Here is a 513,355-nt window from a genome sequence, read left to right as displayed (position 1 = left end):
GCGGACTTGGACATGATGTTTCTTCAATGAAATTCGATCGACGGTTGAAATTATATTAAGGGATTGGATCCAGTTTCTTTGATTTTGAAAACACACCATAAGACGTAGCTTTGTGTGTTTAGAGCTCCAAACCATCTGCCCATAAGTAATCATTTATTGCTATAACTGGCACTTAAAGCTGTAAAATTGCTGTAAAAATAGCAGTTCTACAATTCCTAGGAAGATTTCTTCTTCCTCACTCTTATCTGGCAGATCTTTTGGTAAACACAATCAACACCTATATTGCATGTCTCTCTTGAATTCTCATAATTGGTTAACATTGAACTCTTCCATCTCTATTGTATAATATGTTCACAATTTGGGTGTGATATTAAATTATTTTTCCCATAATTTTTTCTTCACATATTTTTTCAGTCTCAGTTGTCTTAAGACAACTGAGACTGAGACCTTTATTAACTCAAGCAGATACTAATCTCCTTCACACCTTTCACAGTTCAAGATCACTGTCATGCTCTTTGAATGTGCAGCAGAAAGGAGGTTAACTCAATCTGATCTCCAGCACTATATCTGGCTTAAAATCTTTGCATTGGTTGTCAGGAGGGGTAGAACAACTACTGGTACTTCGTTACCAGAGTCAAATACCACAAAATATTAACATATCACGTATTTGATAATATCTAATGCTCTGTTTGTGTACAGTGTCGTAACAATTTGATGTGTGTGCACTGTATTTTAAACCTGCTTGGGATTTTGAAAGAAACTATTAATCAGTTTTCTGAAATGTCATTTATACGTAATGGATTGCAACCGCAACTGGACGCTTCACAATTACTTTCTATTTTGATTTAAACAGCCAAATACAATTTTAATATTATTACTAGTATATAGTGTAAAAGACTCGCCCCCACTCGGGTTCGTTGCCCCTTTAAAAGCACACCCAGGACACAGAAATTGAGGTTTTAAGGAGCACTTGCACTATTTTTTTTTTTTTAATAATAACAAAAACACAAATAAACAAAACAAACACCTAGCTCTTTTTTTGAGCACTTAACTAAACACAACCCAGGAACCTAAAGTAAAAACAGGTAAGCTGTTTACCTGTTGCCAAACAAAACAAAACAAACACAATGTTACACAGCACACTCCACAAAGGGTTTCACGCTACCTTTTCTCTTTGTACGCCTGCACATACTCAGAAGCGGACTCTTCACACAGCAGCCCCAAACAGCCTGGCTGCTTTTCTTAAATACCCTGCACCTGGCTCTAATTTACAATGCTAGCCAGGTGCAGGGGATCATTACTAATTAAACAATTGATCAAACTAAGGCTGTTCCCCTCTGGGAGATGTAGTCCCATTCCCCCAGAACTACACTATATCACAATAGTTTAAACAAACAAAAACATGACTATGGTGCTGCTGCTGCTGCTTTGAAATTGAACAGTGCAATTAGTTGACTACCACTTTTTATTTAGTACTACCTCTAGATGACTGTTGTTTTTGCTCTTAACCTCTGGTTTTGGGCCTGTTGTTCAATTCCAATTCCAATTCCTTTTTATAATCAATTCCCAAATCCAATTGCAATTAGCAGTATTCTCTTAAAATGAGCTTCTCACAGTGGCAACAAATTACTTAAATTATGATCACTGTTAGTCAATTAAATTGCCTTTAAATGAAAGCAGTTAAACCATTATTATGTCCCTAAAATATAAATTCCAATTCCAGTTTCTTCAAAGGAATTTAATTGGAATTGGACTTGAAAAACAGGTATTGACCCCAACCCTGCTTGGACTTTTATACCTCCCTGACCTGCTCATATTCTGCATGAAGGCAACTGGAGCCAGGGCTGGAGTTAGCTGTACCCCACAGTATCAGTGTCAGATTCAGTGTTGAAACTGCTCTTGTGAACTGAATGCAGACTTGGGTTACACAGCCCAGTACTTAATCATCACTCATGGTGGGAGTGAGCAAAAGAAATCTACAGTTCATGGTAAATAAGTGAAATACTCCCTAACTTGGCACATTCTTCTTAGGGGAGAAATGAAACAATCAGCGGTGTAAGAAACAAAGGAATTTGGTAATTTAAGAAAATGTGACCGTTTTTTTTTTAAAAAAAGGCAATGTGTTGTTGTAATTTCTGGAAACAGAAAAGAACATTTTGTAATGCTCTTTGTTCTGACACAATCTCTGGTCTTCTTTAAGCTTGGCTGACAGCAACAGATAACTCCATGAAGCACTATTTGTTAATCTTTCTCTGTTGAAGACAGCAGGAGCAGTGTGTACTGTTAGAAAAAACTGCTAACAATTGGAGTTTCTTGTTAAGGTGGAATAGGTTTTAAAAGCTTTTTCTTACCCTTGAAAAATCCTTTATTGCTTTGCTGTTTTTTTTTTTCTTTTGGTAATTTAAGTCCATTTATCCTGCCACAAAATACAAGGAAGTACTCTCCCCAGTCACATCCTGTGTCACAGGTAAAGAACCCCCCTGACCCTGTGTGCAGCATGTTCACCTGGGAAACTAAAGCAAAAAAAAAAAAAAAAATTGAAAACACTTAAAAAACAATCCTTTAGAAATCTATACATATTGTGACAGCCACTCACCTGGTTGATCACGAGCGTTCGTTATGTTGAAAATTTTCTCCTGGTCAGTATGGATATTTATGACACAAAACCAAGTTTATGTATTTGGAAACAGAGCAGTGCCTGAACTTTTATTTGAGAATATAGGTATTACTGTTTATTTCTTCAATGCTAATAATACTTCTCACACACAAAACAAAACAACACCAATCTCCATTCGGAGACCTCTCTAGCCACAACCACCATAAGCCTCCCCCAGATTGACCCCGAACAAAGGAAACAATTTTCTTTTATTGTCAACCAGCACAGAAACTTACAAAACTAACACCTCTTAAACACCTGCAGCTGTGCTGGTTCACATTTCAATTAAACCCCTAGCGCTCCTGGCCCTTGTTGTTTCTTTGGTGGCTGCCATTTTTGTAGGCCCTATTAACTACAACTCCCGCATTGTCTCTTGGGAGATGCAGTCTTTACCTGCTCAATCCGGCACTTTCCAGTGCCCCGGTCGTGTATACCGTAATATGCTAGGACCCACATATTTGTCATTCGTGACCAGCCCACATCTATGGTCACAACAGTTATACAAAAAAAATTAAAAATCACATGGTAAAACTGTTGACCATAGAGTTACATTTTGCTGGTTGTCCATTGTAGATTTCTATAGAATAATACAGACATTGTATATATTACTATAGACTAATAAATAGTAATTTCCTTTAGATTTCTGTGGAATAATACAGTTTTTTTAATATACATTTCCATAGTTTCCTTCAAAATCTATATCCAAAATCTTTTGAAACATTTGTGGGTAAATGGCCAAAATCCTATTTTGCTGTAATTTAGTTTTTTCTATAATTGATTAAGAAAGTTTTCCTAAAGCTTTGTGTGTTTTTGTGGTGTGTTCCTCTTATTTCTCTTTATTTATTTTTAAATAAGCCAAGACTATTCAGAATATAAAAAAAACAGAATATTAGACCTGCAGGCCTGTCAACTCTCCCTTATTTGCCGGTGTTGTGAAATATCCTGCAATTTCCTGGAACTTGTGCATCCCCCACCTTTTGTGTCTCTTTGGAATGCCTCCTTGCATTCTTTCAGTTCACGTGCAACAAAAATTAGATTTTAAAAACCCGAATTTTCTACATACAAGCTGGGTCTGTGGAAAAGGCGGGACAGGCAGAGCTTGGAACTCTTGTTCACAGCACTGTTGTCTGAGCCTCAAATTCACCACCGTCAGGCTTTAATGAAGTCTAAAAACTGGCTTTTCTAGGATACATTGCTTTTTCCACATATATAATATCAATCAATCAATCTTTATTTTATATAACGCCTTTCATAGTGGACCACCATCACAAAGCATTTTACAAGATACAGTAAAAAAAAAGCACAATACATTAAATACAGTGAAAAATAATGCATAATACATTAAATACAAGGCTAGGGTGTAAAAAGAAATCTAAAACGTGGATGCGAGAGAAAAAAAGGTAGCAATGACAACACAGCAAATAACAGAGCTTAAGAGCATGGAAAGAAGAAGAGAGCAAGTGGGTCTTGAGAGCAACGGTGGGAGCATCACACACCAAAGCTGGGAGAGAGTTCCAGAGAGTCGGAGCCATGAAGCTAAACGAGCGTCTCCAAGTGTGGTGCACTTTTGCTTGGCGATAACAAGCAGGCCAGAATCGGAGGACCTCAGATTGTGGGCAGGGATATAGCGGGTCAGCAAGTTGAGGAGGTACTCAGGACCTGTGTGATGAAGGGCATTGTAGGTGAGCAGGAGAGTTTTGAAAGTACTTTACAGGTAGCCAGTGCAGCTGGGTAAGACAGGGGGTGATGTGTTCACGTTTTTTTACATCTGGTAAGGATCCTGGCAGCGACATTCTGAACTAGCTGCAATCGTTTAAGGCACGTGCTGGGAAACCCCAGAGAATGCAGTAGTTGAGTCGAGAGGAAACAAATGCATGACAGAGTATCTCCGCATCCGGGAGGGAAAGGTAGGGACGGAATTTGGAGATGTTTCAAAGATGGTAGAAGGAAGATTTGACCACAGAGGACAGGTGGGCATCAAAGGAGAGGTTGCTGTCAAGATGTACACCAAGGCTTCGTACAGTGGGGGAAGGCAGCAGCAGACAGTTTCTGAGGTTCAGGGCAGCTATATTGACATTTTTAAGTTGAGTTTTAGATCCTACTAGAAGGAGTTCAAAAGAAGAAAATTGGCAGACATTCAGGCCTCAATGTCTTGAATGCAAGCTGAGAGTCGGACCATGGCAGAGGGGCTACCAGGGTCGAGTTGTAAGTAGAACTGGGTGTCATCAGCAGAGGAATGAAACGTGAGGCTGTGTTGATGGATGAGGTGACACAAGGGAAGCAAAGAGACCCAAGAACAGACCCTTGAGGGACACCACAAGTGACAGGGTTTGTGGCACCACTGTACCCAGCATAGAAAACCTTTAATTTCTGCAAAAGTCATGCAGGCCTACGTTCTTCTTGTATTAGTTACTGCAATCCCCGTATGCGCTTAACAGGGTTTAGGACCCAGGGGAGCCCTGAGGCAGGCATGCATTCAGTGCACGAGAAAAGCTTATAGGTGGAGTTTCCATGCATGTATTTTTTCTTTTTAGGTCGAGACATTAGCATTTGTTCGAGAAAAATGTCTTGTGTAAAATGCTTTTTTGAGTTTCAGTTAGCTCAGTTTATTTTACTCGAGTATACCGGGCTTTTCACCCGATGTCATGCAAATGAATGGGAAAGGTGGGGATTGATATGTAAATTAGCTATGTGTAAAATAGTCGTGCTGTTTTTAAGACTACTAGTGACATTTTGTGAAAATGTGGTTTCCAGGCGCATAGAACTGGTACACGAGTGAATCTAAGCTGCTGTAATAAAGCAACATACCTTGTGCCTGGTTGGTTAATAATGTGTTTTACTGCTCTTGCCCAAATTGTTTTTCAAATGTCATTAGTGGGGTGTCATGTCATTAGTAGTGAATACTGTTTCAGCTAATTTATCTTATGACTCGTTAATTTAAAATGAACTCTGAGGTATAAAATGAAACTGACTAACACAGGTATTGCAGATCACTATGGCTGAAAACCGGCGGAGACGTTGGATTCTAAATCTCTGTGCCACACATCTTCCACGTATGCTTCCAAGGCTGTCTGATTGGGAACAGTGGATGTTTTGCCTTTGTTTCGGGAGCTTGAACCTCCAAACATACTCTACCAGCAAATCTTTATGCTTTGTTATTTAATGCCAATGGCTAGCGAAAGGACGGTTTGGACATCTTGCTGATGGGAAGAGGTTGTGCTGCTTCACTCTTTCTGCAGTGGATAGAGACCTTTCGCATCACCAGGGCAACATTCAGCATTATAGTGGAACTGGTAAAGGACGATATGCAACCAAAAAGGAATTACGTACGGCCTCCTGTGCCAGTGGATTACTCTGTATAGGCTGGCATCCTCAACTGAGTACAGGGTTAGGGTTACTTAGCTGAGTACAGGGTAGTTGGCAATGATTTTGGAGTGCATAAAACCATAATACAGTTCATCTCTGTATTTACAAGTTTGTCAGCTCCCTTGTTCAGAGGAACTGCAACACGTACATAGCTATGCCAGATGTAACTGAAGCAAAAAGCATTGCTCTGCGGGTCCGTCCTGCTTCTCCCGAATGCACCTCCTTGCTCGTTCCAGTTGGTAGGACTGTTTCATTTTTTAAAATGTGTCCCTAGCTTGTGCGACTGTGCGCTCTATTCATCTTTCTGAGAGGGCATCAACCACTTGTTGGTACACATGCTTGTTATGCTGTTTCGGGTGATCGAACTGGCTCAACACATCCAAGTCACTAACTATATACTTATTAATGCCCGGGTTTCCTCCTCGCTCCAGCGATTTTGAGTAGAGGGTGTCTTTGGACATAGCTGGGATCAAAAGATAGTTGTCGATGCCCTCTCAGAATTGACCAAATAAAATTGCAAATGAACGTATTGATTGTGTTTTATTTATTTGCATCATTAATATTTAACACAGCATTAAATCCAACACAACTTAAAAGAAAAGAGAGAATCTCTGCCAGCATGAGCCTCCTCAGATCGCTGCTGTCCAATTGAAACTGGCGGCTGAGATACTTTAACCTTTACAGTTACCAAGTCACTTACAATAAGCGGAATTTGGCTTGTTTTTTGAGAGTCACGGGTTGTAATTTGCGTAAACACCCATACTTTAACATGGGTTGCGCTTGTTTTGGGCTTGTTGTGAAAGGCAGTGCCGCTTTTTTTTCTTGTGAGACTGTAACCTTCCCGTTCTGTCTAACAGGCAGCCACTTATTCCTGAACACCTGATTTTGTTGTTGACAAGAGCTTGTGCAGGATACAGCAGGCAGTGGCAATTTTGGGAACAAATTAATGCACTTCAGTCCATTTCATCAGTATCCGCCACCTCGCTTTGAAGTGCCCACTAATTGTATTTTGCTTTATTACAGCAGCTTAGATTCACTCGTGTACCAGTTCTCTGCGCATGGAAACCACATTTTCACAAAAAATCACTAGTAATCTAAAAAAACAGCACAAGAACTTTACGCATAGCTAATTTACATATCAACCCCCACCTTTCCCATTTATTTGCATGACAACGGGTGAAAATCCTGGTTTACTCGAGTAAAATAAACGGAAACCCAAAAAAGCATTTTACACTAGACATTTTTCTTGTGTAAATGTCTCGAGTTAAAAAAAAAAAATTGCAGGGAAACCCCCATGAATGAGATTTACCCTATCCCTCTCTTTGGCCGTTTTCTTCAGCCACAAACCTGATTTACACGCTTAATTCTTCCAAACGTGCACGCACATCGCCATTTCACGTGTAAATTGCCCCACATGGAAACCCCATGTATGGCTTTGCCTCCCAAAAAAAAGCACATTTCAAGCTTCTTGTAAAATAACATATTCTCACATAACACAAAGCAACATTGAAAAAAGTCATACTTTTTGTAAACTTTGCAGGACAGATTTTAACAGTGGGACATGAGAGCAAGAATGATGTTTGTGGTAAGCACGAGAGATCACAAAAACACCAAAAAGCCAGTGACGCTCAGAAAACAAGTGCTTCAATTAATAACACCTTTACATGGTGTGACTAGTTCAACAAATCTGTAGTAGATATGTTCCCAGACACACAAATTACATTCTTGTATTCTTCAGAAAAGTCTAAAAGTAACAGTAATAGTGAAAGAGCGTTTCTATTACATATTCAGCAGCAGCATTGCGTTAGAAATCTAGATTAATTCATCACATGTTTATAAACAGCAATAGTGTGTTAATTTAAAATAGAAGATACAGTAGTTGACAATGAAATGTTACTGACAGTGGTATTATTAATCCGCCACATATGTGCAGTGTAATGAATGACATTGCAATACCACGTTGTTGTGTATTTTTTTTTTAATTTCTTTTTTTATGAAGCTTTTTTTTCTTCTTCTTGTAGGAGTATAGCTTGTCCTTTGATGACGAGGTCAATGTGCAATACCAAACCTTTAGATTTGTTGTGTGATGAAAGTAACAACGCCAACTGTGTATGCTTTGCTGTCCTGCAAAATCAACTACAGTGGACCTGTTTACACAGTATTTGCTGCTGCCAAATCAGCCGCCTACAACTACAGTACAATAAGAACAGCAGGGGCCAAGAGAATTGGCTTGTGAAGCATGTCATGTTTTTTTTTGTTTGATAATGTTTCCTATTTAAAGCAATTAGAAGGAGCACTGTATCACAGTGGAATAGTTGTGTGCTTTTGTCTTATGTAGGTATTCACTTCAATTCAGGACACTAGATTTCAGTTTACAAAAGCTCAATGTTGACAGGTATGGACCTGTTGAATATTACACTTGTAAATCAAGTGTAATATTTGGGCTGAGCCTAAAAATAATTGGCCATTCCAAATTGGGAGAAAATAATAAAAAATAATTGGCAATGACTAAATAAAAATAAAAAGAAACATCATAAACATGTAAGGAAATGGTTCAAAGAAAACAAACAAACAAAATATTTGAAGCTACAGCACTTACAATACTTCAAGTATCCCTCTAAGTGTTCTGTAGAGGCCTGGCTCACCCTGAATCACTTCACTTATGTAATCTGAATTCAATGAACCAACGAGCCATTCTGACTTCCTGTACAACACTCTACATTGTTGTAAACACTGCAATAAATCCAAACCTTTAGACAGCAGTGAAGAAAGCACTTCCTTTCCTAAATGATGGTGAAGTGAGCGAGCATTTGAAATGTATTTAAAAATAAATTGAGAGGATTAAGTCATAACCACAGCTTTAAAATCTATTTTATTATGTTAATGGTATTACTGAAGTATTTGCACCAGAAATATCATCCCTGGCCCTCCTCATTTCATTGCGCTGAAGATCTCTTTGCTTGTTTAACTTTAATTCAAGATGTATGCTACAGGTGTACAGTTTAAAATGAAACTTCTTGGTACCTAACCCCTTCCTGTTCTGTAAGTCATATGGTCTGATTTTGCAGATCTAAAACGTTTTGTTGTCGGTTTGCTTGTTTTAAATAGTAGCTAAGTACATTTTTTTTAATACAATGCCTTAGATTAACCACAAATTCTTGGTACCTAATTCTGGTATGTATAAGTGCACACAGGAACTAATGAGGAAACCAGTATACAAATTAGTGCCCAATCATTTTAAACTAGTCTTCAGGACTGCAACCCACCTACAGAACAAACCCAACATGACATGATTAGCAAGTGACCTCCGTCTTGAAGATTGGCTCTTTTCAACCAGAGAACGTAAGAAGCTGATACTGCTACTGAATCCTGGAGGAGAGTTCAGCCTGACTGATCTTCACAGGGCCCTGTCTGGCACAACCACTAGAGGTTGCTGTGGCACAGTGAGACGTACCAACACTCCCAGCACTCCAGGCGGTAGTACCTTAACTAGGTGAGCCCCTAGGGATCCCAACACAAACAAATTGTTAATAAATGGTATAGATAAAGTTAACCCAATACACCACTTCAAACTAGCACAGAGGTAGGGCATACATGGAAGCTGAGTAAAAGTAACAGAAGGTAGGACACACTTTGTTACACAGAGGGCTGATAAGCACGAATTGTGGACAACCTTACCCGAGTTAACAGTAGATAGTCCAAGATTAGTGCTAATGAAGGTCTGTGAAACCAGCCGAGAGAGTTATAAATATATGGAATAGCGTACTAGGTGAAGTATCTAAATCTTGTTTTTCTGTGCAGAAATGATTACATATTATAGAAAGAGAAAAAAGCAAAAAGAAGTGGTAAAAAACATTTCATGTGGATGGATTACATTACCATAACAAATAGCTTCACAAATCAAAATGGAATCTGTGCTGCTAGATAACAGAACATTCCATTGTGAAATCAGTGTTCCGCTTGCCACTTGGCTGACACAAAGGAAAGTGTCTTACATCCTGTCAAGCATTTCTGCTCCAGCCAAGAACCCTGTTTCTCACTCTCTTAGATCTGCAGTGACAGGCCAATTACACTCTGACCTGACGTACTGTAGTACAGCGAACTAAAGGGACTAAAGAGGTTTACTGCCAAACAGTTTGTGTTGTTATATAAGTGAAAAAAGGCATGCACATATTTCAGCAGGTGCAGTGCAATTAAAAAGAAGACAGACTGACCTTGAGCAATTAAACTGAATAAGATTAATGGTAGGGAAACTTTTTTCACATTATTTAACAAGTGGAATCGCTCTGCCATTCACTATCATTGAGATTCCAAAACCTGTTCTCTTGTGATAAGTTTGGATAAACAAATGCCATAAAGTCTACTGACATCACTGAAAAAGAATCTTGTAGCCGAGCTCAATGACTGATTTGGTTGAATTCAAACACCATTCAACTGACACGTAGTGATTCCCCAGGATACTAAAATCCTCTTTTTTTTTTAAATGTCACAAGAAGGTTTCTGTATGAGCAAAACCCACGAGATCCTTCAATGCCGTTATCACAGCTTCTATCACTAACACACCCAGGCATATCATATCATTACTCCAATCCAGTTTCCTAATGTTTCCGTCATGAAAAGCTCCTTCCTTTCTGTTTTTCTATAGTAATGGCTGGCAGGGCAACGTGACTTCTACTGAGGGGATTTTCTGGTCATTTTATTAGAAATCACAGCTCTCTTGAGAATTACCTCATTTTAATGTGGAAATAATTGAATAATGAAACCTGACTTTTCCTGCAGACTGTTTTAGTTTTGTTTTCCTTTACCTGGTATGCTTAAGCATTAAGTAGAATTACAATTTCTTAGTTTTAACCATTTTCTTAACTTGTTTATGATATTTGCAATAATTCTCAGTGCTTATTGCAATTAGTGGCAATTAGTTCAGGAACTATTCCAATTCTAGTTCCTCACCTGCTATAGATATGCATAATGGAGGCTTGTGCATTGTTAGCAATACAAAAGGAAACTTGCAAAGTGATAAATCACTAGATGGTACTGTCTCCTCTATAGACACTTTGGCTGATCTACAGTATGCTGTACCGATTTTATGCCAGGGATCTAAAGCTAAAGAACAGTCCCTGAACTCGGGTGAAAGAAACTCACCACAGACTTATCACAAGACAGTGAGCGGGAGGTGTTCTTTGCATTGTCAGTTCTTAAAAGTGCTTAATTTTCTTTTTGGCTTCAAATTCCATTTCAATGTTTAATTAGACCTTTACTGCAACGGAATCATGTTTCCCTATAATTGTATCTAACCAGCAATTTGGACATTCAATATAGTCAACCCCCACCCCCTTTTTTAAATCCAAATTTATCATTACAAACACAGATATAAAAAGTGGAACTTGAAATATACCACTACTGCAGATTCTGCTTTGATTACAGTAGTGTTCAGTAGTAAAGCTAGTAGTCTATTGTAAGTTTATAAGTGTTCAGTGGCTACCTCTAATCATGTTGTGCAAAGAATCAAAAAAGAATACACTTGTATTAATAAAGACCAGTCTACCAGTCTAACAATTTCCTTATTTATAATTTGACCCCCTGTATTAAAATTAAAAAAATTAAGTCGTTACGCTAATAAGAGGAAAGAATGTTTCACTACAGTACATTTTAAAAGTTATGTAAGTAATAACTTCAACCTTTTTTTTTAAAATATAAATGGCAATCAAATTTTTTTTTGTAAATAAGGATAATTTATTTTGTGTTTACTTTCTGACATTGAAAGCTCATCAGCTGTCGGACTGATTGTAGTGTTTTCAGACACAATTCGATTTCGTACATGGCAGTGAAGCACGACTTTGCCAACACAAGTGCATTTATTTCTGTCTCCCAACCTCTTAAAATGCTTTGGTCTTTACAACATGACATTCCCCTTCCCTGCAATCAATGGGGTAATTATGCTATTCAAAACTAAGATACGCTACCAGGTTTGATGTCTGGCCAAATTATTATGATTTTTTTAATAAACTGCATCAAAAGCTGTACAGTAAATGTAATCTTTATTTTACTTTATTAGAAGTGACTGTAGTAGATAATGTAAAAGGAAGGGGTTATGCTGTAGCTAATGAAATCATAAATCTTACCAGTAGCTGTTGTGAACTTCCAGCAGCTATTTAGATCACATAACAGTATGTGCATAAATACTGTACATTCTGTATTATATGTTTACCATATTAGGTAAAGTTCTCAGTTTGCTTACCTTACCTTCAGACTGTTTCACTTGGTAGGTCATTTCGCCTCAGCGGTTTCTTTGGGGGTCAACGCATATTACTCATTTCAAAGCATGTCATTCAATAGGGGAAGCAGATGGTTGGTTAATGACAGGAAAGAATAGGGGTGGAGACAGTTTCAATCTCCAGGTGAAATGTTCCAGGAAGGTGAAGACTGCAATGAACGTAAGGTGTGCAAAGGGTTCAGCAGAATATGATTTTTAAAATGTTTGCTCTAACATTTGCTTCTTTCAAAACTGCACCACGACCTATGAACTTAAGTAAACAACAGGTGAGAAATGACATCTTAGCTGTAACTAATTTAAAAGCACAGCAAAGTGGTGTTCAGCAAAGTGAAAGCAGGGCAAATCAGAGCCAAGCAAACGTTTCAAGTTACGGTGCAAATTTACTAAGGTAAACTTTTATATGAGTAAATATTTTGTTACGTTAAGTTATACTGGTAACCACTTCCTCTGGAAATATGGCCTGGTCTTTAGAACTGAAATCTCTAAAAAAAAAAAACAACCCCAGGTACAACCCCAAACAAGTCTTATAGAGTAGGTTTAAATCACAACTCCAGGTCAGAAGTTCAAATCTTTAATACTGTAAAATCTTGTAGTGTGTGTCAGCATCTGCCTTTGTACAAGGGGACATGTAAAACTGTGCATTATTTTATTTATTTATTTTTATTTAGCAGACGCCTTTATCCAAGGGGACTTACAGAGACCAGGGTGTGTAAACTATGCATCAGCTGTAGTGTCACTTACAACTACGCCTCACCTGAAAGACGGAGCACAAGCAGGTTAAGTGACTTGCTCAGAGTCACACAATGAGTCAGTGGCTGAGGTGGGATTTGAACTGGGGACCTCCTGGTTAGAAGCCCTTTTCTTTAACCACTGGACCACACAGCCTCCTGTGTGTGGTTAAATATTGAACAAATAAACACTATTATAATACCCACAAAATAATTTTTAAAAAAAAAGTATAATTCATCTAGAAATATCAGTAATTGGTGCAATCTGGGACATGCAAGCACTGAATTATTTCTCAGCTCTGACTTGTCCATTGTGACTCAAACAAGGATTTTCATCTTTTATATTATAATGATCTTGTGGAGCGGATTGATTTCTGGTTTACATGACATTTTGGGTAATCATACATTTTCCGTTTTGAGTCATTTCAGGTCATCAAAAGGGCGGTGATCTCTCTTAATCTGCTCCAGTTGAAGCAGGCAGAGGTCAAGAAGACTAAAAATGATTATTCCCTCTAAAAAAGTTTGCAAAATCTGTTCGGGGAAAAGGAAAGATTTTGGAGTCAAAGGAACAAGGAAGTCATCGAGATGAGGAGCGAGAGGAGGGGTGTTGAGCACAGCACTACACCTGCAAGACTGCATCGTTTATTAAACTCTGTTGTATTAAATACTGTACAAGAGCCTAGCAATAGCGAGTACTAGTGTTGGGGTAACAGCCTAATACTGTTTTATTTTGTATTGGTTCATTCATTTTATACATTATTTCTACTTATGGTTGGTTATTTTCTCTCCATGCCTGTTTGGCACAGATTGTTTCAGTGTAGTGTAGAATCGGGGATGTCGTTTGCAGAATGTCTAGACTTTCTCATTTGTTTATCTCAAGATTAAGGGGCTCCCGAGTGGCGCATCCAGTACAGGATGTGCCCTATAGCCTGGTTCGAGCCTGTAAGTCGCTGGTTTCAGTCCAGATTATTCCTTTGTCGACTGAGGATGGGATCTCCCAGGGGGCAGCGCACAATTGGCCAAGCGCCGCCTGGGGGGAGGGAGGTCTAGGTCGGCCAGGGTGTCCTCGGCTCACTGCGCACCAGTGGTCTGGCCGGGTGCCTGCGGGCTTGCCTTTAAGCTGCCTAGGGCTATGTTGTCCTCCAACGCTGTAGCACTGGGTGGCTGCATGGTGAGTCTGCAGTGTGTAAAAAAGTGGCCGACTAACGGCACACGCTTCGGGGGACAGCGTGTGTTTGTCTTCGCCCCTCCCAAGTCAGCGCAGGGGTGGTAGCGGTGAGCTGAGCCTAAAAATAATTGGACACTACTAAATTAAAATAAAAAAAGATTATAAGATTGATTCTAAAGATTCCCATAGTGAAAGCATAAGTAAGCATTGTAAAGCCCACCTTGGTGTATTAAAAAAAAAGAAAAACATGACAAACCACGGCAAATGCATAGTATAAACAGGGGTAAAGCATGGGAAAAAGCAAAATTACCATACAAATTTACCCAGGTATTTCATAAGGGAAGTTATAATTACGTCAGTACACTTTACTGTTAAACAAACAGAAACCAGGAAAGTTTGCTGCACAAAAACAGAGCTGTGTTCAGCTTTTGCTGCGACAAATGCAGGTGACTACAGTTCCCTTTCAATTCGAAGATGACCACAAATGAACATTATGTATGGGATATGCCTGCCCTTACTAATTGACCCCAACCCACTTATTGCAATATTCAGAGTTTTAACTGTAAATAGAGCCCTGCAGAAAACTCAATCTAATTCCATAGTTTTTTGCGGCCATGTTGGCAAGGCGTCTGATCCTTTTTGAAATGGAAACAAGCTGCCCCGCCCGCTCACACACAGTGGATCAGGGAAGTTATGCAATAAAATTACATTTAGGGGCTCCAAAGACAAATTTCATACGGTGTGGTTGCCCTTCATGAGGTATTCTGAGAACTTGAACACTCAAGCTTGGGCACCATTAGGTCACCATTTCCCCCTTTTTTTATTTATTGTTATTTATTTTTTTATTTTTTTATTTTTATTTTTTCTATTTCTATATATATTTTTCCTTCTTTTCTATCTATTTATTTACTTATGTATATATTTATTTTTTGTCATGTATTACTGTATCACTTCCTCTTTTTGATTTATTTAATGTAATATATTTCATGTAATCATGTAATATTATATTACCTTTGTCCATTGTCCTGCCAACTAAAAAGTTTATAGGCCCACTGATGTTTTATGAGTAACTCTAAGCTGGTTGAACATGTTGTAGTTCCTCCACTTGTATAGCAGCGATCAGATCATGTGCCCTACAGCAAAAGAACCAGGATGCAGCAGTTCATCTGTCATGTTGTATTCGAAATATGTCCTGAATTGATAAGTGAAAACTATAATTATCAATACAAACAATGGGAGCATTAGGTAACATGCCTTTATGCTAGCTGTCTAAGTTGCTGGTGGCTGTGTGATGATGCAGTCTTGATTTTGTTGGTATGGTCAGGGATGTAGGGTACAGTCACTGTCTATTCATATCTGAGCACTGTTGTTTATTAACCCTATTTTTCAGAATATAACACACTGTGTACCCCGTGCAGTGTGTGCATGACTAACCAGTTTCATTTATTATTATTTATTTCTCAGCAGACACCCTTATCCAGGGCAACTTACAAGTGTTACAAGATATCACATTATTTTTACATACAATTACCCATTTATACATTTGGGTTTTTACTGGAGCAATCTAGGTAAAGTACCTTGCTCAAGGGTACAGCAGCAGTGTCCCCCACCTGGGATTGAACCCATGACCCTCCAGTCAAGAGTCCAGAGCCCTAACCACTGCTCCACTCTGCTGCCCATGTATAACACACCCCCCTTTTAAAACGTGCTCCTTTCGTAAAGCACGCTCCTCTGGTATGTTAAAATAATATAATAACACTTAGTAGTATCACATTTATTGTTATTATTTAAATTTAGAGTGCTCAATTATTTTACCCCCAATTTTCTCCTGAACTAAAAATGTTTTTTTTTTTCTTTTTTCACACAACTCAGGGAACTGAAGGAACTGAAAGCTCTTCTTAAAGTTGTGTAAGATTGCATGCTATATTTAGAAAACTACAGTACTATGTCATTTGTTTTCTAAATACCATCAGCATTACGTTATATTTATAATGTTAAGCAAAAATGTACCAAGTATGTAATCTGCTTAACAACCATGAACCTCTTTAGAAATGAGCGTGCAGTGCTTCATCGATGATATGTGCAGTACTGTACAGAATACACTCAACAGGACAGCATAGACCCCGATCAAACATAGGCTACCGACACCACTTTGATGCTGGGCCAAACTGATTAGCAAATAGCAAATACATCTCAACAGTTCCTTCAAAATGCCGCTTATCTATTCTTTGAAGCAATCTTATTTACATTATCTAGACCCATTTTAACAGAACACGACAGCCCCTAGCCATCAGCCCCTTGTCCTACTTACCAGAGATGGCTCCTGTACTGCTTATCTAATACATGTTTGGGCTACCATAGCATGTACTGTGTAGTCTAATAAATTTATATTAGAAGGCTACATCCACCCTAGTGCTAATCAAGGCTTTAAAGCATTTCTTACCTTCCATAAGCAACATTATCACTTACCTTGTGTTCATGTTGGTGTGTCTATTGATTTCTCAAATGAAATGCACTTAATGTGCTGCTGTAATCCAATGGTCTAGCTGCAATCAGACCACGTGACCTACAGCACAGCATGGCTTGACTTCACCACTCACCTGTTTCACTATCGGAACTGTCTCTGTGTTTGCACCTTTTAACACTTGAATCACGCACTGTCTTTGTGTTTGTGTTTAGTGTGGGTGTCGGAACAGGACTTTGGGGTTGCGGGTCAAACCCGTAGGATTACAATTAGAAGTGATACACGCCGCTGTATCACTTCCAGCACTATTATTATTTACAGGTTTTGCCTTGAGGCTCTGGACATTTATTAATTTAAATAAACACCCTTGCACCTGTACCAACGTCTGTCTGTGTGATTATTCTGCACTGCACTCACCTGCACGTCATTACCACTTTGCCACACGTGGTCGTCAGAAGTAGGAGATGGACTACGCAACACTGTCGGCGCTGCTGGAGCAGCTGGACAGCAGACGGGAGGGGGAGGAAAGACGGAGAGAGGAGAGGTACACCGCGCTGATCGAGAGGGTCGGGCTGGCAATACCTCCCACAGCATCAGCGGAACGCGGCTTCATAGCGCCCAAAGCCAGGACGCATAAAATGACGGCGGATGATGATCCAGAAGCATACCTGGTGGCATTTGAGCGGCTGGCTACCACCGCGTCATGGCCCCGACAGTTCTGGGCAAGCCAGCTGGGACCCTGCCTGATTGGGGAAGCGCAGGCATGGGGGATGATGACGCCGCTCAATATGACCTGGTAAAGCTGGCTATTCTCCGCCGTCTGAATATTACGGAGGAAACGCACCGAGTGAGGTTCAGGGAGTACAGGAGGTCCCCGAACGTACGCCCCAGGGTGGTCGCGCAGAAGCTCTGTGACCACATGATACACTGGCTCACCCCGGCGCTAAAAACAACTGCCCAGATGGGGGAGGCCATCGTTATTGAGCAGTTTTGTCATGTGGTCGGCGCCGAGACCCAAGGATGGATACGGCGCCACAACCCCGACACCCTGGAACAGGCAGTCAAGCTCGCTGAGGACTTCGAGGACTCCCTGGTATCCGCCCAGACCGGGCTACTCACCCCGCTACCTCAACGGAGCAGCCGAGCCCCACCTCCTCTCTCTGCTCCATCAGCCCCACCACCAGGACCGGGTCAACGACCTCCGAGAGCACCAACCCCAATGGGCGACCTTGCCTCCTCTTCATGGAGACCAAGGTTGGCCCCCAGCTGGGGTAGAGGTGCTGCCCCTGCCCCGTTGCCATACCAGCAGCGGGACAGACCATTTAATACTGTGCCTTCCTTTCCCCCTACCTGTTTTAGGTGCCGCCAGCCGGGACATCAGGCTAGGTCATGCCCATCTGCGATGGAGTGTGACGTGGCCGTCTGTAATCTGGCATCTGAAGCGGGTAAGCGAGGGAAAAATGGTCGGGAGGGGCCTTGTATTGTTAAGGTGATTTTTGGAAATGTGAAGACCCATGCATTAGTGGACACAGGGTGTGGTCAGACCTTAATTAGAGCATCTCTCTTGGGCGGTATGGTGTGGCAGCCACAAGGTCAGGTGGCGATCTCCTGTATCCATGGAGACACGGCAACATACCCCACAGTAAAAGCATATTTATCGGTCGGTCCGATGAAACGTTCCCTGGTAGTTGGGGTAGCGGAAAGGTTACCACATCCCGTTATTCTGGGTCGGGACTGGCCCAACTATAAAGATTTATTGAAATAAAGGGCAGTCCCGGCCATACACGCAAATGTGGCAGAAAAAGTAGAAGGGGAAATGATTGGTAATGTTTTTCCCTTTCAAGCGGAAATGTTCTCTTCCCTGTTCCGGCCGAAAAAAACAAACAAAGAGAGAAGGCTGCGGAAATGGGAGGGAGCGTTAATGAGACAAGGCTGGGGGCTGGTGGGAGCCTGTTATAACGGTGAAAAACGTCAGTCGAAGGGGGTCGGAACGCAGTGTGACCGAGAGGGCGAGGTTACTGGGCCATCCAGGGCAGATGTTACTCCCGCCCCGCTCAATATACCGGACATGTGGCACTCGAATGTGAACCTAGTGTGGGAGCAGAACAATGACCCATCACTGGTGCACATTCGGGGACAGGTCCGGTCCATTGAAGGTAAGGATGTTGAAGGTGCTGGGGCACTAGTATTTCCACACTTCATTATCAAGGGGCAATTACTATATAGGGTAAACCTGGCCGCGGGCACAGGACATCCTGTAACACAATGATTGGTTCCCCCGTCTTGTCGACTGGAGGTCATGAGGCTGGCGCATGATATCCCTTTTGCGGGGCACCTCGAAGTTGACAAGACAAGGGAACGGATATTGGCTCGATTCTTTTGGCCAGGTCTTTATAAGGAAGTGTCGAAATATGTAGCCACATGCCCAGACTGCCAGAGAGTAGCGCCGGGTCGAGTGCGCCCCGCCCCTTTGGTCCCACTTCCGATTATTTCCACCCCCTTTGAACGCATCGCAGTGGACATAGTCGGCCCTTTGCTACCTTCTGACTCCGGGTATACGCATATCTTAGTGGTGGTAGATTACGCAACGCGATACCCAGAGGCAGTTCCATTGAGGTCCACTAGTGCTGCTGCGATAGCCAAAGAACTAGTGCAGATTATGGCAAGAGTAGGGATCCCCAACGAGATATTGACTGATCATGGAACTAATTTCTTGTCAAATACGCTACAGCAGGTATATAAATTACTAAAAATACGTCCCATCAGAACGTCGGTTTATCATCCACAGACGGACGGTTTGGTGGAACGTTTTAATCAGACTCTAAAGGCGATGCTGAGGCGATTTGTGAATCAAGAGCAAAAACATTGGGCATCGCTTCTCCCCTACCTCCTTTTTGCAGTGAGAGAGGTGCCGCAGAGTTCGACAGGGTTTTCCCTTCGAGCTCTTGTACGGCCGACAGCCTCGCGGCATTCTCGATCTGTTGAGAGAGGGGTGGGAGGAGCACAAAGGCTCGTCCAAAAATGTAGTGCAGCATGTGCTCCTACTGAGAGATCGCCTAGATTTGGTCGGTCGTTTGGCCCAAGACAATCTCAGATCGGCTCAGCATCGACAACAGCAGCATTACAATCAAAATGCATTAATCCGAACTTTTCGACCTGGAGACAAGGTAATGCTGCTACTTCCCTCATCGGAATCCAAACTATGTGCTAAATGACAAGGGCCATATGAGGTGATTCGGGCTATAGGAAAGGTGAATTACGAAATTAAACAGCCCGATCGCCGTAACAAAAAAGAAATTTATCACATAAATTTATTAAAGCCCTGGCAGGCAAGAGAGGTGTTATTCATAGCCCCAGGCAATATAGAGGATGATTTAGGGCCCGAGCTAGAACCCTCTAGCACAAAGAACATTTCGATGGGGGAACAGTTACTTCCTGATCAGCAACGTGAACTACGTAGGTTAATTGAGGAATTTAGCGATGTTTTTTCTAACACGCCCGGTAGAACTAACCTCGCTGAATATGACATTATCTCTCCCCCAGGTGTCACAGTGCGAGAGAGACCTTACTGGATCCCGGAAAGTCGACGGAGTGGCGTTCGCAAAGAGGTATGGGACATGCTCGAACTTGGGGCGATTGAGCCTTCCAGGAGCGAGTGGTGCAGTCCAATTGTGATAGTGGCCAAAAAGGACGGCACCAACCGCTTCTGTGTTGATTTCCGCAAGGTAAATGCTATTGCCAAGTTTGATGCGTATCCCATGCCTCGGGTCGACGAACTCCTAGATAGACTGGGGACGGCGAGGTTCATCTCCACTCTGGATCTGACGAAGGGATATTGGCAGATCCCGTTAACTCGTAGTTCTAGAGAGAAAACCGCATTTTCAACACCAGAGGGGCTGTTTCATTTTACAACCATGCCGTTTGGGTTACAATATGCGGGTTACAATATGCGGCAGCGTATATTGATGATGTGGTCATTTACAGCTCCACCTGGCGAGAGCATTTGGCTAGGATCACAGCCATCCTTCAGTCTCTAAGGGCAGCCCGGCTGACAGCTAACTTGCGAAAATGTGCGTTTGCCAAAAGAGAAACACAATATTTGGGATTTGTAATGGGGAATGGCAGGGTGAAACCCGTTGTCTCCAAGGTCCAGGCCTTGGTAGACGCGGCAATCCCAAAAACCAAGGCTCAAGTGCGGTCGCTACTGGGGTTAGCCGGTTATTACCGCCGCTTTATCCCCGGGTATGCCACAGTGGTTAATCCCTTAGTTGACCTCACCAAAAAGAGCGCACCAAATTCAATTAAATGGTCAGAAGAATGTCAGGGAGCGTTTAATACTGTTAAGCAGAGACTTTGCCAGGCCCCTGCTCTCATCACGCCAGACTTCACTAAGAGATTCATCCTCCACACCGATGCTTCGGATGTCGGTTTGGGTGCAGTCCTGTCTCAAATGGTAGGCGGAGTAGAACACCCTGTTCTGTACATAAGTAAAAAAATGCTCCCTCAGGAGCGCAACTACTCTTTAGTCGAAAAAGAGTGTTTGGCCATTAAATGGGCTACTCACTCTTTAAGATACTACCTGCTGGGACACTCATTTGATCTTGTCACTGACCACGCCCCACTCAAGTGGTTAAGCACAATGAAGGACAGAAATGCCCGGATAACTCGGTGGTATCTGGCATTGCAGCCCTTCATGTACCATATGGTACACCGTGCAGGGAAAGACCACCAAAATGCGGATTATTTTTCCCGGGAGGGGGGAGTAATGGGAAAGGTAGGTTTAGCCGAGTGTTCCTTCGGCTCCACTCTGAGCGGTGGGATATGTGACAGAGATCGAATGAGTCTTAGTGTTAGATCTCCCTCTCGACCTGTGAGAGCACGGTATACGAGCACGGTATACGAGTACCCTTAATGAAATGGCACGACAATTTATTCCGTAGGGTAGATGGAAGTCGGTCAGTTCGGAAGGGGGCGGAGCTATGGCACCCGAGCTCAGTGACCCAGACGGTAAGCGCCGTGGCATCCGAGGACTGGAGGAGCGGATGCGCTCGTTAACCTCGGGGTCATGGGCGAGGGTATAAATAGGAGGCATGGCTTGAGTGATCTGTTCCTTTGCATATGGTTAAATTATATGACCAAGAAGGAGCCCGTTTGTGAAATTGACCGTGAGTGTTTCGTGTCTGTGTCCTAACACTGTGTGTCTTGTGTGTTGTTGTCTCACTAAAGATTACTGAGCACGATCCGGAGCTGCAGCCGCAGGCCAGCGAAAACCCGGACTTCACCACTCACCTGTTTCACTATCGGAACTGTCTCTGTGTTTGCACCTTTTAACACTTGAATCACGCACTGTCTTTGTGTTTGTGTTTAGTGTGGGTGTCGGAACGGGACTTTGGAGTTGCGGGTCAAACCCGTAGGATTACAATTAGAAGTGATACACGCCGTTGTATCACTTCCAGCACTATTATTATTTACAGGTTTTGCCTTGAGGCTCTGGACATTTATTAATTTAAATAAACACCCTTGCACCTGTACCAACGTCTGTCTGTGTGATTATTCTGCACTGCACTCACCTGCACGTCATTACCACTTTGCCACAGTGTCACTATCTTGTTTTAAGAGCGTTGTCTCCCATAGTTTTTGTGGCCTCCGACACAGTAAGTTACATTGCTCCAGAAGAAAGTTGCAAAGAAAACCAAAAAAAACAAACAATAAACAGTGCAATTTTTTGTATGCTGAAAATGTAGTTTCCATTTCCCATGTTACCATAAGGAAGAGTTTGCATTACTGTCCGTCTAACGAGATCGCACTCTTAATAGACTTGCTGTAATGGATTCCAACAGGCACGTGACTTAAAGGAATTGGGATACCTTTTGATAAAAAGAATGAAATTGCAAAACAATGGCTGGACCAATTATAATGGTTTTAGGAAACTGTGGAAATCATTATGGGAAAGAAGCCATTAAAAAAAGCCCAGAGACAATTCTTTCCTGTTCAGTAGCTGGCGCCCACATTATATTGGTTAAGCAGCTTGCAGGTGGAGTGGCCACATGACTGATGCACTAGATAACTGGTTATATTAATCTCTAAATCTGCTTTTACCTGCTTTCAACTTATCCGAAGTGCTGGGACTGAACAGCCATTCAATTTAAATGATGTGACAATGTAACCTTTCAACTCTGTTAGCCCCAATCACTATATATATATATATATATATAAATATATATATATATATATATATATATATATATATATATATATATATATATATATATATATATATATATGTAGAGTAGGTGAGGCTGGCAGAGTTGAAAGGTTACAGAGTCACATAACAAGTAACTCTTAATATTTTAGCAACAGAACTCAGAACTACTGTGAATGATTGCAAACACCATAAAATATCAAGGGGAGTGTAACAAAGTAACTGCACTGACATTTAAACAGCAAGGGGAGTGTAACAAAGTAACTGTGCTGACATTTAGACAGCAAGGGGAGTGTAACAAAGTAACTGTGCTGACATTTAAACAGTAAGAAGAGTTTAACAAAGTAACTGTGCTGACATTTAGACAGCAAGGGGAGTGTAACAAAGTAACTGTGCTGACATTTAAACAGTAAGAAGAGTTTAACAAAGTAACTGTGCTGACATTTAGACAGCAAGGGGAGTGTAACAAAGTAACTGTGCTGACATTTAAACAGTAAGAAGAGTTTAACAAAGTAACTGTGCTGACATTTAGACACCAAGGGGAGTGTAACAAAGTAACTGTGCTGACATTTAAACAGTAAGAAGAGTTTAACAAAGTAATGACTTGCTCTCTAAGACAAGGTAATATAATGACTGCAGTAGTTAATTCAGGCGTCACAGCAAATGTGTTTCGATAATAATGTCTGCATATGAACAGTGCAACCTGACCAGAAAAATGCATCTTTGGTGCCTGTAACAGGGCGAGCAGCCCTGTACATTGTTTATTTATTTTTAGATCGGGGTCTCCCCCTCCGCCCCTGTGCAGTGTGTTTTTCTTTTGTATTTAGTTTTATTGTATTATATTTATGACGGCGTAGCGCCGTGTTTTGTTTATTTTTTAAAACGTGTCCTGGCAGAGGCGAGATCAGTGCTCGTCCTCTGCCAGGAGTAATTAATTAAAACTCGTGCAGAAGGTGGCCATCTCCCGAATGAATTAAGTGGTTTAATTTGTTGCTAATCGGGAGATGGTCACCTGTTATAAAAAGCCTGCAGCTCTTTAGATCGGGGTGGGTGTTTTGTGTGGGTGTTTGGAGTAGAGAGACGGAGAGCGAGAGGATTAAAACGAAACTAACAGTAAACAGGAACAGTGACGGCGATCTGCCCAGCCTGACCTGTGTTTTTGTGTTAGTGATTTGTTTTTGTTTAACCTTTTATTTTGCTCTGTGAGCGAGTGTTTTCTGTTTGAATATTTTATTTATTTTTTTGGATTCATTAAATAAAACGGCGCCCGCGCCACTGCACAATACCTTTTTGTTTTGGTTGTCCCTTCTTCTGCCGTGACGTCAGACCAGTCGGCCGTTCCTGTCACACGTGGTGTCCTGCGTGGGATTGCAGCGCCTCCAGGACGCAGGCAGAAGAGGGTACTGCAGGTTTTTTCGTTTTTTTTCGTTTTTGTGTGTGGAGAAAAGGAGAGTGAAGAGGAGGATGGGAGGAAGGAAGATGGGAGGAAGAAGGAGGATGAGGGGACAGCAGCCGCTGCAGCAGCAACAGCCGCAGCAAGTCTGCCTTACCTGCCTGTTGGGGGAGGAGTGGTGTTTTAACTGTGGGGAGCCATGGCACATTTCCCCTGGCACCTTCCCCATATGGCAGGAGGAGGGGACACAGACAGAGGTGAGGAGGAGGAGGCAGAGAGGAAAAGTGGAACGAGGGGAAGAGGAGTGGTGCACCAACTGCATGAGATACGGGCATGAGGAGCACCACTGCCTGGAGGTCTTCAAAGACACGGACCTGGAGTGGGAGGAACCTGAACGTCCTGCGCCTAAAAGGGAGGAGCCCGAACGTCCTGCGCCTAAAAGGGAGGAGCCCGAACGTCCTGCGCCTAAAAGGGAGGAGTCGGTGCGTCCACGACCCAAGAGGGGGGAGTCGGTGCGTCCACGACCCAAGAGGGGGGAGTCGGTGCGTCCACGTCCCGAGAGGGGGGAGTCGGTGCGTCCACGGCCCAAGAAGGGGAAGGCCGAAGGTCCACAGCCCAGGTACCTGCCAGCAGAGGGGGAATACCTGCTGGTGCCGCCTCCATCTCCATGGGAGGACTGTGAGTCGCTCCCACCGCCGCCAGCAGAGGGAGCATACCTGCTGGTGCCATCTCCACCGCCCTGGGAGGACTGTGAGTCGCTCCCACCTCCGCCAGCAGAGGGAGAATACCTGCTGGTGCTACCTCCGTCTCCGTGGGAGGACTGTGAGCCGCTCCCACCTCCGCCAGCAGAGGGAGCATTCCTGCTCGTTCCACCTCCACCGCCCTGGGAGGACTGTGAGTCGCTCCCACCTCCGCCAGCAGAGGGAGAATACCTGCTGGTGCTACCTCCGTCTCCGTGGGAGGACTGTGAGCCGCTCCCACCTCCACCAGCAGAGGGAGCATACCTGCTGGTTCCACCTCCACCGCCGTGGGAGGACTGTGAGTCGCTCCCACCTCCGCCAGCAGAGGGAGCATACCTGCTGGTTCCACCTCCACCGCCGTGGGAGAATGACGTGTCGCTCCCACCACCAGCAGAGGGAGAATACCTGCTGGTGCCACCTCCGTCTCCGTGGGAGGACGACATGTTGCTCCCACCACCACCACCAGCAGAGGGAGCATGCCTGCTGGTTCGGCTTCCACCACAACCAGCAGAGGGAACATGCCTGCTGGTTTCCCTGTTGCAGCCAGAAGGGGAGGAGCCGCCTTCGCTGCCAGAAGGGGAGGAGCCGCCTTCGCTGCCAGAAGGGGAGGAGCCGCCTTCGCTGCCAGAAGGGGAGGAAGCCCTGCCGCCTTCGCAGCCTGAAGGGGAGGAAGCCCTGCCGCCTTCGCAGCCTGAAGGGGAGGAAGCCCTGCCGCCTTCGCAGCCTGAAGGGGAGGAAGCCCTGCCGCCTTCGCAGCCTGAAGGGGAGGAAGCCCTGCCGCCTTCGCAGCCTGACGGGGAGGAAGCCCTGCCGCCTGAAGGGGAGGAAGCCCTGCCGCCTTCGCAGCCTGAAGGGGAGGAAGCCCTGCCGCCTGAAGGGGAGGAAGCCCTGCCGCCTTGGCCGCCTGAAGGGGAGGAGCCCCTACCACCTCGGCCAGAAGGGGAGAAGCCCCTGCCGCCCTGGCCGCCAGAAGGGGAGGAGCCCCTGCCGCCCTGGCCGCCAGAAGGGGAGAAGCCCCTGCCGCCTTGGCCGCCAGAAGAGGAGGAGCCCCTGCCGCCTTTACTGTCAAGAGGAGAGGAGCAGGAGCTACCTCTACCTCCACCACCACCACCACCATTGGGAGAAGTGGAGCTCCTGCTGCCGCCTTCATGGCCAGGGGCTCCCCTCCCGCCGTCAGCATCGCCTTGGGTCGCCTGTGTCTCCCTTGCGTCTCCTAGGGTTGCTGCCGGTCCTGCGTTGCCTCCCGAGGGTCCGCTGCCGTCGCCTCCCGAGGGTCCGCTGCCGTCGCCTCCCGAGGGTCCGCTGCCGCTGCCGTCGCCTCCCGAGGGTCCGCTGCCGCTGCCGTCGCCTCCCGAGGGTCCGCTGCCGTCGCCTCCCGAGGGTCCGCTGCCGCTGCCGTCGCCTCCCGAGGGTCCGCTGCCGCTGCCGTCGCCTCCCGAGGGTCCGCTGCCGCTGCCGTCGCCTCCCGAGGGTCCGCTGCCGTCGCCTGGGGTCGCCAGGGATCCTGCTTCACCTGGGGTCCCTACACTGTGGTCGGAGCCCCATGGAGGGGAGCTGCCGGCCATCAAGAAAGGGGGGGAGGTCAGGAGACCAGCTCCCCCAGCCGCACTTTCGCGGCCAGAGGTCATGTGGTCGGAGCCCCACGGAGGGGAGCTGCCGGCCATCAAGAAAGGGGGGGAGGTCAGGAGACCAGCTCCCCCAGCCGCACTTTCGCGGCAGGAGTTTGGGTGGTCAGAGCCCCACGGAGGGGAACTGCTGGCCATGAAGAGGAGGGGGAAGGTCAGGAGACCAGCTCCCCCAGCCGCAATTTCGCGGCAGGACAGAGTGTGGAGGGAGCCCCAGAAGAGGGAGCTGCCGGCCACAAAGAATTGGGGGGTGCTGGAGATTCCACCATGGCCACCCCCCAGAAGCAACTTGCTTCCCCCTCTCCGAGGACATTGAGACTGAGGGGGGAGGTGGCCGTTGGGGCCATGTGTGCTTCGCACAAGGAGGGGGATATGTAACAGGGCGAGCAGCCCTGTACATTGTTTATTTATTTTTAGATCGGGGTCTCCCCCTCCGCCCCTGTGCAGTGTGTTTTTCTTTTGTATTTAGTTTTATTGTATTATATTTATGACGGCGTAGCGCCGTGTTTTGTTTATTTTTTAAAACGTGTCCTGGCAGAGGCGAGATCAGTGCTCGTCCTCTGCCAGGAGTAATTAATTAAAACTCGTGCAGAAGGTGGCCATCTCCCGAATGAATTAAGTGGTTTAATTTGTTGCTAATCGGGAGATGGTCACCTGTTATAAAAAGCCTGCAGCTCTTTAGATCGGGGTGGGTGTTTTGTGTGGGTGTTTGGAGTAGAGAGACGGAGAGCGAGAGGATTAAAACGAAACTAACAGTAAACAGGAACAGTGACGGCGATCTGCCCAGCCTGACCTGTGTTTTTGTGTTAGTGATTTGTTTTTGTTTAACCTTTTATTTTGCTCTGTGAGCGAGTGTTTTCTGTTTGAATATTTTATTTATTTTTTTGGATTCATTAAATAAAACGGCGCCCGCGCCACTGCACAATACCTTTTTGTTGTTGTGGTCCCTTCTTCTGCCGTGACGTCAGACCAGTCAGCCATTCCTGCCACAGTGCCACTTTGTAGACATCTTCAAATGCTGGTTCTCCCCTGTGTTCAAATTATTGCCTAGCCAGGTTTCAAGTACAATGCTACAGCTTTAGACAAGCATCAACAGATGATGTTATATTAAAAGGCAATAAGACAGACAAGAATTCATGCCGTATAATAAATTATTCATCAGGAGCATTGAATTTTGCTGGGAAGCACTGGGAAATTCCATCAGTGTTCTTAACACAATATAGGGCTAGCAACTGAGGATTACACCCCAGTCTGAAGGTTCAGAGAACAAACACTGCCTGGTGTGCCACCTCAATATCTGGGTCGGCTATATATTAAAACCTATCTGTAGAAACATTCCGTTTTTGCCTAAATGTGCATTGTGTCCAATACATAAAGTTTATGTGTGACTAAACTACTACACATTGGTACTGGGGTGTCAACACATTGTAATATGCGTCCCAGTGCAGTTACGGTTACTCTTATCGAAGCAATGCATTTGAGGTAAGGGATATTTATATATAAATATGAGGCACTTAACATGGCAAGATAATTCTCCAGACTGATATTCTTGCCAGTGTAGCTTTGAAGAAAATTGTGTTCAAACCAGAGGGGGGTGTAAGATTAAACAAACTAGAAACTAGAAGTAATACTCAGAACTTGAAGAGGTTTTTCCCACTTGGCAGCCAACCAGTCTGCTTGAAGATAGCTGATTGAAAGATAATTCTTTAGTGCAAATTGCTATTGTTGGCTAAGAAAGCAATAACACAAATTAGGATGTCAAGACAATTCTTAAAGTATGCTCTGAAATGCATTATTGTGCTTATATAATTGCATCTGCCCTGTTAGCTAATCAATAGAAAAAATGATTAATTTTGCGTAGTATAAATATTCGTTTATTGAAGTTTCATGTTAATAAACAGTCAATCAATGTGCAAAAGGAAATTATAAACCATACAGAGCATCTCAGCCAAGGTAGATGCCTTCTAAAAAACGTGACAACTGTCAATTCACAATTACAGATATCAGTATGAGGAAAAGCTTAATGACCATGATGTATGTGCAGTATGTACAGAATAGGGTAGAATAAGAAATTGAAAAAAACGACCTGGATGTCATTAGGTAAACAACTATGGTGTTAGTATCATGGTAAAGTAAATTTAAATGGCTGTTTTACAGTATGTGGAATAACTTGTAATTAGTAAGTGTGACACAGACGGACGGACGTACAGACCGTGTGACACCTCCATATATGCCCACAATCTGATACTCCCAATAATTTATGCTAAATTATGTTAATACTAAGTTTCATCACAATGGCATAAGCAATTCTTCAGATATATGTGTGTAAGTGTGACTGTGACATATGCATAACTACGTGTGATCGTCTCCACTATATCCACATCACTGGCGAGTTCCCATTCTGCAGGGGATAATAATAGTATGATTATCATGGAATGGAAAGTAAAAATGTTCTTATTACCACTACGGGGCCCCGGGGGCTCTATTACCACTACTGGACCCCGGGGGCTCTATTACCAGTCAGCTACTTGCAGTTGTTTAAAATGTATTTTGTTTAACACTGAAGCAACTGACCGTATTCGGGATTCAATATTCTGACTGCAGGGATTGTGGTTAATACATTTTAAAAAACACATTAAGCACTTACAACCCTATATAATATAAGTTTTAGGTCAGAATAAAAAAACATAAATAAAAAACACAGCAAACAAAGACAAGCACTTAAAAACAATATATTTTTCAATTTAAGAACACGATTAAAAATTTGAAGTGCTCATAAGCTTTACACGGACCCGATCGTTAAGAGAATTATCATTTGCAACTTCTTCATTTTTCAATTATCACATGATAGGAGTGTATGCCTTCAGTGTCAATTGTCACGTGATAGGGATGTAATGCCTAGCAGCGTCAAGGAATATCCCCTAGAAAGGGTCCTGAGGGCATCAGATGATTCTAGGGCATTTGCCATTTACTCCCACCTTTCACTTCCAGAACTCGGCAACTCTACGAAATCAACCCACCCTGACACAAACCCAACCCAACACTAACCTTAAGCAGCCCCTGCCCTAAAACCTAACCTAAAACCCAGTAACTAACCCTAAACCTAACCATTAAGAATGATCTGATGCCCTCAGGACACTAGGGGATATTCCTGTGTGCCGCTAAATGCCTACAGTGATGACGTATTTTAAATCTGGGTGCGCAAGGCCTCCCACAGAGATGGTCCTCTCTGCGGAGACGCTGCCACAAAGCACGCCTCCTGCCTGCAGTTATACACTCTTGCGGGCGGCGGGCGGCGCTCGGCCAATTGTGCGCCGCCTCCTGGGAACCCCCATCCACGGTCGGCAGTGGAATAGCCTGACACTAAGCGGCAACCTCCAGGCTATAGGGCGCATCCCGCACTCCACGCGGAGCGCCTTTACCAGATGCGCCAGTCGGGGGCCCAGACAGCATTTTTTTTGTTGTTCTGAAATAATATACTTTTTATGGTTTACACATCCACTGTTTGTTTATTATTATTATTAATAATAATAATAATAATAATAATAATAATAATAATAATAATAATAATAATAATAATGGACAATTGTCAACTTCCTCATGCAATCGATGAGTTTGAAGTTAAAGGATAGACCAAATCATTCTTGTTTCAAATCATTCTCATTGCTAGTAAAGAAAATCAGAGAAAAAAAAATAGCTAATTTTATCCCTTATGTTTATGCTGTAATGTATACAAGCTGCATCTCCCTGTTGCAAGTCAGTTTGGATAAAACAGTAGATTAGATAGACTTTGAACGACAGCTGACAGCAGATGATTGGTTGGCAGGTGCATCCAAATCCAGTTCTAGCAAAATATGAACAAGGGTGCCATACAGTAGAAATGTTGCCATCAGAGAACCAGATTGTGCACATTATTGTTTTAAAAGGAAAACCGAAATGTTAAGAAAAACTATTTTAAATGTATACTTTTACATGCTACTGGAGTTCTGTAAAATGTTATTTAAAAAAATATATATATCGTACCAAAACAAAACAAATTTAAACTGGATTGCATGCGTAATACATTTAGCCTGGTGAATTCCATAACATTACCATTTCGTGGACGCCAGGGGGAGAGTAGTGCTCAGTTAAGTAACTTTAGGGGAATTCATACTTACAGTAGCTAAGGTTTACTGTACTGGGGGAGTATGGTTTTTTTTTTACTGGGAATTTTTGTTCTTCCCGAGACTCAGTATAAATAACGTTCAATTTCAGTTGCACAGACACACTGAACCAGAACAAATCACAGGAGAAAACTCGGAGCAGAAAAAAAATCAGTTATTCAATATATACCTACAATATCAATCCACTTGATCATTTATAATATTAAGACACACTACTCCTGAACAATGGGATTCAATTCACAATTCATCGGGGTCTTGCTGTTCCTCTTTTTAAATAGAGGTAAGTTTAAAATTGTATATCAGCAATATATGATACTGCATGACCGACCATGAATAGTCAGACACATTCAATTGCAATGTGTTTTATCATATGTGGTTAATAAAATTATTTTAAAAACAAATTTTAAAAAACACACATGTCGTCATAACTATGTTGCTAGCTTCTAATTCTGTTAATTTATAGTTCATACTTTAACTTAAATTCCAATGGATTAGCAGTTGTTTTTGGTATTCTACTCGAATTCATTAAGAATCTGTGCCATTTTTTTAAAGGTATCTTAAAAAAATCTATTACAAAAAACCCCCCTGCAAAACACAACATATCAAATGTCAGTCCATATCAAATGTCAATAATGTTTTTTTGTTTGTTTGTTTGTTTGTTTGTTTTTTTAACAGTACTTTCATTTAAAGCTGAAATTGAGCCACCTCAACGTAGGATTACTGTAGAGAATGGAAGCGACCTGGTTCTTATATGCCGTGCCAAAGACTGTCTTTCCCCGACATTCAGCTGGATAGCGGTGGAAGATAAACCGATGTACATGAAAGTCGAGAACGACGTTTTAGAGTCGCGTGCTGTCCTCACACCTGTGAGCAGAGACAACGATAACACTTACATCTGTAAGGTGTCGTGTGGATCACAGAGAGCACAGAAGTCTATTGAAATAAAAGTGTACTGTAAGTAAGCTATTTTGAAGCTATTTTGTATTAACAGACTGCATGATTCAATGATGAAAACTTTCCTTAAATTATACATCGCATGTCTGGGTTTATACCTTGGTTCGGACTATACTTTCTAGTAGTCTCATGTAAAAAAGAAAATAAACAAAATCTGCCACGCCATAAATCAGTGGTTCCCACAGAAACTATGCGGGAGTTAGGGTACTTTTTAAACGTATAGCGCTGTGGTGCGCTAAACGTGTTTCACCTGGGCTAGGATACAGTAGCATTAATAACCAACTGTGCTGCCTTCAACCCGCAGCTTTCCCCAGCGACCCTGTCATTTCCCATGCCCCCCTTCAGGAAGGGAAAGAAGTCGCTCTCACCTGCAAAGTCCCCGATGTGTATCCTCAGGAGTACCTGGTGATTCAGTGGCTGGACGGGGAACGTGTTCTCAAAGAATCAGACAACCAGGAAAGCAGCTCTTTATCTTTAACTTACAAGTTTGTACCCAAAATTGAAGAAACTGGGAAAAAACTAACCTGCAAAGCCATAATCACAATGGAAGGGATACCAGAAGCCCAGAAAACCAAAACTACCACTACAACGTTTGATGTACACTGTGAGTAGCAACATATTACATATTTCAGTGATTATAATGGCATTTTATTTTCTATTTCCCAGCTTCAAAGTGGCATAGCATTATAGCCCAACAAAACAATTTGGCGCATGTGTAATTGTCTGATATGCTGTATTTGGAGTTAGGAATCATACATTATAATATAATGGGAGTCAGTGTAAAGTTAACAGCATGATAACAGTACCGACTTGTGTTTAGGAATCATTTTAAAAGCTGTATGTTCATTTTCATTACAGACGCCCCACAGAAGCCTTTAGTTTCTGGGAGCTCAAGCAGCACTGTAAGGGAAGGCGAGGAGATGAGCCTAACCTGTTCTGCTCAGAGCAATCCTCCTGCAGAGCTGGTGTGGAAGAAGCTGCTTCCTCAAGGTCAATCTCAAGTGGTAGCTGAGGGTGGGACGCTGTTCATTGGGAAGGCTCAGCCTTTTGACTCTGGAGAGTATCAATGTGAAGCCCTCAATGCTTTAGGGAGCAGCTCGACAAACATAGAAATCACGGTTCAAGGTACACTACTTGGTTGGAGAGTTTTGCTCTTTCCCTTACTTTCTCGAGACTTTCACCCAAACACAAGTCTGAAGGAAAATTTCAGTGTCTAATAAACATATTTAGAGGAGAAAAAGAAAACCTGTTCATTTCACAGTGCTAGTACCTAAGAACTAAGTTATGCAATTCAAGATCTCCTGGGACCCCTAAAGTTCTTTATTTCGTAGTTTGTAACATTAAAGGGCATTTTCAAAAAAACAAATAGTTAATTAAAGAATCAGTTCTGTGAAAAGTAATTTTCTGAAACTGAGAAAAACACATTAAGTTTGGCAGGCTGTAATTATTGTGTTGTTAATTCATTTTTCATCGGAGAACAGCTATTAGGAAGCTTTACATGATTTACATTGCCTATTACATTTAAGTGTATCATTCAAGTTGCTGTATTAAATCACTCCTTTGTACCGTATGAAGGTTAAATGAACTGTCTCATTTTTTGCAGTTGCACCCAAGAATACCTCCATTTCCGTGTACCCGGCTGAAGCACTGAAAGAAGGAGGCAGCATGACTGTTTCTTGTGCCTCCCACAGTAACCCAGCAGCGACCATCACTCTGCGCAAGAAGAGCCCCACTGGAGACAGAGAGCTGGAGTCCAGCAATGGCTCATTGACAATTAATGAAGCTCAGCTGGATGACTCGGGGCTGTATGAATGTGAAGCCACCAATGAGGTCGGCAGTGAGAAAGCTACTGTCAACATTTCCGTTGAAGGTTAGTGTCACACATAGTAAATATAATGTTTTAAGACTGCCTTGGACATTAATAGTTTGAGGTTTATAAGATTTATCATCTTCAAAACAAACTCCTACCTACTGAAAAGGGGAATTTATGTTCGGTTCATGGCCTTACCCCTGGCAGGGGTGGTTTCCTGGTTCAGTTTTGAAGCCTGTATTTTGTCAGTAAAAGTAAATGGTCTGTCCAGGAGCTTAATATTCATTTAAAAATCCATGCTTTTCTTCAGCTAATACAGTGGCTTTTACCAAGCTTGATACTTAACAAAGAAGGTCGAATTTTGAACCAATGCACATTTTCAGATATGACTAGAAAATAGATAAAGAAAAGGGGAATTCACATCTGAAATGTACAGTACTTTACGGGGGAGTGAACTTTATTCTCAAAGAAATTCCACCCTCGAGCCTCTATAAAAGTGTGGGTTATGTCTGTTAAACAAACAAACGAGATACACAGCACAGGTGCACAGGCAGAGTATAAGGCTTAGAAATGGCATTCAGGAGATTATTTAAAGCAATCTTGCTGCTGGTGTTTTTAACAGGAGGTAAGGGTTAGAGTTGTATTTGTAACTTGAAATTCTTATTATTCTTATTATAACATTCTGGAAGACTATGTTGTAGATTATAATACATGCTTTGAGGTTTAAACTAGTGTCATTTACTATGGAATGTACCATACAAAACAGAACTATGGAAAACAGTGCAGTACAGGTAGAAGCTTAGAAAAACTATTGTTTAGCTAATAGTTGTTGTATATAAATATAGATAAATAATATACAGTCCAACTGTAATGTCAAATAGACTTAAGTCAAGTAGCTGACCAAGTGCATTCAAATTCCATTGTTTTACCTTATATGTTTTGATTGGGCAATTTAAAGATATGGATATAAAATAAGCTACCTTACTTCGCTGTTAATTTCAATAATCTTTTATTTTTCTCCCCAAAGCAATTCCATTTGAAGTAGAAATGGATCCTCCTCAACGCGAGCTAACTGTAGAGTCAGGGAGTGACCTGGTTTTGACCTGCAGAGTTGCAGACTGCCCTTCCCCACAGTTCACCTGGAAACACCCGACAGACCGTCCTCAGTACGACAAGACTGATACCGAGGGCAATGAGTCCCGCATCTCCCTCTCTTCAGTGGGAACAAACCAGGAAAACATCTACAGATGTCAGGTCAAGTGTGGGTCTGTGATAAAGGAGAGCTCTACGCAAATAAAAGTGTACTGTAAGTAACACACAATATTCAGTCATGTATGATTGATTTAGAAATGCAATTGTCCAGTTCAGTCATTAAGTTTGATAGCGGTTAAATGGGATCTTATAACAAAGGTGCCTAAAAGTCAAAAAGTACTGCTTGAGTCCTCACTAGTAGTAGTAACACAAACATCTCACCGTTAGCTTAGCTTAGTGTTTTGAGTGTTTTTTCACATTATATTAGGTAAAGTGTACTTTGAAAAATAAAAAGAAGTGCAGTAGTAGCATTAATAACCGACTGTGCTGTCTTCAACCCGCAGCTTTCCCCAGTGATCCTGTCATTGAATCCCATGCCCCCCTTCAGGAAGGGAAAGAAGCCGCTCTCACCTGCAAAGTCGCGGGTGTGTATCCTCCAGAATACCTGGAGATTCAGTGGCTGGACGGGGAACGTGTTCTCAAGAGAGATGAAGGAATCTACATCAAAAACAACGATGTGAGCAATTTAACTTCGACTTACACCTTTGTACCGAAAATGGAGGACAGTGGAAAAGAAGTAACCTGCAAAGCCATTTTCAAAATGGAAGGAATCCCAGACCAGAAGAAAAGCAAAGCTTCTGCTGTATCACTTAATATACACGGTAAGTTACTGTGGATTACATATAGTCATGATAGTATACATGGGGCATTTTAGAACAATAGAACATGTCTCCCTATAGGGAAATGATCATCGTAATAATAATAAGTTACCTTATGTACAGTATGCCGAGATTTCATTTTTTTCTGCAATAAGTCCAAGACCATTGTGACCAATGTTGCCAAATGTTGTATGAAGTCTAAATGAACTGTCTCATTTCTTGCAGTTTCACCCAAGAATACCTCCATTTCCGTGTACCCGGCTGAAGCACTGAAAGAAGGAGACAGCATGACTGTTTCTTGTGCCTCCCACAGTAACCCAGCAGCGACCATCACTCTGCGCAAGAAGAGCCCCACTGGAGACAGAGAGCTGGAGTCCAGCAATGGCTCATTGACAATTAATGAAGCTCAGCTGGGCGACTCAGGGCTGTATGAATGTGAAGCCACCAACGAGTTCGGCAGTGAAAAAGCAAGCGTTGAGATTTCCGTTAAAGGTTAGTTTCCTCAAAACCCCTTTTCTATTATATAAAGGAATGGTATATTTTAAAAAGTTCTGCTATGTACAGCACTGAAATATCACATTTCTTTCACTTCCTCTTTTAGTTGAGTAGTGGGACGGTGAAGTCACAAGTTCTTACTTTCCTCACCACTGCCACTGCAATGCAATGGAACTCATTTAAAGATATATTTTTATAGAAGAGAAACACCTGTTATTTTTACAATACCAACTTCTCATTTTGTATCATTAAGGTGGAATTTTCTCTTTCAAATTTGAGTTCATTTAAGACTGCAGGAAGTCTGCGAAACTGTGACCCTGATTGTCTAAATAGCAAACTGGTTCCAAATTGAGAGAGACAAGGAGAAGTCTTAATGGCAAGCTGGTCTCTCCAGCAAGCAGCAAAAGAGATAACATGTACAGTGTAGGGACTTCATGATTCAGTGTTTTGTGTATTCTGATTTATCATTGTTCTTTACAGTTCCCCCGAGGAATACAACAGTGTTGGTCTATCCATCTACAGAGGTGTTAGAAGGACAAAATATCACCATTTCATGTAAAACCGTCAGCTACCCTGCCCCGACGATCGTCTTGAAGAAAATCGGCAATGGAACGACTTTCTGCTCAGACAACGGCACCTTTGAGCTTTATTACTTGACCACGAAAGACACCGGCCTTTACGAGCTCAACGTGACCAACGACGTGGGCCACGAGGTTGAAGTCATCGAGATCCACGTTGGTAAGACACTTCATGCACTACTTTGATGGTCTGATTTTGATTACATTTACATTTTGTCACTAGTATTAAACACATGTTTTTTTGTTTCCAGGAAAAAGACTTGAGGGGAAGAAGCCTCCTCCTTACCTGGCTATTTTAATCCCTATTATAGGAGCCTCAGCCGCTGCGTTAGCTGCAGCTTCAGCTCTCTTTGTTATACGCCTCTTACGTCAAGCACAGAGTCGAGGATCCTACGCATTAACACAATTGAATCCAGCTGCTGTCTAGAGACCACATGATTCTGAGCTATGGGGAGATGAAAATGAACCACCAGGGCATCTTATAACTTGAAGGAGCTGCATCCAGCAAGATGAGGTTCTTGAATGACTCAATTGCTGGTGATGAACCTTGTTTCTTGAGACCAAGTTTTGGACAATGGGGGAACTTGAGAGACTTTAACAAACAAGAACAAGGCAGGCCATGTCAAAGGCTTTGTGAACTATTCTTACTGTATTTATATAGTTCTGTGTTCGATTTCAAGAGTCTCAATATGAAAGCTTTTTATCTATCAGTGTATAGTAAGCTGCATACTGTCTGGGTTAGCGTTGGAGGATAGATGGCAAATATTGTAGTCAGTTATTCACAAGCAACAACAGAGTTTGACTTTAAGTATGGGACTGTTCATTTTGAATTGCAGCCCTATTTCTACTGTTTTGGCATATTTTATATGCATTAGAATACATGGAGTGGTGTGTTTAGGGAAAGATCTCTAAATATACACCCTAAAATGTGCAAATGTGGTCTCTCTTTGAATCATATTTTTATTATATTTTGTGATGTTGTATTATAATCTCATTTCAGTACTGAAGACTGAGAAACTTCTCATGCATGATTTTACTATGTTAAAAACTACTGAACGCACAGATAAATTAACAAGGAGAAACTCTCATATGGTACCAGCATTTAGATTTATTCTTTTAGAAAACTAATGTCTAAATTCTATTTTAACTAGATTACAAAACAGTTTATCCTGTTTTTAAGAAAACATTAAACAAAGGTTTAGTCTGTAGTTGTATAAAGTGATATAATCTGCTGGACAGACTTAATTAGTAATGTAAAACATGAAGGAACTAGGAAAAGTAAAAAGTGTTGCATGATTTTTTTCTTTTTATTAATAATGTTGATATTATTTTCATTGTATTAAATGCTGCAGAGAATCTGTATTGTTTGCACCTTGTAATATTTTGAAATACCGGTTTTGTGAAGTAACTAAATATGAAGCTATTTTTTTGTTTTTTAATAAATATTTATTTTGAACGGACTTCAACTGGCATGTAAACTATATTTAGAAACTTGGAAATGTGGTTAAAAACCAGAGGACTTTGCAACCGCTACAGTACGGGGAACGTTTCTTTCATTGAAACTTTAGGGGAAGTCCCTTTTGACATATCAAGGCTTTTTTTTTTTTCAGATGCATTACATATGCTTTCATTTTGTTTTTAAGTCACTTAATGAAAAGAAAAACCACAACCTAATTGTTTATAAAATACCTTACATGATATATCTGATTAATTTCTAGTTCTGTAATTTTGAAAAGAAAAACGACTAATTTGAAAATCAAACACGGAGCAAGGCACAGGACTGGTACAATCACAACACAGTATAGTAAAGGGGAAGCGTCTTTGTGATAAAGTAACATAAACAGTGACTAAAGGTGGGAAATTCAGGGAGATTTCTCTAGCAGGTTTCGCATGATGTGTATAGAAAATACCCCAAACCATGCCGAGTTTCTTGCTCTATACACACTAGACCTATATAATACATGATTATCACGTTTTTAAAAAAACAAGGTTCAATCACGTTGTTTAAATGCGTGTTGGTTGTGCATTATATTAGTCCTTAATCAGGTTGAAAAAGCTTTTTACAACCAAAATCTTACTTTAACATCTCTTTTGTCCTACCTTCTTCTTAATATGGTGATTTTTGTTCTGACAATGAAACTATTTTACACCTTTATACAATAGAGTCTATGAAGCAGTATTCAGTATATTCTACAGTTGCCTTACAGGAAAAAGATGTATTTTTTTTTTTGCCAGTTCCAGAATGGAACCTACATATTACACTATGTAACACAATTTTTGTTCCTGGGTAGTAAGTGTTATTTCCTAATTGCTTATGCCTCAGAAGTATAGAAAATGGCTATTATTCCCCACAAACTTTGCTTTTGTGACCATGAGTGATATTTTGAAATGTACCTATTTCCAATGAGAAAACGGGAGAATTTGTATCTTTTCGTTCACATAAAGTCAGAAAAAAACAACATATGAATCCAAATTAACATGTATTTATACTAAAGTAATACAAAAATGACTACAAAAGATTTAGAAGTGAGTAGTTTTTCGAGATTTACGATTATACTGTAAATCACTTTCACGAATCAGCCCCCAAATGTCGTCTCCCATCATGTTCTTGCAAATTAGGTGAACTTTCCTTTGATTGAAATACATTTAACCAGATTACTCATCTAAAACAGACCACTAATAAAAAAATGGCAGTAGTACTGTACTAATAATACAGACAGTAAACGTGTTTAATAGCAAATTAACAATAGATCTAGCAGGACCGATGACACTGATATGTTAATAAATGCTAAAGTAGCCTGCAGTATTGGAACTCCTTTAAAAAACAAACAAAAAACAAACAGGTACTAGTGGATGATCTTATATTTCAGCAGCTGTTATTAAGACAAGGCATGGCAAGATAAGATTTTACTGTGTAAGAGTCATTGGTGAATGATCATATGCATTACAAGGAAGATAGTATTCTAATTAAAAACATATTATACATTTATAAAACATACAGTTTTAATGGTGATCGATTTTTTTTCTTTTATTTTTGGATATATAATTTTGTTAATATGCTTACTTTCTTTAAATTGTCATGGACATATCTTTAACCCTCAGATTTCTGACTTGAAGTCAGAAATAAAGCCTTTTTTGTTACATACAATAAGTATCTTTTAGTACTGTAAATCCATAGGTAATATATATATATATATATATATATATATATATATATATATATATATATACATACATTTTTTATAACAATTGATATTGTTGGCAGATATGCTGCAGCTTCAGACCCCTGACACATGGACAGTGATTATATAGAACGCTCATGAATATGGCCAATACAAATATATATTTCACATACTCAGAGCTGTCAAAGTGCCTGCTTTCTATTAAAAGGCTGGATACAGCAGATAACCCCAGTACCCTTTTGACTTGTTCTTGCAGGATTCAGTTTAAGCAAATTCTAACACACAGCTCTGCAGTACAATAGGTGTTTTTTTCCATGACCAAGGCCTGTCCAAGATTTTCACATTAGGAATAAAAATAAAACGGAATAAGATACAAGGCTGCCAGTCTGACAATAAGCCACAGATGCTTTCTGGGGGCTTGGTGGCGGAGATTTGCTGGGCTGGTCTTTGTCCGCTCTCGAGTTTATGGGTGTAATATGACGCCAATTGGCTTGTGGGATCGGAGGACGGCCACTGAGGCTGGGGTCCTTGAGCTGTCTGGGGCATAGCCGCGGTGACGGAGAAAAATAATAATAATAATTAGGCATTCCAAATTGGGAGAAAATCGGGGGTAAAAAAATAAAATAAAATTGGTGTTTCTAAATTTAAAAATAAATAAATAAATAACTCTTTTGCTCTCCTAATTCATGCAACAGCTACAATACTTCATGAATGATCATGAAGTGTCCTCTATACATCAATTCAGCAATGGTAGCACAAAAGGGCCACTTCAATGAGCTATTTGTAGAATATTGCTACAGTATAGTAGTGATCTATCTATCACAGCACCAATATACCTAGTCACAGCTTAGGAGTTAATGCATGTCACTATAATTCATTGTGAATGAGTTTAGGAAGAATGTAAAGTTCATGGAGACAAATATACTGCAGCTTGTGACCTCTGACACAAGGGGAAGAAAAACTGTACAGTACGCTGCCAATTATTATTTTTTTATTTTTGTTAAAAATATAAGTGTCTGCTTTCTTTGAGGAGGCTGAGGAGACCACAGTTAACCTTTTGACTTGTTCTTACACAACTTATTGGAACATGGCCTATGTATAGTACTGCAATACAATGGGCTGACCATGTTTTTTTTTACATAGTGGCATACATTTGATTAAGATATAACATGCTGTTAGAAACAGACACTGGATGTGGCACAAATCCAGCTGGAGAGCATTGTAAATCTTTGTATGTGGTCCTTATTGTTCTGCAACTTCCCATTAGATATGCTTTGGAACTACTATACAATTCAATGCAGTGGTTTTATATTAAAGGCTGGTTCACACTGGGCAAATGATTACCACAGTCGCTACTAACAGTACTTAGGTGGTAATTCACATCTTGTGACGTAGCTTTAGACTGGAGTGCTCGAGATAAACCATCCAATTGCAATGGTCTTTATAATCTGCCCTTCCCATGTCACAAAGCCAAGGATAGCCACATACTTGCTCAATTAAAATTTCATTGAACATTGGTTGCAGCATCGTTGCTGCATCTTTACAATTATAAATAAACATTCTTTTAACTTTAACTGTGCTTTGAAAAATGAGAATCTCTTTAACAGTTGAAATATTACACTTAATTTAATCAATAATTCTGAGCTTTAATATAGGAGGCTGTGTGGTCCAGTGGTTAAAGAAAAGGGCTTGTAACCAGGAGGTCCCCGGTTCAAATCCCACCTGCGCCACTGACTCATTGTGTGACCCTGAGCAAATCACTTAATCTCCTTGTGCTCTGTCTTTCGGGTGAGATGTAGTTGTAAGTGACTGCAGCTGATACATAGTTCACAACCCTAGTTTCTGTAAGTTGCCTTGGATAAAGGCGTATGCTAAATAAACAAATAATAATAATTTAATAAGTCCATGACTTCCTTTAAATAGTCCTTAAAGTTTGTGAACAGGACCCATGATATGCACACAGTTTTTACTCCAAACTTACACTGCCCCCTTTTTTCTGACAAAATTTTTTAAATTTTTTTAAATGTTACTATATTAGTAGTGAGGAACATGAACATTTTGATAAATAAAATAAAAGTTTGCAGTTTTAAAAAAACCCTTTAAACTATTTAGATGGTCAATCTTCGTATTCTTGAATATTTGTAAAGATTCTTTCATAAACAATAAAAATGAGCTTTTGAAAAACAGTCCATAACAAAACAGCCCTCAGAACCTTTCCTAAAGCCATAGCAAAGAGTTCATCTGCAGGTCTGCTTTCTGACAGAGAGGCTGGTCTGTGGATGAATGTGGTAAACAGAGACCGCTAAATATGACTTTCTACAGACAAGATGGGACATGCTCTTAGATGAAGTTGTTTGTTTTACTATGTAACCTTAAAGCCCATTCTTGGCTTCGAGCACCCCCCCACCCCCAATCCCAGTTCAATTAAAATACAGTTTTGTCTTTATTATTATTATTATTATTATTTATTTCTTAGCAGATGCCCTTATCCAGGGCGACTTACAATCGTAAGCAAATACATTTCAAGTGTTACCGTACAAGTAATACAATAAGAGCAAGATAAACACAATGACTTTGGTTCAAGCAAGTACAAGTGTGACAAAATACAATTCAATACTACAGCAGATAACAGTGACAGTGATAGTTACATCAAGATATGATTAACTACAAAATACTACAGATTAAACACTTGGCAGATTACAGTACTCTGAAGTACAGGATTAAATGCAGTAAAATAGGGGGCAGATAAGAGCAAATAAAGCGCAATTAAGGCAGGGTGATAGTGTCCCAGGGGAAAAACAGAGGAGTTCTACAGGTGCTGTCTGAAGAGGTGAGTCTTAAGGAGGCGCCGGAATGTGGTCAGGGACTGGGCGGTCCTGACATCTGTAGGTAGGTCATTCCACCACTGCGGAGCGAGGGTGGAGAAGGAGCGGACTCTGGAGGCAGGGGAACATAGAGGAGGTAGAGCCAGTCTTCTAGTGCAGGCGGAGCGGAGAGGTCGAGTGGGGGTGTAGGGAGAGATGAGGGTCTGGAGGTAGCTGGGTGCAGTCTGGACAAGGCATCTGTAGGCTAGTACAAGAGTCTTGAACTGGATGCGATCGGTGATCGGTAGCCAGTGGAGTGAGCGGAGTAGTGGAGTTGCGTGGGAGAAGCGAGGCAGAGAGAACACCAGGCGGGCAGCGGAGTTCTGGATGAGCTGGAGCGGATGGGTGGCGGACGCAGGGAGGCCAGCCAGGAGGGAGTTGCAGTAGTCTAGGCGGGAGAGTACCTAGGCCTGGACCAGGAGCTTGGTGGCGTAGTTGGTGAGGAAGGGTCGGATTCTTCGGATGTTGCTCAGGAAGAATCGGCAAGTGCGTGCCAGAGTGGAGATGTGCTGGGAATAAGAGAGGCAGGGGTCCAGGGTGACTCCGAGGTTCTTAGCGGAGGAAGAGGGAGAGAGTGTGGTAGATTCCAGAGGAACAGAGATAGAGAGATCAGAGGAGGGGGAGGAGGAGGGAAAGAAAAGGAGGTCAGATTTAGAGAGGTTGAGTTTGAGGTGATGCGAGTGCATCCAGGAGGAAATAGCAGACAGACAGGTAGAGATACGGGAGGAGATGGTGGAGTCAGAGGTGGGGAAGGAGAGGAAAATCTGAGCATCATCAGCATAGAAATGGTATGAGAAACCATAGGATGCGATGAGGGGGCCCAGGGAGCGGGTGTAGAGAAAGAACAGGAGAGGACCCAAGACTGACCCTTGGGGGATTCCAGTTAAGAGAGGGTGAGGTGTGGAGGTTGCTCCACGCCAGGTTACCTGGTAAGTGCGGTTGGAGAAGTAGGAGGAGAACCAGGCCAGAGCAGTGCCAGAGATCCCCAGGTCAGCAAGAGATGATAGTAGAACAGAGTGATCAACAGTGTCAAAGGCAGCAGAGAGGTCGAGGAGAATTAGGACAGAGGAGAGAGAGGCAGCTTGGGCACACTTAAGTGAGTTGGTGACAGACAGGAGGGCGGTTTCAGTGGAGTGAGCAGAGCGGAAGCCAGATTGGAGAGGGTCGAGCAGAGAGTGGTTGGACAGGAAAGCAGAGAGCTGGCGGTGTACAGTCCGCTCGAGGGTTTTGGAGAGGAAGGGTAGGAGGGAGACAGGACGGTAGCTCTGGAGGGAGGTGGGGTCGAGGGTAGGTTTTTTGAGGAGGGGAGTGATAGAGGCTTTTTTGAAGGCAGATGGAAAGAGACCAGAAAGTAGAGAGGTGTTGAGAAGGGAGGAGATGAAGGGAAGTAAAGCAGGAGCAGCAGCTTGAAAGAGGTGAGTGGGGAGGGGGTCCAGGGCACACGTGGTGGGTTTGTGACCCTGGAGCAGGGAGGACAGGTCAGAGTCTGAGAGGGGCAAGAAGGTGGAGAAGGAGGGTGAGTTAGTAGGGGATGCAGTGGGTGTAGGGGTTGGAGCAGGAGGAGGTGCGGGGGAGGGAGAGGTGTTAAAGAGTTTGCGGATATCTGAGATTTTAGAATAGAAGAAGGAGGCAAAGTCATCAGGGGAGATAGAGGAGGGAGGAAGAGGGGGGGAGGGTTTAGGAGGGAGGAGAAGGTAGAGAATAGTTTACGTGGGTTGTTAGTGGAGGCTTGGATTACAGATTGGAAATAAGTACATTTAGCAGAGGAGAGAGTAGAGGAGAAGGAGGGAGAGGAGAGTTCGGTAAAGGTCTAGGGCAGCAGGGAGTTTGGTTCTCTTCCATTTCTTTTCAGCAGATCGCAGTGTGATTCTTGCTGAGCGGAGCGCAGAGGAGAGCCAGGGATGGGGAGGGGAGGGGCAAGGAGGTTGGGAGGTGAGGGGACAGAGGGAGTCGAGGGAGGAGGTGAGGGAGGAGAAGAGGGTGGAGGTAGCAGAGTCTACGGAGAGTTGTGAAAAGGAGTCGATAGGAGGGAGGTGAGAGAGAGCAGTGGAGGCAAGGGGGAGAGAGATCGGAGGTTACGGTGAGAGGTGACAGTGGGGGTAAGAGGAGCAGGGAGAGGGGAAGAGACAGAGAAAAAGAGATGAAATAGTGATCAGAGAGGTCCAGGGGGGTGACAGAGAGGGTGGAAGGGCAGCAGGCCCTGGAGAAGGTGAGGTCCAGTTGACGGCCAGCTTTGTGGGTAGGAGGGGATGGAGAGAGACAGAAGTCGAAGGAGTGAAGGAGAAGGAGAGTGGCTGGGGTTGGAGAGATGGATGTTGAAGTCACCTAACTGGACAGTTGGGGTAGACAGAGAAGGGAGGGAGGAGAGTAGATAGTCGAGTTCATCCAGAAAGTGAGTGAGAGGCCCAGGGGGGCGGTACAGTACAATGAGCAGGAGTCGACAGGGAGAGGTTAGTTGGACTGCATGAAATTCAAAGGTATTAACAGAGAGTGAGGAGAGATCAGAGGGGACAGAAAAGAGTAAGGAGGGAGAGAGGAGAAGACCAGTCCTACCTCCCCGTCCAGTGAGACGCGGGGTATGGGACAGGACGTAGAGAGAGGACAGGGCAGCAGGAGTTACAGTGTTATCAGGGGACAGCCAGGTTTCAGTGAGAGGAAGGAGGCAAAGGCAGAGATGAAATCAGCTTTGTTAGCAGAAGAGTGACAGTTCCAGAGTGCACCAGAGAGTGTGCGGGAGGGGGGGAAAGGCAGAGGGATGAGGTTAGAGGGGTTGGAGGAGTAGCAGCAGGTTGGAGAGAGGGCAGAGGACGAGGATGAGAGGACAGAACAGGGATGTGAGAGACAGTCATAGCAGGACAGGCAAGACAAAAGGCACAGTAGGAGCAGTGGGGTGGAGGGTACAGACCTGACTAGTAGATGGCTTCGTCCAGAGCGCTGTTAGGTTTGGATCTATTCGAACAGCGTCTCGGCGCAGGCCTCCCCTTGCTGGACTCCCACAGCTAGACTCCTGGCTCTTTTGTTGAGGCTCTTCGGTTTGCTGGCGCTTCTTGCTGGCGCCGAAATAGGCTGCTTGATTAATGTTACAGCTGCGTGGCAAAAGAACCAACTAAACTATCTTGCCTCAGACGCTGGTTACCTGTAGACTCCCACAGCTAGACTCCCGGCTCTTTTGTTGAGGCTCTTCGGTTTGCTGGCGCCGAAATAGGCTGCTTGATTAATGTTACAGCTGCGTGGCAAAAGAACCAACTAAACTGTGTGGAAACCAATCAAATAGCAAATCAACTTCTAATCAATTTAACCACTCACCTGGTACTAATCACACACTAACTCAGCTAATTCAAACACCACCTTACAATGTTACCAAATGTAGTTTTCCATTCCATGGAGATTTCCATTTGCATCAGTACATCCCCAATTCCTCCCCAACAACGTCTACTTGTCAAAATGAAGTGTCAGACATGCCAGAGAGAGAAAACAAAATGTCCTGAAAAGTGCAGCACAGTGCAATGAGTAGCATCACAACACAACAAATGTTTGTTTATGTTTTGAAGCAGACTTAGACACTGACAGACTCTTTTAAATAGCCTATAGCGCAGAGATGGGCAATTCCAGTCCAGAAGGGCCGGTGTCCCTCCTGGCTTTTGCTCCAACTGTGCTCTAAATTACTTAATTAGACCAATAATTGGTAAGAATTGGTCCAATTAAGAATTTAGGGCAAAGTTGGAACAAAAGCCAGGAGGGACACTGGCCCTCCAAGGCCGGAATTACCCACCCCTGCTATAGCAGAAGCAGAAGTGCCCAGAAACACTTTATCCTGCTGCTTGAAGTAAAGTGGCTCCTCAAAATCCAAGCAAGCTGCCACTACACATGCAGAGGTGTACTTTTAAATCCACTTCGTTCATATGAAGTTACTCTGGCTGGCTAGCTGTGAATTTGTTTTCATAGACATAGACTAATGACATAAATCTACAATGTGTGAATGTTTTCTTGTTTAAAGTGATTGAAGCTAACAGAATAATTAAACAAATCTTACCTGTTTACACATCCATTGGGTACATAGGTCTCAAATGGTACACCAATCTGTTACACTTTAATTTATTTAAGTGTTTCTTTTAAAACTAATAATTTGTTACAATGAAGATAAATCCTGCTCTCTGATTGGCTGACAGGGTATATGTAAATGGCAGTCATGTATAGCAAATTGACCAGACATCTGGAACTACTTAACAAGGTCCTGTTTTGAAGTTAGTGCAAAGGCAAATGTACATTTTCTGAGTGGAAAAGTTGTAAAAGTTTACCACAGTAAATCTGAATTGTAATTTTGAATGCTCCCTATGGTTATACTATGCATACACCACAATTTACCATATGTTGTAATATGCTTTACTATACCTCTCTGGGCTTTACAATGCTTACCTATGCACTATGCTTTGTTACACTTTGCTATGATTTTACTATGGTAAACTCTTATAAGGGTATATTGTTTGATTTTGTATTGAAATTGCTGTTGCCTTTGCACAAATAAGGCCCAGGCTGCAGTTCCACTTTACAAAATTGCTCATGTTTCAGAACTAGACAACAAGTGTTACCGCTAGTTTCACACACCCTGATTAGTTCTAATCATGGAGTACCTCACCTAAGTTAACATTGAGTAGTCCAAGATTAGTGCTACTCGGTGTCTGTGAAACCAGCTTTTAATCTTAATTCAAGGGCTTCGACAGGTTGTTTGTTCAGATTCTAAATCATTAACATTTAGAAAGGTTTTTATGTTTAACAAAACAGCATTGTGCTTTCCGATAGGAAACACACCCCTAATAAAATAGTGGGAAAATCACAGCAAAGTGGCAAAGCACAAACAAGTATTATAACACTATGTAACACAATTTTTGTTCCTGGGTAGTAAGTGTTATTTCCTAATTGCTTATGCCTCAAAAGTATAGAAAATGGCTATTATTCCCCACAAACTTTGCTTTTGTGACCAGGACAGTGATATTTTGAAATTTACCTATTTCCAATGAGAAAACGGGCGAATTTGTGTCTTTTCGTTCACATAGTCAGAAAAAAACAACATATGAATCCAAATTAACATGTATTTATACTAAAGTAATACAAAAATGACTACAAAAGATTTAGAAGTGAGTAGTTTTTCGAGATTTACGATTATACTGTAAAACACTTTCACGAATCACCCCCCAAATGTAGTCTCCCATCATGTTCTCGTTATACTGTCCTTGGTAGCGGCGTTCAAAGTCCAGAATATCCTGGTGAAAGCGCTCGCCTTGCTCCTCCGAGTACGCTCACATGTTCTCCTTGAATTTATCAGGATGAGCATCAAGGATATGGACTTTGAGGGACATCCTACAGCCCATTGTGCCGTAGTTCTTCACCAGAGTCTCAACCAGCTCCACATAGTTTTTGGCCTTGTGATTGCCCAGGAAGCCCCGAACCACTGCGACAAAGCTGTTCCAAGCCGCTTTCTCCTTACTAGTGAGCTTCTTGGGGAATTCATTGCACTCCAGGATCTTCTTTATGTGTGGTCCGACGAAGACACCGGCTTTGACCTTTGCCTCAGACAGCTTAGGGAAGAAGTCTTGAAGGTACTTGAAGGCTGCTGACTCCTTATCTAGAGCTCTGACAGATTGTTTCATAAGTCCCAATTTGATGTGCAGTGGTGGCATCAGCACCTTCTGGGGGTCCACCAGTGGCTCCCACTTGACGTTGTTCCTCCCCACAGAGAACTCGGTCCGCTGTGGCCAGTCCCGCCTGCGGTAGTGCGCCTTGGTGTCCCTGCTGTCCCAAAGGCAAAGATAGCAGGGAAAATTGGTAAAACCGCCTTGGAGACCCATCAGGAATGCCACCATTTTGAAGTCTCCTATGACCTCTCAGCCGTATTCATCATACTTCAAGGCGTCCAGCAAGGTCTTGATGCTGTTGTAATCCTCTTTGAGGTGCACCGAGTGAGCCAGGGGAAGAGACGGGTACTTGTTACCATTATGGAGCAGCACGGCTTTGAGGCTCCTGGATGAGCTGTCAATGAAGAGGCGCCACTCATTCTGGTTACAGGCGATTCCGATTGCCTCGAACAGACTGGTCACATTGTGGCAGAAGCAGAGCCCATCTTGACTGGTGAAGAAGCTGGAAAAAGGCTGGTGACGCTTCCTCTGATCTGCGACTTGCACACTTTCATCCAACAAGTTCCACTGCTTGAGCCTAGACGTCAAAAGCTTGGCATTGGACTTGGTGAGACCAAGATCTCTAATCAAGTCGTTGAGGTCTTTTTGGTTGGGGTAGTATGGGTTTCTCTCCTCAGCTCCACCTCTGAAATTGTCATCTGGATCTACAATGTCTTCCTCGCTCTCTGACTTGCTGCTCTCTTCTAAAGACGGCTGCTCTCTCTCCGGAGGAGTGGGTACGGGGAACTCATGGCAGTGTGGCACCGGGGAGATGGATGAAGGAAGGTCCGGATACGTGATAGCAGGTGCATTCTTGCCAGTCCGACGTTTGGAAGGGTCCACCATGCAGAAGTAGCAGTTGCTTGAGTGGTCGGTGGGTTCCCGCCAAATTCTTGGGATAGCGAACTTCATTGCTCTCTTTTCCCCTCTGTACCATCCTACAAAAATACATTTATTTCACCCATGACTAATGTGTAAGAGATTCTCGCAACATTTTTCATATAGGATATATTTTTTCAATAACATTGAAAATTGTAAAACATTTTAAAATTAAAAACTTTTACAATTTTAAAAAATTTAACAAATTTTATAACATAAAATTCCGAGCAACAATTTTCCATCTTACCTTCCAGTTTTTTTGCAGTGCTCGCAGGTGAAATGAGGTACCCAGGGTTTGTCTTGATCCCCGACAGGCATGCCGAAATATGCCTTGTAGGCCTCACACATCTTAGCAGATGCTTCCACGGAGTACTTTTTCGCTCTTGATAAATTGGCCGCAGACATAGCAAAATGCGTCTGCCGGATGCTTGCAGCCTCTTGATGCCATCTCAGAAAAATGCAGATGTGTATCCACCTAGGCAGCTGGAACTAAACTGAACTGGTGGGCTTAAGGCCCCTGTATTTATACTACTATTTATATTACTGGAAAGTTCTAGAAAGTTCTAGAAGTTACTCCAAGTTTACTCAGCACTGAATCTATCTGGAACATTCTGGAAAATAGGTAAATTTCAAAATATCACTGTCCTGGTGTGACAGAAATACAATGAGTTCTGGTGATAAATCTTCCTCCCGACCTGTGAGGGCGCTAAAGAACGGGAGGAGAAGTATCTGGAAGGGCTGGCCTGACAGTTCGTTTCCGGGACCGGAAAGTGGGTCAGCCTGGAAGGAAGCGAGACTCTGTTGTAAGACCGTATTGATCTGACAGGTAAACAAGGGGCAGCTGCAAGTAATAAGGCAGCTGCAACCGTTTACCTAGATATCATGCGGGATTACATATAGGGGCCAGGGTAACGCTGTTCTTTTCCTTCGTTTGGGTTAAGCCAAGGACCGAGAAGGACGTAATCACTGTATTACTCTGCAAAGAGTTGTGTGTGTGTGGGTTTGTGTTTGTTCGTCTCTGTAAACTAACTGTCTGTGTCTTTTGAAATCACTAGACAGCTAAACGCACATCCGGAGCTGTCGCCTTGGGCCAGCACAAGCCGGATCACCACTTCACGAACTGTCACGGAATAAAGTATATTCACGCACCACCATCACGACTGCACGCACCCGAGACGGGTGACCGTGTTTTTGTTTCCTTTATCAGGACTGCAACCTGTGTTCTTCAGCCCCGAGCTTTACACATCGTTGTGTATTGCCGGGGCTTATTATTTGTGGTCACTAGACCAGGACGGAAAATAAAAGCTTGTTTTCTGGATTACAGTTGTCTGCCCGTCATTCCTGCACCGCATCACTGCTACACCTGTTCCCCCTACCACCCACTTTGCCACACGTGGTGTCAGAAACGGGATCATGGATCGCAACGCGCTGGCGGAGCTGCTGCAGGCACTGGAGAGCAGACGGGACGCAGAGGAGAGAAGGAGGGAGGAGCGCTATACAGCGCTCATTGAACGGGTAGGACTGGCCGTGGCTGCAGTAGCGACCCCGACGACAACACCGTTGATGTCGCCCCCAAAGGCACGGGCGATGAAGATGTCGGCGGAGGATGACCCGGAGGCGTACTTGGTGGCATTCGAGCGGCTGGCTACCGCGGCGGCTTGGCCGCGGGAGTTCTGGGCCAGCCAGCTGGGACCCTGCCTGATTGGGGAGGCTCAGGCAGCTTACCAGGCTATGAGCGACCAGCACGCCACCGAGTATGACCTAGTCAAGCAGGCTATCCTCCGCCGGCTCAACATTACTACCGAGACCCACCGGGCGCGGTTTCGGGAGTACCGGAGAGCCCCGGAGACACGCCCCAGGGTGGTTGCGGAGAGGTTGTGCGACCACATGGTGCATTGGCTGACCCCCGGGAAGAAGACCGCCCAGCAGATGGGGGAAGCCATTGTGGTAGAACAGTTCTGCCATGTGGTCTGCGCCGAAACCCAGGCGTGGATACGGCGCCACAACCCCGACACCCTGGAGGAGGCGGTCAAATTGGCCGAAGATTTTGAGGACTCCCTGACCTCTGCCCGGATTGGGATCCTGTCCGCCCCTGCCCTTCGAAGCAGCCGCGCTCTCTCTCCCTCTCCTCCAACATCATCACCACCACCCCCCTCGTTCCAGGGACCCAGACCTCCCAGAGCACCGACCCCATTGGGCCCCCTTGCCTCCCCCCCATGGAGACCAAGGTTGGCCCCCAGCTGGGGTAGAGGTACTGCCCCTGCCCCGTTGCCATACCAGCAGCGGGACAGATTTCTAACCCATGCCCCCTCTGTCCCTCCTATCTGTTTTAGGTGCCACCAGCCGGGACATCTGGCCAGGTCATGCCCCGCTGCCATGGAGTGTGACGTGGCCGCGTGCAATTGGGCACCTGAGACTGGTAAGCGTGGGGAAAATGGTCGGGAGGGGCCTTGTCTGATTAATTTGGTGTTAGGGAATGTGAAAACCCACGCGTTAGTGGACACAGGGTGTGAGCAAACCTTGATTAGGACAGCTCTCCTGGGCGGTGTGTCGTGGCGGCCATGAGGTCAGGTGGCCATCTCCTGTATCCATGGAGACACGGCGGCATACCCCACATTAAAAGTATATTTATCGGTAGGACCGATAAAACGTCACCTTGTAGTCGGGGTGGCGGAAAGGTTGCCACACCCAGTTATTCTGGGCCGAGACTGGCCAAAATTCAAAGAAAAAAATGGCAGTCTCAGCCACACACGTAAACGTGGCAGAAAAAAAAAGGAACGGATTGGTGATGTGTTTCCTTTTCACACTGAAATGTTTTCCCCTCTTTTCCGTCCTAGAAAAACGAATAAGGAGAGACGGACCGCAAAATGTGAGGGAGCGTTGTTGAGACAAGGCTGGGGTCTGGTGGGAGAGTGCTGCAATGGTAACAAACGCCAGCCGAAGGGAGTGAGAACGCAGTGTGACCGAGAGAGCGAGGTTACTGGACCGACTAGAGCAGATGTTATTCCAGCCCCTCTCAATGTACCGGACCCGTGGTACTCAAGCGCGGACCTAGTGTGGGGCCAACAAAACGACCCGTCACTGGTGCACGCTTGGGGACAGGTCCGGTCCATTGAAGGTAAGGATGTTGACGGCGCTGGGGTGCTAGTATATCCACATTTCAGTATCAAGGGGCAATTACTGTATAGGGTAAACCTAGCCGCGGGCACAGGACAGCCTGTAACACAATTATTGGTTCCCCCGTCTTGTCGGCTGGAGGTCATGAGGCTGGCGCATGATATCCCTTTTGCGGGACAGCTCGGAGCCGAGAAGACGAGGGAGCGGATATTGGCTCGATTCTATTGGGTAGGTCTTCATACTGATGTGTCGAAATATGTAGCCACATGCCCAGACTGCCAGCGAGTAGCGCCGGGTCGAGTGCGCCCCGCCCCTTTGGTCCCACTGCCGATTATTTCCACTCCTTTCGAGCGCATTGCAATGGACATAGTCGGCCCTTTGCTACCTTCTGACTCCGGGTATATGCACATTTTAGTAGTGGTGGATTATGCAACGCGATACCCGGAGGCAGTTCCATTGAGGTCCACTAGTGCCGCTGCAATAGCCACCGAGTTAGCACAGATTATGGCCAGAGTAGGGATCCCCAAGGAGATTTTGACCGATCACGGAACTAATTTTTTGTCCAATATGTTACAGCAGGTGTACAAAATATTAAAAATACGTCCCATCAGGACGTCCGTTTATCATCCACAATCGGACGGTCTGGTGGAACGTTTTAATCAGACCTTAAAGTCGATGCTGAGGCGATTTGTAACACAAGAGCAGAAACATTGGGCATCACTTCTCCCCTACCTCCTTTTTGCAGTGAGAGAAGTGCCGCAGAGTTCAACGGGGTTCTACCCCTTTGAGCTCCTGTACGGCCGGCAGCCTCGCGGCATTCTCGACCTGCTGAGAAAGGGGTGGGAGGAGCACAAAGGCTCGTCTAAAAATGTAGTGAAGTATGTGCTCCTACTCAGAGATCGCCTGGATTTGGTCGGTCGTTTGGCCCAAGACAACCTCAGATCGGCTCAGCACCGACAAGAGCAGCATTATAACAAAAATGCACGGATTCGAACCTTTCGACCAGGGGACAAGGTAATGCTGCTACTTCCCTCATCAGAGTCAAAACTGTGTGCTAAATGGCAGGGGCCGTATGAGGTGATTCGGGCTATAGGGAAAGTAAATTATGAAATTAGACAGCCCGATCGCCGGAATGAAAGTGAAATTTACCACATTAATTTGTTGAAGCCCTGGCAGGCAAGAGAGGTCTTATTTATAGCCCCAGGCAATATGGAGGATGATTTAGGTCCCTGTCCAGAGACCCCGAGCACAAGAGTGATTTCAATGGGGGAACAATTAGTTCCGGATCAGCAAAGAGAGCTGCGTAAGCTTATTGAGGAGTTCAGCGATGTTTTTTCTGATGTGCCCGGCAGGACGAACTTAGTTGAATATGACATTATCTCTCCTCCAGGTGTCACAGTGCGAGAGAGACCGTACCGGATCCCGGAAAGTCGACGAAGTGGCGTTCGCAAAGAGGTACGGGATATGCTCGAGCTTGGAGTGATTGAACCTTCCAGGAGCGAGTGGTGCAGTCCTATTGTAATAGTGGCTAAGAAGGACGGCACCAACCGCTTCTGCGTAGATTTCAGAAAGGTGAATGCTATTGCCAAGTTCGATGCGTATCCCATGCCTCGGGTCGACGAACTTTTAGACAGACTGGGAAAAGCGAGGTTTATTTCCACTCTGGACCTGACGAAGGGATACTGGCAAATCCCTCTAACCCGCAGCTCCAGAGAGAAAACCGCATTTTCAACACCAGAAGGGCTGTTCCACTTTAAAACCATGCCATTTGGGCTACATGGTGCGCCCGCTGCCTTTCAGAGACTGATGGACCAGGTTTTACGCCCACATCATGAATATGCAGCAGCGTATATTGATGACGTGGTGATTTACAGCTCCACCTGGCGAGAGCATTTGGCTAGGGTTGCAGCCGTTCTTCAGTCTCTAAGGGCAGCCCGGCTGACAGCTAACTTGAGGAAATGTGCGTTTGCCAAGACAGAGACTCAATATTTGGGATTTTTAATGGGAAATGGAAGGGTGAGACCTGTGGTCACCAAAATCCAGGCTTTGGTTGATGCAGCGATCCCCAAAACCAAGACTCAGGTGAGGTCACTACTGGGCTTAGCCGGTTATTACCGCCGCTTCATCCAGTACGCCACAGTGGTTAACCCGTTAGTCGACCTCACCAAAAAGAGTGCGCCAAATTTAATTAAATGGTCAGCTGAGTGTCAGGGGGCGTTTGATACGATTAAGCGTAAACTTTGACAGGCCCCCACTCTTATTACCCCAGATTTCACCAAGAGATTCATCCTCCACACCGACGCCTCGGATGTAGGGTTGGGTGCAGTCTTGTCCCAAAAAGTAGCTGGAGTAGAACACCCGATATTGTACCTGAGCAAAAAAATGTTACCTCGGGAGCGTAACTACTCCGTAGTCGAAAAAGAGTGTTTGGCCATTAAATGGGCTACTCACTCTTTACGATACTACCTGCTGGGACACTCATTTGATCTGGTCACAGACCACGCCCCACTCAAGTGGTTAAGCACAATGAAGGACAGCAATGCCCGGATAACTCGGTGGTATCTGGCATTGCAGCCCTTCATGTACCATATGGTACACCGTGCGGGGAAAGACCACCAAAATGCGGATTATTTTTCCCGGGAGGGGGGAGCAATGGGAAAGGTAGATTTAGCCGAGTGTTCCTTCGGCTCCACTCTGAGCGGTGGGATATGTGACAGAAATACAATGAGTTCTGGTGATAAATCTTCCTCCCGACCTGTGAGGGCGCTAAAGAACGGGAGGAGAAGTATCTGGAAGGGCTGGCCTGACAGTTCGTTTCCGGGACCGGAAAGTGGGTCAGCCTGGAAGGAAGCGAGACTCTGTTGTAAGACCGTATTGATCTGACAGGTAAACAAGGGGCAGCTGCAAGTAATAAGGCAGCTGCAACCGTTTACCTAGATATCATGCGGGATTACATATAGGGGCCAGGGTAACGCTGTTCTTTTCCTTCGTTTGGGTTAAGCCAAGGACCGAGAAGGACGTAATCACTGTATTACTCTGCAAAGAGTTGTGTGTGTGTGGGTTTGTGTTTGTTCGTCTCTGTAAACTAACTGTCTGTGTCTTTTGAAATCACTAGACAGCTAAACGCACATCCGGAGCTGTCGCCTTGGGCCAGCACAAGCCGGATCACCACTTCACGAACTGTCACGGAATAAAGTATATTCACGCACCACCATCACGACTGCACGCACCCGAGACGGGTGACCGTGTTTTTGTTTCCTTTATCAGGACTGCAACCTGTGTTCTTCAGCCCCGAGCTTTACACATCGTTGTGTATTGCCGGGGCTTATTATTTGTGGTCACTAGACCAGGACGGAAAATAAAAGCTTGTTTTCTGGATTACAGTTGTCTGCCCGTCATTCCTGCACCGCATCACTGCTACACCTGTTCCCCCTACCACCCACCTTGCCACACCTGGTTACAAAAGCAAAGTTTGTGGGAATAATAGCCATTTTCTATACTTTTGAGGCATAAGCAATTAGGAAATAACACTTACTACCCAGGAACCAAAAAAAAAATAAATAAATTGTTACACGGTGTAATTAATGGTAAAATTCAATGGCAAACTGCAAATGTGCAACTTTATTGCAGGAGCTGGAGGTCCTACAAAGTATATGGATTGATGATTAGTTGAAAATCTTTGAAGACAGTGGCTTGACGTAAATCTGCTGACAGAGGCTGAAATCCGTGCTGGCTGGTAACAGGGTCTGAAAACTCAAATGTCAGTGTGAACCCCACCACTGCTGCTGTAACCTCTAACAAACAAAAAGCAGATGGTTTTCAAATCCTCCCCTGATTAAACCCAGGACAGACTCCTGCAGTGCCAGTCAGTTACTTCAGATTTAAAGCAGCCAAGTGTCAAATACAGTACTGGCAGAGTTGTGTGTCTGATTGGGGTAAAGTGGGCTACTGAGGGGGTGGCATTGCCATTAACCCCAGATTTGCCTCAGCAACTGTACGTCAAGCGAGCTTCATACCCAATGGTCTTTACCCATAACTATTCTCATATATGATTCCTGAAACTATAAGACTACAAGGACCAGAATCCAAGACATGTGGTGGGGATCATGATGCAAAGCAGTGTGTGATGCAATTAGTCGGTATCCAATAAGGTATTATAAAGAGAACTGAGCGTAGAAGCTTCAAAAAAGCGACACAAATCAATTACAAAGTGACAGACAATATATAAAACCTGCACCAATTTACATACGTGCCAAATTATAATAATAAAACATGTAAGTACGTGTCTGTGTGTTTCACAAAAATGTGTTTTTGTAATGATTAATTGCTCCCAAGACCAGTATCATAATGAATCTTGTACCAGCCTTGGCAATTACCATTGCAGGAACACATCTTTGTCGGTAAAACAGATTTCCCAGCAGTCATTCTGCATTGGTTGTAAATGAATAGTTGTATTCCCTATTTTCCAAGAGCAGATAGTTATCTAATCAGGGAAAACAATATATTAGTAAGCAGGTTGTCTGATTGGGGTAAAGTGGGCTACAAATGTTTCTTTGTGGAGTGAAGTGTAATTTCTGACACTCATGCTGCTAAATATGTTCTTTGTTACTGCACTAGTGAGTCCTGCCAATTAAAACAGTTACAAATAATCCCATTCTTCCTGAATTTAGTGGGTAAGCTTCCTGAAACAGCTGTCTGGGTTTTTTGTAAATAGTCTGTTACAGGATGCAGCTGTTTCATTATAATGTTTTTAATTTTTTTTTTTTTTTTTTTACAGTTTTTAATTAAATGATTAATGGTGTTGTGAAGTGAAGTGAAACAAATTTGATTTCCAAGCGGCCATTCTTTGAAATGTCATTGTAATCACACCAGTTCCACTGAAACTTACAGATGACATTTGGCAGACACCAAAGAACAAAAGCCTTGACTGGTACGTGTGTCTCTTTAACATGTGTCCAAAAAAGTCTGACCTTATTTAACTTCCAAATTAAAGAGGTTAGTCAACAGTGTTCTTTAAGATCTTACAAGTGTATGATGTCCCGAGAATAAAAAAAGCAATGTGTGAAGTCATTTGCATATAGTGGACTTAATGATTGGAAAGGTCTACTAGAAAGTATAAAAATTAACTAAATGAGTTTACTGTAATGTTCTAAAGTCAATCCCTTGTTGTCTAAATTAATCTATGCACTACAAACCTTGCCTGGGGTTTGATAAACCAGTCAGGCGCACCGTAACAGGACAGTACTTATTTGTTCCAATTCCCAACTCACAGTTGGTCACCAGCTCTCCAGCAGTTTTGTTTAGAGTTTTATAACTTGTCAATAGTAAGATGTACCTGAATAATTTTCATGCTATCATTTTCTTTCTAAAAACAAATTTATTTGGGGTTTGCCCAGCTTTGATACAGCCATTCAAAGTGTTTCTTACATCCCTTGGAGTCCCCAGTGGCTCTCCTTCAAATCAGGAGGTAAATCAGCTGGGGAGTGTTCACACAATCAAGCTGCAGTGACCCCTACTGGTCAGGGCCGCCGAGAGCCGTCATGGGCCCTGGGGAAGGATTGGTATGTTTTTAGCATAAACTACATTTTAATGGTGTTGCTATACACTATTTGATTTATCCTGTGTCAAAAATAAACCACTCATCTCTGCTCTTAACTAATAGCCTGTATTTGGTAAATATATTTGTATTTTAAGCAATATAACCGATCATTCTCTAATTGTGTTTACCACCAGCTGAAGAAAGTACTTTATTTATTTTACACGATACAATTTTTCTAACAGACTGCTGCACCACGTTGTTTTGAGCAAATTATAGATCTTAATAAAAGAATAATTCATACTGTTGTATATATTGTGCAACTTTAGGGTTCTTTTAAAGTTTTTAAAAGTCTCAAACAAATACATAAAATTGCTATGCCTTTTTTTCAGCTTTTTGCGAAAGTTCAAATCATTCTGTGAAAAGAAGTGTTTGACAGCCCCTGGATACACAATCATTACACAACAGAAGCACATCGGCTCGGTGTGCAGTACTGGATTTTTTCTTTTTAATGTGGTGGTGGGAACGCAAATGGTCTTGTGCAGGGCTAGTTGTTTTAAAACATTTTATATATATATTAAAAAAAAAAAAAAACTTCCCCTTAAATCAGGGCCCCCCTTCGAGGCGTTAGGCCCTGGGGAAATTTCCCCGTCCTCCCTGCCCTCTCGGTGGGCCTGCCTCTGGTGTTTGAGTTTGCTGTGATGTATATATATATATTGTTTATCTTGTTTGCTATTAGCAGTTAGTTGATTTGACAAGTTGTGGTTCATTGTGGTTCTTTTACCCATTGCACAGAACATTATTAAGTTTACTTAATTAGTCTATTCTGTTGGTATGGTTCTAAGATCGCTAATTGCACTGTTTTAATTAGTTGCTGTTCCTGGTGTCTTTGTGACATGACTTCACACACTCTCCTCCTTTATACTAAAAAATATATCAGTAACTACCGGACCCCTCTGTTAAACAAAGGTGGTGGCAGTGGCACGCTGTCGTATAATTAATCGAGTTGCCGTGAACAAGAAGATTCATTACAGTAAAAAAACACTGGTACTAGATTGAAAAACAAGGGGAGGGGTTGGGGGAGGGTAAGGTTATCAGAGAAATAAAGTAGAATTAAATGTATTTTTTTGTTGGTATAGAGAGATATCTAGCTTTGTCCCTTGTTGTATTACTTGTGTGAAGCCCTGAGATTAGGATATGCTGTTTCAAATTCTGATAGTGCTGGATAACATGTAACAAAACAGTCCACAATCCATTGCAATCAGGAAATCAGGAAAACGTACTGTAGCAATAATCAACACTGCTCTGGCACAAAGCACCACCGTGCTCTGGAAATTCCTAACGTTAAGCCTAGGAAAACAGTGGCTATTAGGACTGGAAACTCCTGGAATTCAGCATTGTCTTCATAGAAGAGGGGAACTTCCCTTTTATTTGCTTAAAGTTTTTTAATGAGATTTTTTGGTTTTGTTTTTATGGTAGACAAAAGGAAATAGCCAGTCGTAATCAGATCACGCGGATCTAAACTCAGGAAAAACCCAGGCAAGGTCGAAACAGAGTCACAAAATATTTATGAAAACTAAAGCTAGTGGACAAAGTTTGATGTGAATTATATTTTCTGTGTGTGTGACCATTTGATGACTATTTCACATGGCAGCCATGAAATGCTGTAACCCAGCTTATCAATAAAAAAAAGCCATGTGAAAAAATACTGCAGTTATATACAGTAGTATTTCCTCTATTGTCCATAATTTCAAAACGCTCAATCACAGTTATAAGGTAAAACTATAAAGTATTCACCATTTGTCTAAAGTTTCTCCTTATGTTTCCCATATTGTACTTTATCAAACTGTAAAGTGCTTAGGGACTGTACTGTAATACATTATTTTCTAATAAGAATTACTGAATTCTTATTGGAAAATTTTATGTAAAATTGTTTTTTTCAAAACATTTTAAAAAATGTGACTAGAGGTAGGTTTTTTAGAGCATTTTACAGTACAAGGTAATCCATCTAGATTGGATCAACCACTTATTTTTAGGGGTAATACTAATGGCATTGATGGGTGGTGGATTCAATCAAGGGTGACGCCATGGTGCTGTAAAATGCTCTGTAATCCAGCTGTGGTTTATCAGGGTATAGGCTGAAAAAATGAGCCTCTAAAACAGCTTTCTTTCTGACAAAGTAGGGCATACAATGGAAGAGTATTATTAGTTGCCAAGTAACCATAGTAACACAGCACAGAGACATTCCACATTACAGACATTCCACCTGTTCAGGTTTGCTTCCTCAAATCTAAAATATGCTACAAGTGCAGAAACAGAAATAAAATAAGATTAATAACACATGTTATGTTATTTCTATAACCTCGATCAAATGGTGTAATGGTGCAAAAGCCTAAAAGGTCAAATGTGTTTTTAAAAAGTCTGTTCTGTGTCCTTCAGAACACCAATTGAACGACTACAAATGGACACATTTTAAAATAATACAATTAATTTCTTTTGGTTTTACTACTATTGAAAACTTGCACTATCTTTACAAATTGAAGCACCATTCTGTGTTATTTGTGAAACATTGATGGTGTATACACTCCTTTCAAATAATGCAGTAATAAAGTTAATAAAAAAACACTTAAGGAGATACATTATTATTTTGTATTTTTATTATTACAGAAAAACTCAACTTTACAGAACATAAAAAGCAAAAAGAAAACGAACACCTGGTAAACATTTTTGTGACCAACAGAATTCCAGGTTTGTCAGATCTGTTGATATGCACAGACTGACTGAAACAGGGAGATGCAGCTTTTATATAAAGTCAGGCAATACATTTTTATATCAGATTATTGTCATATGAGCCACACCCCCTTTATTCAAAAGAGTGCACAACATACATGAATCTCCCTACCTCTCCAGATCTCAGGATTTAATAATTCCCAAACATTTTAACAACAGTAACCCATGTCTTGAAGTATCCCTCAAGACTAAAAAAACACTGTATTAAAAAAAACAAACAGCGTGTGACCTTATTAGGCCTTTTATATGCTTTGTTAATACAGTACATTTTAAGTTTACTTTAATTTCCCACACTCCCTATTTCCTTTAAGATACCACACAGTATTCAATAAGAATCTATCTGAAATTTCCAGGCTTACACCTCATTGTCTAAGAAACCATTCTGTTTTATTTATTTATATTATAGAGTCACATTACAGTCAGTTAGTGTAATTTATATTGCATCAAAAACATTACAATTGTTAAATAATCAGTTGACCCTTTGTTAATTAGGTCAGATAACAGGGGACTGGCTAAGGCCTTTTCCTTTTTGGAGGTCCTCAGATATTTTACAATTGTCCCTGGGAAATGAACTGGTCTGTCTTTCAGGGCTGACTTGAGACTGCTCACAGGCGAACTCAGTTAACGGGATACTTCATATCATCAGCTTTTGCCCTAATATTTAGGGTTAATTACGTGTGTTCTGGATGGATCACAACTGTTGATTCTGTATATATAATTATTTTCCATTATTACTACATATTACTGTTACTAATTATTACTAAGAAAATGATTGTGGAGGGGCTGGGGAATCAGTTTTGCAATATCCCAGAGGCAGTTTTTGCTGCAATAGTTAGTAAGCATGACAAATAATATATAGGATATAAGCTACTATAGACAATCATACAGAACACATACTAATGGGATCTTAAATGAGAAAAGAAAGACTTGGTTTTGGATGAAAAATATATTTTAGCAAACAGAAAAAAAAAACCCTTTGGAATTCACTTAGATTTAAACATAGTTTGTTCATAAACTCGAGGTAACAGATATGGAAATCACTTATAACATCTCCTGAAAAAACAACAGCAACAAAAAAAACACACAGATAAAAGGTACACAATTAGAATATCCCAAATAATGTAGGCATTAATGGTTTTGGATCAAATATAATTGGTGAGATTGTAATCTATGCATCATGAAAAGCAAATGCAACTGTAGAAGTTTTAAAATTATAAAAACAGAAGACAAAAATGTAGCTGTATGTACAAGTATTTAATTTACTTGAATCCAAGTAGTTTTCTCCTAGTTTTACACTATTAAAATAGATTCATTCCATGTTGCTTCAAACTAGGGCCCATGCCTTTTTTATTACCAAAACTTTTTATTGCATCAGAGTGACACCTAGTGGTGAAGCTATGTATTATCCAAATCAGTAGCAGTGTACTGCATTTCAATATTTTAATTGTTATATTACAGCCTTTTCTCCTTTGAGGGCAAGAACCTGCAATATTTTCTGATAACAAATATACAATGTTCACAGTTTGCTACCAACATAATTTACAAAGAGCACAGCGCAGTCCAATATATTTCTTTATTATATTTGTTATAATCCCCTACCATGAAATGCAGGAATACCCATTGTGGCAGAAATGCTTATCCTGACAGCATGGTAACCACCTAACGTTCTTGCAACAAGTTAACCACTTTGGTTCCCCTTGTCAGGTACATTTAGTAGGGTTACAGTACTAGGTTATGAAATTCCCAGATGCAGTAAGCCATAATTAATGATGAAGTGGAATGAAACAGCATTTTGTAAAGACTGTTTTGTTTGTTGTTGTCCAAATTAACATTTTCCTGTTTTTCTTACATTCCTTTCATTAGGCTTTTTATCTACAGTATGCCTTCCAAATGGAAAAAAGATAAGTAAGCACACTTATTGCATTTTCACTCCACTTTTTTAATACACTTCAATACACAGGCACATTAACTACTGTAGCCATACTCTACTTTAACACGTTTGATCCATTACTTAATAAATGTAAATACAACAATTATATGTTAGGAAAAATAACTTTGTTAAATACATGTTGCTAATGTACAGTATGGAGTTCCATCTTAATCACAGAATTGTGTACTTAGCGCAGGTAGTAAATATTAGCATATGGTAGCTACATGTAGTTAATATACCTATATTTTAAATTGTATGCAACTTTTTAAACCCAAGTAATTATTCAACTATTATATTTTTCATAATTAAAGCCAATGTTATTTATTCATTTATTATAGAATACTAGAAAAAGAAAAAAATCTCACTAACCTTCACAAAAGCAAATTGCAATATGTTTGTGAGCAATATCCCTATGGAATTCTGGGTTATACTGAGGTATACAGAAACAAGGCAGAATTCCATTGGGAGACTTGAAGCAAGGGGCTAAGAAGCACCTCACAAAAAGTAAGCTTCCACAATCTAGGGCTGCACCTGCGTTTGGTAGTGTGAATGAATACAAACCACAGAACCCTCCTGGGTTAGTTCTTATTCATGTGGTTTGCATAGCTTGGTAATCCAAACTGAGAGATCATGATATTGGAGTATTGCAAGGGAATGCTGCTGTATATATCAGCCAGCTTGTTGATGCAATGTGACAGAAATACAATGATTCCTGGTTGTAAATCTCCCTCCCGACCTGTGAGGGCGCTAAGCAGCGAGAACTGAGTTCCCTGGACGGGCTGGCCAGACAGTTCTTTCCCAGGGTTCAAGGGAAGTCGGACAGCTAGGAAGAGGGCAAGACTCAGTTGCAATAACGCATTGACCCGGAAGGGAAACAACATGGCAGCCGCAGATTGGAGAGGCGGTTGCACTCGTTTACCAAGGGGTCATGTGTGACAGCATAAAAGGGGACAGAGAAACGCAATCTGTTCCTTCACATTGGTTTATATTGGAGAGAACCAAGAAGGACTGTGAAAATGTAAAAAGGAATTGTTTTGTGAGTGTTGTGTTTTGTTTGTTTGTAATTGTCTTGTCTTGCACATTACCAGACCGCTAACACAGTTCCGGAGCTGTAGCCAAGAGCCAGCACTAAGCCGGAACAGCACTTCACCAATTGTCACTAAATAAACTGTATCACCCACCACAAGCACTCCACCAATTGTCACTAAATAAACTGTATTACCCACCAAACCGTGTATGTATTATTGTGGGTCAGATATCGTCTCCTACAAGCAGGAGAAGTTGAAGAACTGATAGATAGTTTCACTGCCACTTTTTCGTGCGCATTAGACTCAGCAGCACCATTTAAAAAACAGAAAATGGCTCCTAAAAGATTTCCCCCCCTGATTTAATGAGACAACTCATTAAATTCGCATTTGACACCATTGACCACTCTATTATAATTGATCGCCTCAAAAATCGAGTGGGATTGTCAGGGAATGTCCTGTCTTGGTTTCGTTCCTATTTGTCAAATAGATTTCAGTTTGTCAAAATTGAGGAAGACACCTCCGTTATATCCGCAGTTACTTGGGGTGTTCTGGAAGGTTCTTGGTCCTATTCTTTTCTCAGTATATATGTTGCCCTTGGGGGATATTGCTCGAAGTTATAAGGTACACTTCCATTGCTACCCCGATGACACTCAGCTATATTTATCACTTAAACCGGGAGGCAACTTAGCTGTAGGTGCACTGACTAGTTGTCTGGTCGACATCAAAAAAAAAGTTGATGCTAAATTCTGCTAAAACTGAGACGATGCTTTTGGGACTTAAATTGTACACGCTTTCATTTTTTTCAAATACAATGTCAGTTGCAAATTACGGTTACAAAAAAACAAAACAGCTTACAACTCTGAAAAAAAACACGATTTAACACGAGAGCAAATTATTATTATTATTATTTATTTCTTAGCAGACGCCCTTATCCAGGGCGACTTACAATCGTAAGCAAATACATTTCAAGTGTTACAGTACAAGTAATAATACAATAAGAGCAAGATAAATAAGAGCAAAATAATAAGAGCAAAATAAATAACATGACTATGGTTCAGCAAGTACAAATTATGCAACGTGGAATCATTATGAAACGTTATCTCTGATTACTGTTTTATGGGTATCGGGTCATTCAAAGTCAGCTTCAAGGATATTTTCGAAATCAAAAAGTGTTTCATAATATAAGTCGTTCTACTTTCTATCGGTGTGAGTAGGAATGGGAAAAATCAAGGACCACAATAACAAAAGCGGAAACGATCTCAAAACATTCCACTATTATGACAGATTAGATGCAATTTTAGGACACCGTCCAATATCACAAGACAGTCTGCAATTAATTTTTTGGAAAAGTATCCAGTGCCGTGTTTGGTGATAATAATGTTACAATCAATAACGACGATACGGTAGTCTGGTTACCGGGTTAGTATCTGGCCGCCTCTCGCGATAACATGAGTGAGACTTGTCCAGCTCAACTCGAGAAACCCAGGAAACCCTGGAAACGCTGTTTTTATTTTAGCCAACTCGCATTGTGCCTCAACTCAGGTTTGGAAAATGCAGGCTAACCCGGGAGCACTTCAGTGCAGTCGAGTTGGCTTGACTATGGAAACGATGTATTAAGAGTGCTTATGTGGAAAGATACGTAAAAAAAAATAAAAAATACGTATATTATACGACCGTTTGGTTGTAATAGAGCCCTCGACTTCATCACCCGGACAGCATTCTTCCACCTCCGCAATATCTCTAGGCTCTGACCCTCACTTTCACACTCCAGCACCGAAACCCTCATCCATGCCTTCGTCACTACCCGACTTTGCTACTGCAACACTCTCCTCACTGGTATCCCCACCAAACTCACCAACAGACTCCAACTGCTGTCAGAATCCTCACCCACACTAGATCAACTGAACACATCATGCCAATCCTCATCAATCTACATTGGCTCCCTGTGCAATACCGTATTGACTTTAAGACACTCCTCCTCACCTACCTCTATGACCTTCTCCCAGTCTATGCCCCCTCCCGCTCCCTCTGCTCCTTCTCTGCTGGTCTCCTTGTCACCCCCTCATTCCGCCTCTCCACCATAGGTGCCCGGGCCTTTAGCTGCTCGGCACCCAGTCTCTGGAATGCACTCCCCCCACACATACGACATGCAGACACAGTCATCTCACCTCCTGAAAACACACCTCTTCCAGGAAGCCTATGACCTTTAGTCTATGGTCTATGTTTGACTCTGTCCTACCCCCCCCTTCTGTGCCTTCCCAGTATCCCTATGTGCCCCCCCCCCCCAACCTAAACCCTTACTCTAAACCCCTACCCAACCCCTCCCTGCTCTTTTTATCTGTCCTGTTTTGTCTGGTCCTTTTGATTTTAGATTTTTAGATTTTAAATTGCTCTGTTGATTGATGCACTTGACTTTATGACTTATTGCACTTGATTTTATGTAGGCCTACTTTAATGTAAGATGTCCTTGAGTGTCCTGAAAGGCGCCTGTCAAATAAAATGTATTATTATTATTATTATTATTATTATTATTATTATTATTATTATTATTATTACCCAAACGGTCGTATAATGCCTGGTAATGCCCTCTGTGTCGACTCAGCTCTTACTGCTTATATATATATATATATATATATATATATATATATATATATATACATATAGTATTAAAAAACTGAAATTTGAAGCTAATTACTCTTTAGACTTTGTGACTCATGTGATGTGCTCATGTGATGTCACTAAGCCTCTGCTCCTTGCTGTGATGGGAATTTATAACAATAGAATTCTGGTGGTTGATTCTCCTTCTTGTTCAACCAGTTTAACTACAAGAAAACAGCTGATGTGTTCTTTGTGTTTCCAAGGGAACCTATTTTGATGTTCTAAAGCTAATAAAAAATAAAACCAGTAGGCTACATGTATACCAGCACAGGAAGAAGTCAATCTGCAGAATTGTTTTTCTTAATGTAAAAGAAAAGAAAAACAATTCTCTTCAGAACAAGAAAAAGGGAGTGGGCTGGGGAGTAATAAATGTTGCCAGAGAATAACATATAAATAATACGGATTAAGACTTATGGTCTAACTCTGTTTGACTTTAATGGTAATAAGAGGAAAGAAATAAGCCTTGGTTATCAAACAGTCCACTACACTCCCCTTGCTGAGCTACAAAACTGGATGTAAGCATGATTCTCGGCTTGCAGTTTTTTTTTTCCTCCTGTCATCTTAAAAAAGTCAATAAACACCCCCCTGTGGATTATAGCTCTAGGCCTGTGAAGGTAAACAAGGTTAGGGGTCCTTTATAGATTTTTGGGCTACCATTCCCATTGCCATGCTGTTTGGCTATTGCACTAACTTCAGGATTGCAGTCACAGTAGGTTCTACCGGTTTTCAACTTGTTAAAGATGACTCATGCCTCAAAGAAACCACTAATTGTGTGCTCCAATTCCCAAGCAGCTCACAGCAGTTGCTGGCATTTGTGAAAAAACAGGTGCCATTCACAAATGAGTCAGCCACTGCCAAGTATGGGTGTTTATGCCCTTTGCCATAGGCTATGTAAAGCATGCTCCAGTTCTCCTGTTAGATTTACAGCCATTATCATACTCTGGTCGACAGTATTGATTTATTGTATTCACAATGCTTTAACTCACAAGTCTTTTAAAGGGTCTTTTTTCATTTAAATGGTCTCTTTTGTTGGTTTAAATAAGGTTTTCATTGATGAAACTTTTTTTTCTTGTTAAAGTTATGGAGAGTTTCAACTCTTTCAACAATGCAGACCACAGATCTAGAACAGATAACACCCAACAAAACAAACCTGTAAACAAGTCTTGTGGATGTGCCATAAAGTATTCATTGTAGTGTTTTAGTATAACCCTTAGAAAAGTTTATCAAGGTATTTTTGCACTATATTTGTGGAGTTTTACTATGCTTTTCCCACAGTTATACAATGCATTTACTATAGTTTACCCTGGATTGCCATGTTTATTACTATTCTTGACCATGTCGCTATTCTTTACCATGCTTTCTATGCTTTGTTACAGCTTGTTATGCATTTACTACGTAAACATTTATAAGGGAAGACTCTCAAAGTAGTAACTTTTTTTTTTTTTGCCATCTATCGACATTTTCTTTACCTCAAACAATTCTAAAATGGCAAATTTTAAAACACCGAACAGTATGCTTCCATATGTTGTATGGTTGTAGTATCACCCATATGTGTAACATAAAAATACTTTTTTAAACCCTTTTAGTGTATGGTAAAGCCCACTGCACACAGACAGACTGATCACATCTGGACGAAACTGCGTCTGAAAAAGATTCTTCATGTTCAATCTTCAAATCTGAAGACATTCTGACTGAAATCTGCATAATCTTGGTTTTAAGGGCACGCACACTGATACGATTCATCCAAACTCTGTACGGTCAGTTGAGATGAGATGAGTCGGGACGGTTTGAGTCGGGCTGTGTGCGGCGGGATTAACATGCTTCATTAGTCTGGGTGACATTTCGATCGTCTACTCTACAGCATACGATCAGTTAATCAGATAAAGGGAAATCAATACATATTTTTCTTAAAAAAAGACTCCCCTGGTGGCCGGAAGTGTAACTGTTCTTAGCCGCAACAGAAGTCACTTTGGGATCTAAAATCTGTGTGGTTTAAATTGATAGAGATTAGTACATTGGAGTGATAAAATGCTACCTTTATCAATTAAAGATGACGAATACAAGCCAGCCAAATTCAATCTGCTTTTCAAGATGTCGGGATGGTTCAGGTAAACGATCATGTTTTTAATATGTTGCTTTAGTATGGCGAGATCTTTTAACCCAGCGCTTTGTGGTAGAGTTATCCGGGTTTTGGAACATCTTCCTGTGGCAGCAGTGGCGTAGACTACGAGGCCCAAAACTAAGACTCGGTAAATGAAAACCGGTGTCAAAATTTGATTTCTAGAAATGTATACACTTGCGTGCAGTGCAGAACGCAATGTTCTGACGAGGTGCTGTCGCTTTATGAAACTATGTCAGTATTTACGTTAAATTAATGGATTTGTTTAAGAAAAATTGTAAACTTTTACCTACAAGTTGGTATGAGAAAAATACCTTTTTGTTTGTTTAAAATAAATAGTATATGTCATAGCTGAGAATATGTTTAATTGTCATTTAGTGTTACCTGGTAACTCATTGTGAGTCGCATGCCGTTGGTCATAATTTCATACATACATTATTACATTATTTTTTAAACGTCAGTTTTTGTTTTTCCCTTTCAGTTGTGTCTTTAATTATAGTTTATTACGTGTCAAAACTATACAGTTTTGGAAGATTCTTAACGGCGTATAGACTGGTTATTATTTGCTTTCATGCTTGCTTATGCTGTACTTGTGGTTGTAGATCAATGTATCTTGCTGTTTTTATATTTCAGATCAATTCTTTCTGATAAGACGTCCAGGAACTTATTCTTTTTTCTGTGTTTGAATCTGTCGTTTGCATTTGTGGAATTACTGTACGGAATATGGAGTAACAGGTAAGGAAACTAAGCAATCTTCACCTCATCCATACACAATACAGACGCACGACAGGAAATGCCACGTAGATTTTAACGGAGCTGAACTCATTCATGAACGCAACACACTGTGCGGGTACTATCGCTGGTTTGAGGAATAACACCTGACATACGCTGTATGTTATCTCTTAGTAAGTCAACGTAAACAAAGGAAGAATGTACATATACTTGTATTGTCTGCAATTCTTTGCGATGCATACATATAAGCATTTAGCTGTCAATATCCACTTACTGTATGAAGTGCCTGTCCTATATACTGTTGTTTCGCGTGGCAATAAGCGAGACTGCATATTTTATCTATGTTCCTTATTCAGAACAATCCTTGCAAGAAAGGACACAGTAACTTTTTAATGCCGCACTTTGTGGTTATTGTCAGTACTGTAGGAACACTTTGCAAGGCTGCAGTGACCCATGAAACTTGACATGTGGGATCAAATATTCTAGCACCTCTGCTGTCTGATCTGGCTACTGTTAGGGCTAAATTGATGAAAAGCAATTACATTGCAGGTCGTACATACACCTTGTCATGACTTTTTATTTATAGAATTAGGTAATTTTATTTAGAAAAAGTAGGTAACCTGCACTTAAACAATATTTGCATGTAAAAATGCAAGCATATAGACAAATAGAGGGATGAATCATGTTTCCTTAATGATTTGTGTCAAAAATGACCTTTCCAAGTTTTCATGGATAAATGCATTTTTTTTAACATATATTTAAAAATGTAAGTGTGAAATATGGCTGTACTGTATGCACCTGTGTACTTGTATGGTGCTGAGATATGCATCCCCAGTCTGGGATAATAAATATACAACAGTAGTTGAGGTCTTGAAACTCACACTAGTTCTATACCGGATCCTGGGTTTCAGAACCTCCCTTGTTAGTTATATTTAGGGCTTCTGTTTTTTGGTTTTTATTAATTGTATTTTTCGGTGCTTATTTTTAAAGCTATTTTTGAGTTTTATGTAAATCTTTTTTTTCAGGGCTTTTGTTTTTGATATACTGTATGAAATTAGTGTTTTCGGTTACTTTCCAAAATGCTTGAGCGTTTTTTTTTTTCTGTCATTATTATTATTATTATTATTATTATTATTATTATTATTTATTTCTTAGCAGACGCCCTTATCCAGGGCGACTTACAATTGCAAGCAAATACAAATACATTCAAGTGTTACAATATAAGTCATACAATAAGAACAAGAAATACAATAATTCTCAAGTGTGACAAATCACAATTCAATAATACAGCAGATAATAGTGAAAGTTACATCAGGATATGATTAAATAGTGATAGTTACATCAGGATATGATTAAGTACAAAATACTACAGATTAAACACTTGGCAGATTACAATATTCTGAGGTACAGGATTAAATGCAGTAAAATAGGGGGCAGATAAGAGCAAAATAAAGCATATTTAAATGAAGGGTGATAGTGTCCCAGGATACAACAGAGGAGTTCTACAGGTGCTGTTTGAAGAGGTGAGTCTTAAGGAGGCGCCGGAATGTGGTCAGGGACTGGGCAGTCCTGACATCTGTAGGAAGGTCGTTCCACCACTGCGGAGCAAGGGTGGAGGAGGAGCGGGCTCGGGAGACAGGGGAGCGTAGCGGAGGTAGAGCCAGTCTTCTAGTGCAGGCGGAGCGGAGAGGTCGAGTGGGGGTGTAGGGAGAGATGAGGGTCTGGAGGTAGCTGGGTGCAGTCTGATCAAGGCATCTGTAGGCTAGTACAAGAGTCTTGAACTGGATGCGAGCGGTGATCGGGAGCCAGTGGAGCGAGCGGAGTAGTGGAGTAGCGTGGGCGAAGCGAGGTAGAGAGAACACCAGGCGAGCAGCAGAGTTCTGGATGAGCTGGAGCGGACGGGTGGCGGACGCAGGGAGGCCAGCCAGGAGGGAGTTGCAGTAGTCTAGGCGGGAGAGTACCAGGGCCTGGACCAGGAGCTGGGTAGCATAGTTGGTGAGGAAGGGTCGGATTCTTCGGATGTTGCTCAGGAAGAATCTGCAAGTGCGTGCCAGAGTGGAGATGTGCTGGGAATAAGAGAGGCAGGGGTCCAGGGTGACTCCAAGGTTCTTAGCAGAGGAAGAGGGAGAGAGTGTGGTAGATTCCAGAGGAACAGAGATAGAGAGATCAGAGGAGGGGGAGGAGGAGGGAAAGAAAAGGAGGTCAGATTTAGAGAGGTTGAGTTTGAGGTGATGCGAGTGCATCCAGGAGGAAATAGCAGACAGACAGGTAGAGATACGGGAGGAGATGGTGGAGTCAGGTGGGGAAGGAGAGGAAAATCTGAGCATCATCAGCATAGAAATGGTATGAGAAACCATAGGATGCGATGAGGGGGCCCAGGGAGCGGGTGTAGAGAGAGAACAGGAGAGGACCCAAGACTGACCCTTGGGGGACTCCAGTTAAGAGAGGGTGAGGTGTGGAGGTTGCTCCACGCCAGGTTACCTGGTAAGTGCGGTTGGAGAGGTAGGAGGAGAACCAGGCCAGAGCAGTGCCAGAGATCCCCAGGTCAGCAAGAGATGATAGTAGAATAGAGTGATCAACAGTGTCAAAGGCAGCAGAGAGGTCGAGGAGAATTAGGACAGAGGAGAGAGAGGCAGCTCGGGCACACTTAAGTGAGTTGGTGACAGACAGAAGGGCGGTTTCAGTGGAGTGAGCAGAGCGGAAGCCAGATTGGAGAGGGTCAAGCAGAGAGTGGTTGGACAGGAATGCAGAGAGCTGGCGGTGTACAGTCCGCTCGAGGGTTTTGGAGAGGAAGGGTAGGAGGGAGACAGGACGGTAGCTCTGGAGGGAGGTGGGGTCGAGGGTAGGTTTTTTGAAGAGGGGAGTGATAGAGGCTTTTTTGAAGGCAGAGGGGAAGATGCCAGAAAGTAGAGAGGTGTTGAGGAGGGAGGAGATGAAGGGGAGTAGAGCAGGAGCAGCAGCTTGAAAGAGGTGAGTGGGGAGGGGGTCCAAGGCACACGTGGTGGGTTTGTGACCCTGGAGCAGGGAGGAGAGGTCAGAGTCTGAGAGGGGCAAGAAGGTGGAGAGGGAGGGCGAGTTAGTAGGGGATGTAGTGGGTGTAGGGGTTGGAGCAGGAGGGGGTGCGGGGGAGGGAGAGGTGTTAAAGAGTTTGCGGATATCTGAGATTTTAGAAGAGAAGAAGGAGGCAAAGTCGTCAGGGGAGATAGAGGAGGGAGGAGGAGGGGGGGAGGGTTTAGGAGGGAGGAGAAGGTAGAGAATAGTTTACGTGGGTTGTTAGTGGAGGCTTGGATTACAGATTGGAAATAAGCACATTTAGCAGAGGAGAGAGTAGAGGAGAAGGAGGAGAGAAGAGTGCGGTAAAGGTCTAGGGCAGCAGGGAGTTTGGTTCTCTTCCATTTCTTTTCAGCAGATCGCAGTGTGATTCTTGCCGAGCGGAGCACAGAGGAGAGCCAGGGATGGGGAGGGGAGGGGCGAGCAGGTCGGGAGGTGAGGGGACAGAGGGAGTCGAGGGAGGAGGTGAGTGAGGAGAAGAGGGTGGAGGTAGCAGAGTCTACGGAGAGTTGTGAAAAGGAGTCGATAGGAGGGAGGTGAGAGAGAGCAGTGGAGGCAAGGACAGAGGGGGAGAGAGAGCGGAGGTTACGGCGAGAGGTGACAGTGGGGGTAGGAGGAGCAGGAGCTGTCAAAATATGTATAGTAACTTGACAGTACTTGCACACTTAAGTTGTTCCTTCTTTCCCTTGCTGTCTTCCACAATGAAATCCCTATGGTCACGGGCACATTCTTCTGGGGTTTTTGTATGTAGGCATTGTTTTACATTTCGCCACAATTCTGTTTTAAATCCTCTGTATCTTAATTGTGTAATACACAGTTTTAAATCCTGCTAACAAGCCTCCATTCCTGATTGTAATCTCGTTTTAAATCTTTTAAATTAGTCTCCAATAGAAATGCAGGAATTTGTTGTCACTCAGTAGTTGGGGCGGGTTTAAAGTATTCAGAATGAATCAATGATAGTTACAAGTCAGGAAGGAGGGACATTGCCCAGCAGCACTGTGAAATGTATTTATCATTGTTTTTGTAGTAGGTTTTATTTTTTAATGGGAAAAGGTTAAAGTCAACGTGAATTGATTAGCCATTTCCACAGTTTTTCCGGTGTTTATTGGCTATCCACCAATTTAATTTTTTGTATCATGGGTGTTTTATTGGTTAAAACTGAAAGTCAGAAGCCTTAGTTATATTATTGAAATGATCAGGTGCCAGAGTTTTAAAGATCGGGCCCCTGGTAAATCAGCACTGAACTGATAACACTTATCACAACCTGAATAAATTAACGCATGAGTCTGTAATTTTACTAATACTGTAGTTGTTAGCTATATGGGAAGAACAGTTTATTTAACTCCTGGCTTCTGATCATTTAAATCGGAGCTGACCAGCCTTTTTGGCTGAACGAGCTGAATCGATGACCAGAGAGATCTTAAAAAGCCTTAAGAAGCAAAGGGACACAAAATGTTTAACTGTACTACACGCTGCTTCAGTGTTTTTGGGCGCACTAAACAACTTACATGCTTAAACACTTGCACATTTATTTTTGACTGGCTTCTACCAAAAGCTACTGAATATTTGCAGCCTTCCCCTCTAAATCAAGAGCCATATTGTGGAGGTCAATGAACCATGTACAGCTCAAGAGCCATGCGTTGGACAGCCCTGATTTTATTTAATATAAATAACTACTTAAAGCTAGTTCTGAAACCCACAACTGAGTGCAGGGCAGACTTGGGGTCATTTACAACTGTAATTGTTGTATTTTAATTTTCAAATTGTAAATGAAAAATTAAATTTCAGGAAATGTTCTAAAAATGGATATTTGATGAAACTAGGTCTGACTCTACGAGTCTTTACAGTACCACACACTTTTTCTGGGAACTGCAATGAATTTAAACAAACATTGCTCTAGGGATGGACTGTAATTCAATTTTCATTTATCAATTATCTGCTAAAATGTTTTTTTTAGGATGTGTCTTTTTATATCCATGCTGCCACATCTCCCTCTGCTGTGTATCTTTTGAACTGAAATCTATCGAGAGCATTAGAGCCATATATATCATAGCTAGTCAGGAAAGATGTGCAGACCCTGCTTATTGTGGATACAATTACACCCCCTTTACTGTGTTGGCTACGTTTGATTCTAGATTTTTAATATGCTCGGCTAATATCAAGCAATTTGTAAGTTTGTCCATTGTTAGTTTTGTGAGTGATTGGTTTCTTAATTGGCAGTCCTATACGCTGAGCTGTTTTCAATACACATGGCACCTACACCCAACCTGTGGTCCATGACCAGTCAAACATAATATCTCTGCGTCTTCCACACTCCCAAACCATTAATCTACTACCCAATACACAATGCAGCAAAGCAACAAACAAAATCTGTGCCAGCAACATCCAGCTTGTTAATAAGCCATCAGTGTGGAAGTAGGCTTATACTTGCATATTTTTTCATTGCTGATATGTATATAAACACATGCTGCCATTTGCAATTACAATGACATTTTGCACAATTTTTTTTAAAAATGTAGCCTATTTCAATGTGTACATTTAAGCAGATTACTTTTCTTTTAATAATAGTATGTGTTTTTTTACTTTTCCAGTTTAGGCCTTATATCGGATTCCTTTCATATGTTCTTTGACTGTACGGCCCTCTTGGCTGGATTAGCAGCTTCAGTAATTTCAAGGTGGAGGTCGAATGATGCTTTCTCATATGGGTAAGGAATTGGTTAAGCTCTATGGTAATGTGATGGACAGTGTTTCGGGAAAAGGTGCACATTCTGCCCGTTGGATTTCTGTAACGCTTACCCTGTAATGTGTAAATTACTTCAGTAGTGGATAATTTATAAATAATGATAAAGGCAAGCTGCAAAAAACTGTGGCTTTCTGTGTGAAGGAATCTCCCTGCATTGCATCAACCTCCTGTCTGTTATCCCATGATTACCACTAAAAAACAAGTGGTTGTTGCAATTCAAGGGTATTCCCTGGCGCAGTAAAATGCTTAAAAAAACCCTGCCTGGAATAAGTTGATAAAATCAGACCCTAAGAATAGTGTTTTGATTTAATCTTTTGAAGTTATGGATGATCAAACATGAAAATAAAGATCTGCTGGCAACACGTAATGCATTGCATATGAAAAGTACGACTTTTGAGACTGGATTCCAAACAGAGAGTGGCCAAGTGTTGTATAATCTGTTGTACTGGCACATCAATGGGCATTACAGAGTTATATCTTATATTTCAACATACAGTAGAACCCCAGAGTTACAAACACCAAACTTACAAACTGACCGGTCTATCGAACCCCCACTTTCAACCAGAAGTATGCAATCACGCAATCATGCGTGCAATGCAACCAGATAGGCGTACTGGTGGAGAAGGAAAAATTACTGTACCAACAAATGTATTCAGAAAGGTGAGGCAGATTTCAAAGCAAGTATGGACAGTTTTACTGGCAACATTTTAGTTTTAAACAAAGCACAGTTTTTTTTTCAAGCCATGTTTAAATCTGTGTTTTTGCTACAGTTACAATTTCAATGCTAACTTCAATTTAGCCTTTTTCCATTTATAGTACTGTTTTAAAGACTTTAGAACCATAGTAATGAGTGTTGCATTACTGTGCTGTATCCTTGTATTATTCTTCAGATTGAGGGTGTCGAGGCATTTCAGGCATTTCAGACTTACAAACAACCTCCATTCCCAAGGGGTTCGTTACACTGAGGCTGTGCTGCACTTAAATTTAGATTTTGTAAAGTTTTCAAAGTTGTAGTTCTAGTGCTCTCAACAGAATTCACCCAGTACAGTAAATGTGTCAGTTGAAAGGTGGTATATTCAGTACCCTCTCGTTATTTGTCTTGCAGGTATGTGCGAGCGGAGGTCTTGGCTGGCTTTGTAAACGGCCTCTTCTTAATCTTCACAGCCTTTTTCATCTTCTCAGAAGGAGTGGAGGTATGCTGTGTCTAAAGCCAATGCAATGCACCAACCAATTTGGGCAAGGCTCTGAAACGAATAAATAGATGTATGAGTTTTTTGCTGATTGCAGATATTTGTGAGTATACAGCTAAGCTGTATAAGTCTAACAGGGAGTGTACCCTTAGCTAGATAAGCATATTGTTCACCATCTAGCCAAGTGTACTGTGTGCACACCCATATGACAAGTTTCATACTGTAGATCCACTGGGTTGTGGTTTGTTTGAGGTGTCTAAAGGTGCTTTCACACAGAGGAGTTATGACGGTTCAGAACCGCCACTGAAGCGGCTTATAGGTCTGTGTGAATTGCCTGTACTGCCACAGAACCGTCATATTTTATGCCGTCTCTGAACCACCTCGCGAGACGGCACTGAACCGTCATAACTGCCTGTGTGAGGCTATACCACCACTGAAGCGCTATAGTGGGTGTGGATTGAAAGTCAACATGTATACCAGACCTGTTGGGTATTTTTATCGTCGGTGTTATATGCTTTCATTTTTTTCAAATACAATGGCTGGTCACGAACGAGGTAGTAATTGGAGACCAGAAGAAGTTAAGGAATTGTTAACATTATAATTGTAGGAGTGACAACTACTAAACAGATGCGGCACTTGTGAGGGCACAGACCCTGAGCAGATCCAGTTAATGTGATCAGGGGGCAAGCACAAAGCGAGCAACAGACACAACGGGCTGTTAAAAAAGAAAAAAAATAATAATAAATAAATAAATAAATTATATATATATATATATATATATATATATATATATATATATATAAAACAACGCGTCTGCAATTTATTGTAGCTGTTGACAGTATATGCAATAGGTAGAACTTTTTCTTTTGATGGTTAAGCCTATAACTTAATACACTGCACTTGGTATCACATGGCTGAATGAAAATATTAATAATGCGTCACTTCAATTTTCCACATATATATATATTATTAATAGAGAGGACAAAGCGAGCACAGAGAAGTTTACAGTACACTAACAGTTCTCCAGCACCATTCATTAAAAGATAATAAAAATATCTATATCTATATATATATATATATATATAGTTTTTTTTTTATTTTTTTTTTTAAGTAGCTTACCCACGATATTCTGCTTATTTGTTTGTTTTGTTTCCGTTGCTGTGAAAACAATCTGTTGACTGAAAGTGGTATGAATGTTGTAAATGCCCCAGTGATCTTTATTCTGCCATGTTCCACAATTATTTTCAATTTTACACAAATAGAATTTGAATTTTGGCAGGAAGCATGTCATGTTGACAGTCACGTTTCTCAAATGAATGGAATGCAAGCCCCTTTTATACTGTACCTGCCCAACGATGACATTTGAACTATGGTGCTGATATCTGTATTTCCAAAAACTGCAACTGTGATAGAGTACTGATGGTTTCTACAATGACTACATTTACAACGGCTTTTGGCACCTTGAATGAAATGTTCTTTTTCTAGATTTGTGATGTCATCATACCATCATTGCACTATACTTTTCTACATTTTGGAAATGCATGTTCCAACCATGGACTGCCTGTGTGGGGCAGGCCAGCCACTTTGATATGATTAACATCGTTTCATGGGTCAAAAAGTGTCAAATTCATGGGACAAGTTTAAGCATCGTCGTCTTACTGAGACAGAGTTACACTTTTTTTATCTTCTGTAATCCCCTGCAAGTCTCGTGTTAAATGCTTATTGCACCATTTCAGAACAAATAATGCAAGAGCCAATGAAACTTGGTATTTAAAGAAAGCCAACCAGGCACAGGGCACTGAGCTACACCAGTGCTTCCCTTCAATTGTTAGTACATTGTTAGTAATTTCACAACAGATTTCTCTGAATAATCTCAAAACAGCTTAATTTGTTTATACTGTACATTTTTTAGACATATACATTATAAATGTAATATACAAGTTGTTATACATACCTCCAGATTGTTGCTGATGTATCACTGAAATCTCAGCAACGAGCACAGCTCTCTGTTTAGGTCAATCAGTAAACCCTTAGCTTACAGTCCTTAAGATCATAGCATCGCATACCTCCTTTCTTATAATAATTATAGTAGTTGCAGCCTTTCTTTGAAAATTCATTGATTTGTAGTTAAGAATCATACATCTTGTTTTAAGTTGATATCAACAGTGTAGCGATTCTGATGGTTGCAAATACAAATAATACATACATACATATAATTTTTTAAAATTCTATTTTAATATTGTAAAGATGAACATAACCTATTTCAGCATCTTTTAAAATCCTTGCTGCAATTGCAAATTCAGCCAGCAGGTGTCGCTGTCTGCCAAGCCAATAAATAAATAAATAATCCCACTACAAAAGAATGGGTAAACCAAGGCTTATGAAAGGAAAAATCTAGAAATACTGACTGGTAACAACCTTCTTAAATAAGTTAAAAGTATAGATTTCTTAAATGCTGTTCACTTGAAACTGCAGTTACAACAATGTAATGCAATCGTTTGTGATGCTGGAACTCTCATATTTTTCAGCGAGCATTGGAACCTCCAAATGTCCATCATGAAAGGCTACTGCCTGTATCTATTGCTGGGTTAATTGTGAACCTGATCGGAATATTCGTATTTCAACATGGAGGGCACGGGCATTCTCATGGAGATGAAGGTAAGAAATTCATTAAGGATAAAAATATGCCACAGTGTTTCAGGGGGCATGTGTTTTCTACCAAAACAAAAATGGGTGATTGCAATTGGTCAGAAAACAATTAAGACCATGAAAACAAATGAAGTTTCTGATTTGTAGTAAGGGTTTATAGGTTCTTCACTAGGTACCATGAAATCTTCAATCTTCATTTGTATGGCTACCGTTTAAACTACTTTGATAATTTAAGATGATGCTGACGGCTCCAGTTATATATTTCAGTTATGCACAATACTGACTGAGAGAATGGGAGGGATTACTGTCTGGCATGCCTCCAGTTCCAAACATTCTTAATAAAATTTTTTTTTAAAAGCGTACTTAGTACAGAATGTTAATGCAGTTTTTAACCTTTCTTTCTGATTTGTAGGTCATGGTCACAGTCATTCTTTGTTCAACGGAGGGGTAAACCATGGGCAAAGTCATGGAGGACATGGCCACGGGCACGAGTCAAAGCATGGACACAGCCATGACCACGGTCATGACCATGGGCATGACCACGGACATGGCCATGGGCATGGCCATTCGCATGAGGACAATCACTGCCATGGTAAGACTGTGAGTCATAGGATCTGTAGTGCCCGTTTTAGAGATTGGGGGTAGTGCTTTTTGTCATTGTTCTGTTAGTATCAGATCTACTGCACAAACCGAACAGGGATGATTTGATCAGACTTGACTGTCTGTCTGGTAGGGATGGGGTAAAATGTCAAAGTGTGTTTTTTATTATCCCTTATCTGGGAATGCATATTCCTGTTCACAGGGTTGCAGTGAAAGCACCTGCACAAACTACAAAACAAAGAGTTTTATATATAACTTGTTGTGATGATTCTTTTGCACAGGTTATCAGAATCTAGGTGATACACATCACACCTACATTTTTCCTAGTTAATCTCTGGAGCTCTGTGTCTGTTGTATGCCTGTGTTTGTACTTTTTCACAAAAAAGTTAGTCTTTTTTTTTTAATCTTTATCCAGATCTGTGATTTAGCGATGATACATTTAATCAATGAAATATTTTCAGACTGTACTGTGTAATATTGTAATATTAATACCTGTTTTATGCGTGATAGTTAAGTGAATCCATAATTGTGTTGATTAAACATTTTACCTTTTATAAAATTACCTCTCTCTCTCTCTCTCTCTCTCTCTCTCTCTCTCTTTTAAAACAGGTGACCCCTGCAATCCACCAGAAAAAGGCCCCAACAAACAGATCTTACAAGGTATGTTACCCAGCATCTCCTCTCTCTATTGCCACCACTTGATACAGGAGTTTCCACTGCCTGCTGTGCCTGGAATGAAGGCTGTGCGTTAAATGCGTAAATTGGCGTCAAAGCTTTCTGCAGCCTCCGGTGAAATTCTTATATAAAGTGCATAACCCTTAAAATTAACAATTCATTTGTCAGTGCTTCTCAGAAAGCTTGAGTGCTGGAAACATTGATTTTCTCCATTGGTAACAGCTTATAGCCATGAAAACGGGCTGCAAGCAAAAATATTTTGTTAATGGTATACCAAATTTCAATTAGCTGTAACATTCACCCCATGCAAACAAAGGTGTATTAGGATGGCTCATTATTGCACAAGTGAAACTGTCCCTAGTGATTTAGTGTAAAGAAGCAGCTTCAACCACTTATGTCAGCTTAAAATATGTAAACAGGGCTGAAGACACCAGCAGAAACGTTTCTTATGTTTTACCTGAGAATTTTTGAAGTTTTGGGTGATCTGATTACACCGTGTAACAAATTATTATTTTTTTTTTTGGTTCCTGGGTAGTAAGTGTTATTTCCTAATTGCTTATGCCTCAAAAGTATAGAAAATGGCTATTATTCCCCACAAACTTTGCTTTTGTGACCAGGACAGTGATATTTTGAAATTTACCTATTTTCCAGAACATTCCAGATAGATTCAGTGCTGAGTAAACTTGGAGTAACTTCTAGAACTTTCTAGAACTTTCCAGTAATATAAATAGTAGTATAAATACAGGGGCCTTAAGTCCACCAGTTCAGTTTAGTTCCAGCTGCCTAAGTGGATACATATCTGCATTTTTCTGAGATGGCATCAAGGTCATAATGGTGGCATTCCTGATGGGTCTCCAAGGCGGTTTTACCAAGTTTCCCTGCTATCTTTGCCTTTGGGACAGCAGGGACACCGAGGCGCAATTCCACAGGCGGGACTGGCCACAGCGGACCGAGTTCTCTGTGGGGAGGAACAACATCAAGTGGGAGCCACTGGTGGACCCCTGGAAGGTGCTGATGCCACCACTGCACATCAAATTGGGCCTTATGAAACAATTTGTCAGAGCTCTAGATAAGGAGTCGGCAGCCTTCAAGTACCTTCAAGACTTCTTCCCTAAGCTGTCTGAGGCAAAGGTCAAAGCCGGTGTCTTCGTCGGACCACACATAAAGAAGATCCTGGAGTGCAATGAATTCCCCAAGAAGCTCACTAGTAAGGAGAAAGCGGCTTGGAACAGCTTTGTCGCAGTGGTTTGGGGCTTCCTGGGCAATAACAAGGCCGAAAACTAGGTGGAGCTGGTTGAGACTCTAGTGAAGAACTACGGCACAATGGGCTGTAGGATGTCCCTCAAAGTCCATATCCTTGATGCTCATCTTGATAAATTCAAGGAGAACATGGGAGCATACTCGGAGGAGCAAGGCGAGCGCTTCCACCAGGATATACTGGACTTTGAACGCCGCTACCAAGGACAGTATAACGAGAACATGATGGAAGACTACATTTGGGGGCTGATTCGTGAAAGTGATTTACAGTATAATCGTAAATCTCGAAAAACTACTAACTTCTAAATCTTTTGTAGTCATTTTTGTATTACTTTAGTATAAATACATGTTAATTTTGATTCATATGTTGTTTTTTTCTTACTTAATGTGAACGAAAAGACACAAATTCGCCCATTTTCTCATTGGAAATAGGTAAATTTCAAAATATCACTGTCCTGGTCACAAAAGCAAAGTTTGTGGGGAATAATAGCCATTTTCTATACTTTTGAGGCATAAGCAATTAGGAAATAACACTTAACTACCCAGGAACAAAAATTGTATTACATAGTGGTATTAATACTATTGATGGTTCTAAAACTGAGAAGTAATAGAGTAAACACTGTGATTCCTTCTTTTTGCTGGGGGTGTCTGTTGCTCTTAAAGATAAAAGGTCAGTTTAACTCTAATTTATATTTACTGCCCGGGAGTGTGTGGAAAATGTTCTCGAGTGCACAAAAGCAACTGAGAACGTAAATTGTCCAGACATTGCTCTTCCAGGCAGCCATGAGTACCATGCAAATCTAACATTATTTTGACAGCTACTGTATATTTTCCTGTTGTTCCTACAGTATTTCCAGCAGAGTGCACTGTTGATACTGGTTTTAATCTATAGTTTCTTATTGGTCCTTTGCCTGCCTACTTTGTTGTAAGTGCCTTTCATTTTTATCTGATTCGTAGATATAATAATGAGAAATGTTGTTTTATTTTTTGGGGGGGTTTTCAGCTAAATGGTTAAAGCTTAGCTGCTCACTAATGCTTTAAACAGTACAATGATTTGCATGTTTTTTCCCCCAACTAGTGAGTGTTTGTTCACGAGAGGCAATGGTATTGAATAGCTAAGGAATGTGGATTACCCTTCATCCCAGTGAAGACCTGGCTCTTTAGGCTGCTGGAGTTGAGGCACCCTGAAGGGGAATCTGGGTTTATCAGCTTTGGGGATTGGGGGGCATTGGAGCCTGCCTATTCACAATACTACACAAGGAGATTTATTCAAACATCCGATTGAACGTACTTGTGCTCTTTAGCTAAAGAGGCCCCTTAGCAGTAATGGTTATGGAATAGAAAGTCTATGTTATGTAATCTCCTTTTCTTTTTTTTGCTTGTGAAATGTTAATGAAAGACAGTCATGCAGGCTGTAGCAAAGTATAGTATGGATGGGACTATTTTGGCTTTCTCACAAAGCTCAGTCAATGCATATCGGTATCTCTGACCTGAATAACACCTGCCATTTAGTCCTAGCGCTGAGAGTTGTGGATGTGATAGTTTTGAGATGTGGACTATGCAGTTACCCAGTGAAACACATTTCACTTCTGAGGTCTGATTTATAGTCTCTGGAGGTTAAAAGCTAGTGCATCAATCCACTTCAGCCGGTATTCTTGTTAATTACATTTTCCCATTTTAAACACAAAAATGGGTTTAAATCAGTAACGTCTGCAGCAATGGAAGGAATTTAAAGTTCCCAAGCTTCTGTGACACAGTATTTTATGATTGTCTAAGATCAATTGGTGATTGTTAAATAGCACAGTATTTACATCCACTGCTGTTTTAGATCTCCTTCAAATAGTCCCCTGTTGGGTTTACCCCTCCCCCCATTGCATACCCCATGTACTGCAACTGGCACCTTCACAATTGAAGGAAGATTTGTAACCTTTACTTTTTTTCTTCCCTTTGTGTTTTTAGGAATCTTCTTGCACATTGTAGCAGACACCCTTGGAAGTGTTGGAGTAATCATATCTGCTTTGCTGATGCAGAATTACGATCTCATGATAGCAGACCCAATCTGCTCCATGATAATCTCCTTACTTATAGGAGTAAGGTAAGTACGGTGTTATTGTATTTATATATACTGTACGTACTCTACCTGCCAAACTTTGCTTTCCAGATTATTATTAAAATACAGTTAAGCACATTGTATAAGTTTATCTATTCCATGCATTTTACAGAAACAACAAATACATGCATTAAATGGTTATATGTGTTTGATGCAGTACCAACAAGTTTCATAGCAGTCTTTGTTCCTTTATATTAAACTTTTTAGATTGAAACTCGCAACCCAGTTGGCTAATGCCTTTCAGTTTCAGCGGAGGTACAAAAAAGGAACTTGCTAATAGTTTAAAATCGGTATTCATCCAATGATGAATGATGTAGTATGGCATCAGTCTTGGGGTTTGAACCATAACGTTCATAAAGCACTATTTGTAGCATCCAGTTACTCATTTTAATTAGCCTGCTGGTTGTTTCAAGTCCAAGCTGCTGCTGCTGCTTCTTTGATGCAAACATGCAAGTGAGTGATTTCAATCTAGTTTCCTTCTGTTTGCATTCTAGCTGTTTGTTTTGTTTATTTATGTCATGCAGTCCCATCCTTTGCTGTGGGGTACCATGTTATCCATATCATGGCCTTGATAGCTGTTTTCTTTTATGAATATAGGCTGAAATACTATTTTAGTCCTTTTTTTTTTTTTTTTTTTTACTTTCATTTAAGATGTATTTAATGTGTTAAAATATGTTGTAATAAAACTGGAGAGGAAAATTATAGGATATTAAACTGGGTGGGGTATAGATTTCCTTCAAACTTGTTGTTCCCACTAAAGCAGTTTTGGAAAGTGCTTGCTTTGAGGCAGAACTTGTAAACATTTCTTCTTGTGTGCAACAGCAATACCACGTTTGTACATTTTTTTTCAAGAACATCATGCTTTGGAGGCTTGGTGGTACAGTGGTTAAAGAAAAGAGCTTGATACCAGGAGGTCCCTGGTTCTAATCCCTGCTCAGCCACTGATTATAACCCCCTGTTTCAAACTGATGCTCCAGCGGCGTGCCAGACTGAATTGAAATTAAGTACGTGTTAGAGCCATACTTCATTATATTCCAGCGAACTGAAGCACGCCGCACTTATTCCAAAGCAATCTCCCACAATGCATCTTGGTAAGTAATGACAAAACCAGGAAGTGACTGAGTGTGAATGTATGTGTTTGTTATCAATATTGTGCAATTGTACCAATGAAAACATGTACCCACTCGATCACATAGCATTCCGTGTTCTAGCTAGCTAGTCAGATATGGATTCAAGTGATACCAGGCGGTGAATCATTATTTGGAAGATTCTTCAAAAGAGAAAGAAAAGAAGAAAGATGGTGGCTATTCTCAACATGATGGTGCCTACATGAAATTTCTTAATGAAATCCTTAATTACAAGTGTGAGACTCAGAACAGGTTGCTCCTCTGTGGGCGCTGCCATGATCGATTCTGGTGGTAGCAGGTGATCAGTGTAGCATTGTGGGACACCAATCGAGAATGTTTACTTACATTGTAAAACCCATTGGAAAATAACTACATAGACCTAACTAATGAGTGATCAACACACTGGGGATTGCCTTCTAGGTCATTCACCTTTTCAAAATGTGACAATCACTCATTATACATATGGTTTAATGGGGTATGAGGGTGTTTTTTTTTTTTTTTATTATTATTATTAATTTCTTAGCAGACGCCCTTATCCAGGGCGACTTACAATTGTTACAAGAGTTTTGATTTAAAAGTAATAGCACCTAAATACAATAACACTAATTGTACAATACAATACAATAATTGTCTTCAATTATATTGTTGCATAAGACCAAAAGTTAAAAGGTAGCGCTAAATGTAGCCGTTAACTTTAATGTGCTGTTTGTTGCCGGTCTGAAATGGACTGCTGATGATCAAATATTCCTTTACCCTTAGACGTCTGTGTAAAGGGACCGCTCTGTCTGACAATAAGGAGCCATTACAAGCTCTTTGTGGGTTGTACTTTTGGACCACCAACAGCAACTGATTATTCACATGGAAGTGCTCATCCTGGATGGAAACACTGTAGAATAGGCAGACAGGGCTTTAAAGAATTGATGCTAGAGCCTGAAATTACCTCGGGAGAGTCTAGTAGCTGCAATGCATTTGCCTTTACTGAGAGAAGGATTTTATCAGTGCTGCATGCAGAATTTTTGCAATGACATGGATAACATTATTCAGTCTTCAAAGTTGGTGGGTGTTTGCCCATAAGAAAGAAATTCTTTCATACTTAAACTTTTTGTGTCCCAGTCTCCTTTCACAAAATAGTCAGTTGGAAATATGGGTTACAGGAAACGCCTACCCACTGGCTATTATAGATCTATGAGCATCGTTATTTGTGAGCAGACATTATAATAAACAGTTTTAGTGTCTCACCCTTCTTGTTTATTCATTGAGATAGATAATTGAATAACTGTTCGTGAAAGGTAACGTGAGCCAAACAGAATGATTCAACAGTGCCTGCTATTTTATCAATCGGAACAAAACTTTGAACCTTGAAAGCTGATGCTGGTGTTGCATAGTAGTAATATTATGTTGACAGGGGTGTGTGTCTCAGCCCATTTCATAATTTAATGAATTATCTTACAGAAGGGCTTTGGTTTCCTGTATGCCTTCACTGTCTGTTAGACTGCAGACTGTGGTTAATGGTATCAGTCGTGACAGTTAGGGTGGAGTCCTGTGGTATACCTGACATTAGCACACATACCCTTCATTCAGCTTGATTGCCTTGGACATCAAACACTGGGTTTCATTATTGAGCTGCCCAGATTTAGTGTATAATACTTTTAAGATATCAATGCAAAGTACTCTGAAGGAAGACTGACCTATTTTGAAAATCAAGTCCAAGAGCCATCATTAACTGCAGATTGATTCGTCAGATGGTCTCTTGTATTTGCTGCTGCTCTCAAAAGCTCAGATTTACGGTGAAGTGTGAAAATAAAGAACTGGCATCCTAATTACAAGCCACAACGGTGCAGGTGCTGAGATGCCTTGACATGCCTGCAAGACTTGTGGGTTGTTCAAGAATTACGGCTCACCCTGTATATTGCCATTTTAATAAGAAATGAATCAGTCATATGAGGGACAGCTTATTTACATAAAGTGTATATTAAGCAGGTTATTTACATTGTAAAACCCATCGGAAAATAACTACATAGACCTAACTAATGAGTGATCAACACACTGGGGATTGCCTTCTACGTCATTCACCTTTTCAAAATGTGACAATCACTCATTATACATATGGTTTAATGGGGTATAAGGGTGTTTTGATTTAAAAGTAATAGCACCTAAATACAATAACACAGTGCATATACATATGTTGGTATTTTTCTTAACTTAAGGCAGTTTGTTAGTTGTCTTCAATTATATTGTTGCATAAGATCAAAAGTTAAAAGGTAGCGCTAAATGTAGCCGTTAACTTTAATGTGCTGTTTGTTGCCGGTCTGAAATGGACTGCTAGTGATCAAATGTTCCTTTACCCTTAGACGTCTGTGTAAAGGGACCGCTCTGTCTGACAATAAGGAGCCATTACAAGCTCTTTGTGGGTTGTACTTTTGGACCACCAACAGCAACTGATTATTCACATGGAAGTGCTCATCCTGGATGGAAACACTGTAGAATAGGCAGACAGGGCTTTAAAGAATTGATGCTAGAGCCTGAAATTACCTCGGGAGAGTCTAGTAGCTGCAATGCATTTGCCATTACTGAGAGAAGGATTTTATCAGTGCTGCATGCAGAATTTTTGCAATGACATGGATAACATTATTCAGTCTTCAAAGTTGGTGGGTGTTTGCCCATAAGAAAGATATTCTTTCATACTTAAACTTTTTGTGTCCCAGTCTCCTTTCACAAAATAGTCAGTTGGAAATATGGGTTACAGGAAACGCCTACCCACTGGCTATTATAGATCTATGAGCATCGTTATTTGTGAGCAGACATTATAATAAACAGTTTTAGTGTTTCACCCTTCTTGTTTATTCATTGAGATAGATCATTGAATAACTGTTCGTAAAAGGTAACGTGAGCCAAACAGAATGATTCAACAGTGCCTGCTATTTTATCAATCGGAACAAAACTTTGAACCTTGAAAGCTGATGCTGGTGTTGCATAGTAGTAATATTATGTTGACAGGGGTGTGTGTCTCAGCCCATTTCATAATTTAATGAATTATCTTACCGAAGGGCTTTGGTTTCCTGTATGCCTTCACTGTCTGTTAGACTGCAGACTGTGGTTAATGGTCGTGACAGTTAGGGTGGAGTCCTGTGGTATACCTGACATTAACACACATACCCTTCATTCAGCTTGATTGCCTTGGACATCAAACACTGGGTTTCATTATTGAGCTGCCCAGATTTAGTGTATAATACTTTTAAGATATCAATGCAAAGCACTCTGAAGGAAGACTGACCTATTTTGAAAATCAAGTCCAAGAGCCATCATTAACTGCAGATTGATTTGTCAGATGGTCTCTTATATTTGCTGCTGCTCTCAAAAGCTCAGATTTACGGTGAAGTGTGAAAATAAAGAATTATCTTAATTACAAGCCACAACGGTGCAGGTGCTGAGATGCCTTGACATGCCTGCAAGACTTGTGGGTTGTTCAAGAATTACGGCTCACCCTGTATATTGCCATTTTAATAAGAAATGAATCAGTCATATGAGGGACAGCTTATTTACATAAAGTGTATATTAAGCAGGTTTTTATGCCTCTCGTGAAGCAGGCAGTGTAGCAATGAAGACAAATTTGAGGCATTGTCGAATTCTGTTTAATTATTAAAGGTAGGATCATTTTTTCTCCCTGCAATTATTGTTTTTTTTCTTTTAGCAAGAAAAAAACATTCAAAGGAAATACTGCTTTCATTGCTGCAAGGTGTTACTTCTGAGAAGCAAATAAGTGTTTGCTCCTAGAGTCTCGCTTGTGGTTTATTTGTTGACAACGCCCAAAGAGTCTAAGAGATACATTTCCATGCCCCTCTGATAAGTTTGGTTCGTGGTTTGCTGGGTTTAATATTGTATTTCTTCTACTTGTATTTCTCAGTGCGTATTACTGGTATGCTAGTGCCACACAAGCATATGTGGTGTGCTTAAAGCCATGTCATATATTATTATTATTATTATTTATTTCTTAGCAGACGCCCTTGTCCAGGGCAACTTACAGTCGTAAACAAAAATACATTTCAAGAATCACAATACAAGTAATAATACAATTAAGAGCAAGATAAATACAATGACTTTGGTTCTAGCAAGTACAAGTATGACAAAATATGATTCAATAACGGAGCAGATAAGTGTCAGTGATAGTTACATCATGATTTAATTAAATACAAAATACTACAGATTAAATAACACTTGACAGATTACAGTACTCTAAAGTACAAGATAAAATGCAGTAAAATAGGGGGCAGATAAGAGCAAGTAAAGCGCATTTAAGGAAGAGTGTCCATAGGGAAAAAAGAGTAGTTCTACAGGTGCTGTCTGAAGAGGTGAGTCTTGAGGAGATGCTGGAAGGTGGTCAGGGACTGGGCAGTCCTGACATCTGTAGGAAGGTCATTCCACCACTGCGGGGCGATGGTGGAGAAGGAGCGGGGCTCTGGAGGCAGGGGAGCGTAGAGGAGGTAGAGAAGTCGAGTGGGGGTGTAGAGAGAGATGAGGGTCTGGAGGTAAACTTTGTGTTTTAGGTGAGGGTGAAAAGGGTTAGTCGAATGTTCTTCAGCTCTTAGTTTGCGAGCTCACATTTGCCTATTAAATAAGAAAAATAAAAACACACACCTAAAATTGCTGCAACAAAGGGACTTCCTTGATTTAAAATATGGGGGGGGGGGGGTGATATGATGGATGAAGGCTGAATCTTGAGACGTGTATTTTCAGTTGTGGTGAAACTTCATCGGGTTGTACTTTAGCACATGCTTTTGGGCTCACAATCTGGCTGTACATGGGATGAGGGGATGACTGTCACAGACATGCTTTTCTCATAAGAGAACTACTTTGTAAAGCCAACAGAATGTGTTTTCGAGTGTTTTCGGGTGAAACTAAAATGGCAAGTTCCCCAAAGGTATGTTTTGGTTCTGTTTTATCAGCAAGTGTAACTTGGGTGTGTTTAACACCTTAAGATGAAGTGCTAACCACTTGCAGCAAAACAAATTCTCGCACACCTGAGAAGTGTCGGTGGCTTTTCCACAGTCTGATACTACAGTGCCCTAATCTTCACCCCTGACACTCTTTTCAGTAAGTAAGCCAGGGCAGTTTGCTGTCACCACCACAGATGGGGAAGACTATGTAGACCAGACCTAGACACCATTGTTCAACACACTCAGAAAAGTATATTAGATGCTGTGAACTATTCAATTTACTGCTTCTATTCGCGATGTAGACCACATATGTGCAGTACCATACTAGGTTTAAGAAAGTTCTTATTTTTCATTCTTTAGTTTTAGGTACTTGTTATTTCACTTACTAGGTAGTTTCACCTCACCATATATATTTGGGGTCAAAAGCATGTAACTCGCTGCAAAGCATCTCGTCATTAGGGAAAGCAGCTTGTTGGTTAATGAAAAGACTGTGGCTCTATGGGAGCAATTTAAAAGCTCCCTGTAATAGTGCATTTGGAAGCAGTATTCCAGGTGTCGTCTGTAAAAATCAGACCCAATTACTTTTCTCCATTGAGGAAAAAGATCCGACAGCAGATGTCAGAGGCGCAGTGGTTCTGACCCTGGGTCTCAACCAAGGATTGCTTCCACAAGCCCCATCTCCCGGACAAGGCTGGATTGTAAATGAGAATGCAGGCTCATGGATTACTCTGTACTAGTCTCTTTGATCAATGAATGACTTCGGACAGGGTCAGAGAGAAGCCCTGCAATAAGTTTCTAAGGTTCGAAAACTGAATGACAAACTGGCTGTTTTTTCAAAATACTGCAATCTTATCTTTGAACAGTGTTTTAATCAAAGATATATCAATATGCACACATTATACAAAATCATCAATAGAATTACCTTCCTTCCAGCAATGCTGACCAAAATACATTTTAAATGCATATGTGAAGCTCTTAATTTGTGTAGCATAAAGTATCTTGACTGTATAATGGGAACAGCAACTGACTGGAAGGGAGAACGGTTAATACCTTTTAATAAGTTGTTTAAGTGTCTGTGACAGAGACAGAATGATTCTTGGTGATAAATCTCCCTCCCGACCTGTGAGGGCACTGTGTAAAGGGAACAGAGTACCCTGGACTGGATGGCCAGACAATTCATTCCCAGGGTTGGGTGGAAGTTGGCCATCTAAAAAGGGGGCGGAGCTACGGTACACCAAAGCATCGACCCAGAAGGCAAGCGATGTGGCAGCCGCGGATTGGAGGATTGTTAACCAAGGGGGCGTGGTTGACAGTACAAAAAGGGGACGTAGTGAGGTGATCTGTTCCTTTGTTATGGTTACGGACAAACCGGAAAGGAGGGTGATAATATCGTGAGTGTTTGTTTGTTTTGTTGTTGCTAATACTGTGCTTGATTTGTGATTATTAGACGGCTAAACATGATCCAGGAGCTGTCGCTTAAGGCCTGCACAAACCTGGACAACAATGCATCATTGTTCACGTATTAAATTGTATTTCACCACTTGCACTGAAACCACTCACTCGGGACATGCGATCGTGTGTGTATTTGTGTGTGTAAATTGACTGTGCTATTACTTGGGACTGCAACCCGTTATTTAGAACAGTGTAGTACACATTGCTGTGTATTGCCTGGGACTATTTCGTTGCAGTTTGGATTATCGTTGTCTATCTTTCATTGATCACCGCATCACTCCTGCACCTGCACACTGCAACCCACTTTGCCACAGTGTCCTTAAAAAATAACCCGATGTCTATTGCTTCATTTTAGTTGTTGTCCAGTCATCTAAAGATAATGCAATTTGATATTTACATGTTAAAAGACACCCAGAAATGATACTTGCAGATTAATACATTTGGCATCATTTGGTATACAAAAATGCTTCTGTGTTTATTGCCAAGTAGTAGATAAATGTTTTGGCAAAAAGGAAACATACGTCCTAGATTAATATTGTAAGACATAATCATGTTAGTCTTGTTTTCATTGGTTCCCTTTCAAGTAGGGAATATTAACGATTATAAAATGGGTGTTTCCCTTTGACACCCGAACCTGAAACTTTATACTAAAGACTCGTCAGAGCAATGTGCCGCAGCTGCTGCTCCGCCCCCGAGGGCATGAAGGAGCTGCGCACACTGACAACGATGCCATTTTCCTTTTCAGCTGAGCCTGAATACTCGAGAGAGCGTTGATATTAAATTATCACCTTATTATAATATATATTAATATTGTGTTTCTCTCTCTCTTTCTTTTTCTTACAGAGTAAGTATTGAAACAAAACCAAGCAGCTACTGTAGGCGTACCTACTTTAGCAGCTTGATTCTGTATTAGTGTAGCTATCAGCACACTTTTGCAAAGGCTTGTTTTACAAGCAGGCTGCTTCCAGTCTTGTGTCTGTACTGACTGGAAGGTTAGCCAGTGGTTGTTTTAAAGGTGGGCATCCCTGTTAATACACCACTAACGGTAACTGCGACACTGTCGCTCCCGCTCCCGGTACCAATATCTGGACCGAGGTTACCGTTCAATGACGTGTGTCGGCACCGAGTGTACTGGGTCGGTACCGAGTTGCACTGACACGGTCTACTGTATGTACTGACACCGTCTACTCTGATACTCTATGTTGTGCGCACTGACACTATACTGTGTGTACTGACACTGTATTGCGCACTGACACTAGTCTAAGTACATTGACACTATCTACTCTGTGCACGGATAGTCTCCATATTATGCACAGACACTAATTTTTGTGTGCGCTGATACTGTATGCTGTGCGCACTGACACTGTCACTACCTATTGCGCACTGACGCCGTCTGCTGTGTACAATAACACTGTGTACTGTATGTACTGACACTATATACTGTGTGCACTGACACTGTCCGTTTGTCTACACTGACACTGTCTGTTGTGTGCACTGATACTGCCTACTGTGTGTACTGGCATTGTCTACTGTGTGCACTACTGTTTGTACTGACACTGCTTACTGTTACTACTGTGTGCACTACTACATAGTGCAGAGTCTTTTCTGCCATGCCTGGGTTTCATGCATATGTTTCTTGCAAGGCCCAAGTTGCCTCCAGAGGACGGACATGTTAAGTGCATTGTCTCAGGAGGCTCTGATTGATTGCACTTCGTATGACTTTTGTGCCCCCTTCACTAAGTGTACGCTGGACTGTCAGCTGGCACGTCATTCTAGGGAATGCTCCCTCACGGCTGCTCAGCGCTCAGCATCGCCACGCTCAGTTAGTGAGACTGGACCCTCCTCCCATGGCTTTGTGTCAAGGGAGGGTAGGCGTCACAGTTGAAAGAGTCCAGTCAAAGCCATGCTCCTTGCCTTCTTCCTCATCTTCCTCCCCCAGTTCTCCCCCGCCGCCTTCCCCTCCAAAACGGAGGAAGAAGAAAGCTCGTCATTCACGTTTGGCAGATAGGGAGCAAATAGATGAGATCTGGGAGACCCTGTCGCACCAGCATGTTGTTATTACTAAACTGCTGCAAGAGCGCTCAGCAGCACCGGTACCACCTGTCTCTTCCCCACTCGTACCACCTGCCTCTGTGCAGGCAAGGGCATGTGATCTAGGGGAGGTTCATGAACAGGATATAGCGTTCCCATCTGATGATGCAGGTTGTAACAGCTGATACAGCGGGCTACTGCAGTTTTGCAGTCTACAGCACAGTGGCACCCTAAGCCCCAGTTTCACCAGAAAGCGGCGCGGCAAGTGGCTTCCAATTCTCATGGACCCACCCGGAAACAGCCTGCACCCGCTTTTCACAGAGGCAGGAGTACTTTCAATCGCCCTGTGCCTAGGCAACAGACGCAGGTTGCACCTCAGGCGAAGCAGCACCACAGAACCCTGGGTGCTCACTACTGTTCAAACTGATTTCTCGCACCAGTTCCAACGGGGCATGATAGTAACAATCATCACGGACCCACAAGCCGCCGCTCAGGTGGCTCAGGACGTAGCAGCTCTGCTGCGAAAGCGGGCCATTTGCATAGTAGACCAAAAAGGGATGGTGGCCTCAGACCAGTCCTCGATCGGAGATGGTGCAAGATGCTGACTTCGCAACGGCTGTTGCAGCCCATCAGGCCAAGCGATTGGTTCACCATGGTGGACCTAAGGGATGCCTATTTTCACATCCCCATAAAACCAGTGTACAGGCAGTAGCTGTTAACCTTTCAGGGAACAATATAACAGTTCTGTGTTCTGCCATTTGGCCTCTTTCTAGCTCCATGCTTACTTGCAAAGTACTAGCCCTGTTGAGACTCAGAGGCATCAGGGTCCTCAACTACCAGGACTAATGGCTCATTCGCGCATGTCCAGCACAGGCACACAAACACAAACACACAGAGCTCGTTACCAACCACTTACATCGGTTGGTGAAGGTGAATTATGCAAAGAGCCAACTAGTGCCCACCCAGATAGTGGACTCAGTGCTCATGTTTGCTACCCTGTCAGACACCACAGTGGAGAGAATAACCGCCTGCCTAAAGTTGTTTCAGCTTGGCAAGGCACTGCCAGTATTGGCTTTTCACAGGCTTACGGGCCTGATGGCAGAAGCATCCAACACCCTTCCACTGGGTCTTCCACATATGCGCCCCAAGTAGGCTTCGCTCAACCACACGGCCTGTCGGCCCGTGTTGAATCACAACCTCCTGTTGACAGCGTCTCGACACTGTCTACAGGCACTCTTGGTGGAGACAGCCAGCCCATCTACGCCTAGTCGTGGCACTGGGCAACTTCACCAGGAGGGAGGTCGTCACCACAGACAAGTCCAACTTGAGTTGGGGTGGCGTTTGAAATGGTCGAGCAGTGTAAGGGGTGTGGCAGTCCCCAAGGAAGGGTCGCCACATAAATGTTTTAGAACTGCAGGCAGTGTACCTGTCCTTGCAGAACTTTTTGGAGCAGGTTTGGGGGAGACACGTGAGCGTTCTTATGGACAACGTGTCTGTGGTGTCCTACATCAACTTCCAGGGTGGTTTGCGGTCACCCAGTCTCCACCGGGTGGCCCACAAGCTTCTGCTGTGGGCAGAACAGAACCTCCTCTCACTCCGGGCAGTTCATCTGCCTGGGATGATCAATTGCGCTGTGGAGCGCCCCTCGAGGGAGGTTCCCAGCGGTGCAGAATGCAGACCATCCCGATGTCGTGAGCCTCATTTGGGAGAGATTCAGGAGAGCAGAGGTAGACCTATTTGCCTCTCAGGAGTCTGAACACTGTCCCATGTTGTTCTTCATAAAAGCAGACGGGGGACCTCTAGGAGTAGATGCACTGGCACACCTGTGGCCAGCACATCTACTCTATGCATTTCCACCGCTCGCGCTGCTCCTGCTGTGTCTGGAGAAAGTCAGACAGGACTGGGCCAGGGTGCTCCTAATAGCCCCATACTGACCCAGGGGAATTTGATTCTCTTCCCTGATGCAGCTCCTGAAAGGCCAGCTGTGGGTACTGCTGATGAGCCACGACCTGCTCAGTCAGGTGCAGGGCACTTTGTGGCACCCCAACCCATCATCTACGGCTCTGGGTTTGGCCCCTGAGCGGCTGCATTTGAGCCATCTGGGGTTATCGAACAGGGTGATTGATACCCTACAAAATGCAAGGGCAGCCTCTATGTGTTCCCAATATGGGTATAAGTGGGGCGTATTCCAGGCATGGTGCTTGTCTCGTGGTTTCGAACCCATGACATGCTCCATGGCAGTTATACTGCAATTTTTACAGGACCTACCTTGAAGGTCTGTTTGGCAGCCATCTCAGTGTGCCATGTAACAATAGATTCACTCTCCCCAGGAGCTAATTTTCTGGCGGGGCAATTTTCAAAAGGCACCCAGCAGCTTAGGCCACCAGTGAAGGATGCAGTTCCTTGTTAGAGGTTGAATGTAGTGCTTAATGTGCTGATGAAACCTCCATTTAAGCCCCTGCAATCAGCTGAGCTAAAATTTTTGTCTTTAAGGCGGCTTTCTTACTTGCAATCACCTCCGCTAAGCGGGTGAGTGAAATGCAAGCATTCCTTCTATCAAAGGCCTGTCTAATCTTTTCAGAGGCCAGAATGAAGGTTATCCTTCGTACTAACCCTGCTTTTTTTGCCGAAGACCATCTCTTTTCATGTTAACCAGTCGGTGGAATTGGAGGCTTTCCATCCCACTCCTTTCCAATCTGACAGGGAGCGCCAGCTCCATACGCTTTGACCAGTGTGGGCATTAGCATATTATGTTGATAGGACTAAAAGCTGGAGGCGGTCAGAACAATTCTTTGTCTGTTACGGTGCTAATTCCCAAGGATAGGCTCTGACTAAGCAGCATCTGTCTAAATGGTTGGCAGGCACAGTTAAGACTGCTTATGAACTGGCCAATATACCTCCGCCAGAGAAGCTCATTGGCCATTCCACCAGGGGTTAGGCTACTTCATGGGCTTTGTTCCAGGGTGCATCTGTCCAGGACATACGCAATGCAGCAGTGTGGGCTTACCCCCCATACTTTTACTAGGTTTTACTGGGTATACTCACCCATTTTGTAATGGTTAATATTCCCTACTTGAAAGGGAGCGTTAGGTTATTATCATAACCCTGGTTCTCTGAAATAGGAATATTAACCATTAACTTCGGGGTCCTGGTGTTCATGGTCACAGTTCTTAAAGGAAAATGACATCGTTTTCAGTGCGCGCAGCTCCTTTAGGCTCTCGGGGGTGGAGCAGCAGCTGTGTCACACTGTTCTGACAAGAGTCTTTGGTGTAAAGTTTCAGGTTTGGTGTCTTAAAGGGAAACGCCCATTTTGTAATGGTTAATATTCCTATTTGAGGGAACCAGGGTTATGATAATAACCTAACGGTTTCCTGCAAGTTAGTGATCCCCATCTTCTGTTAGTTCAACTGGAATGTGCATTACAAAGAACTTCTAGTGTTATTTGAATTTTACTGCAACAACGAAGCAAAGCTTCCTAATGGAAAATTACAATAATAATAGCAATAATAATTATAGACCTTGACCTATACTGACATTGATGGATGCACACCTGTCTTTTGCATTTGTCTTTTTTTTTGGGGGGGTGGGGTGGGTATTACCAGACTGGTCACATTTCTAGCTGTATTTGTGGAGCAACTGTGGTACTCTTGGGAGTGATTATAATGCATTTACCCCTGGGTATTGTACCTCAGTTTTAAATAAACATTTCTTCTTTTTAATCACATTGTCATTATCTAAATTTGCAAGTCTGCTTATACACTGTGAATAATGATTCCTTCTTGCATGGTTTGATCACCACCACCCAAAACCTGAGCCACAGATGTGTCTTTTCTCTGTGCACTATGTATGTGGGTCTCTATTTACATTTATATTGTTTTGCCATTTTAATCTATATCTCAAATCGGTACATCTGTGTGTGGTTAGAGGTGCCTATGTGGGTTCACTATATGTACACCAACATTTAGACCAAACTCAAAGGCTAACGCTAGCAGCGAACATTGTGTGAGATGTAACAAAAAACATCAGCGCTGTTTTAAAAGAAATCAAAAGCTAACCATGCTTCATAAAAGCACTTGTATTATATCCCTGCAAGCTTTGTCTGATTTACAGTTTTTAGTGCACCAACACACAAGCTGAAACTGAATGTTGAAATTCAACATCTAAACAAAAGCAGCAAGCTACTGGAAATTTTTTGTCCTTTGCATGGCCCCTGTTGCTATGCCAACACTATTTCAGTCCATTCGTGTTTTTTTATTTTATTTCTTGTGCCGTTAGAGATCGGCTTTACAACAGTACCTGAGAATACCCGGAGCGTCTTTTAAATCACAAATGAATGTTACCCCCCCCCCCCCCCCCCCCCGCCCCCCCCGCTCTGCCTAGGGTTCCTTTTGAAAGGGATGACTGCCCTCAATTGCCGAGTACTCCAAATTAATTTGTGAAGAGTAAACCAGAGCCTTTTGTTGGGAAATGGAACAGTTTTTGAATAATAGCTCTGGGTTTATTGTGTGTAAGCCAGCAAGCCCTTTCGACACCAGTGCCTGGTTAAGATCGCAAGCTTCAGGCAATATTCTGTGTTGTTCAGCAATGTGTAACAAGTCCTTTTCAGACTCTCTACCTATCGTACTGTTTTCATGCATTTCCTTGATACTGAAATGCAGCAGTCCTGTTATGTTCTTACAGTACAGGAAATGCTTGTTAATCTGAACCTTGGAACTCAGAACTGATTTAAAACCAGTTAAGATATCATATCTACACACAGCAAACAGTTAACATCATTTTCTCTAATTCCAGCTTTATGGCTGTTTATTCAAAGTGCCTGTATTGCTTAGGTTTTACTGTTTTTTTTTTATTTTTTTTTTTTTTTTTATTTTGATGGCTTCTGGTTTCATCTTCCTCCTGCCTTATCCTCCTTTTGGTTTTGACTTGATCTTGTGTGTTACAGTGACTTCCTTCACTAGAAGGCGGCATCACTATGTGGTATGTAAGGTTTGTAGGCACATTTACATGTCAGTGACTTACTAAAGTGTTGATCAGTGGTTTCTGAGGTCCCATAGCAGGAACCTTGCACATGTTTTGTACGCAGATCTTGAAGATGTAGTTTCAAAGCGGCTGAAGTGCTAGGTTATGTGTGACATGGTATACCTGTGAAAAGCCGGAGAAGCAATTCACAGGTTTTAAATGTACTCTATATACTAATATATCACAGGCAACATGAAAAAAGAATAACTGTTACTTTAAGGAACAAGCCCACTGACAACCAACCAGATACACCTTGTGAAAATCTTAGTCAAGAATGCATGTTCAGACTTTTTTTGTTCCTGTACTGATTCAATATAAAACGTAAAAGTATACTGTACAGTGACATGCATTGACAGTGTTACAGCAGACAGACAGTGCCACCTATATCATGTAAAAACAAGAAACATAACGTTGTTACATCTCTCAGTAATTAATTTCAACCATGAGGAGACAGTTTAGAGCAGATTGCAGCTGCTGACATACAGATGGCAAAAGGTGTAGTAAATGAAACCCCTTTAGGCAACTTAACAGCTGGATGTTCCACTAATAATAATGATACTGGGCATTTTGCCTTTTGGAGATGTTGGTCTGTTTTGATTTGCAGTGAAAGTCTTCCTTCCTACTGCATGCGAGTTGTGCCAGAGAGAGAGAGCTAGGCTGACAAGGAGCATGTGTAATACAGTACATCCACCTGGAAAAGTTTAATATACAATGTGGAATCGGTCTGCAAGGCAGCTGCACAAAACAACACCTTGAACAGCATTAATGTTAGAGGAAGTGTTGAAACAAGCGAATGATGTCAAACACTTTCAATGCTCTTCATTCACTTTCCTGTTTTGAATCTTCACGATCAGCGATAAATTTGAAATACCAAGAAACAGATGAAAGGAGTGCTTTCCTTTTGTTTTTACAAACAGCCAAAAAAAAAAAACAGCTTTAGGTAGATGCTTGTTGCTTTTTTACGCAATCTTTGCACTCACATTTGACTAGCAAATATGTTTTTAAGTATTAGATTCAATATTTAACACAAGTGAAGTGCACTTATAAGGGTCATTTTTCAAGATAAAAGTAATAAGCTTCTTTTATAAAATACCTTCTGAAGACTTAATGTATGCCTTCTTGTTACTCATACAATGTTTCTTTTATTGTACTATACTGTGTGTAAGTTGTGTGTTGTTCACTACATATGAACTCCCTTTATTAACTACTTGTTTTTAGAAAGGATTCTATATGCTGTGTCCGTCTGTCCCTCCATCACACTATACTGGGTGAACACATTAGCTGCATTGCTTTTGCACCAGTCTTCACTAAACTTATTATACACCCCTAGCCTCTTGTATAAGTTTCAGATACGGTATTATGAGGACCCTCTGTATGTACCTGCACTTGAGAGCATCAATTAAACAGTCAGTGTTAAATTGCCCTTATTCCCAACTTTGAGCCTCATGTCTCACATGCATATTGAGAGGAACTGCAATTCCTCACGCTAAGTTACAGCGAAGCGCGAGAACTGCCAGAGACTCTGTACAGCACGGATAGTTTACATGTTTTCAGGGTGTTGTCGCAGGAAAAGTTAATCAGCCAAAAGCACCATTCAACATTAAATTTGAAGTTCCCAAAAAAAAGTAATTACCTGTCATGCAGTAAGAGAAATAAGTCACCAAAGGAAGGTTAAAATGTCCCTCTCCTTCGTCTTTTTCTCTTTTGAAAGATTTTTGCAGACCCCAGGCACATTTATCCACGCATATGTATATTACAGGACATCCATGGTTTTTTTGTCAACATGGAAATATACTGGGGAACGCACTTATTTTGACGTCTGTATCATTTATATTAAATGATTTATTGATATTTTAAAATGAACTAGTCGCACGCATCGCAGGCAAAAAAACCAAAAAAATAATTTGAAGACCCCAGGCACTTTAATCCATGCATATGTATATTACAGGACATCCGATTTTTTAATGACGATTAACTTGTTTTGTCAAATATACTAGGGAATGCACTTATTGTGACATCTACATCATTTATATTAAATTATTTATTTCTATTTTAAAATGGAACATTTGCCTGCAAAAAAATCTTTCTTTACATAAATATATAAAAGGTCTGGTATACGTGGGATTTGAACCTACAACCTTCAGTTTGCAAGTGTGTTGTGTTATATTTTTGAGATTTTTCGAGCTATCATTCATCTCATCATCCTCATTCTGAGATTTTAATCTTGAGCTCTGAAAATGTTTGGTTTCCTGTGAGTGTAACGCTCATTGTGGTCCCTAGTGGCACAAGGAAGTATAGTTTCCTCTCGCTATACTGGTTGATGAGAGGGTCTCCTGTCTGTGCTGAGCCTGCTGCAAATTGTCATGTGCCCATTTTCCCACAGACTCAAGACAGAGGTTCAGGGGAGACATGTGCTTGTCCGGATGGACAACACTAGTGTGGTGGCATACATAAACCACCAGGACGGCCTCAGATCCCCCAGTCTCCACCAGGTTGCCCGCAGGCTGTTGCTTTGGGCGCACCATTGCCTCCTGTCACTGCGGTAGTACATCTTCCCGGGGTGATGAATTGGGCAGCAGACCTCCTTTCAAGGACAGTCCCCAGTGCCTCGGAATGGAGGCTTCACCCAGAAGTGGTGAGCCTCATTTGGCAACGGTTCGGGAGAGCACAGGTGGACCTGTTTGCCTCCCAAGAATGGACTCATTGTCCTCTCTGGTTCTCAATAACAGGAGCAGGGGACCCACTGGCAATGTCAGCGACATTTGCGATACAGGGGTGTGGGCTACTCCCCACACTTTTATGCGGCTCTATCGACTGAATGTCGTAGAATCACAAAACCCTGGGTTTGGAACAAGAGTGTTAAAGGCGGCCTTGAGCTCGACCCTTGCAGCATAAAATTGGAGGCGAGTTCCCCCTCAATGTGTTTCGCCTTGTTACTTGTACTGGGTTCCTCATGGTAATGCGCAAGGTGGCCTTTGCTGTGCTTTGTAGCTTCTTTGTAGCTTTCAATTGTCTGCAAATTCCTTGTGACCACCTTGGTATGTCTACCCATGAGGTAATGGTTACATTTTGTACTTGAAAGGGAATGTTAGGTTATTATCATAACCCTGGTTCCCTGAAATAGAAATGTAACCATTAACCTTCAAGGTCGCTGTGTCTTATTGCAACAGTCTTGAGGGAAAAATGATGACGTTTTGAGTGTCAGTCTCTTTTACGCCCTCAGAGGTGGGGCGCGACTCTGTTACTGGCAGTACGTGCAGCTTTGGAATATCTGTTCAGGTAATGGTTACATTTCTGTTTCAGGGAACCAGGGTTATGATAATAACCTAACGTTTTCAGTTTATTTTGTTTTGTTTGATAAACGGCTTAGCCTTTCCAACCGCAGTCAGGGAAGACTGTGTTTAGTTAGTACTCCGAGTGGAGTTAGGTTTTTCTTTTGATACCCGTTGGGGCGTTGTTTGTTTTTGGTTTTTGTACTGTAAATAATAAAGCACACAGTTTGTTTTGGAAGATCAACTTTGGCCTCCAAGCACTTTATTTGCATTTCTGTACAACAAATAGACACTGTGTTACTATACATATATACACAGATGCACAAAAGAAACGCAACACAACTGGATTTAATCAAATATTTTAAACAAATATATCAAATAAAATCACAGATGTTGTGAACAAAAATACAGATCAAATAATCATGATAAGTTTTCAGTATAAAATGTGACACACTACAAAGTTAGTATCGGGTATGATCTCCCTGAGCATTAACACAATCCTGGCAGCGCTGACGCATAGACCTGATCAGCATGTGGATAGACTGCTGTGGGATGTTCTGCCGCAATTCCTGTGCAGCTGCAGCCAGCTGGCAAAGGTTGGCTGGTCGCGGTTGCCCCACCAGTTGGCTTGAACAACGCAACAGTCAGCATAACTGTCCTGGGTCGGTGTGGTGACCCTCTGCCTTCCAGGACGTGGCCTGTCCCTCACAGAGCCGGTTTCCTTGTTTCTCTGGACTAGTCTGCTGATTTGAGATGTTCTGCTCAACATTCTCCAGGCAACTTCTTTCACAGACAGGCCGCCTTCAATCATGCCGATAGCAACTAGGCGATCTTCATTACTCAAACAGGGCATGGTCGTATATTTCACTGTTCTTGCGTTAATTAAATCTATTATACAGCTTAATTCTTAATCAACTCATTTTGGTAACTTTAACTCAACTCAAATAACAAACACTGAACACCTGACATTTTTATAAAATCACATAACTTGAGCTCAGTATTTTGTTATCCCAAGGAACAATACTACTCAAACAATCAACAAACCTATCTGTTCACTATTTAAAATGCAAACAATGTTATGTATGTGCCCAATGAGCTATTGATGTAAAAAAAAACCAAAAAAAACAAGAAGACTGTTGCGTTTTTATTGTGCATCAGTATAGGTGTATATATGTATGTGTGTGTCTGTATATATAGGTTGAACAATTTTGCTATTCCTGTAATGTGTGTGTTATAAAGTAAAGAAAGAAACAAAAACACATTGGAATTGTGAAAAAACGCCAAGTTATCAAAAGTGCCCAGCAATTTAAAGTAGAGATATCAAAAACACAAGCCAAGTTTGAAGAAACAATTGGGGCAACCTTGGCCAGCACAAAGCAAATAGGCACAACTGTCAAATTGGTGGGGGCCAAGGTTGCCCCAATTGTTTCTACTAACTTAGCTTGTGTTTTTCGGGCACGATAAACGTGGCTCAAAAGGCGTGAAAAACACAAGCCAAGTTAGTAGAAACAATTGGGGCAACCTTGGCCCCCATCGTTTTTTGTGCCGGGCAAGGTTGCCCCAATGGTTTCTTGCAACTTGGCTTGTGTTTTTGATATCTTTACTTTAAATGGGTGGGCACTTTTGATGGCGTTTTTTCACATTCCCAGTGTGTTTTTGTTTCAGATTATATTACTCGCACATGCTTGTTTTCAGTTGTGTTTGAATGCTTTTGTGAAAAGTCTACGCATTAGTTTTGCTTCTTGCTTTTGAATAATAGTGTTCACACTAGTTGTTGGTGATTTTTACCTGTCTGGAGTTTGATTAGGAAATTGGTTGCTGATTGCAAAGCTCTGAGTAGAGTGATTTATTATCCCATCGGAAGATACCAGCTGAGCTTGGAATCTTAAAACTCACAGTTAGTTTCACAGACCCTGATTAGACAACCTAATCTTAGGACAGGTAGTCCAAGGTCAGTGCTTGCTGAGGTCTGTGAAACCAGCAGGAAAAAGGTTCATAATGTAAGGGGTTTGCAGTTGCATAGCAAATGTAGCACAATGTTAGCCAGGCCAAGAGCTACTGGTTCTTTTTCTGTGTAGTTTATAGTTATCAATTTAGAAGGCGTTGTGTCTTCAATATCAGCAACTGCAACCGATTGCACTTGTTTCTTTTTTTGCAGTTTGTTGTTTTAGGATTGATCAGGTAAAGGTTGTTTTTACCCCAAGCTGAAAGATTTACCCTTGAGTCGTCGCAGGAAAGCTTTGATAGGCTTGAAACAAAATATTTAATTATAGAATGAGGAAGTATGCATGTGTGGCATGAAAATCTGGCCTCACAAGATAATGCACGAGTTTTTTGTTTTTGTTGTGTATGGTTTTTTGTTTTTTAAAAATATATATAGTCAAGAGGTACTGTATGTTTGGGTTTAAGTATTGCCCAACACTATGTAATACTGGGACACTCAAAAACATGTTGCATATGCCTTTTTTTTTTTTTTTGGAACAATAGAATACATTTTTAGCAATCCTCCTACTTTTTTAACAAAAAAAAAAATCTGTAATTCCTAATCGGCACCTGCAATAAGATGTAACCTTTCAGTCGGGATTAAGACAATGTTGAGAGGTTTTGGAGATATAAAGATTTAACCCTTTTGGCAATTGACAAAAGTCTCCCAATAATGAGAGTTCTTGTCCTGCCTTTCTACTGATACAACAATCTACACAAAAAAAATAAATAAATGGTGACATGAGGTCCTGTTTTGATCTTGTGATATGTTGAATATGGAGACGGGTTTAAAATGGAGCCGGTTATAGTCAAGTGCGGTCTAGGAGGTTTTTCCAGCAAAAAGTTCCAGATAAATACTGTATTTGGATGAAACCTGGGGATATCTACGGAACACGCTCTTCGATAAAACTCAGAACATCTGGATGAAGGCACCAGCCAAAACGTTTCTCAACTTGATTTAATTAAATTAATACCCCGCTGGGATTTGTTACAGCTGGATTTTTTTTTTTTGAGAACTTTACACCACTATTTAATCAACCTGGATTGAATCAACCACGTATTTTTATAGGTAATTCCAGGATAAACCACGGTGCTGTAAAATGGACCAAAGAAATTCAGATGGTTTAGCCCAGTGGTGTGTAGGTTAATCAAATCAGTCCCTTAGTTTCTTTGTAAGTTTTACTTTATAATAATAATATGATTTGAGTGTTATGGGTAAAATGGCCGACTCCAAACAACAGTGACCTGAGAGAAGCACTACTGTGGAAGTGGCTCAGCAGTCTCAATGGAGTCTCAATGATGCTGCCTGCTGGCTCTGTCCAATTGGTGACTTTGCTCCCTGTTGACCTTTTTTTCCAGGCAGCCTGTTAGGGATTCAAACTCGCACCACAATGCACAGCCATCTGCTTAAAAGCTGTTGTTCAGCTGGCTTCACCTAAACAAATAATTCACAAAGACTGTTTACTGTAAAAGTAGTTTTAAAAAAGTGCTTTTTCTAAGGAAAAAAAATATATATTCTGGTTATGCAAGAAAGCTTTTCCTGCTCCATCCCGTACACACCCATGAAAGTAGGTTATGGGTCTGTATCCTGCTTAAATGACTAAGCTCTTTTTAGATGTGCAGAATTCAGTGTCAGCAGTCGTCTAGACTTGCAAAACAGTCTCAGGCACAGCTGAGATCTTGAACTTTCTCCAACAATCCTAAAACAATACAGATTGTAGATTATGTTAGTTGATTAAAAAATTGTATATTTTTGGTTCATCACTAACTAGTAGTAGCTGATAGAGGAAGCAAGATTTTCGTTATAGAGTGAGCTAGCATTATTAGATAACACTTTCTGTATCTTACCATCTTGTTTCCCTCACTGCACTTTCTCAAATACTCTGAACCATAGAAAAGAATAATTTTGCAGCAAAATTTCAATGCAGGGTTTGATGGTTTAAACCAGGAAAAAACATGAGCCGGAATCTCTCTAGGGTACAAATTGTGTTACTCCTATTAAAAGCCTGCTGTTGACCCTTGACCCTCAGATTTCATTGATGTGGTGCCACTTTGGTCCCAGAAGACTTTGGAGACTTCTTTTTAGACAGATTAGCTAGCTTTAGTGTGAGTCAGCTATTCCTGAACACTTGAAAAGTCTTTCTTAGACATCCAGCATCATTCATACATACAAATCTACAGTAATGAAGGCACATTAGATTTAAAATATATATTTCCGATTATTTCATACGTTAAAAAATAATAAAAAATAGAGTATCAGACTGCAGTGTTCCTGAGCATTGAATACACACGGTTCAAAAGGACAAACAGCAGAAGTCTGTCCATATTGGCTTGATATGGGGATCATGCCAATAGCGAACCTCTAATGGTTTCCACGTGTGTGTGCTCTAGTGGCCGGTTGGTGGGTTTGGATGAAGACAGAGGACATCATTAGAGTCTTGAAAACAGCATTGCTTGCTTTTTAAAATCATTTCATTATGAGAAGGGGTTGTGTTATGGCAGTGCTTCTTCTGAGTTCACCCAAAAAGTATGCGATAGGCCTCATGAGAGCACTTGCAATTTTGAACTCCAAAGTGACTTTAGCAGCTGTAATTCATTAGAACCCCCTCCCTTGTGTTTAATAGTTTGGTGAGTTTTTTGAGAACCTTTACATGCAATGCAAGCATTATTGAATATTGGTTTAGCTGGGTGCCTGTTCACAGTAGATCATTATTCTTTGTGTTTCAAGTTGTGAACAGTCCCAACTGCAAATTATAGACTGGAACAGGTAAATATTTTTGTGAAACTTAAATCTATAAACTTTATATTTATGTGAAAACATGTAAAACTTTTATTGGATCTTTTGTTACTTGTTTCAAATAGCCCCCGTCCCCCCCCATGAAGATTGTGTTGGTGTCTTGCTTCCCTTTCTCATAATACAATACAAATAAAAGGGACACTTGGTGAGCACTCTTCATGCAAGGCATCACAAAGTACACTACAGAAAGACTGTACTCAGGAGCTCCTATCACACATTAAGAGTGTTTTTAAGAATTGTCTGAAGTGCCCGTTGCACTTGGAATGGGCAAATATAGTGCAGTTCAGCAGGGTTCACAGTCCTCCTGACTTTTTCTGTAATGTTGGTTCTTTTTCTTGCAGTGTTGTTCCGCTGCTCAGAGAATCTATTGGAATACTAATGCAGAGAACCCCTCCTTCACTGGACCACGTCCTCCCAGAGTGTTACCAGCGGGTAAGTAGCAAGAGTACATTTGTTTAGTTTTTTTTACTTTTAAGATTTGTCATCAAAACAAAAGGGTATATGATATTGCAAGTCTTTATCAATGTACTTAAGTCACCTGGGTCGTCTTGGTATAGTTTTGTAACAGTTCAGTCATATTCAGATAACTGTACCTTGCAAATATTTTGTAGAAACACAAATGTCTTTATTTTCCATTGTCACCAGCAAGAGCAGCCGGAGTCTGTGCCAGAATTGGTTTTAACAGATGTTTTGCATGTTTGTGTTTTTAGGTCCAGCAGCTCCAAGGAGTTTACAATCTGCAGGAGCCACACTTCTGGACCCTTTGTACCGACGTTGACGTTGGAACTCTGAAGCTGCTGGTAGCCCCCAATGCGGATTCCCGGTGGATTTTAAGCCAGACACACAATATTTTCACTCAGGTAGGGCGCTGAACTAGTGCAGAACACAAACTGTTTGGGCAGTGGGTGCTTTTGAGTGCGAATTATCTATGGCCCAATTCAATAATACAAAATAAAATTGCCTTGCAATGTACTACTGTATACAACATACATTTTTATTTATTTATTTATTTATTTATTTATTGCATTTATATAGCGCTTTTTATACAAGTGTCGAAAAGCACTGTATAGTACATAACAGAAAAAAGAACAAACCACAATACATTTTTATAGCATGTCACACATACAGCTGCCACAATCAGACCATTTAAATAACAGTATAAACAATAATAATACAAAAGCAGAATTTTAAAGTTACATTAAAACCAACAAAGATAAGAAAGCCATTTTATAAAAGTGCGTTTTTAGTCTTGACATTAAAGGCTAACATATAAATAAGTTGTGTGCGTTTTGACAGTAGTTGAAAGCTTTGACGAAATAGAAATGAATCGCTAGACCGGAGGGAAACGGTTTGTATGTTGAATCCATTAGTGTTTTTCGTCAGAAAGAGAAATTGAAAAGGAAAAGGTGTGGATGGAGGACCACCAGATCAAGACCCTGTCATGGCCAGCCCAATCTCCAGACCTGAACCCCATTGAAAACCTCTGGAATGTGATCAAGAGGAAGATGGATGGTCACAAGCCATCAAACAAAGCCGAGCTGCTTGAATTTTTGCGCCAGGAGTGGCATAAAGTCACCCAACATCAATGTGAAAGACTGGTGGAGAGCATGCCAAGACGCATGAAAGCTGTGCTTGAAAATCAGGGTTATTCCACCAAATATTGATTTCTGAACTCTTTCTAAGTTAAAACATTAGTATTGTGTTGTTTAAAAATGAATATGAACTTATTTTCTTTGCATTATTCGAGGTCTGACAACACTGCATCTTTTTTGTTATTTTGACCAGTTGTCATTTTCTGCAAATAAATGCTCTAAATGACAATATTTTTATTTGGAATTTGGGAGAAATGTTGTCAGTAGTTTTATAGAATAAAACAAAAATGTTCATTTTACCCAAACACATATCTATAAATAGTAAAACCAGAGAAACTGATAATTTTGCAGTGGTCTCTTAATTTTTTCCAGAGCTGTATATAAATAATTCCATCTCAGGGTTTCTGTGACAGTTTATAAACTACTCGATCTAACAGTCCTGTAGTTTATGACATCACATAAGCCCTAGATGGAATTATTTTTCTGGAATTATTGTAATGGCGGTGTAGGTTACCAGCAGCATCAACCGTGTTTGTGTCTGTGCATAAGAGAAGACTACATACTCGATTCAGACGGTAACTTTTCCAAGCAACGTAATAGTGAGTGTCGGCCGTCTGCAAGGAAGAACGTGGGAAGAAACAAAGGGATTACTGAGTAGGTTCAGCACAAGCACAGTTTTAAAAAGTAACTTGGGCATCAGGGATGGCGTGGTTTTAAAAACCAGAGGCTGTCTTGTTTTAAGTTCAGTACAACGAGTAGTCTGTAATTTTGACCTGGTTTGCAACAAGGACAGTGCACTGTGTAATCTGTTCACCAGAGCACATGGTTGTGAAGAAGCTTGCAGCATTGAAACTGGATTAGTGCAATTCTGAGTTATCAACTGTGTTTTGATTTGAAGAAAACAGAGTGACACCAAAGTTTAATTGAAGTCTTATTTTTATTTTGTGGTTGTCCAAAACCAAACGTGGTGTTTTTCAGCTGGCCATATTGTTTTGTTCTTTGAACGGACACATTGAGATTACTTCAGCTGCATTGCCTCGGAATTTACCTGAAGGGGGCACCCTTAACTACCTGTGGATCCTGGAAAGAAAGAAAGAGAAATTAGTGTGCAACCGTCGCCAGGAAAACTACAACCACTAAGACTAGGAAAGAGACACTTACCTGGGGGCCCCAAGCTCACAAAATATATATATACATATATATATATATATATATATATATATATATATATATATATATATACAGTACTGTGCAAAAGTTTTAGGCAGGTGTGAAAAAATGCTGTAAAGTAAGAATGCTTTCAAAAATAGACATGTTAATAGATTATATTTATCAATTAACTAAATGCAAAGTGAGTGAACAGAAGAAAAATCTAAATCAAATCCATATTTGGTGTGACCACCCTTTGCCTTCAAAACAGCATCAATACCTGGATCTTTCTCGGGTAATGATAAAAAAAACAACACATTTTATATATTATATTATGTATTATAAATGTTTTAAGTGCATGGTATATATTTAAATACAGTACTATATAGTACACATACATTAGTCCCTTCAGATCTGTAGACTTGTGTAACCTTTTTCAGTACTGGAAACATTGAAATAATAATTAATAATAATAATAATAATAATAATAATAATAATAATAATAAACATTTCCATTTAAATACATTTATTAATGTTAAATGCGCTTCATGCTTCGGGAGTCTTTGCGACATATATTGGCCATATTCCGTTGTTGTTGTTGTTGTTGTTGTTGTTAACATGGCTGTTATGTTCAGTTTTAAAACGAATGCAGTAGCAGAGCACCGCTATTACATTATGGACTGTCGCAATAGCTACCGTAAATTGAGCCAGCTGGGTTTTGATGGCCGTTGTAAAAGACACATGTGCGTCTGTTTGGTTGTAACAGTAAAGTGCTGTTCCTGATCACTAAATTCTGTCTTGTGAATACATAGCATACCAAGCAAAGCATTGGGTGGAATTTCTTTACCAAGCAGGAGAAAACGGAATTTGCAAACTCTGCCAAGGAAATATTTCATTCAAAGGAGGAAGTACACTTACTTAATGTGCTACACATTATTTTATTGTATTTATTTTCTTATGTGTTTTTAAATAAAGGCTACTTATTTGATATTTTTGGTAAGAAACTATATATGTGCAATAACTGTAGATAAAGCATTCTGTATTGGAAGCCACACGGTTTTTATTAATGGATCACAGAGTTATCACTGACATAAACCAACAGGATGTTGTTTTCATTCTGATTTAGTTCCTGAGAAGAATAGTCGCTGCAGTTATTATTATTGAGGTGTACTTGCTGCTCGCTGTGTGTTATTGTTATTCTGTAAAACATTGATATCATGTCAGTTAAGAAAAGGCTTAATGCAAAAGCTTGTTTTAACATTAGGCCACGTTACATGAGACATCTGTTTCTCGTGAAATAATCACACATGTAAACGGCCGATTGTCTTCATCACACCGGCCAGAGACCCGCGCTTACAACTGTATTGTCATATTTTTTACCTAATCTTTAAATTCTCAAATTGAATAAATCGATACCCGGGTAGTAAAAAGAGACCTTGGTAGCGTCGGGTAATTTAAAACCCGATGGGTACCCGGGTTTTCGGGTACCCGGGCCGACCTTGATATATACTGTTTTGAAGGGTTGATACGGTTTATTAGATTAGCTGTTATAAATGTGTGTTCCTTTTATACCAGACATAGAAAATGGTTCCCCAAAGATAATTTCTAATGTCATACTTGTGCAACTCAAAAATACAGCTAATAATAAAGTTGTTATCATTATGTATGACTTAATTCATTCTTTCTTTTTCTTTACAGGCAGGAGTTAGGCAACTTTATGTACAGATTGATGTTGCAGCTATGTAGTGGCCCTTACACTGGACTCCTTGGACCAAAGCCTTCCTGGTACTGTAGGGATCAACAACATCTGTCCGTCTGGCATTAAACACCTCCGTCAAGAAAGAGGGACCAAGCTGAACATTGATATGCTCTCGACCCCTCGGAAGTTCTTTCTTTTGAAGAAACTTGCAATTGAAACAATATGTAGAACACAATTATGTTCGACTTCTTTTTTTTTTGGTCTTTTTACCTACACCCATAGAATAGTCTCAATTGTGATTTATTTTGATCTGGATACTTTTTTTTTTTAAACAACACCTCAATAGCTGATATCCTGATATGTAATTCAAATGTTTGTAATCTGTCGTTTGCACTTTACAAACTTTATTTGCCAAACCATATTGGGTTTCCAAAGTGCCTTTTGACCACTATGATTATGGACAATCTGGGCATGGGCATTAAGACCTGTTTTAATCTGAACTCTTGGGTGAGATTTAGCTAACAAGTGGGGGGTTTGAAAATCTATTCTCATCCATTTGATACTAAGTGAAGTAGCTTCTCCTCTCTCTCTCTCTCTCTCTCTCTCTCTCTCTCATTACATAGTTCAAATCTACAGTGGGGTTACGACAAAACATTTATTCACTGCAACGGTTCTTAACATGGCTACAGCTACTTGAGATTTCATGAGAATTCCACTTTGCCATTTTTAAACACAAACATCCCTGTGGGCAGTGCACACTTGCTTAGTTGAGTTTTATTGCACATCTGTGTCGTTCCATTAAAGGGATAAATGTAAGAACAGATGTGCAGCAACAGAAAATCACAGTTTGATCATTTTATTTTCCTGATGTATGTTGATGCAACAAACTTGGGTGTACAGATGACCAGCTCTCTTTTTGCAATAAAAAAAGATTATCAAACACTGGTGATTTGGTTTTCAAGTGTTTCTCCCCCCCCCCCCCAAAAGGTACACAATCTACACAGGCTACACTTGGAAGCAAAAGCTTTAAAAGTCTGTGTTCCCCATACATTAAATCTGCAGTAGCAATTACAAATACAATTACTTTTACTATTCAAAAGCATAAAATCTTAATATAGAAATAAAACAGCGTTTCAAAACTTATAAAGCTTATTTATGATGCAGGGTATTATTAATACTCTTTTCACTGTACATCATTAGAAATACTTTAGTTGAGGGATCTGTTGTAAGTGGTTAAACACACTGCCTTGCAACTTTATAAAGAATATACTTAATATCATGTTGGCTCCTGTTTGTCCTGATCACAGCCCTGACATGACTTGACGTGGCGTAGTCTCTCCAAGGTACTGGAAGGTGCTTTTGAGGGATGTTAATCCATTCTGTCATTAATATTTCACACAATTGGTGCAGAGATGTAGGCAGAGGATTGTGATAATGCATGTGCCAAGTTCATCCCAAATATGCTCAATTTGACTGAGATCTGGGGATTGAGAAGATGCTTGAAGTCCCTGTCATGCTCCTCAAACTATTTGTGCAAGATTATGGCAGGGTGGATGGGTGAGTTATCGTTATAAACATAGCCATCGCCATCAGGGTACAAGTGCACAATTGCTGGGTGGACTTGATCTTCAACAAAGTAGCCCTAAACTAAAGTGTTACCCAGTAATTTAAGAACATCTTATTGCAGTGCGGGTTTGTGTGTAGTGATATACAAGTTTGGGAGATGGAACCAGGTAAACCCCTGTTATGGAGGGCATCTATTTGTTAGACCTGTCTTGTTGATTGAACTCTGAGACAGGCAAGGATTTAATTTACAGCTGCAACCTCCCGAGTTTTACAAATGTATGTACCAAAGGAGATTTGTTTTATGTTGTGTTTTATCTCCTAATTGTTGAGCAGGACATTGATCACTCACGAGTCACACGTGGATTCTTCATTATTCTTTAACTGGTAAACTATAATTAGCTTTCTTTTTCCAATGTATTGGTGTGTATTTGGTAGCAATTTCTCTTAAACTGGTTGCAATCATGTTCATGATCATCAACAAAAATAATGTTACATTTTATTTGCAATAAACAGCCACTCCTATATAACTTTTTTGACGGTTGCTTGTCAATACTTTTCGTAGCATGTGCCAAATGCCTTTTCCCTAAATAACTATTTGCTACAGTAGCAATCTGTGATCCTGGTATTAATTAGGGAAATATGTTACAACTTAAAAACATCTTTTTGCTCAATGTTTCAATGTCTAGCTGACATTGTTGGGATCACTTTGATTTATTAGCTTTTGGTGATGTCGGCACTTGTAATAGATTGATATTGAATAATGGTAGTGTTTAAAAATGCTACCAAGTAAATACACTTGTATAATCTTGAATGGAAGCTCATGTGCCTATATTTGAGGGAGAGCTTAAGCACACATATGATTATGTGCAGGATAGTTTAAACCAAAAAAAATTGCATAAGAATTCCACTATGCCCTTATTTGTGAATAAAAATAAGAAAGAAATCTTGGGAATGTCACAATCCATTTTCTACATACTGCGTACCTTATCAAGAGACCTGCTTATCCTAATGTAGTGATGCTTGTGAAGGACATTTTTAGCAAAGGTTACTGATATTAAAACATGAGGGTTAATAGAGGGGGCCTGTTTGTCATACAGATGAACTGTCTGTATGTAACACTTAACAAGAGAACCACTAATCTGATTTTGTTGAAACTTGCCAAGGACCTTCTTAGCACAAGTTTGGGTGGTATTTGGAGGCTGTCTGTCTGTCTGTCCCAGTCTATATCGCTGTATGTCCCTGACATGCTTATAATAAAAATATTGTTTTTCATCCTTTTATTGAAACTTTCAACATTACAGCTGTGAACTGTTTAGTGTCAGCAGGCCTCCTTCAAGCTTGGTTGTTAAAAGGTAATGTGAAATGTAGCAGGTAAGGGGGAAATGCTTATGGTTTTTCCCAACTGCAGAATAAGTACATGTGAATAGGGTTCTTGGTAAGTTGTTGAATAACTGAAGAACCCATTGGCATTCAATACTATTAACTTAGTGTATTTAGAATCTAGTCTTTAATATGTTCTTTAGCATTGTGAGATGTGATGAATATTAAAAGATGACATTGTTTAATGATGGTACTCATATTAAAAAAAATTGATGCAAAGTAAATTACCTTCAAATGAGCAAAATTGGGCTCGAGACACATGAGAGAAATATAAATGAGCAAAATGAAAGTAAATTTCTGCAAATATACCCCATGATAGTTTCATTAAAGGTGAAACAACTTCCTTTAGATGAATCTTCATTTTTACTGCAGCTGAGACAATTATATAACATAGTTGAACTGCATTAGGTTGGACCAAAATCTCTGAAATAAAGTAAACCTTGTGACACACAAAGTTTAAAAGAGAGAAACATTCTTCTGTACTGAACAATTTATTAGATAGTGGTTAACAAAACACAGATGCAGTCTCTTGGTATAAAGACCTACTATCTATCTATTTGTTATATTTGAATATCCTAGAAAAAGTAACTGTATTTATGGAACTTGTATGTATTTTTAGTCTGTGTGAAATAGTTTTCACCTCAGGCTGGGATTCTATCTCTTCACTTTGACCTTGGTATGACAGGTTTGGGAAGCTTTGTACTGAAGTTTACTAAAAAAAACATGCTTAAATTCATTCCACATGACAGTAAATCAAACAGCAGGAAAGTACATCATAAAATGTAATATAAAATGTCTCCACTAAATAAAGTAAAACCTATTTTGTGTGGGGCAAAAAAAAAGGTAACCATATCGTTTTCAAGAAAAAATAATGTAACTCTTAATACAAACCAGATGTTGGAGTCTTGACTTCATTGGCCTTTCTCACTCTTCCCTGTACAAGAATACAGAAACTCTGCTTTTGAAAAATTCCCTAAAGTTGTCAAAACTTTATTCTAAAACTCTGGAGATTCAGCATAGGATATCTAACCACAATTTTAATCATTACATTTTCATAGTAAAAACCCCAACTGTACAGGGGTTCCTACCCTACAATTATAACATTATAAATGTTTTACTTCAAGTTAAGAATTAAAATAATTACTTTTAGAAGGGACACATTTGTTGTAACTAAAATGTAAGTGTTTGATAGTAGTTTGAAATAAGTAATCCATTTACTTAGTGATTTTAGTCATTCGGGATTTAAGCAATTTGGAGTTGATTGTTAATTTATTTACTCACTTGATATCATTAATAACAAGAATGAATACATTTGGTGCATTCCTAGTGATTTCATATAATTATTACTATTGAACATAAAAAAGTGTTTCATTTTAGAACGGTGCTGTGCGTCCGATGCACAGCAGGATATCTATATACAAGATGTGCTGGGATTCTTACAAATCTTTAATGGTAACTGGTGGGTTTCTCATGTGTGATTTATTACAATTATTTGATGTTGTAGAATACAGTTGTGTACCATGTATGAAGTGTTCAGTCTTTATCATCTGGAAACCAATATCTCAAATAAGGTATTAGCAGATGAATTAGTGGCAATGGCACGGGTGAGATTCTTACCTTTAGTACTACATTGCTGAAAAAAGCCCTGGTGAGGAACTAACTGGAAACACCTTTTGATGGTCTTTAGTAGAGTACATATTGCTGTTATCCTTGCTGAGCTCAAACTTTTTAACATTCAAATGTATTAAGTATGATGACCAGGATTTGACCCAAAGCTCCTCCCCCCATACATGCCTGAAATGTAAATGGGAATTTTTTATTTTTATTTTCAGTCATTTCAAAACTGCCCCCAACCACCATTAGCAACATAGGAGTTAATAAGGAAGTCATAACAAACCCAGTATGAATATTGGTTTCATTTTCTATGAAAATAGTGCTGTACATTCCAAGTGTTTGTATTGGAACCAGCATATCAGACACAAACTGTTTTGTACTTTTTGCATTTTTATACAGAGAAAGGGGCAAAAGGGGTAAATTCACCAGGAAATACCAACAAGAAATAATATTCCCTGGGAGTGAGAGAAGATAAACAATCCATTATCTATTTTAGTTTGTCATCATTGTCCAGTAACTTTCAAAGCAAAATGACACTTTAGTAAAGGAAGTGGGGAGAGGCCATTTCCTGACACAGGCCATTAACCAGTGAAGAGTTCCTGCACATTCCTGCACTCACTGTGAGAAAATACAATCATCTGTTCTGTTCTCTTGTGCTCCTCTCCACCATCAGGAGAGACCTGCCAGTGACACAATCCATCGACCAGCTTAGAAAACACTCCAGCTTGCTTCTTAACTGAAAGTAAAAAATTCAATAAAGGTATTACTGCAAATCTCAAGAGCCCACTTGACATCACAGCTCCCCTCCGCTAGTATCACAAGTAAACATCTCCCCGCAGATTTGAGATAGACCAGCACTTTCCTAAAAAAAAAATGCGTGGGCTTAGCTTTGCTGATATGCACAGGGTTGTTCAACATTTCAGGTATCTAACACATTTACAAATGGGTGCAGGGAAGCTCATATTCAGAAAACTGAATTATTATGAATAATTGATGGGCTTATGGAACATATTACAGAAGGTAATTGACATGGAAAGTAATCATTTATTGATAGGTGCCCATAATTATTGACACCATAAATATTTCTAGACTTTATGCAATCCACTATTAGAATTGATGACTGGCCTATAGTCTCAATATACACATCCCTGCATGCAATCAAGCAAACCACAAACATGACAATGCACAGAGGTTTTGTATTTTGAGCATTTTATGTCCATTTTTGGTTACACCCTCTTCCTATTTCCCCTTTTCTTTTTTGCACCATTTGATCCCAGTTCAAAGCACAACATATTCTTAGTTGGAACTGGGGTTAACGTGTAGCACATCTGGTAAATACTGGGGTAGTTCAGGTTATCTGGCAAGTAATGATGGTCTTTCCTTATCGGCAGCTCCCTCTTCCCATGGAGGTCCAGTGGGGTTAGTTCACAGTTTTGCCCCACCCATGGAAGTCATTTTGCAACCCTTCTTCCTTTCGCTGCTGATCATGTTGCTGGGCTCTCCCTTCGTTATCAGTACCTGGTCTGTGGTGCATTGTGAACTCAGTCAGTGTAGCCAAACTCCACTTTACAAACTGAGGTTTTTCTGATGATTGTACTTAATGACAATACATGAAACATTATACAAATTAAGGATGTGCAAATAATAATGCCGTGAATAAAATTTACCTTACAATAGTGTGCAAATGTATTAGAACACCTCAAGATGTGTCATTTATATCCTTTATATACCTACCTGCATGAAAACCTCTGGGTGCCTATTAAAGTCATCAATGAAATTAGATGTTCACAAATTTGGCTATTTTGACACATTTCCAAGATTTTCAGTAACAGTGGTATGATTTCATATGCACAACAAATCAAAACAACAGAAGCAATGTGGTGTTCTAATACATGTGCACACTACTGTATCTTTCTATGGTGTTTGCAATAATTCTGAGTGGTTCTTCTAGCAATTACTCAAATACAAATCTTTTCAGCAGTGTGTGTTGAGGAGCTCCTCTTCAGTTCTAATTACCTGCCACAGATATTTGTAACATAGGCTAGATCACCCAAAGTGTCTGTACAGAAGCAGCGCCATCTAGTGATCTGCAGCTTGGGATCAAGTTTCCTTTTGTCTTGCAGGCAATGCACTTCTGTGCACTCGAGGTTCTGTCGCTTACTAATGTAAAAACACTTTGGCCTGCATTACAGATGTCAATGGCAGGCTCTATAGGGTTATGGGCTGGTATTTTATCTTTAATATCACCTGATTCCTTGGCGAAAGCTGAAATCCTACAATGGCACTGTGAGCGATACAGAAACAATGCAAATGAAACCATATTGAAAGGTGACTAGCCTGTATATTAGCCATAGAAAATAAATGTTTTATTTTTCACACACCCATTTACATCCATCCATACATGTATAGGTCACTTTAGGATGTAAAAGTTGAGCTGTCTGTCATTTTCAGATTCTCAAAACTTGCTTCGCTGACAGCAAACAGTTTCAGCATGTCGATCTCCAGAGGGTGCAGGTGCCCGGAGATGATCATTGAGTGTAGGGGGCCCCCCAGCTCCGCCGATGCCATCTCTTTCAGGGGGCCAGCCAAGATCTTCTGGTCCTCTGCACCAACTCTGGATAGTCCCACGCATATTGTGTCTTCAGAGAGCGCTGCAAGACAGAGAGCAAGAGAGAATGACAGACCGAGGTGAAGTTGGCAGGTCTGTTGCTTTTCAGTTGTTTCATTGATTATGATCATTTCAGCAAGGCATTCCTCAAAGGGATCTGCCTGATACGATGAAATCAATCATTCCAATGTGTTCTTTGGTTTTGTTTGTTTGCTGTTTTCAGTAATGCAACGAAGCCAGTAACTACAGTATGGAGGAAATGTTTTAAAGATTTAAATCCTAGCTTTTTGTGGTCCTCTACCACAGGATAATGACCGCTCTGCTCAGAGCCTGAAAAATGTTACAATCAGCTTGGAATTGGTGGGTTTTCATAAGTGTAAGAGTGAAGTCTGTGACTATAAGCATTTTCCCTCCTAGTATAATGAATTATTGTATATCAAGTGTGCTGTATCAATAAGTACATGTTGAGATAAAAGGTAATAATACCAAACCGTTCTGTGTGTCTCCGAAGGGTTTACTTTACTTAAGACTTTTTAGCACTATAAAAACTTGTTCCCCAGTTATTGCAAATGCTGAGTATGTGTCCAGCTACATTCCCTAAGTGATCTGTGATAAATAACTAAATAAAAAAAGATAACGTCAGAATACACATATACATGTGACTAATAGTTAACAAAAAGGAATGTGATAACCCAATGTGCAAAGTTGTAGGTTCATAATATATAAAGCAATGAACCCATATAACATAATGAGGCACTTTGAATCATGATTCTAAAGCTGTGAAATGGATTGTAATATACACAAGTCAGAAGGCAGCTGTGCATTTAACATTGTGACTAAGTGATGTTCATGTATGTTTAGAAAAGCCAGTAATGGATTTCCCATGTTTTATTTAAGCTATGGCTGGCTGAGGAAGCAGATCATACTTCTGCAATAAAACAGTCGGCTTTGATGTGGTTATTTAAATACTGTTAGCAAAACAGAAAAAACAGGCTCAATTTCATACAGAAGCTCTGTCCAACTCGATCCTGCCAAAGGGCGATCAGATGGGAATCTTTATTAGGGATTACTGTCTGGAATACATCAATATGGCCTGCCCCTTTTTTTCTATTCTTCCTAAACTAATAAACCTGCTGGACCTCACAACTGCAGTCAAGGTGAATTACAACAATGACTAACACTTGCAACACACTGGTAAAGCCCTCACTTGGCTAAAGAACAGAGATGATAATTTTCCTCAATAAAAAAAATCCACAATAAAGATAACCAAGCAATTATATTTAAATACCAATTAGCACAGGCTGACTAGAACCTGGTTTATGAACTTATATACAGGAAGCTGTTGTAAATGTAGAGTTAATTTGCTGGTGCTGATAATGGTATTGATTATGTTAAAGCTTTAGCTTTTTGTGTTCTGTATTATATAAAAGCTGCAAGTCTGTTTCAGTCACAAGACTGTAAAGACTTCACAATGAGAAACAATCTCAAATGTGAGAACTATACTGTCTAGAACAGAAAAACCCTGCCATACTGTACTGTAACAACAAACAGCACTAGTACAGTGAGTACTAATTATTGTATAATAAATCGCACCATATCTGAAAGTTGATCAGTTTACAGCCAAATTCAACCAGAAACATCTATAGGTTGCAATTTCTAAGATATTCATTCAAAATCTACTGTTCACAGTGGCATTTTCAGATTCAAATGTAGACAGTCCCCTACTTCTATTTGTTTTTACAAATCTCTCTGGTGTTTTCACAGCTCAGAGCCAAGACAGTGACCTCACAGTGCAGGATGTCATGTGATGCAGTGGTTTTCAAACAGAGGGGGTATGGGAAGGTTATAGGGGGTATGAAAGATAGAAACTGAGAACACATAGGGTGTTTTTGATCAACAGCCATATTCCTAACTCAATGGGTATTGTTAGAGGTGGATTTTATACTTTTTTGGCATTTTGACATTTTTTAAGATGTAATAACACTCTAGGAAAGTTGGTAGCATGGACCATAAAGAAATAAATAAATAAATATACAGTATACATAATGTCAGCCACTACTATAAAGACGCTCAATGGAGGAGTATGTAGTAATACAAAAATAAACCTCTCTGACAAACGATTGTCAAAGAATTCAAACTGTTATTTTAGTATTAGTGCAAAGATAAAATAACATATTGCGTCTGTATCATGAAAAACCAGAACACCAGTATCCACTGGTACTGTACGCAAAATCTAGCGGTTTCTGAGATGTTTCACAAGAACTGTTCCAAATCTCTGCCTTAGGGGTGTCTACACCCTGCACTCCAGCAGTCACCCCCATTAAAGGAGTTTCCAGTCCCAGGACTGTGATTGTTCAGGGTCATGGGTAATCTTCACTGGGAAAGGCCCCTTGATGGAGGAGGAAGGAATTTGATATTCAGAAATGGCCTTTTTAATCCAGCCCTCGGTAGGCACTGGTATTCAGCAGCTGCTCCAGCACCTTGCCCCTGTTCTCAAGCAGTAACCCGCTGCATTAAAGTGTTTGTAGCTCACAAAATCATTTCAGAAATCTTACCTCCACTCACTATATAGGTCTCACTATTGAGATAAATGCATGCTAGAGCAAAAAAATGGTATCTGGGTCTATATTAGGATAAAGACAGCTGTTTGCAGGTCTAACTTGCCTTGCGCTTCCTTGGTCATTTCACCTAGACAGTGAAATTGCCCCCCACTCCTTTCAGTCATTAACCTGCCAACTTCTTCCCCCTATTGACTGATATGCTTTGACCCTGAAGACTCCTGAAAGTAAGGCATGCAAACGGAGTGCTTTCCTAGTATGGTACCAGATATGTTTTTAAAAAGGTAAATACATAACATGTGCTTCTTTCAAAACTCTATAATATTTGCTACCACTGTTATGGCCTAGATTACTGTTTCTCAAAATTTTTTCTAGTTTTGCTCCTCTTTGATATCATTAATAAAGCACACTGTTGTATTCTTCTGAAAGTGTTTTAATACAATGCCTAAAAGCTGCTGTGTTGCTCTGTAGTCACTGGCCTATATGTTCCCCTGTGGGCAAATCGCAGTCCAATTGCCCCTCCATAGTAAATGTATTGCATGGGCCAGTTTCTCCCAAACCCCTGAACCTTTTCCCCGCCCCCCAGTTTGCGAGCCCCTGGCCTGGGTGTTTTGGGGACTGCACTCACCCAGCTTCTCGCTCTGCCCCCTCCTGTTCTGGATGATCTCCAGCAGCTGCTCCGATGCCTGGTTCACGCTCATGTACCTGGGAGGCTCATAAATCTTCCGGCCCCTGGAACACAGCAGCCACAACTCAAGGTTTGTACAGGACTAGCACATAAAGCAGCAATTTATGACATGGCTTGCTGCGTTTGTGTGTTTTTATGTTAAACAAGGAAGACAATTTATTACTTTCCTGAATGAAATGCATGTACAGCCATCTCAGTTTTATGAAAGGATCCAGTGACTACTGAAACTGTGTCACTGGTACAGTGACTATAGCTAACAAAGTAATACCATGAATCTTACCTGTCATGCAGTTTATATAACTCTCAAATGTGCAGTTCTGAAAGAAACACATGTTCCAGCAAACATGTTTGTCAGGATTTCTGGTACTACATGAGGTTACAGAAATTTCTGTTTGCAAGCCTTGTTTTAAGCTAGCACTTGTTTCGTAATTTCACTTGCAGAGTGATTATAGTCCCCAGCCAATAAACGCTTTCTTTCCTTTCATGAACCATTCAGCTGCTTCCCCTATTGACTGACATGCTTTACAGACTGTAAGGGGCTTGTACCCTAAAGACACTGCTGGTGTGAATGGACCTAGAATGTGAAACAGTAAGAGACTAAGTCAAGGCCACTGAGAACTTTATTGAACTTTTATTTTTAAACTGTAAATGGCTTTCTAGTATTGCCCAAAAGTACTGCAGAGTTTTGATGTGTTGATGCATCTCCTGAGGACTGTTCAAACATAATAACTGCACAGATGGGAATGACAGTGTTCACAGTACCCCTTTATAAGAAAACACAGTAAAATGCACCATGAACAGGGGTAAGTGAACCCAAAATAACTAGTAGTCTCCCTTGTCCCATTAGGGTAAACAATTACATATTTTATCAGTTAAAACCGGAAACCCTAAACTTCATTGTGATTGTTGTATCCACATGCCCTGGATCATTAATCAACTGGCCAAATGCACCTCCTGCCCCTTGTCTTCTTAATGTAAATAGAAGTCCCTCACAACCATGTTAGTCTTCTTTGATTCAACAACAGCAGGGATTGAGAGGGTTTTAAATTACACAGAAGCAATATGACACAGCAACACACAGTAGTCATGTTTAAAAAATAAACAGCGGTTGTTTGCTAAAGCTTGAAGTTAGGCCTCAAAATCAATAAGACGGCCCACAAAGCTACGAGGAAACCTTTCGTGCTTCAGATTTGAAATGCAAACCTCTGGATAACTAACTACACGTGGATATGAACTACACACACAATGTTTTTGCATGTAGGTTCATCTTTTTTAACTGTATACCGAAGCAGTCTCATCCCAAAAACATTCATTCTAACTAAAACCATAAGCAGACTTTTATTAAAATGCTATTTCCCTACCCATATACCAATAAAGCAAACCTACATAAACCGTACATGAAAAACAGACCATGATTAAATTGTTGGCAATGCCTAATTTTTTTGAGCAATTAACCTTTGAATGTAAACATCCTACATTATAATTTCTGTGTGTGTGTTAAAACCTACAATCATAAAACCTATATATATATAACTTCCCATGTCATAAACCCTAGTGTATCTTGAGTAGTCACAGGGTAAGTTATCAAGCTACAAAACTAATGGTATAAGTTTGTGTTTTTATGATAAATCTTTCCTTAGCAGATATCCCGAGGACTTTAGTGCAGACTAGGTTTCCTGGATTAGATCCAATCTCGATAATGATAACAGACTAGTAGTCCAAACTAAACAAACCTTAATTGCATCTTTGAATGCGTCTTAATGGGCCCAGTCCATATTCATATGTGTCTGCACTGAGCTTTAAATAGTTTTACTTCCCGGGTCACTTCAGTACATCACTGAACATAAATCAGAAATAGAAGTCTGTGTAAAACATGGACTTACTTTATTAAATTTTCTACAGACTGCTCCTTGACTTTGATATCTGTAAATGAGAAAAAAAAACAACAACATTGTAGCTCACGTTTAACCCTTTGACTCCCAGGCTCTGCTGAACTGACTCCGAAGTGACATGACTTTCCGCTCCCTCGTAACTGGATGGCAATTAAGAAATCTGATAGGCAGAGTTTCATTGTATAGTATATAAAACACATCACTGGGCCGTAAGGTTAAAAGACCTAGGAAAGCAGCTAACCACATGGTTGGGTCAATTATTCCAACAATTTAATACAAGAGCTAGGATTCTTGGTACATCTTTGCATATTAAACGGCCAAGCCAGCAATTGTTTCCTGCCTTCAGATTACAGGGTAAGGGTTAGACTGCAGCTATAAATGTACGTTTAATACATGACATGTGCTAGCAGTCGTTTAGTGATTAAACTGTCATTTAAAATTTCAATAAAAAAGTCGACTTAATTTAGCATCTATAGTCATCTTTCTATTAGGTTTTATTAATTTTTTACAATGCTTACAATATTTGATTACACAGGTTGCAGCAAGATACTATACATGATTAAACTTTATGAAACAAAATTGAAAAGCAGCTACAAGATCCTCATAAAACAGGACATTTCCATTTAACATTTAGTAAAATACTCTGTTTACCACTGATATATGTTTAAACCTTTACAGCCTTAGATAAGAAGCAATAATAACTCTACACGCATTGCAGAGATGCCCAGTTCACATACTACCAGATTACACATGACATATGTTCTCCTGTCTTAACATTGCCTTTGTAAAAACATAGCAAAGTGTAATAAAGCAAAGTGAAAGCATGGTAAAGCACAGTTAAGCATCATAAAGAATATTAATACACATGGCAAACCAGGTTATACAGTACTATTGTAAATGCAGAGTATAACATGGGAAAACTGCAATAATACTGTGCAAAAATACCAAAGTAAACTTTAGAAGGGTGAATTCACAGGATGTAAAGATGTGCATGCTTTGGGAATTAAGTGATTAATGCAGAATATGGACAACCCCTATTAGTTGTTAAAGTTCACTGTCCTCTTTTACAAAAACTCACAAAGATGCTATTTTGGCATAAGGTCCTGAAAAAATGTATGTATTTATTTATTTATTTAACTACAAGGATGCATTCAGATGAGTAACTGAAATGTACTAATAACAGGAAAGTACAGCCTGTACGTTTTTTGTGGTAGAAGCCAAAGTAATATTACTTCACATAGATACTGGGGTTAAAGATATAGATGATTCACAGATGGCACATACTGATTTGTTACGTTTAGTCCTACGCTGTTTTAGCCGGTCAGCTTTGTGTTCTAGTGTAAACAGAACGGGATGTTCCTTCGCGCACGCTGTTAATTATTCTTTATTAAAACACGGTGCTAAAAGCTTGAACACGATATACTTTAATCTCTTCAGAAAATGATTTCTGAGAGGCAGTGATATAAGGCAAAGAGGTGGGAGAGGGATCTCAAAACTGAAATTTAAACAATTCAATTCTGGTAGAGCCAGAAAGACAAATCTTGACCCATATCTGTGAACAGGGCTCCTGTGCTGTCTCGACACATTACATGCAGTAATCATAACAATGGGAACTAGAGTTTATTTGGATCAGGACCAATACCTGCTTCAAAGCAATGTCTGGGGTGTTTAAACCCTGTCGTGTTTTGTTTTTTATTAAATTTTTAGAAGTTTTAAAAGAGTTTGCGTAAACTCTATGGAGAAGTTACCCTGCCATAACTTTGAAAAAAACATATATGCATTATAAAATAGATACATAGATAGGAAACTTAACATGGTACAACTTTGCACATAGTAACAAGAGGATATTGAAATCCATCAGTAAAATATTCAGTTCATGCATAAATGTAGAGGACATGATGTAAATTAATTTTAATGTTATCAGCCGGATCCCTGATAAATGCGCACCATAGTAATAGCATAGCAAAGTGTAATAAAGCATATTAATAAACATGGCAAACCAAGGAAACTCTGGTAAATACATAGTACAACCATGGGAAAACTGCAAAAATAACATGCAAAAATACCATGGTAAACGTTTATAAGGGATATTATACGCAGGGTTCGATTTTAATGACCTAAACCGTGGTAGGTCTGAAAACCGCACTCTTTAATTCTGTATTCATTTGACTGATCCACTTACAAACACATAATAAAAATACAGTAAAATTATGTACACAAAAAACTTCTTAAAAATACTAGGACGTCAGTATTAAGATCTGCCGATGTTTAGATCATTAAAATGAACACCTGGTTATGATATTTACTCTTAAAATGAATATTATGTAAAACATTGGTGTCATGTTGTAAGCCTTAATATGTAAAAAAATAAATAAATAAAAAAAAACAACACTAAGAGGAAGTCCTGATGAAACGTCACAGAACATCTACAGAGCTGAAGAAATGTATTACCATTTGGAATGGTTCTTGGCTCGTGTGTCTCAGCTTTAACTACTAGGCCACAATGTTTCCGGTTTACTATGCCATTGTGTGCTTCAGCCCTTTAATATTAATACTCTGTCTTCAGGTTGCTTAGCAACCAGTGGTGCTCAATGAACATTTATTATAAAAGAATTTGTATCCAACACAGCGGTCTTTCCTGATATAATCGGCAGCTCGCTGAAGATCCATTATCAATCATGCAGAAAATCCTGCTGACTATGATATTAATGCTATTATCAACTGAACATGCAGGGTTGTTTTTGTAGTGGATCATATTTGGCTGTTTCGTATTTATCCTTTAATTTCAAGATTTTAAAATAGTAATGCTAGGACTACTCAACTGCCTAAGAGAATCTGTGAGGCTTTTGAAAAATACTTTGACGACCCATCTCTAAATTGGTGTTTAGCGATAGTGACATACTGTAGATGTGTTTTTTTTTTTTTTTTTTATGAGAGAATCTTTTTTTTAACTCAATTGCCAACAACTTACCAAGCAAGCAAAGAGTATGCATTCCGTTGAGTCGGTTCCTTTTGATTTTGTCATAAAAGCTTTCTGGTTTCCAAGTGTCTGTCCAGAACACTACAGACACGGTCTCTCCGAAATTGTACAGCTAAAATGAGAACACAATAATTAGCAGGACAAAAATATACATGAGTTTCTGCAATGATGACTGTCACGACTTGTGTTAATGTGATGCATGCCTTGTCCATTATCATTTCAGAGACACGTTTGTGAGGTAAAAACGAAGAACAAATAGCCTACCCTTTCATTCTGCACGGGCAGTAAATGTGCTGCATTTTTGGTCCCTCAACGTGATATTTAGTGATCGTTTGGACTTGTCGCTTTTTTCAGAGGGTTACTGAACATACTGTGCAACTTCATTATTTTGGGCACTTTAGAAATTGCAGTTTGTTCTGTTGTACGAGAAAAGCAAAGCAGGTTCACGTACCCTGAATTATGAATATTATTCTGGGTAAAACAAGATATACTTAAAAAAGTGTATAAGCTTGGTGTTGAGTGATATCTGGTTATTATTTTGAAATCAATTGTCAAGCCGATTATCGTTTCATGCAGTTCTAGTTCTCTACCCTGAGACCCTTTCACTGAGTTCAGTACGGTCTGGATTGAATTAACACACTACAATGTGATTACTGAATCAAAATAAAGATTGGGCTGTTCACTGCAGAAGCTCTTCCAAAAGCTTTTCCTATATTAAAAAAAGTTCACTGATTACTGTCGGCTTACCGCACAAAATCACTGCTTATTTAGGTAAAGTGGAAAATCCATCTGATTTACATATAAATAAAAAATATAATCGGGAAAACATTTTTTCTAAAGTGTGGGTTCTAGATCCTTCAGTAAAGATTTTCATACTTTCCATACCAATTTATTTTCATGGTTTCAATGAAACAGGATCCCATATGTATTTAAGTGAAACCATGTGTCATTCTTCATCTCATCAACAAAAATGCAGTCTAAGGCCAATAAAAAAATAAATTGGCACTTTTACAACAAAATGAAGTAATGCCAGACAACCTCTGGAGAGGGAAATCAAGGATCATATTGCGATACTGTACTGGCTGGTGAGTGTGGCAACATCAGAGTTTAAAAACCACTTTCCTAATCTACACTTTCTACAGCAACTTTCTCAGAACTGATATAGCAATCAGCTGTACTTTTGACCAGGGGCCTCAACAGTTCATGAAAATCATTTTTCGGTAACGATGACTGCCAAGACAATTACCATATCGAACGATCGTATTCTAGGACTTATCATGTCACTTTGCAGGAAAATATATTGAAATTACAATAAGAACCAAATTATTATTTAAAGGCAGCTACTGCCTGCACTATACTGATGAAGACACTAGTCAAAATGTTTGTCTATCTGACTTTGGTTTAGGCTGAAAAACCACAGACTTTTAGTGTATTTTACATCACTGAAGAATAACCCTGGATTACATCAACCACCTATCTGTGGTTATCCTAGGATTAAAAATAAGCAGTTGATGCAATCCTAGAGGATTCGCTATCACCAGTGCTGTAATTCTCAAACACTATTCACCTGTAATTTATCTTGACATGGAGTGGCAAAGTTAACTTTGTCAACTCCTTTTGGATTTTAAAGACTTCAATTAAGTCCCCCCCTTTGTACTTTGTTCCAGTATTTAAACTCATCAGTTTCTGCCTGATTATGTTGAAAATGTCTTTTTTGAAAGGTAATTGTTTCAGTTATGCTGTGTATGGGTGATCACTATCTTGGGCATTGCTACTGACCTCTGGCTATCCATGCTGTACACACAACCGTGTCTCCATACAGTACCTGCAATCCACAGCACCCAACGGCGTTCATTATGGAGGCATTGTGGATGACCCTGTATGAAATCCCAGCTTTCACAGCCCGCAGGACCAAGTCACTGTGAGTGGTTGCACTATGGGGGCAGAAATAATAATATTGAGGGTTTATGTGCTCACTATCCCTGTGACCCTGCAGTGATACCACAGCAAGGCCCCTCTGGTATACATCAGTAACTGGATTGGAAACTTGTAGCTACTGGCTTCTAAACTGGTTTTAGTTCAACCCTTATAAAATCACTTACAAGGGCAAAAACTGAACTAGTAAGTGGAGTTCACCAATAACTAAAATAACTGTTGGTACAACAAATATGTTTACAGTGGAATTTGAAATACACTATATAGAAGGCTGTGTGGTCCAGTGGTTAAAGAAAAGGGCTTGTAACCAGGAGGTCCCCAGTTCAAATCCCACCTCTGTCACTGACTCATTGTGTGACCCTGAGCAAGTCACTTAACCTCCTTGTGCTCTGTCTTTCGGGTGAGACGTTGTAAGTGACTCTGCAGCTGGTGCATAGTTCACACACCCTAGTCTCTGTAAGTCGCCTTGGATAAAGGCGTCTGCTAAATAAATAAATAATAATAATACTAGAAGGCATGGTATTGATTACAATAGTGTTAATGGTGATTGCTTTTAAAGCACAGTCCAATAATTAATATATCCAGCTTTATGATGCTGATTTATATGTGAGAATAATTCAATACAAACAGCAACTTACTTGTATGGAAATGTTCTAATCTTATGCTTTTGGTTGCCAAAGTGATATTATCAGGCTCTTATTCCCATTGACTCCTATTTTATTCTTGCTGTGACATTTCAATGTGGTGATAATAAGCAAAGGGGGGCTTTAACAGGTGATATTATGTACTGTCAATTATTTAACCTTTTAATGGGATTTTTAAAAGCAACCTTTGCATTAATGGAAAGAAAGGATACCGTATATGAAATGCAAATACTATATACTGGCACAGAGGAGGAATGGACAAATCTATGTTCCTGGTAATATCACATGTGGTTCATGTTTCATCAACCACAAATGAAGCAGCTCCCCAAAATGTACTCCATTACATTTAGAAAAAAATATAGGTCTTCAATATGTCCCCAGATTGTGCCCTGGTTAGACAGGGTTCGAATTGTCAGCCATAGATGAACGTGCTACTGTAGAGAACCCCATGAAATATTTATTTTAATACAGTATCTGAGCTGGAATGGATTTTTTGCCCTACGTATGCAATATACTTAGTTTTAGAAATGATGCATATCGCTATTTAAATTATAGTGTTTAATAAAACTCATGTTTAGGTCAACCAATGCCTGATTCCAAATAACTCCTCATGGTTAACTTTATTAAATCTAGTTTCCAAACGCAGTATCAGTAATGGAAAACAAATGAAATGCGAGCCATCCATCTGGGTTTGGAGGTTTGGACCGAAAAGAGCTGAACCAACCTTTCTGATTCAATTCAGTATAAATTAGGCACCATGTCATTATGGGATTCTTAGAAACACTGTCTCAGTGCTGGATAGGTATGGGCAAGGTTTTGAAAATGTTTAGAGAGTATTTTACAGTCATGTTATTGTATATGTTGGTTTTGATCATGATTGCGACCAGTTTATGAAGGATGACAATTTAAAGCGAACAGGTCTTGTTACAGCTTATGTGATTTTTTTTTTTTTCAACACGATGTCTATAATTTCTCTCCTGTTTTTTCAATGTCTTTAAGTTTTTATTATTTTTAATGTAATTTCTTAATTGTGTAATATTCTATTGTATGTGTTTGTTTGTTTTTTGCTTAAATAACTTTAGACCATTTACTGAAAATACATTTTCTTACCTGGTAGCAATAGAAATAATATAATTGGTCTTTTACTGAAAAACTTTTGGATATCTGCCTATGTTTTATACTTCAGTTTGGAATAGGCAGATATATCTCACAGACACTGATGCTTGCTGGTACCTAATCACGTCAGGTGTTAAAGGTCATGTGACCGACAGCAAAAGTACCAGGATGCAGTTTCTCTATAGTGTTGCATCTGAAACATTTAAATATCATAAAAAAACCCAAAGATTCAAAAGGATTCTCAGCACAATAAAGCTAATAAGGGTTAGCACTCCTTCAGGTACTATAGGTGTTGTTTTCCTTTGTGTGACACTTAAAACAAATATTTAAAGTTATTTAAAGACTGGAGTAAACTCTTTGACAATATGCCCCAAGCTGTCCACTGCCATCCTTACCCAAACGGGTCACCAACCACCAGAAAGGCCACATCAGCAACGTCAGCATCTTTCAAAATCTCATCGGCTTCTTGTTCCACCATTTCCCGATCAGCCAAAATCAGCTCCCTGCCATAGAATTCCTCCTGGGATTTTCAAACAGAAACAAAATGTATTGCTTTAGTCAAAAACAAGCTGGAAAAATGACTTATTTTAATGACAAATAAATAAATAATTGGTACTGTGTGAGACTCATTGCCTCATTTAATGCAGTGGACCACAATTTAGAATGTCTATGACCGTTACTGATACAGTGCTTACTCTCCAAATTGCAGTATGTATTTGGTTCACAGTTAGACCATGTTGACAATAAACTGTACATATACTATACTTCAAGTGTAAGGACTATTTGACCTGCAGAAAAGGTACCAGGATGGAGTAGTTTGTCTATTACACTATAGTTAAAATACCTGCATATCCAGTAATAACCATAATAAAGCATAATAAATATATAAAGAGGTGAGAAAATGAGTATAAATCCACACTGCTAAGTTTTACACTTTGGAGTAAAGAACTATTTAACCACAGATTACGGTTTGATATGCATTGAGGTTTTTTAATGTAAGGAAGGCAGTATTAATATTGTAAAATATACATGGGGTTATAGAAAATGTAAACACCTGCCATAACAATATCAACATGGTGCACTGGGTCACAGAACCACAGTAGGCAGCCAAGAAACACGTTGAAACTGACTTGCAACGAGGGGATGCATCTCATTTGCATTTCAGATTAAAGCCAACTTGTGCAAGAGTGTACTACATATGATATGTATTTCAACTGTTTTGTCAAACACAAACATTTCTTGAGATCAGTACGATACAATTACTTAACTACCGGTATATGAGTTGACACTATTTTTACTAGATATGAAAAAGAGTTCGTACAGCTTTAACAACTTGAGCAGAGAAAGACCTGAACATTTCTGACTGCAGTATCGCGTTTTGGTAGTATTTCAAGTCTTGAAACCAATCCTAAATTTGAAAAAAATAAAAACAAATAGCATGTCAACATACCAGTGCTTCCTTCCCCACAGTCAGAATGGATGTGTATGCTTCTAAATAAACTCGGGTGCACTTTTTAATAATTTCCATTCCTTTTACTGTAATGTCTTTGACATCGCCTAATCCCAGCCCAATTAAATAGAGCATTGTGAAACGATTGGGTAGATATTGGCCTGGAACATAAAACTGTACTAGTATAAACTAGAATACACCGTAACACTGTACTGTCTTCCGGCAGCACAGCAACTAACTACACTGCCACGCTGACTGTCTGACAGAGTCTGATCTGCATATACTGTTCGCTTGATTTCTCAAATAAATCCAGTTTTTTTTTTTTTTTTTTTTTGTAACACCACAGCAGAGAACGCGCGAGACTCTGCCTCTGGTAATCGACTCAATGTAATAATCACGACAACTATATGTTTTTCATACAATGAGAAAACGTTACAGAACAACACTGTCTCAACATGCCGCAAAATACCATGCTGTTTTTATTAGCCTGAACCACGACTGCCGTAATAAACTGCTTTTTACGACAGTTAACGGCATTTCAAGAAATCACGTTCTGTGTAACTAAAGCGGTAGTGTACATTTTGGGTTTGAATTTACTGTGAAAAAAGTTTAATAACAATGTCTGCAAAAGCCGGAGCTAAACTTATGTGCCCGACTGTTCCTCTCTCCAATGGCCGTCACATTCCTATTTTAGGGTTAGGTAAGTACAACTTGTTTTTTAAGTAGGAACAGGGCATTGTGTTATTTTGGGATATTCGTTATTTATTTCCTAGCCGACACCCTTATCCAGGGCGACTTACAATTGTTAAAAGATATCACATTATTTTTTATATACAAACAATTACCCATTTATACAGTTGGGTTTATACTGGAGCAATCTAGGTAAAGTACCTTGCTCAAGGGTACAGTAGCAGTGTCCCCCACCAGGGATTGAACCCACGACCCTCCGGTCAAGAGTCTAGAGCCCTAACCACTAATCCACACTTCAATTGCAATATTTAGGAATATTGGGTCGTTGGGTCTAAAGAATGGAATACACTTTTTCCCCCCCCTCTAGCCCCAACGATTACCCACCCCCAGTACCATACTTGTGTGGTACTGATACCTTCTTGAAGTGACTGTTGGCGAGAATCAATCCTTCACGTTGAAGAACCAGTTTAAGTTTTATAATTTTTTGTTTTATTGTACATCTTTAAAAATAGAAACAATATTAACAGTTCAACGTGAAAAAATGCATTCACAGTTCCAAATGTACAATTATGTAACAGGGTTGGACAAATAATTAGAAACACCTGGGTTTATATAACACATTTTTGTGTAAATGGCCCTACATTTTACAGTAGGTCATGTATCCTGATACAAAGAATGTATACCCTGGTGCATTTAGTAATGTTTAAAAAGCTACATCATCTTGTTTCAGTTTCAGTCATGATGGGTAAGAGAACTGCTCTACAGTACAAGGCTTGGTTAAAGTGCTGATAGTAGGTGCTCAGTTGTCAATTGCATATATTACTAATTATTCATAAGATGATGCATTTATGTACCTGAGTGTTTAAAATTAAACACTAGTTACAACTTTTGCCTGTTATTAGGTGGGCATGTTTTTATCTTTTGGAAAGTGAATGAGACACAAGTGAAAAAGCACAAACATCAACTGGTTAATTAGCTGACAAACTGGGATGAAGGTGCTTGCAAATAATTAACTAGCAGCTGTTTCTGCTGTGGTGTTTTCAGAGCTCCAGCTGGCTTGAGCAGGGAATACAGTATAAGGGTCAATCTCCACTCTAGGGATACAAAACAGCTAGGTTTATGTCCAAAATAACTGACAAACATATGTAGAAAACAGCAGTTAATCAACAACCCAATAAAAGGAAAGTTTTTAAAAGAAATACATACTCTGAAGATCTAAAAAGAAAATCTGAATTCTTTCATTTGTCAGCATTCCTTCAACAGGAGTGATGGGTGGGCGGCACCACAAAGTTCAAATGTGACAAAAGGAAAACACCCTATTTCACAATTTTAAAATACTATACTATAAATAATTTTTTAAAATCTGTTTGTCGTAACTCTGAACCACTCTTAAAAGTAAGTAAAATTACAGACATGGTCCTAATTTGATATTTAAACAATGGCACTGTTTATTGAATATAGACCTATTATCTGTTAACATTTTTACATTACTAACAATACAGTATTTAACTGTGCTTCACAAAAGTGTAAACAAAAAATAAAAGCATTTAAAACAACCCTATTTTGAATATGAGTAAAGGCAAATTATTATTATTATTTTTCTGAGAGGAATAAAAAAGCAAAAAAAAAAACAGGAAAGAACAGTTATTTTTTTCTTTCTGCTTATAGTTTGGGGTCGTTAATATTTTTTGCCTTTAAGCACATGTTTTTAGCTCAATGGAAAACAGGACAGTGCACGGAATAGGATTGGAATTAATTTAAAAACCTTACCCAATTAGCAATGGAACATATTGTTGCTGGTAGGGTTGTAATGATTCTATACATGATGTATCGCATCGTAATAGAAGTGTGCATTGTTTGTATCATGGTACATTACCTACTGAAAGAACTATTTAAATTAGATGTATCTAATTTAAATTAGATTAATAGTTAATACTATCTCCCAATTAAATCTTGTTACTTTTAACAAAATAGTTTGTCATATTATTTATATTATTACCCATAATAAAAACTATAGTAGTGTAACCATAGTGTGTTGTTATAGCCTTTGCATTTGAACACTATTGTACATTTCAAATAACATAAGTAACATTCCTTTTTTGTTTTTGGCCACTGAATGGAATGCAGGATTACAGTGAGAAGCGCAATGGCTGCCATTAGGATATGCGGGTTCAGTCATTTTTGTTGAGTAATGCAACGTTTGGTTTTGAAAGGGCTTCTTTATGTTCTGGGATTTCAGTGCTGGTTAACCAGCAGTCTTTATGTCTTGGCTCCAGCTTGCCTTGATTTAGGGTCCTCTAGGACTGTGGAACACTGCAATGCTGATGTATGGATTGGGGAACGAAAGACATTGTAATCTACTGTGCTGTGGTCTCAAAAATAGAAGGTGACCATTCCCTTGATCTTAATGTTCCCATTGCCAAAATACTTTAAGGACCGCTGTTCTGAAGGCATACAGTATGGGCTAGAGCCTTTTTATATGACTTGTTTTACAGTGTGTCAATGATTGAATCGAAATACAAATAAACAAAAGCAACATGTCACATTTCAGTTTCACATAACGTGCAGAATATAAAATACTAGGCCATTCCACCACTCTTTTGTATTACAGTTTGTCATACTGTATGTGACAAATGCAAGTTTAAGTGAAGGTAACGAACAAGTTTACAAATAAAAACTGCATTTTGGTTCACAAGATTGGAGTGATTTGTTAGGTAGAAAATGTTACAGCCTATATACAGGCCTAAGTTATAATACATTTTATTATATTTTTATAAAGAGATTTGCCAACTACTTAAACTGCAGGACACCACGCTCATGTTGAACTGTATATTAAGAGTTGATTTCTTGGTGTTTGTTTAGTCCATTCTTGCATAATATAAAGCATTCGTTTAACAGACCTTGTTGATTATCGTATTTGTTGTTATTTCCCAAAGCTAGTGTGTACTTCAGAGTCATAAGCTTCCACTCTTTCAACCACATCACTCTCTGAACTAAAATCTATCAAATATATTGCAATACACTACAATACCCATTACTCAGTTTTATGTTTTCAACCAGAGTTAGATATTGTCAAGCAAACACTTTTGGCGTCATTGTGTTATATATTAAAGAGTAGATTTTTCAAATTACTTTTTTCTTAGTTTTTGTTTTACTGTTCTTTTACATTTTTATGATGTTTGCAATGATTGTGTGGTTCCTTTTGTAATTACTTAAATGCTGTTTTTTTCTTTCTTTTTAACTCTGTTAAGGTGCTTTAACCTGAGTTCAAGAAGCTGCTGTTCAGTTCCAGTTGCCTGCCATAGATGTATGTAATGTAGACTAGACCAGCCACAGTGTCTTTATCTCAGTAAGCACCAGCACAATGTAATGCACAGCAGTGTACTGCCAGCAAAAAGAATGAAACTTGATCCAAAAGCTCTTGTTTCTAGAAATAAACAACTGAAAAGACAATCCTGAACTCAGATAGCAGCATCTGAACAGAGACTTAAAAAAAAAACAGTATGGGAAACTGCTGTAAGAACCACTCAGTCAGGATGGTTGCAAACATCATAAAGTAAAAAAAGAAAATACACCTAAATATAGCTTAAGTTCAAGTTCTAGACTTGTACGGTATATCAAGTGCTTCTGTGACAGCCTTGTGTTGGCAACATTCAGTAACAATACCCCATAGATAAAAACCAAGATTACATTTATTTTCATGTGTATGATTCAGGAATTATTACAGTGTAACCGTTTGTGATCTAGGATTGAACGTCATAGTCTGGTTTTCAAGTGCTTGGTTTTAATGATGTGTAAACTGTCTGCTGCTGTTGATCCTGAGCCAGGGTGCTCTTGTAAATATTGTCTTTGGCCATGGTTGTAGTTTGAATTAATAAAAATCATTTATCGTCAGAGCTAGGGGTAGGCAACGACATGAAAATTGTATATTGATATCGTGCATGTATTTCGATATTGATACCGATAATATTGAAGTCTTCCAAAACACAGAAAACTATAATAACACAATTGCAATATGAAACATACATATAGACGTTAACAGATATTTACATAAGAAAACCAACATCTTACTTTAACTTAGTGTCTTACTATCCATAGAGAAAAACAAGGTCTTGTTATATTGTTTTACTATCCATGCAATCGTCAGCTACCTCCAAACCGAAATATGTATTTACTGTCCTTCACTGCGCAGACTAGCCAATCCGGAAGTAAACTAAATGTTGCATTATTTTGAGATGTGTTTTGATTGTTTTAAAAGTACATCTCATTTATAATACCAAAAGTTCACATTTTAAAGACACATACTAATAGTGTAAGTAATCACATGGACAAAATGCAATGAACCATTGACGCATGCGCATATCATTATGTTAGTTTCTCTTCAGTTTGTTTTTTGGTGTGTATCCCTTTAAAAAAGAGATCCTGTTTCTTAATTAGTTGATGCGCGCACTTTTTGAAAACAGGATATAGTTTCCGGTAAGGGATTGGCCGGTGAGAGGAAATGGATGAAGAAACGGGAGTAGAGCATACGAGAAAGGGTACACAGGTTGTGGATTTGTTGTTTTTCTTCATTTATAGCTCTTGAATGTTTGAAATACATTTGTTAATCGGGTTCTTAGAAAAAGAAAAACGCCAATCAATGGAATAAAACGGTTAAATAATACTTTATATGTGCTGTTTGCCTACGAGACTGACAATGATTGGTATGTATAGGGCTTGTTGTATCTTAATATAAAATAAACTTGATTATACTGCGTTTGTATTTTTTGCAGTATTAGCAATAAAAAGTATGTCTCGGTGAGTGTACGTGAATCTTTTTTAATCCCTCGATATCGCGATATGGAAATTATTATCGATATCATATCAAAATATTGATATTGGTGCCCACCCCTAAGCAGAACCTTTTGGCACAGAAGATTTATTAAGTCTTATTAAGCGATTTTCTGATTGATTGTTTAAAGCTCCTCAGGACATGTGTCAGACCGTAGTGAGAAATGAAGCTTTAATCCAAAACTTCAGACACTAGTGACTTCATCAGTGGGACAAATGGTTTTATTAACAGGAAAGGAGGACTTATTGTGACCAGTGAATCAGCGCTTATGAGTTAAAAACTTACGATAGCTGTTAGGCCTAGCTTTATTAAACTGCTGATGTGTTTTCAAAGACGGGATCCTTTTTTGCTACTGCCATTACAGTTATAGGGAAAAAATGAATATGTTTCCAAGATTCTCAATACTTAGTGTTGAATGTTTCTTTTTTAAACTCAATTATGTGTCATTTTCATTCAGTGGAGGCTTGTGGTTGAGCTGAGGTTTAAAATGTCTTTATGGTGTTGGGTTTATCATAGAATATACCGATGGACTCCCAGTAGAAGCAACTGAGGTAGTCAGTTCCACAGCTGAATAATACAAAAAAAAAAAAAAAAACTACTACAGTATGTGCTGCCAAGATAAGCCACTGCTGTATTTTGTACAGCACTGGGGAATCGCACTGGATTGCAACTACCTGTCTGTGGTTATTTGCGGGATATCCCCTAATAAGTGGTTTATTGAGTCCAGGTGGATTGCCCAATAGTGTAAAATGTACCTTATCTAGGGGTGTATAGGTGGATCAAATGGAGTGTTGTAAGTTACAATCAAAAACTTTTACTGAAATCAAATAAAATGCTACCTGGCCCATCTAATTAAATGTGGATGTGGAAGTCACACAACATTAGAATCACGAGAAAAAACAGACAACATTGTTCACCCCTGGAGAGCAGTGCTGGAATCCTGCCCTATTCACGCATGTATTGATTGTGTTCCCGGCTTAGTCCTTGGATACTGTTGTCCACTGAAGGAATGCTCCACAACAGACATTCTGAAAAGAGACCCTGAAATGAGTATGTATGTTTGGGCAGAATGTGGCCCGCTAACCCCTTGTGGAAGAAGGTTCTGACAGGTCGTGGTTGAGACACATTGTACAGCTAGTGTGGGAAAGTAAAGTCCATCTTTCTCACAGAGCTGCTGTGACAGATCTGGGTGTCATCTCCTTTCTGAAGTATCGGAAGTCAGTGTGTGTGTGTGTGACCCGCCAGTTCCGATCTTCCCTGTTTCATCAGACCTGGTGGGGTTCCTCACTTATCTTGGAAAGTTATCATTATTGTCCGTTTGATTATGACCAATTGTGATGCTGCTCGAGTCTCTCTGTATACAGTACAGGCGAACAGGAAGGAACCCCTGTCAGCAAGTATTCATGCAAGTATTAACAATAGGTGTTAATTTCCATTTATTACAATTTAAAGATTAAACATGATTAAACCGGTTGTCCTCATCTAGACCTGCTGGTTTTACCTGAGTATAGGGGTCATGTCCCCTGAAAAGCCACAAAATAAGTTTCAGTTTATGAAAACATGTTCTGTATACTGCATGGTACCAACATTGATTTTAATTAATGTAAAAAAAAAACAACAAACAGTACAATGCATAAGGGAAAATTCTGGTGCTTTGGACCTGGTCTGGACTACCCCCTGATCATATGACCCATTTGCACTGTTGAAACTGTAAAGCGTACACACATATTGAGGGGTACCAGTAGTCTTGCAGGATTGTCAGGTGTACTAGTATTTTGAAATGTTTCTTACTAATGGAACCCATTTACAGTGAAACTTTTCAAGTTTTTATTGATACAGTCAAACATGCAGGTAGGCTTCTAATATCACTTTGGTAATTGTAACACTTTACCTAATGTCACTCACACTTATCAGTCTTACAACTGATTTCCAATGTCACTTCAAATAAAAGCATCACATAAAAAATGTTCCAACAAATAAAGCATTCACAATACTATGATGTGTATGTTTACAGCTTTTGATGTATAACATTATTACACTGTGTTGCACAATACATGTACAGTATAATAGACTGCATATTGATTTACACCAATGCAATACCTAGCACTATTTATTTACTCCTGATAAAGTCAACTCTGCTTATTGTCACCCGTTTTGCTCAATGTTTTTGCAGTGACCAGAATGACATTGTAGGTAATCCCACAGCAGCAGAAGGAAGTTGTACATGACCACCTTCACGCTCATATATAAATAGTACACTGCACCTTTAATTCCATCCTGTACAATCAGGGTCTGTTTGCAGCAAAGCATTCTGGAGTGAGTGTAGAAATGCTGATACCTTTTCAGACCCTTTTTACCTCTTAAGATAAAACAGTGCCAGAACTCGTGAAAAAAGCAAAGATTTTAGCACATTAGTGGGCAGCTTTTTTTGAATGTGCAGGGAGCTGTCACTCCCTGTGCTTTTTTACAATACTCCATTTTGCAGTAAAAAGAAGAGTTTTAGTGGGACGAAATAGCTAAAGAACTTGGAGCCAGGCCGACAGCAAAAGTCTTTTGTGATGGCAGCATTCTCTTCACTGACTCTTTCAAAGCGCTCCACCGCATGGTTGAGGTTGCCCTGCGCTATTGTCTGCTGGCGTTGTGGGGGGTAGGAGGCACAATGAAATGAACAATTACTGAGAGATAATAAATCACCACTTCCCACCTCAAAGTACCACTTGCACATATTTGTATCTTTGAGTAGTCCTGGAAAAATATGTTATTGGGATTTGTATTTAGTAGTGACCTACAACCTAAAAAATGAAACTAAAAAACTAAAAACACTTGCTTTTAAGCCGTTCTGAAAATACTTAAATACCAATCAAGTGCCAAGTTTAAATATGCACACTCTTATTTTTAAACATTACCAAACATTTAGCCATTCACTAATCCATTGCTGAACTCAGCAGTTTTGCTTTATTGTTACTTGAGCAGTTTATTTTGGTATATTTTAGAAGACAGCAAACAGCTCAAACTGCAAATGTATTATTTTATCTTAAGGGACACTCTATATATGCCGTATTGACTTTTTATTAATCACAAAAAATAAAGATTGCATTCCTGAACTTCTATTAAACAATGTGTCCCTACAGTAGGTAGGTAATGAATCTTTGTGAATTTGGTATAGTCAACAGTACCTAACTGCAAACTGTAGTGTTTAGTTTACAGCAGTTAGTACCAGTGTTTGTGTTAATGGGCCCCATTTACAAAATCTTAAGGAATGTTTATCAGATAAATCAGATAAATGAATTGTGCAGTTCATGAAACTTTTTTCAGGTGTTGAGGAGAGGGTTTATTAGTTTGTCTTACCTTGAGAACATTTATAAACACGCTGCAAAAAACAACCTTAAAGTTTGTAAACAGGGTCCATAGTGTTGAAATGGGCCCCCCTTGTTTTGCAGAGCTGCTATTGTAATAATAGCAGTAAAATAAATTCAATAATTTTCCTATCCAGTGCACTTTGTCATATTACCTACCACATATAGTACTGTACACAGGTTTTTAGTCTTATTTTTATTTTAAGATCTACATTAAAACATGTCAGCTTTTTTTTTTTTTTATCACAGACCAATTGATGAATCGTATGGAAAATGTGATGGTTAGTTCCCAAGTCAGATCCTTACTGCTGGGAGCCTCACTTTGGATACCAGTGATATACAATTCTTTCAACAATTTCAACTTGGGGTGTAGGGTTTGGGGGGCCCGGTGGGTAAAATCCAAACTTCTTTCCACTGGTTATTCTTTGCACACCACAATCGGCTAAGACCTAGTCACAAGACATTATCCAAAAGAAAGAGAATGGGTTCAGTGATCCCTGGAAATTGGATTTGATATATGTCAGGATATCTGCCTTTTCACGGCTGGAAGTTTCAATAAAGGAAAGCTGCAGTCTTTTAGCAAGTGGTTTCTAGGGAAACTTCTTCCAGAGCAGCATCTGAAAACAATTTGGTTGTTAATGAGAAATGTTTCACACAATGGTGGGAAAATGTGCACTAGAAAGAAAGGCTTCGTGATTTGGCTGCTTGTTCACCAGGCAGTTTGAATGTGTGTGTGTTGTGTATTCTGCAAAGCTTCTGGTGAATTTTTACCCTCCTGTGTGTGTATCTGTCCCAGTGCAGGGCATACAGGTGTTAAGAAATCCCAGATTGGCTGTGGATCCTTAAGAAGTGCTGCATTAACCTTTGTGCACCCGTGGAAGGAAAACTGTCTGGGATTGGTCTGCCTCCCCGCTCCACAGCGACCCCTACTGGTCGGGAGCCAGATAAGGATACCTGTTGATCTTTAGCACTGTGTGGCTTGCAGTGGTGCGACACCATTTAAACTAGAGAAACAATTTGTGTAAGATACAAGATTGGACCGTAATATTAAACTTGGTAATGGGGACACTGCAACTTTAACACAGTTACTGTAAATACGAAGAATTCCCAGAATGTGCAATTCATTGATTATGTAACCTAACTCTTTGATCTTCTACATAAATGGGATAACCAATGGGACATTTCCAGTCAGCCGCTACAATGATCATTGAACGCAATGAAATTCAGTTTAACCACTCATCAGACAGCTTAGACGGACTTTGCTTATTCTTTCAAGCTGCTGAGAGAGAAATTGCCTGAGAAAAGCAGTTTGATTTAATGAATTAGATCACATTGGTTAATTCTATTTGACTTTTTCAAATCTGTTTTCAATTATTTTTAAATCTTATACTTGAAAACTATGCAATAGCAGTATATTCAACAATTTGTTAATTGAATCCAAATGAATAGTGCTTCCAGTTGTCTTCAGTTAATTGTAGGGTATAAGCTTTATGTTTTCTTCAAGTTTTCCCTATAGCTAAAAAGTAGATTGATCCATGGTCATGAAAGTAGTGTTTTTTTTTAAAACTAATAAATTTTCTCTAAAACACATAAAAAGATGAACTGCAAACTTGGATTAATTATTAAAAATTAGCTTTTAAAACCTGTCCTTAAAATATTTATAAAACAGTCCTTAAAGTTTTGTGAATTGTGTTTGATTTTTTTTTTTTTATTTCTCCAACCAGAATACACAAAATGTCAATGCAGTAACAATAGCTGAATTTACATTTTAATTACACTTGAGTGCTGTTGGTTGTTACACAGTTCTCCTCTCAATGTCTCAAACCATGCAAATAAAGTTGTTTACCAAAGCTTGGACAGAGGCCCATCTTGAACGTCCTTAATGACTGCAAGTTGTCTTGTATCTGTTGACATACAAGCCGTTTGGCTCAGTCTTATTTACAGCAAAAAATATTTGCAATAAAAGAACCCGGCATTGTAACCATGACCTGACTTTCAACCGTCTGTTTTAATTTACTATCTCCACTTCCCTTGAGTGGTTTTAAGCCACAGTAACGCTGTGCTTTACAGAGATGAACTCATAATAAGCGACTGTCTCCAGTACTGTGTGTGCATTGCTCTCTTCCATTACCTGCATTTATCATTGAGGATCTTCAAACACACTGTAACATCTGGGATCAGCTCAGGCTTTTTCTTCCAGGGGTCCTGGAATGAAGATTTGGTTCTCATCCAAAGTATGGAGTCCTTCATGATACTCTGGCATTGGGGATACAGTGGATGTCCATTATGTAACACAAGGTGGCAATAGTTAAGTGCTACATTTTTGTGGTCTAGTCAAACCTAGGGGACTGGTGGAAAGGGAAGCAATGTACTGTAGCCTAATTCTGCCAGTTTGTGAGGTCAATTGGTGAGAGCTGTGTGGCCTAGACAGAAGAAATTACAATGATTGATTAATGAACTACAGATAAAAAATACTGTATGTCAGAACCAAAGGTATCATTTTGTTTCATGACTTTTACATGTTGATGAAAACTAGCTCCAGGAGAAGAAAGGACACCAAATTATCACAAAGTTGATTTTATTATCAAACTTTTTTTTTTAATTATTATTATTATTTACAAATTGGTTTATGTACAGTAGGACTCTTTCTTTGTGTAACAAAACACACATAACTGTAATACAGCAGTATAAGATATGTAAACATGATCTGTTGCATTTGGAGCAGGATAATTCAGTTAATTCTACTATATATTATTATGATTAAAGGCATGTTAATAAATTGTATGCATTCAAATTGTCCCATTAATAATGAGCAGGAAACTGGGCTTTGTATCTGCCTGTGCATCTCTCAGGGCATGAAATTAATCTTATCCTGCAGTAGAAGGAATTTTCTCCCATGGCTGCATTCACATAGATAATTCCTCCATTTCTGGCAGCTACTGTAAGCCAGACTACTTTGGGAATAGAACAAAATTTACATATCTAGGTATTTAAACTGTATCGGAGACCCGCCTTACAATTTAATACTCTCTCAAGACATTTTAAGGGATCTGATTAGGGAAGTACAGTAACTGATACAGCAGTGCTTTTCAGAATAGTTTAGGCTGACGGGCACACAGCCCCACCACTAGTAGATGGTGGGTTTCTGTTTTTGTTCTCATGTGTGGAATCATCTGTGTTTGAACTGGTAAATGGAAGCAGGAATCTTAGGTTAGTTTAGTTTTGTTTATTCACTTTGCTCCTATAGGGCCAGCTTCACTAAATAGCTTTTTCTGTTTTGATGGGTTTTCATTTTTAATTGGTGTTACTTCTATACCCTGTAAGTCTGTATTGTACCGTATATAACAGAATAATGTGCAGTCTTGAAAAGCTTGTGTTTTGAAGATCTCAGTCCAGTAAATGGTATTCACATCAAAATTATTTCTTCCCTTTCATCTGTGAACCAATATGGCTAACGCAACACTCGAAGGTCGACTGGGTAGTATGAATGACCTGGGGTAGTTACAGAACTTCCTCCCATTACCGGCTTGCATCTCCAAAATATTAAGATTTGTGATTCTCAACTCCACAAATGAGAAATCTCTGAAAAATGAAATACATTCCTACAAAATAGGAATAATAATAATATTTCTGAAGCTGGACCCTAAACAATAACCTTTGGGACCAGAGTTCAGTTCACTAACCTCAAGACTATGAGGTCTGGCTTCCCAAAGTATGAGGGACAGCATGAAGGATAGAGGGGGTGTTAAGAGACTACCTAAGAGCCTTTCTCTGGCTGCTGGCATTTACTCTTAACACAACAGCGATAACAATCTTTATAAAGTTAAAGTAGTCTACCGCCTACATTTTCTGAGTTGCCTCCTTCGCTAGATGTTACAACAGATCCTGTTTTAAAACAACTGCAAACTCGAAAACACAACAGTATCCTACTGAAATACATTACCTGCAGACCAGCATGGAGGAGAGGGCTTCTCAGGTGTCTTTCAAAATGAAGATGGTAATGAGAGTGGCAGTGTGTACATTATGGAACTCGGATGCTTCCCTTTGAATAAACTTTGTTTAGGTTGTACAGTAAACCTGTAAACAATCACTCATTGATATGGCAGTTTTCTATTAAGGTGATTAAAGAAAAATAATATCTCAAGTAATGTTCCACGTTTGGCAGATTGCGCTTGAGGGCTGTCCATGAGTAAAACTGCATACCACTGTGACATGTGTCTTTGTCCTGAGTATTCATAGTAAAATTCATTAGACATGCAAAACCACAGTGTTTAAGTCCAAGCCTGCTGAATGAACCCCTTTTGTCCTGTAATTGGACATGTCTATGTAACCACAGATGGAAAAAATAGTCAAGGGCCTTGTTTTGTTTGGTGCCTTTGAGTGCTCATTAGATTTTAAAAGCTCATTCTGGTGTTAGGCCTATATAACGCATTCCGTGAAGAAACCTGATTGGGAATGACTAGTTTGCTTCAGGTATTTCACAAACATAAATGCTTATATTTCTGGTTTGTGTGTTACTGGTACTGGGGCAGTAGTTCTGTTTATAGGAAGTTATGAGATGACCATTGGTGGTGCTCAAATAATTAGAAGAATTAGAAAAATAAATATACAGCAGGAGGAAACACAAACAGACTGCAGCCATCTGAAACAGACAAGTAGAACATGTTACAGTAGTTGAGTTCATAAACAAGAAATTATAAAAAAAAACAAATCAAATAACAGAACTTTTTTTGTTGTTGTCTACAAATCCTTCATCACTAAAACCTTTTAATATGCGTCAGTGTAATATATTTTAATAAATAGGAAACACTACATATTTTGTTTAAGTATGGCACAGTTGGAATGTTTGTATACATCTTTGGTTCTGGGAGAGAATCCATCACAGGGCTAATGCTATGTTTCCATTAGCCACTGGCTAAGTCTTTTGAGCTTCATTAATTTAGCCAGATCTGTGTCTGGTTTCAGATTTGGTTGATGAGGTTGACTTTTCGATGTATTAGTTTTAATGTTGCAGATCATGGGAACTTGTCACATCACTCAAGCTCTGGGTGTCTGTTTAGTGGACTGATCCAGAGTCATTCCTGCTGAAGTGCAATAAGTTCTGGGGAGGTGTTTCCTCTGTTAGTGGTGTCTGATATATAAAACCACATGTGATGAAGAAAAGACTTCCAACGTAGGTGTGAGCTGTGAATTCCCATTTTTTATGACAAAAGTGGGGATGATAATATCATTTGAAAGCGTGTTTCAAGGACTTTCCACCAAAATACAATTCATTGACATAAGCCATTGCCGCAAGGAGTCGAGCAGCCCATCTTGTTTAACTTGAGCTGGAATCATCCCACAATCACAACTGGCAATGCAATGGAAAGTAACAGCCCCCTTTACATTGTTTGTTGGAGGATGTTGAAGGGCAGGCTTTCTTCCAGGTTTTCTTACTTGCATTTACTGCAGTAAAGTACTTTGCTGTTGTTATTGTAGAAGCAGGCTTAATTCAAAATGATAAAAATGTGTATTCTGTTGTATACTCTTTCAGGTGTCTTTTCATTTTACCTCAGTAGCTTCTTTGGTGACAAAGCATGTGACTGGCTGCAGTATTCAGAATTGCATCTCATGCTTTGTGTGCAATCTCCTGGTTGATTCATGTGTGGCAAAGCATGGGATAGCCGCTCACATAGGCTCACATGTGAGCTTCCTCACAAGGCTTTGCCAATGTGCCTCAGTAATCCTGACCTGAGCAACCACCCTGGTGATTCAGTCCTGGGCCTGTCATTGCTGTTGTGCCAAACTGAGTGCTGTTTGTTTTGTACTGTGGATTACACTGCGGTCCACTGAGGGCTAAACTTTTTCATCTGCCCCATAAAACCAGTTGATAAAACTTCATCTCACTCAAAACTGGGGCTGACGACCATCGGTGCCATTTCTGGTCTACTGTCCAACCAAAAAGTCAATGACTGTCAGTGATGTCACGTTTTTGTATAATTAATGCTTGTAAATTAATTCCCCTATTTTTCTGATCATACAATTAATTCACAATTATTTGTTCTGCAGTCATGGGTTTAAAACCTGCCTCCAGCATTTTTTGCATTGGACACACATTATCTAACTCCCTCCATTACAGCAACAGGGTCTAAAATTTGTCCCAGTACTGACCTCGTAAAATGGAACAGTCTGTTACTGATGAAAATAAACAGGAACAATTTCAAATCAATATCAAGTTTATCCCAGTGGCAGGTGAAACAAGGCTTTCAGTCAAGACCACCAAACTCATGTCACATGTGACCATGTAAGCAGAGTGAGAACCCAAGCCTTCAGTGGTGAAGGGTGAGTGTGTTAGCCACCCACTGTACTACCCAGTCATCCGAACCCTTGGCTGTTGTTATTCATGCATAATTACTGCACCAAAACAATCTTGTGAAGAAGCACAAGGTCCCCAGCATCAAGGCAATGTGATTGCCCTGTGTACTGGACAAGGCACAGTCTGAACTCATTAAGACTCCATGCTGTTTGGAGCAGGGGACTGTGAAGTACTGTACCAGACTCCCTCGCCCCTAATTGCTCAATTATCTGCAGATTTGTTTTCCTTAATGAGGCTTGGATCAACTGAACAAGGGTCTCACAAACGAGACAAGACTCTGTAGGGCAGTACGAAAGCTAGTTCTGCCCCTCATTATTATTATTATTATTATTATCCCAAGGCAACTTACAAGTGTTACAGGACTGTACAGGGTTACAATACAAGATTCATATTTAAATACATTATATTTTACAGTAAGTGCAACTAATAATGTTAATATACAATATGAAATGAATTCCTCATTTTAACTAAGAACTTAGCCAATTCGTTATTTTATTACCACTAGCTCCCCTTGCCTTCTATTGAAGGTTGATTCTTTGCTTATATTTTATAAATCAATTTGCAATATGCAGATATCATAAAGACCCCACTATAGATTAAAAGTTATTGTTGTGTTGTAGTTAATTCACTGCAATGTCTTAATCTGATGCAGATGGAAATCACCAGGACTGAATTCTGAATACCAGTGGCAGGTAGAAATATGACAGTAGCCTTTTGGTTAAAGTTTAACTGAAAAAACTAAATATTCTCTGCGGGGTAAAAGCTGGGCCATCATAATGTTCATAATGTTCATGCCTAAAAACCATATTCATGTTTCTGGTCTGTTTCCTTTCTTTCAGGGACATCCCACTTTGGTGGCTATTCCCACAGTGCTGTTGTGTACGCTCTGAGGGAGTGTGGCATTCGTCACATCGACACGGCCAAACGATATGGATGCGAGTCCCAACTGCAGGAGGCCATCCGGGACAGTGGAGTGGCACGGGAGGAACTCTGGATCACCACCAAGCTCTGGCCAGACGAATACGGCTACCAGACCACCAAACAGGCTTGCCTGGAATCCTGCAGAAGACTCGGGGTGCAAAACCTGGGTATGAGTGGCTCTACTGAATTGAATGCTATCCCCATTTCCGAATCATTTTGAGAGGCAAAATGAAGAATAAATGAGTCCTGAAAGCTTTGTGAATAGGGCCCATTCAAGTGCTGGCCCCTTTAGCCATAAATAAAGCCCAGTGTTTTTTGGCAAATATAAAATAAAAACAGTGATTAAAACTAAATATAGGAAATCAGTACAATATTGTACAATCATTTGTCATTGTCACCTCCAGCCCCGCCCTTACAGTAAGTAGTCAAGGAAGTTAACATTTTTGAAACTTTGGGCCTTATTCATAAAACTTTAAGGAATGTTTTAATTGTATTATATCAAGTTTGTAGTTCTTGAAACCTTTTTCAACTGTTTGAGAGGGTGTGGAAGGGTAGCCAATGTTCAAGACAAGAATAGCGGACTTAGGATATGTAGTTAATACTAATCAAAGGTACTGCTCCCTGAAGCTGGGTTTGGGCTTTGCAATGTTCACTCAAGTAACTACAATGATGAGCAGGACTGAGAGCACAGGCTCCTACTCCCCTTGAGGCCTATGCTGAACTGGCGAGGAAGCTTGTCTTGTATACAGACGGCCAGGTTAAATTGGGATTCGGTTCACCAGTTCACCCGGACCACATTCCACACATGTTTTTTATTCCCCTCCGATTAGGTCAGGCCTCCCATTCAAACAAATGTTTGGTTGACCTGCCCAATTGGTGAGGAAGTACAGCAATTTACATTGCAGGGACGGTTGTTTTAACCCCTGCCAAAACCATGCACAACATAGAAAAGTGTACAGGTGCAGAGGATTAATTAGCTTGTTCTACTTTTCAAAGCACTAAAAGAAAATGTTTATAGAAACAGTCATTAAAAATAATTCCTTATACACTTCTGTGAATAGGACCCATTGCTGTAAATCTACTGGTTCATCAGTGCAATAACAAGGACAATGTCAGGGAGAGTTATTTAGTTTGCAATTTTTTTCTGAAACTATTTGTGAAATGGAAATAATATACAACTTTTATAAAACCAAAAAAAATATTAAAAATGAAGAAAGGACATATGCAAACCAGTAGCCCTGTGTTCTGTTATAGCCCTTTCCTTAAGCATTACAGCATAATCTTGCATCCTGTAGGTGTAGGAAATGAAACAGCACCTCATTGCTCAGTAATTTCCTGGACTGTTCCTTAAAGAAAGACTCTTCCCATTGAAGATGAAGTGCCCCCTGAGCTTTTAAAAAATATTTTTTACACATTTAAAGAAGTCTGTTTCCTTATAAACCCATGTTGAAAATAACATCAGCTCTGTGTGTTTCCTGTAAAATGTTATCAGTATAACTGACAGGGAGTGTAAAATGTAATTTCTAACCCTAACCCAGTCTAGGAGCATTTCTTGGAGGAATGCAGATCTCATTGGAAAACAGAAGCCCCATGATTAAAGTTATCATAGGAAATGTAAATAAACTGGACTTCGAAGGTCAGCTTTCTGATACAGTAGCGTAGAAGAATGTAGTAAACTATGCAAGATTGTAATATTACCAACTCTCAACAAACAATGTACAATTGAACTTGATTGTGGGACACAAAATCAAATACTGTTTACATTGTATGTATTTCTATTTACTGTAGTAAAGAAAACTGCTCAAGCTGAATTGTAATAGTAACTACTGCAATTAACGACCATTGGAGTGCTGTACCTTAAATGTAAAAAGCATATTAAAAATGTTTAGCCTCATCCAGACAGAGTGAACAAAATATATTTACCAAAAAACAACACTTTTAAAAATAATATTTACCTTCCTTCAGATTTTTCAACTTTTAGGTTTGACCTTTTTGACCAGTTCAGCACCTTCTCATGCTTTCCCACTGACACTTTGTCTATAAGAGAAATATTTCTAACGAACCCAGTAAAGGGACTTTTACTTCTTACAATGGAGTATAAAAATCAACGAACTACTGTAAATGATTTTTACCAGATAAAGTATAAGGCCCAATTTATAAACCTTCACACAACTAGAATTTAATTATTTTAGGCATGATTGTAAACATATGGAATAAAATCCAAATGCCTTTTTTATTTAGAGTGATATTTAATTAATATAATCAAGCTTTACAAAACATATTATTCATCCATTAGCTCAGAACCGAAGCTGTTTATAACATCGCTCAAAACCTGGCTTATTAAAACATTGCCATACTGATTGTGGAGTTAACTACTTAATACCTACGAAGAATTTGTAAAAAAAAAAAAAAAATGCAAGATGCAAGTGCAGTACACTGTGCAGCTGAATCTAGTGACCAGATATCAAAGGTTAGGAAGTGATGTAAGCCAAAAGCAAACATTGGGAAGCTGGCATTTGTAAATTGGGTCTGTTGCAGCTGTAAAAACAAGAAGAACTCGGCTTATAAACTGTTGAAAAGGGCAGGCTTTTTTCAGCCACACCGTGTGCCATGTTGGTCACAGCATACCTACGTGTACGTTTCCGCCTTTTATGAAGGCCAGTTTCAGCTGGAAAGCAAACAGCATTGTTCTCACACGGGCACGAGATAGGGGCTGACAAAAAGCCAACATATTTTTCTGGCATGTGATTGTTGTGAGATAAGGACCTGGTGAAAAAATAAAATGAGGCACAATGAAGACCAGAATAAAAAAATAAATCCCATTATTAACCACACGTCAGTCAACCCCCTTGTTGCATAAACATCTCTTCTTTTTGTGGCATAAATCAGAGAGCTAAAGGCCAGACTGACAGGAAAATAAGACCGGCTGCTTGGAACAGATACACCATCTACACTACTCCTGTTTTGACATAGCTGGCTGGGACAGCTTGTTTGTTTACAAACAGCCCTTTTTTGGTATTACATTGCAGTTCATAAGGCTTTGTCTGGAAACTACAGTTTAACTGTAGGATCATTATAATCACCTGGCAAGAGGATAACAAAATGTACTAACATGAGGAGGCCACCCAGCCCATAAGTGCTCGCCTGGTTCCTAGTAACTGATTGATGTCAAAACTGCAAGTCGGGTCTTAAAGGACCCCAGTGATTGAGCATTAACAACATGAAATGATAACCTGTTTAATACCTTCGGTCCTAAATCTATCACCACTTAATTTTAAACTGTGTCCTCTGGTCCTGATTTCTGTGCTATCCTTAGTATTGGCTAGAGTTAACTTTAAGATCTTAAAGACTTCAGACAAGCCCCTCCCCCCCCCCCCCCCGCCCCCCTTAATTATTCTTTGCTCCAGGGGCAAATCACAATTTGGATACTTATTGATACCGTGACTGCGTATTATTATTTTAAATTACTTCCCAACTGTGAGAAAAGAAAGTAAAATACATCTGTACAGTGCTGATACAGTGGTTTACAACTCTTTACTGAACATTTTAATAGAAGCAGCATCACAAATAAGCCCTCTGAGCCTGGCTTTATAACTGTTGTCTTTGGCTCAGTCTAGCTGGAAGGAATTCCAACAAGTTTTCCACTGAAAGGAACTGTCTACTTTGAGTGTCGTTCAAAATAAACAGTTTAAAAATTGCACTCATTTGCTAATGAACAGGCCCTTAGGCTAATCTGTCGACCCTCTATCCTGAATACGTAGAGGGAATGGGTATTAATTATTACAGACCTTTGAGCTTTCATTCACCAATCAGCAAGCTCTCATGAGCAGCCACTAGACTACAGAGCTGTCAGATAGATTGTCTTGCTTTGAAAGAGATTTAACATTGAAAAGTTAAATTTAAATCTGTATAAAAAAAAAAATAGCACAAAAAAAGGCCTAGTTTCTAAACACAGTAAAAGTAGGGCATTGCCTTGGTAGTTGACTATGTTGCTTTAAGTGATACACTCTTAGGAAAATCAATTGGATTAGAAGGCAATTTGTTCACACTTTTTTCCCTCATTGTCTCTAATGGATGTAGATCATAAGCTCCAGGTATATCGTTGCTACAGTAATTGTGTTTGACATTAAGCCAGATAGTGTGAGCACAGATTGATACTGGAGAAGAAAATTTAATTAACTTTTTCCTATTCTTTTTTTTATATCAATTTAGAATCTTCAATTATTTTACCCCCAATTTTCTCCCAATTTGGAATGCCCAATTATTATTATTATTATTATTATTATTATTATTATTATTATTATTATTATTATTATTATTATTATTATTATTTCTCCTTCACTGCGGCGATTCTCCACACAGCTCAGGGACCCGAGGCTCAGTGGGCATCCATCCGATCCCACAGGCCAGTCGGCATCTTTTTACACCCAGGAACTCGAGAGCGGATGTCCGCATGCTACTGGTCTCTGGAGGACAAAGACCAGCCCAGTAAATCTCCGTCCCCAAGCTCACTTGGCATCTGGCCTGTAGGGGTCACCACAGAGCGGTGAAGAGAAACAGGCTCTTCACTTTTTCCTATTCTTAATAATCTTATAGTAAAAGCATAAGATAATACGTTCTAATTATATATGAAGTAAGTAAGTTGTTATTGATTTGCAGTCATAATGTTGACTTTATTTTTTCCAGAGGAAATATCTATACATTACCAAGAGGAAAGGCCCTGTATTTTTCTTCAGATTGTAACCATAACAATATTCAAGAATCTTGCCCTGAAGTTCACATTTGCGAGTAAAAAGATGGCTCAGGCAACATATTGTTTGGACACACTACCCTTGGCGAGGGATCAGTGAACTCGAAAAGTGATGTCAAGACTTTGGTGGTGTCTAGCTCTTGTTGTTTTTCTCTTTGTTATTTTTCTCCTTGCAAGAAAAATGGGGACTGTCCTCCAACACAAACAGAGCACTGCTTTATATGGAATGGTAGAAACCCCAGTGGTAACATTAGATGACACTATAAATCAATCCACATACAAGTGACAAATGTGAAGATTACTTAGCAACCAGTGGACAGTTCCACATGAACAGTTTATAGAGACAACATTTGAAATTTAGACAAGTCTGTTTTCCTGCCAAAGCCAATACAGGCATTACCGTAATTGATGTATTTTGACATATTCTTAATAGGGTGATTTTCTTCAAAATGGCAAAACATTTTTTGAAGAATAAGTCAAGATATAAATATTTACTGGCACATTTATGAATTTGGGAAAAATCTGATGCATGAATTACTGATTTAATCAGGCATCAATTATTAAGTTCACAGTATAGCACTTCACAGTATTGTACTGTACAGGGCAGAAACAAATCAGAAGTCTGCAAGGGGTTTACATTTTCATGATCATCCCTCAGACAATACAACCTGGAAATCTGCAGAGAGGAATAGTGATAGTTAAAAAAAAAAAAACTATCCACTTCTTCAAAACATTGACATTGCTCACAGTTCTTGTGAGCTGCAGCCATTGCATTCCCATACCATACATATATAAAATATCACTGCCACGCTGTCGAACAAAATGTTCCAACAAAGTTTCCAGTTCTGTTCAAAACAAGATGTTTACAATAGGAGTTATGACAGAGCAGCACTGCGATTGTTTTACAGCAAGCAGAAGTTTCAGTTCCATGAAAACAAAGGTGGGGTCTTGGCCAGCCCAATTTACAGCAGGATAACGTAGAGGCGCTTTTTATTGGTACCCAGCCAGAGAAAACCACTCAAGCTCCTGTTTTTAGTGGGCAAGCACTTAAAGAGCACAAAAGGCTCTGCTTCCATTTCACAATTAGATTGTAGTGCTATGCCAGTCTTTCAGCTGTGGATTCCATTAGTTTAAATGAGTTCTGACCAATACATTATAATCCAATTCTTACTTATTTTACTGACACAGTTCCTGGTCCTCCTTTCATTGTGCTATATGCTATAAATAAGTAGCTGCATCCCAGTACCTTTGCTGTGGGTCAGTTAGTCTGAGTGTAGCTAGACCATTAGAGCAAGTGAACAACAAAACATGAAGTAATTAGGTACCAGGAAGCACCTTTTTATTTGTATACTAGACTTTGACATATCTGCATCTTCCTATTTGAGGTTTGAAATCCTGTCTTAATGGACACATCGGTTGCACAGGCACTATCATGCACCTTGTTAAGCGACTTTGTTCTTAAAACATTAGAATAGATCAAACTGTGTTTGTAAAGTGCTTTTTTTCTGTCTTTTTTAGATTTGTACCTGATGCACTGGCCTGATTGTAGGTCTCCTGAAAAATCGAATCGGGAAATGCGAGCTGAAACATGGAGAGCTTTGGAGGAACTTTACGATGAAGGTACAGAATCATTTACAGACTTCTCACACGCAAACAGCCACATCATGACAAGTCTTTTAATACTAAAGAGCAGACATGTAACTACTTTAAACTGATTCTGTCAACATACGTCTCTTCAGGATATTCTTTGAACACAATTCAACAGGCCAATTTAATATTGGCAATCATACTTTGTATCAGTGAACTAATGTTAAACATGTATATTGGGAAATTGTTTTAAAAAGTAGTGCGATATTAGTAGATAGTATTACAAAACCCACGTGTTTTCTAATTAGCATGAGAGCCCGATTTTATGGTTTAAAAATGAGCTTGAACGTGATTCCAGATTCTTACTCTGACTCCATTCTGTTCAAGTGGAACCAAAACTAAAACATTTTCCAGTTGTATTTTTTGTGGTGGTTCGCAGCAACAATCGTTTTTTAACCTGATGTAAGGGAACCAAATGTTTTGCAGTTTTTTACAATCACTACAGCTCTGACATCATGTCTCCTAATCAAATAGATACAGACTTTAACACTGAAGCCATTGACCAGTGATTCATGTGATCCGGTTGACTCATCATCCTGGAGCGCTTTGAGATCCTGTATGGATGAAAGGTGCAGGAGGAAGTTCCATTCCAATAGTCCGAGTCATGCTGTGAGTGATTTGTGTGTGTGTGTGTGAGTGAGTATTTGTGATTCGATAGTAGAACTCACTGAATTGAGGTATGAAAACTCCAGTGCTTAGTTAATAGTAAAGTTGGAACGTGGGGTACATATGCAGTTCCTGAAAACACCATTAATCTAATTTTGTTAAGAAATCTTTCAAATGCTGCATTGTATTGACATTTGCAGTCCTTTATGTATGTTAGTAAATCATTCCTCTAGCTTCAAGATTTGTGTGTCGTCGATTTAGACTACATCTTAAGCATTCTTCCTTTCCAATACCTGACAATGTGTGTCTGTTTGTTAATTCTAATTATACAAGGGCTGTGCTTTCAGTCTCCATTAGGAAAGCCTGTACAGACACAGCAAACCACAGAAACAGACACTGCCATTAAAACTATTGTACAGAAAACAACAATAAACTACAAAACTAACACAGCTGCATCTGTTTTGACAATGTAAGCAACACACATTTAATGGGACATGACAAACTAACACAAATGGTAAATGAATAAAAGCTCAACGCCAAACAAAAAAATAATAATTTTCAACAATACATAAAAAAATTAATTTTCCTCTCAAAAGCCACAAACTTGAATGACAACATGTTGTTACAAAGAAGAGAGAACGTTCTGCATTCAGATTCACTTCAGCTTGGATTACAAATAAAAAGCTTCTTGAAGTTTGGGAATGTTTTTGTTTGGTCAGCTCCTGTAAGAACTCCTTTGTAGAATCAGAATGTATAGGTTTGCGTGCAAAGCGTAACACGTTTTTATATGATGACAAATCCTAGTCAATTGCCCTCTTGACACAAAGTGAAATTTTGGGTAAAGAGTTTCCTTGGGTTGCAGTTTGAACATCAAGCATGTGAACAGAGCTATTGGTCATTTCTAGGTTTTTATTTCATTCAGCAATTTTAAGTCCACAGTCTATATTTGAATGAGTTCCAAACACCATTGCATACTTGGTACTGAAGTTGAAATTCCTTGCATGACCACTTATTTGGGTCTATCATCAAACCGTTTTATGCCATTCTGAGATTTTGGGTCATTCGGATCTATGTCATGAACAGTTGCCACCTTTAAATTCCCCCTGGGGTTGATTATTTGACATTACAACATACAAAATAAAAAAACACACAGTTTGAGAAGCTTCTAAGTAGGTCAAATCCAGTACCAGCAGTGAAGTTATCACATTACCTTGAGATAAAACCAAGGTCCAAAACCCTTTTTAAATGGGTCAAATCTGCTGTCACAAAACACATTGAGTTCTTATTGAATTGCCCAACTATAGCTATTTTTGTCTTTCATAACTGTTATCTTTTAAAAAGTGCAGTTTATGAATTAGTCACAGTTACTTGTGGAGCTTGGGTGGAGCTGCCTGGCCTGTATACCACTCACTCCTCAACATACAGCAGCTTTATTACACCAACCCGTTTGAAACGCAGACGGTTTCTTTGGTTAATGTGGTTTTGAACACCGCCCTCTTAAAGATCAGAAATTGTTTACAGGTAACTTTCTTCAGCAAGCCTTACGAATTGCTGCAGATTTATCTTGCAGATGTACAGTATCTGTGTGAGCATGCAACATAGATTTAGTTGTGCTTTTGATTTAACTGATATGTTTGTTCATATGACAAAACCACAGTGTTGTAAGACTGCAATGGATTTGGTTTGCAGTGGCCTTTACAGTGGGGGAAATGTTTCTTGTTTTCAAAACATTTGCCATAAGAACCATATCACATAGAATACTTAAACAGCATGCATATTATTGAAGAAATACACATTATAAGTCAGCTCCCCTCAGTTCACCACTTCAGGTAAACCGAAGAACCTCAAATACTACTTTTATACAGAACTTCAGCCTCCCTGTCCTCTTCATTAAATTCCTCTTCGGATTCTTTACCCTGGTTCTGGTCCCCTTCCTTATCACTTTCAGCTTACTCCACCTCCTCCTCCTCCTCCTCCTTCTCCTCCTCCTCCTCACTGTCTTAAGTTCCACTTTCTGGATAATACTTTCTGCTTGGCTGAAGTCCAGGTTGCGTGTCTATTACAAACAGTCCATCCTCTTGAGCTGAATGGTTTTCAGAAGACCTGGATATGGATGGCCCTGGTTCTCCGTCTTATATGCAGATCACATTACTATCATCCATTCCTGTAACCAGGGAGCTGAAACAAAAAGTGGTGGGGCTCAAGGTTGCCCCAGTTGTTTAACTTGGCTTGTGTTTTTGATGCAAGTTCGATTTTTTACAATGCCTGAAAAACACATTCCAAGTTAGTAGAAACAATTGGGGCAAACTTGGCTCCCACCGCTTTTACAGTTGTGCCTATTTACTTGGTGCTGGCCAAGGTTGCCCCAATTGTTTCTTGTAACTTAGCTTATGTTTTTGATACAAGTTAAACGAAACAATTGTGGCAACCTTGGCCCCCATCGGTTTTACAGTTGTGGCTATTTGCTTTGTGCTGGGCAAGGTTGCCCCAATGGTTTCTTCTTTTTGATATCTCCACTTTAAATGGCTGGGCACTTTTGATAACTTGGCGTTTTTTCACATTTCCAGTGTTTTTGTTTCAAATATCACTTCTTTTTTCACTTAATGGATAATAACACACACAAATTACGGGAATAGCAAAATTGTTCAACCTGTATTGAGGCTATGTGTTGCCGTTTAGATAGGGTAAATGTAAATAGTAGTCTAGTCTGTTGAAAGGGTTAAGATGTGAATCTGTGTAACATAGCGGTTATGTAGTTGGAGTGAAGGTGTGATTAGTCAGGGTTCAAGTCCTGCCTTTATATATACGTTAAAGTTATGTGTGCAAGAGTATGTATGTTCAATGAAAGTGTCATTCATATCAACTAAATTAAATATATAAATATTTTTTTAAGTTTGCAATATAAACCCTGTGTGGGAATTGAACCCAAGACATGCTTCCAATGCAGCTTGCAATGCAGATGCCCTAGCTTTCACACCACAGTTAACCCTTCCATTTGACAACATTTACAGGTAGTATAGCAGTAAGGTTACAGTTTTTAACAAGTAACGAGACAAGATTTTGTAAATGATTATGTATTATCCCGATTGTATTGGAAGCTTTCATCTGATTTTGCAAACTATCATAATAAGCTTGATCCGGTCATTTAGTCTATTGTAACGTTTTCATGTTTAAGAAGTAGTACTCGGAGAGACAGTGTTGAATTTTCAAAATGTTTGTTTTATTTGAAACTACAGAGAATTCCTGTCAGGGGCAGGAGTTCACGGCACCAAAATAATAATGAGCTGTCCTGCTCATCAACCAGTCAAATCCATGCTCTGCAACCCCCGAAAACAGCAACACACATTCTCACCACTCATTCACTCACTCCGCCTTCCCATGCTAAGTAACGGCATGACCCGGTCCCCTTACAATACATGTAACATAAAAAACAGACGAGACAAACTGAACAGACAACAAGTCCTGCAACAAAGCAATTGTCCGGGTCGTTACAATATATTTTGTAATTTGAAAGTAAAATATATGAAAGCATGATGACCTTTATATACAAAAATCTTCACTAATATATAATTGAACAAGAACTGTTGAGTATTTATTTTCGTTTCATACAGTATTAAATGGCATTGATTATATCTGATAGTGAAAAATAAAGACGTATCAATATAGATAAAGAAATAAAGAAATGTCTATGTATTGATTTATGTATTCATTTATTTCAATATTTATTAATGTATTTATTAATTTATGTTTTACTTTACCAAATATATAGGCTATCCTTCGGCATAGCTAATTCTCAGAAATTAACATTCCTTTTTGTCCAGTGAGGACCACAAATAGCGTTACTCTCATCAACCAGTATTGAGAGGAAACCGTACTTCCTTGTGCCAATAGGGACCACAATGAGCGTTACACTGACAGGTAAAACAATGGTTTTAAACAATGAGCAGCTATTGACCCGGAGTGTATCTGTCTCCTTCCACTGCAGCTGTTTTGTCTTTCTTTTATTGAAGTCTCAATAGCAAGCAATGTAAACATTTAGCAGATTCATCCAGCTGAGCTAAGTTTGTGTGTGCGCAAGGTGGACTTCAACTTTCAAAAAGCTTTTTTTATCCATCTACCTTTTACTTTTAAAACCCCCGAAATCATAAAATTCTGTGGTAAAAGTAGTCAAGTAAACACATTTTTTCAGCTACTGCATTTGTTAGTGTTTCTACGAAAGATGCATTTAATTAATGTGAATGTTGATACCTGGTCTTCAAAGCCTGGTTATTAGATTTTTTGTTTTGCATAAAATATTTAGGTAAAGAGGATAGACATCCTTGTATTTTTGTGATGGTGATGTCCTGTAAAATACAATAAAAGGACTGCCGGTAGTAGGTCATTTTTGATTTTTGTTTTATCAGCTAACAATAATCACTGTTATGTCTTGTTCCAACTCTGAATTTCTTATCCCTGTAGTAGCATGTTTTCACTCGCACATTCTTTTTTCCTTTTTTTGCTGACTGGCATAACATTGTTCTCTCCCAAAATGAAAGCGATAATGAATTAATCTGCCCTTCAAGTCAAATAGTCAATTAGAACAAAAAAAAATATTCAACACCCCCTAGAATCTCACGTTGCTGTGAAAGCCTGCCACGACACAAATATTGATGATAATTTACCAGTACAAAATGAAAAATGTTAAATTGTGATAATATCTTCACAAGACTAACTAGTAGTTTAATATTGAGCACTTATCAAAGTCATGGAATGGCCCATCATTTTTGTATCAGTGTAATGATGTTCAGTGAAGGAGATGCATCTCTTCCACTTCTAAGGCCTTCAACTGTACATTTCAACTGCAACTCACCTCCAACCTGCATTGAGCCTGTACAGTATTTTGTAACAATAATGAACCTGGCTTACCAGGTAAAGGTGTGACTGCATGATGTGCAGGGTAAGTCATACAGTCAGGAGAGTGCAGGTTTGCGTCCTGGCCGTGTGAATTTCTCAGCTGAGGATCCCACAGAGAGTGTTGCATTATTTCTGAATACATGCCTGACTTCACACAGATGGTGGTGATGAAATAAAATCTCAAGGAGTAGGTCATGTTGTACAGTATAGCAAGACCGCAACAGATAAAAAAAGAAAGCTGAACCTCGCAGTTAATCAAAATTGCCTGGTCAATTCAGATAATAAGATAATAACTACTGAGTGTCTAATTAACCTTTGTTTTTTTTTTTATAAAGGCACAGATATTTACCAAGTAAAATGACCGAGTTTTGCAGTTACAATAACTGGTATAATGTTATTTAATATCATATTTTTCCTTGTCACATATAGCGCTTTCAGCATGCTATTTACACAAGAGACACACACACAAGGGGGTGAGAAAGGCATTGCCATAGATTGCAGTGTTTGATTGCATGGAGAAGGCTATGGGTGCTTATTGCCCAGACTAGGTATCAGGGCTTTTGAAGGATGATTGATTTCTATTTTACCTTTTTGAAAAATGGAATATTAATTTATTTGCGAATTCAACACTACAGATTGAAATATGTCCTATATGTTTTATAGGATCTCATTTTGGCATACATCTGGCATTCATTTAAATGTGCAATGGTTCTTACATGGTCTTGTTCAGTGATGATTACAATTGATAGCGTTGTCTAGAATCGTGATCTCATCTCAAAAATGAAATGGGAAGCAATCTTGAAACTATTCACTAAATCGTTTCTCTTTTTATATCTCGTCTGTCATTTTTAAAAGAAAATCCAGGCAAAAAAAATGACTAACAAACTGAAAACAGAACAGCTATAAACAGAATCTTTCGGGAAATACTGGTCATAAATATTTTAAATGAAATCACAGCTCAGAACTGACTTCTGACACTTGTGGTATTTCCTGGGGGTGAAGCTTTTTTAAGTTGGAAAGTTGGAAAAATGCTGTAGGTGAAACAATGCCCTTATAAATGTTTACCATAGTAAACGCATAGAAAAGTGTAATAAAGCACAGTGTAAGCATGGTAAAGAAAAGATTAGCAAGGTATGGTAAAGCATATTAATAAACCAGGGTAAACTGTGGTAAATGCATAGTATAACCTTGGGTAAACCTGCAAAAAGGACACGATTGATTTAAAACTATGAGAAACTAAGTCATGTAGACAAACGCTTCTACCAACAAAAGTTTGTAGAGGCAGCTGTCAGTCCGACCATACTTACAGGTTGTATTTTAAGAGTAACTTGGTACATGCCTGAAAATTCACTGTTGTCTTAACTCACTACGTAATGACTTTTTAAAATTCAGAAGTGAATTTAAACAACAAGAATACATTATCTACAGTAAGCGCTTGTTCATACCCATGTCATGTTGCTGTTTTAAATGTGTATGTGAATACAGTAGATGCAGATTTTCTTATTTTGCCATTTTAGTGACTTACTATTTTTTAACTGAGGAAGTAAAATTAGGGAGAATTAATATTTTATGCTGTGTAAATAACTCAAAATGGTTGAATCTATGCTGAAATGCTGTAATCCACAGTTCTTGTGCCTTGTGTCGTTCATCTTTTAGTTGTTTATCTCGTACTTCACCACATCTTTGCACATGGAGAAATGCACTTTCTTTTGAAGGTTAATTGAAGTTTAAACCCTTGTAACCTTTTGAGTAATGGCTGTTATTGTTATTGAGTTAAAGAAAAAAAAAACTAAACATTTCCTCGCCTCTAATTAGCACAACAACTTTCTCATAATTTTACTTCGTATTGTTTAGTTTACCAGGCCTTGTTTTCACTTTTACTCGGGAATCCAATTTATCATGCCAGAACACTAAACACTCCCTGTGCAACAGATATCAGAACCCTGCCTGAGCCACACACTAGAACTGTGACTGTGAGGTAGGGCCCTATTACAAGCTGCACAGGAAGTGAATTTACTATGTGGGGGTATGAGGCAAACTGAATATGAAGTATTAAAAGCAGATGTAAATTATGGTTGTGTATGTATGTACTCTGTTAACTATGTGTACATGATCAAGGCTTTTATTTGTTGTCTTGTTAACTGCAGTAATATTGTCGAATGAAAACTACAGTACAGGTACCACATTTACTAAGCCAGTTAATCGGCCAGCAGAATGCTTCGTAATCCTAAATGATGTCATCTGCATGTAACAAAAGTAATTATAGATTCATTAGTAAAATGTTTTGATATGTAATTTCCTGAAATCTGGATGTTTTCTTCACATTTTGTATTCCCTAAAATGTCCAGTGCCACTATGTAACTAAATAGCCAGTCAGAACATCCTGTTCCAGGCAAAGCATTGTTACGTTTTCCTGTCATAAGCAATGTCATAGTTTGTAGAAAAACGTGGGCTGAGTAACTGGGATTAAAGGGTTCTCAAGAAATTGCAAAGTGAGTTTACGTTTGCATCCTTCCCTTGTTGCAGAAAGATTATGGGGTCTTTTTTAATGACATAAACCCCATTAATCCTTCTGTTTTTCCCCCTGCAGAGTGGTTTAATGACCACCTTTAACATCACGAAGCACAGTACAAATACAGTTGAAAGCGGTCTGCTAAATATCAGGTTTTTAAATTTTAGAGTGCTGTTATAAGATCTCCTGCAGTTTAGATCATTAAATTAGACGCCTCTGTTGGGAATAGCCAAGATAGGAATGGGTGATCTGAAACAATAGACTGGATCTAAAACAATAGACTAGTGTCTCCATCATATCAGTTTTGAATATCATAGCCTCTGATTTTATCTTTAAAATATATAAAAGAGAAATCAGTTCCACTGCTTTGTGGACTATGATGTGCAGGAAGATTCCTTCCCTTAATGAACTGGTGATATCTGCTTCTGTTCCAGCTAATCTGGCATCACAAAACCATCAAGTTGTAGCTGACATTGAAATGTTTTAATATGGTCGTTCTTGATTGTGTGTTTATGTTTAATCTTGGACGGTTGTCCTTTTGGCCATGTCTTCCTTTTAATCTCAGCTGAACATCGTGATTAAATAAAGGTTAATAAAAAAAATTCCATCTCGCAGACTTTAATCATGCACGGAAGGTACCACTTGGGGGGAGGTCAGAGAGCAGTTTAGACCCAGCCAATCATTTAACTTGTTACTGAAGCTGGATTCGGCTGGTACATTTACTCCACCTAGCACTCCATTGTGTTCTATTTATTCCACAAAAATGTATTAACTAGCTTAGTAACTGTTTAAAACCATTTTATTTTTATTATTTTTTACAACGCTTCTAAGAATAGCTTTTATTACAACTCCCTCTTGTTATTTCAATTGTCCCACAGATTCCTTACTTTGATAGCCTCTCCTGTAGTGAACTGTCATTGCATGAGTAGGAACAAAGTGTCCTTGCATGGTATTGCTCACTCCCAAGTAATTTGTTCCAGCATTGCATGGACTTGGCAAACCCTTTGTTTCCTCCTCTTAAGGCTGACGCAGTCCTGAATATTATTTGGCAATACCACAGTAACTTTTCCCAGAATTCAGAGACTGCTAGCCACTTGGGACCCCCACCCCCCCAATCCCGATTGTTTTTGCATTCCAAAAGCGTTTCCTAATACAGCCTCTGTTTTTAGATAACGCTGTATGACCCCTGTATTGTACAGCACAGCTCAGATGTCGTTGTCTTTGACCAGTTTTAATCATCTTTTAAAAGCCTTGTCTGTCGGACATCCTTTTTTTATAACATTTTCTCTATCTTGTTTGTCACCTGTTCTTGTGATAGGAGTCTGCAGGGCCATCGGAGTGAGCAACTTCCTCATCCCTCATCTGGAGCAGCTCAAGGAAGACTGCAATGTTGTACCGCATGTCAATCAGGTGGGCGTGCGGCTGCAGTCGTTTGTTTTTAAATGCGTGTGTGTTTTCCTCAAGCGCTATCTGTCAACAAAACCTCTGACCATGTAACTATTCTATACACAGCAATTGGGAGAACCAACATACAGTACTCCCTCATTATTCTGAGATTCACAAATTCACAAGTTACAATCGTGTCCAATTAAACTTCCAACCAGGCCATACAGTACGAAGTCAATGAATTCAATTAATTTAATCTGGGATGGAAGGCACTCCAGGACCGTGATCAAAACAATATTAAATAAGGACTGAAAGCTGTAATATACTGCACTGAAATAATGGCTGTGGTTATTTTTCTTTATCAGTTCTGTGCCACTTAGCAGAGTTGGTTGTCATTACAATTCTGTTGCCAGTGGCACCCATCTCCCTGAACACAATCTTTGGAAATGAATGTGTTCATGACCACTGTAAATCCTCAAGTAAGATATACAAACCCCTATCCTCACTCCCAGCATGGCCAGCCTGCTCTAGTTTCGACTTCCAATGAAACCTCAGGAAGGTCCACCATTGCAATCCAATTGGTCCTAGGAGTTACATGATTGTGGGATTGTGCCATGAAGTGAACAACCTGGAAATGAGGAGAGCTGAACAGTTCCTCATACAAGCTGCTTGTAGTTCAAGGATAAAGCACTTCCTAATTAAGGAGCATTCATTTAAATATCAAATTCAGGTTTGTTCATAAAGTGTGGCTGATTTTCGTTTTTTATTGTATATTATTATCATTATTATTAAAAATGCATATTATAACCCTGCAAAATCCAAAGTATTAAATAACACTAACACTATAATAAAAAAGACATCCCTTCAATTATATCAGAAGCCATAAAAACCCATATTAATAGCCATTTTATGAGAATCGTAATACTATTAATATTTTTGTTAGAAGGAATATGTAGTCTGAAAAAAATTGATTTGGTTGTTTTAGATTTTTCTAAATTGATGTTTTAGCATAAAGTCATGTAATAAACAGTAAATTAAATGGGTAAATAGCTCTCATTAGTATAATGACATTATTAATAAGTCTCTTATTGTTTTCCATACTTTTTATTTTTACTATGACTCAGGTGTTACTTCCTGTGTTACAGGTAATAGCACCCTGCAGTACCCTACCCCACATTGTTTCCTATGTGCAGCATACAATGTGAATTTAAAGTGTGGCACTAGGGCTCGATAAAACCTAAATAAAGGTTGAAAAACAAAGACTTGGAGAATGCTGTCATTCCAGGTTATTGGTTATTGCTCCTTCAATGCAGTTTACCTCTATAAGCAGTGATACTCCTTTCACTGAAGCTTAGGCCTCGTGCTGTTCTGAGAAAATTAAGCCCCCTGGGGGCATTTTCCTTAGCAACCAGCCAGGTGTAATACTCCCAACTCAATTTGTGGTTTGTAACATCCACTTAAAAAAAGGTAGGCTTTACATTTGAGCCATTAATATCCATTTGCTGGGTGAGGTAGACCTTAGTGATTACTTACCAGGGTGGTCGATCTTTTCTTAACAGTGCTCATTAATCTTTAACGACAGTATCTGAGAGAGGGGCGCTCAACCCCTTCAGATAAGACTTCCTCTGAGCAAGAGCAGTAAGGTAGCTTAACACCTCACGCTTCTATGATCTCGTTCAAAAATGCAGGCTCTACAGCTTTTAGTTTGTCTTTTTCCAAAACCACAAAGCTACAGACTTAGGAGGTCATTTATAAGACCCTTGAGGAAAATGTGGTTTGTACAATTTAAACAAAGTCATGATACATAAATACATAATCGAAAATGGAAAAGTAAAGGGATAATTTTATTTTCATTATTTTCTGAAATTCCTTTATAGCTCTGTGGTTTTTGCCAAACCATCTATTAGCTTCAGCTCAGGAGCCAGTTAAAGCTTGTATGTTTCCATCTGCTCTTTAAAACCAAGCTGAATAACGTGGTCTCATCCTGGAGTGTGTGGCTAAAAGCAGGCTGCCTCTGTTTCCATCATCAGGGTGTAATTTTATCTGCTACCAGATGTTTAATAATAATTGACTGACAATTATTGTTATTTTTTAAATAATACCTTTATTTAAATCCTTTTTTTAATAACGTTTAACAACATGTTTCCTACACAGAATAAATGCTGTTAAGACAGATGGAGAATATGTTCTCAGCTGTTTTTTAGTATGTGCGTAATTACATTCTGGGTTTTATTTACAGTTACTTACTCCAACTAAAACATATTACAAACTGCAACATACACATTTAACAGTGACACATAATCCTGAAAGTAAGCATACTTCCAACCCTCTGTCATGCAAGCTGTCAAGCTTATATTGTAAGCCAAGAGCAGGGTTAAACCACTACTATGATTCCAGAAAATCATGGATGCAATAGAAAACAAACGGAACCAAACTCCTAATGCTTTCAATTCGGCCCCAGTTACAGATGGCTATAGTATCAGCATAGGAGTGTTATGGTATTGGTATTTGAATGTCTAGCATTGGTGATCAGTGTTGCTAGAAGGCTGCTTTGCCAGATAAGTCTTTGCTTAAACAAGCTGCTTATCTGATAACGTAAGTTATAGTGCCATACCGCAGATACCAAATAGAAGGCTATTCCAGTTCCAGTTTGATAACAAGTGAACTACAGGGTAACACGAATAGAATGGCAGCGCAGTAGATTAATGGGACTTGTCAGTTCCTGCTTTCTCAGATTTGGGTGTCCAGCAATCCCTGCAAAATGGCTGAAAAAGGAACTGAGGGGAAAATATTCCTCACTAATGCTTTTAGCTAAGCGCTTTCCTGTATGTCCTCTGCAATGAGAACAAAGTGTAGCGTCCGGCTGATTCAGAGACGTTAACTCTTTGTAGTTTTTTCCTAAATGCCCCATTTTCTTTTATGCCAGTTTTAGCAAACTGAAAATGAAGCAGCAGTGTTTTCATGTTTTATAAAGTGCTTTTTATAATGAAAGTCATCATGTTTTACTACAAAACGGTATACTACCTCTAAATTAAACAAAAACTTTTATTAGAAAAAACTACTAATAAAGGATAAGTCTAACAAGAAAATATACAAACTGAGACAGATTCTCAGTATCTTTGGAAGTGCATTGCAGCGTTTGGATGCAAATGAACTCACTATACCTGGTCCAGTTTGTTAGTAAAAGTTACCCTATATGCTTTGTTTCTTATTAGTTGTGTCATATCTTTCCTATAAAAAAAAAAATTGGAAAATGAATTCTGTAATGTAAGAAACAACCCTGGTGCTCAGCTAAGAGTGGGGAATTGGAACAAATATTTACTGTCCTCTTACAGGGAGCCTGCAGGTATATAAATCCCCAGGTTTACAGCTAATAGATAATTTAGGAGTGTAGACAATAAACCAACATTAAGGGCTGTATTCTGATCACAGCGCAAATGTGAGTGCAAGCGTGAACAGCGTTTTCCCCCGATTCTGTGGCGCATAAATGGAGCGAAGACGTAAAAAAACCCCACTGTGCTGAAATGGTATTCAAGACATATCTTGCGCCGTTATAGAGCACCTGCCCCATCGCCACAGGTCGGCATAAATTTCGGGGGTGTGGTTCATTAACATTCGCCGAAGCGATTCTGATGACAGCGCAATGGGGTCCCAAATAGACAATGGAGCACTGCGTTAAGATCCGCTGAAACCAGGTTTATTTATTGGCGCAATCAGGAACTTTAACAATTGAGCACACTATAAAAAGCAAAGTAGCCCTAAGTAGCAACTGTGTGCGTTTAGACTGACACAGAAATCAAAGAAGAAAAAAAAGAAAAGTTAAAAAAAAAATAAAATAAAAATAAAGTTAGACAAATACCATTAAAAAATACTCCAAAGCTGTTAACTTTCTTGTTTTACTGTTCATTTTGATTTAGGTTGCTAAATTAATTGGACCAATTAAACTTCTAATAAGTACTTCATTGGTCTAATTAAGTAATTTAGGGTACAGTTGGAACACAAACCAGGAGGGACAGCGGCCCTCCAGGACCAGGGTTGGACACCCCTGCATTAAATGAAAGACTGCTAAACAGAACGTAAAACAAATAACAGCTTTCAGAAAACAAACTTGAAAGTCAGCACAGACAAAAAATATTCCTGTCGTTGAATCCAAGTTAAATCAGTACTACAGGTACGATCCAGAACAGCCACCTCGCTTCAAACAACCTGCTGCTTACTTTTCAAATGCGGTTAGAATTTTAGACCCAAATAGCATGTTTTTTTTTCTTTTGACTTGGTACCAATAAAATAAATTCCTGGTATTCATCATATAGTGCTCTGAAATATTATCTACTTAGGTTTATTTTATGTTTAAACAGGTCAACGAAATGTCCACAAAATCTTAATTTTATTCCATTACCTACCTGGGAAAAATATGTAAATTATCTGTGATTTAAGTTGACCCCTAATAATCATGGATGACATGCTTGCTATTACTATAATTTCATCCATTGAGAGGAAGGGTATATCAGGTATGTAATATTATTTTCATTAATACATTACAAAAGAAACAACGTAGTTCGGCTAAATTGGTTTGGAAACAAAAAGTGTGGTACATAAAGAAAATATTTTATGAATTTTAGTACTGCGTGTGGACCTAGTCAGCACAGACAAGGACAGGCCATTGGGGGAAGAGAATACATAAACCACATATTATGACACAAAACCAAAAATAAAAAAAGTGGGAAACACACATAAAGCAATAATGTAGGGCACAGCTAATAGCCAGTACCAGAAGCAGTGGGCGAGTGAATGTTAACAGATATGAATATAGAACTCTCCTGTGTGGTGGTTTAAGTATTCTCTCGGCGAGTGACCTACCACTTGCTGTTCTGACTTGCCCTGGTTGTTCTTGCTCTGTGCTACTGCCACTCAACATGATCGCCACTTCTGCATTCCAAATTGGAGCCTAACGGTGACACAATCGCAGTCTGTCTCTTAAAGGGATTGTTGCCTGGCCCCGATTGGATAGCACATTCCCCAAACAACTCAGCATTGATTGGCTGGGCGCTGTCACTGCGCCACTAAACGCGCTTTTGCTGGATTTTTAATTTCATCAGAATCACCCTTTCGGAGAAGTCACTCCCTGCTGGGCAGACGCGATTGACTTTAACCACTGCGTTTGCGATTGCACTCATTTTATCAGAATAGGCCTAAGTGTCCTGAATCAGTACAACCAGCTGAAAACCAGCATAAACCAGAAAACAGTTTTTCATGGGAATGTTAAGCTAAATGAGATGAGTCTGAAATTGTGGTCTACGTTTTCCACGACACCCCTCTCTTTTTTTTTATTCCTATCTGAAAATGCCATTTTTCAAAGTGTGGCCCAATATCTAAAAAAGCATGAGTTTACAAAATCCACTTCAGTCATATATATATATATATATTTTAATGTAATGAATGTGAACGCTATGGGTATGAGAAATTACTGTGTCAACTGGCAAGACTTTTAAGTACAGCATAAATAGGAATCTTAACTTGGTACAATTCTACACATAGTGATCTAGAAATATGTAGAAGTTATATAAAGTTGGAAGGTACATTGGACAGAAATTCAAACACAGTTTGAAATCATTAACATTGCTGAGAGTCTGTTGTTTATGTCTACTGCTCTCCTCCCACTGTGTGATTGAGAGAGCCCGGTCTGTGCAGCACATTAATATTGTCCATTACCTTCAATACGCTTCAGTGCTCCTTTTTGCACAAACAGCTTCTCCAGCTTTCCCCTTCCTGCACCCCACAGGCTCACGGCTTCTCCACGCTCACTGTGCTCCCCACAGCCTTGCAGAGATGCTCAGAGATCTTTACAGGGGTTCAGAAGTCGTGAACTTTAGTCCTTCTGTGGCTGCGGCAAGCACTTCTTTGCATGCAAATGAAAATCTCTAGAGATCATTGATCACAGTAATAATATTTTTGAAGATCCAATTCCATTTGAAACACATCTGATTTATTAGGTTTACACTAAGTGTGGACTAACTGTACTGATGTTTTGCTGTTGAATAATGGTTTTAGCCTTTAAAGTACACACAAAGAGGTTTGAACAAATATTTAATTAAAAGCTTACACATGTTAAAGATTCCAGAGAAGCTTCTAAAAAAATAATAATAATAAATGACTGCAGTTAAAGGCATTCTATTACACTAGTTGACTGATTAAAGGTTTTCAGTCATTTTGTGACATGACTGTTTAACTAGGAGGCTGTTTGGTCAAGTGGTTAAAGAAAAGGGCTTGTAACCAGGAGGTCCCCAGTTCAAAACTTTCAAAACAGTTTAGCACCAATTTTCAAAATGATTCCTGTCAAGGATGCTGGGTTCAGTATTAAAGGTTTCAGTGGTCATCTTACACATATGAATATCAGGGCAGAAAGGCGTGAGGCTGATTAAAATGTTGACATGTGTAAACCCACACTCACAAGCAGCACTGCCTAATGGCAGTGTCAGAGACAACAACAATAGTTTCTGAATGTTTAAGTAGGAGTCTGGATTGCTAGTTATTACAATGTTTAACAAATCATCATCCATTCTCCTATATATTTCAATAGCCTGCCACCAAATTCCAGCCCTGGGGATTCAAAAGTGAATCAGGCGTTTCACAAAATGCAAAATGCCTGATTTCACAATATATATATATATATATATATATATATATATATATATATACTGATGTGCAAAAGTCTTAGACGTTGCATTTTTCTACTCTAATTATGAGCATCAACAATTTACTCAAAGCCTCCACTAGTGTTTTCTACAATTATAACAACCTTGACTTGCATAAAGAAGGAAAAACATTTAGTGAAATAGATCCCATCACTCGTTTTGTAAGGTGTAGTATCCGCAGCATAATCAACAAGTACAGAGAAACATCATCAGTAATTGGCAAACCCAGGACTGGAAGACCCAAAAAGCTGTCTGACAAGGATGAGCAATACTTGAAGATAATATCCTTAAGGAATAGAAAAAAGACAAGCGTTGAATTGACAACAGAACTGGCAGAAGGCACACTCTTGAAATCAGGACTTTGATGTATTGCAGTAAGAAAGGGGAACAAGACTAAAAGGCTAAAATATGCACAGGAATTGGACTATGGAACAATGGTCAAAGGTGCTTTGGACTGTTGATGGATGGACAACAACACCTGTGCTTTCTCCGAGTTCTGTTGTCACTGCAAGGCTTTAGGATATTATCTTCAAGTATTGCTCATCCTTGTTAGACAGCTTTTTGGGTCTTCTAGTCCTGGGTTTGTCAATTACAGATGATGTTTCTCTGTACTTGTTGATTATGCTTCAGATATCACATGTTGAAAATCGAGTGATGCGAGCTACTTCAATGTTTTTCTTTCTTTATGCAGGTCAAGGTTGTTATAATAGTAGAAAACACTAGTGGAGGCTTTGAGTAAATTGTTGATGCTTATAATGCATCAGAGTAGAAAAGAGTAGAAAATGCAACATGTCTAAGACTTTTGCACAGCAGTGTGTATATATGTATAAAATAAAACATTGTGGTGTTTTCCCTGACCATTGATAGATGCTGTGTTCCAGTGTGAAACCATTTACCAATCGTCAGAGGAGGGCTTTTGAGAAACAGCAAAGATCTTGATTTAAAATAAGCCTGCCACGATACAAAGTGCCAGGGCCAATGAAAAATCGGATTGCTTTTGACAGAAAAGAAGCGTCTTGTTATTTGAAACAGTCCACACTACAAACTACACAGGCAACACGATTCCTTTTCTTGCAGAAATGAATGAATAAATATGTTCACATATGCATTTACCATTTAGGGTCTTCTGTACAGATTTCAAAAGCTCATCTGTTCCTGGAAGTTATATTCTTGTGCCATCAGTAACTTTTGCATATCTTTTTAAAGTTAATGGCAGTACTTATACAGTCTTGATGATGTTTGTTCTGCACGTTTTTTTTAGTTTTGTTGCATTTCAGAGTTCTCCTTTATTTATTTATCTTTCCCCAAAAATAATCTGGCAGTGGCAGCAATTTGAATATCTTAAATTAAAGCAAGGAGACAGGGGTTCTGTAATGATATTGGCATTATATTGCATCAACAATAAAATGGTAAAAAAATAAGGGGGTGGAGTCGACTATGTTTTAGATATCTGTTTTGCAAAGCGTTGAGTTTATTTGAGTTTGTCATCAGGTCAAGGGTCTTGAAAAACTCGAGCCATTTCCCTTTCCGTATTTCCTTTACTGCATCCAGTGCAAATTTTCCACAACTATTTTGTTGTAAACGATTTAGTAAACTAATAACAAACAATTGACTCACTGATTCCTTAAATCAGTAACCTGCATCTGAGTTGAGTTGCTTAGATTTGTTTATAGTTTTAGTAGATGTTTTTGGTTTTTTTCACAATAAAATGGTGGAGCTTGATATTCTGTCTCAATGCTTTGCGTGGGCCCCAGAAAGTCCTCTCTCACAAGAGGGTCCCACACTGCCAGGACTGTAGCTTGTTGCTGGCAGCAGGAAACTGCCAGTAAAGGTCAGAGGAATCTGACTAACCTCCTTTGTGTTTCGTTTTGGCAGCAATGTCAAAAGATATTGTTCAGCTTTTCTTCATCAGAATGGTCATTTTCTCTTTATAACCTTGAAATGTGCCTTTAACTAGCCACAGCACCACTGTGTTACAGCAGTGGGACCCAACATTTTGGGTGTGTTTTTTTTTCCCCACACATTAGCTAAAAAGCAAAAAGGGATGGAAGCGCTACTCTGCAGATTTATATTAGGTTTGTAAAGGATCATTGAAGATAAATATACTGTTATACAGTGCCGTGAAAAAGTTTCTGCCACCTGTCTGATTTTCTGCATTTTTGCATATTTTTGACACTGAATGTTATCCGATCTTCAACCATAACCTAATATTAGATAAAAGGGACCCTGAGTGAACAAATAGCACAAAAATTTGATACATATTTCATTTATTTATTAAAGAAAGTTATGCAACACCTAATGCCCCCGTGTGAAAAAGTAATCGCCCCCTTAGTCTCAATAACTGGTTATGCCACCTTTAGCAGCAATAACTGCAACCAAACGCTTCCTGTAGTTATTGATTAGTCACTCACAGCGCCGTGGAGGAATTTTGGCCCACTCCTCCATGCAGAACTGCTTCAACTCAGTGACATTTGTGGGTTTTCGAGCATGAACTGCTCGTTTCAGGTCCTGCCACAACATCTCAATGGAGTTTAGGTCTGGACTTTGACTAGGCCATTCCAAAACTTTAAATTTCTTGTTCTTCAACCATTCTGATGTAGACTTGCTTGTGTGTTTCGGATCATTGTCTTGCTGCATGACCCAGCTGCGCTTCAGCTTCAGCTCACGGACAGATGGCCTGACATTCTTCTGTAGAATTCTCTGATACAGAGCAGAATTCATGGTTCCTTCAATGATGGCAAGGCGCCAGGTCCTGATGCAGCAAAGCATCCCCAAACCATGACACTACCACCACCATGCTTGACCGTTGGTATGAGGTTCTTACTGTGGAATGCAGTGTTTGGTTTTCGCCAGACACAATGGGCCCATGTCGGCCAAAAAGTTCCACTTTTGACTCATCTGTCCATAGAACATTGTTCCAGAACTCTTGAGGATCATCCAGGTGCTTTTTGGCAAACTTGAGTGAGCAATGGTTTCCACCTTGCTACTCTGCCATGAATCCCATTTTTGCCCAGTGTCTTTCTGATGGTGGAGTCATGAACACTGACCTTAGCCGAGGCGAGAGAGGCCTGCAGATCCCTGGGTGTTCTTCTAAGGTTCTTTTTGACTTCCTGGACGATTTTTCGCTTTGCTCTTGGAGAGATTTTGGCAGGACGGCCACTCCTGGGAAGATTCACTACTGTCCCATACTTTCTCCATTTGGACAATATGGCTCTGACTGTGGTTTGGTGGAGCCCCAGAGCCTTAGAAATGGCTTTGTAACCCTTTCCAGATTGATAGGCATCAACAATTTTTTTCCGGAGGTCTTCAGAAATTTATTTTTTTCGTGGCATGATGTGCCTCTACAACCTGTGTGCTGACAACTTCACTCTGATGGTAAGGGCCAAAGTTAGTCAGATTTATATTGGGCAGGGCTGGCCCAAATCAGGCCTGGTTGTTAACCAAAGTACTCAAACAGCTGCCCCTAATTATACCTTTAATTGGGTTGAGTTAACTAGGGGGGGCAATAACTTTTTCACACCTGAAGATTGCATGTTTGATTACCTTGCACACCAAACAAATGAAAGAAGCACCAAACTTTGGTGTCATTTTTTCTCTCAGACTCCCTCTATATACTACTACAACCCACACAAAATCTGACCAAATACAATGTGAAAAATGTGCAAAAATGCAGAAAATCAGACGGGGCAAATACTTTTTCACGGCACTGTATATGTGCCTGGTTTTGACTTGAGTGCAGTTTCACAGCTTTTTTCTATAGATACTGGTATTATACAAACAACTTAGTTGCTTGTAAGAATAGTCAAATTATTGTATCAAGGGTTTTAACACAATACAAATTATGGAGACAAACTTTAAAATATGATCCTCTGTACACAGTCTTCACTCTCCTGCACTTAGCTGTCTGTTTGATCTGCTCATTCCCCCTGTGGGATAACCCCCAGCTGAACTTTATTAGAGCATTTTACTGCACTGGGCGATCACCCTTGATTGCGTTAGCAACATATGTGTGGTTACCCCAGGATCACCCATCAGGTTGATTCCCTAGTAATGTAAAGTGCTGTTAAAAAACTATTTCACATAACAATGTTACTTCTAAATTTTCTGATTTATGTTCTTGATCTATTTTGTTTGCATGGGGAAACTAATCTTGTTCCTTAGAAAGTCAACAGGTTGATGCAGCAACCCACCTTGCATTACTTTTTAACAGTAGTTTTATATACAGTAATTAATCCATATGGTTTTTCTTCATCCCTTTCCCCCATGTTTGAATAAATAATTAGAAAAGATAACTGGCATATCTTTGCAGTTACTTCATCATGAAAAAAAATATCTGAAGTAGAACGGCTGCATTCAAAGTGGCTGTAAGTTCTTGCAAACAAAACGCTATAAAATAGAAGTTATAGGATTTTAAAAAAAACTTGTTCTGGGGTCTGGTATGAATTAAAGAGAAAAGGAAAATGACAACACCATTTACGTTTTGTAGAGTTATTGTGTGGCTTTATTTCTCTTGGGATGGGTAGTGCTCTTCAAAGTGACTTTTCTTGACTCATCAATTAAATGGCGTCTACCCTAACAACAGAATAGTGATATTTGGGGGCACAATGAAATGACGAAGGACTAGAATGCACTGTAAATGCAGATGTAACTAGAATGAGTTAGAATGTTTCAGGGCATGTGTAAAAGCATGTTTAGAAAATGTTTGTGAGCGAGCGAGAATTGACACCTAATGTGAAACGCCCTGCTAGGAATCCAGAAAAGTCAGAGGTTACAGTCTGCTTCTTGAACCCATTTCCTGTGGCAGCGTAACGTTTTAATCACAGTAGTTTGGGGTCACTGCAAGTCTTCGTCATGCCTTCACACGCCAGCCCATTGTTTCTAGCCACTGTTGCTTGGATATACATCATGCTCTAGAGATGTGAAACAGGATAAAGCTTGTCATTGCTGAAAAAAGAAAGTCATTTCCCAGATTCTTTGGGACAAGGCAATACATTAAAAAAATCTGGTCATTTTTTTAACGTAGCATTGTATCTAAGGAAAGCCATTTTACACATATAGAAGAAAAACAAATGTCGGCCATATAATATAGTTGTGTAATTGTTTAAAATAAACAATAGAAAGTCACTTGACTGTATGTGGATGCAGGGTAACCTAAAGGAGGAAATAAAAAGGGCCTGTTTAGAGATGGTGTAAAACGATTGCACAGGACACTACACATGCACTTAGTATTCTGCGTATTGGAGTATGCCACACATGAGGTTGTGTAATATGTGCTCCACAGATTGTGTTTACATGATTTTGAAAATGCTTTTCCTCAGGAATTCTCATTTTACATGCAACTTGGGCAGCATGCTGAATACTGACACAATTAGAGCAATCTGGCATGAAGAAATGAAGTCCAGTGTGCATGTGCCTTTTCAGAGAATTCCACCAGTGTGCTACATCCTGCAAAGGGAATTTTAGTATTACACATACTGCTGGCATACATTATCAACAAATGCATATTTGGAATAATCACTACTTTTTTGTAAGTATGTGATTAGTTTATCATAAGATACTATATAGTTACTGATTGCTGGGTTAATGTTCTGCAACTAAACCTTTTTTGCTTATCATAAAAGTAATTTGGGACCTTTATCATGTGTTAGCTGAAGACTAAAACGGAAAGCTAAACATAACTCAGAGATGAGTTAAGAATGCACATAGACCATTTTCCAGTTCTTTGCTCTAGTTCAGGAGTTCTCAAACTGGGGATTGTAAACCACATCACAAGCAGACTGACTAGTTTTTTTTTAATACCTGCTCTGCAATTGTAGTACATATTTTGAAGAGAGTTTTGTTATGAACGTCTATCTATTTTAAAACAATACATTATTCTTAATATTAATCTACATATAGATATAGCTCTATAATATTTTAATCGGGATCGCTGTAGTTCCAATTCATTTCATAGGGGTCCCAGTTTGAAAAAAGACCACTGCGACAGTTCAAACCAAACATTTTCCAGAGATTCAATTAAAGCCAAAACAGTTTTCCTAGCTTTTGGGAAAACAAACTTAGAATAAATGGAAAAACATTGATTTAACCTTTCATGTTCTGCTACCTCCGGGCAGAAACAGTTAACAGATTGAGTAAAAATGGTGGTCTAACAAAGTTCCCATTATAGAAGCACCCTTTTCAGGGCTTAACATATTCTTTCTGTATCTAGGTGACCAGCTAGAAGCCAGACTTTGATTAACCACAGTGGTGGATGTTCCTTTCAGTCCCATAGAGAAAAGGAATCCAAATTTCCTACGGAGAACCGGTCGACTTGGTTTTGCTTAACAATGTTTTTTCAAAAATTATGGAATCGAAATGACCTTCAAAGAGTTAAACCCCATTATGAGATCTTTGTTCATTTATGAAAATCAAATCCCTGTTTGAATCTCGTGTTTTGGGTCTGTCATGATAAGCCTCCAAAACCTTTTAACATGAGTCATATTGTCACAAAGTACCTTTGTACTGGGCTTATACGTCATGCTAAAGCTAAACCAAAGCGTATGCTAATCCTGAGCACAGTAGGATTTGGTTAACAACAAAGGGTTAGATATGACATAGTTCACAAAGCTTTAACCTGTGAGCTGTTTAAGAAAAGGCTGTTTTCAATAATAAAATAAAGTTTGATTTTCATGAAACTGCTGTAGACTATTGTGAAATAAACCAGCAACTCTTTATTAATACAAAATGTTTTTTCATAAAAAAATTAAAAGAAAAAAAAAAAAAACTATTGTAAAAAGTCAAGGTTACAAAACCCACAAGTATGAATTGGCTGGTCAATTCAACACACCACTTGAAGCTACACACAGAACCTCTGGCTTCTGTAAACACATTTGAAGATCCAATGCTCCAATGAATTTTACTAGTTAAACACAGCTGACCTGACCATTTTTGTTTTCTTTTCCAATTATTCCTCATGTTAAAGCTGCAGACCAGACCTGTCCAGCATTTTTGTCTGAAAGAGCCATATTGATGACCAGAGAGATCTTAAAAAGCCTTAAGAAACAAAGGGACACAAAATGTTTAACTGTTTTTGGGCGCACTAAACAAGTTACCTGCTTAAACACTTGCACAGCATCTATTTTTGACTGGCTTCTACCAAAAGCTACTGAATATTTCCAGCCTTCCCCTCTAAATCAAGAGCCATATTGTGGAGCTCAAGAGCCATGCATTGGAGCCATGGTGCAGACCTTGTATTCATGCAATACACATGTATTAAAACATTGCTTATTTGATGGGTCATGAGTCATTTGACTTTCTGCTGTACTTCTTTATAAATAACTCTATGTTCCTTTTGGTTTTGAAGCTGACTTTAAGTATAACTTGATAAGTTTGTTACTTTCCATCATTATAATAATAATAATAATAATAATAATAATAATAATAATAATAATAATAATAATAATGAGCCATATCTGACAAGACCTGATGTATTGTACAGCGACATGAAATGTCGCTTTTTAAATTGTCAGAATGGAATTCAATGTGCTGTTTTACTCAAAGCCATTTTCAATTCAAACGTGTATTTTTTAAAATTTTTTAACAGGATTGAAATATAAAAGTAAGACTTTAAACCTTTTAGTTCCGGCATATGCTGTCGAAAATCTCTGTCCCAGTCTGAGGTAGTGTATAAATACTGTAACTGTAAAAAAAAAAAAAAAAATGGTCCTGTTCTCGTGTATACTTGGTAAGAGTTTATTTTTCAGTTTGACAAAAATAATTCAGAACTGAAAGGGTTAAAAAGGGCTTTTGGAAAAGGCTGATTGTATTTGTATTTTAATTGAAATGACTTATGGATTTATCAGTGTTAATTAAAAAAAAAAAAAAAAAAAAATGTTATTTTCCCCACAGTAAACATCTGGTGTAATATGTATACATAACTGGGTATGGTTTTATGATTTTTATGACTTGCAGTACGTGACCAAGCTCAGGTAAAAAGCATGTAAGTAACCCGTGTCAGCCTTTATGTAAGCCTTGTATTGAACTGAAACTAATCTACTGTAGTATTATTTACAAAAACATTATCTAACAAAAGAAAAGCCATGGATTTGATTCATATTTTACCTTGCTGAATCAGGCCAAATTGTGGTTAAACTGAACTGTAAAAAACAGTGAACTTCTCTCTAGAAAGCTGTAAGTCAAGTCAGGAGAAGACATTCCTGTGTAAAGGCAATTCACATGTTGGTATACCTAGTGTGGAAACACCCAGGCATACATATGTGAAACAGTTTACTGGGTGATATTGTAACAGTTTAGACACTGGGGTCATTCAAGAAACAACAATACTGTCCTCTGGGATTATAGAGTTCTGCCCAGGGACCAACCTCAGGGCCTTGTTCTTGTTCACAATGTTTGGTTGGTTTTTATGATCTAGACACACTGTCTCCTCCACATCGACGGAAATACAGCTGTGTTTTTTTTATTTATTTATTTATTTTTTTAGTAGTCACCAATTGATTTTACATCGTTTTTCTCCCAATTTGAAATATCCAATTGTATTTTATGCTCCGCTCACCGCTACCACCCCTGCGCTGACTCGGGAGCGGCGAAGATGAACACACGCTGTCCTCCGAAACATGTGTAGTCAGCGAACACTTCTTTTCACTCTGCAGGCCCACCATGCAGGCAACCCAGAGCTACAGGGTCGGAGGACAACGCAGCTCTGGGCAGCTTACAGGAAAGCCCGCAGGCGCCCGGCCAGTCTACAGGGGTCGCTGGTGTGCGGCGAGCCGAGGACACCGTGGCTGACCTAAGACCTCCCCCCCCGGGCGGTGCTCGGACAATTCTGCGCAGTGGGCAGTGGAATAGCCTGGACTCAAACCGGCGACCTCCAGGCTATAGGGCGCATCCTGCACTCCACGCGGAGCGCCTTTACCGGATGCGCCACTCAGGAGCCACCCATACATCTGCATTTTGAAATGTGAGGACATGTGAGAGTGTAAGATGGTGAAGATAGGATATAGTGAACTGCTCTGTCACCCTCTAAGAGAAAGGGTGGTCCCTCCAGTCCAGGGCAGGCTTGATCATGACTCAATACATGCCAATGGGATTCTATAGCACCAACTATTATAATTGTTAGTTATAATTGCTTGTACATTTTTACAGTTTCTTGTGTTTCACCAAAAATTATTAAATAACTGTTCCATGTATTGCTTTAATTAAACCCGTTCCTTTGTTTATTACTTTATGGTTTGCAATGGCACTCTTTTAAAGAAAACAAAGAGCAAGAACAAAAAAAAAAGAAAGGCTTTTGTTTTTCACCAGAGATTGGGGAATTCTTCTTTTCAAAAGGCAGTATTTCCGTAAACTTTTCTAAATGACTGTGTGGAACATGTTTGAAACAATTAGGGGTTCCTTTAACAATGGTGTTAATCCTTTGAAAAGGGCCTCTCTTGTCTTTTGATTGAGGATTATTGGGACGTTTGACTAACAAGGAACAGGTAAAGTCAATGATTGGTGTCCCAGCTAACATTACTGTAGTGTTGAACCTTCACTATTGCTGTTGTTTTGATTAAAGTCCCGTTCTATATTCCCTGCCTAGGTTGAGTATCACCCTTTCTACAGGCCACAGGAGCTGGTGGATTACTGCAAGGCTGAAGGGATCGTGTTTGAGGGCTACTGCCCCCTGGCTAAGGGGGAGAGTCTCACTCACCCTACCATAATCGAGCTCGCAAAGAAGTACAACAGGACCCCGTCCCAGATCTGCATCCGCTGGAGCGTACAGGCAAGACGATTTCAATAGGGTCTCCGGTCTGACGGAGACTATATACCATCTACAGTATCCTAATATAGCATTTCTTACCTTTTTAATATTCCATTCTGGGTGCTCTTCATGATTTTTGAAGGTTGTTTCTGCTTTCATTGATTGTCATGGTTACTATGCTTTCTATTAATATTCCAGCTAAAATGATTGTTATAGGAGTATATTTGTGTGGCCCTGTGCACTGAAACCTACATGTGGAGCACTGAAGGGGGAGTGAATGGACCAGAACCATGTTTTGAAGAGGTTTTGGTTGCTTTTACATGCAGATATCGTACAGTCCACCAAGTTAAGCCAGTTGCAAGTAATTAAACCGCTCCGCTTAGGAATTCTAAAAAAATAATAATAAATACAGCAGGTCAGATATTTAACTCAAGAGCAAGTTCGAAAGACTTCACCCGTAGTGGTTTCCAGGGTACACAAAGACCAAGGGCAGTATGAAGTTACATTCGAAGAATTCTCAAAGTCCACACGCAACGGAAGGCCAACACTGACAAATTGAGTTTAAAATCGGGCTCCACTGCTAGAAAGCACTATTCGTTTAGCAAGAGACAAATCAAAACTGTAGGCAATAAGCAGTTTAACATATTTACTGGTTTCTGTTGCACAAGTATTGTAATGTTCTTTTTTCATTCTTTTTTGTGTGTTTTAAGAATGGAGTCGTTACAATCCCCAAGTCAACCAAAGAAGAAAGGATATTAGAAAACTGTCAAGTAAGTGATTTTCTTTAAAAACAAACAAATTGGCATTGATTGTTAGGACTAATTTGACATCTCCAGCTATCCATGTGGGAGTGATTAAATATAGGAAGGTTACATTACCACGGAAGTATGAATGGAGCATGTGGAGGAGTTTAGCTGGTAACTAGATCCATGCAGATCATCTGAAGTCATTAAACCCAGCTCAGGCTTTCTGTGGTAATTAATTATCTTCTGTTTTGGGGGGGTGCTGTTCAGTGACTAGAATTCTGAGTAATCGCTATATCTGCCAATGAACTAGCACTCTAGTATAGCTCAATTTAAAATGCTGGACATTATCGGTGTTACACTGGCGTTCACATGTGGTACTATTATAAACAGCTTTCTCTATAGTTCCATACACAATTACAGTACCGCTCTCCCAGACTGACACTTAATGTTCTTTATTAATAGTTGGTAATATGCCCTTCTTCATAGAAAACAACAGTAGGGTGCTTGTCTAGTGGTCCGTTCTATAGCAGCAGTTTGGCTGGGCATAGCATTCAGTGGGTCAGCTTGTCCTTCTCTTGAGTTAGCCAAGTCTCAGCTCAGTCATGTCTTTCATAACCCAGAGAATAATTGTTAAAGCCTGCCAAGTTTCAAGTGCAATGTTTCAGAAACAGTAGACAAACATTAAAAATATTTTCAAGGTTAAATGAAGGCCCATGGACACATTTTAATGTGCACTGGTATATCGGGCTATTACCTTTGTTTTATCAATTGAAAAGACTCTATTGCACCTATTTGAGATGTGATGCAATGTGAAATACTGTGTACAAGGGCTGGACAAGATATTAGAAACACCTGCCATACCTCTACCAGTAGGGTGTAGCCACCATGAGCAGCTATAACAAAACTCATTTAAATTGTACTGTAAGAAAATGGGGCCATTCCTCAATGATTTCCACTTCCATATCAAAATTAAAGATGGAGATCTGCAGGGAAGTTGCAGGTGTTCTACAATAAAGAATTCATTTCAGGTGCTTCTCTTATTTTCTGTAACATGTGAAAGATGCTGCAATATTAACAAATGCTTTGTAGTTACTTGTTTTTCTTTTTATGCTCTGTATCAGTGGTCCAGACTCCTGAATACTCCAAATTGTTATTGTGAATAGAAAAAAACTGCAGATCTAAAACGAATAAGGAACAGTGTGTCTTCTTACGTGCACCTAAATAAAGTGTCTGGTTTTTCCTTTCTGAATGACACATTGGAGTCAAGAGCTTTGACATTCCACTGTTTTTCTGTTATTACATTTCTAAATATGTTTCTAAACACCACCTCATAGGTGCTGGGTTTCTCCCTTGCAGAAGATGATGTTGCTATTTTAAACAGAATGCATGATGGGAGACATGTGTCCTGGGACCCTACACATATTTTATGATGTACGTTGACATATTTATTTTTACTGTTTACAGCTGAATCCTTTGTAATTTTAACAGTGAAAAAAGCCACTGGTGATTTCAAATCATCTTCCTTTTATGTGATTGTATTCTATATGTGATTTCATTATGAGACAGATTTAATTATTTCAACTATTCTGAGAATAGATTGTATATACTCAAGCCCAAATGTTAGTGGTCACTATTTAAATTCAGAAAAGATTAATCACCAAATTATTTTACTGTGATTCATGGTTCATGACACATAATAGTAAAATTGCTAGTGCATTAAAGGATGACCAGTCGTTAAAATAAATTAAAACCTCATCCTGCTATCCATTAAAGTCATAAGTTTATTCATTTTGTAATGGCATGTGTGTCATTCAAATGCATCAATAACAGTTCAGCAGTGTTGTGGGAAGCTCCTGTTGAGATGTTGATGGTTTGTTGAAGAATGCACCAACACATTGATGAGTTCTTCACGCATTCCTGTTGAAGGGTTTCTGATAGATCGTGCTCATCTTATAGCAGCCAAACTGCCATAGTGGTATGTGCAGCCAAACCATTACACATGGTCCTCTAAAATGTTCATGTTCTGTAGGTGAGTGATCTTATATAGGGGTAGCATCAAAGGATGGACTATTTGAGGAGCAGACAGACATAACCTTAGGTTTGTCATCTCACTGAAATACCTGGAGAGAGTTCATTACATAGACCACCCAATTTAAGAACCATCCACTTATAAACCTCTCATCATGAGCTGTGCAAAAAGACATCTTGGATGCAAACACAGTAATTACAACTACACAGGTGCCATTGTGAGGGATCTCTGGAAAGGTACTTCAGCATCCTTAACACAGCTTTTGGAGAGAGATCTACACCACACATCAGTCAGATATCGCTGTTCTATTGCTTTCCCCAGTCTATTGTGATAATCCACAAAAACCTGACAGTAAACAAAACTGACCTGAGACACCGCTTCAAATGTTCGCTGTCAATGTCTAGAAGATGCCCAACATTTTTTTATTGCGTATGTATTTAAGAACACGGAATACATTTTATCCAGCAACAATTTAAAACGATATAACAGCAGTATCATAAATATGTAATGACATGTATACAGTAATGTGGTATATTAAATACGTAAGACCAGATCCATAAAAGTTAACATTGTTTTTAGCAATGTTCTGTGCTTTTTGCAATATGAAATTAGTAGCCATATGAAGGTGATTAATACTCATAATACTCATTGAATAAAACAAATGGGGTTTAAAACTTCTCTGTGGATTTGTAGTTGAATAATCTGATTATTGGGGTCAATAGAACTGTTATCAAGACATTTACTGGCAAATTTGATATTGTTAGCTGTTAATGCTTATAATTAGTAACAAAAAACAAAAGCACAAATGGTGCATTTGAACTGCCGCAAAGATCTTGAAACATCTGACCTAAAATCCCTCCTTATCGGCTACTCGCATTCATACGTTTTCCTCAACACTTTTGCTCCACAAAGACCTTGAATAATTTGCTGAGTGCTTGTCTGAAGTCAGTAGTAGGTTCTGAGATGTGCTGTAGTGTTTTTGACATCTGTCCTGGCAAGTGAATAGATATATTGATTTGTTTTCCAGTATTGTAGACCAATGTGTTGAGATGGATGATGAGAGGGACCAATTAGCAACGAGATCTGAGATATTTACTTTGAATAGAGAGTCTGCTAATAAAACAGGAACAGCAGGCTTGTAAACCTGTGGCGGATAAATGAGGCGCTGCCATAACCATAATCTAGTATAGCTGTGACAGCACCACCATACATTCTTATTCCAGCTTCGAATGGCTTCAAAGTTGTGTAGACTCAATTTATTAAATATAACTAATTCATGATGATTGAATAAATGTTCAGACATTTAGCATGACTGTTATTAAACATGATAAAGTATGTAGATGATAAATAAGTAGTAAAAGAAAAAAATACAAGTAGATTTTCCTCTATAATAGACAGCAGCTTTTCAACACAATGTTGAACCGTTTATAACCTGCTTTAAACCACAGATATGTATTAGTGTTTTTAACTGTAATGCTACATTCCTAATAATTGCTATTTTTAACTGTATTTAATAAACCGCAGGGAAATAATGTTTTTCAGCATGACATGTTTGGTTATGAATGACATCTTTGTGCAATTTAAAAAAAAATATATATATATATATATATGCTCGTACTTCAGCCACAGACCTGGCCAACTGGACTGTACTGTTAAAAAAAAATATTCAAATACACCATTTATAGAACGAATGGGCAACCACAATATATTTTCAGTTTCAGCTGACCCACAAATGCATGCGCTGTCTCCTATAGTGACACTGTATTTGTAATCAGGATGTGAAGGCCCTTAGTTTGTTCAAGCCTTGAGGAATTCCTGTGTCTGAAACAGATTGTGATTTTTATTGTATTTTGACTTCCGAGAGTCGCTTCCCAACTCAGACTGAATCTGTGAGAAGTTAGCCTCCAGCAATAATCAGAGCAGCTCTGGTGTTGGTTTGGTAGTGAAATACATGTACTGTGTTGTTGTGACATGATTAGTAGGAGGTTATATATATATATATATATATATATATATATATATATATATATATATATATACACATACATACATACATACATACATAGCCTATAGAAAGTCTACACCCCCTTGAACTTTTTTCACATTTTGTTGTGTCAGTGCCTCAGAGTTTCATGCATTTAAATTAGGATTTTTTCCACTTATCTATACACCATACTCCACACTGTTAAGGGGAAAAAAGTTTTTATTGAGAAAAAGATTATATATTAAAAATACAAAACTGAAAGATCATAATTGGATAAGTCTCCAGCCCCTGAGTTAATACTTGGTGGAAGCACCTTTGGCAGCAATAACAGCTGTGAGTCTATTGGGATAGGTTTCTACCAACTTTGCACACCTAGAATTGGCAATACTTGACCATTCTTCTTTACAAAACTGTTCAAGCTCTGTCAAGTTCCTTGGGGAGCATTGATGGACAGCAATCTTCAAGTAATGCCACAAATTTTTGATTGGATTTAGGTCGGGGCTCTGACTGGGCCACTCAAGGACATTTACCTTTTTGTTCCTTAGCCACTCCAGTGTAGATTTGGCTCCAGTGTGCTTTGGGTCATTGTCATACGGAAAGGTGAACTTCCACCCCAGTTTCAGCTTTCTTGCAGAGGGCAGCAGGTTTTCCTCAAGGACTTCTTTGTACTTTGCGCCATTCATTTTCGTTTCTATCCTGACAAGTGCCCCAGCCCCTGCTGATGAGAAACATCCCCATAACATGATGCTGCCACCACCATGCTTCACAGTAGGGATGGTGTTCTTTGGGTGATGCGCTGTCTTGGGTTTGTGCCAAACATAACGCTTTGAATTTAGGCCAAAAAGTTCCATTTTAGTTTCGTCAGACCACAAAACTTTTTGCCACATGGCTACAGGATCTCCTGAGTGTTTTTTTGCATACTTCAAACGGGATTCAAGGTGGTCTTTCTTGAGTAAAATACAGGCCAGATTTGTGGAGTGCTTGGTATATTGTTGTCACATGCACACTTTGACCAGTCTTGCCATAAAGGTCTGTAGCTCTTGTAAAGTTGCCATTGGCCTCTTGGTAGCCTCTCTGATCAATCTCCTTTTTGCTCGATCATCCAGTTTGGAGGGTCAGACTGATCTAGGCGGGGTCTTGGTGGTGCCATACACCTTCCACTCCATCGTCTTGACCGTGCTCCAAGGGATATTCAAGGCCTTTGATATTTTTTATACCCATCCCCTGATCTGTGCCTTTCAACAACTTTGTCCCGGAGTTCTTTTGAAAGCTTCTTGATGCTCATGGTTGAGTCTTCGCTTTGAAATGCACTACCCAGCAGAGGAAACCTACAGGAACTGCTGAATTTATCCTGAAACCATGTGAATCACTACAATTTAACTTGGTGTGTGATTTTGAAGGCGATTGGTTACTCCTGAGCTAATTTAGGATTGCTATTACAAGGGGGGTGGACACTTATCCAACCAAGCTATTTCAGTTTTTATTTTTAATTAATTTTCTACAAATTTCTAGAATATTTTTTTTCAATTGGAAGTTGTAGGGTAGGATGTGTAAATCAATAAAAAAAACTATTTTAATGCATTTTAATTCCAGGCTATAAGGCAACAAAAGGTGAAAATTTTGAAAGGGGGTGTAGACTTTAAAAGACCTCCTCAAGATTCTTCCACAAAAGCCTGTCTGCTATGTCCCTAATTGACGTTCATCCAGCGTGTTTCCTTATTTCATCTTGCCATCTTCCTGGAGGTCTTCTTCTTGGTCGCTTTATATCTCTTTGGATCCAGTCTGGTATCTCCTTGGTCCAGCGATGGTCTTTTCTTCTTGCTACATGTCCAGCCCACTGCCATTTCATTTCTTCCTTTTCCTGTCTCTTCTTGTTATTCCCAGCATGCGTCTTTCCATACTCCGTTGAGTCGTTTGTGATTTTTGAGTCATTTTTGCATTGACGGTCCAGGTCTCGCATCCGTAATTTAGCACTGGCAGCACGCATTGGTCAAAGACTTTAATCTTGAGGCATAAGGTAGTTTCCCTTTCAGAACCATGCTTAATCTTTCAAAGGTACTCCAGCCCATTTTTGCTCTTCTGTTGATTTCGCACATTTGGTTCTCCATTGCTGAAACTAACTGTATACGTAGTTATTGACTTCTTCAAGCTTGATCCCATTGACTTCAATTGCTTGTGGAGTGGTATATTTATTGAACATGACTTGAGTCTTCTTCAGGTTCATTTTCAAACCCGCTTTGATGCTAGCCTTGTGTAATTCTTGTATTCTTGTTTGTAATTCTTCTGGGCACGTTGTAAATATGAGGATGTCATCAGCAAATCGTAGGTGATTCAAGTAGGCTCCATTGATCTTCCTTATTTTCCCAAACCAGTGTTTTGAAAATGTTTTCTAGGGTGGCCGTGAAAAGCTTTGGGGAAATTGTATCTCCTTGACAAAGTCCTTTTTTTAATCCTGATTCTGTCGCTGTTTTTATGGAGTCTTACTGTGAATGTTGCATTCTTGTATATGGTGCTGATCAAGTCTCTTTACATTTTCTCAATTCCTTGTTTTTTCAGAGAGCTTAATACAGATCATGTGTAAACATAGTCAAAGGCTTTTTCATAGTCGATGAATCCCAAGCAAAGTGGTAGTTCATATTCATTGCTGGTTTGAATCACTTGCCGTACGACTTGAAGATGATCCATTGTGCTAAATCCATTCCTGAATCCTGCTTGCTCATTTGATTGTGCCGAGTCAAATTTATCTTGATGTCTGTTGGTGAGTATCTTGGTAAAAATGTTGTAGGTTATAGGAAGTAAACTAATAGGTCTGTAGTTCTTGAGGTCTTCTTTGTCTCCTTTCTTATGTAAAAGTATCACAGATGCGTTGTTCCAGTCGTTTGGCACTTTCTTTTGCTTAATACAATCTGTAAAAATATATCACAGTATTTTTGTCAGTTCTTCACCTCCTTTTTTTTAATTTAGTAGTCGGCAATTGATTTTACCCCTGACTCGGGAGCGGCAAAGATGAACACACGCTGTCCTCTGAAGCGTGTGCTGTCAGCCAACTGCTTTTTTTTCACTCTGCAGGCCTGCCATGCAGCCAACCCAGAGCTACGGCGTTGGAGGACAACGCAGCTCTGGGTAGCTTACAGGCAAGCCCGCAGGCGCCCGGCCAGTCTACATGGGTCGTTGGTGCGTGGTGAGCCAAGGACACCCTGGCTGGGCACCTAAGCCCTCCCCCTCGGGCGGGTCTCGGCCAATTGTGCGCCACCCCCTGGGAGCTCCCGTCCAGAGTCGGCAGTGGAATAGCCTGGATTCGAACCGGCAACCTCCGGGCTATAGGGCGCCTTTACCGGATGCGCCACTCAGGAGCCCCCATTCACCTCCTTCTTTCACGATGTCAATCGTTATGCTGTCTTCTCCGGGTGCCTTTCCTGTCTTCATATGTTTGATAGCATGTTTCACATCTTCCAGAACTTGTTCCTCGGGTTTCATTTTTTCTGCCTCGTTTTGTCATCTGCTACATTGCTCTTTTCATCTTGATATAATTTTCTATAAAAATCAATTTGCGCTTCTTGATGACAGTCCCGTCCTCTTTTTTGATTGCTAAAATCTTTTTTTTCCTAACGATCAGTCTTTATTTTGTTTTCTTCATACTTCGGTTGTTTTCAATAGTTTTCTCTACCAACCTACAGTTGAACGACTGTGTATCTTTCTTACTGTCTTGCAGAGCTCAATGTATTCAATCTTTGACTTCAGAGCTGCTGTTTGTTTCATTTCCCTTCTTTTCTTCATGAGGTCTTTTGTCTCCTGAGTGATATTCTGGTCGCATTTTATACTCTGTGTTCCAGCGATGTTTTTTGCTGTTTCTGCAATTACTTGCGTCACTTCCTCATAGATTTTGTTTACCTCGATTGCTTCATCTTTTTGCAGATCTTGAAGAGCACTGAATCTATTCTTCAGTTCCAGTTGAAACACCAGGCTTTTCTTCTGAAGCATTTCTACATTGATTGTGTTGGATTTCGTCATCACGAGATTCACTCTGTCCAGTGCTGTGTTTAGGTGTATTTTGCATCTTACAAGTCTGTGGTCACTCCCTGTGTTAAAATTGTTTAGTACTGAGACATCTTGTATGGTGTGCTTCTTGTTGGTGAGTATGTAGTCAATTTCATTCTTCATTCTGTTGGGTCCTCTCCATGTCCATTTCCTGATGGGTTTCTTCTGGAACAAGGTGTTCATGATGAATAAGTTCTTGTTCTCTGCAAATTTGACTAGTCTGTCGCCCGCTCGTTCCTGACGCCATGTCCAAATTTGTCGCCCGAATTCTCGTCCTCCTGCTGGGCTCCTATTTTGGCGTTGAAGTCACCAATGATGAACTTATAATGGCTCTTCCCATTTTCATGTAGTTCTTGTACTTCAAAAAAAATATTCAACTTCTTCATCCGAATAGCTTGTTGTTGGTGCATATACTTGGATGACCTGAAGTTCATACTTCCTTGAAACTTTCACCATCAGTCTTGCTGACCTCTCTGACAAGTTGTCAATCTCTACTATGTTATTCTTGATTCTCTTGTGCACAATGAATCCAACGCCTCCTGTTCATCCATCTATAGTGCCTCGTCCATCTGTAGTGCCCCTTCCACTTTAATTGAGTATGTTACTCAAGCTTTCACAGCATGGTTGAACCTGCCAGAGTCAGGGGACCCCGCTGTACATCGTCTTGAGAACCCGTTGTCACCCTCCTGCCACTTTGAGGCAGTGGAAGTTGGACTTTAGGAGATTATATATATATATATAAAATGCCCAGTTATTTCACATGAATTTAGCCACATATTTCTGACTGAAAAACAAATTATGCTAATGTTTTTAACTGGCGACTAACAAGGACAGGTAGGACCAACTAAACTCAGGTTCTGAGTTGTTTCTTAATGTTATTTCTTTACTTTTTGAATTGGAAGTAGGCTAGAATAGCGTTGCATTGGTGCAAAAACTTAGGGAAGGATTTTTCAAAAGTTTGTAAATGATAACTAGTGTTAATCAACAAATCATTATGTAGCATTGATTTTGGCATTTTTAAGAGGCCGTTATGCTTATATCATTATTAAATAATCATGATTTCTGAAATAATGTCAATATCTTAACGAGCAGTGCTTCTTGCAACTGTTTCTTTTGTTTGCGTGGGAATTTAAAAGCAAATCTGTGTTGTCATAATTTATCAGGAGTTAATTTGCACTTGGAAGAAGAGGGTTTTAATTAATGAAAGGCTATAACTCACCTTGAAACAGAAATGTAACAGACCTAGATAGTTCAATATTTGTAGTTATGAAGATATTTTAGACTTTTATATACTTGTGGTTATGAATGAGATTTGATCACTTGTTTTAACAATTTGTAACCTTAAGCCCGTAACACACTGCCCGATGACATCGCAGGAAGGGATGCATGGATGCATAAAGTACAGTGGCAATGGGGCGAATCAATAGGCGAAAAGATAAGACTATGGCAGTAATAAATATCTACAATTTTGGCTAAAACTTAATGCGACGTGATCGTGAAAACCACATATGACTGGAGACATGCATGTATTCTGTCTATATACACATACACACACACATATACATACATATATACCTACATGCATACACACACGGTATTCCATTGGTTTGTATATAATGTCTGTGCCAATATTTTTTTAAAAACCTGGCAGCCCCACATTGTACTTTTTAACTGTTAGACAAAATATTTACAGAATACTTTAAACTGCTGCTATAATCATGATGCGTTGTTTATTAATAGCATTATCATTAAATTATACCAAATCACGATTTATATTTACAGTGAAGGTAACCTATACTGTGTCGCCCAGATGCTTATAAAGTCAGCAAAAACATGTTTTCCCTTCATTGTGAATAAAAAATAATAAACAAATCATGCAGCATGGTCCTTATAGCAGTTATTAAGTATTCTGTAAACATTTCGTCTAATAGTTATAAAGTGCAATATGGGGCTTTTTTCAAAAGATATCGCTACGGACATGAATGGAATACCTAATGTGATTAAGGTCATTGACATGGATTTTGCTTAACTTATTTCTAATATTGTCAGACTGCCCTCACACTGTGTGTATAATGTACACTCTCACCTTCACACGTCTGCACACACATATTATAACATCTTCTTATAATACAGTAAGTGTTCGGTGGCTACTTCTGTTCATGTTGAGTTTATTTATCGCGGAGGCGAGAAAACAGTACCAGAGAGAATGCACGATTAGAGGAATTCACCGAACAACTAACTATAAACAAATTGTGTATTGGGTTGGGGAGTCTATTGTAATTTTAATAAATGTATAATGAAGTGTTACAACATGGTATACATGTATAATAACTAACAACTACAAACAGAAATGACACGTATTTATTTATTTATAGCCTACAATCGTACAAACTAAAATACATACAAAAGTAGATATCGACATAAGAAAATAAATTCCAACCACTATAGCTAGATGGCTGACCCCCCCCCCCCCCCCCCCCCCCCCGAGCCCGCCGTCTGATTTTTACCCACATGCCAGATAATCATGCACAATTTTAAATGAAGTTTACAAATGATACACAAAATAGATATTTTTATTTGTTATTTCATTTCCATTTGTCTGCTGCTGGTGAGAAAGCCATCTCGCTGTACGCTAGTAGTTTATAACAGCAAATTACGCTTCCATTCATTTTTCTTGATCTCGTTAACATGCATTTTAATTAACGAGTTCCCCTTATTTAGTCATTGAGACAGGAAGTGATTTATGTGACCTGCGACAATTAAGCTTTTTAACAAGAAATGCGTTCATTAACTACCTCATCGACTCAATTTCAAAGCATTAACGGATTGATTTAATTAACACATTTAGTTTGAAAATCACTTGCTACTAAAGCTCTTGTTACTATACCACGAGTTCGATACAATAACACTGATCCTGCCCTTATTATCTTGACGACCCTTTCATGACAACTGACTGCCTGCATTGTTTTCAGTCTTTCCTCTGTTTTAACTGTTATGTTAATCCTTTCAACGCGTTCTTTTCTTGTAATCAATTTTCACAGGAACACCTTACATATTTCATGTTTCTAAGGTTTCCCATGGTTGTCCTGTCACATCTGTTTCCACCAGTGCTTAGTTTGTAAATCGGGAGGTCCTGGAACACATAGTGAGCGCGAGAGGGGGGGTGTTCCGGGGGGGTCTGAGGTACCGGAACGCATGAGAAAAAAGTGACAAACACAATGTAACTATAACCTGTGTTAAGGTGTCATCTTTAGCCTTGGCTACAATGCTTGCTGCCGCTAAATTGGCCTTGGTTCAGGCATGTTCAAAAACCTTTTTTTCTGAGGGCTCTTTGTTTATTTTTTTTACGTCGGAGGCAGAGGACGTTACTGTACATTCCACCCACTCTTTTGCTAGTTTCATCCCTCCCTATGATTAATACTTCTAAGTCATCTTGAGTAAAGTCAGCCAAATTACTAAATAATAATAATAATAATAATAATAATAATAATAATAATAATAATAATTGAGATATACACCTAATTTCCAAAATAAATAAACACAAACATCTACTGGTATTGTAACGTTATTGTACCAAAGGCTTAATTATATAATTTGTGATTACATATTTGACCTTGAGGAATGAATGTATTTTATACATGACGATTTACAACTACGGTTAAATATTTTATAATTTAATAATGACGGCGATTCACCTTAGTCCACAAGGTGACACGTAGTATCAGCTACGATACAACAACCTTTTAGGAGGATATTGCACATTCTAATGGATGACGTTCTTAAACGTCTATTATAATTTTACACGCATATTAAATATACATTTTCTAAATGTTATTTTACTGTGTTAAACACTAAAAAAATACTAAATATATACACGTTTAAACTTTGTTTATATAACATGTACATGTTGCGGTTATGGGTGTGCTTCAACGTGTGATTGATCACATGACTAATCCCAACGGTTTACTGGATAGAAGAGGAATTGGGCAAACAGCGTTTTGCTATGTGCTGAATAAATACCACGGATTAGTTCCACAAATACCACTCGTTCGAGCCTCTCTTTTTTGTTGTTGTAAAAAACAATGGGTGACTCCAAATGTATAGAAAAAAAAACACACATAAGAAATGCAACTGACTATTTTTTTTAAAGATTAAATTAAATTAAATTAAATTAGATTGATACTGATGGCTAAACAATGCTAATGGTTCAAACTGTTATGTCATCTCCAGTATTCTAAATATATATTATTATTTTTTTGTTAAACTATATTTAATTTAATGTTTATGAACCAAGTCAACCAAATATAGATTCTCCCTAGCTTTTGTGATGTGCAGTTCGTGAACGACTTGTTCTTTCCGGTTCAAATAAACCTACGTAAACAATCTTAATGCGGTCTACATTGATTAGTTTTGTGTCATTGAATCAGTGAATCAAATGAACGAAATGAATCGATTCACCAAACTGAACTGAATCAAATTAATCGAGACACTAAAAATAATCGAACTGCACATCACTAGTCCTCCCCGACCCCGTCCACCTCTCCCGCCGAGTCTGACTCACTAGTGGCCTGCTAGCTAGTGGAGGACGTGCCGGTGGTGATGCTGAACTGGCGGGATTAGCAGCGCAGACAACGCTGCTCGCTAAGGCATCGCCATCAGGAGCAGTTTCCCCCTCATTTTTGATTTGGCTTTCCTTTCCCCTCGACACGTTTCAAATTCAGTTGCGACGACTAGCCTCGGCTACGTGACGTGATTACGTAGGGACCTCTCGCTAGCTGACCATCACTGTTTCAAGATCAGTTACTTACCTCGCCGGCCCGCCCCATAACCTCTATGTACAAATAAGAGAGCAGGTCTGAAATCGGTGTGGCAGGATAGCGCTTTTACTGGGGGACGGGAGAAATAACCAGGAGGCAGAAGCAACTTTAACTCTAATCGCTTTTATTAGAATGTTTACAGTGCAAACAGTGGAAAAAATAATAAATCATGCAGCGAGAGGTACCGGATCCGGGCAAATTAGGTGCCGGAACAAAAAAAGTAAAATCTGAGAGGTGCCGGATCCTGTTCCGGCAAGATCCGGCTCAAATTAAGCACTGGTTTCCACTAGAACTGCGTCCATTGCAATCCAGGCTATCTTGGAATATGAACTTGCTTTTCAAAACATCTTCATAAAACAAGTTTGCAACTTGATTTGGCAATGGCCTTTCATTGCTGTTCTCAAAATAATGACATATACAGTAGTACCCATTTCTCTCAGGAAGCCAGCATCTTGCATTACTGGGTTCCCGTCTACTAATTATTTAGGATGTAGTAACTTTGTAGAAGTACTGCAAAATACCCTGTATCCACGTGCGACCTGAACGATTTATGAGCTTTTGATAAGTGAAACCCAAAGGCATTAACGCTTAAATTTTAGCAAACAGTAATAAGCAATGGAAAACAATGTACATTATAATTAGGGCTTCTGATTTTTGGTTTTAACCAATAAAACCCAATAAAACACCCCTGGTACAAAATAAATTAAATTGGTGGATAGCCAACAAACACCGGAAAACACAGTAAAAACTGTGGAAATGGTTAATCTATTCACGTTGACTTTACCCTTTTCACATTTAAAAAAATAAAACCTACTACCAAAATAATAATAAACACATTTCCAAGTGCTGCTGGGCAATGTCCCGCCTTCCTGACTTGTATCTATCATTGATTAGTTCTGAATACTTTAAACCCGCCCCAACTAGTGAGTGACAGCACATTCCTACATTTCTATTGGAGACTCCGCTTGCGAGATTTAAAACAAGATTACAATCAGGATGGGGGCTTGTTTGCAGGATTTAAAGCTGTATTACAGTTAAGACAAGGAGGATTTAAAACAGAATTGTGGCAAAATGTACAAAAAGGCCTACACACAAAAACTCCAGAAAAATGTGCCCATGTCCATAGGGATTTCATTGTGGAAGACAGCAGAGGAAAGAAGGTACAACTTAAGTGTGCAAGTACTGTTGAGTTACTATACATATTTTGACATGCACAAAAAAAAACGCTCAAGCATTTTGGAAAGTAACCGAAAACACTAATTTCATACAGTATATCAAAAACGAAAGCCCCCCAAAAAAACGATTTACATGACACTCAAAAATAGCTAAAAATAAGCACAGAAAAATACAATTAATAAAACCCGAAAAACAGATGCCCTAATTATACTGTACACATGTTTGCAATTTTTTTTTTTAACTTGTAACTTTTATGATTACTTAATTCAAACCAAACATATTTTTAACTACAGTGTAAAACAATACAGCCAATACTGGTATTATAGGCAGTTCTAGGTCTATGCAGCTTTTTCGGGTATAACACTGGTTATGCATGGATTGATTGTAGCAACACCTTAGCTAAAGTGCAGGAAATGATTCGCTACCAGGAAGCAGCAGCAACTTTCTATTGCATTGTCTTTCAATGTTAGCAAATCCAAATGGTTGGATAAAATGCAATCAAACAACCAAATATCAAATATCAAAGTAGCATCATAGTAAAGTCAAATCTGGTATGAAAACATTTACAGTAGAAACTGATTTGACAAATCACAGTTACCTAAATGCTTGAAATAAAACCGCATTATGTAGGCTATTGTTCTTTCATCTGCTGGCACACGCAATTGGTCAGTCAAAGTTCAGTGTGGTGAATTTAGAAGGGGGAAATCAACCTATTAAGCCTTTGTAGCTAGTTTCAGTGAGCCTTAGAAATCAATTGGCAGTATATTTTGCATTGAGGCTATTTGGAGAAGGCATGCCCCTGTTTCCTGTAAGTCATACTGAAACAACCCACTCAAAAGGTATTGTTTTGCTATTAAAAAGGGTTTTCAAAGTGCGAGTTTGTGAAGGGGTAGTAGTACTTCTAATTTAGCAGAAAATAGAAACCTATGCTTCATTTTAGCTATTTATTACTAAAAACCGAGAACAAAAATAATAGACATGTTTCGACTCACAAAAAGCACTGAGGACGGCTTTTTGTGAGTCGAAACATGTCTGATATTTTTGTTCTCGGTTTTTAACTAATAAATATGAATTAACTAGAACAACGGAACGTTGTATTTCTTTGTGTACTTAGTTTATATGAAATCACTTTCTGTTCTACAGCTCAGATCCACTCCAATGGTCTAAATGCAATCAAACGCACAGGGATGGATTAGGTACCAGAAATAAATCTTTAAACGCTCTAGAGATTTTAGATACACCTTTTTTTGGCTGTTTTGCTGATACAGTGGTGTGTTTTAGGGGTGTCCACCTATGGAAATAAGTTGGCATTATAAAGCAGTGCTGTATTTTTTAGCTCTCTATTTCAGTCATTTTTAGTAGTTAGTAAGCATGGCAAATAATAAAACAACAATAGAAAATGATATAGAGCACACATGGGATAGGATAAGAAACAGTTTAGAAATTAAATATTATTCGTTCTGTTTGATATTTTATTTTAAAACACTGAAACTCAAAATCAATTATTGTAAGGTGACATTGGTTTTATGTTGGGAAATATTTTTAAGAAAAATAAAAAACTGAAATATCTTGCTTGCATAAGTATTCAACCCCTGTGCTGTGGAATCTCCCAGTTTACACCGATTAAAGAAATTGCCCTAACAAGGACACAATTACCTTACCACTGGCCTCCACCTGTGAACCATTAAAGTTGCTGTCACATTTTCTGGATAAAAACCCCACTGTTGAAGGGATCATTGGTCAGGCTGTGAATCTGAAGGAAAATGAAGACCAAAGAGCATTCTACAGAAGTTAGAGATAAAGTAATACAAATGCATAGATTAGGGAAAGGGTACAAAATAATATCCAAGTGTTTGGAAATCCCAGTGAGCACAGTTGGATCAATAATCAGGAAGTGGAAGCTGCATCACACCACCCAGACACTGCCAAGAAAAGGCCGTCCCTCAAAACGCAGCGCTCAAACAAGAAGGAGACTTGTGAGAGAAGCCACAGAGAGGCCAACAATCACTTTGAAGGAGCTACAGAGTTCAGTGGCTGGGAGTGGAGTAATGGTGCACCAGTCAACCATATCAAGAGCTCTGCATAACACTGGCCTGTATGGGAGGGTGGCAAGAAAGAAGCCGTTACTCAAAAAGTACCATCTGAAAGCACGTCTGGAGTTTGCCAGAAAGCATGAGAGTGACCCAGCTGCGATGTAGGAAAAGGTTTTGTGGTCAGATGAGACCAAGATAGAGCTTTTTGGCCAAAACTCAAAGCACTATGTGTGGCGCAAACCTAACACTGCCCATGCCTCAAGACAAACCATCCTTACAGTGAAGTATGATGGTGGCAGCATCATGCTGTGGGGATGCTTCTCATCAGCAGGGACTGGGCGTCTTGTTAAAATTGAAGGAAGAATGGATGGAGCTAAATACAGGGAAATACTGCAAGAGAACCTGCTTCAGTCCAATAAAAAACTGAAGCTTGGGAGGAAATTCACCTTTCAGCAGGACAATGATCCCAAGCACAAGGCCAAAGCAACATTGGAGTGGCTCAAGAACAAAAAGGTGAATGTCCTACAGTGGCCCAGTCAAAGTCCTGATCTCAATCCCATTGAGAATCTGTGGCACTATTTGAAAATTGTGGTCCACAAGCGTCGTCCAACCATCCTGAACAACCTGGAGCAAATCTGCCAAGAAGAATGGGCCAAAATCACTCAGACACTGTGTGCAAAGCTGGTACATACTTACCCCAAAAGACTTAAAGCTGTTATTGCAGCGAAAGGTGGCTCTACCAAATATTAAAGTTCTGGGGGTTGAATACTAATGCAAGCAAGTTATTTCAATTTTTTATTTTTCCAACATAAAACCAATGTCACCTTACAATTGAGTTTCAGTGTTTTAAAATAAAATATAAAACAGAACGAAATTTCAATGTACCATTTGTAATTCAGTAATATGAGAGAATTGGTCAGGGGTCTGAATACTTTTGCAAGGCACTGTATATATATGTGTATATATATATAATCTCTTACAGTTACTAAGATAACACGTATATTCGGTTTTTCATTCCTACCATAGCATCCTGTTTTAGCTTCATCTTTCAGGTGCTCATTAACTGTAAACTGGGTGTGTCAGTTTCTGAGCAGCAAATATGAATTGCATTTTGCAGCAATAATCAAGAAAATAAAAAAAAACAGTTTAGCATAATCTGGATTAAAGTCTTTCATAAATGGTTTACTTTTTTAAAAACAGACTTTTTTTTATCAATCCCGGAGGAATTGGTATGTCGCCTCACCACTGCAACCACTTACAAATTAGGGACACTGAAGATCAATGGGCCTCTGGTGTCAGGTCCTTTTCCCCCCACCAAACCTAAACAACTGATATTACCAAGCTACTGTACCCTGGAATTAACATCACAGACTGTTGCGATTCCTAGTCCACCGGTAGATGCCTTCTAAGATCAGAATCTTGAAAACTCTCTTTGTAACAAAAAAAAAGATTATGCTGTACAAAAAATATACATGTTAATAATAGCAGCAATACCCTGAGTCAGGAATATCGACTTTGTTTCTTAAGCAGTGAGCAACGATGGACCTTTCCAGTAGTTTCTAAAGGGGTAACAGTTTCTGTAACTGGAAACACCTGGAAATTTGTACTAAAAACCTTCCACTGTCTTCTCAGTTCCCCAAGCTTGGGAAATGCCCCCACCGCCACCACCCTAAGAGCATTGTGCCATCCCTGGGAGCAGCAGGGAGGAGGGGGCTGGGAGTGAATTCATAACAATAAATGAAGACAGCTTAGTCTCACCGAACAAAAAGTGGAAGGGTGGAGACTCGGGGTTCACACACAGTCCAGCCGCTCTGTTTCCTGTCTACCTTTTGGGAAACCAGTCGTTGTGTTTCTTTTTGTTTCTTTTTGCATAAACTGTCATTAAAAATAGTTTTTGAGCCACAGTGTGGTTGAGGATTGGCAGACGGATCCTTTTGCTGAGTAGCTGAGTGAACATCTGTACACATTGCAGAACCACGTTAATAAATATATAGTAAAACCTTGCTTTAAAGCCACCTTCAGTAAAAAGCATCTCATAATTAATGCCAGTCCCGTTTTAATAAACTAAACTAATTACTTTAAAATAATCCAAATCCTATGGTATAAATTTGTTACAAGAAATTCAAAATATTAAGGCCACTCCTCCTCTTAAGGCCACATTGTGTTGGTACTGGAGTGCCTTAGTAGTGAGGTTTCAATGTAGTTTGTTGGTCAGTTAAATAGAGAGCCACTGCTTCATAACATAGAATATAGTAGGAATATATTGCAGTTGAGTGCCCACGTGTTGTTTAGTGTGTAGCATTCACTGAAAGATCAAGGTTTGGCTGGTCATACACATTGAACTAGCCTCCAACTCTCCTTCAGGGGGTATATTGAATTGTGGAAATACCCTGAAGATCGTAAACCCACTATGTCAAGGACCTCTTTCCCTGTGTTTTATATTGTTCTTGGTGAATAAAGGGGGCAATGAATCACCTCTGGGGGGGGAAACGCCAGTAGGTAATTAGATCTGCTGCTGTTTAGTTGAAAATGACCCCAGACTGGATTGAGGCTGTGTAGGTAGGCCGGTGCTGTACCTGCTATGTAGATCAATAGAAGAATCTTCCATTAACTGCATCGTTCGCAATCACTACATCTCTGAGCCTATTGTGTTCTCTAAGAAAAACAAAACTGATGCAAAATAACTGTATTTTTGGTCTGAACATTTAAAAAAAAAAAAAAAAAAAAAAACATCTTAAGGAAACCGTTATTGATGAGTAAAACCCAGCAAAGTTTCACTCTCACATTCCCGCCCCATTAGATCTTTAATGAACACTGAAAGAAATCATGTTGAGTCATAGAAATTCACCAAAATACGATAGTGTGAGAGAAATTCATTCCAAAGAATGCATCAGTACAATAATAAACCGTTACTCTTTTAGAAACTCTGAACAATGGGGCTTCCTTTTCTGATTACCAGCTGGGCTATTTGCATAACAGCTTCAGCCTGTCAGAAGCAGCCTTTGAATTCAGGGTTTATTCAATCTTGTCATTGTGTTTATTGCCAGCAGCATTGAAAGTCAGTTTGAGGAACTGGGTCAGAGTGATAACTGTCAGTTGAATGCAGTAGACATGGATTCCCTTCCCAAATGAACTTCAATGGCAATCCAATAGATCGGTACTAAGGGACATCTCTATGAGCAAAGAGGCTGAATGATACCACCAGTGGTAACGTTGTTTCATTTTGACATGCCAGTGGTATCAATACACAGTACTACTGTATGTTCTCTCATAGGGATGTGCCAATACTCGTATTTTCTGAGTAATTACCTTTAAGTCAGCTTTTGTCAATAGGTATTAAATAAATCCAAACATACCTATTCATTAATATGTTGATTTCAAAACCACAAAAAATCCACACAATTGCAGTCCAATGGTTCACTGCAGAGATAACATCTTGCCCAGGATTACATTCCCACGGTTCACTGCAGAGATAACACCTTGACCAGGATTGCAGTCCCATGGTTCACTGTAGAGATAACACCTTGACCAGGATTGCAGTCCCACGGTTCACTGCACAGATAACACCTTGCCCAGGATTGCAGTCCCATGGTTCACTGTAGAGATAACACCTTGACCAGGATTGCAGTCCCACAGTTCACTGCAGAGATAACACCTTGACCAGGATTGCAGTCCCACAGTTCACTGCAGAGATAACACCTTGACCAGGATTGCAGTCCCACGGTTCACTGTAGAGATGACACCTTGCCCAGGATTGCAGTCCCATGGTTCACTGCAGAGATAACACCTTGACCAGGATTGCAGTCCCACGGTTCACTGTAGAGATAACACCTTGCCCAGGATTGCAGTCCCATGGTTCACTGCAGAGATAACACTCTGCCCAGGATTACAGTCCCACAGTTCACTGCAGAGATAACACCTTGCCCAGGATTGCAGTCCCATGGTTCACTGTAGAGATAACACCTTGCCCAGGATTGCAGTCCCATGGTTCACTGTAGAGATAACACCTTGCCCAGGATTGCAGTCCCACGGTTCACTGCACAGATAACACCTTGCCCAGGATTGCAGTCCCATGGTAGACTGTAGAGATAACACCTTGCCCAGGATTACAGTCCCACAGTTTACTACAGAGCTGACGCATTTCTAAAGAAAGTGAAATAAAAATAATTTCATATCAAAAGGATAAACGAAAGATAAAACAAATAATCGCTTATAAAATATGAATGAGTTTTAGCTAGTTTGATCACGACACATTCTGTATTAAATAACACTGTCAGATTGTTATTGATACTCAATAAGTGTGTAATTAATACGCAATAACGTCACATTTCTTAAAGGTAATTACTCAGAAAATACTAGTGTGTTATGTACCAGTAATATTGGTTCCATATCCAATGTGTTGTTATTCCTGGTAATGATGTGGTCTCCTAAGGGTTTGGTCATAAAACAGAGATGATAGAGTGTAACATTTTTGAATGTAGCTTTTATATTACTGTGCCGGCAATCTAGGTAGCCCGTATTACAGTTACTCAGACACATATTACTTTTATATTTCCTCTGACCGACTATGAGTTGAGTGAAGCTTTTGAATATAAATGCAATATGGCATTATACACCTTCAGCACATTCTGATATGTAGAGATGTCATTCTGGGATTTGCCTGTATTCATTTTAGGAAATTACAGCCAGGAATTTGAATTACCCTAATTTCCCATGACCCCAAAATTTTAAGGCTCCAAATGGTATTTCGTGCAAATATTTGGCTGTGTGAACTAATGTAGATTAAGGAAATGGTACAGATGTGTTCTGTAACTGAATTAAATTTAAGGTACAGGAGCGGGTAATTCCCCCAGTAACAACAACCAACATATGTAGTTTCTGTGTTACTCATACTATGAAGAGCCGATTACAAACATAGAAACAGTGTATAAAGAAACCACAGGTCTACCAAACACAACATTTTGTGTTGCTGTTTATTTTCTGAACTCAGTGATCAGTGGACGCATAGTATTTTCATTATGTGCATTCATTTGCAGTTTTTTGAGTAACTGCTCAGGACACAGTTTTATTTTCTGCTTCAACAGCAGTATTCCAGATCATGTCAGCTGGCATCATGGGCACAGCACTCTGGTCTCTGGGGAACAATTTTGCCCAGAGACACAGCTTTGAGGACCATGGCTATATGATATATTGAAGACGTTGTTAAAGGCTTCGAGGCGAAACGTTTGTGAAAGAATATTACTATTTTTTTTGGTATTACTACATAGGGATTGTATTCACAATGTTGTATTTTTTAACAGGATATTGATTTGTTAGTTTGTAAAGTCGATGTGATAAAGTATCAACCTTTTTATTTCAAATCATATTTACCTTTCTTGCACTAAATCTCAAAACAAAGCAAATTACCCATTTTGCTCTGGAAATAAACACACTTTCAGCTTTATATACTGAAAAATTTAATCTTTTTATTTATTTATTTTTTGCCAGGTTTTTGGGTTCTCTCTTCTGAAGGAGGATATGGATTTAATGAACAAGGTCAATGTAAACAGAAAGCTGATTCATTTAATGGAATTCAACTCGAGGATATCAACATTAGCGGCATCACTCAGAACTGCTGAGTCAAATGAAGACTTGCTGTAATGAAACACAGAATGCCTTAAGAAATTGTTCATTTTGAAAGTCAGGTATATCTGCGCAACAGCAAAAACAAAAATCTGAAAATATTTCCAGTCTCAGATTTGCATTTTACAATTTTGCACACGTCAGCTTTTTTTCACTGTTGAATGATGAGGTTGTAAATGAATGATTGGATGGGCATATTTCACCCATTGCCCTTGGGTTTCCTAAACTATGAATGCACACACTAGACCTTGCAATAGTCAGACAGGGGCTGTCCTAAGGGTGCGCTCAGCTGGTGTTCAGGAAAACGCTTCTGTATCTTTTGTTACTGATTTTATGCATGACGGAGAAACATATATCCCCTATATATCTGTTTTACTGAAAGCAAGCCGTTTCGAATCCTATTGCCCAGGTTTTGCAAGCAAGAAAACTCATTTTCATGGAACAAAGAGGAAATAATGTCTACAAATCAGTTTGAAATCAGTAACGCATTTTGTAACCCAGGTGATAACCACCAGTCATTAGGCACGGTTTTCCACAGAGGGAAAATTGCATTGGAGTGGGCAATTTGCCCCCAGTGCAAAAAATATTATTATTGTTATAAATATTACTAAGTAATTTTGTGTTATTTTGATTAGCCATACCCTAACCTTAATCTAATAATCTTTGACAGTTAATACTGGTGAAAACAAGAAATGTATTTAGAGAAAAATAAAGCTTTTATTTCATGTTTGCAAAAATTCCTCCAAGGTAAAGCTGTTTAAAATAACATCCCTAACAGATGACTTCAACAACTACCAAATACTAGACCCAGGTTAGGGACATGTCTTTTTATTGAGTTGGTCAGGTGAAATAGTATTCAGGGTAAACTGCATATTGTATGACACTGATGTGGTGTTTGTTTAGGGCAGGGTCAGTACTTTGAGTAATATGTTGTAATGTCTGTGTTGCCATGTTGGTAACCAAGTCTTATGGCATGTCAGCTTTCCATTTCAGATACCATATAGCCTGCTGTATACTTTACAGGTCCTCAAGCATTATCCTAATAGAGGACAGGAATGGACTAGTGAAACTGGCATATAGCAACCAAACAGAGACTTGTTAAATATTTTGTATGATTCTGCTGCCAAATGTACTGCTTAGGTGCTGCATTCTGCTCTTAGAACCCTAGGGAAGCAACACAACTGAACACTCAGGCAGAATTGACAGAACTGAAGGTAGAGAATACACACTAAAATACTTCAGAACTGAAGGTAGAGAACATACACTAAAATACTTCAGAACTGAAGGTAGAGAACACACACTTACATACTTCAGAACTGAAGGTACAGTAAACACACTAACATACTTTCTCAAGTATGAGTTTTTCTCAATGTCTGAAACATGTCATTGAATTTTATAATTGTCTTTTAGTATTACTACATATACCACCGTTGCATGTTTTATGTGTATAATTGTAAATGAAACACAGTTTTGTAATATTGTGCCTTGGACATCACTGGTGGTAAATGCTAATATGAATAGAGTCATTAAAATAAAAGATGGAACTACTACAAGCCAAATGTCTGGTCGTTTAATAATACTGTACTCACAATGGGGACTGATTCTCTGATTTAACTAAAACTTAACTTCCATACAGTATTCACATTGTGTGCACTTTTTACATTTTTTACTGAATATATTTGCTAATTTAGTTTTTATGGCGCCCATTTCTTGATTAGTATTATATATGTCAATGGCCTGAAGAACTGCTCTGTAATCTCTTGTAACCTCAGTGTGACCACGTTCCCACTACAACTAAGATCCTAGTACCACACAAACTGCACAGAACATAGTCAGTAAAAAAAAAAACAGGTCAAATGCCAGGAAGGGTCCACTTGAACCGAGCCTGGCATCTTTTTGTACTTTAATGTCTAACTTCCATTTTCCTTAATAGCTGCTCTTTGGTTCTAGTTGGCTGCCACATGTAATATGCATGAGATCAGCCAAACTGGCTTTGTGTATGAGATTTGCCTCTATATAGAAATACTCATTGAGTTATTAAAAATGAACCACATTGAATGCTTGCAAATATACAGAGTTAAGTGGACAGTAAGGGATTACAACATTTCATTTTTAGTAACCCCTCCGTGTCGTGTAGAAATGCTTATTGTCATAGCCCCATTGGTTTGATTATAATAACCAATATATGAAAAGAAAATTGCCCAATTCATTTAGTACAAAGCAGAGAAAATTAAACGAGGGCTTTGCTCAGGATCGAATGCAGCTGATTAATGGCAGGCAGTGTAATTACATGTCATTCCATTTCCAATCTTGAATAACCTGCTTACTAACTATCGAGAAAATATCGGTTCCGAAAAGACCCCTCAAGGGTGATTGTGTGGGGAAGTATATCAGTGTTGCACAGGCAGGAGACAGTATTAAACAGGTAAGAAATTAAGTATTAGGACTGTGTATGAGATATATAGTATCCCTTTAAGAATGACACAAATTAGTTATATTCTAGTGTAACAGGAGGCATAACTAACAATCTAATTAGACTAGCAAATTGGATAATAACTGATTTTAACGGATTGCTACTGAACTCAGATTAATCACTTTATTTCCTTTATTATTTTCTATATTTTTATTGAATGATGCACTTTGATTTTTTTGTATTGATCCTTTTGTAATGGATTTCAGTGGAGACTGGATTATAAGTGGTTTATATGCAAACATGTATTGTTTTTTTGGTTTTTTTTTTAATTAACTTATTTCCCGGGAAACAGAGTGGGATTTTAGTTTTGGGATTTTAACTTTTTTTTTTTTTACTGCTGATCACCCATACGAGAGAGAGAGAGAGAGAGAGAGAGAGAGAGAGAGAGAGAGAGAGAGAGAGAGAGAGAGAGAGAGAGAGAGAGAGAGAGAGAGAGAGAGAGGAGAGAGAGAGAGGAGAGAGAGAGAGGAGAGAAGAGAGAGAGAGAGAGAGAGAGAGAGAGAGAGAGAGAGACGAGAGAGAGGAGAGAGGAGAGAGAGAGAGCTTGCTGATTGTGGGATAAACGAGAAAAACGAGGCTGATACAGTAGGTACAAGTGCCATCAAAATGCCATTGATTCACTAAGGTTAAAGAATAAGATGATTAGATGCTACCAAATGAAACAATGATAATGTTTGTGGGCAACATGTTTTTTTGTTTTTTTTAATCTATAATACACAACCTTTTTACTAGAACACAACAAACATGTTTTTATTTTTTGCAAATAAACACCCAATTAATAATATAAAATGGTTAAATATTTTAATAATACAGGAATATTATGAGCATTCTGCCGGGTAATTTACATTGTGATGTTGTATACAGTAGCACATAATTACGTTATTGAGTGATTTAGCACTGATTCTTCAAGCTAAACTATACAAATCAGAGGGCATTAATTTGAAATATATATATATTAAAAAAAATTAACATGTTCTTATGTGATTACTGCGTTAACGTTGTTAATAAAAAAAAAAAAAGATAGCCACACTAACGATATTTTCGTTTTTATAAATAATGGCCATTTTTAAAAACAAATAATAATAATAATAATTGCGGACAATCAACCATTGAAACCGCAAGCTGAAAAAAAAAAAAAATAAGAAAGGGGCTGAAAAATGACGGGGGGGCGGGTCACAATAGAGAGAGTCTAGAATGTAATAAACTAGCTGGAAGTGCCCCATGCACAACTTCTACACAGCCCGGAGCATGTAGGTTCGTGCGCGCTACCAGCTGGCAGCTACACCAAATTCTTACAAAATAACATCTCAACGAATATACCAGCAAGGTAAGGAAAGCCTTAAACATAGTATTTAACTGCAAAAAGGGTGTATTAAGTAGAAAAAACAACCAAGCAAACTTATTTTTAAAATATGAAATTAAAAATGAGTACATTTGGAAAAGCAAAAACGTTTTTTTTTTTTTTTTTGTTTAAATGCATAGTCCTTTAAACGTGCAATATATGTTTGCTTTGGGTTGTCTACGCCTTTTCAATTTGTTTCCAAAAAACACATTGACAAGTGAATTCCAAACAACTGTCTTGAGCTGGTAATGATTAAATCTCATAAGTGTTAAGATTCCAGTAACTACATAGAAAAAGAACATGCTATGCTAATTGTCAAACATAACTGTTACAATATTTGCATGCAACCAGACAGTTTGTGCTCCTTACAGTTTGTGGGATTTTACATATTGTACAAAATGATGTGTGTGCAGCGTGTTATTCAACTTCTGGTGAGCCTCGTCAATATAAGGATATGAATGAGTACAAATAAATAACGCATTACTTTCTGCATTTATCATTTTAAATTATCATGATATTGTAAAAAGTTGCTCTTCTGTTACTATTAAAGTTGTTCTGTGAGTTTAGAACTTACTGGCAGACCTCTTACGCAAACGAGGTCCATTACACTTAATTTTTTTCCGAGTTGCAAACTTTAAGTTTGCTATTTTTATATCAGTTCCACTGTATAAAAACAAATCTTCAAAAAAAAAAAAAAAAACTTTTAGAATAAAATAAACCATATGCTACAAACGTTAAAAATAAATTCTAACAAATTATGTAACTATTGCACAATCGTTTTTGTTAATTAAGACATCCTATATCAAACTTCATTATTTCCTCCTAATTGTGCAACATGATGTGATTTAAATTTGCATTGAAAAACACCCTGCTATATACTTCAGTAAATGTATGTAACACAACAAAGCATAGTTTGTCTTCCTGTGTGCACACGACAGCACACACCTTTTGTAACTGTGGTAGTCCAATTTTTTTCTTGTGATTAAATACTGAATACTAAATTGTTTAAACTGTGTGTTTTTCTTTTTTTTTAATACATTGAACTTGACAAAAGAGTTCAAAGCCAGCGAGAGGATTTGTATTGAATTTTGAGACTTTCCTGTAATAACCATTATGTTTGCTTTATTGCAGGGTTTACATGATGCGGTTTATTTCAATTCGGCACACATTCTTTTATGAAAAAGAGTCTATGCTGAGTTGAGGACACCGCGCATAACGTATTAGAGAGTTGGAAATTGGAACGGCTGAATCGTCGTTGCGGCAAAGGCACGGCTTTGGTGCCCTCTTGTGGAATGAAAATCTGAATATTTCTGAATCAGAGCAATGGAAAGGACCACTGCACCCCACGTCGAAAGCATGGTTACCGACTATTTCAATCCGGAGATAATTGCAATACACTACAATTTCACGGGGAAATATAGACTGACTGAATATACGGGACTAAAGGCCGACTTAGTGGTCTTTATCGCCATTTGCTGCTTCATAATTTTGGAAAACATAATGGTGCTGCTTACCATATGGAGAACAAAAAAGTTCCACAAGCCCATGTACTATTTTATTGGAAACCTGGCCCTCTCAGACTTACTTGCAGGATCGGTTTACATTTGCAACATTTTGTTGTCAGGGCCTAACACTTTCAAGCTCACTCCATTTCAGTGGTTTATGAGGGAAGGGAGCATGTTTGTGGCATTGGGCGCTTCTGTGTTCAGCTTGCTGGCCATTGCCATCGAAAGGCACCTCACAATGCTCAAAATGAAAGTGCACAACGGGGGCAACACCTGTCGTGTGTTCGTTTACATCAGCACCTGCTGGTTCCTTTCGGCCATTTTAGGAGGTCTTCCGATAATGGGCTGGAACTGTATCCACAGTCTTGAGACCTGTTCCACTGTCCTCCCGCTCTACAACAAGGCCTACCTCTTGTTTTGCACCACGGTGTTTAGCGTGATACTAATGGCCATTGTCATTCTGTACGCCAGGATCTACTCCCTGGTGAGGACTCGGAGTCGCAAGCTGGTGTTCAGAAAACACTCCTCCAGTAGGAGCAGCAAGAGCTCGGAGAAGTCTTTGGCTTTACTGAAGACGGTCATAATTGTCCTGAGCTGCTTCATAGCTTGTTGGGCACCCCTGTTTATACTCCTTCTGCTGGATGTTGCATGTAAGGTCAAGACCTGCTTTATTCTGTACAAGGCTGAATGGTTTCTGGCCCTGGCTGTACTCAACTCTGCCATGAACCCTCTAATCTACACCCTGACCAGCAACGAGATGCGCAGAGCCTTCCTGAAAATGCTGCTCTGTAGTGTCTGCACTGAAAAAGGCCCCGGGGCGAAATTCAAACGCCCCGTTATTGGGGCACTAGAGTTCAGCAGAAGCAAGTCGGACAACTCGTCGCATCCAAACAAGGAGGAAGGGGACAACCCTGAAACGATGTTATCGTCAGGGAACCTAACGTCATCTTCATAGGAAAGCAAGGAGGGAAACTTACTTTTTACTTATCCCTAACGCTAGTGAATGTATGCTTTTGGGACGACTTCTCCCTGTAGAAAGCATTAACCTGCGGTATCTCTGATGAAGACGCAGGCGACGTGGGGTCAGTCAGACTTGGACAGGGAAATCGTGACTCGTATAAACTCAAATTACAGTACAGTAGTCAACCAATACTTGAACTTGGGGGGATGGACTAAGATGTTTCTGGATTTCCTGTCTGGATGAAAGCTTCCCACAAGATCCGAGTGGCATGCACTTAATATCAGTATTATCTAGGCCTATAAGTAGGACACATTGAGTTAAACTTATTAACTTATATTGTACAAGTGTAAAGGGGGGGGGGGGGGGGCACTTAGTTTGTCCTCAACATGCTTAAGGGTTTTTATGCTCTTAAACACAACAAAATGAAGTCAAGGGCATGTGGTTTTATATAACTTGTATATACTGTAGTTAAGTATAGGCCTACAATCCACCATATCTTTATGAATGTATGTGTTTCACAGATTCAGTGACATTACCTTTCCCCTTCTAATTAGTTAAGTGTATTGTTAGAGATTAACCCTGGTCACACACAATGCATTACTCTATGACAACATCTGTACTAGAAGAAAGACTGATTCATAATATATGTTCCTTATTCAGCTGTGTGTCTACTCTAAGTAGGCATCTTTATTTCAGTTCCTGTATATAAAATGTCAGCACAGACATGTAAAATGTAACTTGCCAAACTGTAGTAGATGTAGTTTGCCTTTTATTTGCACATGTTACTGTTTCTTTTCTAGTGAGTAAATAAAATTGTAAAACTTTAAAAACAAAAATAAACTTTGTTTTATTCACCTATCAGAACATTACTGATCAATTTGCAACTACGCATTTACATAATATTTTGTATCAAAGACCTTCACTATTTATTAATAGATTCAAATAATGTGTCAGACCATCTTGCACAGATATCTGCAGGAGTGCAAACCAGGTTGTAAAATATATATTATTATTTGCACTAGCAATATTACCACCGGTCCTTCTTTTGTTAAATATCTTTTGGTTCTTGTATTTTAAACTTTGATTTGAAATATGCTGGTATTTCAATGACAGCTTTATACTGTATATGCTACTGCTTCCTGCTACCAAATAACTTTCTGTGCAGTAGCTAAGTGTCATGCCAGTGGTCTAGCTGGAATCAGGCCATGTGACCTAGAGCACGGGAACTGAGGTACCAGGAAGTTATTATTATTTATTTCTTAGCAGACGCCCTTATCCAGGGCGACTTACAATTGTTACAAGATATCACATTATTTTTACATACAATTAACCATTTATACAGTTGGGTTTTTACTGGAGCAATCTAGGTAAAGTACCTTGCTCAAGGATACAGCAGCAGTGTTCCCCACCTTGGATTGAACCCACAACCCTCCAATCAAGAGTCCAGAGCCCTCACCACTACGCCACACTGCTGCCCAAATACAAAAAAGAAAAAGAAAAAGAGGTACCAGTGATAATGCTGCTAGCCCTAATAAAAGGTTAGATGAAACTTTGGTTAGCACTTTATTAGTGATTATATCCCATAACTTCATCAGGTAGGTGCACCCTCAAAAGAGTAATAGATGTATATATAATCCTTATCCTTTGCCAGTCAAGGACCATTTTGTATCGATTCTTACAGTTGTATTGTGACATGCACACCTGTCAAGGCTACTGTCAAACCTCAAAATGGCTTTCCATTTCTACTTGCCATAGCATTTCCACAAACTGATGTGAAGAACTTGAGTTTGCTTGAGAGATTATCGCTAGAAACGGCTGAGATCTCGCAAATTCATTAATGACACCTGTGATAGTATAGGTTAGTCTGAGCACATGTCACTCCACACAGCAAAACATTCAGACAAAGACTACCTTTCACTCTTAGTAAAATGGTTTGGCTTTGTTGGCACATATTTGGACCATCAAAAGTCATTTGGATTTAAAGGTCATTTTTGAAAAAAAGACCCCCATCTTGCTTCACCAATTTTTTTTTAGGAAACATCCTACAGTCTTAAAGATATTCCGACCCTTATGGTTAACCTAGTGTAGTGCCAGATATAATGTTTTAAAATATAAATGCATGATTACTATGACATGCGTTTCTTTCAAAGCTGCACAAATGATGCAACCTATATAATGAATGGACATGCAGAACAGGCAAGATTTACAGAATTATTGAGTGCAATCACTTTAAGAAGGTTGGTATCTCCTATAAGTGAAAATGGAAGTTCTATACGGTTCCTTGTAAAATATCATTAAAATATTGAAAACGTTCACCTGCAAGGTCAACAAGGCCTTGTAATAATTCCTGACCAAGTATCATTAGGGGACACTGTTAGTTCTTTAGCACCATCTAGTGGTTGCGTTGCATACATGCCTTGGTGATTTCCTTGTGGGTTTACTAGAGAGGTGAATGATTCAAGTACCTGACTGTCACGTGTATGTTATAACATGGAATTGTAATTCTAGATTATGTATGGTCAGAAGCATTGGATAATTATAATAAATGTGCTCTGTGCTTGTGCCAGCAATCAGGGTCTAGACTTCCTAGCCTGGCCTAGTTTAACAACATGCACAGAAACATAAGCTATAAAACATGCAGACCATTATAGGAATTATATTTGAGTGTAAAATTGAACAGAATTGTGATCTTAAAAATATCCAGATGATCACTTCTTAATTAAATTACCTATCTGAAGAGTCACAGATACAGACTCAACAGCAGGTAACTCACACGCCAGGTGCAATAAAAACAAAATACTTGATTTGTTGCAGAATTTAATTTTCCAGTTCACCTCAATTTGCCAGGTCATTAGTTTAAACTGATCAATTTACACCAGGGCCAACTGTTCAATGACACAGGGACTAGTAAGGATTTGCTATAGTAGGACATTTTTATCTATTACTTTTTAATATTTTTTTCCAGAGGAAAATCTGTTTGTTTTTATAGTATATGATAAATTCATAATTGATTATCCCAGAATAGCCCCGCTGTCTAATATGAGGTACTGACCTGCCTCCTCTATCTACTGTATGATAATGAATGGCATCTATGTAAGCAATACATAGTGCTTTATAATGATGACAGTGCCAACTGTTGTCATTTAATGGTATCTTACTGCCACCTACTGGATTATTCTGTCATTGCCACCTCACTTGTTCTGACTCACACCTATGTGGCTGCTGGCTGCTTTCCTTGCTCTCATTGCGTGGCCAATCAGTTAATTCTCTGTCCAAGTGGGGCACCGCCACTATATAAAGACTTTAATCGACACCAGGTCACAATCCATCACAAGACTCATTCAAAAACATGTCATAAAACCATGTCTGTTCTGCCCATATAATTTGAAGTCTGATTTCAAGAACATTGTGTTACATGCAGTTGTACCTGTAATTTAGATACGTGAAAACTGAATAAACTACCTTTTTCTGTAACACTGGAAAAAGCAAATAAAGACCAATTACCAAGTCAATTATTTCACCACAAGTCCATCAAATGCTCATCTATAACCCATGAATGTTTGTTTCAGAACTTTGCAAGAATCCATTTTTAAAGATGGTAGCAAAAAAGAAATAAGAGGTCAACAGTACCTCTGTAGCCCCGTGACAAACCACGTGCATATAAAGATTGTACACATGTTATTGTTTTAGTTTTACGTATTTAATTATTTATAAACATTTTATGGTTTCTCTTGGTTTAAACTATTATTGTACAATGTAACCCAAAACAACATAGATGTGTGTTGTTCATGTTTGTATATTTATTAAACTGTGAAGGAGACAGATTGCCAAGTCAATTATTTTACCACAAGTCCTTCAAATCCTCATCTATAACCCCACCAAAGGTTTGTTAACTCGTGTCCCACAAGGGGTTTCAGCCCTTCAAAGATGGGGCCATTTTCGATATTTTCATCCTGAAGTCTTTTTGTGGGGTCATTAAATCAGACAGTAAAGTAGGTAGACAGTAGCAGAGCTGCATACAGAAAGTCAGTTAAATTATGAGCACACCTAAGCAATTTGAAAGTGATATCTCTTCTACTTTAGAAGGAACATGCACGTAAGATCACTCAGGAATTGTTCAATTTTAAGGCCTTCAGCAACACAGAAATACTAAAGCGGTGGTACTGAATTCTACAGAAGACCTACCTGGCTATCTGTACAGAAGCATTCATAGGGATACTGACATTCCAAATATCATTTTTAGCTCCTCAGAATCACTCCAAAATGAGACACATTTCAATGTGACCACCACCCCCTAAAAGGGGGTGTATCTCAGCAAATTTTCATCATTGAGCTTAAATATTTGGCCTGGCTTCATACCTGAACTGTATCTTCCACTACACAAAATACAAGCAAAATCAAAACCTTGAGCTCTGGTTGAGTTGACACGGAATGACCCATTTGCCTTTGCACTTGATTCAAAACAGGATCCTATATATTGAATCTGCATCAAGAGTTAAAGCCAGTACACACTGTATTACTTCATCACAGTAGGGATGTACTGTATACATCTGATTACCTAATGAATGACAAGCTTCAACTATATTTTCATATGTTTTACTGTGCTCGTGCACCTATGTGATGTTTCTAACACTTCCGAGTGATACCACTGTAGTTTCAATTACTCAGATACTGTGCTTAATTTCATTTTGATATGCTTTGTGTTCTGGTATTTGACCTGGATTCAGGAGCACCTCTTCCTCTCCAGTTTCCACATTGTCTTTCACTAGACATGTGTAATGCAGGGTAGATCAGCAAAGTGTCTGTATAGTTTTACGAGCCAGCGCCATCTAGTGAGCAGGTATTGTGTACCGTAATATCAAAGGAAACTTGATTCACTGGATGGCACGGGCTCTTAACCCTAAACTGACACTGCTGATCTAGACTGTTACATGTGTCTGTAGTAAAAGATATAGAGACTTGTATATTCTCATATTGCTAGACATTATGATCTAGCAACTACCGGTACTTCTCCAGGATGACAGTTTGTAGTTTCTTCTTAAGCAACAGCACCCTCTATAGATTATATATAAGATTATGAAAGGCGTGTTTACGTTTACCTCCCAGTTTCAATTATCATAAGTTAGCATTCTACAAACAAACACAAAAACTCAAGTCAACGTTATTCTGTAGATGCTTTAAGACACTTAATTCCTGATTATGATGCGTTTGAGTCGATGCAATAGACTGTGCTTGTAGATTTTCCTGACTCCAATTCAGTTTGCAAACACCCTGAGTCAAGTTCCCCTTATCAACATTTACCAAGGGGAAATTAAACATATTGTTTTTACAAACTCATTCACCCCCACCCCCTAGTTTGTTAAAAAGATACTGCTATATTGAAGAACACAAAAACCATTCATTTTGAATATGTTTTACAATGCACTACTCTGAGCTTTAATTCATTGGGTATGTAAAGATTATTATTTTATTTATTTTTTTGTCTGTTTTGATGAATTCTAAAGTTTGATATTAAAATACCAGTTCTAGACTGAATAAAGGTATATTATAGCTTTTTTCAATTAAATGTTTCTCAAAAAAAAACGGAATTACTTTACTTTAAAAAAATATGAACAAAACTGAAATGTTCAGCATTTTGAACCCATTTATTTAAACATGTTGAGCTTGTACTAGAAAATGAACGTGTAGCCAGACCTGTGAATGGAGCCCAACGTGTTCTGAATTGAAACATGTAGTGAAACATGCAATACACAACCCATGTCTCCCAGCTGCACCTAAACTGCAACAAAAATGCCCTGAAGCAAACAACGACTCACAGTGACACAGCACATATCAGACACAGGATAAAAAAAAACAATACCTGTCCTAGTGAGAGAAAAATGATTTGCAAAAAGGTTTTAGAAACCCCAGCCCCATGGCTCATAAAGATCTGAACCCCAAGTGTTAAACACGATGTATTTTCCACTTTCCTCTTATAAAGTTGAAAATTGCTCATTCATTTGAGATATATATATATATATATATATATATATATATATATATATATATATATATATATATATATATATATATATATAGTAGCGATCTTGGTTCCCGCAGGCAGGTGCATCACACAGGCGAGGCAAGCCAGAGACAGGCGGAGGGCGGGCGCGAACCCGGGACCTCTCGCACTAAACCATAGCGCCGATACCGCTGTACAAAAAAAAGCCGGCTCCTTTACGTCACCTACCTATATATATATAAAAATTGTGATTATGGGATCATTTTTGACCTCACTAAATTTAATACGTCTCGTTTATTATTTCAGCACAATGTAAATCGGGTCATTGACACCTGTGCTGGTATTTGAATTGCCGACTCCTAAAACCATATATTTACCATACTCTACCATACTTATGTGTGATTTACCATGCCTGTCAGTATCAGTACGCATACCGAGTGACAATGTTAGACAAACTTTGGGAGCCTCCGATCATACTCCGGTCCCGGGTTCGCGCCCGCCCTCCGCCTGTGTGTGCATTGCCTCGCCCTGTGTGATGCGCCTGCCTGCGTTAACAGAGATCGCTAAAATATTTTTTTTTAATGTCAACTTTAGAAAGTGCACTGTCATTTCTGAAAAAGTGCACAGTAATATTTGAACTGTAGATAGAAAAAACGACTAATTCCTGACTTACTATATCACAGTACTGGGATAAAGACTGGGATAAAGAAATATGTAACCGTTAAAGTCTAGTGTTAAAAAAAAAAAAATAGCGCCTACGTAGGACTTTATATCTCCTAAGTAGGATTTTCTGACTCTTAAGTAAGTGTACAGCAGGACTCTCTACCTTCATCATGGTGATCTGATTCAAGCATTCAAAATTCTAAGAGGTATTGACAATGTTGACCCAGGGGACTTTTTTGACCTGAAAAAAGAAACAAGGACCAGGGGTCACAAATGAAGATTAGATAAAGGGGCATTCAGAACAGAAAATAGGAGGCACTTTTTTACACAGAGAATTGTGAGGGTCTGGAACCAACTCCCCAATAATGTTGTTGAAGCTGACACCCTGGGATCCTTCAATAAGCTGCTTGATGAGATACTGAGATCAATAAGCTACTAACAACCAAAGTAGCAAAATGGGCGAATGGCCTCCTCTCGTTTGTAAACTTTCTTATGTTCTTATGTTCTTATAGAAAAAGCATTTACACATCCATAAATAGGTTAGTGAACAAAAACAACAGCCAAACGTAAACGAGATTAATTAGGCTAAAAATACACAGTGTTGCTATGCGGTTTCCTATAAACCATCTCCAAACAAAACTTTAAAAAAAATATACAAAAAAATACAAAACAAATGGTAAATGTAGAGTAACCTGCAACTGATGGCTTATTTCTTAACGCTTTCTTTCTGTTTCCAACGCGGATGCTGCATTTGCTGCCAATGCCATTACTCTGGTAGCCTACTTGTAATATTTATTTATTTATTTATTTAGCGAGGTGGTTAATTGATCAGGGCGGTTATGTGACGGTCGGATATGCGATGTTGCACTGTACATGTTTTTTTTTTTTTTTTTTTTTTTTTATTGGTAGTGCTGTGCACCTGCTATCTGATTTATAATATTTAATTATAAATGCCACACAAATAAATACAAGACAGTGTGTATGCATTGTTTTCCAAGAAGGAGAAATAAATTGTTATATATATATATATATATATATATATATATATATATATATATATATTATGGTGTTTGCCATTTTTATGTAAATCCACCTTCACCTGGCTCTGGGCTTGTCTGGGGAAAAAACGAAATCCTAAATTCAGCGACAGGACAGCCTTCCTCATTCCGTTGTCACGTAAACGAGAAAATAGCCACGTGGGGTGATTGCAAACACATTCAAACAGAAAGAAGAATTTGAAACGGAAATTAAAATGACACGGGGTACTTAATTTTTAATTTTATGCTAAAATAAATCCTTTACGGTCCCCAAAATTTGTTTCAGCTGCATGGAGCAAAAAGCTTGTTTTTGGTTTGGTAACTTTGGTTGCTTTTTACCAAAAATTGTGCGAATAACAATTTGTGGTAAAAAAAAACCAAAAAAAAAAAACCCTGAGAAGTGAGTTTTGCATTGTCACTATTTGCATTGTCACTATCGTGATCCATTCCACATAGATTCCATGCCATATTTTCTGCGAATCATTTTTGTGGGCGTGTTGTGCTGACCGAGGAATACTCCTTGTATAAACTCGCTTGACGGAGTTTGCTTACAGTCAAAACTGAAACAGCGTACTGTGTAAGTTAGATATAGTACTGGTAAACGTTAGACTGCTTATTAATCGAGACACATGGAAAAACAAAACTCATCTGCCATACTGCTCCTTAAGCAGGCCACAACGCTTAACATCCATACCGGGAACCTGGTCAACTGGAGCCGCCTGAAGAAAAAATGCCCTTCTTCGACCAGCGAGGAGGTAAAATTACCGGCAATACAATGCTCAGAGAAGACACGGCAGGTGTTGTAAGCGGAAGACAGATCGGGGATGGCGAGGGGCCTTTGGTAGTGATTACATATGTGATCCATTATTGAAAATATTTGATCTTGAAGTTTATTTAATCATTTACAAAGTCAGGGTGGTAACCGCGACGAAGCAGGCACGTGGCGATTACGGTTGCAGCCCCCTTACGGTTTACATGTTTCTTTTATATTTAAATATTTAAAGCCGGCTGTCACATTGCACCCCAATGTTGTAAATAGTAGGTTTATTGGTGTTTTTTGTAAATGTTTTATCAGTACACAAACTCACCAAAATGTATACAAAGGAAAAGGGAAAATGTAATCGGTTTATGTCAGTTCTGCATTCATTATTCCAATAGGGTTCAGGGAGAATGCTAACCGGTAGCCTAACGCGTGTCTGCTTGTTGCTGCGACAAAGTTTTTTCCTTGTTAGTTGTACAATAGTGATTAATGATGTGTAAGAAAAAAAAGCTGCCCATACCATAGTTATTTTAATTTGACTAACATTGGCACATGTGGCTTCATTGGACAGCTCTCTCAAAACTACAGCTTTTAAATAGAGATGTTCTGTCATAAATAACTGAAGCCATCAGCGCTGATCGTGTCATGTTGTCAAAGCCTTGCATTTATAGCTTTATGTTTTTTCAGGTTTTTAATCAGTCTTGGTTTTAAAAAATGCGATAAAAGTACATACTGTGCACTGATGGCGTAATGGTTTATGCACAAATAAATCAATGATGGTTCAGGGTTTCTGCAGCATGTATAGTAAAAGCAATGACAAGTCCGTCAGATTTGCATGGTAAAGCTTGGGCAAACAAGGTAGAAATGACCACGTACACTTACCATGGAAACAATAAAGGGTATTTATTAACTTTGTCATTGTCAGAATTTCTGTTTCAGCTGTAGCAGGTAGTATAACTCTACGTTTCTTTCTTTCAGCTACAGGGCTGCATTGGACAAACCCTGAGTGAATGGTGTACTAAGATTGCCCCTACCCTGGAAAAGGTGAGTTTATATTATTATTGTTATTATTTATTTCTTAGCAGACGCCCTTATCCAGGGCGACTTACAATCGCAAGCAAATACAAATACATTCAAGTGTTACAATACAAGTCATACAATAAGAACAAGAAATACAATAATTCTCAAGTGTGACAAACCACAATTCAATAATACAGCAGATAATAGTGAAAGTTACATCAGGATATGATTAAATAGTGATAGTTACATCAGGATATGATTAAGTACAAAATACTACAGATTAAACACTTGGCAGATTACAATATTCTGAGGTACAGGATTAAATGCAGTAAAATAGGGGGCAGATAAGAGCAAAATAAAGCATATTTAAATGAAGGGTGATAGTATCCCAGGATACAACAGAGGAGTTCTACAGGTGCTGTTTGAAGAGGTGAGTCTTAAGGAGGCGCCGGAATGTGGTCAGGGACTGGGCAGTCCTGACATCTGTAGGAAGGTCGTTCCACCACTGCGGAGCAAGGGTGGAGAAGGAGCGGGCTCGGGAGGCAGGGGAGCGTAGCGGAGGTAGAACCAGTCTTCTAGTGCAGGCGGAGCGGAGAGGTCGAGTGGGGGTGTAGGGAGAGATGAGGGTCTGGAGGTAGCTGGGTGCAGTCTGATCAAGGCATCTGTAGGCTAGTACAAGAGTCTTGAACTGGATGCGAGCGGTGATCGGGAGCCAGTGGAGCGAGCGGAGTAGTGGAGTAGCGTGGGCGAAGCGAGGTAGAGAGAACACCAGGCGAGCAGCAGAGTTCTGGATATTCTGGATTGCAGCAACATGACCTGACTTCATGGTGGACAATGTTGCATTTCTGATCTGTTTAATATGAAAATCATATTTTTTCTCCACAGGATAAATTGTGTTCTGCTTATTAGTAATTATTTTGTAAGGTGGTTAAGAGATAAAAATCTATAAACGGGAAAGAAAACAAATCGGCATTCTAATCATTTGTAAAATAGGGTAATAATACCTTTCTAAAAATGTATTACCATTTCTTTAAATGCACAAGTGACCCCATTGTCATCACAAGCTAGTTTGGTAAAGCTATTAAATACAGAGCAGCCACAATGCACAGCTGGAGGCATGAAAAATGTGGCATCTCCAAACAATTACATGTATTACACTTTTAAGATCTGCAAAGTGGTTCACCATGTTTGAGCAGGTTTTGAAAGGGAATCATGTGATGCAATAGCTGCTTAAAATATTATTTTCTTATATAAGCAGGGTACAAGGCATTGCTGTAAATAAAAAAAACTCTTCCTATATATATTTATAGAAGAGAAGCTTGTGATTTAATTATTGTTTAGTTAGTCCAATAAACGTTATCACATCTCCTTCTCTTTATCTTCCTATATATATGTATTTCTGAGGATTGGTTCATTGCATAACTAGGGTGAAAATGTCAATGGCGTTGCCAGACTGTGTTTTCACAGTGTGTTTTGATACCGCAGCCACTGTCCCATTTCCTGATTTTGCTTGGCTCAGCTAATTGTTTTTGCTAGCCTCATTGAAAGTGTAGGGGACTTAGAAACACAAAATGAATGCTCATTAGAGCGCCTAGATGGAGTCCCTACAGTAAAATGAAGGCTCCAGTTTCAAATAAAGACTTTGCAATAAACCGATATCAACTGACAAAAGTAGAAAATACTTTTTTTAATTTTTTTTTTCTTTCTTGTTTAAACTGCACATTTCAGGCCTATATAGTGAATGGTTTCACAGACTTTGAAGAAACAGTTTCGGCAATGGGTCAAAACACCATTGGGATTTTCATATACAGACGTGCTCAAATTTGTTGGTACCCTTACAGCTCATTGAAATAATGCTTCATTCCTCCTGAAAAGTGATGAAATTAAAAGCTATTTTATCATGTATACTTGCATGCCTTTGGTATGTCATAGAATAAAGCAAAGAAGCTGTGAAAAGAGATGAATTATTGCTTATTCTACAAAGATATTCTAAAATGGCCTGGACACATTTGTTGGTACCCCTTAGAAAACATAATAAATAATTGGATTATAGTGATATTTCAAACTAATTAGTTTCTTTAATTAGTATCACACATGTCTCCAATCTTGTAATCAGTCATTCAGCCTATTTTAAATGGAGAAAAGTAGTCACTGTGCTGTTTGGTATCATTGTGTGCACCACACTGAACATGGACCAAAGAAAGCAAAGGAGAGAGTTGTCTGAGGAGATCAGAAAGAAAATAATAGACAAGCATGGTAAAGGTAAAGGCTACAAGACCATCTCCAAGCAGCTTGATGTTCCTGTGACAACAGTTGCAAATATTATTAAGAAGTTTAAGGTCCATGGAACTGTAGCCAACCTCCCTGGGCGCGGCCGCAAGAGGAAAATCGACCCCAGATTCAACAGAAGGATAGTGCAAATGGTAGAAAAAGAACCAAGGATAACTGCCAAAGAGATACAAGCTGAACTCCAAGGTGAAGGTACGTCAGTTTCTGATCGCACCATCCGTCACTTTTTGAGCGAAAGTGGGCTCCATGGAAGAAGACCCAGGAATTTGCTAAAATGCATATTGACAAGCCACAATCCTTCTGGGAGAATGTCCTTTGTTCAGATGAGTCAAAACTGGAGCTTTTTGGCAAGTCACATCAGCTCTATGTTCACAGACAAAAAAATGAAGCTTTCAAAGAAAAGAACACCATACCTACAGTGAAACAGTGAGGAGGCTCGGTTATGTTTTTTGGCTGCTTTGCTACGCCTGGAACAGGGTGCCTTGAATCTGTGCAGGGCACAATGAAATCTCAAGACTATCAAGGCATTCTGGAGCGAAACGTACTGCCCAGTGTCAGAAAGCTCTGTCTCAGTCGCAGGTCATGGGTCCTCCAACAGGATAATGACCCAAAACACACAGCTAAGAGCACCCAAGAATGGATAAGAACAAAACACTGGACTATTCTGAAGTGGCCTTCTATGAGTCCTGATCTGAATCCTATCGAACATCTATGGAGAGAGCTGAAACTTGCAGTCTGGAGAAGGCACCCATCAAACCTGAAACAGCTGGAGCAGTTTGCTCAGGAAGAGTGGGCCAAACTACCTGTTAACAGGTGCAGAAGTCTCATTGAGAGCTACAGAAAACGTTTGATTGCAGTGATTGCCTCTAAAGGTTGTGCAACAAAATATTAGGTTAGCGGTCCCATCATTTTTGTCCATGCCATTTTCATTTGTTTTATTATTTACAATATTATGTTGAATAAAAAATCAAAAGCAAAGTCTGATTTCTATTAAATATGGAATAAACAATGGTGGATGCCAATTAATTTTGTCAGTTTCAAGTTATTTCAGAGAGAATTGTGCATTCTTCGTTTTTTGTGGAGGGGTACCAACAAATTTGAGCACGTCTGTATGTTGTATGAGGGAAGCATGACAAATCATGTATTTTTTCCCAGCACTTTTCACAATCCAGCTCGGTGCTTGTGTGTCAGCTGTACTGTAGGGGTTGGGGATGATGTCAATGATTTTTGCTGAATCATCCTACCTTCATGTTATTGATGTCTGGCATGACTTGCAATCTGTGTATCTCTTAAGTAATGAGCACTACTATAAAGGTGGTTAATGTTTGGCCTGTGGAAATATAAACACTATAAACTTACTGAATCCTTGTTCTAGGGATGGAAAGCCGGGTTCTAGCTACCAAAATAATGCTGTAAACCTTACCCGTGGTGCACTTTCATTCTCTAATTAGCTCTCCGATGTGCAGTTGTAAAAGGGACACACAGTATAGTGTATTGTCATCTGGTACACTCGGATAAAAAAAGTTCTCAGCAGTGTCTTTGGTGTCAAAGCATTTTACTGGCTGTAAAGCAGGTCAGTCAATTGGGGAAACAGCTAGTTTATAACAGTGACACTAAATAAGGTGTTTAAGAAGAGGGGGGAGTTTTACTCCCTAGGTTAAATTAACATACTATTTTTTTGTTGGCTACAACCACTTTCAAGTATGTTTATTCTATGGCGTGGTGCCACCTGTCTGCTTTAGGAGGCTCCAAGCACACTGGAATGCACAGTAACCCAGGCAACAGAGGCCATCACTCCGGAGGAAAGGGAAGAATTGAAAGTTTCTGGTAAATATGGAATAGTTCTTCTGTTTCCTTTTTACTTAATTATTTTTATATTTTGTATTTAGTTCTTACTGTTTTTATTATATAATAATGGCATAGATGTATATTGTATAATTTTTACTGACGTGCTACTGATGTAGTATTCAAATCAGAATCACCCTTTTCACATTGGTGTAACAAATAATAATAATTGTAAAATATACATTCTGTGAAAAATGTATAATAAAATGTTGCTTTGGTTTTTAAACTTAAAAAAAAAAAAAAAAAAAAAAAAAAAAATTAAGCATTGCTTTTATTGCAAATTGGTTTCAGGCTAGAACACCTGTTTTGAGTTTAAAAAGGCTTCCAAAGCACCATTTTGTCATACGTTTTTCACATAATGGATATTTTACAATTATTATATATATATAATATGTATATATATATATATATATATATATTTTTATTTTTATTTATGTTTTACAGTGAAGTTGTTTCTCAGTGGATCGGACCCCTCGTCCATCAGAACTGCAGTAGATCTGGGTAAGTTTAAATGAGCAACACTACTGCTATTGTGATATTCTGCCTTTTTTTTTTTTTTAGCAGTATTCATGTTTTGTGAGGACTAAACAGAGTATGATTGCGCTCTCTGTCTGTACTATGAGGTAGCTCATCTTTAACATGGGATGGAGATACACCAGTAGATATAGACATGCAGTCTTTAATCCAGGATTGACTGTATTTGACCTCTTCCTTCCAGCTTGTTCAACACTCGGACTGTCTCAGCTGGACTCTGTGATGATCGCGCCCCCTCCTCTACCAGAGGGAGTCAGCCTGACCCTGGAACACCTGCAGCCTCATTGGGAGGAGCTGGAGAACCTACTTCAGAGCCACAAGATAGCAGCCATCGGCACTTCTGATTTAGACAAGCCGCTACTGGAGCAGCTGTACAAGTGGGCACAGGTAAAGAATCACACTACCTAACAACCAAAGATAGACCTCTTTTTAAAAAATACATACATTAAGGGTGACCACAAGTCCTGCTAATGCAGTTGTCAGTGGAAAGTTTTGGCTAGGGATTACACAGGGAGCATCAAGTTGGCTGTGGCAATCCCACTGATTAGGGAAGAAAAGTCTGTTGGGACTTATGGCAAAATGGCTGATTGTGTACAGGTGCAGGAGTGATGCAGTGCGCAATGAACAAACAGAGAATTGTAATCCAGTTGGAAACGGGTTTTTATTAATGATAATCCTGGTCTGGTGACCAAACAGTAACTCCAGGCAATACACAACAATGTGTAATGCACTGGAAATAAATCAACGGGTTGCAGTCCCAAATAATAAACACACGTATCTTTCCCACAATGTACAAAACACGGTCACCAGTCCTGGGTGCGTGCTGTAGTGCTCGTGGTGGGTGATACAAGTTTATTCGTGACAAAAGTGAAGTGCTGTTCTGGGTTTTGTGCTGGCCCTTGGCGACAGCTCCAGAACGTGATAGCCGTCTAATAATTACAAACAAACAATTATAGACAAACAAAAACAAAACACTCACAGTACTTTTCTCACTGGGTCTCTCACAGGGCCTTACAGTTTAAAAATTCAAATCAAACGAAGGAACAGATTGCAATTCTTCGCCCCCTGTTATGCCGTCACACATGACCCCCTGGTAAACGAGTGCAACCGCCTCTCCAATCTGCGGCTGCCACGTCGTTTCCCTTCCGGGTCAATGCGTTCTTGCAACGGAGTATCGCCTTCATCCAGACTGGCCGACTTCCTGACCCTGGGAAAGGAAAACTGTCAGACCAGCCCGTTCAAAGAATTCTGTGCTCGCTGCTTAGCGCCCTCACAGGTCGGGAGGGAGATTTACAACCAAAAATCATTGTATTTCTGTCACATATCCCACCATCAGAGTGGAACCGAAGGAACACTCAGCTGAACCTATCTTTCCTATTACTCCCCCCCTCCCGAGAAAAAGAATCCTCATTTTGATGGTTTTTCCCCACATGGTGTACCATGTGGTACATGAAGGGTTGCAATGCCAGATACCACCGGGTTATCCGGGCATTGCTATCCTTCATTGTGCTTAACCACTTGATATCGTAAAGAGTGAGTAGCCCATTTAATTGGCCAAATACTCCTTTTAGACTACGGAGTAGTTGTGCTCCCGAGGTAGCATCTTTTTACTGAGATACAGTATTGGGTGTTCTACTCCGTCTACCTTTTGGGACAAAACAGCACCCAAACCCACGTCCGATGCATCGGTGTGGAGGATGAATCTCTTGGTGAAATCAGGTGTGATAAGGGTGGTGGCCTGGCAAAGTTTACGCTTAATAGTATCAAACGCCCCCTGACACTCAGCTGACCATTTAATTGAATTTGGAGCACTCTTTTTGGTGAGGTCGACTAAAGGGTTAACCACTGTGGCATACTCGGGGATAAAGCGGCGGTAATAACCGGCTAATCCCAGTAGTGACCTCACCTGAGTCTTGGTTTTGGGGATCGCCGTGTCGACCAAAACCTGGATTTTGGTGACCACGGGTGTCACCCTTCCAATTCCCATTAAAAATCCCAAATATTGTGTCTTTGTCTTGGCAAATGCACATTTTCTCAAGTTAGCTGTTAGCCGGGCTACCCTTAGAGACTGAAGGACGGCTGTAACCCTAACCAAATGCTCTCGCCAGGTGGAGCTGTAAATAACCACATCATCAATATACGCTGCTGCATATTCATGATGTGGGCATAAAACCTGGTCCATCAGTCTCTGAAAGGCAGCAGGCGCACCAAGTAGCCCAAGCAGCATGTTTTTAAAATGAAACAGCCCTTCTGGTGTTGAAAACGTGGTTTTCTCTCTAGAACTGCGGGTTAAGGGGATCTGCCAGTATCCCTTTGTCAGGTCCAGGGTCGAGATAAACTTCGCCTTTCCCAGTCTATCTAGAAGTTTGGCGACCTGAGGCATAGGGTACGCATCGAACTTGGCAATAGCGTTTACCTTCCTGAAGTCCACACAGAAGCGATTGGTGCCGTCTTTCTTGGCCACTATGACAACTGGACTGCACCACTCTCTCCTGGAAGGCTCAATCAACCCAAGTTCGAGCATGTCCCATACCTCTTTGCGAACGTCACTCTGTCGAGTTTCCGGGATCTGGTAAGGTCTCTCTCATACTGTGACACCTGAGCGAGAGACAATGTCATATTCAACCAAGTTAGTCCTGCCGGGCACGTCGGAAAAAACATTGCTGAACTCCTCAATAAGCTTATGCAGCTCCCTACTCTTTCAATGAGTGTAGTGTAGGGCTCCTCCCTCCTTCTCTCCTCAGCGTCCCGTCTGCTATCCAGGACTGTTTTTCCTCGCCACGCTACAGCGGACCCTAGTGGCCAGGCAGCTGATGAGCTCCAAGTGGACGACTGTAGTGCTGGATTTTGTCCCCCAGAGGCTGGTTACTCACTGACATCAGCTGTAGAGCTCCTTGCTTGGCTGTGTGATAACCATTGTATTATGCCTATATTTAATGTATTTGCATTTTTTTTTCAATGTTGTATTTAATGTACTATGCCCAGTATTTCACTGTATTTAATGTATTATGCATTGTTCCTCACTATCTTGTAAAGCGCTTTGTGATGGTATTCCACTATGAAAGGTGCTATATAAAATAAATATTGATTAATTGATTGACTTTCAGTTCTCCTGAGCTGTTCTGGGGATTGCAGCAGTAAGGGAATACAATAGGACATTATAAATTGGGGAGAAAAACGGGTTAAATAATTGGGCACACTAAATTGTTTATTGTACTAACTACCGCCTGTGCTCATGGGTCTGTTATAGCCAGTTGCAAAACTCATTAAGTATTGCATTGAAGCATACTGATTTACTAAGCTTTTTCTACAAGACCAAATTTGCACCTCAAATAAATACCCTGGTGTTTATTATATTTCATAGTTTTTTGTGCATTCTACTTTAAGAAACTATACCTTGTTGACCCGTTTCTAAAAGGTAGTCGTTATATCTGTTTCCATTTTTAATGAATTGCCTCATCTGTGGTTTGTTGTGCGCAGGTAAAGCCCAGCAGTAACCAGGTGAATCTGGCTTCCTGCTGTGTGATGCCACCAGACCTCACTGCCTTTGCCAAGGAGTATGATATACAGTTGCTGACCCACAATGACTCCAAAGGTGAGTCACTGGCCACATGTTATTCCCTAATAAAGATTTATTATGGTAAAAGCATAGTTAAGGGTGATAGAGAGCTAAGGTAAATGTGTAGCACAACCAATGGAAAAGCATAGTAAAACTGCTAAACTACTGTGCAGATGTTTTATAAACTTAATTATTAAGGACACACAGCATTTGCCGCTGCTTTTTGTCCATTAATCAATAGAGATGAAAACACCATGCATTATGCTGTAGAAATAGTCCGGTTAGGCAAAATAACTGCTAGTATTTCCACCCCGTGCAATTTTCCTATGCATTTCTGTGCTTTGGATGCAGAATAAATTGTTGGGCACCACATTTTTGCTAAATATTCTATAACATTGTTTTGCCTAACCAGTTTCACAGCCATGTGTAGCTGTGCCTGCAGTATAATGCTTGGTTGATCAGAAACAACACTAAACAGCTGGCGTCTTTTAGATAATGATAAAGTACTTCTGGAGTATTATCATTTGGATCTGAGTTCTAGAGTGAAGGAGTTAAGGTTGATTACTGTATAGCCTAACAGGGTAAGCTATAGCTGCATATCTTGGTATTGTCCCTAAAATAAACAGTTGATGCAATCCAGGGGGACTCCCTGGTACTGTACAGTGCTCTGAAAAATCTAGCTATTGCATATCTAGGTTGTGCAAATCAATCCAAAGTGGAGATAAGGAACGAGGGGATGAAGAGGTAGTCTAATCAGCAGAACATAGTGCTTCAAACAACCCAGAGAGATAGACAGAAGCCTGACTGTGAGGAGTTTAAGGGCTATTCATTAAATTATCGTATTTATTATTATTTATTTATTTATTTATTTCTTAGCAGGCACCCTTATCCAGGCCGACTTACAGTCGTAAACAAAAATACATTTCTCGTAAGCCATAGTCAGCTGTTTATATATTTGTTCACCATGTTTTGTTCTTGTAGTACTTTTATACAGGTTACAAGCAAAATAATATATTTGTATTGTATATAGTATTTTAGATAGCTGTATCAATATAAAAATTTGTAATTGTTCATTTGTAATTGTTCAATTGTTCATTTGTAATTTATTGGCCAAAAAAAAAAAAATATTATACTAGAACATTACAGCACACTATGCTAAAACTTTATATCTCGTAATCTGTTTACAATAATACTTTTTTTTTGTTTCTTTTGCCTTTAGATCTCCTCACTGAGACGAGCTTCCAGGAGTCTGTCAGCGAGGGTGTTAAGGATGCCGTGGTAGCGGATTGGTCACTGGAGTGGGTTCTTCGCTACTCTATCATTGTCAAAAGCCGAGGCATTATCAAATCCAAGGGCTATCTTGTTCAAGCTAAAAGAATTGGCTCTTAATGTAGTGTATATGGCGACAGTAGCAATGCAGCTGAATAAAGTGACTCAAGCGCACTTTTTTACAAAAGATCTTGTGCATGAAACTAAGTTGCATAGAAAGGCGCGTGCAAAGCGGTATCCCCTTTTCACACAGATTACCATCGCTGGTTAGGAAACTTGTACTGTTAATGGCTGACTGAAGCAGACCTTGCCTAGTAGTTTTCAGTCTAACACGGTCTTTCTAGTTAGACCGGGTAGTTAAATACTGGGGGTAGTTATATACTGCTTTTAAGCACTGGACAAAATGGGGACCCAGAGTTTGCACTTGCACTGTTGGAAAGGAGGTGAACACCAGCATTGCTGAAAGACATTTTATTTTCTGAATGCAACAGCAGATAGTTTTAACATTGACGCAGGAAATGAAAGAACATTTGTGAAATCCATTGTCTTCTCTCGGATCATGTAAATGTGGTTAAAATAAACACTGTGCAACTGATTTGAATGTAGGAAGCACTGCAGCATTAAGACAATATGGTAAAACAAAACACGGGTGAGTGAGTTTTAACCAGAATATATATAGCATTAGATCATCCTCTACCAGTAAAAATGACTGCAGAATGTATCTTGTCTGGTTGGCTGTAGATATTGGCAAGTACCAGCAGGAAAAGGGGATACTGACTATTGCATTCAAGTGTTTTTTTTTTTTTTTATGTATATAAAGAAGATAAAATGCCTTTTTATTTATTCCTGACAGTTTCAAGCCACTGGGGACAAGATCGTGTTTACAGAAGTAATGTTTTGAATATGTTTCTAGCACTATGCTGAATTCCTACATACATATTGTTTGGACTAATATAATAAACATGCTTTATTGTACTGTAATAAAAACAGATGTATAACATAATTCATTCATGACACACTGTAACTAAAGATGGTCCAGTTTTCTTGATTGCAAATGATTGCAAACATCAGAACAGGGACAGTATAATAAACATGAAATGAATTTTGAAGCTACATACAGTACTCCCCTTTTTCTGTAGAGTTTTCTGTTTTGAGTTATTTTTTCATTTCTCTGTTGTAAACTATTTGTGGTTAAAATAATTTGAGCTATGTGTTGCTTAATACTTTCAGTAAACTACGCCTGATTGCCCTGCTGAAGTTTGCCTCTTGACCCTGTGTTACTGATGGATGATTTACAGTTTAAAAACAAAATGTACGGGGTTACCTGTAGATTTTTAAACAGAAATGTGGTTAGTTTGGGAGAAAATACATAGGATACGTACTGTACAGCAAAAACATTAACTATTCTCCAGGGGTACATCTGAAGGCAATCTTTAGTATACGAATGCAACATCTCCGAGAGAACTTTGAACAAGTGGACTGTGGTTTTTACACTCTAGTAGCTATTCCAATGACACTTTGCATACTTCTAATGATATTTTTATTTATAGCAAAGTTCTCTATTAAATTGTATTTAATAGTGACCAGCAAAGTGATGAAGAATAAGTTAAATACTTTCTGCAGCAATTTACAGAATGTGCTTAGGTTTATGTTTGTTTCCTGTTCAGTTGTGACAATCTGAATAAATGTATTGTTTTTATTTCAGTATGTTAAGGTCCCATTATTCACATCAGTTGTGTAACTGACAGAACAGTGAAAAACGTTGCATATTTATTTTACCCCAATGTAAAATAAACAATGTAACAAACAAGCTTGATTTTATCTTGATTGTTACATGTTAAGTTGTAATACTAGGCTCTAAATAAATAAATACATTGTTTTTTATTTTTACACAAATGATATATAATATCCCTTATAAAAGTTTACCACAGTATTTTTGAAGTTTTCTCATGGTTATACTGTGCATTTACCCTGGTTTGCCATGTTTTCAATATGTTTTTGCTATGCTTTTACTGGGGTAAATCTTTGTAAGGGATACACTGATAAGTTACTGATAAATAGATACAGATGTTGGAAGGGGGAAGTGCTTGTCAGCATTGTTATTGGGGTGCAGTCCTGCTGAAAATTCCAGTAAATGCTCACAAGATGTTACCCACTTCAGAAATGTATGTAAGTTTACAACAAGTATTATGTTAGGCTAGTAAGACAACAAACAGTTGTCTGTTGAACTTTACAGTTTTATGCATTTAATAGGTTTATGAAATCATTATCAAATCAAATTTTATTTATAAAGTGTCTTTCATGGCAAGCCATCCCAAGGTGCTTTAACAAGAAAAAGGACATTCAGAAGTACATGTAGTACAATATAAACAATAAAAACACCAAAAGAAAACAAGATTTTGAAATTAAAGCAAATAAAAGCAACAGATGAGGAACTCAAACCGAATAAATAAGAATAAAACGATATAAAAAATAAATATTATAAAGATATAAAAGCCCTATTATAAAAGTATGTTTTAAATTTATTTTTTAAAAATTGCCAATGTAGGTGCGTCTGACTGTCCATGGTAGAGCGTTCCAGAGTTCAGGTGCCCTATGACTGAATGCTCTACCACATGTCCTTTGCTTTAAAATCCTTTGGACAGATAGCAGCCCTGCATCTTGGGATCGGAGTGGCCGGAGTCATAAGATCCTTCAAATAGGCCCTGAGCCAAACCGTTTAGGGCTTTATAGGTGATACCTTAAAGTCAATCCTGGACAGCACCGGGAGCCAGTGGAGGGCAGCTAACACCAGTGGTACTGGAACAATTTTTAAAGTGGGGGTGCTGAAAGCCATTGAACAAAACTGTAACACCTGTATATGATGGAAGCCATGCAAAGCCGGGGGAGCTTCCGCATCCCTCGTTCCAGCGCCCTTGGCTAAAACTGGGGTAATGTGCTCACTTTTTTTGTTTTGGTTAGCACCCTGGCTGCAGCATTTTTGTACAAGCTGCAATCGTGACAGAACACAGTTTAGAATTCCAGAGAATAGGGCATTGCAGCAATCCATTTGTAATATACATTGTAGTTACATGATATATTCAAACAGCTGTTATAATAATGAAAGCAATTTGAGCTTTTAACGCTCTTGCTGATTTCGATAATCTACTTGCTAGTAAAATATTAATAACAAAGAAAAAGAAATACAAGTAAATAATGTCACATTTGATTGATTTAAAAGTGTTGCCCTATTTTTCTTCCTGCAACACTCACGCCTGTCGGACGTAGTATCTGTTGATTAGTAGAGTCTGCTTTTCCCACAAGCGGAAGTTAGAGGTAAGTTAGCAACATGGTGGTTACCAGGAGGGGAACATGCGTAGAGTCGCCTGTCGGGACTAAAGTGTCCGAAACGCCGATTAAGACGGTAAGGTTTACTTTGTATTGTCTTTCTTATAGAATGCGGTTTTCAACTAATGTTTTATTTACAATACAAGTGCGGTATTTTTATTTTTTGTACAAGGCACATGTGTATCGCACGCTGCTGCTATGTGTGTGTGTGTATTGTTGATTGTGCTGTCTCTCTCCTTTTCATAATAAAACAGTCAAGTCTCATGAGAACTGTTTGCTACCCTTGAAGTTCGAGAGGCTGACCAATTTTGTTTTAGAGTTTAAAAACACCTAAAAGTTGGCATGATAATATTTGGATAACACAAGGCCATACGCGAGACGACGAGACCAATTGCATCAATCTCCGCAATATTCTGCTCTGGTCGTGTCAAGAGAGCTGCAAACAACATTTTAAATTTTTACAGGCAATGGCCTCTTAATCGACAGCTGCACCTGCACTAATCTGAGCGTTAAAATGGAAGTATCGTCACACTCTCGTGCTGTTAATAACATAACTACAGAAGAGTCAGGTTCGGGTTCTGTTAATGTCTCTGGCGTTGGTGGTTTGGCTTTTTTGTTGTAGAAAAACTCCAAAAGTAGCTGTCTTTTTGCCATTTTAACAGGGCTACATCAAATTCACTCCGTTTTTAGCACATCTTTTCGCTGACTGAAAAAGTCTCACACGAGAACAAATATAACAGTGGATGCTCTTAGACACTCTTTGGTTGTTATTAAGGTTTGAAATAAACTGCACACTTACATATTGTCTACCCACTTACGAAAAACATACACATATATATTTTTATTTTTAAATAATAAACTCTGGCAGCCATAGGCGCAGATCCCAGAGGGGACGAGGGGGTCAAGACCCCCCCCCCCCTTTTTACGACACCTTAACAATATGTTTAAACGGTTTTATGATTCAGAATGGTTAACTTGTTTTGTTGGGAATGGAACGCACCAGATTCTCCACCCCTCCTTATTTTACACAATGAACTAGTCCCAGCCTGTGAACCTGACACACCTCATTGCTTGCACACGTGTCATTGATGAAGTTGATGCTTACAATAATGTTTTTGATTTTAGAAATGTTAATTAGATTTTGTTTTAGGAAGCTACCTGCAAAAACAAACAAGCATAAAAAGAGTGTAACAACTAGATGGTAGCAGTGAAAAACTGACAAGTTAGTGAAGTAGGTTTTTTTTTTTTTATTATTGTTTTTAAATGTAAAAAATAAGGGCTAATCTTACACACAAATGATTTTGGGAAACTTAATGCAGCTTTTGTTATTTACCGAAAACACCTTGACGTGAATATATTTAATTTAGGGGACGGGTGAAAAAACGCAATGAAAACAAAATTGAGATAGAAAAATGTTTTGATGAAATGTAGCTTATCGTTTTGTGACGGTAATCGCTGAGACGAGTGTAATTTCAACCCGATACACAACTTGTTTCCAACTTGTATTATCTAGCTAGCTACAACATGACACCTATGCATAGATAGTGGTGATACACTGTTTAATAAATAACTGTATAAAGCAGGAGACAGAGTAGATGTATTTATTTTAATACAGGGTCAGCTACATCGACTACTTAGAAACCTGCTGCTGCAGATGAAGAATTTGGTAGCAAAGGGAATTTAAGCATCGTTTTGCTTCAAAATCCAAAACAGCCTGCGCCATTTACAAGTATTATACCGATCTTTAGCAATAAAACCGTGTTTTCAAGCCGACCAGTTTCACACGTTATCCCTGGTTACACTGCGAGGACTCAATTAAGGGAGTACTGTACTGTGCTTTTTTCTGTGCAAAGGCATGATAAATGAAACTAATATATATAGTTGTCGGTTAGGCAACAAACAAGTGGTGGGGTGGTGAAAGGGGCGGAATTACAGGGGTTAACATTAGGTACAGTAAGAACATTTCTTATCGCTACCGTTTCCATATTCGCCATCTGTGTTTATAAGAATTTGTCGTGACGTCAAGCCTTATTTTCCTAAATTGCCATACGTTTCATGCATTGACGTTTTATTTTCGAAAAATAAAGAATCTTTTTTCTGGTTGTTCATTTTTATTAACTAACATTTTGTGTTCAAGGCAAACGGTTTTATTTAATCTCACAAATCCTGACTAATTTAATTACCTTTTGACTGGCGCAGGACTGCCGATGGTAGCTGCTAGCTTGTTATCTTCAGACGGTTCAAATTAGAGCGACCAAAACAAATAGCTAATTTTTGAATTTTTTCCTTCCCCCTACCGGTGTCAGGCCATATTTCTCGTCTGTCTCACTCAGTGTTATGTCACGTTGCGTGTTCGTTTGGACTGTAAAGTGTAAAAGCTGTGTGCATTGTCCAATCAGAAGAGTTCAAAGTTCGAACCGCTCACGAATGACAGTAAATATCCCAATCACAAACAGAAATTTGAAACGCATGGCTAAGCCACTGCCTGGCAGAAATCTGGGGGGGGGGCATGTGACCAGGCGTGTGCCCCCTACGCGTCGCCACTGGGTCGTGTTCTTATAGCGGATATGCACAGTTCTGCACAGATGTGCATTCTTCGAGGGCTGCTGCGTGAAGTCACTAAGCTCCAATTGCTGAAATCTGTGCAGATCTTGCACAGTCCAGCGCAGCTCTGAAAAGTTGCTGCGGGAGGCTGGCTGCAGCACAAAGGAATATCCACTAAATAGTGTCCTGAGGGCATCAGATGATTCGTAATGGTTAGGTATTGGGTAGGGTTATGTTTTAGGGCTGGGGTTGCTTAAGGTTAGGGTTGGGTTAGGGTCAGGGTGGCTTGATTTTGTAGAGTTGCCGAGCTCTGAAAATGAAAGGTGGGAAAGCTTGGCAAATGCCCTAGAATCATCTGATGCCCTCAGAGCAGGGGTCAGCAATTAAATTTCATGATGGGCTAAATGACGTGCGGGGAGCACCCCCCCCCCCCCCCCCCTGCAAAAATGAACTCTACCAATGTGTTGCTGTATGGCGCATGGCAGTCTATGCCGCATAGAGAACATCACATACTGAACAATTTCAATGTATTTCGACCTGTCGTTCATGTCCTAGTTCAGGGCGCAAGGCACATTTTAATAACCTACAGTGCCAAGAAAAAGTTTGTGAACCCCTTAGGATTTTCAGATATTTCAAATCTAAAATGTTATTAAATCTTAATCGAAGTCCTAATAATAGATAAGGATAACGTGATTAAACAAATGACACAAAAACGTGATACATAAAATGTTGAAAAAAGTATCCACAAATGATTCAACATTCAATATCCATGTGTGAAAAAGTATGTGAACCTTTAGATTCAGTAACTGGTGGCACCCCCTTGAGCAGCAATGACTTCAACTAAGCGTTTCCTGTAACTGTTGGTCAGTCTCTCACATTGGTTTTGAGAAATTTTGGCCCATTCCTCCTTACAGAACTGCTTTAACTCTGTGACATTTGAGGGCTTTCTTGCATGGACAGCTCGCTTTAGGTCCTGCCACAACATAATTGATGGGGTTTAGGTCCGGACTTTGACTAGGCCATTCTAAAATGCAAAATTTCTTCTTCTGCAGCCATTCTTTTGTAGATCTGCTTGTATGTTTAGGATCATTGTCTTGCTGCATGACCAACTTTCGGTTCAGCTTCAGCTCACGGACCAATGGCCTGACATTCTCCTCTAGAATCTTCTGATACAATGCAGAATTCATGGTTGTGTCAATGATGGCAAGCCGTCCAGGTCCTGAGGCAGCAAAGCAGCCCCAAACCATCACACTCCCCCCACCATGCTTGACGGTTGGGATGAGGTTCTTCTGTTCAAATGCAGTGTTTGGCTCAGCAAAATAAAATTACGTATTTTTCAAGAATGCAGTTTTAGAAATGTATTTCTACAGAGCTTAAACTTAGAACACGGTTTAAAGTAATAAAGGGAAATACTTACTTGTTTACCATGCTGACATTAATTATTCCTTATAAAACTTAAGGCAAAAGAAAAAGAAGAAAAAAACCTGGTCTGCGATAGTTGCAGTTGTGTTAACAACCAGTTGGATTTGAGTGGGGGTTTGTTTACACTGCAACCTAACTCGCTTTCAATTTCTTATTCTTACTGTGATTGGCTACAAAGACAACACGACTAACCAGTGATTGGCTAATGCTTTGTTGGGTGGGTTTTTATTGTGCACAGATTTCATAATAACTGCAATATTACTTGTGTAATAAAATAAAAAAGGACTCATTAATATCGAGTCCGAGTCACGAAAAATTATTCGAGTCCTACAAGTCTGACACATACACATAAGAATTAGTTTAAAAATGCTGTTGTGAAAAAATGTGTGGTCCATGGAAAAAATCCTAACACCAAGGTGGTCCATGGAAAAAATCCTAACACCAAGGTGGTCCATACCTTGAAAAAGGTTGGGAACTACTGCTTTTAAAGAGATGGACACTTGCATACACAATATTGAAATATTAAATGATAGTAACAGAAGGCTCTGTACAAAAAAGTAATCCAAATGTTAATGGCTCTAACATAACCATTCAGAACTCTTTTGGGAGGTGGGATGGTAATCAAAACACAACTTCTTTTTAAAATATAACTTTTTTTTCTTTTTATTTTAACCAGGCTGCCTCCAGAAGTAATACTCCAGCTAGGCAAAGAGCAACCAGTAGCAGACAGACCAAAGGAGAGGTATTGTCAGAAGCCATCAGTGAGTCTGAGCATGAGGGAGCAGAAGAAAGGGACTCCCAATCCTCTGTCTCCTCAGAGGTGCAGAGCTCTGCTGTCAAAATGATGACCAGAAGCAGACAGGCCAGAAGTGCATCTCAGCCGGAGTCGATGAATGATGCTGATGTTTCTGAGGTTGAGTCGTGCTGCTCCACAGTACTGGCAGTGCAGTCGCTTCATGATCAACAATTAACACGCAGTCGTAGAAGTAGTGCCCCCTCCCATAAGAAAGTAGTGGGCAAGTTGCAAGGTGAGGAAGCCGACATCTCTGAAGCAGAGTCATGTTCCTCTTCTGTTTCTGCAGTCCAAGCCACTGATAACCGAAGAGCAACCAGGAGTTTGAGGAGCAGAGCAGTGTTAAAAACAAAGCCTGGCGCCAAGTCTCAGAGCGAGGATACTGAGTTTTCGGAAGCAGAATCCTGCTCCACAGTTACTTCAGATGTCCAGTCCTCACAAAACCAAAGAACAACCAGAAGCAGAAGCAGCGAAGACCTATCTCTAAATGCTGAAAAGTCCCAAAATGAGGACACTGAAGTTTCTGAGGCAGAGTCTTGGTGCTCTGGTCTTGAAGCAACTGTTGTACGCCGAACAACAAGGAGTAGGCAAGCGAAAGGCCAGCCTGCCTCAGAGTCCCTCCAGAAAGGAGTAACAGAGGTTGAGAAATGCTCCCCGCCGTCACCTTCGAAAGACCCTGAAGTTGCGGTTTGCAGAGAACAGTCCACCAGTAGTCCAAAGTCAACAAGACGTACAAGCAGGAGGAATATATCCCAGTCGCAGCAAGAGGAAGTTATATCGTGGTCCGAATCGGAATCTGTTTCTAGTGTTGCTGGCAGCCCAACAAAAGGGAACCGCAGGGTAGAATCCAGGTCGGAAGTGGTATCCGAAACTCCAAGCAGCAGTCGCACAGGATCACGGTGCAATCGCCAGGTTGTGTCGCAGCCGGAAACTATTGTAGAGGCTCCGAGTGACGATGAAGAAATGGAGCTGGTGCTTCCTGCTGCTGCTTCTCCCAGGAAAGAAGAAACAAAACCCAGCGAAGAACATGAAGAGGACATCCAAAAAACTGCTGATTCAGAAGGTCCTGGTCTTCACAACTCCAAAACGGTCAGCAAAAACGAGGAGCAGATTATTTCTGAACCTGAAACCACAGCATCTCATGGGAAAGTAGAGGACAATGATCAGACAATGGTGATTGAACTAGATTGTGAGAGCATAAATATTGAAGTGGCGGATGGCAAGAGCAAGCAGGGCAAAGAGAGTGTTTCAGGGTACAAGGATGCTGACCCTGACCGTGAAGATGAGAACCAGAATCAACAGTGTAGAAATCTGCTGAGCTTGGAAACAATCAAAGCTTCACCTAAACAACCCAAAGTCATTAGTTTGCTGCTCATCAGTGATGAGGGCAGTGATTGTTCAGACAGTGAGGAGGAGATGGATGCTAGTGATGTGAACAGCATCCAAGATAGAGAACCAGGGCCATCCAAACCCAGGCCTTCTGAAAACCTTTCAGCTCAAGAGAACGGGCTGTTTGTAATAGACACACAACCTGGATTTGAGCCAAGCAGAAAGTATTATCTAGAAAGTGGAACGAAAGACAGTGAGGAGGAGGAAGCTGAAAGTGATAAGGAAGGGGACCAGGGTAAAGAATCAGAAGAGGAATTTATTGATGAAGAGGAAGACGACGACGAGGAGGCTGAAGTTCTGTATAAAAGACGAAAACCAGCGTTGTAAGTATTGCAGGTTTTGGTTTGAAGTAAAAAATGTCTTGTGGTCCAATACAAATTCTTTAAAAACAAGAAATACGTTTAGTTTCCCTAATGTAAGTGTGTGTTTTTCGGTCTATTTAAATTTAAACTTTTTGTAGGTTAATATTTATTCTGATACTGTTACATTTCTTAAAAGGGTATAGAAAAGTACATTCTAATAGAAATTGGTGAGATATCTGTCTCAAGTATTTCACTGCAGTCTTTAAGAATAACTAAGAACACCTGTTCCTCTCCTATTCTAAGTGCTGAACTTATTCCATATATCTTTATTGATCCGATATAATTGTATTCATTTACCAAAAAAGTCCATAAACTGTGTGTAGAATCCTTGAACACATTGATGTAGTGCAGTTTTTCATTTCCATATGATGCATCTAGGTTGTGGTGGTGTACATTTTCATTTTTCAGGTGGAGAATGTATGTTTCGAACATTTTTTTTCTGCCTTGCAGGATGGAGTTTTCTAGCAGCATAGACCCTGGTTTAAATCTCAAAGGAATTGGGGGACTGTACATCAGCTTTGATGCAAAGAAGCAGAAAAGTGCCCCAAGTGCTCTTAAAAAGCTGAAGGAACAAAATAATAAAGATGTGGTACGGTATTCCATCAAGCCCCTAGTAAAGCAATATTTGTTTATTAGCCAAGTTGTCTTCACCAAGTCAGATTTTAAATGGTGTTAAATACAATATAGCATTAACATTTTCAAACCCAAGAAACTGCTTTGCATGCATTTGTACTCATTTGAACATCTAGAAGCCATACGATTACATTGATATTTGAATATTACATTGATGTTTCTATTGGGTGCTTTAGTAATGTGAAGCCAGGTAACACTCCCTGTTTGAGCATCTGTATTTAATCAAAGAACAAACATAATGGAATATGTGTAATTGGTGTATTGTTTAATGTTTGGTTAAAAACTTGTGGTATTTAATGAACCCTCCTGGGATATTAGAAAGTGTACTAATCCCGCTGTTTTATTGCTAGCTGTTGGAGAAAAGTGTGATAACTCCAGATTTTGAGAAGAAGGAATCAGTCCCACCTTACAAGGAGTCTCTCCAGCAGCTCAGAAAGAAGCGCAGAGTAAGTGAAGTTAGCTTAATTTCTCCAACGGTGAAAATGTAGAAGAAACAAAATTTAAATGAACCCAAATCAATGTTAAACGATTCTAATAGAAACCATTTTGTTTTCACAAGATGAGGAACATATGCAACTTGTCTGCATTTTGTGGTGCTTAAGTCTGTACTAGGCAATTGAAAAAAAGTAACCACACTTTGGTGGTTTATTGCAGCAGTGTGGAGTAGTGGTTAGGGCTCTGGACTCTTGACCGGAGGGTCGTGGGTTCAATCCCCGTGGAGGACACTGCTGCTGTACCCTTGAGCAAGGTACTTTATCCAGATTGCTCCAGTATAAATGTGTAATTGTATGTAAAAATAATGTGTAAAAAATAATGTAGTTGAATGTAAAAAATAATTTGATATCTTGTAACAATTGTAAGTCGCCCTGGATAAGGGCGTCTGCTAAGAAATAAATAATAATAATAATAATAATAATAATAATAATTGTACTGCCCTACCCATTATTTTCATCCCTACCCATATATTGTTCCACAAAGAAATGATCTGTACAGTTTCTCACAGTACATTTCTAAATACATAACCAGGGATGGCAATGTGACGCCTATTACATAAGTTTGATCCAGTCCAGGTTTTACAATGAGTTCAATTGGACACACCTGAGCTTGTGGCTAATCAAGCTTGTATCAAAACCTGGAAAGGGTGAAACTGCTATGCAATAGGAGCCTTATTTCCATCCCTGATAACCTCAAACAGAAAACTTTGATCTTCATTGCAGAAAACTGCTTCACTCATACTTTGTTGCTCAGAAAAAATATAATTAAATTAATCTATTTATTTTTTTGGCCCAGGAATTAACAAGTGCCTAACACATGTGTAACTTTTTGTATCCTTACTATTTTTTGTATACTTTTAGGAAGAACGTGCCAAGACAACCGGTGATGGCTGGTATAACATGAAGGCTCCTGAAATGACAACTGAATTGAAAAATGATCTGAAAGCCCTGAAGATGAGGTCAGCAATGGATCCAAAGCGTTTTTACAAGAAGAACGACAGAGAAGGCTTTCCTAAGTATTTACAGGTATGTGTGTCACAGGAAAATTCAAAATTCTGTCTTTCATTAAGCAGTGAAACTCAAACTTGGGGTCGTGCACCCAAAATGTTCTCGACAAAAATGTCCTGTACAAAGATATAAACTGTAATGAAATTACTTTCTGCAGCAGTAAAGGTTAATATGAAACTACTAGCAGTACAGTACATGTTCTCTGCACTTTACTATTTTTATAACATTAAGCTTTAGTGTTAATGTTTTTCAAGGTGTGCTATAGTGGTCCTGTGTTTGGGGCCTTCAGTTTAGTTTACTGTTAAACGTTTAAATTCAACTCCGATATCAGCTACTAGATTAATGTATAATTTAGATATATTTTCAACAAATTACATTTTTGTTTCTAAATAGGCCTGTTCTAATGAGGTACATATTAGCATTGGGAAGTGAACAATTTAAAAACTACAGAAAAAAAAAACCATTGATTGAAAGGCTAAACTATAGCATTGGATAAACATTAACTGTTGGTCGAGTTTCAGTGTATTCAGATTTGTTCATGTTCCATCTCTGAAGCATGTGTGTATTTTGAACTTTTTTTCTGCCCCGACTGTTCTCAAGCGCTAGAAAGATAAATAGGATTTATTTGTTATGTGCTTAAGACTGCAATTTAGGGCTGTCAGCAAATGCTCTTAATGTTATCTTCTTAGTAATGCCACAATGTAATGTTAAGTTGAAGCAGTAAAGCTTTACTGGATGCTTGCTGTGTCATTTCCGCTTAGAGGAGGTGTGTACAAGCTCAGGTGTAACTAGTTAAGGTAGCTGTAAAGCTGGCATTACTGTTTTGCAATGGGAGTCTTTTCCATGTGTACGGATGTAAACTGGTCAGACCCACCTTTAATTCTGTGGAGGCCTGGCAGAGTTTTGCAAAGTGTTCATTCTTTTTTCAGGTTGGTACTGTTGTGGACAGTCCCGTCGATTTCTATCATGCCCGGATTCCCAAGAAACAGAGGAAGAGGACAATAGTGGAGGAACTGATGGCTGATAGTGACTTCAGAAGGTGTGTATTACCTCTGCATTGCACAGTCACATTGCAGGCATGATTCTACCAAAGTGCATTGATCCCTGTGAAAGATCAGTGTTCAGTTTACAATCATAGTGTAGTAAATTGGTTTTCTGCAACCCTGACTCCAAAAGAATGGGCGGCTCAAAAGTGACTTGATTAGTTTGCAGATATGTAAAGTGATGATACATTGCAGGTAGCATCAGACCATGAAGGAAAGGATATGGTTGGCACTGTGCGTCATAAAGTAGATAGCATTATTTGCATAGTAAATATAATATCTGGTGGCTCATTAACTCGGTCAAAAACATGTCTTTAGTCACAGTAACAGTATTTGTTTGTAGATTTCAGAATATGTTCTTATGCTGTTATCAATGTTTATTTACTTTTTAGTTACAACAAGAAGAAATACAAGCAGATCATGACAGAAAAGGCAGCCCTGGCAGCTGGCAAGAAGAATCGCAAGAAGAATAAATTCAGCAAGAAGAAATAACCAGGCTTGGACTTTTGTGACTCGGCCCCCATGTTGTCTTTCCCTGCAATACAATTACAAAGCAATGAGGATGTAATTTAAATTCACATGAGAAATTGCTTAATCAATTCTCATTTTATTACGTGAAGTATCTGTAAAGGGGATTACAGAGGTAATGTGTGTAACAAGAAGAAGAAAAAAAAGAGAAAACATTGAGATTAAAACAACAACCAAATTCAGCACACGTTCAAAGGCCTGTTTTGCGCGTTCACCCTATGAGGTGCCCAATCTGACAGCAAGGAGTGGTTTTCTGACAAGTGTGTCTGGGACTACTGTAGGTACCTCCAAAGAGCTTACATGCCTAAACATTAGGGCTGTCACTGCTACATAGCTTATTTTTTCTAAACGTATTACTTCTATAAGATGATTCCATCATTGTGCAACGGGGGATTTCATTCTTTCCAGCAACACAGTTATTTTCTTTGCCACTATGCTTGCTGAAAATATTAACAATGAATGATGTATTCCTGTTAAAAAGAGAAGGTAATCGCCCCCAACTCTTACTGGTGTTGCATAGCAAATCCTATAAAAAATGTTAGACTGGATTTTTGAGTCAGGGCTCCCATCTCGTCCATAAAGAGCCTAGCGATACATTTGGCAGGCAAAGGAAATTACTTAAATATATCAATACACGCCCCCCCCCCCCTCCCCCCCCCTCTCTCCATATATCAGACACCTGTTAATGTTTACAAGGAGTATCTGTTTTTTTAAATAAATGTATTAAGCTATTTAAGGACAGTGGACTACACTTTCAAATAGGTAGTGTTTGTTATATCCTGTACCATTATAAAGTCCCACGCAGTACATAAAGAATACCTTTTTAAAATGTCTGTTGTATTTAAAATGTAAACCACATATATGTTTCAATAACTAAATATACATCAGCATAAAATATAGTATTTAAAACGATCAGAAACAGTAAGTATTAAACTAACGGCAATTGAAAAAATGAAGCCTTTCGGACACAGTTATCTTTTTGTGTATAATCATAAACTGGATATGCATGCTGCAAGTTTTAATCCTAATGGTATTTGTGTTCTTTAGGATAACATCATTTGAGCCTTGGAAGTACACTGAGTACGGTACACTTACAGACATCCTCAGATCGTTTCTCTTTCACACTGGATGTGTACTGACTGAGTACACTAACATCTTGTCAAATGTGCCGAGAACATTTCCCTTTCACACTACACATCTTCAATAGTAGAAAATCACAAGAAACACAAGAAAATCACATGATCTTGAAGTGAAGGCTGGGAAGTTCTACAGCCATGGAGAAAGATATGAAGAAAGTCCTGTTTTTGTGTGCTGCAATACCGCTGTGTTTTGTAATAAACATACATAAACACAGGCAAAGGTGACAGCATGTGAAGAAATGCTTAATATTTCTACAGTTGCAGAACAGGCAACAGAATGCTTTTCAACTACAATTACAATGATGGTACTAATACTATTGTATTGGTCCTCAGATTCTTCCGGTTTTCGTTCCAACTGATTTGTTAGTTACCCAATTGAATATTTATCTGCACTGTCACCACCTGTTTAAGAGCTGAAAACAAAAAGCTCAAACTAAAGTCAATTATTAGTTTAATTAAGTAATTAAGAGCTCAATTGGAACAAAAACCAGAAAACAGGGTAACAACCAGGACTGGAAACCTATAGCAGACCACTTTGAAGCAAGAGCCAAGATTGGTTTGCAATATATATTTTTTAAATTTATTTATTTTTTTAGTAAGGTGATTGATGTTACACCAGTTTGGTTGACACTTTAGTACACTTGACGTTCGCAAGTGAACAGAGTATGTTTTTTTTTTTCACACTGCAGCAAAAATAAGCCAACCGTACCCAGTACGGATGCAGCCCTACATGTGGCGGTTGTAGTACTGTATGCGTTGAGTGGGATGGCTTTGTCCACAATTAAGGAATGTGACTTAAGTAACTTTTCTGCTTACTTATTATTATTATTATTATTGCATAAACACAAAAGTATAACAAGAATATACACCATTAATTATTTTATAACATCTCTAGAATACCAGTTTTTTTTTTGTTTTTTTTTTTGCTTTCACATTTTTAATGGTGCTGATATAATCTTCCATCTCTATTTTAAACAGATTAAAATGTGCTTTATGGCCTGATCATTTCACTTTATGAATATGATACCTCAAAAATATTAATAAAATATCAATTACATATATACCACATTTGGTTCCAAATTTTTTAAATTTTTAAATAAAATAATACATCGTCACCACCAAACTACAGTTTCACACTTTTCTGCTTGCTGCACGTTTGAGTGATGTGGACTGGGATAAGTTAGCCAGCCTGCAAGTGACATTGGAGCAAGGCTTTTTATCGGTTTAATAGAAATGGAAAAAGATAAGATGTTTAACTTGCGAATCTGTGAAATCCAGCAACCAAACGAAAAAGGTTTATTCTGTAAAGTGTATGTTTGGCTTGGATATTTCCCGTCGGAAAGTATTTTTACTTGAACTTGAATAAATCCGAGCCTAACTTACCCACACCGACGGTGTTCAGGGCATAGTGAAACGTGTTTAGATGACGTTAAATATACAGACGTGCTCAAATTTGTTGGTACCCTTACAGCTCATTGAAATAATGCTTCATTCCTCCTGAAAGTGATGAAATTAAAAGCTATTTTATCATGTATACTTGCATGCCTTTGGTATGTCATAGAATAAAGCAAAGAAGCTGTGAAAAGAGATGAATTACTGCTTATTCTACAAAGATATTCTAAAATGGCCTGGACACATTTGTTGGTACCCCTTAGAAAAGATAATAAATAATTGGATTATAGTGATATTTCAAACTAATTAGTTTCTTTAATTAGTATCACACATGTCTCCAATCTTGTAATCAGTCATTCAGCCTATTTAAATGGAGAAAAGTAGTCACTGTGCTGTTTAGTATCATTGTGTGCACCACACTGAACATGGACCAGAGAAAATAAAGGCGAGAGTTGTCTGAGGAGATCAGAAAGAAAATAATAGACAAGCATGGTAAAGGTAAAGGCTACAAGACCACCTCCAAGCAGCTTGATGTTCCTGTGACAACAGTTGCAAATATTATTAAGAAGTTTAAGGTCCATGGAACTGTAGCCAACCTCCCTGGGCGCGGCTGCAAGAGGAAAATCGACCCCAGATTGAACAGAAGGATAGTGCGAATGGTAGAAAAAGAACCAAGGATAACTGCCAAAGAGATACAAGCTGAACTCCAAGGTGAAGGTACGTCAGTTTCTGATCGCACCATCCGTCGCTTTTTGAGCGAAAATGGGCTCCATGGAAGAAGACCCAGGAGGACTCCACTTTTGAAAGAAAAACATAAAAAAGCCAGACTGGAATTTGCTAAAATGCATATTGACAAGCCACAATCCTTCTGGGAGAATGTCCTTTGGACAGATGAGTCAAAACTGGAGCTTTTTGGCAAGTCACATCAGCTCTGTTCACAGACGAAAAAATGAAGCTTTCAAAGAAAAGAACACCATACCTACAGTGAAACATGGAGGAGGCTTGGTTATGTTTTGGGGCTGCTTTGGTGCGCCTGGCACAGGGTGCCTTGAATCTGTGCAGGGCACAATGAAATCTCAAGACTATCAAGGCATTCTGGAGCGAAACGTACTGCCCAGTGTCAGAAAGCTCTGTCTCAGTCGCAGGTCATGGGTCCTCCAACAGGATAATGACCCAAAACACACAGCTAAAAGCACCCAAGAATGGATAAGAACAAAACATTGGACTATTCTGAAGTGGCCTTCTATGAGTCCTGATCTGAATCCTATCGAACATCTATGGAAAGAGCTGAAACTTGCAGTCTGGAGAAGGCACCCATCAAACCTGAGACAGCTGGAGCAGTTTGCTCAGGAAGAGTGGGCCAAACTACCTGTTAACAGGTGCAGAAGTCTCATTGAGAGCTACAGAAAACGTTTGATTGCAGCGATTGCCTCTAAAGGTTGTGCAACAAAATATTAGGTTAGCGGTCCCATCATTTTTGTCCATGCCATTTTCATTTGTTTTATTATTTACAATATTATGTTGAATAAAAAATCAAAAGCAAAGTCTGATTTCTATTAAATATGGAATAAACAATGGTGGATGCCAATTACTTTTGTCAGTTTCAAGTTATATCAGAGAAAATTGTGCATTCTTCGTTTTTTGTGCAGGGGTACCAACAAATTTGAGCACGTCTGTATAAACAAAAAGGGTCAATAGTTTATTTTTTATTTTGTTTACAATTAAACGTCTTTCGGATAATTACTTTGATGCCGTTTGTTTTAAATTTGAATTTAGTGTCACAATTTTCCCGCAATAAAATGGCGACTGGCTCGATTGCTGGATGTCTTTTTTTTGTTTAAATGTTATTCTTTTTCGCTTTCATTTTGATATAACGCTGGGCATCAGAGTAAAACATACATAGTACTGTAGTCGGTTTCAGTAACTACTGAAGGCAACTGTTTATAAGTTTAATTAATATCTTGACGTGGTTCAGGTGATCTGTTCAGTTTTGTCTATCGTTTTAGTATGGTTACGATTAGAATGACATGGTTAAATAACATAAAAACTAGATTATTAAAATCAAAAATTCGACTCCACCGGGACTCGAAACTGCAACCTTTGAATAACTTAAAATCTCTAGAAGTCCAATGCGCTATCCATTGTGCCCCGGAGTAACCTGTTGAAAGCTGATAGGAATAGGTATTAAAACTGTACTGTAGTTATTAATTGTTATGAATCCTATTTACGGATTCTGATAAGTAAAATAATGTAATGCAATACCAACATGAAAATAATACAATTATTCAATAACCAGAATAATGTAATCAATCTGTAACTGTAATAATACAACCTATAGCTAACAAAATTGTGATAAAATATCAAATACAGCACAACATAGTCAGTAATACAAGTTGTCACAAGGTGGTGCTACAGTATAACATAAGAATGCCCATCAGTCTAATTCAGGGGTTCCCAAACTTTACCCAAGGCCCACCTGTTTAGCTGCAGTAACAGTGATGCCCACTATTAGTACTCCTTGGGAAAATGTCAAATTAAAAACATTTTATATGTTTAAACCTGTAACATTATAAATAAACCTAATAAACTGGTTTTTTTATTCATGTGAATAAATATGGTGAAAGATGGAAATCACATAGAATATGCACAGAGTGAAAATACATTTTGAAGCACTTTAATTTTAGTAAATAAAATAAATTGCAAAAACTAAACCGATGTTTTTTTTTTTTTATCAAACCTTTAAATTGGGTACCTTTGTATAATTGAACGTTTTAGAAATGCAGTTATTTTTCTTGGTCATCAAACAAGAAAGAAGTGCATGTCTCTTATTATTCCGATTCATAAACACCTGAACAGGAATCACTTTGAGTAAAACCAGTACAACGAGCACAAAAACATAACTCTTAAATCCTAATTTCTGAACACTGTAACTAAACCGTCCAGCCGTTACCCCTCACACTGAACTGTCATGCACAAAAAAGACGAATGCGCAAAATACAGAAGGAAACGAGAGCCTTGCAGGTTACTTTTTTCGCCACTACTCTGCAACCAAATACAACTTGCAAAATCATATTGAGTTGGCTTGCAACACTCGAAACACCAAAAGAAAACGCATGAAAATATCTGCAGCGAAATTTGAATCAGTTAAAAAACGTTTTTATTATTATTTTCCAACAAAACATTCTAGCGTTATTTTAAGAAGTCTGTGAACGAACCATGCACAAAAAAGAATGCGCACAATACAGAAGGAAACGAGAGCCAAACATTTTAATAAGTCAGTTACCGGTATGTAACAAGATTTATGAGTTTGATTAATAACTTGATTTAGTTAATATTGAAACATGTATCAAAGTACTCAATATTTTAAATGTTAATAGCTAATTAGTCACAAAAACGTATTCATCATAGGCATCAACTGAATTTTTTAATTAATGTTATCAAGTACAAATGTTAGTATGAAAATGTTTCTACAAAAGAAAAACCCCATTCCAGCACCTCAAAGCTGAGCCCACGGTACCAATGAATTCATACTCCTGTCTGTAGTTGCCTTTGTTGTTCTTTATACTTTGCAAAACTTATTCTTTGGTAGCAGATTGCATAAGTATTCACCCCCTTTGCTATGACACACCTAAATAAGCTCTGGTGCAACCAATTGTCTTTAGAAGTCACATAATTAGTTGAATGGAGTCCACCTGTGTGCAATTAAGGTGTTTCACATGATTTCAGGTTAAATACACATGTCTCTGGGAGGTCCCACAGTTGGTTAGTACATTTCATAACAAAAACTACATCAAAAAGACAAAGGAACATTCAAAGCAAATCCGGAATAAGGTTCTTCAAAAGCACCAATCGGGTAGGATATAAGAACATTTCCAAGGCATTGAATATCCCCTGGAGCACAGTAAAGTTCATTATTAAGAAATGGAGAAAATATGGCACAACTGTGAATCTGTCTAGAATAGGCCGTCTTCAAAAACTGAGTATCCGGACGAGAAGGGCACTAGTCAGGAAGGTCACCAAGAGGCCTATGGCAACTCTAAAGGAGTTACAGTCTTCCACGGCTGAGCTGGGAGACGCTGTGCATACGTCAACAATAGCCCAGGTGCTTCACAAAACTGGCCTTTATTGGAGAGTGGCAAAAAGAAAGCCATTGTTGAAAAAAACTCACATCAAATCTCAGCTAGAGTTTGCTAGAAGGCATGTGGGAAACTGAGACCAAGTGGAAGAAGATTCTATGGTCTGATGAGACCAAAATAGAGTTTTTTGGCCTAACACCGCACATCATCCTGAGAACACCATCCCTACCATGAAGCATGGTGGTGGCAGTATCATGCTATGGGGATGCTTCTCTGCATCAGGGCCTGGAAAGCTTGTGAAGATTGAGGGCAAAATGGATGCAGCAAAGTACAGAGAAATCCTAGAGGAAAACCTGCTGAAGTCTTCAAGAGACCTGGGACTTGGGAGAAGATTCATCTTCCAGCAGGACAATGACCCCAAACATACAGCCAAATCCACTCTGGAGTGGCTTAAAAACAAAAAGGTCAATGTCCTGGAGTGGCCCAGTCAAAGCCCGGACCTCAATCCAATTGAGAATATGTGGAAAGAGTTGAAAATTGCTGTTCACCAAAGGTCCCCATCCAACTTGATGGAGCTTGAGCAATTTTACAAAGAAGAATGGCCAAAAATTACAATGTCCAGATGTGCAAAGCTGGTAGAGACTTATCCAAATAGACTCATGGCTGTAATTGCTGCCAAAGGTGCCTCTGCCAAATATTGACTCAAGGGGGTGAATACTTATGCAGTCAATTATTTTCTGTTTTGTATTTGTAATTAATTTAGAACAATTTGTAGATTTTATTTTTCACTTTGACATTATGGACTTTTTTTGTGTTGATCAATGGCAAAAACTCCTAATTAAGTCCATTTTGATTCCATGTTGTAACACAATAAAATGTGGAAAAGTCCAAGGGGGGTGAATACTTTTGAGAGCCACTGTAGCTGTGATGGAGTGACGAGCTGAGTCCGGACAGTGTTTGTAGCAGTGGAAAGTATGCAGGATGTTTCCCCTGACTTGTTAGTGAGTGTGTTAGTAGTGAGTGCTCCATTAATTGACCCTGTGCAGATAGGTCCAGCCCTATTCTTTAGGAAGGCTTTCAGTAGAAACACATTTAGAATAATTACAAGAATGCAGCCACTGCAGTCTCGGAGGTGCTGCAGGGTGTTCTGTTTTTAATCCCTGTAATGAAGATACAGGGCTATCTGCAGGGCATGCATCGATTTTACTCTGATTAAATGCAGACCAAAGCGGCTTTAATTTCAACCACAGAATCCTGTTCTTTTAGTATAATAAAAAGCATAATGAGTACTGTAATAGTAAAAGCAAAACAAATAAAAATACACTTTTTTATTATTATTATTTTTTTTAGGTAAAAGTGAGGTCAAAATCAAAACAGACCATTCACATTGTTTCTTATTGCAGTTACTATTCAGCTCTACCAGTTGCCTGCAATAGACATCTGTAATGTAGGCTAGATCAGCATGTAAGCACCAGCACCATCTAGTGCACAGCAGTGTATTGCCAGCAAATCATATGGTAAAATTCCTTTTGCTTTGCCGAAATCGGTAGCTGGTTCTGGCTGGCAGAGCAGCACCGGCGCTCAAGCGAAAGCATCCTAATACTGTATTTGAGTAATTGCACCAAGCACCACTCTGATGCTAACAAACATGAAATTTCAAGTGACTTACTCCATAAACAAAAAAAAAATCTGCCAAATGTTACACCCAGCCCCTGTCTTCCCCTGAATCAATCATCTATTCCAAGTTTACTTTCCCAGTCAGGGTTAAGTACACAAAGTTCCCATACTGAAGTGTTACTTTACCTTCGTTCCTATTCTCTTTTCACAGCTTGAACCACAAAACCAAAACCGGAACCAATTTATCATCAGGACAAAAGAGGAGAAAAAGCAGAGTGTGATAATTCAGTAGTAACAATGACTGAGGCACATTGTAAGGGGATGCAGTTTCCCCCTACTGTAAAGCATGGGCTGATATAACAAAGGCTCTGTTAATGAGATTCCTCCCTGGAGTATGGCAGAGCTTATCAGGACTAATATTAGGGCTCCTATTCTTCACAGCGTGAATAAAAGCAGGAGCTCTTTGATGTAGAAGCTTGTCTTTCTGTCTGATTGGGTAATTGAAAGGTACTGTGCTAGGTGCCACATACTGCACACTGGCTTTCTATAGAAATGTCAGAAGAGAAAGTGAGCTGTGTTTTCAAAGGTTTCATTGAAGTTGCACACTGAGTCAATCGTCCGTGCTCACAGCTTTATAGAAGGGATACTGGCTTTACAGAAAAATAGAAACATGAGCAATGCAGGGTATGTATTCCCAAAGCGCAGGGAACAGAGCAGCTTCATGGGCATATAACACCGTGTAACAAATTTTTTTTTTTTTTTGGTTCCTGGGTAGTAAGTGTTATTTCCTAATTGCTTATGCCTCAAAAGTATAGAAAATGGCTATTATTCCCCACAAACTTTGCTTTTGTGACCAGGACAGTGATATTTTGAAATTTACCTATTTTCCAGAAAATTCCAGATAGATTCAGTGCTGAGTAAACTTGGAGTAACTTCTAGAACTTTCTAGAACTTTCCAGTAATATAAATAGTAGTATAAATACAGGGGCTTTAAGCCCACCAGTTCAGTTTAGTTCCAGCTGCCTAAGTGGATACATATCTGCATTTTTCTGAGATGGCATCAAGGTCATAGGAGACTTCAAAATGGTGGCATTCCTGATGGGTCTCCAAGGCGGTTTTACCAAGTTTCCCTGCTATCTTTGCCTTTGGGACAGCAGGGACACCAAGGCGCACTACCACAGGCGGGACTGGCCACAGCGGACCGAGTTCTCTGTGGGGAGGAACAACGTCAAGTGGGAGCCACTGGTGGACCCCCGGAAGGTGCTGATGCCACCACTGCACATCAAATTGGGCCTTATGAAACAATTTGTCAGAGCTCTAGATAAGGAGTCGGCAGCCTTCAAGTACCTTCAAGACTTCTTCCCTAAGCTGTCTGAGGCAAAGGTCAAAGCCGGTGTCTTCGTCGGACCACAGATAAAGAAGATCCTGGAGTGCAATGAATTCCTCAAGAAGCTCACTAGTAAGGAGAAAGCGGCTTGGAACAGCTTTGTCGCAGTGGTTCGGGGCTTCCTGGGCAATCACAAGGCCGAAAACTATGTGGAGCTGGTTGAGACTCTGGTGAAGAACTACGGCACAATGGGCTGTAGGATGTCCCTCAGTCCATATCCTTGATGCTGATCTTGATAAATTCAAGGAGAACATGGGAGCGTACTCGGAGGAGCAAGGCGAGCGCTTCCACCAGGATATACTGGACTTTGAACGCCGCTACCAAGGACAGTATAACGAGAACATGATGGCAGACTACATTTGGTGGCTGATTCATGAAAGTGATTTACAGTATAATCGTAAATCTCGAAAAACTACTCACTTCTAAATCTTTTGTACTCATTTTTGTATTACTTTAGTATAAATACATGTTAATTTGGATTCATATGTTGTTTTTTTCTGACTTTATGTGAACGAAAAGACACAAATTTGCCCATTTTCTCATTGGAAATAGGTAAATTTCAAAATATCACTGTCCTGGTCACAAAAGCAAAGTTTGTGGGGAATAATAGCCATTTTCTATACTTTTGAGGCATAAGCAATTAGGAAATAACACTTACTACCCAGGAACAAAAATTGTGTTACATAGTGTAATCATTTGTTTCCACCTCAATGAGTATGTATGATGCTGGCGCTTACTAATATAAAAACACTTGATCTGGCCTATTTTACATATGTCTGACAGGTAACTGGAACTGAAGAGAGTGCCTGAACCCATTACAAACACAGACTGATCTGGAATTTAAAAACAATTGTAATATTTGTGCAATTCCAATGAGAACCACTCAAAATGATTTCCAGCATCATAAAAAGGTAAGGGGATCGTTTGAAGCAAAAATACAAAAACGGGTTTTATAAACTGCTGGCTTCAAATAGGCCTTTCTTGTCTGATTCACTCAGACATTCTCAAAATACAGTATGTGTGTCAGGTGTCAGTGTTGCTTTGTTACAGGTAATAGTACCCCAGATTGCTTCACATGTGCAGCAAGGAACGTAAGTGTCAGTCTCAGGTGGGATCCTATTACCTGTCACAGAGGAACTAAACTTTTAGTATTGTGGCAGGATACAGGTGTCACCTGAATCAATGTGAAAAGAAAGACCAGCACAAAGGTTCCTGTGATAAAGTTATAATTATGAAAAAAGAAATCTTCTAAAGCCTTTGTTTTGTTTGACTGTGGGGAGGCCCCCTGTACAATAATTGGTTCATCACAAACCAGACTGGTACTGAGGAGATGTGATTGACATCAGATGATAGGCCTCAAGACCTCAGCTTTGGTTGGCACACAGAAGCTGAGTGAAGCATAGACCACACTGGATTAGTTCCAAACAAGTATGTCAGTGCATTATTAAAGTAAAAAGTAAAGTTTTGTATGTCAGGCTAATTTTGTTTAGAAGTAGATTAAAAATACATTTTCACAAAAAAAACTGTTTGTCGTCATTGTGTCTTATTACTCAAATTATATATATGAACTTCTTGGTGTGTGTGTGTGTATATATATATATATATATATATATATATATATATATATATATATTAATTGAACTTCTTGGTATTTTCTGTGTTAAGGTTCTTTTTATCTGACTTCAAGAGTTGCTTTTCTGTTCTAATTGCTTGCTATAAACACATGCAACCCAGGCTAGATCAGTCAAAGTGTGGGTTACAGTTACACTGTGCTTATGTCCCAAGTAAAACAAAACAAACAAACAAAGCAACTGGGTGAAAATTACAAAAGCAAATGACAATGAAAGGGGTGCTTGTGATAAAAACATAGCACAGTGTTACAGAATATCAAGCTGTGCTTAATGACTATAAATAAACTATATAATGCAGGATTTAAAAGATTGAGTAGCACTACTTAAAAATGTCTTGAGTAATTATCTTTACATTTTCAAAACGTCATAACTGATTGAGTATATGTAGTATGTTTCAAAATTTCCAAAAGTGTAAATCTGCTTAGGTTTTGTATTGCAACCTAAATGTGATCTCAGTTCTAGGTTAACTCAACATTAGTTAACAAGCTTTGGAAATAAACCCCTAAGTATAGTGAACTAAACCAGATTTGTAATGTCAACAGTTGTCAGCATTAGTTCCATGAGTGCTTTTCAAGAAGCAAATTAACTTTTGTCGCAATAACAGTTCCTCCCTTATTCAGCCAGTCAGCCTCTAGATGTGACCTTTATATGACATGAATTTATCATCATCATAATTGATTATGTTTCACATCATTGTTCCAATTGCATTCATCGTGTGCTCAGTTTCCAGTCTGCCAGGGCTTCACCTTTCAAAGCTGTGCAAAGCTGCAGGCAGGTGAGCTTGGGTGATAAATGATATCTGCAAAGGGGCTTGCCTTTATATGCCACAGATGGCACATGAATGAAAAGGCACCAGAGCTTGCAAAGATATTGAACACATTAGCACAGTAATCACAATTCCTTCCTCACTTGATAGAGTTGCTGATGTAAATAGTGCCACTATTTAAATAAAGATGCAAAAACCACACCGGTAATAAACATTTATTTAAAGAGTAAGTGGCTTTCACTGTTCCCCCACCCTTTTCTTCTAATGAAAATAAAAGACTTTAGCCTTTTAAAAGCTCTTTGTTTTAATCTCTGTTTAAAATGCACTGAAAGCCGTATGCTATGAATGTAGCGATACACTGAAGGACACAATATGATATCTACAGTATCACGATATGCATCACAATACATGTTCTGGTCTTGATGGGATACTTGTATGATGCATACGATCAAATGATCATTTAATGATTGGATATTTTCTCAAAAGACAAAAATGAAATGGGATGAGAAGAGTATATATTCAACCCAACTATAAAACACAATCTTCATTCAAGAACAATTTGGTGAACTACAATAAGCTCTGCTGTGCTTTTGTCTTGGATCACGATACAAATGGGATATTTAATGGAATGAGCGATGCAATGGATGTTTGATTTCTTGGTTCCATAATTTAAATAAAATGATAAATGCTCACATATAGTGACAATTAAATACTGTTTTAGTTTATTTTCCTGATACATTAAAAAAAAAAGCTAAGTCTGTGTTAAGATGCTTTTACCTGAGCTCAGGAGATGCTCTTCAGTTCTTGTTGCCTGTTACATATTTTAGGCTAGATCAGCCAAACTGTCTTTTTGGAAATGAAAGCCAGAGTCATATATTGATCTGCATTTTTTTTTTTAAATCAAGTTTTTCTGTGAACTAAATGATGCTGGCACTTGCTAATATGAAGACACAGCTGATCTAGCCTGGTTAGAAAACTGGAGAGCAGTTAAACTTAAACGGGAACCATAACACTTAAAAATTAAAATAAACCACAGCAAATATTGTTGGGTTTCCAGTATGTGATACAGAAGGTCAACAACATGTCAGCACAGGACCTTGTTTCAGTGCAGCAGTCAGGCTTAAGTCCTGTGCAGTCAAACGCTGTTGCCTCTGTTAGCCTGTAGCACACACTTGATGCTCCAGTACATGAATTAACAGGATAAAGAGACTAATCGTTTTTCCACTTTGCTTTGTTGGGATTATACTGATTTCATTGCTAGGTGGCGAGTGGAAGCTCCTGGTTATTAGAAACTCACACTACTTTCAGGACGACTCTCATTAAGTAGGCCTATAATATTTTAATGATCGAGAGCCAGCACTGTAAAACCGAACGATTAAGCCCCACCTACTCTATCAGTGTTGATAGGACCCGTTGTCACATGATTTAATGAAATGAGAAAGTCCATTTAGTCACAGTTCTTAGGGTTCTCCAGACAAGCTCAAAACAGTTCAAAGCCAGGTAAAGGCAGATATAAACAAAAAGATAATAACTCAAAATTGGAGCAAAAATATATCCAGAACCACTCATAATAACTGCCAACCCCTACACATGCAGATGAGACTTATTGATGCTTATCAAATGGCTCAATTTCCTAGCACGTGGTATTATAATATCCCTAAACAAGGTGAGTTCAGAAACTCAGGACTAGTAGGAGTCTCTAACACTAGTTATTGCCTTTCAGCTTAGCATTATACTAGCTGCACAGAGGCTAAGCAAACACAACTACGACTAACAACTCTATGAAATAGAGATACAATATTCTGTAGGTTTCTGATTCTTCTTAACAACTTCAAAGTAAAGCCTAATTCCTCAACCCTAAAAACCTGGAATCAGCTGCATAAACAGGTTGCTGCATGTTTTGGGGGAGTGGCTGTGTTTGTGGTATTTTCTACCAATATCTGTGTTTATGCAAATGGCAATTAGCATTTTTGTATTGTTGTTGCACGGTACTGCCAAGCCACACAGCTCAAACAACACTGCACATTAGTGGTTTTGTTTTTGACTAGAGGGATCAGAGAACACTGAAACACATTAGATTTCAACATAAGTGATTAAATATTACCTACAGGATATGCTTCTCAAAGATAGTTTGAAAACATGTGGAAGCTTTGGAGGTTATTTTCATTGTACCAGAGTCCATCAACACTTATTGCTATTATCATTAATCAGCCAGGGTAGCTTCATGTGTCATTTAGAATGTACCGTGCTCAGTGGCGTAGCCAGGATTTTCTTTTGGGGGTGGATGGGGATTTTTTGATTTTTTGGTTAATAACACTGACGTAGGAAGGATTTCATACCGGGGGGCGAGCAGTGGTGCTGGTGGCAAATCGCCTGGATTTCGTTTCTCGATTTTTGCACATGGCTGATATTTTCTTATTGTCCCACGTAGTTGAATAATTCATTTTGTGGGGGGTGGGGGTGGGGGGGTCAAATCCCTAAAACCACCCTCCAGCTACGCCACTGACTGTGCAGGTCCACAGAGGAGAAGTAACACACCTTTTTGGTGATGGGTTTAGGATAAGCTGAACATGCATATATAATAAACTAGTCTTTCCAGGTAAGATTTAGAAACAGAAGTAAATCAAGTTTCAGGACTTACCTGTAAGAGGAACTTTCTTTACCTCAGTCTCCAAGTCTCACGGTTTCTGAAACTGACAACACACATTGTCATAAACTTGCTACAGATTTCTATATTCTGAATACTATATGTTATCACTGCACGGTGTGCTTTCTAGATTATATTAACAAGTTGATGTTTTGGGTTTCTAAAATGCTTTAACTAAGATGTTAATAGAACAACGTAAAAGTGCCATTTTTACCAAGGCACAGCTGGAACGCCAAAGTTGCGTGGCAGGCAAATGGTTAACTATTGATAACGTATGATACATTGACACCCATTCTCCCTTATGCCCCAAATCCTAATGCACAGGAGAACATATTTCTCAATAATTCTGAATTTGTAAAAGTAAACCATCTGTGGCACAAAAACTCACCAGATTATCTCGAACAAAGGGATTTGTTTCTCATCACCACCCAGCTTGGTAAACAGTCATGCCTCCCTGGCACCAAAGAAAACGTAAACACTGGAAGTCCTTAGTTTATGGGAATGGAAAAACTATACAGCTTTATGTTTTACAGATTAAGAGTCAAGAAAATATAGGAACCTGAACTGTTTTAACTAAACACAGAAACCACTTTAGTATTCTGTAACAAACAGTGTTTTATAAGGATTTTCTCAAAGCCTTTTTTTCTCATAATATTAAAACCAAACAATACAAATTAGGATGACTTACAATCCCCTAAATGAAATGCTTCTGGAAACTAAATTCTGCAGTTCCATAAATCTTACTTGCCGCAGGTCTCACATGAGCAGTTTTGAAAGAAGCACATATTATAGCAAACATGTTTAATTTAAAATGATCTGGTACCATGCTAGGTTCAAGAAAGTTCTGTTTGCATGACTTTTCTGCCAGACAGAATTGGCAAACTAATGCCAACTTTGCACAGAGGAAAATGGCAGAAAGTACATGAAAGTAAAGCATGCAAACTGAAAGCTTGACAGGTAAGATGTATGACATTTTGTCATCAGCTTTTATTTTTCTATTTTGCAGTCTCTCTCTCTCTCTCTCTCTCTCTCTCTCTCTCTCTCTCTCTCTCTCTCTCTCTCTCTCTCTCTCCCCCCCCTCTCCAGTTGTAGTCAAAAGTTTGCATACTCCAATAGAAATGTATAATTTCTAGAAATTCCTCAAAAACAATTAATTATAGGAAAAATCTTTTGTAGCAAAAGTTTTGCTTTTGTGGATGAGGAAAAAAAGTTACAAGAAATCAATGTCTATAAGTATTTATTTCAGCAATTTGTAAAACTCTAATTCAATGCTAATTCAAAAGTATTCATACCCTGACAAAAAAAGTGAAATTAATAGCTAGTTGAGGCACCTTTAGCAATAACCTCTTTTAAACAATTAGGATATTTGTCAATAAGCTTTTGGCATGATTCTTTAGTGATTATTAGATAATTCAGAGGACTTCCATTGTGCACAACCTTCTTCAACACATACCAAAGATTCTCAATCGAATTTAGATCGGGACTTTGACTAGGCCATTGCAGAACCTTGATTTTATTCTTCTTTAACCATTCCGAAGTAGATTTTGATGTGCTGGAACGTCCAGTTGCACTTTAAACCAATTTTTGTAGTGGAGGGTTTCAGATGATTGGCCAATATCTTTTGGTATGCTATGGAATCCATTTTACCATGTATTGGAACTAAATTTCCCATGCCATTAGAGGAAAAAGCCCCATAGAAGGATATTACCACCTCCATGCTTGACAGTAGGTATGGTGTTCTTTTCTTTGTACGCCTCACCAAACTTTCTCCAAATGTAACGACTATCAGCGTGACCAAATAGCTTGATTTTTGTTTCATTGCTCCACAAAACCTTTGACCAGAACTCATAGCCATCATTCAAATGTCGTTTTGCAAACTTTAAGCGATTGTCCTTGTGACGTTTTCCTAAGTGTGGCTTTTTCCTTGGCTTGCGACCTCGACCTATGGTTGAAATGGAAATCCCAGTCCTACTTACTGAATATCTTTGGCAGTCAATCTTGGATTGTTATTAACCTTCCTCACAATTCTTTTATCTGTTCTTGGTGAAAGAACCTTCTTTCTTCCAGACAGGGAGCGTTGTGACAGTATCATGAGTCTTGTACTTCTTGATAATAGAAATAATAGTTGAAATTGGGATACTCAGATGCTTGGAAATCTTCTTGTATCCTTCTCCAGCTTTATGACAATAAATAATTTCCTGCCTAAGGTCTTCAGATAGCTCTTTACTTTTTCCCATATTGACTTATTGGTAATGACAGCAATTATCCTATGCCTAACCCTTTTATACTCTCTAAGAACGCCCACCTACAAGCCAGCATTTTCTAGACTTTTCTAAAATTAGGTTCTGCATTATCATATTGAAATTTCTAGCACCTTGTAGACAAAACTATCATAGCATTAAAGGGTATGAATACTTTTGAATTTGCATTTTGGGGGTTTTGCAAAAAAAATTGCTGAAATAAATAATTGTAGACTTCTATTTCTTGTAACTTTTGCTACAAAAAAGATAATTTGTTTTTCATATATTTTCTCATACCTTATTAATGATATGCAATCAACCTACTCATTCATTATTTTGAGATATAGCCATGTAGCTGACCATTAAACATTGTTGGAGAGATATTTCTTTTAATTGATGTTAATGCCATTCCCAGCTAACATTAAAATGTGTGACTAGCTGTTATCAGCAGACCAGTGAAAGCACATGCAGACAAGGTGCCAATTGAAGAGCACAAGACTGGGAATTAAGCTGGTAATTGGAAGGGCAGAATGAATGAGACAGGTGTGTGATGTGAAAGAGTTTCCCTGGAGTGCTGAGTGTGTGGAGCAGTAGACTCATCAGGTAGTTTGATTTGTTTGTCATGTAAAGCTGTTTAAACACATATATTGTTCTACTATATAGTGGTTATCTACTGTTTGGTTAAAAAGCCTGTGATTAAAATGTTCTGCCAGGTAATAAAGCAAAAACTAAGCAACTTAAATGAACTCCAATGGCTAAAGGTGTAATAACAGTTGAGGGCCTGGTAAACATCTGTGCTAAAAGTGTTACTGTGGACCTGTGGAAGTTTAAAGGAGATTTCAAAATATTATTTTATATATGTAAAAAGGTCTTGACACACAAGCGTGTGTGTAAATATAATCTTGTATGTGTTGTAAAAGATTGTATTCCTTTGTTTTATATTTTTTTAATTTTGCTTCATTCATTTACATTACCATTTGCTCCTGCAGGAGCAGGAGGTAGAGAGAGAGCTTTAACAATGGAGGATGTGTGCCTACAGCTAAAATGACCTTACGTAAAGTAAACCAACAATGTCTGGTTTCAGAGTGTACAGAATGCTAAATAGTAAACATGACCTGGACATTTTAGTGTGGAATTGAGCATTATTGAGGGACACTGCAGTTTAAACTTTATTTAAAACCCTTTTCAAGCCGGCTTTGCTTATGCTGCAGCGATTTGTAAAACATTTCAAACGTTAAACCACCACACAACGACGTACAGTTTTCAGTCTCTGCTTCAGAAGTGCTCCTGGCTGAAAGGCTGTGTGTTTTCTGGACAGGGTTGAAGTGTACTGGCTCACAGGGTTGTGAGAGGAGGCTCTCATGACGTGTGCCAGCAGTGCCATTGCCACTCACCTTTCTTCAGCTCCAAACGGAAAGATGTATTCCTATCTGTATTTTGAAGTTTTTGCCAAAGCAGGAAATATTTTAAAAAATAATTGTGTATAATATAGGATGGGCTGGCTGGTCAGGTCATTGAAGAGCATTTAGAACAATACCCCTGAAGGAAGCACTGTGCTCAAGTTTATAATTATTGGTGATGCTTTTTTTATTTTCACCTTGGAAAACAATACTTATTATTATTATTATTATTATTATTATTATTATTATTATTATTATTATTATTATTATTACTATTTATTTCTTAGCAGACGCCCTTATCCAGGGCGACTTACAATCGTAAGCAAATACATTTCAAGTGTTACAAGTAATACAATAAGAGCAAGAAATACAATAACTTTTGTTCAAGCAAAGTAAAAGTGTGACAAACCACAATTCAATAATACAGCAGATAATGGTGATAGTTACATCAGGATAGGATTAAATAGTGATAGTTACATCAGGATATGATTAAATACAAAGTACTACAGGTTAAACACTTGGCAGATTACAGTATTCTGGAGTACAGGATTAAATGCAGTAAAATAGGGGGCAGATAAGAGCAAAATAAAGCACATTTACATGAAGGGTGATAGTGTCCCAAGATACAAACAGAGGAGTTCTACAGGTGCTGTTTGAAGAGGTGAGTCTTAAGGAGGCGCTGGAATGTGGTCAGGGACTGGGCAGTCCTGACATCTGTAGGAAGGTCATTCCACCACTGCGGAGCAAGGGTGGAGAAGGAGCGGGCTCTGGAGGCAGGGGAGCGTAGCGGAGGTAGAGCTAGTCTTCTAGTGCAGGCGGAGCGGAGAGGTCGAGTGGGGGTGTAGGGAGAGATGAGGGTCTGGAGGTAGCTGGGTGCAGTCTGGTCAAGGCATCTGTAGGCTAGTACAAGAGTCTTGAACTGGATGCGAGCGGTGATCGGGAGCCAGTGGAGCGAGCGGAGTAGTGGAGTAGCGTGGGCGAAGCGAGGCAGAGAGAACACCAGGCGGGCAGCAGAGTTCTGGATGAGCTGGAGCGGACGGGTGGCGGACGCAGGGAGGCCAGCCAGGAGGGAGTTGCAGTAGTCTAGGCGGGAGAGTACCAGGGCCTGGACCAGGAGCTGGGTAGCATAGTTGGTGAGGAAGGGTCGGATTCTTCGGATGTTGCTCAGGAAGAATCGGCAAGTGCGTGCCAGAGTGGAGATGTGCTGGGAATAAGAGAGGCAGGGGTCCAGGGTGACTCCAAGGTTCTTAGCTGAGGAAGAGGGAGAGAGTGTGGTAGATTCCAGAGGAACAGATAGAGAGATCAGAGGAGGGGGAGGAGGAGGGAAAGAAAAGGGGGTCAGATTTAGAGAGATTGAGTTTGAGGTGATGCGAGTGCATCCAGGAGGAAATAGCAGACAGACAGGTAGAGATACGGGAGGAGATGGTGGAGTCAGAGGTGGGGAAGGAGAGGAAAATCTGAGCATCATCAGCATAGAAATGGTATGAGAAACCATAGGATGCGATGAGGGGGCCCAGGGAGCGGGTGTAGAGAGAGAACAGGAGAGGACCCAAGACTGACCCTTGGGGGACTCCAGTTAAGAGAGGGTGAGGTGTGGAGGTTGCTCCACGCCAGGTTACCTGGTAAGTGCAAAAGGACTTAACCGGCTGAGTCCTTTGGTATGACTTTTATGTACTTTTGTTTCAAGAGTACTAATGTGGTATTAAAGAGTCAAATACAGGTAGTGGACAAAAAAATGGAAACACCTGGGTAAATGAGGGACACCAAGTATATTGAAAGCAAGGGCTTCCACACAGGTGTGGCTCATGCGTTAATTAAGCAAATAACATCCCAGCATGCTTAGGGTCATGTATAAAAATGCTGGACAGGCCTGGTTGCCTATTATTATGGCTAGCATGGCTGCAAGAGGAGAGCTCAGTGACTTTGAAAGAGGGGTGATTGTTGGGGCGCGTTTGGCAGGAGCTTCAGTGACCAAGACAGCTCAACTTGCTGATGTTTCATGAGCAACGGTGTCTAAGGTGATGTTGGCATGGACCGCTGAGGGAAAGACATCATCAGCAAAGGGCAACAGTGGGCGGAAGCGCATACTCCAGGATCGTGATATCCGTGCATTAATTCGAAGTGCAAGGCAAAACAGACGAGCAACTGCAGATCAAATGACTGCAAATTTCAACCTGGGGCGCGAGCAGCACAGTTTCATCAAAAACGGTCCGCCGATAGTGGGATACCATAGTGGCCCATGTCCTATTAAGTGACTTTACATTGGTGTTTCCATTTTTTTGTCCACTACCTGTAAATCACCTGCAACTGTACAAGTCAACTAACATTTATACCAAGCAGTAGCACCTGGATGTCCAGTTACTGTACAGTTGATCTTTCTGAGCAGATCTTATTGACAGTTTGTTTGCTTTCACCGAGGGTTGTTTTAGTCACAGGGGCATGCATTTCCTTTCCCTTTGAATGTTGCCACATCTGTAGGACAAACTGGTATAATCCTGCTAATATACAGTAACAGGAGGTTATGAACAACATTTTCAATCTCAATGATGGGTTAGGAAACAGAAATAACAAATATAAGATCAGTGTTTGTATAATAAATACAGAATACCTCATTTTAGAAACACTTTTACAAAAAAACAAAATATTATTATTATTATTATTATTATTATTATTATTATTATTATTATTATTATTATTATTATTATTAAACACTGGGGTAAATTAAATTGATCATAAAGTTGGCGGATCTCATTACTGACGTCAGTCAAATGATTAAAACAGGACCCCACCTTTCCATCATACTCAGAGACAGAAAACCACAAAATGACAGTACGTCTTTAACAGTTATCCAAGCCATGCTGTGTGTATATGTGGGTGCAAGAGCCTGTCACCCACTCCTAATAACAGAAATGTATTAAACACAATGATTTCATTCTTTATGTGGTTTACAGCACAACAAGCCACTGAGTGTTGGATTTCAGAAGGCTATTGTGTTGTTTAAGTCGCTGCTTAGTACTGTAGATTTGTATGGGCAAGTTTTCTGCATGATACTTTATTTTATCCATTTAAACATTTCTTAAATAACTTGAGTTAAAGTACTGTGAGTATGGACCAATGTTGCTAGGGCTATCGCAGGGATGGAAATAAGACTCCCATTGCACAGCAGTTTGATCTATTCCTGGTTTTACTATGAGTTTACTGTGAGACTCACTAGCTAATCAAGCATGTATTAAAAGCTGGAAAAACAAATGATCATGTGATATATTTATATAATGAAAAAATAAGCCACAAACCAGAAAGTTGACAGAGAAGAATGTTGGTCTATGGTAACTGGAGAACAGGGTTTGAACCTCAGTTTCTAACTCTATATATTGTGTTTCCCGCAGTACCTTACACGACCATGACCTTGTAAAATAAAGATGCTTTACAATGTGTATTCTTCCAATCAGCCTGTAATTGCATTTGTTTCTAGTTGTAAAATGCTCTGTATGTTATATGAGCCGGGGTGATTTCCTGGCTCCACTGTGGTTTGTTTCAATGAAAGTAATCCCCAAATGTTTTATTAATCATGGGAAATAGTTTGTCTTGCATTTACTAAAAACAAAAAGGCTGCCCTAGAGTTCACCTCTGTCTGTTTGCATATAACAATGCAGATGTTCTTGGTTATTCTTGGCACTTTTCCCTGGGAAGTTCCTTAGCACACTTGGTTTTACACTCCATGGAGTTAAGGTCAGAAGGTGCTGTGGTAAAATTTAGTTCAGAAACTATTTTAGTTTGAGATTGTCATTGTTTTCTGCTCAGGTTGCAGTCACATTACAGACGCATTACAAACCTGTGTGATTATATACTGATGCACAATGAAAACGCAACACTCAGGTCTAATGGATTTAATCAAACATTTTAAACCTAGCTATCAAACAAAATCACAGAAAATGTGAACAAAAACACAAGTTTTCAGTATGAAACGTGACACACTGTCAAAATGAAAACATTACAAAGTTAGTATCGGGTATGACCTCCCTGAGCATTAACACAATCCTGGCAGCGTTGACGCATAGACCTGATCAGCCTCTGGATAGACTGCTGTGGGATGTTCCGCCACTCTTCCTGTGCAGCTACAGACAGCTGGCGAAGGTTGGCTGGTAGCGATTGTCTCCTGTGGGTGGCACTGGCTATTTGGTCCCACAGATATTCTATTGGACTCAGGTCAGGAGAAAAAGCTGGCCACGGCAAGAATCTCAACATTGTTTTCATTCAGTCATGCAATTGTAATCCTAGCACTGTGTGGTCTTGCATTGTCCTGTCCTGCTGGAAAATCCACACTTCCGGATTGGCTTGCCTCAAGGACCGTCAATGTATCGCTGAGCAGTAAGGTTGCCCTCAATCTGCACCAAAGACGTTCTTGTGTTAAAGAAGATGCCTCCCCACATCATCACACTTCCACTGCCCCTCCGGTTGGCTTGAACAACGCAACAGTCAGCATAACGCTCACCACAACGTGGTGGGCCAGTGTGGTGACCCTCTGCCTTCCAGAACGTGGCCTGTCCATCACAGAGATGGTTTCCTGGGTTCTCTGCACTAGTCTGCTGATTGTTGAAGCAGACCATCTCATTCTCTGGACAACTTCTCTCACAGACAGGCCGTCTTCAATCATGCCGATAGCAACCAGGCAATCTTCATTACTCAAGCGGGGCATGGTCGTATCTTTCGCTGTTCTTGCGTTAATTAAAATCGTGTCTTTTCAAATGGCTAGTTATACAGATTCTTAATCGACTCATTTTGGCAATTTTAACTCAACTCAAATAACAAACACTGAGCACCTGTCATTTTTATGAAATCACATGACTTGAGCTCAGTATTTTGTTATCCCAATGGACAATCCCATACGGAAATTAAATATATATTTTAATATATGGAATTATATATTTTTAAACCTGAAATGTATTTATAATATATTTTCTTAATGACATGTTGCGTAAATATATTTATGATATACTATAAATGTATTTTGTAAATCAACATATTCACATTTATACATTTTATTTTTCTAAATTATATTCAAAATACATTGTAAAATATATTGTAAATAAATATATTCACATTAATATATTTAAAAGTGTATGCAGTGTTTTCAAACAATATATTTATATATTGCATATAATGGGAGACTGCGACGGTCAGGCAGCACTAAATTTAAAACAACAAGGCTTCATAAGTTTATCCATGTACAGCAGATAAAAACACAGACACTGTGATTTTAATTCGGTAAATAAGTTTATTCTTGACGGAACAAATATGGTCGTTAATCAATCTTTCTGCAGATACCGAAGTGTTACAGATACCTCATAAAAAATAACTGGCTAAGTCTAGTATTTAGAAGGAAAAAGAGAGAGGTCAATAACAATCAAGGACACAATAGGCTGTTCATATTTTAAGTCACCTTATATTTAAACTGTATGCCCACCAATATGAAAAAAAGAATGAAATTGTAAAAATGTATTTCCAGTTTATTAGTGGATTTTTCTTTTTTTTACTTTCATAGCTCTATTTTCAGCAACAATTCCATAGCTATTAATGAATTTTTAATTGGAAGCAGCAGTTTTTTGTAACGTCTCATAGTTTCAGAAGAACAATGTTAGTAGGTCTACAGAAAAGCAGTCCAAACACCTGTTGTAATGCAAACAGCCTTTTAGCATATGTTGAAAGCTTTTCATTTTTGTACTTGAGTGTTTTATATACACTGAATTTTTACAAAATGTTTATATATTCCGTTATGTTTAAAGATAGTAGTTATTTTTAAGTGAAATTGCGGAATTCCATTCCTTATTTATTTGTTTCATTTCTGTTTGGTGAAACACATGCAAAATACGATGTGTGTCCAGGCACTTTACATTATGTAATATATTGTGAATACATTATATAATACATGTTTAGTAAATATATTGAATAATACATTTCTAAAAATACATGGACAATATATTTTATATATTGTTACCGGAAATTATATTTTAAATATATGTAAAATATGTTTAAGCAAATACATTGTAAATATATTTTCCATATGATGAAAATGGGCCAATTTTGTAATATGTTAAATATATTTTATATAACGTTACATACATAATACATATATTTTTACATATATTTTATCATTCCCAAAGACTATGAGTTTTATATGAATAATATGTTTACAAAAATATATTTTATATATTGTAACACAGCAGGGAGGGGGTTAAAGCCTCCATGAGTGGAAAACATGTGTGGAATGCACATTTGTTTAGTTTAATTGTTTTGGTTTATTGTTTCATTGATTTGTTAATTGTTTTATTATTAATTATCCCCTGCACCTGGTAGCTATTGTTAAATTAAAACCAGGTGCAGGGTATTTAAGAGAGGCAGCTAGTCTGCTCAAGGCTGCTGAGGAGAAGGAGGCAGAAAGGTGTGCTCTGCTTCCTGGCAGTCATGAGCGAAAAAGTAAGTGCTGTATAAAACCAGTGTGTTTTGTAAGGACGGGGAAACAGCGTAGCTGTCCCGTGTTAGCCAGGGTGTTCCTGTGTGTTAGTTAGTGCTCGTACAGAGCTAGGTGTTTATTTTGTGTGTTTTGTTTGATTTTTGTGTTGATTAAAAATAGCGCACCAGCGCTTAAAATCCATTTCTGTGTGCCGGGTCTATTTTTAAAGGGGCAACGAACCCAAGCGAGGGTGAACGTTTTACATTTGGTGTCAAAGTGTGGGCGCCCCTACGACCCAGAAAGATGGATTTATGGTACCTGATCGAGCAGATTAATAGAAATGCCGCTGCTCAGAAGGAGCAGCTGGAGAGATGGGAGAGAGAGATGGGGTTGGCACCGCAGAAGAGACAGGAGCGGGAGCCAACCGAATTGGAGCGGTTACTCCTGGAATGGGAGCAGGCTAGCGTAGCTCCGCAGTCTCCAGAGCCCAGAGGGGAGGAGCCGCCGCTTCCAGAGCCCAGAGGGGAGGAGCCGCCGCTTCCAGAGCCCAGAGGGGAGGAGCCGCCGCTTCCAGAGCCCAGAGGGGAGGAGCCGCCGCTTCCAGAGCCCAGAGGGGAGGAGCCGCCGCTTCCAGAGCCCAGAGGGGAGGAGCCGCCGCTTCCAGAGCCCAGAGGGGAGGAGCCGCCGCTTCCAGAGCCCAGAGGGGAGGAGCCGCCGCTTTCAGAGCCCAGAGGGGAGGAGCCACTGTTGCCAGAGTCACCGGTGGAAGTCAAGGGGGAGGATGTGCCGCCTCCCCTGCAAGCCAGTCCGGCGTTGCCGAGGGAGGTCCCTTGTCCCGGCAGCGTGGACACCAGGCCGGAATGCCCAGACCTCCTTCCGCTTGACCTGGCTCCCAGGTCGCAGTACAGCCAGGCACAGTCGCCTGCCTGGTCCCTTGCTTCACTCCCCCTGGAATCCCAGACGTCGCTGCGCAGGATGAAGACGTCACTGCGCAAAAGGCAGACGTCGCTGGCGCTCCCCCTGCTGATTGCTTCATTCCGCCTACCTACTGCTCCGCTCCCCCTGAGATTCAAGACGTCGCTGCGCCGGTCCACAGCCACGCGCCTCTGCCTGCCAGTCCTGGCTCCCGGTCACCGGCCTGCGCTGTGGTCGCCCTGGACAAGCCGTCTGGGTCCCTCCTCGTCGGTCCTAGGTCCATCCCTGGAAACGCCGGAGGGACCAACCCACCCTCAAGCCCGCCCGTGGAAGAGGGCGACAATTGACATTGCTGGACTTGAGGGTGGGTGGTCTTTTAAGGGTGGAGGGAGGTGGCCGTCGAGTGGCCGGTGTCTTGAAAAGACAAGGGGGGGGGAAGTGTAACACAGCAGGGAGGGGGTTAAAGCCTCCATGAGTGGAAAACATGTGTGGAATGCACATTTGTTTAGTTTAATTGTTTTGGTTTATTGTTTCATTGATTTGTTAATTGTTTTATTATTAATTATCCCCTGCACCTGGTAGCTATTGTTAAATTAAAACCAGGTGCAGGGTATTTAAGAGAGGCAGCTAGTCTGCTCAAGGCTGCTGAGGAGAAGGAGGCAGAAAGGTGTGCTCTGCTTCCTGGCAGTCATGAGCTAAAAAGTAAGTGCTGTATAAAACCAGTGTGTTTTGTAAGGACGGGGAAACAGCGTAGCTGTCCCGTGTTAGCCAGGGTGTTCCTGTGTGTTAGTTAGTGCTCGTACAGAGCTAGGTGTTTATTTTGTGTGTTTTGTTTGATTTTTGTGTTGATTAAAAATAGCGCACCAGCGCTTAAAATCCATTTCTGTGTGCCGGGTCTATTTTTAAAGGGGCAACGAACCCGAGCGAGGGTGAACGTTTTACAATATATATATATATATATATATTTTTAGTATGGGATACTACTCAATCAAGAAACCTGTCTGCTCACTATTTAAAATGTAAATAACATTATGTGCCCAATGAGCTATTGATATAAAACTTAAGACTGTTGGTTGTGTCTTTTTGTGCATCAGTATATATTTGTGGGGTTTGTTTGTAATTATTTAGGTTACCCATTGGAGAATGCATTCTGATCTAAGTAGTACTCGACCCATTCAAACTCTGTTACAGATTTCCATGAGGTATTTTGTTATACTGCAAACATTTACATTAAGAGAATTGATATTTTTAACATTGGATTATAAAGTTGCTGGCTTTTTAAAATGTTTGTTTAATAAAATGAAATTAATTTTGGACTCCTCAGTAGTGTGGACCATTAAGAAAAATCACAAAGTGTCCGACCAAGTTTTGGCTCTACAGTCCTGAACCATAAGGAAATAAGGTTTGTTTGACCATTCCTGCCTGGTTGGCGTGAATCGACAGAGACAATTGCTTATATTATGGACATTACCTTATATTGGTCAGCACCTCTGTGTAAACTGAAGCACTGAAGCATATATATATATATATATATATATATATATATATATATATATATATATGGATGAAGGCTATATTTGCAACCTGAAAAATGGCATAATACCGCAGTAGTGATGTCAAAATGGCCTATTTGTCTAGAAGATTATACTTTTTTTCTCCCCAATTTGAAATGCCCAATTATTTGGATTTCCACCTGGCCCACCACTCCCACCCCTGCGCTGACTCAAGAGAGACGAAGACTGACACATGCGTCCTCCAAAAAGTGTGCCGTCAGCCGTCCACTTTTTTCACACTGGAGGCCCGCCATGCAGCCACCTCAGAGCTACAGTTTTGGAGGACCACGCAGCTCTGGGCAGCTTACAGACAGACCTGCAGGCGCCCAGCCAGTCCACAAGGGTCGCTGGTGCGCTGTGAGTTGAGGACACCCTGGCCTACCTAAGGCTGACCTAAGCCCTCCCCCACCTGGGCGGTGCTCAGCCAATTGTGCGCCGCCACCTGGGAGCTCCTGTCCATGGTCGGCAGTGGAATAGCCTGAACTTGAACCAGCGACATCCAGGCTATATGGCACATCCTGTACTCCACGCAGTGTGCCTTTACCGGATGCGCCACTCGGGAGCCCCATAAGGAGGCTGTGTGGTCCAGTGGTTAAAGAAAAGGGCTTATAACCAGGAGGTCCCCGGTTCAAATCCCACCTCAGCCACTGACTCATTGTGTGACCCTGAGCAAGTCACTTAACCTCCTTGTGCTCCGTCTTTTGGGTGAGACGTAATTGTAAGTGACTCTGCAGCTGATGCATAGTTCACACACCCTAGTCTCTGTAAGTCGCCTTGGATAAAGGCGTCTGCTAAATAAACAAATAATAATAATAATAATAAGATTATACTTATCCTTTGAACCATATTTGACACCTGTGCACCCCGAGACCACTTTCAAACAAAATGTCTTGTTTTCAATCTCTCGACAACACCCACAATTCGTGGTTTTAGGCACTTTTAACAAATCTGTCTCTGTGAAGATTTAAATCATCCTCCACCAACGGGAGCACCAAACAAGCAAACGATACAAATAATCTTCGACTCTAACAGCAACTAAGAAAAAAAATATAAAAATAAAATAATAATAAAAAAAATAAAACATACCCCATTGAAACACCTTTTCCTTAAAAATATGTTATTTTTTTGCAGTTCATTATCTACCCAGTTTTAATTCATGTTCCTGAATTATCCAAAATATAATTTAAGATTCTTTAATATTGACTTAATTTACATTATTATTATGTAGTTGCAATTTGAACCTTAACGTCCGTTTATTGTCTTTTTTATTACAGATACTAATATCCATGTATTATAAAAAATAATAGATGGACTTCAGTGAGTTACAGGAAAATAATTCCATCTCGGGTTTCTGTGACAGTTTATAAACTACTCGACCTTCGGTCTCGTAATTTATGACGTCACAGAAACCCTAGATGGAATTATTTTCCTGTAACTCACTGAAGCCCATCTATTATATATATATATATATATATATATATATATATATATATATATATATATATAATTATATGCAAACCACAAGCAATAGTACATTAAACATTGCCTAGTTTAGAAATTGATGGGAACTAGGAGATGCTTTTGGTTTGAACTATTCTTTATTTACTGTTTTTAAATTTTTAATTGTCCCCAGCTGCCTCTAGGGGGGCAAAGAGTAACTAAAACCAAAGCAGTGGCCTCAGTCTATAATTACCTCCCCTTGGATTATGTTAAAAATGGTATCTAGTTAGCCCTACTTGTCTTGTTTAACTATTATTTTGTAATCTAGCCCTTTGCTGAAGATATCACACCTAAGACTGAACCCTTTTTATTTAAACCTGGGTTTTGTTCATGTAAAATGTTTGTCAGGTTTCTCATTAGTAAGCCCATTTGTCACCTTTTGAAAACCAGACCCCTAATTAGGGGAACATGTTGCTGTCCAGGTGCCATGCCATCTGATAAACCTCATGTGTATTGAGGAATGCATTCAAACGATGGTTGATCAATCTCTGCCTTGCAAGGGATGACAGCTGGAGACATTCTAGAAGAGATGGACAGATAGATCCTTATTATTGTCTTGGGTGATTTACAAGAGGCATCCTACCTTTTAACAGCTATTCCCAGTTGATACAAGGTGCATATCGTCTAGAGTTATCTTGCAGATAAGTAGCTAAACAGTAGGGATAACCCTGAAGGTTCTTGAGTCAAGGAATCAAATCCCCTCCGAGCTGTAAACCATCATCAGTTTAAAAAAGGTTGTATCAAATACTTGCAACAATAGCTTCAACAGTTTTTCTCCTTGCAGTGCACATACAGTTTTTATACCTTTCCAGATGCGTTCACAGTAGAGCTCAAAACAGACCTAAACCGTTGCAAAGCCAGCTCTGGAGCAGGCCACTTTTGTGACGGCTGGACCTTGGCCGGCTGCTTTTACACTACAGAAAACAAAGCAATCCTAAGAGTTAAGCTGACTCAATGGGGTATTCTTGTACGGAAAGCTTATGACTCTCATAACTTGTGAACACCTGCTTGGTTTGATTTGAAAATGGTGGGGAAATTAAACCTGCACAAAAAAGCGTCTGCTAAATGACTAAATAACAATTGCAGATTGTTATAACAAACCTTGTACTGTATTAAAACATTAAAGTACCATTAAATTATTATTCGCCTTCAGCATTGCAGTGCTATGTGTGTTTCTTCCGGTTCTGACGTCATCACTCAGGCCAGCTTGCCACACTTGGAAAAAGTTTAAACAGACAAAAACACTTTGTAAAAGAACAGTGCGTTGGCCAAAACAGACACTAACCAACAGGGACGAACACTAAACAAACAAGTACCATGCTGGTCCTCCAGCACGATGTAGCAATTGATTATTTATTTTTAAATTTACTTTACTCTCCTCACTCTCTACCGTTCTTTCGCCCTGAACACACAACCCCGAGTGAATAACATGTGCACCTATATATACTGTTGTGCCGGGATTCAATTACTAATTAATTATTCACTTGAATCCCAGCACGTTAACTAATTTGTGCAAATCCCTGTGCTCACATACTATTACACACTTTTATCTGCACGTGAAGTGATTGTGCAATCCCTGTGCCCAAATACAACTATATATTTTAAATCACTCGTGTTACACAGACCCATTCATATCCCGTGCACCAATACCTATACACCAACATTAACACACCACATGCAACATAACACATAACACACACATGGGCTGGGCACACTGCCACAAGCATATATTGTATTAATAAAATTTACTAAACAAATTCAGTGTTCAGTGTTTTAAGGAATGAATCATAAGGGCCTGTTCACATAGCACTTATTTTTTCAGTGCATCTGTAAACATTCTCCAAGGTTATTGAAACAAAGTAAAACTCCCAACCATTTATTTTAGAAATAGACGGTGAACATTTTTTAAATACCAACCCTGGTTTAAAACTTAAATAAAGTTGAATGAAAAGGCTGCGTCATGTCATCATCCAAGGCTTCCCTTATGTAAGACTTTTACTTTTACAGTATAGGGTGTAATTTACATTCTTCTGAGATAAAACAGCAATAATTGACCTTGAAGGCAGTCTTGTAAGGTGGGGTGAGCTGTAGTTTGGTGTCAAAGATAAATTTGCTAGCCTTCAATTTAAATGTACTACTGTACTGCCTGTTTCATTCCTAGGCTCCAGCTGCAGTAGGCTGTGCTGTATGACTGGAATGTGTCGTAGTACCAGGGAGCAACTTGCAGCATTCTTTTGGAACAGAACAAGCTGTTGTGTGTGTGTGTGTCTCTCAGTGTGAGTGTGTGTGTGAGAGTGTGTCTGTTGTATAGTGTGTGGAGGAAGCAGGCACACTGCAGTGCCTCATCAGCTGCTGTGAGACAGGCAGTGCTTTTCCTCACTCTGATTGGTGATGAGTTTGTCTCAAGGTGTGTCTTCTGCTTAACTAGGGCCCATCTCCACTGCTGCTGCAGTTCTTTCAAGACTCCCCCTGTCAGTCAGGGCTGAAAATAAGGGCACAAGACCTTATGTTTTAAACTGGAGGAATTACCTGGTGTACTACTTATGAACTGGTACTTCTATTTATTTTGTGATTTTCGTGGGCTTGGCATATTGCAGGAAAGAAGAGTCAAAACTTAATAGGACACACTTTTTTGACACCGGTAAGTTTGCATGGTTTATCATTTTGTATCAGTGTTAGTGTTTAACTCTTTCAGAGCTAAGTATTCTGAAAGATAACCCTAAGATAACTCATCCACTGGTGTCAGTCAGTGTCTTCATATAGGTTAGTGTTGGATTCTGTTTAATTTCCTAAAGTTAATTAAACACGTTTAAATGCTTCAACTTGAACATGTTTAGAATGCTGGTAACCACTCGGTTAACACATATTACAACACCTCCAACTTATACTGCGTATACTGTCTTAATAATGTTATACTATATATGGAATTATTAAAATTGTGATTGATAGTGATAGTGGTTTCTAGTGTTGAAAAAGCAGAACTTTTTGGATGGGCTGGACCTTAGAATGTGGTTTAGTAAAATTATACTGCACACTATCAATGCATAATATAATAACACATATATATATATTTTTTTTTTAAACTTGTGTTTATTAAATTTTAGCTTTTAAACAACTCAAACAGAACGATATATATATATATATATATATATATATATATATATATATATATATATATATACACACACACACACATACATAACATTAACATTGAGATACATAAGGTTATAAATGATAGTACTTAAATATCAGAATAGCAATACTGTAATAATAGTCAAAGTGAAAAATAAAATAGTAAAATTATACATATAAAAAAAGAAAAAAAATGTATATATATATATATACATATATACACATACATACACATATACACACGTACATATACACATATATATACACATGAATACATACACACATACATACCCACACACACAAACATATAACCCTCCCAAAAGAACAAAAAAAAAAAAATGGGTTACAAGGAAAATAAAACTTCTTATATAGTGACTCATGCATTATTCAGACTGTTCAGACCGTTTAGACCGAAGGGCAATCCAAAGTACCCTACTTAGTATACTTTCTTTTCCAAATCAACTGTTATGTGTGATCATACAGGCCCTACTGTCATGACATTAGCAGGCTTCTAGTTAGTACACAAGGAATGCAATACATGAATAATATAACACACAGACATCAGGATCTCTATAAATAGCTAGTAATATGTGTCTTTACTCACTCAAAGGATCAGCATAATTTCTGCAACTCAAAAATTGTATAAAAGGTTCACACAGTAGTGCCAAGTGCTAGTTTACTGCAAGGCACTACTATATATTTCAATACTGAGAGAGAACTCCATAGAACAGAACTCAACTAGGGGAGTAGCAGCAGAATCTAAATATTCACTTTCTAACAGTTACAACAACATTGCTTTTCAACCATTGATTTAAACCAATGATTACATGCATCATTTTCAAGATGCTACTTATTAAAAGCACTGAAATGTAGGTACAGAGGAGATAAGCTGGTCAAAAGGGTTTCTTTGTAGTTCTACCTAACCTGCAATCCTATGGCTTCTGCTATTGGTTGTATATAATCATAAAACCCCATGTGTAAATATGAACTTTAATTATGACGTCGGAGAATATCCTTCCCCTTCACTATGCTAATGCAGAGTGCTCACCTTTCTAGAGTGCTTGCGATGCAGTGTAGCATTATATACTATATGAAAACTGAAACTGATTTATTTTATAGCTCTAATGATACAAGTGCTTCTATGCTATATACTTTAGTTCTTCCTTTTTGTGATTTATTTATCACATCAGATATTATCATTATTATAAGATCAATCTTATTTTACTCAATCATGTCTGTTCAATAGCAAGGGATTCAATTTCATTATTATTATTATTAATTGTATTATAGTGCTATTTTGTTATTTCAGTAACCCATAATTCACCAGTTTGTTGAATTAATTGTTAGGCTGCACTGACAGTACACATACTTATGATATACTGTGAAAGGTCCCTTTATTAATTTACTGTCCAAAGTATGAGTAAGTCAAACAGTGAATAATAATAATAATAATAATAATAATAATAATAATAATAATAATAATAATAATAATAATGTAACATGCAGGATGACCCACAGAAGCAACAGCTGTTCAAACCTGACACAGTTAATAGGATAATAGATGGGATGGAGTCCATAATTACAGAAAGATAAAAAGCGTGGGGTTTCAGGAAAGTCGTAAAACTTACAAGCGAAGGTCCCGTTGAGGTTTATAGTCATCTCAAACCCAATACTTTTTTTTATTAGTCTACTAAAAATGGACGACATAAGCCCTGTTATTATCTGTAATAAATGCTGCTTTTAAAAGATGGAAAGGAGAAATGGTTATTGTACCGTGTTCAAAATCCTGACAGATAAGATGAAGTAGCAAGTGCTCCCACGCCACTACCACCCTGATACACACACATACTTTCTTTGCTGGAGTGAGTGATTCTCATTTCACTGAGAACTCCACTTAACACTTGCTGTGCCAACCTGCTTTACTGAAACGGCGTGACATGTGGGAGACAAAGAGGGAAGCTCTATAGTGTTGTACTCTCTGTATGTTGTCTTAAACAACAAAACTGAACAAAAACAGTTTAAATCAACACTGCACTGAAAAACACACTGATTCGACTAGTAGTAAAAATGATAAATATTACACTGCACTGAAATAGACAAAGTGGAAAACGGATTTGAAAATGGAAAATATACTGTAGTCTTATATATAATATTAGGTGGTTAGGTTCTCAAAGGTATTTACTCCAAATCGTCATCCTTATAAAAGTTTACCATGGTATTTTTGCAGTTTTAGCATGCTTTTCTCATAGTTATACTATGCATTTACTATAATTTACCTAGGTTTGCCATGTTTATTAATATGCTTTACCATACCTCACTATTCTTTACAATGATTACCCGTGCTTTACTATGTTTTTATTATGTTTTATTACACTTTGCTATGCTTTTATCATGGGAAACTTTTATAAGGGCATTGATACAAAATGCACCCAATAGTTTCCAAACCAGAAATAAACAACTCAGACATTTAGTTTAGTAGCTTGTGAGTAGTCTAAAGTGGTTCATTATTCATTTCAGATTTATAAATGGTGTTTTTTCCTTTCAGACAAAAATATTAACTAATAATTTGAAGTAAATAGCTTTGAGAATCAGAATCAGTCCCACTGTGTCAAGAGGCCTTTTTGATTTCTGATTTTACACATTTACCGATGCATCAAGTTTGATCCAGAAAACTTTTAAAAATAATGCCATGCCTAGGAAGAGAACAAAGGGAATGTGAGGGTATGTGTGGTGTAACTGTGTGGTATTCTGTGGGATTTGTTTATGAGGAACATGATAATCATTTTTTATGGCAAGAGATAGGTGCTCTGACTGGAATGACGCTGAGTCATAGGATATACACGTCAGAAGAATGTAACACTTCTAATAATATTTAAGATTACATACATTCCTGTAATACATGATTTTTAACGCTGTTCACTGTGTAAATGTACTTGCAACATCTTGTCAAGAATCAATGCGATCATTTAAGCAAATGGAAAAGAACAACTTGGCAATGGCATATCAGTTATCTTAACTTTCTTTTTGTTTAGATTCACTGTGTATATCATTTTCTGTTTCAGCCATCACATTAAGAAGTTCATTCCTGTAGCTTCAGTATTGCTATCAGAATCATAAAACAACCTGTACATCTGGTACACCACAGTGTAACTGTTAAACTGTCCCCTTGCAACTCTTAGAAGTGCGTGCCATGCCCTGAAGCAAGGTACCAGAATCTAGCCAAATTGGCAACAGTTGTTTAATACTGTTGGCTTTCTCAAGTTCAGTCTCAATATTTCGCTAAAGTTTCAGTGAAGTACATTTACATTGATGCACATTTATGTCATTTAAGTGCACTGTATGATATTTCTTGACAACAGCTCATTAAAACTTGTTTGTGATGTCATATCATGGATACTGTCTCCATGTATAGTTCTAACATGCAATGATGTCACACTAACATGGTACTGATGTCTATTCTACTGACTACCAGAGCTACTGAAGGCTATGCCACTTGTCCAGTTTTGATAATGCTTTGAGAATAGTTCATTGTGCCCTACTTTCACTGATGCCTGTCATTTAAATACTTGGAAGGGGTTATGTTTGTCATTTCCTGGTCTGATTTTTGCTGAAAATGTAAGGTATCCATGATGACCTAAGAATGTGGGAATTCAAAACATGACTGTCCTCAAAATATGATAAACATGAAGCCTGGTCATGCCAACCTTGCTATGGCTGTGGCACAAAAAGGTTCCTCACTATCTTAAAATATGCCAACTATCATGACCCAGCTTGTCTCTGCAGACTGTTTCCTGGCTATCTCTCCCTCTCTGTGCCATGGAAATGAGTATCAGTAAAGTTTTGGGTTTTGAAGGACATGCTTACAAAGATAGCCTTGTAGAGTGGAAATACTATATATAACCTGCCAAATAAGATGGAGCAATTTAAAAAAGAAATCTTATCTAACCGGATTCTTACCACCTAAATGGTAGTTTTAAAATTAGATTAAATCAGCCATACTTATTTCGAAGCAAGTGTAAAGGCAGAGGTAAATATTCTGGAAGAAATAAATAAAATATTATCACAATTGTAATGTCAAGCAAAAACTACAGTACACAGAGCTTTAAATTAACTGATTCAACCAGCAGATAATATTTTTTTGCTAGTATTATACCATCTTTGTCCTTTGCCCAATTTGCTTGTGCCTTTTTCTTTACATTTGCACTTGTTTTGAAATTTGAATCACACTGGAGTATGTGGCAACCTCCCTGTGAAGTAGGAGTGTTTTTATATGCCATCCTGTATGACTCAATCCAGGAGAAATAGCCCCATCAATTCTGTGGGAGACACTGCTTGAGATGGACTGTTTGATTTGTACAGAGAACCAAATTCCAGAAATGTTGCGAATCTGTTAAAAGCCAAGAGTCAAATACCAGCAGGAATTTGTGAACGCATCAGAGCCGATTACAGTTTCACAAGCAGGTAAGCGTGGATGATTCAGAATGGCATTATGAAGTATACACACCTCTACCCCAGACAAACTCTGTTACAATCCTGTCAGGTAGGAATAACTAAAATGGTAAACTAAATTACTAGATAAATACTATGGATTTTGGCAGTTGTTGTTTATGCATTTTGTCACTATAGTTTTTCATAACTTATAAAACACTTATAAAACAAGTGAAGTTAAGCAGACACTGATATAGGCTGATACACGGCCTACATGACTTTGTTTTTTATAAGTTTTAGCTTGCAGTACTTCTATTAGCAAGTTAATTAGGTCGGTCATTGGGTTGGCCTCCATTTTCGATTCCTAGGGTCAGTATTTGGCATCACTATACTAACAAAACCCTGGCCATCAGATTTCCAATACTTCAGAATTACAGAAGTGAAGTAAGAATTGTTAAAACTGGTATCTGAGACTTGGCAAGGAGTTGATAAGGAACAAGGAGATTCCAGAACAATGAGTTTCCCTCATTTTGCTTGCGAGTGAATTTGGCACACAATGCAAGACAGTCCAAAAATACAATTTGTTTAACAAATAAAACCAGATCTGTGATTGATTCCACTGTGACTCAGGGCTCTTTTACTTTTTAAATAATTGGCATCAGAAGATGTCTCGACTGGCAGACATTGCGGTGACATCACTGCGGGCTGAGTGTAAATTTCAATAAGAATAGAGGAGCCCTTTGTTGTAGTACTGGATGCTGAAACATGTTTGCCTTCTATTTGATTGTTAATTTAGATAAATCCCTGGCTGTTTAGGTTTTCATGTGCTTGGTGCTTGTTTTTTGTGCAGATGATGATGTTTCTTAAACTTTGTGTTAAGGATTTGTTACAGTTTCATTCTGGAGAGTATTCAATCGTTTGAGTTTTGATAAGTCACGATGGTAACCCATCCCTTTGATGGCACAGTTGTATTCTCAGCCTACTACCGTTATCATATTTCATTTCCTAAAGACCAATTTGTATTAAAGACAGACACTGAGGAAAACATTTGTCAAACAATTTAAGATGTTCCTTTTTGTTTTACTACATATTCTGCCATTGAGTTTTATACTTGGAATACAAAGGTAGGTCAAATGTGTTTGTTCTACTCTTTGTATTATTAGTATTTCAGATTTCCATTAACATGTGTCTATAGAGTTGTGGCAAAGTGGTGAGTGAATACAGGTGCATGCAGTGCAGAGTGGATACAAAACAAAAATGATTTCCAGGTGCAAGGGTGTTTATAGATTTAATTAACAATGTCCAGAGCCTTATGGCAAACACTTGTATTATTATTATTTATTTTCTCAGCAGACGCCCTTATTCAGGGCGACTTACAATTGTTACAAGATATCACATTATTTTTACATACAGTTACATTATTTTTACATACAGTTACCCATTTATACAGTTGGGTTTTTACTGGAGCAATCTAGGTAAAGTACCTAGCTCAAGGGTACAGCAGCAGTGTCCCCCACCTGGGATTGAAGCCACAATCCTCTGGTCAAGAGTCCAGAGCCCTAAGCACTACTCCACACTGCTGCCCATAATAATGTAAATAATAATGATGGAGTGATACAGCGGCGTGCAACACTCAGTATTTGTAATCCCCGGGTTACACCAACACGAAACACAAAAACACAAACACAGATACAGTGAGTGATATTAGTGCTTGTGGTGCAAATACAGTTCTCCATGAACAAAGGAAAGTGCTGGTGTCCAGGTTTGATGCTGGCTGAATAGTGACAGCTCCGGATAGTGTTTAGTAGTCTAAAATAACAAACAGACAGTTACAACAGACACTAACACAGACAAGACAAAACTCACGGTTTGTCAGCACAATACACACAGGCTCCTTGTAGGTTGTATCTAACCATTTACCAAGGAACAGATCACTTGCACTACGACCCCTATTTATACCCTCACTCATGATCCCTAGGTTAATGAGCGCATCCGCTCCTCCAATCCTCAGATGCCACGCTGTTTCCCATCCGAGTCATTGAGTTTGGATACCGTAGCTCTGCCCCCTTCCTAAATGACCGACTTCCACCAACCCTAAGGAATGAATTGTCATGCCATTTAGTTAAGGGTACTCTGTTCCTTTTATACAGTGCCCTCACAGGTCGGGAGGGAGAACTAACACCAATAATCATTCGATCTATGTCACAAGAGTAATCATCAGGTCAGAAACAACAAATAAATGGTTTATCGTATGAGGCAGCATAGCCCCCTGCCTTACAGCCAACTTTGGTACAGTTCGTAAACAAATTTAGGGAAAACTGTAAAGCGTATTGCTGACATCTAGCAAGAGCTGAGGGAACTGCATTCAACTTCCTCATTTACAACCGGTATCGGTTCTGCACCATGGAGTTCATTGATACACCAAAAGGTTATATATGCTTCAGAAATTCAAAAGCAGGTGCACGCATTCATACAAACAGACTCAATCCATTCTTAATATAAGCTGCCACTGTTTGTAAAATGTTACCGTTGTAGTGTTGTTTTGCGGTGCGTGTTAAAATGTGGTTTGCTGTGTACTGCGCTTGCCCGGGCAATTATTTTAGGTCAGAAAACAAGGAAATGCCCATCTGAACGGGATACGAGTTTGGCCCTTAAGGTTCTTTTTTTAATTTTTTTTTTTTTTTCACAATTCAGCAAATGTATGTGACTTTAACTGATGAGCAACACATTGGGTTATCTAAAATTGTCACTATTCACTAAACTTTAAAAGGGTTTTGAAAAATGTGAACAGCAAAACCCTGATAATAAACCGCAGTGACCAGCTTAACGAATGGCAGCCATTGCCATAACTAAAACAGTGTTTAAAGCAAAATAAAGTAAACCTGTAATCTGTTTGTTGGTGTTTCTAGAATTGTGTTTCTGAATGTTAATGTGGTTAGGAAGGTTACGTTATTAGGGGAACTCGTTGGCCCTACTGATATAAATCAATATATATATATATATATATATATATATATATATATATATATATATATATATATATATATATATATATATATATTACCTGGCTCTTTTATTGGGACCTGTCTGCCCGATTTAGAGATGCAAATTCCATTGGTCATGTCATGTGACATGTTGTAATGAATTGGCAGGCCTTTAAATGGAAATCCATTACAATGTGATTCCTACAGCACCCCTCAAATAGTGGGAGCAGCACAATAGCAAACTATCAAAAATGGGGAAAGGTAAAGATGCAATAGCAATCATGGGGGCAGTGCCACAGTGGCAAAGACAGTCAAGGTGCTGTAGGCTGCTCCAAGACATCTATCATCAGTGTATCAGCAAAGGCAAAACGACAGGAAAGTGATCACCAACAGAGACAGCTGTGGCTGCAAACAGATTTACTGTACATCATCAGTATCCTCTGCCTAATTCCGCCAATTGTGTGAAATATTAATGATGGAATACATTAACATCTCTCGAGACACCATCTAGCAAAACGCGCCCTAAACTAATATTAGGTACAGCTACAGTGGCCCGGGTGTGTAAATATGACAACATTCCCCTTGCTGCTTTACCACCAAAGCACTGAAACCTTACACCGCTCTTTTTCTAAGAACAGGCACATTTTTGTGTGGCAAAGGGGCAGTGCTGCAGGTATCTGATCACAGGATGGAGGCAGACGGTATTACTCAAATAATACCTCAGTGCCACCTGTAAAAAAAATGAAAGCTGCACCTGCCAGCCCTGGTCTGCGCTATCAAGACTATCTCTCCATGTCTTTTGTAGGTACTTTGATGTTGAGTGGAGTGATTTTGTTGTGACCCGAAATGAGTGCCTCAAGTTACAAGTATATTGTGTGTGTGATGAGGGCCGGATGTGAGCGTTGCATGATTGACTGAATTAATAATCACTTATTTGGTTTATGATTTTATTTTTTTAATTTCAGTTTCTCACTATGTGGTATGTTAAATTCAATTTGGAAATAGTTAATTGTAAAAAGGAGGGAAAATATTCTGTTTTCAGGTATCCTGAATATGACTATGAATATGACATAGAAGTTATTTACTGGCTATTAGTTGGCCACTGAAAGACTTGCAAGTCATTAATTCTCAGTACAGGATTATAAATCATATCTTTTGGTATTTTTTCGAAAGAAATACATTTTTTTTCTTTTATAATTTTAAACAGAATCAACACTGTAATCTTCTGCAAGTCTTTAAATCTCATCAGCTCCATCACACTTACATATGACTTCAAAATATTATCCTGTATGTACTAAGATTTGGATATTCTCACTAACATTTTATTAGTTTTTTTTTCTATCCTGTTATCTTTTTATGAAGTCTGGCATCATTCTTCTAATGTAAATTTAAACACACAGTAAAGAATAGGAATAGGCAAGTCCATGACTTCTCTCTGCCCCTAACACTGTGCTGCATGCATCTGTGGACACACATCTGCATACCCACTAGTATTGTCTCTTTTACATGGTTATCTTTGCTAGTGTCTCTATCAGTACTGCACATATGCACCTCAATAGAAGAACACATTTAGAAAAAAAATCAAAATAAAGTTGAACATAAAAGGAATGTACTCAAGTCCTAACATGTTCCAACCTCCCCTCTCCCCGCACACCCTAATGTGAGACAGTGATGCAATTAAAAGTTGATTAACATATCATTATCTTGTACTTTGACTTGTTTACCCAGTTTTGGCCACCAAGCCAATGATGTGCATTTACTGCTTTAAGAGGATAGCATTTTTTTTCTCTCTTTTAAAACCATCTTATCTGTAACAAGTAAAATAAAACACAAGTAAATGTAACTGGATACATTAAGTGTTTTTTTTTAACATGTATAGGCTTTAAAATTATTACCATATATCATATTGCAATATCTAGCTAATGTAATCCTGATGTAACTGCCATCTGAAGAAATAAATTGGGATCACTTGAAGTGATCCATATAGGCTCATCCGTGAATTAAATATTATTATAATCAGGATACATGTCCTGCATTGACCTTATTAATTAAATCTGGTTCTTCAGATGTGCAATTGGGTCATTTGTTTGTACTGAACTCTGAGAGTGGTTGGATACCTTTTGTGTACCTAGTTGATTAAGCAATATCTTCAACAAACATTTGAGGTAATTACCCAAGAGAACCTTCTCAGGGAGATAAGGCCTACATTCTCCCAGAAGCACTGCTCGTTGTAATTTTCCCTTTCTTATAAAAGTTAATGGGCCCTTTTCACAAAGCTACTCTTCAGTCTAAAGATTGTTTTTATTAAAAAAATAAAGTTTGAAATTCCTGAAATTGTTCTACACTCTTACTGACAAAGTCAGTTACTATCAGGATAATAATGAACAGGTGGTTGATGCAATTCAGTGGGATTCTCTAGTGCTGTAAAATGCTCTATTACAATCTGCGTGTTCTTATACCAGTGGTTGTGTGTTTTATATACAGCAGGTTGGTCAAATCGAACCCCTTACTTTTCTATAGGTTTCGTAGATAATTTATAAAGAAGTTTGCTTTTAGAAATAGTCCACACTTTTCCATACAGGGATGAGGGAAAACCTATGCAATGCCCTTGTTAAGATGTTTCACAATAATCCAAGGAGAAATCCATTGCACATGCAGTATGGAGATGAATGATGTGTATTTCTATAGTGTTCCCAAACATGTTCAGAGCGATCACAGCAGACTGCCTAACCTGTATGTGCTCTTAATACCATTGACCTACCCAAGGAGACTGCTTAATGTATCGGCTCTTAATACAATTCCCCCTGCAGATGTGAATCAGCCACAAGTGGGACTATTGAGCTGAGACTTAATGAATTCAGTCCATCTTGTTAGTTAGCAAGGTAAGTGCCAAGAGGCTGCTGGTATTTCTATACTGTAAGAGATGTCCTTCAGCATGCTTAGTTGAGGCATATGGAATATGGCATAAATAGGAGTATTTATTTTTTGTACAATAGCTAGAAGGGTTTTTTTTTTATTAATGAATGTCCAAATTATAAGAACCGTACTAATTTGGATGTCGTCAGATCTCAGAAGCTAAGCAGAGATGGGACTGTTCAGTGCATGAAAGTTTGCAAAAGCTCAGCTAATAACTGACTGATTATCAGCTGTTGAAAAAGTTATCGTGAATGAATGGTAATCACATGCAGATGGCGCATTAATTAGGTGTTGTGCATAGGGAAATAGTAAAGCGTGGTATTTGCATAATGTTAACCTGGGAAACTACACAAGTACATTTACCTTGATGTAAACCATGGTGTTTTGCCTAAAATGTCAAAATAAACATGATCACTTTCCATTCCATGTGGAGATAGGACATCCTTGCAGAAATGGTTCTAGTCCTGCCCCCCTCCCAACTACAGTAATTGTTTAAAGGGTTTGTTTGGTGTTGGGTTTATAGGGTCCAAAGATCCACCACAGTAAAATATTGAACCCCATTATAAAATTGCCCCCCCACCCCTTCCCCACAAAAAATATGAAACATTTGTAAATTATGCTTATCCAGTATATAACTTGTGTAAATGTCCTTAATAACACAATTAAAATATTTATTTTGACATCTATATTAATAGTATTAATGAAGTATTTACAGATTACTCCAAAACATAAAAATACTCAAGCAAAGGCAAAACCTAGAAGAAAATCAGTGAAGCAGACAAACATTTATTTAAATTACAACTTGTGGGGTAGTGGCGCCAACAAAATCCAAAACATTATCATCAATAAGTGCTGCTGCAGTTGAGCAACAAAAAAAAGGTGAAATGGTCCAGGGGCAGCATTAAAAGGGCCAATATAACTATAATTACCAGGTCAAAATACTGTCTGTCAGCATAGATCTAGAATAGATTATATTAAATGTTGTAGCTAATAACGATAATCTCTGCAGGACAAATGACTGTCAAATGTATTATTTCTTTTTTCAGCTCCTGTTTTACATTATGTAACTCACGCTTAAAAAGCTGTCAAAGCATACATATGCTTCATCACCTACTGTAATTTGGTGCACTGAATTTCTGCTCCTCTGAACGGCTAGAATTCCAGCAATGCAGCTAAAGGTGTCTGTTGTCAGAGACGGCGTGCTAGCCATCATGGCTAATTGAGGACTGCTAAATCAGCATGCTCTTGGTGTATAATTAGAGAGGATTTGAAGGTAGTCTGCTTCAACGCTGCAAGCCAAAAACGTTTCAAAGTGCTTTGATTGTTAGTGTGCATTCTTTCAGCACTGTTTCCTAGGAACTTACACTGAGGAAAAATAAACATTTTTATGATCACTGTAATTTTAGTTTTAATAGGGAGTCTGTGATACTATTGAACTTTTTTTTGCTGTGCCAAAAAAAAAAGTTATTCAAATCTTTAAATTTTGGTAGTTATACAGTTACAAATAATTGTATGACAAATAGGTAGTGCTGTTTCAAAGAGTCCATATCTATACTTTTTTTATACTAAACAGTGCTACAGCCTTTATGTTTTGCAATGCTGAAGTCTGTCGTCATTGGTTCATTGATACAATAAATAGAAAAAGTCTTTAGAAGATAGTTTAGAAATGTGTGGCAGCCCTTAAAGCCTTTAATAATTAAATGAATAGGTGCAGTTTAAGATAAAAGAGCAATTCCTTTTCAGATTCACAAGCGTGTTCAACAAGATTACACTTCCTGATAGCTTGTAACGTATAAGAGGGTTATGAAGTGAAATCAATTCCCCTATCCTCAGCAAGAATTGTGCTCTTTTCATTTGTTGTCTTGTTCAGTGTCTTAATTTCATATATTTTCTTATACATTTCCAGCACTACAAAGTCTCCGTATTGGTGATCCGCACATACAGTTCACTACAGTGTGCCTTTCAGAGGAAATGCAGTATTTAGGGCAGTAGTGTGGAGTAGTGGTTAGGGTTCTGGACTCTTGATCGTGGGTTCGATCCCAGGAGGGGGACACTGCTGCTGTACCCTTGAGCAAGGTACTTTACCTAGATTGCTCCAGTAAAAACTCAACTGTATAAATGGGTAATTGTATGTAAAAATAACGTGATATCTTGTAACAATTGTAAGTCGTCCTGGATAAGGGTGTCGGCTAAGAAATAAAATAATAATAATAATAATTTAACATGCCAGCATTCCCCTGCCCCACAGTTTCAGTGAAGCAGGATGGCGTGTGGCCAATTGGGTTCTAACTATAGAGGAGATTAAATAAAGAAGAAGATAGACCTTGTAACTTCAGAGACCTTCAGTGTAGAACATGGTTCAGAGAATAAAAGTTTAGCTGTACAACACAGTGGTACAAGCTGTGTAAGTGTTTTAGCCAGTGGTATCACCTGTGACCTGTGGTATGTCACTCTGGTCCTGGAGTAACCGTCCTTATTAACAGGTAGTATAATTCAATTATTTAGTGCTTAAGGTCTGTTCAGTGGTTATTTGGTTGTAACAAAGTGAAAATGTATTGGAAGTCTGAAAGACCCATCTTGTGTGGCACGTAGACTGTAGAAGATCTAATGACAAGAGCTCAGTCAGGTAAACAAACAGAGGAAAAGCCCATATAGAGCCATGGGGAAGAGGTGTGAACTGCAAAGCCTTTCAGAATGGGATTTGTGTTGCATTGACATGCATGGCTAGGAGGAATGAATTTCACACCATTCCCTCACTCAGGCATTGCGTGATTACAATACTCCAGGAACACTTTTACGCACTGTAAATGCAGCTGGTCTGTTCAGATCAGATTCCTCTTGTTTTACAACTGTATTGCTACCACTTTACTTTACTACCAGTAAAGCATGACGTGTATTGCCCAGCGCTGGTGTCAGTTTTATGGGGTTTTGTTTTACGTCACATTTGGGCTTATGGGCCGTAGATTGCTAGGTGCAGTTTGACAGATGTTTGCATTAGCTCCACGAGGGACCAAGGGAAAACAATGACACCCGCACACTCTCTGAGCTTCAGGCTCGCAGCAACTCTCTGGTACGTTTTGAAGCAAGTGCAAAAGGAATTGAGTTTTCAGTCATTTAAATTTATCAAGTTTATGTGAATGATTTAAAAACAGCGTTGTTCAATGGATCAGTCTCATTAAGCTCCACCATTTGGCTTAGGGTGGACAGTCTTTTTGGTAGAAGTCTGAATGGAAAAAACAATTGATGTGTATAGAAACATATACTGGAGCAGCATGTAGTCTGGTAATACAGCCTTTTTCACGTGTGTTTTCTTTTTTTGCCACACAGCTCAGATCATTAAAGACACTTTAAATCTCTTTTTATAGTCATTGTAATGATACAGATTTTTCAAATACAGGACAACAGCAACATAACTAAACTGTTGCTCTGGGTACACTCGTCCACTTCTGTAGGTCACTGCAGCTAAATCAGTGAAATCAATATTTTAATCTATAGCTTGGAAATATCTGCATGTGCCAAATTAAGGTTTTAAAAACAAAATATCTTCCATGCAAGAAAGGGGGGGACAGGGACAGTGATTCATCTTGCTAATAAGAGGAAAGACATTTAATTTTAAGCTTGGTTAGCATCCCTTTGAGAATGCTTCATTGGTATGTGCAAGGGAGCTGGAACCGGCATTGTTCGACTTGCTTGGTCTTGAAGCTTTGGAACTGTGTGAATGAATTGGTTAAAAGCCTTAGTTTTGATGAATGGGAATGGGATTGCCAAATTGGAAAAAAGTCACAATTCTTCAGTTTGATGCATCCAATGATTCTGTTCCCCACGAAACTCTAGCTTTAACTTCAACCCATAACGCTTTTTGTCTTTGCTCTCCATCCAGCATCGTCAGTAAACTTGCTTTTGGCGACTTAAAAATGAATTTCAGCTTTGGAATAATGAGTGTGAGTTGTTTGTAGTGTGACAGCTTGATGATTTGTGTATCCCAGTGGGGTGTTTACAAGACATATCCAAGCTGTAAATTACATGTTAGCATGACTGGAACATGTTTATACATCACACACTGCAATTACAGTCTGGCTCGGTACAGGAGCTGACTGCAGCTCAATAAACCTGAAGGAACCTTCCTGTCTGACTCAGGGGGGGCGGCAGGGGGCGCATCGCTAACCAGGCGTTCTCGCTCTCTTTTTGAGGTTTGAAGATGTGAGGTTCCATACACTGATTGTAGGCAAACAAATCTTACCTGTTGTGTATGTTTAGAAGTGCTTGGTGGCTACCGCTAATCAAGTTGAGAGTGTAAGTCTTGCACACACTTTGCTGTGTCAGGCCCGCAAGGGAAGTGAGCCGTACAAAGAGTGCAAGAGAAAGTACACTTTGAACTTGATTAGAGGTAGCCACCAAAAATGTATAAACATATTATAAATCATTAAATTTAATAAAAAAGACACAAACCTGATATTAATGCACTTAATCTGTTTCTATAGAGCATGTTGTGGTTTAAAGGTTTAGAATGCTTTTTTCCTTGACATTCTAGTTCTACACACACAGCGAAATGTGGTTGTTGCTAATACCGTAGGTTCCCATGGGAACATGACTTAAAATGCATTTTATAGCTTTGTAGTTTAGAGTAAACATGTATTTTTATTTTGACATCTGGTAGTACACTAGGTTAAAGAAAGTTTCCATGACTTACAATTAGGAAGTTTGACACTGTTTCACTTCCTTGGTCATTTCACCTCTGCAGTGTCTTCTGGGTGATCAATAGGGGAAGCAGATGGTTAGTTAAAAATGACAGGAAAGAAGGCATTTTCACTTTCCAAACAGGCAACTGGATTTGTCAAAGAAAACAGAAGATACCTATGTTTATTATTATTATTATTATTATTATTATTATTTATTTCTTAGCAGACGCCCTTATCCAGGGCGACTTACAATCGTAAGCAAATACATTTCAAGTGTTACAATACAAGTAATACAATAAGAGCAAGAATACAATAACTTTTGTTCAAGCAAGTTACAAGTGTGACAAACCACAATTCAATAATACAGCAGATAATAGTGATAGTTACATCAGGATATGATTAAATAGTGATAGTTACATCAGGATGTGATTAAATACAAAGTACTACCGGTTAAACACTTGGCAGATTACAGTATTCTGAAGTACAGGATTAAATGCAGTAAAATAGGGGGCAGATAAGAGCAAAATAAAGCACATTTACATGAAGGGTGATAGTGTCCCAGGATACAAACAGAGGAGTTCTACAGGTGCTCTTTGGCAAAGCTTTGCCTTAACTTCCAACCAATTCCGTGGATGCAGAATGTGTAGTTTCAAACTGAAGAATTGTGACTTTTTTCCAATTTGGCAATCCCATTCCCATTCATCAAAACTAAGGCTTTTAACCAATTCATTCACACAGTTCCAAAGCTTCAAGACCAAGCAAGTTGAACAATGCCAGTTCCAGCTCCCTTGCACATACCAATGAAGCATTCTCAAAGGGATGCTAACCAAAGCTTAACCTATTTGCTCGGTTACATGGCAAGCCATGGAGACCGTATCGTACGGGATTTTACAGAACAGGGAAGCTAGGAGAGATAACAAATTTCAGCAACTTGGAACTGAGTTGGCAATTTTAAAACAGCTGGAAGCACCTTAGAAAATGTCAATAAAATACATTATTTGAGAATGACATACTCAGAGCCATTAGAAGCATCATAAAAAATAAGAGGCAGGAAAATAAAACTGCAAACTGAAGTCATATCCTAATGAGACATTTGTTATGAGTGACCCCGCACTCTACAAGAGAGTTTCTTAACTCTTTAGCACACACAGTTTTGAACTTGTAACCTTGTCTCTGCTCATCAGAATCCATGCCAAAAGTGGAACTTCACACAGCACTGCTACACTTGCATGAGCTCTCTTATCACTAAAACCTTGTCAGCCTTTTCATGACAAGTGCGTCCTTGGCTGTTGACAATTAAAAAGGTCAGTCTTCAGCAAACAGTGGTCTCTGCAAGACATACTGGGGAACAAAAGTCACAGTGAGGGACATCTGCAATTGCTTGCTGCAGGAGCTGATTAAACATTTACAGCTAATAAAATGCAGCGTTTCAGTTAAGTGCCTAAATAACTCGGCTTTAATACTTTTGCGAGGCACAGTTCATACAGGCACTTATAAAATTTCCACTCGACCATTCACTGCTTTAGATTTTACTGCTGACCAATAATAAAACACCTTGAACCCTTTTTTATTGTTTATCTGACATAAAAAGATAAGGTTGGGATTGCTGATGGCGGATTTTAAGCAGAACACACAGTGTTCCCTGTTAAAGCATTGGGAGGTTTAACTTTTTAATCAGCTTTTCAGTAGCATTTTCTCTGCTCGCCTTAGGGTTGTTTAGTTGAACTTTTCGTTGACTTAGTTTCTCCATCCAACAGATATCTAAGGTGTGAAGGAGACTGTTGGTACGGAAGGATCCACCATGAAACATATGGCCATTTCAAAATGGTTAACTCAGTTGGGTCTCCTGGAGTACTGCAAGCTGTTTGATGAGGAGTATGATGGAGTGGAGGTAAGACTTCCACACACTGTGTAGATTAGCAAAGCTTATCAAAAACTCAGATTGTCTGGTAATACTTATGTGAATGTTATGGTCCTTGACATTGACATTTCCATGGTATGGTAACTAGTGTTCATTGCTAGTACATTAGAAAAACGGTCCAGTGGTAGAGCTGCATGAATAGATTATTAAGACTGTTGATTTAATCTAGTGACATCAAAGATGTGGCCTGTGAGACCAGAGAGTTGTGTCAGCGAAGACATCTGACATAATCTGGAATACTTATCGGTGTCCTGGTAGGGGAACTGAAGCCATTTCAACCTACTACTCTGAGCTCTCATCCTCTGCTTTTGTGCCATTTGAAACATTTGCATTGTAATGTCCTTTAGCGTTGCACAAACCAATTATTCAGATTGAGCTCTCCACAGAAGTCAGGTGCTGACAGTCAGGTGAGGGTCATTGGTGTTGATTGGGCTAATTTATCATTTCAAGTGAAACAAGAAACAGCTGCTAGGACTTGTGATGATTGCTGCTTTTCTTAGACCTGCAGAACAGCACATAAAATCCAAGCAGCTGTTTCTTCAGTTGTCTCCCTTGGAATGGTTAATTAGCCCAGTCAACAGCAATGATCCTCACCTGTGGAGAGCGTGATCTTAACAACAGAGTAAGTGGTCTGTGCAGCTGCAATGTCCTTTTATTTCCCATTTTGGAATAAGTAGTTAGTAGTGCTCTACTTTTTCAGCAGGGTATTAAAAAAAAGTACAATTCCTTAAGTACTAATGAAGTATTAAATAGCACTGTGTTTGATAACCATCTGAAAAAAGAGCCACGTCTAAATGATCACCAAATTATCTGTTAAGGGACCGAAAATGCATCATAAATGTGACAAACATTTATTCCCGTTGAAATATTTAGGACAATATTATATATACAATCATGATAAAGATATTTTATTGTATAGTAATACTAAATGAATCTGAGAAATGCAATGGTATTTTAAACCTTACTATTTCAAAGGTAAAACTATAAGAAATAAAGTCAAGTAGTCAAATGTTTCGGACCCTGCCTTACACTAGCTGGAAGGCTTGTCTACTTGACTTCGTTTCTTGCAGTTTTATCTGATTGAGTGTGTTGAAGTTATGGATGATTTACCTAAAGCTTTGCTATTTGAGAATGAGCTTGGCTTTGTAATATCTCGCTGTGACAGCCAATTACCGATATTGCTGTCAGTATAAACAGAGGGATCTGCACTCTGAGCACTTGTGTTTTTGTTCCTGCATTCCTTAACAACACTTTGTATGCAGAGCGGCTTCATAATTAATGGCTGGGCTGAATTCGATTTGTGTTCCAGCACGTTAATGAGTCCAGGCACTATAAATAATTTAGTAATGAAAAAACAAAATCCATTTGCTTTGTTGTTGAGACGCTTTATGGATTTACATCACTCCCTGGTAATGGTTTTCTGTTTAATCAATGGTTAATTTAACAGTTTATAGTATGAGAGCTTATCTGAGAGTCCCTTGAAAGTTATATGAACTGTACACTGTATAAAGTACATTGTGTATTTAAAGCTATAGTGTATTTAAATTAGAAGTGTCTTGATTAGGGCTGCTATGTGAACAGTATTACAGTAATTCAATGGATTTTACAAACATCAGTAGAGACTGAACTATATGCTGGAACAGGTTTTTTGTCTAGTCAGAATTGTCAATGTGTCATTTGAATGTGGAAATTGGAACACAAGCAAAGGAATAAGATGTAGAACAGGAATGAACTAATCACAGGTGGAGCCAACACCCACCCCGAACACACAAGAATTCTCACAAACCACATTATACCAAAAGAAGACATTGAGAATGCCTTCTCGCCAAAACAAGTATTTTACTGTTTTCTGTTTAGTATTTCTATACGGTATATCTTTCAATGTTCTATAGTTCTGGGCGTCTCTTCACCGAGCCCTTACAGATGGCCTGTTTATAGACCTTATATGTGGGTCCTGTTTGACGTAAGCACAAAGGCAATAGCAATGGTAAAAATAGCAATTTCTCGAGCTAGAAACAGCTTTGTTACAGCAGAAAGCTGTTAATTATTCTGATTCGTTTCCAGCATGTTTCATACCATTAAAATGACTGCTGCCGTGGGTCCCTGAGTGGCTCACCTGGTAGAAGTGTAGCCGCGTGGTGAGCCACACAGCACAGGTCCACATCCTGGCTGTGCGAAGTAGGCCGGTCTTCACTGGCGACTGAAGGGAGCATCGCATTAGCTCAGGTGCTCCCATGGATTAGGGAGGTAAAACCGGCAGGGGCTGTTTCTCCTCATTGCTCTACAGCGAACCCTGCTGGCCAGGCGCCCAGTGAGCTCAGAGCAGACACCTGAAGGGCTGGCCTTTGTCTTCCAGAGGTCGGTAGCTCACTGACATCGGCTCTCGAGTTCCTGGGTGAAAAAAGGAAGCTGGCTTGGTTGTGGCATTGGAGATGCTCACTGAACTTTCAGGTCTCCTGAGCTATGTGGGGAATTGCTGCGGTGAGAGGAAAAGCGATTGGGTATTCCTAATTGGGAGAAAAGCAGGGGGACAATTACAATTGGACATACTAAATAAAAAAAAGAGCTGCTGCTGCAATATAGGACCCAGTGCAATAAAATGAATGTTTAATTTGGATTTTATGGGCCTCTTTATTATATTATGTGTAAACTATTAACTTTACAGCGGTTATGATAACATAGATGCTATGCTGAAAACATGTATTGTATACCCTTCTAGTCGCAACCTGCTGCTGCCTTAATGTATTTTTATTATTGCAACAATTTTAGTTTCTCTTATCGACTGTTTAGTGGATATATGTTTATGTATTACATTTTTTGCAACATTTTTGGGTAGCCATATATCATTAATATTCAATTAATATATAACTGACATAAATTTAAAAAAAATGCTTTCATGTTGCCATATATTTCTGATATATTGCTGCAACTAATTCTTTTTTGTATAGATGTGGTCCATACACACTGTCGTTTTACTAAAACACTCCCTCACTCTAATGGTAAACATAACTTTAACACAAACTGTAAACCTTTCACTGCAGCTAATGCTCTGTGATTTATAATGCTGGAAATACCGACAGCGTGGAGAGCCTGAAGATACTGGATCTTGATTAAAAAAAATTTGAATGACTTAACTTTGTTTAACTGTGTTTAAATTCTTGATGCACAGATAACACATGGGGACACATTTAGGAAGGGTGTACTCCACTACAAGCTTTGCACCAGTTTCTTTGTAAAGGTACATTTACACAACTGGCAATAGTGAAGGTGTATGTACAGTAGGAGCTCCTTAACAGCTCCATAATTTAATTTAAGAAAATAGTATATCTCTGCACTGCAGAAAAAGCTTTGCTCATGGTTACTAGCGTATAAAGCACAATAGGACTGTGGTGTTTTCCCTGTAAAAACTGTTACAGCAAAAACTAATGCTAACAACCTACTTTATGAAACTGAAAGCGAAACTCCCCAAAAATGATTTTTCAGATCCTTATTGATGTTCATTAACAACAATTTTATATATACAAACAATCCAATCAGAAGTTTAGAAAGTGCAACTTACCCTTATCTAAAGCACCTAAATCGAACAGATTTCTAAGTATTTTTACAATGTATGTGTGTCCTATCTATCTGTCTATCTAGCTACATGTGTGTGTGTGTGTGTGTGGTATATGTACATATTCTTAATATTTTTTTCTTGTGTTAAAGATTTAGACATTGTATTTAAACTGTACACATACCATAAATAATAGAAAATAACTTTCATATTTACAGTATCAGATTAATGAACACTCTCCATTCCATATGTGTTGGTAACAGCATCCACTTAACTACATTCTACCATGAAGTTTTATAATTATGGATGGAACGTTAAACATTAAATGCTTTAATTCATGCCCAAAGGCTAGCTGTAGGCCCCAGTGGTATTTCTGTTGTCAGCTTTGCCTTGTGATTCATCATGCTTTTCTTGCAGGCAGAGGAGCAGCATGTAGCCTGTAGTCAAACACTCTTGTCAGCACAGGATCTGCTACTCTGAGCGTCTTGTTTAGCTGGTTGCTGCCAGATTACCTCGAACAAACCTTGAGGTGATGGCATCTGCGTTCTCTATACTTTTTAGTATTCAGGGATGCAGAAGTGACCACGGGGATTAGTTGCAACACACTGTAATTCAAAGTTTACTGCTCATGTGTTGATGTGGTGAGATTGCGGATCTCAGGAGCAGTAGGAAAATTACCTTTCCGTGCACAGCTGTGAGTTGTGAAATGGCGCTTCTGTTTTCATCACCCAGGTGATTGTATCACCCAGGGGCTGTCCTTTTGCAGGTACCTACTCCTGTTAAATCATTAACTTATTTTCAATATAAATCTGAAACTATGAGACGTTACAAAAAACTGCTGCTTCCAATTAAAAATTCATTAATAGCTATGGAATTGTTGCTGAAAATAGAGCTATGAAAGTAAAAAAAAGAAAAATCCACAAATAAACTGGAAATACATTTTTACAATTTCATTCTTTTTTTCATATTGGTGAGCATACAGTTTAAATATAAGGTGACTTAAAATATGAACAGCCTATTCTGTCCTTGATTGTTATTGACCTCTCTTTTTTTTTTCTTCTAAATACTAGACTTAGCCCAGTTATTTTTTATGAGGTATCTGTAACACTTCAGTATCTGCAGAAAGATTGATTAACGACCATATTTGTTCCGTCAAGAATAAACTTATTTACCGAATTAAAATCAGTGTCTGTTTTTTTATCTGCTGTACATGGATAAACTTATGAAGCCTTGTTGTTTTAAATTTAGTGCTGCCTGACCGTCGCAGTCTCCCATTATATGCAATATATAAATATATTGTTTGAAAACACTGCATACACTTTTAAATATATTAATGTGAATATATTTATTTACAACATATTTTACAATGTATTTTGAATATAATTTAGAAAAATAAAATGTATAAATGTGAATATGTTGATTTACAAAATACATTTATAGTATATTATAAATATATTTAAGCAACATGTCATGTTTAAGAAAATATATTATAAATACATTTCAGGTTTAAAAATATATAATTCCATATATTAAAAATATATTTATTTTCCGTATGGGTGAACATTCAGTACCTTCATTATTTCTAGAATAACTTTTTCAATTGACATTTATTCAGTAAGATATGTTATCTAATCACATCAACTCCATATTATGGCTCGCCTCTCCTTTTAGGTAGCCTTAGCTGGCATTAACCTTAAGTAATACTTGGGTGAAGTTTGCGTTGTGTAGTTAGCATCCTCTTAGGTAAAAGCAGTAAGGGCTTCTTAAAGCAACAAGACTAAGTTCCTCCTGGTTCTGGCAGATTGAAGACCATGGTACAAGAACATGATACTAATACTAAACTAAACAGCTTGGCAGCCATTTTGAAGATATGGTGCAACATCCAAATGCTTTACAGCTGTTTTTGAAGACAAATTGTGATTGCAACTCATATAATATATGTATGATTTTTCCTGCACAAAGCCTTTTGTTTTGATTGGCTAGCCTGTATCAACGTTCACATTTCCTTTGAAATTAAGGTTTAGGCTTATCCTGCTATGTTTAGTTCCTCAATAAATTACCTCAATCAAGAAAACCTTTGGTCAGGAGACCAAAGTGTCTCTGATTTTGTAGAGTAATCTAATTACTTAGATTACGTATATCTGTATTGTTAAGGAAGGGGAAATTACTTACATTACGCTTCTCTGTTGAACCGAATACCTATCTGTCTCTTGTTCAAGTCGTTAAAGTTTTCACAGAATTTCATTGCTGTATTATCTAGGTTGTACAAGTGCATATTAATAAAGCTAACCCTTTTCCTCTACTCCAGTTATCCCTCAGTTCCGAATGGCTGCCTAACTGATAAAAGCTTTGCTCGTCAGACTTACTGGCCTCCATGTTTTTAAATTGCTTCTTTCTCTTGGCTCTTACCCACCCCACTTAAATCGGTGGTGTCCGTGCCCCCCATGCCCCCCATGCCCCCCCCCCCCCCCATCGGCAGTGCAATAAATTACGAATAAATTGGGAATGCTGAAACAGTATTTAAACTTAAGCAAGTCCTTGCCTATTACCGAAGTCATTGTATTTTATCTTGCTCTTAATTGTATTAATAATTGTACTGTGATTCTTGAAATGTATTTTTGTTTACAACTGTAAGTCGACCTCGATAAGGGCGTCTGCTAAGAAATAAATAATAATCATGCACCTAATAACCTTGTGGTTTTATTTTCCATTGTGATTCCTCAGTTACAGCTATGCACTATTCTTAGTGACATAGTCATCAAACCCATGCATCAGTGAAATAACTAAAATACCAAAATGGCATAAATAGTGAATTGCAGCATTTTCATTAAGTCACTCTAGTTGTTTGAAATATTTTGTACAGGAGTTGGACAGATAATTTTAAAACAACTCCTGCAATATGCAGCACATACGTCTATGCAAATGGTATCCCTGAGATTAGCCTATTCTGTAAAATATACATTTGCAGCTCATGAAGTCTGTTTCAGTGACATGGTGCTCAGTTGGCTGTTGTTGCCATATCCAGGATCCAGGACAGATTATTGATGGTGTGGGAGGTTTTTCTTTTTGTCTAGCCTCTAAATAGGGGGATTCAGGGTAAATTTCAGAGACATAAGGTTCATTTTGGCATAAGAACCGATTTTCCTACAATGCATTATGTGAGACAGCTGCATGAACAACACTGTGTCAAATGAAGCCTTACACATTGTCATGTTGTGGTGGTTCATTCATCCAAGCTGTAGCATTTAATGCAAGCATATCGGCTTTTTCAGGGTCCTATCCTTCTTTGTCTGTCACACTCAACATGATGAACACAATAACTGCCTTGATATTGCACCAATCTGCACCCAACTTTCATCGCACACTCCTGTCCTCTCATAGACGTTTTGCATTGCATTTGGTCAAAATCCGATAAACCCCATTACCATTTTGACTTCACCCATGTGGAAACACCCCTCTGCCCTCTATAAACCAGTAAACCAAGCAGAGATGCTTCAGAATTGGAAAGCCTGATGTTTAATGGTCCTGGTAGGCAGTGGCCAAAGTTCATAGGTCTTATTTTGCTCTTCAATAGTAACTGTTTGCTTTGCACAAGTACTGCGATTAACGTAAATGAATCCCAGGTTTACCACAAACCACAGCAGTGCTGAGTCACTGCCTGTACCTAGGCATGGGGGGTAAAACAGAGTACAGATGATAAGAGCATTTCAGCAGATAAGCTGTGGCCTGGAACACATAATAAATTGTACCAATGTGTCTAAACATGTTGCCATGGATTGATGTTCCACTTTAATAAGCAACAGCTGGGCATGAGCAGTCAAAACTCTGCCACAGGACAAAACTGAAAGGCTACGAGAGCCCCAGTCACAAAGCTTCAAGTCAGGAGTTATTTAAAGACTGTTTTTAATGGTCTATTTAAATGCATTTTAAAGATAACTTGGCATTCATTAAACATTTCTGCATCTCTTCTAGATCCAGCAACAGTCTAGAACAGATTCATGAATATCAAACTGTATTTAATCGCATTGTCTTTAAACATAAAAGTCTTAAAATAACTCCTGGATTTTGTGACTCAGGCCCATTGTTCAGTATATAGGCGGTTGCAACAGAGCATTGAAAGTAGTGGAAGTACTGTAAGTGTAAAAAAAAACGCATCACCATTCAGACTGTGCCTTGGAAATTACTTTCACAACCAAAACTAACTTCATAGACATCAGGCAGCAATTACCTGTAGTTATAACTGATAGTGATAATATTTAATTTATTAAACATCCTTGGGTCTCATTTTGATGCAAATATAGTGAAAGCACCCATATGTACGTACATATGCCTAACTTACATTTTAGTTTATGGATCCCTTATAAAATGTATAAACATGTAATTAATTATGCAATTATAGATTATGATTAGAAATAATATCCCTGAATTGAAATATTTGTTTTGCAATAACATATTTGGAGAACCTCTTAGTGATGTTTGGTGTAGACATAGTTGCGGTTCTTCTTAAAAACAACAACGGTTCATGTTACACAACTAGAAGAAAACCACAAAGGATTTTTATTAAAGTTTCCTACCTTAAATTGGTTCTTGTTGGTTATTATTTTTTATTTTATTGTTTTTCTTTCTTTTTTCAAATGTTGCACAGAAGCCAAAAGCCTCAAAAACCACTAGGTAAGCATGACCGAACCAACAATGAAATTCAGGCTTTCTGTGTCTGAATACAAGCATTGTATTCACACACTGTTCTTTCCAATATTAAAGCAATCATTTATTTTGTCTACCTCTCATGGCGGTCCCTGGTTTGACAGATCTTGATGTTAGGAAACTGATGACATTGCTGGTGAGTGTTATCACAATCCTAGGTACATTTTTCAAGTGTTTAGAATGTCATGATGGTTTCCCATTGCAGACAACTGTTTGAAAGGAGAAGCATGCCTTGAGAACTGTTTTTAGATTATTCTTTCAAAATATCCCAGATTTCTTCCTGCTTGGTCTGGTTTGTCGGTTTAATAGTTTAGTTTAAACGTTAAGTGTTAAATAGTTTTACTTCACCATCTTGCTTCGATGTACTAGAAACATACAGCCGATCTGATTAGAATCAGTCGGTTCAATGGGACGTTATCAAGCAAAATCATCCCATAGCATCCCATACTAGCCTCCTAACCCCTAAATCTACCATCTACCCCTAAACCTAATGTCTACCACTAACGTAATCTCTACCCCTAAACCTAGCTGTTACTATTATTTCAACACCGCTTCTTTAGCACCCTCTAGCCGCTACTACATCCGACGTCCATGAAAGTGCTTGATCCGGACCTACTCTACCTGTTGGGAGGCTAGTAGGTACCTACTGGCCCATTCCTATGGGGTGATTTTCCTTGATAACGTCCATTGAAGCGAGTCAGATCGGGTGAAATATAATAGCTGCCCAAATATACTGAGAGACAAACTAATGGAGACACTAGCCAAAATGTTGTCTGCTTGATCTTAGTTTCTTAAGTAATGTTTATCATTTGTACAGCCTTGGATACAAAAGCACCTGCCAACCAAGCACCTACCATAAGCTCCCTGTCAAAGTGGCCATGGTAACTGATTGGCAGCAGATGAAGTTTTTTTTTTTTGTATTTCATAATCAGACGAATCAACGTGTTACACACAATAATGAAACAAACATTGTTTTACAACTTATTATTACTGTACATTTTTTGAGAAGAATTAAAATAATTCTATGAACTGAGTGCTATTAGAACCACCACCTACACAACAAAACATCACAGACAGCCCCTCTGCCAGAGCAGAGCCATGCCAGGGCTAAATGCCTACCTTTCATACTCCATTGCCAAAACACAGGATAACAAAGGGAAGAATGTCTGGTGATCGGAAAGATTTCTCCTGTGATGCCGACACAGTCGGTGCGATTTGTTTATCCTGCGATCTTTGAAGGTTTTGGCCTACTTAATGAGACTTCACAGACAAAATAGGCTGAACTTTTAATAGAAATCTTTCAGACCCGCACAGAGAGAACCATCAATGTGGCCTGTCTCTGGTCTTTATTATTGTAATCCTGTACTCCAGTACTATTTGGGAGAAACACATGTGCCACTAGTTAGCCATTTTGCGAATAATTGTAAGCTCTTCAGAATTTAAAAGCATAATTTTATTAGAGCATAAAAGCTGTTAACATAAGCATGTATGACAGTGTTTTGACTTGCTTGGTTTTGACTCAAGGCCTTGCCTTTCGGGCACCTGGTTCTGTCTAGAAATGTAGATTCACATCTTACAGACGGCACTGAGAGATAGGCAGGGAGGCAATTCGACTGCCATCCCCACCGGCAAAGCTGAAAATGAGGTTGATGTTGGGGAGGATGAGGTAGGCATGGCACAGACTGGTGGGTTATACTTATAGGTATCCGTATTCACGTTTTTTGTAATTGCGCTTATTTGAAATCATTTTCATCTATTTATTGTACTTACTAGGTGCTCTTACTGGACTTTACTCATATAAGCCAATGTTTTTATTGTAAGTCAACTGCTCTTAGTCAAACTCGCTGTTACATGTAATTATTTACTGTATTCTTTATTTTGCTCTTATTTGAATTTGATCTTATTTTCTACTGATTTTACTGTACTTATCTATAATGTGATATTCTCTTATGTGATATTTTGTAATGTGATACTTTGTACTGTGATATTTTGTAACAATTGTAAGTTGCCCTGCATAAGGGTGTTTGTTAATAAATAAATAAATAATAATAATAATAGTTGACATTTACGTGGCTTGAATACTGCCTCTGAATGCAGGTTGACTTGAATGTGGTAGTTACATCCTTAGTCCAATGTCTTCTTGATTTTTTTTGTATTGCTTTCTTTTTTTGCAGATGTTTTATAAAGCTTTACGTTCATTTGAAGCGGTAATATCCCCTCATTTCCCCTTTCCATTCCAGTGCTGTGGGTCTGGTTTGTGAGCAGTTGAAATAAAGGCTGTGTCTGTTCCTCCCCAGGATCTGCTCCACTTGACAGAGGCTGATTTAAAGCAGATGGGCATCCACAACCATACGCACCGGGCGCACATGACCTCCAGCATCCTGGTGCTTCGAGAGAGAGAGAGGAGGAGAGGTAACCACTGACTGCTCACAAACTGCAGGCACACCCGACATCAGCAACCATCTAACAATTATAGAGCGCCACGAACAGGGGTCTCCAGAAGTACTGACACACCCTGTGGCTTCAGATTGTCAATCCCTTCATTTAGCTGTCTGAATTGACTGTTAGGAGTAAATTTCATATTTAAAGAGCATGCTGCTTTAAAATCATTTGCTTTTCATTTTGTTATTTTTCCTGTCCATTTACATGTTTATGATGTTTACAGCTATTCTGTGGGGTTATTATTGCAGTTCTTAAAATACTGTGTTTTTTGTTTATTTTTCAATAAGTAACCAGGACTAATTAAGAAGAAGTTATCTATAATAATGTAACAACTGTTAATAATGATTAGGTTAGGACTGAGGCTTGGATTGGTGTAATAACATTTAAAATACAGAATTATTTGATGGAATCTTAAAGCACTGATAATTGCTGGTACTTGTTGCTCTGTTAATAATGATCTTTTTGGTATCGTAAGGAGAAGTGACCACATCAGCCCATGCTAGCTGTAGCATTTTCATGCTTTATCTAATGATCTGACAGACAGCTCCAGTGTTTGTACAGCAGGGACTAATGGCTGTTGTTCTTGTCTCCAGCCCCTCTACATGTTGTTTATGCTTCGGGTCCTGCTTTTAACAATGTGCCCTGTCAAAGAGAAGGGCAGTGTTAATCAGTCAAAAGGGAAAAGAGCCAGTGTTTATAACAAGTATGTCTAGTCTCTGGCATTGTCCAAATCCACCCTCTTCACTTTAATTCAGGAATCAGTGCCTTAAAACAGACGCGCAGTTTGGCCAGAACTCTGCTGTTCTTTGTGACCACAGTTGTTTTAGGGATATTTTGTGAGGCACCAACAAGAAAAATGGTTTGTTGAAGTGTTTGTTTATTAGACTTAGCTTTTTTAGTTGTATGCAGGCCTGCAACAAAATGCCCTCCTTGCCTCTGCAGATTATATAAATTAATTAGGGTTCCTCTTATTGTATAAGAGCTGTCATATCATGTGGTTTGGAGCAGAGGATTTATTGTGTGGTTTGGAGCAGAGGATAGCAAGGCTGAAGAACAATTTAACATATTAATAATTATAAATCACAAAATCAAATATTGTAGCACTAAAGAACTACAATGAAAGTTTTTTGACCAACGATCAGTTGATTTCTTATAGATCTGTATAATGTTGTATTTAGGACAGTATGTAGGATTTTGTAGACTGGCATTTAATTTGTTGCACATGGAAGTTCAACATAGACAGTGATTTCTTAATTTATTTAGGAAAACAACCATCTAAACAGCAGGGTTTGTTAATCCTCGGGGGGGGGGGGGGGGTTCTAATATATATTTTACAATGGACTTTCCAATGGCTCGGTCTCTGAAATAGGACTTTTTGGTCCCTTTTCAGGCAGTTCATGAGTTTGAAAAAAATATGAAATCTTTAGTTGAAGGTACAGACACACAAAAAAAATGATATATATATAAATATGCCATGCCCATGATGATGAAGTAGAAGACAGAGAACGTTGCCAGGTACAGTTAATAAGCACTTTATTACTCAGAATAACACGGTCCCTGTTTGGGCCAAGACCACGCCACAAAAACAATAAAAAGAAAACAACTCCTTCCTTATTCACTGACTCCCCGTTTTCACTTTCTCAAGCTCTCGCTCTCTCTCAGGCTCTCATTCTATGTCACTCTCGGTCTCTCACAGGCCCACTCTCACTCACTGTTTCTCACTGCAGATTTCAGATGGCTCAGTTCAATCATCCACTCAGCACTCGAACCTTTAACTCTCTCCACTCTCTCCTGTGCAGGTGGTATTTGTACCCCCCCCCCGCTCCTGCCCACTCCACCCGGACTGACCAACCGGATCCATCCCTCGCTCCTCAACCCATTCTAGGTGGCGTGGTGGCACTCTTACAATACATGGAACACATACACAGGACAATACAGACGAGACAAACAAACGGGGCAACATACAAGTCCAACAGACACAGAATGGTGCCTGGGTCGATAAAATATATATATATATATATATATATATATATATATATATATATATATATATATATATATATATATATATATATATTTGCTACTATTTACTACTCAGCCTTCTAGTGAACTAAACCTATTCTCAATCTAAATTGAACATGCTTCCTTCCCTATTGTTAGTTTCTGCAGGGCAAACCAGTGTGCCCCAATAACACAGTGGGGGTGTGCACTAAACACATTTGAGTAACAGGGGATTATACCTCAGAAGTTGCAACAGCAGCCTCAATTAGCTTTGGGGCAAAGTTACACTGATTTCATGTGATTAGGATTTGAAAGAAAATGAAATGCCCTTAGGAATTAGAAACCATCCTCTATTGTTTACTAGAGATGAGAATCACCAGGACCACTGGAAGTCACCTTCTGATACTACTTAGTTACTTAAGTGACCATCTGAAAAAATATGTAGGCTAATGCGCTGACCTTTGACCTCCGGGATCAAACCAGGCACAGGTTAAATTAATTTGGTGGGCTTGATTTGACCCTCTTGACAGTAGTCCATATCACAAAACAACTATATAAATATAGGGCAGCTGGCTCTTTGAGCTAAATATATATATATATATATATATATATATATATATATATATATATATATATATAATTGTTTTGTGATGTGAACTACTGCAACAGTTTGAGAAGCCCTCTGGGGTCCAATCAGCACAGTCCTTTGCCCCGAAACGTCCTGAAAATAAAATATTTTTTAATCTTTTAAACCTTTTGTGTACATTTTTTAAACCTTTTCTTTCATATGATTATGTATATATATATATATATATATATATATATATATATATATATATATATATATATATATATATATATACAATTTTATATCTATTATTTTATATCCATTTTCTCCACAATTTAAATGTCCAGTTCCTTTCCCTTACCACAGCAACTTCTCACAACAGCTCAGGAGCACTGACTGTCAGTGGGTGTCCTCCGATCCCACTGGAAGACCGATCCTCTTTAGACCCTGGAACTTGTCACAGTATGCTGTTGAGCTTCCGTTCCCTGGAGCACAGAGGCATGTATTAGCTCAAGATCACTACGCGCCTGGCCAGTAGCTCCCCACACAATATGAGCTGTACAGTAATACCAGTAACCATTGGAGAAACACATTTTCAGGGTAAAAGGAATATCTTTTGCAAATAAATATTTCAGGGCCAGGTATTAAGCATGGGGCCAGAGTAGTGTACAATTTAAAACATTATAAAAATGTGCTTCCTTTGCACAGAAATCCACATAAACAATGTTGTGTTTATAGACTTTCGGGATATAATTTACACATAATACATCCAATAGATGGTACAAAAGACGTGGTGATGTCAGGCCAGAAGCAGGAAGGAAAACAAAGGCAAGTACTGCAGGGCAAAAGACACGGCGTGCGCCATTCATTTAAATAACAAAAATAAATAAAAGGTTTTTAACAAAAAAACACAAATAAATATTCAAACAAAAACAAATCATGAACACAAAACAAATAAGTATTCCAGGTCAGGCTGGGTAAATCGCCTTCATTGTTCCTAGATTTCATTTAGTTTCATTTTGTTTCGTTTCTTTTCGATTCTGTCGTCTCCTCCGCTCTCGTTCCTCCTCTTGAACACCCACCCGAGCAGGGAGAACTGCAGGCTTTTATACAGGTGACCATCTCCTGATTAGCAATAATTAAACAATTAAGTAACTTGGGAGATGGTCACGTTCTGCACAAGGTTTTTTATTGCGGATGGGGCTTCCCATCCACGCTGTAAAACAATATACAAAATAATAAATTGCACAGGGGCGGAGGGGTACCCCGTTTTAAACATAAACAATATATTTATGGCAGTGCTTTGCCCTGCCCCCTTTTCATGTGCAGGGCTTCTCGTCCTGTCACAGCATGGTTACAACAAACATGCTGCACTAGAGCACAGACTGCAGTACACACTTGAGTTTTGCAAGTATGGTCTATTCTGGACACGTTGTGCCCTCAAACACTTTATCCTTATATCCCTCAATGTCCTGTGTGAAATAGCTGCATTTTATACCTTCTTAGTTTTCTTAACAGTGGTGGTTGGACACAAAGCAAACCCCATTTCTTGGAATAAGAAGAAGATAAGTACAAACACTGGGGAGTGTGAATGAGCGGGTGAAAGGTGCTAATGTGTGAACACCACCCCATACAAACCAGGGAAGAAGTGTAAACATGGTACAGTACATAGGTGTGAAGGACACGTCAATGTATCTACAACAGTACACAAACACAGGCATCAGCAGGAAAGGAGTGGATATATAAATATATGACAAAGCATGGATTGCACATGATGTGGGCTCTATACTGATATACATTTATATTTTAATGTAGTTGCTTTTTGTAATAGCAGTAGGGTATTCAAGATATGTTCCATCCAAAAATACCTATGGAAAATATTATACTTAAATGATATATCAAATATACTATATATAGATAGATAGATATGGACTTTATTTTATAATCAGTACTTAAATACACATTCCCTTGTATTAGTTTTGAAGGTGAAAACACATGCACTTTAGATGCTGTTTTCTGTAGTACACAATGGGCTCTAGATTACATTTTTACACAGTGGCAGTATTTTGAAATGCCTGCTGTTTAGATTAAGCAAACAAATATAAGATGGAAAAACAACACCACTTAAGTGTGAAATTGCATCCTCTTTGAGTCACCAAGATTGAGCTGAAATAAAATTCCTCAAAAATCCAAACGGCTACAGCTGAAAGCACAATTTACTCAGCAGGGTCTGACTCATATTTAGTTAATTAATGTATTTATTTATTTTAAGTAAGTTGTCATTTCCTTTATTGTACAAGTGCTTTTATCTGTGTTTTTACAGCGGTGGTGTTGTTACGTGTGTGTAATCTGCAGATATTGAAATCGGTCCAGTTAGTTATAAAACAGTATAGCTAAACCATTACTTATGCCGCAGTATTTGGACAGAGTAACCTTACAGAAATATACTGAAGGATTACTGCAATATAAGCTAGAGTTGAATGCAGTACTACTGTATCATATGCATGAGTATGACTGCCCTATTTGTACTAGTGCTGTTCGTAAATGAGTACATCAACATATATTTAAAACCATATATAAAAATATATATTGAACATCTATTTCCATTCAGCAATTTTAAAATCCCTATTGCCCCAAAAGCATTCAACAAACGTGCAGTGTTGGTGTAAGGATAAAACATGTTTCTTGTTTCATGGTAAACTGTTGCAGAGTGCTCTATTTAAATATAAAGCCTTGTATCATTTTTGTTTTAAATGTCTAAACCTCAAGTTTACATTCCACTTTACATTACTGAATTCTGCCTGGTTCGTGTTTTTGTTCCCCAGTCTAAATTTATGTTCATATGTTTGCTGGGTCATTCCACTTGCTATGTTATTTATAGCACACAGCACACAACAGTATCAAGGCTTGGTACCAGATGTGGAGAAAAGCTGAGTCTAAACGTAAATTAACATCTGGTTAGTTTCCAGTTGGTGGCTGATTTGTTACCTTGTCCTGCTGGGTTTATTCTTGACTACAGATGCTAGTGGGGCCAAGGTAGTGGGTTTCCATTAAGCAGCAACATTGTTTCATGGTGTTCACAGTGAAGGTGTGGTTCATTTCATAAATGTTTCTGTCACCAAACGAAAAAACAAATAGTGCAAAATGTAGAAATGCTAAAAGAAACTTCAATGAAATTCAGTAACATACATTTAAACTGAAAGTGTTTTTCGATGTCTTCCTTGTTTTTGTTTTAAATTTCATGTGCCAGTGGTCCCTGGGTTTTTTTCTTGCTCTTTGAGTCCTTGAGAATCTGTATTCATTGCAGGTAGAATAGAAAGTGGTGCGTGGGAGCTATTGTAGGTATTGGTTGCTTCTTATATTGAGTGGCTCTTGTGATGCCGTAGATATTTTATCCACCACTATTTAACATTTAAATCTTGCTAAATTTAGAAATACTTCAAAGAAACATAATAAATTCATAAAGACATTGGAAAAAAAATGTATACCTATGAAAATAAACTTAATACATCACTAAAGACGTTGAAAAATACAGTCAAAAGAAATGTCAATTTAAGTTTCTTTTAGTATTTTTAAATCCAACATTTTGTGAATGATAGGCTATTATATTTGTCATTGTATGAAAGTTAATGAATGTAACTTTTGATGTAAGAAAAGCTGGTTAATATATATGTAACATCAGTATACATTCCAGCATATGCACTATATAGACCTATTACACCTATTTGCTGTACTGTACTGTATGATGCATATGTGTCTGAGCTGCCCATGTGCTACAACTAATCTAATTTTAGAGACTTCTCTGACCTTTGCTGAGTTTCCCTTGGTGGTGTTCACAGTAATGTGATCGTGCGGGGGACTGAGTCAATCATTCAAGTGCATGTTGATGATGGTATTCCTGTGACTTGGAAAACTGTTGGTTACCATAGTAAGATAATATCACTGTGTTTACAGCTGTAGGTGAGGCCGAATGTAGCGGACACACTTGCGCTTAATACTCAAAGAACCAGGAATTTATGGAATAAATTGTCTGTCACAGTAGCTTGTTGACAAACCTTTTGCTTAAAACACCCCCGACCATAACAAGTTACTATTTTAAATATACAGTAGGAACCCCCTCCCTAAGTGCAATTAAAAACGAATGCTGGTCCTCAAGAAAGTGCTAACCAAGGTTTTCAAATCCATTTACTTTACTTTATCTCTTGTTACTCTAGTGACATTTCCCTGACCCCCCCCCCCCCCCCCCCCCCGGTTTTGGTCCACTGCATGTATTTTAATCTTCGACATGGAATAAGCAGATATTTCGAAGATGACACTGATGATGATAGTTGCTGCTGCTTCCTGGTACCTAATCACTTCATGCGTTGTCCTGTGTATAGGTTAACAAGGTAAAAGCATATTAAAGTGTGATAAAGTGTAATGTTTCTGTGAAAGTATCTTCTCACACAATGAAAAAAAAAAAAATAATCGCATCACGTCAGGTGTGTGGCAGCTTTAAGTTCTACTAAAACTGCATTGTATCTGCAGTGGAGCGCAGGAGAGGGAAATATGCATTGTCTAACCTGAGTGACCCTAAAGTGTAATTTCAACGTTTCATTAATCCATTAATAAACAGGAGGTAGGTCTGTTGATTTTCAGTCTAAACCTGACTGAGCCTCAGTACTGATTAAGTAAGACTATAGTAGTCTAATGTTTTTGGATTGAGATACCTAATGTGGCAGGATTTAAATCTGAACTAATCCTGAATGGGGGGGGTGGGGGGGGGGTGGGGGGGGGGGGGCAATCCAAACTGTATTGCTTGAGCTATAAACATGAAAAGGGATAGTTATCTTCAAAAACTACTTTGATTCAATGAACTGTCAAAGCTATTAATCAGGCTTGGTTTTCAATGGAATTCAAATCCACAGGCCTACTTCACTTTCAGACTGCTAATACAATGAAGCTGTAATTCCCCTGAAGACATGCAGGTAATTGAAATAGGCAAGTCAATGTATTTGCTTTAAAACCATAAAACTGCTGAAGCAGGTTCCCACTTGAAATTAAATGATTGAATTTAAACCGCAAAACAAACAAAAAAAGAAATTGTTTCCTGTGTGCGTGTCCCTCGTTCATGCCCTGGTTCATGCCCAGCCTCCACCCTGTTACATATAACACTACAGAAATCAGAGAACAAAAACAATATTCTATTGACATCATTAAACACTTATTTTATAGGGTTCAGATGGAATACATATTTATCTGAATAAAATAACATCACAAATACTGTACATGTAACTTTCATATCAATAATTATTTTTATAAACCGGGATGCAAAACCACTTGAAATATACATCAGATTTTTCTATGAATCCTTTTATCCGTCGCAAGCTTCCTAAAGAATAAGTAGCGGGGTTACACTAAAGTCTGTTTCAAAGCTCTTTTCAAAATGTCCGCTCTAGTGCACTCATAGTGTAAGGATATATTGCCCACATTGTCAGACAGGTAACACAGCAATAACGATCCATGATGTGGTACGGAACAGAAAAGCCAGAGCACTTGTTGTTATTTTTTTTGTAATTGCACTTCCTGTATTGGTTTAGAGGACAGATCGTAAACCCCAGTGCCCTAGAGCAGCCATTTTGAAAAGAGCTTTGAAACAATCTTTAAAGTTATAAGTGTCAAAAGTTGTCAGGATGTTAACAATGAAAAGACAAATTACAGGTATGTTATTTAAACAGCTGTAGCAATACGTGGGAACCCTGCTACTGACTCTTTAAATAAGTAGTGTGATAATGTAGCTTTGGGTTCAGAAAGCGTATTAGATTTAGATTACAGATCCCAGTCCATCGATGCTGGACCGGTTCCTAGCAGAGGACTGATCTCAAGAGGAGCCGGACCAGCATTGACGACCCAAATGGCTTCCTCTCGTTCATCAACTTTCTTATGTTATATGTTTTTATGGCTGAGACCTGAAATCTAAATTGAACCAACGTTTGAAATAAAATGAGAAATGTTCTGGTCAGGTCCCTGCTTGACTTTCTGCTGCACTTTTGACTCATCGCAGCAGGCTGGCTGCCCCATTAATCTGCAGGTGCCGGCCTGGAGCCGTTCTGATAAGATTCAATGTGTGGGTCAGCCTGTTTAATAACAAGAAGGGTTGAAGTGATGATAAGAGTTGGGTCATTCACAGTTACTTCATGTGCAAAAGTTTGGGAGGATGAGTAACGTGATATTGTAACTGAGATTCAATAATTCTAGCACTTGTAGATCAGCAGTTATTTTTGTGCCTTAGAGAAAACATTGGTCACCATGGTAAGAAAATACCATGGCCTTGTTTATTGTTTTTACCCCAATTGCCAATTTTCCATTAATTGCTAACGATTACCAATAATTGAATTATGTTGTGTTTTCCTACAGTATAGGAGAAGTTTAACTATTTTGGATACACTTCAAAAGCACATTAACTACATGTCATTTACCACTTTACACACAATTCAGTCATTATTAGGATGGAACTCCAAACATTAGCAGCAATGTGTTTACAAAGTTTTTTTTTGCTGATCATACCATTTTGTTGTTAGTAAATAACAGTATATATATATATTTTTTAAATACAGTCTAGTTACAATGCAGTTAATGCATTTTAAAGTGTAGCCATGATTTCTAAAAATGTCCAGTTTTATCAGTACCCAGCACTAAAAGTAGGACATTTGAAGACACATGTATGATATAATGTATGAATATACATCTCGCTATCAAAACATTGCTTAGGAAACTTCTTCTCAGAACTAACGTTTTCTAATGTAACTTTATATTATTATTATGTTAAGTAACAGTTAATAAAAATAATGTGTGGCCAATAAAACTGCTTACAACACAAGTGAGAACCCATAGAAGGTTGGTTTGAGGACTAGTTCTGTAGCATTACTGGTGTTTTTCCAACCTCAAAATAGTACAAGCTGCACCTGGAGTTTCTTTTGATAAATAGTGGCAAATGTGTTTAGTGTTGAGGCAATAGCCCAATGTTATAGCTGAGGACACAAAGTTCACTACTTTGACTATCGTTGTCTTTTATTTTTTACTGCATGAAACACCTGTGTTGAAACAGGTTGTCACCAAGCTCACTCCTAGCCGATCAGTAAGAAGATATACAGTCATATTTAAATTGATGTTGCTATTAAAAGTAGACAAGTTTCTATGATAAGCCTTTATCTTTTTTTGCCTCTATCAGAAGGAAGTTTCTTTTCCCTTTTAGTGTTAACCGGACCCTACAAAGCTTTCACCCTATGTTGCATACTCCAAAAAATGATAAATAATAATAAAGGTTTTGATTAATTACATCTAGTCTGATGTTCATGGACCTTTTCAAGGCTATTGTTAAAGATCAGTGGTCTAGAAAGGCTTCATTTATATCAAAGTATATTTAATTAAATCTTTGTGAACAGAGCCCACTTCTACTACAAAGTCATCAGCAAAATAAGCCAGTTTGTTAATTGTTAACTAAAAGACTTGAAAGCATTATAAAAACATATATTTAAACATGTTGAAAAGCTCTAAATGGTTACTAAGTTTTATAAATACTGTACATCTTATGACTGAATCCTTCAAAGTTTAATTAATTAAAAAAAAAAAAAAAACTATACCTGCATCTAATCATTCCATTAGGGTAAGAGTTCCCACGTCTAATTTACCCTCATGTACAGTACTGGTATATAACAATATGGGTGATTTGTTGTTAAAATTCCATTTGTGGATTAACCAGGATATACCACAGCCTTCATATCGGGTGGGGGTTGTGAGGGTCTGACTGGGTAGTCCACAGTCAGAGAGTGGGTGGGGCTGGCAAGTAGTAAATCATCACTGGGGAGCTGTATGGCTCAGCAGACGTGTGTGTGGTGTGGGTAAGAGCACTGAGAAGCAGGGCACAGGGCAGTGCGGTACACTATTAGAGTGCTGGTACTCAAGACTGTAGCACACTACAGAGGAGTTGGAGCTGGTACTCAGGATTACTGGATCGCACGAACCAGGGAACAGAGTTAAAAGTTCAGGAGTTTGACAGTTATCCTTGCAAAGCATGTTTTGGTTTTGGGACACATTATTTTAAAGGAACAAAAGCCTTTGCTCATTTCAAAAGAGTTCAACTGAGATATATAGGTAAGCCTGCAATGTGTTCTATCGCTGTAGTGCTTTGTTGTGAATTGTTTCATGTATTGTGAGGTGTGGAAGAAGTTTGGTACTGGTAGTTGTTTGAAGCAGTGAGAGAAAGAATCGATTTGAAAAGTTAATTGGTTCAGTTAAGGTTTGTCTTATAATTATAGGGATTCCAAATTGTAGATCAAATTTAGATACAAGAGGAGGGATTTGTGTAGACCATTGTACTGTAAATATGTATTTTTGTATTTGAAATATGTATGAACGTATGTGTATGCCACAGCAGTTATGTGCGCAGTGGCAGTCTGGCTCTGGAATGTGTACATATGTGTTAAGAGAGTTAATTAATTTAAAACTCTTACTCAAATAATTTTATTGCAGAATTGTAATGTTGAAATGCATATATTACATTATATGTAGATTATCATATGAGATTTAACAAACTATGGGATTAATGCTCTGAATTCATTTTCTATTTTAAAAGCCTTAGTCTGTGTGTGTGTCTCTCAGTGTGTGTGTCTCAGTGTGTGTGCGTCTCTCAGTGTGTGTGCGTCTCTCAGTGTGTGTGTGTCTCTGTGTGTGTGTGTGTGTGTGTGTGTGTGTGTGTGTGTGTGTGTGTGTGTGTGAATGTGTGTCCGGGGGGGAATATGACAAAGTTTGACTGATTTCTTCTGCATCACTGTGGGCTCCAGAGTTTTTCAAAAAGTTTCACCCCTCTGATTAACACGTCAAGCAGCACTTAGACCCCTCGGAAAGTGGCTGAAAGGAGCACTGCTGGAAGCAAAACAGTTTGTGGAGGCAAAACATCATTCCCCAGGCTTAACAAAGAAAAGACCCCAAAATGAGGGCTGTCATGTGACAGTTGGGATCTTTGTCCTGTTCTGTGGTGGTGTGTGGTGAATGAAAGGCTGCCTGTGCTGGCTGTCTCAGTGTGTGGGACCAACACAATCACATTTGGCTCGCTGGTTTAAGCTGCCTCACTTTTCCTTCCTCTTCAAATTTTTTGCTGGTTTATCTGTGGATTTCTTCCCGTTACGTTTCCTGTTAACAACTGCAATTAGGGCCAACCCTGTTCGAGTTAATTAAATTGAGACCTTTCAAGTATCAGTTTAATAGTTTAAGCATGAGTTGAACCACTCAGGATATTCCACCCAACTGCACATCACGTCTTCTGTTGCAAATTATAAGCAGGCCCCCAAGAAAGCAGGGAAATAACTATGTGCAGGTTTGCAACCTTTGATCTGTTTAAAATGAGTTTTTTGCAGTGTCTAGTGTTACGGTTTCTGTCATTTTAACCCATCATCATTTAAATGCTAGTTTTTCTATTGACTAATCGGTTTGCTCAGAAGGGATATTCACGCCACAGAATGCCTTTGCATTCAGGCACAAACAAAGCTGTGCAGACAGATGCTCTCTAGAGCTAAGAGCTTAAGAATGTGCGACATGGATTTTGCATGCACAATGCATCTGCACCTCTGCAAATGATCTCATTAGTTACAATAGTAGGACGTTTTTTCTGATAATCCTGTGATGTTTCTCCCTTTGTCTGGGAGGAAAGTGCAAGTGCACGTTAATCAAATGGAATTGTATTATTCAAGATTCCCATGGATGTTCGTGGGGGTGGGGGGTGGAGTCCTGGGTTATCACAATTTCTGTGTTTCAAATGAGAAGGTTTTGTACTTTTAATGTCACTCGGCATTTGGTCATTTGTGATTTAAAAATTGCGAGCAGTAGACAGCATAAATCTTTGTGTTTTTCAAGGTATAGGATAAATGCATTCTTCCCCACACTGCCTTTGCCATCTTATCTGCACTGCTGAAGGCACTTGCTGAAACGTTTGGCTGCTTCACTTCACATCCATTGACCGTTTTGAAGTTATGGATTAACAACTCTTCTTTGGATCAGAATTTAGCCCACCTCCCTGTAGTTCAAAACAAAGGCTCCATGTGGTTACAGGTGGCTTCCTGTTCAAACGCAGACCTTAAACTGTTCACTATAGCATCTATGACAGTACCTCTAAGGTAGCATATGAAAGGTGTTGATTCCAATGGGTTTTATGTAAAGCTGACAATAAGAAGTCAGAAATAATTGTATTATTTTATAAAATAAATGTAAATTATTAACAGAGATATAGTGACCTTATGCACTGTATGGATCTACAATTTACTATCAACATGCCCCAACTCCAGTTTTATTTATTTTTTTAATTTAATTACTGTTAAACAACAGTAGGTAACACTGAAGTAATTTTTCAACTATATCAGCTATGCCAAACATTTACAGCAGTAAACAACACTTTCAATATAAATCTCATCTTACATTTTACATGAATCCCAGCATTTAAGTCTTTAGGGCTGTTGTTTATAATAGCCAGGACTGTGCTGCATGGTCCTCTGGAAAGGATGTCACTAAGCCATGTAAGTGCATCTGGCATTAGCAGTCGATTGGAGTGACCAGTGAAGCAGCACAGATTGTCTCAGTCTAAGGCTGGAGGAGCTGTTTTGATTAACCAGAACAATACAGGATTAACCCCTTCTGTTCCACCAAGCCAGTCCTGGTGGCAGTTAAATAGCTACAGTTTGTGTGGGGACTTTCAACCATTATGCCAAGCATAGTAGCAACAAGGATAGGACTGAACATAAAATGGAGCTTAATTATACTGGACATTTCGGCTTGAAATATATACAGTAGTCAGTGGTGGCTTGTTGAGTGGATTTAGATTTAGACACAAAGAGGTCAAGTGATTCCTACCCAGCAGAACCTGCTGTCTCCTAGTTGTATCCTTGAACCACTAGCACACATGGCATGTAAATGACCCTAGTGATAATTTTGTTGTTATAGCTGTAACTCCCAGCACCTGTTTGATTCTTTATTATAGAGGCTACTCTGCTCTCCAGTGACACCTGCTGGGTTAGATGGGTAAAAGCAGGTGCAGACCACCCCCAAAGCCATTACTCAATTTTTTGTGTTCCACACAAAATCTAATAATCTGCCCACTGCTGTGCTTGAAATATCACGATGGAGAGCATATGAAAAACTGTGAGCACCTTTTGCATACAGTACACTTTGATCATATAACAATACCATTGCTGACCACTCTTTAGAAGTGTAAACGGCTCCACAAATCCACTTTCACAGAGGTTTGGCAGTGTTTTAGATTTAGTTATAAAGATAGTGTATCAAATACAATACCTACAGCTAACTAACACCTGCCCTGACATTTAACATTCTGTCTACCAGGCTGTGTGAGGTGCAGCAGGGGGTGTATAATTGGACAGTACTGAAGAGTATGCGGTTCCTATTTTATGAGCACAGGTGGTTAGCCCACCAGGGTCACCCAGATTCCTGTCTGCTTGTACAAGTTCATACCATGGTGTTAGTTTTGAAGAGGGCAGTCCCCTGTGCTGCAGTACCTGACTTGGTTTGTAATTTACTGCACTGCTCGCTTGACCTTCACATTTAAAATGGCTGTGAGGCACATTGTAAATCTTGCTTTGGAGAGCCGCGGTGTCTTCTTCTTCAGTGATGATGTTATCTAACCTGAATTCAGAGGAACCACTGCTGACTGGTTGCTTTGTAATTATGAAATGTTTGCACTGCAATGCAGTCATAATTTAAAATACTGAAATAACAGGAATTTACACTTACACTGTTGGTACTTTATTTAATACTTTAATACTAGATATACAGTTGTAGTCAAAAGTTTACATACCCCAATGGAAATGTATAATTTCTAGACATTTCTCAAACAAAGAATTTTAGGAAACATTTTTTGTAGCAAAACTTTTGCTTTTGTGGATGAAGAAAAACTTACAAGAAATAGATGTTTACAATTATTTATTTCAGCAATTTTTTTTGCAAAACTCCAAAAATGTTAATTCAAAAGTCATCATACCCTTTGATGCTATGTCTATGAGGTGCTAGAAATTTCAATATGATAATGCAGAACCTAATTCTAGAAAAGTCTAGAAAATGCTGGATTGTAGGTGAACATTCTTAGATAGTTTAAAAGGGTTAGGCATAGGATGATTGATGTCATTACCAATAAGTCATTATGGGAAAAAATAAAGAGCTATCTGAAGACCTTAGGCAGAAAAGTATTTATTGTCATAAAGCTGGAGAAGGATACAAGAAGATTTCCAAGCATTTGAGTATCCCAATTTCAACTATAATTTTTATTATCAAGAAGTACAAGACTCATGATACTGTCACAACGCTCCCTGTCTGGATGAAAGAAGACTCTTTCACCAAGATGAGATAGAAGAATTGTAAGGAAGGTTAATAACAATCCGAGATTGACTTCCAAAGATATTCAAAGTGAATTGGCTGCAAGTGGGACTGGGGATTCCATTTCCACCATAGGTCGAGTATTGCATGGTGAAGGTCTCAATGGTCGCAGGCCAAGGAAAAAGCCACTCTTAGGAAAACGTCACAAGGACAATCACTTAAAGTTTGAAAAACGGCATTTGAATGATGGATATGAGTTCTGGTCAAAGGTTTTGTGGAGTAATGAAACAAAAATCGAGCTATTTGGTCACGCTGATAGTCGTTACATTTGGAGAAATTCTGGTGAGGCGTACAAAGAAAAGAACACCATACCTACTGTCAAGCATGGAGGTGGTAATATCCTTCTATGGGGCTGTTTTTCCTCTAATGGCACAGTTTAGTTCCAATACATGGTAAAATGGATTCCATAGCCAATCATCTGAAACCCTCCTCTACACAACTTGGTTTAAAACGCAAATGGACATTCCAACACAACAACAATCCAAAGCACACATCAAAATCTACTTCAGAATGGTTAAAGAAGAATAAAATCAAGGTTCTGGAATGGCCTAGTCAAAGTTCCAATCGAAATCCGATTGAGAATCTTTGGTATGAGTTGAAGAAGGCTGTGCACAAGAGAAGTCCTCAGAATTTGAATGAACTGGAACAATTTTGCGTTGAAGAATGGTCAAAAATCACTAAAGAATCATGCCAAAAGCTCATTGAAAAATATCCTAATAGTTTAAAAGAGGTTATTATTGCTAAAGGTGCCTCAACTAGCTATTAATTTCATTTTCCTTGTCAGGGTATGAAAACTTTTGAATTAGCATTTTTGGAGTTTTGCAAAAAAAAATGCTTAAATAAATAATTGTAAACATCTTTTTCTTGTAACATTTTTTCCTCATCCACAAAAGCAAAGCGTTTGCTATGAAAGATTTTTCCTATAATTTGTTTGAGAAATTTCTCGAAATTATACATTTCCACTATGTAAACTTTTGACTACAACTGTGCAGTATATGAATCTCTTTTCCTGTCTAGAGTCCTGCTGTTTGTTCACATTTACAATACTTGTATCCTTTTTTTTACCCCATCAGTTTTAGTGGAAATGTTTCAGGAGTGATAATTAGTGACCAGTTGGGTTTGTTAATACTGGCTGGCTCACACACTAGTAATACCTGCGCTCTGCTATTTTCTTCCAGATCTGAAGATGATGGCTGAAGGGAAGTTCGCCAGCCTCCCCAGGAGCATACACAGGAGCCGACAGTGCTCGCTGGCTTCTTCCATGGACCTCCTGAGCAGCAGAGCCGACACGACAGAGCCACGTGCCAATGCCTACCAGGGGCTTTCCATCCACGGCACCCTTCCCAGGAAGAAGAAGGGCACAGCCCCTGTCCGGTCCTGTGACATGTACAGCCACATGGGCACGCTGCCGCACTCCAGGGCTAGGCCTCCGAAGTCCCTGCTGCTTCATGACGTGATTCACGAGCACCCATTCGGAGACGTGAGGATGTGTTTCAGGTAACTATTATTCACACTATAGGGAGGTGAGAATAGTAAAGCTAGAACCAGGGTATTCGGTCACACACATCTGGTAACACCACATTAGGTTAGTCACATAAACAGGAAACGTACATTAACTTTGTGTTCATAATTTCACTTTTTTTAGTATAGGAATCTAAGAGGAAATCAGGTTCCTCTTTTCACCTATTCTGTTTTTAACACCAGGATAAACATGTTTCAGAGGATAAACATAAAACGTGTTTCAAACTTTTAATGTACAAAAACACAATCTAGGTCCTCACACACAAAAAAGCTGCTGTGTATAATTTGTGATTGAAAATCCCAACTTCCTTTCAAATTATAATAGCAACTCATTCACCAGTCAGCTACGTTTGTTCAGAAACCTATGGCTTCAGAACTATTCAACCAAAATATGAAACACCTTTTTTCAGTTCACAATTTAATGTCTGTCTGCCAAAATTCTCTCTTCATAAACGGCAAGTCAAAGTCACTTCTCTACAGTTGTAGTACAGCTCAGAAATGCAGCCTCCTCTGTCTGTCTGCATTTCCCTTCTGAAGCTTGTTTCATTGTGACTCAACCCCAGGCACGCAAGCCGGTCACCAGATACGATCAGTTTGGACAAGTTAGTACTGGCCTCTCATTGCAGTTGGCTTGATTTTTATCCTTCACATTTGGTCAAGTTCCCTGCAGCCTGCAGATGATATCAGAGTAATCCTGGAACAGAACTGCGATGATTTCAATAGCAGTTCCCCTCTCCTCTGGAATGGTACATGTTTCATAGCAATGGCTTACTGGCTTGAAGACAGTTTGTCTCAATGACACGTTGTATTCAGGTATTCGCTTGGAATTTGAATTAGATGTTGCCCCCCAGCACTATTCCTCTGGGTTAAATCCTTACCCTGCTCTGATTGTACTCGCTTGGTCATGTTGTGTAAACTTTACATTTTTGTGAGACAGTTAGGGTCTTCAGTAGCTGGATGGCCCATTTTAAACATGTTGGTTCTCCTAATAAACTGAGAAAGAAACAATAAATATTATAAATGGCCTGAAAATCTAAATGTTATTGGTCCTTCTATTTATAAACCCACCCTGTGGATACTAAACTGTAGACAGTGTTCTGTATCCTAACAGAGTTGCAACATATTGCTAATCGTATAAAAACAAATCTTGAACTATGTTTAGTGTTGGCAAAACCTGAGTTGCCATAACAACGCAATGCAACTCTGTGTGACATGAGATTATACTGTGGTTTCCAGACTAGCAGGGGTTTTTATCAATCACTTTGTGCTTGACGCTGAAGAGGACAGTCAGCTACGCTTTTCAAACACGCACAGAGCTCAGAATATGATGAACAGACGAGAAAATGGAGCAATCCCGAGATACAAGAACAGGACAGCTGGGTTTTATTCTGAGGCCTACAGGTGTCCATCTGAGGGCTATAGCAGCCAAAGGCAAGCTTCATCTACACCAGCCTTGAAACAGAGGTAACTATAGTGAATTTGAAACCGAAGTAACTAGAGAAACTGAGATGCCAGTGGTGTCTCCAAATGCATCTTTTAGACATGCTCTTCACTTGCAGTTTATTATCCACCTTTATGTCTGTGGATATGTTTAGTCACAGAATGTTCTGGGTGATGGACGCAGTTGTGGTCAGTTATACAGCTAGACAGCTTCCTCTTGGTTTAATCAATGCTGCCACTTCATTATTTTAGCTAGACTGCAAGCATATTCTTTTTATATCTTGCCCACTGGTTTGATACATGGGGGGCCCCGCAATTCACTAATTGTTGGTTTCGCCTACAAAAGTTAGATGCATACAAAACAATTTATTCTATCAAAACAGATCACATTCTCCAAGCAACTCGTAGCTCAAGCTTTGGGAATAATGTGTCTTCCATTTTAGACCAGGGGAGTTTTACAGTAAAATATGTTAATTAATTTGTTCTGAATAGTTAATACCTGGATAAATAAAGGAATTCAAATTAACAGATGTAGATTTTTTACAGTGGCAGGATTTATCTTGCAGTATTATCACACATCACTTGGCAGTAAACTTGGCAGGGCATGCAGGTCATTGGATGAGCATGTAAAGGAACTTCTTTGAAGAATCTCTCAAGGGTGTTCTGTAAAGCCTGTAGTCCAATTGATTTGGCTTACATTATGTGGTCCTATTGGGATGCAAGTTCAAGGAATACATTTTCTTTTATGTTTCAGACACTTGGCTCTTCACAAATCTGCACTCAATTAAAAAGCTGTTTCTGGTTGAACTTGTAACAGGAATGTAATGGGGAGTAGGAATGGGCTATCCAAACTTGACCTTCAGTTAGTCTTCTCAACGCTGGGTCAAGAGAGTGGTGATGTATTTTTTTGCTGAAAAAGATTAATAGGAACATGTTTTTTTGTGATATGTATTAATAGGCGATATTGGCAATGCTGTGTGTTAATTAAAAATCTCATTAGAATTATAGTGGCACCATAACAGTAGTACAGTTGTTGTGCATACTCAATTATTTTGATCTGATCAGTTTTGTTGTGATAAAACTTTAAGAAACTAAAGAAACTTATTTTAAAAGCATTTACTCCAGTCTTTATTTACCTCTTAATTTTGGAAAGGAAATTCCCTAGAAATCCCCAGGACCAACTAAACAACTAAGCAATGTAGTTCAAGGAGTCTCGTAGAATCTCAAGTTGTTTAATTCTCATTAAATTTGTATTGTTTGCTCCTTTCATAAGAATAGGAGTTCATTATATACTCAGGACCCTATATCAAGGACTTGAATTTGTATCTCTGAGTGTCTTCTGCCTTATCTAATGAAAGAACATTGCCCCTTGAGTGAAACATTGTGTCTCTGAGCACATTTTTATTGTGAACTGCTGACACTATATAGTTACATCATCTGTTTACATGATAATCACCCAGTTTGAAGCAGGTGATTTGGTGTAACATGTAACTACAGCCCTATATCCAGTTATGGGTTATGCTTTTGTTGCTGAAATACTGAGTGCTTTTATAAATAAGTGAGCTCTTTTTGTTTCTACAATAAGGGCTACAATTTGTAAAACTGTACTGGTGACCAACTGTAATGCAGGAGGGGTTAGCTGAGAATCGGGAAGATGGATTTGCATGTGATTTTACGTTTCAAGGATATCTTTACATAGAGGTCAGAAATGTCCAAGCAATTAACACAGGGAGAAATAAACATGATGTGGGGAGGGTGTTCTAATAAGGTGGCCAAGCTGTCAGTGCTTAGTTAATAGAGCTCACTTACTAGGCATACCTGCTTACAGTGTTGGGGTTATGCACATTGACGCAGACATGAGACCCACACAATTTGATTTATTTATTTTTGTCCATTTTATCAGCAAAGTCACTCCTAAAGGAACCGACTGTGCATTTTAAATGGAGTATTCCCAAATCTCACTCCTTTTTTTTTTTTTTTTTCAAATCTCACTCATTTGGATTTTTTGACTAGCCTTTCGGATATTGCAATACCTTAATTACAGGTCTTTTATAGTTGTCAATAGCAGACAATATCCGTTCATGCAAAATAATAATAATTGAATGCAGGTCTACAGCTCTTCTCTGTATCATTGTACTTGAAAATTGGTTTCAGTCTTGTATCTGTGAAGAAAAATGAACATGTAAGGTGAAAAAGCAGGTGATTGTTTTTTGTGTGTGCCAGTTAGAAATCTGAATTATCCATGTTAAGATCAATGTTAAGCAATACAGAATAGAGGTATAGACCAGATTATCTTTGTCAAGGGCATAGTGTCAATTTCATGTTTTGGTTTTTCAATCCAGTTGGGACCGAAACAAATGCCTTATTGTCATCTTTATTCTGTTGTTTCCTATAAACTGAAACCCGGCAATAAAATACAGCCCACCAAATGCTTCTTGAATGCTGAGTAAATGTGAATTGCAGTCAAATACATGCTCCCCCTATCTTGTATCTTTACCACCCTAACAACATTGGTCACAGCTGCATAAACCGCAAAGCTCCCGATGGTGTTGCTAGGGATGTGTACCTGCTGATTTGAAAAGTTCAATAATAATCCCTAGCCTTGGTATTTTTGTCACAAAATGGTTGTGAAATTCACACTATTATGTGATCTCTTGTCCCGTCTGGGTTGTTTCAGTGGTTATGTATTATTATTATTATTATTTATTTCTTAGCAGACGCCCTTATCCAGAGCGACTTACAATTGTTACAAGATATCACATTACACATTATTTCACATTATACAGATACTACATTATTTTATATACAATTACCCATTTATACAGTTGGGTTTTTACTGGAGCAATCTAGGTAAAGTACCTTGCTCAAGGATACAACAGCAGTGTCCCCCACTGGGGATTGAACCTACAACCCTCCGGTCAAGAGTCCAGAGCTCTAACCACTACTCCACACTGCTGCCCCTATCTCCTCTATTGGACGCTCCATTGAGGTAGGTTCACCGGAGCGTGTGATGCTGCTGTGCTGGGGTCAGAATCTCTCTTTAGATGATTTATGCTGCGCTTAATAACAGCTGCTGATATCTAACACCCCATTTTGAAGTTTCTCGCGTTAGAAGGAAATTAGTAGCTGCATAAAAACAATTCAAACCTCAGTGCACGCTTTAGGTAAAGGTTTAAAAACTGAGGAGGAGAACGTGAAACCTGCTGCTCACACAGACTGTTTTCAGTTCAGAAGACTCCACTGCAAGTCATGGGCTTTGTGGAACCCAGACAGCATAAAATGGTGCTGACAGACTTTATAAGCCTTTTGTCAGAGCTCCTGGGTATCTCCATTTCCAAACAGTGACTTCTGAAATTTACCAATAATTATGGCTCTCAATACTAAAACTTGACAAATAAATAATAAATTCGGAAGTCAAATTATCAGCATTAATCAAAGCCTTTACTCCAAAATGCAACTGGTTTTCATTATTTAAGTACTACTCAAAGTGTGCCTACATTTACTTGTGATGTCACATGAGCAGTTTTAGTTTTCTTTCACAAAAATGATGCAATTGGCAAGTTAAAACCACAAACTCCTTGACTCTCTCTTGATAGTTCATGTAGTTGTAACAACAGCACAAAACAATCATTCTCACTGCAATTGGCAACTTAACAGTAATTGTTGCATACATAATTGAAATGGAAACCCTGCCACGCGCAGAGCATTGTGGGCAACTGTAGAAGGGCAGATGGTGCAAAGATCTTAAATCTGGCTGTGAGATTTCTAGAGAAACATTTGGTAGCCAGGAACACAGGAAGGCAAACTTAACCAAAAAATCCAGTGGTCATGACTGTTGTAAGATATTAAGTAAATAATAATCTTTGTATTTTATTACCCATAACCCCAACTTATCTTTAAACTACTGATTATTAACAGTTATTAATGGGAAACCAAGATCATTCATGTTTTGCCCTGTTAATATAAAGCAGGATCCTTTTATTATGAAAAAAGAAAATGTTTATTTTCACATGAATGCTATCTTCATACTATCTGTGGTCATACAACCCTTCCCCGTTGCAAACTTAGTGCATCATATCCTGCAATCATTGTGATTTCTGTTCTAAGTTATTATACATTTTCATTAATTGACCAAGAATGTTATAAACGAACAGACCACTCAAAGTGGTGAAGAGCTCACAGTTAAATCTTCAAGGAGCTTGACTAAATATTTGTAGCAACCATGCGTAACTATATTTGGTATTCATCACACAGCATATACTGTAATACAGGGGTGTCCAACCGAGCTGGACAATCGGCTATTTTAAGGAGGGAAAATTATAGAAATGGTGTTGCCCGAATGTTAAACATGTTTACTGAGCACAAAAATATTGAAGCTTTTTAAAGTGCTGTAGCCTGATGATAAAGTATCCCTATTGTTTCCACATGGTTCCACAATTTCACTTAAGTCAGGGGTCTTAAAAGGGGTTGAAGGCCCAAATGACTACTGCGGGTAGGTATCACTCCCAGTAGGTAAGCAACAACATGTCCAGGCTGTGTCAGCAGTGACCATTTCCCATACTATGCCAACCTGCGATGACCCACAAACGTGTTTCATTTAACATATCAGGATTCTATCAGGATTCAGACATTTTGTTAACAATGCATTTTGCAGTTGGAAGAAAACAAGCTTCCATCCCCTGAAACCTGCTTGATGTTTTCAACAAGTTCCATTTTAACAAATATTGTTGTACCCCTTAAATCTACTATAAGGCCTGAATCTCCATTGTTAGCAAGCTGTTTTTATTATAAATGATATATATATATATATATATATATATATATATATATATATATATATATATGTATCTGATAACATGTTGCAATGTAGTAACAGGTGTTGAATCGCTTACAATTGTGTTTTACAAATGCGTAATTTTGTAGAAAGGAAACCAGGTTATCAGAAACGTAATATTTTTATTGGAATGTGAAATACAAGAAACCTGCACCCATGAGAACATTTTGAACAGCTGTCTTTCTTTTAATGGCGATTGTTTTGAACCAGCTGAATCAGCATGTCAGGGAACTCTCAGTGTCAAAGAGCACCAGGTCAAAAGAGCCAGGTAAAAACACATTGCCTCAGATGAAGAACTTTTTTTCACCTTATTTCATCTTATCTGTTGCCTTATTTAACCAACACTTTATTAAGAGATGGTTTTGAGTAAAATAGGTTTGGCATTCATCAAATCTTTGCCATTTTTTAAGTGTAGATTTTTATGAGTATGGTATTTACAAATACTAACAAACTTAGTCAATTCAATGACAAAATGTTTGAACTTTTTCAATGTCTCATTTATGTGTAGAATACAATTTGTTATTCATGAATCTGTTTAAGGTTTCTTTAACTGTATTGGAATTACTCAACTACTTTTTTATATTTTGATAGAAAAGTGAAAAAAATGTCATTAACCACTCAGAATGATGTAAATATCAAATGCAAGGTAATCAACGAGTACGTACTCTTTAAATAACTCATAAATTCAAGCTTTGTGACTAGGGCACCATTTTTTGTTCAGAAACCAAATCCCTGAATCCCTACTGTGGGGATGAGATATATGATTCAAAACTCTCAACCCCCTAGCGCGTCTCATTCTCTGTTTCATTTCGTAGCTTTCCCTGTCTAAAGTTAACACCTCTGGAAAGCCTGCAGGTTGATCCTCTGTCTGCATTATAAAGTCTGTACGACTCCCAATGTAAGCCCTGAAGGTTCTAAGAATTTAACTGGTTGAGCAACTCCCTCTGCTGGTAAATGGAAGCGATGCATCGGGAGTGCTGGTATATCAGTGTTTCTAATCTGCTGACCCTTTCTCTAGTTTAACCTCAAGCTAACTATACATATATCCAAGGTCTGTTGTTTTTCAATTTCTTGTTCAGTTCTTAAAGGTATGGAGTAGTGGTTAGGGCTCTGGACTCTTGACCAGGGGGTCGTGGGTTCAATCCCAGGTGAAGGACACTGCTGCTGTACCCTTGAGCAAGGTACTTTAACCTAGATTGCTCCAGTAAAAAAAAAAAAAAATACACTGTATAAATGGGTAATTGTATGTAAAAATAATGTGATATCTTGTAACAATTGTAAGTCACCCTTGATAAGGGCGTCGGCTAAGAAATGAATAATAATAATAAATGTCAGAAGCACCACTCACTGTGAAGTTGTGATGCATCTGCTTATTTTACACAAGTGTCTAAAGTATACTTTCAAACGATGTGTGTTTTAAAATCTATTGCCTTTGCTTCTTTGCAATTCTTAAACATTTACAGTGCAGGCCTTGCAGAAATGTTTGTTGTTGATTTGTAGATGTGTGGCTGATAAGTTAAGGGATGTCTGTTGCTGGGCTTGTTGCCTTGATTAGTAGAGTTGATAGAGTTTGTTGAAACTCTTGATAAAATACTTTAAATCCTGAGGGTCTTGTTTGTAGTCAACTGGACTGAACAAGCCCTGACCTGAGGAAAGCCTGCAGCTAGTCCTTGTCCTGATGCGTCTACAGGAGTTTACATAGCAGTGTAGTGATAAAGAAAGTAGCCTTGGTAACTCGAGCGACTTAAAAACACAATAAAACACACTTTTTAGTTCCACTCCCAAGGGGCTTTACAGGTCACATTTTATTTTAAGGGGCTTCTTTATACATTTACCATTTTATAAATGGTAAATGTAAATCTCCCAAACTATTTGGAAACTACAGCGACTTCATATTTTCAGTGTTTTATTAACCCTTCATTTTAAATGTGTTGCTGTTAGTTTAGTACTGAGCTGTAGTCTAGGTTTCTCACAATACAGTTCCATTACAGGTAGTGCCCAGAAACCATTTTAAGATGTTTTACACATTTCCATTTCAGTACAAACCGTTTGATCTAATATGCCACTCCTTTTACATTATGCCCCAGTGGATAATTTGCAGGTGGCAGTGTTCCAGAGAGAAACATAAGGTGGATGGATTGTAAATGACACCAAGTTCAAAGAAGAGCAACCAAACTATCATACAAGGAGTGCTGGAGTAAATCAAGCAATTGAGATTTAAAAGGGCTGAGGTTGGCAGAGGATTTAATAAAAAGCTGTCAGGCAACACATTCCAGGAAGCGAGGCCTCTTCATTAACTGAGAACCTTCCTGTTAGTGAGCGTCCTTGTTGGGACAATAATACAAGTTATCGGGGAATCCAATTTTCAGCGATGTTCTTATAAATTGATGTAATGTGCTGTCTGGCCAATCACATGACTGTTGCAGGGCACATTTTACCCATAATCCACTTATATGGTATCAATAGCAGGGACAGCAATCGTTCTCTTCAAAAAGAGCCGGGATTTAGAGCAATATTTGTTGTGTTTTTTATTTAATATAAGTAAATAAACAGTTTACAAGATGGTCTCTACTTTATTCGTTATAAATGTGGCGCATTTCACCTTCTACCACTGTACAGTGTCTGTAGTGAACCAAAATACATAGCAAAAAAGAAAAGCAACACAATGAACACAGTGTTATTCATACCACTTGGAGTTGTGGAAAGCCAATGGAAACAGTACATTTAAACCAATCACTTTATCACTTAGTATAGTCAAAACTACCATGATAATTGAACATTATTGTCCTGAAAAAATCTTTTACCAAAAGGAAAGTCCGTCCCTCAACACCCTTCTAAACAAGAGCAGCAAACTCAAAGCGCTGCTCATCAAAATAGTTCCCTCTCTCTCAGAACTCACTAGCTGTGGGGAGCAGGGATACTCAGTGCACACTAATGCATAGCGGCTATCATGTCCTGAATGAGCTATTAGTAACTCCGAGTTCCCTCAAAAAACATTCAGTTTTACCACAGATCAAGTTTCAAAACGTGAGACCTTGCTTATTAAAAGACAGCTATTTCAACTCAAAACAGTCGTCTTCTTTGCTAATAAAAATACTTGTGTGTCTTTTACATATTACATATTTTAATGGAACAGCATGGCTAAATTAAAAGACTGCATTTGTTTGGAATCATATGTTTCCAATTCCTGCAGTGCTCACTGGAGTCTTATAAACTACTGTACAGTAACTAATGCATACTGTTAGGAATTCAGCAGGAGATGCAGGACACTTTAATACACCAAGGGTTTGAGGGTTTAAATTCACCAAGGTAGGAAACATGTGGAAAATTATATAATATAAAATTAAAAATAAAAGGGAAGTAGATGTAAAGTGGTGTAGTGGAGTTTGTGCAAAACGGTTAACTTAAGAGTCTAAAAGTTCCAGAAATCAAAGCAACACCAACTTTAGCTTTAGAGGGAACTTCAAGCACTGCCAGCCTGAAGATCACAAACAAACAGCCCATTTGTTTCCTTACAATGTACTCCCAAAACCTCCGTCTTAGATTACTCATGTTCTCTACCTGTAATCCAAACAATTCTGTCAGTGTCTTCAGGTCTGAAAGTTCCGCTCTATAGCTGTAGGGGTCAGCTGGTCTAAACAGGTGTGAGCAGCGATGATGACTGCTGTCAGCAGTTACCGTGGTGACTCAGAGGAGTGTTATGATGATTGCACATAATAAAATCCTGTTTTCGTAAAGGGTTAAGCAATTTATATGAAGCATGTGTTCATTCCATAAAACTTAAAAAGCTGTTAAACTGACCCAGAGACTGACATCCTTTTTAAAGAAGCTCATAATATGACATTCGGAAAACAAGTACTGTTGGATTCCCAAGAGAAAATCCATCTTCAGTTACTGTACAGTGTCTGTTTTGGGATGTCAAGCTGAAAAGCTGTCGGTGCCCAAATTGAATTCAGTTGAGTTCAGCTGAACCACACATCCTGTAGAATATAAAGGAGGGTTTATGAGTTAGTCACGACTCAAACATCAAAGGATGGGGGAAGACTTGTACCCACATAAAGCAGGATTTGTTCCCCCCCCCCCCCCCCCCCCATATCATTTTAAGTACAAACTTGCACAGACCTTAATTTCTAGGAATGAAAAATAACTACAATGTTATAGGAACGTTGCCATGAACTTTATTTATTTATTTAGTTATTTATTTATTTATTTATTTATTTATTTGAGAACAAAATAATCCCTTTTGTGAAATCCGGTATTAAACTTTCAGTGTACCTGGCTGTAACCCTAGAAACCTATTCACAATTTTGAAGTATAAGCAACTAGCAAAGAATGGAATACAGTCATTGAAAAGCTTTTATTATTCAATAGAATAATAGAAAAAAAATATTCAATAACTGTCTTGTATCTCTTCATGAAAGTAGTGTACACAGTATGGTTATTATCCTGCGTTAATGCTGCTAAAACAACACTGTTCTTGCTGAATGTAAAGCATGAATAACAAAAGCTCCTTATTGAATATGAGGATCTGTTTAAACCCTTTTGATTCAATTATCTAACAGATGTGGCACATTGTAGTTGAACTCTGAACTCAAGCCTGAGCCTTTGATTTGTGCTGTATGGTTAAGAGCTAGCATGCCACTGTTTTTCACAGGCTCAAGTAGAGAACTTTACACAGCGTGCACAGGACATTCCAGGACGTCTCACTTGCTATCCGGCAAACTGGGAAAGCATAAGTGTTTGGTTGCCTAAAGCGATGTATTGTATGGTGTCATTTTTATTTTTCAGTTATACCATACTAAAAGGAATTTGTCTTTTTTTTTAAATCACAGGAACCAGTACAGTATGGACCCAGCAATGGAATACGTTAAGGTAAGAATTTTTCACATTTAGGAATTACAGTATTTTTTTTGGTGGCGTCTGTGCAAGTGACGCCAAACATAAGTGTATTTTACTTCACAAAACTGTGTTATAGATAAAGAAAGATTCTGAATATTAAACAGAATGGCCCTTTTTATAGTGTTTTTTAAATTATTACAAGGAACATGTTTTTTAGAAATACCATGTCAAGCCATACTTACCTACAACACTGAACAATGAGAAAGTTAATTAAATAATTTTCAAAGGAAGACCTTTCTGACTGTTGTGTAGAGGTTGCTGATGGTATTCACCAATCTTCTTATTTTCTCCAATTTAAGGCAGATTTTTGTGAGTTTGAAGTAAGGCTGTAAAACATGTAAATCAAAATTTAAAAAACCATCAACGTCCCAGTAACTAAAGTTTGAAGATTTTGCATTGATTTTTACACGTCTTCATTTAGCCTGTTTTATAGTGGAGTATCTTGACATGTTATATACAACTGTAAATGTACAACTGAATTAGAAAACATACAACTTGAAAATGAATACAAACATTTAAAATACATTATAGAATATGTTGTACTAATATTATAATCTATATTACTATGCCAATGGTTTAACCCGTTCACACAAAGTAAGATTTATTGGCAGGACTGAAGTTGGGTCGGCGATTCCTTTATCTCCTCTGAGGCCCTGGCAGGGATGTCCTGGTTTTTTTTTTTTTACTTCTCCTTAATACAAAGAAACCAAAACATTAGATTAATGTACAGTCAACATCCTTTCTCAGATTACCAAAGTGCAAAACAGTGCATTGATGCTGATAGAGTTGAACAGTCATTCACTGAAGGTTACTCACATCTTTGTTTAAGCTGCCTGGTTTTGTTCAATGCAATATGAGGCAATCCATTCTTCCACCCCCCATCTTGTAACTAAGAAGTTGTCTTTTAAATAAATATTGAAGGTGAATACCGAAGCATGACTGTCAGTAAGGCCTTTTTTTGGCCCACAGCTAAAAAGCTGAAAGTTTATGCCTGTCTTGAACTTTTTTAACTTGGCCAGGCAACCTGCATGTTCTGTTCAAAGACATTTTGATAACATGTGTGTTATTTATGGAGAACATCTTAAAATCTCAGCTCAAACTGCTGACATCAGCCAAAAAAGGCCCAATAAATATTTATGCTTTCATAGATAAGGATCATTTTTTCATCAACATTTTTTTTTTATCCATTCATAACTTTGTAGCACTCAGTGGTAGAATATGTGGTAATACTAAAAGAGACTAGACGTCTTTGTTGAAGACAATAAGAAAGACTTTAAGTCAAAACGTTTGTCAAAGAATTTGACTTTCTTTTAGTGATGCCATTTGGTTTGATTTTTCACAATCAATGGATCAACTGGCTATATTTCGACATTCCCATTCACTCTATGTGGGATAATGGGGAAAGTTTCTTTTCAAACACTATAAGCTTATCACACTTTGTTGACTCTTTATTGAAGGAAAAGTCACAAAATTTACAAAAAGCTTTCTAAAAAAAATATCAACAAATTATTGGGTAACTCAAGCTGAATCTTGGCACTTAATGGCAAGTGAATTGTGCAGAAAATCCAATGAGTGAATACAAATCTCTTGTAATCTAGTTCAGTATTGATCACCAGGCTCGTAGTGCAATTTTAGATGCACTTCTTATTAATGTATGAGTTTATTTGATAGACGTTGATAATAAACGTGTTTAAATAGGATGCAGGTAATGGCCTAATGACAGGCCTTTCAATGTTGTTGTCTATCAGGATCCTGGGATGAGTGCAATGTAAGAGTATTTCATTACAATGAGATAATCCATCCCGTTTGTCACGGATCTTTCCACTTAGTCTTTCCCATTGAGGACCCTCTTGAGTTTCTCTATCCGACATACAAAGCACACAGCCTCAGAGAAAGGAGGGCTGCCTTGTGATCGGAGCAGGAGACTGCTATATCTCTGAAATATAGCCAAAATCTGAAGCAATCTGGACAAGTACTTCTCTGTGGGGTAAACTTCTGTTTTATGTTTACCTTTTACGCCACTTTACAAGACAAGGTAAACTGCATTCTCTTACACAGATCAGGTGTTCACAGATGTTTTATATATTTTAAATATATACAGAAACTATCGCCTAACTCGGTCATTGTTATATGTGTAATGAATATATTCAGGAATATGTTCCATATATATTTTGACCCTAGATGGGCTAAATAAATCCCAGTAGCCAGTTAATATAACATTTCCCAATGTGGATTACAAACAATGAGCATTGCATTGACGAAACAAGGTCTGATTAAGTTCCTGAGCTATTCTTTAATTAGAGGTCTTACCAGAGTTATTCAAACCCTTCGCCCTCCCGCAAACACATCTTAAAAATATTTAGTCCATAAATGTGTATTCTTGGAAGCTGGATCAGGCAAAAAGAATTGATGTCAAAGGCCTTGGAACTGGGAGGCATGATGTCAGTGCTGGAACAAATGCAGGAGGAAAGCTATCGTGTTGTGAGAGAATACACTAAGCGATTGTTTAGATTCCTGATAGGAAGAGCTTCAGTAGCTTTGTTCAACCATTGAGTCATTGGAGGTCATTGGAATAGCTCTGCTGTACTGAAATCACTTTCTCTAGAATATTAAAAGGGAATTCACCTTGCTTAGAATGAGTAACTTGGTCTACATATGATTTGATGTCACTTAGGCAAAATTCCCCTCTTATACAGCCTTGTCCTTTGCTGTCACCAGTGCAAAGTTCCAGCATAACAAGAACTCCTAACATAACTAGTACAACGCAGAGCAGAATGGAGAGTGATTGCAGTTTGTTCACTGATGTCGCAGCCAGCACGTCTTAGAACAAAACAAACAAAACTGTATTTAAACTGACCTCCTGTTCTGTTTTTTGAACTGTGTGCGGGAAAGCTAGCTACTCATTGTGAAATGATCCTTTTGAGAGAATGATTTTATTCAACCAGTGAAAACAATCCGGACTGCTTCGAATTAAGCTGCTAACAAGTCATGAAAGAGATTTATGAAAACAATAGCGCTTTGTAGAGCCTGGGAGATTTTCAGAGCTTTGAGGCAGTTAATGACCCAAGTGGCTGGAGCTGGAGCTTTTCACTGAAGCAGTAATATTCACATAACAAACTAGATGTCCTTATGTGGCTTGCAGATTCAAACCCAGCCAGATAGGGAAAGTGTACAGCTCTGTACTAGGACTGACTGACTTGCTGTACTCTCTGCTGACTTAATACTTCAAAAATACTACATGCCAGAAAACACGTTTTTCCCAAGATTTTTTTCTCCTGATGATTTTGTTATTTTTTATGAGATTTGGCAGACAAACAAACTGAATGGTGATTTAAATGTAATTTCCATATACCTAAATATTAATCTAACAAAAAAATAAAGTACTAGTCCAAATGATCAGGCATATTAATATGTATTATGTTTGCAAAAAAGGATATACTGTATACTATGAGAAATAAAATTAGAGCAAAAACCTTTTTGTATAGCATGGGGCATAGTTTGAAATATCTTGAATTTACCCATATTTCTTAAAGGAGAGAATTTCATGTTAGTTTTACAAGATGAGAAACAAAACAACTGTTTAATACTTGTTTAGTTCTAGGCTTTGTAAAATGAACAGCTGTTTTTCTGTCTAATGGGATTTAATCAAAGACTAAAGTGAACACTTTTAAAGTTTGCCCCAGTGTATTTTGGGAATTCGTACCTACAGCTCAGTGAAGAAAACAAAACCAGGGGAGTTCAGACTAGATAACACAAGTAATAGTTTCTCGGATTGGGTCTAAAAGACAAATGTACAAATGTTGCAGCTTTTTGTGAAGAGGCCAAGCTCTGACTACAGCTTCAGTTCAGAGAGTACAATTTATTTAAAAAAAAAAGCAGCCATAACATCCTAAAACAATATTTCTAATGATTTTTGAATAAAAAAAATAGGAAAAACAGGTTACCTTGCAGTATCCTGGTTAATAGACTATATTTGTATGCTTTTCTTGGGAGGAATGAAGAGTCAATGCTGGAACTAGTTGTTGATGACAGTTTCAAGCAATCTCTATCAAGTTCAGGCAACGCATCCAAAAGCATCTTGATTCTAGTTCAGCATTGCTTGAAAATGCCATCTAGTTGCTTCTGCAGTTTCCAGAAAGTTGCTTTGTGTCCAGCGCGCCTGCCTTTAATAAATGTCACTAGGTGAAACCTTAGGCAAGCATTATCTGCAATACTGTTCCCCATGTAAGGCCAGAGGAAAAGGGTAACAACACCACTGTAAACAGCCTTGTTAGGGTTACGTGCAACGTGCAACGTGTGTGTTGTATGAAGCCGGAAGATATGCTGGACTACAGTTCGTAAGAAGCTAAATACAGTCTGAGCCTGTCCTTGCCCTCATAGAAAATAAACCTTAGAGTCACAAACTACAGGTAAATTAGGACTCGCAGCAGATCTGCAGTTTGACGTTCAGGGAAGGATGGACAAACCCCAGTACGAAACAAAACAAAACGCAAGCATTGGTATGTTACTGGGTTGTTTACTGCTGTTGAAAAGGAGATCATCTCCCAAGCAGCAGGCTTTCACATTACAATCTGATGAAATGCAACACATTTTAATCCCAGATAAAATGCCTGACTCAACAATAACAGGAAATTATGGGCGTTATCAGTTAACATAAACAGGGTGAAATGGTTCCTTACAAGTGAGGGGTCAGTCAATACATATTTATATTGTACTGTACATTTAATATAGAACCATTCTTATAAAAGTTTACCATAGTAAAAGCATAGCAAAGTGTGATAAAGCATAGTAAAAGCATAGGTAAGCATTGTAAAGCCCAGATGGTAAAGCACATATAAAAAAAGAAAAAAAACATGGCAAACAGAGGTAAATGCATATTATAACCAATGGAAAGCTGTAAAATTACCATGCAAATTTACAGTGGTAAACTTAAGGACATGCAGGGCTGAGGAGCTGAGATACAGAAAACAACTGGTGCCCTCTAGTGTCAACTATTGGTATTGTAAAATATACACTGTAGCAAGGGTTCCCAGGCTATTTATTATTATTATTATTATTATTATTATTATTATTATTATTATTATTATTATTATTAATATTAATATTATTATTATTATTATTATTATTATTATTATTATAAAATGAGGGTTATCATTTATACTGAAACCAAAGTAGATCCTTTATAGATCTGAATGTGCCAAATGCACCTGTTATCTTAATATTTCCCATCATTCAATTTAGGAAAAGTTAAAACATTAAATTCTCCAAGCAATTCCTGACTTGGAAATAATGCCCCAAACCCCTCTAGAGTCATTTTAATGCTAAACAGCTACCAGGTGAGGTGTCATTTAATACTAATGAAAGGAAATAACATTATGTTTTTGTCAACAGACCTTTTGAAAGTGCCCCATATTAAGCAGGCAATGCCAATAAAACAAACCTGCCATCTTCATCACTCTACAGTGAATGGTTTTCCCACACAATGTTGGCTGCAGCTAAACTGATGCCACTAATCATATACTTTAGCCAGGTTCATTCAGACTGTCAGTATTGGCTTAAGAATCAGCATTTAAAAGTAACTTCCATTACACTGATAATCTTTATGTGCTTAAAGTCAATAATGAATTACTGTTAATTTACTGTAAAAGCCCAGAAATGATTTAAGCTGCCTTTGGTTTATTAAGAGACTTACTGTAACTGCTGAATGGAGTTGATATTTAAAGCCTGCAGTATTGTCTGGTTTTCTGAACTGCACCCATATAGTGAGGTCCTATACTTAAATACAGTGGAACCAGACAAGCACCCTCATTTATAACATGCCTAGTTTGAACTGTACATTACATAGCTTTTATATCACTGTCATAGGTGCTACATAACACTGTATTTAGAAGGTTTCACTGCAGCAAGAAAGCAGGGAACAGAAAAGAGCTGTATCAACCCAATGGGTAAAGCTTTGTTTGAATAACACTACATGGTGTCATAACACCTTCATAAAGCCTCCACAGCACTGTATAACTATGTGCACACTCCTTCAGAATCACTGCACTTCACGTGCAGACAAGTATTTGTAATAAGAATAGTTCACTGGTCGACTAGGAGAAGGATAGTCGACGCTTTCCTTACAAAGGTATCGCCAAATGTTCCTGTCAGGACACTGCACTCTGATCATATTATTGTTAATAAAACAATGAATAATCCTCTCCCAACACTGAAACCCTAAACCTAAGGTCAGTATCCTATACTGAAGCCATTACACATCTTAAAGTAGTTCATGTTTGGCAGCGAATAAGTGTTTTTGTTACTTTTAAAAAAAGTGACCGGAGGTGCTGACTTCCTCAGTTGTCCTGACAGGAACATTTCGTGGTACCTTTGTAAGCACTGCATAGTCGACAGGGATGTCATGTGACTTCATCAATGTCATCATGTGATGTGCAGTGAGACAAGGCCTTAGAATTTGTTTTAGAACATTAATAAAAATTCCAAGCAGTTTTAAAATGTTCATTCACAGAGCACCAGACATTATCAAATATATGATTTATTCAATATATATTTTTTATAAATGTCGACTAGTCAACTATTTGACTCTTTTTACCTGTCAAATTAGTACTCGACTCACCCCTAATCTATGACATTTATTACAAACCAAATGTACTGTATTTGAAAACCCCTACCATTATGAATACTTGTAGGCATTCTAAGTGATTTTGAAAGACTGTGCATGTTGTTATAAAGTCCTATGGAGCCCTTATGAAGGTGGTATGAATGCCACGTAGTGTCACCTAGAGGTTAATACAGTATATATCCGTTTGGTCTAATTGTTTAGGCTGCAGCTTTCTGTATTGTGTTACTGCCTCTTGTCTTTCTGCATAGTACGCTACTGTTACACACTCTGAACCCCATTGGTTCATGTGTCACATTGTCTTAGGTATGCCATTGAAACTGCTAGAATAATGTAAAAATGTAAAGTATAATATGCTTTAAAAAAAAATGTTATTTAATTTTTACCAAATGTCTCCAAATTTAGCAATGAATTTTTGTTTGTAATTAGTATTTCTAATAATTCAAGTTATGAACTATAAAATGTTGAAGCAGTGAAGTGGAAAAACTTTTGGGTTGTGCTTCTTGTTTTTATATTGACGTATGGGTCAAGGCTACTGGCTACAGCACTCTGATCCTTACTGTTGCATTGTATTTGTGTAATGGTTCTTATTCAGTTTCCTCACTTATCTGTTTACTCTGGCTAGCTCCTGAGCAAGCAGCATTGTTGATCTGGCAGGAGTTAATGACATTTGCGCTGTTTGCATTCTTGTGACATTAAAACCAGGTTCTACTACTTACTCATTAATGACCGACTTGACCGGTATACTTTTTCCAATAAAGGGATTTAAGAGCGGATGAAACTTTGGCACGCTTTGCAATTTTAGTTTCCAGCTCATTCAGATCATTGATTCCTCTTCAAAAGTCAGATTCAGCAATATGGAGTGTAGGAAGTACAGTGATTAGAAAGAGGTGCTTTTAATAAAAGAAAAGGAGCTTAATCACAAATGTTGTGTCTGCTTCAGCGGGTTAAATTAGTGCTCAATCACTTCTGAAGTAGGACATGCCTGAGAAAAAACTGTCAAATCCAATTGTTTCTCTGCTTTATGCAGCCTATAATTTTTCAGCTCTGAGATTCTGATGCACCGTCTGTCTGTGTGAGAGTATCAAGGTGTAAATCTCCACAGTAATTGTGCCGATCCACACAGAGATCAAATATATATCCAATGTAGTCTGTTTCCAATTATATTGAAAGCTTTGCTACAGGAAATATAAAAATGAATAAATGCAAATACAGAACATTGTTACGTTAGTATTGCTATACATACATACGTTAGTATTGCTATTGGTTTTAGACATAATGAATGTGAAATCAAATATTTTGCGAAGTACGTGTACATGACAAACATTTTCCAAACCACAAAATTGATTTCACTTTGTTTAAACTGGAGAAATTATTACTTTTCCCCTTTCAGAGAATCTTTACTTGTAGCATGCATTGGCTACAGATTCAAAAACATATCGTAGAACTTCTCGGCATTCTTCACTGGGGAACTTGTATGCACCAGGAAGCCGGCTCTTTAATTAGTTTGAGTTTTGAGACTTCCCAGCGATCCGGGAGTGCATTCTTTTGGTTTGATGAGGGTGTGCCAGTATGTTTTAATGTCACTATTTACATTTTATTACCAGCCTGAGGTTAATGAGCTGGAACTAAATGGATAAATAATAAACAGTTCCAAAAACGCTATGCTCCCCTGCGCATTGCAACTGACTGCCTCTGAGGTCCTCTAAGAAGTCTTTTCAGAAGCAGTTTTTGTTGGAATAGTTAGAAAGTGTTGTATATTGAAGCAAATATTAATATTAATGACATTAATATTAAGATAGTAAGTCTGGCGGGAAATACTTGTGCTGTGTAAGAAAGGTATTGGTTACAGTTATGTGGTTAGGGCTCTGGACTCTTGACCGGAGGGTCGTGGGTTCAAATCCCGGTGGGGACACTGCTGCTGTACCCTTGAGCAAGGTACTTTACCTAGATTGCTCCAGTAAAAAAAAAAAAAAAAAAAAAACCCAACTGTATAAATGGGTAATTGTATGTAAAAATAATGTGATATCTTGTAACAATTGTAAGTCGCCCTGGATAAGGGCGTCAGCTAAGAAATAAATAATAATAATAATAATAATAAAATGAAGAAGTGGAAAGAAACGATGTGAACAGAGAGTCGGGGAGAGACTGGAAGTACGTGTATAAAAGTCAAATAAACAGAAGATTCTCAGTTGAAAAGAACTGTGTATGGTTGGTTATTTCAAGGCACGGACACAACAGTGAGCAAGGCAAATATTGATCTCTCTTTGAGGAGTCTTTATTGAGAAGCAGCCTCAGTTGTTTGCATTGTAAATAATGATCTAAGCATACAAGCAATTCAGTCATGCAGAACACATGCAACAGGATATTAAACATGTAAGAACTGAACTATTAGGAACATGGAGATGATATAAAGTATCCATTTAATTAAAAACAATGAATAACACAGTAGCTGACAGGTTTAACGAGTTGAAGTAAAGTACAGTGTATTTAGAATGAACAGGCTAGCTGACAGAGCTCTGACAAATCTTGCTGAGAGGGGCTGCACTGTAATGAAATGTTTCCATTCGTTGCTAACACATGTCTTTCCAATCTGCTGAGTGAAACAGACTAGTTTTAGTGGTGATACCCAGTAAATACCACACAGAATCGAATGTCTGTCAACGCTAAAAATGCAGTACATTTTATTGTGTGGCATAGGTCCAATGAACTTCAATGAAAGGCTCAGGAAATTATTTTAAGGCTCTTTATTTTTGTTTTTCATATATTTATCTGTGTTTTCATTTCGAGAACAAAGGCTGTGCCAAATATAACATTTACCTGTCACATACTGCTTTGTTCGTTTAATCAATTCCCATCCCTCCACCTTCCCCAATCGCCACCCTTTTTCAATTACCCCATGGTCAACCAAGCAGGGTCTATTGTCTTGTCCAAAGAGCCAGGCGATGGTCCCTCAAACCAAGTAGTTTTGAAGCCAAATGTTTCCACCATAATCATCAAATAAATAACATGTATTACAAATTCTGTGTTGCAGGGGTTCGTCCTGAATTGGTAAAATAGATATGTTTGAGTGGTCCAAACTGTAAAACTGAATTGAACTTTTGTTAAATCCCATGAAATGGTCCAGTAAAATAAATAAATAAATACAATAAAATAGTCTTAAACATTGTATAACACTGCTTCATAAGGAATATGTGCACCCCAATAATGAAAAGAGTTATGGTATTTTATAGGAAGCTGTATTATAGGGCTCAGTTACATTGTCCGTCACTTACGTCAACATGTTGGAAATGACATAGGATGTTCAAGTGTGCTTCATCCTTTAGACACCTCTTTCTGAATTTGAATACTCAAATAACAACAGCAGGCCACCGCATGTGCCTTCGTCATCTGTGAAGCGGGTGGCCCTGCAGCTCTTGTTTGCTCGTGACTTGTAGACGGGTGCTGTCTTGATTGAAAGTACATAGATTTGGGCTTAAGCAGCCCTCCCTTAATCTTGAAACCTGAATCACCAGTGTTTGTGTTGGGGACGACGCCATCCCCATCCATCTCTCCAGGATTTAGGAAGCCACCCATGGCAATGCGTTTTCATTTAGCTGCTTTTAGTTTTGGTTATTTGGCAGGCTAGGGTACTCTTGATTTAAAACTCTGTTTCTCTGAGTAATTTTCTGGAAAATATTGGTGTTACAGGAAGTAAATCCTTACCATTTTAATGCCTGCAACTGAACAGCAGTTTACTTGCAAGCTGAATAGATTTCTCAATAATTAAAACAAATAGTAATAGTAATAATAATAATGATGAACTGTCTAAATACTGTTTTTTTTATGTTCGTACAGCATTCTTTTTGCAGACTTGACAGTCATTTCTAGACTGAATTCACTGGCAAAGGTATTATCCCAGAAGATTTGTTCTCATGACTTTTCTGATGGTCTTATCTCAGAAATTATAACTGATGGTTTAGCTTCTGGTTGGCATTTCAGTTGGAATTCAATTTGAATCCAGTTTGAAAACAAACATTATAAAGTAAATGCTAAATAATGACAAAATTCTGACCAGTATTGTAAATACTGTGCTTTTTAGAATTGCCGCATGTAAATGTACAGAGCATGTCTGTGTGTGTGTCTGTGTGTGTGTGTGAAGCCCTCCCAGATGGTTAGAATTTCATTAGCAGGAGAGCTGGATCACATGAGAATTCCGGCACTCCGTACATGGACAGCTGTGGGTCAGCATGCCAGCATGCTGTAACACACACACCCACGCACACACTCACACTCACAGTACAGGCTTCATCCAAGAAGCACAATCAAAGACAGACGCGCTCTCAGGCAAGGCGGTCTGAGGATACCCACCATGCACACACTGACCCAGCCAGTGTGGGCTTGGCAGATGTTGTTGTGATTGTGACTCAGTGGGTCAATCCAGGGTCTCTCTCCTCTCACTTGGAATTTCTTCAATGGGCACAATCATGTCTGAGAGGTGTAACGTGCTGAGGACCATCACCGCAGCACTCTGCTGCTTCTATCAGAGGAGCTCTGTTATTGGGGTCAAGGTGAGTGAGGGACTTCCTGGCTCTGTTAGTGAAGATGCACATCAGCATCCCCAAAGGAGTCTAGCACTCTGTTAAGCAAGAAAAGATCTTACTACAGTGGAAACTGAAATATGACCCGTCTGTTTTGGGTCGAGAGTACAGGAGGTCTTTTTAAATGTTCTGTAGTAAAATGTGTGCTTAATATCACATTATTATTATTATTATTATTATTATTATTATTATTATTATTATTATTATTATTGTTTTCACATCCAGCTGTTGCTGACACATTATCTGTTGAAATGTCTTGCAATACTTTTTTTTAAAAGCCATGGTTTCTCCGGGTCAACCACAGATTACAGATGAAGGATGTTGTTAATATAAACAATTTAGACATTTAATTAAAGTCTTGTAAGCATAAATACTGTAACTGCTAATTGGTGTAAAGAAATGTACTAAATAATAGTTTGTAGGGAAAGGTTTTGGAGAATCTTTCCCATAGTGTGTAACTGTGGTACTCCTATGTTGGAGAAAAACAGTAGCCTATGAAATCTATAGGCTGCATTTAATTCAAATGTATACTTTTTGTGCACTGACTACAACTTTTAGGAATTTGGTCAAATTAGTATGTATAGTTTGACAGAATGGCTAGATATATCAACCTTAGGGAGACACTTCATTGACTTCAATGCATTTTGTATTCAATGCAAACTAGCAGGGACACTAAAAAGTGTCCCTAGTGTTACCCACACACATATCCAACAAGATGCTCATCAATCACTACAAATACTTAAAGAAGAGAAGTAATCGATAAACTGAACACTCCCTATTTTATTGATTACAAGAAATAGATTTATTTCAGAATTTTCAGATTTTTTTTTTGCAAAACTCCAAAAATGCTAATTCTAAAGTATTCATAACCTTTGATGCTATGATAGTATTTTTAGGGTCTTGCGTTTTACGCAACCTGTTTTTTTTCAATTGTAATTCAACTGCTATCCCCTAGATGTCCCTGCAGCCACTCCAGTTATAGTAATTGAATTCACAATTAAGAAATCAACACATTATGCTTTGAATAATTAGAAAAATAAAAGCTAGTTATGATGAGTATAAATGGTAATTGAATAAATTGATGCGTTAAAAGAAAAATCGAGAGATCTAAACATGGAGTCAAAGACATTGCAATCAAAAAGCATTTCATTGAGTGAACGCACGCAACAATATCCACCTGGTGTTCTGTACACCGATGGGTATAATTTATTTTGCACAACTTGCAATTTATCTTTGGACCACACTCGAAAGTCAACAATAGACCGACATTTATCATCAGAAAAACACAGAAAACTAAAGGCAGACAGAAACCACGTTTTTTTCAACCAGCTCATAACTTTCTGATAGCGGTAAGGATATTCGACCCAAAACAAGCGTGTAGTTTGGATCTGGAAAGACTAAAGACGAAAGCCGAAAGACTAAAATATATTTATCAGTTGTTTCCAATGCTGTAGATGCTGAAAGAAGTCATTCTTCTTATGACCAAGTTTTTACAGAACAATGTCAATCTATGAAAGAAGGCAGGGTTAACCAACTGACGATGCTTAAGTTTAATAGCAACATTTAATGCATGGGACATTTTCTTTCATGAAACTGTAAGTGACACTTAATGTGCTGCTTGCGAACAACCTCGCATTATTATTATTATTATTATTTGTAATATATATATATATATATGTTACAGCATTGATGTTATAATTTCTGAATTTTATATAAATTGTTCGGGGAATCAGTGCTTTTTAAAAAATATTTTTTTGACAAATGATGTGTTCCTACTAGTAAATTGAAAAATTTCAATTATTTATTTACACATTCTAAGAAGTAATATTGAATGAGACATATTAGTAATAAAGGGATGCATGACTAAATAAATGTCTGTAGCTACTACTGCTGCCTAATCAACGCGTGACCACCTTGCGGTGGGAGGAATGAAGTGCAGCCTAAGAAAGCAGGTCGCGTAAAACGCAGGGCCCTAAGTATTGTTTACAAGGTGTTTGAAATTACAATATGATAATGCAGAACCTAATTCTAGAAAAGTCTAGAAAATGCTGGATTGTAGGTGAACATTTGTAGAGAGTATAAAAGGGTTAGGCATAGGATGATTGCTGTCATTACCAATAAGTCAATATGGGAAAAAGTCATAAAGCTGGAGAAGGATACAAGAAGATTATCAAGCATCTGAGTATCCCAATTTCAACTATTGTTTCTATTATCAAGAAGTACAAGACTTGTGTTACTGTCACAATGCTCCCTCTGTCTGGAAGAAAGAAGGTTCTGTCACCAAGAACAGATAGAAGAATTGTGAGGAAGTGTAATAACAATCTGATATTGACTGCCTAAGATATTCAAAAAGAGTTGGCTGCAAGTGGGACTGGGTTTTCCATTTCAACCATAGGTCGAGTATTGCATGGTGAAGGTCTTAATGATCACAGGCAGAGGAAAAGTCACTTAGTACAATGTCACAAGGACAATCGTTTAAAGTTTGCAAAACGTCATTTGAATGATGGATATGAGTTCTGGTCAAAGGTTTTGTGGAGTGACGAAACAAAAATTGAGCTATTTGGTCACGCTGATAGTCGTTACGTTTGGAGAAAGTCTGGTGAAGCGTACAAAGAAAAGAACATCATACCTACTGTCAAGTATTTAGGGTAATATCCTTCTATGGGACTGTTTTTCCTCCAATGGCACAGGAAATGTAGTTCCAGTACATGGTAAAATGGATTCCATAGCAAACCAAAAGATATTGGCCAATCATCTGAAACCCTCCGCTACAAAACTTGGTCTGAAGCGGAACTGGACAGCACGACAACAATCCAAAGCACACATCAAAATCTACTTCAGTCCACAATGAATTGGAACAATTTTGCGTTGAAGAATGGTCAAAAATCACTAAAGAATCATGCCAAAAGCTCATTGAAAAATATCCTAATCGTTTAAAAGAGGTTATTATTGCTAAAGGTGCCTCAACTAGATATTAATTCCACTTTCCTTGTCAGGGTATGAATATTTTTGAATTAGCATTTTTGGAGTTTTGCAAAAAAAATTCTTTCTACAAAAGATTTTTCCTATAATTTGTTTGAGAAATTTCTAGAAATAATAAATTTCAGTTGGGGTATGTAAACTTTTGACTACAACTCTGTGTGTGTGTGTCTCCCTCTCTCTCTCTCAAATATGTAATGGTGCTGTGTAAGTGTTAATGTATTAGCACATATACCAATGCAGAGAATATGCTGACAGGCACAAAGCCAGTATTTTAAAGTGAGCAGGTACATCCGGTATTATCAATAGTAGTGGACTCAAAGTATATTAGGTTTTGTGTTTCATAAATCATACTTCAGTGAGTATGGGAAGTGTGTATAAACACAACAGTGATTTATATTAGAAAAGAACGATGACTTAAATCAGGGCTGGCCGTGCCTCGGCAGCTAACGGTTAATGCCATCAATTGGATGTGTTGTTCGCTGTTATGCCTCTTGGAGGTCTTAGTTCTGGAGGCATGCTCATGAGAACTTGCTGACGTTGTCCATCAGATTCAAATCTTTGTGTATTTATGGAAGGTTTAGGCCCAAAATAGCCTGGAGTTTGTTTTTCTTCATGTCTGGTATTTTGGTCTGCAGGGGCTGCTTGAGTTTGAGACCCTGGACAGGGTTTGGCATGATTTTTTAAATTTTTTTTATAATACTTTAAATAACTAGAGTTGCCATGGAAACTTTCCATTTGGCAGCGCCAGGTGGCCTTACGGATGCGGAACAGTATAGACTGTGTTCGGCCTGAGTCAGGGGGTTCATTTAAAAATAAATACAAATAAGTTAAAGACTAGTTCCAGAAATTCAAAATCTAGCTATATAAGGGGCCCCCGAAGCACTCATTTCCTTTTTAATAATGACTCTGACATCCAATACGGTGCCTTTTTAATTTTAGACTGCATATATTACAGTAGGACATAGCGGGTTCTTTCATGCAGTATATAGAGCCACTCCTAGAGTTCTAAAAGAGTTGTACAGGCTTATTCGATTACAAAACTACTATAATAGCCTCTCCTGCTGCTGTTGCCAATATTAAACTCCCAGTTTTCATTGCTTACATACGCAATACTGAGATTTACTGGTGCCCTCCCCACTTGACCTGGCCTGACGTGATTCCTAATTAAAAGATTTACCATATGCTCATTATTTGAATAAAATTCCACTTCCCTTTTTAGAAGTAACAGCTATTCAGTCAGCTGGTTGGCTTTACACCTGGATAATACCTCATAAAAATGCCTTGTACTACACACCAAACAAATACGTTTACTGAGTACCAACCTGAAAAACAAATACCTGTAAATAAATACGGCCTTGAAAGTGTAGTTTTAAAATACTTTTTTTTTTACAGCTACTCTTCTCATTATGTTGTTGAACTATTCAATCCTTTTAAAGTCACTAGGGGAACAACCCTAAAGAACAGCTGTTAGCCTGCGCCTACTGCTTTCTTTGCTGGACAGAAAGTTCCTTTTCAGTTAGTACTTGCTGTGCTATCCTGCTAAAACTGACAGTGAGTTGAACAATGGCAAAGGATGCTCAGTCCAGTCCAGACCAGCATAATAATTATTGTTCAATGCCAAATTATTTTTTTAACTTTTCATCTTATTAATGACAGATCAATAATGCAAGTTCATATGCAGTGTCGTGGTGCAGCAGTTTAAAAGGGTTCCCATTCTTTGATTTTCACTTTCCTTATGCAGGCGAAAAATAAAAGGGACTTTTTGACTGATGCACCATGTCAATGATGTTAAACTCTTCTGGATACTGTGCTGCATCAGTGCTTAAATATACTGGGCTTTATGCATGGCAAATCTGATTTTCAGTTATTAATTACCTTTACTGTGGAAAATATACTTTAAACTAATTTAAAATGTTACTTTAAGTTAAACATGTTCCACCTTCTAATTCCCCTCTGTGTTGTGTCCAATTTCTAAAAAGGGATCAATGTTCTGAATGAACTTGAAGCTAAAAATATAAAGCATACCAAGCTTCCTCCAGTCTTTAACCCCTTTATTGAAAAAAGCACCGGGTCACGACAGTCGGAAGTGAGTTAGCAAGCAGTTCCAGGTTCAGTTTAACAGTCCTCTTGTTAACAGGGGTCATGAACGAGAAATAAACAACTAAAACCACTCGTAAATCAATGCCTGTCACCCTTCCCCCATTCCCTTCCTCTGGAGTCCCATTCCAAGGTTTCCTGGGTTTAAGCTGTCCAACATGTTTTTATACAGTGGTTTCTTTCCAGGAGCCACCCTTTGGGTTTTCCTATGATCTTTCAAGATGTTCACGCTTTTCTTTTCTTTTTCTTTTTTTTAATTTAGTCGTTGCCAATTATTTTTTATTATTTTCTCCCAATTTGGAGTTGCCAATAATTTTTTAGGCTCAGCTCACCGCTACCAACCCTGCGCTGACTCGGGAGGGCGAAGACGAACGCATGCTGTCCTCTGAAGCGTGTGCCGTCAGCTGACCGCTTTTTTTTCACACTGCGGACTCACCATGCAGCCACCCAAGAGCTACAGCGTCAAAGGACAACGCAGCTCTCGGGCAGCTTACAGGCAAGCCCGGAATGCACCATTCAGGAGCCCCTGTTCATGCTTTTCTTACGACTTCAAAACCCTGGCAAGGCCTGTGTCTTAATATGAAGGTGGTGGACTTCAGTGTGCTTCAGTACGTTTAGAACTAATCATTTGCTTAATTAGACCTTTTTTTAATTGTTCTCAGCTCCGAAAAAGATGTAAATTTAAAATGTTACAGCTAACTTGAAATCTTCAACTGTTTTAAGAACTGAAAAGTAAAAAATTCTAATTTAAGTAAATTATTAGTTCAATTACGGGCTCAGTTAAGTAATTAAGAGCTCAGTTGGAATGAAAACCAGAAGACACAGGGGGTCCTGTCCTTAGACAATCCAGCACTTCAGGAAGACAGTACCGCAGGAACGAGCCTTAATCTTTTAAACATGCTTCCTAGTAATCTTTGAAATACTAGAAGAACCCCTGGATGGCTTTTGCATTAAAGGGAGCAACATGAACGAAAGGACTTGAAAGAGTGGATATGGGCAGTAGAGAAGTCCAGACTACTGTACTGTACCAAGTTACAGTATATCCTGTAGCTGCATGTGTGCAGACTCTACACTGTGAATGGTTTGTACGGGTATGAAACCCACAGGGAAGAACACACAATATTCGTTTTGCAGGTTACCTGTTGGTAGCGCACATGCTGATATTAGACATCTGTTGCCTTGATTGTTTACCAAAGACATCAATCTTGTTCTCCTTCACCCACACCAAATGGGAATTTATATTTGTAATGCATTCGTTTTGAGTATTTCATTTTAAACTCCAAATGGATTGATTTGCAATAATTTAGTAAAACAAGTTTTGATTCAAAATAGATTTGTTTTTCAGTAAAGTTGATTTGTTTATTTCCTTTATATATATATATATATATATATATATATATATATATATATATATATATATATATATATATATATATATACACATACACATACATACACTGCTGTGCAAAAGTCTTAGACATGTTGCATTTTTCTATTCTGATGCATTATGAGCATCAACAATTTACTCTAAGCCTTCACTAGTGTTTTCTACTATTATAACAACCTTGACTTACATAAGGAAGGAAAAACATTGAGTGAAATAGCTTGCATCACTCGATTTTCAAGGTGTGGTATCTGAAGCATAATCAACAAGTACAGAGAAACATCATCTGTAATTGACAAACACAGGACTGGAAGACCCAAAAAGCTGTCTAACAAGGATGAGCAATACTTGAAGATAATATCCTTATGGAATAGAAAGAAGACAAGCGTTAAATTGACAACAGAACTGGCAGGAGGCACAGGTGTCGTTGTCCATCCATCAACAGTCCAAAGCACCTTTGACCATTGTTCCATAGTCCAATTTCTGTGTTCTTGTGCATATTTTAGCCTTTTTAGTCTTGTTCTCCTTTCTTAACAGAGGTATTCTTACTGCAACGCATCCTTTAAGTCCTGATTTCAAGAGTGACCTTCGTACTGTTGATTTGATGGACAACCACACCTGTGCCTTCTGCCAGTTCTGTTTTTCAATTGTAGCCTGGCCTGTGGTTTTGAATACATTGTTTTAAACTTGTATTGCCTTTGTTAAAAATGTGTGTAGTAGTTTTTAATTCAATATTGTTTATTGTATCTGCATATTTTACCATGATGCTTTCAACATGATATGAAATTACCTGTTACTTAATACAAACCCCTCAGTAGCTTCTCCTCTGTGTTCGTAGAATGTAATGTGGCAAATTACATGGCACAGCAAGAAGGGGCAGTAGTGGATACTGTGTAATCATAGAAGGAGAGTCAATAAACTGCTCCTCCAGGGTATTGCATGAGGAGATGGGGAGCTGAACAGGGGTCTCAGTTTACTTATCAACAGGAAGGGCGAGACCCAGCACAAGTGGACACGCTCAGTAAATGACCCCATGTGCCAGGAAGTCTTGAGAGATGAGACTGATAGGGCAGGACATCAGACAGATATAGTCGTGCATTAGGGAGGCTGGTAATTTTTGAGATGTTTGATAATGATAGACCAGGGACATAAAAATTCAGCTTAATTCTGCCATATTACACTGCTAAATAAATACTGTAGTTCCATCAGAGAAAAAAGTTAATAAACTGTGTAAAAGTAGTTTTTTTGCATTAACTAATCCCGTAAGATCTGGGTGTGGGTGCACACAGGTCCTTTGGATCTTGTAAAAACACATGGTTTTTTTGTACTAAGCATTTAATCATTTTCCCTTCTTAAATCACAAACCAGTCATTAACAGTTCCTTTGTATTAGGAGTCTCATTGTCTGAACTGTGGATTAAACTAGCAATGACAACATGTCTGGAAATCTGTGGCTGTTGTTGGTTTGTGTTTTTGTGATTGACCCCCACACCCCCTCTCTCATTGTCTACTCGATATGAGAGAAGGGCCTCTGATAGAATTTGTGAACAACTGTTTTTAGCACATGTATGTTTTCCCATAAAAATTGCCAGAATGCATTGCTATTTGACCTGTTTAAAGTAATGAATAATACAATCAGAGCATGCCAATTGCTATAAATTACATTATTTTGTCTGGAAAATATCATTGCTGCTTCTACGAATGCCAACACTATTAACAAATGTTGCTATACGTTTCCAACTTTAGAGACCCAAGCAAGTGATACATTTCTTAACTGCCTTGACTTCCTCATGCAATATGTTTTTAAGCTGCAATATTTGCCTGGTTGAAGCAAGTACAATGTAAGCCAATTACAAGTGGGTTATAGTAAAGGTGGCTCCCAGGACTATGATCTAATTCTAATGTGCAAATAGGTGTAAGATGTTGGTATCCAGCCTGATAGAAAACTGAGTCGTTAGCGTTTCATTTACAGGCCTAATCAAAACACCACAGTGGAGCCGTGCCGGCTAGAGGAGCTTATTATTCATGTGAGGACTCAGCCTTGATTCGTGATGAATAAACAGCCTAGCACTTAAATGCATCCAATCCAACACTAGTCAAAGTATTCCAAATTCTTCTGGGTAACAAAATACTTTTTTTGAGTCTTGCTGTAATACTTCAAATTAGACAATGTTTCAATTAAACCATGGAAGGCAATGTATTTGTAAATATATAACGCTGGTACTGATTCTGTATGACTGTAGGCAGTGGTAGTGTCCTTGAAAACAAGTGCGGTATTATTATTACTATTTTTCAGTGGAAAGTTCTACTGCACTCAGCCGTGTTGAGAATTAGAACTGCAACTGTTTACACATTAAAAATAAAAATCCTGGTGAATAAAAAAAACTGCTGTAAATGTTACTCAGTTCTGGCATAAAAACTATGAGTAAATAATAATTTCATACAGTAAATATTTTGTAAGCTAACAGAGCTTAAAAATCTTGGAACTCAAATTAACAGTGGTTATAAATTAATTCCAGTTCATAACTGAGCAGATAATGACTACAGAGTCATGTATTAACTTATAGTAAGTTATCACTATCCAGAGATAGTTTTAATGCTAGCACAGTGCAGGGTTCTGTTAGTGAGAGTGCTGTAATAAATATGCCTGGGGTTAAACACATAAAAAGTAGCATATAAATAGTTTACAACTGAGCATGCAGAGAGAATATTGGCTAATTGGTTTCTTTACATTGGGTCTCATTCCTAAAAACATGTCTTCACACTTGCCAAGTATGACACACCCAGCCTGCTTATTTTAATAATAAAATTGAACAATGTTCTGTCATTATTTTAATGAAGGCTGTGACAAACACCCAGTCTGGCAGATGTCTAGCCACTATTATAATTCTCTAATAAATCTTCTTGTGTTCATATTGTTATGAGCATATCACATGTTTTCATTAGACCTGTATATTCACTGTGCCGGAGTATGGGAGCACTGGCTAGACTGGAGAGAATTGAATCCACCAGAGCAAAGCTATGCATCCTTTTTGGCTCAAAGAGCCTTACCGATCAGTACATATCACTAATGGAAAAAAGTTGAGTTTACTAAAAGCTGACTAAAATGTAGCAACTTCACATATCTGCAGTAGTTTTCATCAACTTAAAACCTGTCGTTTAAAATACACAACATCAGTATGCTGAATTTTGACTGTACTTGCTTCTGCAGTACCCAGGACTACAGATGCTGCAGTCTTTTCAAACTAAAACTCTTTTGTGGAGCTCAATGAGCTGCATGTCTCTAGAGTTGCTGGTTGATCAGCTCTGCATAAGAGGGTTTGTAGCATAGTGATTCTTGGCCTTGGCTGTGAAACAACACGTTTACAGTGAACTACTTTTAAATAACATACCAGTGTTATCCCCAAAACAGTCTTCTCTATTTATCTATTACCTGTGCAGTAGGTGTTGCTCTGTAAAACTGCACAGATTTGCAATGTCGTTTGACTTTTTTGGACCCCACTAAAATGCACTCAAACCAAGACTGATAATCCAGGGTTGGAAAAAAGACTATAGCAGTTTCACCCATGCCAGATTCTAATACAAGTTTGATTAGCCGCAGTGTATAGGTAGCAAACTCAGGTGAGCCCTGTTAAACTTAAACCAGGAATGGATCAAACGGCTATGCAACAAGAGTCTTCTTTCCATCCTAGTGATCCTGGAGTTTCAATCTGTAAATGTGTGATTTTAATTGTATCCCAACTTTATTTAAACAACTGACATGCAGGAAATGTGAAATATTACATAACTGTGTTTATCATGGTTTATTGATAGAAATACTGTATGAAGTACGGCTTATAAACACATGAATATTATAGGTTTGATATACCGATTTATATGTATATTGCAAGATTTATATGTATATTGCAACAAATTGCCAGTGTTTTAATATTTGTAGTCCAACTTTTCCTTTAAGGTATAAAAGCATCAATGAATACTTTTAAACTCCATTAATTGAATACTAATGGGCCTCTGTGTTTGACGTACTCTTTCATGCTCAATCAGGTTCAAACCGGGAAGTGTATTCAGTGATGATGACAATGACATCTGTATCACCTTCTGACTGTCACATGCATCCAGCAGCTGTGAACTCATCTTTCCCAGCGGCTCTGTCAGTGTTTTTAAACAATCTTGATCCGAGCATCAGCACCTCACTAATCCCTCTGTCTGACACGTCTGCTTTCCCTAAGTGCTCAATTTATCAGTCAAATTTCAAACCACCACTAAACTACTTAAAGTAACAATCACTCCTACACAACAAACAGTTCAGTAGGTTTCAAGGGTGGCACTGCACTAACTGTAAATGGTCTGACACAGTGTTTTCACTGAGCATTGATCAGATAATGATTTATTTAGAAGCTTCTTTAGTCAGTCTTCATAGTATGCTGCGTCATTGAAATTCTTTGGTATTTCATGTTTTATTTCTAATTAAATTGTATTGATTGTAAGCTAAGTATAGAAGCTTTAATATCAGAGAAAATGAAAAAGACATCCAGTCTAAAGGTTTGTCAAATAATTAGCCTTTAGTATTGGTTATACATAAAATAAGTAATTTATATAAGTTAAACTATGTTTGAAATGTGGGTCTTCACCTTTACATTACAGGTTTCAATTAATGCATGTTTGCATTTGGACTATTAAGGTTCCTGTATATGTTTTGGGGTTACCTTTATGTAGAGGATACAGGAAGTGAGAATGAGACAGGAATGTGAGTGAGATTTCTAAGAGTAAACGGCTGCACTATCCATTTTGGTGTGTACACCTCCTCATACCGTGTACGCTCTCAATAAACCCCTTTTAACCCATTATTGTGTATCAGCAATTAATACACAACCTTACAGTATTACTAAATGAGTGTTTTTTATAGTTATGGATTAAATATGGAAACAAATATTTACTTTTGTCTCCATGGAGACCAATGCTTTTAATCACAATTTGGTCATTGAAATATCATGCAAACATAACCCTTTTTATTGCTCTTTTTTAATTACCTTGGAGAGATTTGGATAGATGACTAGTGTTTGATTGGTTTAAGAGAACTGTACATTTTCCATTTGTTTTTGTGCAATTAAGGTGTTGAGAAACATCATATGACGGGCTAGCCAGGAATCGCTTTTCAGTCTCCCATGACATCACTTCAGTTTGAATAATGTGTCTGATGGGATAGTAGTGTTTACATAAGTACTGTACAGCTGATTTTATAATTTAAAATGAACAAGCTGCTATAAAAGCTAAGGCAGTGGTTTTCAACCTTTTTCATCTCAAGTACCAGTGTTTCCAGCAGGGACCACAAGGTGTACCAGTAACCATGTGCAATCTTAAACAGCTGTTGTAAAACAGAGACCCTACCCCATTTTCTTCTTTTCTTTTTGTATGCAAGTTATCACTGAAAATGTGACGCCCTCGTCTAATTTATTTACAATCAACACAGAGTGGCTGCTTTGGTTCTCCATCAGTAACTTTGAAAGTTCACAACAAATACCTCTCATCATAATTTCTAATTTCTCTGTGATTCAGTGGTACAAAGATACATTACAATGGTGTGATTGAGCGAGTATTGTGGTTGAGGAATCATATCGTCATAAAGAACAGCTGCTGTTGCGTACCACTTGCAAAACATACAATATCAAAATCTGAACGGCTCTATAAGGCTACTCTCCGCTCACGTTATAAGTTCCCGCTTGTGTTCAAATGTTAAATGCACAGCAACTGTTACCCTTAGTCAGTTTTCTTTTAGAGTAGGTTTCCTTTTATTGCATAGAACACAGTGCTGCCTGCCTGGCCGTTAAATTCCACCAGTGTGGTTTCCTTGAATTCTGTGTAACTCGTAGTGCCATCTGGTGGCAGGATGGTGTCATTGCTGTAGTGTTAAAGTCAGATCTGTGGGGTTTTTTGTTTGTTTTGTTTTGGCACATCCCTAAGACAAACTGTCATGTTGATGTATTCAGCAGCACAAAGGCTATTAGTTAGACAATCCTGCATCTTGTCATTGTGCACAGCTTAATGCAAAGGTGTGTTGTGATAGCTCCTCACACAGCTGTTCCCTATCCAGGAAGCATTTCTGTAAAGGCTGCTTCAAGGTAATATAGTTGATCATTATACATTTTTATGTGCCTATTTGCAGACACTGATTTCCTGTTTAAAACTGTCATTGTCCAAAATGCCATTTTATGTCCAGTGCAGTTCAATTGATCTAAGCGCTAGTGGATCTGAATACCACCATCATTTAAATCATACAATATTCATATGCCAGGGTTTTTTTTTCTTTTTCAGATTTTAACATAACAAACTACAGACCTTTTGGATATTTGATTTTCATAGTTTCGGGCCCTTTATTAATTATTTAAACAGTGTCAGTAATTCAATCCGCCAGCTTTTTGAAAAATGAAATACACTGCATTGTATTTGTTAATTTAAAATATGATATTAGTGTCATAACCATTATTTATTTATTTACTTTGTTCATTTATTTGGCAGACACCTTTATCCAAGGCCATTAACCCTTCCTACAGTGTAATGAGTCATTTGCATGTAGCAATGACATCTCAGAAGCAAAGTGATGAAATAATATTATTATTATTATTATTATTATTATTATTATTATTATTATTATTATTATTATTATTATTCTTTATTTCTTAGAAGACATCCTTATCCAGGGCGACTTACAATTGTTACAAAATATCACAATACAAAGTACATTACAGAATATTATATTACAGATAAGAGCAGTTATAAAGTACAGTAAAATCAGTAGAAAATAAGATCAAATTCAGGTAAGTGCAACATAAATACAGTAAATAATTACATATAAGAGTGAGTTTGACTGAGAGCAGGTAACTTACAGTAAAAATATTTGCTTATACGAGTAAAGTCCAGTAAGAGCACGTAGTAAGTATGATAAATGGATGAGAATGATTTCAAATAAGAGCAATTACAAAAAAAAGCGTGAATACGGATAACTATAAGAGTAAAGTCAAATACAAGATACAGGAAGTGGTTATAGTTAGGAGCAGTAGTAGAATACGGCAAGGTATGGAGCAGTTCAGTGCAAGTACAAGCTGATGCAAGTACTGGTACAATTGGGTGCCATATATCAGGACGTCAGGATCTGTTTACCGTATATGCAATTACGCCAGTGAGTCACTGTTTAACAAACAAGCCGACTCATTTACTGTATCTCCGTCAGGTATTAAAATCCAGAGTGCACAACAGGTGAGCTAATAAATGCTTGGCTCATACTGAAGAGAGGCAGTTTCCCAACCTACTGTATTCATTAATTAACACAATGCTGTCAAGCAGGGGCAACATAATCAGATGATAAAAAGAGGAGCAAATGGATGAGTGGAATGTAACACCACCTGCAAGCCGTGAATGGCTACTGAAGCCACCTAATAAGAAGGGTAGAAAGTGAAAGTTAGTGACAAAAGCAGAGTCACTCAGCGCGCACACACACAGTCATGTCTGTGAAGCTACTGAAAGGGCATGTTCTTCCTGCTTATGTGCAGTTCTCCAAGGAGAGGTACATCATGGATGGCACTCCGGAGCGGCTACGCAAGGAGCTGGAGGAGGAGCTGAAGTTGAGCAGTGAGGAGCTACGAAGCTATGCCTGGTACCATGGAGTCATCCCCAGACAGGTACGCCCGCCCACGCTGCTGCTTTCGGGGCCCTGGTCCACATTTACTGATTAGGTTGTGTTGAAAATGCATTTAGTTTGTAAATTAAGCGAGAAATATCAAATGGTGTAATTACAGAAATTATGCTTGAATAAGTCTAGCACTATGGCACAGTGGAAATAGGACATGAAGGAAAACCTTTGGCAAGGCTTTACTTCACATTGCAACATTACGTGTTACAAAACTATTATGAAACACTCGTAAGGTTGATTTTAAAGACTCAAAATGTGCCTCAAGTGGTTTACTTGTTTTGGCTGTACTTTCTCAAACAAATGGTGCCATTTTGTCGTGGTTTAAAGACCTTAAATACGGCCAATTTGAGTTATTGACAATGTGTTGACAATTTTCAATTAATTCGTTTTAATTGTTGACAAATGGTGACCACCATGTTCTTGATAAGCAACACTGTTGATGGCATACACTGCATACATGATTGATTATTATTGTCAGGAAAGGCAAAGGCTGGTACTAAAATAATTACATCCACTTGAAATGTATTTGCTTACGATTGTAAGTCGCCCTGGATAAGGGCGTCTGCTAAGAAATAAATAATAATAATAATAATAAGGGGTACCTTTTTAGAAGCATCTATTGAATTTGTCAATTTGTTATATATCCCAGACTTTGTCAATAGTGTATACTGCTTGAAAGCACCTTCTCACCACTGGTATTTAGAAATCCAAAACCACAGTACCTATAATTTTATGGATCACACAAAAACCTCAGTTTATATGCATATGTGTCTTTCTTCAGTGGTAGCACCTCAGCTTATTACAGTATTTATTGATATTAAGAGCCAACGGAATTGACAATAGAATAGTTGTACATTGTATTATTTATTTCTAATTTCAGGTAATAATCTTGTATTAACAGGCTGGTAAAACTTGAAAATAATGGTCGCAAATTCATTTCCTTGGAGTAACATCTGAATAACTTATGTTTTGTAGTTATTTTGTAATTAATTTACTAGTTCTGATAAACAATATTAAAAAAAAAATGGCACACAGATTCATAATTGGTGACCATTGTTTTTAAGTGTAACCCTTAACTAGGTGATGTTTTTTCTGACAAGGTATCAGAAAGCCTGATCCAGAGGGATGGAGATTTCCTGATCCGGGATTCTCTCTCCAGCCCAGGGAACTACGTCCTGACGTGCCAGTGGAAGAACAGCCCACAGCATTTCAAAATCAACAAGAAGGTGATGGCCATGAACGAGGCCTACTCACGGGTGCAGTACCTGTTCGAGAGGGAGAGCTTTGACAGCGTGCCTTCCCTTGTGCGTTACTACGTAGGGAACCGCAAGCCAGTGTCGGGACTGGTGGGCGCCATCATCTTCCAGCCCATCAACAGATCCCTGCCGCTGCGGTGCCTGGAGGAGAAGTACAGCACAATGCCCATCAGGATCGAGTGCTCCATGCCGGTTGAGAAACCCGAGAACTGCAAGAGGCTGAGCCTCAACGTTATGAACAACGGACACTCTCTGGACCACAGAGGCAATCTCCTGAGGTAGGTTTAAGACATGCATATATAATACACATTTATCCCATTGCGTCACCGTTATAAACAAACTATACGAACATGTATCATTTTAAAATCAGTAGGATTAGACCTGTGTTTTAGTCCCTGGATAATTAAATGGCGTATATAAACCACTTCTGTTGGTGGAAAAGTTTAGAAACACAATTATTATTTGGTCACTGCCATCCCAGAAAATGTCTAACTTATAAGTTAAGTAACTCGTATCTTAAGTGAACCTAAGCATTTCTGCATTCACTGCAATTTTTTCGTCGAAGTTCAGTCTCAGTGTCCAGTGTCCCTTCCAGCTGATTCTCAGTCCTCATTCTCACTGTGTTTTGTCCTCACAGAAACAAAGACAAGAGTGGCAGCCAGCCTGCCTGCCTCAACCACGTCCAGGAGAAGAGACGGCCACTCAAGACGCATCAGTCTGAGAGCTTTCTCCCCATTGGTTTGTGTTTTCAATCAGTTCTTCCTTCTAATCTTGAGGACTTTGTAAAATGTTTGAAATTCCTATGGTTTTTCTATTAAACCTGTACAGTGTATAACCCTTTTTAAATTGATTTCCAATGTACATATTTTATAACTATGAATATTTTACTTAGGAAGACAGACCACACAGGTTCCGCTTTACATGGTGACAACCCAGTACAGTGGTTTAATATACTAAGGAGCAAAATCTGTCTGAATGTTGCAGTTGGACTAGGTAATGCAGTTTTAAAACAATAAAATAAAATGTAAGTTTCAAGAATCTAACATCTGGTCTGCTTTGTTATTAATTATGTGTTTCTTGACACCTTGTAAACAGTTGAATAATTATAATAAAGGCGTGCTATATGTTAGATTTGGAAATGAAAGAGGAATGTAATTATGCTTTATAAAGTTCCACAAGCTCCAAGATCAATGCACATGGTGGATAATTTGTTAGATAAATGTGTGTTTTTTATAATCATACTATTTTAGCAATTACTCATAACCTTTTTTTCTTCAATGCCAGGCTCCAGACCCCATCCCCAGACACATACAATGGAGATGCAGCCACAACAAAATTCCACTGTGTTTAGGACTGGAAGTGAGCCTGCCCTCAGCCCTACTGTGCCAAAGAGAGTGATGTTCGAAACACAGGCTGGGGAGGCCATACGGGGTTCAGACAGCCAGCTGTGTCCTAAACCGCCCCCCAAACCAAGCAAAGTGTCGTCCCTGCGCCAGCCGCATTCTCCGCGACTCCAGAAAGCCCCATACAGCCCTGACGTGAACTACTGCGAGCTGAGACCCTGCAGCCCAGCCGACTGGGAGAGGCTCACCCAGACCGGAGTGTCCCCGAGCAGCTACGTGGAAAGGCTGAGGACCGAGGAGAACATAAAGACCTGCTACAGGAAGTCAGAAACAAATTTTTCTGTGCTGGAGCAGAACTCTTACCAACCCACCATGGAGTCGGTGGAAGACAGGAACGAAGAGGATGAGAAGGGGCCAGCGTTTGTCCGTCCGGTCTTTGAGACCGTGTCCGTATTTAGACCCAATGACTTTGAATCCCGGCTGCTTCCCTCTGAAAACAAACCACTGGAAACAGTAGTCCTCAAAAAAGCCAAAGAGCTTCTTGTGAGCAAGGACCTAAAGGCCATTGCCAAGCACATCCTTTTAGCTGACTGCCAGGTATTATCACATTTCTGTCTCCAATCAGTTTTGTGAGTAAAGCCCGTAGTGTGCCCTGGGCTTAGTACCTATTTTATTCCAGTCTAAAGTGTCAGAAAATGTCTCATTCTTTAGTAAAATATTTAACTGACTTTTTTTATTCTTTTAATTCAAAACAGCTTCAGCAATTAAAAATGAGTCCATGTTAAAATAGATGTATAATGAAGAATTATATTGACCTCTTCTTTCATGTTGAACTCATTGCTAATGTTGTGAAAGTCGGTTTATTTGGTCATTGCATTTTCCTGACATACTTTGTGCTCTAAAATACTGAAGGCCTGCAACTGACCCTGTAAAAGGCTTCACTTGTAGCTGCTGTCCATATTCTCTTGTTCCTTGGTTGACTGCTGTTTACCATTAGAACAGTGTCAAATGAAAGCAATGCCATGCCAAGATGCTTCAGAATGACACAAAGGATATTTGACATCGTCTCCATTCCGAATTAGTGACAGCTTGCCTCCAGCAGGGGTGGGGTGCAGACTGTGGTTGCGCTGGCTGTGCCGAAGCTGCCCTTCATTGCGGAAAATCATTTGGAGTCTCAGGTCTTATACATGTAAACTGACCCGATGGGTTGCAGAAGTAATTGGTGGAAAAATCCAAGACATGATGTGTAACACCCACAGGAAAATGGGATATTAGTGTTTTGATACAGGGTGGGGGTAGTCATGACGTTTTTCAGTTGGGTTTATATAGTGTTTATTTAGAAATTGCTTTAATAAAGGTTTACTCATCGCAAACCAGCCAAGAATAAAATCTGAACAGCATGTTGTCTCCTCAAAAGTTTCCTTTAAGGAGCTCTGTGCCAACAAACAAACAATTACATATTTGGACTAAAAATATATATAACTACAGCACATTTAACAGAGATTTTCAATTTACAGGCAGTTTTATCTTTTAACATTAATAATCTTACAAGCCTTGTTGAACTTGTGTACCCATCAGGTTGCTAGGATATGGAATGTCTCTGAAGAAACAAAGGGGTTGATGGGAGTGAACTCGGGTCTGGAACTCATTACATTGCCTCATGGACACCAGCTGCGCCAGGACCTAATTGAAAGGTAAACAATCCAGCTCCCCTGCATGAAAGAAGGAATTCGTGAAATCGTACTTGACAACACAATCTAAGTCTGCATTTGAAATCATTGACTAATAACTCAATAATTGAGTCGACACAGTACATGCTTTGGATCTGCAGGTCTTGTCATCAGTTTATTTATGAAATTCCACTAGGATAAAAGTTTCTATTTTTAATGAAGTGGTTGCCAGTTGCATGTATAATGCATATTACAACAACAATCCATCCAGTTAACAGTATTTTTTCAGGAATACTAGTACTTTACATGATACAAAAGCTTTGTCTCCACTTCAGATTTTAGCTACCCATCTTCAAATATTACCACTATATATATATATATGATTGTTTTTATATATATGATTGATTTTTGCAGTTAAACATACATTTTTATGTTGTTTAGCTCAGTTAAGTATATACATGCAAAATGTGATTTGTTTTTATTTGTTTTTTTATAGTTCAGGAGATTTATTACTAGAGATTCATATTGCAGAGTAATTAGTACTTGTTTGGTATAACTGAGAGAGAAAGTAACACTGTAGTTTTATGTTGAATAGAATAGAAAATAAGTGCACACACAACGTTAAAAGTATAGCACATTCTACTGGGACTATACATTTCAGAGCAACCACTCTTTCCTGGTTTAGGCACAACACGACGTCAATCGGGGTAGCGGTGGATATTCTGGGCTGCACTGGGAGTCTAGATGAGCGAGCAATGGCACTCAATAGGATCATTCAAGTGGCGGTGGAACTGAAGGACTCGATGGGAGATCTGTATGCCTTCTCCGCTATCATGAAAGCACTCGACATGCCACAGGTAACTTCATACAAATTACTTAGTTAAAGCATTAGCTCAGACTTTCCTTTATACCAGGTAGTTGTACAAGATCAAAACTGGTTTACATATGCAAGAACGTTATTACATAGCAGGGTGTTTATCTTCTAACACTGAAAGAGCACCAACAGAGGTAGTGTGCACTGTTCTCAGCTGGTGCGGTTGTTTGATTTGAGCAGTTAGCAGGATGCCTCAGCTTTGACACAACAGTACTTTTGAGCAATAACAGAAAAAAAAACTTTCCACAAAATGTTAACAGTTTAAAATAAATACAAAAAGGAAAAACACCAAAAAGCAATCCTTTTTGAAATCTGTAGTCTCTCGAGCTGCAGAAGATCATGTGCATTTGTCAAGCAGATTTCAAAGAGCATGCCTACAGCTCCAACTAATAGTGGCGATGCAAACAAACTGGACTGGCAACTTTGTCAGTCGTATTTAACATGACTGTGTTACTTGGAAATGGTTTAAATAATGTTATGGATTTGTTTCCCTGGTTAATAGTTCACTTTGACAATGTGTTTCTAAAATATTATACAGACACATTGTAACAGTGCAGTACATTTTTTTTAATTACTTGTTAACAGATTACCAGGTTGGAGCAAACGTGGACTACCCTGCGGCGCAAGTACACTCAGACAGCCATAACCTACGAGAAAACACTCAAACCATTTTTTAAAGGTCTATATGAAGGAAATGGTAAGTAAATTCACTGGTGGAATATTTCCTGCACTCATCGGTAAAGAATCTTGTATTTGTAACTATTGACCTTCAAAATGCTTGAGGTCATGTCTATCCAAAAGAAAAAATTAAGTTAAGTTTTGGAAAACTTAAGTTGGCTATATTGAAAAACAACATTTTTTATTGGACCAACACAGTTGAAAATATACACACTCAAGACATAGGTCGCGTAGGCAGGTAAAAGTGGATATGAGTAGTGCAAGTGTTGATGATGCTCAAAAGGAATAAGGGAGCACAAAAAAATTGAACACAGATGAATATAGCAAAAGGGCAGCACTTTTCTTCATATTTGTTGTGCAAAGGGCATTCATGTAGTAACAAGGTATAAATTGAGGTTTTCAGAAAAGAAAAAAAAATCAGAAGCAGCAGGACATCAATCGTTTAAATGAGATTTAAAAAACAATGCTGACCGTCTGCTCTTTCCTGTTGTTATTTCAGTAGACGTTCCCCTCAGTAGTACAACAGTCCCCCTCTTGATGCCTCTTCTAACCCTGATGGAGCGGCCAGCGGTTACCTTTGAAGCAATGGATCTGTGGGAGAGCAGCGACCAAGGCTGTGAGATAATGTTCCGCCACTTGGAAAGTGGCCGCACTGTAGCTGAAAACGCAGATACATACAGGAACAACACGGAACGCGTTCTAGAAGGTGAGTGCACCAACAGAGGCCTGATTGATGGCTGCAATGCAGGAGATTCCCGCAGTATGTGTTTGTCCGTAACACTATTCTGTTGTACACTTTATTATTAAATGGTACTGCAGAACAATGTTGTAAGTAATACTGTAGATATTTACCTATAACATCAAACCTATTCTGAATCCCATCTATAAGGTTTCTTGTTTTACACTACAGCAGGGTGACTATGGATTCCAGGGTTAAATTGTGTGTTCTATTAAGACAAGTTAGAAAATCTGAATATTAAACATGCAGTCAACATACTAAACTCCCTACTAGTTGAGAGTAGAGGACGGATTGACATTTTCCAACAGAAATTTGAAGAGGAGAGGACACACATTTTTTATTTTTGAAAATGAGAATGGGAAGTTTGGGGTACAAGAGCAAGCTTTGATGGGCTGAACAGTCACATTTTTTTTTTCTTCAGATTTCCAGCCCAATGAAGACATGCTTGAGATCTTCAAGACTGATTTTCAGCTCAGGTTACTGTGGGGCAGCAAAGGAGCTCAGGTAAACCAGACGGAGCGCTATGAAAAGTTCAAACTCATTTTAACCGCTCTGTCGAGGAAGCTGGAGCCTTCCGGCAGACACACTGAATTATGAGATGGCAACAAAAATAACTAGTCCAGAGACAAAACCCTCCGACGAGGCCTGAAGTATCCACCAGAGAAAATCCCAAGCCTGGCTGCGTTTCAAAGTGACCGGGCGCTACATTACTGCGCAGTTGGTGAGAAAGATAACGAAAGAGAGATGAGACCAGTTACAAGGAAGATGGTCACAGGAGGATTGATGTCTAAATCCCAGTTCTGGTCAAATTACTGGAGCTACCAAATAGTCTGGAAGATGTCACTCCTCATGTACTATAAATTGTGCCTTTTCTAACCATTTATTGACTCACTGAAGTTAGAGAAAAGGCTTTTTGTGTACCACAATGTTTTAATCAAAAAAACTGGTTTGGTTGTACACAATGTATTAAACCTGCTTAAAGGGTGGACAGCATTTCTAACAAACATTTGCTTAACTGCTCAGGGCATAACCTTTTTGTTGGGTAAATCTCACATTTACCAAAAGTGCACCAAGAGCACTGTACCTGTTGGTATTGTAAAACACTGGGAATGTCTTCATAACTTACCTTACTGGTCTGTATCTGTTCATATACTGAAGTACCACATGAGTAAAAAATAAATACTGGGTTGGAAGAAAATAAGGGAAACAAAGGAGTTTTAAAATACAGCATTTGAATTCAAGATTGTAATATATTTTCCGGCTGCAATATCATAAACTAACATGTAAATAGAATGACATGTTCATTTTATTATCTTTGTATTGGATTAAATATTGTGGAGACTAAATGTGTAACCATGTGACTAATTAAAATACACACTGGTATTTTTAGTATGTTTTATTTTTCTGTATTAAATAAATAAACCACAAATGACACTCATGTGTAGCATCAGGAATACTTAAAGCATATATAAAAAAGAGGACACAACAGAAGCCAGAATTACAATATGAAATCAGTTTTTATTTCAATGAAACAATTCTCAACAGAGAACAGGAATTTTAAACATAGTGTGTTTCACAATATTTAAAAAAAAAATCAACATGTGCACAAGGTTGCGTAGAAATGAAGACTATTGTGTTCAGCACGAAACTTGTTTATAACCACATTCTATTAACATCTTATTCTTCCCGCTTTGTCTTTGAAAAGATTACAAGCATTTACTATAGAACAGCAGCATGCCTCATTGCAATGATCTTGTCAAATTCTTTAAAAACCGAACTAGGAATTATCTCCTGGTTCATTAAAAAAAAAAAAACAACATTAAATTGACAGAAAAACTGAAAGAGGTTACAGCTAAGTAAAGAAGCCATAGGTGTTTATCTAAACGTGTCCAATGTTCCAAATACACGTCCTCAGATGTATAAAGTTTTAAAAGCGGATACAATTTCATGAAAAAAGTATCAACATGTAAATTTCACAGCTTATACATATTTATTAGGGCTATGAAGTTAAAGAAATCTAATATGTACCATTCACAAAGAGCCACAGATTAGAACCTGCACCAGTTCTACAAACTGACACAAAATGAATATGAAATATGATGTTTTACTATTTAATTAGTAACCCCATGAGTAAGCAAATGTATATTCACTTACATAGATACCCTGTTAGCTATTTACCCTAAATATATGCAACAGTTAACATAGTTGTAACTATTTTTAATCTGGTCAGTTTTCAAGATAAGTTGTTGGCAGCATCACCTAAAGAAGTCTAAAAAGATTATTTCTTCGTTCAGTTAAAAAAACAACACAATGTCCATATGAAAACACAGTCAGGATGGTACTGCTTCCCCATGTATTTACATTTATACAAAATCCAGATTTCTTTTGTTAGTGTTATATGGGCAAAAGTGAATATAGTTAAAAACGCTTAAGAATCAACAGGTCCAAATGATGGTATTCCTAAACACGATGTAGTCAAAAGCCTGATCATTTAACTCTGATCTGATTAAAAACCCTATAAAAATCACCACAATAGAAACACATTCAATTGAAATAAAAATATGTTATTAACACATAAAAATCTTCAGTAATAAAACAAATCTGATTTACTTTTTTTTTTTTTTTAAATTGGCCACTCAAAGGAGATTCAGAATTGAAACGGCTTAATACAACATTTTGCAGTGCTGAGAGAGACAACAAGGATTTCAGACAAGTCCTGGAAAAATGCCAATACTGAAATAAAAGCAGCCTTTTTATCGGATTGGCAAATCAGCAGATTTAGGCACTCTTCCATTGTACAGTTGTGTTAAGGCAAAAGATTACATGGAGATGGTGCTTGGTCCTTTTGAACCTTGTCCAAACAAATCTCCTGGTGCTGTATGCCATGCTCTGCTTATACAAGGCTGCAATCCCCCTTGCATTGATGATATAGATGTATTCCTTGGCATGTTGGTAAGCGGTTCCCCAGAACACCGAAATACTTCTTTCTCGATGATGTTTATTGCAGTCTGGCATTGAGTTTACATTACTTGGTCATGCACTGGTGAAAGACAATGTAGTGCAATTCAACAAGTTACCAGAATGGAAATTAATTGACAGGTGAAAAAAGGGACTGGCTGACAAACAACAGGATTAGATGTAAGTGAAATACCAGTTAAAACATAATGCCATGTAAACACTCCTGACTTAGAATGATGGTGCTAGACATGCAGCAGCATGTTAGGGGGCGAGCATGGAAGAGGGCGGTACAGGCAGACATTCAAAGCTGTAAAATGATATGCAAAAACCAAACAAAAAGGGTCGACTTCGGTGTCAAGGCGAAGTTCGTGTACTATAGCTTTTCTTTTTCGTTGGATTCCCTTGCATTAAAATGACCAGAATAACAGTGGTACTTTTTCAAACTGCAAAGATCAAAGATTTCTTTGGAAAGCTTTAGATTTTGAAATGAACGGCTTTCACTTTAAAAATTGCAGCCTGGCAAAAGTGTCCATAGCTGCTACACACATCCGAGTAACAGGAAAGATGTTTAATGAAAGCTGCCACTATGATGCTATGATGGCAATGCTGACGTGTTAATGATAAATTGATGCCTGCATGCAAACGTGCAACCTGCTTTTATACCTCTTGGCCTCCTAATACCTAAGTCCCCACCCCAGAGATAAGCAGCTGCATGTAACCTTCCTTGAATGTCTCACCCACTGTTTCAGAAACCCACACATCCATTCAGGAACCTGTAGTCCAAGAGGAAAGAAAGAAACAGTTACTCTATCCCCCCAAGAAGAATGAGAAGCCGTTGGGTCAGCTACACCGAAGGAACCAATAAAAGAAAACAAACACAAAAGCCCATTTCCAGAAGAGTCAGGGGACCCAGTGCCACTAAATAATACACAAAAACATAGAGGTAAAACTGTTTGAAGCATTATGGATGTCGTCTCAGCAACAAGCTGTTTAATGTCATCGGTAGAATATTAAATAGGTCTTTAAATTGAACAAATATAGTCATAAAATGTTACAGAGAGCGTACGCTTAAGGGCAACCAAAAAAGAATAGCAAACTCGGCGCACACTTCATGATAAAAATGTTATTGTTTTCAGTCACACTTAATATGATCGAACAGGTTTAAAGTAAAACAAATTAAAAAACAAAACAAACACACACAACGTCCCATATATCAGAAACAGTAGTACTGTACCAGTTGATTATTGCCAAAACAAATCCCAGTAATCTAGGACAACTGAAGTTCCTGATCTTTCTAAAATCAGTGGCCATGCACAATTCAAAATTGATTAAAATGTACTGCATTTATCCAAAACAAGTGTAACCAAATTCTATTGGTTTAAATAATTAAAATAGTTTTTTTGTTCTTATTGTTAAAAGATATAAAATATCCTGGTCCCTTATATACATTTTCACAACCATTACAAGGCAACTGGAATCACGCTGAGTTCAACGCTTAACACAAACAGTTTCGTGCTATGACATTTCTTTAAGGGATCACGTTATGAAACTTCTTTTTTTTTTAAATACCGTATGGCAGCTCACATAGTGAACAAGAAAATAAGCTTAATGAACACCGAAAACGGTGGGATTTCATTTTGTTAAAGCGTTCAGTTCAGCGTCTCTTCAGCATGCTGTGGAGTCTGCAGAGTTTATATGTAGGTTACCGCACCTTTGCTGTTTTTCTCAAGTGTTATATCTACATAAGATGTTGGCACATAGCCCTCCTCGCCGTTCTGCTTTCTGGCTCGTGTCCAGCCGTCTCCTTTGTCTTCCTCAATGATGTACATAACCTCCCCTTCAACCATAGCCAGAGTGCCTTCGTTCTGACCTGCAAAAACAGAACAATCCTGTTTAATTCTGGATTGCCCTGCAAGTTTATTTAGTGTTACAACATTGTTTTAGCAAAAGAGGATTTTTTAAATTGTGGTTGTTCCACTTCAATAAAAGAGGCTGTCAGACGGGAGGGTGATGGGTATAACCATCTTTACAGCAACAGGTGTGTTATATATAGCTAGTGCCATACTCATAAAAAGATACCATATGTTTAATTTAGCAACTAATCCATTTATAGTCTCTAATCTGTACACCAATAAAGGCATTAGCTGAAACATTTATCTGCTCAAGTTCTTATGCTTTGCCCTACATTGTTAATTAAGTGTGTTAAAGTTATCCATGGCTTACTGCTGATGACTCTCAAAAAACAGCTTATAAAAAAAATAAATCTGAAGTACACTGCCAAAACTCACGGCAACTAGTTACAGGAAGCAGTTTTATCAGTCTTTATTGGTAATTGGGACAAACAAAAAATGAAAAATCTGAATTCCCCTTTCACCATGGATACCTCTCAAACATTTTCTGAAGTGCCTGGGTGGCTGCCTACAATAGGTGTGTGTGCATGCCTGAATAATCAGAGGAACAACATTATAATAACCTCTGTCTGTTTTGGAACTTGACCACCTGCAATGAAAATATTGAAATAGGACACCCTACATTTTCCATGGGAGAATTGCAATGAGGTTTTCCTTTTAAAAAGTTTGTCAAGAGTTGGTTGGAATATTGGTTGCCTCATTGCATTGACATCATCATGATGTTTGGGACACAGGCTTGTTCTATACTATCTATGGGAAGCGTGTCCCAAACCCATGGAACCAGCACATCATTCCTTCTAAGAAGCTTAAAACTTGATAGCTAGCATAAGAGGTAAGGGGCTTATCTGAAAACACAAACTTGTAGGGCTGGCCCTTTATTTCATACCTCATGCCAAGGACACTGGGGTAAGATAGTGAGGGTAAAAACACAAACTTAGTCAGCAGCATACTGTATATACTGCCCACCAAGGATATATACACACACATATCGTAGGTTTTATTATCACAAAAATGTGCATCCCCATGTTCTAGCATGTAGAAAACTAAGAAATGTCCACGCATAGTTTCAACCAAACTGGACAATTGGTTCCCAAGATATAGCCTTCAATATATCAAGTTACAGAAATGAGAAATAGATACTGGGTTCTATTCAATTTATCTAAACAGAGGCAGATCTTCATACGGACACTTTTTAGACAGCGGTAATGTGGGTCACTTTAGTGTATTAAAATATGTTTTACCATTTTAATGATTTAAATAAAGTATCGTAAGCCTATGTTGGTCCAATGAATCAGAGGTCAAAAGCTGGTCAACGTAACCTGGATTCTGATACCCTCAAATGGTTGTTGAGATCCACATTGGGGATGAGTTAGGAACCATTTGCATACATTTAAGAAGCATTTAAGAAAAGTCAAATGTAATGAATTTAATTTCCTACTATCAAATGCATAGAGTGCTTTGCAGTGTCCAACTGCAGGCAGTGGGTCATCGTCATCAAATTCGTCATCAAACTCGTGAGGGTCCGGCTGAGGGGGTCCCCTGTTCTCCTGGGGAGCATCTTCGTTGTAGCTGCCTTCGGGACTGCAGCACAGACAAACCCACAAGCATTACTGACATTATCAATGCACAGGGAAAGAAAGAAAGGGCTGGGTATGATCTTCAAGAAAAGCCAGTCCTAAATAATGTTGCATCGTTCTAAAAATAATAAAGATGATTTTTTTTTTCTTTTTCTTTTAAAATTTAGTAGTCCCCAATTGTTTTTATCATTTTCTCCCCAATTTGGAATAGCCAATTATTTTTAGGCTCAGCTCACCGCTACCACCACCGCGCTGACTTGGGAGCGGCGAAGACGAACACACGCCGTCCTCCAAAGCGTGTGCTGTCAGCTGACCGCTTCTTTTACACACTGCAGGCCCACCATGCAGCCACCTCAGAGCTACAGTCGGAGGACAACGCAGCTCTGGGCAGCTTACAGGCAAGCCCACAGACGCCCGGCCAGACCACAGGGGTCACTGGTACGCAGTAAGCCGAGGACACCCTGGCCGACCTAAGCCCCGGCCTCCCCCGAGCAGCGCTTGGCCAATTGTGCGCTGCCCCATGGGAGTTCCCGTCCGTGGTCGGCAGTGGAATAGCTTGAACTCGAACCGGTGACGTCCAGGCTATAGAGCGCATCCTGCACTCCACGTGGAGCATTTTTACCAGATGCGCCACTCGGGAGCCCATAAAGATCCCATATTCAAACAGCATGTTTAATCCCTACATGCATCTAAACCTCACTCGCAATCCAATTTAGGATACTTTATTAACTGATCTTCTACTCTTTTTGTCATGTGTAATCTGAAAATACTTATATTTCTGTGCAAAACTTCTTCACATATGTATGTTTTTAAATATAATTTTGCAGTCTCACACACACAGTATATTATACATATTATATGTGGGACTTCATTGCCGAATTGGCCAGCAATCATTTCGATGAATATTTAGAAGATAAGCTATATTGGTATTTAAATAGAGGAACACTAAATGAGTTTCAATGGTTACAATCCAGTGATCAGTGTGAATCAGTAGTACAGCTAATGGATATGTAATTAAGTAAAAGACATATTGACAATGACAGTGAACAAGACACCCTGCAGTATCAGTCTTATCAAGAAAGAAGCAGTTGATATATTTCAATGTCTTTAATAATTTTTTTTATTTATTTTCACTAATGCTTGAGTCAAATAATGGAGGACACTGTCGGTATTAAAGCAATGGAATATACAATACTGTAATTCTGACAGATAGCCAGCTCCCAAGATAGTTAAATAGTCCAACTAACCTATCCTGTACACAGCAGATCTGAAGCTACAGACAAGCATGTTTCTAACTGTACACGGAAACGCAAGTCAAGCTAAATTCAATCTATCATTCGTGCAGCATCGTGGCTAGCCATCTGAAGATAACATATTTCTAGGCATGTGTTAGACAGCATTATAAACCTCACAGACTGTCTCAGCCTATTAGGTCCAGAGTATAGCAATCTTAATCCTACAGTAGATTCCCTCTAAAAACTAACTGCGCTCCAGCCCAAAATGTAATCTAAAAACACATTTAAAAAAATGCATACACAAAAACATGTGTTCGGTGTATAAAGTATCATTATCCCCTGCAGAAGTCATTACCTGTAGATAACTGACCGGCTCAGGACACCCAAGACCCATTGCAGTCAATTGTTTAGCTGGTAATAGCTGCTGTGTCAGACATTATTTTTACACAATATATCGGTGCAATACCTACAGTAGTTTCTAATATGAAAGGCAGGTATTGTACTTGCTTACTGTATTGTCCTTACCTTTCTCTTCCATGTGGTGTGTGGTGATGGTGATTAACGTCTGCACTGGGTCGACGGTCTCCTCTGACTCCTGGTTTTCCTTCAACTTCAGTGAGCCATGCCTGCAATGAGCACAGGAATGAAAATCACACCTTTACAACTTATGTGCAATCTGCAAACCCTTTACCGAAGGGAATCGTTTTGAAACCTATTAAAAATGTGTTATACTGTAACCATAATGCCATCTTTCTAAACTAGTACTTTACAATCGTACTACTGTTAAACTGAAGATCTGTTGTTTTTTTTTGCTGTTAACACTAGAACTGCCATGCGGGTCAATTTGGCCCATTTTGGATTTAAAATATTAATTACTCTTCCGTTGTAAATCCTATGTGTATGTCCGTTTTTGACTTTTCCTAAATATATTAATTAAATATCCAGAGAGCGTTTGATAGCCAGAATCGCAAAAATGATAAAGTTATAAACAGTTCTACCTAGAACCGCCACATGGGTCAATGTGACCCACGCACTACAATACATGTCTTTTTTTTAATATAACGTAAGATACTCAATTTTTTTTTGTAAATGCAGCAAACAAGACACACCTCCTCCTCCTAGCACACTTTTTTTTGTATTTCAATCCTTTCTTTGTTTGTAGACTGACTACTAGACAGAGATTGCTATGATTGTGGATTTGTCAAGATGCAAACTCAGTGAAAGCCTAGTTGCTTATTTTTCAATGTACCTGGAGACAACAATCCTTCGTTTTGTTCCACAAATGCAACTGGGAATATATCAGAAGGAAATATTGAATCTTGAAAGTAGTCATTTTGATTGGAATATGGCAAGCTGCACTCAGATGCATACAGCAAACTGAAATGACAGCTTATGTGCCTAATATGAAACATATGTTATATATTATTTTTTTTATATTACAATTAGAAAAAAAACAAAAACATTTTGGTTTTACAGGTTTGTATGTACCAGTTTACATGTGTTTACACAATAGTGTTCAATGGAACTGCATCCGTGTTTATAACACAGCTCCTGGATGCAGACACAGTCAGCTGGCAGACGCGTACACTCCTCCATAGAGTACAATGCAGCCGTCATAGCGGAAGTTATATTTTCTTTTTATGTAGTATTAGAAACAATGATTTCGGTTTTATAGTTTTGTGTGTATATATACCCGTTTACACCTGTACACTGGTATATGTACATACCTGTTTCTTTTGAAATTTGTATTTTATTATATTTTTTCACTGTTTGTAGCCTAATTAAATAAGTGCATTCAAATAAATAGGTTGCAAAACAACACAAATATCATTCAGCAATCATGCATAACTAAATTCTAAATTGAGAGGAACGGTAGTTCTCGCAAAGAGCGAGAACTGCCAGACTCTATACAGCAAGAGTATAGAGTGAAATCCGCAGATCTGTAGATCTGGAGCAGTGTGCTTGAAACCAGGCGCAGCTTTGAAGCTACCGGTTCAGGGAGGGGCACAGACTGCAGTATGCCATCTAAGTATATTAAAAACCGATCTGCATGGTTTGGGCACTGCCGTCCAAGGTACTTCAAGGAACTTGGAGGTCTGCTCCATAAGCGCCAGGATCACGCTTGGGAGAGGGGAAAGCTCAGTGACTGTCCTGTCCTGACCTGTCCCTCCTACTCCTGATGCAAGGAGCCACCTTCCCAGGAGGCCGTGATTGAAATCGCATCCTAATCCTCCTCAGCCATACTGACGTCTGGCTCTGAAACATCCTGGGTGACCACCGGTGATACATGAAAATGTTACAATACCAAGTTTCAATAGTGCTGTTGGTACTACAGTTTTACGCTTACATTTGTGTGGATACTTCCCCCAAAACAACAACGAACATAGTTTATGACATTTGTCTAGCTTGTCTAACTAGGGTTCCATCTGTTTCTAGTTTCTTATCAATAAATTCACATTTACTATCTCTTCATACAACATAAAATGTTTTTACTGAATGAAAAAAAAATGGTATTGTTCACAATTGAAGACTATATAACAACATGACAAGGCAAAGATCTGCATGCCGCTACCAACAATTACTAGGCACGGGGGGGCGGAACTTCCTGTTCGTTACCGGGAGTTTTAAAAACAGAAAGGGACCAGCAATGGAGGGGGTTTACTTGCGCTGGTATTCAACAGCCAGCAGTTTGTTGGTCTGTACGTAACATGTGTAGCTTTTTCTGTTTGTCAGCCATATTTTCTTTTCGTTCCACTTGCATTGGACCGACATGTTGACAACAGTTACTCCGCAATATGCCGCAATACTAACATTGCTTGTTCGCCTATTCTATTCTATTCTTGTTCAAAACAGTTTTTCGGTTCTATATTCTTTGGACATTTTTTCAAACTGTTTCTGGATCAAGGAAAGATTCAACCACATGGCCTTACCGGCAGGATACGAACAGAAGGAATCAGCGCTGTGGATGTCATTACAGATAACTGGGTGAGATCAAACCTTTTTCTTCATTTAACAGCTGCAGTGGATTACAAATGCTTGAATGGCCATTCAGTGTTTTTTTTTTTTATTCAGATTTTTTTTTTGTTTGGAATACTTTTGAACTGAATGAAACCCTCTTTTGGACTTGTTTTTGTTTGTTGTCTGAACAGGATTGGGACATTGCTTTGCTAGCGATATCTTGTACATTGTGTTTTAGATATATCTTTATTGTGTGGTCACCTATTTGTTTTCTAAACTGCACCGCCCCTTTGTTAGTAAATGCTGGCTTTAATTATCTTTCTGTCCTGTGCTGTGAGCCATGCCTTTGAACGTTTAACCCCACAAAATACCGTATTTACTCAAGAATTAATTTACAATAAACCCTGCATGCTAAATTATACTCTTTGTACCCTTTAAATGTTATTATTACACTGTAACTATTTACTTCCTGACTCCTATATGTTTAGTGGTTCATTTTGGGTCAGTTTTAACTAAGAAAGTTGTTACAATCTGTCCACTGGATTACATAACAATTGATCACCGATTCTTCTATGGGATTAATGCACGCTTCGCAAAGTTCTGAATTGCACACAAATTCGACGAGGAACGGCCCTCCGAACCAGTTGGGCCAGTCGTACAGCAAGTACAAATAATTATACATTTTTACTGTGCTGCATTCCAATCTGATATTGCAATGTCATGATATACAACATTTTGTTAAACATACTGTAACATTGAGGGACAGTGCTTAAAAAAGGGGCTTTATATCAGGAGCGCGGTTCAAATCCCAGTTCAACCACTAACTATGTGTGTTCCTGATGAGCAAGTCTCTTAACCTCCTTGTGCTCCGTCCTTTGAATGAGACGTAAACCCCAGGTCCTATTGTTAGTGACCCTGCTGCATCAGTTGTTGATGCATCGTTCACCCACCCTAATTCCTATAAATCGCTTTGGATAAAAGCGTTTGGTAAATATTATTATTATTATTTATTATTTTTTATTTCTTAGCAGACACCCTTATCCAGGGCGACTTACAATTGTTACAAGATATCACATTATTTTTATGTACAATTACCCATTTATACAGTTGGGTTTTTACTGGAGCAATCTAGGTAAAGTACCTTGCTCAAGGGTACAGCAGCAGTGTCCCCTACCAGGGATTGAACCCACGACCCTCTGGTCAAGAGTCCAAAGCCCTAACCACTACTCCACAATAATTCATTATTATTCCGTTGAAACAAACCAAAGCTCCTAAAGTTGTTTCTCCTTCTTCTTCGGCACCCTTATCCATCATTATTGATGAGGTGTCTATGATTATGTCACCTTGTTATACATCCATCTTTGCCTGTGAGATTTTCCATACTGCCAACACGTATGATGAACTCACAATTAATATGTGCCAGAAGCAGGACCGGTTTATGCCAATCTGCTTAACCGTGCCAGACTCAGAGCCACCAACAAAACTGATCACATTTTGTTGAGTAAACGACTAATGCCAAATCAAGGGAGGAGATATTTACAGCTGCAAAAAAGAAATGATCCAACACATGAAAGATTTAGATGACAAAAGATGGAAGTTCAACCTGTCTCATGCCTACAGTAGACACCTGAAACCAGATCATGGCCAGGGCCTACATTGTTTGAGAGCAGTTTCCAGTCATTGGTGCACACGCAATCACCATTCATAAATGCCAGGGCATGACACTCAAAACAGTGATGATGGACCTTGGCAACTCCATTTTTATCTGTGGCCAAAGTTTTGCGGCACTTTCTAGAGTTACTTCCTTAAGTGGCATCCACCTTATAAACTTTGACCCCACCTGCATTAAAGCACTTCCATCTACAGTTGCAGAGTACAGCAGGCTGAGAAGTCTTTACTGCCCTGAGTTGATAAGCTTGAAGGAGACCAAGCTTACGTCAAGCCATCACCAATGTTCAGGAACAACAAAAGCTACCACATTCTGAGGGAACAGTTGCAGTCACACATTCAATCAGAGGCTTAAGCAACACTCATCTCACCTCCTGTTATGCAAACACCATGTTACAATGTCTTCTTCAATGCCAACTTCTGAAAGAGTCACTAAAAGAGTGAACAACAAGCCCTCAGGACTTTTGTTACCAACTATGATCAGTTGCCATCCACTACATCTCTCAGTACTGTGGACATTTGTCACTTCTTAGGAGAACCCTTCAGTAGAGTTCAGCAGCAAGATGTTGTTGAGTTTCTCACCAAACTGTCCCAGAAATATGAGATCTGGTTTCAGTCACCACAAGGCACGACATGCTATGTACACAATGTTGGTACCACACATCAAATCAAGAGCTGGGGCATGTTTACTCTCTGCATGTACCTGACGGTACACATTCCATGTGTTTGGAACATCTCATTAATGTGGAGCACAAGTGGGCACCCATTGATGGTGGCAGATGTGACCACTGCCAAAAATCTACACTACTTAAAATGCAAAGTCCTTCAGTCTGCAGGAAAAATGCTTGCAGTCCAGCTTATGCTTTGGCAAACCAAACCAACCGGTAATATTACAAAGTGACAAGATGTGAAGTTTACAGGTTTGCACAAGAGTACAATTAATGTAGACATCTGCAATTACAAATTATCTTCCATTATTATACACAAAGGAGGAGATGTTGTTTCAGGACACTACATGTGTGTCCTCTCAGTGCCCGGCGCTACAAAGTGGGTGCATGCAAATGACAAACTTATTGAAGTCAAACCATGGCCAAGAAATGCAAAAGACATGTACATGGCATTTTATGAACAGATGTAATGCTTTAAGATCAAATCAAGTTTAGGAGGCAGAAAACATAATAATTTATACAATTAATATGTCCATGTAATTCACTTTAGCATTCATATGCATATGTAAGTTTGTAACCAAGTACAAATTAGTAGAATATTAAAAATGTTTGGAAATGTACATTATTTTTTTTACCATTGCTATGCTTTTATACCAAAGTAAAAATCATGACCCTCACCACTTTTACAGTTGTGCCTATTTGCTTGGTGCTGGCCATGGTTGCCCCAATTGTTTCTTGAAACTTGGTATGTGTTTTTGATATCTCCATTTTAAATGGCTGGGCACTTTCGAAAACTTGGCGTTTTCTCACATTTCCAATGTGTTTTTGTTTCAGATGCAATTCAATGTATTAAAACATTTGCACAGTACATCCACAAGGTGGCACTGGCACTACAGTGACCACATCGGTTAACAACGTTTCAGTGTTTCAATTCTTTTCAATCTGTTAAATTCAAGACATACATGACACAAATTAAAATTATTTCCTATCAGACAATTTTCTGTTTTACTGAATCAATCCACTAGATATAAAGCCTTAACTGAGTTATTTAAAGCATGACGTTATGAATGATAAAACATTGATTTCCATGAAGCTGATAAAGAAGTCAACACCAGTCTGTAACAGAGTTATCACCTAAATAACTGCTTTGAGAATGGGGTGCATAGTTTATGTGCTTCACCATTTTCAGTTTATTGACTTTGCAATAAATATTGATTAGAAGTAGAAAACAAATGGTTAGATCTGTAATTACTGTATTAATTTCTTCCTTTACACAGAACTTCTTACAAATCACCAATTATCATCCATTCTTTGCATACTGATGTTGTTACCTCGTTCTTCTGGATCTCCACGCGGAGACGATCCATATTGCTCATCGTCTCTGCGATTTTAGGTTGTAAACTTCCTGGGTCACCCATCTGTGGAGTCTTTTCATAGACATCTTTCATTTTGTTCAGTGCATCTCTAGAAAAAAAATACAATTGTAACAGTCAATATTTTATAGCCCCCCCAAAACACACTGAAATCAACAGAAAGTTTATAAATGTTCCATTTTTGGGTATGGTTCAATTCCTGACCATCTCTAAAAAAAGTGTGTCCTGATCATTTGATCTTTTATAACAGCAATACCGGGGTGCAGTAGCAGTTTTTAAGCAATAAACTTAGGTTTGAATGAAGTGCAAAGAATTCCCCCACTTGTATATGAAAGAGTTATAACAATATGTATGCTGTACAAAAACAACTGGTTCCCACCTGCACCGACTATGTTACTAAACAGTGCAAACTTTCAATTACTTCAAAATCAGTTTGTTTGTTGCATTTCATCCAGCGAGCTGGATGTTTAATTAGGTGCTGTGGATACAAAGGGTTTATACAGTACAAGTTTAAATAGCAATAGCGTGCGCTATGCTTTTAAAACTGAAACATTGTTAAGAATATATTTCAAAAATTCTGATTAGGTGCTTCTGCTGTACCAATATATTTAAACATGATTTCATTCCATTTTTTACCCTCATTGTTCTCTTTCGAAACATTAAGAATGCTGCATATTTTTGCTTGGTCTACTGGGCACCGTAATGAATGTGGACTTAAATATGCAGAAATACAGGCGAAAACAGGATATTCAATGAGATACACAAAAAAAAAAAAAAACATAACTTCAATATTATAGTTGTCACTTGAACAGATTCGATATAGGAACAATTCACAAATATTATTCTACAAATGGTCATTTTTACAGAGGATAGATTAGATACAGTGACAGTTCACACATGTATTCTTATCAGGACTGGCTCATAAAACGTCCCTTTATGAATAAGAGCGTTAAAGATCACCTCTGGTCCACTTCTTTCTGCAGTTCTCTGCTGAGCTCATCAATCCTCTGCTGAAGCTTCTTGCGTCGTTGCTCAGGAGGCAGGTGACTAAAATCTTCCACTGCTGGACCCTGAAAGAAATATTTGAAAGCAATGAGTCTTGCTTCACTACAACCATGTAACTGCAATGGCAATGCTGGAAAGAAACACTGCTTCCAGGAAGTCTGTTAATGCACAGTCTAATATAACAGCTCTCATATATATATATATATATATATATATATATATATATATATATATATATATAAAATGCACAGTTTCCTGGTGTTTGACTCTCCTATTCTCCCAAGCCCTCTGCTACACATCTACACTTAAACTCTGGAATACAGACAGTGATCATTCTGACTGCCCGGGCTGGCCTTCCATAATATTTAGTGTTTGTTGAGCATTTCTCATTTTTACCATTTATACCCCTGCATGTATTAAGAGTTTGTAATGGAAGAAGAGCTCAGAGTGTTCAACGTTTTACTTTACAATCTTAACACAGCACACACAGCATGCTGTCAAAAACTGCAGAGAACCAGCTTTTAAAAAAACATACCTGTTTCTGGGACCACTGCATGGTTCAAAAAAGATGACAGGAAATAAGCAAGAGACACCAAATTCTTTTTAATTGATAGTGTTGCAATGTTTTTAGATAAAAAAAACACACTTAAAAACACTGGGAAATTTCAACATAATAAATAATATTTATACATCTATTTTAGGATTACTTTTTTTGTGGTTCATAAGGAAGTTAATTTTCACCTTGAGGACATATACAACTTGATAGGGTCAACCAGCTGTCCCTATGTAACCCATAGCAATGAGGAATCTAAACTCAAAATTAAACAATATATCAGTCTAGGATGCGTTTATATCAGACAACCTTAAAAAGATAGGTTGTGCTGCAGCCACTTGATGGTAATGAGTAGGAAGCAGAGAGCATTTACTTAATTAGATAATTAAGTAAATTAGCTGGGCTGAGTTGAGTGGGGGACGGAGGGGGGTGATTCTGGGACGCCAGAATCACCGTCGAGCCCTCTTGAGGTGTCGTGGGCTAGTCGACGAAACACTGAGGATGGAAGGTGCCCACTTGAAAACCCCAGAGATGTACCCTACTTAGCTCAATCCAGACGGTTGTCATGCTGATGCGCTGGGGAGGCCGCACTTTGGTTGATCCCCGGAGCCAGCATCGCAGCCGTTGTGTGTGCTGATGCGCCAGGGAGGCAAAATAAGCTGATCCCTGGAGCCAGCATTACACTTCAGCCATTAACACCAGACAGAAGGATATCTACATCATCATATGGAAGGAAACGTAAATGGATGGAGATGCATATGGATCACATTAGTTTACTGTAAAGCTACGTCTTAGTTGGTGCTTATCTTGGCGAGAGCCGAGTTCAAATCAGCATGAAGTTTTAACATCTACTCTCGTGTAATGGAAATCATGAAGATCTGGATACGTCCAGTGACTGCTGTGAATAGTGCAGCTGGCAACAAGGGAAAGACCTTGTGACAGCCTGGAGAGACAGCTGACAGGAGGAAAGAGACCCCATTGGGGCTGGTAAGGGTTAGCTACCCTTGTCGGCAGTATCCAGCTCTGTGTTTACAGGATGCTGGAGACACCCGCCCAAGGCTTCTAAGAAATTAAAGAGAAAAATACCCCTAGAGTCTGCGAGAGCGGGGGCGGAAGATGACTCAACGTTGGACAACACGGTTAACGACTTAGGAACGGAAACGGATATGAGTATGGAGAGTACTTCACAAAAGACTAGTTCAAGATCTGCAGTTAACAAAGACATGGAACTCCAGGTTTGTGTCTGCGGCTGGAGCAAGGCGACAACGGTCAGGGGTTTGAAGATTCATCAAGGGAGAATGAAATGCTTGAGGGAGAAGGGACAAGGGCCTCGCATTGATCAGTACTTCTTACGAAGTCAGTCAAGTCAGTCGAATGAAATCCAGCGACAGGAAGCAAACCACAGTTCGCAGGATATCAGCACCCCTGTCATAGATGTGAGGAGGACTTGCATGGACACAGTTAGTGATGAACCTAATGATCCTTGTGAACCCGGTCAGACAAACCAGCATAAGAGAGAAAAGAACCTCAACGGGCACAAGCCTGGAGTTAAATGGCCAAGAGCTTGTGAGAAAACTGCATGGGACACAGTAAACACAGATCTCTGCGTTGCATTGGAAAGATTAAGTGGAACAGTTGAAAAGAAGCTGGATAAATTTGGGGACATCATCTACGCATATGGAAGTGAGAGGTTTGGAGTTGAAAAAAGGAAGGAAAAAGTACAAACTATTCCTGGAAAGTCTAGACGGCAGCAGGAGATTGAACGCTTAGTTAGAGAAAGGAGACAGCTGAGGAACCAATGGAGAAGAGCAGAACAAAGTCAGAAGGAGGGACTCAATCTCTTACAAAGGGTCATAAAAGATAAGCTTGCAACATTGCGCAGAGCTGAGCGCCTACGGAACCGCTACAGAAAGAAGGAGCGTGCGAGAGCTAACTTTTATAAAGACCCATTCAAATTTGTAAAGAAGTTATTCACCAGTGAGAAGAATGGCACACTAAAAGCATCTAAGGTTGAGCTGGAGAGATATTTGGAGGAAACACATACAGATTCAAAAAGGCAGGAGCCTATGTCAATTCCGTCAGACATCCCACCTATCAATCCACCAGAATACCAAATGGAGGACTGTGCACCTAAGTGGAAAGAAATAGAGCAAGCTGTGAAAAAAGCAAGGGCTTCATCATCTCCAGGGCCTAATGGAGTTCCGTACAGAGTGTACAAGAGTGCTTCAGGAGTTCTACGAATTCTGTGGAAATTGATGAAAGTGGCATGGGAAAAACAGGTTGTACCAAGAGCATGGCGCCGAGCAGGTGGAGTCTTTATACCTAAAGAAAAAGATTCTACAAGCATCAGTCAGTTTCGTCCCATTTCCCTGTTAAACGTAGAAGGCAAGATTTTCTTCAGCATTATTGCTCAGAGATTGTCAGCTTACCTATTAAAGAACTGCTTCATTGACACTTCAATACAAAAAGCGGGCATTCCAGGTTTCCCAGGTTGCTTAGAACACATCAATGTGATCTGGCAACAAATTCAATCAGCTAAAAAGGAGAGGAAGGAGCTCCATGTGACATTCCTGGATTTGGCTAATGCATATGGTTCAGTGCCACATGAACTACTTTGGGCAGCATTTGATTTTTTCAGTGTACCGATGACAATAACAAATTTAGTGAAAGCCTATTTTGGAGATTTGCAATTCAGTTTTTCAACTTCAGAATTCAGCACTACATGGCAATGCCTAGAGGTTGGAATAATGGCAGGATGCACCATTTCTCCACTGGCTTTTACCATGGCAATGGAAGTAATCATTAGGGCATCAAAATGGGTAGTAGGAGGAGAGCGCTTGGCTTCTGGAATGCGACTACCACCAATTCGAGCATACATGGATGACATGACAACCATGACTACAACAGTAGCCTGCACTAATCGATTATTGGGCAAATTAACCAATAACATTGAATGGGCACGAATGCAATTCAAGCCCACTAAATCAAGGAGCATCTCTATAATTAAAGGCAAAGTAGTAGATAAAACATTCTTCATTAATGGTGAGGCAATACCAACAGTGTCTGAGAAGCCAGTGAAGAGTCTTGGGAGATGGTACGACGGGGATCTAAAGGACACAGTTCGTGTGGGAGAAGTTAGACAACAAGCAGTGGAAGGGTTGAAGAGCATAGACAGCTGCGCTCTACCAGGTAAACTAAAACTCTGGTGCTTTCAGTTTGGTCTACTGCCGAGGTTGCTGTGGCCACTGACTGTGTACGAGGTTTCTTTGACAACAGTAGAGAAGCTGGAAGCTTTAATCAGTTCATACATCAGGAAATGGTTGGGAGTTCCACGCTGCCTCAGCAGAGTGGGACTTTATGGTAAAGGAATACTGCAGCTACCAGTCTCTGCTCTAACCGAGGAGTTTAAGTGCGCCAAGGTCAGACTGGAAATGACATTAGTAGAGTCACGCGATAAATGCGTAAGGGAGGCAGCACCTGTGTTGAAAACTGGAAGAAAGTGGGCGGCAAAGAAAGCTGTGGAAGATGCAAAGGCTGCCCTTCGAATTGGTGATATCATGGGGCAAGTTCAGCATGGAAGAGGGGGTCTTGGTTTCAGTTCAACTCCTCCTACATGGCACAAGGCGGCCCCAGCTCAAAGAAGGAAGCTGGTAGTCAACGAGGTGCAAAAGCAGGAGGAGAGGATGAGGTGTATAAAGGCCATTTCCCAGGCCAAACAGGGAGAATGGATGAGATGGGAGAGTGTGGAACAACGCAAGATTGGCTGGCAAGACCTATGGTCAATGGAACAGAGCAGGATCAGTTTCCTCATCAGGTCAACATATGATGTTCTCCCATCACCACAGAACCTAAACCTCTGGGTTGGAGAGGATCCCTCATGTCCTTTGTGTTCATCACCTGCAACATTAAGGCACATTTTGACAGGATGTAAGGTGGCTCTTAGCCAAGGACGGTTTACTTGGCGCCATGACCAGGTGCTGCGATGTTTGGCCTTAGCATTGGAAGACAAGCGTAACATGACCAATAAGTTGCCACCTGTTCCATCAAAACATTACACACAAAAGACAACATTCCTCCGCCCAGGAGAGCAACCACCAAGAAAAGGTGTTAAAACCAATCCTCGCCCAGGACAACTGGAAGCTGCTAGAGACTGGAATATGCTGGCAGATGTTGGTCAACGGCTTATTTTTCCACCTGAGATTGCCACCACTAACCTTCGACCAGATATTGTCTTGTGGTCTAGATCAGCACGCCTTGTTCACCTAGTAGAGTTAACAGTGCCATGGGAGGACGCTGTAGATGAGGCGTATGAGAGGAAGAAACTGCGGTATGCTCAACTAGCCACTGAAGCGGAACAGCGAGGATGGAGAGTTCGGGTTTACCCAGTGGAAGTGGGTTGTCGAGGATTTGTGGCACACTCTACAACCCGGTTTCTCAGAGACGTCGGATTCAGTGGCCAAGAGTTGTGTCGCACAGTGAAGAACTTATCTGAAGCAGCAGAGAGGAGCAGCAACTGGCTGTGGTTGAGACGGAAAGATTCTGGCTGGGGACAGGTAAGTAAGCTGGGCTGAGTTGAGTGGGGGACGGAGGGGGGTGATTCTGGGACGCCAGAATCACCGTCGAGCCCTCTTGAGGTGTCGTGGGCTAGTCGACGAAACACTGAGGATGGAAGGTGCCCACTTGAAAACCCCAGAGATGTACCCTACTTAGCTCAATCCAGACGGTTGTCATGCTGATGCGCTGGGGAGGCCGCACTTTGGTTGATCCCCGGAGCCAGCATCGCAGCCGTTGTGTGTGCTGATGCGCCAGGGAGGCAAAATAAGCTGATCCCTGGAGCCAGCATTACACTTCAGCCATTAACACCAGACAGAAGGATATCTACATCATCATATGGAAGGAAACGTAAATGGATGGAGATGCATATGGATCACATTAGTTTACTGTAAAGCTACGTCTTAGTTGGTGCTTATCTTGGCGAGAGCCGAGTTCAAATCAGCATGAAGTTTTAACATCTACTCTCGTGTAATGGAAATCATGGTTATAATGTGGCTCCCGCAGACAGGGGTACAGCCCTGTGGGAGGACTGATCCCCACCCTAGTTTGTATCTGGGCCCCAAGTATACAAGTGTCGCAGTCCCCAGCTGGACCAGACATTTATGGGATTCGCGTCTAGAACGTGCCAGCAATTAAACATAAGCAACGTCTGCTCGGTTTAAGAGGATGCCAGAAAACAAATCATCAGCATTCATAAATCACAAGGGTTGTTCCTCTTAACTTGATTGCTCTGTGTAACAGGTTCAGTTATCTTAATCAAAAATACTGACTGATGGCATTGCAGATTAAAGGGTCACAGATCTGAAGTGTCTCACTGTGCAGTTTGTGTGGAACAGCTTTATGAATATCAAACAGTTTTGTTCATTAAAAAAAAAAAAAAAAAAAATATCCTTTAAATTCTTTACATTTTATTACTGTTATTGTATACACACACCACTCAAAATGGATCTTTATATGCTTTTGACTTGAGTATATACATTTGCTGATCAGTCACAGTGTACATTATACCATGACATATTATTATATCATCCTCATTTCTTACTGTTTTTGCACTCGTGGATATTTGGCATGTTTAATAGTCATCAGGTCTCAGAGCCAGCCTGAGCCTAGTAATACCAGCATAAAAATGACCACTAAGGGGGCACTAGGGTTGTGCACCAATATTTTCATTCTCCCTGAAACCGTGGAAAACTGTGACGGTTTAACTGCCCCAAAGGTCAAACATGCCGGAGACTTTACTAAACATGCCAAATACATGCGAGTGGTGAAACAATAATGAATGGTGATTTAAAACACATAACAAGTTCCCTTTATGGTAAATGCTTGAAGGCAAATATAAAAAAAGAGAACACTTTATGCCATTCCTCCTGTAATAGTTATATTGGAGCACTTCCACACCTCACACACAACCACCACTACTACTACAGTTTATATTATTAGTTATAAATCACATCATTTTGCACAGTTTGAGCGGCTAAACCTCACAGCTTTGTCCAAACTGCACAAGATGCCATCTCTTATACAATAAGAGACACCCAGTATAAACTTGTAACATGCATTTAGTCTTGTTCAGAACACAATCAAGTTGGAGAAAGAACAGAACTGTTTTATTCCACAAAGCTGCAATGTGTGTAAAGCAGTAAAGGCTTTGTTCTTGCGATTACATAAGACTTGTACTCAAAGCCGGATCACGTACAAAAAAAATAAAAAAATAAATAATGGCAAAAAATGAACGTCAAACTGGAACAAGTTCATTACAACAGGAAGACCTACAATCAGGGAGAAAACAGATTACAGGTTGTAGTTCTGTAACATGCTATTACACAAGCACTCCCTTTGGCAATTACAGTTACAAAGAAACCACTCTGTTTTTATTGTCCGGAGAACATGATTTCAGTAATGGCATAACATAATTTTTGACAGTATCAATCAATGCACAATGCACTGCCTCTTTGATCTATCTCAGTTTTCCATTAGGAAAATTCACAATTCTGCAGTTGTTTGCCATAAAAAATGGTTATGAATGACATTCCAGTAAGTAAATGTACACACTTGTGCCGTTAGAGTGTGCGTTTGCTAAAATTGAAATTAATTTTTTTTTTTTTTTTACCAGTAACTTTCTGTAAATTTGCTAGTTCACAATATAACGTAATTTTATTAATTAAATACATTTTATTCTGTCATTTTACAAATTTCTTTTAAAAACGGTCATTCCCCAGTATCTGTTTGTGCACAACAGTGTACTGCTATACCATTCCAATCATAATGTGTACTAAAAGTGTAAAGAGTGGCTGGCCCACAGCTGTACACTTTATAATTCGGAACATCATATTGTACAGTAGAATACCAAAGTTCCATACACATCAGGAATGGAGGATGTTCATAAGGCTGTCTGTAACCCTGAAAGTTGTATTATGCACATGAGTAGTAATATTACTACTCACATGTATTGTATTAATACAAGGTTAATATCTTCAACAGAAGGATTAACTAGAAGAACAAAATAAGCCAGGAAATCTGTGTTCAACTGATAAAATTCACAGCTTTGGATCTTCTTATCTTTTACAGCAGCCAGGAGCCCTGTTTCCAGTTTGAAGTGGTGTTTTCAGTTAGTAAGTGTGACCTTTCTAGGTTCTACTGTAGTTTTTAAATATTTTCATTAACTGGTACTGCAGAGTAGTCTCTTGGTAAAACTGTGTATATGAGGTTTTCCCTTCAAATGTTTGTGAGTATCTAGTCAATGAAAGGATCACCACAGCAAACACACAAACTGTATGCTTGAAGTACCTTACCCCTCTTTTAAGATCCCTGAAAGATGGGATGCTGGGTTTTACTGTCTTAATTTCACACAGGCAGTAAGCTATAGGATCGCTGGAGAATTTGGGAGACTGCATGTCACTAAAAGTGAAGGATTGAGAGGAATGGGTGGGGGAGCAGGGGGGAGTCTGGGGAGAGGGGGACGACAGAAACAAATCAAATAAGCTCCTTGACGAAAAAAAACAAAACAACAATTAACAAAAAAATTACGGTTAATTAAAAAAAAATCTGTGAATTCCAGCATATATGTAGGAGTATTACCAAACACAAATACAATGTAATTTACTGTACAGCTAACAAATATTAAGATTCATAAACTGTGTGTAAATAATATTGTAATAATAATATTGACATATTGTGTAAGAACCAGGCTAACATTGAACTAAAAACAGCTGTAAGTATTTTGCCCCTTCCATCAATATATCACTCTGTTCACAGGGACAATCTGAGGCTGAAACCGCAAAACTCAATAGATAAAATTAATCTGTATCTTTGCAGTTTTTTTTAACCCCCCCCCCCAAAAAACAAAAAACAAAAAAAACACACACACACACACACACACACCACCAAAAGCATGTCAGCACAGCAAAAAACTGGAAGTCTCCAGGCGTTATCAACTGAATCAGCTGTTCCCATGGAAAAACACCAACAGTTTGATATCCGTCGGCAAAATGCACACTGTACCGACCTTCATTGTACAGCCATGCAGTTCTACATATGAGCTATGACACTGTTACAGTGGCCCCCTGTTCCCACAATTCTACCAGTCCTGTCAAACTGTATGGTGGCACAGAACTTGATAGGCAAAGCTACAAATGCCACTTATTTTATAAACATCATTCTTTGACAAAAATACTGTTGAATCTTCATACTGCACCCTTTAACTGCAACTACTAACCCTGCTCTATCTACTGCTCTGTCTAGTGCATTTGTCTTGTATTTACAAGACAAACACACCAGCAGGATTATAATAGTGGAGGAGGGAGCCAACCATTGTAGGAAAACATTACATTTTTTCATTATTAGTTTTATCGTCATTATTACTGGTCTCCTTTTTATTGTGCTGAGAATCTTTCGCTTATCTACTTGTAAGACATGATATACAGCTATTTCAAAAGCCACGCTGCAGATAAACTGCTGCATCCTGGTACCTTTGCTGTAGGTCACACGGCCTGATTGCAGCTTGCCCATTGGAGTGAGTTTGAACTACAACACAGTATTTGAGGTATCTGGCTATTTCAAACTGAAGTATAAAATGCAGTAAAGAGAGTCAAGATATTCAAGAGAAATGGGAAGGAATGATAATATAGCTAGTAAAAGGGTGACAGTATTTAGATCTGTTGCGGTTTCAATTATTTTAAAAGACAGCTGTAATGTGCAATTACAAAGCACGTGAATAATCTAAACCATCAATACAAGGATGTGTAAATTAAGCAATATTATGTTTATCCATCACATCTTTAAGATTAAATCATACCTATATTAATATGGGAATCATACAATCAATACCCCTACCTTCGGTTTCTTTCCAAACAGCCACAGCTTGCCCTTGGTTTTCCCAATGGTGTGTTTGGGGTCGGCCCTGCTGGAGTCTGTCTTGGGTGTGCTTATGGTACCTTCAGAACCGGCCCTGTAGATATTCTGACTGAAGTCCTCGAACGGGAAGTCTGCTGGAGGTTCAAACCCAGATTTAAAGGATTCTACCACAATCTGCGAATCCTGGTGGAAATATAATAAAGGAACAAATACTGTGGTGAAAATTGAGAAGCAGGCTTTACAGGGTAAGGTGATCGAGTCAGCCGGTAGAGTCACAGACTTCAGTCTACTAAGTCTGCAGCTCAAACTGTGGCAAACTGTCTACTGTAAAATTGTAGAGTGTAAAAACACAAACTATCAAAACTTATTCAAACAGTACTTTCTGACATTATTTTAAATGACATCTACAAGAAAACTAATCAGTACCAGGTTTCTACAAATTAAGCTGCTGTAACAAAATCCATACTTTGAAGTTAAAAAAAAAAAAAAAAAAACCCACCTAGATATAAATAGTGTGGCCTTTTATGGATTTATCGTGAGGGTTGACCATGCAGAAGGAAACCTTGCAAAACCAATACCACTGGCAGCATGTGACAGTTTCTCAAGTGAATCATTTGTGATGTGTCATTATTTGGCTATTTGTGGCAGGAGCTGAAATTAACTAAAATGGAAGTGCTGATAATCAATGGTAACTACCGCAGGCAGCAAACATATTGCCATATAGCAGCTTCTTACAGCTGTAGAGGAATGTTTAACTGTGCTACACTTGGCACAAGGACATGCATTATGCAAGCTTTTCAAATTTCAAAGGCTTTGAAAAGAAGACTATACAATGCTCTGATCTTGTATTGAGCCACAATCTTGCAAACTAAACCCTCTAGAATGTTCAGTATTGATTGATTATGCTTAAGTACCAAGGTGGGACTTTTTTTTGTACACCTCAGATGTTGGATATTTTTATAGTTCTGTAATGCTTGACCAGGTTTTGTGATTCTTTGTTTTGTGTTGCTAAATGGTAGCAGAGGCTGGGCAGCGGAGAATGAAAGCATACTACAAAAGCAGGGATGACTGAGGTGGAACAAGGCTGGGTGCAAGAGGTTTGGTAGACACTACAGATATTTTTACCAGTGAATTTGATTCCGACAGTTGTATGACTTCTGTGGATTATATATTTTCATGTACTATATGTGTAGGGACTCTTTACCAATTCACTGCCCTCAATAGTTTAAAACAACTACAGTAAGGTGAAATATCAAGGAGCACTAAGGAATTACATACTATTATACCCTGTGGTAATTATTTAAGTGTACTTTTATTGCTAGTTTCACTTACTCTTCTTTCGTCCACTGATTTTGATGCAACCACCATCCCTTCCAGACACTTTGAAATGATGGGAATAACTTTGCGCTCTACATCTGCGAAACCTTTGTAACTCTCACTCAGCTTCAAGGTCCTCCTTTCATCCATGTCCTGTAAATTCTGGAATAAAGAAAGCCACAGTGGGTCACAAAGTATTTTTTTACTGTGGTGCTTTAGGCACAGAAAATCGTTGCTTCAACAATAATCTATTCATTTTATTTAAAAAACAGGTCTTGGATTATTTACATAACTCTTGAATAATGCTGTTTTTGTATTTCTGCCACAATACTACTTCTAGAATGCCTCTAATGTGTTGCAGAGACATTGTATCCTGCCTTGTCCTACACTGAGGACTGCTGACAGTCTACATGCAAGCTTTCTCATTCCATCAGGCATGGCTTGGCTTTGTCAGTAGAGATCTGGCACTGTTCTCATTCATTTTCATTAATGATACTACATTGTACTTTTAAATCTATGATCTGGAATAATTACTATCTGACAGTTTGTTGAGCAAAAATAAACACACAACAACATGAATTTCAAATAGAGAACCCTAATGTGAACATATTTGTTTGTGCTTATTGATGCTGTTCTTTTCTAACTTTTGATAGCCCAAAACTTTCAGTTGATTCCCAACATCCACCAGTTTTGTAATAAAATAATAAAAAAAAAAAAGGATCGACAGTAACTGTCCCCAGCTACAGGCCTCTGGAGGGAAAAGGACAGCCTTGCAAATTTTACAAGGTGCCTGGCCAGTAGGAAGTCTTGCATTGAGGGTGGCCTCCCTAACCGGCGGGAACGTCAGAGCCAATGTGACATTCCCTGTGGAATCACCAATGAAGATGGAAGCAACTTTGCACAGCCTGTTTAACTCTGACTGTATGACTCACCTTGCACACTATACCAGGAGACTTATCCAATGTATCGGGAATATTGACCAAGAGAGTCTAATTTAATGATCTAAACAGTGACAGGTCTAAATAGTGCTGCCTTTTAACTCTATATATAATACAGTATTCTACAACAGGCTTGATTTTTGTTTCCCTTATTAACATTACTTAATACAATACAAATACAGTGGAAACATTTCTGCAATATATGCACCACTGTTTAGATCCTTAAAATAGACCACAATAATGAACATACAATAAATCAATAACTGACAATACACTTACCTTAAATATTATTGGAATCGCAGAATAAAAATGTTTTTGTTGTTCCCCGTTAAAGTTCTGCAGTTGGGCCGCATATTCATTTTTACTCTCATCAGCCATGTGTGTTCGTAGATATAACTGCGCCTTAGCCTGTGTAAGGGAAAAAAGACAATGATGTTGTTAGTATTTCATGCAAATGTGAATATGGCATAAATAGCAGTGGAGTCTGGGTATTGAAAAACACCAGCAACTGGTAATTCCGGTTTTATTTTTTTCAAATCTACTTTCCTGGTGCTAACAAGATATATGAAAAAGGATTTCTAAAGCACTGGTTCTTTTCAACTGGTGACTGGATCAAAGTGAGCTTACCAAGTAGAATTAGAGGTGACTCTTAGCATTGTTGCAAAGAGAACGCTGATCTTACCTTCTCCACATCAGCTTTGGTTGCGTTGGGGTCATTGTCTATTTTTTCATAGCCTAACTGTGCCTTTTCTGTTTCTCGGCACTCTCTTTCAAACTTTTTCTTACTCTACAAAGAAAAAGAAAAAAAAAGGGCAAGTATAAATTGTTATTTTTTTTTTTTTTTACTCTTATTGTATTTCTACAGATTTCTCAAGAACAACCATGTATCTTAAATACAAATAAATAAATAAATAAATAAATAAATATATAAAATAAATAATTTTAAAAAATCAAACCTTCTCTTCCTGGAATCAGAAAAGTAGCCGAAACTTTTAAAAAAATCTAATTACTGCACCTTTTTATTTTTATAAAATCGGAACAAGAATTGTTCTAGTCTTGATAGACATGATAGAGTACCATACTAAGCAGTATTTTGAATTTTTACAAATTTATTTTAGGGGGAAAAAAAAAAAACATGTACATGCATGTACTGGGTTAATGAATTAATTGAATCTGAAAGCGTGCCAGGGAGATTAGATGTGTTCATGTGTGATGCTAACGATTGAGATATTCCAGCTAAAAAATAAATAGATTAATAGGTACATTTGATATCTGGTTCATGCAGCCATGATACAACAGCAATGCATCAATGAGGCCAAGTAATTTAATACTATATAATAGAAAAAAATAATCCGTAAGCGTCACTTTTCAATTAATAGTCTGCTGTGGCTAAATTTGAATAAACATACAGCAAATACAACCTTTAAACTGCCCTGTGTTTTGCATAATATCCCAACTATCCTCTGAAGCCACTTAAAATGATGTACTCATAACATCAGCTAATAAAACAGGCTTCAAGAACAGAGGCAGACAGTCAATAGAAAGACAAAATGAATTGTTCATTTTAATAATTGACGCTGTCCTCCTATCAGCGCTAGCTGTGCACTGCTGCAGTTCCTCTATTTTGTTTTATTTTCTACTAAGTTCAGATCCTGTATGGTTCTTGTTCTACCACACTTAATTTAAATGTATATTGACAAATTCTTAACAGACTACGTCCTCAGTCAGTACCTCTCTATGACCCCATTCACACTTGCGATTTAAGGACGGCACAGGGCCGCCTTTTCTCATATATGAAAGCTCCAAAAAAGAAAAGGCAGCCCAGGGCCGGCCTAGATTTAGGCCACCCTTACGATGTGGCCCAGGGTCTGCAATCCCAGACCAGGGCTGGCCTTTACATATGTATGAACGCAAAGCAGAGTTTGGCAAGGACGAATTTCACGCCGATAGTAATGTGCTGTTATGTACTTCATGCAGGAAGGCTGTAGACTACACTCGTAGACAGACGACTGTAGAACATGGGAAGCGCTAAACATAAATTGAATGAAAAGAAACGTAAAACAAACAGCAAACTAGGAATTCTTTTCTGTGCTCAACACCAGCGACTCACGACAATCCGGCTGGAGAATGCTGCAGTTCTATTTTAAAAAGACATCCGGATGATGAAGATTAACTCTGGAGTTGAACTAACATGAATATATATTATATATATATATATTTTAAACAGGGAACTATTTGTAATATTTGAAGTAAAAAAAAAAGTTTGTTTGTTTTATTGATTAATGGCACTGGTAAGCTTGTAACTTGCTTAGAATTTGAAAGTTGTATTTTTACTATAATACCTCAATGCCTGTTATTGTGATTATTATTGTTAATGTGATTGTGGGTGGGGGTAAGCTCGGACACACCATAACATTAAGTCAAAATAGCCAATAATAGGTTGGTTTATTTGTTTTTTAAATTTAGTAAATCGCCAATTAGTTTTTTGTTGTTTTCTCCCCAATTTAGTAGTGTCCAATTATTTTGTTTAGCTCAGCTCACCGCTACCACCCCTGCGCTGACTCAGGAGGGGTGAAGACGAACACACGTTGTCCTCCGAAGTGTGTGCCATTAGCTGCCCCCTTTTTTTACACATTGCAGACTCACCATGCAGCCACCCAGAGCTACAGCGTCAGAGGACAACGCAGCCCTGGGCAGCTTACAGGCAAGCCCGTAGGCACCCCGCCAGACCACAGGGGTTGCTGGTGCGCGGTGAGCCGAGGACACCGCGGCTGACCTAACCCTCCCTCTCCCCGGTCGGTGCTCAGCCAATTGTGCGCTGACTCCTGGGAGTTCCAGTCCTCGGTCAGCAAAGGAACAGCCTGGACTCGAACCGGCGACGTCCAGACTATGACGTGCATCCTACACTCCATTATGCTTTGATAGAGGGCATTCATTTTTTCTACGTGAGCACCATCTTTAGACAACGGCAGCCGTCAGTATGCTATTTAGCATAATCATTAACAGAAGATATTGTTTAAAGATGGCACTTGCATTACAAAATGGATGCAAAGTAGAAAAAATGCAAAAAAGCACAAGATACCCTGTGGTAGTTCCTTTAAAGGTGAATCAACTTCCATAGTACCATTTTCACTTGTAGGACAAATTCCCATTCTTATAGAGCTTTGTCATTTTAAGAGACTGTAGGTCATTTTAAATCAAACCACTTATTTACTCTCCTCAAACAACACACCAATGCCTTAGCCGAGTAAAATCCCCCTCCCAGCTTTGAGACCTGACTGAAATCTGCTTTAAAAGAGCCGAGACTCTGCACATGTCAGTGATTCATTCCAAGCAGACACCAACGAGTGCAGCCATAGCTGCCTCGGGACATCAGGCTCCAGCTTTAAATCATCATCATCAGCAGCAGCACTCCTCTGTGCAGAGGCTTCCATTTAATAAGCAATACAAACGTACATTATCCATCTGTTTCCAGCACTGATCGAGATACTGTTGGGCTTTCCTTCCCTCCTGAAGATGCTGTAGAAGAAAGACAGGAAAACTAGGAATTGAACAGATTTCATTTTACAAATGGTAAATTAATAATTTATTCTACCTTGCTCCCCAAGATATATACAGTTGTAATCTATATATTATTTGGATGCGTATAGACACTGTAACATGTATATTCTATATGAAAACCTATGATAACAGGATGTCCATAGTTTCACTACTGATGTCTAACACTGGAGACAAATGGAGAATATAAACCCAGACCAGGAGAATAAAGACCTTCCTAGTAAGACTAAACATTTAGGAAATGGCTAAACATTTAGTAGAAGGGGGATTTGAAGATATATTTACTTTAAAAAAAAAAAAAAAAAAAAATCAATTAATCATAGCATGTGAGCAAATCTATTAAAATCGCATATTTTAGGAGTTCTATATGAACTGGTAGTAACAGTCTACCCACCATTCAGCAAAATAAGAATATTTACATTTAAATTAAGCTCTAAAATGTCACTAAATGCATTCAGAATTATGAAACAGATATTTTTATTAAAAAATACGTAACAAACAACTCAACCTAATAATGGATTACTCTTGAAACAATACCCCTATATACAGTAGTATCAGAAACCTCAGAACTTTCAACCACCAATCAGGAGGACCCGCTTTGGGCACTAGATGACCTAATGGAATGACTAGCTTAAAAAAAAAAAAAAAAAAGCAAAAGGAAAGCAAAGATATTATAAATAAATAAGTCAATTAAAGATTTAAAAAGTTTAAAAAACAATAAAAAGGCCCTGCGTACTGGTTTCTAATTGCAATAAAAGCCTGATAACCTTGGTAATTGAACTTGCCTGTATGGCCAGTACCTACCTTCCCAACGTGGTCAATCTGAGACGGTAATGCCTTCCGATCAGATTCTACTGGTTTTTTTTGGAATCCATAAATAAATCTAAAAATGTACGAACCTTTAAAATGAGACTCCCTGTACTGTACACGGATCTTCACAACAAAAAAAGTGTAAATTCACTTACGACTTTCCTTTCTGACTTGAGCTCATGAGTGTAGCGCATGAGCTCCCCATACACTCGGCGCCCCATCTCCTCCGCCACCACCTCCCGCTGTCCTGCATAGTCATTGAGCTCGTTGAGGATTGTATAGAAAGACAGACACGAGCTAAACCTGCAGGAAGAAGCAGCAGGCATTACACAGTGGCATGGGATAACTCTGGGGTGTCATTATTACATCTGTCACATACAGCAGGGGACCACCTGCAGCAGTTCAGTAAGTGGTCAGCTGCTAAAAGGACAGAAGTAGAACAGCAACAACCAATGCAAGAAGGTTTTCACAGGGAGCAGTCCTAAGAGCAATCTCATAGCTATCTCTGGATCTCAGGGACTATTTGTTGTATTGACTTGAAACTAGGAAGGTTTAAACAACCAATGTTGCACTTGTTGAATGGCCTTGGCTTTGAGCTCATATCCAATATGAGTGTATGGCAACCATCTTTTTTCAATACCATGGCTGCTCCAAAATGTCTGAATGAATTTATTTTACATTTTACTCAGTGGTGATCGTTCATATAAAAGGTGTTACGATTAGATTTTTGAGATGATAGGATCAAAGCTGGACAACTGGTGGGTTCATAATGTTGTACCTTCAGTATACATTTAACTATTAAACAGCAAGTTTGTATGGGTATAATTTATCACTGTTAACCTGGTTTAGATTCAGTTTAGTTTATTTTCTGTTCCAGTAGATGCAAATTACATTTCTTGTCAATTGCACTTTATTTTTCATAGGCTTAGAACTGAATGGGTAGATCTGTAAATGTCTTTAGAAAAACAATCCTTTGAAAAGTACAAACTGTTTCTGTAGCGTTGACTTGTAAACATTATGGAATACAACATTGTTTTAAATAACTTGCAGCTGAACAGAAACATCATACCACAGAAGCAAATCACACCATTGCCTGCATATTTTGTGTAAAACAGATAGAACAATAGATTTTCGTACTGAGAAGACCTAAAAAATTATATAAGACTTTTATATTGTCTGGTTTAATATAAATTAAACCAGACAATACTTTATCATGGTGGTTTTACCAGGCCACTGACCCCTCCATAACTTCAAAACACAAACATAGAAGATAAAACTTTAAATAAACAAAGTCAAGTACACAAACATTTTGGCAAGTACCCTCTTCAGTGTACTAATTAAAAAGGTCAATAAATCGGTACACTGATGAAGGCACTGCTAGCCAAAACGTTCATCATCTTGACTTCTTTTCTTATAGTCGTACCCTGGAATACTGACTGAGCGTTTTGAAGTCATGGATGATTTAGCTACAGCTGTAGCCCTTCTATGAGCGAGAGGTGTAAACAACATCCATTATTAGATCAGTCTGTTAATATGGGTGATTAGGACCGTGCTTAGGTGTGGAGTCAGGTGTGTAGGAAGAAAAAGGAATGAAAGAAAAAGAAAATTAGATCAGGTAGATTTTTCTGTATAGCAGCATGAATTTGTTAATTCCATAGGGCTAAGTCATTTAATTTTCTATTACAGCGGTCTTTACATAAGAGGCCAAGTCGAAGACCTAATTCAACTCCCGAATGAACTAATCCAACTCTAAGAGGGAGTTCAGATAACAAATTAATTACTTTGGGAAGGAAGAAAAACCTACACAAATACAGAAGCAGTGTGTGTGTGTGTGTGTGTGTGTGTGTGGGTGTGTGTGAGAGAAGCAGGTTATTAACTAGTCCACTGAAAAAGATTTGGGGAGCAAATTGAACTGTATCGCTTCTATGCATAAACTGATCATTGTTTCCTCACGATGCTCCTGGGATCGAACTGTAACACCTGCGCTGGATGTACCTGGGATATCTAGCATTTAAATAGTTCCTAAACCTAATCTTTTGTTTTGTTAATATAACAACCCGTCTTTAACGTTTCCGTTTCTCTTAACTTAAGGATACAAATATTATAACTATTTACATTTCTTTCAGTCCTGGTGTTATTCATTTAAAACACTACCCAAACTAACAAGAGTCCTTTGTGTGCGCACATTAATTCAAATTAAAAAGCACATCAAAGCTCCAGCTCTAGTGACGTTCAGTTTATGTGTAGCTTCTCCTAAGGTCACGGATGTTCCTTGAGTCTTTTTCAGTGGACTAATCGATAAGCTATGAATGTGAAGACAAAAGTATCTGCCTTGTATAAGCATTTGGTCCATGCCGCCCATTTGCAGTGCAATTTAAATGGAATTTAGTGCTCCATCAAATACAGAAGTCAATGTGTAAGCTACTGTACAAACTGCAACTGTAAATGTAGATCTAGAATAAGTACATCTCTGATGAATTTGATGTTTGTAATAAATGCAAAGCTGACATCACCGGAGACAGACATGCATATTAGGTACAGCATAATCAAATTTTAATCGTTCACATTATGGAGCTGCTTAAATGACCTTGTAAATGAATAAGAGAAACACTGTACAGTAGAATGTGTGCTGTTTATTATAGAGACTTCATTATGCACTGGTTTCATTTGCAGGGTATCTTTTTGATTCTGAATTTTGTTATAGGAACCAATATGAACATGGTTATTTTTGCCTCATTATTTTCCAAGCATAATTGCTTTGAATATATAAACATTTGTCCCAGCAGTAAGAAAAGAAAGCAGTGCCAGAACTCATTTAATACCAGCAACTCCACAGTAAATATATCTAAACCATTCCATTGTTATGCATATTCATAAACCTGTTCCCACCCCTCTAAACCTGTGTCGGACCAAGCAGATAGGACAGATAAATTAATCAAAATGCTGAACTTTGGGAGAGTTGGGAACCAATTAAATGTTTTTAATTGAACAGGTTTTTAGCAACCGATCTTATGAATTTAGAAGACATTCTGATGGGACGACCCGAAGCTCAACTGATGTGAAAGGAAAATAGTTTGTCAAAACTGATTTAATGACCATGCATATGTCAATAAAAATGTAAAAACAAATCTCAATTACGCTGAAAAATATATTGCACGAATACTAAAAACTCTATACACTGTTCAGTAACACTAAGAGCCTCTCAGCATTGGCCCAATCACACAGAACTGACCTTCAATTTCTACCAAGCAGTGCTGCACGAACCAATTATTCAGACTCAGCTCACCACAGAAATCACTGGTGTAGATAGGGCTAGTGTTGAGACTAATTACCTGGGCTCTTCATCTTTGGGGCGCTTCGGGCAGTTCTTCTTTACAAGGTTCCTGTCACAAAACAGAAGAATACATTATTGTTCTTTAAGGACTTTAGTTTTATTTGTATATTTATTACAAAAATGATAAAAGAAAGCATAAACCCTCAGATATTTATTGATAAAAAATATATTTAGCAGTTTTCATTAATGAAATCACAGATGCAGTCACACACCACACATAGCGAACTATTCACTTGCCAGCTCACGTTAAGATCAAATCTTTATTAAAAGATGGTTTATTTGATATTACCAAGATCTGCATTCAATTCGCTTTTTAACTGGAAGGAAATGTTTCAGGGGGAAATAAACGTGAAGCATTAAGCACCAGGATTCACAAAATGAAATAGGCGTGGGCGGGCACACTAAACCATTTAAGTGTTTTATGCTGTACACTGCACATCACTCTTGGCTGTGATAATGGTAATGACTCACAGGCATGATCTGAATCTCTGACCTCTGGTATTTCTGTGTATTAATTCAAAAGAGCCTTCTTATTAAAAGATTATCATTTTTTGGCGAAAATCAACAATTAATATTGGCATTTATTTTTTAAATAATATACCAGGTTTTTTTTCCAATCTATTTTTCAATTAAAAAAGAATGGGTAAAATCAACGTTTATACTTTAAAAAATATATATATTTGCAATTTTATGCAATTGAGAAATATCTCATTTAGCGAAACCCCTTTACCATGTTCAACATGCAACAAAACCATGGTTACCATCATTCTAATTGAAATAACATTTGGTCACAACGGAGCTATACCTTGTAAACCACAGAAAACGCAGCATATAAAAGTGTATTACACAGACTTTTATAGCATACATTTACGAGTAAAAATAATACACACAGAACAAAACATTAGATAGTTTAACAGAACTAACTTGCACTTATTATTCAGAGTCTGAGCTCCACCTCTTTCCTGATTCAGCACAGCTGGACTCTGAGTCACTGGAAGACAAGGCAGACGGGCCTGCTTCGTATTGCCGCGGAGAGTTCAGCCATCGGTCTGGGTATTGTGCACAGTACTCATTAAATGTTTTCCTCTTGTGCCCCATTTTCAAATCAAAGCTAGTAACTGTCACTGTATACCTATAGCAAAAGCTTACCTACATCTTAACCCGCTAATTTCAAAAGTAGGCGCTTTGAATGACAGGTGCTGTAGCTGTCAAATGAAAGTGCACAGTCGGTGCAGGTCTTGATGATTGACAGTCATTTAAACAAACGAGAGCATTCTAGTGCTGCTTCAGCCAACAAGATCTGTCAGAACAGGATGAAATGACTGAATAAGGAACCAAAGAGATGACTGACAGCGACTCCTAGCCATTCAGAGCTGAACGGAGAAGGGACAGACAGCAACTATAAAAACTACACAAACTAAAAATTATTATTTTTGGTGAGAAAATAAAAAAAAAAAGCAAGTAGTTTTACCAACGTTTATCCTAAGTAAATTTATTTCAGTCAAAGTCATATTTTTGGGGAATTCGACATTTAACAAGCTTTACCGATTAAAATCGAAAAGTAGCAAGCCTAATTATAATTTAAAATCACAAAACCAAACAAACTGTGCCAGGTCTATTTTAATAATCTAAACAGTGGTAGCCTAAAATGTATGACACTGTTTTGTTGGAGGATCTAATTTCACACTGTATTTGTATTGTGTGTAATAATTCTAACTGGACCAATTAATCACCCTGGGGGAAAGTTGTATTAACATCACAATAGATTATTAAAATAGACCCCTCTAGCTTATTCAAGGAAAGTCTTTTTGAATTTTATCTTCAGATATCTAAAACGGTTAGAGACTTAGAAATACTGTACAGGTTACTGGTTAGAGATTGTTATCGTGTACTTTTGTCCTCCCTGGTACAGTACTTGTTTGTTGAATGTTTATTCCACAGCCGACCGTGGATGGGAGCTCCCAGGGGGCGGCGCTCAATTGGCCGAGCGTCGTCCGGGGGGAGGGAGGGTTAGGTCGGCCAGGGTGTACTCGGCTCACAGTGCACCAGCGACCCCTGTAGTCTGGCCGGGCGCCTGCGGGCTTGCCTGTAAGCTGCCCAGAGCTGCGTTGTCCTCCGACGCTGTAGCTCTGGGGCAGCTGCATGGCGAGTCTGCAGAGAGTAAAGAAGCAGTCGGCTGACGGCACACACTTCGGAGGACAGCGTGTGTTCATCTTCGCCCCTCCCGAGTCAGCGCAGGGGTGGTAGCGGTGAGCTGAGCCTAAAAATAATTGGGCATTTCAAATTGGGGAGAAAATAATAAAAACTAATTGGCAACGACTAAATTATTAAAAAAAAAAAAAAAAAGATTTCTAGACTTTTTTTGTTCACAGACGAACATGCCCCATTGGAATGCATTTAAGACAAGTGGATCACAGATTCAACACCCAACCTATGCTTTATAACTAAAAACCCCAACACTTACATTAATACTGACTGGTGATAGGTGTTCAGTTGCTCTAAAATCTTAATTTTAGTGGCCAAGACTACAGTATAAGATGTGCCCAGATGGTGACACAAACTTTAACTTTTTTTAAATTTTATTTTTAAGCCCCAGTGGAGTTTTCATTCTCTCCCCCTCTTTTTGTTTCCTGAGAAGATGTCTGATTTATTGTTTTCCTTGATGGACATAGTACACAGCTCATTATAATTCACAAGGTGAAGCTTCTCACAATAGTGTATCCAGGCGACATCCCAAAGTTGCCATTGGGATTAAATGGGGTTTAACAGCAGGCTAAAACATTAAAAAACAGACGGGTGGGGGGGTGGGATTGGGAGATTGGGTTTGAACTTCAATTACTGTTTCCACGGCAGTGCAGAAACAGGTGTGGAATTCAAGGGAAGTGTTTTCAGAACCATTCTGCTTTCAGGGAAATTATGCACTCTCAAAAATGAGGGCAAACAGGAATTGATCAAAATGGGGCATCATCCAAATAATGTACAAATTAAACCATTTTATGAATACAGAATAATAAATTAAATTGGACAATGAAAGCCCACTTAATTTTTAATTTCAATATATCTGACCATGTCTGTTTCATAGTTTACAGCAGGAATTTTTTTTATTTTTCTGGATTCTAATAACCACTAGAAAGTATAACTAACATTTGCAAATTTCAGCTTTAGAAGTGCTAAAAAAATAAAAATAAAGAAAAAAAATGTCTCCATTCACAAAGTCTTTTGGTTTAAATGTAACTCAATCAAAAATTGAACACTGTATTTGTGTGTTATCACGTACCTGGTTAAGAACAAAACTAGTAGACGATTTATTTGAAGTCATAATGGCACAAAAGCTGACCTTAACCCCAGTGTTGCTATGGAAACACATGTACTTACAGAAGTGGGGATATGAAAACAGGTTCAAGTAAAGAAACCTCACAAACCACACATTACACCAAATGAAGACACAGATACCTCGTCTTGAAATTTCTCAAAGAATTGTACTAGCTTGCATTATGTACTTTTATAAATAACCTGTAGGAAAGCTTGGATTTAGTTAAAAACAATAGTGATTTGTTGAATTCATTTTACCATAAGCCTTATGTAGCATGCTAACACAAAACAAAAACAACAAAAAAATCTGTGAAAATCTGTGAAAAAGCGGTGAGGTCAGATAATAATGGGTACAATCTATCATGAATCCAGCTTGGCAATAACAGAGGCAATTACAGCACATAGTAAACAGTACAATATTAAACATTACCTTAATTGTTTTGCATAGGCATGTTCGATTTCCGTTCTTTCTTTAACAAATTTTGTATATCTCTCCAGGAAGTCGATTCCCCATTGCGTATGTTTCTCTAGGTTGTCAAACTGATCCTATAAAAAAAGAGAGAGAGAACACTTAAAATCATTTGGCATATCAGCCAAATACATTTATTTTTTTACAAGTCCAAAACCAAAAATGTATATAGTTTTAGGCAGAGTTGTAACCAAGTCATTTTTGTTAAGTCCCAAGTCAAGTCCCAAGTCCCAACAGCCAAGTCTCAAGTCAAGTCTCAAGTCACAACGGTCAAGTGTCAATTCTGGTAATAGCCACCCTGATTGAACTGATGATGATAATAATAATAATAATAATAATAATAATAATAATAATAATAATAATAATAATAATAATAATAATACTTAGCTGACGCCTTATTATCCAAAGCGATTTACAGGATTATTCAAAGTATAAGGGCGTAGCTAGGAATAGATTTTTACTGAGGCAAAAATCTAATTTTTATCTTAAAAAAAACAAAAAAAAACAAAAAAAAAACACCCTGCATATCCTGTTCATGAAGTCTGAAGACTATTAATATAAGTCGCTAACTCTTTTTACCCAGTGACCCACCTTGGATGATGTTTGAAATTTCACAGCACTTATTTTTTTAAACAAATCTCCCAACCTAAAATGACCCCATTCACACTGTTAGAAATATGTGATATTAAAAGGACAAGAAGAATAGAACTTATAAATATGAATATCCATATGGAAAGTAAATACAGAAACATGTTAAATATATGAATAATATATTTATAACCTTACCATATATTTTCAACATATAAAATAAATACATGGCTCACAGATTAAATTATATTTAAAATATACTCCAAATGCACCAGATATTTTAATGTATTTTTTATACATTACCAATTCATTTTATTTAACTGACAAATATATTTTACAATATACTGTTATAAATATATATTTGCAACAAACCTACCATACATTTAAAATATGTTATGTTTTTGCCTTACAGTCGTCATACATTTTAAAAACATTTATGGATGCTGTTTTAAATATATATTTAGCAACAAATTTGTGTAAATATTTTGGAACTGAATAAAAATACATTAAGAATGTATTCATAAGTTTCCCTGAAACGTATAATGATGCTAATATGTGATGTTGACCTTAGACATTGATTAAACATTGATAAAAACATTAACTAAATATATACCACAGTACATACATTATATATTTAATTGTATTGAAACATGTATTTACCTTTTTTATTTAATAAAAATCAATATATTTATTATACAAAGCAATAAATATGTATGTCATATATAGATATTGCCTGAGTGGACATGTAAATTAGTTGTTTGCAAAGGATGCTGGGGGTTGGGCTTTTTGTGTGGAAAAAAATCTCTGTGCGTGCGAGTCACTGCTGTTGGCAATCTCTGCCAAATAAACACCTCTGATGTTTTGAGAAGAGCTGAAGGTGTTTCCTTTATTAATCCATAAAGGTGATTTTAAATGTCCTGCTCAGCTACAATATTGTTTTTTTTTTTTTATTATGTGCCATGCACAAGTACATGCATTAAAGTAAATATTTCAAATGTGTACATCATGTATTTGTCATATGATTTTTTTATATTTCTCAATATATTTACTTTATATTTTAAAAGCATTAACGAAATATTTAACATATATACACATTCAGCTATTTTAAATACATAAAACATATTTACCATGTATCTCATATTTTTCATATCTAGAAAAGGGGCCGATTTTGGTGTATGAAATGTATAAAATATCTTGATAATATATTTTTAATATATTGTATTTAATTCAATAATGATGTTGGGCAAATATAAGATTCATACATTTCTTATTGTATATGGAAAATATATTTTTGTTCCGTATGGGTAAGGAGATGGGTTTAGACTGGTGCTGCTATTGCTGGAACTGGTGCTGACACTTCTGGTACTAGCGCTGCTACTGCTGGGACTGGTAACACTAGTGCTGCTACTGCTGGAAATGGTAAGACTGGTGCTGCCACTGCTGGGACTGGTGCTGCTACTGTTGGGACTGGTAAGACTGGTGCTGCCACTGCTGGAACTGGTATAAATAAATAGTACAGGTTTTTGGCTGGTTTAAAAAACACAATTTGGCTACTTTTTGGCTGGTTACTTCCAAAATTTGGCAGGGCATTGCAAAAGAAATCTGGCAGTTTTTAACAGTCGCTTTAAAATTTTTGAGAGTCGTGGGTTGCACGGGAATGTACAACATTGAGGCAACAACCATGGAGGATAGAGAGAGCGAGGAGGACCTTTTTTAATAATGTAAGTACACACAAATGTATTATTTTAATATTTTTAATGTGTAATGTCATATGCAGCAAAACAAGAACTACTAAAAAAAAATATATATGGAATTTGTATAAACACCCCCACTCCCCTCCCTCTGAAATGAGTTGGGCTTGTTTTGAAAGGCAGTGCTGCTTTTTTTTTTTTTGTACTCTTGAGACTTGGCAACACTGACACACACACACACACACAAGTGCACAGCACGAGAGGGAGAGAGCGAGAGGACGGGCAGAGCGAGGGTGCAATACAAGCTGTAATTCCGGTGTAGCGTTTGAATTTTTATTGTTGTCAAGTCATTTTAATCAAGTCCCAAATCAAGTCTCAAGTATAAAAAAAAGTGACTCGAGTCCAAGTCACCGGCAAGTCAACTGGTTTTAGGATGTTCAACACAGGTGACTAGAACCAGTAGAAAACAGCAGTACAAATTCTACTGCCAGCGAGAAACTGCAAAAAGACTGAAGATTAACATCAGGGCTGAAGAAAGAGAAAATATTTTGAGGTTTTAAGTTTAGAGAAAGGGAAGTGGATTTCGTGCAGTTACTGGCAGCAGCAAATTCAGATTTATTAGTGCCAATAAAAATCCTACTGGTAGTAACATCTGCTATTATTAACAGGATAGCACAACGACCCCAGAGAGTCAAGGTTGGGGCTGTACAACTGTTGTTCAACTCCCAAGCTTCGTTCAGTATTCCAAGCAAAGTGTCCCTTTCCAAGTAATATATACTTTTAATATACTAATGGATTAAAGACACACATCTGTGTATTGGCTTGGATTCCTGCTGCAGTCCCAGTCAGTTCTTCCAAGAGATTTGCCAGGGAGCTACAATATCAACACAGTGGGTTACTAGTGGGTTTCGATACCCTGCATAGGACATCACTGAAATTAGTTTGGTACTGTAGACTCAACTCAGTCACTCCATAACTCAAAACATTTCAAATCATTAGGTCGCTTCGTATGTCATTTATTTATTGATGTATTTAATTTTCCCCTTACTATTTTACAGTGTTTGCAATCATTCAGAGTGGTTCTGGGTTATGTTGCTCATTTCTCTCTAAATCTGCCTGCACATGGCTTTGCTTTGAGCTTGCCCAGAGATTCCAAAGTGCTCGGGCTTGCATCATGTGCCAATGTGATCTTTCTACTCTTCCAGCCCCACCTAGTCTACATTTATATACAGTAGACCAGTGGTGGCCAATACTCGCAGTTGGATCTAAACTCTCATCGTAAGGTCAATCGTAATGTACTCTGGGAATGTAGTTTCTTGGTGTCCATTGCCCACTGTTAATCACACATTAAAAACTACAAATCCCATACCCCGCCAATTTTTGTCAAACCAAGATTAGGAAAATAAATAAATTTTCATGTGATTGGAGAGGTTTCAAAATAAAACTGCGATGAACAAAATTCAGATATGTCGGCATCTTTACAAGAAATGAGCAATGAAGGTATGTCAGAAGATGAAAGCGAACAGTGAACTTCTAGAAGGGCTCTGTTAGTTACAGCATGTTCACAGTTGTAAGTAGCAAAAGAACATACAAGTTCAACCAACAGTGGCTAAAAGATTTTCCCTGGCTTAAGTTTGACAGTGTTAAAAAAAAAATCCATGTTTTGCACATTTTGTCAGGATGCAGGGGAATTGATGGCAGGCAAGACTGCATTTTTAACACAGAGCCAGATGTTAAAATGTGAGAATAGAGTTTTAGCTAAAGTCACAGCTTGCAAAACAATACCTAAATAGACTTAATATCGTCTTTTTATTTATTTATTTATTTATTTATTTAACTGTTTACTTACTGCAGTGTACCGAGTTTCTATAATGCTTAAAAAGATAGCGGCCAAGAATCACGTACAAGAGAATAGTCTCACGGCACTTAAAATATCCAGCACTTATAGTCTGGACGTCACAAGTTCGAGTCCAGGCTATTCCTTTGCTGACCGAGGACAGGAGCTCCCAGGGGGCAGCGCTCAATTGGCCGAGCGTCGCCCGGGGGGAGGGAGGGTTAGGTCGGCCAGTGTGTCCTCAACTCACCGCACACCAGCGACCCCTGTAGTCTGGCCGGGCGCCTGCGGGCTTGCCTGTAAGCTGCATTGTCCAAGGACGCTGTAGCTCTTGGGTGGCTGCATGGCGAGTCCGCAGTGTGAAAAAAAGCGGTCAGCTGACGGCACACGCTTCGGAGGACAGTGTGTGTTCGTCTTTGCCCTCCCGAGTCAGCGCAGGGGTGGTAGCGGTGAGCTGAGCTTAATAAAAAATAATTGGCCTTTCCAAATTGAGAGAAAATAATAAAAATAATTGGCAACGACTAAATTTATATATATAAAAAAATCCAGCACTACTTTTTATTTATTTATTTATTTTAACCAGAACTACTCAGAATGCGGCTCATAGTGCTTTCGTCACTGGCACCCACTTCCTTAGAGATTGTTGTAGTGTTTCAGGCATTCTAAATTGGGTGAAAAATACAGTAGCTTGGTGTCTCAAAATATCTCTGCGCGATTCCTGCGATCCTTTGCTGAAATTCAAGCCCTGCAAGTGTTATGTAAGAAAGGAAGGACAAAGAAAAAAGATTTGTAGATATTCAACAATAACTTCGAGCAAAATTGTATTTTTTTTGTGTGCCCCTAAATTGTTCTTAGCATGCCTAAAATTTAACTTAAGTGCACAAGTTGCCTAAAAAAAAAACTGGCTACAGGTTTCAAGACTCAGATGAAAAATGCTGGTAAGTTTCTATTATATAAACTACCTATGCTTAATGTTACAAAAATGATTTGTTTGTTACGTTTTTGTTGTTGTGGTTTTCTTTTAATTATTGCTATCTTACGTATTGGACACTATTATATTAAATCCTGCTAATAATTGTTGGTCGTAGCTTACTGGTGGATCGCGGAACCTGTTGAGATCCACCAAAATGGATTGCAGTATTTGGAGTATTGGCCACCACTGCAGCAGACAAAGAGAGTAGGTGGAGTTAGCAAAGATGAAAGGCCACACTGTCATATGATTTGAATGGAATGAGGAAGGCTGTTCAGTCCAAGCTCAACATGCGCAAAGCCAGGCACATTTGGTTTCAGTAGAAATCAACTGAAGAGACCCCCATAGAATCACATCTACTGTATGCAAGCTAAATCAGTTCAAAATCCCAACCAGAGGGAAAGTAGAGGACTGATCTTCAGCCCTCCACAGACAGCATGGCCCATTTGATTCACAGCAGTGGTTTCTGGATCAGGAAGTGCTACATTGTTTTCTCAGCTAGACTGTAGCCTTGCATTGTCAATGGCTTTCCCAGAAACAAAAAGTACACATTAGCAACACATAAAAAACAAGAAAAGGAACCAGTTCAATTTAGAACTTCAGAATAGTATTTCTCCCAAGGGTCAACAACAATCAGTTTGTACTACTTTAGAAGTCTGAATCTGGACATTCTTTTTTGGACTTCAACAACTACATTGTGTAAAAGTAATTGTTTCTTCACTTCATTGTTGACACTACAGCCTTTCAAAATTTTGTTTGTTTTTGTACCTGGTGAATTGGGCATTTTTTTTAGTTGTGTAGTACTTCTTTTTCCATTTTTCTACTTCTCTTTTTAAGTTGCAAAGCTGTTCTTTCAGCTGTTTCATCTCCTTTGCTTGTATTTTAATTGCTTGCTATACCCATTCTTCCCGGCATCCCCTGATAATTTTCGTGTTTCCTGTAAGCCTCTGTATTCCTGTTCATTAGGAATGCTGTCTGCCATTTCTGGAGAAACTGGTGCGCTGAGTGGCAGTGCTGCCTTAGCTTTTCTGTACTGTCGTTTCTGTGATCTCCATTTTTTTTTGTTCCTGCCTGCATTCCCTATCTGTCATTTTGCTAATGTCCCTGTAAAGCTTTCTGCTGCTTTCTCTTTCATTCTCTAAATACATGCCTTGCCTTTCCCTGTCACTTCCTTTTTTCTGCATCTTTCAGCACTTGCTAACTTACTGGTTCTCTTGGATGGCATGATGACTAGAAAATAAACTAAGTAATTTTATTGATTTAGGACAGACTTAGGGGCCAGATGTAAATGCATATCGCATTTGCAAATTCAGAATTTCAAAAACATGAAGTCATTTGCATTTATATGCTTTTGACCCCATGTTTGGTTTATTTATTTGTGCTTGTTTGTTTAATGTATTTATTTATTTATTAAGAGCAAATTTTCCTAACCAACATATAAGTGTTTTCACCAACATCTGTTTTATTTAAATAAACATGTTGGAGACGACAATAACTGTAAAATGTTAGTGAGGGGAAAAACAAAAACCAAACTAATTTTTTCAGTTGGTGGCGGCCATTAACATGTGCCTTTGACAGCAATGTCAGGACAGGAATTTAATTTTCAATTATTTTTATTGCTTTTTGAAAAAACATATTTCCCTCATTTCTATTCATGTTGGTGAAGACGCATAAAAAGTCTCTAAACAGAGATTTCATATAATACATGACAATTTCATAAAAAGTAGGAGAGGTCTTGCCTCAGCACATGCTGCTATTCCTCAAGGACAAGATGACCTTTAACCCCAATAAGAAAAACTTTATTCAAACAACATCGAAATGATCAAAATGATGCCTGATGTTGGTGAGGACATTTTAGTGAACAAAAGCAGGGACAGCAATAAAAATGCAAATAAGAGTAAATATGAAAATGGGTTTAAAACAAACATGTCACAGTAAGCTTACTTTATTCTCTTTAGACTTTTTTATGTTTTTAATACTATATATACATATATATACACATATATATATATATATATATATATATATATATATATATATATATATATATATATATATGTGTGTGTGTGTGTGTGTATATATATATATATATATATATATATATATATATATATATATATATATATATATATACAGACGTGCTCACATTTGTTGGTACCCCTCCACAAAAAACAAAGAATGCACAATTTTCTCTGAAATAACTTGAAACTGACAAAAGTAATTGGCATCCACCATTGTTTATTCCATATTTAATAGAAATCAGACTTTGCTTTTGATTTTTTATTCAACATAACACTGTAAATAATAAAACAAATGAAAATGGCATGGACAAAAATTATGGGACCGCTAACCTAATATTTTGTTGCACAACCTTTAGAGGCAATCACTGCAATCAAACGTTTTCTGTAGCTCTCAATGAGACTTCTGCACCTGTAAACAGGTAGTTTGGCCCACTCTTCCTGAGCAAACTGCTCCAGCTGTCTCAGGTTTGATGGGTGCCTTCTCCAGACTGCAAGTTTCAGCTCTTTCCATAGATGTTCGATAGGATTCAGATCAGGACTCATAGAAGGCCACTTCAGAATAGTCCAATGTTTTGTTCTTATCTATTCTTGGGTGCTTTTAGCTGTGTGTTTTGGGTCATTATCCTGTTGGAGGACCCATGACCTGCGACTGAGACAGAGCTTTCTGACACTGGGCAGTACGTTTCGCTCCAGAATGCCTTGATAGTCTTGAGATTTCATTGTGCCCTGCACAGATTCAAGGCACCCTGTGCCAGGCGCAGCAAAGCAGCCCCAAAACATAACCGAGCCTCCTCCATGTTTCACTGTAGGTATGGTGTTCTTTTCTTTGAAAGCTTCATTTTTTCGTCTGTGAACATAGAGCTGATGTGACTTGCCAAAAAGCTCCAGATTTGACTCATCTGTCCAAAGAACATTCTCCCAGAAGGATTGTGGCTTGTCAATATGCATTTTAGCAAATTCCAGTCTGGCTTTTTTATGTTTTTCTGTCAAAAGTGGAGTCCTCCTGGGTCTTCTTCCATGGAGCCCATTTTCGCTCAAAAAGCGACGGATGGTGCGATCAGAAACTGACGTACCTTCACCTTGGAGTTCAGCTTGTATCTCTTTGGCAGTTATCCTTGGTTCTTTTTCTACCATTCGCACTATCCTTCTGTTCAATCTGGGGTCGATTTTCCTCTTACGGCCGCGCCCAGGGAGGTTGGCTACAGTTCCATGGACCTTAAACTTCTTAATAATATTTGCAACTGTTGTCACAGGAACATCAAGCTGCTTGGAGATGGTGTTGTAGCCTTTACCTTTACCATGCTTGTCTATTATTTTCTTTCTGATCTCCTCAGACAACTCTCTCCTTTGCTTTCTCTGGTCCATGTTCAGTGTGGTGCACACAATGATACCAAACAGCACAGTGACTACTTTTCTCCATTTAAATAGGCTGAATGACTGATTACAAGATTGGAGACATGTGTGATACTAATTAAAGAAACTAATTAGTTTGAAATATCACTATAATCCAATTATTTATGATCTTTTCTAAGGGGTACCAACAAATGTGTCCAGGCCATTTTAGAATATCTTTGTAGAATAAGAAATAATTCATCTCTTTTCACAGCTTCTTTGCTTTATTCTATGACATACCAAAGGCATGCAAGTATACATGATAAAATTGCTTTTAATTTCATCACTTTTCAGGAGGAATGAAGCATTATTTCAATGAGCTGTAAGGGTACCAACAAATTTGAGCACGTCTGTATATATATATATATATATATATATATATATATATATATATATATAAATTATGTTTTAAAATGTCACCAGTAGACCAAGGGACAATGTCAGTGAGGACGTTTGGAATGTAAAATAACTCCCCCCCCCCCCCCCAAAAAGCTTTTTTGTTAAAAATGATAGATTCCCCAAGTAGATCATTTAATGCTGCTTCCAAAAACACTTATTTATGCACCTTTTTTTATTATAACTGCAATAAAATTTCAAGGGACATGTTCTCAGCGAGTTAAATGAAAAATGTCTGCATAACTCCCATCTCACACCACAAGGTACAGCCTTCATTGATGGGCACTATCGCTTGTACGGTAATTGAATTATTTAATGTTGAAGGACTTAAAACTGGGAACAGCTTTTACAAACAGCAGGGCTAACTGAAATGCCAGCATGCACAACTTGAGTCTTAAAGCGTGCAATTAACAGTCTATAGGAAACATGAAGGGCCAAAAACAAGCGCACAGCAGTGCAAAGCTGAGTAGACAAAACATGCAGAGCAAATGAACGTGCCATTTGCATGGCTCTGATGACGTGCAGGACAAAACTAATGTTTTATGTTGTATTTCATATTGCATAGAGTTCAGTACAGCACACAAAACATTATTATTGTGAACATGGTCTTGACTGTAATATACATTGCCTGCCCACTTTTTAGAACCTGTCTCCACCATTGGATTTGGCATCTCCCTGAATTAAAGCAATTTAGGCTGATCATATGATGTGACATGAGATCCTGGAAGCACTTGTGGGAGCAGCACAATTGTCTACCAGAAATGGGGAAAGGCAATAATCTAACAGCACTGAAAGAGGCATGATACGTAGTTGATGCACGTCAAGCAGGTGCCACAGGAGTAATAACAGTTATGTTGGTTAGGCTGCTCCAAGCCATTGGTCTTTATACTGTATCAGCAATGGCAAAACAAAAGTCAAGTGGTAGCCAAGACAGACGGCTGAGGCCACAAATAGTTAGGTGAGGGAAAAGACAGTAAGACAGAATTATCAAGGCTGAAGAATTAATGAATGAATGGATTAACATCCATCAAAACACCTTCCACTACCTTGGGAATCTATGCCACGTTGCGTCAAGGCTGTGATCAAGGCAAACGGTGGCCCAACCTGATATTAGGTTCCTAATAAAGTGGCTAAACAGTGCACTGTATTATTATTTGTTTATTTAGCAGACCCCTTTATCCAAGGCGACTTACTAGGGTGTGTGAACTATGCATCAGCTGCAGAGTCACTGACAACAATGTCTGACCCGAAGGCTAAGTGTCGCAAGGAAGTTAAGAGACTTGCTCAAGGTCACACAGTGAGTCAGTGAGTGAGCAGGGATTTGAACCGAGGACCTCCTGGTTACAAGCCCTTTTTCTTAACCACCCGACCACACAGCCTCCTGTATTTGTTTACTTTCACAGCAACAAAGGTCAACAAAAATAAGTGTAGGAAACGCTGCCAGGTTTTACACTTGACAATCCATTAGGCAGCTCTAAAACAAACTGCAACCATCACATCGATTGACACAGTTGATTACAGACAGTGACGGGCCAGCTTTGTGACAGTCTGCAGGTTACTGTATCAAAAAGAACATCTGTAAGCAATGTTCAGCCGGTGGCTACTGCTTTCATCAATCCCAGTTGTCACTGCAATTGCTGGCGCAGTGCTCCACTGAGCATTGCACAGCTGCAGAATGCATTAGCAGAGAGGCATCCCAGTGCATTCCTGTGCAGCTAGATCAAGTCTCGGTAGGAGAATTAAGAGTAAGAGCAGCTCTGGGTTTCTGAATCCCCATTGTCTTTGGCCTAGATTCTCTTTTTCTGTAATGGTGAGGTCTATTGTCTTTTTATCCCATGAACAGCTTATTTTATTATTTTTTCTGTGTTTTTAAAAAGCAAGTACTGTGCATGTAGTGTCGGGGCAAATATTCAGTAACACTATAGTTTTGTTTGCAAGCCAAATCAAAATGAAAGAATATTAAAAACATGAATAACCTCTGCTTTTCCCATCAGAAGTACAAGGATAATTCCTGCTCAAGTGGGCCAAAAGAGGCAACAAACTATTGTGCCAATCACTTATGTTAATTATGTGTTGGTGGAAAGCCACTGAAACATGCTTTAAAAGTTTAAAAGAATGATAGCATTATCTGTCTAGATCAGTGGTACTCAACTCTGGCCCCTGAGATCCAGTCCTAGTCTTTATTCCAACCAGGTCCTAAATTAGTTAATTGCCTCTTAACAGCTTCAATTAACTACACTAGAACCTGCTTGGAGTAAAAACCTGGACTGGATTGGATCTCAAGGGCCAGAGTGGAGTACCACTGGTCTAGATCATCACCAACATGGAAAAACAAATGAGGTCAGCGTCATCAAAATAGGCATTTATACACTCTCTCTCCATGAGTTACACAGCTTTTCTTTTGCATGCACACAACACCTGCCCTCTGGAATTTTGTTTGTACCACATTCTGTACAGTAACAGTTCTCCACAGCAAATTATCGATTCTAGTTCTGCCTACCATTATTAATACATTTGGCTCCTGATTGTGCAGTTGTTCTAACAATCTTGGCCCTGTATCCAAATGTAAATGGTCAGAACCATTCAAAAGAACTCCCTTCATGAAAGAACAATGACCTTGCTGTTCCTGCCTAGGCTTACACTGCTGCCAACACAAAGTTTCTGGTAAAAAAAAAAATAAAATAAATCTGGAATGCAACTGATGTCACTATTTCATCTTTAAAACAGCCAGTGGTCTTTATTAGAAGGATTCACTGTTTTGTTGAATTTCAGTCATTTTTTTAAGTATCCAATTTCACTATTAATGGATAAAGTCTCTATTTAAAGCCATTCAGTGAACTATAATATTGTTTTTTTTAAAGGATCTATAGGATGGGTCTATATAGGATTCACTACATATGGGGGGGGGGGAATAAATAAATAAATAAATAAATAAATAAATAAAATAAATGAATGAATGAATGAATGAACGATTACTATACATATTAATTCACTTCTTAAATAAGGTTCCAAATAGGGCACCAGGGCGAATCAACCAATGAATGTTTGTGGCTGTAATCAATTACCGATTTGTTGCTAGTTTAGTGCTCTATAGTACCCGCTGTGTGAACTACATTGTTTAGACTTCCCATGCTGACCAGCCAGCACCTTTAATGAGAACAATTCCACATTAAAAACAAAACAAACCAAAACAGGGTCTGCTTTTCCAAATTAGTTTTATCGCATGCGACATGTATCTGATTTTTACAAATAGAAGCAGAATATAAATATAGCCCAAAAATTAATTGGATAAGTTCCACACAGGTTAAAAAAAACACAAATTATTTAATTTAACACAGGTATACTGTAACTCACTGGCCATCCAAATACACTGGAAATGCAAGTTAAATCAATCCTATAGTCTGCACTGCTTGCAAGTTTATGTAGTCACATGTCATGTGTTCCACAAGACCTATAAACTAATGCTCTGTGACAATTGTGTAGCAACAAATACGGGAAAGCTTCACAAGAGGTATGATAACAAGCTAATTCCTCATGCAGTGGCTGCATACACCAACGTCAAGACTCCTGGGATGACAGCATTTGAAGAAAACAGAAATCACAACTCCAATCACAAGCAGGTCATCACATGAACCTTTAACCAGGGATTAAATTGGCACACAACAGTCCGTTCCTGATATTCTGATTGAAAGTAGGATTACGTTCCTGGTCTTCTGATAGAAAGTAAAAACTACCAATCATAGAGCACCCACTAGTATACAGTTACAGCAACCGTTTTATGCTACACGCAGAATATAGTAAAAATGACATGCCAAAGTTTATTCAGTTATAATTTTGATGGTTATAGGTGCTTATCTTCTCTGCTGTACCATGTGCTACTCCAGCCCAGAACACAAGACAACCAAGTTAGAACACACACTGAATGAACTCACTAGCACCCCTCCCCTCAAACCCCCCACCCTTCCACTTAAAAGTACATTGGAGCACGACAAACCTGGTGGAATAGGTAGAGATGGTATCTGGCTCTTTACCACAGAACACACGGCTACTGGGTGCTAGGTGTCTGCTCAGCAGTACTGTCTGTTTTTGGGATCGATAGGATTTGTGAAGGCAGCTGTCCAAGAAAGACAGGAAGGGGGAAAGGATACGATAACTGGATTTCTTGCACTTTCATACATTCGCAAACATTTTTTTTGCTTGAGAATTTGCATCAGACAGCCCAGACATTCTGTAAAATATTGTAGAAACTGAAGATTTGTGCACACTAGCATTATTATTTCCAACTACAGGGACATGACTATTTAAGAAATAATTTGGTACAGGGAAGATATCCAAATGTCTTTGTTACCAAATCAATATTTAAGGGTGGACCCAATACATCTGTGTTGGGTATCCGTCGCATTTCCATTGTAAGTATTTTTAATGTCATTTAAGAAATGCTGCATGTAGAGTGCCTATAGAAGACACCCCCTTTCAAAATGTTCACCTTGTGTTGCCTTATAGCCTCAAATTAAAATGCATTAAAAAATGTTTTTTCATTGATCTACACATCCTACCCCACAACTTCCAAGTGAAAAAAATATTCTAGAAATTTGTAGAAAATTAACAATAAAAACCGAAATAGCTTGGTTGGATATGTGTCCACCTCCTTTGTAATATCAATCCTAAATTAGCTCAGGTGTAACCAATCGCCTTCAAAATCACACACCAAGTTAAGTGGCCTCCACCTGTGTTAAATTGTAGTGATTCACATGATTTCAGGATAAATTCAGCAGTTCCTGTAGGTTCCCTCTGCTGGGTAGTGCATTTCAAAGCAAAGACTCAACCATGAGCACCAAGGCGCTTTCAAAAGAACTCCTGGACAAAGTTGTTGAAAGGCACAGATCAGGGGATGGGTATAAAAAAAATATCAAAGACCTTGAATATCCCTTGGAGCACAGTCAAGACGGTTATTAAGAAGTGGAAGGTATATGGCACCACCAAGACCCTGCCTAGGTCAGACCGTCCCTCCAAACTGGATGACTGAGCAAGGAGACTGATCAGAAAGGTTACCAAGAGGCCAATGGCAACTTTGCAAGAGCTACTGGCTTTTATGGCCAAGACTGGTCAAAGTGTGCATGTGACAACAATATCCCAAGCACTCCACAAACTGGCCTGTATGCAAAAAAACTCTCAGGAGATTCTGTAGCCATGTGGCAAAAAGTTTTGTGGTCTGACGAAACTAAAATGGAACTTTCTGGCCTAAATGCAAAGTGTTATGTTTGGCGCAAACCCAACACAGTGCATCAACCAAAGAACACCATCCCTACTGTGAAGTATGGTGGTGGCAGCTGTTATGGGGATGTTTCTCATCGGCAGGGACTGGGGCACTTGTCAGGATAGAAGGGAGAATGAATGGAGCAAAGTACAGAGAAGTCCTTGAGGAAAACCTGCTGCCCTCTGCAAGAAAGCTGAAACTGGGACGGAAGTTCACCTTTCAGCATGACAACGACCCAAAGCACACAGCCAAAGCTACACTGGAGTGGCTAAAGAACAAAAATGTAAATGTCCTTGAGTGGCCCAGTCAGAGCCCCGACTTAAATCCAATCGAAAATGTGTGGCATGACTTGAAGATTGCTGTCCATCAACGCTCCCCAAGGAACTTGACAGATCTTGAACAGTTTTGTAAAGAAGAATGGTCAAATATTGCCAAATCTAGGTGTGCAAAGTTGGTAGAGACCTATCCCAACAGACTCACAGCTGCAATTGCTGCCAAAGGTGCTCCCACCAAGTATTAACTCAGGGGGGTGGAGACTTATCCAATTATGATCTTTCAGTTTTGTATTTTTAATATATAATTTTTTTCTCAATAAAAACTTTCTTCCCCTTAACAGTGTGGAGTAGATAGATGTGGTTTGTAGATAAGTGGGAAAAAATCTTCATTTAAATGCATGAAACTCTGAGGCACTGACGCAACAAAATGTGAAAAAAGTTCAAGGGGTTGTAGACTTTCTATAGGCACTGTATAGTTTTGCAATAATTTCTAATCCCTTCAATGTTTTCAGTTAGCAAAAGCTCACGTCAATTTCTCATGACATAATATCCGCACAGAAATTCCCCTTATACAGTAGCTTATCTCCATTATTAAACCAGGTTAAATATTAACAGGGCCATGTTGCTACTGATGAACCAATGAAACCTGAGTGCATTCCCCAATTTAAACTTTGTGAACATAGAGTACAATCAGTTTTCTATTGTAAGCTTTTGCAATGCAAGTGCTTTATCAGTTTGCCTCTGGCCAGTAAAAGAAACACTTCACACAACTCTTGTGACCAATTACTATTACAGTAGTTGACACATCCTGAGTGCGTCACTGGGACCCAGGTATGAGTTTTCACACTACACAGGATTGTGACCCGGGTAGCCAGGACCCGGGTCCAGAACCGGGTAGGAGTGGCAGTGTGAAAGAGGCTTAACAAAACTGTGGTACTAGTCCAAAGGACAGAGGGAAAATTCTCAGCTGTGCCACCTTGCCGACCACGAAGCTCCACCTGAAATTGACACCGATGACACAAATATAATGTTTATTTTATTGTTCATTACATGTGCTGCTATTTACAAAAATGCTGGCTGGTTTGTGGAGTTGGGGGTTACAGCCTGTGAGTGATTAAGAATTACTACCTACAATAATTAATGTACTCACGTACACAAAAGGTCTTCACTAAAGTCCCAATTTAAAAATCAGTATGTTGTTAGCTAGGTGGCTGCATTTCTTTCTTTTTTTTTTTTTTTTTTTTTTAATTAGCAGTGGGAGAAAACCACGTCAGCAAGTACAGTAAAAGCTGCCAGAACTGATGGACACTGAATTTACTAGGTTGTATACTAATGAGAGCATAAAATATACAAAAGAAACGAAGGAAACGCAGATCTTTTCACAAAAGCATCTGGATTTGAATATGTGAAGGATCGCCTTTCGGTTTGTCAGAGCTGCCAGTGAATGCTTTACTTTTTAAACGCTGCAATAATAATAGTTCTTATTGCAAAGTTCTAATGGTGTGCCATTTCAGAAATGAGGCCCTTTATCTCTGAACGCGAGAGAGAGTGTGGCATAATGCAGATTTAATGTGACTAGGTACGAGAATAAAATATATTTCTGGAAACTCTGAGGTTTCCCCACAATTTAAATACCGGTATGTAAGATAAATACAGTTTTGCTATTAAAATGGTACTATAGTAGTGTATTGGTAGAAGAAAAAGGTGTTTTAAAAAAGTAATTTCAGATTCTAATCACTTAAATATGCTGACGATATTGTAAACACCACCAAGCTACAGACAGAGAGTCCCAAACTTTAAACGTGTTACTCCTGTGAATAGGTAACAGGGTTCTCCCCAGGAATTCTGTAAAGCTGGGTGGCAGAGCATTATAGCCGGGCGCACTTTTAACGCAAACCCTGCCTCACCTTAAATACAAAACAAGACAAAGAATTATAATAATAATCATCCACCCAAATTCATATCCAGGCTACACTGCTCCATTTACCCCGCAATCTTTTTTGTGTTTCTGACAGAGCTTGCAAATCACACCACCCAATTTTTTACGCACTGGCCTCTCGTGCGGTTCTTCCAATCCGCTTTCTACAAGTTTGTTGACTATATCGGGTTGCTCTTTTTCATTTTCTACATTTTACTTTATTTTTCATAATTTTCCACATTTGTTGTCACTATTTTTGCTTAGAAAATATATATATTTTTTTAGCAGTCATTTGAACGTATTAGCCTCTAGAAGTGCTTAAAAAACGGAAAACCCACCTCTTCAACTCTCGGATTGGTTAAACGTAGTGTTAAGATGTAACACAGCAACACAGCTGTCATGTGGTTCCAAGTTGTTGTTTTTTTTGTTGTTTTTTTCTCAACTGCGCGTGCAAGTGATCTAGTCTGCTAGCAGCACAATCAATCCTTATTGTTAAAGGCACAGTAGCATCCGCAAGACGGGCGGATCGGGGTCGTTCAGCTGGGCGACTACAGTCACTTAGCCGGGCGGCCCGACTAGCTGAAACGGCCTGAGGAGAACTCAACTTTATTATGAATCTATTGTTATTATGTTTTAAGCAACATATTATGATAATGTTCATTGTGGTAATTTTTTATTTAAGAGTTAATTTTAAAATCTTCAGTCTTTTTTTCTTCTGTGGTGGTGGTGGTGGTGGGGGGGGGGGGGTATAAATCTCTACATATTGTTTTTTTTAATTACTTTACACTTCAAAGATGCAGTCTCAGTAAAATCAAAACATCCAATAAAATTCGCATCCTGTGCAGAGAACACAAATGTAAAACGTCATTAAGTGGGGTTGGCATTGCAGGGGAGATGAGAGATGAGGTTTCAGTTCTGAGTTTTGTAAGCATTACTAATGCTTATTCACCACTGCTACACCCATGGGCGTACGCAGACAGGTGCAAGGGGGCACTTGCGCCCCCCAATGTTTTGCATTAATATTTCACATACTGTGGTTTGTGTTGTATGGTCGCCAAGATCATTTATTACACTGCATGGACTTCACCGATTGCCCAACAGTATATTCAGTTTGGAACGCATAACAAGGCACAGTACATCACAACGGTATGCATGTCCCTTATATTCCCAAGGCCTGAGGATAATTTACATTATACTCCACTCTCTTGATTGGTTGCCATAACATAGGAATCCATTGAAGTCGATGTTCATTTAATAATGACAAATCAATTTGAACGCTTTTTAAACAGAATAGTGAAAACTTATATGACCTTATCCCACCCTTTGGCAGCCTTGAAATAAACCAGTCGAGACACTTAGGCCTGCTGTGCAGTTTTCAGCTAGGGCCAACCATGGTTATAAAGTTGTAGACACACAGTACAGTACAATTGGAAGTTCACCAGCTGTCATTGTGAGTTCTGTACTATACAGTTACCCTTTGAGCTGTGGCACAGTTTCAAGGGCAGTGGGGTTGCATTGGCTGCTTGGTTGACAAGCAGAATGAGGCACAAAACATGTCTTTGTTTGTTTCATAAATCATAATATAAATACACAAATCTAGTTGTGTTTTGGAAATAGTTTGTAAAACCACTGGATAAAATGATTTACAGTACATACTGTGTAATGTATGGCTTATGCCATATATGTTTACATGTTTTTGGCAATATGTAATTTTTTATAAATATCTACACAACTGTTTGTTTAAACACAAAACTTAGACAAGTACTGTATTCAACTATATAAAATTACATTTTTGTCATCCTTCAAAACTATTTGGGAGTTTCATACTGTACCTTACCTACTTGCAAAACTCTTAACCTCTTACTTAAAATACCCTATTGTAGGTCAAAGTGAGTGGTGTGTATCATTGATACAAGAGGTTAAACAATACATCAGTCAACAGGTTCACTATTATTGGACAACTTAAAGAAAATCATAAAATACAGGTCTGTACTAAACATTAATATCTCAAAGCGTTGGGTCTTTATCATCTAGAAAGCAGAATCATTTCACTGTCTTAGGTTACAGATCAAAGTAAAAGGGTGCAGTTAGATGAGTTTGCCCAAGACGTTTCCATCACACTGAAAATATAGCCTCTACAGTAGCTGAAATAGTTTATGAGATCTTTCAATTATAGGTGTAGCAGCAGCAGATCAAACCCATCACGGTCCCCTCACAGAAAATCTTAATAAAGCTCAATGTATAGTAGGAGTGTATTGCACTGTATTTCAATGAGCATCACTCTTCTGTGTTATTTCTTTAGTAAAAAAAAATGATATGAAACAAAGTGAAGACGACACATGTCTGAAGGCGTGCTGTAAGCCCTAGCATTTGTCTGCTTGTGTTATTTCTGTAATCATCCAGTTTTCAATGCATGTCTACTGGTCCCTCCAAATGAAGCTTGATCAAATAATTTTCACTGCAACAAGCACCAATATCTGAACTCCCCGTGTGGGCGTTCTCTAAAAGAAATCACTTAACAACTAGACTGGTGCTGTAATCATCTGGAAAAACTGAACCGCAGAGCCTGCTGATGACAGGAGCAGTCTGCCTGCATTCAAATCAACTGTGGGAAAAGGCAAGTCTCATGTTTTCAAAACACAAATAAACATTTGCCACGACAGGTATTTACTTCACATTCACAGTACAGGTAAATGTATCTTCCATTAGAATTGAAGAGCACACTTAACCAAGTAACTCTTTATTCCAGTGTCATTAAAGGAGTGTTATCCATGGTTTTAAAAACTTACCCCTCTTACACTTTCTTACCATTGAATTATCAAAGTTCATTTTGGTCCTTTCCTAATTTGGAAGAGGCAGGTATTCCAAAAAACGACAAATGAAGTTTACTGCAATTTTTACAGTAGTGTTTTATTTTACTGCAACATGCCTTGTACGATCACTGCCAATTCCGGCTTTTATTCCTTGGAGGACAAAGCCCAACCGTGCAGGTGAAGTGTTCGTGCTAGGCCACACCATTGCGCCAATGCTCCCCTGAAATAAAAAATGTCCCGCTGCATTTCTCTTAACGCTCCCGTATGTCCCCCTTCCCAGTACCAATACGCAGTAAATTAATGCATTTTGTATTAACAGGTCATGTCTGACGACAGGCTAATCTTTTTTACTGGTTTGTTTACACTTGCGTTTTCATAATTAAACTCCCCAGTCCAATAGAATGCGCTCGCACCCTCCCTGGTTACAGTCAGTTTCACAGTAAAAGCTCGGACATCAGGCTTGTTAACAACGTGGCCCGGCGCAAATAGTATCCCTGTTACACCCGACCATTACTTTTAGAAGAATAAGTAATCAGCTTCGACAGTGACTGTTGAAATGTAGACTATTATATTTGTGCTTAAAAATACTGTGAAATTCATCTGCTGTTAACTTATCTATTTGCAAGTGAATGGGATACGTTTATAGAAGTTTAAAACCGCATCGATTAAAAAAAAGTAGACTACGGTAACGTTATAAAATATGTGAAATGTGTCTTTTCTATGACAAAAAAATGCTAAAATAATTCAGTATGTGTTAAGCACTAACTGTCTCTTGGCCATTTCGCCAGTAGGCCTATAACGGCATGATAAAAAAATAAAATAAAAAATAAATAAAAATATAATAATAATAATAATAATAAGATATCAGTGTATGTGATTTTATACAGCACTGTATATAATACATCTTGCATTGAGATAACACCACTGGAATCGGAATAAAGGAAATTATTATGTAATACTAATACAGTTCACGTGCAGTCACGGTTTTGCGAAGTAGCATTTTCAAAACCATATCATTATGTGCAGTATTAAAATATAGCAAATCGACAAAACCAACGAAATACATATTGTATATTTGACAAAACTGAAGCACTAGAAGAAAAAAACTGAACTGAAAAAAAACTACTGTGCTTTCTCTTTCAAGTGAATTTAAAATAAAAACACCTTACAAATACAAAATACAGTAATTTTACATTCAGTACATTTATTTACTGTTTGGCCTGCTATGTACCATAAACATGTAAGGCAGAAATAAAGTGGATTTAAAATGTATACTACATTATTGGTTTACTGACTTTATTCAATGTCTCGATATATCGTGGTCCCACAGGATTTATGTTGGACCCTGACACAAAACAAGTTCCCTCCCTGCAAAGTGGGGTTCCCTAGTTCTGGGGCATCTGGATTAGTGCTATTCTGGGTCCCCAAGTATGATAAACTAATTTGAGTAACCTGATGCTGTTCATACACTAACCTCAGCCAGTGTCATATTTTACAGCGTAACAAGCTATAGGGCATTAATAATACCGTCACTTCTGACAACGCATTTCACTGAGCTGTTGCCCTAGCTGCAGTGTGCTGACCTTGGCTTTTGTTTTAAAGGCGCCTGAATGTGGCGGTTTAGCTGAGAAGCTCACTTAGAATATAAAATCAACAGGCAGTTTACTAAACATGATGTCCAATAGCCGGTACAGTGAAGAGAACTCCACTCAAAACTGCATACTGCTCAGCCAATATAGGAAAGATTAAGCTCAAATCAGTAGACATGTCAGATATACTGTATCTCTCTACCTGTATTTATTTTTTGTATATTTCAGTATTTTAATTAGTTATCCAAGGGTTGTCTTTCTGTAAAGGTACATAGTGCTGAAAGAGTTTTAGTTATCACAGTTACCCTGACAAACATTATTTGATTAAAATTATTCCTGTGAGATAGGCCCCAAGAAAAATAGCATGTTACTTACTGTATAGAATGTGATACTAAAATGCTAAATTAAGGTTAATGAATGTAAACAGAAATGATTCACAATTAGATTCACAGTTTGCAACCACAGCTTAGGGTATATATACAAAAACAGATGCACAAAAATGTGCACTTACTTTACAGTAATGATCATGATAAACTTATTGTATAATTACAGTACACATTTAGGGAAAGAGGGAGAGATTCCAGCTATGAAGGTTCAATTTGCTAAAAAAGGAGAATTCACCTGGTTTTGGTTTAATCTATTCTTTTCTGACCTGTACATACTGTATTGTTATAATTAGGGCTTTCATTTTTCTCTTTTTTTTTCGGGGGAGGGGTTATCGGTTTGTATTGTTATTTGGGAAAATCGGTTTTTCGGTTATTAAAAATAAACACCACTCAAACATATCGATTTTTTGTTTCTATAATACACTGAATGTATGTTTCACAAATACAAATACGTTAAAGTCCTGTTTTGAAGTGAGGATGTCCACATTAGGATTCCAGCAATGTAGAACTCTGGATGCATTTTGAATCTGAGAACGTTGCTATCACACTACAGTTCATGTTTTGTTTCTTCAGCCCACCATATCGTATGTCTATAGCGTACTGTAGCAATTATTCTCAGCATGCAAGAAGTGAATTACATTTTTTTTCTAAGATTAAATATTCATCATGGTACTCTTGATTAAGGATTGATATTTATGTAGCTATAATCATCATCATCATCATCATCAGGCAGTAGTTATACACAAGAAACACTAATATGCATTAGGAGACGCATAACTATACAGCAGTTTTACATTTACAATAACGTTTTCGGTTTATCATTGAATAAAACCGTAATGACATGTTGCCGATTTGCTTGTGTTCGTGGTCGTTAAACCCGTTGCTAAGCAAATGATGTATCGACGCAAATGACGCGTATTACGTAGTGCACAAAATTGAGTATTGGTCAGTTGCAATGTCTTTGCACACTGCCGCCTTCTGAAAACAGTTTTCTTTATGTAGAAAGAGAGTAGTGAATGATTGACATTTATATATGTTGCCAAAACCCATGTTTATGTGTTTAAAAAAATAATTTTCTAAATAAGTCTTGGGGTGGGGAGGGGGGGGGTGGTGTTTCGGTTAAAAACTAAAACTTCAAGCCCTAGTCATAATGCACTAAACAACTGTACAGCAAACCATTTTATGCTAGTTCTTTCAAAATTATGAAAATGCACAGTACTGTAGTTGTCAATTTTCAGCACTGAGCAGTCATCTTTTTTCTATTAATTATTAAAAAAAGGAGACAGGTTTAAACTTTAAACATGTTTTGCAAGCAATAGGTGTTTCAGGAGCATGGAACCAACCATCTAAAGACTTGTATAATTTAAAAGCTGTGAAAAGTGATTCCTCTGTGGTTTGTCCAACAAGCAGGAAATACATTGAAAGCACTTATTAATTTTTTCTAACGTAACAGAAGGCTGCTGACAGAAACTAGGCAGCCAGGTTGGATATTATTTATGGTGGATGCTTTTAATCATTCCACAAGTATCATGGTGTATTTCTGCTTGCTTGTGATGTGGACTAATGGATGCTTTCAATCAGCGTTCATGGTGTGATCTCATGGCTCTGCTGAGTCCAACAGTGTCCTCCCAGTCTCAGTGGAAATGCAGATCCCAAGCACAGTCAAACACATTTAATAATACATCGCTCCTGAAAGTCATCCTCCACCTATTTAAATCACCACTTAAGTTTCAAATCCTTCACAGACTGTGCTAGGGCAGATGGTTGGACAGAACGCCCATGTTTGTGTTTGTCAGAGATATAAAACCTATTTTAACATGACCAGGATTTATATGTAGTTCCTGGCATCTAAAATAAAAAAATACAGAACAGTGCTTCTCACCTTTGTTTTCTAAAGTAAATTGGTGGGCTGCAGGGTTTGTTTTTACCCCTGTCCACTGTAACTCAGTTTTTACAGTTGTTTTTTTTTCAGCCAGTTCAAATTAAGTATTTGATAGGCTGTAAATATATATTTAAGAACATTCTCTTTTGTAAAAAGCTATGAAACAGTAAACTTGATTGAGGTCTGTATCCAAAAACAGTGGCCTACAATGCATCACAATACCATACTTGATTAAACACCCTTAGTATTTGAGTTTTAAAGAGAGTAGAACTAAATAAAAAATGAATGTGTGTGGAGATGACATTTTTGGTTATCGACAAATTGTCTGAAAATTATCACAACAATCACCTTATATTGTAATATACAAATACAGGTTTTGAGTAGTCAAACCTTACCAAGCCATTTTTGCAGTGCCGTTTGCACATCTTAGCAATATCACACTAAAAAAAAACCAAAGAAAAATAAAAATAAATACTGTATATAAGAAAACAGTATTACAAGGTACTTGAAAATCCAAGGCAGTGAATTATGAGGCAGTGTTACCCCAAAGAAAGGGAAGCTGGCCAGTCACGCATTGTAGTGAAAGAAGCAGCACTGGCCACACAATTGACTGTAGTACCACTGACATTGTAGCACATTAGTTATTGATGCATTGATTTTGGTGCAGTAAATAATCAAGGAATTGCTGTCTGGAATGTCACATATCGGGCTCCCAAGTGGTGCATCTGGTAAAGGCACTCCGCGTGGAGTGCAGGATGCGACCTATAGCCTGGAGGTCGCAGGTCTATTCCACTGCCAACCGTGGACGGGAGTTCCCAGAGGGCGCCGCACAATTGGCTGAGCGCCGCCCGGGTGGGGAGGGTCTAGGTCAGCCAGGGTGTCTTTGGCTCACCACGCACAAGCGACCCCTGTAGACTGTCCGGGTGCATGCGGGCCTGCCTGTAAGCTAGCCAGAGCTGCGTAGTCCTCAGAGATGGTTGCATGGCGGGCCCGCAAAGTGAAAAGAAGCAGTGCGTCTTCGTCCCTCCCGAGTCAGCGCGGGGGTGGCAGCGGTGAGCCGGGTTCAAATAAAAATAATTGGACGTTTCACATTGGGGAGAAAATACAAAAAAAATTGCTGATTCCCAATTAAAAAAAAAAAAATAATTGCAGAATTCTTACCACCAGTCCTAAATCAGTCATCAGGAAAGCTATACAGTAAAAATACACTCAGGACATCCTAAAGTTTTGCTGTAAGCATGGAGTAGGCACAGGAGGAAATATTTTAATATTTGTTCCTGCTCAACAAAGAACAAGGTTCTGCTATGAAGATAGTTTCCTGTTCTGGATTTATATGCATATACACTGTTTAAATGCATCAAATAATAATAATTTGTCTTGACTCCATGGTTCTCCAGTGCACACATAAGATCTCACTTTCACACAGCTTCTGAAAAAGGCAAGACAAATGAGTCTACACCAGAAGGCAAGACAAATGAAACCTTGAGTACCAGTTCTGAAACAAGAGCATCCTTCAATTCAATATACTAACTCAGTGCTTCATACATAACAGGGCCCTCCCTATAGCTGCAGGAGTCAAGGACATTCTTACAGAGCAAAACAAAATGGGAATAATTAAAAATGCACTGAGAATTGAAACCTCTGTCTTTAGTTAAAAATAATCTATGAAGAAAAAAATACAGCATAGTATTCACTATGCCATTAAATTATTAAATGGCCAACACAAACATTTTGAGAGTGCACACATTTCTTCATCTTGACTGAGGGACCTTAAATACCATGCTCTCTAGCACTACAGTTATACTGTAGCCATTGCCAAAAGTCTTTACAGTTTCCTGATGTTAGACATTACAAGTAAAATGGGGAAAGCAGTCTGGCAAGCTCGGTTCACCACGTATGTCAGACATGATATTACACAGCTTTTTTTTTTTTTTTTTTTTTTTTTTTTAATATAGCCCAATCTCTCGGTGCTCATAAATAATTAACTAGATGAGCTCATGCAGACAGATTCTCTCCCCCCCCCACCCCTGCCTGCTGGGACCTACAACAGTGTACACTCAAGACTCAGGTTACACTTCCACTAGCAAGAACTACAGCCCTGTAATAGAAACAGAAAAAAACCAAGAGGATCATTTAGGGTCATTTCATAGAACTGCTGTAACATTCAAGAAGAACGTGTACTAAAAAGGTATGTTTCACCTTACCTTATAATTTAAATGGTACAGTTATTACTCTGTTGCAGAAAGTGAATTATTACATCAACACTTAAGAATTCTTTTAGCGGTTTGGCTTCTGGTCTGCTGTGATGCAGTCAAAAGAATTAGAGGTTCTTTCTTTTAGATTTTATGATTGAATTCCATTTTAGAGAAAGTTGTAAAGTTTATATTCAGTAAATTCAAATTTGTAATCAGCATGAATTACTCGTTACAAATTGGGGTGTTAATAGTTTAGAGTTTAAACGCTTAAATGCTAGTCAAGTGTAATTGTTTAGAACTTGGGACTGTACAACTGTAGTCAAAAATATGCATGCCAAATATGGGTGGTAACCTTAGTACTTGCATAGTAGCAGGGATGGAAATAAGACTCCTATTGCATAGCAGTGTCACCCATTCCAGGTTTAACTATGAGCTTCAATATCCACAGTGTGTAGGTAACAAGCTCAGGTGTGTCTTATTCAATATTTCTTCACAGCCTTCTCCGTATACAATTAGATCCATACCAATACATTCCCATACACAAATACACATTGCAGTAATTTTAATTTATAAAATTAGTCTTGGGTGGCTTTTCTAATTGGTTACAAACATTCACAATATTTTTTTAGGAAATCAAACTGAAACACACCCCTGGTTTGGATCTGAAGGTTACCCAAATTGTAAATGAAACAAAGCTTTCATGGATGTGAAAGTATATTAATTCCTCCCTACTTTCAGCAGCATGCAAATTGCCCAATTCTGTTAAATCATCTCAATTTCAAGGAACGACCTTCCCCAACTGCAAAACATGTCTGAAACGCAGTTTGTTCTGGAGAAGTCTTTTTTTTTTTTTTTAGCTAACACTCCCGAGTGCATAGTACATTAACTACAAACAATAAAAAAAAAAAATGCAAATACATTAAATACAGGGCTAGGATGTGAATTCTAGACATTGTGGATGTGTGTGTCATACAGAATCATACCAATAAGATGGAGTGAAAAAACTGAAATAGCAATTTATAAAACAGCTAATAACAGATCAGACTTAAAGAGCAATGAAAGCAAGACAGAACAAGTGGGTCGAGAGTTGATTTGCAGAGAGTGACTGTGGGAGCTGCAAGCACTAAAGCTGGGAGAGAGTTCCAGAAAGAGTCAGGACCATGAAGCTAAAGGAACGCTCTCCGAGTGTGGTGCACTTTTGCTTGGGTATAACAAGCAAGACGGACCTCAGCTTGTGTGCAGGAACATAGCGGGTCAGCAGGTTGGAGAGATACTCTGGACCTGTGTGATGAAGAGCATTGTAGGTAAGCAGGAGAATTTTGAAAGCAATCCTGAATTTTACAGGTAGCCACTGCAACTGGGCAAGACAGGGTAATGTGATCATGTTTTTTACATCTGGTAAGGATCCTAGCAGCAGCATTTTGAACCAGCTGCAAATCGGTTTATGGCACGTGAAGTATGTTTGCAAAAATATACTGTGTGTTGATGTCACAATTACACTACTTTATAAGATGTGGGTAATTAGATGATCATGAAGTGGCTTTTTAGATGGATATAGTATGTCAATCAATTCAGACAATAATTTGTCCACCTTTCTTGATAAGAGACATGCTAATAAAATACCATGGTGTCGGACGTAGTCAGACGAACTGACTTTTTCATCCATGCTGGGATAGTCTTAAAATATCTGTGATGTTTCAAGTGCTTATAAACAGAGGAAACCTTTCAGTTAATCACAATGCAGTTCAAAATCACAATAAGAAAATAATTACAATATATCCCTGGATACATGTCAATTATCATATGGTTGCATTCAGTTTCGTGTATGTGTCAAACCATTGACTTATTCCATAGTTTCTAGAACTATAGATAGTTACCTTCAAATTATCAGATGTATTATTAGGATGATTTTGAAATTTTCACTGTGAAGTTGTCTGGTTTGTGGAACTGCCCAAGGGATACAATAGATATACAGCTGTAATACTGTTTGTACAATATTGCACATATGCATGCATTCATTTATCCATACACACAAGGAGTGAAATAACCGACGGCACCGGCAGCAATTGCCGCAGTGCCCAAGCTGCTTGTCCTTCAGCACCAGCACATCTAATCTATACTGAGCATAAAAAGAAATTTAATCACATATATTTGAGCATCAAAAGAAATGTAATCACTTATATTTGGATAAAATTCACTAGATGTGATCGAAATATGACAAACTCTCTTTTAGAGCAGGTGCAGTGACTTTTCATTGTGCTGATTAAAAATTTACAATCACAAAAATCCTGCAAAATGATCTGTCGATTTTGGGCATGTGTTGTGACTCTTAGTCTCCCAGTTCGTGGCCTGTCATTGACAGAGTGTGTCTGGCACCCAAGACAGCGAGTCACAGTACACTGCCCTATTCCAGCCTCCAACATGCCGATTGCATGAAGGCACTGCTCTCTTAACAGACGTGGCATATTGTTTTGTTTCTGTGATTTTCTTTATTGCTTTTATTCAAGCTTGCAATCCAACAGCTGAAATCACTCCATATCCAGTGTCCAATCAACTCTCTCACTAATGAGGTGATTAAGTGCATATGCTTCAGTCAGTCACTCAAGCTTGTCATGGTCAAGGATAAATGATAGAGTAATTAAAAAGAAACCAAAAACATTTTGTCAATGAAAATAAAAATGTGTTATAATACTTTCTTTTGATGCTCGGTTTACAACCCATTCACAAACTTGCTCAGCGTCAGCTGGCATGTTCTGTCACAATTAAATTTAATTCTGTCTAATCTCGTCCTGCGAGAAAATGAGTCATTATCATAATGTATTATTGTTGCCATTATTTTTACTGTGCACCTCCCAGCACTATGCCACATACTATATCTTGGTTAATGAAGCGCAAACCGAGGGAGGGCTACTGTTAGACCGAGCTCAATATGACCGCACCTCCAGGATTTTTCAATCACACGTGTTCACTGGCAGCATCACTGTGTAATTTTTCCATCTGCGAGCCCTGTGCCAACTCAAAAACATTAAAAAAGAAAGAAGGAAGAACAGCTGTCTAAATTGGCAGCAAAGTATTCTAGGATTTACCTAATGTTCCGGTAAGCAATGGGTGCACAAAAATTTGTTCCAAACAATAATAATAATAATAATAATAATAATAATAATAATAATAATAATATTAATAATATTACAGCTGTCAAGTACAGTACTGCAGAAAGGACAAAATTAGACATAATGAAACTGAATTGTGACAGAACGGGCTTAAAATTGCAATACTTTAGAATGCAACGGTGCACATTCTAACTCCTTTCATGTCTTCAGTGTATAAATTGCTAATTTATAGAGACATTTCAATGACCATTGCAGTTTTGTAATTCAGTGTTATTCCCCCAAAAACATCAACTGATGTGGATTTAAAAGTGAGTTCCGATGTTTAAGAAAATGCACAAAGTCCTTTTCTTCAATTAATAATAGGTTTATTATAATACATGCAGGGAATCTTGTCCCAAGTACAGAACATACCGATTTCAAGTTATTATGACTTTACAAGATGTTAAATACCTCTTAACACAGGGCGATTCCCCTACCTGTTTCTGGTACGTAACCCATGGTAAAGCGACCTGTTAATGGGTGTTGGTATTTTTACGTGCCCCCCACCCAGCCAAAACCTGAATTTCAAAGGGTGCTTTGAAATTCAAAGTAACCAGATCTTATCCTATTTCCCCAGACAGACAGGGTGTTGGAGGTGTGTGAGATTACAGGGGGAGAGATAGTTAAGGATTTATTCCTTCTTACTATAACAAGAGAATTGTAAAATGGTTAAGAATGTCCGCCTATGTTCTTGTATTATCTGAGTGAGATACTTAAACATGAAGGAACAAAAAGGTTCAGGTTTCTTAATGCACACAGAAATGTGTGTGTACCCCAACTGAGATGTGTTCAAAAGATGTGACTATATGTCATGTGCTGAGGTAGCCTTGAAAATGGCTTGCCAGCAAGAAATTACCGTTTATGTTAACCAGCTGTTGTTGTGTTTATTATCTTGGGTGTGTCAGTTTTTTTTTCCCTCCAGCTGCCAGCAGTTGTTCGTTGGAGAAGGTGCCGTTGGTTAATTTAACCATCTTCAAGAATATGCAACTTCAAAAGGACATTACCACTTGCTCCCACTTCCTCTGCTAATCCTTATAAACTAACCGCATATAGGAGATTTGTGAATTTAGTCACTCAGATGCACGGAATGTGTGCTGTAAACAGACTGATCATTTAACCAAGCAGAATAATATCTGCTGTTATTTCTCCATGTTACAACACCAACGCTAAAAATGAACACCCAATAGGTAGATCATTTTAGTTTTGCTCATATTCTTACACCAAAAAATAAAAAATAAAAAATTAGCAAGTAGCTATGACATGGTTCAAGTAGCAGCTCCCTGCATTATAAAATGAGTAGGAGAGATAACATATTAGTGAGCAAAACACAACCTTGAGAAGTACATCGATTTTCTGTTTTCATTTACTTTTGTGTAATACAGTTTCACTACCTTATGTGTGTTCTGCTTTTTAACTAGTAAAATGTGTGCTATCACAAAAGGGGTTTGAATGTGTAGTATGCTTAAAAACAGTATACTGTTTTTTATCCTGAATCGAGTGTCCAGCAGTGGACCATAACAAAACTGTAAATCCTTTACAACTGTAAATTACAAGAACTGTGAAACTATACAAAGTCTCTCAAATGTAAACATCTAACATTATGTACGTCCAGCTGTTCATCATTGTGATGCAGAGCACTCTCCACTGCCTGACGAAGTTTCTATTTCAATCTTTTTTTTTTTTTTTCCAAAGCTGCGTTGTTTGTACAGGTTTTGTAACGGCGGTTAGCAAACTACAGTTGTGCAGACTCTGCAGACCCAACAACTCATTTACCACTATCGTTATTAAACTCCAGAGACATCTTCAGCCAGTTTGCCTGAAAATCTATCTGTAACTTTCCCTTCACTAACATCACTTATTTGTGCTGTTGTATCACTAAGGTTGTATCGAAGCCTCTAGTCTAATCTATGTATTAGTCAGTGGTGTGTGGAGTTTGTAAAAAATACCCTAAATATTTATTTTCTGCCAAATTACCCTTTGTATGTTTTTCATTATGAAAGGTTATGTTGTTTTTAAATTGATTTTTTTTTTTTATACCATTAGATTTTTACAATGGAAAAATGACCTATATTTTATTTTTTATAACAATTAGGGTGTGAATCACTCAGAAAATACTGATTTGTGTTTGCTTGAATTACAATTTCATCAACATAATAAGTCTGTCTGTATTTCTTTTTTGTTGTTTTATGAATGAGTATGAAATCGCCTTGGGTTGGATTCATGTTTTGCCTTTTTGCTCCCTAGAACTGCATTGGTGCCCCTGAATCTTCACACCCAACAAAGGCAACATTGCCTTGCCCTTCATAACCTTAACTTCATGCCCTGCACACACACGTTTACACAGGGTGAAACCTGAATTAAGACCTGCTCATACTGAACATGTGACGCTCAACGTCAAGGAGAGAAATTGTTCGAATATATTAATATCAATGAGAGCCACACCGACTCCGGTGTGAAGTGAGCGAATTTGGAAACGGCAAAGGACGAGGAGTTACAGGCAATCATTGTTGCGTTTGGTGTGACTCCTCCAGCAAAATAAACTTGCTGGCCATGCATCCGGTTTGAGGAGGACTTTAACCTTTCACCATAGTGCCTCACTACTGTTGCTCAGCTTATTCAAGATACCTGGGTCATTCACCTGCCTTTACTGGCTGAGAAGGACATGGGGCCATATATGCTTTACTGTATTAACCATATACGTTCTACTCCATTATATCTCGGGTAACAAGAAAATCCTTAGTTTCCTTAAAATAACATCCAATGCGGAAATACTATGGAAACAATACTGTGGGCAACCTATGAATTACATTAGACGATAGCCTAAAATGTTCTACTTGTATTCACTATTTGTCCATTGAAAGAAATTTTCAAAGACGACACTCGATACAGTTACTGTAACACCATCCAAAATATGTATCTGTATTAATAGCGCTATCTTCTTGTCTCATATGGAGACACACAGTCTTCTTCTGAAGAATGCCAGATAGAACTGCTTTCATTGCAAAGTGGGGTGCTCTGTGAATGGCAAACAGGAACTTCACCTGTTAATTAAGCAGGATTTCTTACCTTGCAACGGCTCTGTCTGTTAAATGTTAATGAATATTTCTAACAGAGACAAGAATGCAACACATCAAAACATGATTCTCAAACATACTGTCACAGAAGCATGAAACAATGGACAACACAACGACTGTGACTAAAACCAATTAAAAATCCCTTTTTGCATTAATTCAATATAACAAAATGAAAAAGATTTGGAATTGATTTACAAAGTAATAGCTGAGCTATGTTTTCTAGTTAAATAAGTGTTTTTTGTCTACCCTGATAAATCAAGGCAAATAAGCTTGTATTCTATTACTTGACAGTTGGTGGGTTTTGGTATTAAGCCTTCATAAAATCTGTAATTCTGAGTGTTTGGTTGCGGCGTCATGAAATGTACAAAGGTACACATTTTCAAATCAACAAGTTGTTCACAAGTTACAAGCATTTACATTAAAAATAGTGCGCTGCAAGCTTGCATATAGGGCAGCAGTGTGGAGTAGTGGTTAGGTCTCTGGACTCTTGACCAGAGGGTTGTGGGTTCAATCCTACGTGGGGGACACTGCTGCTGTACCCTTGAGCAAGGTACTTTACCTAGATTGCTCCAGTAAAAACCCAACTGTATAAATGGGTAATTGTATGTAAAAATAATGTGATATCTTGTAACAATTGTAAGTCGCCCTGGATAAGGGCGTCTGTTAAGAAATAAATAAATAAATAAATAATATATAAATACGGCCCACAGTCAGAAAAAAAGGCTTGAATTAATGTCAATAACTGGCTGTGAGGAAGCCTGTAACATGAACACTGGATGACTCCACAGCTCAGAGGGACCAAGGCAGTTTTGGATACATTGTACATTTTTGAGTGATGCAGAATTTTTGGCAAGACAGCAACATCACTGTCCCTCTCACACATACACCCTCCTCAGGACCATGTGATGTTCTCTTCCCTTGTACAGTAAAGTCAGACAGAGAACATGCAGCACAGATCAAAAGTTAATGCTGAATGTTTTTTCCCAATTCTACATTGTATACGTTTTAGTGGTTTGACATTTCTGATTTGGAAACAAAAGCACGTGACATCATGCAAAAAGGTGTGGAAACAGTAGTGCCCTGTCTTTGGGCAGTCATTACTCTGGTTACGAGTGTTTCAGATGCGTTCACTGAATGTTATGTTTAAAATGAATCTGCTGTGGTGACGTAGGATTGTGCTGCCGCTTGCAAAATTATAGTTGTCCCGTATGAAAATGTGGGAATAGCATTTTCTTTTTTTAAATTGCATGTGATGGACAAGGAACACATTAGTGGCAAAACTGTAATGAACATTCCAACAGCTGTTTGTTTTCTAAACTGTGCTAGATACAAGTATTGCTGGTTGCTAAACCATAGAGGCTTAACCAAGTGTTAAGTGATTTGGGTCTATGTGCAAGTCTAATTATGCAAGGCCATATTGTTGACACTACAATGACAGACGGGGCACTGAAGTCTGAGACACAGTAGGTTTCAAACAGGTAGGAAAAAACAGTATGCAGAGAAAGCTGAACTCAGGAACTTGTGTTAAAGCAAACAAGGAATTATTGTTATTTTTATTATAACTATTTATGTATTTATTTATTAGCAGATGTCCTTATCCCTTATAGATAATATAACTGGATACTACTTATCCAGTTATATTATATATAGTGTCAAACTGATCATCATTGTGAGATACTTCTTATAACTCTCCAGAGCTAGCGCTAAGGTAAATTCTCTGGAGACAGATCAGCCCCTAAATAAAGGCTAAGATTTTAATAATGGTGCCAGTACAGAACCACCCCCACCAAAGTCCTTAATGAACTACCTAAGGGTGAGCACAGCTAGCCATGCAAAGGGCTTTTATCAAAGCACAACCTCCCTTGGTGCCAGAACTAATCCACTTCTTTCCAGACAGTATTAAGGACAGCTTTTGATCTGGTGGTGCTGCAGAAATATAAGCGAGAAGCAACACCGTTCATATTAAGTCTGGATAGTGGATATGTGGTCAGCTGCGGTTTCTTTTTTGTTGTTTTTGAGACCTTTGGCTTTATTGAAAGTTCAGGAAGACTGGTAATCCAATTCTTAAGCTGGGTGCAAAAGAAAAGAAAAGCAAATGTGCACTAATCACATGAGCTTAGACAACTTTAGTGCAAGAGCACCAATGTTGAACCTCATGTACCGCACACTCCGAAACAAACAATTTACTGCTCTGCAGTTTTGAGTGGAGCTCTTTCCTATACTACAAGCTCAACAGTAGACAGATTATGGATACTACTGTACCCACAGAGTCTGCACTTGGAGTTGGACAATAGTAACATTTTCGATTAGTGATTATCAGATCAAAATCATAATAAATCACCACATGCCTTAAATTATGCTTTAACCTCTTTTATTGAGACTTTCTTCCTAGTTTGAAGTCCTTCATTTCTCACATACACATCGTTTTTCGCTAGTTGGATTTATAAAATAACATCAAACCTCTTATCTCCTTGTCCTTGTCATTTTTAGAAGGACCTAAAATAATAAAGGGTCCTAACTGTAGGGTGACTGGCTCTGTACACCTTTGCTATATTGTGTTGGCTCTTTTCATTAGAAGGTTGTGAGTCTCTTGTGTTGTGCAAATTAGGAGCCTGTTGTGCCCCTCTCCAGCTGCCACTGGGACTGAGCTGCCACTGGGACAGGGAGGATCTTGAACCATATGGGTGTGTACTGATTAGCTCCACAGTGACAGGGTCTGAACAGGAGCCAGGCCCTCCCAAGAGGCCCTTGAAAAAACAATTGTGTACACGACACCTGTGAGGGGGATGTTGCCATACCCTACTAATTAATGCTTTCATTACTGATACACTTCTTTTCATTTGGTGCTGGCACCTAACATATATTTAAAGCTGTGCTCCTTTAATATACAGTAATCCGTTGCGGACCCGCCCATCACTAACCGGTTTATCTGCCATGATCAATCTCTGCAGCAACGTTAGTTTATTATTGAACAGAGAAGATTAGTTCAGAGATTGTAGAACCTATTTTTTGCAACAGCGGACATTTTTGGTAAAGGCCATGTGGTGAACACATTCAAACTCATGTTTGCATATATAGTATTAAGATGGTTCACAGTAAAATCCAACATTCATGCTGTAACTGGGTCTGGCACATGTAGTCCTTAGATCAGCTTACAGGAGCTTGCCCAACCAGCTATATATGATTCACTTAAAGCTGAAGGCTATAGTACATGCTTTGTGTCTTCTGCCCTTTTGTTTCATTCACCCAATGAGATCACACACACACACGTACGTTAGATTTTACTACACTTTGGAAATGGCTGCAGTGTGCAGACACAGCATGTTTCGTTTTGTCTGGGATGCAGTGTTTAAGAGGAAGTGAGACTGCAGTGTGTGTTTAGGGATTCTAGAAGAAGTGAATCAGGCCAAACCTTATGTCTCTTCCACTGTACAACCTAGCCGCGCCAGGGACGTACCGAGCCCTCACGGTGCGGTTAAGGGGAGCCTGGGTTGTTTTTCCACTGCAGAGCCGAGCTGTGCTACTGACGTCACACGCAACGAAAGACAGCTGTTATTAATTAACTCAGTTTGCCAAAAGACGCACAAACAAATGGTGTTAAAAAATGAATAGACCAATGGTACAGCTGTATCTTGTATCGCTACATTTTATACTGATTATATCGGCTTACTAAAGTTCAATTAGTTCTGTTGAGGGAAAAAAAGAAGGTTTTAAAAATATGATTTGCCAAAGATATATCGTTTAAGGATAGCTGTTTTTTGTTTGGGTGCTTAAAAAAAGAAAAAAAAAAAACAGCAGCTGCGCAAGAAACGAGAGCTGTAGTATGTATGGTACAGCTGTACAGGATATTGTTTGACTATTTTTGTAAATAAGTTTTATATTCGCTTTTTTTTTCTTTATATTAATATAATAAAGGTCAAGGATGAGAAATTTGGTTAGGGTTAGGGTTGTGTTTTTGAGCGTGCGAGTTAAGTGTACCGTACCTGCGGTTTATGTGCATTTGCTTCAAATCGTCAGAAATTCGGGCATAAACTTTCTCATTTCTGACGCACAACTCCAGATCCTCCTGAACACTTGATGAGGCTGTGTGGTCCAGTGGTTAAAGAAAAGGGCTTGTAACCAGGAGGTCCCCGGTTCAAATCCCACCTCAGCCACTGACTCATTGTGTGACCCTGAGCAAATCACCTAACCTCCTTGTGCTCTGTCTTTCGGGTGAGACGTAGTTGTAACTCTGTGACTCTGCAGCTGATGCATAGTTCACACACCCCAGTCTCTAAGTCGCCTTGGATAAAGGCGTCTGCTAAATGAACAAATAATAATAATAATAATAATAATAATAATAATAATAATAATACTTCTTCTATCTGCCCACAGAGAAACTGGAGCTTGCACTTCCTCAGAGTCCCAAGGCTCTACTTTTCTCTCATCACACTCACTGCCCAGCATGTTTGTTGTTTTTCTTTCTGGAGTGTACTGATTGATGCAACGTAATGACGAAAATCCTTAACCCCGCCCTTGACTCGGCTCAGATGTCTTGTGAGGCTGGAGTTTAAGTTTGGTTCTCGCTCGGCTTGACAAGTAGCTGGTGGAGAACCACCCGTACCCGTACTGTACCATACCATATCAAGCCCTCACGGATCATAAGTGCCAGTGGAGAAGGGGTAACAGTTTGCTGAGCCAAATCCAACCTCTCTCTATCTCCATCAAGCACACACCCGAGGAATTACTATAAATATCCACGTGATGAAATATGCTGTCAAATTCTCTGCTGTAAAACATCATTACTTAGAAATACTTAGCCAAAGTTGGTGACAAAAGACAAAGATGGATCTGATGTACAACTGGACACTTACTACTGTAAATGAAAATTAGGGCCTAGATGTTGCATTTTATTATCAGGGCAAGTTATAACATACAAGAGGCAAACTGCAACATTTACAGGCAGATTGTCAGTCTGGTTCTTGGGTAAAATACAGTTAACACTTAAAGTAAAGCATACTATACAGTAAATAATAATAATAATAATAATAATAATAATAATAATAATAATATACACCTGGAACATTGATAGTGGGGTTGTAGCAGGGCTATTGCATACTTTTTGGAGTTGTTACATTTGATTAAATGATTGTTTACAGACGGGTGCTCGATTGAGACTTGCTGTCTGCTAGGTTGAGAGGAAGGGCAGCGAGTAATTGGCTGTGCTGGTCCTCAATCAGCAGGTGGGCGGGTCTCGACTGAGTGTTCGTCAGCATAAAAACATCCGGTGGGGTTTGTTCTGGGTGACTGCACCGCCATGCTACACATCTAGCTTTAAAAATAAGGTATGATTTTTGTCTTTCAGTAAATGCATATACAGAACTATACAGTTCAATTTTTCTTTCAAATTTGTTAGAAATAAAAACCTTTAAATTGACAAACTGCTACAGAATGGATACAAAATAGTAACACTTTTAACACCTGGGACTGATTTGTGTTTAAAAACACACACACTGTACTTTTACATTATTCAAAAGGTCCAGTTTTGCTATTGTGTTTGGAATTGTAGTCCAATCTTCCTTGCTTTACTTTTACTATAATATTTTTTTCATACAAATGTTTCAACTGTACAGTTCTCAATTACTGTATATTGTACGGTTACACTAATTGTTATATTACTCTGCAAAAACATTCAAATATGTAAAGCTGTACTTGGACAGCCTTGGCTACTATAATGTTGCCCGGACTTCAAAGGGTTAATGCACTGTACCTGCCCATGTATTCTCCAAGGCACTGTATTGTAAGAGCTGTTACACCATACTTCCCTGAACAACCAACCAAGTACTCTGCATGTGCGGCACATATCGTTCAAATGTTTAAAAAAAAAAATATAAAAACACTATCAGGGACTCTTAATTTGTGTTACACTGGCTGGCACATGCACACAGTGACCACATCTGCAACACCACACAGACAGCGGCAGCACCTCACGTCAAAGGGATAAAAACCACAGGCAGCCGAGCGGGAGACAGACTGACAGTTATACCCAGTAGGGAGAGAAGGCATCAGGCTTGAACGGAAGCAATCCATCTCCAGACAGCACCCTGGAATAGAGAATCTGACTTCCACATCCCCTTCGAGACAGACTGTCATTTTTGATGAATCGCTTCTCATCAAGGAAGCGCTACTTTATCATCATCTGCAGTACATGGTCCAGATATTTAACCTGTTTGACATCCTATTATGTGTGGTCTGTATAATTCTCTATTGTCTCTGCTTAATCTGCATACTGTAAACGGATTATACAGAACGCATAATTTGATATTAAAATAGGTAAGAAATTAAACACTAGGACAAGAAGAAAAAAAAAGACAGCCCTCAGTGCTGTGCCCTTGGGCAACTCTGTAATACAGTAATACAGGTGAGCTTGTAGGGAGAACTAAAGTCATTACAATCTAGGCCTACTACTCTGTGCTCTTTATCTTGGCTTGTGTGCCAAAATATTTTATTTAAGGTAACTTTCAATTTTGTGTTCAAAAAACAGAAAAAGGCTCAAAACTCAAAAAAAGAATACAATAGGAAACAGAACACAGCTATTTTGCCTCGATAAAGATGGATCCTACAGATAAATACCCCCGCTCTCCTTTGAGGAAGGTACAAATTCATTTTTTAGCAAGATGTACAATTCCCCCATGCCTGAATGCTGCTTACGCACTACATTTTACTGTATTATATAACTGGATTAACGTACTGTAGCAATGTCCAACATTTCATAGGGAAATCTCTACACTAATCCAGGATTTTTTTCCACAGTGCTTAAAGGATTTATATTTCAAGTGTAACTAAAATCAAAGCTTTAAGGATTGCACAATCTTGTGATATTTTCACAAAGGCCCCACAAACGGCTATAGAAACTCGGTGATGCAGTACCTTCAGATAAAGGCTATTTATTTAAATCATGACTCAGAGGTTTAGCACACACCCATTCCCTGGTAGCCTTGTAGTCACTCATCAGCTAATTTATTGCACACATGCTCTCTGCCTTCATTCTGGCTGACATAATGTTACATTCTGTACCCTTTTAACTACTGTATAAACCAACTGTGTCATACAGCAAGACCGCCATAGAGAATATGACTAATAACCAACACGCGTGGGAGTTCATGCACACAATTGAAGACCATGAACTTTCATTAATCCCTGACCTGCCCCAAACTCACAAAACATCCCCTTTCAATTAAAACCTGGCCATGAAGAAATGAACTTCCTTCCTAAACTTCACTGATAAAAAACTGCCCAAAACAGGCATTTCAGATCTGACCTTACGATGCAGACAGCCATTTGCCATTAAATTACTATCCTTGAATGGCCTGCCCAAGTGAGTTAAATCTAACAAGATGTTGCAAGTGAGTTTATCCTGACAATTGTACATTGCTTTAAAATTACAGCTGTCTATCTACAGTGATAAATTACAGTATTTGAATTTTATTATAGACTGCTGAGGATCTTTTAGACAATCAGAGCACTCTTTTCACCTGCTGCACAGTACGTCATGATTCATCACAAAGAAACCCCATTCATGACACCAAACATATCATACTGAGTTTATATCATGCTTTATTCTTTGAATTCACTTTCTCTCCAAAGTCCATTCAAAATGGGGAAATCACAATCAGCTAGTGGTGCAACAATTAATCAATGCATCGATTAATCTGTCCTTACATTTCCAGAGCTTTGATTACATATCAATTGGTGAATTGATGCATCAAATTAGAAACCAGTTTTAAGTCTCCTGTTGCCGGTTTGCATTAAAACCTTGAGTGCGCTTCTTTTAGAGCTATTACAGTAGATAAATAACGTCAATGCTTTGTTAGGGTGCACACTTTAGCCCACTACATTTACATTGGATATACCCGGTGTAAAATGAGTTTACTGGTGAGTCTATGCATTTCTTTAACACTAAAAAGTGACAAGAACACAGCATATACCTTTTATGTTATGCGTAACCATTTCAAATGAATGCCAATATTAAATCTACCGATTACATTCTTTTGTTTCAAAGCATGTTGTGTTTGGATTATATAGAAATATTATATAAAAAGCTTCTGAATTTAGTACGGTAGTTAAATTAGTCAGCATTTCTGAGATTAATTGAAATGTTTTGCTCTGCTTTGGACATAAAATGTTAACAGTAATGAACAACCATAGTTCAGATTGAAATGACTTCTGTTAAAATACAATATGTTTTATTATTATTACAATGTTAAAGGGACATCTGATGCGGATGCACGCATATTCTTTTCAGTTGTTAAAAACTCAAGTCCTTTGTATTTCTTTTTTTATAAATCGGAAGTGTTCTAATTTGAATATAAATTGTACCTTTTTGTTTAACTATTATGCACAACAGTTTTAGTTTTTGGATCTTCTGTTAAAAAAAATAATGATTGTTCTTTAATTTTGGAAAATAAAATGGCAATGCATCGATTATCGTTGATAAATGCCTATACGATAATGGAATTAGAAATTAGGTTGCTGATTGCACCACTACAATCAGCCTTAACAATAATATTATATATGGAGAGTTGTAATCTCCCATAGAGCTTGGCGAAGCTTACAGTCTTATTACTGCCATGTAAGTGTGTGTAATAAGACTGTGACGTCACTGCTGTGGTCTGTAATGGATTACAGGCCACGGCAGTGACGTCATCACCCTGTCAGAATTCTAAACAAACTGAGAAAAAATGGCAGACTCGCGGCAAAACAACGGTTTCTCAAAAAACGAGGAAAGGGAAATGCTCCTCACCGGGCTGACTCACAGATGACGAAATAAATCTGCTGCTTACTTAAGGAACAGTCAGAATGGCGGACCAGGCAGCGCTCCGAACCAAGGAGCAGCACAACCTCATTTGTAGACTCTCTCAATACCGACTCGCTTGGAAACAACTTTCTACAATATTCAGAGAGACAAACCGACACACGGTCTGAGGACCACACAGGAGACCTATGGTCCCTGAAACCACAAATCTACAGCAACACCGAAAACCCGGCAGCTTTACAATGAATGTTTGTTAAAAAAATTAATGTATTCAGCTTTACAATATTTGTGTGTCTGGTCGATTACAACTATCCATATATAATAAAGAATTAAGTATAGGTAAGTGTGTGTAAATCAAGCCTGTTAAGGGCTCTCGGGGTTCTGGGCTAGGGACTCTCGTGGCCTACCATGTCCCATAACCCCTCGAAGCCATTAACAGGCTGTTTACACACACTTACCTGTAGTTAGTACTCTGTTTATCACAACGGCACCAGAGCCTTTCTAAAAGTGGGTGGGCCATGGTGTAATTTAACAACTACACCAAATATTGAAGCAGGTTATATATTTATAGTTCTACAGTTACTGCTTCAGACACAAATTACATGAAATGTTTTAATGTGTTTCAACAGTTCTATAGTGTTACAAGATGACGAACGTAGCAACATTCGTTACCACACATAAACTCAGCTTCTCTGCCCTCATTCTTTCCCACATGATGTCTTAAAAGCTTCACGTGCCTCTGTAGAAGCTGGCTGCACAGCTAGCGAAACGTTAGGATTATTGCCTATCAACACAGTTCTGGTGTCGTCTTAATTTGTGGATTTATTTGCTTATCTCTGTTTTGGAAGAACGATGAGATTCTTGAGATATATATATATATACATACATATATATATATATAGATACACACAGTACTGTGCAAAAGTTTTAGGCAGGTGTGAAAAAATGCTGTAAAGTAAGAATGCTTTCAAAAATAGACATGTTAATAGTTTATATTTATCAATTAACAAAATGCAAAGTGAGTAAACAGAAGAAAAATCTACATCAAATCAATATTTGGTGTGACCACCCTTTGTCTTCAAAACAGCATCAATTCTTCTAGGTACACTTGCACACAGTTTTTGAAGGAACTCGGCAGGTAGGTTGGCCCAAACATCTTGGAGAACTAACCACAGTTCTTCTGTGGATTTAGGCAGCCTCAGTTGCTTCTCTCTCTTCATGTAATCCCAGACAGACTCGATGATGTTGAGATCAGGGCTCTGTGGGGGCCATACCATCACTTCCAGGACTCCTTGTTCTTCATTACGCTGAAGATAGTTCTTAATGACTTTCGCTGTATGTTTGGGGTCGTCGTCATGCTGCAGAATAAATTTGGGGCCAATCAGAGGCCTCCCTGATGGTATTGCATGATGGATAAGTATCTGCCTGTACTTCTCAGCACTGAGGAGACCATTAATTCTGACCAAATCCCCAACTCCATTTGCAGAAATGCAGCCCCAAACTTGCAAGGAACCTCCACCATGCTTCACTGTTGCCTGCAGACACTCATTTGTGTACCGCTCTCCAGCCCTTCGGCGAACAAACTGCCTTCTGCTACAGCCAAATATTTCAGATTTTGACTCATCAGTCCAGAGCACCTGCTGCCATTTTTCTGCACCCCAGTTCCTGTGTTTTCGTGCATAGTTGAGTCGCTTGGCCTTGTTTCCACGTCAGAGGTATGGCTTTTTGGCCGCAAGTCTTCCATGAAGGCCACTTCTGACCAGACTTGTCAGGACAGTAGATGGGTGTACCAGGGTCCCACTGTTTCTGCCAATTCTGAGCTGATAGCACTGCTGGACATCTTCCGATTGCGAAGGGAACTAAGCATGATGTGTCTTTCATCTGCTGCAGTAAGTTTCCTTGGCCGACCACTGCGTCTACGGTCCTCAACGTTGCCCGTTTCTTTGTGCTTCTTCAAAAGAGCTTGGACAGCACATCTGGAAACCCCTGTCTGCCTTGAAATTTCTGCCTGGGAGAGACCGTGCTGATGCAGTATAACTACCTTGTGTCTTGTTGCTGTGCTCAGTCTTGCCATGGTGTATGACTTTTGACAGTCTTCAGCAACCTCACCTTGTTAGCCGAGTTTGGCTGTTCCTCACCCAGTTTTATTCCTCCTACACAGCTGTTTCTGTTTCAGTTAATGATTGTGTTTCAACCTACATATTGAATTGATGATCATTAGCACCTGTTTGGTATAATTGTTTAATCATACACCTGACTGTATGCCTACAAAATCCCTGACTTTGTGCAAGTGTACCTAGAAGAATTGATGCTGTTTTGAAGGCAAAGGGTGGTCACACCAAATATGGATTTGATTTAGATTTTTCACTCACTTTGCATTTAGTTAATTGATAAATATAATCTATTAACGTGTCTATTTTTGAAAGCATTCTTACTTTACAGCATTTTTTCACACCTGCCTAAAACTTTTGCACAGTACTGTATCTATCTATCTATCTATCTATATATATATTATATATATATATATATATATATATAATCTATATCTATATCTATATACACACACACATACATATACACACACACATACATACACAGTACTGCAAAGGTGTGTGTATGGGATAGACTGACACTTGTAGCGCATAAAACACTGCCTGCCTACAACCCTATATCCCTGGAACAAAACCAAGGGATGATCTTTTTATGCTGATACTATTTTACAGGAGACACCTATATAGGTACCAACCTTCATAAATATTAAAAACTACATTTGTACGGGGCTCTGCACTTGGTCTGACTGTAAGGTATTCAGAGGAGCTCTGAGATTTGTTTGAAATGAAGGAAACTCTGCAGATAGGAAAATGCGCTATTAACTTCCTTGTACATATCTCAAGAGATACTGTGACACTGACTAGAAGATTTATTCCTGCTTTTAAGTACTATTCTGCTGCACTGTACGGTATTTAAAATCTCGAATTTTATAACGCGTTTAAAAGGTAGAGGTGAAAATTATTATGCATGAAGCATAAATGACTAAAATGACATCAAGGTCTAACAGAGTAAACCACAGTAGATAACACCCTGCTATCGCAATTGCTTTACTGTGCTGTAATTGGGGTCAGCACTTCACTCATTCTGAATCTGTACTGTAATTACTGCATTCTATAACATTAGGGATTTAGAACACAGAAAACTGTATTAAACCAAGAGAAAAAAAGTACTAGCAAGCTTTGCATGATTAATATCTTCCAAATGAAAAAATGCAATTTTACATGTTCACTTTTACAGTACTTTATAAATATATTTTCAACATAATACTGAATCTTTTGATATTTTTATTCACACATTATAGGTAATTCAAATGAGGGATTTTCTTTTTTTTCCCAGCTTTTACTCAGGAGATGCTTGCCAGGAGAAATATTTTTTCCATTAAACAGAGTGTATCCTGATCATGCTCCCTCCTGTAATATTTTTCTCCTGGAGAACACCCTAGAGTAAATGTTGAGAAATGTATTCTCCCAATTGATTTGTGTGTGTGTGATAAATGTCAACAGTCGGCAAGACGTTTAAAAATATATGCTGTGATACAGACAACACAACATACATTCATAGTCATCAAATCTTAAAGTGAGATTTTGGATTCAGATTTACAGTATAGCACAGCAAATCTATAATCATTTCCTAACACTCAAATGCTTGATCCTCAAAACATCTTGGGCTTGTTTGGCACAGGAATTCATATATAAACACTCAATCTGAAAAAGATTTAAAAAAAAAAAAAGTCTTAATCCAGTACCTTCCACAAGGTAAAACTAATTCAGTGTACAAAAGTTTTCAAAAAGTGCCTTCTACATGAGAAGCGTGTAAAGTTGCTGTAACCCGTTAGTTAAAATGCAGGAAGCCTTGGATTTTACTGTAAGCATGACAGGTAAAAGTACTGTAGCTCAGCAAAATATGTGACTCTACTGGTCTTCCCCAACAGATGAGACTGCATGAATGAATGCAGACTTTTACAAAGAAAAGAAAAAAAATGCCACAAAAGCACCTAGCTGCTCTGAAAATATGAAATTACTCGCTAACAAAAGGCATGCGTTTGTGTGGCTCCAGTCCAAACCCACAGGTCCCCAGTGAAGTAACAGGGAATCAAGAGAAAACTGGAAAAGCTACAGGGCTTTAGAGAAAACTCAACTAGCAAACTACAATGCTCCTCAAAAGGATTTTTACTGAACAGTTAAAACCTATACAGCAAGGTGCAGGTTTATTTTGCATCCCATCCTGTGTGTCCCGTGAACGCAAGACAAAATATTTTTCTGTCCAATGGATTTATTTTGCGTCTAGGACGCAAAACTTTGCGTTAACGCGACCTCTGAATAATAATAATAATAATAATAATTCAGGGTAGGTATCGGAGCTCAGTCAAACTGGTTTATTTCATATTTAATTTACATCCAACAATACACCATAGTAAGACAATTACATACTACAATCTGCTGGTGTAGAAAAAAGTATGAACTACAGTAGCTGAAACAATTAGGCCTATACGTAGAATTATGTGTTTAAAATCAAAGATTTAAACAAATGAAGACCGGAGATGTTTTTTTTTTTTTTTTTTTTTTTTTAATCAGATTTGGATGTTATTCCAAGCTCAGCAGAATGCTGTACCTAGGCAGTAGAGGCCTCAGAGCACAACTATTTGAAAAAAAAATACTACTGATTCAAATAAGAACCATTACAGTTTACACAAAAAAAAAAAAAACATATGAAAAAGTATAGAAAAATAGTTATATTCAGCATGATTTTGAATTTTAATCATTTATAAATCAGCTCTGTTTACAATGTTGGGTTGAGAATACTGTTTACAAACAGTGTTTTAATGATCAACTTACATAATAAACAATGCAGACCTTATTTGTGCTTAATACAGAACGGATTCAGTAATATTTGCAAATTATAATAAAAATTTCTTCAGTAGGTTAGTTCTATCTACCGCACATTAAAATCTTACTAAGATTCAAAAGGACTGTGCACAGTTCAGAAATATCGGCTAAGATTCGGGAATGTTATTCTACAGAACGTGACTCCCATGCATCGGTGTGTAAGTTTCTTTTTTTCAGAAAATATGCAAATACCCATAGAGATTTTCAAAACATTGCCAGTCTTCAACTTAAAAAGGTATCATCTAATCCTTTTAGGAGTCTTGCTGTAGTAATTGCATCATCTCAATGTCACACTGTTCAGAGCACTATTTTAGCAGATGTGGTAAGAGCTCCCATTGTAACCCAGCCCCAGCAGTTATTAGATTGTAGTAATAGTTAAACAGATCATTCACACCAGTAAAATGCAACAGGCGGTTTTAAAATTGCACCACAAGAAACCGTAAGATTTTGTCAGAACACGCCAACCTACAAATTAAGACATTATACACAAAACGCCCCCCCACCACCACCCCCAATTTTTTAATGAAGGTTTGTTATTTTGCAAAACCTTTCTTGGCTCAAAAAATGTTTTTGAGGGGTTCTAGATAAGGCATAAAATAAAATGAAAACATGGCCCAATTTTTCTAGACACAAGCACATTTCCTTTCTGTAGCTCACAGCACATGCATGCAGTAGCGCAGAAGGGGTTTTCTTTATCTTGTGTCAGGTACTGTACACCAGTGTTTATAACACATACTGTAATTGTGCTGGCTGCAAGACTTTGTTTTCCTTTCACAACAGATAGGGGTCAGGATAGGGATCAGATGGCATTAAGCCTGTGGTTGAGCACCAGGGCAGGTGCTGCATAGCAGACAAAGCAACAGCATATGCACTTTGTCCTAAAATGATTACAGTCTGCTAGTACAGCGCTGGGGTGAAAGAGTTCAGCCTGCAAGCTAACTTACTGACACTTTTTGAAACACCAATTGTTTGATCGTGTTAGTTTTTTTACATAGGCAACCGCAATTCACTGTGTTAACACCACATTAAACTTGTTATTTCAGTCTGAAAATTACCATTAGAAATGTTTCTACAGCAGGATCAAACTTGAATTATTGAAATCAGGAGGTCCTTTAAGCATTACAGAAAGTTTTTTGAGCATTTAAAATAAATTGCTACAGTAGTCATAGCCAGTACTATACGGACTGTAATGATGCCCACAAGTTTATTTTTCATTATAACAACAAAATTAAGGTGCAATAGATTTCCGTTTCACACACAAATTGGGGGGGGGGGGGGGGGGGGGGGGGGGATGGGGGTCATACAATGTTAGTAGTGTAGAATTTATTTATAAAGCAATAAAGTGACAGGGTGTTAAAATATGGACCACTATCTGCATGTCTGGGAATCATTCAGAGAGGTTCTGAAAGTTCTAAGCCGTGCTGGTATAGTGACATATTTCAAAAGTTGGAACATTTATTAGCTACTGTAATGAGATTGTTTGCTCTTTCCTTGCACTTTTATAAAACTCAGTAGCGGTTGTAGTCTTCAGAAATACTTGCCCAAAGCCTTAGATTCAATAACAGGAAAGTCAGCCCATTGTTAAGTATGATTTACAGGGTCTTCCCACAAGTGTTAAGTTTCTGTAGAGGTGAACAAGAAAACACAACTCACAGACACAAGGGAAGAAGCCAGCAAACTGTTTGCAATACAAAGCAAAGATCAAAATATCCCATTTCTAGCTTATTGATTTTTTTTATGATTATTAGAATTTTATAAACAGGTTACAAGTTTCAAGTAACAGATACAGTAGACTGCACAGCACAGTCATTTGAGACTTACAATGAACTGAATTAAGCAGAGTGACTGCTTTAAAACTGTACAAGGCGAAAAACTGTCTGCATCGTAAAGTTGTAGAATTCTTGATTCAACATGTTTTTTTTTTTAACTTGTAAATCGTGACATCTAATCATCGTCATGGATTCATTCCATATGGGATAGATTATGGCAAAATGGCGAGGGTCTGTCCCACCAGAGCATTAGTTGCCTGTTTTCAATTCAGGATCAAAAGACTTTGGCCTATATTTTTCCCTGTGGGCGAATCCCAAGCAAATTGCTGTTTCCAAAAAGGGCCAACTGAACCCAAGCACTGTGTGCTTCTGACCATGGCCCATTTGTTATTTTTAAAATTCTGAGATTTAAAAAAAGCAACACAGAATATACTATAGGGCTATATTTACTGCTTTTCACCCCAAATATGTCCCACTCAGGTGTTTGAAAATATTGATTTATACAGTGATAATCCACAACTGTACATTCAGATACACTTATCTTTGTAATAAATATAAGATCAAGGCACATCTGCACAACATACTGCAGTTAATGGACAGACAAATTACAGTAAACACAGACAAACTCTCTGGAGATTTTAAATTTTAAAAAAATGATAACAAAAGGACCTTTGCTTGTAACACGCTATTAAAGCAATTATACAAATCTTTGGAAACAGCTTTTGGATGGTAATTGTAATGTCATTATTGAATAACATCTGAGTGCTGACAGAAAGGCTGAAAGACAGTGTACAGAGAGAGGCAAAGAGACAAAGGCTTGTGTTTCGCGTATTGCTATTTAATTAACTACAGTGTTCAATAATACAGTGTTACGCAATTTAGTGTCCCACATCGGGACAGGAACTAAGATCAAACACTTTTGGTCCCGTTTGCCCTTCCTCCCTGACCTCCACCATTAACCCTTCGAGGGAAGCCAAAGACAGCACAAGAGTAAAGTCGTTGCCTTTAACCAGCATAACCTAATAAAGGAGTTATTCCACCTCCACACTGGTTAGTAAAGGAGTCAACAATACTAAACTCAACTAGGCTCAATCAGATTTCCTCTGTCCCTGTTATCAAATCAGCCTGCTTTTTGTTCACCCTGCTGTGTAAGGTTTTCTGAAATAAGGAAAGAACAGGTTTTTTGCTTTATACCATTGATTTTTGATCAATATATTAAAAGAACACATCCTCAATTAGTGTTTCCTAATCAAGCCTGGGATGAAATGTTTTCAGAAAGAGACACAATGAAGTTACAGTAGCAAGCTTATTGTCAAATTGTTTCCCCAAATTGCAAAAAACTAAAAACACGTATTGTAATAAAAAAAACCTTTTGATAGCATTTTTTTCTCATCCTTTGGCGGTTAGTACAATTGTGAAATCTTACAGACAAGTACAAAAGCTGTACTTGACAACTGAAAAACTGTTTACTAAACAAATTACATATTTGCTGTCCTCCATGAACCGTAACTGATGTATTTTAATTTCCATGTTAATTGCATTTAGAACATAATTGCTTTGGAAATGCTAATAACGCATGTATTCTCGTGCAGAATCATGTAGCCTAAGTTAGTATGCAGGTCACGCCTCAAGCCTTCATTCGTTTCTAAATGCGTTCCCTTTTTCTTGCAAAGTGTATTAATTTGCAAGACAGGGAAATAATATAGGCCCTGCCGATTAACATGTATATTCATGCAACTACAAAATGTTAGCTTACAGGATGCATCGCTAACAAATGTGACAAGGTTAAGAATATTTAAAATATTGTTTTAATTGCAGGAAAAAAATAAAAAAAACACAAGCACAAGGCCCTGAAGTTCAGCCCCGTTGTTTTTTGTTTTTGTTTGTAAATTGGGTCGGCAGTATTATTCAAGCTGTAGAGGCCCTGTTTCCATCCAATGTGTCGGGATCACCGAACAATGAACTTTGTTACCCTTTGGTGATATACTGCCAGCTCCCACAGAGACTTTGCTTGAACTGAATGCATTTTCCATGCTTGGAGGACAATGGGTGCCAAATACAGGACGTACATTTCTCATTAAAATTACTCCACAGCAATTAAGTGGGAGAATCATAGCCAGTATGGAACCCAGCTTCAACCAATCAGCCCAGTTTTATGTGTGTCAAGATTTAATAGAAATTACAGGCCTTTTGTGGGATTTCATTTCCATAGACAGGGACCATTCTGTTTCATTTACCCCAACAAGAGCAAGTGGACCAAGTTTTTGACATCAATCCCAGCGCCATTATAGAACAAGTGCTTTGTAAATGTTAATATCTCTTGTTTGAATTTACTCCCTTAACTTGAAACAAATTATTACTCTATTCAAATCTGAATTAAGGTGTACTGTAAGAAGGCTCTTGCATCAATTTAAAATCTGTCAATATGCGAAAATGATAACAGCAAATACTACCTACTGTGCTGTACATGCTGTAAAACTGCCGGTCACCCCCAGTAAAAAATAAAATAAATCCACAGAATCAGATAAAATTAAAATTGTGCAGTGCCCATGTTTAAAATACACAGCAATTAAAAAAACAGATGCTTGATGAAACTAAATTGATCAAACGTGTGTAGCATGGAGCGTTATGCTGTATTTCACTGTAAAGACGTTGCTGTTAGAAAGAACCTCCCGAAGGAACAACTCGAAACGGTCCTCAGGATCCCCTGCTGAAATCTGTTTATATTCATTGATGGGAAAACCTGAATACTAATAATAATAAAAACAACATTTCTGGATTAAGATCAAGTACTGTACTCATGAGGATTCCCTGCATTTCCTGACACTCAGGCAGCGCTTTCTACACTAATCTTTGGTGTGTGTGTGTGTGTGTGTGTGTGTGTGTGGTGCCGTTTGCAAAATGCATTTTCAGTTAAATTAATTCACATCAATTGCCTTGTTCAATACCGTATTTATTACACAAATGCCTTGATAGGTTTACTGTAAAATGGCTCAACCAGAACTTCCTTTGCAAAATATGTACTGCACTGAACTGTCAAAATTGAAGTCTCTTTAAGCGAACAGAAGCCTATATTTCTTACCGTGACCAGACAACACTACAGTAATAAAAGACAGAATAGGCTTTATGTCTGATGACACTGATTTAAAACAGCTGATTTCAAGGGGCAATACTTTACTTCCACACAGTAAATAAGACATATTACTGAATAGTGTAAAGAGAAGACTCTTAACTATACAGTGCACACCACAGAAACAGCTAGACTGTACTGGGGTGATGGCCGATAACTTCGGTGGTTACCAACTGTACAGTAAATGCCAGAACATGCATATTCACTACATTAAAATGTCTACAAATGTATTCAATGTTTTTTTTTATTTTTTATGAGAGTTTAGTCTTGACATACAGTTTGTACAGTAAGTGGCCTTTACTAGGGAACAATATAATAACTGTAAATGGCAAGATCCTTTAAATGTCAAGTTTTAGCACTGGCTCAATAATTCACAGGCTATGCAACACAGCGAACACTTGGGCAAGACGAGGGCATGTTCAACAGCAAAATCCCAGTGATACATTCGCTGTAAGACCAGCAGATACTGAATGAAATAGGCTAACCCCCTAGAAGCTGGCTACTAAAATGTATCATTGATATGTGCTCAGTTCAAACTGCCTTGCTAAACAGACATTAAACAGCATAAAGAGAGTTTTGAGGTTACTTTAAATTATGCCTATTTTGTGTTCTACCTTGTGAATTTAATTTAGCCTGACTGCAATGTTTCACATGTTCTCTCCCTCTCCACCCACCCCCCCCATAAGGGATAGCAAAACGGTCACATGGATGTTCACAGGCTGGTGGCAGATTTGTGGATCTCAGCACTATTAAATCATGGCTCACGCTGTGTAGCTTTTTCACATCTTTTAGCATATGTTTTCCTATATTACTGTACCCAAACGCCAAACAAGAAACCCTTACGGTACACCATATGGTGCACCTCATGATTTACTGTCAAGACTGATTCTAGATTAAAAGATACAACACGCTATTCTAGACTAAAAGATACAACACGCTACATTATTTAAATATTTAACTAAAAGGGGGCCAGTTACAGGAATAGAAAGTATTTATCATAAAAAAAAATGTTTAAGCATTTTTAATGATGTTATCAATAAGACGAAATAGAATTTCAAGCGCACAGCTGTGGAAGTTGAAAACCTGCTTTCTGTCTCTCTCACAATGGTACCTTCCCTTAGAGTGCATACCTGAACCTCCACTTTCTTCAAAACCAAATTCAGTACACAGCATACAGTATGGCTTCAGCGGTCACATTTATAGGTTGAACTGCTTTACTAAAGCGATCCACTAACAATCTGCTGCACCTCAACGTGTTTTTATTTAAAGGCACTTTCTCACTCCAAATACGTGCCTTTCTTGTACAAAGTGTTTTCCTTTTCCGTCATTCTCAATTTCAACAAGGATTTGCTTAGTATAAATCAGGAAGAGTATCCACTGACAAGAGACTTGCCTCCCATTTCCAAGAAAGACCTGGCAAAAGGGTAGCATACTTGTACACATACGGCCAAGGAGTCTGGAACACATTTATTATTTTGTTTATCTTCAAGTGCACTGCAGTAATAAGTATTTAAGGTTTCAGCCCTTCAACACTGATTGCGTCCGTCACACTCATAATCATAATCACTGTGCAAATTTACAGCTATACTTTTATAAGGGTCCTTCAATTCTGACTTCTCGGGTGGCATCTGGGTATACTGCAAACCAATAAAACTGTTGATTTGATGACATTTTGCAACCTTTAGAATAAAGTTGCTCAAGATGAGGAGTTCCTTCCCTATGCTTGTTTTTAACTTTTAAAATTAAAAGTCATAAAATAAAAAATAAGTACAGATTTCCTGCAAGTTCACACTGTACATTCCCATAAACACATAAACCAGCTGGTGCACATCATAAAAACTGTATAGCAAGAGCAGACATTTTCAATAAAGAAGTGGAAAATATATTATGATGAGAAGGCATGAAAAGTCGCCAAACTCAGCTGACTGTAATGTACTTTCAATGAGGCGATCTTTACACCTACATCCAGACGATTAGCTAGATAATCCTGCAGATGTAACATGCTGCACAGGAATGGGTCAATAACAGTAATCCTACCATAACACAGAGCAATGCTGTTGTATGAAGGGCTGGGAGATGCTTTCAAACTGTCCAATAAACTAATAAAACAGTGAAATATGTAATTTACACAATCTGAATGACATTGTTAAGGTTTGTAACACACATACGTAGGCTATAGGCTATATATAAAATGCAACTTTTTTTCTATGGCATTTTTCAGCAATTTTATCAGTTCTTTGTAGTGTGGAGATAAGAAGCACTTCCCTATAACTATCCCAGAGAGAATCCTTCTAGTTTTATTTGTTTCCTGGATAGGTACTGTAACAGAAATAGCCTACATAGAATATATACTGTTCTGAAGACATTGTTCAATGTAGAATGAAAGTTATTAAATAAAACTGACAATATCCCGTGTGCCTACATCTTTAGTCTGAAAATGGACCAATGAACTTATCTTCAAATGAAAAGGTACAGATTTAAATTACACCTTAACTTGACTGTTTATGAAGTTTGAATTTGTCTATACCACTGAGCAGGTGGAGCCAGAAGAGTTGAAAGGTCACAGTCACATTATTCTGGAGTCAGGAAACACATAGAGTGATATACAACAAATCAAAAGCGGACATTTATAGAAAAAATATTTTAAAATATTGTAGCGATAGATAGGGAAAAAAAGCTGCCTGCCAAATGCCCCGATGGATGGGCTAATCCTATCCACCACTTTCAATGCTCAGAAGTAGAAAAGGTTTAGCCAGTACTAAGAGATACACTTGGCTTTTAATTCCAATAGCAGCCATACAATTTGCTGGTAACCTTAACCCCTTTTTGGGCAAACTAAAGAAGGTCCTGCTGTCAATGAAAAAATGGTCTACCTGACTTAGTTATATAGCTTTACCTTAGAATTCTGATTGAGCATTTGATGTTGTGGAAGGTATTGGCTTTAGTCATCCTACTTTTCTTCAGGGTACCAACGGGTGACCAATCCAACTGCTCCACACAAAGTCCAGTACTAAACTATGATTTTGCTTTCTGACCAATCAGGCTCCAAAACAAACAGAAGATCTGCTGTGAATGGATTGAACAGTCTTGCAGTTATCCAGTAAGTAATTATACCTCATCAGTTAATCTGCAGGTCTGTATTAATTGGTCTGCTACAATAACAGATACAACCAGCACCCAGGTACATTAAAACATCACAATAAGCAGTTCGCTGCAAATTCAGGATGGGATTGTTTAGTGTCAGACAGACAATAAAAAAGGATTGAAAGTATGATCTTCTACCTATGGCCTTGTCAGCTCTGTCAGTCCTGGTTACGACGCTGGCCATACGAACTCAAGTTAAGACTTTAGTAAGTTACCCACATTTCTATTATGATAAGTACAAAAAAGCCACGAATGAATGTATTTACTTTAATTTGGACAGCAATATCTGCATTGAAACGGGAGATTTGTTCTGCTTCTTAGTGTAGGTGTTTCTGTGACACTTATCACAACTCGAGTGATGATCAAATCGAGGTCATTCTCCACAATGAGAAATACAATCAATTCCCCGAAGTTGTATCATATAGTTACACCCTGCATCGGCTGTACAACTAGGCTGTAATTCGTACATTCTATTTCGTAAAAAACATGATACTGTTAACTCAAGAATCCTCTTATGACATCGCAAATATATGTCACTGAACATGGAGCTACCTCACCACCGTACTCTACTTCCAAGTATCATATTCTTATCAACTGGTTCGCCTTCCTCCTCCAGCAATGCATTGTGTTTGAGCAACCTTGCACAACTGACTCACCTACACTAAACAACAAAAACGGAACACCGAAAAAAAAATTGACAAAGACTGCATACGCTTTTTAAAACCCCTTAAATCGACAAACCAAAGCATAATATCTTTGAAAATTCATCTCGAATCAGAACCACATCAATTATCTAGCACTGTTCATTATGTTAAATAGCTTCGGAGGCAGAAGAATGCATTTTAACCCCCAAATGGATTGAAACTGGGTGTGAATGGCTCTTTGAACAATAAAGAAAAGCTCTTTTTAAAAAAGTGATATTTCTGTTACATCCACTACACATATTACATTTTACTCTGTTTAAAGAAAAAAAAACTGCAGATGTCTTTGCATGTAAATAATTGCCTACTTGTAGTTTCCTATTGTTTCCGTTCGCGTCTAAGGTAAAGGTGCTGTCTGTGCGTGTTGTTGCTGTGCTAGTACATTGTCATGAATCCATTCAACGCAAGGCAGCAACACATTCGGCTGGATTTTTCTTTTCACACCAAACCGAGACAAGGTGCAGGTAAATGGCAAAGGTGTGTTTCGCACTCACCCAAAGCTCCGTTCCCCAGCTCATTGCTAAAAGCAGCTCTTGTGACCGACTCCCGATATTGCTTTCTTATCCCCCAGCTGAAACTCTCCAAGCTACGCTCCCAGTGTCTCTCACGAATGCTCCAGTTCAGCGGAGCTAATTGTCTAGAGTCACTTCTCGCAGAGGAAGTTGGGATCTTGGAGGACACAAAGAGGGAAGGAGGGAGGTTCAGGTTCTCTCAGATTCCGCGTACTACTATTAATATGGGGGTGTGCATATGGAATTTGTTTTGTTTTACTCTACCAGTCTGGCGGTGGTTCGTTTCTCGTTTAGAATATGCTGTATGTATTATAAGTCTGGTTCAACACTAAAATTAGGTATGTAGGCTATATAACTGAGAAGCCTATGAGAATGTTTTAATTGAAAGAAATAACTCAAATCAATATGCAGTGTTCCATATACAGTATCTCCATTTTCATAGGCAGTATGCGTTTTACTTCGTCTATCTTAGGTAAAAAACGATGATGTTGCAACTATAAGCAGCTAAACTAACACAGTCGTGGTTAACCGGTTTGTAATTCCTAATATTATAAGATTAAGGACCAATTATTGACCAATCAGGTTAAAAGAAGTCTCCGATCGATTTTCTAATTATAGTTTGTAATATGACAATTTCAATCATATAATACTGGCCACTGTTTAGTCTGGATATAACAAGGAAAAAGCTGAATTTAGCTTAACCTAAATGTCCCTAATTACGTATAATTACTAGCCTTAGTAAGTATATCTCTCAATACCATGATAACAATGCTGCCTTTTTCACTGGAGCTCGTTTTGTTTTAAGCAGTGCCCTAGAACAGCCTTTGTTGATAGTTCTGTTTGTTTACATTACCCAAAAGAAGTTCTTCATCACCTATCGCCAGTTTCCCAGCATTCTGGGGTTCAGATACTAAAAATAGCCAAGAACCCACTTACCATGCCCCTTTTGAAACTAACTCAATTCTATAGGAGGCTGTGTGGTCCAGTGGTTAAGGAAAAGGACTTGTAACCAGGAGGTCCCCAGTTCAAATCCCGCCACTGACTCATTGTGTGACCCTGAGCAAGTCACTTAACCTCCTTGTGCTCTGTCTTTCGGGTGAGACGTAGTTGTAACTGACTCTGCAGCTGATGCATAGTTCACACACCCTAGTCTCTATAAATCACCTTGGATAAAGGCTTCTGCTAAATAAACAAATAATAATAATTCTTCTACCATAATCTGCACATTGGATCACTGATACAGGAAACACCCAGGTAGTTTACGTGTCATCATGATTTGAGCAATCAATCTCAGTGTTTCTGTTTCTACCACACCTGAGTCATATATATATAACGTTTGTCTAAATCTGACTTTACCTGGCCTGGAGAATCCTATGTGAAAGCACTGAACAGCATTCAATTCAAATGATGTACACGATTGATCTGTCAACCCGATTTGAAAAGACTATGTCCTGGTGTGGGGCAATTTGTCCTTGTTGACCTTGGATTACTCTGAGAGGGCAATGAATGCTGAAGTTACTTAAGCATTCTTAAATACGTCCAGCAATGCTACATTTGTATCCTAATGTGGATAGCTACTTTCAAGATGATAATGTATCCATTCACCATGCCAGAATTGTGTTAATAATGTGGCCAAGTAGCTGTTTTTCAGATGGGTGTTTCGTGTTGAATTCTTGAATAGCCAGATGTGTTGTTCAGGCCAAAAACATGTTCTCTTCAAAACTCCTCTGAGCCCCAGGGTTGTAGGCACCTCCCTCTTTTAGGAGCAGAGGTGACTGCCTGTAATTGTAATGTAATGGTAAACTCCTTCAGTTTCCGAGAAAAGCTATTAAATCAGTTCAGAGTTTTCAGCATTTCACAAACTCTGGACATATTTTGTCAGGATTCCCAATTTGTGTTAATAATCACATGGAGAACATTACTAGTAAACTAGGGGGTTTCGTTGAAGAGCAGGTTAGTCAATCTTTATAGTAAAACACTTTTTCTTAGTTTTTATGAATGCCCGCATTTTTATGATGCAATCCCTTTAAATGTTTCTTAGTGCAATAACTGAAATACAGTGCAGAGAAAAAGTTTGTGAACCCCTTAGGTTTTTCACATATTTCACATATTTCAAACCTAAAATGTTATTAGATCTTAATCTAAGTCCTAATAATAGATAAAGATAATCTGATTAAACAAATGACACTAAACATGATACTTTTTCAACATTTATTTGTCCACAAATGATTCAACATTCAATATCCATGTGTGAAAAAGTATGTGAACCTTTAGGTTCAGTAACTGGTGGCACCCCCTTGCAGCAATGACTTCAACTAAGTGGTTCCTGTAATTGTTGGTCAGTCTCTCACATCAGTTTTGAGGAATTTTGGCCCATTTCTCCTTACAGAACTGCTTCAACTTGGTGACATTTGAGTGCTTCCTTGCATGGACAGCTCGCTTCAGGTCCTGCCATAACATTTCGATGGGGTTTAGGTCTTTGACTAGGCCATTCTAAAACACTGAATTTCTTTTTCTGTAGCCATTCTTTTGTAGATCTGCTTGTATGTTTAGGATCATTGTCTTGCTGCATGACCCACTTTCGGTTCAGCTTCAGCTCACGGATGGCTGGCCTGACATTCTCCTCTAGAATCAATCTTCTGATACAATGCAGAATTCATGGTTGTGTCAATGATGGCAAGCCGTCCAGGTCCTGAGGCAGCAAAGCAGCCCCAAACCATCACACTCCCACCACCATGCTTGATGGTTGGGATGAGGTTCTTCTGTTCGAACACAGTGTTTGGTTTTTGCCAAACATAACGTTTCTCATTGAGGCCAAAAAGTTCTACCTTTGACTCGTCTGTCCAGAGAACATTGTTCCAGAAGTCTTGTGGATCATCTATGTGCTCTTTGGCGAACTTCAGACGGGCAGCAATGTTCTTTTTAGAGAGCAGTGGTTTCCTCCTGACTATCCTTCCATGAACACCATTCTTATTCAGTCTTTTTCTGATAGTTGAGTCATGAACACTCACATTAGCCAAGGCGAGAATGGCCTGCAGATCCTTGGATGTTACTCTGGGGTTCTTTGTGACTTCCTTGATGATTATCCGGTTTGTTCTTGGAGAGATTTTGATAGGACGACCGCTCCTGGGTAGAGTGACTGTGGTCTTGAACTTTCTCGATTTGTAGACTATCTGTCTGACAGTAGATTGGTGGAGCCCCAAATCCTTAGAAATTGTTTTGTAACCCTTTCTAGACTGATGAACATCAATAACTGTTTTGCTGAGGTCCTCCGTTTTCTTTTGATCGTGGCATGATGTGTTTCCACACACCTGTATGGTGAAGACCAAACTCACAAAGTTTCTGATCTTTATATATGGTGGGGCCTCCCAAACTCACCCCTGAAGATCTACCTAATTATTTAAACCTGATACACCTGATTATAATTATCCCCTTACTTTTTCACATACCCTGAATCTTAATTACTCATTGTTTGTCTAATTCATACATCATTTTGTTTCAAAAGACATGGAATTGTTTAATATAAACCCTATTGGATGTTTAAGAAAAGACTGGTTTTGATTCAGGAAGGCTATCATGGTAAAATTATGGAATTCCCATAATTGTCATTGGGGTTCACAAACTTTTTCTCAGCACTGTACATTTTTTTTAAAGGTTAAGGTGCTTTAAAAGTGATTTCAGGAGCTCTGCTTCAGTTGGCTGCCTTAGATATATGTGGGTTAGATCAGCCAAAGCACTGCTCTGGACAAGATGACTCTGCTGCTTACATTTTGGCTAATCTAGCCATCATTACATATGTCTATGGCAGGCAACTACAACTAAAGAGCCACTCCTAGACTCACTGGCAAAGCACCTTAACACAAACTAATCAAAAACAAACAAACAAACTACAAATATTTCAGTAATTGCAATAAGAAGCACTCGAAAAGATTGCAAACATCAGGTAAAAAAAGGAAGTTGAAGCTACTATTATTACTATAATAATAATAATAATAATAATAATAATAACTGGAGTTGCCAGCAACTTTACGGCTTACAGGACCAGTACCAGTACCAGTACCAGTATCAAACACTTTAGCAAATAGTGAAGAATGCCAGTAACAGTACCAAATACTTTAGCAAATAGTGCAGAATGCAGTACCAATACCAGACACTTTAGCAAATAGTGCAGATTGCCATTTTAACATAGTAACTATGACCCTGTGTGCACTCTATTATAAACCAGTTTTACATTTGACCTTTTAGGAGAGGTCAAAGGTCATGGGCAATGATATTTTTTGATAGAGCATAGATGGGTTAATATATGTGTTCCATAGTAACAATGACCTTATCTGCACTCTATAAGGAGTTATAAGCCAGTTTTACATTTGACCTTTAGGAGAGGTCAAAGGTCATGGACAATGACATTTTTTGATAGAGCACAGATGGGTTACTGTATGTGTTCCATAGTAACAATGACGTTATCTGCACTCTATAAGGAGTTAATAGCCAGTTTTGTATGTGGCCTCCATGTTTTTTATTGTAGCAACTTCGCTTGAACAACATTTAAAGGAGCTGTGGTTGCTGCTGTAGTTGAGGCCACAGTTGCTGCTGTAGTAGGGGCTGTGGTTGCTGCTGTAGTAGGGGCTGTGGTTGCTGCTGTAGTAGGGGCTTACAAACACCAGTTAATCTTGGACTATCCCTCAGCAACTATACCAACACTAGGATCATGTGTGCCAATTTTTGGTTCAGCCAGACTAGCGATTTCAGAGACAAAGGTTTTTGTAGTCAGTTTTGTATGTTGATGATGTCATCCAATGTGGCCACCATGTTTATTATTGTAGCAACTTCCCTTTAACACCCTTTAAAGACAACCACACTACGATCATATGTGCCATTGGGTTTGTTTCAATCGGATCAGTGGTTTGGGAGAAGAATATCTTTGTAGTTTGTGATTATGACGTCTGTATCGTGCGATTTTGACGTCATGCAGCATGGCCTCCATACCACACGACCTATCATCTTCTTACAAACACCAGTTCATCTTGGACTATCCCTCAGCAACTATACCAACTTTCAGCACTCTGCAATAAGTCGTTTTCGAAAGATACATTTTTACATTTAGGCAAAATGTTGTTCAATCCAGTATGGCGGCCAAACCATGTGAACTACGACATACGTTCTTTTGCATTTTCCATTTTCCCATAAGCATTTAACAACCTATTTAATATGGAAAAAAATATTTTAAAAACAAAAAGTTTAAATGATTAAAAATTCAAAAATAAAATATTTTTGTGTACATTATTTTTATTTTATTTTTTTTATTTTTATCAATACTATATATATATATATATATATATATATATATATATATATATATATATATATATATATATAGTATTTTTAATTTGTAAATAAATTGTACTGTACTGTATTACCTTTTTCATGTACAATTCAAAATGCACACAGAGTAACATTTTCTGGTACTGATATTTGCACAAATTTTGCTGCTTTCAACAGACAACCAATAACTAATTAATAAAGTTCTCATCAATAATATTATACATATATTCCGCATATGTTTATACTGTATTGCATTGCTAATTTGTCTATACACATTGTAAATTAACAGAGTCCAAATAAGTTCTACAGTGCTGTGCAGAACACGGGCAGTCCCTTTTTACCAGTGCATGTATTACACGTGTACAAACATTTAACTTCATCTTTTTTGTAATGAGCCACATGCTCCCCCTAATGGCAAAGATATGTTGCAACGTGTACTATATAATAATTTACACAATTCCTGTTCAAATGATCCTCCATAATACTCAAAAAAAATATGAATACTACTTTTACCTGATTTATTTTTTACTTTCACACAATCGTTATATTGTTAGTTGTAAATATATATTATATTAAAATGAGTGCTAACCAAGTTGTTTATTAATTGTGGTTCTTTGGTTATCTCGCACAGGCAACGCTATAGGTGAAATGATGCTGCTGCTGCTTCTGTACCTAATCATAGTGTTGCCAAGTCTCACGAGAAAGAAAAAGCGGCACTGCCTTTCAAAACAAGCCCAACTCCCAATTTCAAACGGAGGGGAGTGTGGGAGTGTTTATTCTTAGTAGTTCTATGGTTTTTTTAGTAGTTCGCATTTTTTGTTGAAATGGTGGGGATAAGATGATTCTAAAATTCTAATGACGTGCATACATTGACACCAGTCAATCACGCAACTCGCGACTCTCAAAAAATCAAAGCGACGTTTTTAAAAACAAGCCTAATTCCGCTTGTTATATATGCAGACTTGGCAACTGTGCTCCATGGTCTCGCGGCAATCAAATCATGTGACTTACAGTAAGGGTTGCTACTGCACTTGGATGCAACATTTAGTGTTTAAAATATTTGCATATGTTTAATTAACTTTAAAAAAAAAAAAGTATCGGCACAATAACGGGAACCAGTAACAATGTTAATTAAGCTAGAGGTAAAGAATTGGGTACAAAACTGTTTAGCACCCCGTTCTAGCTAATTCAATCTTACGTAATGTAATGTTCTAATTTTAATACGTAATTTAGTTGATTAAAACACACATTTGCTGTAACTTCTGAAAATACTCTCCCAATTATAATTGAACTATCATTACTGTAGTCTAAAAAGTGAGCTTTAATGATGGACCATATGGCTCCAGGTTACCCAGGACACGTTTTTATTATTATTATTATTATTATTTTTGTATTGGGGTGGGAACTGTATTTTTCATTGGTACCTCACAAAAATAACACTATGTAACACAATTTTTGTTCCTGGGTAGTAAGTGTTATTTTCTAATTGCTTATGCCTCAAAAGTATAGAAAATGGCTATTATTCCCCACAAACTTTGCTTTTGTGACCAGGACAGTGATATTTTGAAATTTACCTATTTCCAATGAGAACACAGGTGAATTTGTGTCTTTTCGTTCACATAAAGTCAGAAAAAAACAACATATGAATCCAAATGAACATGTATTTATACTAAAGTAATACAAAAATGACTACAAAAGATTTAGAAGTGAGTAGTTTTTCGAGATTTACGATTATACTGTAAATCACTTTCACGAATCAGCCCCCAAATGTAGTCTCCCATCATGTTCTCGTTATACTGTCCTTGGTAGCGGCGTTCAAAGTCCAGTATATCCTGGTGGAAGCGCTCGCCTTGCTCCTCTGAGTACGCTCCCATGTTCTCCTTGAATTTATCAAGATGAGCATCAAGGATATGGACTTTGAGGGACATCCTACAGCCCATTGTGCTGTAGTTCTTCACCAGAGTCTCAACCAGCTCCACATAGTTTTCGGCCTTGTGATTGCCCAGGAAGCCCCGAACCACTGCGACAAAGCTGTTCCAAGCCGCTTTTTCCTTACTAGTGAGCTTCTTGGGGAATTCATTGCACTCCAGGATCTTCTTTATCTGTGGTCCGACGAAGACATCGGCTTTGACCTTTGCCTCAGACAGCTTAGGGAAAAAGTCTTGAAGGTACTTGAAGGCTGCTGACTCCTTACCTAGAGCTCTGACAAATTGTTTCATAAGGCCCAATTTGATGTGCAGTGGTGGCATCAGCACCTTCCGGGGGTCCACCATTGGCTCCCACTTGACGTTGTTCCTCCCCACAGAGAACTCGGTCCGCTGTGGCCAGTCCTGCCTGTGGTAGTGCGCCTTGGTGTCCCTGCTGTCCCAAAGGCAAAGATAGCAGGGAAACTTGGTAAAACCGCCTTGGAGACCCATCAGGAATGCCATCATTTTGAAGTCTCCTATGACCTTGATGCCATCTCAGAAAAATGCAGATATGTATCCACTTAGGCAGCTGGAACTCAACTGAACTGGTGGGCTTAAGGCCCCTGTATTTATACTACTATTTATATTACTGGAAAGTTCTAGAAAGTTCTAGAAGTTACTCCAAGTTTACTCAGCACTGAATCTACCTGGAATGTTCTGGAAAATAGGTCAATTTCAAAATATCACTGTCCTGGTCACAAAAGCAAAGTTTGTGGGGAATGATTGCCATTTTCTATACTTTTGAGGCATAAGCAATTAGGAAATAACACTTACTACCCAGGAACAAAAAAAAAAAAAAATTGTTACACGGTGTAATACAGTACAGTAGTTTTTTTTTTGTTTGTTTCCCTTTATACGGTAATCAGTGCGACACTGTAAAGTGGCAAGTTTTTTAAGAAAGCCTGATTCTGACAAACAATGTACAATTTTTGTAAATGGAGGTTTTAAATTACAAAATACAAATAATATAGTTACAATTAACCTTGATACAAAAACAAGAATGCACTGCGCCGAATGTACGAAATTAGCACGTACGTTTACCCACAAACAAATGAGTGGGACAGAGGTCGTTGTTTTGTTTCCCTTGATACGGTAATCAGTGCGACACTGAAAAGTGGCAAGTTTTCAAGAAACTAGAAAGCCTGTTTCTGACAAACAATGTACAAGTACATTAGAAGGTAGGTACAGTACAAAAAAAGCAAATTAAGTCTGGCGACGTTTGACTTGTATTTTAAATGGCAAGCGTGCAAGTTGTGCCAACTTTCCGAGTATTACAATTGCAGACACCGATACGAATAAATAATGACCTTTGGATTCGCTGTGTCTTATTGTAGTACAACAGTAAATTGCTCGAAAGTAAGTGTATCAACATTTTGGTATTCTTCGATGTTTTATTATAACGGTTGTTAGTTTTGCAACAATGTAACTTTTGCAACGTTTTTGTTTAACTTTAATGTTACCAAAGTTGTCACAAAGGACTTGTATACGAAGCTATTATTATTATTATTATTATTATTAGCATAAATTCAATTAGGCCCCAGGACATCAGTGACATTTTAAGAAAACCGTGACAGTTGCTTAAAAATAAATGTCAATAATGTTTCAAAACAAGAAATAATCAGCACGCATAGAAGTGGAAGCACCGTAACAGCGCCCGTGACTCCTTGCTAAATGAACAGTTTAAAAAAAAAACGATTGGTGCAAACGTTGCTCACAGAAAGGTGCATATACTATATCTAATACCGTCTATGCATACAGTTTAAGGCATTGCATGTATAAGCATCAAATTAGGCTCATAGTAAAACCTAGAAACTCAAACTGCAGTGCTGCAGGAGTCTGTTCCATTTTTGTTTGTATACCATGAACCAAGACTACCTTAGGGACTATAAACCAACTGGAAAACCAGTGTGCACCAACACTATAGTAGACTAGAAAAACAATATATTAACAGCCGATTTTACTGTTTGTGCTGCATATTGGGTCTTAAATGCATGTAATTTATTGGCTCCATTTTGAAATGAGATTGTATTGTACACTAACATGGTGTTGTTTATTCTTCCAGGGGTGTGTGGACCAGGACAGAGTTGTTATCAAGAGGTGCATGGAATGATACACACAGTGAATGCAGAAGGAAAAGTATATGCTTTTCTCCAATACACACATGGAGGACACAGAACCTCATCGCACAGCTATTCACAAGGACATTGCTGAGGAGAAACCCTCATACTTCCAAGTGTTTTATTAGTAGCTACGTACGAAGCAGACAGCTGCCCAATTCCTTTCCAGTTTTAGATGGAGCTATCCAGCCAATTCACAGACACGTGTATGAAGCAAATTTCCGCAACAGTACTTCTTGTCATGCAAGGTAAGACTCATTGCAATGTAGTGAAGGTACCCGGGATACAAAAATTATGTTTATTTGCATGTGCACTCTGATGCTAAAACGACCGTTTTGCACTCCCTGGCCACTTTATTAGGACATGTCTACCCAATTGGAGGTAAAGTGACTTGCTCAGGGTCACACAATGAGTCAGTGGCTGAGGTGGGATTTGAACCACTGGACCACACAGCCTCCGTATACTCTGGGTCCCTTGATTGCTCTGGCAGGACAAACAAATGAAGTAGTTTACTTAAGCATTGTTGCAGATCAAGTCCCCCCAGAAATTCTATACTTATTCCCTCATGGCGATTGCAAGATGATAATGTACCCATCCACCAGGACAGCACAATCCCAGGATCTCAGTCCAATTGAGGATGTTTGATTACCTCTCTGTACCTGTTGCTTGAAATACTGACTGGATTAACATCCCTTGTGAGACCTTCCAGCACCTTGTGGAGTCTCGGCCACTTCGTGTCGTGGCTGTGATCAGTGTAAACTAGGGCTCAATCCAATATTAGGTACGAGTCGTCATAAAGTGGCAAGGCAGTGTAGGTGGTGCTATATTACTTAGCTGTGAGTGTTGTTGTGCCTCCTTGAACCCTGTTTGCTCCTATGGCAGTCTGTGATCCAATATAGCTTTTTTTATACTGCTAACAATTTACAGGAAATGTTAATCTTTTTAAAATAGACTTAACATGGCCAGTAAAGGCTGGGTTATTGGTCAAATGTAAATGAATCATTAAACTGACTGCAGAGGTTTTGATGGTATGGACTAGAGAGCAATGATACTTTTGAAGTGTGATGTTAGGATATAGGACAGATTAATCGGTGAGATTAATTTATTATTTTTGTCATGTATTTCCTGTTTATTCTGTAAAATTATATGTAGAGATATATTATCTAATATAAATTATTGTGGTTGGGGGGTTGGCATGGCATGTCACTTCAATAGGGTGTCCCATCTGGGAAAAATTTGAGAGCTGCTGGTCTAGAGAAACAGGAAAGCGGCCAGTTTTTTCACCACTAGGTGGTGCTGAAGAGGTGATCAGTCAGCAGTACAGCACCAGTGCATTGAAGCATACACAGGTTGCAACTAAACTGTCTTCATCATGAACCCACAGGTACTCTGAGTGCATGGAGAAAGTGAGGAAGGGAGGAGGGGACAATGCAGTCCTCCGCCACACGCAGAGGAACAAGAAACTGCTTGTCTGGGACAGACTCCGGCAGCTCCTGGATGGAGAGGATTTCCTCGAGCTGTCTCCCTTCGCTGGGCTGGGGATGCCCTATGGGGATGTACCCTCGGCAGGTTGTGTCACGGGTATGGCTGTATTGAAACTTTTTTCTTTTACTTGTGGGTTATTCCAGCTCAAGTGGACCAAATTGTGCCATGTGTATAGAAAAGAAGTGCTGTATAACTCATGCCCTTCATCAAGTGAGAAAGTGAAGGTTTATTACAAAGGGTCATAAAAGATAAGCTTGCAACATTGAGCAGATCGGAGCGCCTACGGAAACTCTGTAAAAAGAAGGAGAACTAACTTTTATAAAGACCCATTCAAATTTGCAAAGGAGTTATTCACCAGGGAGAAAAATGGCATACTAAAAGCAACTAAGTCTGAGCTGGAGAGATATCTCAAGGAAACGCACGCAGATTAATAAAGGTAGGAGACTATGTTGTCCTTCAGACATCCCAACCATCAATCCACCAGAATACCAAATGGAGGACTGCGCACCTAAGTGGAAAGAAGTAGAGCAAGCTGTGAAAAAGGGCGTCATCATCTCCTGGGCCTAATTAAGTTCCGTACAGAGTGTACAAGAGTGCCCCTTGTGTTCTACGAATCCTGTGGAAATTGATGAAAGTAGCATGGGAAAAACAGGTTGTACCAGGAGCATGGAGCCGAGCAGGTGGGGTCGTTATACCCAAAGACCTCAAAATGGAGCGAGGTAACCAGTGGTGTACCACAGGGATCAGTATTAGGTCCTCTGCTATTCCTGATCTACATTAATGATTTAGATTCTGGTATAGTAATCAAACTTGTTAAATTTGCAGACGACACAAAAATAGGAGGAGTGGCAAACACTGTTGCAGCAGCAAAGGTCATTCAAAATGATCTAGACAGCATTCAGAACTGGGCATACACATGGCAAATGAAATTTAATAGAGAAAAGTGTAAAGTATTGCATGCAGGCAATAAAAATGTGCATTATAAATATCATATGGGAGATACTGAAATTGAAGAAGGGAACTATGAAAAAGACCTAGGAGTTTATGTTGAAATGTCTTCATCTAGACAATGTGGGGAAGCTATAAAAAAAGGCCAACAAGATGCTTGGATGTATTGTGAGAAGTGTTGAATTTAAATCAAGGGAAGTAATGTTAAAACTTTAGAATGCATTAGTAAGACCTCACCTAGAATATTGTGTTCATTTCTGGTCACCTCGTTACAAAAAGCATATTGCTGCTGTAGAAAGAGTGCAAAGAAGAGCAACCAGAATTATCCCGGGTTTAAAAGGCATGTCGTATGCAGAGAGGCTAAAAGAATTGAATCTATTCAGTCTTGAACAAAGAAGACTATGCGGCGATCTGATTCAAACATTCAAAATCCTAAAAGGTATAGACAATGTTGACCCAGGGGACTTCTTTGACCCGAAAAAAGAAACAAGGACCAGGGGTCACAAATGGAGATTAGATAAAGGGGCATTCAGAACAGAAAATAGGAGGCACTTTTTTACACAGCGAATTGTGAGGGTCTGGAACCAACTCCCCAGTAATGTTGTTGAAGCTGAAACCCTGGGATCCTTCAAGAAGCTGCTTGATGAGATTCTGAGATCAATAAGCTACTAACAACCAAATGAGCAAGATGGGCTGAATGGCCTCCTCTCGTTTGTAAACTTTCTTATGTTCCTTCTTTCTTTCTTATGTTCTTATGTTCAAAGAAAAAGATTCTACGAGTATCGGTCAGTTCCACCCTATTTCCCTGTTAAACGTGGAAGGCAAGATTTTCTTCAGCATTGTTGCTCAGCTTATCTATTGAAGAACTGCTTCATTGACACTTCAGTACAGAAAGCCGGTATTCCAGGTTTCCCAGGGTGCTTAGAGCATATCAGTGTGACCCGGTAGCAAATTCAAACTGCTAAAAAGGAGGGGAAGGAGCTCCATGTGACATTCCTGGATTTAGCTAATCCATACGGTTCAGTACCACATGAGCTGCTTTGGACAGCATTTTATTTTTTCAGTGTACCGAGGACAATAACAAATTTAGTGAAAGTCTACTTCAGAGATTTACAATTTTAGTTTTTCAGAATTCACCACTACATGACAATGTCTAGAAATTGGAGTAATGGCAGGATGCACCATTTCTCCACTGGCTTTTACCATGGCAATGGAAGTAATTATTAGGGCTTCAAAATGGGTAGTGGGAGGAGAACGCTTGGCTTCTGGAATGCTACTGCCAGCAATTAAAGCATACATGGATGACATAACAACCATGACTACAACAGTAGCCTGCACTAATTGGTTATTGGGCAAACTAATCAATAACATTGAATGGGCACAAAAGCAATTCAAGCCACCTAGGTCAAGGAGCATCTCTATAATTAAAGGTAAAGTAGTGGAGAAGAGGTTCTACATTAACGGTGAGGCAATTCCAACAGTGTCTGAGATGCCTGTGATCTACTACCAAGACTTCCTTGGCCACTCACTGTGTATGAGGTTTCCTTGACAATAGTAGAGAAGCTGGAAGCGTTAATCAGTTCATACATCAGGAAATGGTTAGGAGTATGGTAAAGGGATACTGCAGCTGCCAGTCTCCGCTCTAACCGTGGAGTTTAAGTGCGCCAAGGTTCAATTGGAAATGACAGTGGTAGAGTCACACAATGAATGTGTGAGGGAGGCAGCACCTGCATTGAAAACTGGAAGAAAGTGGGTGGCAAAGGAAGCTGTGGAAGATGTAAAGGCTGCCGTTCGTATCCGTGATATCATGGGGCAAGTACAGCATGGAAGAGGAGGCCTTGGTCTTAGTTCAACTCCTTCTACATGGCAGAAATCAGTCCCAGCTCAACAGAGGAAGCTGGCAGTAAACGAGGTGCAAAAACAGGAGGAGAGGATGAGGTGGAGGATAAAGGCAGTTTCCGAGGCCAAGTAGGGAGAATGGACGAGATGGGAGAGGGTGGAACAATGCAAGAGAGGCTGGCGAGATCTATGGAAAATGGAAGAGAGCAGGATCAGCTTCCTCGTCAGGTCAACATGTGATGTTCTCCCATCACCAAAGAACCTTAATCTATGGGTAGGAGAGGATCTACTGTGTCCTTTGTGTTCATTGCCAGCTACATTAAGACACATTTTGACAGGATGCAAGATGGGTCTTAGCCAAGGACGGTTTACTTGGCGTCATGACCAGGTGCTGCGATGTTTGGCCTTAGCATTGGAAGACAAGCGCAGCATGACCAACAGGTTGCCACCAATGTCAGCAATATATGACAGACTACAAACAACATTCCTCCATCCAGGGGAGCAACCTACAAGAAAAAGTATTAAAACAAAAACTCGTCTAGGACAACTGGAAGCTGATAGAGACTGGAAAATGCTGGCAGATGTTGGACAACGGCTTATTTTCCCACCTGAGATTGCCACCACTAACCTTCGACCTGATATTGTCTTGTGGTCTGGATCAGCACACCTTGTTCACCTGGTAGAGTTAACAGTGCCATGGGAGTATGCTGTAGATGAGGCGTATGAGAGGAAGAAACTGCGGTATGCTCAACTAGCCGCTGAAGTGGAACAGTGAGGATGGAGAGTCCAGGTTTACCCAGTGGAGGTGGGTTGTCGAGGATTTGTGGCACACTCCACAACCCAGTTTCTCAGACATCGGATTCAGTGGTCAAGGGCTGTGATGCATAGTGAAGAACTTATCTGAAGCAGCAGAGAGGAGCAGCAACTGTCTCTGGTTGAGACGAAAATATTCTGGTTGAGGACCTCAAGCACAGTTGAAAAAAAACCTGTCAATGTAAAGGAAGGTAAGTAAGCTGGCCATAGCTGAGTGGGGGATGGAGAGGGGTGATGCTGGGACGCCAGAATCACTGTTGAGCCCTCTTATGGTGTTGTGGGTTAGTCGACGAAACACCAAGGATGGAAGGCCCCAGAGAAGTACCCTACTCAGCTCACTCCAGACGGTTGTCATACTGAGGTTGATCCCTGCAGCCAGCTGCAGCCGTTGTATGTGCTGATGCACCAGGGAGGCAAAATAGGCTGATCCCTGGAGCCAGCATTACACTTCAGCCGTCAACACCAGACAGAAGGATATCTACATCATCAAATGGAAGGAAACACAGATGGATCACATTAGTTTACAGTTAAAGAAGCTATGTCTTAGTTGGTGCTTATCTTGGCGAGAGCTGAATCCAATATCAGCATGAGGTTTTAACACCTACTCTGATGTAATGGAAATCATGCCCTTCATCAAGTGAGAAAGTGAAGGATGTAAAATGCCAATTTCGATTATCTTTAACCTAATGTTTCTAGGGGGTGAAAAAATAAATAATATTGTCATCCATGTAGAGTTGATGTAATCCCTGTGGTCCATTTGAGCTGTAACAACCTTTGTGATCTCTAGATTTTTCAACACTATGAATTAAACATTTTTATTGTTTATAGTCAAAACTGAGAAACGGAAAAATGATGAAAAGAGGCAATGAATAGCACAGCAATAACCTGGCAAATTAAGTACTGAAATGCAAACATTGACACAACAAATATCTCTGTTTTGCAGTGGGAGAACTATTACATTAGTGCTCATACATGCAATTTATTTTCAGTCATTTTCAATGTACAACATATTGCAATAATTAAAAACTATTTTTTATTATTTTCACAGTCGAAACTAAAGTTTTGTTCTTGAAGCTTTTAATCCCCTAGCCCCACACTGTCACTCACACTGTCGTTGCATCCCTCAGGTGTAGGTAAGATCAGTGGGCTGTGGTGTGTGTTTATTGCCAATGATGCTACAGTGAAAGGAGGGACTGCCTATCCAATCACAGTGAAGAAGCAGCTGAGAGCCCAGGATGTTGCCATCCAGAACCACCTGCCCTGTGTGTACCTGGTAGACAGCGGGGGAGGCTTCCTTCCACTTCAGGTATTTAAAGGAGAATGCCCAAGGTGTTATAAACCATTGTGTGACCTCTCATTTGCAAAGCAATAATATCATAATCTGTTTATTGGTTTTCTGTAAATTATTTAGTCCCACTTAAAACAGCAGAACATAGTCAAATATATGTTACAAAAGTAGCCTTGCACAAACAGACTGGCTGAGTCCAATGGTAATGTATGTATAAACTGTATATATAAATGGGGCGATTCAAATCTAGACTGTACCTTGTGCAGTGAGAGATGCACTTTTCTTCCAGTGTTACCTTCTCCCTCCAGCTGAATATGGTATAGGATACTGGTCAATCAAGGTTTGTTTTCTCATTATTTTAATAGCAGTCAGAAAAGCATTGCTGTGTGCAAGCAAAGAAAGTTCATAATTTACTTGTGTTCATTTTTATATTATTCTAGTAGGTGAGAAACTGAATTAACCAACAGCATTAAGTTGCATTGCTTTGTGAGCCTTCATTGCTTGTAGACTCGGGTCGAAAATGGCAAAATACCACTGCGTGCTCATACAAATTATATTAAAGCATTCAAAATGTAATTTCTTCTTACTCACATTTTCAGGCTGAGCTTTTTCCAGACAGGAACCACGGAGGAAGAACATTTTACAACGAAGCCATAATGTCAGCCATGAAAATCCCTCAGGTACTTGGTTTTATTTGCCTTTTTAAATATTACGTTAACCTTTTCCTGCAACGCACCTGGTGAAATATATTTCAGCTGTGCATTTGAGGTCCAAAGTAATAAGACAAGATGCTTATAAAGTCACTTAGAGACTAAACACCAATGATAGAGAACATGTATTGGTCACAGAGCAGTGGTAGATAGCAGTAAGTAGTTTGAAACCACTGAATGAAAACAGTGCCCCTAGAGGACCACAGTGGAAACTGTGACATTAATCTGCAACAGTAAAGAAAACCTTTACAGTAGCTTCAAACTTAACCTTAACCCTTTGCGGTCCATTTATTAATTGCGCGTCAGGCACGTCATGTCTAATTAATTTTCACACGCGCAGTTAATTTTAGACGCACTGTTTAAAAGTATTTCCACAGTCAAACGGGTTTAAATGGCCCTGCATATCAACAAAGCACTCACTAGGCATCTCCAGCCCCGCCCCACCCTTTCGTTTGCTATAGCGTTCACCTATGTAAGAAATAAATAATAATAATAATAATAATAATAATAATAGTCATACATACCGATCGATCATCTCCGGATCACTCGTTTTTTCACCAAACTCCTCAATAATGCGATCCAAGTCATTATTTTATTACTATAACATCTCAAAAAAGCTCTGCAAATGTCCGTGTTTTCTGTGCACTGATTCAGTCAGCCAACTTGTTTACTTACAACCGCCCCCGTTATCTGATACCTGATACCATGTATGACTATTCATGAGATACGCCTTTTTTTTTTTTTTTTCGACTTGTCTCGGCTCCTGTCGCTCCCACTCAGCAATTGAATGGTTTTCTCGGCTTTTTCCGGAGAAAAAACGACTAGACACCCGTTTATTGCGTTGCTATAATGATGTCGGACCCAGTCCGACAATGGACTGCAAAGGGTTAAACTTACCCTGACAATGCCTTCATGAAGCACTGATGTGTGACCTGTAGGTGGCGGTAGTGTGTGGTTCTTGCACAGCGGGAGGTGCCTATATCCCCACTATGGCAGAGGAGACTGTTATGGTGGAGAGGATCGGGACGATATTCCTTGGAGGACCTCCTCTTGTGAAAGCGGCTACAGGGGAGGAGGTGACTTCCGAGGAGCTCGGAGGAGCCAGGCTGCATGCAGAGTAAGTGAGGGGGAGAAAATAAGGATTTCCAGAAAACATTCTTTTTTAAATGCAATGTGAAGTCTATTGTAAGTTCAGTAATAAACTACATCTGCTTTACTGACAATGTGTTGCAATATAAAAAGCGAAATTATGAGGATTGCATTCATTTTCATGACACTGGGGTCTATTTTAATGATCTAAACAGTGGCAGATCTAAATGCTGCGCTTTAACTTTATATTAACCCTGGTGTTTTCCCCCCAGGGGTGATATATTGACCCACTTAAATATTACTACAGTAAATACAATAAAAAATACACTGAAACCAGGATATGATGACTACAAATTGCACAAAGTGAATCACTTAAGATTAAATAATTAAGATAACTGATATTTTCTACCAATACCACGTTGCCTTTTAAGTATATTTACTATATATTGTAAAAGAATCCGCCACTCACGGGTTCGTGCCCCTTTAAAAATTACGACCCAGAACACAAGAGAATGGATATTCCTGCGCTGCCACGCTATTTTTTTAATAAACACAAAATAAAACAAATACAACAAAACACAAAATAAACACCTAGCTCCGCTTGGAGAGCTGACTATACACAAAAAGTCCCTGACTAACTTGCAGGACGGCTAAGCCGTTTACCTGCCCAACACACACAGAAAACCACGCAGGCTTATCACAGCACTTAATTTTTATCGACTGCTCGGAAGCAGAGCACCTCATCTGCCTCCTTCTACTCAGCAGCCTCGATCAGATTAACTGATCCTCTCTCATACCCTGCCCTGGTCCCAATTCCTAATTACTGCCCAGGTGCAGGGGATAATTAAATAATAAAACAGTTAAATTAAACAATAAAACAATTAACAAAAATTGAATAACAGAAAAACAAAACAATTAAACAATAAACCAAAGCAGTTAAACTAAACAGAAGTGCATTTTTACATATTTTTTCTCTTCAGGGAGGCTTTAACCCCCTCCCTGCTGTCTCACACATCCCGCTGCTGTTACTATATATATATATATATATATATATATATATATATATATATATATATATATATATATATATATATTATATACATATATATAGGTCTAGGGAGATATTCCATATCATAAATACGTTTATTGTAGTTTTTTTTATTTTAAATTATGACTTTTCAGTTTTCCCATGGCTGACAGCCTCCCGATCCTAAATGTTCCTGTGTGTATTAGAAACAAGTGCGTTGGCTATTGGTGATGCTAACTTTCTCTACGACTTTTTTCCAGAGTGAGTGGCTGTGTTGACCATTTTTCTGCCAAGGAACAGGAGGCCTATGAATGTGCCAGAAACATCATTACGACGCTGAACTTTGAGCTGCCACTGGAAGACCTTTCAGAAGAACAAGACCCTCTGTACAGCTCCTCCGAGCTCCATGGCCTGGCCCCCCGAGATTACACACACACTCTGGACATCAAGCTGGTGTGCAGGGAGAGTCCACAGTGCTGTCGAATGATTTAAAAAAAATCCAGCTTTACCTTGTCCTGGATGGGTAAAAATGGATCAAATTAACCGATAACTAAGTAGAAAATCAGTGTGATTTTTTTTTTTTTTAAGCAACACATATGTACAAAAGCAGTGTATATCTCATGCAATTATGAGATAATAAAGCTAGCTGTAAATGAGTGACAGGCCCACTTAAATCCATTCATAATTATGATAAAAAGCTCATCTCCTTGTTTCTTCATCTCATGCAGATTGTGAGCCGCCTCACAGATGGAAGCCGGTTTCAGGAATTCAAAGCCCTGTATGGAACTACACTTGTGACCGGCTTTGCCAGAATTGAAGGGTAAGAAACCAGGACATTCAATAACTGCCCCGAGGGCTTCCGAGTGGCGCATCCAGTAAAGGCGCTCCGCGTGGAGTGCAGGATGCGCCCTATAGCCTGGAGATCGCAGGTTAGAATCCAGGCTATGTTATTTCCGACCGTAACCGGGGGTTCCTAGGGGGCAGTGCACAATTGGCCGAGCGACGCCAGGGTAGGGAGGGCTTAGGTTGGCAGGGCAATCCATGGTTCACCGTGCATCAGCGACCCCTGTGGCTGATAGGGCGCCTGCGGGTCTGCAGTGGAGCCATTCAGATCTGTTTTGTTCTCCAGCACTATAGGTCTGGTGGCTTCGCTGTGGATCCGCAGTGCGAAAAATGACAGATTGGCAGGAACACGTTTCGGAGGATGCGTGTGTCAGCTTCCGTTTCCCGAGTTGCCAGGGGGTTGCAGTGGTGAACTGGGATAAATATAATAATTGGGCATTCCAAATTGGGGAGAAAACCAGGGTAAAAACCATTGGCGACGACTAAAATGAAAAAAAAAAAAACTGCCCCAGCCTTGAGTCATACTGTGTATATTACATAATCTAGTAACATTCACCTTTTCTGCAACTCTTTTGGACGCAAAAAGGAGTACATTATACCTTCAGAGGGTTCCAGGGGGGACCGGTTAATGGTTACACTGTGGTGTACCTGATGTACTGGGAGCCCTATTTGAATCCACAGGGGTGCTATAACTTATGAGTTTTAAAAAAATAACCAGGATATGATGAACAAAAAGAACATTCTATCCAAAGTGAATGTTTGGTAAGGTATTTCAGATCCCAAACAAGTTTCTCTTTGACTATCTTGCAGGTATTGCTTTTTCATCCCATTCTGCCAGTACACTTTTTTCTAAACAGTGTTTAGGGCTGTCCCTGAGCAAGGAGACTGAAAAGAGGCCTATATAAAAATAACTACTAAGGGCTGTGCCCCGGTAATTAAAAAAAAAAAAAAAAAGCCGTCCTGTTATAAAATAAAAAAACAAGGAATTATTCGAGGCTTTGGTAGACCCATATTTCAAATTACTCCTGGCAATTACAAAATAAATTATTTTGTGCCGTCCACATGTGTTCAGTTATAGAAATAGTGCCAAAGTTCACGGTTTCATCAATGACAAAGCTGGTGGTGATGTTATGGTGTTATTTGTTATGCAAGTAATTAAAACAAACAAGCTTTTTGTTGGGAAGGTGATATTTGGATAATCATATTAGGCATGAATGGGATTAAGATTAAGATTAACTTGGTTCTCATTATTTTTCTTGTCATGATGTCAGTGGTGACGCCTCTAGCATCATGCTGCTTAGAATTCAATTGCCTAGGGAATCATTACAAGGGAACTGAAATAAACTGCGCAGACTAATAAACACATTAATTATTTTAATTTGCTGATAATAAAAATATCTTCATTTCATTTTGTTTGTTTATGTATTGTCCCTTATCCTATATCTGATAAGCCTGTCTATGTGATTTCACCTAAATTAAGGAACTGTTCATCGGTTCAATTTGCCTGCCATAGATACAGTATCATTAATCTGTGCACTAGATGGTGCTGGCACTAACTAATACAAATTAGGCTGATCTAGCCTTGCATATAATCTATAGCAGACAAATTGTACTGAAGAGCAGCTCTGGGGCACAGTAACACAAGCCAGAATCGATTTCATTTAATTAAGGTCAAATATTCTTCAAAAGATTGGCTTTGCCACTTTTAACTCTTGGCTTAGCTCATTTAACTGTTTATTAACTCATTTCAGTGTCTTGATGTGTTACAATTTAGCAATCAGGAATGTACATATGTTTAAAGATTAAGTTTGTGAACAATTAAGATATTTATTCCCATTCCTTTAATGGTTTGTGAGTGAAACTTATTCTAAAGTTAATATACATCATTTAGAAATGGGCATAAAATAGTCTAGAATCCTAGAAAGTAGAGTTTGTTTCAAAAGACACCTATTTTATAGAAACACAGCCCCAAGTAAAATACACACTGGGTGTTTTTTGTAAATCTGTAATGTTGACGACATTGTGTGTGACCTCTGATTGTCATCATTTGGCATTCCTGTTAATTGGCAAAAAAACATGTGCAAAGGATTTGACAACAAAAGGAGATCTTTTGTAGTGGTTACATTCTATAGAAGTTTGTTTTCTATCCTAAAACTAATCTGGATTGATTTGACCATGTAGAGAGGCTTTTTGTTGTGCAAGTTTTTAATGGCTCTTTTCAGTTTCAAATTCCAAAGAGCTTTTCATTGCTACTACTACCACTCCTCATGTTTTTCTCTTCCTCAGCTTTTGTTCTGTTATCATTATGTATTCTGTGCAAATCACCAGCCTTGTACAGCCAATTATATTACTGCTTTCATTACCGTAAAGAGCATGCAACAGTATATATTGTAAACCATTGGTTTGGTGTTTGTTTTGATATATCACCTGCTTGTGGGGTTGGTACAATATTAGATTATCATGATATTATTGATACATTCTTTAATCTTGATTATTTATTGTACTGATATTATCGATCATATTATTGGTGGGAATCGTGTTTCTGGCAGTCCATCTAAAGCTAAAGAGATCAGCGGTACAGCTAATGAGATATTTTGTTCTTCTCTCTTTCTGTAGACAACTGATTTGTCCATAAAGAGAAGCTGGGAGAGGAGGAGGGGGTGTTAAGTGGCATGTAATTAAACTGGGCATCAAATAATAACTTTAATTCAGTCCCCCCATCCCCAACCCCCCCCCCCCCCCTGTTGTGGGAGAGAAAAAATACCACAAAAAAGTCACAGTTAAAACATTGAAATTGCAAACGTTATTGTCATGAGAATTTGTAGCCGAAAATCAGTAATTGAAAATGTCACTGTCGTCCAACCCTACATGCTTGTTTGTATTCGTGGTTAACAGATGACTAGCAGCGTCTCCTGGGTAGTTGACTTTATCAGCTCCCTGGGGCAGTTACTTGATTGAACCCTTTGTTGCTGCAACTTTACAGCTGTGCAATACAAAAGATATAAGTTGACATACACTTTTCTGTTTTCTCTCTACCAGGCACTTAGTTGGTGTTGTGGCTAACAATGGCGAGCTGACCTATGAAGCTGCTCTGAAAGGCAGTCATTTTGTGCAACTTTGTGACCAGCGTGGCATCCCTTTGATATTCCTACAAAACACACCTCCATACTCCGCAGTTACAGGAACCCTATCTCAGGTACTTTTGCAGAGGGAAGATATGTGTATACTAGCCTCAGTTGTAATCTGCGTCACGGTGGGCACTGCAGAATGCCCCCATTTTACAAGCAGCTAGACTACAGCAGAAAGAACACACGATGCAATGATTATGTGCTAGACACACAATAACAATTGGTTGTTCATAGTAGTAACTTGATCTTTTAAGTAATTGGATGCATACCGATATCCTAGAGTTTTAAACTGTAACAAGCAACCTCCTTTTGTTTTTGGTGATTCCATTAGGTTGTCCTGCAGTCTTTGTACATGTTCTAGCAACTTTATACAGTAGGTTGCATGGAATACAGCTGGAAATGGGTGATTTGAAAAGCCTATAATTTGCAACTCAGAATTGTACACACAATGGATATTGTGGACCCTTGTGCATTGATCAAGTCTATCTGTCTCTCTGTCATACTCCACATTATAAACATAACTGCCTTGAATAGTCATCAATCAACCCCATAAACTGTTGATTCTATACACATTCTTAACTGATAGATTTATGTATTCTGCAATTATGATTTTGCACTTACAGCCTTGGTGGGGGATGAACTGTGTGTTACTGATATACTTGATTTAGTTTAGTTGTTTCTTTCTTATAAGTTTGGTGACATTTACCATGGTTTTTCTCCTTTTGGAAAATAAAATTACACTGAGACCCCAGTTGCTAATGTAATCATTCCTTACTATCACAGGCAGAGATCAACACTAATAGACTGAAGGCCCAAGCCTCCATGATGTCAGCTGTAGCCTGTGCCTCCACCCCCAAGATAACTGTGGTCATCGGAGGCTGCTATGGAGGGGAAAGCTATGCAATGGTATGTATTTAAATAATAACTACAGGATGTATTTAAACTAAATGTATTTAAACTACATGCAAGTGTACAAAGAAGATACATCTTTTGAAGTGGATAATGTCTGAGACAGGGTCAAGGTTTTTATAGTATAGTGAGACGCTTGTACACTCAATGCGTCCTCTAGTTGTTTGTAGCTAGTAAGTGTCAAATACTTTTGAATTGGGTAGTAATAAAAAAACCCAAAAAACAGTTGTGCTGCTTCTGCTCTGACTTTCATCGACCGGTTGTGTTGTGAAGGGGAGCTTTTGTGAGGTTACTTAAAACTATCAGATATCCAAATCAATGCTCCCCCCTGCAAAATGTTGATGCTCTTTTTCTTTTATTATTTGTTTATTTAGTAGACGCCTTTATCCAAGGCAACTTACTGAGACTAGTGTGTGTGAACTATGCATCAGCTGCAGAGTCACTTACAACAAAGTCTCACCCGAAAGACGGAGCACAAGGAGGTTAAGTGAGTTGCTCAGGGCCACACAATGAGTCAGTGACTGAGCCGGGATTTGAACCGGGGACCTCCTGGTTACAAGCCCTTTTCTTTAACCACTGGACCACACCGCCTCCTGTTTCCGTTTCCGTTTCCACGATTGACTTACTATCAGAAAATCAGCCCTGTTGCAAGAAGGAAGCATTGATTTGGATGCAAACACATGGACAGAAGGCAACTTCTAATTATTTTGATGAATGAGTAACACTGTATATCAGTCATAAGTCCGGTACAGGATACAGCAAAGGTACAGCAAAGCAACAGGGTGTGAGCTCACCTTGTTCCTGCTAGATCTGGCTTCAGTTAGTATGTTTTTATCACTTTAGTGCGGAAGATCATTCGATCCCAATTTCCTGTTCCTGTGGCCCAATGCCAGGGTGGCTGCTGTGGGTCCTGAGCACTCAGAAGAGCTCTCACAGTGGGCAGAGCCTGAGGTTACACTGAAGGAAAAGAACCAGATGAAGAAAAGGTGAGTCTCTTAAGGAAGCCATGCTGGTTCATTGGAATAAACGTTACACATTGGGGTATACAAATACGGCTTTTTGATTTCGGGGAATAGACTGCAAGGTAGTCTTTAGTAGAAGCAAGTATATAAAAATGTAGCAAAATAAATGTTATATTTAGACATGAGGCACATTTAAGCAAAAACTTATTGAAGCTGTCTTAGTGCAACTTTTTTATCTCTTGTATTTAAAATGTCTTTGCTACTATTCAGTCAGCTATTTAGTTATAGTAAACTAAACTGGTCATCTGTAATGCTCTTTTAGGTTGTACAGCTCTGAGTGAGTATTTTTAAAGAGACATGTATTGGAAACCAACAACTAAATCTCCAAACTAGCCGCTTCCAGGGGGTTTTGCTTCTGAATGTTCTTTCACAGAGTTCTCTCTCTTCATCAAGGTTGGAGGAGGAGAGCTCAGCCTTCTATTCCTCTGGGAGGGTCTGGGATGATGGAGTGATCTTGCCGAAGGACACCAGAAAGGTTAGCTGCATAATGTCTTTTTAAGTAATTATTTGAGAGTTCATTACAAACTGGTCTTAGTACAATCTTACAAAATTATTCACATCAGCCAACCAGCTGTGATTCAAATGAATCTGCAATAAGTGCCAGATTTTTCATTTTCACTGTCCAGGAAACTGATAAAGGAAATGTCATCTTATAGTCATACATGCTGATTTTGATATTGGACTGAAACCACTTAGCTGGAACATCCAATAAGTGATCGAAGTACTTGTTTCAATTCACTGGCCATATAAACTAAAAGCAACCATGAACTGTAACTGTAAAAAAAGCTATATTCTTGCATTTTTATTAAACTTGTTAGCTTGGGATGCATAACTCATGTCACTGTCAACTACCAGACAGTAGAGCCTTCATTGGTTAGGTGGTATTTTGTAGTGTAAAGGGTTTTGGTTCCATGCTGGACGAGCATCAGCTTTCTGAAATTCTCTAGCCAGCAAGTCCTGGAGGAAGCCTAGAAGGTGCCCATGGCTAATTCACTTCATTTGGTAGGCAGAAAACTGTTTTTTAAATCTATGCAGTGTTTTCTTTCATAATTCTTCTGGAGTCTGGCAAAAACAGCTTCATTCTAACTAAAAGTGCAAACATTTCTGTGGTAAACCAAAAAACATCTGCTTCCTTTCTGCCACAAACTCTGGTGACTTCAGTGTAGCAATGATTCCCCCTGACCTTCCATCTGGAAGTAGAGACTAATAGAAATGACATTAGAAACCTCTAATCCCTCTGATTATTGAAGCTTCTTACTCCAGGTTTAAAGTGTACAGTAGTAAGTTGTGTCCTATTTTATTTTAGAGATAGTATCGGTTGAATAATGGCATTGCTGTGCCATGTTACAAGGTAGTAATGGAGATTGAAGGCATTATTTAAAATTAGGCAGTTTTATTATTACAGAGGAACACACCACAGCAACGCTGTTATCGCTATTATACTACAACTTTATAAAGTTATTTACCTTTGTCTGAAATAAACATTGTTGCCCACTGAAAGAGTTAACGTCATCTTGAGCAATGACAAAATGGCTGACCTCCATAGAAAACAATTGGAGAGCAGTGTCCGGTTGTATAAGGGATAATGGCATTGCGATGGCATGTTACGAGGTACTTGAGTCAGGAGTTCTATTGTCACTATGCCATTATTACTATGATAGTATTTGTTTGTCTGACATATTAATTGTAGAAGAGACATATTAATTGTATTACACATACACAGGGTGATTAGAAAGTAAGTACAATTATACGGTGTGTTGATGTGGTAAACTTACTTTCTTATCACCCTGTACTTCGTTTCCTTGCTTCCTGTCAATGTGAAGTAAATACAAAATCATATGTTTATTTTTGTTTTTTTGTTTTTGTTTTCAGGTACTGGACAAATGTTTGAGGATAATTAAACAGCAGGACTACCAGCTCACAAAAGGAATACAGAGCAGCCCTGTTCTTAGAATGTAACAAGAAAACTGTTCAATAAAGATGAAGTACAATCAGATCCCCCCCTTGACTGCAATATGTGCAAATTTATGTGATCCTATATTTACTGGTGTTACAAGTTTTGTGCAACTATTCAGCAACGATAATGGGAAAGCAGAAGGATCTCAATGACTGCACAAGGTCCAAGATAGTGGGTGCTTGTGCATCCGGCTTGTCCGTCAACGCAGTGCATTGACCACTGTGCCCATTCAGACAGGTACAGCGTATTGTGACAAACAACAGCCAAGGTGCGTCAGATCACAGAAACCATCAACAATGTGGGGGGCTCTAACTGGTCCCACTATCAAGGCCTTTCTCTGAACAACATAGTTGATGCATAATTAACTAGTTCTGGGACTGTGTAGCCATGGTAAGGAATCTCTTTAGACAATATTTGTTGTTCTTGTTAAATCAAGTGTGATGCAGCGTTATTCAGATTTGCTAATCCAGTCTTGGCTTTGTGTAACAAGTAGAAATATTTAGGTCAGGAAAGTTTTGTTGAATCTTCAGCCACCAACTATGAAAGTATACTTTACGTACCCAGAGAAGCAAAATGAAGCATTTAAAAACGCAATGATTTGGAAACTTACAATAAAATGAGTTTAAAGACAATTTAATTTAGATGTAACTTGAAATACACTGATTTGCGTTATGTTTCTGGAATGGTCAACATTCATCCAAGAGCTACATTTTTACTAACACTGTACCTTTTCAATTTAAATACAACACTGTACTATACAAAGAATGCTTTTTACCTAAAATATTGCAACTTGGGTTACAGGATACCTTTGAACAGCTCTGGGAAGAAGCTCACAAAATTGAGAAAATGGCAGCCAAGTGAATAAAAGAAGAGAAGGTGACATAGAGTACATTTAAGTCGTTTTTATATTGCAATTCTAAAGAAAATCAGTAAATTTAAATGCAAGTCATTTAAGATATATTTTGTTCAGAAAAAATATGTACAGTATATACTTTTTATATGCAGAGCAGCAGTATAACTGAAACATTTAACTTTAGCTTTCTTACAATGCCTAAATGTCAGAAAAATGCACAGTACAAAATAGTCCATTCTAACTAGCATACAGGGTTTCATTTAACTCATTGTCATTTAAAGTCAGTCCATGTTGCGATAGGCTATAGTTCCCCTCTGCTCTGAAGTGGATGTCCCCTAAGTTCAGGCTTACAGCACCACTTTCACATGTAGGTTCAGTTGCAGTCGAACAGACTAGAAACATTTTACAATCTGCATTAAATCATGAGGAAGCAGTAATACATTAACATGGTTTTGTCTACTGGAGCCAGCTCACACCATTGCCATCTTCCTATGGCTTATACATTCCATGAAATGTGACGGGAATAATGGTTTCCACTTCAGCCCGGGCCACTTCAGTCAGGTCCTTGGCATTCAGAATCAGAAGGTATGCTGGTCTCTGCCCAGCACCAGGAGTCACTACTACTGTCAATATGACCCCTAAGAGAAACAGAGCAGTTAGACATACAGCAGTATAAGGGTATACATTTGTTCAGTTACGTTTTGTAGTGTCATTGTTCAAGTGTAGACCTGCTGAACTACAACGTACCTAGCCTAGTAGTTTTTTAAAAACAATTCTGCAGCAAGCATTTCAACAAGAAGTCTTCTTAATGTCTTCAGAGGTACAGTATCAAATAAATATTCATTATCTTTGGTATCAATCCGAAATCGATTCTATTACGGAATTAAACTCTGAGAACCAGTTGTTGTGAAAAAGCACCTTTACGCAGAGATATATAGAACACACATAACGTCTGGAAATGCAGGCTAATGGTTATTAATTAGGTATAGTCGTAGTAAATAAAAATACAGTGGGAAAATCAATTTGCACTTAGTGTAACATTCATTTGTAACCAACAGATATTAACATGAGCTAGTATGAGCTTCCTGGCTGCATACAAAGCAGACAATCTTATGGATTTTATATAGAAATAAAATGCCCTCCAGACTGCTTTACTATACTGATTTTACCAGATAGCAGTAGAGGTTAATTAACCACCTTTCATCTTACCGTCATCCTCATCTACAGCATCAGGACTGGCCACAAAAATGGGCTCAGAAGGGTATGAGTCCGGCTCCTGCCATACCCAGGTCTCCTTGGTCTTTACATTCAGTTTGCAAATCTAAAGGAAAGAGGAAGGAGAATTACTTTCAAGATAAAGCTGTGTTCTGGGAACCATTCTCAATGAGCACTATGCTGTTCCTTCCAATGCAAGAATTGGGGTCTCCTATTGAGAATGGTTAAGCATTGTCTGCAGGAGCTTATGTGTTCTGGGTTCAGCACTAAGCTAGAGGCATTACTTATAACAGGGATCTGTTGTACCAGCTGTAACAAAGGCATTTCTGCACCAATGTGTGCAGTAGGTACATACATAGTATACATGCTCCCATAAATGGCACAGTTAAATGCCAATGCTTCCCATTTATCCCACGGCACCCAATAAACTGAGGCAAGCGTAAAACATTTTACCTACCCTATCTGGAATAAAGTGGTTCAGCCCCAGTGCATATGCATAAGTGTAGTTCTTCATGGAAAATTTCTTATAGTTGATCTGTGGGAATTCAAAAGCTGCAAGGGAAACAAACCAAAATGAGTGAAGCTGTGTTTCCACAGCCCCAACATATCTTGCAGTACACGTCGTAGTGATAATGTGTATTAATTTGCTTACGAGTGGCGCAAACTACCAATACCTTTTTATTAAACATAACTGAGTAATCTTATAGCGGTTTATAAAAAGTACTAACGAAGTAACAAAAACTATTATGAATGTGTGCAGCTATTTAATGCTAATACTGCACACATACCTAAAATACCACTTTTTGTGGAAACATGGCTGAAGACTTTTAATAATAAAAACAGCATCTGTATTGATCCTGCTGTTTTTTTTTCTCCCTCTGGATCATTTATGGACCCACTGCTGTACATTACAACATACAATAAAGATACAGTAAAATAAATGCAGCTAAGGGCAGCAGTACCCTTATAAAAGTTTACCACTGTAAATTTACAGTTTTGCTTTTCTTACCTATGCTTGCCTATGCTATACCATGCTTTCACTATGCTTTATTACACTTTTGCTATGCTTTGCTATGGGAATGTTTTAAAAGGGTATTGAGCTCTGCCATTGTTAAATAAAGCAGACAGATGAGGCGTGTGTGTGGTTTGCAGGTATTTCTGCTGTAGGGACCCCTACCTTGTCGAGGTCCAGAGAAAAGGACTTCTGGCTCCAGCCACACGGTCCCGTCAGCCCACATGGTGGCAGTGGCTGTTGTGTAGGGCAAGCAGATTAAGTTTTTGCCCTGTTCGACCTATTGCAGAAACACAAGACATAATGTGCAGTGGAACTGTTATAGTATGTTTGGTTTTTATTGGTAACTCTGTAAATTTACCAGCTTAGAATATTTTTCTGTAAATGTACAGACATTGCATACTGTGAATTATTTCAACAGGAATAACATAGGAATAACATTCAATTGTTGGACACAAGCATAGTATATTTCTCCTTAATAAAACACTTCTAGTTTAGTTTTTTCTTACCCGGTCAACGTCCAGAGGAAGAACGTATCTTCTGACTTCTGGCTGAGGCGCCATCATGGCATTCTTCTTCACCTCATCCCAGTTCTCTTTTAAGTTTGCAAGGTACAGGTAATTGTACACAAATTCAAATCTGGAAGAGACAAAATCCATAAGGCTGAGGTAACTAACTGTATAGCACCGCAAAGCTAACTGGACTGAAAAACATCAAAACAGAAAAAACCTGCTGTCTCAGTAAGAATCTAATCTGCAGTAAAATAAAGCAGTTCAGTTTCATAAATGCGTAAACGTAAACTGCATTGTGATTTGAATTTTCTAAGAACTAAGAGGTTGATTTGATCAGCATTTACACTGCCGGATAAACTATAGCTGATTTTTTAGAGCACTTTAGAGCACTGGGGAATCACCCTGGATTGCATCAAAGGGGTTGACGCTGTCCCAAGGGAGTTCTTTGGTACTGTGAAATAGTCAAAATCTAGCTGTGGCTTATCCCGGCAGGGTATAAATTGACTTAATCAACCCTAAGTAACTTAAAACATAGAAAATGCATTGTTAAACAATGCACTAGTATTAGTGACATTTCACAAGCAACTGTGACCCCTTAGATCATTCCTTTTCCTTACCCTTTCCAAGTGCACAGGTCCACAACCAGGAACCCATCTTCTTCATATGTGTTGATGTGATGAAAAACATTGATGGCTGAAGTTCGAAACTTAATGTTTTGATATTCTCCAGTTTTCTTGGTAGCAATATGAAACCATGTCTTCAGAGAAATGCAAAAAGTGTTAAACACATTATACATTAGACTCTGTACCACGGACATTAAGTAAATACTAAGGAATGTAATCATATGTAAAGTAAGTGAGACACAGTGGGTTGTGTAATCATAGCAGTTATTCGGAGAGGACGGTTTCTTACCCCCATTGTTTCATTGGATTCAAAGCAGTCCATGTAGTTGGCTCCTCGAATACTCCACGCAGACAAAAACTTCAGCAGGTTGATCTTCACCGGCGTCTCCACAAGCACAAAATAGTTTTCTGACATTCCAAAACTGTGAATACAAGCAGATGCATCCTTTGACATACCACAGCTTCTATCACGCTACCAGTAAGAGAATGGAAAAACTATGTAAGGAGTCAATATTCAGCTTTGTAGATTAAGAACACCCTCACCCTGCACACCATGCAGTTGTGCCTTTACCAGATGAGCCCTCAGGGACCCCAGGCATTTTAAACCCATTAACAATCCAGGTAAGTTATACTAAATTGTGATATTTTACGTAGGCTTAGTTTGCTGAGCAGTTCATTTTACAGTTTTTTTTATTTTTATTTTTGTAGGTTAGTAGCCCCCTAATAAGTAATTGTTTCTTCCCACAAATTAAATAATAACACCTGTCATTTTAGTTGTATTTGTAGTGATTTTGGAGGTGAGGGAATGACGAGCTGTGAAGACACTATGCTTTCATTTTATTTGCACTCTAGAAAGAGCTGCAACCAGCCTTCTTTTCCACTCTGTAGAGTGTTTCCCAGGTGATCGAGTGGCACTTTCCCACACTTCCATAACAACAAAGCATCAGCAGGTCACATTGTCCTGGACAATGAAGTCTGTAAGACTGGCATTCTTTCTAAAGTAGTTTGCATTGCGTAGATGATTCCAGCCCAGATTGATGAAGGCTTTTACTCCAAAATGCCAATTCAAATTGACCAATTTCTTGTGAAAGGAAATTGAAATCTTTACTGTTAAAAAATGAGTAAGCATGGTGCATTCGCACATTTGCTGTTTTGTTTTTCAAAATTTTGTTTGAATATATTCATAAAATAAAAGGGATTTGTTTTGCATTCTCTGTATACTGTATGTGAATACCAAATTATTACTTTATTATTATTAATACATTATACTATGGGTCATATTGATTCATTAAACATTATTTAAGCCTAATCTGTTTTGTTTGTTTCTTGGCTTGAAAAAAAATTGGGAACTGGTTAAGGATACAAAAGGATACTAATATTGAATGAATGCTTTTTTTGGAGAAGAAACTAAAAGAAAGTTACATGAATTTAGTAACTCATTACCTGCCTGACTAGAAACCATTCACCCAATAGACAGCAAATCAACATTTAACAAACTAACCTGTGCACATAAGAGGGCTTGAATCTGTCACTGCAGGGAAACTGCACAACCACCTTCATCCTCTCCAGCGGATCCACCTTGTCTGCACAACAAACAAGGCTTTCAGTTTTTAAAAGAGGCCTCTTTCTCATTAAACTGCCTAGGCTATGTATCATTGATCATACAGAACTTAAAGGAGTTCTAACCAAGGCTTTAGAATCCATTTTGTATCTCTTAGTATTATTAACATTATCACTGCCTTATTACTGGTTATTACTGGTTATTATTATTATTATTATTATTATTATTATTATTATTATTATTATTATTATTAAGAGATGCATTATTACTGGTTATTGTATTACTGTGTTTTTACTGTTCTGAGATTCCTTTGGTTCTTCACTTGTTTTTTTTTTACGTTTAGTCAGGATTTGCAAATATATCTTGATTGCTGCTTTACCAATGGAGTGACTTTGTACCACAACACAAGTGATTATGTACCAAGAAGCAACAGCAACAACTGTTCATATGCATATTCCAAACTGAAGTATAAAATATAAGCAAAGAACAAAAACATCTTAAACAGAAGAAAAGGGGGCGTGCGACAGTGATGATATTGCTATTGTTATGTGTTAAGAAAATAGATTTGAACACCTTGATTAGCACCCCTATAATCTTGTATTACTTATATGTTGACATCACCAGGCAGCATGCAAAAAGATAGTTTTCAGAAAGCCAGCGAATTAATGTGTACTAAATGATCTTAGTACGCTTTCTTTTTTCCAAATGCTGTACCCTCTATCTGGCAGGGTTGTGTATACTATGAAGTTACTCCTAACAAAAGCAGACCTTTCTGGGTGGGTGGGATCTTGACCAGATTGTAGGCAATTGAACAGCCTTTCCCAAAGCAGTTTCCAATATTATACACAGTGCCGTCATTCTCAATGTGGGGATGAGCAGTCACTCCATTGATGGAGACGTAGTTGCACAGATCCACCTGGTTGAAGGGATAAACAAACACATTGGCACTTTGGATTCTAAACACAATACAACATGAGTGTACGTGCTCTGCTCTGTTTATTTCAGTCGTGAGGATCGCTGTAGAGCAAATTTAAGAGCGAATTTATATTTTTAGGGTAATACACATTAAAATATTAAGGGACACATTTTCAAAGCATTTACTGTCTCCCGTCTATAATTAACTTTTTAAAAAGATGAAAATTCAACATTAATGTGCGAAACTGAAAAAAACAGCTTGAGAGCTTGTGCGTGCTTCAGAGATCTGTGATTACATTACTTAGATCACTGATACTAATTGTGTAAAACCAAAAGGTGTCTTTTTCCTTAAAAAATGAGGACTTAATTAAAGACTGGAGTAAACTCTCTGAAAATATTTTAAACATTTATCACTACATACAACCGTACAGTTCAATGAATCTTAATTAAAATGTAATAGTAACACAACTGTCAGGATTAAAATGCAGTTTAATGCTGGTACAATTCCTAAGCTGAAAAAAATTAGCTGAAAAATACTACAGCAGCATTCCTTTTAAATGTTATCTCAATGTAGAAAAAGGAGCTACCTTTGAGATTGTTTCCAGGGTCTCTGGGTTGACTTTGGTAATGTAGTTGGTTTCTGTGCAGGCATAGAAATCTTCCCCTACAGGGTACACATTGACCAGCGCGTTGTCTGTCACTTCCACCCCTTTAAAATAGGAGAAAAACCTACACCAGAAAAAAAAAACCATGTAAAGTATGGACAAAATCATAAGTATTCCTGGTACAAGTATCCATTGAAAGCAATAACATGTCTTCACTGCAAAGAAACACAATCCCTGTCTTGTGACTATCGTCAAGGCAAACAAAATGAAATATTTATTTCTATTGTAAAAACCTGTGAACCATGTATCCTAAGATAGCTCCTGTCAGAGTGTGATGGAACAGTTCAATGCCCATCATCAAACGTGTTTCACTATAGAACTGAGCCAGATTTGAATCTAGGCCTCCAGATGTACAAGTATAAAGTGTTGATCCTTTGCACCTCCCTGTCCTAACGATTATGTCTATGCAAGTTCCACATTTGTTGTACAACAGGAGAGGTAAAACTAGAACCAAACAACTAAGTTATATATTTCAAGTCCTATTAAGGACTCTCAATGTGTTTTGTTTTTCATTTTGTAACATTAACATGATGGCCCCAGAAGCCTAAATTTGGCTGGACAACGTTGGAATAACACTAGGGAACTGGGGAAGGCCTTGCCTTCTGTGCTATTCTGCTGGTGAAACAAATATATGGATTAACCTGGAAAAGATGTTCTTGCATGGGTCAGGGAAAGCAAAGGTGCCAAACTCAGTGATGACAATCCTGTTCTCAGTCATTGCTCTCACATAGGCATCAGTTCGGACAAATCTGAAAGATACACACACAGCAGAGGGTTAACGTTTAAAGGTGTGCGGTTTTAGAAGACATTACGCAATTTATACTATTATGTAAGTGAGTAAAATGTTGTCAGTGCAGCAAAAACACCATTTGGAATAGTTTCTGTGTTTCTTTCTGGGACACAAGATTGATAAAGTTCTACTTAAGTAGTGGCAGGAAAATGCTTATTTAGCATTCGATGCAGTCAATGAGGAAGTTATATCGACCACAACCCTGTGCAGGGTTTACTCAGAATGCACTACCTAACTGCAGAGGGGGAACACCTGTCATCTTAATGAGGTGGCCACATCCTGTATTTTGTAGAATTGTAAAAGGTTTAAAGGAAGGAAACGCCATTCTCTCCTGGAAAACAAAAAGCTTTTCTGTATGAAAGCAATTTTATCTTGTGAACAAGATAATTAGACCCAGACTCAGCACTACTGGTAAAGCTATTTTATATTGCTCAACCGCTTTTTAATCACATGGTTGAACTTCCAATAACTTAGATGACAATTCCCGTAAACACAAAATAAACAAGAAAACAACTCAGTTATTTAAAGAAACAGCACATTTGAGACCCATGTAGCTAATAGAAGTGCAAAACAGGTAAGATTTATGGAGTTGTTTTGTTAGCTACAATAACTTTAATGCAATACCACTAGTAGCACATGCCAAATATCATGGCTCTGCAGTGGCCAAATGACTTTATAATCTTCACCCTTTTGGTAGCAGTACTGGTGTGACCTTCACTTTACTTACTTTCGGTGGTAGGTGACTGCTCCATTTTTAAAATCAAACTTGTGAAACAGGGCCTGTCCGTCAAACAGATGATAGAACTGCTCCTCACCAATCTCAAAGAGACCGGGCCCCAGCCTGAGCAGACTGCCCTTTAACCAGGGAGGAATTACCCCTGAAAGAAAAAACAGACATACATGCATATATACTTTGTATTGGCTGTGGTGCCGCCATAATATCTATTCCATTCTTGCATATTTGTACTTTGTGCCTGTTGTGTAATTTTTAAAGATGCACAACATAAATTGTATTAACAGCCCTTAAAAACATCTCCTGTGGGGTTGGCTGTAGGCTTCAATTCATGAAACATAAAACAGCAAACAATGCATTTTGTTTCCACCCTATTCCACTGCAGCACAGAGACAATGGAGGACAGACCTGTAACCACAGCTGGCAATGGCTCAGCAAGCTCCTCCACCGTCTCAAATATTTTCTTGTAGCCACCAGCAGGATGTTCGATTCTGCAAGTGTATAAAAACACGTTGGCATTTTACAGCTTTATAATCATTGTGTGTCCTCTCTGTACTCTACACACAATGCATGTGGAGTTCATCTTCCCCTATAAGCAAGTTACTAAAGGCTGATTTCAAATTAGTTATTCCAACGGGTGACCCCTGAGTCATATATGGCTCACTGAGTTCTGCAGTATGGCTCTTTTATTTAGAAGTGAAGGATTCGATTTAAGTGTTAATGGGATCAAAATCGCTACAAGGGTGATTACTTGTCGTTAGCATAGAAGGTACAGTTAAAATGCAACAATAGTTATTCTGTATTAAATAATAATAAAAAAAACTATAACATTTTATAACAAGTGTAATTATACATAAACTACCATATTAATTTATATTAAATTCAACATTATAATAATTCATAACTAACCCAAACACCAACATTAATTAATCATGATTAAGCAGACAGTTTAAACTATCACTATCAATCAATCAATCTTTATTTTATATAGCACCTTTCATAGTGGACCATCATCACAAAGTGCTTTACAAGATGCAGTAACACACAGAAAATCCATACTGGTAATACTTTAAATACAGTGGAAAGTGCATAGTAGAATAATACATGAAATGGTAGCAGCAACACAGCAGCTAATAGCAGATATCAGGCTTAAAGAGCATGGAAAGCAAGAGAGAACGGGTGGGTCTTGAGAGCTGATTTAAAGCGAGCGACAGTGGGAGCATCACGCACCAAAGCTGGGAGAGAGTTCCAGATAGTTCCAGAGAGTTCCAGAGAGTCGGAGCCATGAAGCTAAACGAGCGTTCTCCAAGTGTGGTGCACTTTTGCTAATATGAGTATTGAATGTAAATGTATGCTTATTGCACATGAATGCAATTGGAAACATTTTATTTCACACATAATAGTATCAAACAAGCACTGTGGTAGGGGGTCCACAATATACAAAGGCAACTTTTTTGTTTTTACCTAAACAGTAATAGATATATTATTGTCTTTAAACGTGTAGACTATTTGCAGTTTTACCTTATCCTAAGTTAAGAATACATAATAAGTTAATGTTACAAAATGAAAAATAACAAACAACTTGAGTGTTCTTATGTTACTCTGTACTATAATTCTTTATATTAGAACCCATCTATCATGATCTTAAACAGTTCCTTGACAAGGAATATGCAGGAGAACTGCAGTGTTGTATTGTAGTCCTTTTGCAGAAATGGTACTGCATTGCAAAACTGCTGTAACCAAAACAAGTCATTATACTTAGATCACTGGAGTAAAAAAGCGGTATAGTTTTGGTAAGGTTTGTATTTAGCCACGGACATTTGTAGGATTTAAATGTACCCATAAAAGTAGGCAGACCAGTACAAGGAAGGTTAATGAACTCACCGGCTACACATTTTCCTGTTTTCACTCTGCACACACTTGCTCTGAAGACTGGTAGAGAAGTCTGCCTGTGTGACAATTTTCTGTTTTTTATACTGGGGGTTCCATTTCTAATTCACAATCTTATTGATTGAAAGGAGTTCTTCATCCAATCAGAGGACAGAAGAGCACAAAAATGCCTTTGTGCTCAGAAGCTGTGTCTCGGCTTAAATTGGCTTCTCGCACAATAATGTTCTTTGAACTAACCCCCCGATCCAACCAAAGAACTAAATCAAAACCATGTTGTGAAATGTTGGTATTAAACTATTACGATATAGGGATTGGACACAATAATAACCCCCCGCCATGTGTAGCACATTCTTTATTTGAAATGGACTTTCCCTCACATGACTAATGTATTTGTTATGCAAATCCCTCACAAGTATTCTGCAGTATATAAAAGATGCATCTCCCTGTCAGTGGGCAAGTCATCTGATTGGTTGTCAGTTGTATTTAAATTCCTGAGGTTTCAGGAAGAACAAAAGTGCTGAATACTATATAGGCCATTTTGAAGAACATTTCCATGCCAGCTTCCTTCTATAGAACAAATGTAATACCTTATGAGCTTGCTGTCACATTAAATCATTGTCAATGTTGTTCTGACATTCAGCTGAAAATATATTAGTTCTTATTTAGCTTTTTTGGTGGTTGAAGATTCATTTTGAAATGACAGAGAACATTGAGAGTAATACAACTTCATTCATCATCAACAGGACTGCTTTTTGTTTAGATTAACACCATTGTATTCTGAATTGTATGCATGGTCAGATGACAGGGTCAGACAGTAATTCCATAAATCAGCTTTTTGTTTCCTTTCTTTTGATCTCGTCACAATCTTCAGCAGGTGGACAGTCATGAATTCTTATTGTTGAGAAAATGCTTTTGAATTACATCATGCTGGTTGTGAATCTGTTCATTTTGCCTCATCGTATCAAGCTTGCATGGTCTTCAACCCCAAGTACCGTTCTTCCATCCATCCACCCATTAGCTCGGCAAGGCAGGACTACACCCTGGATGGGACGCCAGTCCATCGCAGGGCAAGTACCGTTCTTTATTATTTTAATTCTTCCACCTCACATGAACTTTACTCTGCAACAGGGGTAAGATAACTATTGTGCACAAATACAGTATGTACTTCCATAGTTTTTACTAGATGACTGCATCAAGAATCACATCTCATTCTAGTGAAAAGCACAAAGTATATTGATATTGAGATGCTCTTTGGAAAAAAAGATCCCATTTTGATTTGAAAATAAATCATTATAAACAAATCACAATGAATAAAGAATGTGATATTTTTGGAGACACATTTGATAAAAATCTTAATATCATAGTTTGCATGTTTAGAATTTCTCATTCATAACTTGGTTTGGATAATATCATTCATTTTTTATAACAATCATTTTTTATTAAAAAAGGCAATGCACTCATTTTCAGTGAGAATTGTTACATTTACAATTTCATTATGAAAAAGGCGACACATAAGAAGTAAAAATGCAATTAACTGTTCAGTGGACATTCAATCAATAAAACCTGCAAATGAAAGCCAATGAGCATTACTTTCATACTTCATGGCAAATTGTAAACATTGCCTGTGATTTACTATTATGGTGCACCTTGGATGATTCCCGATACCATTTCCAACACAAGTTGGAAAAAGAGCAGGTCCATCTGTAAAAATCTAAAATCACATAGTGTGTGTGTGTGTGTGTGAAATAAAATAAGAACAGGTAGCGGAAGGTTACATGTGCTGTGACAACTTTGTATTCAGTTGTAGTGTAATTGTTACATAGAAATGTTTAGGCGATTAATACCACTGCAAAACACCAGAATAATCCATTGAGGCAGACATATTTTAGGATTAGCAATGACATGTGCAAGGATAATGACTGTATTGTATACAAATGCTCCTGGGAAAGAGAGAGCATTTCAATGGATTAATACAAATCCAAAGCAGAGATTACTATTTCTCTTCAAGTTCTTAACCACTTGCCTATAACAAACGATACAAAGCACTCTGTTTATCATATTGTATTATGCCATAATAATATGATTGCAAATAATGTAAGATCGAGCAGTGCTTTCTTTATGGGATCCTCGTCAAACCGGGCTAAAATCCAGAACTGCTTTGAAGCAATCAGGAAAATGCCAAGATGACTGGTATATTGGGCAGGAGGTACAAATCACCCTACAACTACCCAGTGGGCAATTGTTATATTAAATATCAAAATACGCAATACAAAGATACCCTACAGCAGGGTAGAAAATAGAACATTGACCTGCAGCATTATAAAGTACAACACTCAGTGGCATGGGAGCATACATAGGCAAAGCCAAAAACAGTTACATGACAGTGTTGCGAAGAGCAGTCGGTCTTGATTCCTATAGTGAGAGGTAGTGGTTGTCCTTGTTGGATTGGCTTGAAACCCATCGACAAATTATAGGGTGATTTTGATTTTATTCCTATAAATAACCTTAACAGTTTTCCTGTTACCTTACAATTGATTCAAAAGAGAAGGGATTTATTTTAGCATGAATACCATTTGTATAAGGTTTTGGGAACCAGTCCAACATTTTTTTTTTGGATCACAGCCCTCCTAATTTTAACCAGCTTCCAGTTGAATTTTTTATATAGCACAACAGTGAGCTACTGACCCCTGGATAACAAAGGCCAGCCCTGCAGGTGTCTGCTGGAAACTTTTTCCTTTGTAAGTAGCAGGAGCACCATTCCCCTGACTAGAACTCATGCTGCACACACGTGTGCCTTTATCACGTGAGCCAGTCAGGGACCTACTAAAGATATTTTCAAGTATTACTGCTGGTTGTCTGGTTTTAGTAGAACCAATTGGTTCAAGAGTCATAACAAGCCTTCAGCTACTTTTCAATACATTAATTTAAGGATTCATTATCATGGAAAAAAAAGTCCTTAAAACAAACCAGCATTTCTATTAGCTTTTGCTACAGAACCAAATTACATAAATATTAGGCCTAACTGGTTTTTTTTTGTTTTGTTTTTTAACTACATACTGGTATTTTTGTGAACACAAATAAATAAACACAAAGCATCCAATGTCAATGTTACCACACGATGTAGCTGCTTACAGAAAAAGCTGACACTAGTTTATTGAAATATATATTTAATTTGGATCCCAAACTAAAGATTTGTTTTTTGTACAGATGTGGCTGTAAACACAAACATAGTGACAAGCAGGGTCAAAAACTGTAAACAAGTATGTCTGAGGTACTTTAAATTATTTAACATTTTATATACAAATACAGGCAATAGTGCAAAACATTAAATGGTCAGTCTGTCAAACATGTTAAACAAGTTTTGGTCTACTTTGTGTAATGTGTATATTCACTTTGTTTTGCTTTCGCACAAATCTGCAACATACTTATTTACACATATTGTGTTATTAGAATATATAGTGTGGAATCAGTTATAACGTGGTAAGGTTGTGGCTCCCATTTCCCCTATAATGCAATTTGACTTGCAAACGTTGGGTGAACGTTCCAGATATACAGTGCGAAGCATGGCAGACAGCAAAAAAACAAAAATCTGTTAAAACGAAACTCGGTGCGGTGGATAGAGCAGTTTCAAAAGGTATAAATGTTGCAGAATCTACATTGTGTGGATGGCTAAAAGATAAAGAAAAACTAAGAGGTTTTCTTGATAAGATTGACTCCAAAGAGGGCTGCTCTAGGAAAAATATGCACTGCGCTAAAGAGCGAGATAAGCTGCTGTGTGAATGTGCTGCTGTGACAGTGCAAGACTGCTGTGTGAATGTGCTGCTGTGACAGTGCAAGACTGCTGTGTGAATGTGCTGCTGTGACAGTGCAAGACTGCTGTGTGAATGTGCTGCTGTGACAGTGCAAGACTGCTGTGTGAATGTGCTGCTGTGACAGTGCAAGACTGTTTTGTTGTTTTTGGTGTGGCCCAGGCAAACAGAGGCTGTGAATAATAGTCCCAACAAACCATGGATTCGAGTACATGCAAATTGTGTGTGTCTCCTTCCTTCATTTTCCACCATACGCTACAATATTAATTTGGCTTGTGGGCATTGTAAATCATTTCATAAACAAAAATGCCAATATTCATTATAAGGTGAAACAAATAAAGTGATCTCCTAATTATGGACCCTGACAACCGCATTATAACGGGGAGACCGTTACCTCCTATACAATGATCCTATACAATGTTTGGCTCCATGTGAATACACAGCATAAAGTTCAGAAATATACACCCCAGGCATGAAGTAATGATGCGAAGAAAAACTTCAGAACATTTTAAATATAACCAAGTACAAAACACAGATACAAAGTGCAAATTCAATATACAAGAAAAGGAAATTGTTTAACTTTCAGCTATTAATTGGTTGGTTGATGCACTTAGGGGGCTTTACTCCCCTCAAACTAACTGCAATGGTCAATATATAACCCACAATATTTTCTACTAGACAAGATCTAGAAAGCAAGCAAGCCTTTGCTTTAAAGACTGAAATACATTAAAAAAAATAATTAAAAAAAACTTAAAGATTATAATTTGGATTAAATAAGGAAAACAAAAATTGCCTCTAGTCTTGATCCTCAAGTAATCTGCACCTGTGCTAGGATTTCCACTGTACAGTACATCACAATATCGTTTTTTTTCAACTGTAAAGGGGTCTATTCCTCAGGAATAGATTCTTCGTTTAAACAGTCCACCTTCAGTTTCGCATGCCAAGTATTTTGGGCTTCTTCATAGCTATCAGCATTGGAGGCTTGATCTTTGGTTTGTCAACAAAAAGTTGGGCTTCACTTTCTGTGGTCGGGAAACGATTGTTGTAGATTTCTGGATATTCTTTCTGAAACTATCAAGACGACAAGTAAAGTACAGGTTAATAAATGGGAAAATGAACATATTCTTTAAAGTGTTTATACCAGCATTAGTCCAATCCATACTGTAAGTCACATCTAAAAGATAACTCAACTTTGGATTCCTATATAAACTTTTATAGACTGAAGTAAAAATGAATTTAAAAAAATCATCAAGTAATGCTTAGGAGGGGGGTGGGTGAATTGTTAATCAAGTTTACCATATTACAATTATATTAAGTGATTTTTTTCCCCTTACCTGCTTAAGCTTCTTCTTTTTGTCCTTAACAGAGAGATTTTTATCTTTGAGGAGGCTTTCTAGCAGATCAGCTATGGCAGCTTGGGAGGCAGATAACTTCTGTTGCTCAAATTCCTGAGTGCTTATCTGTCTGCAGAAGGAGTACACTGGCAAGGTGGCACTCACACCTGTCCCTGGATATGTAATCTTAAAACAAACCAACACAAAAACACAACACAGAGTTGCATATTTCTTTTAAATAAAACAGCTGATTCTAAGGCTCTGAAACAAGCATCACTATTTTGAAAATACTCTTAACATTTTAGGGTGTCAATGTGCTGCAGTTAATTTGTTCAGAACTAGCTGTGCAGTTTTTGCATTGGCGCTACCTTGTAAAGAAAAATAAAAAGCTGAACAATTTAACAAGCCAACATTCTTGCAGTTCGAATCACTTTTTTACTTCAACTCAGAATTACTCCTACATTTTTATGATTAAAAAAATTAGGTAAATGCACTCTTCATTAAAAACTACTGTACAAACAATTTGTGTTTATGAATTATACATTGTGATTCAGATACTCTGTGCCAGGACTGGTTGCTGTAAGAAAATACTTTTAATGCCTACCTGAACTTTCTTGAGGTAGTCAATATGGTCCTGAACTGCATTCTGCAGGTAAACAGGTACTTGAAGAATCTCCTGGTGGTGATCCATTAAGAAGGAAACCAGCCTTGTTGCCAAGAGTTCATCAAGGTCAACTTCCACTTCACAGCATAATACACAACGGGAGAATGTCTGCACCATCTGAAAAGTTAGCGGCACCTTGTGGTCAGATTTATTATTGCAAAAGATAATGAATTACAAAATGAATACCTCTGAAGAGATGCTAACTTGATTTGTGGTATTCCTCCTCTTTTATCTGACTGCTCAATGAATAAGCTTTCCACAGCATTTTACACAGGTCTGCCTTCAAATTGTGCAGCCTTGCAATCTGGGGTGTAATGATACACCAGTGCAACAACATGCAAACGTTGTGATACGATATGTACCGCTGTATGCAGGTCGTGATATGATATGCATCATGGTACATGTGATGGTCCTGATAGGCTACTTGTATGAGGAAGAAATTCAAATGAACAGACTATTTTGTTAAGACAAAAAATGATTGAGGAAGAGTATGTATTCATACCAACCATATAAACAGTTATTCTTCATTGAAGAACCACTTGGTGGTATTGAATCATGATACAAATGATACATACCTCTATTACGATATGATATCATGCAAAGTATCACTATTCATTGAAACACAATGAAACACATTCCTATTTGCAATAGCTCATTGAGGTTTGTGTGGCTCCTGATCCCAATGCCCTCACCAAAGTTCGTGTTCCAATAGCATCATGAAGCCGTGGCATATCTACATTCTGGCTCATTCGAGATATCATCCGCATCAGCAGCTGGAGTTTACGCCGGTTGGCTGGAGGTAGTAAAAGGGTGCATAGTTGCAGTGCTTCAATTGCAACCCTTTCCAACTGAGGCTGCAAAAGACCTTGAAATAAAAATACTCAAAATTTGTCAAAAAGAAAAAAGACAAGCATATTTCAAATTGGATTTCACCTGCACAAAATTATATATCCCAGTTAAGTGTAATATGGCTAAGAATCAAACCCTGCTGCTTCATGAAGTCTTTAGGTTTTCACTGTGCCCAATGTCTTCTTTCATATTTTAAAATAAGTATTTGTGAAAATTAGGTTATTGTAAAAATTCAGTTATATTAAAGCATTAATATTGTTTTGAAGCAACAACCACAATGCACAAAAGCAAAAACACAGACTTCAAATAAATAAAAAAAGCAAAAACAGAACACATTGCATGCATAAACCTTACTTTCATCAGCATTGACACTTCGTGCAAAAGTGGACAAGGATGATGCAGCGGTAGAAGAGTTTCTAGAAAGTTCCACGGTGCTTAGACATCGCCTGTTCATAGCTGCATATTTAGAGCCAGCACAGCCATCTTTCCTGGAGGCAGTTAAACTGGGTCTCCTCAGTTCAATGTTGGAAGAAAAATCTGGTTTCATGGTTATTTCTGCCACAGGAGCATTCATGCTAAAGCAACTACCGGTTCTCTCATTATGTTGGCCAATATCGAGATAATTGCCAATGCTGGCTGATCTGCTTATTAGTGGTCGTGTTACAGATCGAAATCCCTGAGACAGCATGCAAGGAGTGATTGATTGACCGCTGCATGGTAAATCATCTTTATGGCATCCATCACTAGTACATGAAGAAATAGAGGACACAGTGGAGACAGCATCAGAAGAACTGTCAATCATAGAATCTGCGTTAGGCTTCGTGCTGGCCAAGTTGTCTTCAGACTGGAATAGGAGATACTGTGAATTGTCTCTGGAAGGACCTTCAACTGAAACATCCATGATGCCTTCCAGAGAATAGCACCTTTTCCTAAATCTAGCTGGCATGGGAAAGGTGGAGAGATTTTGACAGCTACCTCCCATTGCATCACTGGCTCGTCTGCTAGCTACATTGTTCTGCTGTATTCTCCTTGCACAGCCCTTCTGCAGCATCCGTTCCCTTGTTCCTGTCTCATCAGAAAACACTTCATCGTGCTGTGGGGACTGATTGCCCTCTAAAGCATCTTTACAGACTAAACTCAGTAATAAACATTCAGTTGATTTGAAGGGGATAACATTGCTTAAGTTCTGTGTTTTTGATGGCCGAGGACAGCAGGGATCATCCTCGTTTTTACGTTTTCCTTGTCTTGTTTTTGGGACCACGATGTAGCCGCACAAAACTAGCAGAAAAGCAAATAAGATAAAATAAGTTTTGAAGACACAAAGCAAGTTAAGTGGAAAGTTTTGCAAACAGCTGGTACATACAATAAACAAAGCACACACACGTGCATGGTTAGTTTAAACAAACAAAAAAACAAGCTTAGTCATAAAACCACATGCAGAGGGAAAATGTCAGCTGGTTGCCATCTTAAAGTAACACATTTACAGTATATGTATTTCAGAACGTTTGCGTTAAGTTGAAAAGCATCTTGGTTTATTATGAAATGTTACAACCAATGTATTCTAGTTGTTTAGAATGACAGCTATCACAGTGGCGACTTTGAAGTAAAAGCATCCTTGTGATCTCAATAGAGCTCTCTCCCAGTACAGCTGGTAAACCAGAGTGTAACCATTAACCTGTCCCCCTGGGGATGCAAGAAATACCACATTTTGTTTTGTGGCATTTCTTACGGATTTATTTATTACATTCGTTAGGCAGCGTGTTGCATGGTTATAGCTCTATTGAGGTTGCTGGGGTGCTATAAAAATTCACCAAGATGTTATGACAGAAAATGATATATCAAGTAAATCTAACCAAGGAGGATAGATGAGATTAGAGGATGGATATTTTATAACCATAATGAACAAGATGGCCTATAGAGATTTTGAAAATACACACACATACCCAAGACATTCACAAACAGTTCATAGAATTCAAATGCCAGCAGCGGTTGAGGAAGATTCAGAAAATAATCTGAAACGGTTTTGAAAACATCCCTTTCAAAGCCAGGATAAGATGGCTGCTTTGTATCGTACTTTGGCCCTAAGAAAGAAAAATCAGAAGAGCAACATTAATACTAAACACAACTTCATTGATAAGGTATTGCTAGAATAGGATATATGACAATATCAATATTTATAATGACACTTGCGGTACTTACAGTTTGCTAAACACTTCATAGCAGATAATACCCAGTGAGGGAGGTCCCCTAAAGAAAACACAGTACAGGTTTGACTTTTACAACATTTTCCTATTGAACACTTCAGAGTGAAATAAATAAAATTGCCTGGTAATGCCCAAAGTGGAGGGTCTTATTGCTTTTATACCTCAGTGTTACAGCACAATTAAACTAATACATTTTTTTAGGGCCGTGTTCAAAGGTTTGAAGGTTTATTCGCTAGCCACGAATTCGAAGATAGTTCTAAACCTTCGAAGGTTTGTCAGGCGGCATTCACGCACTGTATGTTTGTTTCTTTTTTTTCTGTTAACAGAAACTTTTTGACAATGTGTGTATACTATAAATCACACGTTAAATGTCACTCACATGCAGAATTCGGTCTCTTGGATTGTATAATACATATTAAGTAAACAAAAGTTGTTGTATTAACATTCACTACCAAATTGTTATACGTAGCAACTCTATATAGCGCTGCTGCCATTCATTAGAGCAGGGTATATTATGCCAAAGCACTGGGGGGGGGGGGGGGGGAGGGTACCTATAGCGGTTGTAGTGCTTCAGTAAAATATGTACCGACTACCTAGTGTACAAGACAGTGTAAGAGAAGTGCTATGGAAGAATATATGTTTGAAACATACAAAATATATGGCAACACTAATAATTTTAATTTCGAAACCTTTTGAGCACCTCCCCCCCTCCAGCTTGTGTTATCCAGAGGCAGAACTTTAATTTCTTCATTAACCATCTCGGGATTTTTTTTGTTAAATGCCCAGATGACCAAAAAAAAAAAAAAAAAAAGTTGAATGCAAACTGTGCAAGCGACTGTTGATGTATCATGGAGGCACATCCAATCTCCGGGGTCACTTGACAAGCGTAAGTTCATGTTATTTTTATTTTTAGTAGTAGTAAAAAGTGACCATGACTTATAACCTGCTTGGAACAGTGCTTTGTTTTGCCTAAGTCCGCTGCAGTTCTTTTAATTGGCCGCAATAAGGTGCTGCTGCAATATAAGTTTACTGTATATATCATAAGCAGCATTAATTACGTGTAAATAAACAACTTAGATTTTTATTTAAATTATAAAAACATGAATACTGTTCTATATAATGTATTTTTAAACTACATGTGAATGTTTTATTCCATTTATATGCATTACCTGTAAAATAGGATTTTCAATCAAATATAAAGTAGCTATGGCAATGTCACCAGTAAATTATGCAAATTAGTACCATCAAAGGTTCAAACCTTCCTTCAGCAATGTGTTCTGAACCTTCGAAGGTCAAAATGTACCCTTTGTTGCAGCCCTAATTTATTTAAAACATTGAATTATGTTATTTTAATATATTCACTTTTGTTTTTTTAAACTATTGAAACTCAAAGTTAGTTTAGTGTGCACAGTAAATCCAAGATGGACTTCCGATTAAATTAGCTGATTTTTGTGCATTAGAAGGCCTTTTTAAATGGTTTAAAAAACTTTGTTTCAGATATCTGTAAATTAGATTAAAACTGACTAATAAAACCTAATTTCTGTTTAAATCTAAAACTACATTTGAACACCCTACTAGTAGTTTTTTTCAGGGCTCGTAATTTACTGGGACATCCTCCTGCGGCAAAACTGTACACCACAGTTTATTAAATAGTACCTTCCCAAGCAGTAACTTCTTATTACAGTTTAGTTTCCTATTGGGGAAACATTGCTAGGCAAGTATCTTACAAGAAACAGAAAAGAAAAGAATGCAACTATTTATTTACAAAAACACACTTTCAAAGTTCGATACAATCAAAAAAACAGCAAAAATGTCATCTTACCCAATTTGTCCTGTAACGTCACAACACCATGCTTGTTGACGTTAGTCATGTTGTACACAATGTGATGAGGGTTAACTTGTGCTGGGTCCAGGACCTCTTCCAGTGAGGTTAGACCCAACGTTTTCTGCAAACTAAAAGTAAAAAACAAACAGTAAACAGACCAATAGTTAATCTGCAACAACTATCATTAAAAAAAAAAAAAAGTGTTTCAACATACTGTATTAGAGTAATATTTCTCCAAACATCATCTATATCCTCTTGTGTAATTTCTCTTCGGTGCACTTGTGGCACATTTTCAGGGACTTCCATTGGCTCTGCTTTACTTACTGGCTCTGTATTTTCCTACAATGATAGTACAAGGTTTATTGCAATGCACCTTCAATAATAAGAAAATACAAGTTAGAAGTTTAGACAGAAGTGAACCCAAACATGCATTAAAATGCATCACTTGACCCAACAACTCTGTAGACTCTTACCCGGAGTTCCTCGTCCTCGTATTTCTTTGAGCTTCTTCTGTTCAGGTAAGGGAATTTAAAAAAGCCATCTTTATCCTTTATTAAACCATTTGCACTGCTCTTTCTTGCACGCAGGGGGCAATTTTGAATTGCCTTCAAGGGCGATGTTGGAGGAAACCTAATGACCAAGCAGAAAGTATGGCATATCAAGGGAAAAAATTAAAACGTCTCTTATTTCATTCTTTTGATTCAAGACCATTATAAAAAAAAAAAATACAATGGTTTATCAGCATAACTAAAATGTTTGAACTTATTCTATGTTCTTTTTTATTTTAATTTAAATTACTTTTGCATTGCGCATTACTGACTTTTGTACTGTCTGAAAACCTACATTAAATCTCACAGTGAAAAAATGTATGATTTGAAATGAACATTTGTTATTCTTGGATTAAAAATGAAATGCATTACCAAGGACAAATGGGTGCAGAGTCCATATTAATCATTGCATAGAGTAATATTATACTTAAAACAAATGTATCCATTCTGGAAGTAAATTCCCATGTGCACAACCATTTGGTTAAACAACTGAATGACACCTAGTAACAGTTAAACTTTGTAGCCAGCTGTAACTTTAAAAAATAATTCTCTTATGCATTTTGCACTTATTAAAGTAGTTGTAAGACATTTCTTGGAATACCCATCTGAGGGGAAAAAACAAAACAAAACAAGACATTTAAAAGGGATTGTTTGTGGTCTCTGTTAAAGTAATTGAGAAACAGTTATTTTTTTGGACATCTACTGTAATGGAACTTTACCCTAAGACAACTGTGTACCAACTATAGAAATACTAAATCTAGTTTATAAAGCAGCATTCAATTACTGGACCACTATCTGATCCCAATAAAACATGCTGAAAAAGTTGATGACCATGGTGTATATAAACAACATGTACAGATTAGTACATCATGTAGGCAAATGAGGAGTTATTATTATTATTAATTTCTTAGCAGACGCCCTTATCCAGGGAGACTTACAATTGTTACAAGATATCACATTATTTTTACATACAATTACCCATTTATACAGTTGGGTTTTTACTGGAGCAATTTAGGTAAAGTACCTTGCTCAAGGGTACAGCAGCAATGTCCCCAACCAGGGATTGAACCCACAACCCTCCGGTCAAGAGTCCAGAGCCCTAACCACTACGCCACACTGCTAGTATCACGGTAAAGTATAAAATTATCATGTATAAATATTATATCATGTCTGATATAATAACTTATGGTAATGTGAATTACAAATGTCACCACAGTTGGATAACCGGTCCAGATATATGGACAACTGTAAAGTGAGATATATGATCACCTTCACTACGTCTCCCAACCAATGATTTCATCCCCTGCAGGGGGTGAGAATGCCTGGAATGGCTTATTCATGGGAGTCTTATTTCCCTTCCTGTTTTGTAACATTATTCTTATTTAATGAAATGTGCCCCTGGTTCTAACTTTTCTGCAATGATGAAAGTCTTTGAGAAACGGAAGTATAATAATATGTAGGTACCGATAGAGCTGACTATTATCCTCCAGGGTTTCTGAGCCCCACCTCCCCTTCACATCTTCAATCACGTGGTTCTTCAGGAACTTTCTCAGCAGCTGCACTGTTTGTTGTCTGGTAACTTCTGGACCAAAATTACTGTTGTTTTTCAGAAGTTCATGTAACCAGTCCACAGCAGACACTGCAGTAAAACAGCTGCCATAAACTCGGAAGTGCTGTCTGTGTTTTTTTAATGGCATCCCAGCCCTGAACAGTTTTGTAACTTCATTCCACTGCAAAATAAAAATAAAAGTTTTGGAGTTAGATAGAACAGCAAAAACACCTTAATACACAAATTCCCAAAGGTTTAAAATGTGTCCATTAATTAAATTGTGCATTTGATTTCTCCCTTTGTCTAGTTGTTCTTAACACATTAACACTATGTAGACTTAGGAAATAGCCTTGAATGTGCATTTAACTGAATCTAAAGAACTGCCAAATATATGCTGCATGAATATTTATTTTCCACAACAGAAATGAGCTCGTATAATTGTCATTATCGTAGAAAAGACAAATGTTGGGACACTTAGTGTTATGCATTATTCAGGGTCAATACAGAATATATTTTTTCATGTTTACAATGATTAGATTTTTAGTCATGCAATCTTCAACAGATAAATGAGATGTACAGTAGTACTGTATTTCACATTCTACATTGATAAGACATTGCCGTGTTTCCAATTGCTTTCAGAAACTCCAGAGAATAAATACAGCAACTACACACTATCCCTCCTCCGTTACTATTTACACGTGAATGCTTGTATAGTGTTTTGTTAGTGTCGTTTAGCCAGTGCTTTCAAACAAAATAAAACAAAAGCAGATTAGTTACAAATCAATTACCTCACCGCAGCACTGCACATTGGTTGAAATATATGCATTCGTGCTTCCACTAACTTCTGTTTGACTAAACCTAATCTACATGCATTTAAATCACACATTAGAAGGCTGCATTTTTGCTGAAGCCAAGTGAATAGTGAACTCACTCAATCAAAACATTAAACTAATCTGTGGAAGGGGCATTTTAAATTCTATACCACCCAAGACGTTTATATCGCAAATTCCGGTACGGTGGCTTATCTCGTTTTACACAGGAAGAAGAAAGGGTAGAGTTAAATGACTCCCTTGTCGTAGATAAGATTGAATTCAAACGAACCGAGAGAGAAAATGATTTCCCAAAGCAATGCTGGGCCCATGGTTTTTCAAAAATAAACAATAAAACACAAAAGGGCTGAGAGAAAACAAAGTAATACAAAAAAACACACCAACAAAACCACATCACCTAATTAACATGCACGCAAAACCTTCTTACCAATTTAGTAGCCCTGTATGGACCCGGTGTAACGATGCGAGATTCCGGAAAACTCATTCTTATATAATTATATAAACAAACGCTTATCTTTTTAATCCGTCGATTTTTTTCCCTTAGTTTAAAACATGTTTCCCCTGCAACTGTGTTAACTGTCTCCGCGAGCCACAGTGCAATGTTTGAAATAATGAGCAGGCGGTTCCTGGAAAGCCGATTGGAGAATGCGTCTGTGACGTGATCGAGAACAAACAGAAAGTGTCACTTCAAAATGCACATTCGCACTGTTGGCAGCATGTTTTACATTTTGATTCAGATTACAAGGCTGACCACAGTGGAATCTTGATTTAAGAGTTAATTTAAGAATAATTTCGATGCATGCGCACCGGCGAAGCAATCTCTTTTCCGTGTGGAAATCAAAATAGCATTTCTGTACCATGCCATATGCATTAGGAACCAGATTCCCTGCGTGCCACTACTGATGGTACATGAACTTCTGCTACAAACTACAGTACTACAATTTAATAGGGCTAACAATGCTTTTTTTGTAAAAATGCTGATGAAGACGTTGCCATATTGTGTTTTTTAAAGCAGCCAAATACCGCACTTACATTCAAGATTGAATGTATATATTACAAAAGCATAAATAAGTGCTACACAAAAAAAAAAAAAAAAAAAAAAGGGTAATGTTATAAACTATGTATTTATTTATCTGCTTTGCTTGGTTTATTTTCTCACAATTTACAGTACCAGAACCGCTGGTTTTTTTTTTTTTTTTTTTTTTTTAAATCTGATGAGATCAAATGGTCCTGGGGGGGGGGGGGGGGGGGGGGGGGGGGCATGTAACATTTAATTGCCCAGAACTGTCAGCGGATACATTCTTTAATTTTTTTTTCTGAAATTGGTGACGAATAAAAAATAACAGCGTTTGTGTGATTCATAATTTTATTGGATGCTGTGCTCCAGAAAAAAAAGACAGCGGGAGGGCGTGATATACTATACAGGACGTTGTGGTGATTGAAGCGCTGGTGATGACCTCACAATCGAAAGGAATAGAAAAAGAACATGCACGATAAAAATAACTAAACCACCAAAAACAGTATTTACCTGCAAGCTTTCAAAACAAGACACATTTGGCTGGAAAACTGCTAATCTGGCAGCACTGACTGGGGGAGTAGCCTATAAAAGTCGCATGCGAGATGCATGCATTACCTATTAAATGTTCAAGCTCGATGAACACATACAATGGGAATGTGTCTCATGTTTGTTTAATCTTTATCTTGTTGTCGTTCCGGTGCTTTTTGATTCAGGACTACACCACTGGCTGACCCTGATTAGTACTCATTTTGAACATCTAACAGCAGTCCAAGACGACTGTGCTACGACTCTACGAGGGGTCTTTGAAACTCGCCATATCAGGGTTGAAAAAAAAAGTCAATACGATTAAATGAATTGTTAAAAAATAAACTGTTCTACATTTTTTTGATAGAACTGCCGCCTTATGCACAGCTGTGTGTACATTATTATTATTATTATTATTATTATTATTATTATTATTATTATTATTATTATTATTTGACCATTAATAGCCCAAATAAAACTTAAGCATAAACTATGGACACAATATAAAATGGAAATGTGTAAAGAATAATTACTATTTTCCTATGTCATCTTTTTATAGCTGATGAGATACAATTTTAAATCAAGTACAACCATCAGTATTTTTCTAATGCATTACGTAGGATTTTGAAAAGATAGTCACTTGAAATAGGCATTAACCTTGTATAAGTGGGCTTTTGAGGCCACTTCAATATAATCTTCTTGACAAAAACGCCAGGCTTGTCTGGTGGTTCGCTGTACTTTTGCAATAGCATAAACAGCACCCCCTGGTGGCTAATTGTTGCTGTCCAAAGTGGTAAAGAAACTTGATGCTTCCTTTCTTCATTACGAATTTGATATGACTGTACTGCATTGCTGCCATTGAAGATCGGCTGTGGTTGCGCTGTTAATATGAAGAGCATCTTGTGAATTACACTCAGATGACGTGACAGCAATTCAAATATCTTCTTTTCCTAGCATTTATAACGGTAGACGTCGCAAATCAGATTTTGAATATTATTTGGTTGCATGCACACTGCTCATTGTGATTCAAAACAGACAGCTAATAGAGCTACTGGCCGTTACACATGGCAAGGTTGGTCAAAGACACCTTTGGTTTAAGGTGGGGTGTTGTCATCTGCTGCTGGAGTACAGTGCGAACAAAACCTTGAACAAACCTTGGCACACCACAGTGGATTTTCAAGCACACAGGTCAGCACAGTCTTACAGTTTTGTGGTTGTGTCATGTGGTGCTTGGTAGAAGGATGGGCGTTCAGAACACTCATTTGCCTTACCCCCTTTTAAAAGCAGACCTTTTTGTGTCTCTTGGAGGTGAATCATCATTGTAAAGCTCCAGTATTTAAATAATGTTTTAAGTGATGAACACCAGTTGGTTAAAATCTTTGTTAATCGATTAATCTAATGTGCCTTGGTAAAAATAATTTTGATACAGTGTAAGTTAGAGGTACAGTAAGTAGTTACACTGTAGTTACCATTTATCAGTATTTTCTATATCTAATATTTACCCAAGCACACACTCTCCGTACACTAACCACAAGTATTTAAAAAGTTATAAAAAATTATAGCTGGGCATTGGGGGACTCGTGGACATTGAGGAGAGGGCTTGCTTACAATGTACCTTGAGAGAGGATTACAAGTTTAACAAACTTTCACACTGACAATCTATTGCATTAGCGTAGTACCATATATGCTAATATCAGGATTCCTGTCCTAGCAATGGTGTGTTCTGCTGACAGGGTTTCTTTCAGTTGATACAGTAGTATTATAATTGCACCCCCAAGGCACACACTTTTCTAATTTTAGGCTGAGGACTTACAAACTCAGCAGACATATCAGGTTAACAATTACGCTACTGGTACATTGGGTTCCTGAAAACAATGTCTCCATATTAGTATCTTTGCAATACCCAGAGCCTTGAAGTACAATTCATGTTATGACAGGTAGCACAGTCTAAGCAGGAGTGAGATGTCAGGACATTGTCAGAAAGTGACAAATGAGCCTGAAGAGCAGTAGACTAACAGCTACAACTGTCAGGAGATCCACAAACACACAGAGACTTTACTGTATAACACCATCACAAGACACAGTCATTCACCTTGACCAGGTCAATCATATGTGCATGCGGCCATAGAAGCAATGCTACCTGTCAGGGTTATACGTGGTGATCATTGCATCTTGTTATGGCACATGGGATGACAATTTCCCGTTGCTTTTCATGGTACCTAACGCTGACATTGCTTTTCTGAAGAAACCAGTCAAATGCATGACATTCTTCTACCTCTGCAGAGATAGATGAACAATTGGCTTGACTTGTTTATTTGCAGCTAGTAAAATGATAATGAGGCGGCCCCTTATTTAAAATTCACAACACACAAACATGTCTGTGAATATTCACAAAAAGGGCTTGTATTTTACATATTTCAACCAATATGTGCCAACCATGAAGTCTGACATAACCACACTAGCGAAGCCGATAATAGTCTTGCTCTGTAAACTGCAAGCTGTGTGAATTTATATCCTGGTTTTCAGATCAATATTTCAGCAAAATGAATAGAGATTAATGTCACTTTTGGAGCCCATTGTTTTCAAACATATAATGCTAATGAACATTCTTAAAGGGTACATAAGGACCTTTTTATTTTATTGTGTTACATGTTCCCATGTGTTGCTACAACTGTTTACATAAGGTGTGTGTATTGTTTTAATTCTTTTTTACATTTTGACCGCTTTTTTAAACTTTTAAATTGCATTCCCTGCCTCAAGATGGCTTCACATGGACCTCCGCATGGACCTTTCAGAACTACATTTCTCATCATCCTCCTGCTCACTGGTAAATCCATCTAAGTTACATATGTAAGCAGGAGGATGATGGGAAATGTAGTTCTGAGAGGTCCAAGAAGCCATCTTGAGGCACGGAATGCAATTTAAAAGTTTAAAAAGGTGGTCTAACCTGAAGAAATGTGCCCCCTCTATGTTAGGGAGACTATGGGCATATATCAAACACTTCTCTACCAATTACTGCACTTGACTAGTTTTAGAATTGCTTTGTACATGATAGTATCCAATGTCTTATTTTCTTGAAAAACACAACTCGCTAGATCAGACTGAAAACCACAGAAATATTGCTTTAATACTAATATCAGTACAAATAAGGATCTTTGTTCAAGGAGTAAAAGGATATTTACTCATCCCGATTAAAAAGATGAAGTTCTGCAGCGTAAGAAACATGTTAGCATACAGTACTGAGTTGGTAGCTTGTCCTCTAGAAAACTGTCCCTTTGTTTGTCTTCCTTCTAAACTAGTCAGGCTTTTTTGTGTCTAAACGTAGCTGTATATTCAGACTGGGTAGATGAGAATGCAAGCACATTTATCACACATTTCCTCCATTACAAGTGGCCATTACATTACTGAAGATAATTTTTTACACATGTAATAAAAAAGGTAGGAATTGATTTGTTTAAAGTGCTCAGCGTAATCTATACCGTTCTAAAAATGTCTAGTCTTTGTTTTATGTTTTCAATACTATCCCAACTTTATGCTTAAATATTTTTTAAATGATGTTCAAATAATAACCTTCACTGTTACTATATATGTTCAGGTCACCATCAGCACTAGAGTAATATTTCGTTGCACCTTTTTCCTCAGCTGCAGGGACCAGATTGAGACACTAGACATCACAAAGACTCAAAAATCTAGATCAGTGTCTTTTAGTTAGTAAGCACCATCTGTGAACACCAATTGTGGATTCTAGAAAGGCACAAGAGAAGTTCACATGTGATTTAAGATAATCTTGATTGTTATGAGAATCGATAATCGAACATGTCATTATCATCATATCCTAGTTACACATGTCTACGGCTGGCTGCTAGAACTGAGGAGCAGCTCCTGAGCTCAGGTCAAAGGATCATAACACAGACTTCTCCAAAACAATTAAAAACATGCTATTTAACTAATAAAGACGGCAAACAATATAGAAAGCTATGGCAATACAAAAAAATGAAAATGCAATTGAAGTTCCTTACTCTTCAGGCTAAATCGTTTCTCCGGTTCAACAATCCTTGACCATAAAACTTCTTAAAACCCAAGGAATTCCTATCTTCCTTGCAGTTTCCATTGAGCTCTCCACGCTGAGGCAGCTGTCACTTCAATTTGACTTGCCAAGTTAACCCCTTTGATAATTATTATTTCACCACATGCGTGACTGCGTAATAGAGGTTTATTCTGCAGTTCACCTTGGTGAATCAAAGCATTTCATATTTCATTTTTTTATTACTAACTCATTATTTAAGCAATAACACGTTAGGTTACTTACCGTAACCCTGGTTCCCTGAAAGAGAAGACGACCACCAAGACATTACGTATGGGATATGCCTGCCCATTGGGTAGGTATTGCTGAGTTCTCTATACCAGAGCTGCCGATAGGCCCCTTCCCGGGATGATGCACTCGGTCCCGCCCACCAAGGGGATAAAACTATTATCCAAAGGAAGCTATTTCTCTTTTTCCGTCGAACCTGTGAGGGTGACCGATGTGACCCCGCGGTTGGTGGTCGTCTTCTCTTTCAGGGAACCAATGTTCCTTTTCAATTCGAAGACGACCACCAAGACATTACATATGGGATAATGTATACCAGAGCTGTCGCGAGGGAGAAGGAACGGCAGCATATGAGGGACGCATAAGCACTGTCTAACCCAGAGGTTAGCGGTGTGAACTTACACCCTCAAGGACCCTTGTGCCTACAGAAGGCAAGGCAGGGTCTACCACATTAGAACCTGGTGAAAGTCTGCGGGGTAGCCCAGCTAGCCGCAGTACAAATATCAGACATCGAGGCACCTCTGAAGAGGGCCTAAGATGCAGCCAGCCCTCTAGTGGAGTTTGCGCTTATTGATAATTGTATTATTGCCATCCAGGTGGGGGCAAGCCAGCACCATTATACGCAGTAGAGACTGTATCCACAGTCCAATGTGACAGACGCTGCTTAGAGAGGGGCTGTCCTAGGGTCCGTGTCCTGTGACAGACGAAGAGCTGGTCAGATTGACGCAGAGCTCTTGTCCTATGCAGGTAGCATCTCAATGCCCGCACTGGGCAGAGGAAATTCAATCTCTCAAATGGAGGTGGATGGAAGGACTCCAGTTCCACAGACTGATTAATGTGGAAGGCTGTGATCACCTTGGGGAGGAAAGCAGGGTTGGTGCGCAGAGACACCCTGCTGCCATCCTCCCAAATATGCATGCACGAGCTGTGCACAGACAGCGCCTGCAGCTCACTGACCCGCTTAGCGGAGGTGATAGCCACGAGGAAGGCTGCCTTCATAGACAGGTACTTAAACTCTGTGGAGTGTATGGGCTGAAACGGGGCCTTCGTGAGAGCCTCCAGTACAGAGCGGGGCTTCGCACAGTACACCGTCCATGTAAGCTGTAAGCACACTCACTGTATTAGACAGGCGAGTTGCCTGTGCCTCTGCTGCATACGCCCGCTTGAGATGCGTTTCTGTCACCTTACATTAGGGTTCGGGCACGCCGGCTCTCTAGCCAACCCACCCACCGGCAGGGCCTTAACTACGGCCGCGATGCTCCACGAAGTCTGGTGTCAGAATTATCGCAACGTACTCTTTTTATTTATATATATGCTCTGAGCACACTCTTATACTCAGGGGAGACGTTCAAGGAGGACAGAGATGTTTTAAACTCCTGTAGTGGTTTTGTTTGTGCACTGGGTGGGCTATATGTCCAGACAACTTTTTAATATTCAAGAAAATCATACAGACAATTTAATTTGAAGTTTTAACGAATCAGAGCAGTAGTAGAGCTCTTTTCGGTTTATTAAATGCTTATGTTAAAAATTGGATTGGTTGGTTGCACAGACCACCGTAAATCCCAAGTAATAAGCAGTCCAGGCGATCTGGTGCCTTTACAGGTTTAACAGCATTAATCATTCAATACAGTAATACTAATATGGTTAATTATAAGCTTAGCCCTAAAAGCATAAAGCTAAAAACGCCCACCGCTAAATTCTAGAACATTCAATATATATCACTCTCTTAAGACTAAAACATAATTTCTATACCTTATAGCAATGCATCAATATAAAAGAGATATTCATTTCAAATATATGCTTATCTTCCAGTATATGGAAGTGTAGTGTAGGATATATTGAAAAATAAGAACTGTCTTCAAAAGGCAGAGACTTGTGAATACGACCAAACAGCAATCAGTTTTTCAGAGATCCTCAGAGCATGGACCACACAACTTGAGTGAGCAAGTCGCGCGATACTTGTTTGGGGTTTTACCTTGGTTTTTATAGGATTTTCCCTCAATTGAATACATCAGGTCCCAAGCAAATCTATTCATCACCTGGCCTTGACATTTCTTATCTTTAAGTTAATGATACATTCTAGAAGGATCTGTTCAACTCCTTTTTCAAAACTGATTGGATATAACTTCTTGTCAAAAAACATTGGAACATGATTTAATCGCTCTCTTTTTTGAACTCCTCCTGGTGGAGGTGGACCAAAGTTCATAGAATCCTTGCTATAATATAATACAAGTATATGTGTACATATGAGACATGTTTTTAATATGTAACACCAGCTCTATTTGATTATATTTAGCTAAAATTATATTATTATTTAGTCAAAAATTATATGTCCCTTTTAGCCACATATTACATTACCTTTTCAGTGTGTTATCAATGAGCCAGTTTAACTTCATATACAAATGTGTGTTAACAAAGTATTTGACAAAGACTGTCTTTGAATAAGCATACAGTGGTCAGTTCAATTAGTTTCATTTAAATTTTAAACTATAATAAACATGTTAAGTACAACTGCCTTATTTAACTGTTCCATTCTCGGACTATGCCTGACCTCTCTCTGTTTCTAAAAGTTGCCTGCTCAAGAAAGATTCAGACACCCTGTTTTCTTGCCAAGACTATTGTTTTGATTAATATGAAACTCCACTGCAAGCACTTCTCCAAATTCACCTCATTAAGTAATTTTTTGGCCGATTCAAGAGACACCTGGACTGGTATCTTTTCAGATAATACCAAAAAACACTTAGATTCTAATTTTTATAGCTCAGCTCTCATTATTTTCTTATAATATAATAAGATACATACGCCTGTCTTTCTTAAAGCACCTTCCGTTAGTTATCATTCCAGGTTGGCAAATCCCGCTTAAAGTGCCAACACCAAATCCTGCTTTGAGATGCCAAAGACTAAGATTTATTTTTTGAAGGTCTAATGCCCTTCCAGAATTCTACTGTGTGTCTGAGACAAACATTTAATTATTTCACTTTTAAATTAATCTGTTTCCCTGTAAATAAGTTCCTCTGTTTATTACTGCAGTAAAATCTTTATATAAACTAAACGTGTATATTCTTTGGTTTAATTGATATAGTAATGTCTAGAAGACTTTTTGTTTAGTTGGAGAAACTGAACTAATTCTTAAATTCATTAAATTAAATAAACATTATCGCAAATGTGTCAACAATATGGCTGCAATATTCTCAGTGCCATGCTGCTGTTATAATAAAATTTTACTATGTTCTTTCATAGTTTATCTTTAAATGGCATTATAAGATGTATTTCTAATTAAGTTACTTCAGTATAACAGTTGCTCCTAGAAATTGTAATATTATTTTACTCTGTTCATCTGTTATGAAGTAATTTAAGCTTTCAATGAAAGGTCCAGTTATTTACATCTAAATACAGGCCACTGTTAACATATTAGAATGCCGTAGTGTTATAGTGACTGAACTATGTCTGACCTTCTTCACTGTTCATGCAAAATCCAGTCAAAGCAGGTTTTAAGACAACCTTTGCATTTTGCCAATTTTAGAGTTGATTAATATGAGACACTACCGTAAGCATTTTCTAATACTCCTACCTTCTGTTATCCGAAAGTAATGAAAGTAAAATAACGAAAGGAATTGGCTACTTTTTCTCATAAAACTGGAATGCGTTAACAAGGCCTTATGATAAGAGCCTGCCGAGTTCAACTCCTTCTAGCAGGTGCTTTCACAGACTGCACACATCTATCCATTGTTTTCTACTGAGTATGCAGATCTTTTTGAAAGGAACATATTCAGTATTATAATTATTGACAAAGAGTATATCATATTATTTCAATCAATACAGGTTAGTTTAAATCATCCAATAACTCAGCACATTCCCAGCAGGATTCAAACTCTGCGCCAGGCTCAGCTCGGACTGGTTCTCCGCACACCACGACAGGCCTGCTAAAAATATTTTATTAAACACATTACAGTCATTACAATATTTGTTGCAGTTTCACAAATGTTCAATTTGTATCCCAAAGATCAGTCTGCTTCCAGTAGCTGTGACAGTCTTGGGTCACTTAAAACTTAAATCTTGTTAGCTGGGCTCCCATCTCTACATTCCCATTCCCATCATTAGTGGGAAGACTTCAAAAAAATAAAACTGTTTCTATCAAAGAGTCAGACATCTTGGCTGCATATACCCTTCACTCAAAAAAGGTGCTTGCACCTTGTACAAGGGAAGGGT

The 513,355-nt window shown here is 38.7% G+C and overlaps 12 protein-coding genes across 25 annotated transcripts; 8 read left to right on the top strand and 4 right to left on the bottom strand.

The window, feature by feature from the left end:
* The first annotated feature begins 30,871 nt into the window (after window positions 1–30,871).
* Window positions 30,872–37,980, top strand: LOC117416954 (vascular cell adhesion protein 1-like). The gene is made up of 10 exons (XM_034028468.3): window positions 30,872–31,059; window positions 31,455–31,733; window positions 32,038–32,337; window positions 32,592–32,858; window positions 33,337–33,603; window positions 34,571–34,849; window positions 35,139–35,456; window positions 35,679–35,945; window positions 36,429–36,686; window positions 36,778–37,980. Exons 1-10 carry the CDS (start codon window positions 31,005–31,007, stop codon window positions 36,951–36,953), a joined length of 2,466 nt encoding a protein of 821 aa, XP_033884359.1. The 5' UTR covers window positions 30,872–31,004; the 3' UTR covers window positions 36,954–37,980.
* A 30,015-nt stretch (window positions 37,981–67,995) lies between these two features.
* On the top strand, window positions 67,996–111,303 carry LOC117417298 (zinc transporter 7-like). 2 transcript variants are annotated; one of them, XM_034029343.3, is made up of 11 exons: window positions 67,996–68,290; window positions 68,935–69,036; window positions 74,676–74,789; window positions 75,933–76,020; window positions 78,546–78,675; window positions 79,079–79,258; window positions 79,876–79,926; window positions 83,158–83,293; window positions 106,265–106,355; window positions 106,634–106,783; window positions 110,363–111,303. In XM_034029343.3, exons 1-11 carry the CDS (start codon window positions 68,211–68,213, stop codon window positions 110,408–110,410), a joined length of 1,170 nt encoding a protein of 389 aa, XP_033885234.1. In that variant the 5' UTR covers window positions 67,996–68,210; the 3' UTR covers window positions 110,411–111,303. The 2 variants fall into 2 exon arrangements, with proteins under 2 accessions (XP_033885234.1, XP_058890705.1); XM_059034722.1 differs by lacking the exon at window positions 67,996–68,290 and adding an exon at window positions 68,357–68,431.
* A 2,168-nt stretch (window positions 111,304–113,471) lies between these two features.
* Window positions 113,472–131,248, bottom strand: dph5 (diphthamide biosynthesis 5). Of its 2 annotated transcripts, XM_034029348.3 has the most exons (8): window positions 130,795–131,248; window positions 129,740–129,864; window positions 127,475–127,583; window positions 125,641–125,761; window positions 122,661–122,700; window positions 120,718–120,821; window positions 117,305–117,574; window positions 113,472–115,659 (listed from the first exon to the last, which is right to left on the bottom strand). In XM_034029348.3, the coding sequence occupies exons 1-7, from the start codon at window positions 130,927–130,929 to the stop codon at window positions 117,339–117,341; spliced, it is 870 nt and encodes a 289-aa protein (XP_033885239.1). In that variant the 5' UTR covers window positions 130,930–131,248; the 3' UTR covers window positions 113,472–115,659; window positions 117,305–117,338. The 2 variants fall into 2 exon arrangements, with proteins under 2 accessions (XP_033885239.1, XP_033885240.1); XM_034029349.3 differs by lacking the exon at window positions 113,472–115,659 and having other exon boundaries at window positions 117,268–117,574.
* Window positions 131,249–131,308: 60 nt separating this feature from the next.
* On the top strand, window positions 131,309–203,173 carry zgc:110366 (uncharacterized protein LOC550476 homolog). 2 transcript variants are annotated; one of them, XM_034029347.3, is made up of 8 exons: window positions 131,309–131,494; window positions 146,866–147,114; window positions 153,216–153,317; window positions 162,674–162,765; window positions 179,014–179,196; window positions 179,886–179,945; window positions 181,256–181,352; window positions 201,486–201,620. In XM_034029347.3, exons 1-7 carry the CDS (start codon window positions 131,413–131,415, stop codon window positions 181,349–181,351), a joined length of 864 nt encoding a protein of 287 aa, XP_033885238.1. In that variant the 5' UTR covers window positions 131,309–131,412; the 3' UTR covers window position 181,352; window positions 201,486–201,620. The 2 variants fall into 2 exon arrangements, with proteins under 2 accessions (XP_033885238.1, XP_058890708.1); XM_059034725.1 differs by lacking the exon at window positions 181,256–181,352 and having other exon boundaries at window positions 201,486–203,173.
* A 1,487-nt stretch (window positions 203,174–204,660) lies between these two features.
* LOC117417300 (sphingosine 1-phosphate receptor 1-like) lies at window positions 204,661–208,759 on the top strand. 2 transcript variants are annotated; one of them, XM_059034724.1, is made up of 2 exons: window positions 204,661–204,678; window positions 206,567–208,759. In XM_059034724.1, the coding sequence occupies exon 2, from the start codon at window positions 206,759–206,761 to the stop codon at window positions 207,893–207,895; it is 1,137 nt and encodes a 378-aa protein (XP_058890707.1). In that variant the 5' UTR covers window positions 204,661–204,678; window positions 206,567–206,758; the 3' UTR covers window positions 207,896–208,759. The 2 variants fall into 2 exon arrangements, with proteins under 2 accessions (XP_058890707.1, XP_058890706.1); XM_059034723.1 differs by lacking the exon at window positions 204,661–204,678 and adding an exon at window positions 205,269–205,420.
* Window positions 208,760–216,054: 7,295 nt separating this feature from the next.
* LOC117416884 (glutamate--cysteine ligase regulatory subunit-like) lies at window positions 216,055–228,577 on the top strand. Its single transcript, XM_034028341.3, has 7 exons — window positions 216,055–216,357; window positions 217,341–217,406; window positions 221,414–221,498; window positions 221,961–222,017; window positions 222,235–222,437; window positions 225,531–225,645; window positions 226,829–228,577. The coding sequence occupies exons 1-7, from the start codon at window positions 216,232–216,234 to the stop codon at window positions 226,996–226,998; spliced, it is 822 nt and encodes a 273-aa protein (XP_033884232.3). The 5' UTR covers window positions 216,055–216,231; the 3' UTR covers window positions 226,999–228,577.
* A 1,536-nt stretch (window positions 228,578–230,113) lies between these two features.
* On the top strand, window positions 230,114–241,484 carry LOC117416636 (deoxynucleotidyltransferase terminal-interacting protein 2-like). Its single transcript, XM_034027913.3, has 7 exons — window positions 230,114–230,281; window positions 234,848–236,676; window positions 237,166–237,304; window positions 237,699–237,794; window positions 238,704–238,868; window positions 239,780–239,889; window positions 240,286–241,484. Exons 1-7 carry the CDS (start codon window positions 230,207–230,209, stop codon window positions 240,383–240,385), a joined length of 2,514 nt encoding a protein of 837 aa, XP_033883804.2. The 5' UTR covers window positions 230,114–230,206; the 3' UTR covers window positions 240,386–241,484.
* A 16,420-nt stretch (window positions 241,485–257,904) lies between these two features.
* Window positions 257,905–360,916, top strand: LOC117416971 (breast cancer anti-estrogen resistance protein 3 homolog). 7 transcript variants are annotated; one of them, XM_059034721.1, is made up of 14 exons: window positions 257,905–257,919; window positions 289,032–289,165; window positions 299,750–299,864; window positions 316,059–316,377; window positions 327,508–327,547; window positions 352,783–352,911; window positions 354,023–354,456; window positions 354,816–354,916; window positions 355,463–356,118; window positions 357,100–357,215; window positions 357,877–358,048; window positions 358,651–358,762; window positions 359,243–359,449; window positions 359,904–360,916. In XM_059034721.1, the coding sequence occupies exons 2-14, from the start codon at window positions 289,076–289,078 to the stop codon at window positions 360,077–360,079; spliced, it is 2,667 nt and encodes an 888-aa protein (XP_058890704.1). In that variant the 5' UTR covers window positions 257,905–257,919; window positions 289,032–289,075; the 3' UTR covers window positions 360,080–360,916. The 7 variants fall into 7 exon arrangements, with proteins under 7 accessions (XP_058890704.1, XP_033884383.3, XP_033884382.3 ...); XM_034028492.3 differs by lacking the exon at window positions 257,905–257,919 and adding an exon at window positions 271,392–271,776 and having other exon boundaries at window positions 359,246–359,449; XM_034028491.3 differs by lacking the exon at window positions 257,905–257,919 and adding an exon at window positions 271,406–271,776.
* A 64-nt stretch (window positions 360,917–360,980) lies between these two features.
* LOC117416972 (formin-binding protein 1-like) lies at window positions 360,981–452,937 on the bottom strand. 2 transcript variants are annotated; one of them, XM_034028499.3, is made up of 15 exons: window positions 452,432–452,936; window positions 397,994–398,109; window positions 394,250–394,300; window positions 391,073–391,220; window positions 390,006–390,068; window positions 387,232–387,336; window positions 386,829–386,957; window positions 385,627–385,773; window positions 384,274–384,477; window positions 374,790–374,899; window positions 373,788–373,920; window positions 367,688–367,788; window positions 365,789–365,931; window positions 364,152–364,310; window positions 360,981–363,213 (listed from the first exon to the last, which is right to left on the bottom strand). In XM_034028499.3, the coding sequence occupies exons 1-15, from the start codon at window positions 452,453–452,455 to the stop codon at window positions 363,206–363,208; spliced, it is 1,641 nt and encodes a 546-aa protein (XP_033884390.3). In that variant the 5' UTR covers window positions 452,456–452,936; the 3' UTR covers window positions 360,981–363,205. The 2 variants fall into 2 exon arrangements, with proteins under 2 accessions (XP_033884390.3, XP_033884388.3); XM_034028497.3 differs by having other exon boundaries at window positions 360,981–364,310; window positions 452,432–452,937.
* Window positions 452,938–460,681: 7,744 nt separating this feature from the next.
* On the top strand, window positions 460,682–478,952 carry si:ch211-198n5.11 (methylcrotonoyl-coenzyme A carboxylase 2). 3 transcript variants are annotated; one of them, XR_009330735.1, is made up of 15 exons: window positions 460,682–460,916; window positions 461,801–462,103; window positions 463,240–463,436; window positions 468,068–468,246; window positions 468,828–468,908; window positions 469,877–470,055; window positions 471,315–471,507; window positions 471,783–471,874; window positions 474,937–475,093; window positions 475,809–475,931; window positions 476,778–476,920; window positions 477,350–477,431; window positions 477,812–477,830; window positions 477,875–477,958; window positions 478,829–478,952. XR_009330735.1 is itself a non-coding variant. In XM_059034719.1 (14 exons), the coding sequence occupies exons 1-13, from the start codon at window positions 460,897–460,899 to the stop codon at window positions 477,943–477,945; spliced, it is 1,791 nt and encodes a 596-aa protein (XP_058890702.1). In that variant the 5' UTR covers window positions 460,682–460,896; the 3' UTR covers window positions 477,946–477,958; window positions 478,829–478,952. The 3 variants fall into 3 exon arrangements, 2 of the variants coding, with proteins under 2 accessions (XP_058890702.1, XP_033885343.3); XM_059034719.1 differs by lacking the exon at window positions 477,812–477,830 and having other exon boundaries at window positions 477,904–477,958; XM_034029452.3 differs by lacking the exons at window positions 477,812–477,830; window positions 477,875–477,958 and having other exon boundaries at window positions 460,685–460,916.
* Window positions 478,953–479,530: 578 nt separating this feature from the next.
* On the bottom strand, window positions 479,531–489,811 carry LOC117417355 (retinoid isomerohydrolase-like). Its single transcript, XM_034029453.3, has 14 exons — window positions 489,677–489,811; window positions 488,201–488,283; window positions 487,787–487,937; window positions 486,911–487,018; window positions 486,192–486,333; window positions 485,458–485,605; window positions 484,630–484,711; window positions 483,418–483,550; window positions 483,123–483,262; window positions 482,503–482,632; window positions 482,159–482,273; window positions 481,439–481,533; window positions 480,976–481,087; window positions 479,531–480,404 (listed from the first exon to the last, which is right to left on the bottom strand). The coding sequence occupies exons 1-14, from the start codon at window positions 489,685–489,687 to the stop codon at window positions 480,256–480,258; spliced, it is 1,599 nt and encodes a 532-aa protein (XP_033885344.3). The 5' UTR covers window positions 489,688–489,811; the 3' UTR covers window positions 479,531–480,255.
* Window positions 489,812–492,798: 2,987 nt separating this feature from the next.
* LOC117417486 (DEP domain-containing protein 1A-like) lies at window positions 492,799–503,971 on the bottom strand. The gene is made up of 12 exons (XM_059034718.1): window positions 503,722–503,971; window positions 502,380–502,645; window positions 500,841–500,997; window positions 500,582–500,706; window positions 500,365–500,495; window positions 498,538–498,585; window positions 498,282–498,419; window positions 496,693–497,616; window positions 496,182–496,354; window positions 495,430–495,606; window positions 494,826–495,011; window positions 492,799–494,562 (listed from the first exon to the last, which is right to left on the bottom strand). Exons 1-12 carry the CDS (start codon window positions 503,776–503,778, stop codon window positions 494,419–494,421), a joined length of 2,526 nt encoding a protein of 841 aa, XP_058890701.1. The 5' UTR covers window positions 503,779–503,971; the 3' UTR covers window positions 492,799–494,418.
* Window positions 503,972–513,355: the final 9,384 nt, after the last annotated feature.

This window comes from Acipenser ruthenus, chromosome 12, assembly GCF_902713425.1.
Source record: "Acipenser ruthenus chromosome 12, fAciRut3.2 maternal haplotype, whole genome shotgun sequence".
Lineage (NCBI taxonomy): Eukaryota > Metazoa > Chordata > Actinopteri > Acipenseriformes > Acipenseridae > Acipenser > Acipenser ruthenus.
The sequence above is the reverse complement of the archived record's forward strand: the minus strand, read 5'-3'. Positions and strand labels throughout refer to the sequence as shown.

What these genes read in the sequence shown, in the direction of transcription:
- dph5 (XM_034029348.3), bottom strand. Translation starts at nt 130,929, where the DNA reads ATGCTCTATTTAATTGGGCTGGGATTAGGCGATGTCAAAGACATTACA. An exon ending in GTGGTTGGTGACCCGTTTGG is followed by an intron (nt 127,584 to 129,739) that starts GTAAGGATGGCA and finishes CTGCCCCCATAG; the next exon opens with TGCAACCACTCACAGTGACT. An exon ending in TTGGGTGCTGTGGATTGCAG is followed by an intron (nt 125,762 to 127,474) that starts GTACTGTATGGA and finishes TTCTCATTTTAG; the next exon opens with CTGTACAATTTCGGAGAGAC.
- LOC117417486 (XM_059034718.1), bottom strand. Translation starts at nt 503,778, where the DNA reads ATGAGTTTTCCGGAATCTCGCATCGTTACACCGGGTCCATACAGGGCT. An exon ending in AGAAATATTACTCTAATACA is followed by an intron (nt 500,496 to 500,581) that starts GTATGTTGAAAC and finishes TTTTACTTTTAG; the next exon opens with TTTGCAGAAAACGTTGGGTC. An exon ending in CTATTGGAACACGAACTTTG is followed by an intron (nt 495,607 to 496,181) that starts GTGAGGGCATTG and finishes CTAACTTTTCAG; the next exon opens with ATGGTGCAGACATTCTCCCG.
- LOC117417300 (XM_059034724.1), top strand. Translation starts at nt 206,759, where the DNA reads ATGGAAAGGACCACTGCACCCCACGTCGAAAGCATGGTTACCGACTAT.
- si:ch211-198n5.11 (XM_034029452.3), top strand. Translation starts at nt 460,897, where the DNA reads ATGTACAAGTACATTAGAAG. An exon ending in GAGGGGAAAGCTATGCAATG is followed by an intron (nt 475,932 to 476,777) that starts GTATGTATTTAA and finishes TTATCACTTTAG; the next exon opens with TGCGGAAGATCATTCGATCC. An exon ending in AAGAACCAGATGAAGAAAAG is followed by an intron (nt 476,921 to 477,349) that starts GTGAGTCTCTTA and finishes CTCTTCATCAAG; the next exon opens with GTTGGAGGAGGAGAGCTCAG.
- LOC117417355 (XM_034029453.3), bottom strand. An exon ending in CCCTGGAAACAATCTCAAAG is followed by an intron (nt 485,606 to 486,191) that starts GTAGCTCCTTTT and finishes CCCTTCAACCAG; the next exon opens with GTGGATCTGTGCAACTACGT. An exon ending in GACCTGTGCACTTGGAAAGG is followed by an intron (nt 482,633 to 483,122) that starts GTAAGGAAAAGG and finishes TGTCTCTTCCAG; the next exon opens with ATTTGAATTTGTGTACAATT.
- LOC117416954 (XM_034028468.3), top strand. Translation starts at nt 31,005, where the DNA reads ATGGGATTCAATTCACAATTCATCGGGGTCTTGCTGTTCCTCTTTTTA. An exon ending in TATTGAAATAAAAGTGTACT is followed by an intron (nt 31,734 to 32,037) that starts GTAAGTAAGCTA and finishes TTCAACCCGCAG; the next exon opens with CTTTCCCCAGCGACCCTGTC. An exon ending in TGTATCACTTAATATACACG is followed by an intron (nt 35,457 to 35,678) that starts GTAAGTTACTGT and finishes CATTTCTTGCAG; the next exon opens with TTTCACCCAAGAATACCTCC.
- LOC117416971 (XM_059034721.1), top strand. Translation starts at nt 289,076, where the DNA reads ATGAAACATATGGCCATTTCAAAATGGTTAACTCAGTTGGGTCTCCTG. An exon ending in CAGCAATGGAATACGTTAAG is followed by an intron (nt 327,548 to 352,782) that starts GTAAGAATTTTT and finishes GCTTATGTGCAG; the next exon opens with TTCTCCAAGGAGAGGTACAT. An exon ending in CACAGAGGCAATCTCCTGAG is followed by an intron (nt 354,457 to 354,815) that starts GTAGGTTTAAGA and finishes TTGTCCTCACAG; the next exon opens with AAACAAAGACAAGAGTGGCA.
- zgc:110366 (XM_059034725.1), top strand. Translation starts at nt 131,413, where the DNA reads ATGTCTGCAAAAGCCGGAGCTAAACTTATGTGCCCGACTGTTCCTCTC. An exon ending in TTGTACCGCATGTCAATCAG is followed by an intron (nt 162,766 to 179,013) that starts GTGGGCGTGCGG and finishes TTCCCTGCCTAG; the next exon opens with GTTGAGTATCACCCTTTCTA. An exon ending in GGATATTAGAAAACTGTCAA is followed by an intron (nt 179,946 to 201,485) that starts GTAAGTGATTTT and finishes ATTTTTTGCCAG; the next exon opens with GTTTTTGGGTTCTCTCTTCT.
- LOC117416884 (XM_034028341.3), top strand. Translation starts at nt 216,232, where the DNA reads ATGGAAAAACAAAACTCATCTGCCATACTGCTCCTTAAGCAGGCCACA. An exon ending in CTTCTTCGACCAGCGAGGAG is followed by an intron (nt 216,358 to 217,340) that starts GTAAAATTACCG and finishes TCTTTCTTTCAG; the next exon opens with CTACAGGGCTGCATTGGACA. An exon ending in GACCCACAATGACTCCAAAG is followed by an intron (nt 225,646 to 226,828) that starts GTGAGTCACTGG and finishes TTTTGCCTTTAG; the next exon opens with ATCTCCTCACTGAGACGAGC.
- LOC117416972 (XM_034028497.3), bottom strand. Translation starts at nt 452,455, where the DNA reads ATGAGCTGGGGAACGGAGCTTTGG. An exon ending in GCCTATGCAAAACAATTAAG is followed by an intron (nt 394,301 to 397,993) that starts GTAATGTTTAAT and finishes GTTTTGTGACAG; the next exon opens with GAACCTTGTAAAGAAGAACT. An exon ending in CCAAAGCTGATGTGGAGAAG is followed by an intron (nt 386,958 to 387,231) that starts GTAAGATCAGCG and finishes TCCCTTACACAG; the next exon opens with GCTAAGGCGCAGTTATATCT.
- LOC117417298 (XM_034029343.3), top strand. Translation starts at nt 68,211, where the DNA reads ATGCTACCTTTATCAATTAAAGATGACGAATACAAGCCAGCCAAATTC. An exon ending in TCTTCTCAGAAGGAGTGGAG is followed by an intron (nt 76,021 to 78,545) that starts GTATGCTGTGTC and finishes CATATTTTTCAG; the next exon opens with CGAGCATTGGAACCTCCAAA. An exon ending in TCCTTACTTATAGGAGTAAG is followed by an intron (nt 83,294 to 106,264) that starts GTAAGTACGGTG and finishes TTTTTCTTGCAG; the next exon opens with TGTTGTTCCGCTGCTCAGAG.
- LOC117416636 (XM_034027913.3), top strand. Translation starts at nt 230,207, where the DNA reads ATGGTGGTTACCAGGAGGGGAACATGCGTAGAGTCGCCTGTCGGGACT. An exon ending in AGCTCAGAAAGAAGCGCAGA is followed by an intron (nt 237,795 to 238,703) that starts GTAAGTGAAGTT and finishes GTATACTTTTAG; the next exon opens with GAAGAACGTGCCAAGACAAC. An exon ending in GCTTTCCTAAGTATTTACAG is followed by an intron (nt 238,869 to 239,779) that starts GTATGTGTGTCA and finishes TTCTTTTTTCAG; the next exon opens with GTTGGTACTGTTGTGGACAG.